The sequence below is a fragment of the Pteronotus mesoamericanus genome, unplaced genomic scaffold (genome assembly GCF_021234165.1).
Source record: "Pteronotus mesoamericanus isolate MK-2021 breed Mesoamerican mustached bat unplaced genomic scaffold, CSHL_Meso_final scaffold_167, whole genome shotgun sequence".
NCBI classification, from domain to species: Eukaryota; Metazoa; Chordata; class Mammalia; order Chiroptera; family Mormoopidae; genus Pteronotus; species Pteronotus mesoamericanus.
In genome coordinates, this window is record NW_026555308.1 from 10,354,413 (window position 1) to 10,931,128 (window position 576,716).

At 41.3% G+C, this 576,716-nt stretch overlaps 1 protein-coding gene across 3 annotated transcripts; it reads left to right on the top strand.

Moving 5' to 3' along the window:
• Positions 1–77,193: 77,193 nt before the first annotated feature.
• Positions 77,194–361,973, top strand: SHISA9 (shisa family member 9). Of its 3 annotated transcripts, XM_054589592.1 has the most exons (5): positions 77,194–77,771; positions 90,479–90,606; positions 336,030–336,185; positions 343,298–343,345; positions 358,117–361,973. In XM_054589592.1, the coding sequence occupies exons 1-5, from the start codon at positions 77,209–77,211 to the stop codon at positions 358,494–358,496; spliced, it is 1,275 nt and encodes a 424-aa protein (XP_054445567.1). In that variant the 5' UTR covers positions 77,194–77,208; the 3' UTR covers positions 358,497–361,973. The 3 variants fall into 3 exon arrangements, with proteins under 3 accessions (XP_054445567.1, XP_054445568.1, XP_054445569.1); XM_054589593.1 differs by lacking the exon at positions 343,298–343,345; XM_054589594.1 differs by lacking the exons at positions 336,030–336,185; positions 343,298–343,345 and having other exon boundaries at positions 77,209–77,771.
• The last annotated feature ends 214,743 nt before the right edge of the window (positions 361,974–576,716 follow it).

Genomic DNA, 576,716 nt, shown 5'->3' on the forward strand with positions numbered 1-576,716 from the left:
TCAGCAAAAACCATTGAACTGAAATACAAGCCAGTGTTTGTCAAACTTCTTAAAAATTCAGAGTCCAGGGTGGACTTACTGAAACTAAATCTTAAGAAGTGTCTGTTTTTAACTTCCCCAAAAGTTCTTAGGTTCTGCCAAGTTTGGGAAATTCTCTTCTAAACTAGCTGTCTACATCTGAAGTACTGTTTTGGTGACTAAAATGACCAGGAAGACTGTCCTTTAATTTTAGACAAGAGGTAGTAAATCATAGTGGTTAATGTAGGAGTTTGGAATTAGTCACTCCAGATGTGCCTCTGTGGTATGCAGATTGTTTTGAGTTAAAGGCAGCCAAGACCCTGTGGGCTCAAGAGAAATTTATGTCCCCTTCATCCCCCTTAAGTGTCTAGAAGAATTTGAATTAGGGGCCTTGTCCACAATAAAAGATTATTAAAAATAACCTTTTTATGTCCTATGGGTAGGGCAGGGCAAACTTCTAATTAATTACTGTACCTCTGCTCTCCTATTATCTTGCAATGACCTTCCTTCCCTCTGAAGCCCCGAAGTAATCCTTTGCTCAGATTATCCTATACCTTATTCTCCCTTGCTGTTTTAAAATCTCTCATGTATGAAGGGTTCCAATACATATGCATGCAATTAAAATTGGTCATTTTCTCTTGCTAATCTGTCTTATGTTTATTTGATTATTAAATCAGACAAAAGAAACATGAGGGTAGACAAATGTTTCCTCCTATGGATGAAAAAAAAAGGGGAGGTTCTATGGAAAGTAATCTCACACAGTGATCTGACCATGTATCCCTAAATAGGCAGGTCATGGTTGCAGTCATGCTCCAGACATACACATATATATTTATAATCAAGAACTGTCCATTGTTTCTGTGCATCTAGGTTAACACACTTAGGAAATAACCCCCCTCTTGAAAGCATATAATATTGCTAACTAGCCTGTAATACAATCTCCACCTTGCTTTCTCCCACATAATTTTCCTCATGTTCACTCCTTAATTTGAAATGTACTTGTGATCTTCCTCTCTGATATATGTCATCAGTTTAGCTCATATAAACTCATAAAAATAATCTAAGATTTATTTCTTATGTCTAAATTTCCCCAAATTAAGAATATTAAGTGCCTAGGAGTTTGGGCGTCAGACCACCTGTCACCACTTTCTGGTAGTATGATTTTAAAAATTACCTAGTTTCTAGGAGAATCAAGATGGTGGAGGAGTGAGTGGAAGTCACACTGACCTCCTCACAGGACCAATCTGGAATTACAATTAAATTGTGGAGAAATCACCTGGAACAAACAACTGAACAATACCGAGCGAGGAGCCATATAAGCTCGGGCAGACAGAAGAATCATTTTTAGCACAACCTAGCTGGTAAGGAGTGCAGTAGAGACTCAAGAAGGTGGGTGGGGCTCCCACAGGTGGCAGCACCAGAAGGATATTGAAAGGGCCAGTTGGATCCCAGAGATAAGTGGTGTCTAAACCGAAAGCAGGGATCTACAGCACCAGAGCCCAAAAATTACACAGAACACGGCCAGCTGTGAAAAGCAGCAGGCTTTCTCTCTGCCAGAGACAGGCAGCTGGAGACCCAAAGAGCCATTTAAAGGGCCAACACATAAATTTGTATTTGCAGTCACTTACCCTGGTCTCCAGCAAAGGCGGGGACAGAGTGGGCTAGAGACACCTGAGGAGAGACTCTGAAGGAGGCTTTGGGGAGAGAACTGAGAGAGTAGATGGCGGGATCCCGGTGCTGACTCATTCCCAAGATAGCAGCAGCCATCCGGCTCAGGCAGACCACTCCCCTGAGAATAAGCAGCGAGAGAGGATCCAATAACCCTTCCCCCCAGGAGGTACTCAGCCCTGGCCCAGTAGTGCTAAAGCCTGACTGCTGACTACAGAGTGCAGCCACAGATAGTAGATCCCTGGCTAAAGGGGGCACAGAGTGGTCTAGAGACACTTGAGGAGAAACTGGAGATGGAGGCTTTGGGGAGAAAACAGAGGAAGTAGCTGGTGAAATCCCAGTGACAACTCCTCCCCGATATGTCAGCAGCCATCTGGGCCAGGCAGACAACTCCCCTGAGCGGAAGCAGTGTAAGAGAATCCAATAACCTCACCCCCAGGAGAGACTCTGCCCCTCCTTGTGGTGTCTAAGGCAGCCTGCTGAGTGCAGAGTGGCTAGGTTAACAGCTTACAGAGACAGCCACAGACAGCAGATTCCTGGAAGTCTTGAACAGACTGCCTAAGGTCAGACAGGGTCAATACCTGACATCATAAGAGGCAGATCCAGAAAGAAAAAACTGTGGTCTCCTACCATAGAAGTTCACACCACAAAGTCAGGAAATCAAGACAGATCAATGTAAGAAGCAGAAGCAAAAAAGAAGAATCTCACAAATAATAGGAAGAAAAAGAAAACACCCCACAATCGAAGGGAACAGAGGAATCCCCAAAAAGAGAACTCAATGAAACAGAGGCAAGTAAACTATCAGATATTGAGTTCAAAACAACAGTTCTAAGGAAGCTCAATGAGCTCAGTGAGCTCAGAGAGAATTACAAAAAAACTACAGAGAAACTATGAGGGACTTACTGCAAACTGTATCAGCACGAAAAAGGACATAGAAACTATCAATAAGAGACAAGAGGAAATGAAGAATACAATTTCTGGATCGAAGAACACAATAGAAGGAATCAAAAGCAGGCTAAATGAAGCAGAGGAATGAATCAGCAAGCTGGAGGATAAGGTAGAAAAAAGGTCCCAGAAAGAGCAAGAAAATGAAAAAGGACTCAAAAAGAATGAAGAGGCATTGAGGGAAATTCAGGACAACTTGAAACCTAATAATTTCTGTATAATAGGGATACCAGAAGGAGAAGAGGAGCAAGGGATAGAGCACCTGTTTGAAAAAGTAACGATGGAGAGCTTCCCTAACTGGAAGAGAGAAAAAGTCACACAAGTCCAGGAAGCACAGAGGGTCCCATTCAAGAGGAACACAATGAGGCCCACTCCAAGACACATCATCATTAAAATGGCAAATATCAAAGACAGAGAATCCTAAAGAAAGCAAGGGAGAAAGAGGCAGTAACATATAAGGGAGCCCCGGTATGGCTAGCAGCTGACTTCTTAACAGAAACACTACAAGTCAGGAGGGAATGGTAAGAACCATTCCAAGTCATGAAAAGCAAAGGCCCGCAACCAAGACTGCTCTATCCAGCAAGGCTCTCAACTAAAATGAAAGGTGAAATAAGGAGTTTCCCAGACAAAAGAAGGCTAAAAGAATACATCTCTACCAAATCAGCATTGCAAGATAAGCTAAAGGAGATGAAGCAAAAGAGTCTATGACTACCCAGTTCCTTTCACAGTCACCAATACTTAATATTACCAATATTTTTAATACTTATTAATCTGATTGTGACAATGATGTGTTATTTTAATTGTTACTTTATTATTTGTTGAAACTAAACCTGTTTTTGTATATTTCTTGCCTATTTCTATTATTTTTTAAAAAGCTTTGAATGACTTTTTAGTATTCTTTATCCATTTTTTAATTATATGTTTGTAGGATTTTTTTCCCTAAAAAAACCCAATTAACCCTTTTTTAGATGTGTTGCAAATAATTTCCTATTCTATTACTTGTCCTTTAACTTTTTTATATGTATATTACTATATAGTCTTAAATGTTTAATATAGTCATATTGTCAATATTTTACTTTATAGCTTCTGGGTTTGAATATTTTACTTCAGGGTAAGAAAAATATTATTTTTAATTTTCTCCAAAAACTCCTTAGATTTTACATATTGATTTTTAACTCACCTGCATATTTTTTGTATAATGTGTGAAATAGGGCTCTATATTTATTTTATTTCAAGAAATAGTGGTCCATACACCTTATTTGTTGAATAAACCTTATTCTTCCCATTGATGTGAAATATCAATTTAATCACATATTACATTGTTAGATATATACATTTGTTTCTAGAATGCTCATTTTATTTCATTGATCTACTTGATTATTTCTCTGCTGGTGTCGTGTTGTTTTAATTGCTGAGACTTTATAATGGATTTAAATTTCTTAATATTTTATAATGGATTTTGACATTTAAAAAATAAACAAAATCAATCTTCATTTAAAAGGAAAGAAGGAACTCCTACCTTTTGCAACAGCATGGATGGAACTGGAGAATATTATGCTAGGTGAAATGAGGTAGTTGGTGAAAGACAAATACCATATGATCTCACCTATAAGTGGAATCTATTCAACAAAATAAACTAATGAACAAAATAAACCACAGGCACGGAAACATGGAGCAGTCTGAAGGTGACCAGAGTGGATGGGGAAGGAGGACAATGGTGGAAAGAAGAAGAAAGGACTAAACAAAAAACATGTATGAATGACCCATGGACATGGACAACAGAGTGGGAATTGACTGTGGGGAGGGGGTGTGATGGGTGGAGAAGGGCAAACGGGGAAAAGTTGAGGCAACTGTAATAGAATAAACATGATTTAAAAATAAAAAAAATTAAAAATAAAGAAAGTTAACTAGTTTCTAACGGAAATTATTTAGTTTCTAACTTCCCAGCATAGGGATGCTGGGAGGTTTAAATGACTTTGTGCATCAAAGTGCTTAAAACAATAGTTTCAATAGCAAATGGTAAGTAGTACTCAATGAATATTAGCCATTATTATTTTAATTATTATTAATCACTATATCCCTATTCCCTGGGTATGGTCTGGCCCAGTGGAGGGTTCTCAGGAAATGTTTAAGAAGGAAATGAATAAATGAGAATCAAAAGTCCAATAGGGGCCTCAAGGCCCTGCAAGATCCAGCCCACGCCTACCTCTTGAAACCAGAAAAGTCGGCATTCATGCTGCCTGTCACTAACAGAACCAATAAGTAGAGACAAGAATTGAATCTTTATGGATGCTTTATTTAGATGCCGGTCATCTGAGAAGACAGTGGGTTATGTACCCTAAAAACCATCTTCACATCTCATCTCAAGCAGACCTTTTTATAAGGAAAAGAAAAGTGTAGGTTCATGTGGCTGGGGAAAAAGGTTAATCAGATATGAGCTGCAGTCCAGTAGTGATTTTCCCAGTATTTCTTTACCTGCTGATCAATAATTCTCTATCTGCATCACAGACCTTCCCACCCTGGAACACAATGGCTCAGATACAATCTCCATTGCTTACAGACCTCCTGGGGCACAAAGGTTGAATTACTTGTTGGCCTCCTGGAATCATATAGGTCTTGTGTTCCAGTTTCTGGAATAACAGCTGTCCGTATGTATTAACCACTTGAGTCTATCAACTATAATCACAGCTAAACTCTGACTCTTTAATTCCCCTTTCACTCTCACACACTAACTTTGCAGCCACATGTTCTCTTTCAGTTCCCTAAACACACAAGTCTACTGGCCTCTTTGCATATATGGTTCCTCCTGCATAGACTGTATCTGCTCACTTGAACATCAGTGCTTCTGCTTACATCACAATTTCATGAAAAGGCTAACCCTACATACTTACATAGGCTTCTGATTTAAACTAAGTCTCCATCATTCTTTGCATAGTAGTCCACTCTTATCCCTCAGATCTCTGCACAGTTGAAATGATATGTGTGAATGAAAAAGAGGGTTATATGGCAGTAACCTGACAAGCTGATTTGATCCTAAATTCCTAACTGTACAGGTCATGGTAGGTAGCTATGCCCCAGGGATACACCTTCTTTAGTAAAAGGTTTTAAGCCAGCCCTGTCCATTGTTCTTGTGCATTTAGGTAAACACCTTTGAATACCAGACCTTTGAATACCAAAAGTTTTACCTGTCCAAGATGGTATTAACCCTCAAGAGAGCACATATTTTTTTTCTTCATTTTAAACAGGAATTTACCAAGGTATACTCTCTTTTTTTTAAGTATATTTTATTGATTATGTTATTACAGTTGTCACAATTTTTCCCCCTTCACCCCCCTCCACATAGTACCCACCTTTCCTCCAGCAGTCCCCCTTAGTTCATGTCCGTGGGTCATGCATGTAAGTTCTTTGTCTTCTCCCTTTCCTATACTGTTCTTAACATCCCCCTGTCTATTTTGTACCTATCCAATTATGCTTCTAAACCCCTATATATTTCCCCCTATTCCCCCTTTCTGCTCCCAGCTCATAACCCTCCAAATGATCTCCAGATCTATGATTCTGTTCCTGTTCTAGGTGTTTGTTTGGTTTCTTTTTATTTTTTTTTAATTCAGTTGTTGATAGTTGTGAGTTTGTTGTCATTTTAATGTTCAGAGTTTTGATCTTCTTTTTCATAAATAAGATCCTTTAACATTTCATATAATAAGGGTTTAGTGATGATGAACTCCTTTAACTTTACCTTGTTTGGGAAGCAATTCATCTGCTCTTCAATTCTGTATGATAGCTTTGCTGGATAGAGTAATCTTGGTTGTGGGTCCTTGCTTTTCATTCCTTTGAATACTTCTTGCCTGCAAAGTTGCTTTTGAGAAATCAGCTGATAGTCTTATGGGAGCTCCTTTGTAGGTAACTCTCTGCTTTTCTTTTACGGCATTTAAGATTCTCTCTTTCACTTTTGACATTTTAATTATAATGTGTCTTGGTGTGGTCCTCTTTGGGACCAACTTGTCTGCGACTTTCTCTGCTTCCTGGATCTGTCTATTCCCTTCACCAATTTAAGGACATTTTCTTTTATTATTTTTTCAAATAAGTTTTTCAATTTCTTGCTCTCCCTGTTCTTCTGGCACCTCTGATTCAGATGTTGGCCCTTTTGGAGATGTCTGAGAGTCTTCTTAAACCCTCTTATTTTTTGAATTCTTGTTTCTTCATTTTGTTCTGGTTAAATGTTTCCTTCTTCCTTATGTTCAAAATCTTTGATTTCAATTCCAGTTTCTTTTCCTTCACTGGTGGTTTCCTGTGGATTTTTCTTTATTGTGCTTAATGTAGCCTTAATTTCTTCCCTTATGTTTTTGCCATACTCAGTGATTTCTCTGAGCATCCTGATCACCACTGTTTTGAACGCTGCCTCTGATAGGTTGATTATCACCATTTCATTTAGTTCTTTTTCTGGGTTCTGTTCTGTTCCCTCATTTGGGCCATATTTCTTTGTCTCCTCAATTTGGCAGCCTGCCTGTGTCTACTAGACAGAGCCACATTGACTCCCTGTTTTAGGGCACCCATTAAGTTGCATGGGGTGGAGCCTTGGGTATTCACCAGGGCAGGCAGCCTGCCTCACTGCTTTGTGGCTCTGTGTGAGGGGAAGGGGTTGAAGAGAGGACAGACTCTGAAAGATGTTTGGAGTTAGACAGACACTGGAGACCAGCTAAGCCACCTACATGCATGATACTTTTGGGTGGGAAAAGAAGTTCCTGGTGCAAACTTGAACTGAACTGGCAGAGGGTGACAGGGGGATTTTTCTTGGGGTGTCTTAGAAGGAACCAGCTTTGAGGCAGAAACTTGCCATTATTTCCAAAGATCTTGGTGATAACAGTCAGCACTGTGAACAGATTTTTGTTCTTGTGTTATTTTTAGTTCTTGAACCTAGGTAGTAGTTGCAATGACAAATATTTAAGTAGTTTTCTTTGATGCATAATCTGACTTTTTCTTTCCCCTTACTTTTGTTACCCAGATATTTTAGGCAGAAACTTGCCATTAAATAAAAGATTCCTTTCTTTTCTACCAAATTCTGTCTTTGGAGATTTGTCTGGTAGGCAATGAACAGTAGGAAACCCCCATCCCCCCACTTCCACACATACACTGGTTCGTTCAGTAGCAAAACTACATGCTTGAGGACAGAATGCATAGACCCTGCAAAATGAGATCAGAATACCATTCTCCTGAGAAAAGGGGAATGGGTAATTTAAAAAAAAAAAAAGAGCCAACAGATAATTGACTACATTACCCTTACACAAGTGAGCATTTGAGAGGAGGGAAAGCATATTGACTAGTGATTATCATGTCCTCCTTACCCTGCCCCTTAAAAAGTGCCCTTTTTTTCTTTCATTCCACCCTTGTAATAGATGATCCAAATGTGTTGTTATTTAGAGACCCAGGTATATTATTAAGAGCATCCGTTGCTGTACGGGGCTGTATTTTAACCTCATTCCATGAAGCAAGCAGAACAATTTGTTGTAACACTCAAAGGCCCTAGGCAACTGAGCTTTTATATTCTCTCTACTTTTTATAGATCTTCTGTCTCCTCCTCACTGGCAGGTTGTGAGCTGTACCTTCTCAAAATTTCTGGCATCTGCCTCTAGTTAGCCTCACTCTCTACCTCCTTCCCTCATTTGTCATCTGCCCAGGTTCGTGAAACTAGGTGACAAATGTTTTTAGGATTATGAGCCAGGTTGGTTTATGGATTTGAGCAAATAGGTTTGACCTAAGAGCCTGAGGCCTCATTTAAGTCAATTGCCTGGGCTTTACTTTAATGGGTATAGTCCTTCCTGGTTAGATTGTGTGGCAATTAATTTTATGTGTCAATTTGGTTGGCCTTTCGTGCTCAGATGTTTGGTCAAAAATTATTCTGGTTCTTTGAGGGCATTTTCTGGATGAGATTTACATTTAAGTCAGTGGACTGTCAGTAAAGCAGACTGCCCTCCATAATATGGTGAGCCTCATCCAATCAGTTTGAAGGTCTGGAGAGAACAAAAGAACGACCTCCCCTCCACAAGAGGGAATGCAGACAGCTGATAGCCCTTGGACTTGTAATGCGGCATTGGCTCTTCCTGGGTCTCAGCCTGCTGGCCCACCTTGCAGATTTGGACATGCCAGTTTTTCGTATGTCTATATTTTCTATTGTTTCTGTTCCTTTGGAGAACCGTGACTAATACAGACTATCAGGTCTTCTCTGGAAGTGCGAGAGTCTCAGAGTTAGTCTCATAATTCGAGCTGGTATTATCATTCTGCAGTGAAGGATGGTATTCTGACAGAGCACACTTGAGATATGTGGGAATGTGAAAGCACAATGTAATTACTGAGCAATGTGGACACCAGATGCCACTCACCTTTCCCCTGCCCTGGCCTGAATGTCTTCAGGTGGAACTTAGGAATGATGGACTAGGGTCTGGGATAAGGCTAGGGAAAAGAGAATTCCACAAAGATGTCAGTTTTATTCATCTGCTCATTTTTTAAAAAGCAGAAATAAATGGATTTGACCAGATCAAAGTGTCATGTGTACTTAAGACCCCAAAAATGAGTTTTTAAGAAAAATTCCTGATTTTATGATATGGTCACAAGTTTGATATTAACAAGACTTTCCCATTTTTCCTCCTTGTTAAGATGCTAGAGAATTTCTGAAATATCCCAGGTATACCTATGTTCTTCAGCATGAAAGTTAAATCATCTCCTTGAGACCCTTTAGACATCACTGCATATCTCTTAGGTGAATTGTATATCTTACAAGTTTTGTTTTCATTATTAAAACATAACTATTATATATATACATATAATCACATATAATTATTCTTTATGAATTTCTGCCAAGGCATTTCATGCATATTCTCTCTTTTTTTCCCCCGAAATGAAATGAACTTTCACCTCATTTTAAAAATGAGATCATAGAGCCTCAAGGAAGCTCAGTAACTTGGCTGGAGTCATCCCACCATTTACCAACAGTTGCAAAGCCAAGATTTCTCTTTCCACCAGCCTCCACCTGCCTCTCACAGTCAATTTCCATGACCATTGGATACTCTTTAGATCTATACCAATGCTCCTTATTGCCCAACATTTGGCTTTAAGGGTGTCTTAAGCCTTAGCTTTGAAAATTTGTGCCATAGGTCATAATTATTGAGGCTAGGCTGGTCAGTCTAATGACCTGAACTTAAACTCGCTTATTCTACTGTACATACTATATCTGTGCACTTAGGCAAGTCACTTAACCTCTCTGAGCTTTGTTTTCATCACCCATAAAGTGGGGGGATAACAATTACCTACAGATTTTTACCTACAAACTTGTCAGCAAGATTCACAATCATGAAATATTTAACGTGTGCAACTTAACACATAATAATTGCTCGATAAATTGCTTGTTATTATTGTAGTTGTTGTAATTTAAGATAAGCCACTGAAGACCTCCTAGTATGGCAGTGCACTTGACCTTCTTGTGCACTGAGGCAATCCTCCTCACATTCAGAACCTGGAATGGAAAGTCTGAATTTAAAAACTGCATGTTCCCGATGAAATCTCACGCTGGCATAAGCCCTTTCACTTACCCTGTTTCTTCAGATCGAGCTGACTAACACAGTAGCCACTTGCCATGTGTGGCTCCTTAAATTTGCCAAAATTAAATAAAATCAAAATGACAATTTCTTAGTCACACTAGGTGTATTTCAAGTGCTCAGTAGCCACATGTGAATAGGGTGACCAGAGTTAGGTTGAAAAAAATACAGGGCAGTTAAATTTGTATTTCAGATAAAGCATGTCCTAGCATACTTCTATGAAAAAATCGTTTGTTGTTTATCTGAAATTCAAATGTAACTGGGCATCCATATTTTTGTCAGGCCAGAGGCTACCATATTGGACAGCACAGATGTGGAACAGCCCCATCATTGTAGAAGTGTCTAAGTGGATAGCACTGCTTTAGAAGTGCAATTAGGAACTTGCAACTAAGGAACCCTGCCTGTTTCTTCTGTTCTTACACCCAATGGCACATGATTGGCATGTGGACCAGGAACAACCAAAAGGATCCCTAACTGAAGTTCTCAGCCTTTGAAGCAGATTGTACTAATTATTTCAATTCTTTTTCATCCAGAAATTTGAATTTAATTTCCTCGCTTGGACTTCTGTTCATCTGTTTATTTTCTTTTGTAATTCCTCTACATTGCCTAACACTCCCCGTAAATAACCTTCTGGTATGACTGTAGGGGCTCACTCTAACTTTCTTATCTTCATTTTCTTCATTTGAAAAGTAGACTCAGCCTCCTGAAGCATTTAAATATTTCACAGTTACTTAGTTTGTGTTGTGAAACATCATTTTTTCCCATTCTCAACAAGAATAATAGTTCTTCTTAAAGCTCCAATCATCTCAACCCAATTGTATATTTAGTGTACAATTTAAGCTCCTTGCAGAGATATAAGCTCCTCAAGAGACAGACAGGCAGAGAGATAAATACCTGTATGTATATCACCATTGAAATATACCAAGCGTCCAGAATAGTATGTGCTACATAGGAAGCCCTCAATCAACACATGTTGAATCAAACTGAATTTGCTTCTCAATTAAACTTGCTAGTGCAGGGAGTCTTGAGAGCAGATTTCAAATTTTGTCGTTTCTGCGTATGCTCCAGTATTGGATCAGCTTGCAATGAATGATGAAGAAAAACACAAAACTTTGCATACTTCAATGCCTGCCTCTTACATTGTGCTTCTCTTTAATTTGTCATGTGTCCATGTAAAGTAACTGCAGTTGATTCCTGGCCCTTTCCGGATGACATTTCGGCCATTGGAGGCCCAGGACCAAAGTGAAAGCCATTGGCTTCATTGGCAAACACTACAGGCACACTCAGCCCTGCCTCTGCTTTTATTTTATTTTTTCCACCTTTGTCACATGGAGACTGTTTGGTTGAAAGCAAACCTGTTTGTTAACATCGTAACAATGTTTTGTTTCCCAGGAGAAGGAATGACTGGGCACACTTCTGAATCTGACAAGTCTTACTGGTTTTTATCTTCCCAAAGCACTAGCTCATTTTTTTTTATTGTGCTAATGTTCTGGAAAAATAAGGGCTGCATCCAAAGACACTCCAATATATGAGTCTGGATTTTATGTCTTGGGACTCTGACCACATTATTCTCAATAAGTTTTTCCCAACCCCAGCTGTGGGTTAAATCAATCACCAGCAGAGCTTTTCAAGCATATCCATTCCCAGACTTCACTCTGGAGTTTCTGATTGGATATGTCTTGAGTGAGACCTCAGCTTCTGTCTTAAAAATGTTCCATGTGATTCTGATATGCAGCTGGGATGGAAAATGGCTTGTCTAGACTCTAAGATGCGGCCAACTACCTGAATTGGGTGAACAGCAAGTGAACATTACAGCCCTTTGCAGCAGGAACATTTACCGAGCCACTGGGCACTGGGATTTGTGCTTTTTTAATATGAGGTCGCATTTAAGTTTTACCACAATCTTAAAAGTTTGTACACTGGATTGAATGGTGACCCCTCAAAATTCATGTCTACTGGGACTTGTGAATGTGAATTTATTTTGGAAATAGGGTCTTTGCAGATGTGATCAAGTTAACATGAGGTCGTGTTGGATCCAGCCACTGGTGTCCTCATAAGAAGAGAGGAGTACGTATAGAGACACAGAGAAGAAGGCTATGTGACAACAGATGTAGACTGGAGGAATACACCTACAAGCCAAGGAACGCCAAGGATTGCCAGAGACCACCAAGAGGTTAGGGAAACAACGAGGCAGGATTCTTCCCTAGAGCCTTTGGAGAAAGTCTGGTCCTGCTGAAACCTTAATTTTGGCCTTTTTGCTTCTAGAGCTGAGAGAGGGTCTATTTCTTTTGTTTTAAGCCACCCAGTTTATGCTGATTTGTTATGGCAGCCCTAGGAAATGAATACAGATTTGTATTATTGCCATCTGAGATATGAGAAAACTGAGGCAGTATGAAAGGTAAAAATAAGTTAGACATAGCCCCCACCACCAGAAATTACACTGGGCTATAGGGAAGCATCATGTGCGGATGGAGGACTTGGCTCTGGAGGAGACAGCCCTGGGTAACATCTCAACTTCATCACTTACTGCCCATATGACCTCAGGCAAGTCCCCAAGTCTCTTTGAGACATAGTGTTCTTATCTTCAAAACAGACTACTCCATAGAGGTTTGGAGAGAGGTAACTGAGAAATTGTAGGAAAAGCACCTTGGCTTGCCTGTGGTTAACTCTCAAAAATGGTACCTATTATGATTGTCATTACTGTTGGTATTAATAATAGATAAATCTGGCTAGAATGGTTTCAAGAGGAGAAGGAATCAGAATTTACTTTCAATTTTGTGTGAAAGCTTACCCCTCAGCGTGGCCCAATTGTCTTTGGTCAACAGTCAACTAAAGGTAAGGAAGGGGGTTTGAGCTCCCCCTAGAGGTGAGCGTGGGTAACAAACTACGTGAGCCAACAAAGGGAGGGGAAGAAAAGTATCTGTGGGTGGAACAGGAAATAAGACTGGTTAGGTGGCGCCAAGCAGAGAAATTGATTTAAGATAGAGACCATCATTACGTTTGGAAGGAATTGGACAGGAAATGAGCAACTAAACCTGAACTGGCTAAGTGTAAGTTTCTGGCAGTCAGAATGGAAAAGAACAAATGCTGGACGGAGGGGCTATGAAAGCACCAGTTTGTGACCTGGTGACAAAATGAATACAGGGACTCTAACACAGGAACCAAAAGTTTGGGCTTCGAGTCTGAGAAAACAGAAGAAAAAGTGAGTCCGTTCTCAGAAACGGGTTATCTGAAAGGGAGAGTCAGTTTGAGAAAGAAAAAAAAATATATAATGAGTTAGTTTTGAACAAATATAATACGGGGAAACTTGGAGCGAGGGAACCTGGATTCTGGTTATGACTAAGCCAAATGGTAACAGTGAATCAATCATATATCCGGTCTGGGCCCTAGTCACTTGTGTTTTAAAAGCGAGGGCATTGTGTTAAACCAAAGTAGGCAAACTGGTGGCCTATGTGATTTGTTTATTCTACACAGGGTTTTACATTTTAATTAGCTACCAATGTTTCAAAATTGGGAGATTTTACACAAAGCCCAGATTTTTGCCTCTTGCAGTTGGCTGAAACTGAGTGTCCTCTGCCCTCATATACTGGACAGACAAATGGTCCCCAGTTTTCCCACAGCCTCTACCCTGACCCGTGGTCTTCCTGATGCTGAGGCCAAATATCAGCTGTTGTCGTTTGTCATCTGTACCTCGCCTGCTTCACATTTAAGTTACCTTCCTAGTCTCCTTTAAGCAATTGAGTTTGAGACCTCTAGGTTAGAGACTCTCTAAATTCCCTTTTAACACATTAAATATATATTTTACCTTTATATTCAGTTGGGAATACAAGTCCATGATAAGTCAGAGTTAAGGGTACAAATTTAGGGATCACATGAGTAAAACTGTAAGCTAAACCTTTGAGAAACACCATCGGTGTTATAAGTGTAGAAACAGAAAAGCAGAGAACCAAGGGTTGAGGATACTCACCCATAGTCAAGGTTATGGACAGGAGGAGGATGAAAGGCAATAAAGTGGAGTTTTATAAAGCGGAGGCAGAAAAGTGGAGTTTAGAACAGAGATAGTGCAGGGTAATGAAGTCAAAAGAAGTTTCTAGAAGGCATGGGTGTCAAAGAGATTTCAAGGAATCTCGGAACAATGCAGTAACTATAGTGATGGCTAACAGATTGTGCTCATTTTATCCTCACATATATCAACCCAAGAAGATGGGTACTATAACCTTTTCCATTCCACAGATGAGGGAACAGAGGATCTGACGGTTTAAATAAGTTGCTCAAAGTCATATAGAATAAAGTGTTTCCCATCAGTCTCATAGAAATCTAGCACTAGGAGAACATTTCATTTTCAAGCCAGAGGTCCTCAAGGACAGAGCATAAACCATGAAAGGTTGAGGGTGAAAGAAAGCAAGGAAGTAATTGGTGCATGTTGTGTATGAGAGATGACTGAACTGAAAGGAACAGCTGATGGAAGCTTTTTCAAGTCACCATTCATCATACATTTGGCTTTCAGACTGAACTCTGGGTAATTTTGGAGGAGTCCAGCTTTTTCTCCCCTTTTTCATTAACAGGTATGATCCCATCTCGGAAGATCTTTGTGTCATTTTAGTGTTCATGTGATTTGTTTTGTGCCACTGGTTCTTCTCTTCTTTCTAATATCATTGTGTCAATGAGGGTGCAATCAAGAAACAGTGCTCTCCAAGTGTCTACAACAGAGGGAATTTAATGCAGGGGATTCTTTGCACAGGGGAGGAAAAAGCTGAAAAGACAAACAAGACCCAGTGAAGTAATCAGAGATTAGCAACGGCAGGAAACCACTCCCACCCCTTGGTCGGGGACAGAGGGAGGAGGAGGTGTTACCAGGCAAGCATCACCTGGTACAAGTGGGTCCCAGGGAGGGCCAGTCTAATGAAGGCTGGCGCTGTGAAGGAGACACACTCCCTGCTAGAGACATTGCTCAAGGCAGAGAGGATGGAGGAGAACGACCTCCCAAGGGTACCAGCATTGGTTGAACTTAGCCAGCTGATATGGGAACCTAGGATCCCAGTCCACAGGAACCAGGACCCTGGGATACAGAGCGGATCAGGAGAGGGGTTACTCAGAGCTATGATGTCAGAGGCATATTTTCAATAGACTCCATTTTAAATAACCTTATCAGTTTCTTGGGGAAATTCAGGATAATTCCAAGCCATGCATCACCAAGAATAGGCTTGATATGTCTACTGAGGCTATGTATTGAGAAAGTCATGTCTGGACAAAGACAAAGTAAAAAATGAAGAATTGAATTATTGATACTCATAATAATATTAACAGTTACCACTTATTGGGGGTGGCCATATGCTCCATGGGTACACACATTATCGTCATTGATTATGCACATGTTTTAGAGTAGGAAACAGACTCACAGTGGAACTTAACAATGTCACCCAGAGGAAGCAATGTGTAGTTCTGCATCTCTGACTAGAGGCTTTGTGACACTATACTAATGTTTCTCAAACTTCAGTTATGTGGAAACAGTCTTCACAATTTTTGTCATATTTGCATCCTTTCTGGACTCCTTACTCATTTAATGTATTTTTAAAAAGCAAGTCACTTTTAAAAATTTTTCCCTCACTTTTTGTCCCTTTTTCAAAATTAAATTTATTGGGGTGACATTGGTTAATAACGTTATATAGGTTTCAAGTGTAGATTTTTATAATATATGATCTGTATATTGCGTTGTGTGCCCACCACCCAAAGTCAATCTAAAATTTAAAAGAAACTTTATAAGCACCACTGAAAATGGAAAACTCACATCAACTCATAAGAGAAGGTAACTGTAAAACAAATACAGGGAAAGCATATTTAGAATCCAGGTAGATATGCTGATTGCTAAAAGCTCTGAACCTGAGGGCTGCTGTTGGGTAAAGAAGGAAGATTAGCAAGTGTTAGAAAGGTACCAAAGGCAGACTAGCACCAACCCAGACTTTTCCCTGGATCTCATCAGTGTGATTGAAAGGGAACAGAGTTGAGAAAAACATTCTATGTAATTTGATGTAATTTGATGTTGGAGTAGGTATCGCCTACAATGATGTACCTGTGGTACATTGAATAATAGTCCTCCAAAAATGTCCATGTTCGAATCCCAGATCTGATGACTGTGTTATCTCACACAGTGAAAGAGACTTGGAAGATGTGAACAAATTAAGGATCTTAAAATGGGGAAATTATCTTAGATGATCTTGGCGGGCCCAGTGGAATCACAGGGGTGCTTGTAAGATGTAAATGGAGAAAGGAAAGGTGATGTGACCCCTGGGAGCAGAGGGGCGATGTGACAACAGAAGCAGAGGCCAGAGATCCAGAGAGAGCATAGAAGATGCCATGAGGCTGGCTTTGAAGAGAGGGAAAAGAGACATGAAGCCAGGATAAAGTGACTTCTAGAAGTTATAAAAAGCAAGAAAACAGAGTCTCTCCGAGAGCTTCCAGAAGGAACACAGCTCTGCTGACACCTTCATTTTAGCCTGGGGAATGTTTTTCAGATTTCTAACCTCCAGAACTATAATAAATTTGTACTGTCATAAGCCATTAAGTTTGTGGTTATTTGTTGTAACAGCAATAAGAAACTAAGCCAATACTTCATTTCAGGGAAGTGTTACTGTACTGAAATGCCTCAGAATGAGAAGAAGTCATGGAGGGACTTCTTTTAGGCTGGAAGTCCCTACCTGACCCTCTTAATTCCTTCCCATTAATATGATGAGTGGACAACAAAATTGTCTAAAGCTTATGGTGTTTTATAAAAGGCCTTGGATGGGAAGGACCATATATCAAACTTGCTACAAGTCAGTCACCCAGGCTGTATTCTTAAGTGATGCTGGCCCCTGTGCCCAACACTGTGCTGAGACAACCTATAGTCCGGCTGTGAAGACTCTAGCAGCAAGTACAAAAGAGCCGCAAGCACAGTACAACAGCATGGCAAGTAGCTCTGCACTTCTTGATGCAGACTAAGTATAAGAGGAATTCAAAAGAAGAGAACAAAGAGATTTGTTTTCTTGTTCTGTCCCTTCATGCTTTATTAGAGGGAACCACAGACTGTAAACAATATTTCCTGGATAGTTCACATCCATGTCCGAAAGTCCATGAGACTAGAGCCAGCTTAAGAATTTTAGAGACCTAAGACCTGAAATCATAGTGCCTCCTTCTTTATAATTTAAAATAACACCAAAGATAAAGATGAAGAAGCCCAAGAAAATTCTAATTTTTTTCATCATTGGCACTTAAATGCTTATATTTTTGAAATATCATCTATCAGATTGTTTCCATTTTTTTTCTCCTTTTATGACCCTTATTTACTGGCCTTCTATTCATGTTTTGTTGGCCACCTGGGTATTCCACTATTATAAGAAATATAAATTGTATCCTGTGTGAAATCTAAGGAACTTTAATTTTTCAAAAAAGTCCAATTACCTAAATAAATTATGGTCTTTATAAAATGTGAGAGTAGTTAAGAGAAAATGATGTTTTACTTTTTTGTAATTCCATTCTTCCCATACATTACCACAGTAAACAGTTTAGCATATATCTACATGTATATATGTCCCGACTTTTAAATGTCCACAGGAACGTGTGTGTGTAAAATTCCACTTGGGTTCTGAGGTTGTGACAAATTCTGTTCTTCTCAGTAAAAGTACATGAAATTTCTGTCTTCATAGATCACAAATAGTCAAATACAGTAATACCTCAGTACTTGTCAGCGTCAGAGCTTGTCAAACCTGATACTCATTGCATTTTGGTGAGAAAAAATGTTTCAGTGCTCGGAGCTTGCTTGTCATTCATCGCACTTGCTAGAACATGCATGAGTTACGATGCCATCTGGAAAAAGAAAATGCTTCATCAATAGTCGCTTGCTCACCTCTGGTTGGAACAAATTAACGTGGTACCACTGTAGTGGCAACTTCATGTGGTCATGTGGTTCAACCTACATTTATAAGAAATAATGCAATGAATAGCTTAAACCTGTTGATGTACTTTTCAGATAATTTCTTCAGGATAAGTTCCTAGAAATGGGGTCATTAGGCTGAAGAGTATACACAAGCATATGCTGATGATGTTTTTCAGAGTGCCCCCTATTCCCACCAACAGTGTATGAGACTTCCCAATGCCCCCCACATTTGCCAGGAAAACTGCTAAGCCATGAGTAGACGAGTTCACTCTTACTGAGTACATCTACACTCCTCTTTCAGACATATTTTTCTGCGGCACTTTTGTATTCAGTTGCCTCCCTTTGGAGTCTTCTTTTCTCTGGCTTAAAGATGCACAACTGTCTCCCCCAACCCTAATTGCACAGGAATCAGAAGGCAGAAACCTGAACTGGGCTTTCTCTCATGTTAGCTGTGACAACTCCCTGAAATGTGATTTCTAAAAAATACTGGTTTATATATTTAAATCTCCTGTATATTGCATTAATTAACTTCTGAGATAGGTGTGCCTTGTGAATACATAATGTTATTAATAAAATAAAAGTAAGCATACAAGGTGCTGGCTACAATAGTAAGAATTTAGCTTACTGAATTCTTGCAGCCACCCTAAGAGGAAGGCTCTGGAATCCCTATTAAACAGATGTGGAACTTGCGCTCAGAGAGGTTTAGGTGCTTGCCCAAGGTGGCATGGCCCCTGTATTACGTATCTATTGCTGCTTAAAAAATTGTCCCATACTTAGCAGCCTAAAACCGCAATTATTCAGTAGTTTACAGTTTCTGTGGGTCAGTGATTCTGGCAGAGCTTAGTTAGGGCCCCTGCTCATGGGCTCTCACAGGATGAAGGTGTCAGCCAGGGCTGGGGTCACATCTGAAGACTTGACTGGGGAAAATTTGGCTTCCAGACTCACTCACCTGGTCGACCTTCGGCAGGACTTGGTTCCTCGAGGGTTGTTTCTCTGAGGGCCTCAATTCCCAGTTAGCTGTTGGCTGAAGGCTGCCCTCCTTTCCTTGGCACATGCCCTTTCCAACATGGAAGCTCATCCATCATGCCAGTAGGGGAGAGAATCTCCTAGCAAGATAGAACTCACCCGTCGCATACTCTCGTCACAGAATTGGCATCCCATCACTTTTGCCAGACTCTGTTGGTTGGAAGCAGGTCACTAATCCAGCCCATACTCAAAGTGAGAGGGTTACATAAGGGCGCAAATACCATGAGATGAGAATCCCTGAAGGACATTACACGCTCCGACTGCTACTGCAATCAAACAGCTGCACTAAGATTCGAATCAGTCCTGTCAGACTCTGAAGCTCCCCACCGTTAAACAGTATGTTCTACGGTCTTCCCAGACAAATGAACCTGATTATTTCTTAGAAGGATTAATCTGGCTTTCCTAAAATGGATTCTAGTATTTTCTTAAATGTATTATCTTTTTAAATTTAATCTCTCAAATGGGAAGCTGAAAGATCCATGAAGGGTGGGTGAGTTAACTAGTTCCATGGATTTTATTTAGGGGTAACTTTAAAAAGTAAGAATAATGACCGTAAGATGTCCAGTGCTAAGTCCTGATCTTATACTTAAGCTTTCCCATGTAACTTTTAGGACATGAGAGCGATTTACATAAAGATAAATACCGATTGGGCAGATGAGTGGATTCAAAGCAGTAATAAAGCAAAACTTCCCTGGGAGAAAGAATTTATATTATTCATCCAATTCTTTTACCCTTCTCATTTGGTGTTGAATCTGTAACTAAATTCAGAATTGTAATAACTAGCTTTAATAAACATCTTCAGACTTAGCCATACATCTGTGTGTAATTTGGTTTGGGGGAAAACAGAAGAACAGTTCATGGAGGCATCTTTGTGGGCAGAGAAATATCTTTACTTATTGAAATATTCCTAGCAACAGAAGTTGTTTTCATTTCGCCTCCAAATCTTCAAAGAAGAAACAGGCAAAATGATAAGATATTTAGAAAATTGTAGCTGTATTTTAGTTTTTTTAGAGTACAAGTGTGTTGTAGGACTATCTCATTGCACTTTCCCACATAAAGTCAAATTTTTTAAAATTTTAATGATGAACATGGGCTAATGTGGATTTTTTGCAAAAGCTAACTTATAGAACAGCAGGTAAATGCTATCATATTAGACTGTTCCAAGATTGCTTTGGCATTTTAATTGCATATCCCTTGTATGATGATTTTCCCTAGGCTGTTTTTATATTATTCTACTCTGTGTGCATTCAGAACCCAGCCAGTTCAATTCCTTCTGAGAAGTGACAACAATAATAACACTTATTGATAAATCTTATCTATCACGTAGAGTGTTTCTAACTATGCTCCACATTTTCCATTCATTATTTCATTCTCTCTTCATAATTCTAAAATGTAGTCACTTATCCCAATTTTACACATAGAGAAAATGAAGCATGACACTCAGAGAAGTTAAGCAATATTCTCACAGCCACACAGCTAGTTATTGGTGGAGCAGGATTTGAGACAATGCTCTTTAGAAAATGCTATACTGCCACCCCAGTGTCTGGACATATGCAATGAATGAACAAATGAATGACAAATGAGCTCAATTATAGCAGGTATTACCCCTAACTGTATGAGCAAAGCATATTTTGCAATTCTTCCACCTCCCTTGGCAACAAGTGTGACATAATAAAACCTCAGGCTTAAGGTGAAGAGCATATACTATGAAGTTAAGCAGAGCTTCATTCCAATTCAGGCTTGCATATTTTTGGCTATGTGACCTTGGCCAAGATACCTAATCTTGAAAAACCTCCGTTTGCTCCTATGGAAACCAGGAATAATAAGCTCATTCACTTATTACAGTTGATTTTGGATTTTATGAGGGTATGCAAGTCAAGTGCTTAGCACAATGCCTGATATTATAGATAAACGTTTATTCATTGGTAGTTAACATTGGTATCGCATGGAGTTACAGAGAGCTGGTTTGAGTCCCGGTTCTGTCACTTATTAACTCTGTGACTTAGAAGGAAGATTCTCACCTCTGTAAAATGGGCATCACAATATCTCATTGTTGCAAGGGATTTTTTTAGAGGTTGTACAGCAGTGGTTCTCAAATGTCACCAAGCAGATATTTGGTAATGTCTGGAGATATTCTGGTGGCCATGACTAAGGGACAATGCTACTGGCATCTAGCAGGTAGAGGCCAGAGATGCTACTAAGCAATTTACAATGCATAAGACAGTCCTCACAACAGAGAATTTTGTGGCCTTAAATGTTAACAGCTTTAAGGTTGATAATCCCTATTGTATGGGCACTTCACAAAAGACCTAGTGCCCAATAAACGCTAGCTATTATTGCTTCTTGTCTCTTTGGGTTTCCATCTCAATCAGTGTGTTATTTCTAAGAGCCTTTTCAGCTTTAAAATCCTCTGATTAAGCATAATGTGAAACTTAGCTAGGACTACACATAGGAGAAAGTAAGATATGAACACTGTTTCTGAGTGTTCTTATCAAGACCAGTTGAAAACAATAACCTATTCTGGTAAAATGGAAAATTCATTTCTTTTTGTTATTTGAAGTTCTGTAGAAATCTTTAAATTCACAATTGAAAGTAGGCCTTATAAAAGCTAGTTTTCCCCCTATTTTATATTAAAAGAACATCTCTAAAGATGAGCTACTTGTGCAATCATCTCCTTCCTATTTCCAGGGATTTTTATAAAATGCAAGGTTTTCTGAGAAAGGAAATGTCCATTTATTATTGACCTTCTTGTTCTGAAAAGTTATGACTATGGGCATATTTGTCCACGTATGCTTTAAGAGTTAAAATAATTTCTGGTCAAGATGGCAGTGCAGATAAATACAGTACACAAATCCTTCCACAACCACATCAAAATTACAACTAAACTACAGACCAACCATCATTCAAAACCACATGAAATCTAGATGCACAGAGGTCCTATAACTAAGGATATAAAGAATAAGCCACATTAGGACTGGTAAAAGGGGTGGAGATGTGGAACGAACTGGTCCCACACCCATGTGTGGTGGATAAAAATTGGGAGGGCCCTGGCTGGTGTGGCTCAGTGGATTGAGTGCTAGCCTGTGAACCAAAAGGTCACCGGTTCGATTCCCAGTCAGGGCACATGCCTGCATTGTGGACCAGGTCCCCAGTTGGGGGTGTGTGAGAGGCAACTGATCGATATGAGATGTGTGATCTCTTGCATATTGATGTTTCTCTCCCTCTCTTTCTTCCTCCCTTCCCCTCTCTCTAAAAATAAATTAAAAAAATATTTTTAAAATGTTTTATGAAAAAAACTGGGAGGGTGTCTTGGCTGTGAAGGCCCCCCCTGAAGAGTGAGGGGTCCCAGCCCCACACTAGGCTCCCCAGCCCAGAATTCCAGTGCCAGGAACAGAAGGGTCTATAACTTCTGGCTTTAAAAACCACTAGGGACTGTGGCTGAGTGAGATGAAGGGTTTTTGGGGTACCAGGCAGTTTCTCTTAGAGGGGCCATGCACAGACTTACTTGGACTCACTCCCTCTGGGCTCAAGTGCTGGTGCAGCAGCTCAAAAGAACCAGGAACATATGAAGAGGAACTGAAGTGTGTGTCACCAGGGTGAAGGCAGGAGGAGCAGCTTTCTGCCAGACAGAAATGTTGGCAGAGGCCATTGTTCTTATTCTGAGTCTTTTCCCCACAGGGCTGGTAGGCAGGCACCATGTCTGAGTCTCCATCAACCTGGCTAACTCTGTTTACCCTGCCCTGATGATTCTCTGAGACCCTATGCAATCCAACTTTTAGGCTCACCAAAGCCGCCTCCAGTGGCTTTCTGTATGAACAGCCTGTCTTGGCTCATGTTTCAGACTTTCCTAAAATCTCTCAAACAAGCAGGATCTGGTCTTGGCATGCCCAGGACCCCTTGCTAAGTGGCTCCAGAGTTGGCACTAATGGAAACTGGCCTTGGTTCACAGCTTGACCTCTCCTGGGCACCTCCAAGACCAGCACAAGTAGCAGTCTTCAGCAGATTGCTTTGTAGCTCATGCCAGGTGTCCCCAGGCAGAGCTGACCTTGGCCTGCACCTCCTGGGAGGGTAGTATACCCAGTGGACAGTTTCATGCTACACCAAAGAACCACCCAACCACTTTCATAAGCAACACATTCAAGGGGCAAACTCAGCAGGCACCAGAGCCCTGCTGAAATAAGTCCTGCTCTGTGGGGTGGGCCCCTGCACAGCTGATCCTTCATGGTGGTTGAAGCAAGTCTGTGCAGCTGAATGGCCTGAAGGTAAGTCCCTCCCACTGACATGCCAACAGCAATCCTCTACTACAACAGAAAGGTGTACACAGCCCACATGTCGAGCACACCTGGAGCGCCCAGCTTGTGTTATCAGGGAGACTGTGCTATTTGACCTACAGAATACCTACTATATAAAGATACTCTTCCAAGAATGGGAGGCATAGCAGCTAAATGTAATACACAGTGACATAGAAACAAACACAGTGAGGCCACCAAAATGAAGAGACAAACAAATAGGTCCCAAATGAAAGAACAAAGAAAAGAACAAAACTCCAAAAAGAACAAGCCAAAATGGAGGCAAACAATCTACTAGATACAGTTTAAAACACTGGTTTTAAGGATGCTCAATGAACTTAGAGGAAGAGTAGAAGAACTTAGTGAGAACTCCAACAAAGAGAAAGGAGACATAAAATGGACATAGAAAACATAAAAACATCGGAAACAAAAACTACATTAACTGAAATGAAGAATACATTACAGTAAACCAGTAGTAGAGTAGGTGAAGCAAAGGATCAAATCAGAGATTTGAAAGATAAGGAAGCAGAAAACACCCAATCAGAACAGCAAAAAATAAAAATAAATAAATAAAAATGAGGAGATGAAGATGGTATAAGGAGCCTCTGAGATAACTTCAAGTGTACCAACATTCACATCATGGGGGTGCCAGAAGGAAAAGAGGCAGAACAAGGAATTGAAAACCTATATGAAAGAGTAATGATGGAAAACTTTCCTAACCTGGTGATGGAAATAGACATACAAGTCCAGGAAGAGCACAGAGTACCAACAAGATGAACTCAAAGAGACCCACACCAAGCCACATCATGATTAAAATGTCAAAGATTAAAGACAAAGAGAGAATCTTAAAAACAACAAAAGAAAAGCAATTAGTCACCTATGAGCGAACCCCCATAAGATTGTCAGCTGATTTGTCAACAGATACTGCAGACCAGAAGGGACTGGCAAGAAATGTTCAAAGTGATAAAAAGCAAGGACTTACAATCAGGATTACTCTACACAGCAAAGGTACTCTACACAGCAAAGGTAGAATCAAAGGACAGATAAAGAGTTTCCCAGACAAGAAAAAGCTGAAGGAATCTATCACCACTGAACCAGTATTACATAAAATGTTAAAGGACCTTGTTGAAGAAGAAGAGGAAGGAGGAAGAAGAGGAGAAGGAAGAGGAGGAGAAGGAGAAGGAGGAGGAGGAGAAGGAGAAGAAGGAGGAGAAGAAGAAGAAGAGGAAGAAGGAAGAGGAGGAGGAGGAGGAGGAGGAGGAGGCAGGGGAGAGAAGAAATCAAAAGTATGAATAATAAATGGCAGTAAATACATATCTATCAACAATTAAATCTAAAAAACAAAATAAATGAGCAAGTGGGACCTGCAGAAACAGATTCATAGATACAGAATGGGGTTGGGGATTGGTGAAAAAGATGAAGAGATTAAGAAGTACAAATTGGTAGTTACAAAATAGTTATGGGTATGTAAAGTACATCATAGGGAATATAGTGAATAATATTCTAATAAGTATGTAGAGTGTCACATGGGTACTAGACTTACTGGGATGGTCACTTAGTAAGTTATATAGTATCTAATTACTGGGTTGTACTCCTAAAACTAACATAAAATTTTATGCCAACTGTAATTGAAAAATAAAAAATTATAAAAATAAAAGTTAAAATGGACATATCAGGTTATCTTTCCCTGGAGATCAGTCTTTTAAAGTGTGTGTGCATATACATATATATGTGCAACACTTAATCATTGTGGAAAACTTGCAGAGTCTAAAAAATATTAGGAGAAGGAGAAGAAGAGAACAGGTAAAATCTCATCACCTTCATCACCCAAATACACCCAAGTAATATATCCACATAAATATACCTAAGTAATATATCCAAGTAAAATAATATTAATATTTTGACAACCTCATCACCCAAATATACCCAAATAAAGTAATATTAATATTTTGGCATATACCTCCCTAATGTTCTTTCTTTAAGCATTTCTTTAGACAATTGAAATGATACTATATAAAGAAGTTTTATCTTATGTTTCCCATTTAACATCATAGCATAAAAACTTCTCCATGTTATAAAAATACTTCCTAAACATTTCTAGGGCTGCAGAACACTTCATTAGATTAAAATATACTTTTAAAATTTATACTAACCTCTAAAAATATTTCATTACATAATAAATTAGTTGCAAAATATAAAAAAATACATAAGTATACAAAATAAAAATTAAAAACTAACTTCTTATGCCTCCTCAAAGTTTTTTCCAGTTGTAACTATTTTTAATAATTCTACATGTACTTTCCAATGTGATTTTGTGGTAGTCAATAGTGTTGTTTGCCAAATATTTCTAGTCCTCCATCTTCCAGTCACATAATATGATTGCAGTGATGGCAAAGTTAATTAATTTATTTTTTTGGTTAGACCATATGACTAATTCTGGCCAAAGAGTTGTGAGAATTTAATTGCTGCTGTAAGACCCTTCAGGGCTTTTATTTCTTTTTCCATGACAACTGGCAATGCTCCAGACTGGAACTTGCTTCATCAGCCAAGTTTCAGAGAGAAGGTGACACAGAGCCAAGTTCCCAGACGACTCATGATGGACAAGTAGAGTGAGTGAGAAATAAAAGATTGTTTTATTTAGGGGCTGTCTATATTAGCAGTATAACCTGTCCTATCCTTACTAATAGAGTAGTGTGTGTGTGTGTGTGTGTGTGTGTGTGTGTATAAATTCATACATATAACACATATGCAGGCACACATAATGTAAACATAAACCAACTCTAGCATCTACATTCTTCCATAACTTTTTTTTGGCTAAGAAATATAATTATTACTCAAAAGTTGTTTATTGAGCATCTACTACATCTTGGTACTCTTCTAGATGTTGACACAGTATCAAGAAATATTTCAATAAAACAAAAAAATTATCTTCAACGGAATTTATTTACATGACTTTTTTTCATGTTTGTACATGCATGTTTACTTATTGTTCTACAGTTGTCTATTATGTGGGTGTATCATAATCTATTTAACCATACTTCTATTTATGTATATTTAGGCTATTCCTCATTTGTCTCTTCTTGAAAAACAAGGCTGTCATAAATATCAACACAGACATATTTGGAACCCTGTGTAGCACACATGCATTTGTGGATACATCCTCATTTACGTAAACATTCTTCTGTAATTGGGCACACGAACCATTTCTAATTTTTTCTATTATCCATGCACTGGTTTATAATTAACATCTATTTGTTTGAACTTTTTGGGGTAGTTGGGGATTATTTCTTTATAACAATGACTCCAAAATATTACTACTGGGTCAAAGGGTTCAGGCATTTTTAAGGCTGTTGGCATGTATGACTCTTGTTTATAGATTTTCTACTCCAGTGGGGATTGTCCTGGCATCTCTGGTTGCTTTACACACAGGGAGGAAGGGAATCTGAATTGCTTGCCATCAGCTAGTCTTCCTTAAGGCCATCCGAGGAACCAAGAAAAATCCCACCATGCATTAAAAAGCTCAGTTAATATTGATAGACTAATGTTTTGTTAGCTGTTAGCATTTTGCTTTATTTTCTTCAGTTTTGTTTTCTAGACATTGATGTATTTTTTTGCTTTTAAAAGAAACAATGGTCACTTTACATATGTGACTTCACTCGAATTGGCCGTCAGTCCAGGAGGGCATACCTACGGGGCTTCTCTGGTGAGTCCGCTCTCTTATCCCCAAGAAAATCGTTCATAACTCTTCCCTCTTCTTCCCCCTACCACCTTCCCCCTGCCTCCTTCCAGTGGAAAATGTAGAGACAGACTGTGATACCCACAAAAGAGGCCTCTTATCTTGTGTGTTGCATCTCATTCCCTCTTAACTGCTTGGTAATTAGAAGTTCTCCCTCTTGCTACCATCCAGCATGCAATGGTGGATAGATTTTTATTTAACCGAAGTTTAACTACTCAAGTGCCTGGTATTTCTCCCTGGAATGGAAATAAACAAAGAAGCAAAGGGGAACATCTTGTCAGATTTCCTAAACAAATCAGGACCCCTCTGATGTGATGTGAGTACAGCTGCCTTATCTTGAGGGGTTTACCTGTGGGACAGACCAGCTGTTGCCCGCATTTCAGAATACCCCACACAAGCTGTGAATTTTTAATTTCTCATGGTTACTCTATTTCCAGACCCAGAGTTGTTGGTATGACATTTGGGAACCCTAGCTTGCATGCAATCAGCAAAGCAGATTAACTGAAAAACTGAAATGCTATTGTCTCACTTTTTATATAGTGGTGTTATAGTCTTTCTCAGTTAAACAAATAAATGCAGAACTCCAAGTTAGGTTGATGTGCAGGGAGATTATCTCTTGTTTGGGATGTTTATTCATTTGTTCTACAAATATTTATTGCATGTCTACAATGCGCCAGGTACTGCTTAAGGGGCTTGGAATATATACATGAATAGAGCAAACATACATGTCCTCATAGAGCTACATTCTGGCAGGGGAATTCAGACAATTCATATAATAGCTGATACAGTGTGAAAAGGGGTGATAGTTAAGCTATGGAAAAAAGACAAAGTAGAACAGGGCAAGGGGGGGCCAAGCACTCAAGGGCAGAAAAGAAAGCAGTTTGCATAATTAAATAGGGCGGTCAGAGTAACCCTCATTGAAAAGATAAAATTTCAGCAAAAATCCAAAGGATATGAGGGAGTCAGCCAGGTAGATACCTGGAGGAAAAGTGTCACAGTAGAGAGAAGACCTAGCAGGGGTGTCTAACCTGCTGCCACAGGCCACATGTGGCCCAGGATGGCTATGAATGAGGCCCAACACAAAATCATAAATTTACTTAAAACCTTTTTTATTTTGCGCGTCGGTTTTTGTTAGTGTTTGCATATTTAATGTGCGGCCCAAGATGACTTTTTTTCTTCCAGCGAGGCCCAGAGACGCAAAAGACTGGATACTCCTGAGTCCTACAGCAAAGGCTTCAAGGGGGTAGAGAAGGTGCCTGGAACAGCAGGGAGCAGCAAGGACACGAGCGATTCAGAGCAGGTGAACAAAGGGAGAGCAGTAGGAGAAGCAGTCAGAGAGGGGACGGGGACACATCACGTACCTTTCATGTCATGGTAAGAATTTTGGCTTTACTTGGAGTGAAATGGGGAGCCACTGTGAAATTTTAAGCAAAGATGTGACATGTTGCAACTAAACATTTTTAAGGGATTGCTTGGTTTGCTGTGTTAAAAATTGACTAGAGGGGAGGAGAGAAGCTGGGAGTCCTCTTAAGAGGCTACTGCAGTAATCCAGTTGAGTTGATAACATCTTGAAACAGGATGTGAAAGGAGATAGAAGTGGTTGGACTCTGAATGTATTCTGAGAACAGAGTCAGTATGATTTCTGAGAGCTTGGATGCCAAGAATACTTCTAATATTTTATTCTGAGCTACTGGAAAGATGGAGTTGTTAGGACATGACTTGGGGACAATGGTGGGAGAAGCAGCTTTCTGAGGGACGATCAGGATTCAGTTTGGGCCATGTTGAGTTTGAGATGCCTACTAGACATCCAAGTAGAAGTGTTAATAGAGCCCTCTAAGGGGAGGGTAATCGGATAGATGAATACAGAGTGCAGGAGATGTCTGCGTTTGATATCTACAAAGTGCTCAACTTTTTTATTCTTTTTTCTTGTGAGTCAAAATTTTTTGGTTTTTTGTTTGCTTGTTTTGGTTTATAAGTACTTTCATGTATCCATCATCAACAATAATTGATATTCTGAATGCTGAACATAAGACTGATAATGATTCTCAAACACCTTTGATTTATCCATGAAATGATATAATCACGTTAAGAGGGCCTTGTTTTTCACTTCATATTTGACAGTTGATGATCCCTTCATGGCATCTATAGTGGCACCAAGAGAATTTAATTCTTCAATTCCTCTCCAATTCTGTCATACAGAGGAGAGAAGGTGGCATGAGTAAAACAGTTTTAGAGCCAAAAAGATCTGAGTTAGCTCCTTCATGCTGGAATTTTTCTGCTGTGAGGGGTAATTAAATTTTTCTGAATTCCCAAATCTTCACTCTAAAATGCGAGTAATTGCTTTGTTGGAGGGATATCAGGGAAAATGCTATGGGTAGTCTTTATAATGATTGTTTTGTAATTTGCACCTTGCACATTAGATGGGGGCTCAGTAAATCTTTTTATTCCCTCTATTTTCCTTCGGCCAGCCATTCACAGAATGTCTGGAACATAGTAGGTGTTCAATGAGTGCTTACTGATTTCATCACTCCGACTACCCTCCCCTCAGAAGACTCTCATTTCGCTCCTCAGTCTTTGCTATATATTTGATAGTTTCCATAGTGCGGTCACTACATGGCATGACGTGATATGTTTCTCTGTTTACTGTCTGCCTCCCTCATGAATTGTAAGCTCCAAGAAGACAAGAACTCACATTTGTTCAATCTCTATACCTCTAGTGCCTAGGACTATGTCTGGTACATTGCAGGAGCTCAATAAATATTTACGGAATAAATTAGGAAATACATGAAGGCTATAAGCAAAAAAACCCAACTCTATTATTTTATATATAAAGTGAAACTTCAAAGATCCCTTTGAAAAATCTGCTGCCTGAGCACAGCTCAGAGGAGGGAGGAGGCAACAAAAACTAAGCATTGACTTTCCCTACAAATCCTCTCTGTGTGTTTTTCCATTGCTTTGAATTGTTTATTAATATGTAACATTTCCCTATTTAGATGGTTCCACTGGGAATTCCACGCCATCACCGCCCCCCCCTCCGCCCCTTCCTAAAGTAGATGAAAAAAAGTCAGCTTTCAAGATTTTATACTTGGATTTCAAAAACTAAATTACTTTACTACTTCTGGTGAGACTGCCATTGCTTATTCCTGTCTGTGTGCTCCAGGCACTGAGAGGCAGCTAACATCAGCCTGTAGGAAGGTCCAAACGATTTGCAGCTGGCTGGAGCCAGGCAAGAAGGGCGTGGGTGGCAAAAATTCTCAAAATCCAGAGCAGCCCAAGGTTGACTGTATGTTGGGATCCAGGATTTCCAGGTTCATTCCATAGATCATAGGTTCTCTCCTGTCTGTAGAGAGAGAACTCATCTTAATTCTAACTGGATGTAGCAAGGACTTGAAAAACTACTCTTCTAAGCATTGGAATAAGATAAAATCACTGAGGATCCTATGTTCAGGTTTTCATTGAAGTGAAAGACAGATGGTGTGGGTGGGGCAGGGGGTGGGGGGCGGGGAGTCATCATATAAACAAGGTAGGTTCCTATTGCCTATAATATTAGGTGCCGAAATGTGCCTGGAAATGGTTATTTTGTGCTTCTTCGAAGCCCAGATGTGAGGCCTTGAACTAATCTTCTGACGGCTACAAGGCTGTAGAGTGAAGAGAAAGCATTGTTCCCTTGCCAGGAAACACAGAAACTTTTGGAGTTTCCTTTCTAATTGTAACCAAGATTTAACCCTACAGACGCGCATCCTGTCACAGGAAAAAAAAAAAAATCAGCTTATTTTAAATGAATTAAATAGTGTAAAACATTCATTCAACTCTGGCACTCTGGCAGCATTTCTGGACCTATTTTTGTAAATAGCCAAACACAGTCTCTCTCTATCCACAAAACATGATTTTTCCCCCAAAAGCAGTAGGACCTTGGCCAGGTGTCTCAGTTGGTTGGAGTGTCGTCCCATGAACCAAAAGATTACGGGTTTGATTTCCAAACAGGGTGCATATGGGAGGTAACACAAATATTTTTCTCTCACATTCATGTTTCTCCACTCCCCCCCACCCCGCCCCTTCCTTTCTTTCTGAATTCAATAAACATATCCTCTGGTGAAGATATAAAAAAAAAAAAAAAAGCCGTAGGCCTCCAAGGAGAAGTCAGTCTAACCTTACTACAGAGGTTGCCAGTCCTCTGTCCTAATGCAAACCTGGCTTCCCTGTACTTCAGTGCCTTGCCCGCTCATAGGTTGTAGTGTCTGGATACAGGAGACAGAAGAAGTAGGATCCACCCTAACCCTAACTGCATAGTTCTTAACTTTTCTTACAGTAGAACATACAGTTACTGACTCCATTACTATCCCTGAGAGATGGATTAGTAATGAAGTCAACTAATTCTTTAGTTTTATTTTATTTTTACAGAAAAATATTATTGAAGGTTTTTAAAGTGAGAAATCATGGTCATCACATAATCATAATCATTCGGAGTATAGTTCCCCAGGTTGAGCTTCTGCTAGATGTTCATAGTTGGTGAAACAGGTGTTCAGGTTCTGGAAAAATCTCAATGCAGCCCACTCTCCTCTGTCCTGGATTTCCAGACCCCCTCTTAGGTCTGCACAGGACTCCTGCCCCAGAAACTAGAAGCCCAGGGTCTTTGCTGCTATTTGTTCTCACCCAGGGTGGACGATCTAAGGCTAAGTTAGGGGACTGTGGTGCAGTCAGAATTTGGGGCACTACTCACCTCTCTGCTTGCTGCTGCTGCACCTGGCCACCCTCCCTTGACTTCAGCCCACCATTGCCCACACTTGCCAAGAAATGTTTAACTCATTATTTCAGTTTCTGTGTCTCATTGTTAGAGTAATTCAAAGAATATATTATGGTGCTTTCAGATAAATGGTTTAAACACTAAGTGAGTCAGAAAAATCAATTTGTAAAACCTCAGTGGGCCTGAATGATCTCGGGACCATGACTGAACTTCTCTGCTGGATGGCTTCTCTCTGTGGGGAGCCCCAAGCCTCCCAAGGGTCAGACCCATAATTGTTGAGAGGAAAATAAAATTGTTGCTGACATATCAGCAAACAAGAGGGAAAGGAAGAAAAGAAGGAAGTAAGGAAAGAGGGGAGAGAGAGGAAGGAAGGAAGGAAGGGAAGGAGGGAGGGAGGGAGAGAGAAAAAGAGAGAAAGAGAGAGAGAGAAAGAAAGAAAGAAAGAAAGAATGAAAGAAAGAAAGAAAGAAAGAAAGAAAGAAAGAAAGAAAGAAAGAAAGAAAGAAAGAAAGAAAGAAAGAAAGAAAGAAAAGAAAGAAAGAGACAGACCTGACGTTTTTAGGACTAAGGTTTTACAAATTAATTGATTTTTCTGACTCACTTAGTGTTTAAACCATTTATCTGAAAGCACCATAATATATTCTTTGAATTACTCTAACAATGAGACACAGAAACTGAAATAATGAGTTAAACATTTAGTTGAGCCATCTCTATTAACCCCTTGCATGTATTGCCTCTCTGCTATGTCAGCTTCAATGCACATTTGGTTCTTCCAGGTACCAATTTGATGAGTCTTTCCTGCAGACCTGTCCTTTGGTGACATTACCTACTTTCAGATCAGGAGCCTTTGTCAGAGGCCTGCCAGATCTTCCCAATAAAGCTGCTGCCTTGTTCCAGCCCTGGTGTGCCACCCACCCCTGCAGTAGCAATATTTAATAACACAGAGAATACAAAGCTTGGCTGGATGAGTCACTGTTGTGAGTGACCAGCCAAACTGAAATCTCCTTTTTAACAAAAAAGGCCTTGAAATGCAAGGATAAAACACACTCCTTTAATTTCCAGTTTTAATGAGCATGCTATGCATTTCCAGGGCCAATGCCTGCATTCTTTTTCTTCTTATTGGATTTCATAGAACACCTTTGAATCTGAGTTAGATTCAAAGTTTTTTCTTACCCCAGTGTTCTGCAAACTGGAAGCATTTGCATACCATCTTCTCTCACTTTCTTTGCCCTGTCTTTATACCATCTGTAGTATTATTTTCTTCCTACTTTTCTTTACTGTAACTCACATTTGTTACTTAAATATTTATGTTTAAAAGAAAAACATTATCTTGTTCCTCATGATCCTGGTAACCAGTATATCCTGCCACAAATGGACATGTAAAATCAGAGGGGAAAACCTAATCTTATCAATGCTTATTCGGTCATTTCTGCTCTTTGCTGAGAACTCTGAGCTGGTATTTTTGATGTCTCTGATAAAGAGGGAGAGTGGAAAATGTTAGGTGTTGCAGAAATATTGACTACAGATGAAGATGTTCTCCTTGAAGACAAGAAGTGAATTGAAAAGGAGTACAGAAGAGGAAGCTCCTTCCTGGAGGGAAAATCTAATAGGATGCATTCATTAGACTTTGAAACCCTCAAGGGTAGTGTGTAGTATTGTAAGAAGCAAGTAGTGTTGTGGCTAGGAGTTTAGGCTCAGGGTCCCATCAGAAGTGAGTGGATCTTCAATTCATTCTATATTGGGCAAAAGTCTTAAACTCTCAGAACCTACATTTCTTTGTTTGAAAAATGAGGATAATAAGAGTATGATACTTGTATCATAGACCTTGCAAGGGGATTGTATGAAATAATCCAGGCAAAGCACTAAGCATACTGCATGGTACTTAAGTGCTCCATAATTATTAGTCTCATCTTCTTTATCAACTTTTTATCATCATCATCATCAAAGTAGGTTGAATTGTACCCCCTAAAATGATAAGTTCAAGTCCTAACTCCTGATACCTATGTATGTGACCTTAATTGGAAATGAGGTCTTTGCAGATGTAATTGAGTTAAGATGAGATCATCCAGGATTGAGGTAGGCCCTAATCCATTGATTTGTGTCTTTAGAAGAGGGAAATTTTGAGACAGAGACTCAGAGGAGACACACAGGGAAGAAGGGTATCTGAAGATGGAGTTCTGCTGTTATAAGCCAAGGATTGTCAGCAACTACTAAAAGTTGGAAGAGGCAAGGAAGAGTTCTTCTTTAGAGCCTTCAGAGAGAGAATATGGCCCTGAAAATATCTTGATTTTAGACTTCTAGCTTCCAGAACTGTGAGAGAATACACTTCTCTTGTTTTAAGCCACCCAGTTGGTGGTAATTTGTCATCAGAAACCTAGGAAACTCATACAGAATTTGGTACTGGGAAGTGGAATAATGCTATGACAATGTTGAAGTAGCTTTGAAATTGGGAAATGGGTAGAGGCTGGAAGAAATTTGAGGTACTTGATAAAAAGGCCTAGATTGTCTTGAAGAGACTCTTAGCAATAGTACGGACACTAAAAGAGATACTGGTGGGGGCTCAGAAACAAGTGAAGAGAATGGTAATGAAAGTTTCTATTGTCTTAGAGAATGTGTATAGTGTCATGAAGAGCATGTTAGTAGAAATATAAAGGTTAAAGGTGCTTCTGGTGAGGCCTCAGAAGGACATGAGGAAACCAAGAAGATTGATGGACACTGGTGGAAAATGATTGTTATAAAGAGGCAGAAATCTTGTCTAAATTGGGTTCTAATGTTGGGTGGAAAGTAGAACTTATAAATGATGAACTTGGAATTTAGCTAAAAAAATTTCCAAACAATGTGTTGTGGCCTGGTTTTTCCTTGCTGTTTATAGAAAAATGCAAGGCGAAAGAGATACGTTGAGCAAAAGGGAACCAGAATGTGACAATGTAGCAAATTCTCAGCCAATCTATAAAGCAAAAGATGCTAAAATATGCTCTTGAGAGAATGTCGAGTGTGGCTGGACAATCATTTGCTATAGGGATTGGATGTATAACTAATGCATTCATTCAGTTTTCTCAGCAGAAGCTAGGAATACAGATGGGTTTACTCAGCTCCATAGAGAACCTTTTTGTCTACTGATGTGCATCCCATGAATCACAAAGGAGACAAACAAGGTTTTTGAGAATGTTGTATCAGTACAACATTGCCATCCTGGACTAAAAGGAACAGGGACACATTGAAAAGCTGTTTGACTTCCAAAATTCCATAGACATGACACAAGCTGATAGAAGTGTTCAGCTGCCAATATGTGGTATTCTAGAAGAAGGAGGAGGAGGAGGAGGAGGAGGAGGAGGGGGAGGGCGAGGGGGAGGAGAGGAAGAAGAAGAATTATTTCAAAAGCAGCCCTGAGGCTGCAGGGCCTGCCCCGGCCCCCAGAGAGCAGAATATTAAGCCACTGAGTAGTATTCTCTGGTCTTGAGACCTAATGGAGTTTTTCCCTGCTGGGTTTCAAACTTGCTGGGGACAAATGATCCTATTATTCCCTTTGTTCTTCCTATGGGAATATCTATTCCATGTCTGTCCCACCATTGTACATTAGATACAAGTAACTTATTTTCTAGGGTCACTGGTCCACATATGGAGAGGATTTTTGCCCCAGGGTGGATCATGCCCCAAATCTCACTTACACCTGATTTAAATGATAGTATTTGGGAGGTTTTGAGTTGATCATTGTATGAGATTTTTCACTTAGAATTGACGCTGGAACAGAGTGAATGTATTTTGCATACAGCAAGGATGTAAATTTTTAAGGAGCCGCACGATACACTGTAGTGGGTTGAATTGAATCACCACAAAAGACAGATTCAAGTCCTAACTTCCAGTACCTTTGAATGTGAACTCATTCAGGAATAGGGTCTTTCTAGATGTGATCAATTTTAAATTAGATCATACTTGATTAGGGTGGGCCCTAATCCCCTGACTGGTATCTTTATAAGAGAAAAAGGGAGATTTGGAAATACAGACACAGAGGAATAACACTGGAAAAAGGCCATGTAAAGACAGAGACAATGATTGGAATTATGTTGTCACAAGCTAAGGAACACCAAGAATTGCCAGTAATCACTAAGAAACTAAAGAGGCAAGGAAAGATTCTTCCCCAGAGCTGTCAGAGAAAGTGTGGCCTCTCTGACACCTTGATTTCAGGCTTCTAGCATCTCGCACTATGATACAATAAACTTCTGGGTGTTTTTTTGTTTGTTTGTTTTTGTTTTTTATCCTCACCCAAGGACATTTTTTCATTGCTATTTTTTTTTAAAGATTTTATTTGTTTATTTTGAGAGAGAGAGGGGAGGTAAGGGAGAGAAACATCAATGTGAGATACATCAATTGCTTGCCTCTCTCATGTGCTCCACTCAGGGACTGAACCTTCAACACAGGCATGTGCCCTGACTGGGAATCAAACCAGCAACTTATCACTTTGGGGAATAGCACCCAACAAACTGAGCCACATCGGTCAGAGCATCATTGTTGTTTTTTCAGAGAGAGAGGAAGGGAGAGAAAGAGAAAGAGAGAGAGATGTGAGAGAGAAACATCAATTGATTGCGTTCTTAATTTCCTGCCTGGGCGACATTTCCATCTATGGGATGGCACCCCAACCAGCTGAGCCACATTGGCCAACTCCCACCCCCCTAGTTTGCAGTAGTTTGTTATGGCAACTCCAGGAAACTAATGCAATTGTCATTATTATCTAATCACTATTTTACTCCCAGTATCTCAGTTTCTACTATGTCATCACTTAAAACTCTCCATGAAATTATATAGAAAGCCCATTTAACGTTCTTTGCCTTATGTTTTCAAACTTATTTGACCAGGAACTAGTATTTGCATGCAGCAAGAAGAATTAGCATTTGAGAGATACTAGCTTTATCTCATTTCAAATTAAGAACAAGTGAGAGTATTTAATTTGCTCTAATCCATAGAGTGAAATTAAGATCATATCTGAAATTATAACTTTTCCTCTCTTACTACTCCATCTTAATAACAAAAATAATCATCATTGAACCATGGAATTCTAATTGTCAGGACTTAAAAGCTCATCCAAATCCTTCTTGAGAAAACAGAAGCCCAAAGAGAAATGAGTTCTCAAAGTCACAAAGCAAGCTGCTGTGTTTTTCCTACAGGCACAAAATGTACACCCCAATTACCCAGCCATCAATGTAAAATAATAGATGCTGCTGCCCCTAGTGTCAGAACTCTGCAATACAAACCATCACAGCACAGATATTTTTAAATTTCCTTAACAACAACAATAAAAAAGATTCACAGGCCGCAAATCTTATCAGAAGTAAAGTTAATTATTAGATTTAAGTTCATGATTACTCTTTTTCTACGTATTGAAAATTAATCATTGATATAAAAATATTTCTCTTAGCTGATTTTTAATCTTTTTTTCTGTGTTAGTAAAATATTGCACACCTAGAGCTAATAATTTTCTGTTGGATTTTAATACATAGTAAAATATACTTAAATCAACTAAAAGTAATGTTTTCTCCAAATCAAATTACTGTAAAATCACTTTCAATACATGCATAGTCAAAAATATTTATATTTCCCCCTAAAAATGTAATGTGAAATGGGATATATATCTTACACAACCACACAGCTTATGTGCCAGCAAAAATGGTAGTAACAAAGAAAACTGTTTTTTAAAAATATGTCTCAATGGGGAATCTTTTGTTTTCTTTTAAGTCAACTTGTCCTTAACTTCTTAGTCAATGCATATATAAATTTTAACAAAAAAGTGATGGGCAAACAGGGTACTTAACAACCGCCACCCCCCCCCCCCCCGACTTAGAGGAGGAGTTAATCCAGATATGCACGCATGTGATTTACTTTTTTTTTTTAATGTGATCTACATTTTGAGTACTGTAGAAATAGAACAGTTCTGAGGAGTCGCTTTTCTGGAAAGATCAGAAAGTGCACATTGTCTTAGGTTCTTCAACTGCCAACAGGGTTAACCAAGAAAAATTGATCAAGTACTGGGCAGAGAACTTCAGAAATGAGCACTGCCCTGACTTGGCTCTTGTCGTGATCTCAGAAATGTAATAACGATGCTGCTGGGCCAGAAGGAAGAAAAGCACAAGTTCACGTAGATGCTGCCTTGTGTATCTTTCTCTGAGAAGAGGAAAGTTGAAGGAAACCAAAAATTTTATGCCGGACAATCATTTTAAATCCTAACAGTCAGTACATGTGAGAAAAACACCAATCCTGTTTTGTAAATGAGGAATCTAAAGCTCAAAGAGGCTTATTTGTCCTTGGTGTTATGTTGTCAACTAGCATTTATTGAGTATTCGCTATGTGCCAAGATCTGAAGAGTTTGTTTATACGTATTTTTTTAATCTTCAAAATTTGTGTGGCATTATCCATATTTCTCAAAGGAGGAAATTGAGACTAGAAAATGATGAAACTTTTATAGTATTATGGAACTGTAAACACTTAGATATGGTTTCCTGGAACCAACTGAGGAATAAGAGACAGGAGTCAGAAACATGGAAATCAAAACACCATGTGGAAAACCAGAGGCCAAATGGATGGATGGAGGTCTCCTCTCAGCATCTCATATGTCCAAGGTCACAACTCAGAAGCAGAGAGGGTAAGATCTGTGTGTCTCCAAAGCCCAGACTCCTACTTGACATACTGCCCTGTCCTTATTCTTTCTCTTTTTCAGAGAAATAATGAGATAACAAGGACATCCTACTAAAATAAACTTAATCCTTTCAAATCTGGGTTCACGACAGGAGATTTTTAACTACTGCCAAGAACTGGTTAACTAAGAGTTAATGAATACTTCAATTATTGTCACCATTATCCTTGGAAATGAAAAATCTATTGATAAGTTGTCCTTTGCTGGATTCAGCAAGTGACAGGAGCATGACTGTAACCAACTTAAACAAAAGAATACATTTACTAAAGGGACACTTGAGAGTCACACAAAAAAGGAAAAGGTTGAATCAAATGGGGAGAAAGCAGAGATGCTTCTGAGCCTCCATTTGAGGGTAACAAGAAGTAAGATCCGCCAGAAAGACTATCCTGGCTTCTCCAGTAGCAAGGTAGTGTACTAGCATCCTATTGCTGCTCTAACAAGTGCAACAAACTTAGTGGTTTAAAAACCACACAAATCTATTATGTTATAGTTCTGGAGATCAAAAGTCTGACATTGGTTTCTCTGGGTTGAAGTCAAAATGTTGACAGAGCTGTGTTCCTTTCTGGAGGCTCTGTGGGAGAATTCATTTATTTTATTTTTTTTTTGTATTTCCCAGTTTCTAGAGGACACCTGCTTTCCTTGGCTCATGGGCCCCTTTCTCCATCAAAGCCTGCAGTGCTGCATCTCTCCTTGAATGTTCTTCTGTTCCTCACATCTTCCTTTGACCCCCCCCCCTTTAGTCCCCTTTCCCATTCTTAAGCACTCTCATGATTACATTATCCCCCTTCCGCAAAATACATGATAATCTTTCCACTTCAAGGTTGGCTGATTAGCAATCTTAATTCCATCTGAAACCTTAATTCCCCCTTGCCACATACCATAATATAGTCATGGGTTCAGAGGATCGGGGGATGGACATCTTTGGAGGGTAATTCATATTCTGCCTAACATACGAGGGGATATACCTGGATTGCCAACCAGCAATTCTGAACACAATGAGTAAGGGTAAATTTCCAAAAGGAAATTGGAGTTTAGGGAAGGGATGAATCATTTACAAATGGCCCAAAGTGACCAAAGTCCTCAGATGATGAGATCAGTCATTTCAGAAGAAGGAAGGGCTGCTGAGTGGATGCCATCATAGCTATCTACTGCAGAGCAAAATCACAGTAAAATCTCTCTTTGATGATTTATGCTTTCTCAATGTCTCAAGATTAGTCTTATGACTACCACCATCTGGACATATACTAAAAGAAAATACAAGTCCAAGTGGATATGTGTTTGCTTGTAAAATACTCTGAAGTTAAAAAAAAAAGTCTGCTTAAGTTGTTCTCTTGTTGTTTATCCTTTTCTTATAAAAGTGTAATGTAAAATAATGTAAAAATGATTATGTGAGGGCACCAATGCATTGAAATTTTATTATGCTGTGTTTAAGAAAATAAGACATCTTAAGAATAATTGGTAATAGGACTTTTTTTTTTACTTAGAACCCAAACTTGGTGAATTTTTATGGCCAGTGAAAACCTTTGCTTAAATTCTGGGCTCCTGTGGCTTCCCCATCTCATTCCACTTCCGATAGGTAACTACAATTTAGTTTGATGTGTGTATTGTTGGCCTACTTCCTCCTGGGGAAGAATCTATAAACTTATTTTTTGTATAATGATTTTAATTCATTCCTTAAATCTCTGCTGCTAAGTAAAATGCCATGAAGTGGAAAAAATGTTTCCATTACTTTTTAATGGGAAAATTATGATGCACTCCATAGATCTTTTTTAAATGCATTTGTACGTAGAAACATACTAATAAAAATTTCACTTGATTTTTTTTCTTATGTCATAATGATCTTGAGAAAACATGGTAGGTCAGACCATACAGCACCAGCTTGTTCTTTGAAATAGATCACTGTAAGATCTTGTGACTATTTTGAGAGAAGCTATATATATCCATAGGTAAAATTCCAATATTTTAAAAGTTGGCAACTAGTTTAAAAATGTGAAGAATAGTGTGAAGGCTTAACTGAACATGACTGTAAGCTTGATTCATCCTGTAAATGGCTAGTCTGAGACCTCTGAATGGAGGTGCTCTTCAATGCAGCGCCCCCCTGCATGGTTTTGGTAGAATCTGCCAAGGTCTGGTAGTAAAGAGACAAAGGATGGCAGCGGAGTCAGACAGCTGAGGCTGAGATATTCTTGTTTGCCAGTATAAGAGAATCGTGCTTCTCAGCTCCCTTGAAGTTCAGCAAGGCTATATGGCTAGTTCTGGCCAATGGGTTTTGGGCAGAAGAAACATATGTCATTGCTGGGCTGCTGTGAAATCCTCTCACTCTGCTCTTCTCCTTGCAATCATGGTTGTACATCCTAAAAAGGAGCCTCCAGCATGCCAGGTCTTTGAGTGACTATTTTTGGAGGAGACTTTCTAATGACCCACATCAGATATTTGTGTGAGTCAGAAATAAACCTTGGTTGATTTATGATTCTGAGACTCTGTTGTTTTTAAAATAATTTTTAACTGCAGTATCACTTGGTTTATCCTGACTGATATGGGATATTGTTGTGTAACAAATTACCATAAACTTAGCAACTTAAAACAACCCCCTTTTGTTTGATCACTCTTCTGTAGGTCAAAAGTCTAGCATAGTAAGTCTGGATTCTCTGCTAAAGATGCCACCACACAACAGAAATCAAGGTGTTCACTGGGCTACATTCCAATTGGGAGGCTCTTCTAGGGAAAGTTCTGCTTCCAAGCTCCCTTGGGTCATTGGTAAAATTGATGTCCTTGTGGTTGTAGGACTGAGACTCCCATTGTCCTGCTAGTTGTTGGACCTGGATAATTCTGAGCTTCTCAAGGATGATCTCAGGTTCTTGTTACATGATTCCCTCCATCTCAGCAATCAAGCATCTTCCTCAAATCTAATTCCTCCCAGGCTTTGAGTTTCTATGACTTCCCTTTGTACAACCAGTCAGGGAAAACTTTCTGTTCTTTAAAGGCTTATGTCATTTGATCAGTCTCACCAGGATAAACTCCTTACCTTAAGGTGAACTGTGCCAGGTAACAATCTAATTATGGAAATAAAATCCACCATTTAGTCCTGGGGATTATGCAGGGCAGTTTATACTAGAGAGGCAGAAAATCTTGGAATCCATATTAATCTCACATGGAGAGAAAGTGAGACAGAGCAAGTGCTCATTATTTGTTAGCTTATTTTTGCTAGAATCTATACACTTGACTCTTGTTTACTGACTTTAGTTCATTCCTGAAAACTCTGCTGCTAAGTAAAAAGCCATTAAGTGGGGAAAAAAAATTCCCATTACTTTTTTAAATCTATTTTTATTGTTTTTTCCATTATCCATTATTTTTAATGGGAAAATTTTTATGATGCATTTCATCTCAATCCAAAATATCCTCACAATTTTCAAAAATAAAAAATATATAAATTGTACAATGAAAACATGTTTATATAACTAATTTAAAATGTAAAGTAAATAGTTTGTACATAAGATATAATGCAAAGATTTATTGCATTTGCTAAAGGAGGAAGGTAATACTTAAGTGTGGAGGAGGTGTGCAAGGTAATCATTCTTTGAACGGTGCATTTTTCTACATCATTTTCTCTGGTAATTTCTGAACCATTTGGGGGCTGGTGGGTTGGTTATCTTGCACTCAAGCTGCACACGCACACACAAATTACAGTAGAGCTGAGATAAACATCTTTATGACAAAATAAGCCTAAACATGATAGTGCTCATGGAAATAATACATACACAAAACGCACTGGAGTGCTATAGAAGATGCTGCCTCTTTATCACTTTCTCTTGGTGTATATAATGCAGAGGAAATTTAGGGGTTCATCCAAACATGGCTTGCCCTTCAAATTTTTTCCACTTGATATTTTGTGACTTAGGACTATTGTGTTGGGTAAATTGAGGAGTGTCTTTTCCTGAAGACATAATGTCAAACTAGCACTTCTTACAGTATATTTATTTAATGTACTTTTGGGCAAAAACATTGATATTAAAAAAATGGTTGTCTGAAGGGTAGCATAACTGTGCAAAAACCATTATGACAAAAATTTATCAAACAGCTATAATGTGATATAATGTTTAGATCTAGACCTAGGGTACATGGTGTATGGACTCTATAAAATACACAGGTCCATAGTTGATTTCTATTTGCTAGCTATTGTTGAAAGTCACTCTTCTTTTCCATAGTTACATTGGAAATGAAAAAAAGGTCAAGTATCATAAAGGAAAGAAAATGAGATTATATTAAGTCAAAATGACCCATTTGGAGGTTATCACTAATTAAGAATTGCTAGAAGAACCATGTTTAAGAAATGAGTGTAGAACTTAGATAGTTATTGGTTTTTATAAATTTTTAATGTAATTTTTAAAAAGGACACTTCTTTTTTTAATTATATTTTATTGATTATGCTATTACAGTTGTCCCATTTGTTTTCTCCCTTTTATTCCACCCTCCACTCCCCCACCCTTCAGCATTCCCCTTGGCCCATTATTTCATGTCCATGGGTCGTACATATAAGTTCTTTGGCCTCTCCATTTCCTATACTGTTCTTAACCTGCCCCTGTCTATTTTCTACCTACAATTTATGCCTTTCCCCTATCATCCCCCTCCCCCTCCCCTCTGTTTTACTGTTCATAGTTTTTTATTTTTTTCTTAGATAAGTCCCTTTAAGATTTCATATAATAGAGACTTGGTGATGATGAACTCCTTTAACTTGACCTTATCCGGGAAGCACTGTATCTGCCCTTCCCTTCTAAATGATAGCTTTGCTGGATAGAGTGACCTTGGATGTAGGTCCTTGTTTTTCATGACTTTGAATACTTCTTGCCAGTCCCTTCTTGCCTGCAAGGTTCCTTTTGAGAAATCAGCTGATAGTCTGATGGGAACCCCTTTGTAGGTAACTGTGTCCTTTTCTCTTTTTGCTTTTAAGATTCTCTCCTTATCTTTAATCCTGGGTAATGTAATTGGGATGTGCCTTGGTGTGTGCTTCCTTGGGTTCAACTTCTCTGGGACTCTCTGAGCTTCCTGGATCTTCTGGAAGTCTATTTCTTTGACCAGATTGGGGAAGTTCTCCTTCATTATTTTTTTCAAATATGTTTTCAATTTCTTGGTTTTCCTCTTCTCCTTCTGGCCTTCCTATGATTCAGATGTTGGATCATTTTAAGTTGTCCCAGATGTTCCTAAGCTTCTCCTCCTTTTCTGAATTCTTGTTTCTTCATTCTGTTCTGGTTGAATGTTCTTTCTGCTCCCAATTGTTGATTTGAGTCCCAGTTTCCTTCCCTTTACGGTTGGTTCCCTCTATATTTTTCTTTATTTCACTTTGCATAACCTTCACTTTTTCCTCCATCTTGCAGCCATACTCAACCAATTCAGTGAGCATCCAGATTACCAATGTTTTGAACTGTGCATCTGATAGGTTGGGTATCTGTTTGTTGCTTAATTCTATTTTTGGAGCTTTGATCTGCTCTTTCATTTGGGCCATATTTCTTTGTCTCAGTGGGCCTGTTACATTGGAAGAGGTGGAGCCTTAGGTATTCACCAGGTTGGGGCAACACAGGTCGCTGTGTTGTGACACTGTCTGTGGGGAAGTGGTCCAAGGGAATAAGGCCACTTGCTCAGCTCTGGACTGGCTTTCAGTCATTTCCCCTGTTACCCACAAGCAAATTCAGCCCTTCTGGTGCTGATTCCCGGGCGGGTGGGTTTGTGTACATTCTAGGACCCCGTGGGTCTCTCCAACGAACTCTCCTGTGAGGCTGAGAGTTTCTCCTGCCACCACAACACCCACAGGTTTTGACCTCCAAAGGTTTTGAGGCTTTCTTCTCACACTGGAACCCTAGATTGCGCAGTCTGTCTCATTCCCCAGCTGTTCCTCCGGTTTATCCACACGCAAATGTGGGACCATCCAGTCCTCCAGCCCCCACCTTGCCGCACATCCTCTCCACCCCGGCTGCCCATCTCCACCCCTCCTACTGGTCTGGATGAGTGTTTCTTTTTTAGCTCATTGGTTGTTGGACTTCCATACAGTTTGATTTCCTGGCAGTTCTAGTTATTTTTTTGTTTTAAAATTTGTTGTTGTCCTTTTGGTTGTGTGAGAGGGTAAAAATGTGTCTACCTACGCCTCCATCTTGGCTGAAAGTCCTACAAAGGACATTTCAAACCTAAATGTTGATTTAATATTCAGAGTGCTATTTCCTGTAACACATAACATGATAATGAAAATATAGTTTAAAAAATCAGCACAAAAGCAATAATAATGAAATTCTATAACTTCCTGAAAAACATTTTAGTACAAATTGTCCATTTATGATATAGTATTATATCTCTGTTTTCCAAATGCCATGTATGGTACTCTTTTTAGGGTTTTGAATGAGGTAGAAAAGCTGAAAGCCTTAGTTTTTCTCAAGTTAAACTTATGTTTAAAATTCCTGGGCATAAGTTTATCTTTACCTAAAATGAATGAGAGTATATTTTTAGTAAAGTTCCTTGATGGTTCAAAAGGAAAAAAAAAAGTTTTAAGTAAATACTATACAGAATATAATACATTTAAAACAGTATTTGTAAAAGATTTTAGTGTTTGTCTTCAATACATTTATAATCCAGAACTATTTACTTTGCTTCAATTTTGATATTTCATAATAGGCTTATTAAGAATTAGCCCACACACTGAACTTATGGCGAAGTAGATAGAGCACTTTCTCTTGACCTCTCTTTCCCACATTCCATTTTAGTTTATTGCTTTGAGCATGAATGGTACGGAAAATGAAGGGGAAGTCAATATTTGATTTAGTGAGCATTGAATCTCAATGTTTACCACAAACAGAGATCAACACCAATTGTTTCAGGAAGAATTCCATTATTCATTCTCTTTAAATAAGCTATATTTATGGGTGTTGCCTTATGTAGCCTGATTCTCCCCAGATTTTTTGAGGTGAAAATGTTATCAATCTTAGTTTAGGACTTCTTCCCCAAAAGTGATGATGAAGGCATTGTATTATAATAGTATAATAGGACTAAGTTATGCTACAATGAAACCTTAAAGATACTAACTTAAATAATAAAAATGTATTTTTTCACATATTTCTGTATGAAAAATACAGACAATGTATTTTTTTTTTCATATAACTGCAGTCTAGAGATGGGTAGTCTGGGGTTAATATGGAGCTTCATAGTTCTCAGGGGCTCATGCTCTTTCTGTATTCAACACATGACTCTTACTTCATTGTGTTATAAGGCTTCTGGTGTTCCAGCCAACAGGAAGAAGAATGTGAGGGAGAGCAGCTGAAAGCTACACAGCAGATATCTTTTAGGAAAGTTTCCTAAAAGCTTTTAAAGATTACTTCCTGGAAGTTAGCTATGTGACCATAGCCAAACACAGGTGTGGCTGAAATGTGTAACCTTTATTCTGGGTTGGGTATTTGCCTAGGCAGAAATTTGAGATTTTATTATCGTGACAAAAGGGAGAAAGAAGAAAGCATGATGTCCCAGACAAGAAACGGCTGAAGGCATTCATCACCACCAAACCAGTATTACAAGAAATGCTAGCGATATTTCTTTAAGGAGGAAAAAAGTAAAAAAAAAAAAAAGAGTAATAAAATGACAATAATTACATATATATCAATAATTACCTTATATGTAAATGGAATAAATGTTCCAATCAAAAGACATAGGGTGGCTGAATGGACAAGAAAACAAGACCTTACACGTGCTGTCTACAAGAGACTCACTTAAGATCCAAACACACAGTGACTGAAAGTAAAGGGATGGGAAAAAAATTTCATGAAAATGAAAATGAAAAAAAAAAACTGGGGTAGCAATATGTATACCAGACAAAAAAGACTTTAAAACAAATGTTATAACAAAAGACAAAGAAGGACCCAGAGGTTCTACTTCTGGGTATTTACCTGAAAAAACCCCAAACACTAAATTGAATATACATTTGCATCCATATATCCATTGTAGCATTATTTGCAATAGCCAAGATATGAAAGCAACTTAAATGACCATCAATAAATGAATAGGTAAAGAAGTGGTTCATATATACAATGGAAATATGACTCCACCATAAAAAAATGAAATCTAGGGGAAAGTGATGGTGGAAAAATGGAGACAAATGTATTTGAACAATAAAAAAAAGAAAAAAAAAGAAATCTTGCCATCTGCAACAACATGGAGAGATGTAGAGGGATTATGCTAAGTGAAGTAAGTCAGACAGAAAAAGACAAATACCATAATTTCTTTTATATGTGGAATCTAGAAATCAAAATAAATAAACAAAACAAAAACAAACACATAGATACTAAGAATGTTTTGATGGTTGCCAAATGGGAGGGGTGTTGGGGGGTAAATGAGAAAAGAGAAGAGATTAAGAATGAATTGGTAGTTACAAAATAGTCATGGAGAGGTAAAGAATAGTCTAGGGAATACAGGCAATACTATTGTAATAACTATGTATCATGTCAGATGGGTACTAGATTTATCAGTGTAATCACTGTAAATTATACAAATGTTTAATCAACATGTTGTACACTTGAAATAATATAATATTGTATACCACCTGTAATTGAAAAATAAGAAAATTATTTTAAAAAATAAATGAAATATTCTGATGCACATAAACAAACAAACAAAAAGAGCATTGTCTTTGAACTCAGGCACATACGGATTCAAATCGTGCACTTAACCTTGTGAAAGTTTCCTTGAAAAAGTGATACAAGTAAGCCTCCATTTTAAAACTTAAAAGAAGGATAATACCACCTAGCTATTATGGCTATTATTGCCTGCCCTTTTAACTTCCATGAAGTTTATCTATAAAGCAATAAATCTCTGACTCCTGATATGTGCACTTTATATTATAACTTCTAACACATTCAAACATCCTTGGAAACGACTCTTTTAAAAATTCATTCAAAGTCATATAAATTTCATTAAATTAGAATCCAATGTTTTACAGAGTGTTTGTATAGTAAATGTAGACTGAAAGAGTAAATATATTTTAAGAATACTCCCATGAACACTATTATAAAACTATATAATAAACATTGGTTGGATGAAAAATTAAACAAAAATAAATACTCAGATCTTTCCATTCTTTATTTCAACAAAAAATTTTGAGCAAGTGCAGACTCTGGATTAGCCCTTCCCTGAAACTACCCTTATTGTGAAGAGAACATTTTTAAAAATTTTTTTTTTATTAAAAAAGTTACTAGGGTTCTGCATGGAAACAGAACCAACAGGAGAAAGATATAGACATCTCTCTATGTATATATATGTAAATCTATATTTTGTCTATATCTCTATCCCTACCTATATCTACATCTAGAATGACAATTATTAAAAGGAATTGGCTCATGAGGTTACGGAGGCTGAGAAGTCCCGCGACCTGCCCTATAGTCTGAAGACTCGGGAAAGCCAGGGGTGTAGTTTGAAGCCTTGAGAACTGGCGAGTTGATGATGTAGATTCCAGTTAGGAATCCTAAGGGTAGGAGAGGATGGATGTCCCAGTTCGAACAGTCAGGCGAGGAGTAAACATACTCTTTCTTTGCCTTTTTGTTCTATTCGGGCTCTTAATGGATTGGATGCCGCCCACCCACATTGGGGGCGGGGACGGGGAGGGCGATCCACTTTACTCAATACAACAATTCAATTGCTAACCCCTGGAAATGCCTCACAGACACACCCAGAAATAACATTTAACCAGATATCGGGGCATCCCATGTCCCAGTCAAGTTGACACATTAAAAAAACAAAAACAAAAACAAAACACAGAGAATTTTAGAAAAAAAGATATGTAGAGGAAAAAATGAGACTAATGCCAAAGGAAAATTAATCATCACAAACCCTGGCTGGTGTGGCTTGGTTGGTTAGAGTATTGTTCCATACACAGAAAATGTGGTGTATTCAATTCTTGGTCCAGGCATGTGCCTGGATTGCAGGCTCAATCCTCAACTGGGGCCTGTATGGGAGGCAGCCAGCAGATGTTTCTCTCACACATTGATGTTTCTTTTCTCCCTCCACCCCCCTACCTTCCTCTAAAATCAATTTTAAAAATCCTCATCTGAAGATTAAAAAGTAACAAAAAATATTGGTTTTGACCCAGCCAGTGTGGCTCAGTTGGGTGAGTGTCATCCTGTAACCAAAAAGTCACAGGTTTTCAATTCCTGGTCAGGGGACGTACCCAGGTTGCAGTTTCTATCACTGGCCAGGGTGCATACAAGAAGGCAACCAATCGATGTTTCTCTCTCCCCTCCTTCCTCTCTAAAAAACAATAAAAAATGTCCTTGGGTAAGAATAAAAACAAACAAACAAAGGAAAATATTGGTTGCAAAAATTTTGAGTACAGAAAAGTTTAAAATAAAATATTAAAACTCATCATTGTCTTCATTTGTAGCCTCAGTCCTCCAAGATAATTAGTGTTATGATATAGAATTTTTTCCTTCCTGGTTTTTTGTATTTTTTTTTTTACTATACATATTCAAATATATAAATACAGAGATAATGCCAAACGTGTTATGCAATGTACTTTGTTTTTCCTTAACAACACATCTTGGACATCAGTTTATAAAGGCTGACCATATTCTTTTTAACTGCTGCACACTACTCCATGATATGGATATATCGTAAATTTTGTTAGTGCTCAAATGTGCATATTTAAGTTATGTCCAGTTTTTTTCTATGACAAACACTGGTGCCAGGAATATCCTTCCACAAATATTTTTTCTTACGTCTGTGGGGGAAAGTCCTAGAAATGAGATCATTTGGCTTAAGGGTATGCTCATTTGGAATTGAAACATAGAATGACAAAATGCCAGAAGGAGACATTTAGACCTCTTTTATTTGCCATTACTCAACTGGTCAATTTTCTCATATTTCCGAGGCCCACACCTTACACTCTCTCTCTCAGCAGCCCAGCAGGTTGTTTAACCCTTTAATGTAGGCAAAAGTAAAATAAGCCTATTTGATGTTTCCGTAAAGTATTGATAGTGTTTTTGAAAGCAGAGATAGTGCTTAAAGTAGACTGTTTTCCTTAGGTAAGGAATCAGCAAACCAGGACCTGTGAGCCAAACTCAGATACTTTCTCTCTTTGGATTGTCCATCAGCTAAGAACGATTTTTACATTCTTAAATGTTTGGGGGCAAAAAAACACAACTAATGTTTGTGGTACATCGAATTACATGAAATTCAAGTTTCAAGTGCAAGAGTAAAGTTTTATTGAACCACAGCCACACTCACTTATTTACATACTGTTTAAACTGCTTCCACAAAATGAGAATGGAGCTCAGCAGTTGCAACAGAAACTACATTTACCATTGGACTTTCCATTAAAAATATTTTCCAACCATCCCTTTAGATCTGCAGTGTTATTTTTCCTTTGGCACTAGTCTCATTTTTTTCCTCTCTATTTTTTTCTAAAATTCTCTGTGTGTTCTTTTTTTTCCCCCCCTCAACACTCTTCTAAAGATAATACTGCAAGTTAGCAAGGTCCATTTTAATAGTGAATTGCATTTTCCTACTTGCCAAGTGTCTGAAGGTAAAATATATTTTAAGAAAAATAAAGAATAATGATTTTGACTTGGTCTAAAATTAATTTTGGTTGCAATATTAACACAAAGCTAATGAAATTCAGAACAAAGGGTACTACAAAATGAATTATAACATGTAAATTTGAATCTTTCTAGTCTTACCTTTCCCTAGAAATACCAATTTAATTTTAAGGTAGAAACTAGTGGGACTGCCACCCCTTTATATATGGGGTCCATCAAAATAAAAAAAAATCATTAACCCTTTCTGAACCAGGATTAGACAGAGGCTGAACAGCTGCCAAAGTATCTTTGGAAAACTATTTCTCAGCTCAGAGATTCAGGGAAGGGCTTGGTCTTTTTAGATCAATTCCCTGGCTGGCTCCTGATTTAAGCTGAGAAGGTAACATTTAGCATCAAAGAAGATCTGAACAGGAATTCTGGTGGCCTCTTCCCAGGTGGGCTGTGGGGGCAGTGAGATGGGACCATGGCTAATGGGTGGCTAATGGGGCCCTGCCTTGGAAATGAGATGGCTCCCTGAGAGTTTGCCTCTTAAATCAATAGTTCAAAGTGTGTTCCCTGGGGCCAGTTCAGAGAACCTTCCTTTCCTCTGTGCTGCCGCCCTTGAGCTCAAGTATAAGCTAAGTAAAACCTGTCTAGAAATTAAAAAAAAAAAAAAGTGTTCCCAGACCAGAAGCACTGGCATCTCACCTTGGACTCATTACGAATTTGAGTTGTCAGGCCTCTACCCTAGACCTACTGAACCAGAAATCCCAGGGAGTGAAACTCAGGAATCTGTGTTTTAACAGCCTCCTAATGATAGGGATGCATGCTCTAGTTTCGGGGAACTCAGGAGACAGCATCTCCCCCAGGACTGCTAAGATTGAATTTTTCTGTGTGTTGGTTGGTTATTTCTACTAATGATGACTACTATTTATCTAGTGCTTACTGTCTGTCTCAGGTGCTCAATACATTAAAGTAATAATAGCTAACATTTATTGCATGGTTAATGTGTTCCAAACACTGTTCTAAGTGCTTTATTCTACCATCTCATTTAATTTTGGGAACAATCTAATGAGTTAGGTGCTGTCATTCCTGCCATACATAGATGAGAAAACTGAGGTATAGAGAAGTCCTGTCCTTGGTGGAAGGCCATAACGGTAGCAAAGAGAAGACCCAGGATGTGCACCAGGTGGTCAGGGTCCAGAACCCTCACTTGTAACTACTGTGCACAATCACTGGTATTCTGAGATGCATGAATTAATTTAGTACACCACTTAATTCCTCCCATGTTACTTTGAAAGTGAAATATATTAAACAAATTTTACAGCTGGAGAAGCAGAGTCTGTGAGAGGTCAATGAATTTTTCTCAAATCACAGCTCATAAAGGATCACCTGGATTTAGATCCTGGCCTGTGTTCTTTTGCGGTGGCTTCTTTGAGCTATTATGTCATGCTCCCTGTTCCTGCCTGTCGTAGTGCTGCCAGCCACTGACTCAGAGGCTCTGAACCTGCTTTGAGGCAGTTTGCCCCATTTTTTAAAAAGGTTTTATTTATTTGTTTTTAGAGAGGGGGGAAGGAAGAGAGAAAGAGAGGGAGAGAAACATCAGTATGTAGTTGCCTCTTGTGCGCCCCCCACCCCCCATTGGAGACCTGGCCTGAAACCCAGGTGCATGCCCTGACTGGGAATTGCAATCCTTTGGTTTGCAGGCCGGTGCGCAATCCACTTAGCCATGCCAGCCAGGGCACATTCTTTAGGAAATACAAGAAACTGGGCCTACCTTCACTCCCAAACTGAACACCACCTGAAAGAACATCTCCAGGAGCCTTCTTAAAGTTTGCTATCAAACGCAGAGAAATCAAGACCTGATTCAGATATGACTGATGTGAACAGAGTTTTCATTAGCAAATAAATTGGTTGGGGAGGCACATTGATTGGAATATGTGGCTGAATAGTCAGAAATATGCGCCTGGAGGAAATCAGCATTAGTGCATTAACACTAATTCAAAAACACAGACTATCTTTTCCAGGCTAAATGAGGCTCCAGATTCCATAATAGTGTGGTGGTAGAGAAAGTCTGTCTGCTTTTAAGGTAGAGCAATTTGGTCACTTCATGGTATCAAGGCTCAAATTTTTACCACCGTCATGGACTGGGGAGCATGATTCAGTCTTCAAAGTTCATGAGAGTCATCTTGGAGGCTGGTTACAATGACCAGCCTTTCTGATTCTATCTTGCCTAAACTCACTATGTTTTTATCACAGTGACCTTCTTTCGGATAAACTGGTGCAAACTCGGGCCCTTTGCCTGCTCTTCCCTTCACCCAGGATACTCTTTCCTCAGATCTTTGCTTCATCACAACATTCAGATGTTGCCCGAAGACTCTTACCCTCAGAGAGACTGTCCCTGATCACACTAATGCCACCATGACTGTAGGCCTCTGGCTGTTAAAGACTTGTGTACTTATCCTTCTATTTCAGTTACAAGAAAATAAAAGGAGGGAAGAAAGCTAGAGTAACAAAAACCTACCAGAGCTGGCCTGGACCAAGATTGGGCTGAATCTGACCTCCACGAGACCCTGAATGTTATTATACACTGATTAGAATACATTAGCATGCTAACGGACACACCCACACCCACTGGCTCCAGGACAGGCCTCACTCTGACCACATAAGGGAACAAAAGGGGTGGCGCCCCAATTCTGGGAAGAGACAGGCCCATTCCCTAGAGAGCTAAGGCACATGCCTTCCCCTCTTTATTCTGCCCTCATAGTAATTTCCCCCAGACTTCTCCAGAACAAGAAATTAATCAGTGAATCTGACTACCACTTCTCTATTCTCTAGCCATTTAATACAGCTTGCGCTGCTGAGTGCTCAGCTTTGATTTCTTTTCTTTTTCTTTTTTTTTTTTTTGGCTTGGGGACACCAAACAGAGAGAGGGCCCTTAGGAGAAGAGAGGGTCCTTCCTGGGGACTGGGGTCCCTAGAGTAGGTGCCTGGACAAGCTAAATTGATGACACTAATACTGCTCTTCCTCGTGGCCCACACCAGGCCAGTCATTAAGACATCATCCTATCTGAAATCATTTTTGCTCACTGGTTTACCTGTCTTCTGCCTACCCTCTTTGGAACCTCAGCAACCTGAGAGCAAGGTCTTGCTCACCATACTCACCACTGCATCCCCAGTGTCTGGTCCATAATAAGTGAACCATACCTATGGCTTTAAGCCTCCCTTGGGTGAAAAAATTCCATATTCCTCACATTTCCTTACCCCCTCCTGCTATAGCAGAATCGATCTGATACCTGATCCCATGTTTGTGGTTTTTACTAAGTGCCCAGCCCCATGTGAGCATTATTCACAGTGAACCCTTGAGTCTGCACAGTCCTGCTGTCCCATGGAGAAAGGAGGGTGACAAAAGCCAGAGTTTCCAGCTCAGAAGCTGCTTTGCTCCAGGCTTGCCTGGAACTGGCAATGGGAGCTCACCTTCCCAGCCCAGAGGCCTTTTGGTTCTGATAGTGATTATCTGAACGAGGCACTCTTAACTGCACAGTCTGACAATGGCTGCTCGGCGGGGGACCCATTAACACTGGCCTAAATGGGAGTCACCTGGAGGGAGTGAAGCCCCAGGGACTTTTCTGAAAGCTTTAGCAGAGCGTGTGGCCTCCTCCACCGCAGCGGCTTCCCCACGCAATTAAATGGGCAGCAGACAAGATTGCTCGCCAGTCTCCGGTCTCAGAGACTGCTGGTGACTGTCTGCCCTGCAGCCTGCAAATCAGCCACTGCCAGCAAGATTCCCTTCCACCCTCTCTCCATCTTTCCTTCTTCCCTTCCTCCTTCCCTGTCTTCCTTTCTTCCTCCTCTCCTCTCCTCTCCTCCCCTCCCCTCCTCTCCCCTTCTTCCTTCCCCTCCTCGTTCCTGTCTTCCTCCCTTCCCTCCCTCTCTTCCCTAAGAAAGTTATAAAAGATCTATGCATTCTCCAGCTCTCCACCTCTTAGCCCTGGCTATTGGTTCCACCCACTCCATTCCTTTCTCTTGTACCTCTCCCGCCTCTAAAACTGAACTACCTGACATGACCTACTTTCGCTTTACGAGTGATGGCCGTGGAGCTGTGGGCTAGATGAATAAGAGAAGTGGGCAGAGGCATCCAGCTGTTGAGAACTGCAGGGCCCCACAAGATATCTGGTGGGGCTGGTGAGCTGCTTACAGGTACAGATTAACAAAACCTCACACCCTAGGTGGCATTCATATACCTGGAGTTCTTGACCTGAGGCATGTTAGGGCAGCTCTCTCTGAAGCAATTGAATAGAAGCTGAAATGTCTATAGCCAGAGTGCTACGTTGGCCCAGCATTTACTGTCCCCACCACTGTGCTAAGTAATGTGATCCAACTGGGAATAATTGTGAGTGCTTTAAAAGGCAAGCACTTTGCACAGACCATCTCATCTGAATCCCCTCAGACCTCCTTGAGATGGAGGTGATTTGTGCCCATTTTCCAGAGGAGGAAACTCAGGTGCAGGGAGGTTAAGTTGTGCTGCTTCTCAAGTAACCACCACTCCATGAGATGCTAATTACAGTCTCCATTTTAGGCATGAAAACCCTGAGGCTCTGGGGTAAAGATCACACAGCCAGTAAGTGGGAAATGTAGCGCTCATCAGCAGTCTCTTGCATGCTCTGCTAGGTTGCAGTGCACAAAGAAACGGATACCATTTGCAAAATTTAAAAACTCAGTTGCTAGGAGAATCATTTGCTCATGCACTGAGTATTTCCTGTGCACCAGTTAGGCATCAGACCCAGCGGGGGTATGGTGGATTGCCAACAGGGCCACACACTGCTCCCTTCTCTTTAGCCTCACTCCTCCATTTGACTTTGTACCTCTCCCATCAGGAGGTGGAGCCTGCGGCCTCACCCCTTGGATCTGGACTATTTTTTAAAAATTGATTTTAGAGAAAGGAAGGGAGCGAGGAGAGAAAGAAAGAGAGATAAACATCGATTCATTGTTCTACTTATTTATGTATTCATTGATTGAGTCTTGTATGTGCCCTGACCAGAGACGGAACATGCAACCCTGCTGTATCAGGATGGCGCTCTAACTGACTGAACTACCCGGGCAGGCCCACTCCTGGCTTGGAACAATCAAATGTGGCGGAAGTGCCAGTCTAGATGTCAGGAGGTGTTGCAGCTTCTACTATCTCTTGGAACACCGTGAACTCCAGTAGAGCCAAGTGACCTTTTAAAACAAACCCTCCAGGTGATTGTGATGCACACTAACATTTAAAAACCACTACATTAAATACATAGTGTTACTGTAAGCCACTATGTTTTCAGTTGTTTGTTACCCAACAGACGTTAACTGATATAGGTATGTAAGATGAACTCACCAATACCTTTGAGATGCTTCAAGTTCATTAAGGGAGATAATATATTCTTAAACATAATGTATAAGGCCAGATATTAAAATTATAAACTGATATTAGATTGCATGACAGTAATGATAACTAATGTTTAAATAAGAGCTTACTATTTGCCTGGCTATGAAGTGCTTTGCATTCATTACTTTACTTAGTCCTCATGGGAAATTTTGGAGGTCAGTGTTATTTTTATGTCCATTTTATAGATGGCATAACTGAGGCCTAAAGAAGATAAGAGATTTGCCTGAAGTCACTTCACCGGACAGTGGCAGGACGAAGGTTCTGACCTGGGTCTCTGCCAGACTCTCCAGCTTACGCTGTGCTGTGTTGTGGGATCCAAACCCTAAGTGTGGTGCAGAAAGTGTACTGTGAGCATCCGGAGGGAGAGCCTCACAGTTCTACTTGGGAGTCAAGAGAGGATTTATGGCAGAGGGAGTCCTGGGTTAATTTAGAAGGCCAGGCAGGGTCAGGGCATGTGGTGATAGAAGAAAATGAGAATTTCAGATAGAGGGGAACAACTTGAGCAAAGGCGAGGGGAAAAAAAAGCAAACCTCAGGAAGAACGAGTTTCACTGACAGGAGACAGTGTTCCAGGGAAGAACTGCGGCAGAATTTTAAATTCAGAGCATTCCAAAGATTCAGCATTAATAATCTTCTTGCAACTGAGGTGTGGAAAGGTTATTTGAAATATTAAATTATTAAACCCAGCATTAACAGAATGTATTCGGCATTTTAGGAAGTTTTGTCTTTAAAGTGATTCAATTTAGTCCATTACTAGTGAATCACTGATGGCCTATATATTGATATAATACATAGTTTGAAGATGTTAGAATAGAAATAGCAGGGGAAATATTGTGTTGTTGTTTTGGTTTATTCTCTCACCTAAATTTCTTAAGTAGATTTTTTTATCCTTGAAACCCACTGAGAAATTGTGACCCTTCTGCTTTGGCTTTCTTTTCAGTATCTGTTAATAGTCAAAAGAGGGAATACTTAAGTGAGCATCTGAGAACGCTGAACGTGCCCAGCATTTCAATTCTGCCATGCTCCCCCAAGGTAGGATGCTGCCCCTGCTCCCAAGGAACCGAGCAATCTAATTGGACACTAAACTATCTGGCACAAATTCTAAGGTCCATTAACAATGAGAAAGAAAAAACTCAGTGCAGGCTGGAGGAACCGGGAAGACCTCCAGGGAGAAAGAAGTCAGTGCCAACGGGGAAGGAAAGCATTTGAGTTTCATACTGACATTCAGTATTGTTAGGGCCATCTTTAGTATCCATTAGGATATACTCTTATTCAATTTAGAAAAATAAGAAATTACCTTTTGCCTAAAAATTCTTGGTGCTTTTTCAATCTGAAATAGCAAGTGGATTAATTCTGCTTGAAGTGCTATCTTGAAAAGGATTGTGAATCTCTGCCCACCTCAGAGGAAATGAGTGCTGAAATCGATTAGTGATGCCTGCCACAGGTATGGAAGTAATGAGGGAGAACATCTACACGCATGACTTTTCTATTCCTCACATTTCCCTGCAAATTATAATAAAATTTCTGGTTTTTGTCTACCAAACTAGCTGAAATCATTAACCAGCTGGGCTTTATGCCTTGCTTTTGACTTTTAGGACACAGGCGCATTTTAAAAAAATTAACATATCAAATATTCTAAAAGAAAATCTTCCCACACATTTCTGTTCAGCTAGTTAAATTTTAAACTTATACCTGCACTTTACTTAGAGAATTGTATGTTGATTCTTTATATTCAGAAAGATGATGCCAAGGTACAGAAAAATCCTGAGTTATTAAGTATAAACTGTATACCTATATAAATACTAAGCTGTGGTCTGTTGAAAATATATGTCTTGGTTGGAAGTCTATTTGCATTAAGGTAGAAATACTCATTTGAGGATGTAGGTACTTTTCAGAGTGGTATTAGGTATTAGGTGATTCTATAGTGTTTGATTCTAATTAAATAGCAACTCTAGATTTTGGAGGATAAACATCAGGAAGAAGAAAGGGTCACATGGAGAAAATCTTTTCTTGATTAGACAACAATAGCAAGAGGAATGGAGGTAGAGGTTAGTAGGGGTTGCGTATTGCACAACTCTAGGGGGGGCCATTTGTAACAGTCATTTGCAACATGGTGAATGGGACCCCTAGAACTGTGATGAGCAGACTGTTCCAGTCTAAGCCAATTTCAAGTTCAAATGTGAATTTCAGTTCAGCTCAACAAATATTAATTTAACATTAATAACAAGTATATTAGCCAGGGTTCTCCAGAGAAACAGAACCAATTATATATGCTACATACATGATTTATATATTCATTAGATATGTGAGGTTTACAGATATATTCAACACATTATATATATGATATATACTTATATATATGAGGTCAGTTCAGAAAAAGCCCAGCCATCGTTAATATGAGAACAGTGTGTGTGACTTCGATGTAACCTGGCAGTCAAAGAGAGTGGACTAGAACACGCATGTATGAACAATGATGACTTCACTGTACTAGTCAGTGGGGGAGGTAGACGCCGTTGAGTGAGCACATGTACTGTGTGGTCATTGCATTCAAAGTGACTGAGCAAGTAGAGTAATGAATCTACATCAAGTTTTGCATTAAGTTTGAGTATTCCTCCACAGAAACTATTCGGATGGTTCAGAAGGCCGCAGCTATGGGCAACTGGTGATTGGCAGCTTTATCACAACAATGCACCAGATTATACTTCACTCTCATGCAGGGTTCTTTTGGTGAAACATCAAATCGCCCAGGTGATTCAGCCCACCTACAGCCCAGATTGGGCAACTGTGACTTCTGGCTTTTCCCAAAACTAAAATCACCTTGGAAAGGGACGCGATTTCAGATCATTGATGAGATTCAGGAAAATACGGTGGGACAGCTGATGGCGATTGGGAGAACTGTGTGAGGTCCCAAGGTGCCTACTTTGAAGGAGACTGAAGCATCTTTGTCCTATGCACAATGTTTCTTGTATCTTCTATCTTCAATAAATGTCTCTATTTTTCATGTGACATGTCTGGATACATTTTGGAGAGTCTCTCTCTCTCTCTCTCTCTCTCTCTCTCTCTCTCTCTCTGTCTATCTGCACTGAATTACTGACTCACTTGATTATGGAGGCTGAGAAGTCCCATGATCTTCTGTCTATAAGCTGGAGATCCTAGAAAGCCAATGATATAGTTCCTGTCCAACTCTGAAGGCCTGAGAACCAGGAGTACCTATGGTGTAAGTCCTGGACCAACGGCAGGAGAAGACTAGCTCAAGGAGTCAGGTGTGTGAGTGGGGGAGGGTGGGGGGAGGAGAGAGAGAGAGAGAGAGAGAGAGAGCAAAATTTCCCTTCCTCCAGCATTGTGTTCTGCTCAAGCCTTCAATGGATTAGATGAGGCCCACCCACATTGGAGAGAACAATCTGCTATATGCAGTCTACAGACTCAAATGCAAATCTCATCCAAAAACACCCTCACAGGCATACAAGGAATAGTGTTCAGCCAAATATCTGGGCATGCCATGATCCAGTCAACTTAATATGTAATATTAACTCTCATACTGAGTGTCTGCCATTGTGTTTAACACTGAAAATACAGAGATAAATAAGAAAGGGTCCCTGACTTCAGGGAGCTCTCAGCACAGTGGGGATGGGGACTGAGAATTATAATACAGCATAATGCATATTAGTATAGAGAGAAGTGCCTGGTGATATGGGAGTTCAAGCAAAGGGCACCCAGCCTGGCCAAGGTTTCCTAAAGAAGATGATGTTTAAGTTGAATCTTAAAAAATGGGTGAGAGTTTATACAGAAAGCAAGATTTGGGGAAGTTGTTCCAGGCAGTGAACAGCATGGCTGAAGGCATGGGGGTGTGAAAAATCATGGCGTATGGTGGGAACTAGAAGCCATTTGGTACTGCTAAAAATGGAAAGTGTAGGACTGCCTGTGGCTGGCAATCTGACTGGGGAGCGCATAAAGTGCAATCTGACTGACTCTGGTGCTATAGCAAGGATTTGGGACTTTATCCTGAGGTGACAGAGAGTCAATGCAGGGTTTCAAACATGGGTCAGATTTTTTTTTTTTTTTTTTTTTGGCTAAATCACTAGTGTGAGTAATGCCAAGGAAGTGCAATAATATGCATGAAACAGAAGGTCCCTTTCCTCCTTTATGTAAAGTGATAGGGAAGAATAAAAAAGTTAAAGAGAGCCCCTAGGGCTTTGATCTCAAATAGCACTGAATGCTAAAAGCCTGAAGCTACAACTGGAGGTTTAGGTGCATTTTGGAAGCTTTATGAGTCTAAGGAGACATTCAGAGTGTTACTTTTATTCAACATGAGACACAGATGCAGAATAAGATTCTGCAGAGGTTTTTGAATTAAAATTTTGTGAGGACACACCTTGGAGAAACATGTGCACACGAGCTCAACATTCATGGTCTAGAATATTCATAGGAGCATTGCTCAAGATAGCCCCAAAGTGGAAACGGTCTAAATGGGCCTCATCAGGAGACTGGATAAATACATTGTATATTCATGTAACATGTAGTATATTCATGGAATTCTATATAGCAGTGAAAATAAACATAGAACTATCTGCAACTAGGAAGATGAATCTAAACATAGTATTGATAAAAAAAATAAAAAGAAGCAAGACACAAAAAAATACATCCAGGATGAATCTATCTTTCAAAAAAAAAAAAAAACAAAAACAAAACACAACAAACAAACCCAAAATGAAACTGTGTTGTTGGAGGATGTATCCATAGGTTGTAAACCTACAAAGGAAGCCAGGAAAGACTTACCTCAAAATCTTCAGTGAACTGTTGGTTCATAAAGTGGTCCCTTACAAGGAGGACAAGGATAGACTGAAGAAAGAAACAGGCCACTCCAGGTACATGGCAGGTTTTAACAAGCAGGGGAACTTACATACAAGGTTCATCTTAGGCAGCTGAAAGGCGAGTAGATCTTTGCACCACTCACCAGAATCTTAAAAGTTTATAAAGAGTCCTTCATGGGATTCAGTCATATGTACCATTCAGATAGATGGTCTTAACAATGCCTTATTATCTCAAGGTTGTGTCCTTGAAATGGCTTGGACTATGGGAATGTTGGTGAACAGTACACTCCAAGGGCAGGGGAGAATAGCGAGGAGCTTCTAATTGCCTGGGTCCAGTTTGAGAGTCCGCCAGTGGTCCGGTCCTCTCACTGACCTCCTCCAACAGAATATCGGGCATTTATACTATGCAGAGACTCTAGACACCACCTGGAGGCAGCTCCATGAATTCAAAGGCTTGGTGCCTAAGAACTTCTCAAAGATTGGTCCTGTGAGTTCAAACTTCCAAGGTGATTACAGATTCAGAGCTATGAAAGGAAGACTCTTGGGAGATGGGACAAAATCACCCCCCTTGAGAACCACTTCTCTAGAACAGTTCTATTCAATAGAAATATGCTGCAAACCTCATATATAATTTTAAGTTTTCTCATCACTACACTGAAATTAATTCTAATAACATATTTTACTTAATCCAACAATATCCAATATATTCTCACTTCAATAAGTCATCAATATAAGAAGTTGATATACTTTATACTCTTTTTTTCAATGCTAAGCTTTGACATCTCATATTTTAGACTCCTAGCACAGTTCAATTTGGACCAGCCAGTTTTCAAGTTCTCAATAGCTCATGTGGCTCATGGCAGCATCACATTGGACGGCATGCTTCTAGAACATAAGCTCCATGCGGGTAGGAATTTTGGTCTGTTTTTACATTGCTGTATCTTCAGCACCTAATACTGTGCACAGCAGCACTTAGTAAACCCTTAACATATATTTTTAAATAAATGGTTAAATGAATATCCAAACCTATTTGTAAGAGAGAAGAAGGGCATTCTTTTTTTGACCAGTCCTACTGAGATGTAACTGACATGCAAAACTGTGTAAGTTTAAGGTGTACAGCATAATGAGTTAACATAGATATATTGTAAAATAATTAACACAGTATGTCTAGTTAAGATCCACCGAAGAAGAGTATTCTTATTTAGAGTGGGCACTTTAAAGGCAGGAAGGGTGAGCCAAAGCGAGTTGAATAATAATCCCATCTGGTGAGGGTTTAAATCTTGCACAAGATGAAATTCATGAAACCACCACTAAAGAGGCAGGTTTGCCGTTAGGTGGATGAAGTGTGTGGGTGGAGCTCACACACACACACACACACACACACACACACACACACACACACACAAGCACACACTGATTTCCTGCTGTTCCCTGCACTTCCCAATGAGATGCCAAGTTGCATCTTCAAGCATCCTCCCCTGCCACACCCCTTCTGGAAATGCGGTTTTGATATCCACATCATTGTTATCTTCCTTGCAACATGATTTTAATGGCTCAGATACTGTGTTAAGAACTAGATTTCCTCTAGCTCCCTGGTCTAAAAAAAAATATTGGCTTGGTTAGAGCTGCATTTGAGATTAAACTTTTTAAAGTGTCAAACGCCATGATCTCTTGTGTATGTGTAGGCAGTTGAGTGTGTTATTGAAATGAGATGGTGTTTTGCTCTTTACGTATGACATGCTGATGCAAGTAAAATGGCCACTAAAGTCACAGCCAGGACCTTCTCTTGGCAACTTTTTCTACATCTTCTTCCAGCACCCTGCTGTACTTTTCAAATTAAACTCCAAGTCCTTTTGGGTCTTGCCTCAATTTTTTCCCCTCCAGCAGTGGGAGCAGTACAATCCTAGGCAAGAGTCACACAAGATGACACTGGATTTATTTCATGGACTTATCTTCGTCCACCCTCCCCAGCACTGATGAACATGCACATACAGAGGGACTAGTATTTTTTTTTTTTAGTTCAATAAAAAGATTGTCCTCTGTTGAAAAATATCAAGGGAGAAACATAACTGTAATAACTGAAGTACAATACTTTTGCATTCAAGAAATCATCTATATTACAATTGGATTTCCCCTTTTCAACAAGACTGCCATCCGGCCCCTGCTCCTGTCAGCACATCTGCTTGGTAGATGTTACACTAACCTGCTACCTCCCTGGAGGATAAGCAGATGCATTTTCCTGAAGCTCTTTCTAATGCCAACTTTTTTGCTTTCTGTTAAGTGCTGACAGTCCAGGCTTGCGTTATCTGGCTAACAGGGTTTACAGAAGAGTCACCCCAGCTGAACCAGAGAGACCAGCGTTCCATCCTAGCCTCTTACATTTGCATCTCCCTAGGTAGGAGAGGCAAGATTTAAACTCTCCAGTGAGGGCAGATCCATGGTTTTGAGTCTTTCTGAGTCATTCTGAGGTAAATACATCCTGGGGTTTACCAAACCAAATGGGGGGGAGGTCGGTGGCATCTTTTGAAAGACTTTTTTAAGAACGCCAATTTCGGTTTTAGTGAACAGTCCTCTGGAAATTCTGGCTGCAGAATCTTTATTTTTTGGGGGGGCGCATTTACATGATTTAGGTGGAGTCCACATTGATATTGCTGCCACAAGGATGAACACATGACTCAGCCTCATCTGCCAGCACTATATCCTTCTGGCTACTGATTGGTAGAAGGATGGGCACATGACCCAAGCTAGAACAGTCAGCTATCTCTCAGAGACTTGCTGAAACCACCAGGAAAGAGATGCACTCCTATCTTTGAGATGGCTTGCATAGAGACAAGGTGAGAAGAGAGCTGTAGGTGGCAAACATTTTATCCCATGAGAAACCCACAGATAAAAGGACCAGGAGATGGAGGAAAGAAAGACTCCTTCAGGCAGCATTTGAATCTTCGGGATCTACCCAGGCCTAAACCAAAACTTGGACTTTTTAGTTTTGTGAACTGATAAATCTAGCCACTTCTTTTCTTGTTTGTTGGTTTCACTTGCATTTCTGTCATTTTCCAACAAAACCATACTGACTAACATACTCCTATTCTCAGGATCACTCTGATTCAGGAAACCACTGACTCAGAAATAGTGATTTCTAAACTTGAGAATGCATAATGCTTTACAAAAGGCTGATTTCCAGTCTTTCTTTCTCAGAGATTCTAATTCAGAAGGTGGAGCCCTGGAGTCTGTATTTGGTAAGCACCCCAGGTCTTTCTGATGCAGGATCACACTTTGGGAATCACCGAATTAGACTATCCTATGGGCCACAGTTTCAGAATGAAGGAAGGTAACTGGACATCTACCATGAGGCCAGCTCCCTCAGCTTGGTTCTGCGCTTACGCCATCGAATCACTAGAACAACCTAGTGAGCCTCCTCAAAGAGAGAAATAAGATCTGTCCTCTTAGATTTTCAAAATAGACTTTGGATTGAAGTAGAACAGCAACTCTACTCTTTTAACAAGAACAGAAAGGTGCAAGAAATAAAGGAATCTACAAATTTTTCATTGACTTTCCAGATGTTAATAATTCTAAGGATACATGAAACTAGGAGAAGTTAATTAACTTCTTAAATGAAACCTACTGGTCTCATACAAGTTGGCAAGAGAAGGTGATGCTTTGTCTAATAGACAGAGTCATTAGCAAGGTACGGAGCCTGAGTAGTAAATACTAGAAGTGAAACTATGAGAAACTGTCATTACATCAGCCATGATCTGAATCAACCTGTTTTGTGAAAACTTAAACTGGATTTCTCTACAACTGGTCTTGGGTCAGTGGTATTTGCACTTTTTGTTTCTGGTTTTGGGTTTAAACTTATAAATCTGAGACTGAGTTCTTTTGAAGAATACCATGAGATGAGAATTCATAGGCAGTTGATTTATGAAGCAAGTACTTGCAGGAGAAACCCACTTGGGAAGTACAAGAAGACAAGCATAAGTGTGATTTCAAGCAAAGCTCCACAGGGGATAACTCCAGCCTGATCCTGCATAGGACTCTGGAGTTTAAGGTGTACCTCAGAGTTTGTCCTGACCTGAGGCAAGAGAGCTGAAATTTATACTCTTCACCCAGAAGTCTTTGACTAAAGGCTCCTCAGAGGGAGATAACTTCAGAGCACATCTGGTTCAGGACATCCAAGCAAATTTGCTTCTATAGCCTGAGACATCTCTCTTCCACTAAACACTTACTTGAGCATGACAATGGAAGCAAAAGCACATTGAAACAAGCAAAAGACACAAGAGATTACCAAAGGAATCCAAGGGGACTTGGCTAGAGTCCCAGTAGTGCCTGGTCCTATAACACTGATTTTCTTGATGACTTGACAAATCTAGTAATATTCATTCATTTTATGAATTCACCAGTGGACCACTAGTGGATGACAGATGTTGGTTTTATAAAAAGGCCCTGATCTAATATCAGAATAAAAGATTAAGAAGTATGTTTCAGGTTACCATGTCTCAGACACGCCCCGCTCTTAATATTTTTTGTGCCCCAAAAGTGCATAAAAAGGCCTAGCTTTCGGTTTTTTTTCATTAACATTGTTTCATTGATTCAAGTGGGTAATCCTAGTTGAGAATGCACTTATGATCCATGAGAATAAAGCAAAGAAAATGGTGGATTTGTTAAAATTATAAAAGTGAGGTATACCATAAGAAATCAAATTAGAAGTGAAAAAATCAAATGGGAAAATCTCTTTCTTCAGTAGCACTGCCTAGAGGTAAGCACATTCTAATGGTTCATCCTCTTTATTTATTCTGGTTATTTAGTTAATCTGCTGATGGACATTTAGGTTGTTTCCAATTTTTCACTAATACAATGTTTCAACACACTTCTTTTTTGGTCTCCAGTCTTAAATATAATGATACCAGTATCTTGTGCACAAAGATAGACTCCTTGAAGGAGAATTGTTGATACCAAGACTCATGCATTAAACATTTTAAGAGATGGAGTCAAATGCTCACTCCCTATCCTACCCTGGAAATGGTCTAATGTATACTGTCACCAGCAGGGATTAAGAGCTAGTTTTTTCAGTTATTTTAATCTTAAATAAAAAAATTGTATATGTATATGGGCCCTGTGCATAAAACATAGCGCTCACCCACCAAAGCTCATTGTTGTCAGTATGACCTGTTTAAGTCCTTTTCCTCCCCGCCATTTTAAAGTGTGTCTTGCTTTGAGTACGTTTGCAGTGTTGTGCAACCATCACCGCTCTCCAGTTCCAGGACATCTTCATCACCTCAGAAAGACCATCATTCTCAACCACCTTTGTCTAGTACTGAGTGAACATCCACTGCTCATTGGATGCTTTGGGGAGGGAGGGACAACACATTTTGAGTCGAAAAGTGACCATCATGTGAGATTAGAGATCCAATAATCTTTTATACAGTTTCTAGGACTTCGAGTGTTCCTTTCGGCACTTGGAGACTTGCCCAAGGTATTACTGTTTTTAAAGAATCCCCATCGGCCTGAATAATTTAAAACACTGAGCTGGGGGCTTGGTAAAAGACAATGTGATTCGCTCTCACGGTGTCATAGACCTCTAGTCTAGTCTTCCACTTCATTTTATCACGTAGCCCATCATTCAGCCATACTAACTCTAGTAGTTCTCCCTTACCCATGAGGAATACTGTCCAAGGCCCCCCATGGATGCCTGAATCTGTGGAGAGCAGCAAACCCTATATATACTATGTTTTTCCCTATAATTTTAATTTATAAATTAGGCATGGTAAGAGATAACAACAACAATAACAAAATATAATTATAACAATATACTGTAATAAAAGTTACATGATTGTGGTCTCTCTGAAAATATCTTACTGCATTTTACTCACCCTTCTTGTGATGATGCGGGATGATACAATGCCTTATTAAGCTGAGAACTTTCACCTTTTCTCCTAAAGAGAGGACTTTACAGCTTCTCTTTGGAGCATCTGAATTGCCAGCATCACCACCCTTGCCTTTTTGGGCCATGATTAAGTAAAATAAGGGTGAGTTGAACCTAAACACTGAGAACCGAGGTTGCTACTACTTGACTAACAGGCAAGGGAGCGTCTGTAGTGTGGAGACATGATTCGCGTTCCCAGTGAGAGAGTGTGAAATTTCACCGTGCTGCACAGAACAGTGAGCAATTTACAATTTATGAATTGTTTATATCTGGAACCTTCCATTTACTATTGACTGCCGGTAACTAAAACCACAAAGAGAGAAACCACAGATAAGGGGGGAGTCTATTGTACCAGTTCTTTTAGCCTCTGTGCCTTTATTCAAAATCTAGAATACTCTTTCCCTGGGACATCCTACTCATTCTTCAAAGCCCGTCTTCAAGGTCACCTCCTCTATATAGTCTTCCCTGATATTGATTTCTTTCTCCCATTTATAACCCATAGTGCATTGTTTAAACCTCCTCTTTCAGAGGATCTATTAGAATGACTTAACTGTATGTCGTCTTCCCCACCTGAATGTGCTTCCTGATCGCGGGGAATTGGCCCTATTCATCTTTCAGCTGTCCCCACAGTTTCTAGCTCAATAAGTATTTTCTGAATTGAATTAAACCATAGGATGTGAATTTTGGTAGTATTTAATGGAAAGAAAATAATCTCAGGGAAAAAAATTGACGAGTATTTCTGGTGGAAAAATGTCTAGGACTCTTTCGGTTGAAAGAACCTCAATTCTGTTCAAATTAGCTTAGGTGTAAGGGGTTTTTTAAAGAGAGATAAAAATTGCATGAAATTTAAAGATAAACTAGAAATCTAGTTCTCTAAAATAAAAGGAGCTGGGAGGTGCCAGAGATCTGCAGCAGTAAGAATCTATGAGCCTTCCCTCTAGTGATTACTTTTTCTTTCAACTAGTATTTACTGAATACCCACTATGTGCCAGAATGGTGGCAGGCTCTGAGTATGCAGCAGAGAACATGACCGCTGCAATTCCTGCCTTCATGCCATTTTCAATATGGTTCCTAAGCATTAATGTAATAGGACCCTTGACCTTCATCCTCCCCCCATCTGTATTTCTTAGTTCAAGCTCTTGAACTAAGAACTTGGTTCAAGTTTAAGTTCTAATCACATTAGCTTTGGGGCAGTATTATAATTGGTTGGATCTTCCTGAGTCAAGCATCTGGGTCTATCTCTGGCCAGGCTATAGAGGATGAGAGAGCAGAGACTTTTCTTAAGAGGGTCAAGGGCTGATCAAGCACCCCCTAAATCATTCTTATTCTACATGATTTGCAAGTATATTATGTGTGATTCATTTTATATCATTCAAGGCATAAGATTTCAAAGATGACTTTAATAAAGAAAAAGCCATTTATTTTATGATGGTGTCATCATAAGCTGCTGTGGGAAGCCAGGACCATTCTTGTGTTAATTTGAAAGAAATTTCTGCCCAGGTAGTTAGCTGTCAGTGCATACTGCAGGTGAATTTTAGAGTTGGAAACTTAAAGAGCATCAGATTCCGCTGACCTATTTTCCAGATGAAAAAACTGAGGCCCAGAGAAGGGAAATGATTTGGTTAAGGTCAAAGATCTGCGCAGAGGACTTGAGAATGGAAGTCAGGGTGCTGCTGAGCTGTTTGATGCTTTCTTTTCTTTCTCCCTTTCATCTACCCCTATCCATTCCTTCTTCTCTTGTTCTTCCCTTTTAAATACACTTCAATCAATTACTTTTTTTTGAATAGTTAAGCATACAGATGGTTAAAAAAAACAGTACATAAATGTATGCAGGGAAAATTAATTCTCCCTCCCGGCTTAGGCCTGGTCCCCGGGAGCCATCACTGCTTCCAATATAACTTTCCAGAAATAATCTGTAAATTTTAATCATAAGTCTGTTTTTATTTCTGCATTGCATCTCTCCCTTTATATCTTGAAGGTTATTTGAGATGTATATACCTCTCTCACTCTCACCCTCTCTCTCTCTCTCTCTCTCTCTCTACTCACACACACACACACACACACACACACACACATACATACAGAATATATATTACATATAATTCATCCTGGGGATCTGCAAGGCAATAATACTTAAACTGAGTTCCAGATTTTTTAAACTGCTCATTCTTTTTAACTACCGTGTAGTTTTCTGATATGGAAATACAGCGATTTATTTAGGTGATATCTCACCGATAAAGAGATCTCTGAGTTCTGAGATCATCAGTCAGAGCCAGTGTCTCACTGATATAGGTTATTTTCAATCCTTTACTATTACGAACAATGCCATAAAGAACCCTCTTCTACACATGTCATTGTGTGTGTATGTGAGGACATTTCTTGCTCTCCCCTCCTCTCCCTCCTGCCCCTCCCCTCCCCCGCCCTTCCCTGCCTCTCCCTCCTGCCCTCCATCTGGCCAACTCATGGAATCAGAAAGGAGAGAAACAAAATGTGACATTTGATGATGATGTGATGGAGGCTGGAAGAGAGAAACTGGGGAAAGAATTATCTTGGTCAGCGTTAGAAAGGAATCAACTTGAGATAATTTAGGCAAAAATGGGAGGAAGTTAGGAGGACTTTATTGGAAAAATCAGGAGAATCACACTTGAACCCCCAACTCTCAGGAACCAGAAAGCCGTTGACAATGTAGTGAAGTCTCTTTTTTCTCTTGTTGCTGCTTCTCCCTGAAGACCCATTTTCTCTTCTGCTTCCCAGCACATTTTGTTCCTTCCTCTCTCTGCATGGGAGGCAGAGGGACATCTCTAACAGGAGTCTAATATGTAGGTTCTAAGCCCAGAACGAATGGCTTTTTCTGGGTTCCAGATGCAACATAAGGCCCAGATTAGCCAGCAACGTGATCCTGAACCCCAGGATATACTGAATGTATGAAGCTCCACCCCCAGCCCCGGTCCCCACAGGATGCTCTGTTTCTCCAACCATAACATCTGTTACATCTACTACAGTTGTCTGTTGAGGCCAGGACTGGGTTACACACGCACCAGTTCTCTTTTGTCCTCTGAGCACATAGTAAGATTACATTTCCCGTCCTCCTTTATGCTTAAGTTGGGACAATGTGATGAGTTCAGGTAATAGAACGCGGTGGGAAGGATGTATGCTACTTCCAGGCACGGCTGCAAATTGCCTCACTTGATTATTCCTGTTCTTTCCTCCATGTGGCTTGACACGGCCTTCACATGGTATTCACATGGAGACAACTAAATAATTTCCAGATGGCGGAGCTACGTGATAGGAGGAACTTAGATTATTAAGTCATGATTTATTGTGTTAAGCCAATGCAATTTTGGGGTTGTGTATTATGGCAGATGACCTATCCTGATTAGAACTGTGTTTTCTTGTTTCTTTGCTTTAGCAAACTGTAGGCTCTATCTCACTTCCTACTGGTATCCCCCGTCCCCAGCACAGTGCTTAGCACAAAGCGAACATTCATTAAAGGCTCTCTAAGTGAATGAAAGGCAATTGGATTTAGGGGTAGGAGCGGTTAGGTGAAACTAGGGGGAAATGTAATTGTCACTCTGAGAAATGGAGGTTGAGCTAAAGTAGTGATTATGGAGATGAAAAGAAAGGAAGGATTTGATATTTACTCAGGAGGAATAATTGACAGAAGTTGGGTGACTGATGGGTGACATCAGAGACCTTCCTGTTTACCAGCTTGGACACATGGTTGGATATTGGTGCACTGAACTTTCAGATATCCAAGGGTTGTTTTGAATATGTAGGTGAAAACCGTGACTGTTGCTTCTTTAGTTGGAATATAATTCACAGGAGCCAGTTTTTCTTTGAATATTGTTGACTGGGCAGTCTCAGTGATACGGAGATTTTCATTCTGCCACGGTTGGTAGTTATGGGATTTGGAGTGTGTTGTAGGTTGATGCAATGGTTTGAATGTATTTGCCCTCCCCAAAATTTACACGTTGAATTTCTAGAAGTGGGGGTGCTTGCAAGTTCAGTCATGAGGGTGAAGCCCTCATGAATGGGATTAATGTTCTTCCAAGAGACACCCCACGGGGATCCCTTGCCCCTCTCACCATGTGAGGGCTCCGTAAAAGGCACTGCCTATGAACCAGGAAGGGGGCTTTCACCAGAAGGTGACCGTGCTGGTGCCTTGATCCTAAGCTTACCAGCCACCCGATCTGTAAGAAATAAATTTCTGTCGTTTATAAACTCCTCAGTGTATGCTATTTTGTTACAGAAGCCCAAATGGACTAAGACAATTGATATAAAAAATAAATACAGTCATTCACACTTCCCTGCATGCGCACCCCTTCTCCATGAGACTTTGCAGGTCGTCCCATCAAGCGAAGATGTCTATTTCTCCATCCCTTGGATAGGGACTGACTTTATGGCTTGCTTTGTGCCCGTAAAATGTGGCGGGAGTGATGGTGCGCCTGTTGTGGCCCTGGATCTCCATAGGACTTGCATACTTTCTCTCAGTTTCTCCCTGCTCAGCCACCAGGTGAAACATCCTGGGCTAGACTGATGGCCTATGCAGAACTTCATGGAGTGGAGAGAAGCTGTCCCTGCTGAAGGCTGATCAGACCCACCAGCATCCTAGTGGCTTGGCAGTTAATAGCAAATGCATGAGTGAAACCATGCAAAATCAGAACCACCTAAGAGAGCCTGCCCTTCGGTGCCAACCTGCATAACTTTTCATCAAATAAACAGTTGTCGTTTTAAGCCACTAAGCTTTGGGATAAGTTGTTACATAGCAAAAACTGATATAACCTGTATTTATAGGCACTTGAGCAAAGAGACAGGAGTCTGGGGGTAAGCATCTGTGGGGGTTTAGGGTAGTCTTAGCTGGTTCCTGGGGATATGCTTGTTTATTTTAGGTGAAATAAATGTACCTGGAAAATGTATGACCCCGAAACTTCTTTTGGTTTTAGAGTTGGAGGAATTTAAGTTATTCAGATAGTTGCTTCAACCTACCACTTTACTCATGAAAAAAAGGTACTACGGTTTTTAATTAGTTGTCCCAGACTCTGGGATTTCATCTCTAGTAAAATAACCAAAAATTGGGGAGAATAGCTTTGCCAATTTTTTCCTTGTAAGAAATATTTTTAAAATAACATGCCCACAATAAATTTAAGACTAACATCTACTAACTCCAACATTACTTCAGAAAGTGAATTTTAATGCAAATAGAGTATATAACAATTGACAAAGGTGTTTATCTAACACCTATTTCATTAGCCTTACTTTTTCTCAGTTTTCTATTGGACCAGTCAAAACCTTGACACATTTGTATTGTTGTGTAGACTAGCATTTGAGAACTACTTTTAAAGAGAGTCTACCACAGTTCTTCCTTCTGTGTTTCTGAGAATGCTTACGTACATTTAACTTATGACTGCTCAGATGCCACCACCTCTGAGAAGCCCTCCTTTCCTGTTTGGCAGAGCTAAACATCTAAATTTCCATAGCTTCAACTCTGTTTCTGTATAGAGGAGCAGTTACATAATTGGTGGGGACCCTTACTTAAAAATAATTTACAATTTCAAGAAAAAAACATCAAAACATCAAATCAAGCGTAGGTCCCCTGTGAGTGTGGCCGCACAGATTATTTGCCCAGGAAGCCTTTCCTGCCTCTATATTCTGTCGCATCCTGGAGATTTCAAGGTTCTGGAGAACAAGGAGCTTACCGCAGTCGTCTATCACCCCAGCACTCAGTTCAGTGCCTGACCCCTTGTAGGCTCTCTACGACCCTTTATTAAGCACTGCCAAGGTTCCATTCAATGTGCTAAGCACTCTATACATGGTATGGAGTGCCTATAACCTTTCTGGGCGGAGGCACCATTCTTATCCCCATTTTACAGACGAGAAACCTGAGGCTTAGAGAAGTGAAGTGAATTGTTTGAGTCAGATGACAAAGAGCCAGTATTGAAACCTAGTCATGACTCTGGTTCTCAATTGATTATGCCCCCCATCCCCCCCACTGTAGGGACAATGGCAATGTCTGCTTGTTAACAGTTTTTGGTTGTCACAACTGGGAGGCGCTACTGGCATCTTAGTGGGTAGAGGTCAAGGAAGTTGCTAAACATCCTGCAGTGCACAAGAGGGCTCCCAGAACAAAGAATTATCCACTCCAAAATGTTATGAGTGCTGAAGCTCAGAACCCTTGTTCTGATACTAAAGCCCACACTTCCTAAATTTCAGTTTTCAGGACCAGACCCTTCATATTCCTTCACTTGTATTTCATAAACAAATACTATGATGTAGTTATTATTTTTTCAAATTGACTTTAAATTGATGAACTTAGAGGGATTAACTATACTTTAAGAACTCATGCCTGTGAAGCCATGTGTTGGACATTGTTATTTTTTTTGATACGGATTGAAATAAATATAAAACTATTAAAAGATATTTCTTGGGGTGCCACCAGAAATCATCACACGTTATCACCTCCATCTAGGGGATCTATACTTTAGACTCACTTCACTTCTTCCATAAGGCTTCCCTTATCTGTTCAGAGCAAGAGAATAAAATATATCAAATGACAGTGTTGCTTGAACTTGGCAAGGTGCTAGCTACATTTAGGCTTTTGTTAGAGGAAGTCATTGAGAAGACGTGATCAGAGGTTGCCCCCTGAGCTAGACCCAGACGATGGGAGGCTACTCAGCAGCCCCCATCCTTGAAATGTCCATTCTGCCCACTGTTCTTGTGCCCTCAAAGCTGTAGCCTTGAGAGAGTCGGTGTGGTTGAGACCAATCCGGATGGTACATGGGCAGGTGTGAAGATCTCATTTTATGGCACCCAAGACAAGCCTCATAGGTAAGTTCCCTTGCTTGTTAAACCTGCCACCTACCGTTCTTCTATCTCTCCTTATTGTCTGTGGTTGGGGCCAATTTCAGATTTTACCCAGGAAGCTTCTAAAGTTTTAAATCAACAGCTTCTGTTTCATTTTTTTTCTCCCCTCAGGGCTAACAGTGTCTTAGAAACCTCTCCGAAACCCTGAAAGCCACCTCATGAGGATGATTTTGAGGGTCACAGCACAAGTAATCTAATTTGTTGAGTTGCTTGTGGACATTGGTTGCCACTCCTGGCAAGCATTAGAACATATCCTTTGTCACATGGCTCTGTCCCCTAACTGCTGGGGAGTACAGTTGCATTCTCTTCGTAACAGGCACTGTAATCTGCCATAATTAAGGCTAGAGCAAATGAGGTTCTTCTTTGGATATTAAAAGTGCCCATGTTGTAAATAATAATGTCATCATCACTTTCTTAGAAAGCACGTTCATTAAGAGCTGCATGTTAATTTCATTTGCATGAATTCATTTGGGTAGTGGTGGGGGGTGGCATTTGATGATGATTTTTCATCTTCCATGAACTGGCCAGCTGTTTCTATAGTATTACTCCCCACTGATCCCTCTTCCTACTGCCAGGAGCCCTGAAAGATATTCCAGATGGGGGTATGTCTCCAATAATCACACATCTATTAAGAGACAGTGACTATTTGCTGACTGGAAATATCCAGAGAACATCAACGTTTTTCTTCTGAAGAGTAAAATGAACCAAGATGATTCCGCCCACCTCTAATTTTCAGATGTTTGGGAAACAGGCTCTGGCAATAGTCCAGAGGACAATGGCATTGACGATAGGCACGACCAGAGGGAATTTGATTTGGGCAAAGCTTAAGGAATAGGAGGCTTAAGGTTTGGAATCTGGCAAAGAGTGCAGGGTGGGTCTGGTCGGCTTCTCCCCAAAGCAGGATCCTGCACTCCCTTTGTCACAAACAGAGGGCAGTCTCTGTTAATTAAAGTGGGGAGCGGCAGCCTAAGCCAGTCTCCTCCGGGGACCCAGCTCACTCAGATGTTCAGGTGACAGGCAATATTTTACAGAGACTGGATTCCATTATAGTTTTTTTTTTTTTTAAATCAAATCTATAAATTCCTTAAAACCCCAACTCTTGAGGGAAGGTATCTGTGACCTATGCTTCTGCCAGGTTCTTGCCCTTCTCTGTCAGTCCTGATGCAGGTTGGGAAGCACCCAGGGCGGGGGCCCAGAAGACTGGAGACCAGAAGTCTGGAGGTCTGCATCCCGCCCTGGCTTTCCCATTTGCGGGCCTTGTGACCTTGGACAAAGCCCTTAACCTTTCCAAGCCTCAGCTTTCGGGCTTTAATAAGCCTGCGGGGGCAGCTTTTCCCAATTCTCATGTAGTATGTAGAAATATGCCAGCCCCTCTGCAGGTGTCATGCGGCAGAAACTCTCTCCTCCTTCCCTACCTTGTGTTCCTTTTTTTCTTGGTTTAAGACAAGGTCTTGTATTAAAAAAATCTTAGATAATTAAATCAGCCCATAGTTTTTTTTGTGAGTGCTTCCCTGTGTTCTAGATGCTGGGGGACTCTATGGGAGTTGGGGTCATTCTGTCAGCAAGTTACATTTCAATGTGGGGAGACAGAAAGAATAAAAGCATCATGTAATGTCAGGTGGATGGAGTCTGGAGGCCTATTTTTCAGTGGTTAGAACACAAGCCCACGAGCCCAATTTCTTGGGTCAAAAGCCAACTAACTGCACACTTTCTTGCTGAGCTGAGCAACTGGTTTAATTGCTTTGGGCCTCAGTCTCTCCTTCTGTTGTGTGGACCTGGTTATATTACCTAACGGATGGAGTTCAATGAGATCTGTCACTCAATGGTTCAGCAAATATTCACAGACTGTCTGTTAAGTGCTAGGTCCTGCTCTAAGCATCTGTGAGGAGCAAGCTTAGCGGGTATGTCACAAGCACTGAATAAATGTCAGCTATCATTAGCTCTCGCATAGCAGAGCTGTGTGTGTGTCGCGATTGGCGGTGGGTGTGGGTCCAAAGACATGTCACACTGTTTTATTTTAGGGACCTCATTATGATGAATCCCATGAAGTTAGACTCACAGTCTCACAGCTTGTCCAGGTGGGTTTGGGAGTCTTCCAGGACTGATAAATTCCTGGATATGCTCTGTCAATGTTGCCCTGGTGTGCTTTTGCTGGAACAGCGTCATTCTTTGCAAGTCTTTGGGAAGAAAGTAGGTGATATTTCTTCAAAGAGAAGGCAATATTAGATCTCATTTTGAAGAAAACTTGAGGTAGAGCCCCAATACATCCTCTTGCTTTTTCATTTAAGGGGACCCCAGTATGTCATTACACTGGTCCAGCTTTTTGGTTCCTTGAAAAATGCCCTGAGAGGAGCTTGACTGCCGGCAGCCAAATGGAAAGGAGAGTGGCGGATACATCTTACCACTGCAAACAGCCCAGCTGACTGCAAAGTGTATACTTAGTTAATGCAATTAAAAAACAAAAAGCAGGGGCGTGTGGAAATCTAAATTTGGTGTAGCAGCTTCGGCACAAATCCTGTTTCGGGGGCTACTGGAGTCAAATTCAAGCAGAGGAGAGGAAGAAGTGGGAGAAATGGGAGAGGGCTGAAGGATGACTGGAATCGGCTGAGTTGAGAGAGGGCGACGCAAGGCTGGAAGCCGAGGAAGCAAGGCCAGCTCCGCAGCCCCGGGTGAGGATGGCCGGGGGTGGGGTGATGTGGGGACTTGGAGGGAACACGGACCAGCAGGGAGTCTGGCGACCGATGCGCGGGCTCCAGGTCCGGGAGGGCGGCTGAGATCGAGCGCTCAGGCCTTGCACTGCACCAGATTTGGGCACGCAGAGGCGGCGCCGCGGTGTGCCCTCCAGTGGAGCGCAGGGAACGCTGCGAGGGTGAAGAGGGACATTAAAGTGGCAAGTCCGGGGCCTGAGAGAGTCCCAGGGAAAGACCATCCGAGACATACCTCGTCCTTTTCGGTTGCCTCTCCTTACCCCCTGCGCCTCTTGGACCTTAGTCCAGCCCAAGCCCCTCTCCGGGGATGCTGACCCTGGGCCCAGGGCTTCCCACCCCGTCTTCCCAGTTCAGCTTTGGTCTTCTCCTTGGCCCAAAGAGTTGAGCCATCCGGGTGGCGTGTTTGGCTGGAGCATGAAAGGCAAGCGGCCCTTTGCACCTGGGAGGGGCGATCCTCATCAGACTGAGCTGCAATTTGTGTTGGAGTGTAAGCCAACTAGTCTGTCCTTATCCCCTCCGAGTCACCCTTTCCCTGTGGGACAGAGTAAAGCCGCAGATCTTGAGCCCGCCCCCCTGAAAAAGCAGCGGGCGGAGCCGCCTCTGCTCCGGGAACAGGTCTGAGCCGCGCCTCCAGCCCAGAGAGGGCGCGGGAGGTCCCGCTGCCGTCCTCCACCTGCCGGGAAATCCGAGCTGTTCCTTCGGCGGCTGCAAAGCTCCCTCCTCCCGGCTCGCCAGCCTCGCTCTGTTCTGCACGCCCCCCAACTCGCTCCCGCCCGCCCGAGTCACCTCTCCCGCGCCCCCGCCCCTCTCGAGCTCGCGCCCGCCCCCCCAACCCAGCGCCTCCTCTGCCCGCCCTCCTCCCCCTCCCCCTTCTCTCTTGCCCTCCCTTCATTCCACAAGTGTCGCTCCGCTCTCTCCAGCGCACTTGGCAAGCTGAAGAGGTGAGAGAGATCCTGCGAGCGAGTGCGGGGCGGCGAGTCCGGAGCCGCCGGCCGAGGAGTGGCGCGGACAGACCGACTCTCCCTTCCTCTCCGGCCCCCGCCTCGCCTTGTAGCCAGCCGGACCTGCACCCTGCGCTTGCCCCCACTCATCCTCCCCCCGCCCAGCCCCGCGCGCTCCTCCCCGGCCAGCCCCTAGGCGCGCGGCGCGCTGGAGGCGAACGCGGGCTGAGCCGAGCGCCGTGGCCGCCGACCACCGAGCGCCCCGTGCCGCTCCCTGCATGTGCGGCCCGCGGCGGCTCGCAGCCCCCGGCAGCAGCCTCGGCAGCTTCGGCCGCGCTTCGAGAGGCGGCTGCAGAGGCTCCAGCAGCGGCCGAGCAGCCGAGCCCGGGCTGGGAGACACGATGCGCCGCGTTCTCCGGCTGCTGCTCGGCTGCTTTCTCACCGAGCTCTGCGCCCGCGTGTGCCGGGCGCAGGAGCGAGCGGGGCAAGAGCAGCTGGCGCAGCTGGGCGGCGTGGTGGTGCTGACTGGGGGCAACCGCTCTGGGGCAGCCTCCGGGGAGGTCGGCGAGGGCGCGGGGGTCTCGGACGCACCCCCGACCCGGGCGCCCACGCCGGACTTCTGCCGGGGCTACTTCGATGTCATGGGCCAGTGGGACCCGCCGTTCAACTGCAGCTCGGGCGACTTCATCTTCTGCTGCGGGACTTGTGGCTTCCGGTTCTGCTGCACGTTTAAGAAGCGGCGCCTGAACCAGAGCACCTGCACCAACTACGACACTCCACTCTGGCTGAACACCGGCAAGCCCCCCGCGCGCAAGGACGACCCGCTGCACGACCCCACCAAGGACAAGACCAACCTGATCGTTTACATCATCTGCGGGGTGGTGGCCGTCATGGTGCTTGTAGGCATCTTCACCAAGCTGGGACTGGAGAAAGCGCACCGGCCCCAAAGGGAACACATGTCCAGGTGGGCTGCCCCCCCCCCCCCCCCCAGGGTGCTGCTCTCTTCTTCCCTCTCCACCTTCCCCAGGCAATGGCTTCCCCCTCCCCCCGCCACTCCAGTCTCTCTGCTGGGGGATGTCATTGGGAAGCCAACTTAGGTTCAAAGAGGGGGCCCTGGCCTCTGCACAGGTGTGGATATGACTGTGTGTATGTGTGTGTGCGTGGAGGGTCTCTCCCTTCTCTTGCCCTCTTGCCGTTCCCCCTCCCCGCGCCGAAGATTGAAGGGGACTTGAGGCACGCAGCTGGGAGACCGTGGCCCCGAAGTCTTGGGTTTTAGGGAGGGGTCCACCCCTTGGATTCCAGATTGTAGTCTAGGCTAACTGGGGCCGGAGGACGGGCCAGAAAGGGAAGGGGGTGTGTGTGAGTCCGAGCGCGCGTGTGTGATGGATGGAGGGAGGGAAAGGAGTGTGTGCCGCCTGCAACTCGTACGGTTTGCGAAAAGGAGGCGAGGGAGGTGGAGAGCCAGGGGAGGGCGAGAACAAAAGCCTTGTTTGGAGCGGCCGCCTCGCCTTCCCTGAGCTGCCAGGTCCTTGGAATCAGGAACTCGGCTGCCTCAGTCCCCTTACCTTACGCACACCACCCCCCTCCACCCCGCCGCCGACTCCCTGGCTCCTTTCCTCGGTCACCATCTCTCTCTGCGCCCCTTGCCTGAGCTGGCAAGGACTTCAAAGGCCTGAGCCCCCTCCCCGCGCGCCACCAACCGCTCCCCCCACACCCTGATTCGCCAACTTTTCCTTTTGCCTCATTCATTATGCAAGTCCCAGCACGAGGAAGTGGCAGCAGATGGAAGAAGGCATTTGGGGATTAATGGAGCTATTTGCCTTTTGCTTTTTTTTCTTTAAGTGTCTAAATTGATTCGCACAACCCAGTAACTTTGGAGGCGAGGACGCAGCGGCGAGGACGCAGACCCCTACCCGGGAGAGGCCCGGGTTGGTGTGAGGTCCGGGCAGGTGGGGTTGAAGAACGACAGGCGACTTGCGGAACTGTTGGATGGCTGGGGCGCACGCTTTATCCTCTTTTTGAGTACCGGTAACGGAGTTGCCATGTGTTCCCCCTACACACAGGCGCGCGCGCCCGCGCGCGCGCGCACACACACACACACACACACACACACGCGTGCGCACACCCAACACCTCCGCTGGGGCCTGTGTATGTACACGTTCAGGAAGCCTGCCTAAAAAAATCTGAACAAAGAGCTCCAGCAAAAATAGGCGAAGGTACATCACCACCTCACTAGTAATTATTTTCTATTTATATGCAGTATCCGATGACTTCTTTTCGTCCAGAGGTGAGGGCTTTGGAGGGGGGAAGAGGTGAGGAAGTTCCCCCGGTTTGGGTCAGCAGGGAGGTGTGGATGATGGTGAAGTCTTGAGTTCCGAGGGCAGGATCTACTTAAAGAGTAAAGAGCTGGCCACGCCCACCTCCTGCAACGCACCCCTCCCTTCCCAGGGTGCCGGGTAACCAGCCCCACTGGGCAGGGCGGGTGGTTTCACTCCCCCGCAGTGCCCACCATCTCTATGGATTCCCGGGGTCCGTGTTAAGGTGAGGGTGAGATACGGAAGCAGGACTGCGGCAGCGCAGCCGCTGTCGCCTTGGTAGGGAGAGATTCACCCTGGGATAGGTAGGCTGCCTTGCAGATTGGGTTAATTCTTCCGCTGAAACCTTCACCTAGCACTTTCCTTGCAAACTAACGCTTAAAGGAACCCTCCTCAGCTTTGGGGTTTGGGGGAAAGAGGTTGGTGGGGAGGGAGCAGTGAGGAGGGAAGGTAGGAGAAGAACTAACCTTTGGGCACCTATGGGAGAAAGTGGTGGTTCAGGCCCTCTTCGATCTGGTTTTTCCTGTTGATAGAGCACTCCACTAGGTACCCTAGGGCCCAGCAGGGACTCAACTTCCTGGTCCTGCCTCCTTACAGCTGTTAGAGGAGGAAAAAAAAATCACTCCAGCTCAGCAGGTTGCTGCCACATTCTTCTGCTGGTAACAGGAAAGGTCTGCTGGGAGGTGGAATCTAGGGGTACCCAGTCCTCTGTGACAAGCTCAATACAGGATCTCCTTGAATATCTTTTGGGAATTCTAGAATGAAGTGCAGGTGCATACACCTGAAGAAAAAGAAAAGTTGATTTTTTTTTTTCCTGGCAGCTCTCTAAGTATGGTTTTCAACCCTGGCTGCTGTTTAGGATCACTGGGAATGCTGTTTAAAAAATAACAGCTCCCCATCCTGGACCTTACCCTAGACTAAATGAAAATCTTTAGGGGAAGGGCCTGGATGTCTGCACATTTGTAAAACTCTACAGGCTTTACAATATTCAGTCAATCACCACTAAGGAAAAGGAAGTAACATTTGCCCAGCACAGTTCTGGGTGTCAGGCACTACACTAGAGTGCGTGTGCGTGCGTGTGTGCATGTAAACATTTCTCACAACTACCCTATGAGACAGGTGCTATTTTAATTCCCACTTACAAGGTTGGGTGGCTTGCTCAAGGTCACACAGAAAATTGTGCAATATTGAGACCCTTGGTTTCCACTGTTCCTGGGACAAATGTTTTCGGAGGCAGTCAGCATCAGAGTTTGGGGGAGCTTCTTAAAATGCACATTCTTGAGTTCTACCCAGAGAGATTCTGAATCATGAGGTCTGGGGTGGACCACACAATCTGCATTTAACAGTCTCCCTGAATGGCTGCTAATAAGTGGTCCACACTTTGAGAAAGACTGTTCTTGGGTTTGGGAATATTTTGCAGTGCTGGGGGATGGATGAATCAATCCAAGGTGACTCTCATTTGCCTTCTGGTGCTTGTTTTCTGCACTTACGGAGTCTTGGTGTGTATTTCCGTGGTGTTGGGGCTGCCCCAAGTCCCCACCAAATGCACCGTGGGCCACATATGCAGGAAATCATTTTCAGTCCCAGGATAGCAATGGGCTCATGAGTCTAGAGGAGCTCAGGGATGCTGAGGTGTGGCCGACACTCTAAGTTTGGCATCAGAGAGGCTAGCTTGTGGCTTCCGGGTGAAATTAATGTGCTGGCCACAGCCTCTTAATTTATTTTGTCTTGGGCTATGAGGGTCTCTGAGATGGGGGGTTTGTTTTCATCTTATCTGAAAGTACCTGCCCTTCAAAGATGTAAAGCGCGTCATCACTGCTCCTGTGTCACAGACTGTTCCTGGTGACCAGTGTGTGTGTGTGTGTCCCCCGCCCCGTCCCCCAAAAGGCGTCTGTGATGTCAGTTTTTAGGCTCATAGGCCTGGGCATATTGCCTGCTCCCTTCTGGGCTGATTAGGACTGAAAGTAGGAAAAAGACAGTAATTTCAGAAGGGGAGGCCTTGTACTTGATGTAAGAACTGTACAGATGCTCATTCAGCAGCTGTAGCAGCAGTTACGTTCAGCCACTATGTATAGGGAAAAGTGACTGCAAATGGCCAGCTATGGTTATTCAACCACGCAGACATGTTTTGTTTGGTCTGCAAGGTATTTGTAAGAGTTATATAGTTTTATTTTAAGTGTTTAATTTTTTTCATTGTCAAACATTTTAAACATACAAAAACTTGAAAGAATAATCAAAATGAAGTGAATTCTTTAGGCCAGAGTTTCTTACTCTCGGCACAATTGCCTTTTGAGGCCTGATAGTTCTTTGTTGTGGGGCCTGTTCTGTGTGCTGCAGGACGTCCAGCAGTGTCCTTGGACTCTACTCACTAGGTGCCAGTGGCACCCACCGCACAACCCAGTCATGACAATAAAAATGTCCTCAGATGTAGCCAGATGTCGTCTAGGGGCAGAGTCATCCCCAGCTGAGAACTGCTAATTTAGATTGCAGTTATTAGTATTTTGTCATATTTGCTTTATTGCTCTCTCTCTCTCTTTCTGCGAATATTCCTTTCTTCCCTCTCTCCCAGCCCCCACCCTTTTTCTTTGTTTTATGGCTGAAGCATTTGAAAAGGAATTGCAGGCATGGCACTCTGTCCCTAAATACTTCAGCATGGATCTTCTAAGAACATTCTCCCACATAACACAATTCTGGTATCACATCCAAGAAAAACAACAAGAAATCCATAATATCATCAAATGTCCAATCATATTAAATATTTCCCATAGAAAATAATGTCTTTTAAAAGTTTGGTGTTTCAGCCCTGGCTGGTGTGGCAGAGTGGACTGAGCCTGCGAACCAAAGAGTCGCTGGTTCAATTCCAGTCAGGGCACATGCCTGGGTTGTGGGCCAGGTCCTCAGTTGGGGGCATACAAGAGGCAACCAATTCATGTTTCCTTCACACATTGATGTTTCTGTCCCTCCCTGCACCCTCCCTCCCCCTTTCTCTGAAAATAAACAAAAACCTCAAAAAAAAAGTTTGGTGTTTAAAACCAGGATCAGTCAAGGCTCATTGCATCTGGCTGTGAAATCTCTTTAGTCTCTATTATATGCGGTTTTAAAACCAACCTCAGAACCAATTGCCAATGTTTAAAACCTGGAAGATTTCACATAGAAATCCAGATTTCTGATTTCTCTTGAGAAGTTGGTAGGTCTGGCAACACTGGATGTGCATTTTCACATGGCAGTTATTGGTGGCTGCTGAGTGGTGGCAGCGCCAATTAGGAAGCTCTCAGAGTCACCTCAGTGGCCACCCGCCCAATTCACTTAGTGAAATGACCCGCAGCCCCTGGAGAGGCAGGCATGCTGGTCTTAACAGCATGGGCTCAAGTCAGATGGCCCAGATTCGATCCCAGCTCAGCCACTTACTAGCTGTGTGACCTTGGGAAAGCTACTTGACCTTTCTGAGTCTCAAGTTCTGGACTGTAAAATGAGATAATGATGATCCCTGTGTCATGGGTTTGTGTGAGGATTCATTGAGACCAAGCTTGGAAAGCTCGTAGCACAGGCCCTGTCGTAATGGTCGCTACTGAGTGAGTCTTCCCCTTTTATCATCATCCTTATTAGGAGTGGTTTTTTTTTTTTGTTTTTTTTTTACCTCTTGTCTGCTAACGGGGGTAATGTTGTAGTCTGGAACTCAGTTCCAGACTTTGCTCTGTTATATATATATAGCTGTGGGACATTGGCCAAGTCTCGTAACTTCTCCAGACTTGCATTTAATCATAGCAGGAGGGGGCAGGCTCAGAATAGGAGAGATCTACATGTGACTACAAAAATGCATTGCAGATTGTTGGCATAGGTAATGCTGAAGAACCCTTGCTATTTTGAAGAACCTGGCTTTGCTGTTTTGCCATAAGCTTGTATGTAAATTCTCATTTAATTTCATGTCCCTCCCTAGAGAGGTAGGCCCTATGACAGTCTGCCTTTGAAGAGGCACGGGTTGTCTTCCAAGAGGTTGGACAAGCCCCTGGTGAGTGGAGGGGCTGGACTGGACTTCAGACTCAAACAGTGCACAGGTCCTTGACCACTAGGCTGCACTTCCTTAGAGAATAAACATGTAGGACTCCAGGCTTCTCAGATCACAAAGAAGTGCTTAATGCCCTGCAAACGCCAACACGTGCATCTGAGTCAGTTCAGGGAGCCTCTGTAAGATCAAGACTAGCAATGTGTTCCATGTCTGCCCTTGGCAGGGCCAGACCTTTTGCAGGAGGCACTGATGAAAAATGACCTTGGGGGCAGGGACATGTATTTGAAGCTCTCTACACTTGAAGCCAGTAGGGAACACATGGCATTATTTTGCCCATTCAAACAGAATCAGAAATCCAGTGGCAAATTACATAGTACAGTGTCCTGTGTGTATTTCAAACATGCTTCGGAAGAGCTAGAGTCCCTTGCAAAGAAATGGCATCACGTGATAAATGTCCCTCCCTCGACTTTTCTGTCTTCTTCCGACATCCCTTCCGCTTTCCCTTCCTGCTTTTGTGGTTATCCTGTGGCTTCAACCAGCTCCCCAGGCTGGAGAAGGCCAGGCATGCATATACTACTGGCCATGGAAAAGTCTCCTAGTTATTTTTCCTTGCAGGATGTGGTTGCTTCTTTTTGGGTACCAAGTCTTTGCAGTTTAAAAAATTGTCTTCATTGGGGTACAGTTTACATAAGAAAATGCACACATTTTAAGTGTACAGTTTGATGAGTTTGACAAATGGCTACAGCATGTAACTACTACTCCAGAAAATTATCTTGTGCCCAAGGCTCTTGCATTCTTGAAAAATAAATGATACTTCCCGGGTAAAAGGAAATGCTCAGGAACTCTATTCACGTGTTTAAGATTCAAAACATAATTTTGACCCTGGACCCCCCTGGGCTCTGAAGCAAGAAGCTGGGACTCAGCTCTGTTCAGAAATGTTGGGGTCCTTTCTTTGCTCACTGAAATTGGAAAGAAAGGGATGTAGCCTTTCTTCTTTTGATCCTTAATTAGGCCAAGCTCATTGCTACCTTGGAGCTGATTGTGTTGGCTTGGCTCAAATTCTCATCTCTTAGACTTCACGAGGCTGGCCCCTCCTTATCCTTCAGGTCTCAGCTCAAATGTCACCTTTGAAAAGCTGTCCCTGACCACCTAGGCTTAGCCACTGCTGTCCCTCACCCCCTTCTGCCCATCACTCAGTGTTTTTTGCTGCATTTCACATTACTGTCTAAAATTAACTTATTAATTCACTGTTTTGCTAGTTTATTACCTGTCTTCCATCACCATCCACAGTAAGGAGTATGAGGACGATGACAGTCTTTTCCACTGTTCCATCCTGAGTGCCTAGAACGGTATCTGGCACATAGGGGTTCTGGCTTCTAACTTCCTGTTTACATGACCTAAGAAAGTATCTTCCAACTCACTTTTTCATTTGCTTATTTATATATTCAATAGGTATTTATTGAGTACCTATGGTATTCACAGCCCTGTGCTGAGGGCTGTCACGGAACAGTTAATAGTACAGACACAATCTCTGTCCCCACAGAGCTAACAGTCAAATGGTGGGGGAGATGGGTAGCAAAGAAATCTATAAATAAATTCATACTAAGTTGAACCTAATGAAATTGCCAATATTCAATCAGCTTTAACCTCAAAAATGTCAATATTTCAACTATTGCTCTGTAGTAGTTTCTTCCATATGGTACCTGCATTAGTCAGGGTTCTCCAGAGAAACAGGACTAACAGTAGATATATGTAAAGAGAGCTCTTCCAAAATCTGCAGAGTCAAAGCCCCAAACAGTGTGAGTCTGAAGTCCAGAAGGCTGCAATAGTCCCAGGAAGAGCCTGTGTCTCAATCCAAAGGTCATCAGGCAGGAACATTCTCTTTCACTGGGGAGAGTCAGCCTTTTGTCCTATTCATGCCTTCAACTGATTGGACAAGGCCCACTTTCACTATGGAGGGCAATCTACTTGCTTTAGCCTATCAATTTAAATCTTAATCTCATTTAAAGACATCCTCACAGACACATCCAGAACAATCTTTGAACACCCTGTATTCAAATATTTGGGCACCCTGTAGTCCAATCAAGTTGACACATAAAATTTACCATCACAGTATGTACTTTTAGGATCTTGCTAAACAGAGGGTTGCCTGTGGTCACCTGGGAGCTTGAGGAGAATCTCAGGTCCTGCCTCAGACTTTACTGAAACAGAATCTGCATTGCAACAAGATCTATAGGTAATACTAATGCACATTAAAGTTTGAGAAGCACCCAAACTATATGCCACAAATAAATGCCAAATGTTTGGTCCTTTGGCTTGCAGCACATGGTTGGTTCTTTCCATTGTCTCATTCATTAAACATTTTAATAGGGATGTAAAAAAAAAAATCCCTATTTGTAACATGTTTTTAGCATGCATTCCAATATATGCACACTTATTTTACTAGTAAGAATATATATGCATACCAGTGAACAATTGTTAGGTACATTATAAAGCATGTATAAGGACAGAAATTTAAAGCTGAGCTGAAGGTGAAATAAATACTTTCAAATTTGTCACTCATCATGATGACTTCATACAATCAGTAGCTACAATCTCAAAGCACGATATACTTCGAGAATGAAGTTTATCACTAACACATAAATACATATTTTGATTATGCCTCATGAGAGTTTTGATTGTTTCAGACTGACTTCATTTTGATCTGAATAGACCATCCCTATTTTAACTCTGTTGGAAGCTATTGAAAAGAGGGGGAGAGCCAACTCTTACTGTTTTCTTGGGTTTGCTTTATCAGTATTTTTTTCAGGTTCTGGTTTTGTTATGCGGGCTATTTTAAAGCCATATGTCTCCTTAGTGATGGTTAGCTTAGTTAAAACTAAATAAATTCATCTGTATTCAGTAGGTATTTATTGAGTACCTATGGTATTCACAGCCCTGTGCTGAGGGCTATCACGGAACAGTTAACAGTACAGACACAATCTCTGTCCCCACAGAGCTAACAGTCAGATGGTGGGGGAGATGGGTAGCAAACTTTCGGGGTGCCCCGAACTGCAGTATGGGCGTTCCAACTGAGGGCACCAGCATCAACACACATTAAATCGCTTCCTCATTTTTAATAATTGAAGACCACGTACAGAATTTATCATACGTCCTTTCCCTGTGCAAAATCATTTTCTGCAGTCCTTGGAGTGAGTGAACCACACCTGCAGCTTCCTTGTCCGGAATATGGAGGTCTCTAAGAATCCTTGTGTCTGCTGCATGCTCTGGAAGGGCTGTCCTTGGCTTTGGGGATGGATTTTCTTGAATTTCGGCCTCCAGGAGCAGCCCAGGGGATCTGCAGATGGCAGTGCTGACCAAGTTCATGGTACCTGTCTTGATTACTTACTTTGCTATCCTCTTGAAAGCCTGAGTGCTTTGGAATTTTGGAGAGACTCTTTAGAGAATCTGGTGAAAGCTATGACAGAAAAAGGCACACATAAAATTTCCATTCAATTTCAGAGGGGTTCAGAATTGCCCTGAAGCTCTTGATGAAGAACCTGTTTAGAAATGAAAAGGGCAAATTAGGTTTGGGAGGCATCTGCTCTTTGTTTCAAATGTTCCTACCCTGCAGCCCCTTTCAGTATTATATCCTGGTTATTGCACAGAGGTGAGAAGCCGCCTGAACTCTGATTTCAAAGAAACTCAGCTTTGCATCCCAGTCCTCTGATGATTGGCTGGGTTAACTTGGGCAGTTGTTCACTCTGTAAAATGGCTATAATAATCCTTACCTTGTAACACTCTCCTCGTTTGCCACCTTTCAGCTCTGTTGACCTTCTTGTTTGTTCCTCAGATATATGAACTCTTTCCTGCCTCAGGGCCTTTGTACTTGCTGCTTTCTCTGCCTGGAATGTTCTTTCCATCACCTTTTTGTGACCAACTCCTCCTCACCATTCAAGACTCAACTCAAACATCACCTCCTCAAAAAGCCTTTTCCTGATCATCCCATCGCTCTCTCTTTCTCTGTTTATTTGGAATTTTTTAAAAGTGCACAATTCAGTGGTGTTTAGTATATTCACAAAGCTGAGCCACCGTCACTACTACCTAATCCAGGACATTTTCATCACCCTAAAAAGAAACCTTTCACTTACTAGCAGTCACTGCCCAAGTCCTATAAAAATCCAACATGTTACCCTGGCCAGGTGGCTCAGTTGGTTGAAGCATTGTCCTGAACACCAAAAGGTCGCAGTCCCATTCCCGGTCCTAGGGCACATACCTAGGTTGTGCGTTCAGTCCCTGGTCGAGGCATGTACAGGAGGCGATTGATCTATCTTTTTCTCTCACATCAATGTTTCTCTCCCTCTTCCTTCTCCTCTCTCTAAAATTAATAAACATATCCATGGGTGAGGATTTTAAAAAAATCTGCCATCCTAACCATTTTAATTTGTACAATTCAGTGCCTTTTCATATGTCACCATCACAATTATCTCATTCCAGAACATTGTCATTATCCCAAAGAGAAACTCCACATACATTAAACTGTCACTCCCCAGCCCTCCTCCCCCAGCCCCTGGCAATTTACTAATCTACAGTCTGTCTCTAGGTTTGCCTATTCTGGACGTTTCATATAAATGAACTCATATAGTATGTGGCATTTTGTGTCTGGCTTCTCTCATTGACCATAATATTTCCAAGTTTCATTCATGTTGCAGATATCAGTACATTTCTTTTTATGGCTGAATAATATTTCACTCCATATAACCCATTTTGGTTATTCATTGATCAGCTGATTTGGGTTGTTTCTGCTTTTGTACTATTGTTAATAATGCTGCCATGCACCACTCTCTCTTGATCATGTTACACTTTTATTTACTTAATTTTTGCAGCCTTTGTCTATTTATTTAACACATGTATTTTTTATCCTCTCCCCTAGAAAATAAGCACCATGAAGGCAGTGATCTTGTCCATCTTGCCCATTGCTGTACCTTCAGGGCCTTGAATAGTGCATGGCACGTAGGAGGCAATAAATGTTTGTTGAGTGAATGAATGAATGAATGAATGGGAGCTATTGTTATTATCTTGTCTCCTAGCAGACTCAGTGTTTTTCTCTACTTCTTTTGGAACTCTTGCTGTGTTGACCTGTGTCTCCCTCATGTCTGACACTTTTCATCAGCTGTGGTTTTTGGCCTACTGTCTCATTGCCCCATGCGTGACCATTTCCCCAAGCCCAGGCCTCTCTACCCTAATCTAGTCTCAGACTTTACTGTGCAGGGCACTCCCATGGAGGGCTTGTGAAAACACAGATAACTGAGCTCAACCTCTGGAGTTTCTGAGTTAGTAGGTCTGGATGGCTCTGAAAATTTGCATTTTAAGAAGCTCTTGCTGTTGGTTGGCAGACCACTGTTTGAGAATCTCTACTAAGATGGGGTAAGTTCCAGCAGACAGGCTGGGCGCACTCTGTTCATAGGTGGTATGTGTGGGCTTCCCTGCAAACAGCTCATCTTCCTTCTCTGTCTCCCTTGGTTTGGACTCAGAGGGTTTTAGTTAGTTAAGAACATCTGGATAGATCATAAAACAAGGCAGAATCACTTGTGGGTATGCATTCTGGAGAAGCTCTCCGTAGTCCAAGAGGGCCATGTATCTGAATGTTTACTGCAGTGTTGTGTACAGAGGCAGGGGGCTGGGGGCCATCGAGGAGTCCATAATTAGGGAAATGGATAAGCAGGGCTGATATTCTGATGGATCTCAATGAAACAACGATGTTTAAAGCTGGCATCCATTCTGATTTGTTAGCTCCCCTGCCAGGCTAGTTGTTGGATATTGAGACTATTATTCCTACAGTCAATAAACTATGGTGGCTGCTTATGTTATAATGCTGCAAGTGCTTAAAAGACACACACATGTACAACTACAACTGTATATATCTTCTGAGGATATTCATATATCTAAATAAACAAATGATTGAGGATTGATGCAGAGAAAAGAGTGTGTTGGTGAGGTCCGACCTTAGGCGTGATATGTGTTTGACAGTTATCTGTGCTCCGTGTACATGCAAACACCAAGCTTCTTTCCCAAGCTTGCATGTAATTGTGAAGGTTAGTGTTGTAGGTTGAATCATGTCCCCCGAAAAAGACATCAAAGTCCTAACACCTCTCGTCCTCTGAATGTGACCAGATCCAGTTAGTCAGGATGAAGTCATACTGGAGTGGGGTGGGCCCCTGACCCAATGCAAGCAGTGTCCTTAAAAATGCCCTTTGGAGACAGAGGCACAGGGAGAATGCTCTGAAAGGATGAAGGCAGAGATTGGAGTGATGCAGCTTTAAGCCAGTGAATACTAAAGATTTCTAGCAAACCACCAGGAGCTAGGAAGAGGCAAGAAAACCTTTAGGTTTCAGGGGGAGCGTGGCCCTGCCAACATCTTGTTCTTATACTTCCAGCCTCCAGAACTGTGAGATAATACATTTCTGCTGTTTTAAGCCATTTACTTTGTGGTATTTTGTTACAGCAGCCCCAGGAAACTAATACAGTCACTTTAACACCCCCTCGACTTGTTTCCTTATTTATAAAATAATAGTGATAAGAATATTGACCCTTGGGTGAGTGTCAAGGAGATCACACATACATGGAAGGCACCTGAAACACTCCTGGCGCCCCAGGCTCTATGCTTTCCCTCCATCTCCAGCTGCTGATTAAGAAGGGCACTAGCACGGGGTGTGTAAGGATCACACCACATCCTCCATAGCTACAGGAAGACCCCCCCACTCAGTGTACAGAGCTGTGAATATGGACTCTTGTTGAAATCCCTGTGCTATGACTTACTGGCTGTGTGACCTTGAGCAGGTTAATTTACATCTCTGAGCCTTTGTTTACTTATCTACAAAGAAGGAGTAATAATCCTCATAAGGTGTTTATAGGCTGCTTAGTTGAATTAAGGCATGTAAAATGATTAGCATAGTGCCTGGCTTATGGTAAGTACTCGATAAATGTTATTTGTTACTAATAGTGGGCCATTGCTATACATGAAGTGTTGGTATCTAGTGTTAAATATAAGGGGGGACTAAATCTACGGGGTGCAGACACATTACGTATATTCATCATTTAGTCCTCTCAACAACTCTGTGAACTAGCTAATACTGCTATTACACATCTATCGTGGGAAGCATGTGAGCTGGTCTGCAAGAAGTCCTTATGTCACCTCAAACTGCACTGCTCTTATTGACTTACTTGTGTCTTCCCCTCAGCCCTAACTAGAATGGTAGCTCCATGCAGTCAAGGGGTCTTATCTTTTGCTCCCAAGCACAGTGCTCAGAGCACAGCAGATGCCAGTCATTGTGTCTTGAATGAACAGATTTAAATTCTTTTTTCTTCTAGGGCCCTTGCAGACGTCATGAGGCCGCAGGGCCACTGCAACACGGACCACATGGAGAGAGACCTCAACATTGTGGTTCACGTGCAGCATTATGAGAACATGGATACCAGAACCCCCATAAATAATCTTCGTAAGTAGAGCTGCGTGATCCATTTCCAGTCCCACGTGGGGACCAAGCCAGGGGTCACACTTCCAGATCTCCTGGTGTGTGTTGGGGCCCATTAAGAGCTTCTCTGTTGACTAGGTAGAAGTTTTATTTCATCTCTACTGGATGAAGCTGTGTTTGGCATCGTCGGAGGTCACTTGGTTTGTTTCTCTGTGAATGGGTGATATACTTGGTTGATTTCTCAGGGCTGGTTCTTCTGTTAACTAATAGACCACTTGGTTGGTTCATCTTGGCTGGGTAGTTGGTTAACCAATGGTCCATTTGCTTATTTGTCTGCTTCCAGAGGTAGATCAGTTGTGACTTTTAGGTTTTATACTGTTTTCAATGGACAGATACTAGTTCAAAAGAATTACATCTATTTTTAATAAAACTAGAGTTTCATAAAAATAATCCACAGCTGCTTTGTGTGTGTGAGTGCACGTGCGTGTCCTCCACACCTTTGTGTGTTAGGAGTTGTAGTTATGCTGTGTTGGGGTGTGTATGTGTGATTCAACAATAGCAAATTCCATTCTGTTGTTCTTTCAAGATTGAAAAAAAGCTGCCTTTGTTATGTGTTTCATTTTTTTAACTGACGGAACCTACTTGGGGATCTCAGTATACTTCCAAAGATTTTCTCTCCTTTCAAAGGTCTGTATATACAGCATACATTATAGATTTGATACACTGACTAATTGGAGTGGGGAAAAACAAGATTGTTTAATTTTTGACAATAGTGTACTACCATGGTTATTCCTAGCAATTATGTTTTCAAGTAACCCCCACATTAAAGTAATGGAGAGGGTTTGGTTTAAAATAACAAAAGCCAGACAATTTAAAGGAGGCATTAAGTTGTGGCTGGTGGTGCTTAAAAACAGAAAAAAGTTCTGGCATTGAACATTGTATAGTCTGGTTTGCCTTTGCTGAAGCTCCAGTAGGAGCTGCATTGATGTTTTATTTGTTGAATCGTAGTTTTGGACTGTTTGGTTACAAATTTTTATGCTTGATGGGTAGAGGAATATGTCTGTGGAATTTGACATAGGTGACAGGAATCCTCTGCTTCTGCATGGTGATAATTTTTCGTGGCCTTGGAAGTGTTACAGTCTGTTCACAAAGTCAATGTTTACATGATTTGAAAATGGTCACCAAATAGAATGTCTTAGGTTTCATTGTTTTAAATAATTCAACATTATGTATTTATGACCAGGTCATAAAATGGTATGAGAAAAGCCACATTTTAGAGCAATATACACCAGCAATTGGAAGTTTTATGACCACATCTCACAGCCGTAAAAGATACGTTATATTGCATCAACTCTGGCATGGCAATTACTGTGTCCAGCCCTGGCTTCGATGGAAATGAGAGCATTCTCTTTCAGATGGCACTGGGAAATGAAGACCTTTGTGTATGTGGATCCTAATCATCATAAGTGGGCAAATGAGATCGTGGAGTAGACAAAGCTGAAGTGGTGCTCAGTCCCTGGCTATAAAAGGTGACTGTTAATGAGTTTCTCACAGTATGTTTCAATCAAATGGAGTAACAAACTTATTAAAGTCGTCCAAGTTTCATCATTCCATTAGGTGAAGGGCAGGATACATGAATCAATCTTGCTTTTAATAAGGGACTTTAAAAAAAAATTGTAGTGAAAAGAATGATTGCTTAGAAATGGGAGTCCAGGCACTGAGTAATTCAGAAATCACCTGTGACAGACTAACTTGGTTTATTTATCATTCTTGCTTTCAGTTTGCATTTGTGTCTCAGTAATCAGTGATCTTTATACCAAGGAAAAAAATGTGCCTTGTAGTATTCTACACAGGGGAGAATTTCGGGTGTGATGACACAAACATTGCATTCTCACAAGATTTACCACAGATATTAATTTCACATAATCCTGTTAGGTTGATCCAATCCTTGTTTCCTAGAATTCCTGGGAATATTTGGAAAATAAGACACATATAGCTTTTTCACAGATTTGCATGAATAACTTTAATATATATATAACTAGTTCAGTAGTTGGTAGTAATGATAGATTTTCTTGCAATGACTTTATCTTTTTATTGATTTACAAGAGCCATTTATATATTATAGCTCTAGGGAAAAATTTCCATGTTTAGAAGAAGGAATGATTTTGGAGTGAATTAAGAGGATAGGACTAGGTGATTTATATTTATCAGCTATTAGGCGTTCAAGAAACCAACCAGTCACCAGAGCTCACTTTGACCAATTGAGAAAGCAGGGAAGGAGTGTATACTGACAACTGGAAAGTGCCAGAAATAGAATTTACTTCCTGAACAGAAAAGCCTTTTCTGAACATTATAGAAGCTACAAATATTTACTATTACAAAAAATGGAAAGAAAGACATATCTGCTTGTGATGTGCCAAGGAGGCGGCACATAAAGCTATTTTCAAGGTGTTCTTCACTTGCTATCCAAGTTACCAGATTTGACTGGGCACTCAATAGCCCCAACTTAAATATCATCTTCATTTCCATTCAGTGACCCACTCGACATTGCTTTGAGAGAATATGTAATTACCTCTATTTATTTCTCTCTCCTCATCTTCATACTAATGCTATATCACTTTCTGATCTTCCCCTTGTGCTTGGGTCAAATGCTAAGAGAATCCAAAGTCAGTGTAGAAGCGTGGCTATCTAGAACGGGGGAGTGGAGAAGGACTAGCGAGAAGTCTAATAGGGAGGAGAAGGCTTCAATTTGGGGACATCTTTGCCAACCTTTCTTTATAAATTTCGTATAGCTAATTCTTCCTGTGATAGAAAAAACTTGCCTCTTTATCTGAAGATGGATTTTTCTTCGGCTGATGCCGTTCACGTTCTTTCCAGGCATTCAGTGATATTGCCTAAAAATATTTAGCCTGATGATCAAAAGGGCTTCGACCTCTCTGATTAACAGGATGTATATTCAGATGAGATAGTGATTTTCTGCAAATGCTCCTTGGCTTCTGTATAATTACAGCTTGCGTCTGAAGGCACATTCTGTCCTCAAGTGCTGTGAATGTACTCTGTCGCCCCCACCCCAGCCTCCCTGCTTGCCAGTGATACCTCTCACCCCTTTTGGGAGTGCAGAGTAAATATAGGTTCCCTTCACCCTTTAGGACCGGAGATATGAGTGAGGGGCTATGGGTACAACTCAGATCAACATTTCTCAGCTCTTTTGTGTGAACAGCATACCTTTTAAAAAAAAAAAATAAAATTGGAATTTTGAAATAATTTTGTATTTACAGAAAAGATGCAAAGAGAGTACATAGAGTTCTGTATACTCCTCACCCACTCTCCCCTAATGTGAACATCTTATATTACTGCAGTGCATTTGTGAAAACTAAAAAAATCAACATTAGTACATTATTTTTAGCTATCCTGGAGATACTTGAATTTCACTAGTTTCTTCACTAATGTCTTTTTGCTGTTGCAGGATCTGATCCAGCATACTACATTATATTTAGTACTGCAAACGTGGTAGTAGAATTTTGGTTGTATCGTATTGTTTAATGATGTAGTAAGAACTAGAAACAATACTAAATAAGGCGTCAGTAATTACAAAGCTTTTATTGCCACGGTATAAAAGAAATGTCTTCCAGTGTCTATAAAAACATCCATATAAAGTTATTCACCTGGTCAGTGTTGAAATGGATCCAGTCGCTGTCCCGACTGTGCTTCCACATGTATACTCATGGGGCAGGTTCCATACGAACAGATGACCCCTCGCTGAGATAGGGTTGATGTTACACTGTTGATTTTACAGCATAATCTGAGCAAGTGAGATCTCACCCTACACTGAGGAGAAATGCTGACTTGATATTTTAGGACACAGAATCCATCAGAAAGACCAGGCTGCGATTTCAGCCTCATCCCACCCCCTACTCCCCTAAGGCCATTCCCAAATGACTTTACAAAGAGCCAGATGAAAAGCAGATCAGGTGAAGTCTGAAGATGTTATATAGCTCATATTTAGGGCCAGATGGGTTTCTATTTATTTGTCTGTGTTGCCAAGGCACTCAGATATCTTATACTTGACTTTTGGAGATACTTGTAGGGATATTTTAAGATATGTTTTTAAAATTGGGGGGGATTTCTTAACCAGGGAAGGCAAAAGGGAAAAAAATATAGATATAATAGTGTATAAGAGTAAAAATTGTGTAAGATAATATAATTTTTAAAAAAGATTTTGCTTATTTTTAGAGAGGGGAAGGAAGGGAGAAAGAAAGGGAGAGAAACATCAATGTGTGGTTGCCTCTTGTGCACCCCTAACTGGGACCTGGCCTGCAACCCAGGTATGTGCCCTGACTGGGAATCGAACTGCTAACTCTTAGGTTTGTAGACCGGCAGTCAATCCTCTGAGCCACACCGGCCAGGGCTAAGATAATATTAACAGTAACTTAGACAGCATTTTAAACCCTCAACACATTGAATCTTCAAAATCTTATTAGGTTAGTACTATTATTTTTACCATCATAAGGATGGGAAGCTGAGGTTCGGAGGGTTAGGTGGCTTGTCCAAAGTTCATATAGCTACTAAATGGTGGAGCTGGGTTTTAAGCCGAGAAGTTACGACCCGGAGGTCGGTATCTGTAACCACTGTACTACGTGACCTTTCCTTGTGGTACAGGTGTTTGCAGAATTGTAAAGACTTCCCCCAGGAGTTGAAGTTGTTAAAGGATATGTTAAGTGACCAGAAAGATCTATCAACACTCGAGGAAAGAGAGCTGTTTCCAAAATACACCCCAGTGTACTTACTGTCTTGTGACGAGTTCTCTCTTAGGAGAAATGATAACATTTAATGAGTCTTTGCTACTTACCAGGCATTATGTGTTAAAGCTTTGAATGTATTAGCTGATTTCATACTCAAAACAGCTCTCAGACGCCTGGCTCATTTCTACTGCAGGGCCTTTGCACGTGCTGTGCTTTCTGCGTGCAGCGTGGGGCTCCTAGGTCTCTCCCCTTCACAGCCTAACCCCACTGCCACCTCATTGGGCAGGACTTCCTTGTCTCCCTCTGGCTCCCGAGTTACCTGCTGTTCCCCATGTCCCATTGTTTTCTTCATAACTTTTATTCTCTCTAAACTTGTCATATCGTTATTTATGCCTCTTCCACTACAGTGTAAACTGTGTGATAGCACATGCTTTGTAATGTCCCAGCGGCACCCCCTACCACAGGAAATGGGCTGGCTCATGGCATAATTTTTGTCCAAGAAAAGAAAAATCCTGTGGAAGTGGTATTATTATTCCTGTTTTATGAAGGAGAAAACTGAAATTCATGGAAATTAAGGACTTCGTCTAACATGATGACTGAGGTGTACTTTGAAAGTCTCTAGGAAAATATAAAATTGTGGGGGATGGTAGATGAAACAAAATGAGGAAAATATTATTGCAGCTGGGTGGCCAAATAGAATTATTCTATTCAACATTTGTGTATTTTTGAAAATATTGACAATAAAATTAAAAATCAAAGACCTTGTCCATGACATCATAGTTAATTGAGGAGTCCGGATTCAAACCCTGGCCCGTCTCACTCCAGAGCCTGGATACACATGGCCTATCTTCTGGTGAATAGCCAGGCTTAGGAAGGGTGGGAACGATGACCACCTCAGGGATTTCAGTAGGTAGAGTAGGAAAAGAGAGCATCACTATCTTTCTGTCCTTAATTTACTTAATGGCTGTGTCCTTTAGTTCACACAATCCAGAGAGAGAAAACGTGACTGGCTTCTGGCTAGCTAACAGCCTGGCTTCCCCGTCTCAGCTGTCTGACCCTGGTCAGTCAGCTGGGTGGAGTGTGGTCATCTCAGGGCTACGGTGGGGAAGTTCTCCAAGAAGGTCTTGTTTGAGAAGTGGGGTGGGGACAGAGGTTGTCTTTGCTTTATAGACTCCTGTATCTCCAATGCCTAGACATTACAAAGTTCAATCGATGTTTACTGAATGAACAAATGCACTCATGCATGATGAATCTCTAGTCCAAGCTCCACAAAAAGCCTGGTGGAACTCCTTAGCAGAACCTTCGGGATTTTGAGTCTTGGGGGAACTTGGCTAATTCTAACGCATGTAAGGCTTTGACTCTCTTCTATGAGGCCTCAGCAACCAACACTCTTGTTTCTGAAACCAAAACATTTTTCAACAGCTGGGCAGGCTAACTGTTCCATTTGAGGATTTGTGACTGTAATGGTTTTGGCCCATGGGTCAGTAAATTATAAGGTAAATAAGAGTTAGTGGGTGGATCTGTACTAGATCAGCTAAATACATTTGTAGGTTCAGTGCAGTTACCTGAACTGACTTTGTGTGGTTTTAGATCAAGAGCTCTGGTTTTCTCTTGAAGCATTTTGTTTTAGGTTCGTCTGAAATGTGGACAATGCTCACTAAACACGTCTAATATGCCTTTGAGATAGTGCAACAAGGGAGTGGTGGATGTGGGCTTGGAATGTAGACATAATTGGACTGTGTATCTGCTCTATCACCTGTTAGCTGTACAATCATGGAAAAATTAATTTAATTATCTGAACCTTAGTTTCCCATTCTGTAAAAGAAGGAAACTATTATTTCCCTTACAACATTTTTGTGAGGACTGAATGAATGAACACATAGAAAGGCATGAGCATAATGCCTGGTAATATAAATGTTGGTGGTTACTATTATTATTTTTGAAATGAGTGAACATTACTTCTAAAGTGGTCTGTCCATCAGGGGACAATGACACGCCAGCATGAATTCACTGTGCAGTTGTCTTCACAGTGAAAATGTTTTCATTCTTTGTGCCAGCTGATAACACAATTTGTGTGTGTGGTGTGTGTATTTGTTACTACTAATGTTTTTGATGCAAATGAGATCTGAAGAAACTGTCAATTCCTTCCCAAGGAAATAGCTCTAATAGAGCAGCTGTCCCATTCTTAGCCATTTGTTCCTCTCATCTGTTTTTCTTTTATTCCCATTAAAAACCCACGAGCTTTTGTTCTGCTAGGAATATTGATTTTAATATTTTATTTACCCTGGCAGAACAGGCCAAAAGGAATCTGTATGGCTTCTGTGGCCTCCTACATGTCTTGTATTTCTAACCAGAAAATGAGTTGTGTGTGTGTGTGTATACACATGCAAGCAACAGAAATAGAGCCCTTAAAAGTTAAAAAAAAAATCACCACTTTCCATAAGTCATCTCCTGGGCTCTTTTCAAAAATTGTTACTAATGCTGGCCACATGGCATTGCCTAATTAGATTTGCATTGCCTTTCCAAAGTGCTTGCAACCAGCTGTAGGACTATTTGTAAAGAAAGCCTAAGTGCTCATCACAGTGTCTGGTTTACTTTAAAAGATGCCAAGTTCTGTTCCTTCCACACTAGGAAAAGCCTATCCTTGGATAGAGTTCCTTTGGGAGAGCATTTGTATTTATATATCAGGATTAAATGATGCAACATGCCTATGATGTGATTGGCACTTAGTGTGGATAAAAAGAGAGTAATACATAAAACAGTAACATTTTTTGCACATACCACATGCATGCATTTTACTTCTCAGAACTCCATGAAATAATTGAAATAGGTATTTCCACCCACATGTTATAGATGAGAAAACTCTGGCTCACAGAGTTTAAGTAACTTGCCCAAGGCTACATAGATGTTTGATAAAGAGTTCAGACTCTTTCGGGTTTTAAAACTTGTACTCTATTCATGACCTTTCTCATGCCTTTCCCAAGGGCCCACACTAGGTGATATACCAGATTATGTCTCTTCTTCTCCTTATTTATTGATTTCCACTAAGAATCACTGCATTAGATTACACTTATCTTTGGAAAGAGGCTGACTTAGATAAAGTCACCATTTCTGTCCTGGAGAACTTAGATCTTAGCTAATTATTTGCTTTCTCATCAATAATATTTCCATTTACTCAATCAACATTCAACTTATATCTATTAAAATCTTGCTCTGTGTCAGGAAAAGTGCAAGGAGTTGGAGGTACAAAGATTAATGAGACAAAATAGGAAATATCCTCTTGGAGATTATGATACTTTGGGGGATGGAAGAGTAAACAGGTGATTGCAGAACAGCAGGATAGGAGTAAATACAGGAGGCAAGAGGCTTCCTCAGAAACACCCAAGGCTGAAGGAGAGGGAAGAGAGATTATGATAGATTTCCCTTAGAAATTGATATTTTGTTCTGGGAGAAAAATACTCCCCAACAATTTTCAAGGATTTGAGTGAAAGAAAGCAGAAAATTTTTTATGTCCTGACTCTTCTCATCTTTGAAGGAGGGGAGAACAATCAATCATAGACTATAGATCTCTCTTGCAGATCTAATTAGTTTTACATAAGTTTTATAAAAGGAGAAGAGGCTTTTGTTTGGTTAAGATCACTCTCCTTTTTGTAGGAAAATAAAAACATTATGTCTGACCTGGGAAGATCAAAACTTCAGGGTCAGCTATCAGGGGCTGAATGCAGTTTCTTTTCAGAGAACTCTTATTTAGTTAGCTTGCTGCTCTTCAACATTAGCATCGACTTTTTTCCTTTTAAAAAATAACAGCCAATAATTAGGCAACATAGTGTAATACTGTAATACATATATTAAAATAATTTATAATAAGGTTTGAGGAAACTACCTAAAAAGTCCCAATACAATATTTAAGAATTCTCAATAAAGTTAATTACAAGTTGAAAAGGAAATCCCATTATGTTAGTCTGAGAATGCAGTTAATGAAACTAAGTGTAATCATAATCTGAATATTTCATTAAATGGAGACTTAAACTCATTAATTTAGGTATTATGTCTGGAGTCGTGTTTTCATGAAGGCTGACACGTTCAAAGAAGAGCCTGTATTTTATTTATTTAAACCCAGTCCCTTTTCCAGGGATTCCGACCGGCTCCTCAGAGACCTGTCCATGGTGCTGACGCACACCCTTAGAAGTACTTAGTTCAAACCAGTAAGAAAAGTTCATCCCCTCTGCCCATCCCACCCCCGTTTAAAGGGGGAAAAATTGGGACAACTGTAATAGAATAACAATAAAAAATGATAAAAAAATAAAAGTTTATCTCATAAAATTTTGGAGCTGGGAGGAACTTCAGGAATCATCCTGCCTTTGGTTTACCACCTTTTGGTTTCCAAGGTGATTAAAAATAAAAAATAATTGAAAAACTGGGGGACCAAACATAGTGTGCTAACTTAAAAGAAACGCAATTATGTAAAAACTAACTACTAAATGCTATCGATATCATTTCATAAATGATATGTACATTTTAACACCACTTATAAGATACAGTTCAATAAAATGAACTAGCTTCATGAAAAACTCATTCCACCATTTTTTTTAAGTTTATGTTTTTGCCTCCAATCAGTGGAAAATGAGAATGTGGATTTCAGTTTTGGTAATCGCTGACCATTTCTTAAATAGTTTGGTCATTGAATGAGTATTTATTGAGAAACTCCTACATGATAGGCACTGGGGGAGGTACTAGGGGTACAGAGATTAGCAATCTGTGTGTATATATGTATGTATATATTTGTATATGTGACTTCATAGAGATTGTAGTCAGTCCATTCTGTGCATTGTACAAATAATAAAACTGTGGTCCAGGAAAGTGTATGGTTTTCTTAAATTTACACAATCATGAAACTTGTCAGGTTAATATTATTTTAAAAATAGTATTGAATATTTAGGAGACAATTATTGATAACGAATGCCTTTTGTCTTGGCAGTTGTCTGAAATGGACTTAAGGCTATGAAAGAAGGGATAGGCTATCTTCATAGCTACTGGTGCAGCACTGCTTTAGTGGGATGCCTCACCAATTATCCAGGAGAAGCCCTTTGTAATATTCATATATTCTTGGCATTTTAACAAATTATTGAGTTTCCTAAAGCCCATGCATTGGAAATTGTGCAAGGGCAGAATGTGGTATTTCGTTTCTTTTACTGAGTAGTAACAAGGAATGGAGAAAGCACCTCATTCTTCAGAGGCATTATTTGAAAAATTTTAGTACATGTATTCAGAGTCAAAGAGGGTCATCAATCACACAATTCTTTGTTATCAAAAACATTGTGTAAGTATATTTAAAAAATTGTTTCTTGTGAATGTTTTTGTTCTGCCAATCAGCTTAGAGGTGGTTCAGATTCAGTTCAGATTCAGCTCAGATTCTGGTACTGCTTATTTAAAACATAAATTATTATTTTAATTACATGAATATTACATATTAATACACACATATAATTATAAAAACCACATATACAGATCCTGGTACTACTGCTTTAAAACATGCATTTATTATTATTTTAATTACATGAATATTATATCCACACACATAATTATAAAAATACTCACATAATATGGTACTGAAAATCTTGCTCCTGTCATTGATAATGACCTTTTTATAGATACAAATATGTCTTCCAGTCATATAAGTATTAATTCTATGTGAACTAGAATACTTCATTTATTTCAACATGAATTAGGCCTATAACTTTGGGCCTAGTTTGTTGAATTTTTGGAGAGAAAAATCACTTACTGCTAGGGTTGCTAGGAAGCAACCTGGAGCTGCCAGAAGCCATCTCACTACCAAGAAAAGAACCTGCCATGAAATAAAGACATTGCTGAGAAAGACAAAAGGGAGAGGAGGAGTGAGTTTAGTTTTGATGATATTGTTTGAGTTCCTGGACCCAATGATATCTGAAGCCATAGATTTTTCAGCAGCATATGAGAATGTATTTCTGGGGGATCCAAGATAGTGACAGAGTAGGTGGAAGCTACATTACCTCCTCCCAGGGCAACACTGTAATTAAAACTAAAATATATAGTGCAATCAACCTGAATGATCAACTGAAGACTGGTTGAATAGAAATCTTGTAACCAAGGATTTACAGAAGAAGTCACATCCAGACTGATAGGAAGGGCAGAGGTACGAAAAGGGCTGGCTTTGCTCCATGGGCACTGGCTGAGATTATTGAAGGATATCTCAGATGCAAAGGTTCTCACTGAAAAGAGTAGGGTCGACACCAAGCTGGGATTCCCAGACCAGAGCACCAGAGCTGGTAATAGGAGCCCATATAACATCTGGCTATGAAAATTGGCAGGGATTCTATCCACCAGGGAAAGACAGGAGTCTGCTAGAGACACAGACACCCTCTTAAATAGCCAGTGCACAAAAAATTTCATTTGCAACCACTCACCCTGGGCTCTGGCAGAGAGAGGGCATAGTGGACTAGATTTGCATGAGGAGAGACTGGGGTTTGTGGCGCTGGTAAGAAAGCTGAAGAGACAGCTGCCAGGATCCCTGTGCTAAGTCACTCTCCTGCACCAGAGACACCATCTTTCTTGGGTGGAGCACCCCCTTCTCTATAGCATCAGTTCAGGGGAATGCAATAGCTCCACCTTCTGGACTTCCTTGTGCCCTGATGAGGTGTCAAATGCTAGGGCTGAGGGTTGAGAGGTCTTGGCAGACTCAGGGGGTATCAGTGACTGAGCTGTGTGGCCTTGGGCCAGGGGCCATTCTTCCCACTTTCCTGCAAACCTGACTGGCACCTCCCTGCCATGAGATATTTGCTAGCTCCATTTTGTGGGCTCCTGGTGGCCACTTTTTCTATTCCTGGTGGCTTCATCCTGCTCATGTGTGGGCAGAACCTGGGACAAACTAAGTTGTGTGGCTGTGGGGCAGGGGCCACTTTCCTCACCTTGGGCACAGGAACCTTGGGCTTGTACACTTTCATCTATTACATGGAGATAATTTTAATAATACCCAACCTATGGGATTTGGGGAGAAATCTCCAGAAAAAGAGGTACATGAAGAGGAGGAAAGCAATCTATCAGATATAGAGTTAAAAAAATGGTTACAAGGATGCTCAAGAAACTTAACAAGAACTATGACAGCATGAAAAAAGACATAGAAATCATAAAAAAGAACCAGTCAGAAATGAAGAATACAATATCTGAAATGAAGAATATACTAGAAGGAATAAACAGTAGGTTGGATGAAGCAGAGGATCAGATCAGTGATTTGGAAGACAAGGTAGCAGAAAACACCTAATTAGAATGTCAAAAAGAAAAAAGAATAAAAAATATGAGGATAGTTTAAGGGACCTTTAGGACAACATGAAATGTAACAAAATCCACAGCATAGGTGTACCAGAAAGAGAAGAGAGAGAATAAGGGATCAAGAACCTATTTGAAGAAATAATGACTTAAAACTTTTCTAACCTGGTGAAGGAAAAAGATATACAAGTACAGGAAGCACAGAGAGTCCCAAATAAGATGAACCCAAAGAAGCCCACACCAAGATACATCATAATTAAAATTAGAATGGTTAAAGACAAGGAGAATCTTAAAAGCTGCAAAAGAGAGACAATTACCTACAACAGAGTTCTCATAAGACGGTCAGCTGATTTCTCAACAGATAGATTTCAGGACAGAAGGAACTTGCATGAAATATTCAAGGTGATGATAAGCAAGGACCTAAAACCAACAATACTTTACCCAGCAAGGCTATTATTTAAAATTGAAGGAGAAACAAAGAGCTTCCCAGACTAGAAAGGAATTGTTAGCACCAAAGCAGTATTACAAAATATGTTAAAGGGTCAAGAAGAAGAAGGGAGAGAAGGAGAAGGATAAAGAAGAAGGATAAAGATGAGGGAGGAAGGAGGAGGAGGAGGGGAGAAGGAGGAGGAAGAAGAGGAGGGGGAGAAGAAGGCCCAGAGGAACATAGTTAAAAGAATAACATAGGAATAAATAAGTACCTATCTTTAAATGTAAATGGCTTAAATGCCCCAATCAAAAGACATAGGATAGCTGAATGGATAAGAAAACAAGACTCATGCATATGTGATCTACAAGAGACCCACCACAGAATCAAAGATACACACAGACTAAAAGTAAAGGGATAGAAAAGATATTTCATGCAAATGGAAATGAAAAAAAGCTGAGTTAGCAATACTTGTATCTGACAAAATAGAATTTAAAACAAAGGCCATAGTAAGAGACAAATAAGGGCACTACATAATGATAAAGGGAACAATCCAACAACAGGATATAAATCTTGTAAACACTTATGCACCTAACATAGGAGCACCTAAATATATGAAGCAAATCTTGATGAACCTAAAGGGGGAGATCGACAGAAATGCAGTTAAAGTCAAGGATTTTAACACCCCATTTACATCAGTGGATAGATCTCCCAGACAGAAAATCAACAAGAAAAGAGCAGCCTGAAATGATGCACTTGAACAGATTAATTTAATTGATATATTCAGGGTATTTCACACCAAAGCAGTAGAATATATATTGTTTTCAAATGAACATGGAACATTTTCTAGGATAGACCACATGTTAGGCCACAGAACAAGTCTCAGTAAATATAAGGAGATTGAAATCATATCAAGCATCTTCTCTGATTATAATGGTATAAAACTAGAAATCAATCACAAGAAAAAAAACCCTGAACAACACACAAAGACATGGTGACTAAATAACACATTACTAAAAAATGAATGGGTTAACAAAGAGATAAAAAAAGAAATCAAAAGATACCTTGAAACAAATGAAAATGAGAACACAACAACCCAAACTTTATGGGACACAACTCCAGGAGAGTAATTCATGGCACTACAGGCTTACCTCATGAAACAAGAAAAATCTCCAATAAACCATCTAACTTTACACTTAAAGGAACTAGAAAAAGAAAAACAAACTGCCCAAAGTAAGTAGAAGAAAGGAAATAATATCAGAGTAGAAATAAGCAAAATAGAGTCTAATAAAAATAAAAAAGCGGCCCTGTCCATGTAGCTCAGTTGGTTAGAGTGTTATATTGATATGCCAAGGTTGTGGGTTTGATTCTGTCAGGGCCCATACAAGTATCAACCAATGAATGTATAAACAAGTGGAACAACAGATTGATGTTTCTCTCTCAAATCAATAAAAGTAAAATATAAAAAAGACCAATGAAATCAAGAACTGTTTTTTAAAAAAAAATATTTATTTTCTTAGAGAAGGGGAAGGGAGGGAGAAAGAGAGGGAGAGAAAACATCAGTGTGTGGTTGCCTTTCATGTGTCCCCAACTAGGGACCTGGCCCACAACCCAGGCATGTGCCCTGAATGGGAATCGAACCAGCAACCGTTTGGTTTGTAGGCTGGTGCTCAGTCCACTGAGCCACACCAGCCTGGGCAAGAACTGTTTTTTGAAAAGATAAGCAAGATCGACAATCCCTTAACCAGACTTATCAAGAATAAAAGAGAGAAGACCCAAACAAATAAAATCAAAGTGAAAGAGAAGTAACAACTGATACCAAGGAAATACAAAGGATTGTAAGAAAATATTACAAACAACTATATGCCAACAAATCAGATAATCTGGAGGAAATGGATAAATTTTTAGAAACATACAGTCCTCCCAAACTGAATCAGGAAGAATCAGAGAATCCAGACAGATAGGTTACAAGTAGTGAAACTGAAGCAATAAAAACAAACAAACAAACAAAAAAAACCCCCCACAAAAACTCCAAAAGAACAAAAGTCCTGGAGGGGTGGCTTGACAGGTGAATTTCACCAAATATTCAAAGAAGAACTAACACCTATCTTTCTAAAACTATTCAAAAAGATTCAAGAAGGGGGAAGACTCTCAAACTCATTTTATGAAGCCAGCATTATTCTAATTCCAAAATGAGATAAAGACACTGCGAAGAGAGGAAATTATAGGCCAATATCCCTGATGAACATAAATACTAAAATCCTCAACAAAATATTAGCAAACCAGGTACAGAAATACATTAAAAAGATCATGCACCATGTTCAAGTGGGATTATTCTGGGGACGCAAGGTTGGTACAATATTTTCAAATAAAAAATGTGATATGCCACATAAATGAAATGAAGGATGAAAGCCACATGATCATATTAGTGGATTCAGAAAAACATTTGATAAAATTCAGTACCCACTTAACGATAAAAATTTTCAGTCCTGGCTGGCTGGTGTGGCTCAGTGGATTAAGTGCTGGCCTGTGAACCAAAGGGTCACCAGTTTGATTCCCAGTTAGGGCACATGCCTGGATTGCTGGCTGGGTCCCCAGGAGGGGGTTCTCTAGAGGCAACCACACATTGATGTTTCTCTCCCTCTCTTTCTCCTTCCCTTCCCCCTCTAAAAATAAATAAATAAAATCAAATAATTACTATTAAAATTTTTCTTCATCAAAGTGGTAGTACAGGGAATGTACCTCAATGTGGTAAAGACCATATATGACACAGCCACAGCCAACATCATACTCAGTGTGTGAAAACTAAAAGCATTTCCCTTCAGAACAAGACAAGGATATCTACTTTAACCACTGTTATTTAACATACTAGAAGTTCCGGAAGTTCTAGCCACAGCAATCAGACAAGAAGAAAAATAAAAAGCATCCAAATTGGACAGGAAGAAGTAAAATTGTCATTATTTGCAGATGACATGATACTGTATACCCTAAAGATTTGACTAAAAAACTACTAGAACTGATAAATGAGTTTAGTAAAGTAGCAGGATACAAAATAAATATCCAGAAATCAGTTGCATTTTTAGACACCAATAATGAATTATACGAAAGGAAAACTAAGAAAGCAATTCCATTTACAATTGCATCAAAAAATACCTAGGACATAAATTTAACAAAGGATGTACAAAACCTATACTTGTAAAATTATAAAACACTGAAGAAAGAAATTGAAGAAGATACAAATAAATAGAAGCATATACTGCATTCACAGATAGGAAGAATTAACATAATTATAAGGTCCATTCTACCCACAGAACTCTACAGATTCAACGCAATTCCTATCAAGATGCCAATGGTATATTTCACAGAAATAGAAAAAATATTCCAAAAATTTATATGGAACCACAAAAGAACCCAAATAGCCACAGCAATCTTGAGAAAGAAACAAAGTTGGAGGAATTATACTACCTGATATCAAACTACACTACATGGCCATAGTAACTAAAACAGCATGGTACTGTCATAAAAACAGGCATGTAGTTCATTGAAACAGAATGGAGAGCCCAGAAATAAACACACACTCTTATGGTCAATTTATATTTGACAAAGAACATACAATGGGGTGAAGATAGTCTTTTCAGTAAATGGTGTTGGGAAATTGGACAGATATGTGGGAAAAAAGTGGAACTAGACTACCTTCTTGTACCATACACAAGAAGAAACTCAACATGAATGAATGACTTAAATGTTAGACTTGAAACAGTAAGAATCCTAGAAGAAAACATAGGCAGTAAAATCTCAGACTTTTTTAGCAGTATTTTTTCAGCTATATTGCCTCAAACAAAGAAAACAAAAGAAGAAATAAACATATGGGAATACATCAGAATAAAAAGTTTTTGCACAGCAAAGGAAACTATAACAAAATGAAAAGACAACCCACTGAGTGGGAGAGCATATTTGGCAATGATACACCTGATAAGGCATTAACATCCAAAGTTTATTGAAAAGAACTTGTAAAATTCAACACCAAAACACCAAACAATCCAGTTAAAAAATGGGTAAAGGACCTGAATAGACACTTCTCTAAAGAGGACATATACATGGCCAATAGACATGAAAAGTTGCTCAATATCACTAATCACCAGAGAAATGCAAATTAAAACCACAATGAGATATCACCTCACATCTGTCAGAATGGCTGTTATCAATAAATCAACAAACAAGTGTTGGTGAGGCTGTGGGGAAAAGGGAACCCTCGTGCACTGTTGGTGGGGATGCAGATTGATGCAGCCTCTGTGGAAATCAGTATGGAGTTACTTGAAAAAATTAAAAATGGAACTGCCTTATGACCCAGCGATTCCATTTCTGGCAATACATCCAAAGAAACCTGAGACATTAATTTAAAAGAACATATGCACTCCTATGTTCATTGCACGTCTATTTACAAAAACCAAGATTTGGAAGCAGCCCAAATGTCCATTAGAAGATGCATGGATAAAAAAGCTGTGGTACATTTATCCAATGGAATACTACTTGGCCTTAAAAAAGCAATAATCTTACCTTTTGCAAAGGCATGGATGGACCTGGAGAGTATTGTGCTAAGTGAAATAAGCTAGTCAGAGAAAATCAAATACCATGTGATTTCACTTATATTTGGAATCTAATGAGTAAAATAAACTAACAAACAATGTATAAGCAGATTCATAGATACAGAGAATAAACTGACAGCTGTCTGAGGGAAAGTGGGTTGGAGGGCTGGATTAAAAAGGAAAGGGATTAAGAAAAAAACAAAACTCATAGACATAGACAACTGCATGGTGAATATCAGATGTAAATGGAGTTGGGAGGAGGTAAAAGAGGGTAAAGGAAGGGTCAGTGACTTGGTTGGTGAACACAGAGTACAATATACAAATGATGGATTATAGAATTGTACACCTGAAGCCTGTTTATTGTGCTTTTATTAACCAATCTTATTCCAATAAATTAAATAAAAATTTTTAAAAAAGAGAATGCATTTCTTTTGAACTTAATCAGTTTGAGTTAGGGTTCTGTCATTTGCAATGGAAACAGTGGTGATTTCTGTAAGCAAAAGCTGCCATTATAAATTACCTACAGTTTTCAAAGTGTGTATCTTGCCCTGGCTGGGTTACTCGGTTGGATCATCGTTTTGTACACCCAAATGCTGTGGGTTTGATCCATTGTTGCGGCGCATGTGGGAGATAACCGATTGATGTTTCTCTCATGTCGATCTTTCTCTCTCATTCTCTCTCTTCCTCTCTCTCTAAAATCAGTAAAAACATATCCTCAGGTGAGGATCTAAAAAAAAGCATGTATCTCATCTAAATCTTACAAAAATAACCTGGGATTGTATACTTTTAGCAAGGAATACCCAAATTCACCCATGAATGTGTTGACTCAGTTGTTATTTTATCCTTTTAGACTCTCAGCTCTTTGAGGTCTGGAATTATGCCATCATCTGTGTTATCTAGATTCTCCGCAGTTAGACCTGAGCTCACATCAGGCAATTAGTCAATGTTTGGTAAGTAAACTAATGAAGCTCTGCCATTTAACTGGTTGTGATTGGTCTAAGCTAACATAGCCAGGTAGGTGGCAGAACCAGGCCTAGAACCCCAATCTCTACACTCCAGGTGTAGTGCTCTTGCTTCCCCACCTTACATTTGGTCATTGGACAATGTGGGGTGCAGTGACATTTGGGTCTTTACCTCAACTTCATTACATCACTCTTTACATCACTTCATTATATTACTTGTTTAAAGCTATTCAGTTGAGCTTTTCATTGCTCATTTCTATTGCAATAATAAAAAAAAACTCACATGTTTACAAGGTCCTCCATCACCTGCCTGAGCTCTCATGCTTCTACTCTTTATCTCACTCCCTTGAAGAGTGAGTTTTCTCTCACTCAAGTTTTCTTTTGTCTTATTTGAACATGCCAGCATGTCTTCCACCGCAGGAGCTTGAGTTCTGCTATCGCTCTGCCTGAAATACTCTCCCCTGGGATCTTTTCAGAGCATGCTCCTGTCCATCATTTAGGTCTTGGCTTACGTCTTTGGGAAAGACTTCCCTATAATAAGGAGCCACCACCATCCCTCTCTATTAGGTTACATTTTATTTTCAGCATAGCTCTTATCAGTACCTAAAATCATCTTATTTGTTTCTGTTATATGTTCCCCAACAGAATGTGAGTTTCACAAGACCAGGGGCCTAGTGTCTGTCTTGTTCTCTGCCTATGGCCAGTGTCTGGCACTTAGTAGGTGCTCTGTAACAATTTGTTGAATGGATGTTATTAAAATACAATAATGGGCACATTTTTCTCAAGTAAGTACTTGTATTACTTTTCCTTTGTGAATTCATTGGGATTTTATTTCTTGTGTACTATGTCTTCAGTGTTGTTATCAGACTTTAGCAAATGTTGAATTAGCTGTCAACAGAAGTTGCATACATTTAGAAGATCATGAGTACATATTTTGCACTACCTGAAAATTATGAAATAGCACACAAAGGCAATGTTTTGAAAATCAAGTCCACCGATTTAATCACAGTTGATTTTTTTCAATAGCATTTCCTCCCATTTCATTTCTTTCACCCTCTCTGTGTCATAGATTGCCTTATAATGTCCCTATCCATGCTGACTCTCAATTTCATTAGCATGAAGGCAAAAATAAGGAGGGAATTGGGTGTGTTTAATATTTATGAAATGACTGTTGTGTTGATATGGATAATAAAAACTCAACTCTGTTAATGCAAAATAACCTTAATAATCCCCTGCTAAGGATCACAATATTGATTTTAATGTATTGCCAAGCAGACTATTAAATCTCCAACAGCTATGTTTTATATTTAATTATTATATTTAAAAGGAAATCTTAAAACCCAGAGGGAGGAAGTGGTGGGTACAAAGAAAAAAAAAATACAGCAGATACGCAGATCCATTTTGTATCCCATAATTGGGCAGTCATCCAACGGCAAGCTGTAAGCCTTTGCTTCTCTGGTTAAGATCAAGAATTTACCTACCCTTTGCCTCTGGATCCCAAAATACCCCACGTATGCCAAGGGATCTTATAATCGTTACCCTGGGGCAAAATCAGGTCAAGTTAAGAAAAGCACTTAAGAACAAAAGATGTAGTCTCTGGATTTTCAGTCACAAATGCTCTGAGCGTCCCCTGCCTCCAGGATACTTTTTAGGAAAAGCACGAGAGGAAACGGGATATATAATGCTGTGGATAGAGGGGATGGAGGGAGGAAGTCGTTCTTGGTTACCTTTTCCTGTTTGTCAGTTTTTGTGTCCCATTGTAGTTGCTTCAGCAAGGTTTCTGTTCCCGCCAGCCCATTATAACAAGCAATCGCTGCATGTGAAACATGCTGTGAGGCTTACTCGGGGTAAAGTAATACCACCAATAGTTAGCGTTTATTGGGTACCTGCTGTGTGCCAGGTGTTTCAAATGTATTTTCTCATTTAATTCTCTTTACAACCTAGCAAAGTAAGTAGGAGTACCTATATTTGACGTAGTAAACAGGCTTAGGATGTTCACCTGGTACTTGGATTCAGGTACCACATGCATGGCTTTAACTCTAAAGTCTGGGTTTTCTCCTGCCACCCAGAGTAGGTACACAGGGTTCATCTGAGCTGCTGTCACTGACAGATGGTAGTGGCTGCCTGAAGGAGAGTGTTGGAGTGGATTTTGAGGCCATATTTAAACACTGAGTGGACATGAGTGTTGAGATTGATTAGTCATGTCTGTTGTGAGAGCTGGACAGTTAGGAGAGTAATGTTTGTGTACCATATACTTACACCCCTGTTTTTTTCAAGTTCATTCAGCTTTATTAATAAAAATAATATTAAGTTCAAACATAGCTTAAACAAAGCATGACAAACCCACTGTATGACTATTTGTCAAAATACACATGACAAACATTCAATAAGTGTTCCTGTCTTTGATATAATGATCTGACAGCTGTGTTTTTTTTCAGAACAGAGGCTAATTATTTAGTAAATATGGAAATACAGTAATTTTTTTAAATCAGCAATGTTATCTATACTTTTTCAGGTATATCTCTGAAGATGTTTTTATTTCAACCACATCTACTAAGAGTTATACACATATGATAAAAGCCATTCAAAGAACTTATGATTTTGTAAATGAGGGAAGATAAATATAATATAAAATAAGGAAATATAAATCAAATTGATGGATTGGGAAGGCCCCTAGTGCAGAGTGCCTAACATATGGTATTTGGATGTATAGTAGGTGATTAGCATATCTTTGTTTAATGACTGAATTAATACATGGATGGATAGTTTGAGGCATGTGATAACTTTTGTTCTCTTAGGTTCTCTAAGCTATTTACATGTACGAAGTCAGACTACCATCAGAACTGCATTCCTTTGTTTCCTATTAAAATGTCTACCAAGAACTGTATGTAAATAGTATATGAGGGGGGACCCGAAAATATCCCTGGACTTATCTTTTAAAGGGAAGGCCCCTTATAGTATGTAGGCTTCGCCCACTAGGTGAGTGTCCTAGGAAACCATCTGTATCAGTGTACTAGCTGGCATTGTTGTGAGAGGCTGCCTTCGGCTTTAGTGAATTATTTTTTAAGACACTTTCAATGTCGTTGCCCATTTCTCGACGGGTGATTTATGAGTGCATTTGCTCATACTGCACTGAGTGTTGAGCAGTTTGTAACCAAACAAGGCATGACTCCCATGCCCCACCCTCTCTGTTTATCCGATCTTGCCCCAGGAGTCTTGTTTTTGTTTCCCCAAGTGAAAAAAGTCTTCAAAGGAAAACATTTTGCTGATGTGGAAGAGGCAAAACAAAAAATGGCAAAACTATTAAAAGGCATCAGAATTGATGAGTTCAAAAACTGTTTAGAGCAGTAGGAAAAAATATCTCGATAAGTGTATTGCATCAAATGGAGAGTACTTTGAAGGTGGCTGAAGTTTACACATGTAAGAATAAATACACACTTTTTTATAAATAAATTCCATGTTTTTGGCCCCCCCTTGTATCCTTGATTTAAAAAAAAAATCATTGTCAATATAACAAAGGGTAACATGAAGAATGCATTTGTATTCTGTAAATCTGCTGGTGAAAATGGGGTATATTATGTTGTTCAATATCCTTTATGTAAAGAATGACTCTGTATTACATATACATTCAATGGATCTTTTTCTTGCATTATCTAGTCAAGCACTGTGCTAATGGGGCAAAAAACATGCCAGATCTCTGACCTCAAGAGTTTACATTTGAGTGAGGGGAGATTGTTCACATATCCAATAAAAAAAAAAATCTAAGAGTTATTAGTTCTGGTAAGTATGGGAAGAAACAAAGTGGTCCTCATTGTTAGTGAGTTTGCCTTATACCTGTTCCAAAGTTATCAGCCAAGTTGATGGGATAAAGAATAATGAAGCTGACATTACTGAGGAAATAACTAAGGTAAGAGCCGAGGAGGAAGGAGAAGGAGCTATTCAAATCAAGGGTGGGGGAAACTGGCATTCTAGGCAGAAACATAACAGAATGTACAAAGGCACTGAGGTAGGAAAACGCTTCATTATGCTTGCAGAAATAAAGGAAGCCCAGTGGGACTAGAATCTGGTGAGGGAGATGCAGAGGTTATAGAAATAAATGTGGGAAATGCTATTGAGAAATGAGAGCAAAGTGATATATTCATTAAAGATGATACCCATTATTTATGAGCATCTACTATGTACTAGACACTATGTTAGGTGCTTTGCATCTGTTATATTGTGTCTCAATGATTGATCTGCCCCTCTGATAGTGCTTCCCAGTCGGTGTCCCACTGCACACTAGTCCTTTGAGATGTTCTGCAAAATTAGAGTTTCTTGGCCAAAAGTATTTGGGAATAGCTCCATTGGGAAATCACCTCTTGGAGATTTTCAATACATATATATGAGCACATTAAAGACAGGGAAAAAAATGCAATAAAGCCATTGACAATTGTGTTCATTTCAATGTTTTTCAAACTGATATACTACCTATTAAATATTTTTTTTGTGCAACAATTATTGATATATAGAGGTAATTATATTCTGGAGAGCTGGCTTTGAAGAATGCTCCTGGATTAGTGTTGACCTGGCTCTACTTAATCATCTTCTTTGGTGGTAAACACATTACGACCCAGGAGATCCATCTGCTTTCAGGTGGTCACCATGGATAGGGAGTTCACCTCATGCCTGTTCCGAAGTTGCCAGCCAAGCCCCTCAGCAGGGCTAATGAAGTGAAGACCAAAGCTATCAATACTCTTCTTTCCTCCCTTCTGTGCATTTTAATTTCTGTCGTCCTTCAACGCTCAGTGTAAGTAGTCCACACCAAGGTGTTTTGGCTACAAGCAATGGAAATCAGTGTTGTGAGACTTAAGCAAAAAGGGAATTCTTTTGAAGACTATGGGCTGGTTCACAGAACTGGAGGAGTATCTCTAGAACAAAGCTCGGGGTGGTAGGAACCAGGGCAGCTCTAACCAGGGCTGGTGGCATGAGCTAATAGTGGTCTTATAAAAACTCCCCTGCTGATAAGTGACTTCTCTCTTTGCACCCACTGCACTAAGTTTAAGGGGCTATGAGAGAGTCTGATGGGTTCACACTCAGTCACAAATGACCCTTGGCTGGGGAGAGCAGGCACTTTGATTGACAGTCTCGCCAAGATTGTATAGAGCGAGTAAAAGGAAAGTCTCTAAAAGGAGATAGAGATACTGATTACAAGAAGTAGGGAATGGATGCTGAGCATTCAAAAAGAGAAACAACTCACTCGACTCCACTCCAAGAAGACAAATGATCCAATCAAAAAAAGGGCAAAGGACCTGGACAGACGCTTTTCCAAGGAGGAGATACAGAGGGCTCAGAGCCATTTGAAAGGATGCTCAGCATCACTAGCCGTCAGAGAAATGCAGATCAAAACCACCATGAGGTACCACCTCACACCGGTCAGAATGGCCATCATAAACAGATCCACAAACAACAGGTGCTGGCGAGGCTGTGGAGAAAAGGGAACCCTAGTACACTGTTGGTGGGAATGCAGACTGGTGCAGCCACTGTGGAAAGCAGTGTGGAATTTCCTGAAAAAGCTGAAAATGGAACTGCCTTTTGATCCAGTGATTCCCCTGCTGGGACTATACCCTAAGAACACCAAAACGCCAATACAAAAGAACCTATGCACCTCAATGTTCATAGCAGCACAATTTACAAATAGCCAAGTGTTGGAAGCAACCTAAATGCCCACCAGTAGATGATTGGATCAAAAAATTATGGTACATATACACAATGGAATACTACGCAGCAGAAAGAAAAAAAGAACTACGAAATTTTGCGACAGCATGGATGGAACTGGAGAGCATTATGCTAAGTGAAATAAGCCAGGGGGCAAAAGACAAATACCATATGATCTCACCCACAAGTGGAACCTAACCAACAATACAAAGATGCAAGGAAAATAAGACCAGCAACACTGAAAGGAAAAGAAATCAACAGAGACAAGAGGGAAGGAGGGAGGGGGGGGCGGAGAAAAGGAAGGGAAGGGGAAAGTCAAGGAAAATATAGCAAGGTCTCATGGACAAAACCAAAGGGGAAGAGCTGAGGGAGGGAAGGAGGGAGGGGGCAAGGGAAAGTGGTGGGGGGTAGGCAGAGATAAATGTATTTGAAAAAATAAAATAAAATTTAAAAAAATCAACTAAAAAAAAAAAAAGAGAAACAACTAAATCTCAAAAGGTCTGGACAGATCTTGTCTGCTACCCAGTCTCTCTTCTGGGTGCTCTGCTATTTGTCAAAGTCCCTTCCAGACCTGTCAGTTCTACCTGGATGCTGCTTGGCCATCTTCCCTGCATGGTTTTCCTGCTCTGTGGCATAGCTCTTGCTGTGCTCTTTAACTGTGGGGGTGTGCTGGCCTTGTGTCTCTAATTAGGCCTAATAATGCAAGCTATAGAATGTTACCAGCAAAAATAAGTGATTATGGGGAGATCACTCATGGGGGAGGGAAATCAAGGAATTAGAAGGGAGGTATGAGACGTGTGCTGCATTGAGGGGCGGGCGATGTGGTTGATGAGGAAGGAGATGTGAGTGGAAACAGAAGCATGTGCAGAGCGCGTTGGCAGAAAGCCGCTAAAGCAGGTGGAAAGGAACTAGCCTTGCTGGGGCTGAGGGGCTGCCACGGGGAGTGAGGAGTGATGAAGCTGCCTGGCAAATGGAAGGCCTCAGAATCCAGGTTAAGGAATTTAGAACCAAGCCTCTCTGAGTCCTGGAGTAGATGTGCTTCCTTCCATCATTTCTCTGACTCAGGTGTCTTTGTTGGGATTTTGGGATGTTGGGCCAGAAGAGCCTTTAAGACAATTTGGGGAAGCTCTCAGCAATCTCAAAACACAGCTGTCGCCACCTTACCCACGAAGTCCTTGTTCCAGCCCTTCACCAAAGCATTTTGAGGGTTGCTAGGAAACCAGAGATGCTTGAGCTGTTGGGATCTGATTATAATAATCCTCTAAGTTCCCTTGGTTGGAGGAGGAAGCCAGGTCAGTCCCATGCCACAATTTCTCACTTTACTAGGGAGTCCAGTGAGGCACATGCCTTTGGAATATGTGAATGCAGTGCTCACGTCCGGGATGGGGAGGAACAAGTGGTTTGGGGGGCGGGGGCGGAGAGAGAACATAACATAAATAATGTAAGTATTTCTGTTCACCATTCCACACAATAAGCATGTGTGAAATGAGATGGGAGATGTGACTCTGCTTTTGCTTCAGACAGACTCACTTCCCGTGAGCTTCTCTTGACTGTGATTCTAGCATTTACACATACGCATTTTTTGTATAACTTGGCCCCTAAATTCAAGCCAGTTATTGACACTTCATTCTGTGTTCAGCCAGAGAAACCATGGGTAATGTTGGCTGAACATGATTTTAGCCTCTCTCTCTGACCTCAGATCCCTGCACAGGACAGATTTTGCAGGACTAGACAGGACATGCGAAACCCCTACTTGGTGCCTATGAATCATGCCATGTAACTTTCTGTTTGCTGACTTGCCCACCCCTTGGCACCGTGTGGACTGGCTGGAGGGCAGCAGGGATGATTTATTTGTTCCTTACCCCCATGGTGTCTCCTTTGAAATCACAATTGTAATCTGGAGCAGAAAATACCCAGGTACCCTCATACAATTAGGGGGTCTACTCACATATCACAGCCCCGCCCTGTGTTGTGTAAGCCCACCATTGCCCTAGCATTGCATGTTTGTTTTAACTTTTTCTTATTTTGAGATGGTTTGTTGAGCTGGGGACTTCCAAGAAGGAGAGCTTATTCAAACCTCTGGGCAGTGTCTTTTCCCATTACATATAGAATATCTTAAAAAAAAAAAGTATTTACCTATTTGGCCAGGCCAATATGTATGCACTAGAAAAAAACCCAAGGGATACAAAGGGTTTAAAGTAAACATTAGGTGTCCCTTATTCTCTCAGATGCAACCCCTGTAAAAAGTTTACTTTCTGTTTTCCAAGGGATAGTCTATATGTTTATTTACACTTACAAACATTTTTGTACCTTGCTTATTTAACTTAATAGTAGATGTATTAGTCTGCTTGGGCTGCCATAACAAAATTCCACCAACTGGGTGGCTTTTACAACATAAACTGATTTTTTTTCACAATTGTGGAGTCTGGGGAGTCCAAGGTCAAGGTGCCATCTAATTTGGTTCTCAGTGAGAGCTGACGTCCTGGCTTGCAGACAGCTACCTTTTCATTGTGTCCTCACGTGGCAGAGAGAGCAAGCTCTGAGAGCTCTTCCTCTTCTTAAAAGGTCACCTGTGTTCATTGCAGCATTATTTGCAATGGAATGGAAATGACCTAAGAGTCCACTGATGGATAATTGGATAAAGAAGATGTGGCACATATAGACAATGGAATACTGCTCCTACATAAAAATGATAAAACCTTACCATTTGCTATAATGTGGATGGACCTTGAGAGCATTATGATAAGTGAACTAAGGCCGAAAAGACAAAAACTGTATGATTTCACTTATATGTGAAATATACACAAAAGTAACAAACTAGCAAAACAAATAAAAACAAACACGTAGATACAGACAACAGAATAGTGGTTACCAGAGGGGAAAACATATGGTAATGGAAGGGAGCTAGATTTTTGGGTAGTGAGCATGTAATAGAGTACACAAATGTTGAATTATAACCTTGTATACCTGAAAATTATATAATGTTATTAACCAATGTTACTACAATAAATGTAATAAAAAGACACCAGCCCTATCGATTAGGACCCCACCCTAATGACCTCATTTAACTTTTCTCACCTCTTCACAAGTCCTGTCTCCAAATATAGTCACCTTGGATTTAGGTCTTTAACATGTGAATTTGGGGGAGGGGCACAGAAATTCAATCCATAACAATGGATATTGGAGATTGTTCCCTATTGGTATATTTAGACATAGGGTTATCTTTTGCTTCTCCTGGAAGGGAGCCTGTGGTTGACTAAGAGCTATCGTTTACTGAGCATCTACCACAGCTCTCATTGACTAGTCATGTCGACACCATTGGAAACTGAGGCTCACGGGGGTTGTCACTTCTCCAAGTGGATCTTTTGGGTTTTGACTCATTTCGTCAACTTTTCTCCACCTTCCTCTTCCTTCTCTGCCTCTTCCTGCCCTTATTGTGATATTGAGTGAAATACACAGAAATGATATTTACGATAAGGCTCCTAGCATAGAGCAGGTTCTCTGCTTGTTGATGTAAGTTCCCATTGCTGAGCTTCATTCTCTTAGGGAGGAGATGCTGAGAAATCAAGTCTGGGCTTGGGACTGGGATAGTTACCCATTCAACAGCCTCACTTTCCTCCTAGGTAATTCAGTTGTAGATGGTCCTTGGGCCATATTTTGAGACATACTGCCTTTAGGGTCTTAATTATACAGCCAATGAATTTTTAATCTGGTGTAGATGGTAGGAACTCAATTAAATCTTATATTTTCCAAGACACCGTATTTTAATAGTGTGATTCACATGTGGCTCTGATGGGAAGAAAGGCTTTTCTCTGCTCACTTGTGATTCCATGTTGCCCACCATCCAGAATCTGAGGCAGAGGCAAGAGCATGAGCAAGAACATGAACCCATTAGACATGGGTTCAGATTTATGGGTTCTGCCTCTTACAGATAGTGTGAATTTGGACAAAGTACATAATCTCTTTCTCTTCCCTTAGGAAATGGTGGTGTTACTATCCAGTTTGTTGGATCATTGTGAAGAGGAAATGAAGTAATGCGTGTAAAACCCTTGGCAGAATTCCTAGGGTAATGAAAACAAACAAACAAACAAACAAACCAAATAATCAAACCTTGTCTTCCGTAGTGTCACAGTTGTAATACTCTGCTACAAACTTGCATTTGTTCATGGTGCTGGAGTGAGATGCATGGTTGGAATGTGCCTCATCAAAGCATCACCACTTCAAGACAAGTTTGGGGGCACAGTGGCATTTTTTTGCTTTGTAAGGACAGGGAGTCTGGAACAATCTCTTACTTGGGCTGGAGCCATTTGAGATTCTCAGTGCCATGACAGCCTGATGGTACCGTGAGATCTCACAGCTTGAATTAATCATGGAGACAGGAGGTGAAGAAGAGGGAGGCTCTTGAGGCCGCTCCCGGCTCTGCAGGTACCTCCGTGCAATTCTTCTCAGGGCTGAAGGGCTGGAGTTTCTAGTTATCTTGTACTTCTGTCCTTTGTAGGAATCATCAGAAGTTGGTACAAATGAGCTTATTTCTGAGAAGGTAAAGGAAGAAATGGGCTGAAAATGAGTAGTGACTGAAGTGTTTTGGAACTAGTTCTAGGAAAGTTCACATGGATACTCAGAACACATGGTCTCTCTCCCCATCTGTGGAATCAAGTTGACCAACTATGTACCAGAGATCTGCAGCATCCACAACAGAATCTGTAAATATCAGCATAATAAACCCCATTATTGCCTTTGCTGATGGTTGTCAGTCAATGAGGACATAATCCTCCATATCTCAGTATTTCCTTCTACAAAGCCTCCTGTGTTCTGTGAAGCCTGTCCTAGGAAAAAGCGTTGCTTCTCCTAAGAATCTTCCGTGTTCTCATTGCACACATGATGAGAACAATGTAACAGACCAACTTTCCCTTTGCTGTTTAGTCTACCCAGAATCACATTTTCAGTTTCAAAACTGCATTGACCCTTATCTCGTGCTCCTTGGTTTCCATTTTGCTTTCATCTTGGCATATGCCATGCACTAAGTCTGGACCTTTTACATTCAAGTGACAGAAACCTAATACAAACAAAAAGAGGAATTTAGTGAGCCATATCAGTGGCCTTGAGGCACAGCTAGGTCTCAATAAATGTTCTCGGGGCTCTGACTGTCTCCCCATCTCTAGATTTTGTGTGTCTTTCTTGGCTGTTGGCTTAATTTTCAGATGGGCTCTTTGCATGGGATGGCAACATGGCTACTGACAGCCCTAACTCAGCATTTTCCTTAGTCGTCCAGACTCCAGAGAAGTAAAGAGCCAGTAGCTCCCTGCAATTTTGGCAAAAACTTTGGAGAGGTCTGTGACTGGCCTATGATAGGTCACATGCCCACCCCTGGACCAATCACTTTGACTAGGGGATGTGATGCTCTGATTGTTCAGTCTAGGCTCCTGTGTCCACTATTGGATGTGGGTGGAGTCAACTCCAAATCTCACAAACTGAACAGAATCACTTTGGAAAAGGGTGTGTGTGCACGGCAGATTTGAGGGACAGTTCTTCAGAGAAGAAATTTCAAACAACCACAACAAAACACCCTACACACCTCTTATTCTAATTTACATTGTCTCTGTTTTTGATGTATGATTGTTTATTTATATTTTACTTCACTGCTTCAAACCCTTTGTGAAATGAAGCAGAATAAATAAATGATGATATGTGTAAACTGACTGAATAGACAAATCAGTGAATCCCTCCTTATAAGAGGAGAGTGGGGTTGATTCACAATGACAGCAAACTCTGGAATAAGCTGGAGGTGGAAAACTTGTCTCGGATATCACACAGTGTATGGCCAAGATCTCCATTCTGTTATGGGCATGCCTCTTAAAAAAATGACCTTGCCTCCATTTGTAGATGTTGATGAGGGGCTCATATAATGTAAATGTCATTTTACAGGTTGATAACAAAAGCTAATAGGAAGGCACTAGCTCAGGGTTCACATATTGAAATTATTGGTTCGTTTGTTTTTTGTTATTCTGCGTGCTCTTCCCTTTATTGCAGGGTTTCTCAAACTTGACAGTTTTGACATCTTGGGCCAGATAATTCTTTGCCATGGGTGCCTGCCCTGTGCATTGTAGGATGGTTAGCAGAATCCCTGGCCTCTATCCACACATGCCAGTAGCATACACCTTCCTCCCCCAGTTTTGACAACTCAGAATGTCTCCAGAGATTGCCAGATGTCCCCTGGGCAGTTATGGGGGAAGGAGGACAAAAGTATTCTGCCAGAAAACCACTATTCCATTAGAATATGGCTTCTGAGACAATAAGGATCTCATATGACTTCCTCCTTATTTGATCCTTTTATGTAGCACATTGTCTGGAACTTCATAGATGCTCATTAAATCTTTGTTGACTAAATGTACTGGCCCACTTTGAACTTATTTTTAGATGCTCTGGACCTCTAAGCAGCCACTTTTCTTGTTTAGACAACTCAAAGAAATAATTTATATAAAGTCTTACCTTCTTTCGGGTACACAATAAGCACTCAATAAATGTTAGCTCCTGACATTACTGTTCTTATGATTATTTTCTTCCTGGACTAGAGCTAAGATTAAAACCATGTAGTTATTTTTTTTTTTTTACCAAGAATCATTGCTTTGTCTTGAACTTCAGGAAGGAACTGAACTGAAATGTCTGGAGAATGGGAGAGTAACAACTGGCACATAGGTTTGTTGGAAGGACTTCTGGAGCTAGTTCTCTGTGAGATACGAGGCCATGGACTTTCCTTAGAGCCAGAGATCTCGAGCTAAAAAGTAGCCATGGAACTAAATGTTTTCTCACCTCCATTACCAGTATGGGTGTTTGGAAATGTCAGTGTGCCTGGCAGGCTGTGTTGGTTGGATTCTCCCAGAAGCAGACCCTGAGATGAGGATTTCAGGGCAAGTAATGTATTTGGGAGATGATCCTAGAAAACACTGTTAGGTGAGTGTAACAGAGATGGGGAAGCGAAGGAGGCTTTCTTATCCGGCCACTTAACACTGGGGTAACTGGAGCTCAGTCCTGTTGGGGACTTGAGGAGAGAGTATAGAGTCATTGCAACCAAGAGACAAGGGAGCTGGGGAATCGAGCCACCAAACCCTCCTTCAGGATGGGTTGAGGGCCGCTTCCAGAGGCATTAATGATCTGGCACTTTCGGTTTGCCATATGTGAGAATCAAATGTGTGTTCTAGCCAGAACAAAGGTTATCAGACAGAGAGTTGCAGGTGTTTGGAGCTGGCAGCGCTGAGTGTAGAGGTGAGAACTGAAGGGATGCTGGTAGGGCACTGACAGTATCTGCTACGGGACATTTGGTAGACAGACACCGGTGGGGCGAAGTATCCTACAGCACACAAGGCACAGCCTCATAGGGAAGGATTACCCTGTTCTCAGTGCCAACAGAAACCTCTTTGGGAGACATGCTAAATGAGATATGGCTATTTCCTTTCTCCTTAGGATTCTTGGAAGAGAGAACCCTTTTTGTTTGTTTTATTGTTATTTATAAAACCAATAATAGTTTTTTTTCTAGTTATAAATGTCATCGATGCTCCTTGCAGAAAATGTGAAAAGTACCAGAAAAAAAATTCCTGAAAAAACACATAGTTTGGTGCATTTCCTTTTTGTTTTGTGCATAGGCAGTAAAAGTGGTGGTTAGAAAAACAAGGTTGAAAGTCAGATAGTCCTGGGTTCGAAGCAAACTCCACCACTTAGTAGCTGTGTGGCCTTGAACAAGTTAGTTAAACTCTCTGAGCCTAAGTTTTCCCAACTGAATATGGGAATAATAAGGTATTATAGGGTTGTTTTCAGAATTAAATGAAATAATGTATGTAGGGCACTGGACTTAAAATAAGCACTCATCAAATATGGCTTATATAAATCCATCTCCTTTTAAAAATAAGAATATTAATAGACTGTTATTAGCACACAGCCATGTTCATTTTTCATGCCACTGTCTATGGCAATATGTGCTTCATGGCAGAACTGGGTGGTGTGAGACCATATGGCTTTCAAAGCCTAAAATATTTACTATTCCCAGCAACTAGTCTGGGGGATCCGAGGAGAGAAAGGAATTCAGACTTATCTGGGGTGGTGGAAAGGCGAGGTTTGGGTTAGTGGTTAGGAATCAGGAAGGCCTTCAAAGACTGTAAGATTCAAGTGGGTGCTGGGGAAGGACATACACCCAGAAAAAGGTGGAAGTCTGTACCAACTGAGCACAAGATGGTGCAGAAGCTTCTCTCCAAGGGCCACGTGGATATCTGGGACAGTAGCTTGTTTAAGTGAAAAAATCCACTTAAGGCTCATTTCCAGGGAAGAATTCCATTTAGAAACTCTTAATCAGAAAAGTGCATGGTCTGGGGTGTGCTAAATGCAAATGCATTCAAACATAATTATTTGGAGCAGCTATAAACAAGTCTGGTCACTTAAGATAAAGATGTAAAACATATACTTGCCTTCATAGGAACAGCAAAAAGGGCAGAGGGTATCTCAGTCCTTGATATTGGTGGATGCTGAGCAGGGATTCATTCAGCACTGGCAGACATCATGTGCTAGCTATCAGGGACATTGGGACAGCAGCTCACGAAACCCACAGACTATTTTTGTCAAAGGAGAATTCAGTTTTAAATATTCGATGCCTTTAGGATAACTCATCTATCACTGGGCCAATTTAAGTCTCATTAATCATACAAAGGAGAAGGGGAAAGATCTCCCTGCCCTGTGAAGCTATTAGTGTACAGCTGTGAAATGGAGGCCTGGTTCCCCTGAGAAATGGAACTCTATTGGCATAATTATGCGGAAGTGGGTGTGAGAGTAACCCCCCTGAGTGGGAACTCTTCCTTGACTCAAAATTGCCAATTGTGGGTTCTGCTACAGAGCTTGGGGCAACCTGAATTGAAAGGGTTTGGAAGATTATGATAGGATCTGCAAGTTATACTTTAGGAAGCGTGGAGTAGGATAAAGACCATGGCTTTTGGATCCAGCTAGTCCCCATTTATGGATCTACCATCTACTGAAAACCTAAAATGTGCCAGGCAATGTACTAAGCACTTTTAACATAAACTCTTGTTTAATTCTCACAATGACTTTTAAGATATATGTCATTGTCCCCCTTTTACAGATGTGAAAACTGAGGTGTAGAGGCATTAACTCATTTGCCCAGAGTCATAGAACTTGAGAGCGGTGGAGCTGGGATTTGAATCCTGGTCTATTCTCAAAGAAACGAAGCTCTTTAACTCTTATGCTTATACTGCACTCAAGGCAAGCCAAATCTTTTCAGAAAAGGAGCCCTTATTCACCTTGGAAAAACTGGAAAATACAGAATAACAGGAAGTGGAAGAAAAATAGATCTCTCATAAAAAGAGAGCAGCCTTGGAGAGAGCGAAGATGGTGGCAGAGTAGGTGGAAGCTACACTCACCTCCTCCCAGGACCAAAATGGAATTACAACTAAATTATAGAACAATCACCCTGAATAACCAACTGAAGGTGAGGTGAATACAAATCTTATAAACAAAGATTTATGGAAGAAGTCACATTGAGACTGGTAGGAAGGGCGGAGACATGAAAGGGGCTGGCCCTTTTCCCACGGGTGGCAGCTGAAGTTCTGGAGGGATATCTTAACTGTGGGTTCCCCCTGAGGAGTGTCGGGTCTCAACCTCAAGCCAGGCTCTTCAGCCCAGAGCACCAGAGCTGTGAAAAGCACTGGGGTTTCTGGTGCCAGAGACACGGCACCTTCTTAAAGGGCCAACATACAAAATCTCATTTGCAGCCACTTACCCTGGGCTCCAGTGGAACGATGGCAGAATGGACTACAGTCATAAGGAGAGTCTGGAGTTTGTGGCTCTGGGGAGAGAGCTGAAGGAATAGTCGCCAGGATCCCTGTGCTGAGTCACTCTCCCATACTGCAGGCATCATCTTTCTTAGGTGGAGAGCTCCTCTCCATATGGTATCAGTCTGGGGAAAAGTAATAACACCACCCTCGGGACTCTCTGTTGCCCCACCCTGTGGAGCTTGCACCCTGCTGTGGAGTCAGCTGCCTGGGCTAAAATTGTAGAAGCCTGGGCAGACTGAGGAAGTGCCAGTGACTGAATTGTGCGGCTTAAGGGCAAGGACAATTCCCCCCACTTTCCTGTGAACTTGACTGGTGACTGACTCTCCCTCATTTGAGATCCACTAGAACCACTCTCCAGGCTTCCGGCAGATCCATTCTCTGGGATCAGGGAGCCCCACCCACCCACTCCTAGTGGCTCCTCCCTGCTGAGGTTCAGGCAAAATCCATGACACACTGGTCACATGGCTCTGCACAGTGGCCACACCCCTCACATTCCCCCAAGCCTGACCAGTAGCTCTTCCTCACAGGAGATCCACTAGCCCCATCCTTCTGACTCCTGGTGGGCCACCCTGCTGAGCTCCATTTCCTCCCAGCAGAATCTAGGACAGATTCAGTTGTGTGGCTTTAGCACAGGGACAATTTTCCTGTTTCATACCCAACCGGAGAAGAGCCCTCCTTTCACTCAGTAAAATCTTGGTCTGATAAACTTTGTTGGTTTCACTCTGAGACCCCACCCAATTACAAAGGTGTGCAAGCACCCAGTGGGTAGTAGCTACACTTGACATACCCTGGAACATTGCTAAGTGGTCTCGGACCCAGCCCTGGCACTGAGTTTAAACCTAATCCCTCTGGTGAATACCACTCACCCCTACCTGGTAACGCACTGAGAACCTACCTCATGCAACTCAAGTACTACCAGAGGCTTCTTCAGTGACTAAACCTAACAGGCAGCTGGCACATGAAGTCAGGAAATAGGTGAATGTCAGGGTGCTTTGGAATTTTGCTGAACTGCCCTGGGACCCAGTGCTGATAAAAGCCATCCCTGGTGAGCAGCTTGGTCCTGTACATTGAGAACCCTAAAGATTTCACCAAAGAACTACTGGAACTAATAAATGAATTTAGTAAAGTAGCAGGATACAAATGAATATCCAGAAATCAGTTGCATTTTTATACACCAATAAAGAATTATAGGAAAAGGGAAACTAAAAACAATTCCATTTATAATTGCTTTAAAGAAAAATAAAATACCTAGGAATAAATTTAACCAAGGATATAAAAGACCTGTACTCATAAAATTATAAGACACTAAGAAAGAAATTGAGGAAGATACAAATAAGTAGAAGCATATATTGTGTTCATGGATAGGAAGTGTTAACATCATTAAAATGTCCACATGACCGAAAGTAATCTATAGATTCAACACAACTCCTATCAAGATACCAATGGTGTATTACACAGAAATTGAACAAATATTCCAAAAATTTATATGGAACCACAAGAGACCCTGAATAACCACAGCAATCTTGAGAAAGAAGAACAAAGTTGGAGGAGTCATGCTACCTGATATCTAACTATACGACAAGGCAATAGTAATTAAAACAGCATGGTGCTGGTATAAAAACAGACATAAAGATCAATGGAACAGAATACAGAGCCCAGAAATAAACCAACATCTTTATGGTCATTTAATATTTGACAAAGGAAGCAAAAACATAAAATGGGGTAAAAATAGCCTATTCAATAAGTGGTGTTGGAAAAATTAAATACATGCAAAAAGAAAAATGGAAGTAGACCACCCTTTTACACCATACATAGGAGGAAACTAAAAATGGATTAAAGACTTAAATATTAGAGTCAAAACCAAAAAAATCTTAGAAGGAAATATAAGCAGTTGAATCTCGGACATTTCTCATAGCAATACTTTTTTTGATATATTGCCTTGGGCAAGGGAAATGAGAAGAAAAACAAATGGGACTACCTCAAACTAAGAAGTTTTTGCACAGCAAAAAAACCCATCAACAAAATGAAAAGACAACCCACTGAATGGAAGAACATATATGCCAATGATACATCTGATAGGTTAATATCCAAAATTTAAGGAGAACTTATAAAATGCAATACCAAAAAAAAAGAAATACCCAATCCAATCAAAAAGTGGGCAGAGTCTGAATAGACACTTCTTCAAAGAGGACATACAAATGGCCAATAGACATACAAAAGGACGCTCAGCATCACAAGTCATCAGAGAAATACAAACTAAAACCATAATGAGATATCACCTCACATCTGTCGGAATGGCTGTCATCAATAAATCAACAAACAACAAGTGTTGGCGAGGATGTGGAGAAAAAGGAATCCTTGTACGCTGTTGGTGGGAATGCAGATTGGTGCAGCCACTGTGGAAAGCAGTATGGTCTTACCTAAAAAAATTAAAAATGAAAGTGCCTTATGACCCAGCAATTCCACTTCTGGGAATATATCTGAAGAAATTTGAAATACTAATTTGAAAGAATATATGCACCCCTATGTTCATTGCAGCATTATTTATAATAGCCAAGATTTGGAAGCTGCCCAAGCATGCATCACTAGATGAGTGGCTAAAAAAGCTGTTGTACAGCCCTGGCCGGGTAGCTCAGTTGATTAGAGTGTTGTTCAGATACACCAAAGTTGTGGATTTGATCCCTGGTCAGTGCATATACAAAAATCAATGAATGAATGCATAAATAAGTGGAACAACAAATCAGTTTCTCTCTCTTTCTCAAATTAATTGAAACATTTTTTTTTTAAAAGCTGTGGTATATTTACACAATGGAATGCTACTCGGCCATAAAAGAGGAAATCTTACCTTTTTTGACGGCATGGATGGACCTGGAGAACATTAGACTAAGGGAAATGAGCCAGTGAGAGAAAGACAAGTACCATATGATTTCACTCATATGTAGAATCTAATGAACAATATAAACTAACAAGTAAAATAGAAACAGACTCATAGACAGACAACTGACAGTTGTCAGAGGGGAGGGGGGTTGTTGGAATGGGTGGAAAAAGTGAAGGGAGTAAACAACCCCCCCACCAAACCCCTCATAGACATAGACAACAGTGTGGTGATTACCAGAGGGAAAGGGGGTGGTCTGTGGAGGTAGAAGAGGATATGGGGGGATAAATAGTGATGGAAGGAGACTTGATTTAAGGTGGTGAACACAGAACACAATGTAGTAATGATATGTTATCGAATTGTACACCTGAAACCTATATAATTTTATTAAGCAATGTTACCCCAATAAATTCAATAAAAAAGTAAAAAAAAGTAAAAAAATAATAAACAACCATTAATTCTAATTGCCCAAAGTTATTGATAACTTAGTATATTTTCTTTCAGGCTTTTCGAAAACCTTTATATTTTAAAAACACTTATATATAGAGTGCATTTTTGTTTTTTTCCAAATCGACATGATACCATGTTTTAATGTTATCATATACCTTTGTATAATTTGTAAGTATAATTTTCAATAACTTCATAGTATGTTATGGCTAGACATACTCACCTATCTTAGCTTCCTTATCTTTAAAATGTGGCTCATATTTTCCACATTAGTGCTTTGTCATGAGGTGAGATAACAGTTATTAATTGTTTGAAGTGATAGGTCAATATTCGTCCTCTCCTCTCCCTGCATTAGGACAAGTTCCCTAGAAGCAGAGCCTGAGGTGGGGATTCTTACGCAGTCATTTATTGTGGGAGCTCTCTTTGGGGAGCTCTGGAATGGTGTCAGGAATGAGCAGGAGAGCAAGTGAGGCAAGAATGTGGTGTGCACGGGAGCCCAGCTATCGCCTGACCCCTTGGGGGTCTCAGAGCATAGATTGCGCCCCAGAGCTGGTCTTACCGTGGGGCAGTGGGGTTGACCTTTCATACTCCATGTTAGCAGTCTCCCTTGGCTGTGGTGTTGTGCAGCGAAAACTGACTCTTCCTTCTACGTGTTTCTCCTTTACTCTCACACAACTGCCACACTCATACTCTGACACCGGATGCGTGGACTTATTTTCCCGTATCATGCAATTCTGTGTGATTCTAGCTGGTTGTCCTACAACTCAGTTCAATTCTGACACTACCCAGAGTTCGCCCAGACCCCGCAGGTTAGGGAGCACCACTTCAGGTGCCAGTTGCAAGCCCCAGGTTGTTTCCTGCACTTCTGATCAACTGGCTATAAATCAGGGTTCCCTGTACTTGGGTTTGATAACTTTCTAGAGTGGCTTACAGAACTCAGGGAAATATTTACTTATGTTTAACATTTTACTATTAAAGATTGTGATAAAAGATACAGGTCAACATTCAGATGGAACAGGTACATACGTATATGGCCTGGGCCACAGAGCTTCCCTGCCCTCTCTGGGGGCACCGCTCTTCCAGCACCCCCATGTGTTCAGCAACCTGGAAGCTCTCTGAACCTCGTACCTTTGGGATTTTTATGGCAGCTTCATCACATAGGCATGACCTATCATTAACTCAAATTGTAGTCCCTTTCCCCTTTCTGGTGGATAGGGGATGGACGTTGTAAGTTTCTAATAATGGCTTGGTGTTTCTGGTGACCAGCCTCCATCCAGGAGCCCCCCAAACATCACTTCATTAGCACAAAAGACACTCCTATCATCCAGGAAATTCTAAGGGATTTAGGAGCTCTGTGTCGGGAACTGGGGTCAAAGATCAAATATTAGAATAAATGAAGCACCTAGTGCTTTTATCACTTAGGATATTACAAGGGTCTTAAGAGGTTTGTGCCTGATATTGGAGGCAGAAACCAATGAATATATTTTATATTATTTCATAGACATAAATGATTTCATGCCTCTAGGCAAGGTACCTCCTATTCACCCAAAGGAGACTTTCTAGAGCAGCACTTTATAGTATGGTAGCCTGTAGCCACATGTGGCTAGTACACACTTGAAATGTGGCTAGTCTTTATTGTCTGTGGAAGTGTTGTAAGTTTAAAATACACAACAGATTTTGAAGACTTAGAATGAGAAATAGATATCTACATTATTGGTAATTTTAAAAAATTACTATATATTGAAAGGATAATATTTTGAATATACTAGGTTAAAGCAAATATTATTAAAATTGATTTTACTTGTTTCTTTTCATTTTTTAAAGTGTGGCTGCTAGAAAATTTGAAATTGCAAATGTGGCTTGCATTTGTGATTCTCATTATATTTCTGTTGGACAACATTGTTCTCGTGCAGGGGTTGGCAAACTTCTGTAAAAGGTCACAGAGTAAGTATTTTGGACTTTGTAGGCCATATGGTCTTTGTTGCAACTACTCAACTTGGCAGTTATAGAGAGAAGCAGCCATAGACAAAACATAAATGATAAATGAGTATGACTGTGTTCCAATAAAAATAAAACTTTGCTGATAAAAACAGGCGGTGGGCTGTACTCGGTCCAGGCACTGTAGTGTGCTGACCCCTGCGCTAGAAAAAAATATCAGGTGTGAACTGTTAGCATCCAGTGCTCACACCAGCTGGAGGCGGTGATGGAGGTGGAGGGGTGTATACTAGTCTGGTAACGGTGATTCGGGCGAGACACCAATAGTTGTGTCCTGGTTAGGAGAGAATTCTTTTTCCAAATGATTCTCCTCTGCCTTTGCTCCTGAGCTTTAGATATTTTGTCTCTAAAAGAGGAAGTTTCAGGGGAAACTTGACTTCAGGGAACTTAGACTGTGAAACTCTCTGGCGACAGAGGCTAAAGATGGAGGAATATGCAGAAAGAAAGAAAACAAGGGCAGACATTGATTTACTTCTCAGAATTGGGAAAGAGGAACATACGCATGTCCATATGGCACTTGAAGATTCTATGATATTCTGAAGGTCTGTGCAACTGGTCTACCCTGGAAGGTAGCGGCAGTGTCTATCATCCTGGGGGTTTAAGTGTATTTTTTAGAGGACAGATCCTCTCCCCCATCCCCAGCTTTTGCCATTGCAAACATAAACTTAGAGTTTTTCAGTTTTGAGAGCAATTAACATCGAATGCCTTAGGGCAGGAAATAATTAACAGAAAATTCTGGGGAACCAGCAGCTCTGCAACTCATGCTTCTCCAAGGTAGAATTGCTCAATTAAAAAGATTTTTTGGCCTCCGGAGAATTTTCTGTGACCTGTTTAGACTGGACTTGAATGTGTCCACTGGCTCCGTGCATTTCCTCTGACAGCTTCATGGCCCTGCCCTTCTTTGTAAATGCTGAGAATCTCCCAGAGGACCTGCAGGTGGTTTGCAATAGATTCTTATAATTCTTCCCCCCACTGCCATTTATATGTTAGGATGGCCTCCTCACCTTCAGTCTCCTCCTATCAGAATCCTGTTCCTTCAAGGCAAAGTTGACATCTTCCTTCCTCTCCTTTTCTTCCTTTCACAAATGTTTATTGAAAACTTACTGTGTGCCAAGCCTGTTTTAGACATTGTGTAGAAAGTCAGGCTTAGTATGCTAATGATGATAATAATAATAATAAATATGTAAATTAATAAGTAAATGACACAACTTAAGGAACTGATCAGGGCTGTGGAACAAAGAAGAGCAAAGGAATATGTGTGGGGTGTCTCAGATAGGGTGGACAGGGGAGGTCTTTTTGAGGTGGCACTTAAAAGGAGGAGGCCTAAAAAAGAGAATGAAAACGGTCAATGCTTATTTAGTTCCTACTCTGTGCTAGACACTGTTCGGAGTCCTTCACGGACATTGACTGATTAATTTCATGACAATGCAATGAGGTAGAATCATGAGTCAAACCACTTGGTATATGAAACCCTGAGACATAAAAAGATGAAGTCATTGGCCCACAGATGCCAAATTCATCAGCTGTGGGATGGGGTTTGAGCCCAGGTCCCAGGCTCTGAGTTCTCTCAACCATCAGGAGGCATTAGGACATTGATTTAATGAATATTTGATTCATTTATTTGTTCTAATGTCTCACTCACAGAGGACCAATTGTGGGCTTAAGTTGATGACCTGAATAACATCTCCTCCTCTCTTACTGCCTGAGGGTAGAGAAAGCCTTGGGACTCAGGCTTGCTGAGAAGTGTTATAAAACTGATGAGAACAGCATCTTACCTCAGCTTGGGATAGTGGAGGAGTGATCTTGGAAGACCATTCAGAAGAAGTGATAAAATGAATCAAGACTTGAAGAATGGCTTTCTAGAAAGATAGTGTTGGACCAGAAATGTAGAAGGTGAGAAAAGAGGATTCAAAAAGGGCATATTTGGTAGAGGAGACAGCATGTGCATAAGTGGAGTCATGGCATGTTCAGGAAATAGAAGTACTTTAAGGCGGCAGAGGGTGCGTATGGGGTAATAACAGCTCATGAGACAGGAAATGTGGGAAAAGTTGGATTTTCTCTTGAGAGCCATGGGGAGCCATTGAATGAATCTAAGTAAGGGGTGACGTGGTTGGATTTGTGTTGTTGGATCACATGGGCAGGGGTGTGTGTGTGCATCTTGGTTTGATGAAAACCAATTTCCCCCTTAATTCTTGACACCTTCTCATCAACACAGTAGAAATGACTTTTTCCTTAACTCTTACATGTTTTAATATATAATAATAGTGGCTAATTCTTATTGGACACATACTAGGGGCAGAGTAGATTCTATGTTGAGTATGTCATTTTTTATTTTATATAATTCTAAAACCACTCCGTGAAATAGATATCACTATCATTTTTACTTTGCAGATGAAGAAACTGAAGGTTACAGAGGTTAAATGGCCTCTCTGGAACTACAGAGCCATTAATTGGTGAGGCAGCAATTACAGCCCAGGTATAATAATTACAGAGGCCACAGCAGAATGCATTGTGCTCTTGTCACCCATTTTGTCATATGCACAGTGTCTTATGTCCACACCTAGAGGGCAGGGAGTGCATAAATGCATTTACTGAGCATTGACGATGCACTCTATGTGTGGTAGACAGCTTCATACATATTATTTGTGTGTTTTCACAATAGTCTGGTGCTGTGTATCTCTTCTTAGCAGGTGAAAATGGAAGCCAGGAAGCATGGGTCACCCAGTGTTTCCAGTGGTTTCTCCCTGAGGGCTTTGTAAGCTGCATTCTCAAGTCTTCTGCGTCTTTAACTGCCTCTACTTCCTGTGGGATTGCCAACACTCTCCCTGACGAGGACTGTATGCAATGGCATACAGGTCTTTTCCCTTCTCTTTGGTTCATTCCGTGGTCATGCCTTCCTGGTTTCCAGGGGACCTGTTCCATAAGCAGCCTTCGCTCCTGGCTGGTGCTCATGAAACTCTGAGGATAACCATCCCATCCAGGCTTTGGGCTGGTGGTTGCCTCCCAGCATCTGTTCCCACTGGTGTGTTGGGGAAAGGAGGAAGGATTGCATTGCAAGAGACTAATGCAGGTCCCAAAGACCCTGAATTCATATTTCTCATGATGGCATGACTTATTTATTATAGACAAAAATGTGTATTTGTATATTTCTTTTTATTCCCAAAGTAATGTAGATTTATCATTAAATATTTAAAATAGTTAGATAAGCAAAAATAAGGAATCAAAAGTGATCTTTAACTTTATCACCTAGACATAAACTCTACCAACACTTTGGAATGTATTCATCGAATCCGTTTTCTTTTCTCTCTTGCTCTCGATTCTTCCTTTTTAATTACACAATAAAATCATACTGTAAATGTAATTTTGTGATCAGTCATTTTTCTTTCACAACCAAGCAGAGGCACCTTGACAGTCTTCTCCAGTGATGGTTTTCAAACTTGTGTTTTGAAGCTCCTGAACCCTTTCTGCAAGCAGTTATTGGAAAGGAAATTTATAAGACTGATGGTCTTAGTGTGCTGGGGCTGCTATAATAAAAACCATAGGCTGGATGGTTTAGACAATAGACATTTATTTGTGACAGTTCTGGAGCCTAGGAAGTCCAAGGTCAAGGTGCCAACCAAATTGTTTCCTGGGAAGAGCCACTTCCTGGTTTGCAGATGACCACCATCTTGCTGTGTCAGAGAGAGAGAGAGGGAGGGGAGAGAGAGAGAGAGAGAGAGAGAGAGAGATTCTGAGAGTGAGCTCTCTGGTGTCTCTTCATCTTCTTCTCCTCCTCCTCCTTCTTTTTCTCCCTTCTTCCTTTTCTTCTCTTCCTCTTTTGCCTCTCCTCCTTCTTTTCTTTCTACTCTTTCTTTTCCTGACACTAATCCCATCATGAGACCTCACTCACAGGACCTCATCTAAACCATATCACCTTCCAAAGGCTCCGCCTCTTAATACCATCACATTGGAGGTTAGGGCTTCAACATACGAATTTTGGCGGAGTGGGGCAACATGTAAATATCCAGTCCAAAACACAGATAAAAGCAGAGGTTTTTTGATCAAAGTAGAAGTCGAGAGGCTGAAATTCTGCCTTGCTGCTTTGTTCTCTTGCCCAAATTGACTCCTGAATTACCTCTGTGGGTCTTCTAGGTTTCCAAGGAGCATTGTTTGCAAAAAATATTCCTCACCTGCTATTATTTAAAATGGTTGTATTGTATTTCATTGTATGATTGTATCCAGTTCCCTATCATCAGACATCTAGCTGTGTTGCTTTCCATTTTTCATCATTATGAACAAAATTATAATGAAGATCTTTGTACTTCCAAGCTTGTGCACACCCATGATTATTTCCCTCAGATAAAGTCTTAGAAGTAAAGATGCCTTTTGATATGTGGCTTGTGGAAATTTCCCTTTGAAGCACAAATCTTTGTTTGGCAGAGCAGGAGTGAGGGCCTTGGTTCAGAGTATGTATGTCCTGGACACACTATATCTTCATAATAAACGGCTGGTATTGGTCTGCTGAGTCATGCTGTGTTGTCACGACAGCAACAGACTTTCCCCTGGGTCTGGGCTGGCAAGATCGATGCAGATGATGTGATCTTCAATTTACAATAGACTTACAATTTTCAAAGCTCTTTTCATCTGTCATGCCACAGTCACTCCATGAGATAAATGGGGGAAGAGGTAAATATATGTTTAAAAAATTGAAAGCTTACCAAGGTTCAAAGAGGTTAAGTTAGTTTCCTAAGGTTATGCTTTCAGTAAATGGTGACACTCTGTATTAGTCAGCTATTACTGCAGTAATGCTGCATAAGAAATACCCCCCCCCCCAAAAAAAACCACCTCAATACCTTATATCTATAGTTTTCTTTCTTTCTCTCACAATAGTTGGGTTTGAGTGTTGGCCGTGGTTTGGTTGATCTTAGCTAGGCTGGTGTAGCTGGTCATAGGGGGCAAATAGGATAATGAAAACAGAACCTGTCATAGAGGAAGCCTTGGGCAAGACTTTAAAGGCCATAGTGAAGGGTTTGAATCTTGTATTTATCGGAACTGGAAGATACTGAAGGATTTTGAGTAGGAGAGTGATGTGATTTTATTTATGTTTTAAAGGATTATTTGGACTTATTCAATGTTAGGTTTTTCAGTGCTTCGTTCATAATAGATGCTTCATAAATATTTTATTGGATTATTAATGAACCTGTTTCCTAGAAAAAGCAATGCAGTGCAAAACCTGAGAAATTGAGTATAGTTCCATTCTGCGCGATGTGCTGGTTTGTTGGTTGGCTTCTCTGGACAAGATTCATGTGTTAGCTTGTTTATTCATATACTCTTTCATTTCACTAATCCAGAAAACATTCAGTAGGTGCTTCCTAGGGGGTGTCCACAGCAGCAGAGGAAAGACTGTGACTTTGCCAGCTCTCTAGAGACCTCAGATAAAATCCTGGCCTCATTTCCTTGGCTGTCCTTCTTTTCTTCTGGGAAGGAAAAACTCCAAGCAGCTGGGGAATAAAAGGAGCTCACTCTTCAGAGACAGGGTCCTCTTTATTGCAGTCAAATAAGCAGGACAGCAGGAGACAACCATTGTTAGGGCTGGAACACCCTTTATTCATCATCTCGTCCAGCTCTGTTGTAGGGAGGAGGAAACCGAGGTCCTGCTGGGGGGTGACTTAACTGCCTAAGACAACCCGGCAGATCAGCACACGGCCAGATGACCTCAGAAGCCCTGGGGTTCAGGTACCATGCTGCCCCCGCCGCTCACCTTTAACCCAACAATTTACTCCCTAAATTCAAGTTTGTGAAAGGATATAATGGTGCTCATTTTGAACTGAAATGCTTTTTTGATTAGAAACCAACCCATAAGGACAGTTTACATGTAAAATGAAATGTGAATGTGCAAAGGTCTTCTTCAGGAATAGGCATTATGGTTTCTAATTACACAGTATTTGGTTCTACATATTTATGGAACCTTTGAAGAAACTGTTTATAAATAGGTCAAAACATGCTTCGCAGTCCTTAGGTGTTTATTTGCCCTGCGTGCTCATTTGGCATTTGGCCCTGATCTTATATAGCCTTGAATTCTAGTTAAAATTTCTTTCAGAAATGAATCATCTCCAGCTAGACTGCAAGCAGGACTTTTTTTTCCTTTCTGTTTACTATTCCCTTAATCTCTATCACAGTGTCTAGCATTGTGCCAGGGACAGGGAGTTTGCTTAATAATAAGTTCATTTCATTCCCCTTCTCTTCCTTTCCCTACCCTCCCTTTTTCTTCAACCCCCTTCCTCCCTTTCTCCCTCCCTTCTTGCCTCTTCCCTCTCTTTTCTCCCTGCTGCTCCTACCCCCCGTCTCCTTCGTCATCACCCTTTCTCACTACTGTCCTCCTTTCCTTCCACAGACATTTCTAGAGCAAAACAGTGCCAAACACTTTATAGGCCTTGGGAATTCAGTGAAGAGTAAGGCGAAAAAGTTTCTTGCTCTCACGGAGCTCCAAGTTTGGTTGTGGACACCCAAACACGAGACAGCTAGAAGTGCAATGACTTGTCAAATTAAATTTGTAACACATGGAGTAAAGAATGGACCGCAGGAGAGCGTGAAACTGGGGCATTTGGTCAGGGGTCAGGGACCGTTTTCCCCAGGAATCGCTGCTGGGGCTGAGACCTGGAGGATGAGGAGGAGTGTCCAGCCAAGGGAGGGGAGAGTGTGGAACAGTAATCCAGGCAGAGAGGACTGCATGGTTCTGAGAAAACCTTGAGGTGGGGAGTGGCCTGGGTCCTGGGAGAAATAAACAGGAGACCTGCAGGGCCGGAGCAGAGAGAGTGGAGGGGGCACGGAGAGGTGAGCCCGCAGATCACACAAGGCCTCGGCGGCCTTAGGGGAGGTTTTGGCATTTTTCTTGAGAGCAGTGGAAATTTGTGAAAAGGGTTTAGGCGAGAGACAAACATAGTCAGAATTTCATTTCTGGAAGGTCACTCTAGGCCAGAAGTGTAGGCGGCTCCACTGGTAGGGAGTAGGTTAAATAAACCAAGATGCAATGCTGTGTCAGAATGAGGGGGATAAGCCAGTTCAAATGTACATCTATTGCATAAAGAAACACTGGAAGGATACAGAAAAAAGCACTACGAATGGCTGTTTGTTGTGTGTGTGTGTTGGGGGGGGCAGACGGATGGGGATAGAGTGGGGGCAGCAGACTTCTCCATGTGTGCTGTTGGATATTGTTTTGACTTTTGAGCCATGTGAGTGGCTTCTTATTCAAATTTGAATAAAAAAGAGATGAGCTACGCTCTGAGAGCAATTGTTGTTAGTTGGGAGGCGGGGCACAAGGAATGGGTTGAGGGCTATTGGTTATTGATTGGAAACGCTTATTTCACTTTCTCAGTGCAGGTGCTTCTTTGTCTGATATCGTTGTTTCAATCATTTATTGAACAAACAACCCCTTGCTCTCATACTTCCGGCTCTATCACGCCTCTTATTAAGAGTACTTTTTCAACATTTTACTTCTAGTAACTGTTGAAGAGTTGCCCCAAGTATAGGGTAAATTTGTCTAACTTTTAGTAAGCACGTGTAGTATGTCAGACACAGAGTGCTTTACCTGTAATGTCACATTTAATTCTCACAACAACCTCTCCCCATCATTTTGTGGACAAGAAGACTGAGGCATAGAAAGGGGAGGTGAATTGTTCAAGGGCAGCTTGGGGAGGACAATCAGGTCATTTATGAATATGGTGGCTATTGGGAGAGGCCGACTATGTGCTGGGCACTGGGTCAGGTGCTAGGAATATGCTGGTGAATAAAAAGCAGTTTTGCTCTCATAGAGTGTAAAAGGCACGGACAGAACTTCCACACATAACCGTTACACAGTGTGACAGCGGCTGTAAGCCAGAGGCATGCAAGACCCAAGGGAAGTACAAAGGAATGAGGAGAGGGAATCAGGGAAGGCTTCCCAGGAGAGGAGGAGATGGTTTAGCAGGGTGCTGTGACGTGTATAGGAGTTTGACAAGCAGATGGAGAGTGGAGAACATTTTAAAGGGGGGCGGGCATTCCTGACAGAGGGAATGGTGTGTGCAAAGTCACAGAGTCAGGAATTGGTGGATCGTGATGGCAGAAATGTAAGTGCTCTGGGACTGACATGGGAGAGGAGCTAGAGAGGTGGGTGGGGCCATATCAAGCAGGGCCTTGAGTGCTGTGCTTGAGCTTCACGTCAGTGTCTTCCAGCCAACCTGTTTCTAATGTGCACCTTTCCCTGCTATCAGTATGTCCTGTTGACTATATAATTTGTCTGTACTCTGCTCCCAAGATTCATTACCTACTTAGCTGAGCAGTTGCTCAGTGTCAGCCTCTGAGTTAGGGGGTTCAATGGTAAAAATGACAAGGTGGTGCCTTGGGTGAGTCTGGCATAGAAACGGACAATTTCCGTTTGGTAAGTGGCATGACCCCAGGGAAGCATCATATAGTTAGAGAAAGGAGCTGGGCTGTATGGAGGAGGTGACCCTTGAGCTACGTTTTGGTGGATGAAGAGGAATTGGTTGGGAGGAAGAGCTGGCGTGGCCTCAAAGTAGAGGGGACAGAAGGGACAAAGGTCCAGAAGCATGATGCAATAACGTGTGTATGTGGGGCCAACCGAAGAGATCATGGAGGCCCCAGGAACTAAGCCCTGAAGGGCAAATAGGGAATTTTCCAGGTGAAGAGGGAAGGAGGATAAAGGAAGAAGGGAAGAATGGTAACATCATCCTATTCCAAAATGCCAGTAAAACCAGGGCACGTTCTCCTGCCAAGAGCAACCTGTAAATCAGCCCCAGGAGCAAGGGAGCCCCTTATTCTGGAGCTTTCCCTTGGGGAACAGTGAGTTCCTCACAACAGGTCAGGTTTTGGCTGAGCCCTGCACATTGGGAGGTTGTGAAGTGTGGTCACCCGTACCTGCTGCAGAGCTGGCCTTTCCCTGCTGGGGAGTTTCATCTGGCAGTAGGGCTGACACTGAAAACCAAGGAGCCAGCACCTCAGGCCTGGTAAGAATAATTAAAATGGTATCAGTGGTCCCTGTGGTGACGGCGACATCAGGCTCTCAGCACGCGGCCTCTGGCCGTGACTGGACTTGCCTTCCGTGACTGGACTTGCCTTCTGGGGACTGACGCATAGCCCATCTTGCGCATTCCAGCCAGGCTCTCCCCAGCCAACCAGCCACCCTACGCTGGTGCTCTGCTGTCCTCATTTCATACACATGCAACTGAGGCTCAGAGAGACCCCAGGACCTGCCCACAGACAGTGGGAGCCAGTGTCAGGATGCAACCCCAGGTCTTTGGGTCACTGTCAGTTCTGGGTTTCCCGACCTTCCTCACCATCACTTCTCAGGCCCCAGCTGTGAGGAGGATGCTTACCGTGTTCACCCTGTTATGGTCTGAAGGTTTGTGTCCCCCCTCAAATCCAGCCTGTCCCCTAATGTGATGGTATTAGGAGGTAAGATCTTTGGGAGGTGATTAGGGTTAGATGAGGTCATGAGGGTGGGGGCCACCTGGTAAATAATACCTTATCCAAAGAGGGGGAGACATCAGAACTCTCTCTCTGCCTTGTGAAGACAGAGCAAGAAGGTAGCAGTCTGCAAGCTAGGAAGCTCTCACTGAGAATTCAATCAGCCAGTGCCTTGATCTTGGACTTCCAGCCTCCAAAACCGTGAGAAATACATGACTGTTGTTTAAGCCCGGTATTTCGTTATAGCAGCCTGAGCCGACTAGGACAACTTTCATCTCTCCCCCTTTCTTAAAGCATCCCAGTTTCCATTTGGAGAACTATGTTCCTCTCACCAGCTGGATTTTGTTGGAACTGACCAAGGGGGGATCATGTGACCACACTGGGCCAATCAGAATTCTCCCAGGGCCTGGCTTCTGCAGGAGACTCTTAGGGTCCAGCATATTCCACCTACAGGGGTGCTTAGGGAGACAAAAAGGGAGCAAGGGTCCTGTCATCTGATCCCAATCTGACTTCCAAGTCATGTGCCCAGCCTTCCTGTCAGCTCTGTAAGTTGCCTGGTCCATCCAGCCACGTCCCTTTCTGCTTGGTTTCTCCACAGTTGTTTCTGTTGATTGTACCCAGAGGTCCCCAAGGACAGTGGTAGCCTGGGTCTGGGGACTTCAGTGCCATTTGTTTTTTTGTTTTCTTTTGTGTTTAAAACAGCTTTATGGATATATAATTTACCATAAAATTCACCCTTTTAAAATGTACAATTCGCTGGCTTTAGTAAATCCTCAGAGATGTGCATCCATCTCTACTATTATGTGTTAGAACATTTGTATCACTCCCCGAAAACCCCTCCCCATTAGCAGATATTCCTCTTTTCTTCCTCCCCTCGGCCCTGGAAATTACTAATCTCTTTCTATGTCTCTGGGTTTTCGAATTATAGATACTTTATATAAATGAAATCACACAATATGTGGCCTTTGGGCCTGGCTTTTTAAACTTACAGGGTTTTCAAGGCTTATCCATGTTGTAGTAGGTATCAGTGCTTCATTGCTTTTTTCCCCTTTTACTGTGGTTAAAAAAACCCCAGAACATGTGCTCTACCCTCTTAAATTATTAGGTTTACAGTACCTTACTATTAATGTAATGGTACAGCAGATCTCTAGAACTTACCATTAACTATTATGATTAACTATTGGCATTATGTTACAGTGAATTTGTAGGACTTTTCCATCTTACATAACCGAAACTTTATACACATTAAATGCCATTTTTTAATGGTCAGCTAAAAGTGTGTCATGAGAGCGTATGTGCATGTTATGAGCAAGAGAGGTGGGAAAGGAGAAGAAGGTGCAGTATGTCTTTGCAAGGCACAGCACTGGGGATAGAAGGAGGCATGAATAAGGCAACAGTTGGGGCCCAGCCCCGCTGCGCGAGCTGGCGCCAGGTGTCAAAGGTGCAGGCAACAAGGCAACATGGCCTCGGCCTTCAGAGTCTCACAGTGTAGGAGGAGAGATGTGACAGGGGCATAGATAACCACAATACCAGGGTGAACGTAAAAGAGCATGAGGGAGACAAGTTGGTGGTGGGGGGGATTCAGAGGAGAGAGAGATTGTTCAGAGTGTGGGATAATTAATAATCATAATGTAACAATAACAAGAATAGTGATAATAGGTAGCATCTATTGAACCTTTGTTATGTGCCAGGTGCCTTACTTAATGTTTTATATGTTTATGTCATTTAATCTTCAAAATAACCCTAAAAGGTAGCTACTGTCACGTCTCCCATTTTCCAGGTGGGGAGACCCGAGGTGCAAAAAGGTTATGTAACTGGCGTAAGGTTACAGAGCTAGGAAATTGTCGGGATGGCATTTAAACCCTCCCATTCCTGGCTCCACAGCCCATGGTTTCGCAAGGTGTCACAGGGGTGGAGACTTTTGAGTCAGTTGTGAAAGGTAGGCTGAGAAAACTTAGCCCAGAGTCAGATAATATTCACCTCAGGCAGGAGGCATTCAAACGAGCTTATTTACATGTTCTGGATGTTGTAATGGAGAGAAAATCATTCATGTAATCTCTTCCCTCTAGTCCTCACCAGGGGGCTTCTGGAGACTTTCAAGTCAGAGCCTCATAATTAACTAAATGAAAAGTTCCTTGCAAAGAATCTTCAAAGGACTGCTGCCTGCAGACTCATAGCACTGACAAATCACGGTTTTCTTTAGAACAAACTGTTGCTGAAGTTGGACCAGGCCTCAGGTCTGCACCAGGTATATTAAGAATTAGTATATTTCCAGACCTGGCCTGAGACTCTGGGTTTGAAAAGAACTTGGAGCCACCATACAGACAGACCTGATTTTGAAGGAAACAGGAATATGTCCACTGTCCTCAGGCCCAAGACTGTGGCGCACAGCACGCACTCAGTAAATATGTATTGCCCAACCAAACACAGAAGGTTCAAAATAAGTTCCATGAAACATGATAGGAATAACATGAGTTAAAGGGGTGATGGTATATCAGTCAAGACTTTGGGGTTTTCTGCAACAGAAATTTAAACCGGCTTAAATGGTAGAGAGGATGTATTGGCTCTGTAATGAAAATGTCCAGAGGTCTGCTGGCCTTCAGGAAAGGTTTGCTCCAGAGATGTCAGTGTAACCAACCTATGGCTTTTTTGGTGGAAGCTCAGCTCCTGTGGAATTTGAGAAAGGATGGCTGTATACTAAAGACTTGTTTGAAGTCTGATGTTGTGGCATAGTCAAGGACAATGCACGGTGAGGCAAAAATGGGTTTACTGTTGTTCATATGGAAAATAATACAATAATTAATACATAATAATGCAAGAATAAACTCTGTGTTTTGCATATTCACAACTGTACACCTCCTTTTGCCCCACTCTGTATTTTAAACACAATCTGGTCTGAGATAGAAAGAATTCACTAGACTGTCAAGTTTTTGTGAAGTATAGAGAAGCTGATCAATAGAATTCAAGAACATGACAGAGAATGAAGGGAATTCCTGGTTGTGCTAACCTCAGAAAAATTGTTTAAAGGTCCCTGAGCCTTATTTTCCTGCCATAAACATCAATAGTAATTTCTTCCCTGTTTACTTCTTGAGGTTGTCAAAAGGCTCAGTTGAGAAAATATATTTGTTAGAATTCTATACAAATGAGAGACTATAATTAGTTATTCTGGGAATTAACTGATTATTGATAATGGCAACTTATTTTAGCAGGTGCATAGGCTGATTCATTCTTTTATTAATTGATTCATTTTTTATATATAGTCTTCAAGAAAGGTTTGATCCAGCTATGTCACCAAGTTATTGTTTTTGTCTTGAGAGCTCAGCTCCTGGAATTTTTGTTTTTAAGAATTAATGCATTTTATTTACTTATTTTTAAAGATTTTATTAAACTATTTTTACTTTTTATTATTTTTAATTATATTTTATTGATTATGCTATTACAGTTGTCCCAATTTTTCCCTCTCTGCCCCTCTTCATCCAGCACCTCCACTCTCTCAGGCAATCCCCACACCATTGTTCATGTCCATGGGTCATGTGTAGTTTTTTTGGCTACTCCATTTCCTATACTATACTTTACATCTCCATGGCATTTCTGTAACTACTTATTTGTACTTCTTAATCCCCTCACCTCTTCCCCCATTTCCCCACACACCGCTCCCATCTGGCAACCAAAACACTCTCTGTATCCATGATTCTGCCTCTGTTCTTCTTGTTTGCTTAATTTGTTTTTTAGATTCAATTGTTGATAGATATGTATTTATTGCCATTTTGTTATTCATAGGTTTGATCTTGTTATTTTTCTTATGTCCCTTTAACATGTCATAAAATAATGGTTTGGAGATGATGAACTTCTTTAGTTTTTTCTTGTCTGGGAAGCTCTTTATCTGCCCTTCCATTCTAGATGATATCTTTGCTGGGTAGAGCAATCTGAGCTGTAGGTCCCTGCTTTTCATGACTTTGACTATTTACTGACAATCCCTTCTGGCCTGTAAAGCTTCTTTTGAGAAATCAGCTGGCAGTCTTATGGGAACTCCCCTGTAGGTAACTAACTTCTTTTCTCTTGCTGCTTTTAAGATTCTCTCTTTATCTTTAACCTTTGGCATTTTAATTGTGATTTGTCTTGACATGGACCTCTTTGCATCCATCTGGTTTGGGACTCTCTGTGCTTCCTGGACTTGCATGTCTATTCCTTTCACCAAATTAGGGAAGTTTTCTTTCATTATTTTTTTCAAATAGATTTCTAGTTTCTTGCTCTTTCTCTTCTCCTTCTGGTACTCTTAAGATGCTAATGTTGGAATGCTTGAAGTTGACCCAGAGGCTTCTTACACTATCCTCATTTTTTTGGATTCCCTTTTCTTCTTGTTGTTCTGATTGGTTGGTTTTTGCTTCCTTATGCTCCATATCATTGATTTGATTCTTGGCTTCATCCATTCTACTGGTATTTCCTTGTAAATTGTTCTGTATTTCAATTAGTGTATCCTTTGTTTTTGATTGGATCTTTTTTTTGCAGCTGAGGTCCTCACTAAGTTCCTTGAGCATCCTTATAACCAGTGTTTTGAATTCTGCATCTGACATAAGTGCTTATCTCCATTTTGTTTAGTTCTTTTTTGGAAATTTTGATCTGTTCTTTCATTTGGGCCATGTTTCTTTGTCTGTCCATCTTGGCAGCCTCCTTGTGTTTGTTTCTATGTATTAAGTAGAGCTCCTATGATTCCTTGTCTTGGTAGTGTGGCCTAATATAGTAGGTGTCTTATAGGTCCACTGACACATCTTCCCCTATCACCCAAGCTATGTCCTCAAGGTTTGCCTTTCATGTGGGCCGCATACACCCTCCTCTTGTAACTGAGCCTTGGTTGCTGTTGGCATATCAATGGAAGGGATTAACCCAGGCCAGTTAGCTTTAAGGACTGGCTGTGACTACTGACCACCACCCCTGCCATCTGTGGAGGATCAACTCTGTGGAGGCAGCAGGGTGGTGCTCCAGTGTAGTCTGTAGCTGTCCACTGGGTGCGCAGGCTCTGGGGTTTCCCAGGTAGTGCAGGCCTAAGTCAGCCCCCACTTGTGTTTTGCTCAGGGCCACTCTACCTGAGCTATCAAGCAACCTGAGATGGCTGCTACTTGTGTTGGGTTTGGAGATTCCAAGGTGAAGCCAAACTGTGAATCTAGGCTGGATGCTGCTAGTGCTGGGCATGGGGCCACTTAACAAGAGGCATGGGGACTGGGGGCTCACTGAGGCTTGCTGTTGCTTGTTTGAGAAGATTTAGGCAATTGTGAAGTGTGAGCCAAGACCAGCCATTCATATGGAAAGGTGGCACGGGTGGGCCCATAAATTGAGTGGGACGGAGTCTCTGGGGATCTGCATGGTAGGGCAAACAGTGTTAGCCAGGTTGATGGAGTCTCAGATATGGCACCAGCCTGCAGGCTCTGTGGCTCTGTGGGGTGGAGGGGAGGGTTCAGAAAAGAGACAATGGCCTCTGCCCACCTTTCTGTCTGGAAGAATGCTGTTCCCCAGCTCTCGCCTGATGCCAGACACTTCAGTACCTCCCTGTATACCACTGGTGACTTTCAAGCTGCTACGCCAATGCTGGAGCCCAAAGGGAGTAGTCTGAGTAAGTCCATATGTGGATTCTTTAAGAGGAACTGCTTGTGACTCCAAAAGTTTCTTCCACTGACTCCATCCCTACTGGTGTTTGCAGCCAGGTGGTATAGGGACTTACCTTCCTGGCACTGAAACCCTGGGCTGGGGGCTCTTATGTGGGGCTGGGACTCCTTGCTCCTGAGACATCCCTCCTGAATTTTTATCCACCATGTGTGGATGTGGGACCAGCCTATTCTGTGTCTCTGCCCCATCTTCCAGTCTGGATGGATGTGGTTTCTTTAATTTCGTAGTTGTCAGACTTCCATTCAACTCTATTTTTGATGGTTCTGAGAGATGGTTGTTCTAAATTTTCATTGTTATTTTGATGTGGTTGTGTGAGGAGAAGGGCTGAGGAGAACTCAGCAAATGTTTCCTAGAGGGAAGAACAGCCCCTACTTGGGCACCACTGATTAAAATGGAATACTCAAGTATCCTCTGAAGAACAGTTTACTCTCCTGCCTCTGTGATTTTGCTCACCTCAGGAGATTCCACTTCCCTACGTCCACAATGTCCAAATCCCACCATTGACCTTTAGGCCAAACTCCAATACCAACTCCTTCCTGTATCCTCCCTGTTGAAAGAACTCCAATCTCAAATTTTTAAAGCACTTTATCTCTACCTCTTGTATGATAACAGTGAGTGCCAACTGTGTGCCAGGCTTTAAAAGCTCATAATTCCACAAGGAGGGCATCACTATTTCCATTTACACATTAGGAAATTAGGGCTTGGAGAAGCTGTGTAATTTCTCAAGGGCCATATAGCTGGTAAGTGACAGAACCAGGACCTATGTGTGCACATCAGTTTCTATGTTTCTTCCTCCACTCCACAAAGTCTGTAAAAATCCCTTTTTCCTTTGCACTGGAGTGATCTGTATGTATAACTTAGTTCCTTTGAAGACTAGGAAGCACCTGTCTCATTCATTTCTAGCACAATGTGTGGCACATAGTAAATACTAAAAAGTATTGATTGAGTGAATAAATGAAAAGAAGTCTCAGAGGAGGTTGCCAGGGGGGAAAGTCTCAGATCTATCCAGGATGGCTAACTATTCATCTTTCTGAAGGAAAGCTGCTGTCTGGCTTATCTCTTGAATTCTTGCCTGATTCTAGTCATTCAGCAGAAGTTTCCTCAGTGTATCCTGAGTACCAGGACTTGTGATTATCTCTTGGGGTCCAGAAGTGAGTAAGACATCATCTTGTTGGTATATCTATTTTGGAGACCAATTTGGAAACTTCTAGGATGCTGAAGATGCTTACAGCCTCTCTCCTAGGTGTAGATCCTAAATAAACTCTTGTTCCTGGACACAGAGAGGCATGCAAAGAATAATTATTGCAGTGTTTTTAGTCATTGTGAAAAAAATGAAAACTACCTATTTGAGTAGTTCCCAAACTTGTCTGCATGTTAGCATCATCTGGATATCTTTCAAAAATTCCAGAGTTCCACCCAAATCCCATATTAAGAAAATCACGTCTCTGGGATGGGACATAACCCTACTATGTTTTGAAGCTCTCAGGTATTTCCAATGTACAGACAAGTTTCGGAGCCTCTGATCTCAATTTCTGTTAACAGGCAAATGAATAAATAAATCATGGTATACTTACATAATGGATTACCTTGCTGTAATCGAATGAATGACACCAAAAAACACCTACAAGAATATTTACAGCAGCACTATTCATAATAGCCCCAGACTGAAAACCCAAACATCCATCAACAGTAGAATGGATAAATAAATCATGATGTGATCATAAAATGAATATCATACATCAGTGAGAATGAAGAAACTACAATTATGCATGTGAGTCTAACAGACTGTTGAGGTAAGAAGCCAGACCTACGGGTGTATAGATGGATTCCGTGTATGTCATATTCTAAAATAGTGGTCAGCGAACTTTTCTGTAAAGGCACAGGCAGTAAATATTTTAAGCTTATGGGGGAAGCAAGCTCTGCCATTGCAGTGCAGAAACAGCCATGTGTAGTATTTGTAGAGCGTGACTGTTTTAATAAAACTTTATTTATAAAAAACAGGTAGAGGGCTGGATTTGGCCAACCATTCATCGTTTGTCATAGTTTGCCGATTCCTATTCTAAAGCAAGCAACATTAATCTGTGGTGAAACTATTATGGGACTTGTTATCCTAGTTGGAGAGTAGTGAAAGTAAGGAAAGGCAGCTAGCTAGTAGGATTCAGGAAATGACTTTTTCCTTTTATTTGGCTGCTGTGCACTTATGATGTGTACCCTTTTCTGTATGACATTATTCTTTAATGTTAAGTTTGCATTAGAAGCAGCAAATAAACAAAAGAAAAATGCTATGCATTAAATCATAATATTCAAAAAAGTGAAATTTGGAAGATATATACCAAATGTAAAATATAGGCAAAATGATAGAATAAACTGTTTAGGGACCATGCACTAGATTAAGATTAAGAAGACGTTCAGGGGGATGATGACCACTAAATTCAGGATGGCAGACACCTTAGGGTGGGAGGAGTTGGCGTCCAGGGAAATGGGATGGGGAGAGGCCCAAAGGGGGCTTGGTGTGCAGTTTTAATTTCTTATGTGTTGACCTGAGTGGTGAATAAATGGCTTTATCATGTTATTATTTCCTTTTATGTGTTTAAATATTCAAAACTAACAGTGAAAAGAATAGCAAATAATATCCCTGTTTCCCAGGAGCATGTGTTTTCCTTAAATTAAAAAAGTTTTAATTACTGTTGACATACAATATTATATTAGTACAGCATAGTTATGAGACATTTATCTAAGTTACAAAGTGTTTTAAAGTGGAATGTGAGCCCAGGAGGCCAGTGGTTTTTATCTGTTTAACTCATTTATTTACCTCCAGTGCCTACAACAAGGCCTGGTACGCAGTAAACACTCCCAGAACATCCATTGAATGAATGAGTGACTCAGACACTCATCACATGAGACAGGGATTGATTGAAGGATACAGTTTGGGAGTATCATGGGAATTTGGAGAGAAGAGGAACCAGAGAGCCTCTGGCCCCACTTGGGAACTGGGAGTAAGACGGATGCTGCCAGGGGCTCCCCTTCTGTCCATCCTTCAAAGGCACCGATTTTCCATCCTAAATGACAAGGCCAAATCCTTGGAGCAAGTATTTAAAAGATGACACCTGCTGACCTTGTTCCCCCTCCAAATCCTGAGTTTGTGCAGGAAAGGTTATGCAGACTCCTTAGCTTGCCTGCCTTGCAGGCTGTCTAGTCAGTCCCTGAAGCCTTTGTCAGGAGCTGGGAAACTCAGACGACCCCTGATTGTTGGTGGGAAGGAGGTGACTGGGAGAGGCGGGGGCTGTGCCCACCCTGCTGGAGGGGTGGGCAGAAGCCCGCTTGTCTCTTGGCTGGCTGCCTGGTCTTGAACGGGTAAAAGGTCTTTCCATGAAGCATGAGTCAGCCTCTGAAGCCTGGGGGTGGGGGGGTTGTGAGGGAACTGTGGCCTAATTTGGTGCCTAATTGTGGAGACAAGCATTCTCCCTGTGCTCTGGGCATGCTGTCATTAAAAAAATTCATGAATCTCCTTACTCACCTTGTGCTGTTGTGCGGCTCACGTCTCTTTAGGTTGAGTACTAAGAGCCATGCGCTGTACCGGATCATTTCTGCGATCGCCATTATTACTGATACCATCACTGTTGTTCTTGGGGTGGATCTGTGAGGCAATTAATCAAAGCAGCCTAAGTAAAGAAAATCCTATAAAAATGGAGAAACCCAGTATTTGGCAGACATTCCTAGCTCCTTTTCAGCTTAGTGTTCAGCTTAATTTTAGTGGTACCCACTGAGTTATTCAGATTAGCTTTCTCTTTAGAGGATTGCCTCATGGATTCTGGCCTGTTTTGCATTATATTTGTCTACTGATTCCACAAAAATTTCTCAAGTCTTTACTCTATGCTATGGCATTTTTAGGTTATTCAATGTGAGAATTATTTGGAACTAAGAACTACCTATATCCCTATCGACATTGACACCTATTTTATCTGTATTTATATGTATCTCTTTTGTTATGTAAACTTTGGGGGTTGCTACAGAGTTAGCTGAGATCCAGACTCTACATTTTTAACCTTTGTGTATAATACTCTAATCCATCCAACAAATATTTTCTGAGCACCTGTTGTGCCCAAACGCTATTTAGTGCTGTAAACACAAAATTGTATAAGACACGGGCTCTGCTCTTGCGGAGTTTTTGGTTAAGTGTGGGCTGTTGTTGGGGGATGGGTGGGTGGGGAGACAGATGAACCAAGAAATGAATTGTCAGATACTGTGGGCACGGCTATTACACTCACATACACAAAGTGTTGTGGGGAGATCAGAAATTAGAGCTATTAGCTCTGTTAAAATAGTTGGGGTTTATGGAAGCTGAGTGTTTAAGGATTATTAGAAATGTTTAGGTAATGATGGCCAGGAAAGGGCACTGAGGTAGTGGTGACTGAGGGGCAAAGTCATGGCCTTATGAAAAGGCCTTGCTTAGTCGGGGGGTGGTAAGTTTAAGATGGGAGTTTTTGGGTAAGGGGCCTGGAAGGATATAGATGATGATCCAGATATTTGACAAGACTCTTGGTCACCCTTGAAGAACTTGAAGTCAAACTAACTGGCTTGCCTTATAAAGAAGGATAATAGCTTAATTTACTCGAGCATCATTTTGGGCAGGGGACATTAAACTAATAGAAATTTCTAGTTAAACTTTAATTCATCAGAAAGTCTGATGACCCAGAGCATCCTGATTAATCCAAGTTTTACTGTGATGCTCAATTAATTCCACTCGGCAATATGTGTGAACCAGTTGTCTTCCCTACTGATTGCTCTAGGGAAAGACTCATTAATGTTCGGAGAGTGTGGCTCTTCAGATTTCTTTGTCCTTTTGTGGCCGTTACCATGTATGCATCACCTCTTAGCCTGGAAGGTTTAAGATTCAGCAGCTTATTCCACTATCATCTCAACTGGCTCACAGAGATTTGGAAAGATGCTTAATTCCCCCAAAATTCAATTATCTTCTGTGTTTGGACCAAACCTATTTTCCTCATTCTCAGCATATCTCTGAATCATCCCAGGTGTACTAGACCGTGGCTATGGCTTTCTACTGTAAAGTGGCTTTACACTTTCCAGGGGTTGAGTATCAAGTAGTTTTCAGGGAGGTGAGCATTACAGTGGGAGATAGTAAAACCTTGTGGCTGAGAGTCAGGTGACCCTGCTTCAAGGCCTCGCTTTGCCTAGAATGTCACCCTAGGCAGAGGAAATAAAATTTTGTGGTGGAAAGGGGTTCATACATCAAGACCTCAGAGGAGAATGGCTGATGGTAAGCAAACCAGTGAAGGCTTTTAGAAAGAGGTGCTACCTACAATGACCCCAAAGAATATCTAGGTTTGCATAGTTTCTCAGGGGGAGCTTGAGTGACATGGGAAAAGAGGGAGAAGTGTGAACAGGGAGCATGTTGGACATTTTTCTGGGATCAGAGCTTGGTAGGCGGATTGTGTGTTAGTCACAATAGCCTGGGCTGCGCCTCAGTACCAAGCAACCCCCAAATCTCAGTGGCTTAAAACAAAAAGGTTTATTGCTCATGCTACAAGTCTATTACGTGTAGATTCTGCTTCAAGTTGTACCCTCTCAGGAACCCAGCTTATCTGGGCCTCTATTATCTAGAATGTTGTCAGTCCTCAAGGCAGGGGGAAGAGAATTTGGCAAGTCATGCAGTGACCCTTAAAGGCTTCCATTTGCATGACATTGGCAAAAGCTAGTCCATGGCTGTGCCTTACTTCAGGAAGGTTGTACAGCCTGGTCCTGCCTGGAAGGAGGAACATGGGAAATAGGGTACAGAAGGAGGAACTGCAAACAGAGTTCTAACATTGGTTTAGAATCCTTTGGTTTTATATTCTTACATGGTAAGGAGATGTTGAAGATTTTTGTGCCAGGTGACTGATGATAAATATAATTATAGCTATAAATCATTGTGCACTTATTGCATAGGAGGCACTGGCTATATGTTTTACATGCATTAGAAATTGAGTCTTCACAACCTACCCTGTATGGTAGATTTTTATCATGCCCATTGAATGTATGAAGAAACTGAGGTCCCAAAAGTTTAATATAAATTTGCCCGAGGCCACATGTTTAGTAAGTTTTAGATTCATGACTCGAATCTAGGTTTCTCTGGCATCATAGTTCAGGCTCTATCTTTTCAGTTGAAAGCGGGGTGGTATCCTTATAGGAATATGGCAGTTCCTGTCATAGGCGTGTGTGGGGGGATGATGTTCCCACTGGACTGTAAGCTCCCTGGAGGTAGGAGGTTTCCTTTCTCATTGACCACTGTGTCCCAAATGCGTGAATAGTTTATAGTAGATTCCCAACAAATGTCTTATGAATGCATGAGAAGCGGATAATCATGTGAATGATCCTATACTAGGCACTGGGCATGGAAATGAAAGAAATGGCCCTCCTCAGGGAGCTCATGATAGAAGAAAGCATATGGTGCAGAACACAGTCCAGGTGGGGGAATCAGATAGAGCATCTTGAGAACTCACACCTGAGCAAATTTGTGAAGATGGAGAGGGAGTCATTCATCTTAAGTGAATAAAGGTGGAGGAAGCTTGCAGCGGGCTAGGTGGTCAAGAGAGAGAGTGAGGGAGGGAGGAGAGAAAGAGAGTGCTTGGAAATGGGCAGATGACACAGTGATAAGATGCTGTTCTCCAGAAAATAAAATGCAAGCCTGAATTTGGCCTTCATCTAGATCATAACTTTATTAACCAAAATGGCATCAACTTGCTATAGGATAATCAGACTGCTCACTGTTTATTCTGGAAGAAACAAGCCTGACTTCTGTTCCCCCTTGGGGAAAAAATTTTCATCAGTGCAACCCTGTGTCATCAAATTATGATTGCTGGTTTGTCTAGAGAAGGAAGAGAACGTTGTAACTCAAGGAGTCAGTTTTGATTATAAGTGACGTGCGAGTATTATTTGAAGTACTCAGAATTTAATTATGCTCCATGTAAATGGTAAATAATTTGAAATGTTAGGCAATGAGTATATTTCCAAACCTCAGACCAAATGCCAGTGAGGCAAATTGCCACCTCCATGAAACTTCCATAAAGAACAATTAAAGACAACAGTATTTATTTCCAGAATAATCTGTTTAATATCTAATGTGATTGACATTATAAACAGCCTCAAAGGGGAGCAGATACCTTGAGTAGAGGCTGGGGGGTGGCTTGATATCATTGCAGAACATTTGTTTCTATGTTTTAGGAGGTGAGGCATTTTCTGCTAGATTCATTTTCTTCCCATTCCAATTTGACAGAACCTGTATGTGAACCTCCTGCTTTAAAAAAAAGAAAGAACCCTGGCCCCTGTGGCTCAATTGGTTGGGCATCATCCCACAAACCAGAAAGTCACATTTCTGGTTGTCACGTAACCAGGTTCCTGGTTAGGTCCCTGGTAAGGGTGGGTAGGAAAGGCAATGAATCCATGTTTCTCTCCTTCTCTTTCTCCCTCCTGTTCCTTCTCTCTTTAAAAAAACAAAACAAAACAAAACAAAACAAAACAATAAGCATGTCCTCTGGTGAGGCTAAGAAAAGATGGGTTGATGGGTGGCTGGAGAGAGAGAGAAAAGAAGAGATGTGTGTGAAAGACAATATACCCAAGTATTAATTGTAAAATCTAGGTGTGAACATATAGGTATTCACCATGCAGTTCTTTGAGATTTTCTGTATACTGTAAAGTTTCTGTAATAAAATATTGGGAGGATAAAATACTGTCTTTGAATTATGGGATCATTCGTGATGCGTTTTGGGATCCCAGAACCTGGTTGCCAACCATGATTCCTCTCCCCTCTCAATCTCCGTATCTAATAAACCACTGTACTCTGTGGATTCTACATTGCATTAAATCTTAAGATACTATCCTCTCCTCACCTGTTCCCATTACTTCTGCCTCTATTAAGTCTTGTCTGGGTTATACAACCACATCCTCTTTGCTGGTCTTTATCTGATCTCTCTCTCTGATCCTTTACACTGCCATCAGAGTAATCCTTCATTAAGCACCTGTTAAGTATCTGCTATAACCAATACACTGTGCCAGGTGATTGGACAGCAGGTGCACAAACCTGGACTGATCATAATCTTTGGTTTATAACACATGCTCATTGTTCCATGTAGGATTTGCTTTTGTTTAGTTAATTATGTTTAATAGCATAGTTAATAATTTTTAATAATATGATGAGCACCTCTGAACTCATGTCCCAAACAAAAGCTAGAATACTGACAATGATGTGCATCTAATCACAGGGTTCTATATTAGCTTTCCTTACCCCTCTACCCATTCTTGCTCCAAGTCAACCCCCATTCTCTGTCCTGGCTCATTCGTTTCCTTTCCTTCTTTTGATATATTTATTACTTCAATTTATATTTCTAAATGTTTATATTTTTAAATTATGATTGCTTTTAATTTTGTAAATGTGTATTATGCTATAGATAACCTTTTGCAACTTCCTTCTTCCCCACTAAGATTTATCCATAACGTTGCTTGTTGTTACAGTTTGTTTTGACTGCTGTTCATCCATTTTAATTTATTTTAGTGTGTCTCACATTTTTATCTTTATTTCTTTACTCTCTTTTTAAAAAATGGATATCTCTATCTCCCTTCTAATAAGATAAAGCTTAACATGTTTTTCCATTTCTTTGTCTCTTTTCGTTCCCTACTACAATCACATTATCTGGATTAGTGCTTTTCAAACTTTGAAGTGCATTGAAATCACCTAGGGATCTTGTTAAAATTCATAGTCTGTTTCTCTAGGTTGTGGGTGGGGCCTCAGCTCCTCAGATGAGGCTGATGCTGCTGGTTTCAGGGACCACACTTTGAGTAGGACCACAGAGAATTAATTCTGTGATTTTATGGATATAATTTCTCATTTCACTTGGTCTATTCTTTAAAGACATCATCAAACTTTAACAAGGTATTTGATCACTACATCTCCCTGTCTGGTACCATCTCCTGTGTGTCTTGCATTTTATTTAGGTAATTCATTCAACATTGTTTTCCGTGTGGGGCATTGTGTGGCAAATCATTGATATATTTTATGCCTGAAAATATTTTTTATCATATCTTCATATTTGAATGACAACTTCATTGGATATAACATATTAAGTTCTATTTTTTCATTTAATTTATTGAAAAATTTAAGAAATAAATTTTAAAAAGAAAATATTACTTTGTGCCTTCTTGCATCCAATATTGCTGATGAAAAAATTCTGATGTATATTTGATCCTTTCTTTTTAAAAATGTGATCCTCTCTTTTTTCTTAGATGCTTTTAGAATTTCTTCTTTGTTTTTGGTAATTCTTAAACTTTTACTATAATGTACCTAGATGTGTTTTTTTCTTGTTTTTCCTCTCTTGAACTTTTTAGATCCCTTTTTAAAAAAAACCTCTGAAAAAATTGTGTCCAGAATTTCTTCAAATACTTACTCATCTCTATTTTTATTTCTCTTTTTTTGGAATCTTATTTTTATGTCAGTAATTTCTTCTATCCTCCATAACACTTAGCTTTAAAAGATTTATTTTTGTCTCTTCTTTTTCCTTTTAGAAGATTTTCTCAATCTTCTCTTCCAGTTGACTAATATATTCTTCAGTATCCATTTATCCATTCTGCATCTATTTATCTATCCATTGTGTTCTTTATTTCAGCCATTACAGTTTTCATGTTTGATATTTCAGCTTGGTTCTTTTAAATATTTTCTTGTTTTTGTTGCATGTTGTTAATGTCTTCTCCTATCTCCTTAATATGTTTAATAAAAGGCTAATTTTTAAATTTTAAGTCCATCTGTTCTAATATTTTGCTTCTGTTGGAATCTGAACCCAGTGTGTTTTGTTTTTTTTTGAAATGGTTGTGCTCCTCAAATGTCTTGTTATTTTGGGGTTGTGAGCTCAGTAACCCTAGTATTGGACTACTCTGTTGGGCAATGTGAGTGGGCAAAAGCTAGGGCCCGAGGTCAGCTCCAGTGAGCTCAGAGGGTAGGGGGTGGATGAGCTTTAGGATGGAGCACTCCAGATGCCAGCCGCCCACTGCGAATCACTGCTTACCACTCAAAACAGCTTTTCAGAAATCACTTTTTGCCCCAAAGGGAAGCAAGGTTAGGAGGAGACACTTTGCAGTTACCAAGAAGTGGTCCTCACCTCTGTCTGAGGAAGCAACTTCCCTGAGGTCAGTGCGTCCCCATTTGCATCCCTCAGCACCTCACAAGCACACAGCCTTGTTTTTATGCTGACAGCCTCTGGACCAATATGAGTTGAGCTGTGGGGGCAGGTGCTGTTTGCCCCAGGACAATGAGAGGGGAGCACCATGGCCAAACTCCTACCCCGACCTTCCAGTGTGCCCTTCCACATCCTTGCGGGGCAGCTTCAGCCTCAGATCCCAGCCATTCCTGCCCACCCCAGGCCAAAGCAACCCCCCGCCACTCCTCCTGGGTCCTCCGCTTTTCTTTTAGGTTCTTCCAGGGTGGATCATGATGGAAAGATCCAGCAGTTGAGCTAGCTCAGAATATTGGTCAGAAATGGAACTGGCAATTTTGATTTTCAGTCTGTTGTGTCTTCTTTATGGGATTGGTTGTGCCGGCCCCCAACTGATATGTGTAAATTCTAATGCTCAGCACCTCACAATGTGACTGTCTTTGTAAGTCACGTTGTGAGGTGTGGGTCTTTAAAGAGCTAATTGTATTAAAATGAGGTCATATGGGTGGGCTCTAACCCAGTCTGACTGGTGTCTTAGTAAGAAGAGGAGATTAGGACATAACCCTATAGAGGGAAAGCCATGTGAGCACACAGGGAGAAGGTGGCCCCTGGCAAGCCAAGGACACAGGCCTCAGAAGAAAACAACTCTGCTGATATCTTGATCTTGGACTTCTGTGCTCCATAATTGTGAGAAAATAAATGCCTGTTGTTTAAGCCACCCAGTCTGTGGTACATTGTTAGGCAGCCCTAGTGAACTAATACCTTGTTTCTCTGGGGGAACTCTGTGTAGACCAGTAGGCTCCTTCACACCTCTCAAAACTTCCCATCTCCTTCGGAACTACATGGATGCTTGCTGAGTGAGTGCTATGTTCCAGGCACCGTGCCAACAGCTTTGCACATCTCTACTCACTTACTGGTAATCCTCATACCACTCCTACGAGGTATGTTATTACCCCATTTTATGAAAGGGAAAACTGAGGTACAGAGAAGTCAGAGGACTTCCTAAGAGTTAGTGTGAGTTGGAGCCAGCATCAAGTCTGCCTCTGGAGCCCACAGCTGAAGCGCAGGATTCTGCTGTCCAGTGTGGCAGCTGCTAGCCACATTTAGCCATTTCAATTTAAATTAATGAAAATTAAATAGAATTAAAAATTCAGTTCCTCAGTCATACCAGCCATAAGTTCTCCATTGCACTAGATTATATTGCCTCTCGAGAAAGTGATTACATTATTTTCTTAGCACAGAAGGTCACTCATGGACTGACCCTTGTCCGCCTTTTTAACCTCATTTGCTGGCAGTCTTTCACAATCTCTGCTTGTCCATTGCATCCAATTCCCAAAAGCTCCCCAGTAAGGCATGCTTTTGAGGTGTGCATTGTTCTCTTGTACAGTGGGTGATGCCTACTTATCCATTCAGAATGGGTTCATGCACTCCAATCCTCAGGACCTCCTCCCTGATTTGCTGGGCCAGAAAGGTACCTTTCCTCTGCAAAATGGCGAAACTCTTTTTTTCTTTCACCCACAGCACTTATTCCACTGGATGGCAAGGGTTTACTTATATGTCTATTTCAGACATTGTGAGCCTCCTAAGTCAGGTGTGATGGTTTCTTTCTCTGGGAAGCTGTAATACCTGGTTAAGTACTGGGAGGAATGAAATGTTCACTCAAGAAGCGTTGCATGAATAAATGGGGTGTTATGGTACCTACCATTTTTCCTACTCACACACCCACTTCACTGACAAGTGACCACCCCATGCTCTAGCTGCCCAGATTTTATAAGGTGATATTTTGCCTGTTCAAACATTACATTTGAAAGGATGAGAAGCCAATTGGACTTTTTACTTTGAGACTGAAAGACGCAGTCACTCTCATTGGATGGTAATAGGTACCATTGAATGTAATTATTGATATGGGTAGGTTCAAGGCTTCCATCCTGGTATTTTCTTCCAGGTGCCATTTAGACCCAGATTTGAGATGATCTTTTGCTCTTCTGCAAGCTCGATGAGACAGGCAGAGCCAGCCTGCAGGAAGATGCATTCAGAATATAGTAGGCCCGGGGAGAGAGAGGCTGAGACAGAGCTCATGAGGCTTGTGGTAGAGGACAGATGTTTGGAGGACAGGGTGTGAATTCTAATTCTGTCATTTTCAAGCTGTGAAACCTTGAGAAATTTCCTTAATCTCTTGGAGTTTTGGTTTACCTGACTGAAAAATGGGGACATTTGTACCCCAGAGACTTTCTGTGGGGATTAACTGTGAGATAATGCAGGTAAAGTCATTCAGCAGAGTGTCTGACACATAGTAGGACCTCAGTAAATATTTAAAAAAATGTATGTTGTCAGGAAAGAGTGGTTTCGGTTTTTAACTTTCCAATTATTTACCCTTTTGAGTTATGTTTTTGGCCCCTGCTTCTTTCAATTAAAGTCCCCTTTAGCTCAACCTAGTTTGAGTGGGTTTCTCTTTCTTATGACCAAATGGTACCTGATTAAGATGACTGTCTGTTGGCTCCTGGCATCGACTCCTCTTCATGACTCCTGTATTGGCGTCCATTCCACTTGGCTTATTTAAATACTGGTAAGTAACATTGATTTTGAAGCTCAAAGAACATCCTGAACTCTCCATATGGGACATGGCATTCATGTAATCCCGGCTTTTGCAGCTGGGGACCCCTGACCTTCCTACCAGTTTATTCTTGTCACTCCATTGCCAATACACAGATTCCCATCTCTTTAAACTTCCTCAATATCAGAGCCTCAAGCATCAAGGAAATGAGCAGAGGTACTGAGCGGCAGAAAGAAATGAAAGGCACATTCAGTATCTGCCATGGTAAAAATTGAAGCCCTGTAATGAATTCAATCATCTTTCTTGTAGGAGGATTTCATTTGAAATCTCAGCGACCTTTTATTTTGCCCCAAAATATGAGCTCAATGTGCTGAAGTTCTGTGAACAGTCAAATTCTCTCTTATTTACTGATATATGTATGAATAAAGCTGAAGATCAAGGGACAAGTTACTCGATTATGTCCCCTCTTGATAAAAGGGGGAATGGGGTACTTTCTTTAGATTGGAGCTGTGATCAGGTAATCAGATTTTGAAATGGTTTTCGAGATGATCTTTAGAATATCAAGAAAGGAGATGTTCCCTCCCCCAACCTCCCTTCAGGTAGCAGGGAAATTGGTTCTTGGGGTTTGAAGGTCTGGGTTCTGGAAAGTGTTACTGGGCTTGGATAAGAATGATGGATTCTGTGTGTTTTCTAGATTGTCTTTGGCTCCTTGGGCTTGCTTCTGTAGGCTCTGCATCTCAAGGTCTGCTCCTTGGAACCTCTTTGAAGGACCGTCTCGAGCTACTAAATTCACTCTACCTGGCCATCTACATGCCCTGAGTGCCTGAGTGGTGCATGCATGTAGGAGCCCATTTCTTTTGCCTCAAGTTGTAACCAGCCCTGAAGCCTGATGTATAATCCAGAGCTTCATACACGATCAGGCTGAGACTGGCACTTTCCCTAAAACCACCCCTTGCTCTGAGCATTTCCCTTCCCTGTCCTGCTGTCTGCACTCCCTTACCAGTTTCTTCTGCGGGCACTTCCTTTGTAATGTCTTGCACGTGACCTGAATGGCACATACATCCTCATCACAGGGTCTATTTCTGAGTCATGTTTGCATCGAAAGGAAGTGGTGTTGAATGGGGATGGGAGTTGGAAAGAGCATAAGCTCTGGAGTCTGGCAGACTTGAGATTTATTGGAATTTCTCTGTTACCAGTTATGTGTTGTGAAGTTTTTTTCCAAGCTTCTTAAGCTCCATGAGCCTCAGTCTGCTCATCTGTAAAATGGAAAGAACATGGTCCCCATGAGAAGTTGTTGTGAGTTCAGGCATGTCACATGTATTGGTCCCTAGTCCATTGTGAGTCATCTATAAATTTTAGCTCTTATTTACTATTTGGGATTGAAGAGGGTGAGACTGGAGGCAAGGAGTTCATCCAGAAATGAATTTCTTAATAAGAGAATGTTGATCACCTGGACAGGTACCCCATGCCACTGTATGCACTATACCCATCGGTTGTACATATTTCTTCCCCAAATGAGGATTTGGGCTCACGTTCAGCTGGTGTTGAGGACAGTGCCAGTACTTCACTAAATCTTTCTTAAAATTTTATTTATTTATTTATTTATTTATTTATTTATTTATTTATTTATACATACTAATTTTAATGGGCTGCAATCTTTGACTTTCCTGTGCCTTTGCTTTCAACAGGCAGTACTCATGGCTCTAGTTCAGAGGACTTCCCAGGCTGCTACTGGGGGCTTCATTGTTTTGCCTTGTATTCTGTGTTTAGAACAGCCCTTAACTTATGACTTCCGGGTCCATGAAAGCTCCACTCTCTTGCTTGAGATCGGGCCAACAGTGGGGCCGAGATTTATAAGGGCCAGACTTCCCTGTGGGATTAGGTTGAAGTTGCCATCTGTGGGTCTTTGATTAAAGTCCTCATCCTAGCTGATCATCTTTCTGTTCTTTGTTCTGATTCAGTTGCTTCTTTACTGTTTTGTTTGTTTGTTTGTTTGTTTTTGTTTTTCCCCCCTAGGAATGGTTTCTTAATAAATCACGCACATACAATTCCTCACCGCACTCTGTTTCTAGAGAACCCAGTGCAAGACAGCAGGGGTGCACCAGGGTGACCATGCTGGATGGTAAACCACGGGCACACTCCCATGCCAGCCGAGGAATCGTCTGTGCTGTGGTGTCCCCAGTGCCTGCCTGCCTGCCTCCTGGTTCTTCTCTTGGATTCCCTAACCTTCCCAAGACTTTGTAACTAAAAGGATATCAGCAGGGGACTTCCAGAACCTTCTCCAAAGTTACAATGTCCATTCTGATTGGTCAGTACATGCACTGTTAGGGTTAAATATTTTGTCTGTCAAGTAGGCACACAATGGGGTTACTGAGAAGTGTGTGTGTGTACCAGGAATTGAGAAAAGCAGGCAGGCTGGCCCAAATTTATCATTTTTGTGGTGACGTTTCTCCCAGACATCACAATGCCTCCCTTGTTCAGTGAAAACCTCAAGCACTTTGGTCTGCCCAAATGTCCAGGCTGATGCCAGGGAGGAGGAAGAATTGGCTTCTGTGGGAAATCAGCACAAGACCATGAGTCCATTCAGCTGGAGGATCGCCCAGGGTGATCCAAGGCGGCTTCTGGATGAGCAGGTGTCCAGGCAGAATAGTCACAGGGAAGACACCTGTTACCTGTCGGCTCTGTCACGTGAGGCTCGGAGAGAGTGTGTTCAGTGTCCAGCTCTCATCCTCAGCGTTTATCCTCAGACAGTCCTGTCCTGACCACAGTGATTCCCTCATCACCCTTTCCTGCCCCTGCTAAAGGGCTACCTCCCCCCTACCCTGCTTCTCCCCTCCCCTCCCCACACCTCCCTCCTTCCCTCTCCCCCTTCCTTTCTTTCTTCCTCCCTTCCTTCCTCCCCTCCTTCCTTTTTTTTTTTTGTTTTTGGTGGAGAGATGGGGAAAGTGGGGTATTGTTTTTGGAAGTGATTTAGGGTTTCCTTTCTATTTAGAAAGTGGACACATTACTCTTTACAGCCACAAGTTATTTTGTGGTTTTGGGGGAAGTGGTAAAAAAACAATGGAAGTGTTCATCTTGATTCCTCTAGATGTGGTGGTTATGCTGAGGGGGGACTGTAGATCTGGTGAGCTCCTGAGCTCCGAGGTCTGCCCATACTGGATATTGGAGGGGGCAGCTGAATCCTTCTGGGAGCATCTCTCCCATCTGCAGGTCAGAGAATCAGACTTTCTTTCCAGGATCCATACACCTCATCACCCAGATTTTGATCGTGGTAATAGCTAACATTTTTTTAAACATAAACTGTTGTTCCAGGCATGGTTCTAAGGGTTCCCCCTTATTTTGTCCTGCCAACAACCCTGTGAGGGAGAAGCACTACTATTACTATCCCCATTTTACAGATGAAAATACTGAGGATTAGAGAGGTGAAATGATCTGTCCAGGTTCCCGTGGCTTGCCAGATCTGGAGTTAAAACCGGGTAGTGTGGTTTTAGTGCCTGAGTAGTAACCGTGACCTGATACTGCTTCCTCATCTCACTGGATGGTATCACACTTAAATGAAATGTACCTGTGTCTTCCATATCTGTCTTCTCCACTGGATTCTGAGCAACTGGAGGCCAAAGGACTGTTTCTTGGCCGTTTCAGTATCCTTAGTACCTACCCAGGGCCTGGCACAGGTAAATCAGTGCTGAAGGGAGGAGAGAATTATGGTCAGAAGCATTGCGACAGGCCCTGCAGCACCTGAGAATTCTTCACGGGGCCGAAGACTTGTCTTTCATCCTTTGTGCACCTGTTCACAGTTCGGCCCCATATTCAAAGTTTCAAAAGGACTGATTCCCCTTTGAGGAAGGTTCTAGTTCTATGTTTGGAGTAACTTTTTACAAAAGCAATTAGAGCTGCCATTTTGTCTAGTACTTGCTAGATGCTACCTGGCACCATGATAAATAGTTGACACAGCATAGGTGCTGGCATGCTTCTCTCGTAGATGCAGAAATGAAGACTTTGACCCATGAAATAAGTAACTGGCCCAGAGTTTCAATAGCGTGTGTACGGGGACCCAGGATTTACCTCGAGGTGGTTGGTCCTCAGTTTTTCTATTCTTATGCAACAAGCAATACTACTTGTCTAAAGAAATCAATCCACAGAGACCCAAAAAGAAGGGAACTGGCAGAACAAAGCAGCAAAGCCTTGAAGCTAGGTCTCTAGATTTTTTCAGTATATCACAATGACAGTACTCACAGTTCTCTTAGATTCTACTCCAATGATCTGGGACTCCTGACTCTTCAGGCTCCCGTTCAAATGGACCACAACACAAACAGTAACATTTCTAGATCCAGCTCCCAATGGCTCTTTAGAAGGGCCTTCACTGGCAGTTTAAACTATTGGGTATTTAAACTCTTTATGGCTGTTGACACATCAGTACTCTTGACTTGAAGCTCTCTCACCATCCTGTCCAATTCAAATAATGTTTTCCCACAAGTCGTCCTCTTCTGCCAGATGAATTTTTTCCCCCGTCTTCATTTTGTCACTAAAAATTCTTCACAATGCCAGATCCCCAAACATCAGCGATCACTCCTTCTGAGGTAGTGTCTCTCTCCAGAGAAATTAGACAAGCTCCTTCTGGCTTGGTGTTGTGTATTTGTTTTCTTTCTAAGAAAAAAATTTTAATTAAGAAGGTAGTACCTGTTAATGGAAACTAACCTTGAACTGAATACTTACAACTTATACTTAGCACCTTGCTAAGCACTTTACATGCATTATTTTATTGACTTTTGGCCACTCTTTTCAATAAGCACACAGTTATTCTCAGTTTGTAGATAAAGAGTAAAGTTAAGAGTTAGTAAGTCTGAGCTATAAAGTAGCAGTGCTGGGATTTTTAAAGCCAGGATTTTCAGACTAGAAATCCATTCTCTGAGCCTATAGAACTAAGGGGTGTTTTGAAAAAGGAATCAAAAACTGCTTTTTATTCTGCTACCTAAAGATAATCACAGTGGACACTTATTTCTAGCCAGTCTGTTTTTTGAAGAATATGTGACTAAATAATTTTGTTCTTTGCTTTTTTCCACTTACCATTTTATAATGATTAGGTTTCCATTTCATTAAATATCCATTAAAAGCAACATTTAAAATGAATACATATATTCTGTTATAGGAACAGACCATATATAATTTTTTTATGAAAATAAATTTTATTGTAAAATTTTATTATACTTGGACATTTAGGTGGTTTTAAAGTTTTTATTTTTAAATCAGTTCTCAATGGGGATTTTGCAATGTCTTTGCAATGCTGAGGGAACATTTGACAATGTCTGAGATAGTTTTGATTGTCATTACTGGGCGGGAGAGTGTGCTCTTGGCCTCTTGTGGGTAGAGTGTGGAGATTCTGCTAAACATCCTACAATGCACAAGACAGCCCCTACAGCAGAGAATTAATTGTTTGACCCGAAATGTCAATAGTGCAATGGTTGAGAAATCTAGATCTTAGATACACCATCATAATGGGCATCCTTGTCCATTAAACCAAACACATTTGATAGACAGAACTATGGTTTTCTTTATTTTTTTATTGTATTTTTCCATTACCATTTATTCCCCTTATACCCCATCCCGCCGCAATTGCCACACTGTTGTCCATGTCCATGAATCCTTTTTCCTTTTGTTTGATCCTCCATCCCCTAACCCCGCCCCTCATAGCTGTCAACCTGCTCTCCATCTATCAGTCTCTATTTTGCTTGTTAGTTCAGTTTGTTCATTAGGTTCCACATATAAGTGAAATCATATGGTATTTGTCTTTCTCTGACTGGGTTATTTCACTTAGCATAATGTTCTCCAGGTCCATCCATGCTGTCACAAAGGGTAAGATTTTCTTCTTTTTTTTTAATGACAGAGATATATTTCATTGTGTAAATGCCCCATAGTTGTTTTATCCACTCATCTACAGATGGACACTTGGGCTGCTTCCATATCTTGGCAACTGTAAACATTTCGATGAACATAGGGGTGTTCTTTCGAGTTAGTGTTTAGGGTTTCTTCTGATATATTCCCAGGAGTGGGATTGCTGGGTCAAAAGGAGGTTCTATTTTTAATTTTTTGAAGTAACTCCACACTGCTTTCCACAGTGTCTGCAACAGTCTGCATTCCCACCAACACAACAAGAGGGTCCTCTTTCTCCACAACCTCACCAGCATTTTTTGTTGATTTACTGATGATAGTCATTCTGACTGGTATGAAGTGATATCTCATTGTGGTTTTAATTTGCATTTCTCTGATGATTAGTGACGTTGAACATCTTTTCATAAGTCTATTGGCCATCTGTATAGCCAACTTTGGAGAAGAGTCTGTTTAGGTCCTTTGCCTGTTTTTTAATGGGATTATTTGTTTTTTTGGTGTTAAGTTTTATTAATTTTGGACATACACCTCTTAACAGATGTATCAGTGAACATCTGTTCTCCCATTCCGTCGGTTGTCTTTTTATTTTGTTGATGGTTTTATTATAGTTGATTCCTGGAAGGGGAATTGCTGAGTCAAAGATTATAACCTCTTTGAAGGATGTGGAAACACAATATCAAATTGCTTTCCAGAAATGTAGAAATATGATTCTTCTAACACCAAAACCTATTTTCACTCCACTCTGCCCAAGCATGGAAAATTATTATGCTATAACCCTTTATTAGTTGAAACCAAAAGAAGGTGCTCTCTTGTTGTTTTTAATTTTCATTTTCTTTAACTATTGAAGAGTGAGTACCTTTTCATATGCTTATTAGTTGTTTGTATTTCTTCTGTGAATTATCAGTTCGTTTCCTTAGCCCATTTTTCTACTGAAGTTTTAGGCATTTTTAATTGATTGGTGGGAAAGTTTTCCTTTTCAAACCATCTTTGTGGATTTCAAAGGCAACGCAGAACATATATTTTTGACTCATTACATATAACTTATGAAATCTTGTTTGGTAGGAACTGTCTAGTAAGATGATTGTGGTTTCTTGGGAGGCTTTTCTCTGTCAGATATAGAGAAGTCATTGAAAGTTGATAATATTCTTTGAAGATAAAAACGTTTTCACCTGGGTGTAAATGAATATCCTTTTTAACTGAAGAGGAGATGAAAGTGCCTGAAGTTTGGAGTGTGAATTGAAAGTAGAGAACCGGAAAGTTCAAGAATGTTCTCAAGTTGACTGACAGAGCCCTGGTCTCTGGCTGGGAAAAAGTAGTTGTTGTAAATGCTGAATAATTCCTTAGTTAACATCACTTTGCTCATTGCTTTAGCAGAGTGGGTTGGAAGAGAGAAAGATAAGTTGTGTCAACCTTCTCTTTGGAGGAATTCACAACAGTCCAATTTTGAGAGTTACAAGGGGTCTTATGTATTATCCAAGGCCTTGTGTCCAAAAGCACACCCATTACATCACTGAGATTATAGTAGTAGTCCTTGACATTATAGGTGAACAATAATGGACCCATTTCCTTTTAATATTAATGCATTTATTTTAATGTACATTAGGAAAAAATTGCCTATTATCTTATCAATCCAAGGATATTATTGATTAGGTTGGAAGTAAAGTAGATATTAAGGAAAAAAAAGTGCTCTAGAACAGTGTGTTAGTGCTTGGAGGAGTATCTGGGATATTGTAAGTGCTCAAGAAATATTTATTGAATAAATGGGTATAAATAAAAATATTCAGTAAATAACATTATGGATGGTATGATTTCACAGTAAAAATGGTCAAAATGGTAAAAGAGTGAAAAGTTTGAGAAATAGTGCTCCTAACACCCTTCACATTAGACAAGAAAACAGTCTCACAGAGGGGAAAAAATTGCCCAAGTTCACATGGTCAGATACAAAATCTGGTCTAGATCCCAGATTTTCTGTCTCAAAGACCAGTGTTCTTGTAGCTATAATAAAAGGTTGTTTCCAGTAATTTCACCAAGGAATTTCTTCTTCACTACTGTCATGGGTGTATCTACAGGCGTCACTCTGTTGTTTTTGTTTTGGAAAATACAAGTGGTGTCTTGCATTTTGCAAAGGGCATGCCTTTCAGGGACAATAGCCAACATTTTCGAAGTCCTCGCCATGTACTAGGCAATAATTGAGCACTTCCCGTGCTTTATCTCATGGCCTTCTCCCTACAGCACTATGAGGCAGATGTTAGCATTATCATCTCATTCCGCAACTGGGAAGACTGAGGCACAGAAACATTACATCATACTTGTAGTGCAACATTTTCTGTACCATCTATTTGGCCCCTAGGCGGGCACTGCTGTGGCATAATCCTCATTTCCATCTTGGATTCTTAAGGACTTAGTTAAATTCCTGAAAGAGACTACATGTTTCGTGGTGCGGGTTGGGCGGAAGGGAGAATGGAACAGTTTCAGTCCCCTCCACTGAACCCTCCACTGTGCCTACCTTCAGATTTTGTGTGTGTGTGTGTGTATGTGTAAAAGGAAGGAGCTGACTTTCTCCTTGTCTTTGAGGAAGGGTTATGTTGCAAACAACAGGGTGTGCTGAGAAATTACCTGTGGGTTTCCTCTTGAGAAAGGGGAACATATAGCACAATAGTTAATTGTGTGGACTCTTGAAATAGACACAAGTGATGTGTATCTGGGCTCTGATTTTTCCTAGTGATGTGACTTTAGGCATGTTACCATTCTGAGCTTCAGTTTCCTCGGATTAATATCCCTGGGTCAGGCATGAAGATGGTATCAAATGACATAGAAAGCACTTTGGTGCTCAGTAAAAGACAATTTGGTATTTCTTCAACAACTAGTTATCAAGCATCTGCCACGTGTGCTGTGCCCAATGCTGGTGACTTGGTCATGGGCAAAAGAGATACAGCCCCTGCCCACATGGGCTTTACCTTCTAGTAGAGAGGCAGATATCAAGCTGATAATTGCCCACTTATAATTTCAATCTTAATAAACATAGGTTATTTAAGAAGTTAGTATGAGAAGTCCATTTAGACTAGGCAATCCCTTGTCATCCTGAGCAAAGGTGTTTTAGCTTAGATCTGGAACTTGAATAAGGGGAAGTCTATGTGCAAGGAGAATGGGGAGAAGGCAAGGAGAATGGGGAGGAGGCAAGGAGAATGGAGAGGAGGCAAGGAGAATGGGGAGGATTTTGAGTGGAGGGAATGTCCCAGTCATCTGGAATGATTGGGAGATAGAAAAGGCAGTGGTGAGTTAGCAGGACCTGAAGGAAGGCCAAGGAGGCTGCAGCATGAATGAGGGCCAGAGGGTGGAGGAAATGAAGCTTGATGCCCTATGGGGGTTCATGTACCCCAGGCAAAATATCCCTGGGCTACAGAAGTAGTCAGGGGATGGCTTTTGTAGGACCTTAGAGACTGGGTAGGAATTTTGATTTTTCCTGAGTGCAATGGGAAGCCAGTGGAGAGTTCAGAATGAGCTGTTGAACACAGTTGACAGATCACATTGGCTCCTATTTGAAGAACAGACCGTAGCAGTCACAGGAAGCAGGGAGAGACTAGTTGGAAAGTGAGAGATGATGGTGACTTGGACCAGGTGAGATAATGGTGATGTAGAGAAGTGAATGTACATGGGGTCTCTTTTGGAGGTCATGGAAGACTGTATCATCGGTCAGCAAACATACACTTTCCCTTCTGCCATTGGAAGAATGTACTTCCAAACTCCACTGTTGTTGGCCTTGGTTATATGACATACTTTGGTGACAGAGTAGAATCAGAGAAGAGGCTTTAAGAGGACTCAATGTGTCTTTGAGCCTCTTGTGTCCCTGCCATTTACCATGAGAATGGCAAGCCTCAGATTGGTGGTAGTAGAGGTGGCCCATCATCCTGGTTTGGAATGATGAGATATGTACCATAGACCTGAACCTGACCTGCATCTTGAGAATAAGGCCCACAGAATCAGGCAGAGCTCTAGTTGACCCATGTGGTCTTCAATCCACTAAGATTTTGGAGATGTTTGTTACTGCAGGAAAAACTGACTCTTACAATGACAAGTAGAACTGGTGTGATCAATGGATCGTGGCCAGAGATATGATACCATGGGTGAAGGAACTAGAGGTGTCAATTATGATACTGACATTTCTGGCATAGGCAGCTGGTTGGATGGAGATGCCATTTAGTAAGATTAAGAAGATTAAGATTTCAGTTTTGTTCTTGTTAATTCAAGATACCTGTGAGGAGCCCCAGTAGAGATATCAAGTCTTGGGCTCACAAGAGAGTTCTGGGATAAAAATATGCTTTTTCTTTTTTACCAGCAAGTAAACAATATTCAAAGCCACAGGAGAGAATAGGATCATTTGGCCAGAGTTTCTTGGACTTTGGTGTGTGTCCGAATCTTTTGAGGCTGCTTGCCCAGAAAGCAGGTGCCCTGGCAACACCCATGGAGATTCTGACTAAGGCATTGGGCAGAACCCAGGGGTTTGCATTATTAGGTGATTCTATGGTAGGGGGTCTGTGGACCACATTTGGGAATCATTGGCTTGAGGAGGGCTGTCTCAAATCCAAATGAGAGTGCATTTTGAACGTCCATTTAGCATTCGGCCCAATAAAAATGATGTGCTTTGTTTCTGAATCTTGCCGGCTCTTTACTTTTTCTTCACTTGGCTTCCACCTTGACACCATTAGAGTTCCTAAGCCTCAGGGGATTTCTCAAAGTAATCATATGGAAGAAGGGCTTGAAGAGAAATAAGATGTTTGCATTCATTTCTGTTTATTTATAAAGTAGAGTCTGCCTTAAGATGATCTAATAAGATTTTAACTAAGCAGTTTTGTATTGTTTATTCATTTAAATGGTGTCTAGGCTGAGCTGCTAGAGGTTGGGATCTGCATGCAATAGTCTTAGCATTTCCGCCTTCATGACAGTCACTCAGGAATGTCACTGGCTGAGAGGTGGACAGGCATGTAGGAAGCAGTACCCATGGCTTTCACTGTGCTTCTTGAGTTGTGGCTTGTGTCCATTTCCCTGGTAATGCCAATTGCGTAATTCCTTAGAAATTGTGGGAAGGTGTAAGCGAAATCTCCTGACTCTGGAAGGCAGACAGCTCAAATTCCTGGATGTTCCCAGGACACAACGGGGTGATATACACATGCCTCTTTGCATCTGTTGCCCAGAACTCAGATGCTTTTTGATTAAAGTCTTGAACCAAAAATTACAAATTGGTGACATAGAAGGGTGGATTTATCTTGCAGATATGTTTAATTTGGGCTACACAATATTTTAAAAATTAATTTAATTCCCAGCATATGGGAGGCTGGATATAAAATCCAGATTTTTGGCTCCCTTGAAAAAATTCAGATCTGGCAGTGCCAAACCCATTTTCCCACATAGCAACAATCAGTTGGAGGTGAGTAGCAGCTGCCTCCTCTTTTAACAGGGCTGTGTTCACCAGTTTGCCATAAGTCCCACCACACCCTCCTGAGCTAAGAGCTACTTACTGTTTGTCACCTTTTCCAGGCCTACTTAACTTGCTTGTGTTACCAGCATGGTCCTGAGAGCCACTGTGTTGCACACCTCGAAGGGTGACATTTATATCATAGTCTGGAATTGCGCAGTCCTCAATGGTGAGACTGAACTCAGCAGTCATGCTGGCTCCCTTGGATCAGGGGTTTATAACAGTGATCTGTGAGCCTAAGTGTCTATGGATATGTTTCAGGGACCTTGTACGGTAGAAGGGGAAGCCCTGAGGGTTAGGCCTTTGGGGGATCTTCAGTTGCTTATTTTCACTTCAAACAGAAAAGCTTCCCTTTGGTCTATTATTTTGGAATGATGAATAATATTTTTATTTTGGAAAAAAAAAGATTTGTGGCTCAGAAAATTTGAAAAAGATGACTGCCAAAATTAGGTTTATATAAAGCACCCAGTGCTGAGTGCTCTGGAGATAAAGCCATTCAGCATGTGTGCAGTTGGCTTCTGTAGTCCCCAACTGCCAAATCCTTAGCCTACAATTTGTTTTAATCAGTATAATTTACATACAGTGAGCTGCACATAGCTTAAGTGAACAATTCAATGAGTTTTGACAGATGCAGATACCCGTGTAACCAACTTTCCTATCAAGATGAAGAACCTTTCCATCACTCCGCAAATTCCCTTATGCTGCTTCTTAGTCAGCCCACCCAGCCCTAGAGCAAACCACTGTCCTGATTTCTTCCACCATAGAGTAGTTTCTCATGCTCCGGAACATACATACATGGAATGGAATAAATATGTAGTCCTTTGTGTTTGCCTCTGCCCCTTCTCCTCTGGCTGACCAATGCCAAGGGCTCATTGACCAAGAGCCGGGAAGACTTTCTGCCGCTCCCCGGGCTTCCTCCCCTCTCCAGAGAGTCCTTGGGTGGGTGCATTTACCTAGGCCTTTGGTTCTGAATCTTGATTTCACAAAGAATCTCTTCTAGAGCATTTAAAATTACAATGCCCCAAATTAAACTATGGTAGGGAAAAAAAAAACAACCCTAACAGTAGTTGATTCTGGGGAGTGGAGGGGTGGGCTGACTGAGAAGTGGTCTGCAGGAACTTTCCAGAGTGATGATAATGTTCTATATCTTGATGGATGTTGGAATAACATGGGTATCTGCAATGTTAAGCTCATGAAATGATATACTTCAGATTTCTGTGTTACATTCTAAATAAATTTTAGCTCAAAAGAAAAAAGAACATAAATAGATATTGAACTTTAGTTAATGATATGACATGGATGCTGAAGTATTTAAGGGAAAATATGCTGATATCTGTAATTTACTTTGACATGCCTAAACAATTAGTGTGGCTTGATGGATGAATAAAGGGATGGATGAATGGATAACTACGCAATAAAGCAAGAACAGTGATATGTTAAATGCAGAAGTTAGGCTATGGGTATGAGTGTTCACTGTAAAAATATTTCCACTATTATGTATGCTTGAAATTTTTCATAATAAAAATGTTTGGACAAGTGCCAATGCCCAAGACCTACTCCTAGATAAATGGATTTAATTGGGCTGAGATGGGGTCTGGCTGTCAGTGCTTTATAAAGCTCCCTGTGATGGAAAAACCAGTGACATGACTTAGAGTAATAGCATTTGTGCTATGTAAAGTGCCTGCCAACCATATGCTAGGACCTTGACATACAAGATCTCATTTAACCCTTACAACAGCTCTGGGTGATCAGAGAGCTGTCACCTGTTCATTGTCACATAGCTTGGAAACACCATGCTCCATGTCCCTAAATTGTGACCTTTTGTTAGTCCCCTTAACATGTTCTAGGCATGAAAATAACCCTGCAGAATTTCACTGCTTCTCCCTACAACCATCCTAGGAGTTCATAATGATTATCCTAATTGTGCAAAAGCAGAGGCTTAAAGTGATTAAATCACTTATTCATTCTGTTGATAAAAATCTATACATCAGGCATGGTGTTAGGAACTGGCAATGACCTGGGAGACCCTCAGTTGGTTTCTGTCTTCATAGAACTGATGCTCTTCATAGAACTGATACGTAGGAAGGTAGGCTAAAAAAAAAAAAGCATTCTCAATTAAGTACCTCATAACAGTAGGGATATACTAGTATGCTACAAACATTGAATTAGAGGATGCTATGAATACATCTAAGAGGAACACTAGATTGAGCTTTGGGGATGAGGAGACCATCAAAGAAAGATTCCTTAAGAAAATAACATTTAGTTAAAATCTAACAGACTAGTTGGTATTGGCAAGGGGATGCCATTCCAGTTGGAGGGAACAGCATATGCAAGAACTTTCAAGTGGGAAAGATTTCTGGAGGAAGATGGCCAGTGTGGTTGAAGCCAAGAGAGGTGGGAGAGGCATGGTGTAAGATTAGTAGTAGGTAGCCAGATCATGCAGCATCTTAAACACCATGGGAGTAACTTGCAACTTCAGCCCTAAGTCACTACAGAACAGTAGAAGGGTTTCACACATGGGAAGAACATGACCCATTTTTGCTCCATGTTATGTAACTTACAAAATGGCCAAATCCAGATTTAGACTTGAATCTCTCTGTCCTCAAAGCCTTTGTTCTACTCCCTAAGCTTAATGGGATTCTAAACTCTTCAAATGCTGTTATTTCCAAGAGTTAGTTGCTTTGGCCATGTATAAAAACCCAACCTGCTTGAAAGGCAAGAAAAACTCCATTATAAGGCAGAGGGCATAAAAGCAACTTGAAAACATCACTAACAACACCAACAAATAAAAATCAGAAGTTACAACATTCATAATGTTCTGTGTGGCAGGACAAATGAATGGATGTTGGGCGAGCCATGTGCTGGCCATGCGTTCTTTATGACTCTATTACAGAGGTGTCCTTGGGGAACATGGTGTTGGACCCAGCAGGAAATAAAGTAGGGAGGTCAGGGTGTAGGTGTTTCATGTTTTCTGCTTTATAATGTTCAGAAGGTATCTGAGAAGAAGACTCTGGGTCTCTTTCTAAAGCCCGCATCAAAGGGGCTATAGGGAAAAGGCCCAACTTTTGACATAACTGGAAGGGTCCCTAGTGACCAACTTATCCATTTTAAAGAGACCCAGAGGAGGGATGTCATGGGTTCAAGGCTTAGCAGGGGGCCCATGGCAATTCAGGATCCAGAAGCTAGGTTGCCTGATGGCCAAGTCAGTGTGTTCCATATCTCCAAGTTCAGGCCAAGTTCAGGATCAATGGTGAGGCCAGAGGGCTGGGCTGGACCAGTTCATGCTTTTTTTTTGCGGGGGGGTGGGTGGTGCTAAGGTAAAGATTTTGATCTTATTCTAAGAGCCCTGGAAAGCCATTGGAAGGCTTTATGCAGGGGGAATGACTTGACCATATCTACATTTTACAAGGATATCTCTAGACATTTGGTCTAGAGTGGATTGGCACAGTCATCCAGGTAGGAAGTGATAGTGACTGAGCTAGGGCAGGATGGAAGAGATGTTGAAATGGGATAGTTTCAACGTGGTAGAGAGTGGTATTGAAGATACCTCCTGGATTTTTGGGTTGGGTCATTGAAATGAACGGAGTTGCCACTCTTAAGGTGAAAGTGACTGGTTTGTGGAGTTGGTTGGGGGAAGGCCTGTCCTCTTTGAGGGACTGTTAAGTTTGGGATGCTTGAGAGATGTCCAAACAGAGATGTCAAGTTAGCTGTTGGATAGATGAGACTGGAGTTCAAAAGAAAGATCAGTGTTAGAGATTTACATACATTTGAGAGGTTTAGAAGGTTACAACACAGATGAGATAAGCTGCAGGGGGAATGTAGAAGGAGAGGTGGCTGGGGGTGTGGGTGAAGGACAGCCAACATTTATGAAGTACCTACTTTGTGCTAGGTCATTTTGCACTATGCAAGCACCAGATGCATAGATGCCAATTTTGCCAATAAGAAAAATGAAGAAGGTAGGTCATTTGCCCAAAGGCACAGGCATTGGCCCAACTGACCCCATGGCTGGCAAGTGGCAGAGGGGAGGAGCTGTCACTAGAAGAAGGAGAAGGACAAAGAGCAGGTTGTTCAGGGCAAACAGATACTTTGCTCCTTGGGCACCGGCATCCCAGGGACTACTGCCTGTTTTGGAAAGCATTGCCACCACATGTCGGTTCTTGGGTGACCTCGGCTTGCGAGCAGGGGAAGGTCTGAAGCAGTGGGAGGCTCTTATTTCAGAGACTTGAGCCCAGAATGTTGGAGTCCTTTTAGATTGCAAAGTCACCCACAAAGGCATATGTCTTCCTGAAGCTCAGGCTACAGATGGGCAGTGAAGCCACACACACGCACACGCTCTGAGAGACTGATTTCAGACAAGCTTTTATTAGCTAGCATATCATCTGTGCAAAGAAGAGACTCACATTTGAGCATTTGCATCATTTGAAGGAAAGAAAATAAGCCTGCCAGACTGTTTCCTTCCTCCCCCCACCCGCCAAGGGAGGGGCCAGAGTGACCTCAGCAACCTGGGTGGGTATGTTTTGCTCAGAGCACCTGCCTCTTGGCTGTTCTCTACACCTGGAAGGGGAGAGGTCAGGCCACAAGCCATCAACAGTGAGAGAGACTCTGGGGGGAGGAGAAGGGTCCTACTCCTTCCCCTCCCCCCACTAACTATCAACATAGCAGTCAGCCCGTGACGCTCGGTCAATATTTATCGAGCACTTCCTCCGTCTCTCCAACTTCTGTCTGAGGGCAAAGAGGATGCCAGTGAAGCATGACTCAGAGCTTGGTCCTCAAGGACGTTGCAAGTCACTTGGAGATGTATTCATTGATTCATTCAGACATTTTTACATGTCTTGTTCATAATTGCATTTATTGCCAGTACCTTGTATGATGCCTGGCTCACAATAGGTGCTTAGTAAATATTTGTTGGATGTGTAGCGAGGCAAGAAATAAGAAGATGAACAGGATTAGATTCTGTGATGGAAGGACTGGGAACCTGTGCTTTTGGGGGACATAGACACCCTTGGTCAAGTGCACTCTCCCTCCGGCCTACTCAGCTACACCTCATGCTTGATTCCATTGGCCGTCCTCTGATCTTCGAAATGCACCCCTCCCTTGGTTCTCATGTTCTGCTTTCTTTTCTGCTTCTCCTCACCTCTCAGACCATCCGTCTCAGGATACACTTTTCCTGCTTGTCCCTAACGGTAGGTGTCTATCGGTCTCTTTTTGTCACCCTGGAAGCCTTCTGCACCCCTGCTCCCTCAGGGCCATTTCCATGCTGAGGAATCCCCCAAATCACTCGCTCATTAACCCACAGATATTAATGGGGTATTATTCATGTGTCAGTCTATTCTGCATGCTGGAGATAATACAATAAACAACATAGACCGAGTCCTTGCCTTCAACTCCAAACTCTCTCTCATGAACTCTATACTCATGTAGCCAAATATGTGCTTGATAGGCCATTAGATATCCAAGAGGAAATTCATCATTTTCCTCAGAGGCCAGTCTGTCCTTCTGTTTTATGGGTCTCAGCAGATGGCTCTTACCACCAGCTAGTTTCCCAAATCGGGGAATGGGGACTCACCCTAGACTCTGCCTTCTTCCTACACCCAATAGGCCCCAGTCCTGTAGTTCCTAGATCCTGCACATTTCACTTCTCAGCCTCCTCTTCTCTGCTGTCCCAGCACAGTGCTCTTTATCTCTTGCTTGCGTGTATTGCCACAGGCACCACGTTGGTCTCTGAGCCTTTGTTCTGGCCTCTTCCAACTTATCTCCCCACTGCAACCAGAGGGACCCAGGGTCCCCATAACATCACATTTCTCCATTGCTCAAAAACGTACGGGCCTTCCATGGCTGTAGGGTGAGAGCTCAAGCGTTTTTGTCTTCTTTTCTTTTCCTTTCTGAGGAAAGGAGAACAAAGTACCTTATTAGCAAAAGTTCAAGTAAAGGAAGCTTCCCATGTGATGCATTCTGATGGTAAGACGCTAGACAGAAGCCTACTGTCGCAGTAGCAAAGTCCACACAAGAACCCAAGCTTTTAAACATGGCCCCCTATACACTTTCCAGCCTCAGTGCTCACATGGCCCATGCAGATCTGCTTCCAGTTCCTTGTGCACCAGCCTGCAACCCATTGCCCATGTTTAGCTTTCTTCTCTGTAGGTTTTTCTGCCCTCCCCTCCCACAGAAACTGGTGTCTCCATCCCTCAAACCCCTCTTGAGCCCTGTGTTTTCTCTGCTCCTGCAATTCTTATTGCAGATGCTTGCTGACATGTCTTTTTAAATTCCACAATGGAAGGACCAGTGTCTTAGTATTCCCTGTGCCTGGCACTTGGAGGCGACCATAGCAGACACTCTGGGTACCCTACCCTTGGTCCTTTGCTTTCCCTTTCCCACACAAGCTGCAGTCTTCCTACTTGCAAGGACCTGTGACTTTCCTCCTGCCGGCTTTCTCTGGCCAAAGGAGTATGCCTGGGATATGAATGGGGCAGGGTGGAGGTGCCAGGGACTTAATGCTGTAGGGAGCATTGGTGAATAAATAATACTTAAGTTGTATGTTAAATATGGGTAGGCATTGCAGGATTCATAGCCCAGCTTCCTTACTCCTTGGCTGAAACACTCAGACCTTTTTTTACCCTTTCCTGGAGATCCCCATTGTGAATGTGTCCCAGTTATGTCAGTGGTGACCTACTCATTAACACACCCTTTCCCCATATCACATCCCTGGTCCTCTACAGGGAATTCCTGGAATCATCTCCCAAATAAACTATTGCACCCAAATCTTCTGCAGGACCCCAGCTAAGATAGTGCCTTAAGAATTGTTTGCTGACTGACTAAACAATTGTATCACAATGACTGTAAGATATCAATAAAACAGTAGGTGAGTAATGCAAGACAGCTTATAACCAACAATCAGTAGTTCAGACAAAGCCTTTGCAAATCAGAAAATGTGCCCAGTGCAGATGGGAAGGCTTTACACTACCACTTAATGGGCATTTACTGTGTCCCAGGCTCGGTTCCAAGGGTGTGTCTTTTTCTCATTTAAATGTCTCAGCAACTCATGGCAGGTGCTATTTATAATCCTGCTTCACAAATGAATTAAACTGGGGCACAGAAAGGTTAAGCCCAAGACTTCCCAGCTGCAGGTGGAGGAGCTGGGAGTTGTAGACTCCAGGCAGCCTGGTTTCCAGCTGGGTTCTGGACCCCTGGGCCTTGTTGAGGGGGTGAGATTTGATCTCGGTCTTGAATGTCTAGAAGAGATTGAGATGGACATTGTAGGAGGAAAGTCAGCAGGAGCAAAGGCAAGGAGATGAGAATGCATGGGCCTTGATCGGTTCATATCCCTTGTCAGGGGCAGAGGAGGAGTGAGTCTTTATTTGAAGAAAAGTCCATGCTGCAAAGATCTCTTTTCCTCCTCCATTGTCCCTATCCCCCAGGTTGTTCTCCAGAGGATGTGGGGAAGGCTGAAGGGCTGGGGCTGGAATCAGAAGGCTCTGAGGAACCCAGGTGCAATGCAGCAGCAGATTCTCCTCTGTAGCTTTACTTGCTGGTACCCAGAGTTTGCAAGAGTCTCAAACACACACTGGAACCTAGGGTCAAAATCATAGGATGTGGATCCTCAGATCCAAGACTGAAAGCTCAGATGCCTGCAAGGGCCACACAGCCAAGGCGTACAGTGGGACACCTGGATGTAGGATGGTAAATGGAAGGCCCTGGGTCTTGACTAGAAGAGGCAGGCAGCACCCAGCTCCACGCCATCATTGCCTGGTGGGAGTGAAGGCTCAGCGTGGCTGTTTTTTCTCTTCCATGATAGAGGAGAGGCCAGAAACCCAATTTTTAAAAGGTGTGAAACATCTCAAGTTTCAAATATGGGCAATAAATTAATATTTAAGGAACATTTTGCAGGTGACATTGAGGAGGACAAACAAAACGTGCTAACGGGTCACATTTGGCTCACAAGCCCCAATGTTAAGATCCTGTATGGCAGACAATAGAACATTGTATTGGGATGACAGAATCCTGGACTCACAGAATCTTAGCTTCAGAATCATTGGTGTTATAAATTCTTAGAAATATCTCTTAGGCTACTCAGCACATGGGATCATTAGAATGAGAGAGAACTTTAGCTGAGATCTCAGTTATGTAGAATCATATAATCAGAAAATCATTATTGGTTTTTTTTCTTTTTTAGTCTGAATCTTTACTTGTTAACCTCTAAAATCTCAGAATCAAGCATTATTGGAATCAGACACCTTCTACATCAAGAATCTGGTCTTTGAGAAATGCTGGTTGAATAAATGTAATTGCTGAGTCTGCGCTTGAATGCATTCCCCCTTCCCAAGATATTCTTGTTCATTTCTTCCAAAAATATTTTTATTGAGCACCTAATATGGGCATCAGTAAAACAGGAAAAGCAAGGTGCCTGCCATAGTGCAAGTTATATTCTTGTGAGGTGGGCAGGCAGTAAACACAAGATTGGTTTAGTTGGTGATCATTTCTAAGAAGAAATAATACAATAATATTACAGAAAGTACCATGGTGGGCTGAAAAGATGGGGCACCTTAGATAGGTGTTCAGGGTGGCCTTCACTGTGGAGGTGACCTTTGGGAGGAGACCTAAATGATGAAGAAGACTCACCCATGGGGATATCTGGGAAAAGAGAGTTCCAGGGAGAGTGAAGAGCAAGTGCAAAGGCCCTGAGGTAGGGAAAAGCTTGTGTGATTAAGGTGTAGGCAGAATACTGGTATGGCCACAACTCAGTGAGTGGGAGGAACAATGGGAGCTGAGACCACTGAAGTGAAATTTACTCATTTCAAATAAATAGTGAGAAACTTCCAGCACACCTGTGTTTAACCTGCTGCCCCCTTCCTCCCGCCCCCCACACACATCTTATGTAAGTGCTTGCTAAGTGTCTTTTGGATGCAGAAACCAGGTCACAGAGAAGGAGGTGGGGGTTAGCACTGCACTTGTCCTCAACATCATGCAAGAGTCTACTGTTATATCTCCTCAGTGCTTTTGCAGGCGTCCTCTTCTATACTTAAACCACTTGTCTATCACGGCTGCCTTGTGACATCCCTTTTTCCCCGGTACTGCAGTGCTGGGGTCCTGTGTCTCTATCAGGGTGTGTGAAAGCTGTCACAGCCTCTGCGCTGCTATCTCCATGGTACCCAGGCAGGGGGACAATCTAATTAGGCTATTTTCAGCATCCCAGAGGGAGGGGGAGTGGAGGGAAAGAGGGAGAAGGAGAAGGGGACCTGCCTTTCCAGCTGCCTATCTCTCTCTCTCCCTCTCTGAAGTTATTATTGATTAAGCAGTCAGGGGCCAAGGAGGCAGGACCTTTCCACGCTCGGTGCTGGGATCAGAGGAGGCTTTCTGGCAAAGCAGTGGGCCACGCCAGGGACCCTGGAGCTGGCAGGTTTCCAGGCGCCTGTTGCTAATGAGCTCTGAAGCCTACAGCTTTGACCAGAAACACGTCCCCTGCAGGCTGTTTGTCCTCTACTGGGACTGGCTGCCACCAGCTTCCTCTGGACTGATGGGCCCAGAGACCAGGATGCTGGCAGCTCTTTGTTTCTTAGCCTGAGGCTTGTGTTGGACTTCAAGTCTTTTGCCTGTGATATTCAGAGCCTTGGAAGAAAGCTGGCTTCCATTTTCCTGGAGCACAAGGGGCCAGTGGCTCCTAGAAGTGACTCACGGGCTGTGGAGTCAAAGGAAACCCACTCAGCTCTAAGTTCTAAATGGCCAGGGATCACATCCAGCTTGCTCACCCCTGACCCGGCATCTGGCACTTATTAGGTGCTAAACATTTACTCACCAAATACTCTGCTATGAGCCTGTGAGAACACAGGCTCTAAAGGACTTCCTTCTTTAAGGCACCACCTTTCACCTCTTCCCAGTTGCTCCTGCTTTGCTGAGACTCTGCCCAAGTCTGCTGACTTTAGATGCTAATGTGGTCAAATCAGGTTGGAAAATAGCTGATACCTCTGAAGTCCTCACTATAGGTAGGAACTGTGCTAGGTGAACCATGTGCATCATCTCATTTAACCCTCATAACAACTTAGTGAACCAGGTATTTTTTTTTTATCCCTGTTTCACAGATGATGAAACTGAGGCACAGAGTGGTTAAAGGAGCATGTCCAAGATGACATAGCTGGTGTCAGGTTTGGGACTAAAACCCAGGTTTGCCTGACCTCAGAACCAGCCTCCCAAGGTAATAAATTTAAATGGGATTTCTGGCTTCAAAATTCAAGAGTCTTTAATAGGCTATCAGGCATTGTGAGTCACAAAGAAGGGCCATTTCCTAATATCGTTCGACCCTTGCATTTTATTTTCTGGGCACACTTGTTAACATCTTCTGACAGCAGTTAGGGAACGGCTGTTCGGAGGTAATTAAACAGAGCAAGTGATAATGTCCTTAATTAATCCAATTCACGCTCTTTCATTTGTGCTTATTTCCTTATATTGGCAATATCTCCAACAGGAGGCCTCTAAGAGTCAAATCCCTGGTTATTCCTCTTGACTCCAGAAAAAGCATCAACACCAACAGGGGCATTTTCAAAGAGAGTCTGATTCTGGGTTACTGCTTTGCACCGATGTGACATGGGATGCTGTCTGACACAGCAGAGGCTTGGCATGAATTTTGAACCAAGGCTGTGGCGTGCACACAAACACATGCACACACAGACACACACACACACTTACTCACTCTGATGAATCAGACCTTACCGTGGGACTTTGCCCTTTTGTTTAAAATAGTGTGGAGTCACAGGACTTGGAAGTCATCCCTCTGATATTTTTCCTTTCACCCATGACTTACTTTCTTGGTGTGTGAAAATGCCTCGAAGGTGGAGGCCTCAGCTGTCTGCCTGGTCCTCCTCTCCTTCAGGGTCTAGCCGCGGTTGGACACAGAAGTGCTCAGCAGATGACTGGTTGGTGGATCTTCAGCATTTATCAGCCATCGTCCTCCTCCTCACGGCTACTGTTTATTGATTGTCTTCCATGTGTAAGACATAGGGTTTCATGCTGTGAGTCAGCACACATGGGCCAAATGCATCTGGCTGCCTGTTTTGTAAATAAAGTGTTATCGAAACACAGTCATGCTCATTCCTGCACGTATTGTCTGTGGCTGCTTTAGTGCTGCAGCGGTACAGTTGAGTAGTTGGGATGGAGACTGTATGACTCTGAAAAAGCCTAACATATTCCCTATCTGGCCCTTTACAGAAAAAGTTTGCTGGCCCCTGCTTTATACACCTACACAAAGTCTTGCTTGTGGCAACCTTGAAAGGCAGTGTGCCCATTTCACAGGTGAGAAGATTGAAGTTCAAGGACATCAAAGAGTTTGCCCAACTGATAAGTGGACATCCAGGGTTTGGACTCAGGTCTGCATCTCTAGAGCTAACTCTATGCTTCCTACTTTTTAATTCCACAGAAAATTGAGAACAGACTGAATTTTTTTTCACCTTACTTCTCAACCATGTCTTTGGAGTAGTATTTGGCGTTGATTCCATTGGGGGCTGGTAGGGCACTGCTAGCCTAAAATTGCCTGAGAAGGCAGGCAGGATGCCTGGGTAGTTTGTAGCTGGAGGGGACTGTTAATCTCCACATGGATACACAGATTCTCTCCTGGAGATCAAAGGTGTCTGGAGCAGCTGATTCATCAGCACCTTTGAAGTCTGCTGCCAATTTGACAAAGACAAATTAATTTCTTTATCTTCTCAGTGCTAGTGGTTTCAATACATACTCCCAGTTCTTTCAGCTGGAAAGTCTTCCCTGTCTTTCCTTACACCGCAGATCCCTAGAGCTGTCTAAATCTTTGGTGATTTATCTATGCAGGGGAGGTAGGGTGGGTAATGAGGCTCATGTATCCATGTGGTGGTCGTGTCAAAGCTGGGGGCGAGGGCAGCGAATATTCTTGTCTCTGGAAAGGAGGCTCAGTTGAGCTAAGCCTCACAGTTGCTGTGGTGCTTTTACTATTTCCATTTATGTTAGGCACATCCTGCAAGACTAGTAACTAAAACCAAGCTTTACCCATTTCACTTGATTGATTGATTGGCCCTATAACTATCTTTGTATTGAAAGTATTGCATAAGCATGACATTAGGTTGTAAAAATTTGGGCTTTTTGGAAAGTTATGCAGTGATATGAAATCAAGATTATCTTGGAAAACTAGGGGCATGTCTTTTTAGGTACTTCTGAGGCAATTTCAAGGTATTTCTCAGGGACTTTTAGAAATACAGTCCCCAAGAAAGGCTATTTTGACTTAGTGAGCATTCAATTGGTAACAGGAATTTCAAAGTACATGTTGGAGCGAAGAGCAGGAAACTGAGTGTGTATGTGTTGTGGGTCCCTGACCAATGGGGATTTTGCTCTTCTGAAACAATGGGATCTTGCATTCTGTGAAAGACACTTTTTATATGTTATCTCATTGAAGCTACATATGAAAACAGCTTTCCATGTCAGAATAATTCCCCCCTTTTGTAAGAAAGGGAACTGAAATTCAACAATTGTTGAGCAATTTGTTGAGTCTGCTGACTAAACTGAGAGTCCCATTTAGGTCTGTCTTATTAGAAGTCCTAATCTTTGAAAAGAATGGCATTATTATCACCACCACCAACAATAATAATAGTGGACTATATAGACTGCCAACTACATGCCAGACACTGTAGTAAGCACTGTCTGTGAATTATCTAATTTAATCCCCACAATAACTTTACGGGGTAGGTTATGTATTATCCCAATTTACAGATAAGAGAAACTGGGGTTCACGGCAGTTAGGCAACTGGCTCAAGGCACCCCGCCTTGTAAATACCAGAGCTAGGGCTTGAATGTATCCTTCTGTGATACCAGTGGTGCAAGGACATGAACTCTGCTGATTTCTGTCCCACTCAAATCATGCATTCAACCCAGAATGTCTTTGCCTTAGGGGCCATCTCATCCAATTCCCTCATCCAACAAAGGATCAAATGGGACTTACAGAAGCCCATTCATACCACTACTTTCCTCCCAAAGGAGAGATTTTTCTCTATTTCAAGGAGGAAACCCTAAAGAAGCCCTTTTTTTCTCATAGTAGCCCAGACTCTTCACTGTTCTGCAAGTTGTCCCCCACTGAGGGGCTAGCTCAGAGCTCCAACCCTTGGGTGGAGGGAGGCAGCCTCAGCTGGACCCCTGCCCAGCCAGCCTTTGCTCTTCACTCTTTAGGTCTGTCTGGGAAAGAGTCACCATCAGCAGACCTCCGTTGTTGGGAGTATTGAACTACTGCTGGCCTGGCTTCCCCTTATCACTGATGCCCTGCACCCAAAGCACTGGCCCCAACTCTAGTAAGAGAGATCTGGTCTCTGATCTAGTAAGAGAGAATTTAGTCTCATGCCAGTTCGTCCCACTTCCTGAGGGAGCCACCGGCAATGGTCAGTTCAAACTGGGTTCTCAGCATTTTCTCTTTCCTTCTGAGTCTTTTCTCCCAGCCTCAGTCTGTCTACCTAACCTCCTAGCATTTGGCCGGCACCCAAATCCTCCTTTTTTATGAGTTATCCTTTACAAACTATGCCTTTGAGCCAGGTTGGGGGAGAATCCATGGGGCTTACCCATGAAGATGAAGGCAGTTAGCAGGGTAGCAGAGAGAAGACTTCCAGGCAGAATGTATGGAGATGTTCCAATGTTCTCTCTGCCTCTGTCATTGTCATGTGCAGCCAAGGAGAGGCACTGTGGCTGGTAATATTTCCAAACTTTAAATCTCCTTAAAATCCTTTATTAGGCCCCAGTTACCTATCAGCTTTGCTTATACTATTTTAATGTGTATAAATATCACCTGATGCGTTTGTGAAAATGCAGATCCTTAGGCCCCCTCTCATTTGATGGGGGTTAATCTGTATTTGCAAGAGCCTCTGGGAGATTCCAGTGCAGATGGTCCAGGACAAAACCCTTGGAAAGCTTTGGCCCATAGGACAGAATCTAAACTCCTTAGTAGGTGTCTTAGTCAGCTTGGGCTGCCATGACAAGATCCTGCAGACTGGGTGGCTTAAACAACAGAAATTTATTTTCTCAAAGTTCTGGAGGTTCGAAGTCCAAGATCAAGGTTACAGCTGATTCATTTTCTGGTGAGGGCTCCCCTGGCTTGCAGGTGGTACCGTCTCACTATGTCCTCACGTGGCCTTCCCTTATAATATATACAATCTCCGCTGTGTCTTCTTACAAGGACAGCAATCCTGTTGGATCAGGGTCCCAACTTTACGACCTGATTTAACCTTAATCACTTTGTTTAGAGGCTTCATCTCCAAACATAGCCACACCGGAGGGTTAAGGCTTCAAAATATGAGGGTTTTTTTTCATGTGTGTGTGTGTGTTTGGGAGAGGGCGCAGACATTCAATCCATAACAGTATGGCACTCATAACTCTTTAGGACCTGATCCCTACATGTCCACTGTATCTCTACCATCCCATCTTCTTTGCATAGTATGGTCTAAATGTATCAAACTGTACTGGATTCTGATATTTTGGAGGGGTCGGTTCTCAGACCTTTGCACTTATAATTGTCAGGCATTCAGTGTGCATTTGATACCCTATCACTCACCTCTTTTTGAAGGAATTATACACAAGGACAAAAAAATTGGTTTTTATTTTTAGCTGCAAACTCCTAATATCTTCCCAGTGCTGGCTGTATCTGGTGACTGGTGCGGGGCAAGGAGGTCAGGCCCAGAAACCTCAAATAGCATTTCTTACACCTGGCTCTCTTGAATCTAGAAGGACTTGGTGTGTCAATCATATGCTGCACTTCTTCATTCAACCTCATGGACAAAGATGATGGCGTGGTTCTACCCTCCCCATGACAAGGCTCATGTGTGCTAAACTCTCCTCTAGGGCGGTGGCTCTCAACCAGGGATGATTTTTTTCTTCTCCTCCTCCCCTCTGTGCATCTGACAATATCTACAGAATTCCACCTTTGGTAAAGGGCAGTGCTCTTTTGGCATCTAGTAAGTTAAGGCCAGGGATACAGGTCAATATCCTACAATAAACAAGACACCCCCCGCCCCGCCCCACTCATACACATGTCACAAAGAATTATCCAGTCTAAGGAGGAGTGCTGAGGTTGAGAAATTCTGTAGAGGGTGTGTTTGCAAAACAGTCTTCCATGTATGAGGACATGAAGTGAAGGAAGGAGGGGGAGATTGACTTCCAGTCTTTAAGGCTCAGTTATCATGCACACTGGGAAAGTGTTGATCAGGTAATATAACTAATTTCCAACATTCAGCTGAGCAACTTCTCTTCCTGTAGGAGATGAGAAGACTGGGAGCTGAGATGAGGAAGAGGCTGGAGGCTTGGGCAACTAATCATTTTTTTCCCCTCTGTGGGCTGAGGTGGATATGTGCAGAGAGAAGTCGTATTGGGGTCTTGTGGCCGCCATGACAAATTATCGCACATTGCATGGCTTTAAAACAACAAGAACTTATTTTTATTATAGTTTTGTTGGTCAGAAATCTGAAATCAGGATGCTGGTGGGAACACACTCTTTCTGAAGTCATAGGAAAGGATACTTTCTGCCACTCCTGGCTTCTGGTGGTTCCAGGCATTCCTTGGCTTGCGGCTACCAGGCGTTCCTTGGCTTGCGGCTACATCACTCTAACCTCTCTCTCCCTTTGTCTTCACATGGCCTTCTTTCCTCTATGTCTGAAGGTTTCAAATCTTCCTCTTCCTCTCTCTTATAAGGACACCTGTCACCAACTTTTGGACCCACCTGGATAATCAAGGATGATGTCATCTTGAAATCTTAACTTGACTACATCTACAAAGATCCTCTTTCTAAATAAGGTCACATTTATAGGTTTTGGAGATTAGGACTTTGGTCAATCTTTTGGGGAGATGCTATCCAACCTACAGAAAGGTATAAAACATGAAGATGGGGCAGGATACGAGCACATCATGGAATATGAGTTACCACCTAATATTCAGAGAAGAAGAAAGAAGGAAGAGTAATAGGTCATCGACTATGTGCCAGATACTGGGCTAAAGCTCTCCATTTCCCATATCCATTAATCCCAACCCTTGGAGGACTGGTTATCTTCATTTTGAAGATGGAAATGGAAGCTCAGAGAAAGTAAACAGGTAGCCCAAGGACATACAGAAACTGAATTCCAGTCTGCTCATTCCAGAGCCTGTGTTCTTTCTAGGACAAAGGAAGAATTTGTATGGCCTCTCACTAGCAGCTTCCGGGAGAGGCCAAGTCCAGAAGAACATCTCTTTTGCTGTAAAGAAGCTGTCATTGCTCATTTTGAGCCTTCACCAGCCTGGCGTTCACCTGGCTGCCTTTGGCAGCCAGAACCCAGGTGCTGAACAGCCCAGCTGGCCTGAGCTTCCTGTTGGGGTGTACAGAGGAAGATTTTGGCTGATTCAGAGTCAACACCCTTTTTGGAACCCTTGCCCACTTGGCACTGCAGAGGAGCTAGTCCCACAGATAAATATTAAAGGGTTGGATTCCCTGCTCCTACCAGTGCTGGGATTGGAGCAAGCCAGGCAGGATTTCCTATGAAAGACAATGCAGTGTGATAGAAAGAGAAGGCTGGAATGAGACAGACATGGGTTCAAATATCATCTTTGGTACTTAAAGGCTGTGTGACCAACAGGAGTTATTTTAGTGCTCTGAGCCTCAGTTTCCTCAACTCTAAACTTGGGAATGATAATACCTATCTTCACAGGGCATGCACATAAAGCATCGTGAGTAATGCCTGCTACTGCATAGCAGACCCTGGAAGTTTCTGGGTTGGCTGAATCTGTAGGTTCCTGAGATGCTTCTCTATACTTGGTTAGCATCACTCTGTAGGGAGAGGTCTCTCTGGAGCTGGCATCTCACTGCCAGGGACCTTTGGTCAAATGCTAATGTGGTGAGCATCATTGCTAATGAAAGGAGGCAGACCCTGGGGAAGGGATGTCTGGATGGTAAACTGTGGGAGCCTGTGTGACTTGACCTGGAAAGGCTTTTATTGAATACTGACTACAAGCCAGGCCCTGTGCTGGTGCTTGATTACCTCATTTATGCTCATAGTCACTTAGGGACTGATATCAATATCTTAAGAGGATCCTGTTTTTTAAAGATTTTTTCCTATTTATTTTTAGAGAGAAGGGAAGGAAGGGATAAAGAGAAGGAGAGAAACATCAATCTGTTGCCTCTCATATGGGCCTGGACTTGGTACCAAACCCACAACCCAGGCATGTACCCTGCCCGGGAAGCAAACAGATGACATTTTGCTTTGTGGGGCGATGCCCAACCAACTGAGCCACTTGGTCGGGGCTTAAGGGAATTCTTTCAAACTCAGAACAACATCATCTCCTCTTGGAATTTTCTCTGAACCTCTAAGCATATATGATGTCCTTTAAATTTCTAGAATATCTCATACTTTGTTTATCATGATACTTATAACATTGCAGTAATTGTCTATGTATAATAGAACAGTGGAAAGTTTAAAGGCAAGGACTAATTGTTCTTTTTTTCCCCTAAATTTTCTTAGACAAATGGTTTTCAAAATTTGGTCCCAAGACCAGCAGCAGAACCACCTGGAAACTTCTTAGAAATGTGAATTCTCAGGACATACCCCAGACCTACTGAATCTGGATGTGGGGCTGCAAATCTGTTTTTAATAAGGCCTCCTTGTGATTTTGATGCACTCAAGCTGGAAGACCACTGATCCTCAAACTCTGGAGCACCAGGAGAGCTTTAAACAATAGTGATGTCTTGGTGGTCTCATTTGCAAAGATTCTGACTTATTGTTTAGAGGTGTGACTTGAGTATTGGGGTTCTTTAAAGTCTCTGGAGGATTCTAATGTTCATCCAGGGGTGAGAACCACCAATGTGGATCCTTGCTCATAATAGGCACCCACCATGCACTTACTGACTAGTAGGACGCGGTTCAGTGCCCACCTGGGAGCCAGGCAGACTGGGATGACACCCTGACCTTCTTTCTAACTGTGGGCCAGTATTTTTTTTTCCTATTAAAAATAAATGTGGTAAGGATACTTAACATAAGATCTACCCTCTTATCAAATTTTTACAATTTTTATATAGTATTATTAACTATCAACACTATGTTTTATAGCAGATCTCTAGAACATATTCATTTTACATGATTGAAACTTTTTACTCTTTGAACGGCAACTCCCCATTCTCCCCACCCCAGCCCCTGACAACCATCATTCTACTTTCTGCCCTCTGAGTTTGACTACTTTAGATGCCTCTCATATAAGTGGGGTCAGGCAGTGCTTGTCCTTTTGTGACTAACGTTTGGCTTGGCGTAATGTCCTCCAGGTTAATCCATGCTGTTGCATACAGCAGGATTTCCTTCCTTTTTAAGGCTAAATAGGATTCCATTGCATGCATTTACCCTATTTTCTTTACCCATTCGTCTGTGTGTGGGCACTTAGGCTGTTACCGTATTGTGGCTATTGTAAATAATGCAGTAGTGGACATGGAGGACAAACACCTCCTTGAAATCCCGATTTCAATTATTTTGGGTATAATATCTGGAAGTGGGGTTATTGGATCATATAATTCTATTTTTTTCTACTATGACTCTGTAATAGCAGAGCAAGATTTTATTGTATCAGCATAAATCAATAATTTAATCAATATCCTGTGTTTTGATAATTAGCTACTAAAAATTTTTCCTACTATATGTATCTTTTTTTAATTGTTCCAATACATTTGTCTCCATTTACCCGCCACCACTCTCCCCTGCAGCCCCCCAATTCTTCCCCACCTTGGCTTCGTCCATGTGTCCTTCACACTTGTTCCTCGATCTGACCCTTCCCCTTCCCCTCCCTGCTACCCGCCTCCCTCCCTCACTCTCGTCCCTGTCGGTTTCTTCTTTCTTTCAGTGTTGCTGGTCATATTTTCCTTGTCTGCATGCTTTGCTGATTAGGTTCCACTTATAGGTGAGATCATATGGTATTTGTCTTTCACCCCCTGGCTTATTTCACTTAGCATAATGCTCTCCAGTATTTTTAACATTTTAATATCTCTGCGTTTTCCCTAGTGACTATGCTGTTTTACATGAACTGTCAGTTCTTAACTTCCTTAAGCCTTAATTTCTCTATCTGTAAATATGAGTAATAATGAGAATTTTCTCACAGAATTACTTATATAAATTACCTATATAATACATATAAAACACTTAGTACAATGGACAACTTCCAGTTATCTATGATAATTAGTATTAACTCCATTTTATAGGAGAAGACTATGAAGCTCAGAGACTTTGGCCAGGGAAAGAGAGAATCAGCTCCCCTCTAGGCTCAGAGTCAAATTTTACATTTTAGGGTTGAAGGTCATTGGCTTTGCCTTCAGGGTACCATAACTATCTGGGGTTTTGTGGTCAGGAAGAGACCTAAAGACACTCCCACTTCCCCCTTCCCCCTTCAAGTCTTTGGGGCTATAGCTTATGTATTAAACAGAAAAACATTTAGACATTCCCAAGGTTTCTGTCCTCATTATTGAGTTGTCTTATTGGTTGTCAAGAGTTGGGTGAAGAATTCCCAGCTGCCTTTGGGAACTGGCCAACACTTATGGATATTACTACCCAAAAGATGGACTCCTTCAATATTTTTTCACTTATAAGTAGCAGAAAAACCCATGTCAAACTTGTTTAAACAGTTGATGGTATGTTTTGGGTCACGTAACAAAAATTCCAGGAATCCAGCTAGATAAAAGTGCTTATAAGAGGTTGTTAAAACTCCGCTTTTTTTTTTCTTATAAAGTGAAACAAAATTCAACATGCACTCAGCATGCAACATAGAAATTTCAGTCCTGTGTATTTACCCAAGATAATGAAAATTAAAATTACATCCACACAAAGAAATCTACACTAATATCCATAGAAGCTTTATTCATAATAGCCCCAAACTGGAAACAACCCAAATGTTCCTCAACAGGAGAATGAATAAATAAACTGTGTTGCATCCATACAATGGAAACATTCTCATCAATTAAAAAAAAAGAAAAGAATATTGATACATGCAAAAACATGGCTGAATCTCAAAATCATTAGTTGAGTGAAAGAAACCAGACACATATTGTGTTATTTTATTATATGAGATTCTAAAGAGGTAAAACTATAATAGAAAGTAGACCGGTGGTTGCCTGGGATTGGAATGGAATAATTAACTGCAAATAAATGTGAAAGACTTCTCTAAGGTGATGAATATGTTCTCCGTTGATTGTCATTGTGGTTACTTGACTGTACATATGTGTCAAAATTTATCAAACTGTACACGTAACAGGGTTGCATTTTATTTCAGGTAAATTATACATCAAGAAAGTTTATTTTTAAAAATCTGCCTTTATCTCTAGGCTCTACTTGCCTCTATGTGGCTTTATTCTCAGGCAGCTTTCGCCCAGGTTGTGGCAAAGACAGCCCTGGGCAGTTTATGGCCCTCTGTTCAGGAACCCCAAAGGACAGGGAGCTTCCTCTTATATGTAATTATGGCATGGTTTGTCATTAGAATAGCTGTGGTCATGTGACCTTCCTTAAACCAATCATTGTCTGGGGATGGTAGTGGAATTTTCTGATTGGTCAGACCTGGTCATGTGCTAGAGCCGGGAGGTGGAATCAGCCCTCCAAATTACAGAGTGTGGGTGGAGTCCCCCCACTCCACATCATCTGTGCCCCGCCCCCGCCCCCCACCCCCCGCACCACATGACCCGCTTCTCCTCCCCTCCACCAAACAAAAGTAGCGGTGCTATTACTAGAGGATGAAGGAATGGATGTAAATACAATAGAGGTCTTCTCCATCTTCTCCATAGGCCTTCCCTGTGTATAACATTTTTGGCTGGGTACCCATTTCTCTTATAGACCTCTTACCCTCCAAAATTAGATCCACTTCTGCCTCATCACTTTTGTGATATCTGCCAGCACAAGTAGTAGAAAGACAAAGGCACTGGAACCAGAAGCATGTGAGTTCAAATACTAGGTCTGCTTCTTCCTAGCTCCTTGACCCTAGGTGATATATGTAAGCTCTCTAAGAATCAAGATGAGTTTCCTCATCTATGAAATGAGGATAATTGTAAGACCTACTCCATGATGCTGCTGTGAGTGTCAACTGAGATAATTGCTATCAAGTGTTTATGTAATGCCTGGTACACAGAATGCATTTAATCAATATCATCTATTATTACTTTTGTACTACTTTAGATTTCCTTTAAGAACTGAGTAGTTACCTATGACCAGGTGTAACAGACACATTGGTGCCCTGCCACATGCTCTCAGTACTTTTATTCCCATGTACACTGATGGCATCCAACTACCAGAACCTTCCATTCATTCTGTCTGAGGGCTTTCCCTGGCACACTCACCTGCATATAAGGGGCAGGGCTAGAAGTTCTGAGAGGTGAGTTCCCTGGGAATAGCCATCAGCCAGTGGTGGATATCTAGCTTTATAACCTCTTGGGTGACGCAACTCTGGGGCACATACCGCAGCCTCTCCCAGGGTTATCTCTGCCCCATCCTCATCTCCAGATTGAGCCTCAGTGGCTCCCTGCCATAACATGCCCTTTAACACTGGATTGGCTTACACCCCTCTCCTGTCTCACTTCCCTGTTCCGTCCTACCTACCACATAAATTGTTTGCACCCAAACCTTATTTTAGAGCTTGCTTCTGAGGGAACCCGACCTCAAACCCAGACCCCATAAGCGAGTTGAAACATCATGTTTTTCTGCTCTTGGCTGGAATCACTACATTGTGTAGTGTCATGGTGTAGGGTAGTTATCTCCTTCAGGCCAGAGGCATTGACTGGCAGCTCTTTAAGTCTTTGATGAATAAAATATGGTAGAAAAGAATTAATTATTTCTAAATAAATGCAGTTTGCTGGGTAGGCAAACTCTGTAAAAACACATTATAAGAGAGGAATGCATTGGGGGAAATGAATCCCCGAAGACACATTCATGGCAAAATGGAGAGAGTCAATGACAGGGGAGTTCTCAGTAAATATTGGCTGAGGGATTGATTAGCCTGGCTCCTATCCTGGCTATTACTCACTGTCAGAATAATGGGCTGTGGGTTTATGTGCAGCCAAGTGTCTTTGCAGAAATGCAGGGCTTGGAAGCTGAGCACACACCTCCTGGCCATTCTTGTAGCTCATTGTGCTAATGGATAGGGGCTAGTTTGAGTAAACAATGGCTAAACCAGATCCCACTGGACATATCATGGTTACAATGGATCTTACTTTAGGCATATTGGAAATGACTTTACTAGAGATCCACAGTCTCAGATTTTAATCCCTCTCTTGTCATTGCCTCCTTGTATGGCCTTGGTGAGTCCCCAACTCTGTCTGGCCCTTAATTTCCTTTTTGTGAGGTGGTGTATGTTGGATGAAAAGCCCCAGTCATTTATGCTTTGTTAGCCATATGAGCGCTATTTCTTTGTCAATGGTGTGCTTGGCCATTGCAACTTCTCCATGATGTGCAAATGGACACAGCTCCATTTTACAAATGGAATAACTGAGGTAGAGTGAGTAATATGGGATCACTACTTACTGTGCCAAATTTTAAAATACAGAATGTAATTTCTGAGACTTGAAAGAACAGTGAAGGGTAAGGCAACTTATGCGTGTACAAAGGAAATACTGGTGTTCAGGCAGAGTATGCCAGTATGGGAAGCTTTTGAGCACTAGAGTCTGATAGACATGGGTTCAAATCTTAGCTTGGCTACTTACTGGCTCTCTGAACCTCATTACTTTACTTTTAAGATAGGAAAAGTAATATTCATATCACAAGGTTAAGGTTAGGCTTACATGTGATAGTACTGCTATAACACTTTCCCCCAAAACATCTACCAGGTACTTAAAGTATGAGCCATACCCACCCACATCTGGTATTAAAACTTTCCATCTGATTTCAGATATATCAGTTCCAGTACTTCACAGCTCTTAAGCTTCAGTCCTTTCAATACCCAGCTCGCCAACTTCAGATCTTTTCTGAGGTTTTATTTCGTATTTATTGTAGTATTTATGTGTTTTAAAACCACTTAATACATGTAAAACTGTGCTATCTTTCTAATTAGGTTTCTGTTTTTTTAATGTGTCACTGATGAAGTTTTTGAGTGTTGTACCTCAACTTCATTTTCCCATTAGCTTTATAGCTTTTCTTTCACAGGATTGCATGGTGCAGTGGATTTTAGGAACACTTGCATTGTATTATAGCATAGCTGACTGTATAACGAAGTAAGGTGCCTAGCATAGTGCGTAGTACACAGTAAATATTCAAGTGCCCTACACCCTTCACTTTTTATCCTCATATGATAACAAGTAGAAAGACCTGAATTGTGACTCTTGATTGTTATTAGGTATAAAAGAGGGATTTATTAGAATTCTGTAGGGATCTCTCATGGATAGGAGTATAACTTGACTTCAAGAAGTCATAGTTATGGTCTTTAGTTGTAAGAAACAGAAAACCCAGCTCACACTTGTTAAGATGAAAAAAAAGTTTTTTGGTTTGTAACTAAAAGTTCCTCGAAGACTTGCTTCCATCACAGCCAGATCAAGGAACTAAAGCCATGCTACATCACTGGGACATGTTTCCATCTCTCTGCCCTGCCTTCTGCTGTGTTTGCTCTATATTTAGGAAGACGTTCTCTTTGTGGTGGCAGTAGGGTGGCCAGCAATTCCTGGCTCCTGTCCATACAGCTTCAAGTCTGGTGAAAAAGAGAGAGGGCTTCTTTCTTCTAATCTCATCTGCCTGAATCCTGAGATTTGCTGGCCCCAGTTGGGTCATATTCCTATTCCTAACATTGTAATTGTGGCTGGAGGAATGCCTGTCCTCATTTGACTAGGCTTGGGTGCCACACCCTCCCCTAGACCCGGGGGGTGGTCAGTTCTTATGCAAATGGATAGGACTTAGAGTGGGAAGAGGGATGGTTTTCCAAAGGAAATTCAAAGTATTAGTACCTGAATAAGGAAGAATGAATATTGGACAGACAGAAACAACAAAATTCCACTATAAAAAGTGACCCAAACCAGGAATATGGAAGCCATTTAGATTTATTTTTACTATTTAATGCCTCATTGTTTTCTTTTTCTGAAACCATTATTTCTCTGCTTTCCTGATCCACATGATCTTCATAATGGGCAGAATCTGCCAACCCCGCTCTCCCCAAACAGCCAGCCACCAGAGGAGACTGAATATCCCAATTCAAAATTCTAAAAGAAGGATTCTGACCCAGCTTGGATCAGGGGCCCACTTACATTCACATGACCTGAGTCAGACATGGAGGTGTTGCTGTTTTGTTGTAGAAATAGACTCCTGGAAGCCTGCTGTTATGCCTATAGATGGGGAGACCAACAGGGATGGTCATTGTGTGTTGGGCAGACTACCTAGTAGGTGTCCATAACAAGGCAGGCCTTCTCAACTTGTTCCAGTCTACCTCCACTGCTTTCAGGATTCAAGTCCAAGAAGGCTTAGTCCGTGGTTAATTAAGTGAAGGAGGCTTATGAAGATACCTCTGTCTGAGGCCAGAGTCTTCATCTTCCCCAAGCAGAGAAGTAGTCTGTTTAACTCCTTGGAGACCATTTAGAAGGATAGAGGGGAACATAGAGGAGTGGAGTTGGTGGTGGGTAGAGGCAGTGAGCACCATCAGCATCTTTTACAAATGACCCAGCTTCTCAGCTTCTGCTTCACCTCCTGGCCCTGCTAGACTTGCTAATGAACAGTGATGCTGACTCACTTCTTACAGAAGTCAGGTCACTGGGATGTTCTTTTTTCTGGAATGAGGGAAATTGGATCATAGATATGCAACCTCAGTCCAGAATTTGTGAGATATGAGAGGAGGAAGTAATTTAAGTTTATCTTTTTGGTCCATTTGGAGATTGTTTTGTGAGGCAGATTGTCATGATAGACCCAATTCTTCAGTCTTCCCTGTATGCACACTTTTTTCCATGTGACTTTGCAGTTTCTGTTTCCAAAGATGTGGAGATATTTTCTCACCTCTTCAATTTGGTCTGGCCTGTGATTTTCTACAACCAATTGAAGATGGTAGAAATGGCTCTGTGCCAGTTCTGAGCTTATAGCTGAAGAGCCCTTTTATATTTCTCCTTACTCTCTTACACTTCCACCATTGCCCAGAGAACATGTTCATACTAGTTTGCTGGAGGATGAGAGATGTGAAACTGAGCTGGGATACCCAATAGCCCCATATGAGGTTATTGTAGGTTAGTCAACAGTCAGCCAGTCTGAGATGTGTGAATAAGCTGAGCTGAGACTGGAAGATCTACTCAGATGATCCAAGCCTAAGTCGCTAATCAGAGACATGGAAGCAAAATAAATGCTTACTAGAAAATACAGTGTTTTTGGTGAGAGGGAGAGGTGTTTAAAGCAGCATTGTTGTGGCAACATATAACTGGTATGTCTGGGATAGAACTAATAGTTCCATATATTGAGTAACTACTGTGTGACAGACACCTTATGCACCCTGGCTTCAGCATTCCCAACACATTTAGGTTGATTGCATTTTGTAGATAACTGAGATGAGAATTGCAGAGGCTATGTGACTTTAATAGGGCAAACCAGCTAGAAATGGGTTAATTTGAGGTAGCAATACAGACACTTATCTCTATACCAATCTGCCTACCGCTCTGTGGTTTGTTCACACTCAGAAAACCCCATGTTGTCCATAGCTGTTAGTCCTCAGATTTCAATAATCCAGAGTAAAGGGTGGACACGCTCATGGATTATGCTATCCTGAGGTTGATTTTATCTTACTGTAACTCTCAGTTTTAATAATTTCTACTCTGAGGACCTTGAATTTGTTGATAGCATTGCAAGTCACAATTAAAAAGGTAAATATTTAAACAGACAGTTCTCCAAAGACGACATACGAATGGCTGATAAGCACATGAAAAGATATGCTCGGCATCATTAGTTATCAGGGAAATGCAAATTAAAATCATATTACCCATTAGACATTTAATGACACATCACCCATTAGAATGGCTCAGTTAAAAAGAGTGACAATTTCAAGTGATGCCAAATGTGGGCCACCTAGGATTCTCATACATTTCAGCTATTAATAGTACATCAGAAAGAGTTTGGCAGTTTCTTTTATGAAGTTAAATCTACATTTACCATATGACTCATGATACAGGTAAACATGCCCATGCACAGACTTGTACACTAATGTTTGTAGCAGCTTTATTCATAATAGTTTTAAACTGGAAACATCCTAAAATCAATTTTAGGTGAATGGATAAACCACTTGTAATATGTCAGTTATACTAAGAATGAGTAAATGACTGATATATGAATTAATATGTGTGAATTCTAGAAAATTACAGTGAGAGGAATGAGGTAGATATAAATGAGTACTTACTATGTAATTGCATTTATATGAAGGTATGAACTGACAAATGGAATCTATAGTGACTGAAGGCAAATAAGAGTTTTTATGTGGCAGAGGGTGGGGCATTTATAAAGATGGAACACAAGAGGACTTTTGAAGGTGTTGGAAATGTTCTATATTTGAATGGTGGTGCTGGTTGTTAAACTGGTATATAAATTTGTCAAAAGCCATCAAAATATACAATTAAAATAGGTGCATTTAAGTATATAAATTATACCCAGTAAAGTTGATTTCCAAAGAAACTTAAAATTATGTCTTCTGAAAGTCATATGCGTAGCAATTCCTGGGAGAGGGTAGATGGTGTGGCCTAATCCATTCCTTGAAATTAGGAGAGAAAAAGCTCCCCGCTGCCGAAGAGAATTCAGAACCAAGGACAGCACCTCAGCATTCAATGATACAATGTGGGAGAAGCAGTTAGCCCAGAACCTGGCAACAGAGTAAGCATTCGCTACAAGGCAGTTCAAAATCCCTTTAATGAATGCCTACTATGTGCCAAGTATCATGTAAGGCCCTATTTATATGCATTATTTCATTTTATTCTCACCAGCCACTATTATTATCCTCATTTTGCAGTTGAGAAATCAAGCATTTCCTCAGTGCCATTTTATAAGGAAAAGGAAAAAAAATCAGGAAACAATGAAGCGTGCGTGCACACACACAGTTTAAACTTTAAAACGTTGGTCCTGGGTCCTGAAAGGGGGAAGGGGATTCTTCCAGGGCGTCTGAAGGCAGAGTAGTCATCAGGCAAGCAGATGTATGTGCCAGTGTGTGGAGGAGCTACAGGTACACTTCCCCAAGCCTCTGGTGGATCATTTTTTACATACAAAATTACTTGTCAGGCAGACTTTTTCTCCCATAGTTCTCATAGGGTAGAAACAAGAGTGTTACATAATGCTCATCAGCAGTGTTGGTTTTGCAGAACATCTGACCAAGATTGGGGGGGGGGGGTGGGCAGCAGCAAGAGAGAATGAAAGTTATAGCTAAAAGAGCCTCGAAGGCTGAGGTTCAGTGCAGGAGGCTGGGTAAGAAAATAGGGCAGAGATGAACTCTTCTTAGAGGAGACTGGGCAAAGGTCCAAGTCGGGAGTTCAAACTCTGGGGTCCTTACCTGCCTGCACCTCTTCCCGTACACATTGTCATCCCCAGGGTCCCAGCCCCCATCTCTTGCCTAAACTCCAGCAGTAGTCTCCTAACTGGTCTTCCTCCTTTCAGCCTTTCCCTGTGTTGACCCTAGAGCTTTGTAGATCTATCTATCTATCTATCTATCTATCTATCTATCTATCTATCTATCTATCTATCTATCTATCTCTATATCTATATCTGATTCTTGCACTATTTCCTATCAAATGTTTTAAATAATCCCCCAAGTTGAACTTGCTTCAAGTGTCAATAAAAATCTTGGCTTTGCTGCATTACTTGTCTCTTCCCTTGCTTCTGTGTACTCCCACTGAGCTATTTGCAGGGCCCTGAATACACCGTGCTGTGCTGAATTCTGCCTAGGTGGTTCCTTCTACCTAAATGCCCTTTCCTGCCTTAACTATCTCTCTAACTTCCAAATAGCCTCAAATCAAGAACTCAGGTGTCAACTTCTCTCAGAGTCTTCCTCCGCTTTCTTCTGCCACTACACTTCCAGCTGGATTAGAGATCCTTTCTCTGGGCTCCTATAGTATCATTATTCCAACCCCCTATTAACATTTTCACAAGGGAATATGCTGGTCTGTTCCATCATTCCGTAGTTTACCTTCTTTTCTCCCTTCTCTCCCTTTCCTCCATTTCCTTTAGAGCATCTAGGATGATTATTCTGAGACCCACAAGGTCCCATACAGTCTAGCCCCTGCCCCCTCTTGAGCCTCATCTTATCCTAGGCCCCCTACTCCTGATCATTCTGTTTCAACAACCCCGGCTTTTTTTTTTCAGGTCTTCCAATGTGTGCCATGCTCCTTCCTGCCTCGGGGCCTTTGTATGTGCTGTTCCTAGTGACGGGAATGCTTTCATCCTTCCCCTCAGTTGCCCATCTCATGGTTAATTCCCAGACATCCTCTGGAGTGCAGCTCAATCATTTTCCCTGTGACAGCTTCTCTGAGATTTACTGTCACCTTGCATGTTTCTTTAAATACATGTACTAACAGTTGAAATTATGTATTTTCTGATGTGATCAGTTGTTAGTTCTCTCCCCTAACAGACTATAAACAACATGGATGCAGAGACTGCATGTCATGTCTGTTTCACTCACCACTGAATTATTAGTGTCTGGCACATTGTAGAGTCTCATTAAATATCTGTCAAATGACTGAACGGCTCTCTCTACCTCATTCCCTTATTAATACCAGAAAATTCATAATATTAACTGTAATGTCACCTGTTTCGGTTAGCAAATGATTTTGAGATGCAATGTCTTATATGATTCTACTTGAACTTTTTAAGAGGGAAATTAGCCCATTTTTCTGATGAGGAATTTAAAGTTCAGAGAGGCTAAGTGACTTACACAAGGCTGTACAGTTTTTCAAGAACTTCTGCCTTTAGCTCTCTGCTCGCTCCCACCCCCAGCTTCATTGTTTGGAGAAAGACATGCTTTGACGATGTGTCAATGCCATGGGTTTGTTTATTTTCATAATTCATAGAGCAGATTGTGAGACTAGGGAAGGTGGCATATTCAGAGCCCAGAGAAAGCTACAGTATAATTCAGGCCCTTATTACATTACCCTTCAGAAGATGAATTGGAGCTGCCAAGCATTTGCCTAAATCAATAAGCAGCATGGCATTAACTAGTGTGAGGTTCATTTTTCCTCCCCAAATGAGGAGCAGTTGGTGTACAGGGAATGCACAAACCCCACACACCTGTTCCTCGGCAATGACCGCAATAACAAAAGCTCCATAGAAAGAAGGCAGAATTGAGAGAACGTGGGGGCTCTGGAGCCATGCAGACCTGGCTTTGGATCCTGGCTCTGACACTTTCCAGCTCTGCAACCTAGACCTCAGTTTTCTTACCTGAAAACTGGGGATGATAAAGCCACTTCTCATTATTTCCACTGGTTGTTGGCCAGCTTGATTTCTTTCACTCCTGAGTCCTGTCATCTCCATCTATGTAATGTGTCCTGAATCTTTCTGCTTCTTGGCATCGTTTAGGTCCAAGCCACCATCATCTCTCTTGGTGGATTGCCATAGCCTCCTACCATGTCTATGTAATTCTTGCTCCCTTTACAGTTTATTCCCTGCATAGCAGCCAGGATGGTCCTTTAAAACAAATTAGATCTTCTTCAAATCATCCACCTGCCAACTCCTCACTGTTCATCACAAGGTGGTCTTGATCTGGTTTTTGTCTTCCTTTCTTGTTCATGTACCTCTTACTCTGTCTTTATTACTCAGTTCCAATCACACTGGCCTCCTTTTTATTCCTAAAAACACATGACACTTGTGCCCACCCCGGGCCTTTGTACTTCTTGTCACCACTACCTGATGTGCTTGCTACTCTCTGTAGTGTTTGCATGACCATCTTCTTGTCATTCAGATTTTCAGCTCAAATGACTCCTCTACAAATGGTCTCTTTTTCTAAAAAAGCTTTCTGCCCTTTCAGCCTATTTCTTTTGCATCTCCCCGTTTAAATTTTTTATAGCATTGATCACATTCCAAATGATCTCATTCATTTGCATGTTTTCATGTTTATGCCCCGACTCCCTCATTAGAATATAAACTTCAAGAGAGAAAGATCTGGCCTATTTTTTCCCTGCTCTACCATCAGTGCCTTATGCAGTATCTGATGCATAAAACATCCCAACAGAATTTTTGAATTAAAAATATTAAAAAGTCACTCAGTGAAAAAAGCTTCTTTCTTCCTATCATGCTAAAGTCTGAGGACCATTAAAAGTAGATTTGGGGGGATAGGTGAATAATAAACATCTGATTTTAAGAGTCATAAGCAAACATTACTTGTCTTAAGATGCCATATTGAGCTTTGCAAGCCCCTTTTCTAGAGGCAGCTTGACTTTTCTTGGCACTTGGAGTGAGGAACAAGTATGAGATCCTCCACCTCACCCCAGTGACCCCTGACCTGGAAATGTGCACCTCTGCTTCAGAGCTGAGTAACAGGTGCCCTGTAGAAGATACAAAGCCAGCCATCCAGCCATCCATCCATCCATCCATCCATCCATCCATCCATCCATCTCTCTATTCAGTAAGCACTGTGTTGTTGCGGTCAGGCTCTGTGTGAGCACTGGACAAAGTACCCAGGATGCAGCACAAATCATTTCCTCCTAATAGCATACAGCCAGGTGAGCTGTCCTGGTGATGGCGCTTTATCAGAGCAGCATAGCTGTCCACAGGATCAGTGTTTGTGCCCCAAAGGAGTTCTCTTTCATTATCATCTCCACTCTGCCCAAATGAAACATGCTTATTCGGACAACCTGATGTCCAGTTTGCCTTTCCCTGATCTCCCTCTGTGCTTTGGGCTCTAGTTCTCATTATGGTTGACCCAGAGTTAGAACTCCTGTCTTTGGCTCTACTTTGGGCTTGGCCAAATCAGGCTTTGCAACCTACCTGTTTCCTCCCACATGTCCAATGCCAGGCCCTATTTTCTCTTTGACTGTTCTGTTCCCTGTTAGAGCCAGGTAGCACCAGATATGACTTCTGTAGTACACACTCCACCCTCACCAGCCATCCTGAGGTCTGGACTTGCAAACAAGGAGCTGTATGCAACTCTACTCTGATTTTGTGCTTTGGAATCCTCATGAAGATCTTGGCTATTATAAATAATGCTGCTATGAACATAGGGGTACATATATTCTTTCTGATTGGTATTTTGGGATTCTTAGGATACATTCCCAGAAGTGGAATTGCTGGGTTATCCCAATTATCCATCAGTAGATGAGTGGATACAAAAAAATGTGGTACATTTACACAATGGAATACTACTTGGCTGGAAAAAAGAAGAAACTCTTACACTTTGCGACAGCATGGACGGACCTCGAGAGTATTATGCTAAGTGAAATAAGCTAGTCAGAGAAAGACAAATACCGTATAAACTCACCTATACACAAAATCTAATGAACAAAATAAACTGATAAAAAATAGGACCAGAGGCATGGATACATGGAACAGACTGAAAGACCTCAGAAGGGCGGGGAACACTGCAAGAGATTAGCCAAAGAATATATATGCATGTATGCATATATGCATAGCCCATGGACACAGACATCACTGTGGTGAAAGGGGGGGCGCGGTAGAGGCAAGGCCTGGGTAGAGGGAGCAAAAGAGGGGAAAATGGTGGTTATTTCTAGTAGTGTCAACAATAAAAAAAAAGATCCTGACAAAGAGTTTGTTTTCATGTAGGGTTCTGAGGCTCTTATTAAGTTTCAAAACCACTGATCAGATCAAATAAATGCACAAGCCAGCACAATGTCAAAGCAATGCCTAGGCTAGCAGTTCTCAAAGAGCACTCGAAGCTTGTTGAGGAAGCTTGATAAAAATACCAGTTCCTGGGCTTTGCCTCCATGGATTCCAATTCAGTATGTGTTTGATGGGACTCAAGAATCTGCAATTTTAACAAATTCCACTGGAATTCTTATATAGGTCCAGGCATTAGTATCAAGAATGTTTAACAGAGGTTATGACAATACACACCATCCAATCATCAAAGTCTTGAAGCATCTTCTCTCCCCCTTGCCAAGTACCTGGCTTGATTTCTGCATTATGAGGAGTTCTAGGGGACCTGGAATTACTGGCTAATCAGGTGGATATTTAGGGTTATCAGGGCAGCAGCTATTACCAACAAATGTGGAAGCATTTCTGTATTTTCATAACGAGTGTTCCTGCCAAGCTCTTCCGTGATCTACCATGAATGGGTAGAAGGTCTGCAGAACACAGTTTGAACACAGGCCATAAGGAAAACCAGGAATCTTGGACCAGTTCCCACCTCCAGCTCACCATGTAACTGTGTGGTCATGTTGACTAGCATCTGGAAGGGGCTTCTTACCTGCTAGTTGGCAAAGTTTTAATAATATCATGCTATGATTGCTTTCTGCTCATTGAAAGCATTTGTTACTTTGGCGACTGGCCTGTAGAATTAATAAAGTGGCATATTTACTTTGAATGTATTTAATGGAAATACAACAGCAATTTATAGGACAAAATATAGCAGAGCCAAGCTCCCCAAACATCAACACTTGTTGGAAGCATCTGACCAGACTCTTAATGAATGCCTCAATTGTTTTCATGAAAGTATTCCCAAGTCAAGGTCATTTGGCTTCCACTGAGGTGGAGGTCCAGTTTTGTTGATAAAGGGGATCTCAAGAATGTCCCTCTTTTCACAGCTCTCTGGTCCTGTACTGTCTAGAGCACTTACGGGCATAAATGGAGTTTTATGTTTCAGAAAAAAATGACTGCCATTTAAAAAAAAAAATTATTGTTGCTGAGTTACAGTTGTCCCACCTCTTTCCTCGTTTGTCGCTCCCACCCCAACCCCCCACTCCCACAGTCAAGCCCCCACATTGTCTGTGTCCATCAGTGCTCTATTGATGTTCCTTTGCTTTCCCCTTCTCCTTCTTTCCCTCGTTATCCGCCCCCCCATCCCTGTCACTGTCCTTTGTTCTTTATTTCCAAGTCTCTGGTTCTGTTTTGCTCATTTGTTTGTTTTGTTGATTAGGTTCCACTTATAGGTGAGATCATATGGTATTTGTCTTTCACCTCCTGGCTTATTTCACGTAGCATAATGCTCTTCATTTCCATCCATGCTGTCTCAAAGGATGGCAGCATTATTTACAATAGCTAAGAACTGGAGACAGTCTAAGTGCCCATCAGTAAATGAGTGGACCAAAAAAACTGTGGTACATTTACACAATGGAATACTATGCAACAGAAAGAAAGAAGGAAACCCTACCCTTCATGACTGCCTTTTCCAGTGCAGATGCCCTTCTCCTTACTCTGTAGTTATATCATCTTGTTCTATTTTCTTTACAGCTCTTATCACAATCTAAGATGATCTGATTTTCTTACTTCTTTAAGATATGTCTCTTCCCACTAACATTGCATAAGATACAGGATCACTAGATCATTAATGCTTATAAGCATCTAGGCCACATGGTTGATGATCAAAGAATATTTGTGGAATGAACTAATTTAAGGCATATATTGGTTAATGTCATGCTAGCTTCCAGAACAGATGCACCCCAGAATCTTAGGGGTTTAATAAAAACAGAAATTTATTTTGTATTCACAAAAATTCTGATTATGTGTTCCTGGAGAACAAAGGGCGGGGGTGGAGGGCTGAGGTAGGGATGGGATGCTCTGCTCTGTGCAGTCACTCGAGGACTCAGCATGATGGAGGAAGTTCCAGCTTCATCATGTGCCTTTCAAGGTTGGCGTGGGTATCAATATCTAGCCAGCAGGGGGTGGGGAGTGACGTAAGCAGAGGACTGAGGGTCCCATGAGAGGCTTTAACAGGCCTGACTTGGAAGTGGGTACATCAGTTTTGTCCATATTCTGCTACAGGCCAGAACTTAGTCGCATGGTCACATCTAACTGCAAGGGAGTCTGGAAATGTTAGCTAGCTGTGCATGCAAGAGGGAAGAGAAATGGGCTTGCTAAACAGCTCCCTATTATGGGGGCTTTTGTGGCTGATTTCTAACTCCTGAAGTGGACTTTTAAGATGCTTCTGTTTCTTTGTGCACCCAAAGTTGACATCTCTTCCTGTGGCATAAAGTCCAAACTCCTTAGCCTTCTATAGGCTGAACTCACTGCCCCAACAGCCTCCTCCAACACCGCATACCTCTTTGAACCCATGCTCTATAGTCTAGAGCCTTGCACTTACACCTCAAGACTTTTGCTCTTTTCTCTGCCAAGAATAGCTAAAGCTTGTTGAAATTTTGCTTACTGCTCTTTCAAGGCACAGCCTTCAGTTCCTCTCGTCCAGGGAGCCCTCTTGGCATTCCTCCCAGCAGACCCAATCTCTGTCCCTCTGGCTCTAGCAGCACATGGCTTGCTTCCCTGTTTCACTTCACTGAGCCTCTCCTATCCTTTCTTGTTTATCCAGCTTGTCTCCTCTGAGACTGTAAAACGTTTTGTATCATGCTTCAGAACTTAGCCTGGCCAAAGAAATGTGTGTTTATGGTCCTGGAATGAAAGGAGAGGGCCCTGTTTAGAGTCTGCTGGGAAACTGACTGATGGGATTGCGCAAACTCTACCTGTGATCTACCTTACCAGGTGGACTCTGAAAATCCTCTTGAGGGGAAGGGTCGCAGAGGAAGTCTAATTTAGTTCCCCAGTGTTTTACAGCCATCTGTCAAATCCGTGTGGCACTTATGGGTACCTGTGTGTCAGGAGGAACTTGGATTCAGAAAGATAGGGGTTTGAATCCCAGCTCTGCTGTTTACAGGCTGTCTGACCTCAGGCAAGTCGCTGACCCTCTCTGAACCTTGGTTTTCTCATGCATAAAATGATTGCTTTAACAAAACAAATGTTTGCTGAGTACCTACTAAGTGCCAGCTGTATGGGAGTGAATGAAATGGCCTTAGGGACTAGCGACCCCAGCCAATGACTTTAACAATTAGGCCTGTGGTTTCAATGCAGAGAGAGGACTTCAAGGGAAGGTGTCCCCCAGGAAGCTGTGGCGCAGAGACTGGAGGGTCGGTATAAACGCCAGAGGGAGGAGTTACAGGAGGATTCCAGGCAGAGGCAACAGTCTGTGTGAAGGCCAGAGATGGACGGGGACCTGGTTAGGGAGTTGGAGATATCAAAGGAACTGCTCTGAGGTCTCAGCAATTGGTGCGCTGATACCCTGGTGGCTCCCAGGATGATGCTAGGGTGGCAGACGAGTGGTCACTTAAAATCTTTTCTTTAATAGTATTCTCTTTACTTTTAGCATGTTAAAATTTTTCCATCATAAAATGTCAATAAAAATTATTATTGATGTGGATGCTCATCGTCTCTTATTGCAAAGCCATGTGAATATTGCATGGGGCAGTTAAGCACATAGACTTTGGACTCCTGATGGCTGTTTGAATCCCTGCTCTGTGGTTCCTGGCCCTGTGACCTTGTGACCGGTTCTTGTGCCTCAGTTTCCTGATCGGTATTATAGTACTTACTACCTTATAGGGTTATTAGAGAAATTTGAGATGTTTGTTATTGTTCATGGGAGTAATTTAAAGTTTTAAAATGCATTTAAGTCAAAATTGTGAGTCAATATAAAAATAAGTTTTGAGTACTTCCTAGGTATTGTTCTATGTATTTTACACATCTCTCTGCATACTTACCATGACATTGGTGTTACTGACCCCTTTTACAGGTGAGACAGATAAGTAGTTTGCTATGGGTCATGCAGTTCATCGCAGAACAAGGATTTCAATGCTGGATTCTGCCTCCAGTTCCTGCACCGCTCACCGTTACACCACACTGTCTTGGATTAAATAATACAGACGGTCCATGGACACAATGTGTGTAATGAATGGTTGTTCACTCACATATTCTCTCGGGGGCTATTTATTAAGCATCTACTGTGTGCCTGGCTCCATTGCAAATGCTGGGGTTACAATGGTGAACTGTTAAGTCTCCAGCAGAGCTTCAGTCTACAGGAGATAAATCGGTAAACAAAGACGTAAACCAGATAATTTCAGACCCAGATAAGTCCTGTGAAGCAAATGAAGGCTGATAATGGAACAGAGAGTGACTGGAGAGCTTTTGTGTGGCTGCCTCTGTGGGAGAGGCCGCATGGTGCCTGGGAAGCAAGGTTTTTGTTCTGTCTCCCCGCTACAGCTTGTCCCTCCTGATAAGCCAGGCCACGCCGCTGTTATGAATTCAGTCCAGATTTCAAGATGGTCAGGCCTATTAAGTTAGACCTTTCAACGAGTGTGCAGAGCACAAATTTATTATAAGTCAATGTTTGTTTAAATTCGTAACTCTCACAGTGGAATTGAGGAGGCAGCCTCCAAATAATCATCAAAGCCCATTCATTTTCTCCAAGTGCAATAGCATATTAATCAGACATCGCCAAGAAGCTGTGGTTCAGAGGTGATGCTGATCTAAGACATATCTTTTCCACCCCTTGCCCCTTTTCTAGGAGAATCAAGTTTTCCTCTGTGGCTGTGTATTGTATACAGTCTTGTGTCAAAGATAAATGTAGAATCACAGTGTATTTGAGCCAAATGGGAGCTTATTGATGGAGACGGTATCTTCTGAACCTAAATTCAGGCCCTATCTGGGCTGACAATGGATTTTTGAGCTCCCTGTAAGAGTGAGAGGCATTCTGGATATGGAATCCAGACTCCCAGTGAGCAGAGCTTCTAGGTGGTTTCGGGGCTGTGCTACAGAGAGGGTTGGTTTCCTGGGCCAGCCCCGGGGGAAAAAGAAAAAACACAACCACCCAAAAAAAAAAAAAAAACCCCCCCCCCCCCCCCCCCCCCCCCCCCCCCCCCCTGTTAAACTCCTTACTCTAGCCTACAATACCCTGTATGATCTGGCCCTGGTCTGTTTTGACTTCTCACTTCTCTTCTCGCTCATACTTTCTATGGCAGCCATCAGGAACTTACTTTAAGTTCCTTAGACATTTCAGACTCTCTTACACCTTTGGTAGTATTATTTCTCCCGTCAAAAACACACTGTCCCTACTTCACCTTGCTAATTTCCACTTGTCCTTCCTGCCTCAGTTGCAACATCATTTCTTCTAGGATGTCTCCCTGGACCCTTTGGGTTAGACTAGCTTCACCCACTCTGTCTTCTCATTATATCATGTACTCTCCTCACATATTCCTCTGCCAGTACCGGACACAGAAAAGAAGCCAGACACACACACACAGTATTAATTTTGAAGATGCTGGCTAGTGTGCTGTTCACTCTCTAGTGGGTCTGATTTGGTATTTTCTGGAAAAATAAACTGAGGAAGGCTACAAGTATATCCCATGAGGATCTCCCCAACTTCCAGCTCTTTATCCTTGCCCTTGATTTACTGTCTGTGGGGTAGTGTTTTGAGACTTACTCTGGCAGTTTTCTCATAAAGCCTTCTCTGCCCCGTCTGCCCACCATGGGAAGAAGGAAGTCAGCTGGCTGCCTGCCACCGGCCGGAACGCTGCCTCTCTCTCCATCAGTCAGACCATCCGTCTGTGGTGCCTCATCCGTTGTGCGGAAAATCAGCAAAATTTCATGGAGTCTTTGGGAACAAGTACAGCCACTCCTGCTTTGGCTTCCAATGCTGGGATATATCTAGCTCCAGACTGTGGTGGATTTTCCATTTTTATTTTAAATAATCTTTCTTAGGCAACAGAGGGAAGTTTGTGGTCTGTCTGCTTACCCAGCATGTAGGAATTAGCTTTATGATAGTAGCTTTCTGGAGGGTGCCTGGATGTTTACTGCATAATAGTTCTTCCCTTCAGAAAAAGAATAAATACAGAATATCCCCAATAGGGCCATCTGAGAAAGGTGACAAGAAATAAACATATATTAAGTACCTCCTGAGTGCCAGAATCTGTGCTAGATTATTAACATTCTTATTTCACTTGAGGCTCACATGATCCTATGGGCTTAATACAACTAATAATATTCAATAATAAAATCACTAAAGCATACTAAGCATTTGCCATGTCCCAGACCTTATGTTGGGTGCTTAAAATGCATCATCTCATTGGATCATTACCACCTCCCTCTAAAGTGGAAGTTATTAATGTTCCGTTATGGAGAGGGACATGTAAATGTAGAGACACTAGGAAACATGAACAGTTTTACACCGTCTATACGTGGGATTCAAACTCTGTCTAGCACACTCCAAGGCTCATGTTATTTTCAACATCCAGCACTCCTGCTTAGTGATTAGCTGAGCTTATCACCCAACATTCTGAGGCTTCCTGAAGAATATCATCCCAGGAGACAGCCCTGCACGCCAGGAATTTCTTGAGATGGATTCAGAAGCCTCAGCTTTAAGGTAGCGTGTCTACAACATGTATGGTTTTTTTCTTATTTGTTTTCCCCATACAAACTCTGTTGTGTTGATAAATGGCCTATCTCAAAATAGAGTATAATGGTGAAGTAACACGTGATTTCTTTGATTTTGCATAACTCAAAATCAGATGGGATTATCAGAGCTTCTGATCAGCATGATAAGGAGGGCAAGCATTTATGTCACCCAAGGCCCATTCAGGCGTCTCTTGAGCGTGCAATTCCTAATAAGCTTTTTGAGCCATTGAAAATAGCTTATGGACTTACAGCATTTTGAAATAGTACATTATGAAATGGTACAATAGGAGTTTAGAAAGGAAGCTGTTTTAAGACAAGCTTTGGATTTTAAGAGAATGTCATAGTGGTTGAAGATGATGAGATATAATTGATCAAATAGGTGTGAGTTTAACTGAGGAGACCATGCAAACATGAGGAGTTAGTTATTCAATCAAATACATACACTTATTCATTTAATAGTTCATTATTCCTATTATTTATTGACTGATTCTGTCATTTAACTCTTTAACCCGCTAGGCATTCAGCAAATGTTTCTGGTCCAGTGTGAGAGGTCCTGGGTTCTCTTTGCTGGAGAAATATTCCAAGGTGTATGAGAAGGAGGATGGGGCCCAGAGACTGAAAACAGAGGCAGACAACTCCAGAATCCAACAAAGAGTTTATTAAGGGAACTCATGGACTGAAGCTGAGTCTTGAGCAGTGGCAAGATAGTGGATTTCCGCACCCAGAAGGGGATGGGGTTCGATATATACAACCTGCAGGAACACAGGTGGCTTGTTGAGTGGTATATTCCAAAGCAGTAAACAACTTAATGGACCTACTTACCTATGTAAAAAAATTCTTTCAGGTGATATGGGCCTGTCTCTCCTTGGTGAACTGGTGGTCACTGAAAGCAACTTGCTTCTTAAGGTGGCATTTGTCCCATCAAGTACTAGAAATTGTTTCACCTAACAAACCTTAGAAGGAGTCTACTTTTCATTCCAGGCTCAGGAGACACTAGCCAGGAATTACTGGCAAATCCAAAGCCTTGAGCAGCCATTCAAATTTTTGGTTAGGAGTTTGTGTGTGTGTGTTGGGTTTGTAGGATTTCGCTTGGTATTTTGCCAGGCAGGTTTCTAAGAATTACGGAAGTGTTTGTGGCTTAGGAAAAGAAAACAACATTGATGAATGGTCCCGACTGCTCAGGGTTAGAAGTTAGAAGTTAGCATACCTGGGCCATGGCATGGCCCTGCTCCTTAACAACTGTGCCATTTCTGGTGAGTTGAGAAATGTCTTTAAGTCTCGCTGTCCCCATCTGTAAAATAGGTAGGTTGACCACATGTGCCCAGACCTGTTTTGGCATCTGGTCAGCCTTCCATAGGTAACCACTTCCTTTGTTCCTCTTCCCCCAGGTGTGAAATGAAGATTCACTGATAAATGACCCAGTTTGGTATGCTCTTTACACATTGGGGAGGAAAATGTGTTCTCTTTGTTGTTTTCCCCACTTGATTGCTGGCGGTGGTGAGGGAGCAGGAGACCACGGGACTGGCTACAGGCGTGGTAACTAAAACAAGAACAGCTCTTGACAGCATTAATTTCTTCTGTGTCCATAGCTTAAATCTTCCCTGTCAAGAGGGGAAAATTAGACAAAGGAAAAATTCTGAAAGGATAACAAGTCTTCTTTTCTTCCTCCTGCCTTTCCTCCTGGGACTGGTACAGTCAAAACGTCCTGGCTCAACTCTTCTACCCCCAGCTCAGCTTCTCCTGCCAGCTGATTACCACCCTGGGCAATGTTCGTTTTGGAGGGAGGATAACATGGGGTCAGATTGTCCCTCTCTGTGGCTTGGTACAGCACTTGGAATCCCACTCTTGATATTTCTCCTTTATATTTGTTTTATCATTTGTTCCTACACATATTTTATGCACCTTCTGTAATAAAGAAACAACTAGGAATTTATTCTGAAGAAATCTCCTGGGAGGTGTCAAACTAAATGCCTCAAAAGGGGATATTACTTAAATAAAATATGTCACCATACCCTGATTTAGAATAACTACTGACATGGAAAGATATCTATGAAGTATTGTTAAGTTTTTTAAAAACACAGTTACAAAATTGTAAGAATAATATGATCCTACCTGTGATATGGAGAGAGATATGGATAGATATGTAGATACATTGATGTATAACAAAATGTTAAAGTTAATCTCTGGATTAGGATATTATGGGTACATTTTATTTTTTTTCCTTTTAAACTTGTCCATACTTTTTAATTTTCTATAGTCAACATCTTTTGCATTTGCAATGAAAAATATATAAATATTATCATAGAACCTAAATGGGAAAACTAGAGCATAGAGACATTATCTGTCTTTCTTTAGTGTCTTAACAAACCAGTAATAGATTAGGGTTCAGTCTTTCTGCTTCCATGTGACATCCTGTCTCCTAAAGATCCATCAAGAGAAGAATGCACCAGAAAAACTTCCAAATATTTTGCCATGTCTTTCCCATAAATAAACCTCTAAGTGTAGAAGCAGTGATAACTTAGTGTGCTCTGGAGTTCTGTTTTCCCACTCCTTAACGGCGTGACTTTGGGTCTCGATTTTATCTGAAAAATGGAGTTAATAGTAATTCCTACTGCAAGGGGTATTTGGGAGGATTCCTTGAGATGATGCTTCTCAACAGTGCTTAACACGCTCCAGTTTGGGGTTTAGAAAATACTACTCTCTATGCCGTTAGCTCTTACTACCCACCTTATCTACCTGCCTTCTTTTTTCTCTTACTCTTCCTCCTCCTTTGCCTCCCCCTTCTCCTCCTCCTCCTGCATTTAGTGGCATGAGCAGTGACTGAGCTGGAGCAACATGCTTTAAACAAACAAGGGAGCAAATAAAGGTAAATGTTGGAAGCTCACCCCTATTTCCAGAGGGGGGACTACTCTGAATTAGAGCCCAATTTACCCTCAGTCACACCCCATCCAGTTTTTGTGTCATTAAAACATTTTTAGACTTTTAATACTTCTCATTGCAAACCTTAAATCCTTGAGGAAGGACCAAATAAATCTAGCTTACCCACTGATGCTAGAAATCCCTAGTCATTAAAAACTAATAATGAACCAAGAAAAGAAAAGAAGAAACAAGCAATATTGTATAAAACTCCAAATTGGAACCCAGTCTCAAGGGCTTTATGCTTCCATTAGTGATTTAGAGATTTTTACCTTTTCTTTATAAATATACTTCTGGGCTGTGGAAATAAAATAGTTTCTCTGTAATAACTCTTGGTCAACATGTCACCCAAACTGTGCGGCTCCAAAGATGATTAAAGATTGTGTGTGCGGGAATGAAGAGATAAGGCCAAGGAGCCCTTTTGTCAAACTTTATCTTCTGAGAGCTCTACAGTCATTATTAGGGGATATTCTTCCCTTATCCCACCCTGGCTGATGAGTACTGTCTCACCCACACCTCTTAAATACTCAAGGCTGCCAACTGCACTGAAATAATCGAGCCTTGAATCCAATCTATGGCAAAAAAATGCAACTTACTGACACACATGGGGTAAAAACCCTAATCAGATGACCTCACCAAACCAAAAAATCCGTATGGCACCAAGCTTCTGGAGAGTCATTTCTGTTTGCTTGGATTAAGTTAAATTTCTTTAATCATATGCTGCTCTTTTCCAGTGGCATCCAAACCTCAAAAACACAAATGGAAAAACAGATTTGTTTTTTTAAAATGCTACCTGAGCCCGGCTGTGCACTACACACGTATTCGGTCCTTCCAGTCCCGCTCAGTGTGGGCCTGGTGAATCTCATTCATGGCTGGGGAAACTGAGACTCAGAGAATTTGAGTTACTCAAGCTGATACAGCTCGGAGAAACCAAGAAATCCTTGAAGAGCCCTTTCCCTCTCTACCCCCACATGCAGTCCTCTGTCAGGTACTGCCAGCTCATCTCCGTGATATAGTTTATACGTGATTGCTTCCTTTCATGTCTGCTGCTTCCACCTGGTCCGGTCACCTGTCACCTGAGCTATGGCCAGTGCCTCTGATAGCAGTGATACCATTCTGGCCCCTTACATGCAATCATTCTCCATGTGTTCCTTTTTAATAGGTAAGGTGGATTATATCATTCCATTAGGACGCCCATCCAGAGGTTCTCCATTCACCTGGATTAAACTCTGAATTCCTCCCCATCACCTCTCTCTCTACTTAACCTTGGCTGATTCCTTCCCTCCTCAGTATGCTCAGCCCCCTCATATTTCTTCACAGACCTTAAACCCACCAAGCTCCTTCCTCCCTCAGTCACTTTCCATTTGTACTTTCTCTTCTTTCTTTCTGGAACACTCTGTCTCCAAATGTTGGACACGGCTTCACTGTCCAAGTCTCAGGATACATGTCCCTGACCAACAGGTCTTCCATGACTGTCCCAGCTGGATAAGTCTCACCTCTTCACCTTTAGTCATTTTCTTTCACATAACCTCCTTTATCTTCTTTACAGCTCATATCAATCCCTGAAATTATTAATATTTTGTTTACTTATAGGTTTAGTTTTATGTCATTCCTATTAGAATATAACTAATTCCTGAGGACAGAAATCAGAGTTGCATGTTTCTCTCCTAGAGAACCATGCCTGGCACTTAGTCTGAATTTAACAGTTATGTGATGACTGAATAAATGATTCCATTCTTGAGTTTAGAAAACATGGCCATTTTAGGTGTCATCAGCTCTTTTTTTTAAATGCACTTTTTATTTCAGAACAGTCTTAGATTTACAGAATTATTGTGAAGGTAGTACAAAGAGTTCTCATGTACCTTGCACTCAGTTTCACCAACCTATTATCAACATCTTACATTAGTATGGTACATTTGTCACAACTAGTGAATCAGGTTAATACATTATTATTAACTAAAGGCTTCACTTTATTCAGATTTTCTCACTTTTTTTCCCTGCAATATCCTTGTTCTGTTCTAGGATTCCATTCAGGCCACCACAGTACATTTAGTTGTTATGTCAACCTAGACTACTTTCGGTTGTGACAGCTTCTCAGACCTTCCTTGCTTTATGATCTTGAAAGTTCTGGGGAGGACTGGTCAGGTATTCTACAGAATTTCCCTCAGTTGAGATTTGTCTGATGTTCTTTTCCTCATGATTAGACTGGGGTTATAAATTTTTGGTAGAAAGTGCACAGAAGTGAAATGCCATTCTCATAACATCTTATCAAGGGTACATGCTATCAGTATGACTTAACGCTGTTATTGACCTTGATCTCCTGGCTGAGGGAGCATTTGTCAGGCTTCCCCCCTTTCCATACTGTGCTTCTGGAAGAAAGTCACTATGCACAGCCCACGTTTAAGGATGAGGAGTTATGATCTCCCTGTTGAGAGCAAAGTATCTACATAACTTACTTGAAATTCTTTTGCACGGGAGATTTGTCTATTTTCTCCCATTTATTTATTCCTTCAATGATTTATTTATGTTAGTGTGGACTCACAGCTATTCATTTTATACACTGAGCTATAACACAATATTACTTTACTTTTTCTTTTGTCAAATTGTTCCAGCTTTGGCCACTGGGCATTCTTTGGCTGACTCTTCTGTCCCATTGACGTACCCCTACCAATATGGGGTTGCATTTTGAGTACTTACTTCCTTTTTAGCCCTGCAGCATCATCTGATGTCTGCCCTCGTCCTCAAACCAGCCATTTCTCCAAGGAGACCTGGTTCCTTTTATTGGAGAATGGCATTAAAAACCAAGATCAGAGTGCTAGCTCCTAGGATTTTGAAATATTGCCTTGTACCTTACTATAGAATAAATGCTTAATGCAGCTTAGTTATAGCAGATTTTTTAAAATTAAATTTATTGGAGTGACATTGGCTTCTCTAACACATCCCCCGTATATTGTATTGTGTGTTCACCACCCCAGGTCAAGTCTCCTTTTTCATCACCATTTATCCCCCTTTACCCTGTCCTACCTACCCCCACCCCCATTTCCCTCTGGTAATTACCATACAGTTGTGTCTACAAGATTTTTTCTTTTTTGCCTAATCCCTTCATCTTTTTAACCCAGTCCCCCAATGCCTCCCCACCCCCTAGAGCTGTCAGCCTGTTCTCTGTATCTATGAGTCTGCTTCTATTTTGTTAGTTCAGTCTGTTCGTTATATTTTGCATGTAAGTGAAATCATATGGTATTTGTCTTTCCCTGACTGGCTTATTTCACTTAGCATCATACTTACCAGCTCTTAAATTCTTTATTTGCGCCTGATTTTATTTAAGTTTACTGGGGTTTAGGAGTATGAGCAAGCTTGCTGTTAAACAAGGTGCCTCCATGCTCAGTAATCTTTGTCATTCCAAAATTTGCTCAGGACCCTGCTCTGTGAGAATTTCCCTGGATGTTTTGGAATGGAGGATGGGGTGAGCTACCTGCTGGCTTGCCTAGGACTAGGGGGTCTCCTGGGATGTGGGACTTTCCATGTTAAAATTGGGATTGTCCCAGGCAAACCTGCAAGGTTGGTCACCTCAGTGAGGGGACCAGCTAACCTGACAATCCAACCTTTAACCATTGCTTTGTCTTTCTTCCTTACTTTGACTGCTAATCAAGAGTAGTAGAAAATACTCTGGGTTCAAGCTTTTGGTTTAAACACTGGCCTCAGGCAAAACATTTAAGTATCCTCAGTTTTGCCGTCTGTAAAAATGGGGGTAATAATGATCTGTACCTTCCAGAGTGGGTATAAGGACAAAATAAGAGGTATGTTTGCAGAGCCTACTGCCAGCTCAGTGCCGGGTGCACTGTTGGGCCTCAGTGACTGGCAAGCCCTTTCAATCCTTTCGCCTTTTTGTGTAACACTGAACTTAGTCCTAAGCAGCAAATAGTAACTGTTCTATTTTAAACCCCCCGATATTTCTGGGAACCAAGGAGCCTTGTAAGTCATTTGACCACACATGCAGTCATAGAAGTTCTTATTGGCGAATCAAGGAGAACGCCTTTAACTTTCCATCATAACCTCCTTTTAGAAATAGCTGACAAATTGGACTTATTTTCGGGTAACAGTTGCATTTTGTTAAGAAGGTTTGTGAAACTCTTTTGGAGATAGTTGATAAAAAGGCACAGAACGAATTTGGCTGATGGGGGAGTGTTTCGATTTGCCTCAAGGCAAATGCTTAGATATGGGAGAAAGCTTTAGTACAGGCCGCCTCAGTCTCACCTCTGAGAGCATCTCCAAGCATCTCCTTGACCTGTTTCCCTCCCTCTCTGCCTCACAGCCAGGCCAGCCTCCTTTCAGTGCTTGGAAGTTCCCAGGCTTTCTCCTGTCACAAGGCCTTTGCACATGCTGCTGCTTCACTATTCTTTCTAGTCTAACCCAAGTTAGCTTTTACTTGTCCTTCAAATTTCCACTCAAAAAGCTCTTCCTTAGGGAAACTTTCCCTGATGTCTCCAAATCAGATCCCTTTATTCTATACTCTCAGTGTCTCAATGATCACAGATGCAAGTGTACATTTACAAAGATGCTCTTGGGCTTATGATGGGGTTACATCCCAATAAACCCATCAGAAATTGAAAATATCGTAAGTCAAAAATGCACTTAATACACTTCACCTACCAAACAGCATAGCTTAGCCTAGCCTACCTTAAACACTTACGTGCCCAATGCTATAGTTGGGCACTTCTCTTGAGTTTTATCTCAGAAATAATCACCTTTCTCTTCTCACCAGAAGCAGAAGACAGAGATGGGTATTTTGTAGACACGACTAGATGCAAAAACACAAAGCACAATATCCAAAAAATACCAGCAACATACTACACCGGAGAGTATTGGCTGTTGACCCTTGAGAGCCCGTGACCGTCTGAGAGCTCTGGCTCGCTGCTGCTGTCCAGCATCACAGGCGAGTGTTGTACAGCACATTGCTGGTTGGGAAAAGAGAAACATTAGGAATTTAAAGTATGGATTCTGCCGAATGTGTACGGCTTTCACACCATCATAAAGTCAAAATATTGTAAGTTGAAGACCATCTTTATTTATCATTGTTAAATTAATAGTCCTCCCCCACCCCCCACAATTTGGCCATCATCATCATCATTATCATCAGCATAGCTCACAGTTTTAGAGTCCCTTCACTGTCCCAGGCACTGTTTAAGACACTGCATTCATGTTAGTTTATATAATCCACACAACAACCTCATGAGGTAGGCACTATGTTTATGCCCATTGAATAGGTGAGGAAACTGAACCCCGTAGAAGGTTTGTGATTTCCTCCAATGATGCTTGAAATAAATAGAACTGAGATTCTAACTCAGGCATCTTTGTTTAGGAATCTGTGCTGGTAACCACTGTGCTGTCCTGTTTCCTTTGAGCTCAGTGGGAGGAGGGCCCATGTTGATGTTTGCAGTGCCTGCTGTCCGTCTAGTTTTAGCATGGCATCTAACACATAGTAAGCTCCACTTACTTTTGAGGGATGAATGTCTCTCTCTCTCTCCCCCTCTCTCTCTCTCTCTCTCTCTCTCACTTTTGTGCCTGGGGCTCCTGTTTTTGCTGACAATCACAGGAAGCTCTCTGGACTCCCAGTTTCATGAGAACTATAATGTGACTTTGTTGAACCCATTGAAAAATGAGTCAGCATCCCATTCTGATTCACAAAAGTTGAGTACAATCTAAATTCACGTCCATGCCCACCCACCCTGCTTCCTTTACAGCACCCTGAAGGCTGTGTGGCACCCAGAGAAACACTGAAATATACTCTTAGGCAACAGAGAAGTCACCAGAGGGTACAACAGAGTTAATGTTCTGTTATTCATTATTCAACTAAGATATTTTAGAAAAACCTTTTACGGGGCTCAGCTGAGAGCGGCTAAAAAACTACCAACTGTCCTTAGTAACAGACAATGAGAGCCTTTGCTAAGTGGAGGCCACGGGAGTTGCAAACTCTTGCTGAGGCCATAACACATGGTTTTCCTGATGCTTGGGACACAATGTGCTTACTGGGTGACAGATCTGTCTCCTCCAGTAGACCGTGAGCTCAAGGAGGACAAGGACTTGGCATGTCCTCCCCAGGGCACAGGCCAGGGCCTCGCATGTAGCAGGCAATCAGGAAATATGGGCAGACTGGATGTGTGAGATAGAGGGGTCATACGTTTACATGGGATGAGCCCTGAATTCCTTACACCAGGGCAGTAGGGGAGCAGGAAGAGCATCACTCAGCACTACATGACAGGTAGTATGCTGGGGGATGCGTGCTCTGATGCAAGGGGTGATGGCGGGAGACAGAGAGAAGTGGAGGCACACCAGGCTTTGTCTACAGAAGGGTCCGGTCACTTCATAGGATGTGAATGCAAGGAAACAAAAGCCCACTTCCTAAATCCACGTCTCCTGGCCCACAGGGTCAGTGTTGGTCCATCTATGCTGACATCACCTTGACGTCAAGGTCAAATATGTAGACACCATTGGGTATGGGGAGGGACTCATATTCAATGGATACAGAGAAGATTAGATCAAAGTCAGTTATGGGGTGGCAAAATTTAATGGGTAACAAAATAATACGGCTCTGGAATCAGATTGCCTGCGTTGAATTCCAGGGTCTGCTCTTTAATGAGCTCTGTGGTCTTAGCCATTACCTTACCTCTCTGTGCCTGTTTCCTCCGTTATAAAGTGCACCTTCTGCCTCATGGTGTCATGATTGAGGGTTAGATGAACCTATATACACAGAGTGATCAGAAGACTACCAAGCACAGCTGTGAGTGCTATATAGGTATTAGCTTATTAGGGTGGGAAAGGGGTACTTGAGTTATTGCAACAAAGGCTTCTTTTTTTTTTTTTTTTTTGTGGCTGGTTAACCCCCCAGTATTATCAGGAAGAAGTGAGAGAAAGTAGACACAGAGAGGTTTGAGGAGATAGAGAGTCTGGCAGGTTGGTAAGTTAGGTTGCAGACAGGCTCTGTAGTACATTAGCTACGAGACTAGAAAAAGGGAGTATGAATTTTGGGGGGTGGGACGTGAAGAAAACAAGTTTCAAAAGGATACTACAAACCTGAAGTCCAAGGGGTTGGCCATAGTGGTATGGCCCTGCCAGCAGGGGGTGCTACTAAATATGAGTAAGTGATACCCTTCCTGGGGCTGAGGGCTTGCACTCAGCCGAGGCACCCAGTGTGCAGAGCAGAGGAATACCCATGAACCTGAGTGGCCTTGCCTTCCACGAGGCAGCCTGCATGGAACAGAGCTCTCAGTCATGGAAGGCGACACCCCAGTCCTTCAGAGGGTCTGGCAAGCTTAGAAGGTAATGTGTTTCAAACCAGGAGTCACTGATTCCCTGAATCCTGATTGCTTGGAAGGACTTGTTAAAAATGCAGATTCCTGGGCCTCACCACAGACCTGAGAATCAGATTTTGGGGATCAAGGGCCTAAGAGTCTGCATTTCAAATACACTCGCAAGGGGATTTGATACAGTGCACATTTTGAGAACTGCTAATCTCAACCAAAAAAGATTTTTCTAAAATACCTTAGTTGAGTAATGAATAACAGAACATTAACTCTGTTGTACCCCTTGGTGACTTCTCTGTTGCCTAAGAGTGTATTTCAGTGTTTCTCTGGGTGCCACACAGCCTTCAGGGTGCTGTAAAGGAAGCAGGGTGGGTGGGCATGGAGGTGAATTTAGAATTTTGGAGTATGTTGAGGAGCTGCATCATGAGAGGTCTTGTCATTGCTCATTGAACAGTGATTCTTAATCGAGTGCACTTCAGAATTGCCTGGGGACCTGTTTCCACATATAATATGCAGGTCTCACTCCCTTGAGATTCTGACTCAGTAGGGCTGGGGATGAGGCAGGGCCCAGGCATACAAATTTTGGGGGATAAAAATGCTTTGTCAATGATTGGGCGAATACCAAATTGATTAACTTATTGTCTGGTGTTAATAATACCTAAAGTTTTCTTAAAATGCAGGTTCTCAGGCCTGGCCCTAAAGTTACTGAATTTGACTCAACAGGAAGGGGTGATTCCTAACATCCATGAATTCCAGGACATAAGGTACTGCCCTGGACCTGTTCCTCGGGGACAAACTGTGGGCACAGCTGGTGGAATTTATTTTGACAAATACCTGTTATTTTCAGTAGTTGAGGTTCCTTCCTTTATTTATTCTCACAACTGTCATAATAGGTGTTCATATCACTCCCATTTTACAGATGAGCAAAGTGAGGCCTAGGGTGGATAGCCATGATGCTGGGATGAACATGCTGGAGCCACAAAGATCCTCCCTCTGAGACCAATATAGTTGCAGATATAAGCTTATGGGGATGGGTCATTGAAAGCTTTTGCACATGTTCAGCTGCCATTCACCATGCTGGCTTTATGACATTGGCCTGCCTTTGGCTATTGTGTGTGTGGGTGTGTGTGTGTGTGTATGATGTCTCCTGCTGGTAGGGATCCAGGTTGGGACCACTATAAACCAGCACCATTACCAACTAACCAAGTAGCTCACCATAGGACAAGATGTAATCCTGGGCCAAAGCGTGTGATGGGTGTGTGTTTGGGGATGGATTTAAAGGGAGAGTGTTTCTGCCCTGACTGGTATGGCTCAGTTAGTTGGTTGGAGTGTCATCCTGTAAACTGAAGGGTTACGGGTTCGATTCCTGGTCAGGGCACATGGCTAGGTTGCAGGTTTGGTCCCTGGCCAGGGTGCATACAGGAAGCAACTGATCGATGTTTCTCTCATACATCAATGTTTCTCTCTCTCTCCCCTTCTCTAAACTCAATAAGTGTGTCCTTGGGTGAGGATAGGATAGAAAATAAAAGGGAGGGTGTTTCCATGTATATTATTTGGATTAATCAAGAAAACATTCTTATGAGGTCATGTGATAGGCTGAATGGTATCCCCCCACAAATTCGCATGTTGTAGTCCTGACCCACAGCACCTCTGAATGTGACCTTTTCTGGAGACAGGGTCTTTACGGAACCAATCAAGTTAAAGTGAGGTTATTAGGGTGGGTCCTAATCCAATATGTTTGGTGTCCTTATAAAAAGGGAAATTTGGACACAGAGGTATACATAGAGAGAGGACGTGAAGAGACACAGGGACAAGACAGCCACCTATAAGACACAAAGTTCCCTCACAGCCTTTGAAAGGGCCTTACCCTGTGGTCACCTTAACTTCGGATTTCCAGCCTTCGGGATGGTGAGAGAATCAAGTTCTATTGTTTAAGTCACCCAGTTTGTGGTACTTTCTTACTATAGCCCTAGCAAACTAATACAGGAAGTAATTACTATTTTTATCCCCATTTTACTGGTGAGGTGACAGGATTCAGAAAGGCCATAAGCGTGGTCCAGGGTCACACGACAATGAAGTCCATGAGTCCACTGAACCCTGAATGGGCATGGCTCCAAAGTCCAAGTGTCGTTCACTTGTGCCTGACTGTGCCACATTAGAGTAATGGCCATTACTGCTGTGAAAACTACTGAGCTTTCTCTCTCCTCCTTCCTGTGACGGGGCTGCTCGTGAGAATGATAATGATATTGACCAGACTATCACATTTGCCTCTGGAAGGCTCAGACTGAATTTGAAATCCCCCGCTCTGTGCCTTGCTAATGGAGGACATGAGGCAGGTTGTCTTAACCTCTCTCTTGGGCTCAGTTTCCTTCTCTGACAAGTGGGGGAATGGAACTGATCAGAAAGCGTGATGGTCAAGACTGGAAGCAACAATGCTAGAAACAGTCTAGCACCGCACCGGGCATAGCAGGCCTCTGGTGGGTGGGAGCTGTGGCCGTGATTACCTGGGATTGGATGGTGGCCCATTCAAATCACGGTGCTTGTTAAGGGGTCTGGGGGCCTTTGGTTCCATGTTCCTAACTCCACCAGAACCAAAAGAACTGCCATGCCAGAAAAGCAGGGCTTGCTTATCACCCTGCCACTTGGAGGCTAGTTCCCGTTAAACATAGTAAACAGCAGAGATGTTTTTTCAGGCCCTCCACATGGGCCCTGATGTGGTTACAACAAGACCTACTAGAATAGGCTTCCGAAGCCTTTGCATATGCTCTATGCTGCAGCCAGAGATATAAATATGCCTCACACACAGCATTAAAAGAATCGTTCTGCAGCCTACACAGATGTCAAAATAATAACAGGATGATGTTAGGCAAGGAAACATTTTTGATGACTATTCCCCCCCATCTAGAATTATATAATACTTTTTTTGGTTGTTATTGTTGTTCAGGGAAGTAATCCAAAGGATGGTGAGTTTGAAGGCCTAAGAGTTTGATATCGGCAAAGCCTTTGAACTTGAAATGTTTATGCAATGTCTGGGTTAAAGGGAATGTGAGTATGAGGTTACTTGGGAGGATGCATTGGGGACAGGGAAGATGCTGCTGAGCTGGAGGTGCTCAATGATTACATTGACTCAGCACATTTATTGAGTACCTACTATGTGTTGGGTGCTATGCTAGGTGCTGGGATGAAAACGGGAATAGATGGGGACAACAACCCATGGAGGAGAGGTTGCCCCAAACCAAGTAACTGGCAGCATGATGAAACCCCTGCAAGTTGTGATTCCTGCTGTAAAAGAAACAAACAAGAAGCAGAGAGAGTGAGAGAAAGGGGACACGAGGTGATGGGAAGGCTTCTCTGAGGAGGAAGCATACAAGTCTAAGACTCAAAGGGCAGAACAGCCTAAGGCATTGAATAGTGAGGGAAGGAAAAACTTTGAAGCAGAAAGAAGGACCTGTGGAAGGTCCTTCAGGTTGGAAAGAGGTCAGTGTCCCTGAGGAACAGAGAGAAGGAAAATAGGGCTGGACTTGAGTGAGGGAGGGAGCAAGGGATGGCAGGGAAGTGCCCAGGTAAGTGATTATTTTTATTATCGGATTATTTTTATTATCCCAAGTATGTTACAGCTAGGGTCGCCAAATAAAATAGAGGACACCCAGATAAATTTGAATCACAGATAAACAACAGGTAACTCTTTAGTATAAGTATGTCCCAAATGCTGCACGAGATTTATACTACAAAGTATCCATTGTTTATCTGAAATTGAAATTTAACTGGGTGTCCTGTATTTTTATTCACCAAGTCTGGCAACCGTAGCTGGTGTTATCAAAAGCTCTGTGCAGACCAGGAAGACAGCGAGGTGTTCAGATAAATCTTACTGGCAAAGATGATGGTTTGACATATAGCAATAGACTAGCAAATCTTACAGAGAGAACAGAATTCAAGTCTAAGGTGACGTCCAGGGAACAACCACATGAAACTAACTCTGGTCACATGAAAAGGACACATTTGTTTAGCTACTTGATATAAAAATGATAACTTCAGGCATCCATCCAGGTGGCCTTTTATCTATGTTTCTAGCTCTCAGGTGATATTTCCCTTCTTTTTAAACACTTTTAATGTTCTTTGCTTAATTTAACAATTCTGTTGCCATGGAAGGGTTAGAAAGCCTGCCACGTTTTCCACACTTCAACTCTTCTGTAGAGATGAGTAGGGAAAGGACAAGAAAAGTTTTCGAACCGAGGTATAAGTCCTTCACATTTCCCAAGAAACATGGAAGCCGTGACTGTTGTCTGAAGCTTAGTCTCTGCTTGTCAGGATGACTTCGCAGGTCGCTCATCACTCTGAACTAGACCTTGACAATGCACTGACTTCCACAGCTCAATCTGCAAGTCTTGTTCTGTGTACTTGTGCTACATGAACTATCTTTTGTGCCAGGGCCTGTTGATAATTCATTCTAAGTATCCTGGCCCAGTGAGAAAGTGTGAGCTTGTGAAAGCTCAGGGTTCAAATCCCAGTCCTGCAATTTGCTATCAAACGGGCCTTCTCTGATCTCTACTCAAAGCAGTTCCCTTAGTCCCTCTCCATCCCTCACTGAGGGAGACACAGGAGGGCTGCTCACAGTACTCCCTTTCTCCATCTCCCAGGGACAAGCCAGGATCCCTCTCCTGCGCCCACTTTGAAGTTAGGAGTGGCCATGTGACTTGCTTTGGCCAATGAAATGTGAGTGGAATGTGTCATGTCTTAGTGGTAGCTGTAAGAGCCAGGGTGTGGTTTTCTGTGTCGTCTTCCTCTTGCCATGGAGATCACACAGAGGTGGAACATGCACTGAGATGAGGCCTGCATCAGCCTGGGTACGTGAGTGAGTTCAGTGAACATATCCCCCTGCCTGTGTGCAATTGACACGTAGCGAGAGTGAGAGATGGATCAGCCGCTGTGACCTCTAGATTGTTTTTTACTGCAGCATGACCTACTGGATCCTGACTGATACAAAATCACCTTTTAATTTTTTCTCTTTTGTTTCTAGAGCTTATTGTCATCATCGGGCTTATTCATGTTTTGTATGCTTACTTATTTCATGTCTCATAAATTATATGAGAACCATTGTTCGTGTTTAGTGGAGTAACTCCAGTATCTTAAAGAGTGCCTAGTCCCTAGTGGGTGCTTAATTAATATATGTGCTGAATGAATTGATTAATAACTTGGTTAACATGGGCAGGTCACTTCACTTCTATGAGCCTTCACATTCCTCATCTGTAAAATGGGAATACTAACCATACCTACCTCATAAGGTTGTTTTGAGAATTAAAGAGTAATGAACACAAAGCACCTGCACTATGCCTGGCATGTAGTAAGTGTGCAATGCATATGCGCTGTGGTTTTTGTAACAATCGTTGATCCAGTAAACCAAAAACGGTGTTTCTGTTGTCGGTTGCCATTGGCAGATATATTTTATATTGTTCCCCAGACTTACTGAAGTCCCTTGGCAAATAGGTGGCATTGTTACATTGGAATTAGGGTCCTCACTCATGGAGACTCTGGAAGGCTTGTTTTAAGTGTTTGTTTTTAGTTCACAGGCTGAACATGGAATTTGGGGCAGTATCTCCTTCACGTTGGGCTGGAGCACCATCCAGACCCCTAGAGCTTTAAGAGCTTTGGGTCTTGGGATAGATGTCCAAATAGGAAGCAATAGCTAGTGCCTGTAAGGTCTCCAGGGACACAGGTAGGGCACTGCATGGAGATTTAAACTTTCCAAGTGGAAAACACTCAGAAGAGACAGACGAGGTGCTCATACTTACTTTCCTTCTCAGTGCTGGGTGTGGAATCCAGTCCTTACAGATTCTTGTTGGCCAGGAGATCCAGGAGCCAAGTAACAGCCAGATGGGCAGGGCTTGCGGATATGCCAAAGGGCCGGGCTCTGGAGGTGGGTAAAAACTCCAGTTCAAATTGGGACTCCGTAACTTTGCAACTGAGTGACTTTGGGCAAATGGCTTCTCCTTTCTGTTCCTTGGTTTCCTCATCTGCCATCATGGGGAGAATCAGATGAGATTCTGTATCTCTCCAGCTGGACTTACCTCCTTCAATCTGTTCTCTTGGCCGAAGCCAATGTCTTATAAGAGGCAAATCTGATCTTATGATTCCCCTGCTACAGACAGACTCTTCCGTGGCTTGGCATTGTCCTCAGGGTAGAGTCTAAACTCTGCATTCCAGCTTAGACCCTGCCTTTACTGGCTTTCGCCCACATTTTGCAATTGCATCTGCCCCTGCTTCTCCTGCCACAGCCTAACTCCAACCAGGCTCTGTGATAAGCCTTCACACCGTTTCTTACCCGGCTTGGCATACCCCGTGTTCCCACTCTCCATCCCAGCATCCGTCCTCCCACTAATTCTGTTCAACCATCAGGTCTTGCTTTAGATGTCATGTCTTCAAACTCCCAGACACCAGCACTAACTAACTATGCACAGTCCCTGACACATAGTGAGTTCCAGGTAGCTGGTATGGGGCTGTTATTCCAGGAGGGCTAAATGGCTGAGTGGTTCAGCACATAGGCTCTAAGATCAGGCACTCTGGGCTTGAATAATGGGTCCATGACTGAGAGGCGGCAGGCCTCAGGCCACATGCTTCACCATCCCATGACTCAGTTTCCCCATCCAGAGAATGGGTCAACAGCAGCCATTGTGCAGATGAAATAAGACAGTGCATGTAAATAGTGCCTGGTGCGTAGGAGATGCACTATAGTTGTTATTTTCACCACTTTCCGGTTGTTTTGTGGATTTGGAAATAAGAGGGTGTGTAAACACACACAGGGACACCCATACGCTCATTCTCACTCTCCTCGTAATTAAGGGACATTGAGGGTAGTGCCCTCAAAGTGCCATACCTTTACAACAGTTAGGCTAGTTTGGGAGTAGCCTGACTTTTAGATGAAGAACAGACTGGCTGTCCTCCCCTGCTCTCCTTCTACGCCATCCTAGCCCTCCATAAATAAATTGATTTTGAAGTATGGCTTTGACAGATTTCTTAAATGCTGACAAGTACCACTGCTGGGTCTCGAGGAAGCCCAGCTCTCCCTGTGACTTGGAAAGGGAAAGGGATTCTAGGGTTGCGTGTGTATTTTTGTTATGTGCGTATACACGTGCATCTCTGTGTGTGTGGTATATGTGTGCACGTGCATGTGTGTATGTGTATATATGTGTGAATGTGTGTATGCACATGTGTGCATGTGTGTGGGTGTGTGTGCGAAAACAGCAAAAGAAGAGATTTCCTTTTATCTCTCCTTCCATTCTTCTTTGTTTCTTCCCACTGTGTCCCCGCCTGTGTCATTTCATCTCTGCCACTGTCCCTTTCCTCTGTCTCCCTGTCTCTGACCCTTACTCTGCAGGTCAGCCACTCTCTGGGCCTTTCTCTGTGTCTTCCCCTTGGTGCCCAGCTCTCCCAACACCCAGTCTCTCTGTTGGCACTGGAGTACTGGTTACCTAGGAAACTACTGCAGGGTGATCACATGTGATTGGCCAGGCTGGGACCTGACTCTGGGTTGGCAGGCAGATTTTTGGGGTGATTCTTGTCCTCAATCCCCTTTAGGGGGGGGGCATTCTCTGGAAAAGAAAGGAACCTGAGTGTGCCAGTGAGCAGAGCTCCTTAGCTGGGGAAGGAGCTCCTGTCCTAAGGAGGACTCAGAATTGTAGAATGAGGCTATGCTAACAAATTTCACAAAAGGCATGCATGCTGAAGGCTAGGGAAGAGGGGAACTATGATGGTGATGATAATGATAATGATAACAATAGTAACAACAGATAATACCTACTTATCTTGATTTGCTAAGCTCTTTGTGTATGTTAGCTCATCAGCAAACCTCTGCAGGAGGTGATCGTTTCCCATTTTACAGATTAGGAGAGAGAGGCTGACAGAGAAAGAACTTGGCTAAGGCTACACAGCTGGTAATGCAGACCTGGGATTTGAACCCAAGTGGGTCTTGTATTTCAGAAATCTGCATGGTCATATGTCCCGAGGACTCCAGAGCAGGGACGGAAGATGTGGGGCCAGCGCTCATAGGAGGCAGGGGGATGGATGAGATGGCTTCTCAAGGTCCCTCCTGCCTACTCCTCACCCCCATCCTTTGATCTGGTTCTGCTCTCTCCTGACTAAATTGCCTAATGCCTCACACCTGCTTCCTCATCTGTGCAGAAAGACAAGGGATTCTGGAAGTGGATGCTGGTGATGGCTGCACTCGGAATGTTCTTAATGTGACAGAAGTGTGCACTTAAAAATGGTTAAATGGTACAATTTATATTATGCCCATTGAAAAAGAAAGAATGGCAAGGGTCCTATGTATGTTCAGTTGGGTCTTGTGAACCTGTGCTTCTGGCCTGGTGCTTTTCCCATAGAAGGGAGAAGAATCAGCTAGCAGGGTACTTTTGAGCACCGTCTCTCTGCTCTTTAGGCACTTAAATGTGGCTTATTTCATGAATCCTCCCAGTATCGTATGAGGCAGTTTTTCTTATTATCTCCATTTTATAGATGAAGTACTAGCAACTCCACCAAGTTGAGGAATCGCTGGAGTTGACACAGGTAGCTAGGGATGTAGCCCCGGTTGGAGCCCAGGCCTACCTACCACCAGAACGCCTTCTGAATTGCACAAGGCCTCCCCAGTGCTTCGCCACTGTGCGTGGGGGTGCCAACAAGAGCCTGCTTCTCTGTAGGCCCTGGAGATGAGACGATTCTTGTCCCTCGTTCCAGCTCAGCTCCTTCTGAAGGCTTGAGTGCCCATAAGTCTCCCAGCTGGCAGTTGAATGGCCCCGGCCATCTCCCTGGTGTCTTTAAAGTGTCAATGCTGGTTCAGGGATGTTGCAAAGCAGGGACTAGAAGTGAACCCAGGACCCAGTTCAGGTAAGCCAGTCAGATGAAAACTAGTGAAGCATGTCCTCATCACTTCTGAGGACATGGTTTGGCGATAGCTTGGTGGGAGGGGAGGAATTCAGGGCTCTGTGAGTCAGGGAGAGGAGGTAATGGGGTAGGACATACTGCCTTCCAGTCATCATATGGCAAAATGAGAGCCAGTATTGTCTTTGCTGCCGTGTGCTCATCATACATCAGCATCTGGGACACTTCTCAGCACTGCTGGCTTGCTGAGATTTTTAGCTGCAGCAATAGCTATGTAGCCGATGGAAAACAGGGCTCTCCCATAGAGTCACAAGAAAAACTGTGGGGTTCCATGCCTTGTAGGATGAGGTATAGTGGTAAGATTTACTGAGGTAAAAACAGAGGATTCTCTCCAGATGCCCAGTGTCTAACGACCAGGCGGCTTAGCTCTGCCCTACTGTGGAAGAAGTGCTGCCTTATCTTCATCAAGCCCAGAATGGCCAGGGTCCAGAGGTGTTGTGCCATTACCGGGCATTGGCAGGGCATCCAAAGCTGGCATAGTTCAGTTGAGTCCATGCCAAAGCTTAGTCCATCTGAGTCTCTGTTCCCAGCTGCACTCCACCCCACACTGTGCTGCCGCACCCGGGCCGTGCTTGGAGCTGTGCTTGGAGTCTTGTGGCTGCCAGGGCCACAGAGAAGAGAGAGAGAGAGAGAGAGAGAGAGAAGGAACATGAGCGTCCCCTCTTGAATGAAGGAAGAGCTGAAATGGGTGCTACCCAGATGAGCCTCTGTTAAGCTTTGATTATATTACCTGGGCTTGGGAAAGGGTAAGCTTTCTTTCAAACTAACCAATCTCTTTCCTGGATCCTCACAAGATTGTGTTGGGTCCTCTTGTTATCCAATCCGTGTCTTAGATCTTCCAGGGTATCTTGTCCTCATCCAATCCAATTCTTTTCCCAGACTAAACACCTCCTCTTTATGGTCCTCACCTTGGCTCCCACTGCTGTGCTTCCAGTAGAGGAAATTCCCCTTTATTATTTATTCCTCCCCCACCATAGTGTGGGGAAGTGGATTGCTTGTGCCCTGGGGAGATTGGAAAGCTGGTTCTTCCCCCTTACTTGAGGAGATGGAGGAATGTTAATCTCTTTGGTGGGATTTGGCTGTCCCCTGGGATGTCTGAAGCTGTAACTTACAGACTTGAACCTAATTAAGTGTACCTTCCAGACTCAATCAGGCCCAGTCAGTTTAGCGCCCTTCTCTTTCGTTAACCCCTAGCTGCCTCTGCTAACAGCTACCTTTACATATATGGTCTATCCAACGCCCTCAAAAACTAGGACTAGGCCTGTCAAGATTCTTATTCCCATTTTATAGAGGAGGAAACTAAGGGTCAGAGAGAGAAAATGGTTTATCCAAACTCACATAGCTGGCGAGATGCAAAGCCAGGTCTGGCTAAGCTCAACACCTACTTTTTGTACAGTAGGCCTTATTGCTCCCTGAAGATTGAGGTTACTAGGGAATCATAGCAAGGACTTATTAGGTGTGCAAAGATGAAAGACAGGGGCAAAAATTCTGCCATCTTTCATGGTTCTGTTCAATGTAAGCGCCTGACACTCGTTAAATCAGAAAATCAAATCAGTCGGATGTGAAGTGTTCGCCAAAGACAGGTTTTCAAAGTGTGGCCGCTGGATCGGAAGCATCAGCATCACTTGGAAACTTGTTAGAAATGTAAATTCTGGGGTTGGGGCCCAGTAATCTGTATTGACTGGTGGCCCTTCAGAAGGTATGTCCATGCGGAACCGGTGAATGTGATCTTATTTTGAAAAAAGGCATTTGCAGATGTAATTAAGGCAAAGTTTGTGAGAGGAGATTATCCTGAATTATAATGAGCTCCAAATCCAGTGACACGTGTTATATGAGGGGAAAAGAGGAAAAAACAGAGAAGAAAGTCATACGAAGGCAGGCTTAGATTGGAGAGGTAAACCAAGGAACATCAGGGATTGCTGGCTATCAAGGAGGTTGGAGGGAAGCGTGGGATGGATTCTCCCAGAGAGCCTGCAGGAGGACCTGCACCTGCAGACACCTTGATTTCAGACTTCTGGCCTGCAGCACTATGAGAAACTAAGTTCCTGTTTTAAACCTCCCAGAGTGCGGTCACCTGCTATCATGACCTGTTAGCCATGGGAGACTTAATACAAAGGCCTCCAAGTGATTCCGATGCGCACTGGATTTGAGAACCCTTACCTCAGAACAGTGCCTCTCCACATGTGCAAATACATAAGCCTCATCCCTTGCCCCCTGAGTCCAGATCAGCCCAACGATGCATATTGTTTACCAAGCTGCTGTGATGATTTTTATGCACACTAAAATTTGAGAGCATTTAGCTTTGAGGAGTGTTATGTTGTGAATAAATACCTTTTGTCTTTCCTTCCCTGCCAGGCCATGCCAAGCCAAATGAGAGCCATCCTTCCATAGCCAGCTTGCTACCATGGCTACATTGTTCTTTTTATTGTTATCATCCTCACTTTTGTTTTTGTTGTGAGTTTTCTCTGCTTCTCTAGGCTTGGCAGGTGAAGAAAGTGAATCAGGTTTATGGAAAAGAGCCATGCACCCATTTAGAACCCTACATCTGTCCAGTACCGTAGTGAACTCTGGCGCTGCACAAAGTTTCAGGGTCTGGAGGAGAGGATAGCAAAGCTGTCAGGCAGGAGGATCCACTGTCTGATCCACATCTTGGGGCAGGACCACCGAGGAAGCAGAGCAGGGTTGTGGAGATTTCCTAATCTTGTGCTTGGATGGCATCATGAAGTCAACATGACACGTAATTACACACTGGAAAAGTTTCTGTTATACTCTGTGTTCTAATCTCCAGCACTGGAGGTTGGCCCCTCCAGAGACAGAGGGTCTGCATGGCAAGGCATTCTCTCCTGGCACTCTAGGTCCTGAAACCAAAGGATCCTGAGCACATCTTCATGGCTCGAACCTATGGAAAGGTCTTTTGAATCTATGGTGCTCAGTTGTCCACAAGAGACAGGAAGATAGGGAAACCCGCTGGGCTGGGCTGGGAGAAGAATCAGCTAAGGCTGTGGGCTCCCCAGGGATCCTTTTGGTTCTGAAAACAGCCTTGAAGTTCCTGGAGATGCTGAGCAGGAACAGCCATTTTAGTTGATAATACCTATTGATAGCTTTGATTGTGTCCTCTATGCAAGGTGTATATTATCTTGGTTAACCCTCATAAAAGCTCCACACTGAAGGTATCGATTCCTATTCTATAGAAGATGAAATAAGGCCCAAGGAAAATGTAGCCTGCCAAAGGTCACACAGCTGGTAGGGCAGAGCCAGGATTTGTTTAACTCAGCATTCCTCAGTACTATTGATATTTTTGGCCAGATTATTCTGTGTTGTGAGGGCTGTCCTATGTGTTGTAGGATGGTAGCAACAACTCTGGCCTCTACCCATTAAATTTCAGTAGCACTCCATCCTTCCTCCCCCAAGTCGTGACAACCCAGAATGTCTCCAGATACTGCCAACACCCCCCTGGGAGCAAGATCACCTCTCCCACCCCTGCATTTGAGAACTACTGGTCTGACTTCGGATCTTGTGTCCTTTCTAAGCGGCTACCGGGGTCTCGGCAAACATTGTAAATCTGAGCACCTCTGTTTCAGGCACCAGAATATAAAGTTATGTATGATACACCTTATTAATCTCATTGTCTTCTAATTAAACCTTCTTCCTGACGCGCACGCACACACACACACCCTGTAACATTGATGGGGTGTGTAAAACAACATTGACGTTTGCTGACTTGTTTTAAGGTCAAAGAGCTTGTAAGTAACTAAATCAAGGTTAAAGCCCAGTTCTGCAGACTTTCATCCAATTCTTTTCTCATTTATTAATTCCTTCCCACCTACATCCCCGAAGCTCCAAGACTTGTCTTTTGCTTCTGTAGAAGGCTGAATGGGCTTTTTGAGGATTCATTATGTGACATTAGCAATAGCATCTTGGACTAATTGGTTTCCTTCCTTTCCCTCCATTCTTGTCCAAAAATTTTCTTGATTGTCATTTCCACAGATGAATGGATGTCTCTAGTGCATTTGACACTGTATCCCGAATCCTGTCATGGTGCTTGGCACATAGTAGGCCCTCAGTAAATATTTGTTGAATTAATGAGTAAGTCACTTTTAGGGCCATTTCCACAAATTAAATCACAAGAACATTCACTAGCTCTTAGTGTCAGTGACAGTTGTTCTTAGCTATATAATTTCTTGTTTTGATTACTAATAAGGACACACAACAAATTATAATACAATCATAGGAAATGTGGCAAAAACAAGTAAAAAGGAACCAAGGAGGATGAACAGAAGCATAAGCAACAGAAATCCTAGGGGACCTGCTTTATTGAATAAAACTGCAGTGGTTGTAATGCACACATAAAACGTTGGAACAAAAACGGGAGCTTGTTTGATTCTCTTCAGTAATAATAATCATAAGAAAGAAAAATAGCCTATATATATGGATCATTATGGAGCATTCACTGTCAGGCACTGTTCTAAGTGGGTAGTAGATTATATAGCAACTCATTTAATCCTGCAACAACTTGGTGACGGGCATTCTAAAGGATGGGAAACTTAGTACTAGACACTGGAGGTGGGGGGGTGGATGTTCAAACTCTCAAAAATATGTTTGAAGTTAATTAGGAGGGTGAAGGGGTAGAGTATGTCTAGTTTTCTCTAGAGGAGGCATAACAGAGTGGTTAAGAGCTGGGACTCCACAGTAGCCGGATAGCCTGAGGTTTGTTTGATTGTTATTTTTAAATTTATTTTTTAATTTTTCAAGTACAGTTTACCTTCAGTATTCTTTTGTATGAGTTCCAGGTGTGCGGCACAGTGATTAGACGTGACAGTGCTCCCCCTGATATTTGCAGCGCTCACCCGGCACCACGCATAGTTGTGACAATATTACTGACTGTGTTCCCTGGGCTCTACGTTATATCCCATGACTATTCTGTAACTGCCAGTTCGTATTTCTTAATCCCTTCACCACTTTCGCCCAGCCTCCCAAACCTGCTCCTCCCTGGCGACCATCAGTTCGGTCTCTGTGTCTCTGACTCTGTTTCAATTTTGTTTGTTTGTGTATTTTGTTCTTTAGATTCCACACATAAGTGAAATTATATAGTATTTGTCTTTCTCTGTCTGACTTATTTCAGTTAGCATAATACCCTTTAGGTCTATCTTTTGCAAATAGTAACACTTCATTCTTTTTTTCTGGCAGAGGAGTAGTATGTTGTATAAATGAACCACAGCTTTTTATCCACTGGTCTATTGATGGGCACTTGGGTTACTTCCATATCTTGGCTATTGTCAATAATGCTGTAATGGAGACAGGGTGTACGTATATTCTTTCAAATTAGTGTTTTGTGTTTCTTTAGATAACTATTGAGAAGCAGAATCACTGGGTCATAAGGCAGTTCCATTTTTAAATTTTTGAGGTAACTTCATACTGTTTTCCACAATGGCTGCACCAGTCTGCATTCCCACCAATAGTGCAAAAGAGTTTCTCTTTCTCCACATCCTCATTGGTACTTGTTGTTTTTTTATTTATTGTTGATAACCATTCTGACAGGCATAAGGTGATATCTCATTCTGGTTGTAATTTGCATTTCTCTGATGATTAATGACGTTGAACATCTTTTCCTATGTCTTTTGGCCATCTGGAGGCCTCTCTGGGGCAGCAGACAGCCTGAGTTTGAATCCAGCTGAATGAAATGACTGTGCAAGTTACTTAAATCTCTCTGAGCCTCAGCTTCCTCTATTGTAAAGTGGGGATAATTAAACCTACCTCAGATGATGGTGGTGAGGGTTCAGTGTGACATAGAACCTCTGTGAGATGCCCAGCATAGCTCCTGGCACATAGAAGACACTTAATAAATGCCACGCTATTGAGAATACAGGGTTGAGGCTACAGGGTCTGGATTTCAGCTGTGCACCTTTCAAGCTTCACATACTTGGAATTACTTCTCACTAAGCTTCCATATTTTCATCTGGAAACCATGGTTGAAGATAGATCCTACCTTGTGGAGTCTTGTGAGAAAGAACTCAGGTAATGCAGATAAAGTACTGAGCATGGTGTTTCACTTTGCCTTTCCATGGTAATAGCTCCATCCTCAGTCACTTCTTTGTGGGTTACCAGTGGCTCCATGCTTTTTTCTTTTGGTTGAAAAAAAGAGCTGGAGCAGCTGCAGGCTTTTCATCTTCAGCCCATGCTATTCAAAGAAAAGGGAATACTGTATTTCTTCAGGTACCCCCTACTCAAGTCCTGGGATTCACTCTTTCTCATTGGCCGGAATTGGGTCACATGTTCACCTCTGACCCGAGCACTGGTTGGGGGATGCTATTAAGGTCAATGGTTAGAGCAGAGGGAAAGACCAGACCTGCCTAAATGACGTGGCTGAGATTGGAGTGGAGGTAAATTGCCCAAATGAGGAGGAGGGTATGATTGAAAGGAGAAGGAAGGATGAAAAATGAGGGGGCAATAAAAAATATTCTCTGCAATAGTAGTTTGTGCATATGTGGGTAGAAAGACAAGAGGCTGAAGTCTGTTTCCTAAAAGGCATGCCTTAAATAAAATGGGAATAAGAAAAAGATGGGAAGTTCGTTATGTTTAGAGGTAAGGTGCACACTGCTATTATTATTAACATTCAAGAATGATGCACTAAAGTAACATATAGAAAAAGGTGGGTCATTAAAAATGACAACATGAAACCCATTCTTCTATTAAGTGATTTGCACTGTGCAATTAGGAAATTACACTTGATTGTTTGCAAAAGTGATTTACCAAGAGGAGGACTCTTGTGCCTATCACACCACCTCATAAACAATTAATTTCTTCTGAAAAATCCATTTTCTCCTGACAGTGCTCACTCCATTTATGGCATCTGCTTTCCCCTTGATTTGCCTGAGTACTTATGAGACTTTAGATCAGCACTACAAAAGTAAGTTCAGATTACTCTGGTTCCTAGGCAAAAATTCCATTGTCCTTCCATTATTTGGTTTATACATGAAGAACCTTTGCCATTTTGCCATCAATTTCCAGGCCCAAACTCTTATATCCTGCTAGTGCAAGTGTGAAATGGTAATTTTTAATATAAGATTAAGGTTTTAAAAATCCACAAAACACCTTTTTGGAGTGTAAACAACTGCATCTTAGTGTTCACTGATGCAAGCAGCGGAAACCAGCCTCGGCTAGAGTAGAATGAGAACATACAGAATGGATAAGAGAAGGCAAGGTTAGGGAGCCAGGACCCAGGGAATCAGGCATGTAGGAAGCAGGACAATTGGACAGTCTTGTCTAGGCATCACCACTTGATCTGCTTCAACCTTACCCCAGCCTTGTTTTACTCTATTTGAGGGTTGAGGTCCCAGAAAGAGTCTCGCTGGTTTAGCTTGGCTCTTGTGTCTGCCCCTTGGCTGAATAGAAGAAATAGAAGAAAGTGACACATGATAATTTACGGTTTCATCAAGAGCTCAGCCTCCTATGGAAAGGAAGTTTCCTAAAAGAAGAGCAGAAATGGTGGGGGCATGCAAATACCCAGAGTAGATACACGTCATTTAAAATTTTTTGTACAGAGGATGTATTATAGAATTGGACATATGAAACCTATATATCTTTATTAACCAATGTAACCCCAATAAATTCAATAAAAAATGTTTTTTAAAGATTTCTTTTTGCAATGCACACAAAAAGAAAACATAAATCACCAAGGCTTAAACAATTTATGCCACTTATTGACGAAAGCCAGGAAAGTCAAGAAATGATGCGCAGTTCAGGTGGGGGATCGTCTGGAGGCTTAAAGTTCTGATTCTCTCTCAGTTTGCCTTTTCACAGTAATAGCTCCATTCCCATTTGCATGAGTGGGACCTCATTTTCTTTAATGGTCACTTACCAGAATTCCAGTCACTGCTTCTCAGTGATTAATTAATGTCCAATTTATCCAAATTCTGACTATCACTGGCCATGTGAAATAGACATGCTGTGGGAGAAGGGATTCACTGGATTTTGTAGGGTGAGGATGTTTGAGACCGTTCCTGGTCTTTATTTAATTGAGGGAGTTTTTGCTGCACCCAAGAATGGAGAGAGAATGTGATCCCCAGAGGTGGAGCCTCTTAGTGATCTGGGCTTGGAAATCATTGTATATGGGGAGGGAGTGCCTCATCTAAATTTAGATCCAAAGCTGTGGGAAGGGATCATTTAGCACAGGAAGGAGAGAGAGGAAAGACAACTTTACAGCACTTCTATCATGAATATAACAGGGTCAGATGAGGCTGACAAGCCAGTTCTCATGGCCACTGTGAACAGGCTGAGGAAAGCTGGACTGAAATTGCAATATGAATTATTTAGGTAGAACAGGAGGAAGGACTTTCTGGCTGCAAAGAAAGTTAGACCTTGTAGCAGGCCTTCGAGGTATCATTTTGATCCAAGGTGTCCAGGTAGTGCCGGTGTCATCCCTCAGCCCCCAATTCCTATATGTATGATGCATATAACAGGTAATCACAGCATTTCTTCTGGGCAGGATGGGATTTCAGAGTATTTCTTAATCTGGTATTCAAGGTGCCTCCACTGATCAACTAGATTTTATTAGCAAAGGCATGGAGATGACACCATTTACTGCCTGTCATCTAGATTCAGAATTGCGATTATCAATAAAAAAACATGGATTGTACTAAATATCTTTTTAATATTTTGCCATTTTGAGGAGTTACCAACAACTCATTGTTAATTGCCAAGGACAACAACAGCAGAGAACCCCAAGGTGGAGAAAAAAGGACCGGATATCTTGTAGGAGTGATTTCTTTGCAGCAGGGATAAGGTATTAACCCAGAAGTGTTTAACTCCCTTGAGAACACAGAGTAGATACATGTCATTTCAGATTTTTTGCATTGTACACAAAAAGAAACCACAAATCACGCTGGCTTAAACAACTTATGCCACTTATTGACTAAAGCAATAATTTAGGTGGGGCTTTTTCTGGAAGATTAAAGATCTAATTTCATCTCACTTTGCCTTTCACAATAATAGCTCCATCCTCAGGCACCTCTTTGTGGGTTATCTGCAGCAGCTGCAGACTTTTCGTCTTCAGCCCACACGATTCAAAGAAAAGAGGCTCTCTCTTCAGGTACCCCTACTCGAGTCCTGGGATTTGCTCTTTTTCTTTGGCTGGAACTAGGTCACAGGGTGCTCGTCTCTGAGCCAATCGCTGGTTGGGGGATGCTCTTAAGGCCAGTCCTTAGGGCAGAGGGAAAGATCAGACCCGCCCACATGATGTAGCTGAATTGGAGTGGAGGTAAATTTCCCAAATGAGAAGGAGGGGTCTGACTGAAAGGAGAAGGAAGGATGGATAACGAGGAGGGAATAAAAAATATTGTCTGCAATGGTAGTTTGTACATGCGTGGGTGGATAGACAAGGGGCTGAAGTCTGTTTCCTGACAGCCATTCCTAAAATAAAATGGGAATAAGGAAAAGATGGAAAGTTCATCATATCCAGAGGTTATCAAGGTGCAGGTTTTAGGAAAAATCCTTCACTTCCAAGAGGAGTTCATCACCTCTTTCACCATTTCTGGGTGTGGAAATTGGTTTGGGCCAACTTTTCCACTGGATTATTTCACCAGCTTTGTGTGGAGTTTCACCTCCTTAAAAACCCTGCTCTGTGTGTGTGTGTGTGTGTGTGTGTTTTCCCGGCTCAGAACTGATGGGCCAGGAGAGCCTGAGCTTTCTCAGTGCTGAAGGATTCCGGGGCAGGCAGCCAACAGTGGGCCACTTGTCGGCTGGTGAAGCAGTAACCTGAGAAGTAGACACTATTTCTCCATCTCTGGCTTTTCTTGCTTCCAGAATAGCTACTCCATGGGGCTGGTGACAAAACAGGATGGAGATATGCCAAGACTCAGGCTTGGACCAGTTGCTCACTCTCTCTTGGTCTCATGCCTCATCTATGCAATGGTCATATGAGTGGGTTGTTGTGAAGACTGCTGTGGGCATTACATACAATGTTGTATGCAAAACAACAGTGTCTTTGTGTCTTAGACTGAGTTCCCTAGAAGCAGAGTCTGAGGTGGGGATTTTTGTGCAAGTGATTTCAAGCAGTGCTTTCTGGAGAAGGATATGCACAAGAAGGGTGCAGTGGGAAGAGCTCAGCAAGGATATGGTTGTCTCAGCTGGTCTTCAGTCTGATGCCATGGGGATCAACTGAATCACATAGCTGATTCCACTTTTGAGGCAGGGGTCTGGCCTCCTGTGCTCCTACATTGTTGAATCACTGACTGTAGGCTGTTCCAGGGGGCTAGGTGGTATGAGGTCTGTCCAGAAGGCATCCAGCCATATAATATGAAGATTGGGACATTTATTTCAATGTCTCACAGACATTGAAGACACAAGATACAAAAAACATTGTGCATAGGACAATGACACCTCAGCGCCTTTCAAAGTAGGCACCTTGGGATCTCACACAATTCTCCCAATCTCCATGAGTTGCCTCATCATATTTTCCTGAATCTCATTCATGGCCTGAAATCTCTTCCCTTTCCAAGGTGATTTTAGTTTTTGGAAGAGCCAGAAGTCAAAGGACAACAAATCTGGGCTGTAGGGGGGCTGAGTCATCTGGGTGATTTGATATTTCACCAAAAACTCTGCATGAGATGTGATGCATGAGCAGGCACGTTGTTGTGATGAAGCTGCCAGTTACCAGTTACCCTTAGCTGCAGCCTTCTGAATCATCCAAATAGTTTCCGTGGAGGAATGTTCAAACTTAACACAAATTTAGTGCAGATTCATTGCTCTGCTCATTCAGTCATTTTGAATTTGACGGCCACACAGTACACATGCTGACTCAATGGTGTCTACCAATCCCCTGACTAGTACAGTGAGGTCGTCATTGTTTGCATATGCGCATTCTAGTCCATTCTCCTTGGCTGCCAGGTTACATCGATATTGCACAAACGGTTCTTGTTATATTGACAACAGCCTTTTCTGGGCAGACCTCATATAATCTTGCAGATGAGGCAGCTCCATTCAGCTGGAGCCAATTTTGCATAGAGAAGGGTGCGTGTGAGTCATTAGCAGCCATCATTCACAGCAGCTGGGGCGTGGGGCCTCCCTCCCAGTAAAAGGTGACCTGGGCAGGGTGCTGATGGCAGCAACCACACCATGCTGGATACAATATTGTGGCAAAGGTGGGGGGCTAGGGCTTGCGGATAACTTTAATTTATAGATACGGGCACTGAAGTGGAGAGATCAGGTGACTTACTCAAGCCCACACTGCCAGTAGGCATTAGAGGAGGAACAGAGACGGAAAGTCCTTGCCTCCTGCAATGAGGTTATTCCTGCCATCAGTTTTCTCTAAAAGGCCAAACAGTTTCTTATAGGTTATCTGGACCAGTCCCTTTGTTTTGAAAGGGAAACCGAGGTCAGAAAAGACCAAGTGACCCAAATTCATATAGAGAGTAGGGCAGACCCAAGACCCAAGACTGCACTAACACATCTGTCTTCAAATGAACAAGTCTCATTCTGCTGCTTCTTTTGGAAAACAGGCAACTCAGGAAGCTGCCGCTGCTTTGTGGAAATATGTTCCCATGAACTCAATGACTCCCTGCTGCTTAGAAACAAATTTTGATTGTGTGGCAAATAAGCCTCCCTGACAATGGTGTTCTTGCTTCCAAAGAGGCTTGTGAGAAAATGCAGGGAGCTCAGGTGCACGTTAATATGGGTGACAGAGAGGGCTGGCACCAGGACACTCACACTTTCTTGACAAATATTTATTGCGCTGGACAGTGAGAGGTGCTGCAGGGCCCGATGCAGATGGGTTCTTCCTATTGGAACTTACATTTCAGTGGGAAAGACAAAAATTAAAATGCAGTTTATACAATTAAAATGACAATTGCAGTAAGTGCTATGAAGGTGTTCAGGGTACTGTGTGAACATATAACCACATGATCTGACCTAGTTTGGGACTGGAAAGCCTTTCTCTGTGCGAGTGATGTTTAAATTGAGATCTAAGGAATGAAGAGAAATGAACTAGGAATGAGGATTGAGGATGGGATGAAAGAACATTCCAGACAGAGGGAACAGCTGCATGAGACCTGCTTGTTTGAGAAAGGCCAGGGTGTCTGGGGAGATGAGTAAGAACTGGTTTGCTGAGAGATGAGGATAGAGATTTGGCTCCTTAGTCAAAGGGAAGACATTAAATGAAGGTAGGCAGGAGTGTGTGTGTGTGTGTGTGTGTGTGTGTATTAGGGTAATAGGATAAGATTTGTGTTTTATCATTCTGGTAGTTATTATATAGGAGGAATATACTTAGCAATATGGCAGACTCAACTGGAAAAGTCCTCTGCATTTTTTAAAACATATAGAATTATTGGAGATATTTTTAATATATAGTATATGTAATATAAATAAATTAACATATTATTAAGTTATTATTAATATATAGTTGCAACTGACACTCCTACATAAAGCTAGAACCCTACCTCCCTTATTAAAGGGCTAGAAGAACTCTGTTCACATGTCCAAGCAAGGTTGTTGCTGCCCAGTGTTCAAGGTTGAAAAGAGAAGACCTCCAGTGAGAAAGTGAAAGGCCAAATCTGTGTCATGTGTGGGTGTACCCACCTGGGGTAGAAATTCTAATGTGAGGAATTAAGATGTAAATTAACCTGGGGCCCAAGGAATACCTGGATGGCAAGACCCCTTTCTGGGTAACTTCTACATCCCGTGGCTCACAAGACTTAGAAGAATAAAGAACCTCTGCTGAAGGTGAGCTCATAATTTAAAAAAATTAAAGACCACATGATTAGTCATTTCACATTAAGTTAGCAGGCATAAGAAGCAGAAGAAGCACAGTAAGAACTTGAAGCAATAGAACCATTTGGAAGAGACTATAAAATAGGTTTGTTTAAAATGATCAAAGAGATAAAAAGAATGAAGGACAATAATGAAAGCACAGGATATATTAAAAGAGCAGAATATTTTTAAAAAGCCGCCTAAAATTTATAGGAATCAAGAATATTGTCACTGAAGTGAAATAACTTGATATTAGAGTTAAACAGGAGATTAGAATAGCTTCAAAGCAAGGTGATGAATTCAAAGACAAATTAGAGGAAATTATCCAGAGTGCGGAAAATTGGGAGTTGATGCTGGGCTGAAAGAAGTCAAGAGTCATTTCAGAGTTAGGTAAGAGATGGTTGTGCTGTCCTGGGCAAAAGTGTTGCCAGTGAAGACAGAAAACAGGGAAAGGAGTAGCATGAAATGAAGGATACTTTGTACTTCAGGATTGAAAAAGAGAAAAAGAATATCTACCTCAAGAGATAAGTGTGCTTGTCCTCTGAGGGGAAAACAAAGACCCATGGGTGGAAGCTGGAGAGAAGCTGCTTTTCACACATCCTAAGGAAGGTTTTGCTTTTCTAAGAACCAGGCTTGGAGAGAATGTGAATTATTATGAGTTCTAGAGATGGGAATATGAACCTAGCTCTTTTTGACACCAAAGGCCATTTGTGGAAGTACAGAGCTGGGAATCAAAGGGATGCAGTTTTTGAGTTTTCCCTGGGGACAGCATCATGGGGCTGGTTAATAACAGCGGAGTTAGAGCGGGTGGGGGACTGGGGCGGCCAGCTCAGTGGGCTGGATCCCTCTTTTTCTGGGTCTTGGACTGAACTTGAGTTCAACCTCAGGTGACAAGATGACATAGACAGGAGGAACTTCTGTTGTAGAGCCTGCCTCTCCCGGTAAGGAAGGGATTCAGAAACACCCAACCCCACCACTAGCTGTGTGCTCTTCATCTGGTTGCTTTCTGCCTCAGGGCCTCTGTTTGTTCATCTGTAAAGTGGGGGTGCTAATTAGACTCATCTTGCAGGGATTTAGACCAGGTTAACCAAGTAATGCATACAATGCAGGCTGGGAGGAAAATTTATAATAAATGTTAGCAGAACTTGGTTACTCATGACTATTTCTGGATACAGTTTGTAACTTGGAATGGAAAGGGTCCACATATGAGGTGATCTGGGAGCATTAGCTGTCATGCTTTCTAGGTAAGGATGCAAAAGAGTGATTTAACTGTTAAAATTCAAGGTATGACTTGTGCATGTGGGAGATGAGGGGAGCGGGCGCGTTATAAATCAGAGAAAGCTTGGCCTCTGGGTAAATCCATTTTCCCTTTGGGTATCTATTGCTTCAGTTCCGCCCTTGATTCCCATCCCCTCCCCCGCCCCCCCGCAGGTGCTAAGGTGTGGTTTGAGAATTTCCTTGGGAGTTGGGTATTTTTCTGCCTTTCCCTCCTGCAGCCTTTCTATGCCTTTGTATCTCCACTGTGACAGGCCTCTCCGTATACACAGCATGGTCCTGTGGGGGATATATATAGTGTGAGGGCAAACCAGTTCAGATGAAATTTTCACTGACTCGGATATTTCTTCCTCTAGCAGAAGAGGGAGGCACCAAGGATTTAAAGAAGCGTGGCTTGCCCTCCTCCTTCTGTCTTCCTCCTCCCTCAGACTTGTCCCTTCCCTCTGCCCAGCTCCAGGCCACACCCATTAAAGGCGTGCCCATTCATAAGGCTCTCATAACAAGGAGGCTGCCCGGGTCCCGTATCTTGGTACTTTTCCATTCTCCCTTTGTCCTTTGCCAAGGTGTCAGCAGGAGGGATTCTGAGGAAAAAAAGACTGTCGTTGTCTCAAGAAAGGAGAAAAGGTAAAATGTAACAGAATCCCTAAAGTACTCCTCTGATTTGGGACGAAGGTAAGAAGATGTTTCCCCCTCACCCCCTTTGGAACTGCACGAAACAGTTGAAAAAAAACATGTAACCGAACTTCCCATCCTTGGAAGATGACTTTAAAATAGGCCATTACACAAAAGTAAGCTAAGAGCCAATTTAGTGCTAAATATACCCATTCTTATAAAATCTGCTATTTTTGAGTTAAATGTTGCGGAAATTACCGAATTTGCATTTAATTATTTTAATAGATCTTGTTTACAGATGACTAGGCAAAAATGAAAAAAAAAAATCCCCCAAACTAATTCACTTTGACTGCTCAGGTTGTAACTGTGTCTAAAATAAGAAAACATACTCAGACTATTTTCTCAAAGTCAGAGAGAAAGCCAACTTTAATTCCATTTTGTCTCGGTGTCAACACCACACATGCTGTTTCCCCTATTAAATGAGATTTGTACTTTTGAAACCGGGGATGAATTACATTTACCCTAGTGAAGGATTTTTCTGGACTTGTCTTCTAATTGGCTTGGAGACTTTGCTTTGGGGAGTAACAAGAAGTAATATTTTGTATAATCAATAATACCATTGTCTTTGTGGTCAACAGCATGACTAGGGTTGAATCTCAGTTTTGCTCCATAATAGCTGTGTGTCCTTGGCTAAGTCACTTAACCTCTCTGAGTCCTGGTTTCTTCTTTTAAAATAGATATTATTTTAGCTGTATAAGAGTTCCAGAAAAATTAACAATAACTTATATGTAAAGCAGCTGTTAGTGTGCCTGGCACATAATAAGTGCTCAGTAAATACACATTCCTTCCTTATCCTCCTTTCCTTCTCTCTTTAGATGTGATCAGTTTTTTTCCCTCCTTGATAGAGCAAACTTGCTAGGTTCAATGGTTTGTAAAATACTTCCTGGGCCCCAGGGATAACTGTGAGAGGGAAAGGCAGAATTTTCTGAGCAATCGTTGTTTGTGGCTATACTTGCAGGCACCGTGTATTTGGAACATGTGTCTCAGGAGACTGGCAGGCATCTACTTGAAATGTTTTCCATTCCTATTTCTACTTTGGAGATCATCTAACCTATTAGCCCACAATTTGTCTTTGTGCTTTCAAAATAAACTAAGGATACTGGGAAGTGGTCGGCTTTGCCGTTTCACTTCTGCATTGGTTGATCCCCTACATTCTGCAGAGGTTACGTGTCTTAATTAGATGGGGGAATGGGACAATGGGTGAAAGAGGCGAGTTATAGTTTCTCAGATATGAGGATGGCTACCTCATTGGGCTGGGGAAGGAACCACAAAGGAAAGTGATGGAGGAGCCAGCATCCTCCTTAGGACTGTTCTAGCTTGTCTGGACTTCTGGCACAATATTTTCCATGCATCAAGGAAAAGGACTGTGGTCCAGACAGTCCCTATTTTACAGAGCCCTATCCTTGGGGTTACAAATATGATAGAGTATAACATTCATTTAACAAACAACTAGACCATTTTCCCCATAAAAACAGGAGTAGTGATGGTCTTTTCTGACAACAGTATCCCCAGCATTCAACATACTATTTGGCCCCTAGTAAATACTCAATAAATAGTGAGTGGTTTTATATTGCTAGACAATAAACTCTAGCACAATGGTTCTTAAACTTGAGCAGACATCAGAATTATGTGGAAGGCTTGTGAAAACAAACGCTGAGCCATACGGCTGGAGTTTCTGATTCATCAGGTCTGAGGTAGGAGCCTGAGAATTTACATCCCTAACAAGTTTCCAGGTGACATTGATGCCACTGGCCCAGAGACCACATTTTGAGAACCACTGCTCAAGTGGTCAAGGGTGAAAGCTTTAGAGTCAGGAACACTTGGATTTGAATCCCTACTTCACTAGGTATTAGCTGGGTAACTTTGAGCAAGTCATTTTACTTCTCTGAGCCTGTTACCGTGTCTATAAAGTGGAAAAAAAATAGCACATGGGTCTTAGGGGGGTTGAGGGGATTAAGTGAGAGACTGCACTTAAAATTAGTGTAAGCCCAGTTCAGACAATCAATCAATGGAAACCAGTTGGATTATATACTGAGCTCCTGCTACATGCAAGAGCCTGAGCTTTGCAGTGGTGAATGCAGAGAAAAACAAGATATGGTCCCTGCCTTCAAGAAGCTTATAGATGACTGAGGGAAGCAAATGGTTAAACCTAGAATTATCTACCACAGCTGCATGTGACAGATAGAGGCTTCTGGGGGAGCACAGAGAAAGGTACCCAGCCCAGTTGGGACTGGGGGTTCAGAGCAGGATCCCTGGACAAGGCTGATGCCCAGGCTGAATCATAGAAAAGGCAGAGAATGTGGGGAAGGTTGCTCCAGGCAGAGAAAATGTTTGGGTCCAGTTGCGATCACCCATTTGGTGTCTTTGTATTAAATGGATACCCAAAGGCCTTTCATGATGCTTGAGATTCCTTGGGGTGAAGGCAAGTTTTTTCTTGGAAGTTTGATTTACTGAACCCTTATCAGGTATAGACACCCCTTCACTTGCTCAGTTTCGCCCTTTTGGCCTTCTGACATTCCTTGCAAACCCCAAGTTTGTTCTCACCCCAGGCTTTTGCACATTCTGTTTCTTCTACCTAGAATTCTCTTCCACCAGATCTTCTCATGGATGATTTTCTCCCTGCATGTCACTGGCACAGAGAGGCCATTCTTGACAGCTGTTTGAGAGTAACCCCTCTATCTCTTCACTATATTTTTACCCTGCTTTATTTTTCTCCAAGGCACATACCGCTCCCTGAAATTTTATATATGTTTGCTCATTTATATTCTCTCTCCCTCACTAGAAGGTTAGCTCCATAAAGGCAGGGGCTGTGTCTGCCTTGTACCCTAAGTGCTTAATGCTAAGCACTGGAGAAGTGTGTGTTGAATGAATGTATGAATAATTAAAACAATGGATGAGTGAGTGAATCCCTGTAGAGAACCCTACAGTGGTCCTTAGGGACTGTCTGTTTCTGCTCTTTTATGTTACATTGGGAGAAACAGAGACCCAGGAAGTGGAAGAGAGTTGTCCAACACCACACAGTGAGTTGGTGTTAGATATGGCCTTGAACCTAGGACCCTTGAGTCCTAGAACAGTACTCTTACCTCTTCTAGCCCAGACAGCAAACAGGTACTTTACAGGATGGTGGAAAGTCTTATATTGTGGTGGCATTGTCTGGTTATACAGTCTTCAGGAGCTTTGACTTTGCTCGGAGTGTCCTTCCTATACAGAGTGCAGCTTCCTAATACTCGGTGAGATGGGGTGAGAAGGAGTGTTGAAGTGTGTGCAGAAGAATATCATGGTAGACAACATCCGACCTGCCCCTGGCCAATGGTGAGAACCTTGTGATTCTCAGTCAGAGCAAAGAAGCTGGTAGTGATGGTAATACATATTATTTCTAGGCCCAGTGCTAGTATACAGTTCTAATGGTAACCGCAGTCAGCATTAACTGCTCGTTATGTGTGAATCACTCTGATTAGTGCTTTACATAGAGAATCTTCTCAACAACCTGTGGATTAAGTACTGTTGTTCGTATCCCATTGCACGGAAGAAAATGAGGCCTAGAGAATGGAGGTCCCCTGTCCAAGGTTTTAAACAAGAGTTGGTTAACTCCAGAGCATGTGTTCTTTTTATAAAAAGATTTTCTTTCTTTATTTTTTTAAGGAGAGGGAAAAGGAGGGAGAAGGAGAGAAACATCAATCGGTTGCCTCTTGCACACACCTCAACGGGGCACCCGCCCACAACCCAAGCATGTGCCCTGATCGGGAATCAAACCCGTGACCTTTCGCTTTGTGGGACGATGCTCAACCAACTGAGCCACATTGGTCAGGGCTGGAGCATGTGCTCTTAATGTTGATGCTGAAGAGGCATTTAACCTGGGCTCAGATCCTGACTGTGACACAGGAGCTGTGTGATCTTGGGCAAGTGACAACCTTTCTGAACCTGGGTTTCCCCATCTGTAGAAATGGAGTAAAAATACACTTCCTGTTCAGATTGTCACAGGGTTTAGACGTGATGTATATAAAGTGCTGAATGAGTCTCTGGTGCATAATTGGCACCATCACTGCCAGCTCTTAAATTAATGACAGTTACTCTTTACCTTAACTAATTCAGGATTAGCTGTTCTGTCTTGCCATGCACCTGTTATGGTCTCAGCAAGCCAGGGGGTTGCTGTTTCCCTTTCACTTGCTGACCCTGTGCTGTTAGCGTTCTGAATTTTGGAATCCTGTTCTCTGCAACTGAGAAGGAACTTTTCTCTTTGTGGAGGAAAGGGGCCACTTTCAGGCTATAGAGAGAAAGGAAGGTGGCTCAGAGGAAGTGACATCTTGAATTACACAAGAGCCTTGAGCAGCTTCTGGAGGATGCACAGGGCAAAATGTCCAGATTGTCTTTAAGGGCCCACAGAAAGTTCTGTGCCTGTGGCCGTTGCTGCTTGGGGAATCAAACTGAGCACTCAGTCGGCTGGAATTGCAAGGAGGCTGGATGGTCCTGGAGTCAGAGAGAAGCCTGGCTCAGCTCCTCCCAGGCTCTGTGATATTGGACAGCTCCCTTTGCTTCTTTGAGCCTTGGTTTCTTCATCTGCAAAATGGGACTGTGGAGAAGAGTAGATGAAGAAATGAGCAGTTAGTGAAAAGAAACTGTCATATATATGAAAGGGACTGATGTGGAAGTTGCTGCATTTATTTAACAAATATTCATTGAGTACATACTTAAGTGTCTACAGGCACAGTTTTAGACTCAGGGTTAGCAAATCGGGGCCCACAGGTCAACTCCAGCTGCTGCCTATTTCTGTAAGTAAAGCATGGCCGGACACATCCACATCTGTTTATTTACATATCATCTGCAGCTGTTTTGGTGCTACAAAGGCAGTGTTTAGTTGTGCCAGAGACGATAGGGCCCACAGAGTCTGATCTAGGTAATTACACACATACATTTCTTCCTTAATATAAAGGGATATTCTAGAAGAAGAGAGACAGGTAATAAACTGAATGCATAACCAACCTTTTAAATATGTTAGAGGTGGCAAGAACAATGGAGAAAAATAAAAATGGATGGGTGACGGGGCCTGCGGGGGAGGGGAGAGAGCTATGATGTCGAGTCGGCTGGCTCGAGCCAGCTTCCCTGAGAAGGTGGCACTTTAGTCTTGACTTGAAGGAGGTTAAGGGATGAACAGCGAGGTGTCTGGGGGAAGAGTGCTCCAGGTTGGGAGAATGACAAGTGCAAAGGCCCTGAGGCAGGACTGTGCATGGTGCATCCTAAAAACAGTGAGGGGTCGGATGTGGCTGGAGCAGAATGATTAGGGGGAGAGGAGTGGGGAGGAGCAGAAGGCTGAGAATACTCAACTTGGAAGGGGGCTGTTGTCTCAAACTCTGTGGGATCTTCTGAGGACTCTGCTTTTTCCCCTGAGTGAGCTGGGAGCGCTGGGTGGTGTTGAGCCAAGAAGTGACATGATCAGACTTAAACTTTGCAAGGCCCACTCTGGCTGCCATATTAGAGCTGGGGCAAAATCCAGGAGATTGGAGAGCCTGGGGTCCCCATGGGGACCTCTCAGCCTTTCATCGCTGAACATTTTCTTGGACACCTGAAGATTCTGGACTCAGCTTCAAGAATCTGGACACTTGACAGGGTCAGGCCTGGTGTGGTTCAACAGGAAGCAGGAACAGATAGCCTTTTAAGGGATGGCTGTTGTTAAGCTCCAGGTGGTGTCCCTTTGTGGGAATGTGAGTTCAGTGTCCCCAGCGCTGACTCCTTAAGAGAACTCAGAAATGCAGATTTTGATATCAAATCTTTCCGCTCTTAATATTCGCTAGTAAATCAATTTGACTTGTTAAACACCATGCACAACAAAACATTTCTGCTGTACCTTTCCAGCACAAAAACAAAAGCTAAATACTTCCGTTTTACTGAGTCTCCATGAAGATTCACGAGGATTTGGGCATAGACCTGGTTTCCTGCCACCCCCACCCACAAGGGGACCACTTGGGACCTGTCATTAGTAAGTCATTGCTTCTAATAATGTGCCCAAACCAGAACACAGATAGGACTGTGTGGACTGGCATGCCATGTGAGTTGGTGTGACACGAGGCACCAGGACTAGGGTCTGAAGGTCCCCTTTATGGCTTCTGCTTCCTTGAGGGTGTAACTTGCACAGCAGTGATGGATGCCAGCCCGGCTCATCCATCCTCCAGGCGTGGCCCTGTGCTCAGGACTGCCCAGGGGCCCAAGGGGGTGCAACCTTGTTTTACCCTCCCAAAGTTCCCGCCTGAAGAGAAAGGAGAGCCCAGTTTTCCTTAAAAATAGGGTAATACTGGCTAATGCCAGGTTGCAAACTGGAGCCCTCAGGCAGAGCTGGCCAACAATCATGTTCTGTTTGGTCTGTACAGCTATATATAAATAAATAAATATCATAGAACATTACATATAATATATACATTATATTATATATAATATATACATTATATAATGTATTTATAAATATATTATATATAAACATATAATTTGTAAACTAGTTGCTGGCTTTTGAAAATCAAAAGATTTTACAGTAAATTCCCAATTTGGACTTCTCTCAGAACATCAGGAGAACCTGGCTGCATCGGGCCTAAATTCCTGTGTGGACCATCTAGCGATGCTGAGAACGGCTGCCTCCTTCAGGTGGCATATGTTCTCCCTGCTCACCCCTGGTTTGGATCCACTTTACTCTCTTAAGTTCCCTGCCTGCCTTTTTTCTCCCACAGGCTTTTGAGTTTGAATCTCTTAAAGCTGGGACTACAGATCTGAGTAAGATTCACTCGGGGCCTGCGTCCTACCTGCAAGAACTTCCAGGCTTGTCCCCAGGACTTGGAACCTGTCCTGTGCTGTCCATGCCCATTTTGATCCCCAAACTCCTAGCCCAGGGCTCCAGGCTCAACTTTTAGGGCAGAGAACCCCGTAGAAGGAATTGCAGGCAGGCGAAGGGGCTGTTATTTTGGCAGAATTCTCACCAGCCTTGTGTGTCCCAAAGTAGACTTCCTTTACCTCTGCCAGGTCCCCCTGTCATCACAGGGCGCTCCAGGGGCGTCACTTCTCTGAGAGTGACCATGAGAGCCATTCCAGCCCCTCTGAAATACTGAGGGGCAAGAGAGAGCACAGATTTTCCCTCCATCCCATCTGATGCCTCAGTGTAGCTCTTGGGCAACTTGATTACATGGCAAAGTGGGGTTGCAGCTGGGCCTTGGGAAACATTTCATCCATAATATTGTAATTGATTTTCCTCCTTTTATCCTCCCTAATGACCCCCCTGCCCCTTTCCCTTTTTCTCTGCTTCTCTGATGCTTCACTGATTCCCCTTGACATTCTGGGAGAATTCACTCCCCATGACTTGTTTTGGCCCTGCTAATCCCCATTCAATATGTGGCATTCAGGACAGTTGCTGTCCAGGGAAAAATAATTATTATTCTCCCTGGGCCGAAAGTCATCTTAATTTAAAGGGATAAAATACGAAGTCAACTTCCAGACATTTCATTCTTAAAGGAGACAGGTCATGGGTTGGCAAAGGAAGGTAACCATTCCTGATAGTCTATTCATATAGCAGTACCCTTTTAACCTTTTCTTATTTCTACTTTTATTGAGGGCCTGCAACATGCAAATCTCTTTGACTACATTATCTCTAGGGACAGTGAGGCAAAGAGCTTGCATGGCTTATCCAAGGTCACATAACACGTCAGTGGCTGAGCTTGGATGGGAATTCAGGTGTGTGAGACTCCAAAGCCCACACTATACACTGAGGAAGAGGCCCCCCGGGACCTCCATTCCCCTGCCTTTTGTCCTTGTCCTTCCCTTGGGTCAGGCTGAAAGCCCCCTTTGCAAAGCTCTTCTCCTGGTAGGAGGTTGATGATTTATCTTTCTCCTTCAAACCTGATTTGTAGAGTTTAGGTTATTCATAGGGGGACGTGATAATGTTCTTGGGATGAATTATTGCACATTCAAGGTCACAGAGTGTTCTTAATGTATCATGAGCAGGTGAGCGGGAGAAGCAAGAGCTGATGGGAAGGAAGCCACGGCCACACCTACAGAGCGAGAAGAGTTCCAGGTGAGAGTCAGGTCTGCTCTTGAACGTCGTAACCCAGCCTTCCCAGCCTTGTCAGCCTGTGGGGAAGATGGAGACACAGGAGCAGGGATTGTCCTCATTCCAGCTCTTATCATCATCACCCACACAGGGCTTATACCCGTGTGACATTTCCTTCTGTTATGTCTGAGAATTCCCGTGGCACGTTCGTTGTGTCTTTGCTTTGGTCCAGCTGCCTTCATTTCACAGTTTCCACCATGTTTGTTATACTTCAGCGTCTTTGTTAATGTTTGCAGCTTGAGAAGCTCTGGAAGGTGCTTCCTGGTATTAGTGCCATGTATCACCGAACCACGGGCTCTGTCTCACCATGTTCACAGAAGTGTCAACTCCAAAGTTTCCAGAGTAGTGAGAAGTCGTTTCTTTCCAACTCTGGGATAGACTCTATTCTCCAAGCTCCAGAGCCATCCCGATTGCCCTGACTGGTGTGGCTCAGTTGGTTGGGTATCATCCCACCAAATGAAAGGTCACTGATTCGATTCCTGGTCAGGGCACATGTCTAGGCTGTGGGCTCTGTGCCCGATCAGGGCACGTATGGGAGGCAGCCGATCAATGTTTCTCTTCCAATGGATGTTTCTCTCCCTTTATTACTCCCTCCCTTCCCCTGCCCCTCTCTTTCAAAACGAAAAAGAAAAAGCCATTCTGATTGGGCTTTGCACTGAAGTGTTTCATGAAAACAGAGTCTTCAGTTCTCTGTTTATCCCCTCGCTAGATTGCTCCGGGGGCCCCGCACCTGCTTCTTGCTCCATCCCCACCTCTCTCTTCTAGGATGTCAAAGCTGCTTCCTTTCTTCTTTTCATCCCCAACCAATGTCATCAGAGAACGGACTCATGTAAAGCGTTATCCCAGGGGAGCAGCTCACTAGTTCTCTATTCTCTTAGGCATGGCCAAACTTCACTTTGGCTTCAAGGTAAGATATGTTAATATTTAATAGAATACGTTTGGATGAGAGTATAAAATAGCTCAGCAGCTTTGGAAAAATGGCCTGGCAGTTTCTTAAAAAGTTAAATATAAACTTACTATATGACTTAGCGATTTCAGTCCTAGGATTCTACCCAAGAGAAATGAAAACATATGTTCGCACAAAGACATAGTTATGAATATTTATACAAGCATTATTTATAATAGCGCCAAAGTAGAAACAACCCCACTATCTACCAATCAGTGACTGTATATACAAATGTGGTATATCCATATAGGGGAATACAATTCAGCAACAAAAAGGAATAAAATGCTGGTAAGTGCTACAGCTACATTTAGCTGTAGCTACATTATGCTAAATGAAAGAATCCAGATCTGGGCTACATTTTGTGTGATTTTATTATGACATGCTCAGAAAAGGCAATTTTATAGTGACAGAAAGTAGATTTGTGGTTGAGGCTGGAGGTGGGAGCAAAGATTAACAGCATATAGGTATAAGGAAACTTTTTGGGGTGCTGGAAATGTCTAAAATCAGGACAGTAATGATTGAAATTCTATATATTTATGTAAAAATCACAGATTTGTATATTTATAATAGGTGAATTTTATGGTATGTAAGTTATGTCTCAATAACACTAATTAAAAAAACATATGAGCTCTGATTCAGACAGACCTTAATTTGAGTTCCCACTCCATTGGTACTAGCTATACCATTGTGGATTACTTAACTTAATTGAGCCTCAGTTTCCTTATCCTTAAAATGGGCATAAACACTACTTCATTAGGTTTTTGTAAGGATAAAAATTGGTTTGAGAGTGAGAAGTGCTCAGCATCCACAAATATAACAACAGTAAAATTAAAACATAAAAATAAACTTTCCTATATTATTCACTTAACTACAGCTATTTTTTGTTGTTGTTATCTTTCCTTGATGCTAAGATGTTTTTTATATTATTAATGCTAACCAGAAAATAAAAGGACATTTTAAAATAAGAGGCAAACAATTGTTTATTTGACATCCAAAAGAATAGCTATTTGGGAATCATTAATTCAGGCAGAAGCCCAAATGGTGTTCCAGTGAGGCGGCGAAGACAATGGATGCTTGTGAGAAAGGGAAGGGGAGCCATCACATCAGGAGAATGAAGGCATTTCTACTGGTGTAGGTAACAGGGATGTTAATTCTAAATAATGTTGTTAATTTTCAGTTCGGTAGCCATCAGTCCAGTAGTTGTAGTATCTGCTTTCTTGTTATCTTTGCAAACAGTTCTTTTGGCTCAGTGCAAAGGTTACGTTGCCTTATTTTAACATTCCAAGTTTTGAGGCATAAAACATGCAAAGCAATTCCTTTGGCTTGGCAGCTCTGGCTTCATTTTAAAATGGTTCTGTGTCTATTATGTTTAGGTTAACATTTTTGAAATGGACCTTAACAGTGTACAGCGGAGTAATTGAGTTTCTTTTTCTTGGAAAGTGTTTCGGAATGCACAGTGCATCTGTGAATGGAAGGTATCTCAGGCTGGGGGAAATGGAGCATTATCGTTATTGCCTGTTGCACTCAGTACCAAGCGGGTCTTCTCTGAACCGCATGTCAGGCCGCCAGCCTCCTTCCTCCTTGCTTACCACAACAGGTCTTTCAGTCTCCCTGGGCTCCCGCTTCCTATTTTTGCAAAGGATCTTGTAGGGATGCTTAGGAGGAGGATGGGCAGGGTGTCCCCATGGGGCTTCCCGCTGCCTCCCAATTAGGCTAGTTGTGGGGAGACGCTGGAGGAGGGAGGTCTGGGCTCGTGCCAGCAGGATGGCTGCAAGTCTGGGGAGAGAGAAAATAGAGCACAGAAAGGGAGCTGAACTTTCTCAGCAGCCAGTTTCATTTTGGGCACGGCAATGGCTTGTGCTGTCAGGAGGAATCAAGCTCATCTGCTGAGCAGAGCTGCCAGGGGCTGGGATGCTCCATCCTTACAGGTTCCCTGGCTCCCCTGGGCCTATTGAAAACTTGGCACTGCCTGGTTGAGGATGCAGAGCTTCAAGGTGGGGGAAAGTTGAACTGAAGCTGGAGCGCCATCTCAGATGATACAGTGGCTTTCGAAGTCTTCATCAGTTGTCTTCCTGGATGCGCTTCACTCTTGCCTCTCACCTGTTTGACTCCCCGTGTGCCCTGATCTCCCTGTTTCCATAAGTACTCTTCTCTTTCTGCCTCATTGCCTTTGTCCCAGCAGCCCTACCCTCCTTCTTTTTTGCTGGAAATCAACCCTGAGAGAGATCAAACAGCTTGTTCAAGGTCATAAGGGCTAGTAAATGGCAGAGATGGAATTCGAACCCAGATTTCTATGACTCAAGAGCCCAAGATCTTGTCTACTAAGCCTTATTATCTCCCCAGTTTTGATGTGACTTATAGCACATGTTATTACATTATGTCATAATTGTATGCTGGCGCACCTGCTTCCCCTGTGCACAGATTGAATATTTTTCATTTCTGTATTTTCTGGGCCCAACAGAAACCCTGACATACAGGAGCAAGGTTGGGGTGTATGTAAGTCCCTGAGTCAGAACCTGCTTTCATCACTTTTTACTGTTAGGGCTTTGGCGACTCATTTTAGGTTTCTGAGCTTCAGTTTCCCCGCTAGGGGATAACAACAGTATTTACCCAGGGGTTTGTGAAGGTGTTTGGTATGATGATGCATGTATCGTGTTGCAAGTTACTTAGGTGTGGCAGGTAGGTTTTTTCAGGGGTCCCAGTCTGTTCATTTTCGATCCAGGTCAGGTGAGGTAAATCTCCAGTTCCAGGAGTAATGGTATGACCCTGGTTGGCCTGGCCATAGTGCTGAATTACTCTGGCCATAGGCGTTGGTGCAAAGGCGGACATGTGACTTAGATGGGCCAACCCATACCTTCTCTGGGACTTTGGCTAGAAATATCAGGAAGAGGCAGATTCGTCCTTTGGAGATGTTGGATGGTAAGAGCCTTACAAACAGCAAGATACTGTTGCCATCACTTTCCTGTAAGTAAATAAGAAAGCACTTTCCTAATAATAAACTGAGAATGAAGACGACTCAGAGGAAACAGAACCAAGAGAAAGAGAGTGAAAGAGGGAGTTTTCATAATATTGTTAGAGTTTCTAGATCCCAGTCACACCTGGAATTTTCCAGCTACATAAACCCATATATTCTCTCTCTCTCTCTTCCTTCCCCTTCCTTTCTCTCTCTCGTTAGCTAGCTTAGGTGGGTTTTTGTCACTTTTAAGTGAAATTTCTGTTTCACATAGTAGGCATTTAAAAATGGTCAGGCTTGTTTTCATTTAAATGTTTTGTGTGTGAGGAAATGAATGAACTAATTTATGCTTGTAACATCATCAGAGTTGAATTTTAAAATTTAGTGAAGATCAAATAATCATATAGACAGGCAAGGTGAAGACAAATAAAAGGTCCAGAACTCACAGGGTTAAAGGTTCACCCATAGAAAATAGAGTATTATGGTTGAGCATGTATTTTCTTTTAGAGAGCCACCGTGGCGTTGGGGACTAATGGTGGCAGGTGAGGCTGATCAGGTGGGTTGGGGCCAGATCACCAGGAACCTTAAATTCCATGATATTCAATTGGAGGATAAATAGTAGATGGTAAAATAAAAGGCCAGTAGATCATTTGGGAGACCGAATGGAAATGAGTGAGAACAGTGGCAATGGGTTTGAGGCACATAGATAGTCCTTAATTTTAAATCAGCATAAGTCAGGCTAGGGAGGGGAGATGATTAGGGGTCTAGTCTTGTATAGCATAAACCTTGCACAAGGTAAGTCCTATAAATGTAAGTTTGATTTATTTTTTAAAGGAACCGAGCTCATCAGCTACAGTTCTACAGTATCCAAAGTATCATTCACTTTCCCAATTCATTCATCAGATATTAATAAAGCACTTACCACAGGCCAAGCACTGCACTAGGCACTTGGGATACAGCTGGTAAAAAAGAGAGAGTTTCAAACATTTTAGAATGCACTTTAATGTAATGTAATATTAGGTGGTAATCAGAGCTAAGAAGAAATGTGGGTGGGAGGACAGAGGCGGGGGGAAGACAGTGCTATTCAAGGAGGGTGGGGAAGGAAAGCTGATAGAGAGTCTACCTTAAATTCAAGACACATGGGAGGATGTCATTATTACACTTCCGGGGGAAAAAAAATCAACATAGGAATCAGAAAGCAGGCTGGAATGGAGTGAGATTGCTTTTGCCATTAAGGAAATCTTGAATCCGAGCCAACCTTTTCTTTTCTTTTTTTTTTTAAGCAAGTCATATCCAAACTTTGAATTTTTTTTTTTCCCCCACGATTCACAAGGACTCACATCACAACTGATTATAACGCAAGCAAATAGCAAGAGCCTGAGGTGGAGAACAGCTTCTCCAGGTAGAGTCCACTTTTCACCATTTCCCCTCTAACCTCCCAGGTGCTCTGAGCAGCGTCGTGAGAAAGGGGGGAGATGAGACTGTTGTCACCGGGCCTGTGACAGGTACGCCAGGGGACAGGCTGACCGTCGTGACCTTGCTCCAGAGTCATTTGACATTTACCAGCTTTTCAGGATGCTGCAAATCAAGTCATTATCCTTTTTATTTTTTCTTTCTGAGTTATCAAGTATTGTGGCCGTCAGACACATATCCATTTCCAGCCTTGGGGGGTAACTCGACACTGGCCTCTCTCCCAGCCAAGCCTCTCCATGCGCCCAGGGATGGGGCCTTGGATGGTGGGGACCTCGCGAGTGGTCTGACACTCATATCATTCAGTCATTTTAAAAAATCGGAATGTTTGAAGGCTTTAAAAAACCCTCAACTTTATGGAGGTATAATTTACGTTCACTCATTTTAAATGAATAATTCAGAGATATTCAGTAAATTTAGTGAGTTGTACAACTATCACCATTACCCAGTTGCAGAATGTGTTCATCAACCCAGGAAAATCTTTGTTATTGTTCTCATTTCTAACCCAAGACAATCAGTAATCTATTTTCCCTTTTTATAAATTTGCTTGATCTGGCTATTTAATATCAATGGAATCATACAATGTGCGGCCTTGTGTGGCTGGCTTCTTTCACTTAGCCTATTATTTTTGAGGTTCATCTGAGCTGTAGTGGGCAGCAAGACTTCATTTCTTTTTATTGATGGATAGCATTTCATTGTATGGAGACCACTTCAGTTATCCATTAGTGGACATTTGGGCTTTTTTTTTTTTTGGTGAGGGAGAAAGATTATAAATAATGCTGTTATGAATATTCTCATGTATTTGTGTGGATGTAAGTTTTCATGTGTCTTGGGTGGAAATGGGGGAGGGGAACTGTTGGGTCATAGAGTAAGGTTATATTTACATTTTCAAGAAACAAATGGCTTGGTTTCTAAGCCATGCTAAAATGTCGTCCCAGCCACAGTAAAAGGGTGTCCAGGTGTCCTTTGTGACCCTGGGTTCTCTCAACATGTGACTGCCACTGAACTTGCAATGGCATTTTCAGGACCTCCCATGCCCCTCCCCCACATTTGCTCGCGGTTTCGTGCCCGCGGTTTCGTGCCCGGCCCCCCCCCCCCCCCCCCCCGCCCCGGACTCCAGCGGCCCCCGCAAGCATCCCCTTGCTGCCCCAGCAAACCCAGAGGAAGAGGGAACGCAGAGATGGCTCTGGCTGTCTAAACTCGGCTATTTCTCTGGATCAGATTGGTGCAGCCCTGTAAAACCAGCTGCAATGTTTCCCTGCTGAAAAGGCCCTTTCATGGCAAGAGACAAAAAAGAAAAGATGAGTATTATGCTAGAAAGGTGAATGTCAGTAGCTGGTATGAAAAGCGTACAATGTTTGCTCCTTGATGCTCTGGGAGGAATCAGTTATGTTAGAGAAGCAGTCTTTTGCAGCCTTAGCTACTGCTTGGATCTATTTTAACATCCAAAAGCACAGATGGGGGACCCGAACCTCCAGCAAGAATCTAAGGTTGCTGGAGACGGTGTTCTGATGGTATGGCAGGTCAATGAGGCCTGACAGCCGGCCAAGGAGCTGCAATGAAGACAGAGTGCTAATGAGACTAAAGGCGATTTAAAAAATATTCAAACTTGGGTTCCCAAGATTTAACTGTAGCTCAGACTGTAAGCTCAGGGGAACAAGAGAGGCACCTCCCTTGCTTGTTAGGAAGGCGATGTCAGGCGTCAGACTGCCAGAGTTCAAATTCTAGTTGTAGAAGATCATTGGATAATTTCACTTTTCTGTGCCTTGGTTTTCTCATCTGCAAAATGGGACTGAACGTAATACCTCCCTGTTTTAAGAGTTAATTGACATAATCTATGTAAAACAGTTAGCACAGTGGTAGATTTATAGTAAGATCATAGTAAACATTTACTGTCATTACTGCTGCTTTTAAACTTAGGTTTTATTACTAAGGTAATTTTCTCTTTTGAGCCTCTATTTTACCAGGTGGGTGAAATTGAATCTTGGTCTATTCTAAGTAGTCTCAGGTCATTCAGTATTACCTTTCCCCAAAGACTTTGATTCTGTAAATAGCTTGTATCTTACGCAGGTTGGGAGAGTAGGATTATCACTGGCTGGTCTTCGGTTATCATCTGTCCGGGCTGATATCCTCAGAGGGCCACTTAATCATGCACTGCAGATTTAGGGACTGAAGCTCAGAGAGGTTAGGGAACTTGCCCGAAGACACACAGCTAAGAAATGGACCCAACGTTCAAAACCATGCCTGTCTGACTTCAGGGCCTTTGCTCTTTACCACTCGTCTGGTAAAAATGACTGCAAAGAAAGACCTCTCCGTCTTAAGCCCAGGTAGTCACACCATTGAAAAACAAAGCAGCAAAAGGTTTTTTGAGGAGTGGACTGACTATATGATCGCCCATGATTGGGCAGTGAAAGGCCTGAGGACTCCCTTGTATCAACTGCCAAATAAGACATTTTGCTAAGTTTGGAAAACAATCTGGGGTTTTGGTTAACAAGATATATTCAATGCATATTTGCGAAATTGAAGGAATGAGGGAGAGGAACAGGAAAAAAAGTGATATAAAGAGAAGGCGGCAAAATAAAAAGATAGGAACATGAGAGGGGAAGAAGAAAGGAGAGAGGGAGGGAGAAAGGGGAGGAGGAGAGAAGGTTTTAGTTTTCATTCATGAGGCACACTTTTGATATATATTAAATTGGTGGGACTTCAAAAGAGGTGTTCTAGGGCTACACCCTACACCTACTGAGTTGGAATTCCTAGGGGTCAGTGGTGGGCAAATAAAAACAGGGGATTCTAAATTGTACATTTCATTGAGAACTGTAAATGTGTAGGTTTTCTCTTTGGTTGGTTGTTGTCAAGTGTTGAATAAATTTAATATGAATTGAGGCTTAGCAAATAATGTGTTCAGGGACTGTGTCTGGGCAGTTGTGGTTCTTTTACTTGGACGTTTCCCAGTGATTTCCATGTTGGGAGAAGGTTCTTAGTGATGATCTTCAGAGGCCATTAAATGGCGCCTCTGGGTCACATCTCCCTCTTACCTTTGTCAGCGTCAAGGAATGTGTGCAATGGACATTTTCTCTTTAACCCTGTGCTACTTGGCACGAGGGTCTTTTTTTGCTATTATAGTGTATAAACTCCTTGATGGTAGAACAACAAATTTGATTACACTTTCCTGATTTTCAGGTCTAAATTGATCTAAACCAAAAATATTTTCACTAGTTGTAGAGATGATGGCTCTGGTGGTTCCCAAGGGGCCAATAATACATACAGCAGCTACTGTATGTTTGGGTCAGGGGGCACTTACATTTGGGGTTAGGATAGGGTTAGGGATAGGTAGATGGTTTGCCTAGGCAGTACTCATCCTGACCAAGCCTGAATTTTGCCTGATCCAAATTCCCCATCACCCAGAGTAGAGGATGGTTTTCCTGCTTGGTACTGCATCTCTCAATTAATTGGCTGCCTTTGTCAGGACTTGTAGGTGTCACCCATTGGACAGGAATAGACATTGAAGCCCTGGGAAAATTGTCTTGCCCGAGAGACTCATTACTGCATCCAGTACAAAGGAATTTGGGCAGGGAGGTCAGAGTTAATGTTTTTAATATTCAGTTGCTGCAGGGACCCAGCCAAGGAATTGAGGCTGTCCTGAAAATTACTGGCTCATTTGTTTGCATTCTCTGGCTGTGTTTTTTTGGAAGGCATGGTGGAGGGAAGGCTGAACACAACAGAAATTGGAAAGAGGCCCAGGTCAGCATCGTAGGAGGAAAAAATTTTGTGGCCATAGTCAAGAAGTCGTTTAATCTGATTCCAAGTCAGTCCTAAACTACCTAGCTTGGTTGCTTGCTTGCTTGCTTGCTTGCTTGCTTCCTTTATCCCTGCCTCCCTACCTCCTTTCCTTCTTCCTTCCCTTCCTTCCTTTCTTCTTCAAACACTTACTGAGGACCTGCTGTAAGCCTGGAATTTTGCCTGGAAGAGTTGGGGAGGTTACCTGCATTGGTTAAAATATTCCTAGAAATAAATGACTGTTGTCCCCAGAGCATAGAGGCTTAATTAGCAAAATCAGAATATGGAAGTCTCCCCCACTCCCAATTGTCTTCTTAAATTATAATTTTTATTTTGAGGAAATTAAAAGTGATACAGAAAAGTACAAAGAATTAGGTAATAATTGTCAAGCTTTTCACCACCCAGAATCAACAGTTGTTAACTTTGGGTCATATTTTTTCAGCCATATTTCTGAAGTCAGAACCAATGTACAATGATGTTGAAATGGCCCCTTTTCTGGTGCCATCTACATCCCATCGTCTCCCAACCAGGCAGTTAGTCATGAATTTTGTGTTTCTTCTTATACCTAATCCTAATACCTTTTAACTGTAAATGTTTAAAAATTATTCATTGTTAATTTTGGTAAAATTTATGTGACAAAATTTACCGTTTTATCATTTTTACGTGCACAGTTCTGTGGCAGTGACTATACTTACATTGTTGGGCAACCATCACCACCATTTATTTTCAGAACTCTTTTTTAACTTGCAAAATGGGAACTCTGTCCCCATTAAATACTAACTCTGCCTTTCCTTTCCCCTGTTGCCCTTACAGCCACTATTGCACTTTCTAGCTCTGTGAATTCTAGCTCTGTGAAGTACCTCATGTAAGTCGAATCGTCTGGTATTTGTCTTTTTTGTGACAGACTTATTTCACTTAGCATAACATCCTCAAGGTTCATCCATGTAGCATGGGTCAGAATTTTCTTCCTTTTTAAGGCAGAATAATATTTCATTGTATGGATAAACTGCAGTTTGTTTATCCATTCATCCATCCATCCATGAACACTTGGGCTCCTCCTACCTTTTGGCTATTGTACATAACATGCCTATGGACCTCGGTGTGCAGTACCTGTTTGAGTCTTTGCATTAATTTTTGGAGGCACATACCCAGAGGTGGAACTGCTGGATCATATGGTAATTCTATGTTGAATTTTTCGAGGAACTACCTTACTGTTTTTCAAAGAGCCTGCACCTTTTTACATTCTCATCAATCGTGCACAAGGTTTCTTATTTTTCCACATCCTCACCAACACTTAATTTTTGTTTTTTTTCCTTCCTTTCTTGTTTTGATAGTATTCGTATCAGTGGGTACAGTATCTTGTTGTGGCTTTGATTTGAATTTCCCTGATGATTAGTGATTTTGAGCATCTTTCCATGTACTTATTGGCCATTTGTAGATCTTCCTTGGAGAAATGTGTATTTGTATCCAAGTCCTTTGCCTGTTTTTGAATTTGGTTTTTCATTTTTTTGTTGTTCTCTTTTAGGAGTTTTTTTTATACATCCTGGTAATTAACCTCTTATCAAATATATGATTTGAAAATATTTTTCTCTTATTCCTTGGGTTGCCTTTTACTTTGTTGAAGTGTCCTTTAATATACAAAAGTTTTTGATTTATTCATAGTCCAATTTATCTATTTTCTTTTGTTGGTCTGTGTTTTTGGTGTCATGTCGAAGAAATCTTTGACAAATCCATTGTCAAGAAGCTTTTCTCCTAAGCTGTTTTCTAAGAGTTTTATCACCTTAGCTCTTATGTATATGTCCTGTTTTTACTTTTATATATAGATGTAGAGTTCAATAAACAATAAGTAGTATTTTAACATGTTTTAATTTATTTGCATTGTATCATAGTTTACACGTTATTTCCCCCCTGCAGTCAGCATTATGCTCTGGGGCTTTAATATGTTGCTGTTTACCTAGGTGTTACATCTAGTCCCATCCATCCACCCATCCATCCATCCATCCATCCATTATCTAGCCACCTAGCTGGTCCTCTGTCTATTTATCTTATCTTCCTTTTCCTCCTCTGCTGTCCCAATCATCATCACCATGACCATAATCATCATTAATGTATCTTCCTACTTATTTATTATATTTTTCTGGCTGGCGGGCTATCTATTTTACACATGTCCTATTTTAATCACTCACTTATTCACTCATTTTTCTTGCCTTGTTCATGTAGCAGGGTAACACTCAAAATATTTAACAACCCATATGCCCCAGATACCAAATAATGAAAACTTGTAATAGCCAAATCAGCCTAAATTTGGCCCTGAATAGCTGATAAATATATCAGCCTGGTTCACGCTAGCTTACCAACAGCCCTGCCTGTAGGCACTTGCATTTGAATCTTACACTAACAATTTTTTCTAATGCTGACATTTTTATGAACAAAATCCTCTAACTTTCTTCTTCAAGAACACCCTCTTTCTTTTCAAAATACAGACATTCCTCCCTAATCTCTGCTTGTAGAAATCTAAGCAGTCTTTTAGGCCAAGTTCTAATACCACTTCCTACATGAGTAACCCTAGGATCTCCAAAACAAATTTTTATTTTTATTCTTCATCCTGTTTTATTATTGGAGTTATATCTCTAGTATTGTCCAGGGTTGAGTGTTCCAGGGACTGTGACTTTTGTGAACCTGGGACTGTACCTGAGTTACTCATCCATCTGACCTTATTTTGTATTCGCTTCTCCCATAATCATGTACCCCAGGTAGTCCCTGGGGAACTCCACAAACCCTTGTCAGGTTGGCAATGAATTAATGGTAGAATCTACTTGGCTTTAAGTATAAAGGAGTATGTGCGGGGGATAACATATAAATGTCAAGTTCTCTAGTTCTCATTCATTGGAACTTTCCAACGTAGCCCTAGCTATAATGGTCCTTGGCTCTAACAAAGCTTGTCAGAGCACCGTGTCTTGTGGTGTGGCAGAATGACATTGCTGAAGGTCTCAGGAAGGAGCTGAAATTTCAGGTGGGAAAAGTGCTCTGAGAGGTGGAGCAGAGACGTTGTTTGAAAGCCAGGAGGTGTGGAGCAGTGAGCAGAGCACTGGCTCTGGAGCTAGATACTAACCTCTCTGGACCTGTGCTTAGGAAAGAATCTTAGAAATTTTGCATTTTGAACCTAGTCATTCCTGGCACATGGTAAGCACTCGGTAAAGATTTGCTGAACATGTGAATGGAGCCAGAAAGCCCTGTGTTCCAATCCTGGCTCTGATCCTTTCAGCCACCTGCCAGATTTTGGACACATTTCTTATCTGAAATGAATCTCAGTTTCTGCATCTGAAAAATGGTGATAATAATTCTTCAGTGTTGTTGAACACTGAATAAGTCTACTTTTCAGTGTTGTTGGACAAAGGAGATTTCATGGATCGATAGTGCCTAACACAAGCACTCTCACATAATGTACTTGTAATGAATACATTGCACTTAGCGTAGGTTAGGGTTCTTGTGTATATTACGGACAAACACCTAGGAGACACATGTATATATATTTGTCCCAATGCTATTTTAGTTGTGTGATACTGGGAAGGTTTTTGTTTTTGTTTTTCTTTATTTATTTTTAAACAGCCTCAGGTTCTGCATCTAAAAAGTGAGTAGGCATTAAAACAACAGACTTCTTTTGATACCTACTCTGAGATGGTATACTGGGCTGAATGGTGGCGCACAAGAAGATATAACCAAATCCTATTTCCCGGAACCTGTGAATGTGACCTTATTTGGAAGAAAAGGGTTTTGCAGATGTAATAAAATTAAAGTTCTTGAGATAAAGGGATCATTCCAGAGCATCTGCATGAGCCCCAAATCCAGTGGCAAGTGTCCTTGTAAAGGACATACAGAGGAGGCAATGTGAACATGGATGTCAAGACCTGGAGCCACAGAAGCTGGAAGAGGTAGGAATAATATTGCCTTAGAGCCTTTGAAGGGAGAGTGGCGTCTTGATTTCAGACTTCTGGTCTTCAGCACTGTGAGGAAATATATTTCCATTGTTTTAAGCCACCAAGTCTTTGGTGATTTGTTACAGCAGCAATAGGAAACTAATACAGACAGTATCTGTGCTAAGTTTTTTGCACATTGCAGGTGCTTACTGAAATGCCCTTAAGAAGCTCACAGTCTGAGACTGGGAGGTGACACATAAACCAACAATTACACAAAGAGCAGGTGAAGTTGTGACCGAGGGAAGCATAGGAAGAGCAGGTAACTCAGCAGGAAGGGAGGTGCGTAGGTGTTACCAGGAATATTTCCTGGAGCTTATCTGAGCTGTGCCCCAGAGATCAAGGAGGAATTATTTGAACAAGGAAATTGGGAGAGCATTTCATTAGAGAGAGCTGCACACAGAAGCATGAGACAGCAAGAGCAGGCAATTATTCTTGTCTTCCTTACTCTTGGGAAGGTCACATAACCATCTAGAGTGATGCTTCTCAAACATTAAGGTGATAGGGCTCACCTAGGGGATCTTATTAAAATGCAGATTCTGATTCACTGGGTCTGGGGTGAGTCCAGAGATTCTGCATTTTTTTTACAAGCTCTTAAAAGAAGCTGATGCTGCTGGTCTGTGGACCACACTTTGAGGAGCAAGGCCTGAGTGTTCTGAACTTTACAGCACATTCCTGCATTCCTTTCTACATTTGAGCTTCCCCTTGGGATAGCCAGGGCCTACATTTGCAGCTGTGAAACCAGAGGCTTGAAGAGGGGAGGTGCCATGGCCAAGGTCACACAGCCTCAGATGGTGTATCCTTGATTTTAGATCTCCGGTGTTCTGACTTTGGAAGCAGGTGCTCTTTTAAATAACTCATCATGCACTTTATTATGACATGCAAACAAGGACTCAATCTTGATTTCTTTGGACCCAGTCTGAGAGTCTTTTTCTGTAAATAGATTGTTTTATCCTATTTCCACTTATTGATGTCACATGCATGTTTATTATTAATTATCTTTATTTTTTGGTGATGTTCTTGTGCTTTGCACATTCTCGCAATTTCCTTTCCCTCTTGTATGTTTTGCTGTAAAATGGTGCTACTCAGCATAAGCTGCACACTGGAATCAGGTAGTGCAGAGTTTTAACGAATTCTGACGTTTAGCTCCCACCTGAGGTTAGGATTTATTTGCTCAAGCATCAGGATTTTGAAAATCTTCCTCAGGTATTCTAATGAGCAACCAAGGCTGTAAATCACTGATCTAGATTTTTTTTCTTTTTAGCCTCCATTTTCTTCCTCCTTTCTTGTTATTATTAGGATTTCTATAGTCATTTTTTAAAGTTCTTTTGCTGGTCACATTTATGTTTTTAACTAGTACATTCAATTCTTTTTATTCACTTCTTAGTAATAAAACTGCAGTGAAATCTTTTAATTCTTTGTTATGAAACAATTGTTTTACAATGTGGATATTCACTCACACATCCATATCTCCATTGTCCCTCCTACTCCAGTGAGTCTCGCTTTGAATTTATTTATTTTTCAATTCAAGTTGACAGTCGGTATTATTTTCTATTAGTTTCAGGTGGATAGCCTAGTGGTTAGACATTTATGTAACTTATGAATTGTTCCACCCCCAAGTCTAGTACCCACGTGGCACCATACATGGTTATTACAGCATTACTGACTAGACTCCCCACGCTGTACTTCACACGCCTGTGACTGTTCCGTAACTGCCAATTTGTACTTAATCCCTTCCCTTTCTCATCCAGTGTCCTACCCCCTTGCCCATCTGGCAACCGTCAGTTTGTTTTCTGTATCTCTGAGTTTGTTTCTGTTTTTGTTTGTTTATTTTGTTTTTTTAGATTCCACATATAAGTGAAATTGTATGGCATTTGTCTTTCTGTCTGACTGACTTTACTTAGCATAATACCCTCTACATCCATCCATGTTGTCGCAAATGGTAAGATTTCATTCTTTTTTTATGGCTGAGTAATATTTTGTCATTTTCAATTTAATTAGTAAGCTCTGGCACATACATGTGTGTGTGTGTGTGTGTGTGTGTGTGTGTGTGTGTGTGTGTGTCCAAGACCTGTAGGCTTCTTTCACTTTTTTTGGTGGTGTTTATTTTGTGTTATTTGACTTTTCCTTTAATACTGTAAGATTTATATTGTTTTCCCCAAGATTGTTCAGCTTTAATTTTATATTTCAGTGGTTTCCTTTGTTAAAGCACTTTGAATAAGCCGAAAGTGCTCGAGGGATGGAAACAATTATTATTACATTTATTATAATAATAATACCATGCACCAGGTCATGTTAGCATCATTATCTTTAAATCATGACATTTTACTAATTGGGGCCAGTTACTGATCGGGTGCCAGGCATTTAAGTGCCTTGAATCAGTTAGGTTTTTTGTTTTACATCTGTGTTTATAACAGATTGGTTTTCTTGCATGGTCTTTGTTCAGTAAGAGAGATTGGATTAGGATTCATTTTTTAGGATCTTTGTCCAATCTTGGTACCAAAGTATACCGGTGTCATAAAGTGAGAAGCGTACCTGACCATCCTTTTCCATGTTCTAGAACAGTCTGACTGAAATGAGAATTGCCTGTTTTCTTCTGAAGGCTTGCTAGAATTTGGGCACAAAACAATCTTGGGATAGTGCCTGTATATGAGTGTATTTTTTTACTTTGACTTTTTATTTTGAAATTTTGACAAATTTTCAACTTAACAGAAAAATTGGAAGAGAAGTACAATAGAAACTACTTCAATTTTTAAATGGCTTTTGGTCTGCTGTGGTTTTCTATTTTTCCTTGGGCCAGTTGGGTAATGTAAAGTTTTCTTGAAAAATATTATCATTTCATCTAGAGTTCTAATTTGTGGCAAAACTTTTAAATAATATCTCTTACCATTTTTCTAATCTCAGTTGTGTCTGTAGTTATAACATCTATTATTTCTCTCATTATTTTAATTTACAATATCTCACCCAACCCTCATAGTGACTTTATGAAGCAAGTATCACATACTATTATCATTTTACATAGAAGGACATGGAGATTGAGAGAACATTGGTGACTTACTCAGGGCCATACAGCTAGTGAATGATGGTGCCAGGGCTCTAGATCATTATTTTCTGAACGTAGAATCCAGCCTCCATCAGCTGTACCTTCCTAGCCTGCTTGTTTGTGGCCCATACTTTAGGAAGCAAGGCCTGAGTTTTTCTGAACTTTTCAGCACTTTCTCGCATTCCTTCCCACATTGGAGCCTCCCTGGAGATAGCCAGGTCCTCCATTTGCAGCTGTGAAACCAGAAGCTTGCAGAGGCAAGGTGCCTTGCCCAAGGTCACAGCCTTAAATGGTACCTTTAATTTAAAAACCCAAGTTTTCTGACTTTGAATACAGATGCTCTTTTTAATAATTCATCATGCAAGTTCATTGCAACATACAAATAAGGGCTAGATTTTAATTTTTTGACCTGGTCTGGTAGTCTTTTTCTTTTAATAGATTTTTTATACCCTATTTACACTTAACTGATGTAGCATGCATGTTTGTTATTAATAATTACATTATATAATGATCAAATAATAGTTATTAACTAATGAATATTAATTATTACTCTCAATAATTATATTAATAATCATTAAGCCGCCAGTTTCCATGGCCTCCCACAAGACTTGGGCAGCAATATCTATAATTGCTGTTTCCTTCAGGGAAAGAGACCTCTGGGGTTTGGGGCTGAACTGGGCTATACCCAAAGCAGGTTTTCCCTCTGATCAGAGCCTCAGAGGAGTGTAAGTCTTAGTGTAAGTCTTAGGCTTGGCCCAGGGCAAACATGCCGTTACTGAGTTTTTGGCCAACTATTTAGAACAGATTAAGTACTGAATATTAAAAGGGGGCTAATGTTTTGTTGTTGTTCAGGATTACATGAGATTTGAGCCACCATGAACATCTACCTACAGCAGCAGCAATAAAATAAGAGGTGCATGTTTGGAAGAAGGATGGTGGATGACCTCAGGAAAAGGGGAATGGACTCCAGGGAGGATACGTACATGACAAGAGCCATAAAAGGATGAAGACAGTGCGATCTTAGCGGTCAGGTGGGAGTGGGATGGCTACAGCCAACGCGGCCTTAAAAATGACATGATTATAGTTGTCCACAAGAGGGGGCAGGTATGTCTGCAGGGAGCAGCACTGAGGATGAAGTAAAGGAGGGAAGGGTGCATATATGCAATTATTTATAGGTATGTATATACATATATATATATGGCATGTCTCTATTTCAGATTTGGTCAAGCTAGTTTGAGTGCAGAGTTATAATTATGCTGTGAAAGCTGATAAATTTCATTCTACAGCGTTGGAGCCTTTGGCATATCAGCAAGGACCTGTACCCGGGGATTCATCAACAGGGGATTACATGGCAAACATCTGTTCCTCCCCATGACTCCGGATGAAGCTGGTGGCCCTGGCGCTCCACCAGGCTGCATGGAGGCCCCAGGGGCTCCCCGTGGTTGTTTGTAGGGAGGAGAACACTGGGGACTGGGGAAACATATTTTTACACATAAATATTTATGTCAGACTAGCTCTGCTAAGAAGGTGGTGAAACAAGGCGTGAAAACAATGAGACAGAACAGCCTTTTTGCAAATACTTATGAGAGATGAAAAGGCTGAAAGAGAGAAACAGCCCTAGAAGGTTGGCAAAGAAGGGAAGAGAAACATCAAGGCTGCCCTGAGCTATGGGAAGGTTGCCTTCTTGAAGAGAGAAGGACTGGAGGGCAATGATAATCAAATACTAAGGCTTTTAGGGAGGGAACAATTGGCATTTTTTTGTGTGTTTTTAATCCCTATATATGACAGTCACTTTGCTAAGCACATGTAGTTCTTTGAAATAAGCATTAATAACCCATTTTACAGATAGGAAAACTAAGAGTCAAAGCGATTAGGGGACTTCTTTCAGTTTACTGAGCTAGTAAGGAAGAGGCCTGGGATTCCATTCACATCAAACTGTTGCTCTCCTCCCTAGTGATCTCTCTGCCACTGGACCACAGGTGCCGGACCCCGTGCAGGCCTGGGCAGCGGTGTGATGGGCAAAGAGAACAGGTGTCAGCATTCTGTGTATTCCCTGTGATAACCATTATTACTTTTTTAACCAAAATATAAACATTAAAGACAGTAATGCAAAAACCATACTTATATTTAAAGTGCTTTTTCTGGCATAGACAATGTTTTCAAGTGTCTACACCAAATGGTGTTGGTGTTACTGTTATGGCGGAGGGCGGGGAGGAGAATGCTCAACTTTAATGTTCCATTTTGTCCATTTCTATTAGAATTTTTACAATGAATATTGTGACTTTTGTAATAGATCACTTAATGAAACACAGATACGCACATGCATGACAGGCATATCCTTCTCTCTCACCCTCAGTTTTCTTTGCAGTAAAGTGGTGATAATAAAAGTCCTATTTCCTGGGATTCTTTGAGGACTGATAGTCCACATAAAATATCTCCATGCCCAACACATTGGAAGCTGTCAATCCATGTCAGATGTCAATATCGGGGTTTTTTCCAGCTCATTGAAGAAGTCAACGGAGTGGTGGTTGGCGATATAATACATGCCCTGCCCACAGAAGGAGCTCAATGCTTTTGTTGTTGTTGGAAAAGAAGAAAAAAGAAATATGCGGGTTTGGAGAGAAGGAAGTGCAACCTCTGTGTGTGCAGTGCAGCTGGAGGCGCTGTCGGAATGTTGTGCAGCCAGAGGTCCTCTTCTGCTGTCGCCTTAGGGCATGGGCATTTCTTGCCAAGCCACCAGCATTTGTTTCTGTCTCTGGCAAGTGGTTATCGTCAGGTTGACTTGAGAATCCTTTTCTCTTTAGTTGCTGGAGGGAATGGAATGGAAAATTCTCTGTGACATAGGAAACCAGCCAAGGTGTGGTGGTAGAGAAGGAGGGAGATGCCCCCAAGATGTTGGGGCATTTTCTCAAGAAGAAATTGGAAAAGAAATATGTCACCTGGGTTTGTAGGTTTGCTGTATACTGCCATTCAGCACCAGTTTTCTATAAGGAGCAAATTGATAAGTATAATGACTGGTGGTTGGGGGGAAAAGGGAGAAGCATCGTGACATCAGTGGACTGTCCATTGTCCAGGAATTGTGTTTGGTGCCCTGTGTATGTTTTCTCATTTAATTTTTGAGCAAAGCTGCAGGGATGATAGCATCATGCGTGTTTTATAGATGAAGAAGCCAACCTGCTTAAGTTCACGTAACTCAAATGTGATAGACCTAGGGGCTGAGAACTAGAATATCTGTCTGGATCCAAATCTTTTGAAAAGTGTGCAGGGGATGGAAAAATAAAAAAGACTTGGTAGTAAATGCATACACCAGAATAGAGTCAGATTGGTTTTCTGCTTTTTTGGGAAATGGGGCAGGAAAGAAGAGATCTTTTTAATTCAAAAAGGATAAATATGATAAGTTCACTCATTTACTTGAGAGCTGTGATTGGCTTGGACCTTGGATAGTGAGTAGATAAATCTTGAATGCCTAATCTGTCGATAGTGGCTGCTCAGTGGGAAATTGATAATGATGCCTGTTATGGATATAGGATGGGGGATCAGTAGCCCACTTGCTATTTCTTTGATACCTATTCATGAAGCAGAGAAGTGGCTATTCTGAGTAACACAGAGAGACATACCTTGTTGACCACACATGAGGGCGGTGGATTATTCCCTTTTAAGAACAAAGCAATGAGGTGGATGGTGAGTTCAGCTGACAGATAACGAAAACCTAGTGAGTATGGGCAAAGGTCTTTTTTTGTGTTATAACAAGAGGTGGTGAACTTCTCGCTCTCCCACTGAATCCAAGGGAAACAGCCCAGTCTGGGAAAATGAGAGACTTTAGGAAAAATCCAGGAGCACAAGCCCTTCTAATGGTAGAGTAGTTATTAATGATGGGACTTCGGAACTGGGAAGATCACATTTCAAATGCTGGGCTTCATCACTCATGAGCTGTATGACTTTGGGTGTTTACCTCTGTATTCTTATCCACAGAATTTGAATACTGTTTGTGACTGTGGGTGCTATTCTGAGGATGAAACAAAATAACATTATTAAAGTGCTTTGCATATAGCAGGTACTCAATGTATAATTGCTTCCTTCTTCACCCACTCCATCATGCCCTGCAGTTGTGAATGCTCTCCTGAGTGAGGAAAGTCCTCGCTGGGGGGCACCAAAGCCTGACCCAGACTTGGTCCAGCCCTTGGTATACAGGTGTCTCTAATATCCCTTCCCATGACCTAACTTCAGGACCCACTTGGCTTTCCCAATTACTATTAATGGACACTGTGTTCCTAATTCCCCTCTCACTGTGCAATCAATTTACCTCTTAATGTCTAGCAAAGGCAGTAAGCAGAAAGATTGACAACCTTGTTTACACTGTTAAAAGGTTCCGCTGTGTTGAAAGTTGTCTAAATGGGGGGTGGGGTGCATAACGAACAATCACCAGATTGGAGTTTTCTCAAGCTGAGAAGAAAGAAAGGCTTTGGAGAAGGTTGCCACATGACCAAAATTATTAGCCAGGGTGAGGAGGAGGAGATAGCATCAGTTCCCCAGACCCAAGAGAGACTGGAGTTGCTAGAGCCTGACACATTTGGAGCCTGTCACTATTGGCAATTTACCTGATAACTCTCCAGGAAATTTACCTGATAACTCTCCAGGAATGCTGGGATAAGAGGGACAGGCACACCTTGGGCTCTCTCGGCTGCAGGCAGGTTCATAAAACTGTGAACCTATTGTCTTCTATCACAATCGGAACCAACTTGGCATGTGAATTCAGCACTGGTTTCCTGAGAGTGGCTTCCCTGATGGGATGGGGTAGCCTGAGTAGAAGGATTGTGTCTCAAATTCTGCCTTTCTGTATTAGCAGCTTTGGGTGGGTGACTTCACTTCTTTGAGTCTGTCTCCACTTCTTTCCTGAAAGGCAGAGATGATGATATACCTGTCTCACAGAACCCTTATGATGAATTGTAGTCATGATATTTAGAAATCATAGGCATCATTTACCAAGTTCTTACTTCAGGATGGAGGAAACACTTGTGCTAGTTTTCGTTTTGATCAACAGTCCTGCAATGTAGGTATTATTATCTGCACTATAAAAATGTGGCATTGAACCTCACAGAGTTGAGGTTTCTCATCCAAGACCTCACAATTAGGAACCCAAATTTGTTTGACTCCAAATAGGATACTTAATCCCTTCTATGCAAGTCTATCTTAACATGAGTTGCTTGCTGATTGCAAAACCACCCAGTCTGATGCAAGATCATAATAGTTGCTCAAGAAATATTTATGGGTTTTTTTCATTAATCTGTTCTCATGGACACTGAGCATTGATTAGCTCTGAGGTTAATGTTAGACATCTGCTGATTGATACCTGATATTTTCTCACTATTGACCATTACCTGGGACAGAGATCAGTCAGGGAAACAGCAGACCATCTTTTTCTCTCTCTCTCTTAACAATGACTATGGCTACTTGAGCAATAGCCAACCCTACTTGAAAATGACAGGATGTGAGAAAGTGTCCAGTTCCATGACATTCTTGGCGGTGGCAAGCCCTGACGCATTGTATGGCACAAGTGGATAAGTCAGTGATCTACAGAGACCGACAAAGCCTTGGCAGCCCCATGTGCATGGATGGTGACATCTTGAGTTTGGACAGCAATTTCAGCAGTGACATAGAGGCTGCTTTGAAGGGAAAGCCTTTCCTGGGCTCTCCTCTGTGCCCAAAAGCCCCTCCAAGCCCTTCATCATAATGCTCACCGCTGCTGCTGTTGTCTGTTTTGATTTTTACCTACTTGCCCGCCCCCACCGAGTGTGAGTTCCCTCAAGACGGAGACAATGTGTAATTGATATGCCTGTTTACAATGTGTTACATAAAGCCAGGCAAAGAGTGGGCAGTAAATTAATACAGAGAGAGTGAGCATACAGGAGAGACCGGGGAAGGGGAGTGTTGGAGGGGAGAGATTGAGACCGAGGGAGGGAAAGAGAGAGAAACAAGAAAAGGAGGGGAGAAAACAAAGGAAGGATAGAGAATAAAGGAAGAAAGTTATATAGAAAAAAGAAGGAAGGAATGGAGGAAGAGGGAAGAGAAAGGAGGGAGAGAGGGGAATGAAGATCCAAGTCTATAGGGCAACTTTTACAGGGTTTCTTGGCCTTTTCTTAAGCTATGAAGGTTTAAGCTATAAACGTGACCTATTTCTCAGGACATGGGGTTGCAGGGTGAGCTTAGGAATTTCGTTCCAGAAGACCCAACTTTCTCTAAGGCAAGGATCACAGCCACCAAAACATGGGAGATTGAAACAGAGATGAGGCACTTGGGAGCAGAAGTGTCCTGAGAAGTTCAGACAGGAGGGAAGGGATCATCCTGGGAGAGCCCAATTCTCCTGATGACCTGTCGGCCTTTCCTTTTCTAAGTACTGCTGTTGTTAAAATCTTTTAATAGACACTTTTCTCTGGCTTACTAGGCCCATGTCTGACAACGGGCACTTTCTTGGGATGTACCCAGACTGTGCTATTTAGAATTCTGCATCATTAAGGTAATTAGGTGCCCAGACGGAGTTTCAAAACTATTAAGGGTTTGGTGCACCCTGGCTGGCCCTAGTGGCAGTTATTTGGGGACACAGCCTGTCTTTGCTGCTAGTTTCTGGAGCTCAGAACCTTGGCTGGGATGAAATGGCTCTCCTGAGTAAAGAATAGGAAGGGAAGGAGAGGGAGGTGGCATCTTATTAAAGCTTCTAAGTGCCAGGTGCTCTGCAAGGAATCTTACCTGAATGTCTTATGGGTTTCATACACCTAATAACCTGATCAGGTATATGTAGTTGCTCTCATTTCACAGATGAAGACACAGGAGAGTGGAGGGGGAAGGCCTGTGCCTGGGGTCAGGCCTCTAGGAAGCTGCTGGCCAGGTGTCCCTGAGCACTTTCCTTCAGCTTCCTCAGCCTGTATTTGCTAATGTGTAAAATGAAGATAATAATAATATCTACCATGCAGGGTTGATAAGAGAATTAAGTAAGATGGGACATAGGTAACACTCTAATCACAGTTCTTGCCAGCTCCAAAGAACTTATTATGAGTGAACATTCTTATTCAATCCCAGGTTATCTGCATGCAAAGCCTGAGCTCGGGCTATGACTCTGAGCCCCACTGTGCCCCACTGGGAAATGGATGTGGGTCCCACGTGGACATGGGGTCTGAAAGTCCCATATTCTGTCTAGGACATGAGCACCTTTGGTCCCCATTATGCTGGAAGAATTCAGCCATGCTGGGTCCGTAGCCATGTCTGCACCATGATGCTATAAGAACTCAGTGTGGCCATACTTGTATGTGTGCTCTGTGTCTGTCCTGTGTGCGTGCAAACCCACCTCTGAGGTAATGATAAATATTAATCTCTGCATAGAACTTTGCTGTTTACAGAAGAGCAGCTTGTATGTATGCTTTTATATCCTCTTACAATGAGTCTAGGATATCAATTGCTATTTATCTTGTCCTCAACTTGCTAATATTTTTGTCTACAAACGTTTATGGAGTATTTATGTCAGACTGTTCTAGAGAGAGGAGTAAATAAGAACAAGTCCTTGTCTTCATGAAGCTTCCATCTGGTGGCAGCAAACATATAGGAGGAAATAAGGTATTTTATGTATTAAGTAGGGCTCTAAAGAATAACAAGAACCTCCAATTCTCTGCATTAATGTAATTGGTGTTTATGTCTTGTTCACTTCACAGCAAGCTCTGCTCCATGCAGTTATTCAGGGACCTGGGATCCTTCTGTCTTCTGGCCCCCCATTCTCTTAGGGCCTTGAAGTCCTGCACGGGATCCTCTGCATTAGACAAGCAGACTGGGAGAAAGTGAAAGACTGGGAAATATATGGGAGGCTTTTTCTAGGATAGGCTTTGAGGGGCAACCTAACATTTACCTAGGTTCCTTTGGCTAGAACTATTGTATGGCTATACCTAGGTACAAGGCAGCTGGTAAATATGGTGTGCCAGGTTTCCCAGGACAAAGAACCAGTTTAGTAAATATGCATATACCCTCTCCTACAGTGTACGTGTGTGCTCTATGGTATATTTGCAGTTGCATGGGTTTCTTGGGAGAGGCTGCTGTCTGTAGGAGGAGGCACCCTTGGTGTATGTGTCTGTTTTCATAGTTCCATAGGAGAAATTTTGCCTCTAGGCTTGTCTTTTTCACATACTCCTCTCCCTCCCTTGGCCATCTTTTACCCCCTGGCCTATCCAGTGCCCTGCTTGTCTGCCTTCTTTTTTTCTCCCTTCCCTGAGTTAATGTCTTCCCCTCTTGTGAATCCTCCCCACCACCCCTCAAAGCCATCTCCAAACTGGGAACACAGGTAATCTTTTGTACCTTTGAAAAATTCTCAGCCATAAGTAGCAGTCGTAGTAATGCTACCACTTCATTTGAACAGCCTTCACAGTTTTCAAAGGATTTTCATGTGCTGAAATTTCTTGCTCATGGTCTGTCTTTTCCACAAAACCTTAAGTGCCAAGATAGCAGGGACCATGCATGGCTGGCTGAGCACAGCTGGCAATCTCACGATTGCCGTAGCTCCAGGTACACGGGCTGGGGGCATCCGTATGACATCCTCACTGAACAAATGAAAGATGTTGAGTGGATTTCATTTAATACTCCCAGAAACTTTAGGAATTATGTATAATTATCCCCATTATGCATTATTCCTCCTTCCAGGTTTAATAATGTTATCCTCAATTAAGAAAACTCAAGACTCAAGGAATTTAACAACTACTCCCAAATCACAACAGTAATAACTGGTTAGACCTGGATTCAAATTCAGGTGTGCTTGATTCTAGGTCTCATTTTGTTTTTGTTTGTTTGTTTTTTTGACTCTGTCCTATTACATCCTCATTTAAAATTATTACTGCAATGCATGTTTCTTAGTACTTTTTCAAAGTACTTTCACATATGTCATTTCCTTAGAGCATCATGATATTTCAGTGCAGTATGCAGCACAGGTATGAGTTTTATTTTCCTACTTCGCAGATTTGAAAACAATATCTATAGAAAGATACCTCTATACTAAGGCTCAACCAACCTTTTCTATGAAGGGCTTGATATTAAGTGTTTTAGGCTTTGTGGATCACCTAATTTCCATTGCATCTACTCCGCTCTGCTATGGGAGCACAAAAGCAGCTGTAGACAGTATGTAATAGTTGGGTGTGGCCATGTCCCAGTAAAACTTTATTGACAAAAATAAGTGACAGCCATATTTGTCCTATAAAGTATAGTTTGTCAACTCCTGCTTTATACAACCACCAGAAGAGCTAAAGTGGAAAATACCAGAAAAGAAAGGACAGGCTTCAGAGCTCAAGTGACTTGCCCAGAGTTCCCAACATTCATGTATTTGTGGCAGAAGTGTATCCCAAATCTGGCTTCTTTCTTCCTGAAGTAATGTTCTTTCCACTACACCGACCTCCCTCATTGACCACTAGTGTAGAAATAGAAACCAGTCTTGAACTCATGGATCTGCTATTTGCTTCCCTCAACTGCAAACATCAGTCACTGTTCCATCTTCAGTCCTGGTACCTCCCTTCCACCCACAGAAGTGCAAACCCTGCTTTGTTGCATTTGAAACTCAGGCATGAGCACAGGATGCTGTGTCTCTTTCCTAAGGAAATGAATCTAGAAGCAGAACAGGAACCTCCCCGATTTTCAATACACCAAAGTGGTTAAGAATGCAGTTGTGAAGCCAAACCGTTGATGTGGGAATAGCAGCTCTGACACTCACTACCTGGGTGATCTTGGGTGCCTTAGTTTCCTCATTAGTAAAATAGGGATAGTAATCATCTGCTTCAAAAGGCTGTTGGACGAGGATTGACACAGTTAAAGTATAAAGCACTTTAGAGTGTCTGCAACCAAATAGGTGTATATTGCCATTGCTACTGTTCACATTCTCATTCTCATTATTTTTCCTAACATGGAATTTGTGACTTCTTATATTTAACACTCTAACCTCCAATGCCCCTATTGCAGAGCTTCTTACGCTTACCCACAATTGACATTGTGGGTTGGATAAGTCTTTGTTGTGGCAGCTGTCATATGCATTTTATGATATTTAGTAGCATCTCTGGCCTCTACCCTCCAGATTTAGTAGCATCCTCCTCCTCCCGTTGTGGTGATTAAAAATATGTCCACACATTGCCAGATGTTTCCTGGGTGATGAGAGCAAATGCTTCCTGAAGTTGAACACTGCTGCTCTAATGTCACTGCCTCTTCCTCATGGCTGTTTGGCAAGTTCTGACATATATATATATATATATATATATATATATATATATATATATATATATATATATATATATATTTATATATGTATGTATGTATGTGTGTGTATGTATATTATTGACTATGTTATTACAGTTGTCCCATTTTTTTCTCCCCTTTATTCCCCTCTACCCTGCACCTCCCTCCCACCAACATTCTCCCCTGCCTTAGTTCATGTCCATGGGTTGTACATATAAGTCCCTTGGCATCTCCATTTCCTATACTATTCTTAACCTCCCCCTGTCTATTTTGTACCTACTATTTATGTTTCTTATTCCCTGCACCTTTTCCCCCATTTTCCCCCCTCCCGCTCCCCACTGATAACCCTCTATGTGATCTCCACTTCTGTGGTTCTGTTCCTGTTCTAGTTGTTTGCTTTGGGTATTTTTTTTTTTTTTAGGTTCAGTTGTTGATAGTTGTGAGTTTGTTGTCATTTTATTGTTCATAGTTTTTGATCTTCTTTTTCTTAGATAAGTCCCTTTAGCATTTCATATAATAAGGGCTTGGTGATGGAGAACTCCTTTAACTTGACCTTATCCAGGAAGCACTTTATCTGCCCTTCCATTCTAAATGATAGCTTTTCTGGATAGAGTAATCTTGGATGCACACCCTTGCCTTTCATGGATTTGAATACTTCTTTCCAAACTCTTCCTGCCTGGAAGGTTTCTTTTGAGAAATCAACTGATAGTCTTATGGGAACTCCTTTGTAGGTAACTGTCTCCTTTTCTCTTGCTGCTTTTAAGATTTCCTCCTTATCTTTAATCTTGAGTAATGTAATTATGATGTGCCTTGGTGTGTGCTTCCTTGGATCCAACTTCTTGAGGACTCTCTGGGCTTCCTGGATCTCCTAGAACTCTATTTCCTTGGCCAGATTGGGGAAGTTCCCCTCCATTATTTTTTCAAATAAGTTTTCAATTTCTTGCTCTTCCTCTTCTCCTTCTGGCACCCCTATGATTTGGGTGTTGGAACGTCTAAAGTTGTCCCAGAGGTTCCTAAGCTTCTCCTCATGTTTTCGAATTCTTGTTTCTTCATTCTGTTCTGGTTGAATGTTTCTCTCTTCCTTCTGCTCCAAATTGTTGATTTAGTCCTGTTTCCTTCCCTTCACTGTTGGTTCCCTGTATATTTTTCTTTTATTTCAGTTTGCATAGCCTTCACTTTTTCCTCCATTTTACGATCATGCTCAACCATTTCTGTGAGCATCCTGATTTTAGTGTTTTGAATGGGGCCTCTGATAGGTTGGTTATCTTTTCATCACTTAGTTCTGTTTTTGGAGCTTTGATCTGTTCTTTCATTTGGGCTTATTTCTTTGTCTCAGTGCATGTGTTACATTAGAAGGGGTGGAGCCTTAGGTGTTCACCAGAGCGGGGCAACCCAGGTCACTCAGTTGTGATGCTTTATGTGGGGGAGGGGCCCGAGAGGGAATAATGCCACTTGCTTGGCTCTCGGTGGTTTTCAGTCACTTTCCTTGCTACTCAAAAGCAAATTGGGCTTTTCTAGTGCAGATTCCTGGGTAGGTGGGTTTATGTACATTCTAGGACCCTGTGGGTCTCTCCAATGAACTCTCCTGTGAGGCTGGGAGTTTCTCCCACTGACTCATCACCCATAGGTTTTTACAGCCAGAGGTTTTGAAGCTTTCCTTTCCAAAATTGGAACCCTGGATTGCCTAGTCTGTCTCGCTTTTCAGCTGTTCCTCCCAGTTTATCTGCATGCAAATGTGGGACTGCCCAGTCAGCCAGCTGCTGCCTTGCCAGCCCAGTCCTCCAGCGACTACCTTACCATGTGTCCTCTCTGCCCAGGCTGCCTGTCTCTGCTCCTCCTACCAGTCTGAATGAATGTTTCTTCTTTACCTCTTGGTTGTCTGACTTCTATTCAGTTCGATTTTCTGGCAGTTCTGGTTATTTTCTGTTTTTAAATGTAGTATTGTCCTTCTTTTGGTTGTGTGAAGCGGCAAAGTGTATCTACCTATGCCTCCATCTTGGCCAGAAATTCCAAAGTCATTCTTTACTCACTCAACAAACTAAGGGCTACTTTAATAGCACAGGGAACAATGAGAAATAAGGTAACATCTCTACAATCCAGAAACTTATAATCTAGCCAAAAAGACAGAAAAATTGACAAAGAGATGAGTGGTCCTAGATAGAGACTATAAAGCTAAGTAGGATCTTAGACAAGTCCTTTATTTTTCTGGATCTTTGTTTCACCAAACATAAGTGAATTCTGCAATGATGTGAAAGTGTGCAAATGTTGAAATTCCCATACTCTATTGTGATAAAATGTCCATAAAATTATCACCTGAGGCCCCCAAACAGAATTTAATCATAAAAGTGTTAGTGATTTTTATTTCTGCTTTTATGAAGGAGTAATAGTTTGGTGAGCAGTGGGCTGTGGAAATGGGTCATTGCCTAATAGTGTCTGTATAACTTCAGGTGCCAGATTTTTTCCTGAGTCCTGCTTGCATCTCTGTAGCTCTGGTCCCTGGCATAGGCAGGGGCAACAAGAGCATGTAATTCTTTGTCCCACACTTAATGTGGCTGGGTGATTCCAGGATGCTCGGATTGTAAAATGGATGGTTTTCATTCTTTCCAGAACGCTAGGTCCGTCAAGCTGGGTTGGTTGGTTTCTCCCTAATTTTGCCCGTGTTACCCAAGGTAGGCAACATATCAAACTAGCTGATAGGCTTGCTTTAATTGAAAGTCATGGAAATAATTTGCTTGTTCTCTGTCAACTGCTGCATCTTCATGATCCTCATGATCATTGATTCTATCAACTAGTTCATTCATTTATTTAGCAACCACTCAGTGTCGTATCAAGAGGGTAGGAGATGGAAAGGATCCACCTTGGCCAGGAAGATTATTTTATCACTGACATTATTTAGAATTGCTAGGGCATGGTGAGAATACAAAGCAGACCAAGTTTTAGTTGGTTTCCATTATAAATTTTCATAGTTACTGTATCCCCTCTATCCCTGAAATAGGAACATATCCCTCCATGTACCCTGACATAAGATACCACTGCTACCACCCAGGGTGTGTTCACTATGTATAAGAAACTTTATTAGAATCTGAGCACACATGAATTGCTACAAGATAGCACAGTGGTTAAGAAGTAGATAGTAGAACCAGATGGCCTGGTTTTGTCGTTGCTAAGTACCAACTAAGTCACTTAACCTCTCTGGGCCTCTGTTTTCCTATTTGTAAACTGGGAAACAATAGTAATACCTACCTTAATTTAATTTAAGTTAAATTAAATTAGTAATCTATATCAATCACTTAGTGCAATGTCTGGCACATAGTATATGTTAACTGTGATTTATTCCAGCAAGTATTTATTGTCCACTTGCTGAGTGCCTGACAACATGCTAGGCACTGGACAGAGATTAACAAAATAGGTTCTACCCAGGCCAATGGGAAAGATTGGTGAGGTTGTTTCTGCCTAGGGAGAAAGGTTAAAGGAAAACTGCATAGAGTAGAGAACATTTGAGCTAAATCTCAGAGGAAGAGAATCAGATTTTCAAGAGCAGAAATGGGTTTGATGTGGTTGAAACAAAGCAAGGAGGTGAGGCATGGTGAGAGAGACTAGAGAGATGGGCAGAGGCTGGATTACATGAAACCATGCTGAGGACCTTGGCTTTATGTCTTATAGGTGATGAGGGTGTTTCAGTCAGACTAGGCTAAGTGGCTTAAAATAACACAGGTCTCTACCTCACTCATATGTGTTCATCATGTAGAGGCTACAGCTTTTGCCCCATATGCCTTTACTTAGGGACCCATTCTGAGGAAGCAGCCCCTGTATGAGACATCCTGGACGTTTAGCAAAGGGAAAAAAGAAAGAATATGACCCACATGCAGTGGATCTGAAAGCTTCTACTCAGGAATGGTACATATCGCTTTCACTCATATCTCATTGGCCAATGTAAGTCACATGACTGAGCCTGCTGTCAGTGGGTCAGGAAATAATTATTCTATAAGGAAGAACAGCAAATATTTTGAACAACAATAAAATCTACCACAGCACACTCTGATCAGGTCTGGATTGTGAGGAGCAAATGTACTAACAAATATGAAAATGTTATAAATTGTGGAGCCCCATTCAAATATCCATAGTTACCATTAGTTTTGGTAAATAGAGATGCACCCCATGGGACTTTCCTTCAAAGAAGAGCTTGCTGTCCAGCTACAAGTAGTGTGGTCAGTAGGTAGCCTATAGCTATCAGTCCTTTCAGGTCTGTCTCAGGGGTAGAGAGGTACATCATGACTTTCTTCCCAGTGATTGAATGAGGCAAATATATAAAGGTTGGACCATTTTGGCCAATGGGGGACAACCCTGATGGATAATATTTGTTCCAGAAATCCTTGCTGGGGTGTCCTAGGCTTTTCTAGCATGATTGCAATTCATCTTCTCCCTCTGCACAGTCTTGTTTACTCCCATTCATAGATGGTGATCCCCAATAACCATTTTGCACCTTAAATGCCATCTCAGCATCTGCTTCTGGAGAACCCAACCTGTGATATTGTTATAATGATAATAATGATAATGTAATTATTATTATAATACAGAATAATATCAACATCAAGATTAATGTATTTATTTTACTATACTCCCCATTAAGGGCCAACAAAGAGAAATACTCATAAACAAGGTTGCTGAATTAGTACTTCAAACAACAGTTTATTCAAGTTTTATCTGACCCACCACTTTCATCCTTAAGGATTTTGTACTCCCAGGATAAATACTTCAGGGTCACTATCAGGTCCTTTTGGGATCAACCAGAAGCTGAAATTTGAGACCCACACTATCTGAAACTCAGAGATTCTGGGCCAATAAGAGCCCTTTAAGAGAGCCCACTGGCTCTTATAACTGCTAAAGCTCTCTAGGAAAAACCACCCTGGAGCCCTTGCTAGCCTGTGGTCTTGTTTTTCATCAATAGCCTATCTGTGATGCCTCTGCTTATTAGAGTGTTCTGTAAAAGGACCCATATTTCAAGCCAGAGAGACCTGGGCTTGAATTCAAGCTCTCGACCAGCTGTTTGACAGCAGGCAAGTCACTTAATGGCTCTAAAACTCCTCTATAGAATATGGATGACATTTACCCCATATGGTTACCATACAGTAAGGAATAGATGAACTCTTCTGCATGTAAAGTTCTTAGGAATGTACGCGGCACCTAGTAGGGGCTTATTTAATGTGCATTTCCTCTCCTTGGATGAAATATGCAAATGTCACTTTATGTCTTTTTTTCTTTAATCCTCAACTGGGGGTATGCTTTATTGATTTTAGAGAGAGGAGGGAGGGAGGGAGAGAAGAGGGAGGAAGGGGGGAAGAGAAAGAGAGAAATGTTGATGTGAGAGAGAAAGAACATATAGATTGGTTGCCTCCCATGTGTGCTTTGACTGGGGATTGAACCTGAAACCTAGGTATGTGCCCTGTGGTTGCAGTGATCAAAACCATAACATTTTGGTGTACAGGACAGCACTCCAACCAACTGAGCCACCTAGCCAGGGTGCAACCATTACTTTCTGAATAGGTAGTTTGGTCACTTGACCTGATGACCCTGGAAAAATGATTCTTCTTATTGAGAAATTCATACCGCGAAGAAAAATGATAATGGCCCTTTTTCTCCTGTGCCTGGGAAAACATTTATCTTTGACTAATGTTCTCAGTTGGTCAGGGATGGTTTGAGATGGTTTCTATTATAGGATCTGGGCTATGCAGGAAAGGGAACAAGGATAGATTGCTGATGTTTGTCTCAGGAACATGAGGAAGTGGCGGCACACATGCCATACACTTACCATCTTTATGGCATTTCAACAAGATGGATCCTTCTTTTCCCCAGTAGGAGTTTTCAGGCCTGTGTCAGCTCATGGGAAATTACATCCAGTTTTGCCTTGTCAATAATACCGACCATCTGTGTCTGGCCAAGTTAAAAAAAATATGAGTTGGAGCTGAAGTAAGAGGCAGACAGTGGAGTCTCTGATAGATGCTGTTGTATGAGGTTCTTAACATGGCTGTGTTACCTCTTTCTTAGGACTCAGTTCAAATAGATCCCCAACCGTGCCACTTCTTAAGGATTAGCATGAATAAGAGTCACCTGGGGAATTTGGTAAAAAGCAGATTTCTGGGCCCCACGCCCAGAGATTCTGATTCAGTTGGTCTCGAGTGAAACCTGAGAATTTGCATTTATGCACACTCAGTGATGCTGCTCACAGACCCTGTGTTGAGTGGCTCTGTTTTTGGACCTTGCTTCCACGTATTCTCTGTGAGCCAGCAACACCAGCATCATCGGGGGGCCTGTTGGACAAGCGGACTCTGAACCCCAGCCCCGGACCCCTCATTCAGAATCTGCACTTAACAAGATCCCCAGGGAATTCATATGACATTCAAGCTTGAGAACCACTGGACTAGAATCTCTCCTTTGCTGGGACAGGTGCTAGCACATATTATGATCAGAATGATCTATCGTTTAGATTTTGAGCTTTTGAAAGCAGGAGCCACATTTTCATCGCCGTGTATCCATCTCGTAAGACAGTACCTGGAACGCACAAGGCCCTCAAAAAATGCGTGTTGAATGAACAGCTATTGCAGCCCCCAGGCCTTAAACTCTATTGACCACCCCCACCCAAGTCTTATTCAAGTTTTCTTTTGTACAGTCTTTGAAGAGAAACTTTTCTCATTGCTTTAGGATTATGGATGCCTCACAAGGAGAATATTTGAGCCATTTAGGATGGTGAGGGATTTCCAGGCACAACAGCTCTTATTTACATGCAAACAGTTGCTGCCCTAATTATGAATCATTTCCCCCTATTCATGTGAGCATGTCATGAGGATTCTCTATTTGGCAACATCTTTTTGCAGGATTCATGGCTCATGAGATGGCCAGAGTGTCTGATCTCCTATTTGTAGTTTTTACTTTCTACAATGCCACCTTTGCTTTTCACTTCATTATGCACCGTGGGCTTGGTGCCTTTGTAAGGGCACCCTATTGCACTGTGGGATGGAGGGGAGGAAGATGCCAGTAATGGAACCTCTGTCCTTAAGCATGGTGTACTGTGATGGTAATGAGAGGACTAAGGTTGTCATCATGACGGTGCCATCTCCTTTCTTTGTGACCTCGGAAATATTACCTTTTTCTTAACTCTTCGTTTTCTTATGATGGATTTGGGTTTTATTAGTAGGATTTCTGACTTTCTTTGTTCCTCTTCCTTAACCTTTCTCCCTTCACCTTCCTTCCTCCCTCTCTCTCTCCCTCCCTCCCTCCCTCTCTTCCTTTCTTCCTTCTTCCCCCTTCCTTCCTAGTTTCCTCTCTTTCTTTCTCCTCCTCCTTCCTTTTTTGTTCTTTCTCCCCTCCATCTCTTTCTCTCTCCTCTCTTTTCCTTCTCATCCCTTTTTCTTCCTCCTTCTCCCCTCCCCTCTTCCTCTCTCCCTCTTTTTTAATCCTCACCCAAGGATATGTTTATTGATTTGAGAGAGAGATCTATCCATTGCCTCCCAGCCTTCCATATGCTCCCTGACCAGGTATTAGACCCACAACCTAGGTATGTGCCCTGACCACGAATCGAACCGGTGACCTTTTGGTGTATGAGACAATGCTCCAACCAACTGAGCCACCTGGTCAGGGCTTTCTTCTGCCTTTTTTAAATTACTTTTTTTCCTTCCCCCATCTCTTCCTTTTATTCCCCAGCATTCCTCTCTTTTTTATTTCCTTTTTTCCTCCTTCCCTCCACCCCTTCCTTTTTTTTTCAGCAGACCATTTCTTCAAGAATTAACTGTGGGGCGCCAACACATAAGCCATTTACAAATGGAGCTCCCCTGCTGAAGTGCCCATGATGTGGTCTGTAGAATCAGCCTTCTCCATGTTCCTGTCTTTGAAACAACTCCACAGAATCCCATTTTTCTGTGAAATGCAGTTTGTAACCACTGGGTTGGATGATCTCTGATGGGTATTTTGTTTCCAAAAGATACATGTGGGTTAAGACACGTCAGATAAGAATCTCTTACTTGGCATCCCACAGCAAGGCGACTGTAAAGCCGTCACCCTGGAACCTCAGAAGGAGCAGCCCTTGCTTATCAGAGTCACATACACTGTTCCTGACGCAGATGAGGTGTCCGGCCATCTCCATCCCCATGCCTTTTTCATGGTCCTCCTCACCTCTCACCTGACTTCCTGGCTTGGCTGTAGCTCTCTACTTTGGCTCTTGATCAAGCCTTCTTCTTTTATAAGTATATAGATAGCGGTCCCTTCATGCATCCATTCACTAAATCCACTCTCAACAAAGATTTATTACGATGAGTTCCATAGGCCAGGCACTCTACTGGTCACTGGGACACAGTAGTACATCAAACACTATGCTGTCCTCAGTGATTTTGCAATCAGGCTAAACATGTAAGCACATCAATACCAAACAATGTGACAAGTCCAATGACAGAAACCTACATATGGCTGTTAAGGGAGATCATCAATTCTATAGGGAGGCTTGGTGGGGATTAGAGGTTTCCCAAGAAAGATGAATTTTAGCTAGGTTTTGAAGGAAACATCCAAAAATTAGACTAGGGAGGAGGTAAGGCATTTGAAGCTATAGGGCTAGACGTATAAAGACTCAGATGTGTAAAACCACAGAGCATTCTGGGACAACTATTGGCATTTAGAATTATCTAGAAATACTCCTTTTTAAAGGAGGATGGTTTAAGTGGTAGATGATGAAATTAGACAAGGCCAGATTATGAAGGTCCTATTATATTATGCTAAGAAGTTTTATGTTGTAGATGGTTGGGCAACAATGAAACCCTTTTGCAAATCTCTTTTCCCTTAAAAGTAATGGTGGAAAATTTAGAAGACAAATAAAAATTAAAGAAGTAGGAAAAAATCCTCCACCTTACCTGTGTACAGTCACCCTCCAACAATTATCATTCTTGGTTAGTTCCTTCCAGTGCTTTTTTATGCAGTTCTTACGTAGTGGTGATAATATCAATGGATAGTTTTAAATAAGAGGGTCATATTCAGACTTGCCTATTAAGCAGTCACGTTATGGGCTGAATGACTGTGTGAACCCTATCCAAATCTCAATGAACTATAAATGACTTAATAGTCCTTTGTTTTTATATGTTTTATTTTAGGATAATTTAGAATTACAGAAAATTTGCAAACTAGTCCAGAGAGCTTCTGTGTACCCCTCACCCTAGTTTCCCAATTAATAGTCTTTTAATTAATTGAGGCTTATTGCCATTACTTGTTAACCAAATAAGAAAATAGGCAAGTCATGGGCTTTGTCTAAAAACATAATGGCTGGTTGTTGCTTCACTGTGCCTCCCATATTCCTTACAGCTATAATGCTGGACACTGAGAGCTCACATTGATAATCCTGAAGGGACACATCAGTGGATCTCTTACTGAAGCAGGAAATTAACTCAGATGGTAGAGAAATTCTGCACCACACAAGCTGAAATAAACAGCTTTCAATTCTACCTGAAATAAAGTCACAGTATCTCCATGCTAGGAACATCTCTGAGGCTCATGAATTCATAGTCAATTGGGTTCAAACTCACAGCTCTGATGCATTTGACTAGGTTTTTCTTGTCTGGGTGTGGACTGGGTGAAGTAGGAGCCCAGAAATTATTATACTGTACTAGAAACAGTGTGTCTAGAATGATCATGCTGAAGGGTGTAGCCACACTACTGACTAAGTCTTCTCCAACTTCAAATCATTTAACAGCACACATGTTCCTTTCTGTACCTATGCAATACAAGTTCCCCAGACTATACTGCCTGAGCCAAGCTGTTTAATTCTTTGCAGCTTCTGAGTTTCTCAGGCTCCATTTGGCTTTCACACTCTGGCTAAATGCAGGTAATCAGAAGCTAATTTATTGGACACCTCTGTGGCCAGCTGCAATGGGAGACTTACAGATAGGAACCAGTGGTCACAATACACAAACTCCAAGTTTTGATATTAGAGTTGTACATAATTATCTTTATCCCCCTCATGACATCTGCATTACCAGATAGTCCTTTTGGTTGTTTATATTCTGACTCAAAAATCTCTGCCTCTTATTTGCCTTGAGTCTATTATTTTATTATCCTCTTATTATTTTACCAAAAGGGAGATATTTCTATGGTGATGCGAAGACTTTACCACTTTGAACCAAATTCAAGCACATTAGCCCCTGTTAGGAATCTTTTTAGTGGGGACATGATTTAGGATGCTATGGAGTTTGTAACGGGCTAGCTATAAGGCCCTTTCTAATTCTCCTTTTTATATGCTTTATATATGTTTATATTCAAGTTAGTGGGGATGAATTTAGCATGTAGGGATGGGCAAAGGTCCCCAGTAGATAATACCTTTACTCTAATTAGTTTGCTCACTTAATATATTAGTGTAAGTTTTCAGCCTAACACCACAGTGTACCAAGGATGCGTATTCCCATGCCTGTCCTTCTGGGGGTCAGAGCCTCCTGGCAAAGACTGACAGGGAAGGGAGCAAACTGTTGCAGCAGCGGCGATAAGGATTTCACGTGAGGCAAAGGGAAGGCCAGTGGACAGCTGCACTCTTCTCAGTGGGAAGCCACACAGTGGTCTGGTCACCATGCTTCAGCTGTGCCACCCAGCCTTATTGGCCGTCTCTCTTGGAATGATCTGGCTCTGGTGACTGACCCCCATTAGACTGATATATAAACCATCATGAAAATGTATCTATTGCCACTGAAGTAAAGAGTCAGCAGCCATCAAGAAGACAATGTTGAGGTAGATAAGTGAGATTTTCCTCATGGGCCAAACCACACAGGAAGCCAAATTGCAATCAAAGAATTCCTGAGCCATTACTACTAGGGATGGCAGAGCCTACTTGTTTTGACTTATAACATCTCTTCCAAAATCCACATTCAATGAGTTTTGCACATCTATACACATTATACATGTCTCTTCCTAAATCCAGTATTCAGGTTGGTTGCCTGCCATAGACCATGATGGAAATATCTACACCATGACAATTGGCAGAGGTTACAAACTACAGCTTTTTTTATCACCCGGAAATCAGGTTGTTACACATTTACCAGTGTACCACTTGTCCTACTACATTTGCTATAATGTGTATTCGAGTTGATAAGATAGTCTTTACGTGTCCTGGGCAGCCCCGGGAGTGCATGTCCAATGTCTTCTTTCCTTTTTGTCCTTGTTGTGTGAGTGGTTGGGCAAGAACTCATCTGATGGATGAATCGCCTGTTAAATCCTCGCCTGGGAGATATTTTTTCTTTTCAGATCTTTGAAGTTCATATCACTTATATCTAATTTGCTGTCCAGCTTGTGTTCTGTGGGTAACATAGTTTCTAGATTCCAGATTCTTCAGAGCCACTTGGCTGCTACTGGGGAAGGAGAGGTGGGGTAAAAGGAAAACAACAGTGAGGAGGGGCTGTTTGCACATTTAGTGACTGTTACCATCTACCGTTCAATGTCTCTCCTAAAACAGTAGAAATAAATTTAATGGAAATTTAAATTTTATGCCAAAACTGGCTGTCTGTTGATCTCAGGCCTTGGTTTGGACAAATGGAAGGCAACAGAAGCCACCACTAAGTGGATTTTGCTCTTCTTAATGAGGGCGATAGTGCCAAAAAATTAAGTTTCTTTCATTAATGAAAATGAGGCTCCTTCATCATTTTGCACATTATACAAAGAAAGAAGGGGAAAAAATAAGTCAATAGAAAAGGGAAGGAGCCTAGACAAAGTAAACAATTATTTTTGATTTATTGATTCCTGCATGAAGATAGAACTTTTGACAGAACAAACAGCATCTTTCTTAATTAGTGTCATGATTTTTCAGCAGTTATTGACAAGGCAGTTTCTTCAGCCCTATCGTTTCCTTAATGCTAGCCTCTTCTCCTGTACTCCTCACCATCTCATTTGGGGTCTCCGTCAGAGGGAGGAGAGGGAAAGAAGATGCTCTGCTGCTCCCCAGGGAAGCACAGGGTGCTTGGGTTGCAGCATAGAACAGTGTTAGGAGCACTCTGGACTCAAATTCCAATTGTGTCACTTAGCGGTTCTATGGCCTTGGGCAAGTTTTTAACCTCATTGGGTCTTCAACTACCTAGCTTGCTCACCTATAAAATGGAATAAGCAGACATGCCTAATGATTTTGTTGAGAGAATTAGAGATGTGGTTTGAATGAAATTTCACAGTTCATGTGGAAGGTGGCAGTTGTTAATAATAGTAATGATTGGACAGATTAATTTCTGAAACCTGCTACAGGTGCAGTATTTATTATCCTAACAAATATTGAGAACCTTCTGTGTGCCCGAAACCATTCTAGACACAGAAGTTGTATCAGTGAACAAAACTGACCCCCCAAAATCCCTCACTTCTTGGAGCTTACATCCTAGTACATCACTGAAAATTCACAGTGAAAATTATTTGAGTTGAGAAGTTGCTGGATACCTGAGCTCATGGACAAGCTTCTCAATTGAAGCCTCATTCCTGCATTTAGAAAATGAAAGGGACATGATCTAAGCTCATTTGGAGGAAGTTGGGGGGTGCTACTTCTTAAAGCCAACATTTATTAAGCCCTTACAATGAGGTGACATCTCATTAACCTTTTGAGGCAGATTTTCCGCACAAAACAGTTGAGAAAAAGAGAATTTAGGAAACTTGCTTCAGGGCACACATCTTAATGTTGGCAGAGCCAGGTTTCAGAACCGGCTGTACCAAATCCTGAGATGATGCCCTGAGACACCAGCTTGATGGATGGGATCTTGACTTCAAATTCTCCTCACTCCACATTCAGGCACAGGTCCTGGGAGTAGGTTTCTGCAGAAAAGACTGATTTCAGTTCATTTTAACATATAAACTTTATAAGGGCAGGGAACATGTCTTTTTGGCTGGTGACTGCATTCTAGAAGCTAGATGAGTTCTTGAAACTGATTAATTTCCCAAAAATAGTCTGAACAAGTGAGTGACGCAATCAATGAATGGGATGTATTCTTTCTGGTCTTTGTTGGTCTTTCTGCAGAAGGGAAGACAGACAAGTTATACTTATTCAGGACAAAGGATAACGACATGTTTCTTTGCTGAGATGACATTGCCTTTTATGAACAGTCAGTATATTGGTGAACTCTGAAGGTAATGATGGCATAGAAAAATGGCAGCAAATGAGAAACTAGTGAGGTAAGGTCATGGAGGGTCTTGGATGGCATGCTAAAGTGATTGGACCCAATCCAAGGACTGTAGGGAGCCAGTGAAAAATTGGTAAGTGCTAAAATTCATTCCTGGAGTGGTTAAGCATTAAGACACAATTCTTGAACCCAGAAGAGGAAAGATTTGCCCAAGGCCAGACCACAGAATAGTAACGGAGCAGAAACTAGAAACCCTGAAGCCAGAGAATTTTCTTCTAAACCACACTGTGTTTTCTTAATTCTTATGGGAAATTGTGAAGTGAGCTTTAACTCTAGGCTATTTCTGCTCAAGACAGGTTTTTATTTTTGTTTTTGATCATCTCCATCAGCAGGGAAAACACTGCCTATATCTCCATCAGCAGGGAAAACAGAGCAGAGTTTGAGAGTCGCACCCGTGTACCAGCAAAGGCTAATTGCTCCAGGACTCTGTGCCTGGGCAGAGGGGCGGTCAGGAGCAGGAACCCCAGGGGCAAAGGGGAGCTGTGGGTCAGCTTTCTGGAGAAAATTGTTAAATTTGCCTCTGGAAATATGTTGGAGGAAAATCTAGGATGTTTTAAACATTGGGGAAGGGTTCTTAGGACTTTGTGATGATCTTTCCTGGTATCATTAGTCATGGTGTGTGCATACACACACACTCACAAAGACACACAGACAAACCCAAACCCTTTCTAAGACACACCTAAATGCTCACCTCATACTTCTGGCCCTACCCACACATGCACACTCTCGACATTTATTTCCTATGCATCCTCATACAATCTGTATATACACAAGCACACAGTACCCACACTCAGTGACCAACATCCCCCATGCACTCACAGAAGCAAGAGAAGATGCAATGCCTCAAGTTCCTGCACTCTCACACACACCTGCAAACACTCTAGCGATTGAACATGCCATGCGCAGTTTCTGCAACACACCATGCAACTCATGCTCTCAGCCTCAGAAATGTGCCACACACCTGTTTTAAAGCCTTCCCACCCACAAAATGCACACATTTCATGCTCATCTACCCACCCAAGTCACACCAACACTCATTCTTTTATACCTCCCCACAGCAAACTGCAGCCCACTTTCCATATTTATATCTATATCCATACCTTTATCTACATATATATATATATATATATCCACACACACAGTCCACATACATACGTACACACAGTCTCATCACAGATGTATGTGAAAACACAAACATGCCACAATAAACCCAGACATATATACCACATTTCCTAGGGATCATAATTCAATGGTGAAAAATTGCCTGGGGCCATACACAATCCTCATCTAGGATCACTAATAAAAATATTATTTAAAGCTTAAAATTTTTATAAGGAAATAAAATTCTAGTTGCCTATTTTTAGCTCCCCTGAGGTTAAATAGGCCTTATTCCATGCTCAAGCAGCTTCTAGGATTATGTAACTCCAACAGCTCTGACTCCTGATGTCAGTGCCTGCTTTACCCTTGGTGACAGGGGAGTAAGGCCCTTTTATCCAACACCAGCATCAACAGGTGTTCTAGGCAAAGGGATATTTAGTGCTCTGGTTAAGGGATGGAGTATTTGGAAAGGTTTGGTGCGCTTCCTTGATCATACCTAGCAAGCCTTGCTCAGTGACTGAGGCCCAGACCCATCCCATATACCCTTTTCTTCCCAAGCTCTCTTGGTGTGAGACAAATGCCTGGGGAAAAGAGTGGGAACTCTAGTTGACCAGGCTCAGCTTCTGAGCCTGGGTGTTGAAGGGCAGCTGGAAAGAAAGATGAGGGGGCCCATGTGGAGAGACTATAGTTAATGCCTTGCTCATATGAAGAGGGATTCCAGAATCCACCTACTGGCAGAGATGGAGTGGCCACTGGAGCACCAGGTGGGTTAGTGTAGCATAATGGTTAAGCACACAGCGCATGGAGCCAGGTTACCTTGGGTCAAATTCTAGCTCCCTTATCTCTTAGCTCCTTGACTCCGGGCAAGTTATTTCACTTCTCTGAGCCTCACTTTTCCCAACTCTAAAATGGAGATTGTTGTGATATTCAAAAAAGATAATCATGAAAAAAAGCTGATATAGTACACAACACCTAGGAAAAAATAGTTATCATCATCTTCATTTCTTAAGAAACCAAGCCTATTTCGTGGGGATGTGTGTGTCAATCCTGGCCTGGACTGAATTTTCAGGAATCCCTGCTCTTTTATTTTTTCTTTAAAGGCAACACTTTACTCTTCACCCATATTGACCTTTTGGTAGTTCCCTAAATATACTACATTTTCTCACAGCTCTGTTTCTCTTATGCTGTCTCATTGCCATATGCTGCCATCCTCTCCCTTGTTGGCTTGGCAAACTTGTACTCACCCTTCAAGAGTGGGCTCAAATGTCACTTCTCTTGTTTGGCCTTCCCAGATACCCACGGCAGACTTAGGTTTCTTCTGATCTCTCAGTGCACATTATGCCCCACATCCTTACCCTTGTGACATATTTGGTCCTCTTTGGCAGCATCAAGGGACAGGGAGAGTGTCTAAGAAGGAGGGCTCATCACAGTTTTCCAGATAATGAGATCAGTCTACTTCAAGCCTTACTACTGAATGTGTGTTCTGTGGAGTCATCCTCATCACTGAGGAGCTTCTTAGAGATGCAGAATTTCAAGCCTACCCTAGACCTACTGAATCAGAGCATAAATTTTAATAATAAGGTAATTTACTGTATAATAAAGTTTGAAAAGCATGTCTAGGACTTCCTTCATGCAGTGAAGCTGACAAGCAGAACAGGTAAAGTCATGTGCATCCATGAACACTTGGCTTATTTAGTCTTATTTCAACCATGACCATGGAAGAAACTCCAGGTAGATATCATATATATGCGAGATGCAATCAAGAATATAACACTGGTCTCTCCCTTTTACTGAATCCCCAAATATTTCTCTGTATTATCATCATCACCCTCATCTTTTTTAGTTTTTATATTTTGAATGTATTGGGGTGTACAATTCTGTAATATATCATCTGTATATTGTATTGTGTGTTTGCCATCCAAAGTCAAGTCTCCTTCTATCACCTCTCCCAAACTCTATCCCAATATTTCCAAGGTAAAACCAGCAGTCTATGGTTTACCTTCCCCCTAATTATTATTTACGTTGCTTGCTAAGAATTTCATTTTTATATTATTATTAATGTGAGGAGGAAGCTCCGCAAATGGGATAACCAAGAATGTTACCCACTTTCCTTGAGTTTCAATATACTATATCTTTTCTCCATTTAACTGAGCAACAGAATTCAGCTTCCTGTTATGGTCACAAGAATATAAAGACTCTGTAGCTGTATCCTCTTTATATATCTTATCCACCAAGACATATTCGCTCAAATCTTCTCAACTATTATCTGTCCCTTCTGTTGTTTTATAAAGAACATTCTCAAATTTATATGGCTGCATAATTAAACCATTCCAAACTCTTGAACTAAATATGTTTCTATGCTTATTAATTAGCCAATGCACATCTCTCACTCAGAAAATAATAGATTTCCCTGCTGATCATTCTGTACATCATTGCATGCCTCCTTTATAGCCTTTACCTCTAGACTCTAATCTCCATGAGAACATGACCATGGAATAGTGGGCACCTAGTAAGTATGCTCAGGAGATTTTTCTCAGATGAATGACCCTTGAACCCAGGGAGCCTAGCTTCATCTCCACATGCCCAAGGTTCCTGGCACAAATAGATGTTATAGTCTATTTTGAATGAATGAATGAAAGGACAGAAACAGCAATCAGTTCTACAGCCTTTGCCTATAGGGATCAGTATGGCTCTCTAGATGAAATTATGTGAGAAAAAGATTAGGGAAGAAAACAAACAGAAGCCTTATTTCATATGTATTATTATACTGCTTTTTCATTCAGTGTAAATAAACAAAAGGGGCTAGTTCCAACAATGGAACTGTGAAAATACTCAGATATGCATATAACAAGTCTACCACTCCCTAGAATTAAACTAATCTGGCCAAGCTATTTATTTCAGACTGTCTTCCTTTCCTTCAAAATAAGTATGGTGTCCTTCATATGAGTCAGGAGAGGCTGTCTGTGTGTCTGCTTTATCCTTAGGCTGTGTGAGTTTCTCTACTTATCCCCCTATGTCTGTCTGTGAGTCTGAATCTCCCAGGACTTGTGGGTTACCAGCAACAGAAACCGATTATAGATGACTTAAACAAATAAATGATCTATTAAGGAAGAAATGTGAAAACTTACAGAATGTAACTTACAGAATCAGAGCAAATGTTAGAGAACCTTACTTAGGAAAGAAAGAGACCAGGGAAATTTCAGAGAACTGGAAGTAATTTCAGTTCTTTTCAGGGCACTCTGTCATTGAGATGAACTTCAGCCATTTCCATTATTGGATCACTCAAACCAAGATTGAACTTCCAGTATCTGATTAGCTGACCTTGGGTCCCAAGTTCAGTCCCTGGACAGGCAGGGACAGAACACCAGTTTGAAGATTTGATCAAGACTGCATCAGAAGTAGAATAGATAGCATTGGAGGCAGAAGAATGATCCCCCCAAATGTCCATATTCTAATTCCAGAAACTGAGGATGTGCTATGGAATATGGCACGGGGGCATTAAGGCTACAGATGGAATTAAGGTTGCTGATCAGTTGACTTTAAGATTAGGAGACTATCACAAGTTATCAAATAGGCTGATATAATCACAGGGGTTCTTTACACATGGACAAGGTAGGTAGACAAGTGTCAGAGTGGTGTGTGATGATAAAAACTCAACCAACCAGTGCTGACTTTGAGCTAAAGAATGAGGGAAGTCTCTAGAGACAGAAAAACATGTAATAAAATATTTTCCCCCTATATCCTCCATAAAGGACTGCAACTCTGCTGACACTCCTTAACTTTAGCCCCATGAAACCCATTTTGGACTCTGATCTCAAAATAATGTATTTGTGTTGTTTGAAGCCGCCAAGTCTGTGGTAGTTTTTCACAGCAACATAGGAAATGAATATGGATATCAATCAGAGAAAACAACACATGTCAAAAACAGGGTCAGCCTCTAAATGTCTCTTTCTATGTTGGCCTTTAATGTGGTGGCTGCAGTCCACTGATGGATGGAGAACCAGAGTTTTGTTTCAAGATCTAGTTTTGTTTCAAAAGGAGGTGCTTAAAGAATGTTGGCCTCATAAATTGATACACAACAGAACCTTCTTTCTCTTGGTTCTCCCCATTGTGGTGTTCAGGGGATTATAGAGGGATTCTGTGCCCACTTCCCTAGGACCTTGTGGTGGAACTCCATTGTGTGACTTCCCACAAAGGGAGGGGAGAGAGTCCTCAGGCCCTACTTCCCACAAGGTGTTTAGATAAGGCAAAAACATGCCCCAGAGTATAAATTCCACCCATTACAAGCTCCAACAAGCAGAGAGATGTGGCCCTCTGGAGGGCCAAACCTGATGTTCCAGGATGTTTGCCAGTCTTCTCTGGAGCTTGAGAAAATATTGTACTTTATGATCATTCATTTTGATTACCCTTCTGCTCCAGGGCGTATGATCCTTTTTTTCTGCAAGGTTTGGGAACAAAACATCTCTGGGCATTGGTCTATGCCCATCAGAAATCAGTGTTGTGATATAATTACATTTGTGAAACAGATGGATCATCAACGAACACGTGGCTAAAGCTCCTGTTGCAAATAGAGGCAACAGATCCGAGGGCTGGGATGGGGGTGGGGGTTTGAAAGCTTCTCTCTGTTCCCAGATAAAAGCCAATTAATTGACTGGTGTCTATGATGTTTTTGTATGGAGGCTGGCAGGGAGATAAATGCAGGGGCTTGGGGAAGGGAATTCATATTTATTAAACACCTACTGTGTGCTGGGGGTATTCCATACCTATCTCATTGAACATTTACAATGAAGCTAAAGAATAGGCTCTAATTATCCTTATTTTGCAAGTGAGGAAACTGAGGCTCAAGGCAGGTTAGTTAGGAGCCTATATGTAGACACCCAACTGATATGGTAGGCATTAGTGTTGCCCATCAAATATTTCCAGTTCTTCTCCCATGCGTGTGAGAATTTCTCTGGTCTTTGTCTTCGCCAAAGTGTGATTTCTCTTCTCTGACCTTCAAACGTGACTAGAAGCGTGCAACTTGTTAGGACAGTGAAATGTGAGCAGACCTGAAGTGGATCTCTCCTGGGTGGAAGACGTAAGAGCTTGCCATGTGCCCTTTCTTCCCACCACAGTGACGGCAGTGTTCCAGATGGAGGCTGCTCTGTGAGCAGGGTCTTGGCAGTGAGGATGCTATGGAACAGAGCCCCAGCCAAGGTATGAGAGACGTGACTCATAAATGAGAAATAAAACTTTGTTTTAAGCCACTGAGATTTTTGAGGCAGTGTGGTACCCAGCGCTTCCTAATACATCTGCTAAAGCAAAGATCTGGAATTTGAACACTTTTTAGTGTGGCTTTCACTCATCACAGTTTCTTATTCATGATCTGTGCAGAGAGTTAGATCTTTAGGTTGTTTGCCCATAATTCTTGATTCAGCTGGGTCTGTGAAGGAAGACAGGGTTACGTAGTTCTCATGTTGCTTTTTAAAAGGTGTTTCTGTCTCTCCAGGAAGAGTGCAAAGATGGGGACTTTTCCCTCTCTCCATGCCTCTTGTGGCTGACAGGCTGTTCACATTGTAGATGCTGATGAAAGATTTCTGGCAGGAGTTATCAAAACATATTGAAATGGTTAAGAAGACAATGAAACGATGAAATGGGGTTGAATGGAACGGAATGGAATTAACTGGGACACAGTGGCTTGAAGTGGAAGAGCTTGAGTTGCAACGGAATGAGATGAAATGGAAGTGGATTAGGACAGAATGGATTGAACTGGAATGGAATGGAATGAATGAGTTGGAATTTGAAGGTCGGGGGGAGAAGGCTGAGAATAGAATAACTTGGAGTGGAATGTGTGGAATGATGTGGAGTAAAATATTCAGGTAGGATAGAATAGAATGAATTGGATACGACAGAATTATTTACTGCAGTAAAGGAATAGATTGGGTTGGAAAGAGTTCTTTTTGCCTAGTCTCCTATTCCTAACCCCTGCCGCAGCGGGTGAGTAGTCAGTATACTGTTGAGAAGACACCATTGTTTAAAAAAAGTCCCATCTGAGGGAAATAATTTTTCTTTTGAGGGAAATAAGTTCTGTGTCTTCATGAGATCCATCCAGTTGTTTCAGGGATGGCCTCTGGCCTTGAAGAGTAGGGACATGCACATGCATGTGGTGGGATGGAGGGTGTTCGCAGTTGGGGTACCCAGACCACAACCTTTGAAACAACGAGCAGTTACTGGGCATGGCAGAAATATCACTGGATCGGGGGCATTTGGCCATTTCCACTTGGGAGATGTGCATCCTACTACCCCATCAGCTTCTCTGCCTCTTCCCCACGTCTCTCCCTCTGTCCCTGTTCTGTGATCCCTCTATAGTAATGGAGCCTTTCTCAGTTTTTTCCTTTCCCCTCCCAGAATGAGGGAATGTGCTTAGAAACAGTTGCCGAGGGAGCAATCTTGTTTTTGAAAAAGAAACTATAAAAAAGGTGTTTGTGGGGATGCCAAAGTGGAGTGAGCCTTATTTAAGTAAGTGGGGTGGTGGGAATCTGTTTATACAGCAAGAAAAGGCAGGCTGGGTGTCTGCTATTTCTTAAGTGGATGGCATTTTGAAAGGCTTTTATGATCTATCCTTAATTCACTGTTACTCCTTCCAGCCCCAGAAAGTGAGCCTTCCTGGCATTATTCATGTCATTTGGGTTAAGCAGCAGAAAATTGACAGCTAGTCTGAGCCTGTGCTTACCTAACAGCAATCTGTGTCTGCGCAGCATAGACAGTGCTGTGCACATGTACATAACCGGGTGCACCCGTAACCACAGTGAGGATTAAATGCAGTGATATTTGTAGCAAGTTCGGGACAGAGCTTGGCATATAGTAAGCTCAAATTAGTGTTAGCCCATTATTAGCTATGTGCACATGTGCATATGCACCTGGTCCTGCAAATGTTCACTGATAGGTCCAATATAAAATTACATTCTTGTGCACAAAAGTTGAGCACACCTGTGGGATTCTGTTTCTACACAGACCCGTATGCACATCCTAATGATGTGTATATACAACCAGATGTGCTCTTATTCATGTACATGACTCCACACTGCACCATCAAAATGTGAATGCACAAAAGAAAGAGCTGAACATTTATGGACTTTTTTTTTTAACAACAGATTTGCTGAAATGATTTGCAAGTTTCCTTTGGAAACATGGCTGAAGGCTTTTCAAGAATACATAGAAGATCCCCATTTAGAACCTTATTTCTATATTCTAATCTTTCTTGGTTCCAAATGGCTCTTTCCTCTCCATCTACTTACTACCATCTGAATTCTGATCGTGTGTGTTCATTTGTTCATCCAGCCATTCATTCATTCATTCTGCTAATGTGCTTTCTATACCTATTGTAGGCAAAACATGGTGCTCTGTGTTGAGCTAAAAAAGATATGTGTCTTCCTTCTTAGAACTCTTTATCTATCTTGGCATCAAGTAAATTGTTTGCTAATATGTGTGAAGCAATTTAGAGTCACAAAGCTCTAATTGATATATTGTCATACTTGGTTAGCACAGCACTGAAGATTTTTGATTTTGGAACTAGTATACCTGGATTCAGATATTAGCTGTACCAGTTACTTGTTATAGCTGGACAGTTTCACCTTTCTGTGCCCTACTTTCTTATTGTAAAACAGAGATCACAAAAATACTCCTTTCATAAAGTGTTGGTGAGGATTAAAAGAATTCATATACAAAAACTCCTTAAAACAGTGTGTGGCACATACGGTGTGCTCTAGGTTGTTGCTAAAACTGCTGTTGACCATTCTCTCAGCAAACCTGTACAGTTGGTGGTATTACCCTCATTTTGCACATATGAAAACAGGGCTAGAGCAGCTCAGTGTTACCCCTGGATGCCTGTCATTGCCTCTCAGCTGTCCTCCCTGCCTGCTCTCAGGAGGGAAACCATCCCCCACCCCCCAACCCCCAGTCATTCACTCTTTTCCAGTTTCCCAGGAACTGGTGGTGAACACAAATCTGAACCTTGCTCTGAGAAGAGAGCATCAGAAGTAGCTGCATAAGGTCCTGTGAACACCCACCTCCCTGTCTGTCTGGTCTCAGCACTCTCCTGCTTCTATTCATCTCCAGGGTCTCATTCCCTCTAACATGAGCTCCTCAGTTTGAAACAAGATTTTTATGTTGAGAAGTGCTGGTGGAGAGTGGTGGGATATGGAGTAAATTATGGTACATTAGAAAGAACTAGGGGCTTGGAGCCCAAACCTGGGTCCCAGGCACTTCCAGGCTAGGTGGTTACCTGTCCTCTCTGTACCTCATCTGTAAAAAGGGATCAGAGTTTTTTCCAGCGTTCTCCCTCATGGCAGTGTAGAAACAGTGGAGAGAGCATGGGTTTTGCCTTCAGACTGACCAGCATTCTCTCCCAGCTCTGCCTTCCCCTTATTTGGGACTTGCTTGTCCTGTCCAAGGCTGAACCTGCCCGAGTTCTTAGTTACAAGTAAAAGGTCCCAACTCTGAATGATTCTAGCAGAAAGTCAATTTATTGAAAAGATATTAGGGAGCTCATAGAGTTTTCAGGGTGTCTGGAAAACCAGCTTGGAAAACAAGCAGAGACAAAGAGAGACACAGTAACCAGAATCACCATCAAAACCATGATATGGAAGCCATTCGGTAAGGACTCTGTTAATGCTGCCATGGAACACTGGATATTGCCACGGCATTTCTTCTCCTAAAATGGCTTCTTCACTGTCCTTGTTTCTTTTACTATCAGCCTCCAATTCCAAGTTTATGCCTGACACATCTGATTGGTCAAGCCCAGGTCACATACTCTTGCCTAAGCAGCAAGGGAGGCTGGGAAAACAAGATCTGATCTTTTCAACTTATGGGACTAGACCTCATCTCTCTCCAAGGCTCATAAGATGTGGAGCTTCCCAGACATAGGAAGAGATGCAGAAGACAGTTGAAAATAACTACAAAACAAGTATAACTAAACTAACATTACCAACCACAACATTGACTCCTCCTCTGTAAAACTGGGAAGACCCATCTCTAAGAATTATTGTGACAGGTACATGAGTTAACCTTCACGAAGTGCTTAGGTAAAGTACATAGCACCATTATGTGCACTCAGCAAATGCTTATTTCCTGACCTGGTTTCTTTGACGCTACTTCTGGACCTCAGTCCCAGAAGGCTGCCTTTTCTAGCTGTGTTAAGTGGTAGAAGCTGCTTCAGTCTATGATGCCAATTTGTTGCCAGACCCCCAGCAGCTCCTGGATATTCCTGATAATGACTGCGCTTGAGACATGAGGGAAGAGAGCCTAGTGCTGTCCAGTTCTGAGAGACACTCGGGATTGGCAATGGTCTTGTTCCCCTGCCTAGAACAAGTGAACTTTCATTTAAGAGATTGACAGAAATGGATATGAGTGGCTCTTGGTTCATTAATCAGAGCATTCGTTGAGCATTTTCTTCTCTCTTGATAGCCATTTTTTACATGCCTATGGCACCAACACCTTTCTTGTATTAGATACTTGGAAGTGACTTCTCTTGGAGAACATAAACTCATGGAGATGGTCCAAATCATGTCTCATTCTCCAAGGCCTAGATTCAAGTCCATCTCCTGGGTGAAGCTCTCTATGACCATTCAGTCTTCAGAAATTTCTCCCTTCTATGATTGCTCCAGTAGCTAACATTGCTTACCCCTTTTCCTCAATCTTGTTCTTCCTTTCACACATACTTATTGAGGACCTACTATGTGACAGGCACTATAAATAAAGTGAATAATAAGAAAAAACAGGCAATCTGCTCTCAGAGAATGTTCATTTTAGTAGGAGAGAGAGAAAATAAACAAGTGAAGATATAAAATAAGGTCATATTGTGGCAGGTGTTAGGAAGACTCTGAAACAGTGACATCAGGGAAGGTTGGGAAGCTTTGTGTGGATGTCAGCAAGGTCCCTTCTAAGTAAGACTGAGCCATGTGAAGACCCTGGGGAGATGTTCCAGCTAGAGGGAACCACAGTGCAGAGGACCTGAAGTAGGTGTGAACAGTGTGTTCCGGGTATAGCAAGGGAGCTGGCATGACTAGAGAATAGCAAGGTAATTAAACATTTAAAACAAATTAAACAAGTTATTTAGATAACTTTAATAAACAAGTTATTTAGATGATAATTTTAATAACAAGTTTAGATAATGACTTGTTATCTTTGCTTTTATAATTGGGTTTTCTGCAATTAAACCTATCTTCTATCTTTGAGTTTCTGCCTGTTGTTGTGACTAGAGGTACTTACGTTGGCACTAGTTGATTGACATTAGTCCCTCCCCCAGTTGTATATTATGTTGCTTAAGTGGCCTTGGTCCCTTTAAATCATTATGTTCTACAACATAATGAAGTCAAAAGCAGAAGATCTTGCATAAGGTCCTATATGGCTGAAGTAGGGTGCCACTAATGAAAGTTGGGTCATGTTTTGCCAGTACAGTCAAACTAGGAGGCCCAAACCCAAGCATCAAATATGAGAATCAGTCTGATGGAGAAAATTCTAGTATGTGCTCTTTGGGGAAAGTTTTTGCATGTCCTTTGTCTCAGCTTAAAGATACTGCCCTCTGAAGCTAACAGTTAACAACCTTTCTTGTCACATATGTACACAGACGCATCAGAATACTTCTGCTAGAAACATTCCAACAGGAGGGAGACGATGCTCTCTCCCTGAACCGCCTAATTTCGCTGCCTCTGGCTGAGAAAGGGTTAGGTGATAAGTCAGCGTTCTCCTTTTCAGACTGGATAGCTTCAAGGAAACAAGTAGATTCTCAGCCTTGGGGTAGATATTGGTGTTGAAACAAGCCTGGTTTCTTTCCCTAGTTTTATTTCCCATGACAAGAGAAGTTGAAAGGTTGGCATTTGAACCAAAGCTTTACAATACAAATAATTTGCTGAAAAAGGTAAACCCTGGTTATAGGCAAAGACATAGATATTTCAAAGGAGCCATATGAATTCTCAGAGTTTTCTCCCCTGGCTGGCACTAGGATTTTAAGCAGAAAGAATTACAGGCTGTGGGGAGCTCCAGGCTGACTGGGGCTGTTCTGAGATCTGTGGAGAAGGAGACTCTCCCAGGTTGGAGGCCAGGGGAGGAGGGGCCGCTGCTACATTGATGTGTCATGCTTTGCAACATCACTGAAGATATTTTCCCCAGCCTCCCAGGCCTTTATGTCATCAGACTTAGCTGCCAGTGTAGAAAGTTCCACATGAGACCTGGACCCTAATAACCTCTTAGCATTCTTTTTAAAGAACTTCTCTTAATCTATCCTGTAACATTTTTTTCTGACCAGCTTCTGAACCAGTTCATCAACCTTTGTATTTTGGTCTTTCCATCTCAACTTCAGGTGTCACCATACAACTGATATGCCATGTCCCCATGAACTCAAAAACGTTTTTTCTGTCCCAGCCTTCTTGAGTGTCCCACATTGGTCAAGACCCATGGCCAGAACCCAGGCAGTACTGCACCGATCGATCTTCCTTGTCTCCGCATTCTATGTCTTTCATCCCCTGGCTCTTCCAGCCTCTTTTATAGGTAGTGGATCCTTTGGGCACCACCACATGGAAGATAAAGTTATAGGTGGGCTGGGGGTGGAGAGTTTGAACTCTGTCCTATAGGAAAAATGCATTTCTGGTTCCTTTTTCCTATCAATGCTAGAAATGGGGAGTTTCTAAAAATTTGGTTTCTTGGAGACTTTCTACTAAGGAAGGGGAAAATGTGATGGCAGAGGTGAACCTCAGATATGGGTGTCAAGAGAAGATGAATTAGCTCATGTGGCCCCAATATACTCATGTAGGTAACAGTGTTTGGTAAAAATAGCCAGAGGAGGGTGGGTGTTTAGAAGGGAGTGGAGGAGATTTTTCTTGGGGACAGAGAGTATGCATATATATCTGTCTTGGGTTCTTTAGGGACCCAGCTGGTATAGAAGGAATGAGCATAAGTATATGAGCATTGAATGATGTAATTATTTTTGGAAAACGGGGAAGGAAGGTATGTGGATATGGGAGTCAATAAGATACAAATTAAACAAGATTTTCAGGTGATTCTAAAAAGCTGTCAAGGAAAAACAGAGGTAAGGATTTTTTTTCACACCTTTCATTAACATCAAGCACTATGCTGGGTGTAGAGCACATCTTTAATACATGAAACTGATTGCTAGAATGATAAACCAAAATCCCTTAAAACAAATTCAAGGCTTGTCCAAATCCTTTTCTGTGAGAGGATCGAGGTGTAGCAAATGGACTTGGAAATAAGTAGGCCTCTATACTGGGCCTTGATGGCGTGTTATACATAGGATTTTGTTGTAATGCTACTTGACATAGTAGGTGGCTGTTATCATGTAGTTATATGATCACTGTCATAAGAGAAAATGGGAAAGAATCTCAGCAAAGATGTCAGAACACTTGAAAAAGATATCAATTGCAAGTGCTCTGGAAAAGAACACAAATGAAGTTAGTCATTTACATGAAAAAAATCCTTATACAAGAAGAAGTGGTTTTGAACTCCTCCCGTTTTATCACCTTGGAGTAGTTTTTATATCTGTCAAAAGGCGGTTCTTCTCAATCCTAATTCTTAAGGTGAATGTGTTATTATAATGTTTATGTTTGTCAGGAAGAAGAGAGAAGTGAGGAGAGAGCGAGAATAAGAAATTCTAAGTCAGCCATATCCTGTTCTTTTTCTTAAAGACCATGTTGTTAAAGAACATGAACAGAACATAAGTGACTGTGAGCAAGTCTCTTAACTTACCTGAGTCTCAGTGTCCTTGTCTGCAATGGGAGGTGATAATGTTAAACTTCTAGGGTCACAGTAAGGATGACATTAGAAAATGTGTTTGGAAACACCTCTCTAGAACAGGTCCTAGGGAGAGGTGTAAGATGAGTGTCCAGTAAGTCCCAAATGTCATTTAAGGGAGAAGAGGCATGATCTTCATTGGACTTCGGGAAAACTCTTTAACATCTCTAAACCAACTTTAGTCAGCTTTTCAAAGTTGCTCTGGCTATCACAGGTCTTTTAAATTTCCACATGAATTTTATTTATTTATTTATTTATTTATTTATTTATTTATTTATTTATTTCAAATATATTTGTCTGTCCCCCTATGAATTTTAGAATCAGCTTGTCATTTCTACAAAAAAAAATCTGCTTGGATTTTGATTTGGCTTGCACTGAGCCCATATATGGAGGAGAATTGACATCTTAACAACAGAGATGTTCTGAACCATGAACAGAGTGTATCATTCCATTTGTTTAGGTCTTATGTTTTTCTCAGTAAGGTTGGCTTTGCACTTTTCAGTGTACAGGACTTGCATATCTTTTGTCAGATTTATCTCTAAGTATTTAATATTTTGTAGCTATTGCAAATGGCATTGTTTTTACTTTTCAATTCTAACAGTCTGTTCCTATTCTATCAAAATACATTTGAGTTTTGAATACTGATCTTGTATTCTGCAACCTTGTATAGCTGCAATAGGGTTTTTTTGTGTATCCTGAAGAACTTTCTACATAGTTGATTGTCTTACCTGCAAATGAAGATAATTTTAATACTTTTTAAACATGGATTCCTTTTCTTTTCCTGCTTTATTGTGCTTACTAGAACCACCAGTAAAATGTAGAATAGAAATGGTGAAAGTAGATATATTCTTGCCTTGTTCCTGGCTTTAGGCAGGCAGTACCGGGTATCTTAGCATAGAGTCTGATATATATCTGTACATTTTTACATAGATGCCCATTATCAGTTTAAAGAATGTGTCTCTATTCCTAGTTTGCTGGAAGATGTTAAATTTTATTAAATGATTTCTCCATGATCATTAGACTTCTTTTTTTTTAGACTGTTACTATTATGTATTACATGGATTCATTTTAAAATGGTAAACTAACTTTAGACTTATGGGATCATTACCACTCAGCTGTAATGTATTATTTTTCACATATTATTGAGAGAGATTAAGTGACTTTCTCTGAATCACCCAGAAAGTAATAGAACCAGGAGCAGAATTCAGGCAGTCAGACTACACAGCCTGGAGTCCTTCCCTCTGCAACGCACTGCCTCTCTAGTGTGTCACCTCAGCGTAGTATGTGTGTCCCTAGCTGCACATTAGAAGACTTTAGGGAGCACAGAATACATTTATTATAATTTCAATTAAAATCCTCTAGGAAAAAATATAACTAGGATATCAAATCTTCAATTCTATTGGTGTTCCTGCTTAGAATTAAGTAAAGGCAGTGATATTAGGCCTGAGTTTAAGAAGAGTTATTTTTATAAACAGTACTTACATACTTACTTAATTAATAGGTTGTGGGCAAATTTGACCAAAACCATGAAAGTGTCATAAACTTAGTAAAATTTCTACTTCAGCCTGTATCCCATTGGATGGATGGGGAGACTGAGGTTGAAGTGGGTGTGGACTCCTCCTTCCGTGAATGGAGAAGGCATTTTCAGTGTCTTTCCTCTGTGTCTTCAGGAGGTTTACAGGGCCACACACCATCTTTTCCCACAAACAGACAGGAGAGTGGACTCGCTATCACATGCTGATCGGTGAGTGAAGTTCTTTCTACTGTGAATTCATTAAGATTAATTTACTAAGGCAGTTGGTGGATTTATTGAGCACTTAAAAATGTTAATGGACAGAGTGTCCAATAAATCATGTCAACAGATCTTTATAAAAACAGTGGGGAGCTTTTCAACTGGGCCCAAGAAGCAGCCTTGGCTCCACAAGGTGGACTCAGTATAGCCTTTAAAGAGAATGGCAGGTATTGTCAGCCACTCAGCCCAGAGCCTGAGATTCTCCAGCCACCGGCTTCTCAATGGGAAGTCATTCTCATAATAATAGCTATCATTTGTTAATGCCCAAGGTTTGCAGGAGATTGTGCTCCAGAATACCTATACGCTCTCCTTGGTCCTGAAAACGTCCATTTTATTTTCTCCCATTTAATAGATGTGATAATCCTGAGAAGTGAAGGGACTTGCCCAAGACTGTGGCAAGTCCCCCTCTCAGCTGCAACTATGTCAAACTATTTACAGTTCTTTCATGCTTCCAGGCTTTTGCTCACATTGTTCCTTTTGTGTGGAGCATGCTCTCACTCCTTCTTTATACAATACTGGCCAACCTGTCCTTCACATCAGCCCTCTTCCCTTGTCAGCCACCTGGTCATGGCACTCCCATGTCAACCAGTCTTGGCATATCCCCTTTCCTTTAAAATTAAGAGTACATTCCTTAACATGGATGACAAGGCAATATCGGAGAGGCCTTTCCCAGCCACTTCTTCTAATAAAAGCTCTCTTCCTTCTCCCTCCATACTCTACCTCTTTTCCTGCTTTATTTTCTCTGTAGCCTCGGCATTACCTGACGTTATATATTTATATATTGTGTTGCCATTCTCTCCCCACTGGACGGTCACCCCCATGAAGGCAGGTATTTTTGTCTCTTTGGCCTCCTGCTATGTCCCTGGGACTCCCCCAAATGATGCAGAGGAACTGTCCAAAATGAGGGCAAAGGAAAGGTCACTGGATATCATGAGTGAGAAGCCACTGGTGACCTTCATGAGGTGATTCTGAGCAAGGAAGCCAGACCACGAGGGAGAAAGCAGGTCTTAGAGGAGGCAGTGGATAGAATAGTCTATCAAAATGCTTTTTTTCCATTGGATAATATTTTTGCATTCTCATTTTACTGTACTTCTTAGCAGCATTTGACAGTAACCCACTCCCTGCATTTCTGGCCCCTTCTCTGTCTCATTTCCTAGATTTTCTATGCTGTTCTATTTGCTTTGAGCATATGTTCTCACCCTTCCCATGGCTGATGGCTTCTTAGTCAGGTCAGCTCACATTTCTGTGTAACAGCCTCATTTTCTAGTTTCTGTATGTGACTGTGTGACATCTTGAGGCGTTGCTAGACCCTGGTGGGACTGGCCATCCCAGGGTAAGCCAGTTCTTGGAGACGGCAAAGAACTTTCCTCAAGCTTACTTTTCACATACAAACCAATGAATCCAGAGCCCATACCCCAACTCCAGACCACTCACTATTCTTCTACCTTAATCACTCAAGTCTAGGTACTAGGTAGCTAGGAAAAGCTTCTATGCCACAGAGCCCAGCAAAATTATTCAAAGTTACCTAATCCTGCCTACACTACCTCTCCCATTTCTTCCTGCAGAAACCACAGTAAAGCTTCTTGCATGTTTCCTTCTTGCTTCTCCCTCTGTCTCTGGCTGTGCCTGGTGCTTCCCTATGTGGCTCCCCACACACCAGCCCTTCCCACAACAGGCAGGAGAGGCCTTTCCCAGCTACTTCTTCCAATAAAAGCTCTCTCCCTTCTCCTGGGATCTGTGAGTATAACAAGTTCAATGGTAATTGTTTCCTGATCTCCTGATCTATTGCCCTTGCCATACCTGAAAAAATAATAAAACCAACATTTAAAAATGATGCCATTTCCCTGGAGAACCTTTCCCTGGTTACCTTTAATACTCAATCTAGGTTTTCTTCATGGGAAGTATCATAGGTTGTAATTATTTAATTTGTGTCTTCATTTGTCCACTTACCTCTCTACTTCTACCAGACTCTTTGTATTAGAGAACCAGAACAAATAAGAGATATATCTATATCCACATAGATGTCAACATCTGCATCAATATCTATACCTATCTCTGTCTATATCTGGTAGAAGTTCCAGTTTAAAAGCCAGCAGTCTGGAGGCCCAAGAAGAGCTGATTTTTCAGTGTGAGTCCAAAAGTAGGAAAATACCAGTGTCCCAGCTCAAGTAGTCAGGTAGGCAAAGTTCCCGATTACCCACCCTTTTGTCCTTCAGTTGATTGAGTGAGGCCCACCTAATTGGGGAGGGTGATCTGGTTTACTCAGTCTGTGGGTTCAAATGTTAATCTCATCTAAAAACACCTTCACAGACACACCAGGAATAATATTTGGCCAAGTATTTGGGCATCTAGTGTCCCAGTCAAGTAGACACATAAAATTAAGCATCACAGAGTTCAAGGACCATGTTGACCTTGATTGCCATTGTATCTCCAGTGCTTTCCACACAAGAGATGCTTAATAATGTCTGTTGATTGAATGCAGAATAGAGACATAAGACTGTTCTTTGAGAGGATGGTCTAGTTAGGTGAGGCTAGGCTATGCATCAGAGAGAAATAAATATGGAAACTCAGTAGCTGAATACAACAAACCTCTATTTCTTATTTACACAAACTCTGCTGCATATTGGACAGCCCACCTCTATTTGTAGCAATCCATCCAAGCATAGGGCCTCCAAATGGCCAGAGCACTGGCCTGGAAGTGGCTTGAGTCACTTCTGGCCACACTGCATTGGCCAACATTCGATCACATGTTTCCAGTCTACCAGCAAAGGAGCCTGGAGATGTGGCCTTCCTCTGTGCCCAGGTGTGGTGAAATGCAAAGCATATCCCATGCAAAAGGGCCTTTAAAGAAGCCGTGAACTGCTGCTGCCCTCCAGAAAGCTGGCCAGGAAGCAGTGAGAGCTTAGGAGTATCTAGAGATCTTGGATTTGCTCTAAATCTCATCTGCACCTAGTGTCTCATTTTTCCATCATCCCCTGAGAGACTAGGAGCCCAGGATATAATGTTAAAAGGGCGTGATTCACATCCACTCCTGCTATTGACCAGCTATGTGGCTTTGAGCAAGTCACTTCACCTGTCAGGTTCTTTATCATAAGAGTGACATTTATATTTGCCTCATAGAGTTGATGTGAGAATTGGAGATTATTCATGCATTCTGCCTAACATGAACACTTTGCTCAATGAGTGATTGTCATCATTATAGTTGTTTTTATCTTCTTGATAATGATAGTGAAATATACTGAGACATGGCCCCTGCCTAGCAAAGAGGAAGCATCTTGCAGCTTTTGGATTTCCAACTCCGTGCATATGGTGACTCCATGAGAGAACTCACACCTCACAGAAGAGAAATACACTGCCCTGGTTTTGGCCATTTTTTCTGTCTCATATTGCCACATGATCTTTACCCCTTCCAACTCTAGTTGGAAGGTCAACTGCAGTACAGCCCTTTTCCAGGGTAATCAGTTTTTAATGTAGATGCAATTAGTGAATAAGCAGTTGATTCATTCATTATGAAAATACCAAGAACAACACCATTTGTGGTGGTAGAAGCTCTGGGAAGACAAATATGCTCTCTTTTCATATTATCAGTTAGGTCAGAGTGCTGGCAAAGTTAACATATTTTACCATAATGTTGAGCCCTTTTAACACCGAAAGGCCATTATGTTAGAAAAAATTTCCCCCCTCTGGGGTATTAATTAGAGAGATAGAGCTTTAAAAATATCATAATCCCATTAAGTTTCTCTCTTATAGTTATTTTCATAAGGAACCCTTAATGTGAAATGTGGATGGAAAAACGCAAGGATTTATGAAGAACAACAAGCAGCTGATCTATCATTTTTAAGGGAGAGACAAAAACAAAACATTTTGTCAGATTCCTGGCGTTGGATTTCTAAAACAATTACGAGCAGCCTGGGCCAGAAGTCAGAGAATAATGCAGTCTTTGTAGTACATTCTCCAGCTCCCTCCAAAACTAATGATGACTGATGACCATTCTGGGTGGAAACGGATGCTCTGTGTCTCAACCCTCCATCGCTCTCTTTTTTGGGGGCTTTCCCGGATACTGCTGTCTCTGGCTGGCATCACAATTTAGTTCTGAATTTTCACACAGGTACTTAAAGATATAGACATTTAAAATGTTTGATAATTCGTTCATGCATTTATCCCCATGGTAAATATCTTCTGTGTGCCGTATGCTGTGCAAGGTGCAGGGGATACAGTTGTGAATGGAGTAGTCCCTGAAGTTAGATGTGCCCAAGTATAGTGGAGGGGCTCTCCATTAATCAGTAAGTCACAGAGACTGGTATGACATTGCAAGTGGGATAGATGTAATGGACGAGGGAGGTCTGAGGTGCTGAGGCAATTGATGGTGTCAGGGAGGGTCAGGTCAGGCTCTCCTTACAGCTGGCGTGAAGGAAGGGAGGGGGTTAACTAGGGAGGGCTGAGTGGATGCAGGGAGTGTTTCAGGCAAAGGAAACAGTATTTGCAAAGGTCCCGCCCTAGAGGAGAAAGAACAAAGGACACCTGGGAAACTGAAAGGAGGCCAGGGGCCTGGAAGTGTGAGTGAGGGGGAAGTGGTGTGAGGCTGGAGAGGAGGGCAGAGGCTGTGCAGGCTGGTTAAGGATTGTCATCTAATCCTAAGAGAATGGAAAACAACTGGAGCATTTTAGGAGGCGACACAGTCATTTTACAAATATGTGTACGCACAGACATAAATACATATGACAGAGATGCAACATTAACTATGTGATGTTGAATGAATTGCTTTCTCCATATAATCCTGTATTAAATGATATTTATAACAGGACTTACCTTTTCTCTAAATTTAGCTATTATATGAAATAATCCAAGTTCAAATGCTACTCTTAGTGTTGGTAGGCTGCATGTATGTACGAAAATGTTCTCTCTCCCTCCTTTCCTTCCTCCTTTCTTTCTTCCCTCCCCCCTGGCCCTCTGTCTCTCTTTCTTTCTTTCCCTCCCTTTCTCCCTCCCTTACTCCCTCCCACCTTCTCTCATTTCTTCTGCCTTTATCAAGCTAATATTCCCAGTGAGAAAAAACCTAGCTAACCAAAGAATATATTTTGCTGCTTTTAACTCTTAGGACTCAAGGCTATCGTAAAACAGAAGGAAATAAAATGATGGACTCTGCTTTTGCTTGTTGCTGTTATTAAATCCATTGATTTTCAAATTGATTGGTCAGTGAGTATGACTTGGTTCTGCAGAGATGGCCAGGGGATTGGACAGCTCCTTAGTTATGACACCTGTGCATCTTTATGGCACCAAGTGCTTAAACAGTCCTTAGGTTAACAAACAAACAGCATTAGGACTATAAGGCTGCACAGAAACCAGGTAACTCTGATCATTCTTCCTCAGGGTAATTTGAGTCCAGTCATTAGTCATGGCATCAAGTCAACATGCAGGACTTTTTTAAAGATGCACAATCTTCTTGATTATGGTGTGGACTGTTCTTCCTTCCTGTAGCACCACCCATGGCCCCTAGTTCTCTTTTGGTGAAATATAATGAAAACACCAGTTCACCATCAACAGCAATCGTTCAGCCTTCCAGCGACTGTTTTGCCTGTCTGGTTAAGCTCACAGAGAAGTGTTTAAAAAACCAATCATATGACTTAATCACAGTTCACTTACCCTGATGATTTTTTTTTTTTTTTTTTTTTTTTTTGGTAAATAATCTTGATGTAAATTCCTAGTGGGCTATGAGAGAAGAAGCGGGATTTTAATGAACTGGTGATGAAGTGGAAATATTTTGAAATATCAAATAATGTATTTTGCTTGTCACCTAATTACTTATCTTCCGCTTAAGAGCACATTTCATAATATCTTACTTCCTGATCTGTTCATCTGGCAATAAAAATCCCTCCTTGTGATTACCATGTGCTCCCAAGTAAAGACCAATGCACTAGGAACTCAACATATAATGATGCTTTAATGACCTGATAATGTCTCTTTTATAGAAAGGGTTTTCTTATTTCACTGAAAATTTATTTTGTTCTTCAAGTGGATATTGTTTAAAAGGGAAATGTTATCAATCTAAAGAGATGAACACACACACACCCCAATCCAGAAACAAAGGGTTGTTAAATTCTGATCAGCTAGCGCCACCATTTTCTGTTCCTCTTGCTTTAACAATGCAACATAAACACACAGAAATGTGGAATGCATGCCAGAGGAAAAACAGTCTCATGTCCTTTGACAAATTGTTTTGAAAACCATACTATGGGAATGGGATGTGGCATGTATGTGTATACACATACGCACATACACCCCACACGCATTCTTCATAAGTATAGATTCAGTTTATTGTGTGTTTACCATGTTAGAGGCCCCGTGCTGCATAATACAGTTCATAGAACAAGAGGACACTGTTTCTGTCCTCATAGACCTCACAGTCTAGATTAGCAGTTATCCACTGGGGCATTTTTGCTCTCCTGGCTCTCACTGTCACCCCAGGGACATGTGGCAATGTCTGGAGAGATCTTTGGTTGCCACAACTTTTTTTGTGGGGGGGTTGCTACTGGCATCTACTAGATAGAGACCAGGGATGCTACTAGACATTCCACAATACACAAGGCAGCCCCTACTACAAAGAATGATCCAGCTCAAGGTGCCAATTGGGCCAAAATTAAGAAACTGTGGTCTGGTGGAAAAGTAAACAAAAACCCAGCAGTTGCAGTAGAGTCTGCTAAGTAAATTTTAGGCCAGAGGAGTCCCAAAAGCTGCCAGGGCAAAGGGAGCAGAGCGCCTAACCCAGCTTCCTGGAGGAGGTGATGGCCATATCGAGTCTTGAAGAGTGAGAAGATAGCAACTAGAAAAAGAAATGGGGAAAAAGATATTCTGGGAACATCACCCTGCCTGCAGAGTCAGAGTTGTGGCAGAGCCCACAGGCTGGCTCCCGGTGTGACCTTAAAACATGTGATACCGCCTCGCTCGGTCTCACTTCCCCAGCTCTTTCCTCCACCATAAAATGAGAAATTGGACTAGATGATTTCCGAAGTCCATTCTAACTTCATGTTTATTTTCTATGTCTCTAGTATGCTTCCATTTATAAAATACAGTGTTCCATTTTTGCTTGTTTTTGGGTTTTTTTTTCCCCATTGTGGGGCCTTCTTGTAAGACAACTTCCAGCCTCCTGTTTGTTTACCCAATAACAAATGACTTTCCCCCCCTGGGCTCAGCCTCATGCTGGGTTCTGAGAACACAGACATTTCTCCTCCTCCTGCCACTGAAAGTCTGGACCTACAATATGCTCAGAGAAGCTTCCCCTTGTCATTGTAATGGTCCTGAGCGTCTTCTGTGGGTGGAAGAGCCATGAGGGAGCCTTTCCTCTTTGCTGCGTGGTGGTCCTAGCAGAGATGAAACATGAAAACAGAGCCGGGGATGGATAGGGATTGTGAATTTTAAGGAACGCTGGTGAGAAAGGATGAATAAATAGGATTTGATCTGTCATTAGGGCTTGGGGTGAGGTGGTAGAGTCCAGGAGAAGATTTTGACTTGGACAGTGGGTGAGCGGTATATCCTTCTCTCAGAATAGGGGAGGCACAGCAGGAAGAAACTGGTTTTATAGGAAGATGGTATTCTAGGTTTTTCCTTCCTGGTAATGGAGCCAAGGGAGACTGTGGAAGCAAGAGAGATCCGAAGGGGCCAAGCAGATTCCCTTACTGTATCTAGGAGGCAACTCTGAGATAGGGAAAGGACGAAGGGAAAATTTTTCCTCATGTGGGGAAAAAGCTACATTATGTTCTAATCCTCACTTATTTCCTGACCACTTATAATAGACCAAGACCAGGACATGAGAAATCTGTGGCTGGGTCCCAGTCCTCAGCATGGGGCATCAAAAAGGACTTGAATTTGGAATGAAATAATCCGAGCTTGAGTCCCAGATCTGTCTGTGGAGTATTTTCTCTGAGGGCTTCACCTCCTTCTTTTAAAAGGGAGAGGGGGATGACTCTTCCTATGCCCCAGAGATGCTGTAAGGAATAAATGAGAGGATGGATGAGAACAGTTCTCTGGAGGCTGGAAAGTTCTGGGATTTGGATAAGACACGCTCAGTGGCAGAGATCTGAGGTGGACATATACTCAGGCAGAAGATCAGGGTTATAGGGGACCCATAAGAGATGCAGGGCCAGTTAAAAAATCATTCTCCAGACAGTCTTCAATGCACTTGGGTTCAGTTCGGGTGTTTCTCGGCAAGGGCACTGTCAGCATGTTGGGTGTGATGAATCCCCATGCGAGATCTCACACATTTCGCAACCCTGATTCACAATGTCCGTAGCCTCTCCTTTATTATTTTTTGCAATTAAAAAAATGGCCTCTCCCACATGTCCACATGCTTCCAAGGGTGGGTGGGGGTGAGAGTCACTCTGATTAGAATGTCACATAAGAAAACCAAGCAAGAGAGAGCAACTAATTGGAGCTAAAGCCATATGGCAAAATTGGAATTCGAATCAGGTTCAATCTCATTCTCTCTGAAATGTAAATATATATGTAAACTATGGAAATTATGTAAAAATATAAAATATACTTTAATATGTAAATAACATAAATATACAAATGTATTTACTTGTAAATATATATTTTATATATTATATAATATAAATCATATTATGTAAACAAAGATTAAGCTAAGGTATAAATATAAATATACACATATTTTATGTGTGTACACATACATAAATAGATGCATATATACAAACATTTACACATAGGTATATATATTAATATTAATAATTTAGCTTAATCTCTGCTTTCGGTTCTTACTCTTCCTAATGTTAAACACTTAGGTCAGTCAATTAAGATTTCCTTACTCATTTTAGTTTACTTTCTCCCTTGTCCACAAGATTGCATCTAAATTCAGAGGGGCTTACGCAGTGTCCAGGCATATTTGGGGTACCGGTCTGGCCTTTAGTCATCAGTGTCTAGAGTGGCTTTTACTGATGGATATGTCTTCTGGTCTGGTGCTTGGGTGACACGAGGCATACAGCCCTGCTTCTGAAAAGATGCCCATTCTCTTTTTCAGTCCCTGGGTCCAGGCCATGCCTGCTGCTGGGCCTCTTTGTCCTTACCCCAGGGTCTGTCTAAGTCCCAGAGTCTCCTTTCAGAGACCAGATCTTAACCACTACCTCTCTTGGGTCTTATGGTCTAGACCAGCCAGGGCCAGGTGCTACTGGAAGGCCTGGCCCGAGTCGGCCAGACAGACCCCAGAACATGGACTCACAATGGATGTTCTGAATTCAGCCCAAGACTTGGCCCCCTCCCACTTATGTAACTCGTGGTGCCAGTTACATCTGTGAGCTGGCTTTTGACTCACCAGTATTTTTTTTTCACAAGTAAAATATAATTGCAGGCTTATTGTTATATTATTACCTCAGATGGAGAAGTGGGTGGTAGGGTGGGCCGAAACTCAAGACAGATAACGGCCTTATAGGGCTGCAGCTCTCAAATCTCCCACATCTCTTCTTCTTCCTGATTTTAATCTCCTGTTGAGACAATAGCTAAGCCATGATGTTGACTTGGTGTTATTCACCCGTGTGGTTTCTCCAAGGCTGGGGAGGATGTAGAACTCTAATAATAGGCTGTTTGCCTGGCTTTGATCTTTGAGGACCCAGGGATAGGGAGCCTTCTCACTTGCTGACTGGGGAAAGCCTGATTCTCTTTGAATTTTCGCTTCCCTGCTAAGCCCACCAGCTGGGAATATTTCTTAACCAGGGCCATGCTCTCAGATGTGCTTTGGGGTGGGAGTTGTGGAGATGAACATTTCATTTCCACCATGGGTAACATACAGAGCCCCGTCTCAGAAAATACACACCGACAGCTCCCTCAGTTGCTCTCTGATCTAACTTTTCCCTCTCCTATAGCCCAGAATTCCTTTCATCTTCTAGACCAGAAACAAAAAACTAACTCAGCAAATGCTCATCTATCCATATCAATGCTGTGTTTAGAAAATCAAAACTCTGGAATTGGACTATTTTCTTGTCTGTTTCAGTTATGCAAACTCTCCATGAGACTCTGGCTGCCCTACGGGCATCTGCCCAATGAGGAAGCATCACTACATAAAAAGATGCATGGGGGTAGGGCAGCCAGCTCTTCATAACATCCACCAACACGTGAATTAGGCACAACTAGTTCCCAATACTTTTTCTTTAAAAAAAAAATGTAATTCTTAAAATATATATCCATTCATGTGATTTTCCTTTTTGGATATCCATCTTGCCCACTAAATTATGAGCTCCCACAGGCAGGAGCTTGGGCCATGTTTTCAGTGATACATTCCCAGTGCCCGTGATGATGCCTTGCACACAGAGACACTCCAAAAATACCTACTGAATGAATGAATGAACAAATGAATGAACAATCAGGTCTATTCTAAGGTTCTATAGAGAGAAAGAGGTGCTTAGACTTGAAGAACAATATGAATATAGAGAAGAAAACCTCACGCCTTACAAGTTGCTTCCTCCAATCACTCTCCAGGCTCCTGACAACAGATGGGGCTGGTGCCACCCACAGCTGACAGATGAGCCTCATTTACAGCCCTCAGCATTTAACCACTTGGCTATTTGGCAGAGTCATTTAGCTCTGATGCGCTGGAGGAGCCCTCCTGTCCCCAGCAACATAGACAACTTCCCACCCCCATGCCCATGTCTGCGCCAAAGACCTGGGACCATGGAATCGAGGAGCTAGTCTCCAGCCATGGTTTCATGAGGGAGGAAGCCTTAGAAAGAAGCCATGTTTGAACTCAGCAATGTTGTCCAGAGAGCAGAAGAAAAGGAGGTGGTCTTCAGAAAACAAACAAACAAACATTAGCTAGCTTGATCTAATTCCAGGTTCAGTTCCTCAGAGGCCAGCTGGTTATCTATGTTGCCCTATTCAGTAACAATATCAGTAATTCTAAAAGGGCTTGATATTAAATATAAGGTGGCCTGAAAATCGACAAACTTTATTCCTATCTCATTTGTTGACATTTAAGGTTTTGAGTGGCCAGTTATTTCCATGACAGTAACAGTTTCCTAATATGTAGTGAGTGTTGAATATGTGCTAGGCATAAACAACTTCACACGCTTTATTTTATCATCACAATATCATTATAGGAGAAGTACTATGATAATCACTATTTTATAGCTGAGGAAACAGAGAATCAGAGACATTAAGAAATTCACACCAATCATAATGGCCATCATCAACAAATCAACAAACAACAAGTGCTGGTAAAGATGTGCCAAAAGGGAACCCTAGTGCACTCTTGGTGGGAATGCAGACACGTGTGGCCACTGTGGAAAATAGTATGGAATTTCCTCAAAAAACTAAAAATGGAACTGCCTTTTGACCCAGCGATTCCACTGCTGGGATTATACCCTAGTAATCCTGAAACACCAATTCAAAAGAACCTATGCACCTTTATATTCATAGCAGCATTATTTACAATAACCAAATGTTGGAAACAGCCTAAGTGCCTAACAGTAAATGAGTGGATCAAAACACTGTAGTACATTTACATAATGGAATACTATGCAGCAGAAAGAAAGAAGGAACTCGTACCTTTCATGCCAGCATGGATAGAACTGGAGACTATTATGCTAAGTGAAACAAGCCAGTTGATGAAAGACAAATATCATACAATCTCACCTATAAGAGGAATTTAATGAATAAAAACAAACTAAAGAGCACAATAGAACCAGAGGTATGGAAACATGGAACAGACTGACAGCAACAAGAAGGGAGGGGATAATGGTTGAAAGAAGGGGAAGGTACTAGTCAAAGAACATGTATGAATAGCCCACAAATGTGGACAACAGTGTGGGGACTGACTGTGGGAGCTGGAGGTGGACTGGGCAGAGGAGGGCAAAGGGAGAAAATTTGGGACAACTGTAAAGTAACAACAATAAAATATATTTTTTTTAAAGAAATTTACTCAATGTCATATAGCTACTAAAAGGCAGAGCCAGAATTCACGCCCAAGCAAACCCACATTTCTCCTCCTTTTTTTCTCCAGTAATTGTTAAATAAGCATGCCTCCTGGCCTCAGCTCAGTGATGGGAAGGAGGATGGGGTTGAGGAAGGTGAAAGCTCTCTCCTTTCTCCGAATGAATAATTTTGAGGTTCAACAATTCATGGCCCAAGTGGAAAATTAAAGAATGAAACAAGGTCATTGGATGAAAATGGAGTCCCTCTTACTGTAAAGAGGGCTACTCATAGCCCAGACTTCCTTCTGCTACCTCTTCCTGACAGAAGAGTGTGGGTATTAAAATATAGTGTTGGGAACAGGATGGAATGGGTAGGACAATACTTGAAATATTTGTTTAGATTTCTTTCTTTGGGTTGATGTTGGCCCAGAGCACTGATGGCTTTATTATGTGAGGTAGTTACTGGACAGTTAGGAAGCTTTCCTAAGAGTTTGTGAGGCAAATGTCCTCTGGCTAACATAGTTTGTTAACTTAGATCGCCCAAGAAACTTTGACCTACAGCTACAAAGGGCCATTAGGTCTAGACATTTACAGTGTTCCTGAAGTGTTTGTTGAGTGAATGTAGACTCTTTTTTAATACTTTTACACTTTTAGCTCTTGGCTCCCACAAAGAAGTATAAGCTATATTCAGGGTGTTTCCTTCCTTTCTAACTTTTAAGATAAATTTACTACTCACAGCTCTGTTAAAAGATATTTGTCAAGCTGAACTCTGCGTGACTCCATCCTTGTCCCAGGTCACAGAAGTTTGAAGAAGTAGAGGGTTTGGGGAAAGGAAAGATGGTTTGGGATCTATTTACCTAGAGCTACTTCTACTGCCATGCAAAACTAATAACATGGAAATACCCTCACCTCTTCCTGTTTCCCTGATCCACCACCTCTGGTATGTTTGAATCCAGCTTCTGCAGCTCTCCTCTCTGGTTCAGATTACATTTTGAATCTAATCCCATTTTTTACCTCATATTTCACAGATTCCTTACAGTTTCTGGTCTGCCTCTGGTCATTGTTTCTAAGCAGGGTGATATCTTCACATATTTTTAAAACTTTTAAATATTTACTTTAAAGTCACATTCAGTAAAATTCATTCTTCTTGGTGAACAGTTCTGTGAGTTTGGGCAAATGCATGGAGTCATGTAACTACCACCACAGTCAAGACATGTAGTGGTTTCAACCCCCCAGCTCTTTCCCAAATTTTCTACAAAAGCTGCTCCTTTGCAATTAACCCCCCTCATCCAAACCCATAACAAGCACACATCTGTTTTCTGACTTTATAGTTTTGCTTTTTCCAGAATGTCACATAAATGGAATCATATAGTATCTGGCATTTTGCATCTGCCTTCTTTCACTTAGCATAATGAGTATATTAATAGTCCATTCCGTTTCGTTTCTGAGTTGTATTTCATTGTACGGATGTCCCACAGGTTGTTTTTATCAGTTCTGCAACTGAAGGACATTTAGTTTGCTCTCCATTTTTGGTTATTATAAATAAATCAACTTTAGGTATCACACAGATTTATGTGTATTAATTTTCATTTCTCTTGGTTAAATACCTAGGAGTGGGATTGTTGGATCCTATTGTAAGTATGCATTTAACTTTTTAAGAAACTGCTAAGCTAGTTTTCCAAAAAGAATATGCTATTTGCATACCAGCCAGCAGTGTATGAGAATTTTAGTTGCTCTGCATCTCATGAAGACTTAATATTGTCATAGTTTTTATTTTGTTTTTTTGTTATTCTAGTAGGTATGTAATGATATTTCATTGTGATTTCAATTTGCATTTTAATAATATTTTGATGACCGTTTTTAGAACTTTAGTATAGGAGGGATTACTCTAAGGTATGCCCTGTTATGAAACAGAGGCTGCCTCTGATCTTTGTGCATATTTTAATATCACATGTGTTAGAGAGAAGTTGTCTGCTTGTCTGCAACCGTCATTGGACTGTGAGCTTCTCAAAGATAAGGGTAGGTTTTCATTTCTCTTTCCCTGGTCTCCAGAAAGATGCCTGGCCTAGGACTGGCACATGTTGATTATTTTGTAAGTGGGCTATTCAATGAATAAATTTGCTGAATCTGTAATGGTTTGGTTGTTTGTATTGGGCTTGAATATTTTTAAAAAATGGTAAAGTTATGGGAAAAAAGGACTTAACATTATAGACACTTATCAAGTGCTCAGGTCAGTGTTTTCAGGATGTATCCTGTTTTGTCCTATCCTGTGCTAAATTCTGGCACAGATAATCAGATATTATGGAGAAATAACCACTGGCTGTGGACTTGGTCTCTGCTGCTTGTGATCTTAAGTAGTTCAAAGCCTCCCTTTGTCTCAGTTTTCTCATCTTCAAACTGAGCACAATAACGCCTAATTTATGGAATGGGGTTTGGTGTAATGAAGGGCATGTGGGTAAAGCACTTGACATGTGTGGGTTTTTTTTCAAATTGTGGTAAAGAATACATAACATAAAATTATCATCTAAATGTACAGTTCAGTAAAATTAGGTATTTTCACATTGTTATGCAACCAATTTCCAGAACTTTTTTGTCTTGCAAAACTGAAACTTTCTGCCCATTGAACACTAACTGCCTCTTCTTTCTACTCCTAGCCCCTGGCAACTATCATTCTATTTTCTTTTTCTATGAATTTGAGTGCTCTATGTACCTCGTATAAATAGAATCATACAATATGAGAGTTTTTGTAACTGTCTTATTTCACTTAGCGTAATGTCCTCAAGGTTCATGTTGTAGCATGTGTCAGAATTTCCTTCATTTTTCCAGCTGAATAACATTCCGTTGTATGAAAATACCACAGTTTATTTATGCATTCATCCAGCAACTTGGGTTGCTTCTACATCTTAGACATACATGGCTCTTCAAATGTCTCTTTGAAATCTTGTTTTTAATTCTTTTGTTCGCGTGTGTATTGCATACAATGATACTTAGTTTCCTGTTTTCCTATTATATATGCAATGAAATGGAGGTGCCAGAGGTCTGTTAATTTGCCTTAAAACATCACCGCTGATATGTTTTTGGAGTAGGATTTGAACGCAAATCTTCTCACTCTAAATGACCTATTCTATCTCAATAACCACACTTTGCTCCCAGCCAGTTCTTAAGAAAAGGGATTGGCATCTTAAGTGACAAAGGAAGCTATTTGCGGAACTTTAGAAGCTCTGGAAAAGGGGAAGAGAGATAGTAGTGTCCATTGCTGTGAATCTCATAACCATTCACTTATACACTTTCTGACAGGCCTTTAAAAATGGAATTTCAGCCCTGGCTGGTGTGGCTCAGTGGATTGAGTGCTGGCCTGTGAACCAAAGTGCTGGAGATTCGATTCCCAGTCAGGGCACATGCCTGGGTTGTGGGCCAGGTCCCCAGTACGGGACACACGGGAGACAACCGCACATTGATGTTTCTCTCCCTCTCTTGCTCCCTCTCTTCCCCTCTCTCTAAAAATAAGTAACTAAAATCTTTTCAAAAATGGAATTTCAAAGCTAGGTGGGGGAGATTTGCAGCCCAGTCAAGTGGGTGCTTTAGTCAACAAAATGTAGGGGTGTTGGGGAAATCAAAGAGGAGCATTCCTCCACACATTGACTGTGTGAAGCTTCAACCAAAGCATGAGCTAAAGGCCTCATTGTGTACACTGAAAAATTCTTCAGACAACCCCTGATGCGGGACTGTCTGTAAGGTCCTTCAACTCCTGTTTAGAATCATCTTTCCTAGAGACTTGGTGTAGTGCATATTTTATCTTCCATCCATGAGACACATGTACTGAGTTCTCACTGGAATGATACACAGCTGAGCAGTGTAGCATCCTAGTATTAGGAGGAGCACAGTTTTCTCATTTGTTAGATTGCTTTGCTTTTTGTTGTTATTATTTGCTGTTCCAGTCATCAAATGGTCCATAAACATTGCACATACTTTTGAAAGAGAAAAAATTCGATTTCAGAGTAACTAAAATGGCTGTTTGTAAGCCAGTACATTCAATGCATTTTTTTCTATGTGACTGCCTATCACATAGTAGGTGCCTGAAAAAAAGTTCTTTTTTTTCTTATCTGTCCTGTATTAGAATTCAGTTTCAGACAAGGAGTTAGGCAAGGCCCTGGAATGGAGGGATGGACAAGATAAACAAATTCCAACTTGAGAGGTGTGGGAAAGCAGACATTTAAAATAAACAGAAGTATTCCTATGGATGAAGTAGGGAAGTAAAGGAGTGTTACAGGTTGAACTGTGTCCCCCTCAAATTGATACATTGAAGTCCTAGCCCCCAGTCCCTCAGAATGTGACCTTATTTGGGAACAGGTAGTTGCAGATGGATGAGCACAGTAGTCCCCCTTTATCTGTGTGTTTGCTTTCCGCAGTGTGTTACTCGCGGCCAACTGCGGTCTGAAAATGATAAAAGGAAAATTCCAGAAATAAAGAGTTCATAAGTTTTAAATTGTGGCTGTTCTGTGTAGCGCGATGAAATCTCACACTGTCTCACCCCTGACGTGAATCTTGTCTCCATGCTGCCTACGCTGCTCCCTAATGTTTAGTCACTGAAAAGCCATCTTGGTTATCAAATCTGTCACAGTAGCTCAGTGCGTGTGTTCAAGCCATCCTTATTTTACTTAACACCAGCCTCAAAATGTAAGAGTAGTGATGTTGGCAATTTGGATACGCCGAAGAGAAGCCAGAAAGTGCTTCCTTTCAGTGAAAAGGTGAGTGCAATACAATAATATCCTTTGAGAAAGAAACAGAGACCACATTCACACAACTTTTATTACAGTATATTGTTATAATTGTTTGCTTTTGTTATTAGTTATTGTTGTTAATCTCTTTCTGTGCCTAATTTATGAATTAAACCTTATTATAGGTATGCATGTATAGAAAAAACATAGCATATATCGTGTTCGGTATTATCTGCAGTTTCAGGCATCCACTACGTGTTTGGAATGTATCCCCACTGATAAGAAGGAAATACCATAATTAGTTAATATGAGGTCATACTGGGGTAGGTTTGGCTCCTATTCCAATATGACTGGTATCCTTACTAAAAAGGGAAATTTGGACACCTACTTGCACACAGAAAGAACACAATGTGAAGATAAAGGCAGAAATTGGGGTGATGCATCTCCAAGCCAAGGAATAGCAAAGATGGCCAGCAAACCTCCAGAAGTTAGGCAAGAGGCATGGAACACATTCTCCCTCATTATTCTCATAGGGAGCCAGCTCTGCCAACACTTTGGTCTTGGTCTTCCAGCCTCTAGAACTGTGAGAAAATAAATTTCTGTTGCTAAAGCCCCCTAGTCTGTGCTATTTTGTGGCAGCCCTGGCAAAATAATACAGAGGACTACAGGAGTGTTTAGGGTAGGATGGGGACAGGAGGTCCCTCGGAGCCCATGATGTTACGCTGGTGCTGGAGATATGATTCAGAGTTAGCTTAGGAAAGATGTAGGAAAAAAGGAGGACACTTGCAGAGGAAAATAGTATTTTTCACAGCTAATTATTACTTTATAATTTATTTTTAACAATCTTAGGCATCTTGTTTTAATCTCCTAACACATTAGGACTTGAAGCAATGAAGTCCAAGCGTACTGGCTTTTGCTCACCATGCAGCTGATAAAACAGACTAACCATGATGGAAGAGAAAAGAAAACTCTTAAATAAATGGAATTAGAAGAAAGAAGACACAAGGAAGAGAAGAAACGAGACAACCACACCACTCTTGGGCTATTGAGTGAAGGCGCAACCACCACTGTTACATGATCTGATGATATTGGCTTCCTAGGAAATGGCTGCTGTGAGCAGAAAAGAACCTTTTGTGTTTATAATGGTGAGGCCTGAGCCATCAGTGGTGAGTTTAGCCACCTGGGACATGTCCTGCTTCAGAACTGAAACCACTAAATTGTAGTTTCTTGAGCATACATGCGATGCTACTCTAAGTTAAAATGGTCCTCCTCTTCTTGTTACTGCCTTGGATAGTCTTTTTTTCAAAATGTGAGTAAGAAGATCTAAAACTGGGTTCAGTACCCTCTCCCTTGTGCTTTCACAGAACTTTGTGTTTAGTTGTATCATAGCACTAACCAAGCTGATTTTAACACCCTCTGTGTCACCTGCCTTATTTTTGGTCTGCCTCCTCCCCTAGACTATCATCTCCTTGGAGCACAACTTGAGACTTGAAATGTATCTTCATCCCCCAGAGCTGGCATAAAAACTGACCAAAAGTGAACATTAAATAAGTATTTGTTTAACAACCCCCATTTTAAAATAGTCCCATCTTAAATCGTAAAAATAAAAAAAAAAAATTTTTTTTTGCATGCTTAGAGGTATAAACCCTTGGGTAATACAAATGTTTCATTTGTCAAAGCTTTTACTATAATATATGTACATTTTTTTCTCCATTGCAAGTCCCTGCTGGTTCCTCTGCTGCCAAGATTCAATAGGATGGATTTAATTCTTTTTCTACAATAACCTTCTCTGGTGAGAGCCCAGCCTGTTATGTTCTCCTTTGACAAATTCAGGATAATTCTGAGATAGATTTGACTTTTTTTTTTTTTTTTGCTTGCTTGTAGCCAGAGAAAAATCCACATGGTGTTTCAAGCTATAATTTTCAGGTTTTCTCTTAAAAAAACATGATGGGCATAAAGGGTTGGACTGGACAGAAAGGAAAACAGAGCTAAAAACCAGAGCTCTGTTATGGTTTCTGAAGATCTATTCTCTTACCAGTGCAGTTGGTCCTGAAAGAACATCTCCTGCCTATTCTCTCTCATTTGTCCAGTTCTGAGACAACTGAATAATCTAGAATATGTCCACAAACTCTTAAGTCCAGAGGGGGCCTTCTGGAAACTTAATGCCCTCTTTCTCTTATGGACACCCCATCATGTTGTCTTGGTTTTCTGGACAGGAATATACACAATGTCCTGGGCCATCTTGCAGGACTTGAAATTAAGGAAGTTCTCAAAAAAAATGTATTTATGTCAAGGAGACATAAGAGCCAACTGAAAGAGTTTACAATTGCCAACCTTGAAACAATTTGAGCTATGAAACAATAGTTAGTATTGAATCATAACCCAAAGTATAAAATATATTATTCATGTGTCCATAGTAATATAAATAAATGATTGAAGAAATAATTAAATGAGGATGAAGAGACAAATCTCCCATGAAGAAGAATTCCAAATAATTTATGTAGCTATTCTATACATAAAGAGGTGGAGCATGACTCCCCACTTCTTAAGTGTGGGTTGTATATAGTTACTTTTTTCCAAGGACTATGGTAGGGAGAAGAGGTGAAAATACAGTAACTTTAGTGGAGAGACTTGATAAACACTACCTCAGCCAGGTGATTCAGGTTAACTTCAATAGCGATGTCATCATAGTACATATCCTTGACATGATATGACAAGAATGTCACTTTCTCTTTATGGTTTTCCTCCCTCAAACCCATAATCCAAGCTTAGTCATGAGAAAAGCATAAGACAAATTTCAGTTGAGGGCTGTTCCACAAAATACCTGGCCAGTGCAGCTCAAAACCTTTAAAGTCATCAAAAAATAAGGACAGTCAGAGGAACTCACAGCCCAGGGGAACCTAAGGAAATGACAACTAAATTTAATGTGGTACCAGGATAAGATTCTGGAACAGAAGAAGGACAGTAGGTAAAAACTAAGGAAACCTGAATGAACTGGGGCTTCAGTGATCAATATTTGTTCATTAATTATACCAAATTATTATACCAGTAGAAGATGTTAATGCAGTAACAGAGGACTTTGGGGCATGTGGGAGCTCTCTGTGCTATCTTTGCTGTATTTTTGCAAATCTAAAACTGTTCTACAATAAGAAGCTTATTTAAAAAATAAGGTATTGTTCAGCGATGGTCAGGGGCTGGAGTCTGTTGCTGCGTCTGCCGCCACCCGTGAGTGGGGAGCAGCCGCAGCCAGGAGGTGGGACAGAGCCGCGACCCTAATGGAGGAGGCACATGTGAGTTGCCTAGAGTCCCCTGTGCCTGAACACCTACAGCTCTGGGTAGCTCTTCAGGTGGGCTGAGCTGCTGTCACCCCTTTACACTGTGCCCCCAGGTTCAGACAGCCGGGCTGGGGTCTCCCCAGGCACTGGACTGGCTCCCCTCAGGCCAAGCCCTCTGAGCTGAGCTGGGCTGGGCTCTGGGTCTTTCTTAATCTTGGGCTTCTGTGAAACTCAGGATAGAGGCCAGAGGACAGGGAGCAGCCCTGACCTGTCATTTTCTTGGTGCCCAAGCTGTGTTCAGGTCACAGCAACTGGGAATACCCCTTCTGGTGCCACCTCTCCAGCTGGAGAGGGACTAGCACGTTCCCAGCGTCTTGTTCTCCTTCGACTCAAGAACAAATTTCTTTTCCCTCTCCGTTGGAAATCCTGTTGCAGAAGTTCAAAACACCCATCTATGTGTCCTTCCCCAGCTCCTGGAGCACCTTAGAAGTATTATCTACCTATCAGGGCTGACAATTGCTCATTCTTGGCTTGACTTTTATCCCCTTTGGTAGACAAAGTTGTCCCCTTAACATCCTCTTATGGAGACACTTCATGCCCAGAACCTCATTCATTTGGATCACCAGCTCCCTGGCTGTATCTATGTGACCTCCCCTACTCATCCGAGTTCCAGTTTCCTCTGGGCTCCAATCTGCAGCTCCCAGCAGATCTGAAAAGAGGGTTTTCGCATCAGGAAACGAGCAGATCAGATACAGTTAAAACCCAAAGTATAAAGAAAGAAGATAGTTTAGACTCTCAGGTATCCAAGCTAAGAAAGAAACTGCAGTTGATCAGTGCTCTCACAAACAAACCTGAGAACAACAGCTTCCTGAGAACACCCATGAAGAGCAAGTACAGAAGAGTTTCACATGAAAGCCATCAGCATTGCCAACATTTCCTCACTCTCTTGAAAACTACATTGAGAAAGCTGCCCAGCTAAGACCTGTCTCTCTACTAGCAATTTCTACCATCCAAGATCTTCAGGATTCATTCCGTAAGACTGACCAGAACATGGATGGGAAGCTGACCTACCAGGAAATTTGGAACTCCTTAGGTTCTGAGAGGCCAGTCCCAGAGAGTTTGAGAGAGTTTGATGCTGATAGAGATGGATGATATTCATTCCTGGGACTAAGAGTAGCTTTTGGTGTCTAGCCTCACTGGGCATATTTAGACACAAATATATACCCCAGGCTACCTAATAATCACTCACCTAACAAAACAATCCTTCTCTTTACTGTCCTCCAGTCCTCCAGACTACTGGAGCAGACACATTGCCACCTTTTAATTTGTTTGAAAAAGCTATAATATTTTTATAAAAGGATAAGTTTACTTATGATATTCAGACATCTATGATTTCCTGAAACCAGTAAGATCTTAATTTTTAAATTGCCAGAATAAAAGGCAAGCCCTTTTTCTTTCTCTTTCCTTTTTCTGAGGGAAGGAGACCTTATCTTTTGGAACTGGAAAATGTCTGTAGGGAGAATAAGCCATCTTTTGTAGTTCACATAAATTTGCTTAAATTAGCTGTACTTTATACAGACTCCAAAAATGTCTTTCTTTTAAAAGATACACTTTTTCTGTTTGTAAATATTTAGAATGAGAGAAAGAATTCTGCATATTTTATGGGAAGTAAGAGGAATGGTTTGTAACAGGACGTGAACAAAAGACTTGTTACTAAAAATCGCTAATCTGGTCTGGTAGTGGCTGAAACTAGGTCCATGTCTCTCCTTTAGGCATCTCCCTTAGGTGCTGCCCTCAGGTTTGATCTGGTGGCTGGAGAAATATATTTAGGAAGTGGACCCTATGCGGACAGTGTAGCTTCCAGGCTCAGGAAAGCAAGACCTGGCTCTTTGTTTCTGTCCCCTTAGCTAATCTCAACCTGTGAACCAAAGAAGTCTTGTTGGGGATTCTTCTCATTTTCAATCCTATTTCAGGGTTTATAAGCATAAAAAATTATCCAGTGGGGAGCTATATTTTCCCCCCTGAGTGAGCTAGGTTATCTCCTCCTGCCCCGAACACACGCTCAAGTCTATCTTAAACCTGTACCTGATTCCACCTCTGACACTATCTCCGTTCTGAATGCCAAGGCTGATGTCCCTTGGCCACTGTCTCAGCCTGGCTGCCCAGGAACTTTAGAAGAGAGCTATGCCTCTAATTCTGACCCAGGAAACTCCTTGAGGTTTTACCCTGGCAGTTAACCAAGAACCTAACATATTCCTCTGGGGGCTAAGGCCAAAAAGGTTGTGAACATACTAGGTTTCTTTATAATTATCAGGTCAGAAGAAGCTAGAAGCTTTATGTCCAGAGCATACCAAACTATAGCAGACAGGTTTTGCAAAACTTAGCTGTGCTGTAGGCCACATCAGGGAGAAACTAGAGAAGATACGCTGGTACCAACTTATTTGGGGAACTCACTTCGATTTTAACATTGTCCAAGTTGCCTCGCTAGCCATGGATGCAGCCGGACACCGTTGACTATTTAAGGGCTGTTTGTTTGTTTTTTTCTCATTATATGATATCCAGCTTGGTGTTGGCTAACCTAGATTTTTTCCCCAGAAATATTAACAGTTAAAGCAAGATGAAGTATTTTCCCATAAATGTGTCTGCTTACCTCATTACGGCTTATGCCTCTCTTTAAAATTTTTCTCTTTGCCTATCTGAGCTATTTCACTTTTTTGGAAAGGTTAACATATGGTATAAAATTAGCCTGGCACTTTAGGTAACTTGAAAATTATTCTTCTGGCTGCCTTCCATGCCCCCCCCCCCACTTCTAATATATATACACTGACTGATTTTTTAACAACCAAATAACATTCTAGCAATAAATTGAACTATACTGCTCTATTTGTATATACTATAGCATAAATAGTATGTCTATACCTGGAAGGTATTTTTTTCTGTGAACTGATTTATATGCAATATACTTTAGGGTAATGTAGCTTGTCCTTTTCAGTTTCGAATTCTTATTCATAGGCAGAAGCTTTGAGGACACCTTAACTCTTTGTTTGCATGTACTTTTCCTTTGCATCAGACAGCTGTTCATGGAGGAATCTCTTTTGTTTTTTAGTTTATCATCTGTTCTCACCTTAAGCTTGTCTGGCTGTCATCGTCCCTGAACCAGACATAAGTACCATCCTCTCCCCCTACCAAATTTGGCATAGGTGTTCCTGCTACACTCTCAGATTGTGAATACCCTTGTCACACTGCCTGGGGAAGTGCCTTATCTCTCTGGCAGAACTAGGGCATCTTGAATTCCTTTGTTCTAAGTTGAGCAGATTCATTGGCTTAAGAAGAGCTTTAGCAGCCTATTATTCATTGTTAATTTGAGGTTTTTATTTGTAAATTGTCCTGACTTCTCCAACCTGTGACTTGTGTACAGCTGTAATTAAGCCTCACCTGCTATATCTCAGCTCTTAGAGGGAGCAGAGTAGTAGTGTGAGTTTGGTTTTGGTTTCAAATACTTTGACTCTCTCACTCTAGCATCTCCCGAAGTTACTGCTGCTTTCCTAAGTTACCCAAAGCACTGTTTCTTGGTCCTTTTTTTCTATTGTCTTGTACTGTCTGGTATGTTTACTTACAGGGCCTCCCTATACATCAGAGAGGCAAAAAGGTTTTGTAGGAAGAACCAAAAGAGAGAACCCAGTTTAGGGATGACCATAGGGTTGTCTCAAGGGCAGAGAGGGACCTGGGATTCGGAATGGGTCTGAAACAGCAAAGCTGAGGAGTGGGCACTCTTCACCTGCTGGCTCCTTTTCCTCCCATGGCATCACCTCACTCTACATTGCTGGACAGAACACTCACCACCCCTGCTGGTCCTGGGAGTCACAGTTGAAGATTTTGACTGCGTTGGGCTCATGTGCAGAATGCCCTGCTGTGGAGCTGTTTTTAGTGACAGTTTTTGTTGCTGCACATCTCATTGACTTGCTTACCAACATCAGGTAAAGGCGATCCTTTCTTTCATATCCAAACCAGAGTACATTTGGGTATTCCTGAGACTTTATAGAGCATGTATTGTTATACGAATCTAACCTACGCTGTCATTTTCTCCCATTAAGAAATGTCAATCTACTTTGCTTTAATGGCGTTATTTTGGTCATGTATAAAGTTTTGGTTCTGTTTGGGGAGTGAGTTTAAGGTTCATGACTTGGTTTGAACTTTGCTTATTTCTTGTTGTTACCAAATACTGGGCCTGTTGGGGGTGGTGCCAGATGCTATTACCGAAACAAGGCCCCCCCTCCACCGGGGTCCCTCCGTTGTAGGTCCTTTGCCTGCTGCCCTTGAAATTATGGCTCTCAATGGCAGAGTTTGGTGAAAAGGAAAGGAACTATTTATTCAAAAGTTATACAGGTTTGATGAATGGCTAAATGTCGCCCTTAAATCTCAAAATCCCTTTAAAACACTCACCAACGCACAGTCCTGCTTTCTCCCCCTTTGCCCAGTCAGGCCAGTCAGGGGTACCGTCCTTCAGAAGAAAAAAAGAACAGAAGTCCGGGGCTCGGCTGGGCAGGCCTCTCCCGGTTCTCAGCACCACCCGCTGTGTCACCGCGATCTCCAGTTCTTAATCCAAAACCATGTGGTACCTTCTCATGGTCCACCAGCAAGAGTCTTTTTCTCCCCTTTTCTTACTGCGTGGTCTTCCCATTGTTCCCCAGAGTCTGTGTCCCTTTGTCTCTCCCGCAAGCCAAGCCCTTTGTCCCCTCTCCCAGTTGCATTCCATGTTAAAAGTTTTACCGACCTTGCTGTTTAGCCTTGTTGAGATGCAAAATAATCGTCTTTGCATAGGAGATCTGAAGCCATCCTGTTATTGACATGCAAAATGACTCTCAATGACCCTGCTCCACTTCAGGTAAGAAGCTGGCCTGTTACTGATGCACAAAGTAACTCTCAGTGGCCCCGCTCCAGGTCTCCCATCCCCCGTGGTGGCCTGTCTTGGAGGAGAGAATATCTCATATTTTTCTTGGACACCCCAAGTTCTGGACCCCATTACAAATACCCTTTGGGGGGCCCTGACTCTACCCCATTACATTATCAATAATACAACCATTTTAATTTATCTAGATAAAACATACCCTTTTTCAGAAAAAAATATTGTTCCAATAGCACTGTCTCATACGATTGACAGGAGGAGATAGTACATAAGTTCTTTTTTAAAATTGTTTATTTTTAAATTAAAAAATTAATTGTAATTGACATACAATATTATATTAGTTTCAGGTGTCCAATACAGTGATGAGATATTTATATAACTTATGAAGTGATTACCCCAATAAATCTAGTACTCACTTGACACCATACATAGTTATTACAATATTATTGACTATATTCCGTATGCTGTACTTTACAACCCCATGACTGTTTTTATATCTTAATCCCCTCCCCACTTTCACCCATTCCCTCCCCCCCCCCCCCCCCGCCCCCACCAAATCTGGCAACTGTCAAGCAGTATGGACATTCCCCAAAAAATTAAAAATAAAACTACTATAAAACACAGCAATTTCACTTCTGGGTATTTATCCAAAGAAAGGCAAAACACTAATCTGAGAAGACACATGCACCTCTCTGTTCATTGCAGCATTATTCACAATAGCCAAGATATGGAAGCAGTTCAAGTGCCCATCAATAGACAGTGGATAAAGAAGATACAGTGTCAATATATATATATGTTAACCCCGAGGGGAAAAAAAGACATCTACTAAGATGGGCTCCTCATGGCTAACTGGGCTCAGATATTTTAAAAACAGAATCTTGCAGCCATTTCTGCACAGAGGCCTCTCATGCAAGCTGCACTACACAGAGAAGCCACACTGAACTACCCACCTGAATGCTGAACTGCCTGTCTGCACTGTGCCTCCCATTTGCACCAGCCCTTATAAAGGAGTTCCTGGAATCCTATTTCAACCAATAGGGCTAAGGCTTTCCCCATCCATTCAGAGCTGTGCAGCTCTGACCAATTAGAGTGGCTCTATTTGACCAATGAATAGAGTGCTTTTAGGGCCAATCAAACTGTGAGGATTTGGAGTCCTCATTTGCATGAGGATGGACCAATCAGGGACCAGGGGTGGGGACTTCTGTCCATATTAGCAGCTTTCCTTTAGCTTTGGGAGCACACTTTCTCTTTTTACCGAAGACTGCCACCCTGGCTGAGCTGAAGAAACACTGACGGTGTTTTACCAGAGCAAAGCAGAGCAGACCAGTGCAGCACAAAGCAGACCAACATGAAGAACAGAATTTTCTAAAAGGAGAGGAGTCTGGCCCCAGGGCCACCCTCATGACCATGCTGTATCACAATTGAGCTGTTTGGCCCTGAATAAAGTTTTCTTCTTTACAGCACCACAAATTGGGGATTCATATCAGTGTTGAATTGGTACCAATGGCCGTCAGTTGACATATGCAATGGAGTATTACTCAGCAAAAAAAAAAAAAAAAAAGAAGAAGTGAAATCTTACTCATTTACAACAACATGGATGGACCTGGAGGGCATCATGCTAAGTGAAATAAGCCATATAGAGAAACACAAATACCATGTGATTTCACTTATATGTGGAATCTGAAAAAACAAATGAACAAACAAAACAGAAACTTATAGATATGAAGTTCTTTATCAAGTGACTGACACATAATAAATGCTCCAAAAAACAATAGTATTTCACTATCTCTTTCCTTTGCTATTCTTCTTGTGGTCTATCTGGAAAGACTTACTAGTGTTGCCTCTCTTCCAAGATGAGCCAAATTGATCTAGTTTCTTAGAGCTATTTGTCTCTTCTGCAGTGCGAGCGCTAAAGCATCATCCCAGTGTTTGTAATTGAGCATTTTTACCTTAACTGATCCTATCCAACTTACATTCATTGTATTCCTCTGTTTGGTGACTAAGATATATCACACCAAAATGACACTTACACAGTGGTTATCTTGGTGTAAGTCTGCCAGATGCTTCCATTAGAGTAATTGAATCTTTCTTGGGGGAAAAAAAGATCATTAAATACATGAGGCCTCTCTTTTCTCTTAGGAAGCAGAGCACAGGAATGCCATCAACTTTCTGTTTGTTGACCGAGGGTCTTGATGGAATGCAACATCACAGAACATCAACTTCTTCTTAATTATTTTTAAGCTTCAGATTGAACTGCAAAATTATAATGGGATAGGGAAAGTGTTCATGTGGCATAGGGTAGGAAATACCTTTCTATAGAGATGAGGTGAGCTTAAGGTGTGTCTAGAAGAGAAATGATACTGCTGAGAACAAAAGATTGTTGGGTCCTGCTGGATTCATTGATGGTCATGACTGTGCCAAAGAATATCTGTATTCAAACATTATCTATCTATCTATCTATCTATCTATCTATCCATCTATCCATCTATCTATCTATCTATCTATCTTAATTTGCAAAGGCAGGATTTTCAGATTATAACCCTGATCTTACTCACTTTCGACTCACCCTATTGTTGTATGTTATTGGATGCTAGCCTGGGCTTATGTTCCATCTACACTTTGGTTTCCCCTCCTTAGCTGGATGTATTTGTGGAAAACTCACAAACTGAATGGAGAGGTCTGGCCCATCTTCCTGTTCAGTAAAATGAAAATAACATTTAAAAACCCAGTCACAAATGTCTGTTTAATAATTCTTGATTGCTGCTCTGAGACTAGTTTCAATATTTCTGAATATTCAATGCCTGGAAGCTAGTGCAAAATGACTATCTAAAACTGCCAGAAATTTGCTTCCTGTGGTTCTGAACGTGAAAGCAGGAACATTGGGGCAGCCTCGTCTCTTCCTTTGTGAAGGATCCCTTTGGCGAGCCATCCCTGTCATGCCCACTTACATTGAATAACTACTCGCTGCCCTTGAGGTAGCTCAGGACTTGGGAGAATCATCCAAAAGCAAATACTTTATAATGGAATATTAAACATTCTGTTTAATTATATAGAAGTCTGTCCCACGTGGTGAGGAACATCTCTACAGAGTTTTTTTTTTCTTTAATGAAACGTTTAGCATTTCCCCTGACCAGCCTGGAAATAGTATTTAAGCCTAGTGGGTGGGGTCTGGGATCAAGGAAGCAAAGAGATGGGAGAAAGGGCTCTCACTGGCTGATAGGCTGAGACTATGTTACTGGACAAGCTAGTGTTTGGGATCTATTCCCAGAAAAAAAAGGGGTGACCTACCATTAAGACATCAGTTAATTAGCTTATGAATATCCTTAAGCATTCTTTAGGCACTACTAAAACATTTTGCTGTTTGAAGTATATATTGAAGCTCTGTAGAAAATCCAGAGGATTGTGTGAGAAAATTCCACCTGACAAAATCCTCTGGCCTTGCCTTATAGCCCTATGGGTGGCCTCCATTCTGATCAGTTCCAGGTAACAATCACACTAGTCAGAAGCCTACCTTGCAAGTGACAGTAATCCCAAAGCATGCTAGCTTATTTAAAAAGGGGCTTCCCTGTCTGCTATGCTTCTCTTGCATTGCCCTTATTTCTTCACAATGAAAAAAAGTTTTGTCTATGTGGTAGATTCACTCACTTGACTTCATAGCCTCCTAGCTCCTGGACACCAAAAGTTCCAAATAGAAAAATTCAGAGAAGAACTCTGATTGGCCCAGCCTAGATCACACATTCACTTCTGGCCTAATTACTGTGAGAAGAAGGAGGTGCTGTGATTGGTCTGATTTGGGTCACATGCTCACTCCTGTGGCCAAAAGGGTGAGATACCGGCCTGATTTCCAACTGCCAGCTCTCTTTGCCCACAGACATGGCAAGTTGCAAGTGCTAAGGAGCGATTGTCTCCCAGCCCTCAATCAATGACTAATAGGAATTAGAGTATATATACTAAGGTGCTCCCTTGCCCTGGGATGACAGAATTCTGAGACATGCATTCCACACCAACATACGAGAATTCCAGAGTGGAATTAAATTCCAGTTCACCACAGTTGCTTCATGGTTGGCATTGCACTCACTGTCTGCTGCTTCCTCTTCCTTGTTTCACTCCCCCTACCCCTTTACCAGTATTTCCTGAGATCCCCTTTCATTTATGCTTGCTTGAACTTGAGTCCTTGTCTCAGTGACTTCTTTTGGGGAAACCCAAACTAAGGCAGTTGCCATGATTGGCAGCTTGTCTCATGACTCAAATGGGGATGAAACAGTGTGCCAAAGGAAGTGGTGGTTCTGAACACACAAGAAGAGTAGCTGTCCACTAGAAAAATATCATGAGAAAAAGCACATAACAGCAAACAATGAGGACTTACAGTATGCCACTTCCAAAAGGACCAACATTTTGGCACAAAGCATGTCTGGCCTGATGTACCCAAGGGAAGCATACAGACTTCCCAGCAGGTCGCTCTGGAGAGGAAAATGTCCGTAGATCTTGGGGTTCTAGGTACAGTTAAAGCTGTACCTTCTGCAAGACATTTTCCATTATTACTTCACTAATATCCAGGCTCCGCTGTCGCAGCTGAGTCTTAGCCAAAAAACTATTGTGGCAGAAGGCTATGTCTGCCTTCTCTGATGCTGGCCAGAGGCTGGGTACTTGGCTTATGTTTGGCGACATTTCCATTAGACAGTTGGGCTGTGTGACGGCCCATGCCTGTGCAGTGATAAAAATACTCTCTTTATCTCTGTGTCTCAGCTGTGAAATACCTGCCTCTTTTCATTTAGTTTATTGGTTTCTAAAGCCGAGCTATTCCACGCATGTCATGGGTTCAATTGTCCAAAAGCAGTGCTTAAGAGAGAAGTTCTGGACATGAGACTTGAGGGAGTGCCCTTCACGTAACACACACACATACACACCTCTAAGGTTGTGGGGAAAACGAAACGTTAAAGATAAAGGAGCCACACAGAAGGATCTCAGTCTCAGATAAAGTCTAGGTTGAGGCTGTCAAACTACAGTCATTGGACCAAATCCAGCCACCACCTATGTTTCTAAATAAAGTTTTATTGGCATACAGCCACACCCATCATTTATATAATGTTTATTCTGCTTTCTTACTACAAGGGCAGAGGTGAGTAGTTACAACAGCGACTGTTGTAACTGGACGGCAAAGCCTACACTAATTACAGTCTGGCCCTTTCAGAAAAAGACGCCAACCCCTGCTCTAAACTTGTCCCAATCCTGGGGAGCTCTGTGGTATCCATTGCTCCATAATTCATCCCCAACTTGAGGCAAAGGGCTGGTCTTCTTACTTAGTGTCAGCTGGACATTGGTTGCTGACCACCCAGGTGGTGAGGGTGAGGTGCATTAAGCACACTAAGCCTTGGGTGGTGGCTCTCGTCAGCCTAGAGAGTGATTCTCTGCATACTAGGAGCAGCTATGAGCTAATCCCAGCAGCTGGGAAATGGGTACCTGTGCTAGGCATCTCTCAAGGCAACTCCAGCATGTAGTGCCAAGTTTATTGAAATTTGTATATGTGCTCCATTAAGTTGGAGAGAACCCACATTTCCTGCCTGAAATGGAGCCATGATTTTGCCACCTAGACCCCTGTCTCCCATTTCGCTCTTGCATCCATCCTATTGCTTTCAGGATGAAAATGGAAACCCTTAACAGGGTGTCCCAGGGCCTGCCAGCCCTCCTGCCCCAGCTTGTCCCACCTCCCTCACACTCTGCACTCCAGCCATGCCTGGCTAAAGGCCAGGCAGTGTGTTCTCAGTCTCCGGGAATGCAGTCTTTTCTCTGTCTCCTCATAGCTCTTCTCCTCGCTGCTTCCTCTGTCTGCAATAGCCTCCCCAGTACTTTCTACCTTCCACCACACCTAACTGACATCTACATCTCCAGGTCTCAGCTCAAAGAACACTTGCTCAGAGAAACCTTCTTGAAACTCTCTCCCCATGAATCTCTGCCAAAAGTAACCAGTATTCAGTTTCTGTGTCTTGACATATGTTTTCTGTCTTTGCAAACTGTAGCACACAAAAGTATGCATAGATTTTCTTTTCTTTAACAAAAATGCTCTACTATTTTCTTTGCTTTGACATTTTCTTTTTTCCTCTTAACCATATAAAACCATAGGAAACTATACAGTTTGACATGGATAGAGTTAATGGACTTTTTACTCATTTTTTCTAATGAATGAATGGTATTCTGTCATATGTATGTATATGTTATATACACAATATGGGTGTACAATAATTTATTTAAGAATTTTGTCAGCATGGATTGTGTTCTAGTTCATAAATTAGGTGGTAGGTTAATAACTTACATATATGTGTATGTATATTTGGCATATATCAATTATTACATGTTAAAAATGAAACAGTGAATGAGAATAAGAGAATGAATATGCTCAAAAGTAGGAAAAGAAATGAGTGTTAAAATTTTATAAAAAGAATACCCATGTTGATAGGAGTTCATATTGTTTCTGTCTGTGTGTGTTTTCACTTTAGAAACAACAGCACACAGAACATCTCTGAACAAATAGCCTTATATTATGATGCTTGTATTTCTGAAGGCTCAGTCTCTAGAATGGTATTATTTGGTCAATATATACATGCACTTTAAGTTTCAACATCCACTCCTAGATTCCCTTCTGCAATTACAGCAAGTCACACATCCACCATCAGTTTATGAGGTTGCCCAATAATCTTTGCCAGTGTTGGTGTCTTTCAATCTTTTTAGTTTTTGCCATTCTCTTGGCAAAGGAATAGCTTCTTGTTGTTGTCCTGACTTGTGTCTCCTTGGCTATTACTGAAGTTGCTTATCTTTTTATTCATATATTGTTTTGATAACAGAAACAGTCCCTACAATGATTCTACCTTGTGTTCATTTAAGGCGGAGGTGGAGACTTTCTGGGCATATTCTTTGCCTTTACCCATCTGTCCCCACCTGCCCTCCAGCGAAGATTGTGTTCAGCTGTTCCTGAGGCATCCATGCATCCTCTGCTGTTCCTTCTCCCTTGTCCCCAAACAGTTGGGAGTTTTGGTCTCAACAACTACGGGGATGTGATGAGGGTGGGCAGAAGGATCTGCACTGCCTGTGACCACTCCCTCTGTCTCTTCATTTCCAGACCCTACCCAGATGAACAACGCAGTGCCCACCTCCCCTTTGCTGCAGCAGATGGGCCATCCACATTCGTACCCAAGCCTGGGCCAGATCTCCAACCCCTATGAACAGCAGCCCCCTGGCAAAGAGCTCAACAAGTACGCCTCCTTGAAGGCCGTCGGTAAGTGCCACTTTGTTACTCCTCTCCCTCCTCTACTTTTCTGTTCCTCCCAGATCTCTCTCTCCACCTTTTTTCTTCTCCCTTTTCTATTTTTCTAATCTCTCTCTTCCTTCATCTGTCTCTCAAAATCTTCCTCTTCATTTCTCTTCTTTTCTGTACCTTTTTCTCTTTATCTGTCTATCTGTCACTCTGCCTATCTATATATTTTGGGTATCTCTACTTGGGATCCAGTTTACTAAGGGCCAGGTCAAGACCTACCTTGCTGTGTCGGGCGGGATGGGGAAAGCAAGGGGACGTGCTGGGGCTATTTCCCGAGGAGGAGGATCTGTATGCTCATTTGGTGCCGCTGCCACTGCAGCCCCTTCATCATCCGCCATCTGCCCTGGTGAACCCTCAGGGGATCTAGACATAGAATCCAGGACACTGAGCCTCTGAATGCCTTGCCCTTTAGTGGGTAGCAATTACTATCCGCACAGTCATCCTATCTCTGAGAAGTGGATAAGCATAACACTCCTGTCCCAGGAAGCTTCTGCTCTTCAGGATGTAAATATTTACTGAGTCAAGCAGCCTAGAGCTAGTACTAACGGAGATCTTATCCAGCGTAAGACCTTCCATGGGGCCTTTTATACACTGTCTCATTCTCACAGTGATCCAAAGAGGAAAGCACAATTATTGTCCCAATGTTCAGATTAGGAAACTAAGACATTAACTTGCCCCAAGTCAAGCAGCCTGTGGGAGGCAAAGCTGAGACTTAACCCTGTGTTTTTATTGCTCTGGAGCCTATGCTTTTGCCACTACCCTCCCACAACCCTGGTCCTCCTCCAGTCCATTCCCCCCCGTCGTACATGAGGGAGTATGTCAGTGACCCAGGGCCTGCAAGAATGTACTCATAGCAGAGTTTTTTTTTAAAAAAAAATTTATTTATTTGTTTTTAGAGAGAGGAGAATGGAGAGAGAGAAACGTCAGTGTGATTGCCTTTCGCATGCCCCCTACTAGGGACCTGGCCCTCAACCCAGGCATGTGCCCTGACTGGGAATCAAACCAGCGACCCTTTGGTTCGCAGGCTGGCACTTGATACACTGAGCCACACCAGCCAGGGCTCATCACGGAGTTCTACTGGATGAAAGCGACAGCCACAGCTAAGTCAGGCTTTGGGCAAACACAAGACCCACAGACCACATGCTTTCTTTTAGTGACAGCTTCTCATCCTCTTTTCTTCTCCCACTCCCAAGCCCCTCATTAGAGATGCAGCGGAAGACACTAGCTGAGTGATTCCAGCATGAAATATCCTGACTTTATTACATACTTGTACCAGAAACCACAGCACAGATAGTCACGTGTCTATGATGCTTGTGGTTGCCATGGTCTACAAACATTAGACTCACAAAACAACCATATTGGTGCCCAGCAGAGAGCCTGGCACATACTAGGAGCTTAGTAAGTGTTCGAACCAGAACTCTGTCTTTAGGAATTTATGTTCCCGGATCTCCTAGGACTTCCAGATGGAACCACTCAAAGAGGGGTTGAGCCAAATTTATAATACCAAGGATGCAGGTTGTGCAGCTGACACAGGCTTTCCTAAATCTGAAGTTTCATAAGACCTTACACACCAATCCCCTATATTTCATGTTGAATTTCTACACCCAACTCAACCCTCATCTACACTCTATGACCGCAGATTCCTCTATTCCTTATGTGGGTTTTCATAGCATATGCATCTTAAACATGTTCAAATAGACTTGTATTACTAGGAAGGGATGAGGGCTGTTGCTTAGGAGAGAGAGTCAGGGCATCTGTGCTGATGTAACTGCGGGAGCCTCATGCACTATTTGGTGGCCTGTCTCCCTTTCTGAGCTGTGCATTTAGGTAATAAATAGTGTCTGGCCTTATATTTGATTCTTCTTTTGGCACTAAAAACAATCAGTCCAGATGTCTTTTTCTTTTTGAACTGGTCACATTACCTTGAAAAACTCATTTGTTCAACTTAGGCCCAGTGTCTCATCCCCGCTCAAAACCCAGTCAGTATCTCTTGGGGAAAATAATGGATGGATATTAGCACAGGGCTCTTTGATTTCAGACTTCAGGATTTATGCAGAGCCCCTGTGCAGAGCAAATGTCTGCACGGCATTCGGAATTAAATTTGCAATATGAAAATTTATTTGACACTCTTTGAGTAACCCTTTCTTCCACAAAGGAAGAACTCCTGAAATGTATGTTGAATGAATGAATGAACTTGTCTTTGACAAGAATCAAAGAATAGCTTAGTAGGGAGGAAGCAGCACCTCTATATCTTCTAAAAACTGTAAAGGATCTCACTTGGGGAACAGTCCCCAATCCTGGATATGGTTGATGGTGGCCTCATCTTCTCCACTCTCGTTTTCTAACTATTGTGGGAGTTCACAGTCCTTATCTGAGACACAGTTAGTCTTGTGAATCTCTAGTGAGTAGAGAGGTCCCATGAAGAGCTGACTGAGGGACTGCCCGACTCGGTGGGTTACCCAGGAGTCCAGTGTCTGCCTGCACAAATGACATGCAAATCCCATAATGAACATTCTTTCAAAGGTTCTTTATTAAGTCACAATGTCACCGTGGTGTGAATGATGAAATGTATTCCATTAATGAAATCATTACTACCCGGGAAAGAAGTTGTTTAAAAAATGGTTTACTGTTAAAAGCTCAACAACCTCTGATAACCAGATTCATTTTATACACATTTCAATTTATTAAATAAGAGGAAGCTGAGGCTTGGACAGCTTTTAGAGTTAACTACCAAGTTTCAAAATACCTTGAAAAATAAATTTCTCTTGGTGGCTTTAATATCCAGAACCTCAGATGGGTTTGGGGTTGTCACTGAAACTCTCTGACCCAAGTTTCTTAATTTGAAAACTGAGGAAGCTGAATTATGTGGTCTCCAAACTCCCTCCATTGTAATTTTAAAATTAGAAAATTAAGTAATTCAACTTGTTCTACTTATTAGAATACCTGTGGGCCTTTAAATTGTCCCACTCATTCACTTCCAACTCTGGGGAGAGGAGGGTTGTAACTGGTGGTTGTTCCTTTTATTTAATTTTAATCTTTTGTTTGCTTTTTGAAATCACGTTCATTTACCTTCAACGAGAGCTATTTTCTCTCTACAATTCATAAATTTGGGCATGTAACATCTGCTTATATATAGCATGTGACTGCAGAATTATTTCTGTTTCCAAGGGCTTCACTGCCCAGTTATCAGTAAAAGATCACCAAGCACTAGGGAAATATCAGAGGCTAAACCTCATCAGACGCTGTACAATCAGACTCTGTACAAGAATGAGTGATAGGATTGACTTCTCATTTGTTCAGTTCATTCATTCATTCAATCAATCATTCATTTATTCAATCCTTGAACATTTAATATGGTGTCCCTTTATTACAGATCTCACTGAGGCGTGAACCAAGTCTTCCCCATTCATCAGTGTATCTCTAGCATCTAGTACTATGTGGGAAACTTGATAAGTGATCCCAATACATATTTGTAAAACCAGTGAATAATACCATGTGATAGGCATCACATCAAATCAGGTGCATGAGGCGACTAACTACATGGCAGAATGTCACATAGCCTCTGAGTCTGGTCAGGACTGAATTTAAAATCTAATTTAGGTATTTTCAAGTAATTGAAAAAACTACTTAACCTCCTCAAGTCTCAGTTTTCCCATCTGTAAGCTGGAGACAATAAAAGTACACAGCTGATGGTTTGTTGGAAAGATTTAATGATATAGTGCACAGAAAGTGTTTGATCTGGTCTGCAGTCAATTCTAAGTAAATTCTGCCACCTTGTTAAGTCTCTAAACCAGAGTTGTTTGTTGCTTATATTTTTCCTTGAATCTCCAAAATAAAGTGGTACCTTGATTAACATACAATTGCCCAGATTGCACTTTGAAGGAAATAGTTAGAGCCATATCTTTCACTCCAGTTGGAAGGGAAAGACATGCATGAAAGCAAACTCACTTTGGGATTTTCATAAAGTAAACAAGCAAGCAAGCCAACAGCACGGCCTTTTGGAGGACCAGCAAAGAGGCAGCCCAAAGCTCTTTGTTCTCCCCATCTATCTCCTGGACAACAAGGACCCATGCCCAGATGAATAGCTACAGTCTATCAAAGATTCTCTTTCACTCAGTTAAACCTCTTTACTAAGTCAGAAGTGTGGTTCAAACGTTTTGGAAACATTTCCCCCAAGACTGAAGTTGAGAAGTGTTTCTTGTGGGAGACTGAGTCAAAACATCACCTAAAATTTTAGTTGAGCGCACGATTTCTCTAACCTGAACCACCCATGTGAGGGGTGGTTACAATGTGAAGACCCACTTTATGGTTCCTCGTAGGTCAGTGTTTACAAGACAGAGCTGTTTGTCAAAATATCCCTAAGTGTCACCTCATAGTTCAGAGAGGGGAGAATCCTGCCTCCAGAACTGGAGAAAGACCAGCGTTTTATCTTTTAAATTCCTAAAGGGCTTTGCAAGCAGAAAATTGCCCCCAGAATGGCATTTATCTCCCATTGGCCCCAAGTCTAGTTTTCCCTCTAGGTGTCTGAGGGTTTAAGTTCCTGCCTGCCAAAGATTCCTGAGGATGGGCTGTTGAGATGCTTGGGTGCAACTTTAGTTACCTGCTAAGAGAGACAGGATGTGTCAGCATGATTGATAAATGCTGTGGGACCTTTGTTTTTAATTCAAAATTGTAATAAGAAAATATTTTCTTTTTTACTATTTGACAGATGATAGACTATTTTTTTGGAACCATTTTACATTTTCCAACAGCACTTTTTAAAACTATAGCAACAGTGCACTAAGACATGTGGGAATTGCTCCTTCACTCTCGCTGCTGGTGTGAAAACCCCAAATGATGCATAAAGACCTCAACCATGAATTGACCTCTGCTTGTTATTTTTTATTTTAAGGTATGGCGGAAAGGGAGCTAGTATCACTGAACTCCCAAAGAGCACACACCTCGGGGTTAGTCCCAGCGTTTTGCAGATGGGGAAAGTGAGACTCCGTACAGTTAAGTAATTTTCCCAGAGTTAGACTTTTAGTGGATGGCAGAGACAAGAGTCATGTTCAGGATTGCCTGATTCAGAATTCTATGTTCTTTCTACGAAATGATGCTGTCTTCCAGAGAGCAATTTCTGGCATCGAAGGGACATAACAAAAGAAAACAAAAAAAGATGGAAGAGGCCCATTTTCCCCTTTTTGTAAAGGAGGACTTAGTAAGGTATTCACTGTTTTTCATTGTTTGATGGCAAAAATTTTCCCATGATGCTGTGTATAATTGAGATATAACATATTTAAAGTGTACTCTAGTTGCAGGGTAATTTACACATAGTGAAAGTACACAGATCATAATTTTACAATAGTGTGATTACTGAAATATACATACACTAGGGTAACTGACATCCCAGTAAAGGTAAGAGATATTTTCATCTCTCAGAAAGTTCCCTCATGTCCCCTTCTTCTCAATGCCTTAGGCCCATCCCTTTTTTAATAAGAATTTAATTTGTCACCTCCAAAATACTTATCTAATGTCCACTAGTGCTGCCAAGTGCACAGTAAAACCTTAACTATGTTTTGATAGCTTATGTGCCATCTGATTAAGAGCCCTTATTAGCAATGGATTTATGAAATAAAACTTGTCATTGCCTTGCTGGAGCTAAGCCCTGGCTTAGGTAATGGGGACAGTGGTGACTACCGCGTGGCTCCTGCCTTCAAGGCAAAGTGATGGATTTGACTTGGGGGTGAGGTGGCTTCTTTGAGGTCAGTGACTCAGTGATGGCCAGTCTTGTGTCCACCCGCACAGAAGATCTGGGACCACATAACTATTTCCAGATGTCAATGACGCCAGCTCAGAGAAAGAAGAAACATGAAGTCATATCAGGCGGGTCCCACTTAATTTTAACTTTGTCACCCTTCCTGTCCCTCCAATTTCCCCTCTGTTATGAGTGATGAGGGTATAGAGTTCATGTCCATAGGGGGAATGTGGCAGTTTGAGTGTCCTTTGGCACGGCTGAGAGGCCAACCGGAAATGTTTAAATGGGGCCAGATTTGTGCGCTGTAATCATTCAGATCACAGACTGTTCCCTGCGTCTACTCTCAGCTGGCAGCCTGATCTATCTCTGGAAACTATGCATAAATGTTGAGAACTTGGTCTTTCCAGGTAGATTCCTAAGACAGAAAAGGGAGCTGGTGGCATCCACTGATTGGTCAGACCTGCAGCCAATGAGCAGAAGCTGCTGCAAAGACAAGTGTGCAGGTTTGCCCCGCTTTGAGTAAGACCCAATCTTACAGAGAAAGCCTACCAAGGACAAACACAGGGTGGGTAGCCATAGCCATCTTTTACTTTATGAAAATGGTCCCCATGGGGTTCTGCTAATAGTGTGAGAGTCCCCCAGCATGCATTCAGAACCTCTGAAATGGAATTCAATTTGGAGAAACTGATTTTATAACCAAAATTACAGGTCTTATAGGATTCTCAGATGACCAGCTTAGCTTTTAGGGGAATTTGTGTACCTTAGGAAAAGTGACACCTTGGAGAAACTTGAATGCATTCATTCATTCAACAATATTTTTCAAGCATAGCTGCCATCCAGCATTTAAAGTTGCAGTCAGCAGAGTCTGTCGCTACCTTGAACTTGACACTAATAATGCACCTCCCCACCTTTTCAGACGGGAGATTATGGTAAAATGGGATCAAAATTTATTTCTTTTTGACAAAGTGTTGTCATTAACCAAAGTCACCTCATGTAACTCAGATTTTCGTCTCTTTCCTAGACAGTTGAGATTTAGAGCTAGTCGCTGCCTAAGAATTCTCTCTCTTTCTTTACATTACTGAAAACATCTAGGCCCTTTGCAGGGGCTTCTTTGGATCCTCTGCAGGCCTTGTCTTGAAACTGCGTCAAGGCCTTGCAGAAAGAGGTGCTTACACAATCTGATTTGCACATTTGGTTTTTCGCCCTGTTCCCTGTGTCCCCCTGAGGCCCGCCCCCCTTGGAGGCTCCAGCTGGGACCTCCAGCAGCACCTGGGTGTGAGGGCACAGCAAAGCTGGGAAGCAAGAAACAGATCAGCATCTCTCAATTGTTATTTTTTAGGAAGTTCTGATGGTGACTGGGCAGTGGCGACACTTAAGTCACCAAAAGGTACCGTATGGCTTTTTCTAGCTCTTTTGTACAGGTGTTGTCAGATTTGACATTAATCAGTGAAGACACAGAGAGTCCTGGTATCTGTCTATGACCCAGTACACATGTGTGTCCATGTTGGATGGACCTGCAAGTCCGTCTGAGTTCCAGTGTATAGGTGTTGTGTGTGTGTTTGTGTGTACGTGCATGTGTGTGTGTTGGAGGGGGGGAGCCTAGTGTGCTTGGGGCCCATGGTTGAAGGATTACTGCTTTGTACTTCCCAATATATACTGCCTGAAGGAAAACGTTACTCCCAGAAATCATCCCAGGTAAGACCTCCAGGAAATGTTGCCGTTTCTCAGAAAGATACACGGGGAAAATGGCAAAACACAAGGTAAATTAATGCAGGGAAAAAACACAGCATCTGAGGGAGAGATAAACAGAGAGACAAACATTCCTTGGGTCTTGGGAATGATGGAGTTTTTAGGGAACAGAATACTATTTTCATCTTTCCTGAGGTAGCATCACAAGTTAAGGAGCTGGTTGACTGGAGTCTGTCAATTAGCTGGGTGAGCAAGAGGTAGCTATATCTCGTTACCTCCCTATTATGCGCAAGAGTGCTATGTTATCATTTAATTCTCTGATGACCCAGTGTAGGTGTTGCATCCCCCTTCCGAGATGAGAACATGGGTATCTGAGGGAGGATGCCTCGCTTGCCTAAAGTCACAGGGCTGCTAAGTGGTAGAGCTGTAGTTTGAATCTGCGTCTGTCTGTCTGGCTGTAATGCCGAAGTTATTTCCCACTGGGGTGTGATAGGAGCAGCTATTTTCAGAACAGACCTGAGACTTGTCTCTTCTTTTTTCAGTCCTGGTGCTTTGTTGCATTGGTGGTGGGGAGGCTGCAGTAGCCCCAAGGAGGTGGAGGTGGAACTCTTTCGTGGCCTTGAGCAGGGGGAAATTAGCAGACATTGCAGGGCTCTAGGCAGGAGACTGGCGTGACCAATTTGGCATTCTCAAAAGATAGCTCTGGTTTCCAAGTGGAGACTCGCTTAGGAGAGAGGGGACGGGCACTGGTGACACCCGCCAGGAGGCCCTTGCAGTCATCCAGGTGGGCGGTGAGCTGAGCCTGGGTGGGTAGAAGAAGGAGGGAAGAAAACAGAGTGGAGGGGTAATTGAGAAGCTGTGGAATACGGTGAATGAGTGCATGTGCGTGGGGAGGAGGGAGCGGTGTGCCCACCGGTGGCTCACTCCTCCGAGCCATTTGAGCGTACCTCACGGACCCTACAGGGTTGTTAAAACCCGGATTCCTGGGACCTACCAGAGATGCTGATTTACTGGGCCTTGGGCAGTGTCCCCGTTGGGTTGAGTTGCTAAGATAGTCTGAAGAGATACTGATGTTGCATGTCTGGGGACTGCACTTTGGAAATCACTGCAGTAGAGAGATTTTGTTAGAAAATGAAACCCTTTGATTAGGTCTCCAGGTATCTTTTGCGGGCTGAGGGCCCTGAAGAAGGGAGCCACTTTGACCTGGGTCCCAGAGGCTCAGAAACAGCCTGCGCTCTGGGAGGTGAGAAAGGAGGCGAGGGGGCTGCACTGTATTCCTGTCTTAGGGGACAGAGCTTTAGACCCAGGTGTCTAGTGAGAATCCCTTGCCTGTTCAGTTGTTGCCTTGAGAGAGGCAGATTTTTGGGTCTTGCATTAGATAATAACTGTCCACATGTCAATGTCCATTTTTAGAAATGCAAACAATTTGGAACATGACAGACCTACTAATTTGAGGCATAAACTCTTTTTTCCTCCCCTGTGAAAAACAAAGCCATTATGATTCCCGTGACAGCATTTGGAGGCAGTCAGCATCCTTGTCCTTATATCAGCCTGTTGTTGTCCGATGCGTTTAGAAAATGGTTCAAGCCAGGTCAAAAGCAAGGGCTTGGAAGCTGTTTTTCTACCCAAACTGGGCTAATTTCACCTGTCCTGCTAAATGCGCCTTTATTTATCCTGTCTGCTAGGAGAGAGAAGGGACCCGGAAAGGCCCAGGCCACGTTCCTGGGGGGTCATGATCTCCCTCGAACCTGTAGACCCCAAGTCCTGAGTCTCCATGCGGCATGATAACAAGGTTGGGGAGTTTGTATGGCTCCTGCCTCCCGTACCCCGCCACCTTCTTCAATGAGAGACGTAAGCAGGGTGTGATGGGCTTAGCCTCAGACACACCTGGGTTTCAGTCGTGGCCCCATCGTTTGGTATTCTTGTTACCCTCAGCAAGTCACTCAGCCAATCTGGGCCTCTATTTGTTTTTGTTTTTGTTTCTGTTTTTGTTTCTGTTTTTTTGATCTATAAAATGAAGACAATATCATGTTAAGAATGAGATGAGACATCATGTATCACACATGTCATGGTGCCTGGCATATGGGAAGTGTATATGCATGAAGGTCATTTCTGATATTATTGCTACTATTATCAGGAGAGCTAATGAAAGGCTCTGAGAAATCTTGTGGTAACAAAAACTCAAACTCTGCATAAACCATCATTTTCCAAACACCTTGGACGTCTGATCTCTTCTTTTCAGGAAAACCAGGTAGTATCTTTACATCCAGTGGCAGGAATGTTCCTAGGAGCCCACTTTGGAAACTGGGAATGAGAGGATAAATAGGCCCAGGGGTGAGTGTCACCCGGGGAGGCGGGGTAAGGAAGGGGTAGTTGTGAAGAAGAATTGACAAGGTCCCTGAAGGTACAAGTTTTCTGCTTTGACTCACATGGACTGTAAGTCACTTTGGAGGAAATTCTATCAGCCAGGACAGGAATTGGCAAATAAATCATACCGTTTGCACTATTCTGCAATCACTCCTGAAGGTTTACCACACAGGTCGCCCCCTAGTGGCCACTGCTGTTGATCTACTTAGGCCCAGCCCTTGGGATTCCTGGCATATTTGTTTAAAGCCCAGGACAGAAGACACCGCCACCTCAAGCCCAGTGGACTCTCTTAATCAGTATGAAGGAGCGCCTTTTTAAAGCTGTTTATTTTTCAACATGAATCTTTGAACGTGACCTGTCCCTTTGTCTAGTGCTGCTGCATTGCAACACTGAACTTAGAAGAAACTGCCAGCACAGTACTGTGATTTAATCACTCTGGCTCTGATTAGAATCAGGCTGTATGCAAGCCACTCACATGCTCAGAACACCCATTTCTACCATTTGCAAAGCAGAAGCAATGATAATATCCATTCTGCATCGAGTTTGGGGGAGTAATTTTATGAGACAATGAAAGCATTACACTTCAATGAAGACAATAAAGAAAATACGCTTCACTCAGCTTTTCTGCTTTTCCAGATGAAGGAGCTGAGTTCCCCTGAGATAAATGATGTTGCTCAAAGTCACACGGGAAAATTACATCACACCCAGGACCAGGACTCAGACTTCAAAGAATGGCTTAAAGACTCCACCCAAAATTACTGGAAATGCTTGTTAGAAGTGTAAATCTTAGGCCCACACCCAGTCTTAAGGAACTGGGATTATTGGATGAGGGATCTCCACATTTTTTTCATTCATTTTTAAAAATGTACGTTCTGAATAATTTTATGTGCACTAAAGTTTGAACCTTCCCTTTTCTAAGACCCAATCCTAGATGCAAACATAATTTGCCATTGAACACCAATTTCTACATGCCTGTATTCCTCCAAATGTGATTTTTTTGCTGTTTGCTGAAATAAAACTGTTTTCTTAGTTGGGGTTTGAGCTGGGGCTACAGCCGGAAGATAAGGCGTTGGATGTAGACAGTCTTGGATTAGCTATCTTGCTCTCCTACCTCTTAGTTGTGACAGAGTAATTCGACAGCCAAATCACTTCATATCTCGGGCCTCAGTTCTCATCGGTCACATGGAAAAATGATACTGCCTTGCCACCTATCTTAATTGGGTTTAAATGAGATAGTGTTGGTAATATGGCAAAAACGGTGTCTAGTACATAGTAGGCACTCAATAAATCTTAGTTATTCCTTTTCTCTAAGAAAAATGATGTAGTTTAGTGATTATTGTTTATCCAAAAGATGCTACAGAAGGTACAAGTCAAAGAAAATGTGTAAATTGGGTTATAGTTCTGTTGGAGTGCAGACCTCTTGGGGAAGAACTTATCTAAAAGCAGCCTTAAAACACTATTTCATGAAATTCAGGCTTTTGAAATTTTCTGATTTGGGTTATTGGTTTGCTGGTGAGCAGTAGGGTACAGAGCAGGTGGAGGATAAGGAGGTGATTTTTTAAAAATAAAAATCAAATCCCACCAGCTCCTGAGTTCAGCCTCTTTTGAAAACCACACAGCAAGCACTGAAATTTTGATGAACTTCCTTGGGAACCTATATGGCATGAAGTGAGTCAGTGGAGGAGATTCTTTGCTTTGCAGAAAATTCCATTGTGGCAAGATTCTGGCAAGCATTTGAGTAATTTGGAAGTACATCTCTCTGAACCTAACCCAACTAGATCTCATTCACTTCAGACTTCACCAGCACCTTGCATGGTGCCCACAGCACATTGTAGAAACTCATAAAGTAAATTTAATAGAGTAAATTAGTAAGTGAAGTTGGGCATTCTGTTGTCTTTTCTGAAGAGCCACTGGGATACAGTAGAAAAATCAACCAGATAGAGAAGTCAGGAGAACTGCATTCTAGACCCAATGCTGCTTCTACCCAATTGGGTGCCCTTAAACCACAGCTTCAGTTGCCTTTCCTATAAAATGGAAGATTTGGGTCACTGATCTCAGTGACTCTCTCTTTCTTTGTAAGTAAAAATCCCAGGCTTTGCTCTGATTGGCTTGCCTTGTCACGTGCCCACCGTTGAACAAAACATGGTGGTAAGGGCAATGATAGGGTTTTTTTGTAGTCACTGTGGAAGAGCTAGGAAGTAGGGGAGTAGAGGGGATTTTTATCCAGACCACATGGACCAGGAATAGTGGTGAGGTAGATCCCTACTTGAAAACTGGGGGCTCTTCCTGGAAATAGGATGAGTGAATGATTGGTATTCATATCAGTTATCTCTTGCCACAATAGTGCTGTGTAACAAACAACCTCAAGCCTCATGGCTTAAAAATGATTTAATTCAGCATTTATTGAGATCAGGCATCTTTGTGCCTGTGATTTATGCAGATGTGGAGGTTCTTCTAGCCTCATCTGAGTTCGCCCATGTGTCTGGGAGTTGGTTGGATATCGGCTGATCTAGACTGGTTTTAGCTGGAATGACCAACGTGACTTGACTGTACTCCAGGTGTCTTTTCTCTTCGGATAGGGTAGCCTAGACATGTTCTCATGATGTGGAAGAGAACAACCCCAAAACAGCAAGCACTTCTTCAAACATCTTTAGGTTACCTCTGCTTACATGCATTAGTCACATGGATGAATTCAGAATCCAGTTGTGGGGAAACAAGATCCTTCTTTTGGGGGTGAGTTTCAAAGTCACCTAAAAAGAGTGTGGATACAGGGAAGGGTGAAGAGTTGAGGTCGTTCATGCATTAATCTAACATAGGGTCCCAAATCTTAAAATTGGAAGATGGTCCTTTGTTACAGCAAACTAGCGGTAGGTACATAGGATTTAAGATAGTTAAACTTTTTTGCTTCATTTAAAAACTACTAGTTGGATAACATTTTACCAGCTGGGAAAGTGTTCAGAAGACAAACCACACAGTGAGTTTCTGAAAGGAAATATCTCTATCTATGGAACAGCAATGCAGGATGCATACAAAGGCAGTGGATGAGTGCACGGCTTCCATCTGACCCCTTCATACAGAGGGCTCTGTGGTCAGCCATGGCTAGAGCATGAGATCATCCACCTTCGTTCAACAGCCTCTCAGAAAGTGGTGACTGCATAGCAGGACTGCCTAAGGGGAGAGACAAAGGGCTTGAGGATTCAGAGGGCTGTCAGCAGCAAGACATTGACAGAGGGCTCCCTGCGGCCACAACAGAAGGGCTCATGGTACAGCCTGGACAGTTTCGGTACAAAGCTCCAGCCAGGCACTGTTTCAAAATCCTCTCCAGCAAAGACAGCAATACCTCATGTTGGGAAACCTCAGGGTTAAGACGAAAAAGGGCCAGGCTTCTGGACTCTCCCTATCAGTTTTCTCTCGTAGAGAGACATGGCTTCAGGAAAGGTATGGGGCCCTGTGGGAAGAGCCCAGAGCCCTGGGCTTCATTAGGATCTGGTTCAAGTGTGATTTTTTTTCCTACTCATGTCTCTTCAACAAGGCCCAAGACCAAGTGAAATGGGGCTAATTTCCCACTAAGATGAACCTTCTTGTCTCCTCCCCAGCCGCCTTTTGCCTGGGAAGCTAGGCTTTCTTCCTGCCTTTCTTGTTTCTGCCTGCTGAGACAGCCTCAGGAAACTGCACAGCTTTAGAGAATATACTTCAAAAGAAGAGAGAAATACCTGGATATTTTTTAACAACATGAACTCTTCCACTTTCCATTTTTTAATTCAGCTTGTGAAGGATAAAAAAAAATCAGACCCAGAAAATATTCCTATTTAAGTAAAAAGTAAATACTGCCCTACTGTACCAAAAGGCCCCACAAATACAGTGGCTTAAAAGAAAGAAGTCTATTTTTCTTTTGTGGTATAGCCTCAAGGGTCTAGACTGGTGGGGAAACTCTGCTCCAGGTCATGACTCAGGGACCCAGGTTCCTTCAACATTGTTGCTCTACCTCCTTCTACCATATTATCCTTTTCTGCATTGTTAGAGTTGATTATTGGTATAACCTGTGAAAAGGGGGAAGAGAGAACATCCAAAGCAACCAGTTGAAGTGAAAATTGGATGCATCATTTTCACTACCATTTATTGGTGACAGGTTAGCCCCCTGACCAAATTTATCTTCCTAGAAAACTGGGGAGATTTCTTTTGCAGCTGAGTGGCCACACACCCAAGAAAACAGGAAGTTCATATGTATTATGTTTATATATATCATGTATGAATGATAGGAGATGTATGCTATTGTTTTGGTTGAACCAATTTCCCATAATAAATCTCCTACCTTGTATATAAGTAAAATATAAAGACATATATATCCCCTATGGATATTCATATATATGAGTAATAGGATCCATATATAAAAGGAGATTTATTAAGAAGAATTGGTTCATGTGGTTATGGAGGTGGAGAAAGTCCCATGATCCATTGTCTGGAAATTAGAAACCCAGGATAACTAGTGGTATAATTCTAGTCTGAGTCTGAAGGTCTGAGAACCAGGGGAACCCATTCTAAAGGGCAGGACAAAACCAATGTCCCAGCTCAAACAGGCAGGCAGGAAAGAAATGCATCCTTCTTCCTCTGCTTTTTGTTCTACTCAGTCCCTCAAAAGGTTAGCCGATGCCCACCTACATTGGGGAGGGCAATCTAATGAGTTCACCAATTCAAATGCTAATCTCACCCAGAAATACCTTCACAGGCACACTGAGAAATAATGTTTAATCTGGACAACTCATGGACTGGTTGAGTTGACACATAAAATTAGATAGCACAGACTAGATGATCAGAAGATGAAGCATCCTGCCCACTTGTAATATTTTAGAGAATGTGATTAGAATTGAAATATATCCAATGCTTTCCTTCCTTCACCAAATGCATATTATTGTACCCCTACTCTGTGCCAAGTACTGGATTTGGTGTTGGGGATGCAATAGTGAGCAGAGCAGATATTATCTCTTACCTGATTGGAGTTTTTATTCTAGTCAAGGAAGACAGATGATACACAAGTAACTAAGAAAGATAATTTCATATTATGATACAGGTTAAGAACATATTAAAATAGAGAGAGGTGATAAGAGCAACTGGGGATGTGGGGCTCTGTTTTGATTGGGTCATCAGGAAGTATTTTCTGATGAGGACCTTTGATCAGAGAACCAAATGACAAGATGGACCCAGATATGCAAACAAAAAGAAGAGCATTTGGCAGAGAGAACAGCAGGGGACAGAGTCCAATGGCAATAAGATGAAAAGCATGGTGCGTTCAGGAGCAGACGGGAATCCTGTACGAACTGTGTTGAATAGTGTCCCCTCCAATATGTGTCTTTGTGGAACCTCAGAATATGACCAGACTTAGAAGTGCAGCCTTTGCAGATGTAGTCAGGTTAAAATCAGATCATACTGGATTAATGTGGGTCCTAATCAAATGTCCTGTATCCTTATTAGAAAAGGGAGATTTGGACACAGGGACACATACACAGAGGATGGCCATGTGAAGTCAGAGACAGACTGATGTAGCTACAAGGCGCAGAATGCTAAAGATGGCTGCATCCACCCGAAGCTGGAAGAAACAAGGAAAACCCTTGCATAGAGCCTGGAGGGAGGGGCTTGGCCCAGCTGACACCTTGACTTCAGACTTCTGGCCTCAAGAACTGTGAAAGAATAAATTTATATATTTTTTAAGCCACCTTATTTGTGGTAATTTGTTATGCTAGCCCTATGAAACTAATCCACTTTGTGATGGGTTCATATTAAGTGTGGAAGAGTTGAAAGTGGACAAATAGCTGAGGCCGGGTCATGTAGGCTTTAGGGGCCATTGCAAATAACTTGGGTTTTATTGGTAGGTGTGACGGGAAGATTAATTACTTAATTTCCACATGTTCTTGGACCAAAGACAGGGACAAATGAGGAATGGCGAAAGCTTTGGTTTGCTTACCATGTAAAATCCATCACCTGAGTGAGACCCAAGAATATCGCCATGTGAGAAGGAACTGTAGGAACCCCTCCTTAAGATATCTTTGGCCCAAGGAAAGAATGTAGGTGGGAGGCCACCTGCCGAGACCCTCAGATGTGCACCTTGTTTTGATAAGTGGTTATTACTTTGACTCTTTCCATTTCCACAGAAGCAAGGCCCCATCCCACCTCACACCTGTACAAGTGTCTGCTGCTAATTAAGAGAGAGACAGATGGAGGAAGGTACAGTTTAATTTTATACCCTCAGTTCCTTCAAGGCAATTAGGCTTATTGGAAGGAAAGCGCCTTTTTCATTCTTTCTTCCTCTTTTTAAATGAAGAAAAATCAAACCGGAGAGAACCAGTGTTGTTGAAAGCCTCACACATCTGTTTCCTGGTTGGCTTGTCAGCCATCTGCCCATGAGGTACCAGGGCTGATTAGGTTAATGCATTTATTAATGGGGCTTACAAGGCTGTTCAATGAATCTGTTATTTTTTTCACAAGTTCTTTTAATATACTAAGACAGGGACCACACTGCACAGAGCCGAGAGTGTCCATGTCAGCGTTTCTTTCCCCTCCCTGGGAGCCAAAGCAGAGGTGACCAGAAGCACTGGAGAGAGGATTCCAGGAAAATTGCATTTCCTAGTTATGGGAACAGTTCATCCACCACCAACCACAGTATTGCTGAAATACTTTTGAAAATAACTCTTTGAAGGACAGTTCTTTTGCCCCAAGCAAGATATCTGTGCCTGTTCTTCATTTCTCTAAAACATTTCCGAGTCCAGTGGAGGGAGAACGGTCAGACAAACAAACAGATGTGAATGATATCATCTTGCCTACAGGACATTAGATGGTCTGATGACCCTTGTTCTGTTTACTCTACCACACAGATATCTTTTCAGTTTCTTGAAGACACTATGTTCCTTCCCACCTGAGGGCTTTTGAAAATGCTGTTCTGTATCAGTTATCTACTTCTGCATTACCAACTACCCAAAGCTTAGTCGTTTAACACAGCCACCAGTTATTGAGCTTCTGATTCTGGGTCAGCTGGGGAGGTCTTCTGGTTTGGGTGGGATTGGTTGGTCTTGGCCAGGCTTACTCAGGATCTGGAGTCAGCTGGCAGGTCAGCTGATAGCTGTATGGTCTCAGATGACCTTGCTCAGTATCTGGCAATGAGCAGGCTATTGGTTGTGGTGAACATGGGCAACCAGCACACGGGTGTCTCATCCTGCAGGAGGCTAACCTGGGCCTCCTTCTTCATGTGGAGGCAGGATTCCAAGAGCTCCAAAGCAGAAGCCATAGAACTCCTAGAAGGCCAGATTCAGGGCATGCATGGCATCAAAACCAGTTACAAGGCCAGGCCAGGTTCAAAGGGTAGAGAAGTAGACTCTACCTCTTTATTGAAGAAACTGCAAAATTGTATGGCCACTTTTGCTGTATACCATGTTCCTTCACCTGCAATGCCACCTCTGTGACTCTTTACCTCCAGATTGTAGCTACAGAGCACGTTTTCATCCCCGATCAGCTCTTCATCCCAGACAGATCAATGCCCCTTCTTATGCCATTTCATAGAGCAAAGTAAGTCCTCAACGCATATGGTGGGAGGAAGAAAGCAAAGAGGGAAGGAAGAAATGAGAGAAGGATGGTTGGTTTGGATGTGTGCCTTTGTGTTGAGCAGGTAGCCTGGTACAGAGTGAGTGCTCAATGAATGTCTGTTGGACTTAACCCAGTTCTTTCAGAGGCCAGGAAGCAAAATATATGTACTGAATAGTGATAGATTTCGTAGTTGTGCCATGTAGCTTATATATCTCATAGAATTCATTCCTCCCAATAAACTGGAGAGTAGTTTATATTATTCTTATTTTACCTAAGAAAATAGAGTTTTAATAAGTTAAGTGGCATTCCTGAGGTCTCATAAATTCAAATGTGTCTCATTGCAGAGCCCACAGACTTTCCTGACCACTCCACTCTTGTACCATGTACTAAACACTTTCTGTGCTCAGGGAGTACCCGATGCCAGGTTCACCAAGAGACCAGTTCAGGGTAGGGTGTGGAGAAGGATGTAGATTTTCCATGTGGAACTCCATGATTCCTCTTAATGGGGGCTTCTTCCCATAGAGGCAAGAACAGAATGCCTCTCAGACTATTTTTCTTTGGAGCTTTTTGAGAAGACATTACCTATCTCAGCTGTTAGGACATCTACTTCATAATCAATTCTCTCAGCTTGTCATAAACAAGAACCCTTGAAGGTATCCCTTGCTCTGGGCAGACCGTTGCCTGCTCCATTAGACTAGTCCATTGCCTGGAAAGAGAAACACCAAATGAATGACTCTGGATCATGCCTGGGGACATGATGATAGTGAGTGAGACTTTTAGTCAGAGACCACTAGGAGGAAAGGGGGAAAGGAGTATCCACTCCAACTATTGCCCCAATATTCTCTATTCCGTTACAGAATTTTGCTTGTATATTCCTTTACTGAATGTTTATTTATTGAGTCTCTGATATCTGCCAGGAATGGGTCTGGACATTGCTTAAGCAACGATGAGCAAAAATCAGGCCTGGCCTTGCCCTCTTGGAACTCTAGTGGGAGAGATAAACAGTAATTAATGAACTGTATAAAGAAGGTCAAACAGCAGGCATGATATGTGCCATGGACAAGAGCCTAAGTGTAGTGGGATCTGACCTTGACAGACTTCTTAGAATGGAGGGGTATCTGACATGAGAGGCAGGTGGGAATATCAGGAGTGAGACAGGAGCTCATTGCCTTTTAGTGCTTTACAAAAATCTATGTGCCAGCCCTGTGCTAGATGCCCAGGCTCAGCCTGTGGTTCTCAATCCTGCCTGCACGTTAGGATCACCCGAGGGTGGAGCTTTAAAAAAATCTGTGTCTGAGCCAGACCCTCAGAGATTCTGATTAAATTGCAGAAGATGCCCAGGAATCTGAAATCTTTAAAAATACCCCAAGTGACTCCCATGTACTGCCACAGTTGAGAGTCACTGAGTTGTACAGATGGAAAGGTAGGGTCCCTTGAAGCACTCATGGTCCTGTGGGAGGACATAGATATGAAAATGGAAAATTATAAAACAGCATGGTCAGTACCATGATAGAGAGAGCTGGGTACCTGCTGGAGCCTGAGAGAACCAGGAGGCAACACCTTAGCTAAGTCGTGAAAGATGAATAACAGGGAGTCTTACATAATGAAAGGACAGGACAGCTCAGCTCCAACATCTGGTTCTCGTACCAACTCAGAGACCTCACTGCACTCATAAGACCAGATATTCTTCACAGCATTGACCATATTTATACATCTATGTAATTTGTGTGACTATTTGGTCACTACCTGTTCCTCCCTAGTAGAATATCTGCACCATGACAGCAGAGACAAAGTCTGTTCTGATTCTGCCTTATATTTCTAGTGTCTAGCTCTGCCCCATGCCTACTTGATGAATGACCCAATAACTGAACAAATAACACAAAGAGGTTTTGGTAGATGAGTGACATGATCACATTTTAGAAATATGCCTTTGTAGCATGGAGAATGGATGGGGGGAAGTGAAACTCAAGGCAGGGGTTGAAGCGCTATTCAGAGTCGGGGTGGGGGAATGGAATAGGTTAGGGAAGTATTTGATAGGCAAGGCCTGAAGGACTTGGCGCTTTAGCAGCTTGGGGAGAAGAGGAGGATGAAGTCAGCAGCTGTTCCCATGCTTGTGCCTGGAGTTGCTAGAGAGTTGGTGTTCCCGTGCCAGAGGGAAGGACAAGCCTGAAGAGTAGATCTGAGTGGTGTTGATGGGTTCAGGCTTGGCCTCCTGGAGTATAACTGGATACATGAACTTTGAAGTTCAAGGGGAATATCAAAGCATCTTATAGAAACTTCATGGCACTGGAAACCTAGAACTTCCTCTGGAAGGCAGAAAGATGGAGACCCAAGCTCACTCACGCCAGTTTCAGCAATGCATGGTATTTCAAGAATGTGTGCTCTTAGTATCTCCATTAGCAGACTCACAGGTTCCTTTTGGCTTTGACATTCTGTATCTTCAGACGGCTCTAGAATTTATAAAGAGGACTTCCCCTTGAAAGGTTGTATCTGTCATGACTATTCACATTAATAGGAATGGAAAACCAAGTTAAATGTATTAAGCCTGGAAAGTTAGCATGTAGCTGCCTGGGGTCTTGTGCTGAGAAGGAGCCCGAGTGGAGGTCACACTTGCCAGGAGAGATCCCTGTGATGAATGAGTGATGTCTGCTGTGGACACAGAGAGGTGGAGTATATTCTTGCCCACTCAGTTCTGGAACCAAAGCTTTCCCTCCATGGCCTTTCAAAAGTAATCAAATAATGCCTGTTGGACTTAGGTCAACCCTGGCTCAGCCACTAGCAGTTGCTAACCTTCATTAAATCATTTCACGGGCTTGAGTTTGACAGCTCTGTAATCTATCAAGCAGGGGTTAAAATCACGGTTGTTGAAAGGATCAAATGAGAAAAGATACATGGAACTGTCATGGTCTCTATGAATTTACATAAATTCACATGTGCAGTAAAATGGGATGTTATAAGTGTGGATCAAAGAGCAGCAAATATTTCTGGTCTCCCCAGAGATATGAATTCAAAGATGTATTGATAAGAAATTAATGTAAGAAGTATAGAGGATCTTATATGGAAATAATTGTAAGACAAAAAAAAATAAGAAGAGGTCTCATAAATTTCTCAAATAAATAAGGAAAGAAGATAGGAGAGAGGGAGGGGAGGAAGGAAGGAAAGAAGGAAGGAAGGAAAAAAGAGAAAGAGAAAGAAACAAGGAAGGAAGAAAAAGGGAAGAAATCGGTGCTGGAGAGTGTGGTGAAATGGAGTGGAAATTGGTATAACTCTTTTGTAGCACAGTTGGCAGTATATATCAAGGGCCTTAATAATATTCACACCCTTTAAGAGTAATCTCACTCCAGGTAATTCATTTCAGGGCTGGATAGTAAATATCTCAGCCTTGTGGGCCAGGCAGCCCCTGTCACATGGACTCAAATCAACCACTGCAAAGCAAAAGCAGCCACAGGCAACAGGAAAATGAGTAAGTATGGCTGTGTTCCAGTAAAACTTTATTTTTAAAAATAGGCAGTGGCTGGATTTGGTCTATGGGCTATAGTCTGCCATCCTCTGATGTAGATTAAGAAAATATTTTTAATGTTATTCTAAGTTCAAAATTCTAAGTACAAAGAGAGTTTAGTCTAGAAGATTCTCCTCTCAGCTTTATGTGTATTAGCAAAATATCGGCAAAACTTGAATGTTCATCAATAGGGCGATTGATTAATTGTAATAGTCCCAGTTAATATAATATCCTGTAGGCATTAAAATCTGTCTATTAATAATTTATAACAATGGGAGGAATGCTTGATAGAATATTACATGAGAATCAGCTGTTTATAATGATAATTATGGTAATAGTGGCAGCTCATATCTAAGCCCTTTACACACATCATGTCCTTTAACTCTCCAAACAGCTCTATGAAATGTACATTTTATTGTGAATACTTGCCTTATACAGAAGCCGACAATAGTTAAAGTTATTTAGCCAGAGTTACACTGCTAGTAGTTGACAGAGCTGGGGTTTGAACACAGGTCTGCTTAACTGGAAAAGCAAACAAACACACTGATAAAAATCCCCAATTCGTTCTATTTACTACAAAGGCCAGGAGAAAAACACACTCAAGTGTTGATATTGGCTCTCTTGAGTGGTGGAGAAAGATATTTCTCCACACACTTAGTATTTTCTCTGACAAGAATATGTCATTTTAATAACGAAGAAACAACTCTTGTATTTGATAAGAAAGCCAAGGATGGCAGAACGTTAGGGGTGACTGACTGGTGGGAGAAGTGTTTATTTGAGGGGGTCTAGAGATGCTTTTGGGGCTGCCCTGACCCTCTCAGTCCTGCTTTCGTTTGTCAGAAGGACATGCCCCCGTCCTTCCTTCTGTCTGTTCCAGGTGGCGTTTCTAGTGTGTGTCTCGTTTGGACTGTTGGCCACTTGGATGCGGTTTTCCGGTTGATTTGCCAGTCCCTAATTGTCTCTCTCTCTCTTCCCCCCCCACCCTCTCTACTCTCTCCTCTGCTTCTCCATCCACCTGTCCCACTACCCAGCGGACAAGGTAAATGACGACTTCTACTCCAAGCGCCGGCACCTGGCCGAGCTGGCCGCCAAGGGGAACCTACCTCTGCACCCTGTAAGAGTGGAGGATGAGCCGCGGGCCTTCAGCCCCGAGCACGGCCCCGCCAAGCAGAACGGACAAAAGTCTCGCACCAACAAGACGCCCCCACATCCCCTGGCCTACAATTCCACCACCAACTTCAAGAGCTGGGATCCCAACGAGCAGTCTCTCCGGCGGCAGGCTTATGGCAACAAGGGCAAGCTTGGCACGGCTGAGTCAGGCTCCAGCGACCCCTTGGGAACTCGCCCCCAGCACTACCCACCCCCACAGCCATATTTCATCACCAACAGCAAAACAGAAGTGACTGTGTGAGCTTTCGCTACAGGGTGCATCCTGGAGAGCACACTCAACTGAGAGGCAAAAAAACAGTCCGGCCCACACCCTCCCTGGCCTCCCCCGACACAGCCACCCGCACACTCACTCTCCACACCAACCGACCAGCAACCTGCTGGTGACAATGGAATTACGTTTTTCCTAGGTCATGCCTAACACGTGTTGGCGGGCTGCTGAGCAGGAATGAAGCATGGACATCCAGCAATACAGCAAGGGGAAACTGAAGCACCGTCTTTTGACTTCAGGCCCAAGGTTGCCGACTCACATGCCCAAACTGTGGGGCTAATTTTCCTCTTCCTCTTAACTTGAAACTAAAATCCATGATGAAACATAACAGTAGCACAATGTAGAGAAATCGTCCATTTGAGCACATATACCATTTGCCAGGATCTGTCTGTTTCTGGGTGAATGAGCCAGGGTGCAAGGCGGGTAGGAAATGAGGGTGGACACTCGAGATGAGAGTTCTTGAAAAGAGGAGTCATTTGGGAGGAACCTGTGCACATTATAAGCATTTTCTAATCCCAAGAAGTGGCGATGTGGGCACAAAATTTTGACGAGCGTGAGACAGTAACTGGACCCTAACCATTTATAGTCCTTTTCATATCATTCATGTTGGAAGCAAAAAACAACACCTACTCAGACTTGCAAAACGTAAATGACCCTGAACCCACCAACAGTGATGGGAAAGAAGGAAGATTTTAGGACTCCCATTAAGACCATGACCATGGCTATGGGAGGGATGGGCTCTTATGGCAGGCAGAGGGTCCAGAGAGTACTAAATACATTTTTTTAGAGAAAAAAAGAAAAATGAAGTATAAACCTACTACAAAACAGACAAGAACAACAAATTCGTTTTTTGTTCCAAATCTTCAAGACTTAGGAAATCAACAATGGCATCAAGAACAATTAAAAGAAAAATCACAGCTGAAAAGTTGACAAGAGGCGAGAAGGGGACACAGAGCGTCCGATTGCTGGCACGTCCCCCTTGCCTCTGAGACAAGACACAGACACTAACCAGTCCTCCACTGTCAATCTCCGACTCCCTTCCCTTCAGCCCGTTGCCGCCGCCGCTGCCGAATTTCAACTGCTTTGGACTGAAAATGTCATAAGCGTGGGTGGTGCCTTCAATGTGTTACTGTTTAATGACAGTCTTATTTCCCAAGTGCAACCTGTGTTCTTTTAGCCTCCCTCCCTCCTGTTTTTCTGCAGTGGTAGATGTTTTCATCTTCCCTTTATTGGTGAGCCCACCCCATCATACCCTCTGAGGGGGCTGCTGCAGTGTCAGGGGTACCTAAACACCAAGATCTCCCTACCTCCCACACTGTCCATGAGTTCTACCATTTACAGCTTCCCAAACCTATTAAACATTTCTGCATCCCCTAATTCCCAGGGACCCTCCAAACCACCATTCCAGATACTCAAGTGCACTCATCTCCCATCCAGAATTCCCTGAGGTTGTATTCAGGTTGGTTCTCATGGCCAGTAGACCTTGGGTGTCCCAACAAAGGCAATTTTCATGCTAGTTCTTTTTGTTTTGTGAAAGTCCAAAGAGAGCCGTTGAGAGAGAAGAGGTCTGCATTTAAGGTGCGAAATTTTCAACTAGTCCCTAAAGTTCTTAGCTAGTTGACAGGGACCTTCAAGAGACCTCTAGCTGTTCCGATGTCAGAGGCTGCCCATGGTCCCCAAAAGACTCCGAGCATATGCTGGGATGCTGGACTCCAAGTTGTGTCTCACCCAGCTCTCCCTCTGACATTGCAGAATCAGGGAAACCCGGTGGGCCTTCTCCTGTTCGCTCCCAGCTGATCTGGAGACCTTGACAATGCTTTTGTCTCTCTGGGCTTTAGTCTTCTACCTGAAACATGGAAAGTGGAGGCTTGATCAAGCTTTTTAAGCTTTTTGAAATAACAAAACTTCAGCCCATTTTTAAAAATGAAATTGTGCACAGAAACTACTACATAAGAACTTCTTTCATAACAATGTTCTGTGCTGGATGAAATGGGTGGGAGATTTAGTGCCCACTTTCTCAGCCTCTTTGCAGGGACCCCAATGCTCCCCAGAGTGGACTAAACACCACTGGGCTTAGTTTCCTTGACTTAGTTATCTGTGTACCTACCACACACTTGGGCATCTCTGTATCACTGGCACAGTATTTGTACCTAACTCGATTCATTTTTAATACATTTGACTTTTAAAAGAAAAACTTCCTGCCATCATCACAAATAGAAAACCAGTATCAGTCACCCTAAATAGTAAGTATAAAAATAAGTACAAAGGCAACAAAGCAATTGTCAAGTTCTAGCTAGATGCGATTGCCTGTGGAAGGGTCTGAACATAGAGCCTGGTGTGTTTTCTCTCTCTCTTCCAGTCTCTCCCTCCCCCCTTCTCTCCCTCTCTACTCCCCATCTCCACTCCTCTCTCCTCACTCTCTTTATTAAAACAAGATTAACAGATACTAAAGAGCTGTTAAAGATATACCAGCATCTAATGAAGATTTTCTCCTTGAAGTAACCAGATGGACTGACAAAAATGCAAAGGGAATCATTTCGTATGTGACTCAGTGTTAATTAGTGCTATGTCCATGTACTACTTAAAACTGTTTTGCGTACGCTAGTGGTACACAGCCCATGCTTCAGGAAACACTGGGCTGGCTTATCTGGGAGGTCCCCTCCAGCTCAAACATTCTGTGGTTCTTGGCTCCCTCTTAGCTCACCTTTGCTCCTTGCTCTCAACTCACTTCATCTCACTGTTATCCCAACCCTGATTAAGGACCTTTCTTGGTCTCTAAATCTACAGGATTTTATTTATTCTCCATGTTCATTCTCCTCTGAGTCAACATCATGCAGTGACTTCTGTCAGTTGGAGGGCCTGCAGCAACAGTGTGGGCAGCAAAGCTGTGGCATGGGAAGAAGGACGTAGCAGCGATGACAGCCCCCGAAGAACAGCGCTTCTCAGTCTCGTGACCTTCCCATTGGCTTTGAGAACAAACTGAGGGGGGGAGTGTGGCCAGGGAAGTGTATCCTTTGGCCTCCTCTGGGGCGGGAAGACAGACCTCATGATGCTGCAAGAGTGTAACGAGGGATGACCTAGGGAACTGTGACCACCGTGGATCAGCAAGGACCCAACAGTTAGAGGAGGGAGACATAGAAGAGAAAGCAGAGTAAAGCAGAGAGACTGTCCCTTCCGCATCCCATGCCCTGGCACTAGCTTCTACTTGCCTTTACCTGTCCCGACTTCCAACACCATGGGACCAGAGTCTGACTCCCCTTGGCCCCGCCCCCCCCCCCAGAGTGTCTCAGCCTCCATCTGCCTTGGGCTCTGCCTGGCCTCCCCATCTAACTCCCCCCAGGTTTTTGTGCAAATGGAGCATATTTTATGTGCGAATATTTTAGTAACCGTATGTTCTGCAAGTAAACCTGTGTTAATACTCGTCAACAACTGCAGAGTTTATGATACCAATAACACTTCCTACAACGAAGAAAAAAACATTTGTTTGTTTTCTAAGAATGTTTATTTGTAAACATATGTATTCACTATATTAATATGAATTTCTTACCTGGCAATAAAACTGATTATATGTGATGCTGTTGGGGTTGCCGTGGATCTTTTTAGGGTTCTATATTCTAACCTGAGTTTTCATCAGGGGATGCCAATATTAGCATGGAGAGCTACATTTTTAATTCTTAAAGTGTATGAGAGATCTTTATAGGTAAAGGAACATTTTAGTTAATAGCAACTTATACAAATTTTCCAGGAGACTTTTCTATTGGAAGTCTTTCTGATGACTCTGTGTCATGTCTATTAGTTCACTCCCTGCCTTTAAAAAGAGTCCCATGGCTAGGTATCCATTTCATAATTAAGTTTATTCTTAGAAAATCTGGCTAAGATTTGCACTTCAGTTTTTAACCAGTGACCAGGGTTGTAAAACACATGAATACTGAAAAAATGGGAGATTGGATTCTTTGCCTACTTATTAAATTTTATTTCTTGCTTGGCTTCTGTAAGCAAGGCAGATAGAAATCTGCCTTAGTATGGTTCTCTTGAAAGGGGCCCTGAGACACAGATTTGACTGCAAGTAGTTTATTTGAGAAGTGAAGGGAATGCTGGTAGGGGGTGGGGAGGTGAGACAAAGAAAAGAAAGCAGTCAATGATGGATACATTATCATAGCAGCTGCTGCTGTGAGTGCTGGAGTTCAGTGCTGCAAGGGGAGCTGCAAAAGGGTGTGGAATTATCACACCCTCAGAATTATTGCACCCAAGTGGGGACAGAAATGGGGTGCCTACACCAACTCCCATCAGCTATCGCTCGAGTATTGCTTTCAGGGGAATGTTAATATTCAAACCATCCCAGGCTGTCATGTGCAAAGGTAGAAGTATTTTTATGGCATCGGAGAAAGCCCCAGGCACAGAGATGCACCTGCTGGTTAGTGGAAGTCAGCCATTGTGCACTGAAGTCCTGAAGACCCAAGGGAGAGAGGCACAAGTTCACAGCGGCTGCTCCAAGCCAGAGGTCCGAGGTCTCCTAGGAAAGAAGCTTCCACTCACCAGATACTTAGAGAAGTTAAGCAAAGGGGATAGTGGACCACAATCTGCAGTCAGAGTGGGGGTTCTTTCACTGGGATTTGGAGACCCTTCATTGGCCAGATGGTCACTTGGTGTCCCCCAGAGGAGAACCCATGGGCTCACTCCCTCTCTCTCTCACTCTCTCTCCCTCTCTCTCTCCAACTCTGGTTATTGAAGAAGTCTGGACAGCACACAGTGCTCCTCCAGTACTTGGGAACTGTCCAGGGGTAGAGTCACTGATCAGCACACATCACAACCCCAGGGACACAATAGAAGACAGGAAATTTGTCTTGGGGATTGAGGTGGGGTTTAAACACTAAAAATCCACTAATGAAGCCACTGTTTGGTTACAACTCACACAACAATCACATAAGGTATATTTGTAGAGCTTCCACTGTGTGCCAAATGCTGTGGAAGACTGCATGCATTGTCACATTTGACCCTCACAAATGTGTAAGGTAGGCATTATTAGCTTTGGAGGTGGGAAATCTATCTAAAACTTGATACTAAATACTGCCTGAAGTGATTTAATGAGTAAGTGGTGGAACTGGGGTTTGAACTCTGGAGCTCATATTAACTACTATGCTAGTAGTTCTCACTTGGATTAACATGTGGATCAGCGGGGAAACTTGATAAAAATGCTGATGATTTTCAAGCTTATTCCATAGAGATTCAGGTGGGGTAGGTCTGAATGGGAGCCCAGGATTCAATGTTTGTAACATATATCCCATCATCACCGAGCAGTGGCTCCTGGACCCGCCACCTGAGAGGCGTCACACGATGCCACATTCCCTGATCTTCCAACATCTATGGGCTTTCCCAGGGGCCCTGAGATCCAGAAAGAAATGGGATGGAGGTGTGTGCTTTCAGAGAGAGGGCCTTTCACTCTGGTTTCATGTCCAATATTGTAGGATCCTGTTCTATAATGGGCAGGCGATGACTCTAGAAGAACTGGTTGCTGGTATTGAGTCCAACACTAATGTGCTATGTGCCCTGGGACCTGAAACAAGCCCTCTTTGAGGCTATTTCTTCATCCCAAGAAGAAGGAGTCTGGGACAGCTAATCTTCAATCCTACTCTCTTGCTTGATTGAGTGTTCCTTCTCATCGTCAGCTTGGCATTTGGATCATCAACAGATCAAGTCCCTTATCACTTCCATAGTTTTGCTCCTGGATGACCAGGATTTTGCTGGCTGTAATAATCATCATTATTGTAAAGGCTTCTGTGCACTGAGCACTTGCAAGGCACCTAGCTTTGTGCTCAGGGCTTTGCATGGCTCTAACAGCTATGCTCTTTAAAAAAAAAAAAAAAAATTTATTGTCCAGATACATTTGTCCCCATTCTCCCACCACTTTCCCCTGCCCCACCCACCACCACCTCAATCCTTCCCCACTTTGGCTTTGTCCATGGGTCCTCTATTCATGTCCCTTGATTTGGCCCTTCTCCTTCTTTTCCTTGTTACCCCTCTCCCTCCTTCCCTCTTATTACTGAGGGTTTGTTTTTCCTTTCAGTGTTGCCGGTTATATTTTTCTTGTTGTTTGTTTTGTTGATTAGGTTCCACTTACAGGCAAGATCATATGGTACTTGTCTTTCACCCCCTGGCTTATTTCACTTAGCATAATGCTCTCCAGTTCTATCCATGCTGTCGCAAAAGGTAGTAGCTCTTTCTTTCAGCTGCATAGTGTTCCATTGTGCAAATGTACCATAGTTTTTTGATCCACTCATTTACTGATGGGCACTTAGGTTGCTTCTAGCACTTGGCTATTGTAAATTGTGCTGCTATGAACATTGGGGTGCGTAGGTTCTTTTGAATTGATGTTTTGGAATTCTTAGTGTATAATCCAGCTATTCTCTTAACTTCTTTATACCATGAACCCCTTTGACAGTCTGGTGAAGTCTGTGGATCCTCTTTCAGAATGATAATTTTAAATGCATAAGATATATAGGATTACAAAATAAACATCATAGTATCTTGAAATACAGTGATGAAAATATTTTAAAAATCCACATTTGTGATACAGTGTGGGTTATTTTTAAACTAATGCATCAAATAACAAAATCTAATAACAGGTTTCAATGTGGTGATGAACATCAACAGTTCTGTGAGCTATTTCCTAAAAGTGCCATTTAATGTGATAATATCTGTGATTCTATTGGTGACATAGTCCCAGGCCAGCGCTAATATCATGATGGTGTGTTGCATACATTTATAATTGAGAGACATACTGAATTTCAGTTAGAGGCTAGGGAAAATAAGGATTTTTTTTTTTTTATCATGCAAGTTCTCAAACTCACTGAGTTTTATCCAGAGGTCCTCCCTAGGGTCAGTGAGTCTTGGTAAGCACCCACGGGCAAGTAGGACTTACAGTTCCTTACCTATTCTCTTCATGGTTCTACTTTCTCATCTCTAAAATAGGGATAATAATAGTATTGCTATCCTTGGCTGTTGTGAGAGATAAAATAATAGATTAAAAGACAGTAATTAACACCTAGTAAACACTTCAGAGTTACCTTTTGTTATAATTATTTCAGTCAATCCATATGATAACTGTATGAAGTAGCATTTTTATTAGCCCCCACTCCCAGAAGAAGAAACTGAGGTTCAGAGAGACTAAACTTGCACGAAGTAACACAGGAAGCCGGTGAGTGACAGAGCTGATTGAAACACAGATCTTTCTGATACTACCTCAGGGTCTTGCCCACATAGCATGTTGTATAATTATTTTTCAGCAATTATATTAAATGTCCTCACAACTCTCTGGGATGAGGCCAGGCAGACACTGGGATAGATCGTGGTGATAACCCCAGTTCTCTACCCCTTCCCAAGGAGAAAGGCAGACGCCAGAGGTTTGGGAAGCTCTTGCCAGACTTGTCTGGGGATGATTTATTTAAAGGCATGTTGGGAACAGTTAATAATAATGTCCTTCTATTCAAAACAAACTTTTCCCAGCTCAGTGCTTAGAAGATCCCAATTAAGAACTCAGTGTCCAGAAATTTTCAGATTCTGTTTTTTCAATCCCTTTACAAATATAGTCATTCCCTAAACCTGAAGTAAGTCTTGCTCATAAATTCAGTCTTAGCCTTGAAAGATAATAGTCTTCACAATGATAATAATAGCATCAACTCCTTTTGTTACCAATTATTGAATTTTTATTATGTGCCAGGCATGGGGTAGGCACTGTACATATATCGCCTCATTTTCTTCTCTCAACGGTGCTCTGAGGAAAAGGTATTATTCCCGTTTTCTAGATGGGGAAAACTGAGGCTCAGAGAGATAAAATGACTCATCCAAGAGCATACATCTAGTGAGTGGCAGGATTGGAATTCAAACCCAGATTTGTATGATTCCAAAGCTAATCCCATCACAACAATTCGTTTCATTAGTTCATGATCCATTCCTATACTCGCTCCCTTTGGGGTAGAAACTCTAGTGTATACTAAAATTGTTCCAAGGAGATGGAGTTAAATCCAAGGGAGAGTGTACTCCTCTGGATCAGATGGTATCAAGAGTCAGTATCCACTCCTACTAGTTGCCACTGACCTGGAGGCATCAACCCAGCCTGCTGCTGCCTCAGTTGATGTTTCTGTACTTCAAGTCTGTTTTCCAACACAACAGAGGACCCTCAGAATGTTTTAGTGTTTCTATACAGACAGAAAGCAGGACCAGAAGTGGCCTCTGGGGCAAGCAGACAGGCGACTAGAAATTGTAATTGTGTGCCTTAATTCTCAATGACTGTGGGAGAGTCCCTTCCCCTCCACAGGAGGCAGTGTAATCTTTTGGGTAAGAGTAGGACTTCTGGAGTCAGGGGATTCATGTCTGAATTCAAGTGGCCATAATCATAGCACCTGTCAGAGGGCTGTTTTGAGAATGATATAAAGCAATCTACATAAAGCTCCAAAAATAGCTCCCAGACAATATTATTTTCAAGATTTTAAAAACTCATTTGGAAATCATCGTATACCCAGGCTCTTGCAGAAGGAAATAGAAGAAAATACCAAGTTTCCCCGCATTGAGTAAGATGTATCTGAACTTGGTATGGTGCCATTTCTTCCAATGCCTTGGCTGTTGGTGATGTTACAAGTATGTTAAAGATCTGATTTCATTGCAAAATCTTTTGGATACAGTCTCAATTAATTTTAAAAATGGGAAAGAAAATAAATTCTTGCTCAAGAGTGTGGTTTTCTTGATGGAAGGAATTTTTCAGATCTAGAGGTCTATAGGGGATAAACTCCTAATTAATGAAATCCATGGTAATAAAATAGGTTGTAAACTCCTGGTTTCAGATGGTTTATTAGCTCTCTGTTGCTGCTTACCTACATAATTACTCTAAAACTTTGCAGTTGCACACAACACGTATTTATTATCAGGGTCTGGAATCTGCACATGTCTTAACTGGGTCCTATGTTTTAAGGGTCTCTCAGGAACCTGCAATCCAGGTGTCAGCCAGGGTTGCAGTCTCATCTGAAGCCTCAGGGTGGGGTGGGGGGAAGATCTGCTTGCAAGCTCACTCACGTAGCTGTTGGCAGGATTCACTTCCTAAAGGATTGTTAGACAGAGGGTCTTGATTCCTACCTGGCTGTTGGCCAGAAGCCATCCTCAGTTTCCTGCCACATGGACCTCTCCAATACAGCATCCTTCTTCATTTAGGACAGCAAGAGAGTGTCTGGTAGCACTCTCTTCTCATCTAATGACAAAAGTGACAATCTCCCAACATTACCATATTCTCTTGGCTAGACACAAGTTGCTCAAGAGGAAAGGATTACTTATGGCTGTGAAGACCAGAAGATGGGGATCATTTGGGGTCCTGTTGGGGACTATCTGCTGCAGTTGATGTCACAGGCTCCTCCAGTACAAAAGTCTGAGCTGTTATGTCTTTTGTGAATAGTGAGTATCTGGGCACAATTATGACACTGCTATCACTTTCAAAGAGATAACTAACTTATCTGGGATTATATCTTAGGCCCACCACTTTTGATACCTCAGTTTCTCCATCTTCAACAATAGAGATAATTTAAATATAGCACCAACTCCTCAGTTTTATTGTGTGAGCCATTTCTATGGAATGTGTGATCAGTGCAAATATTATCCAACAAAGACGTGATGTAGAATTGTGGCTGCCCAAATCAGAACTTTGCTTTGTTTCCCAGCGCTTTCTTCTTGCATCTGGAGGTTGGATGGGAGTCATGTCCTGGGTTTTGCACTGTATGAGTGGAAATTATGTAGGCCACTTTCAGACCTGGTCTATGAAAACCCCCATCATAATCCTCCCAACCATCTCCCCAACCAGCTGGATTGACACCCACGCCCAGTACAGCCTTGGGAACCACACATTGAAGAGGGCAGAACCTTGGCTAGCCCAAGCCTTTGAGTGATTTTGTGGAACAATGACTTTTCTTGCCACCAGTCCCACTACTAATCGAACTTTATGTGAGTGAGAAATAATCTTCAGTTGTATTAATCTCTGAGATTTTAGGGTTTATCTGTTAGAGTAGCGAATTCCTTAACAAATAGAACAGATTTGGAATGGTGTCTGGCACATAAAAAAACAATAAATGTCATGTCATCTGTTACCATCGTCATCATCTTTTTAAAAGATTTTTATTTATTTATTTTTAGAGAGAGGAAGGAAGGGAAAAAGAGAGGGAGAGAAACATTGATATGTGAGAGAAACATTGATTGGCTGCCCCTCACACACCACAAACCGGGGGCCTGGCCCGCATCCCAGGCATGTACCCTCACCGGGAATCGAACTGAGGTCCTTTTGCTTTGTGGGATGACACCCAATCCAACAAGCCACACCAGTCAGGGCTTAGTATCATCATCTTAATTGAACTTCTACACTTTTCTGTGCCAAAAAAAAAAAAAAAAAAAAAAAAAATCCATACCTGATCTTTAACCCTCCCATCAACTCTGAAAGGATTAGTATCCCCATTTAATAGTTAAGAAAACTGAGAAGTCAAACAGCTCACTTAAGGTCACAGAGCAAGTGCTGCAGTGGGAATCTACACCTGGCTTCTGGTTCCACCATTTTCAGCATCCCACTTAGCCATCTCAAAGTTTCTGGTACAATCTAGATCGAGTTTTGGAGGTAAAACCTCTGTAGGAGAAGAATGTCTACATTGTTGGCATCTCACTTATTTTCTTGTCAGATTCCAAATCCCAACTTGTGCTGCATTGTACAGTTCAAAGAAAGCATTTCACATCAAGAAATGTCATGGTTGCTAGAAATAATTTTGTCACATCCTCTTAAATTTTTCCTTTTTGCAAGTTCTGACGTTTCAGTTAGATTCAAATCTTACAATGCCTCATTTTAAAACACTATAAAAGGGCACCTCGTTTTTTAAAAATCTCAACATCTAAATAGAACACTTCACTGTCTTCATCTTAAAAGGTATAAAATGGGAAGATTCTAAAGAATCAATTCATAGTACACAGTTGCCTTATTGCAGTTGCCTTATTTTTGGTAATTGGAAGCTATTTTTTAAAATCCTCACCCCAGGATATGTTCACTGATTTGAGAGAGAAAGAGGAAGGGTGGGGAGAGACAAAGAGAGAGAGAGAGAAAGAGAAACGTTGACTCATCGATGTAAAAGATGAGTAACATTAATAAGTTACCTCCCACATGCACCAAGACAGGGGATTGAACCCACAACCTAGTTGTGTGCCCAGCCTTGGAAGCTATTTTTGATGCTTTAATTCTGTTTTTGGGTTTTGCTGTCCACTTACCAAAAGCAAATAAGCTGAATGTACAGGAATTCTACAAGTTGTTGCCGAGTGAGTCCCCATATTCAGATTAATAAAAATTAACACCATATAGGTCGTAAGCTTTAAAAACTTTTGTTCTGGGTCTCATTATTTGCCATGGAAATCTGCCTCATGGACATTCAATACTTTCTCAAATTGAGTCAACAATTTTGAAGAAAACTTAGAGACATTTCTGAGCGCTTAGTTTTTCTCAAAACACCTCATTTAGTTACTTGCTCAACAAATAGAGAGCACCTATTTTGTGCCAGGCAGTGTACTGGGCCTTGAGGACACAAGGATTCCTCCCTTTCCCACCAAAAATCAAAGAAAAGCAGAATATGGACAAATGGATAAGCCTGTACCACAAAGAGAGACATCATAGGTAGAGGAAAGCCTTGATGTAAGATAGCCTAGGATTCAAATCCCTCCTCTAGCACTTCTAGCTATGTGGCCTCGGAGATATTTTTTCAGAGCCTAGGTTTTCTCATGTCTAGAATGGACACAATCAAACCTACCTTGCAGTGTTGCTTGAGCATTTAAGATAAGGTATGTAAGACATTTACTCATGGTGAATATTTAATAATTTAGAGTTTTAATATGAAGCATTTGCTTATCATTGATTTGTACTATTAAAATCAGGCTAATGGGTTATCTTGGTTTTTGTCTCTGTTTATGCTGTGATCCTAGAAGGATTTATGTCAGGGATGGAAACGATACCAGGAGTAATTGATAAGAAAATGGTGGGAGTTAGGCAGAAGGGGAAGAAGCCAGACAAGTGTGCAATTTCAGGCAGCGTCCCACAGAAGGTAGCCTTGTGTGTACTGGACCTTAGAATCTGCACCTGTCCCAAGCAAATAAGTGGGCCTTTTATTCTTACACAACCCCCCAATCATTAGCCAAAGAGATGGGAGCCCCCAATACTCTGGCTCCCTGCATGTGGGGGGAAACATGTCAATAGTCTTAGGGAAGACCTGCAAAAAGTGTCTCAGGTGCTGGTGGTTAGAGTCATAGGCACACAGGATCTGGAAAAGGGTCATAAAAATAGGAAAAGGATATGAGGGCCTCTGGGTGCCAGTCATGCCAATTATATCTTCTTTTTCTGACTTCGGGGGGACATTAGCCCTGGCTCAACCAGCCCAATAAGTAAGATGAGTTTTTCTCGGTTCATAAGCAAGATAAGTTTGGAGAACTTACCTATCCAGATATGGCTAATGGGAGGCATGGGCGCATAGTTTTGGGGTCAATCTGGTTTAAGACAAAATCTCAGCCCTCCCTTCATATAGCCAGTGTCACTCTGAGTGACTGATTCAGCCCCTCTGACTTAATTTTCTTTTATAAAATAGGAATAACGATATACTTCTTTCATAGGCTTGCTCTACAAAGATGTCTTTCTATTCACTGATTTATTTGAAAAATATACGCTGAGCAGCTGCTCTGTGTCAGGCTCAGGGCTTAGCACTGGTGCACTGAAATGAATCAGACACCAGTCCTGCCTTCCAAGATGTTGGCATCTTGTAGAGGAGGAAGACGTATAAATTACAGACTGTGTGTCCTTCCCTTACATTCTCTCTTTCTCTGTCTCCCTTTCTAGCTATGTCTTGTTTTTGACACTGGTAGTTTTTCCTCTCCTTCCTTCTGCCCCACTTCCTTCTTCACTTGCTCTCTACATTTCTGTCTTACATCCTTCTACCCTCACCACAGTCCTCGTTTTCATATCAACTGGAAGACATCCAACCTTCTGCCCTATCCATTTCCTGCTTCTGCTGCTGTTTTCCAAGGGCCCTTTGGAAGGCTGCAGAGTCTGTGAAGTTCTGGGGAATTCAGTGCAGCCCAGACCCTCGAGTGTGACAGAAGGTGACTTGGAGACAACAGAAAGTCATCCATCCTGTCAGTGAGAGCTTAGGGACCAGGGTAGATTAGGATAGGGTGGGGTGTGGGGAGCATAAGAGCAGCAAGCAGTCCTGAGTCCTGAGGATGGACAGATAGAATACATGGCCAATTGCCTTGGGACAGTGGTGGGTCAGGGGAGGATCTGGACAACAGAGCTGATCTCCTTCTATTTTGCAGCTGTGTGGATGATCAAGTGCACGGGGATATGAGTCAGGAGATTTCTAGTTTCAATTCTAGTACTGGAACTAGCAGTATGATCTGGGACTTTCCTTGTCCCAGTGATATAGTGGCTGTGATCTCTTTGGATTGCTCCTCTGAGCCAGTAGCTCTGCCTTCAAATCTTTCTGATTCCTGCCCCATGGTGTGCCAGTTTTTGAATGGTACCCACTAGGTACCTCCTATCAACTCTTTTTCTTTCCAGAATTCTAGGGAATGTTCACTTTGGGTTTGAGAACGATCTAAACCCAGGGCCCTGGAAGCAGGCTTGGTTGGCTGGAACCCAGTTGCCATCTTATTGTGAGGTCAAGGGCAGCTGCTGGAGCTGAAGAGGGGAACTCTGGTGACTCATATAAAACAGTACTCAAAATAGAATATCATGCAATGTCTCTGGAGGACCCTGAAATCAACATTTTGAGAACCATACCAGGGAGCAGGTGGACTACTGAGAATTACTTCTGGACACCTGTGCTTGGCTTTGCCCCAATATGCTGACTTACTTGTGGAAGGTCTCTGAGCATCTTTTCTTGTCTGCACAGTAGAGCTCTTCACCCCTGCCCTGTCTTCCTGCAAGATTTCTGTCAGGAAAAGATGAAATGGCAGATGGGAAAACTCTAAGAGATTGCACAGGATCAAAGATGATGGCCTTTGTGTGTGGAATTGTACCACCTCAAGCACCCCATCTCTATTCTCAGAAACAGAGAGACCTCAGACAGAATATTTTAGAGCTTTTCATCCCATCTTCTATGCCACATACCTCTTGAGCCCCACTCCCTTTCCTCTTGATCAATTGTTTTTTCTTTGGCCATGGCTGTGACAACCAGCTGAGCATACAGTACCTGGTCCAGGTGTGCGGTAGAGCTCTAACTTTCTACTTCAATGCTTTCCTGCCTGCTTCCATCATGAAGGATAATGTCAGGAACCTGCTCAGCCATTCTAAGCATGTACAATGCTGGAAGGGTGAAGGGGTCAACATGACATGGGCCAAACCTTGACCACTGAGGGATGGGGACTGGTGGTGCCTTCTCCCTACTTCCACCGGCTGACAGAGAGAGCTGAGTGCATTCTAACAGCTCCTCATAGGTTGAAATGGGCTGGAATCCACTTACCAACAGTGGCTATCAGGCTCACAAAGGCCCCTGGGCTTGACTTTTCCTCTTTCCCCATGCTACACTTCCAAGCCCCTCCGCCTTTTTCTTGGAATCTCTTCCCAAAATAACTCTTAAAGCTTCCACTTTGTACCTGTGTCACATGGAAAACCTCATATAAAGTGGCTCTCTAGAATGATTCTGCCAATTACAACCTTAATCCTGAACATTTTACCCAAACCCACCTGCGCACACCGTGCTCAATCCTATAATGAGTGCACTGAGTTGTTTTGAAGGTCCATCAGTTCTTGAGCTGGAAGGGATAGACATGCACTTGAGCACTAATTATCCCTGGACAAGAGTATTATGAAACTCCCCCATTAGGTGAAAAGGTGAGTACAGAAGAGATGTTTTATCTCATTTCTCTCAACACTCACTAAGATTAGAAAGACAAAAATGAGATGCCATTGAAAGTTACTTTTCTTCATTTTTTTAAATAATCCTCCCACTTCCTGTTTTCTCTTGGGAGATTGAAAAGTGTCTTCTCACACATTTCTCATTATCAGAAGTTAATGAGAATTCTAATTAGGGATACTGCACACTTTGATGGTATTTTATAAAAATGTAGCTCTGGCTTCTTGTTTGTCAGGCTGCCAGTCTTTGTATCCTTGCCAAAGATGCCCTCTCTAATAATAATACTAATAGCTATCATTTATTGAAAGTCTACTATTTGCCAGGCAATTTGCATGCATTGGCACTTGTCTTTGCAAAAGTCATATGAGGTAGGAACTATTAACCCTAATTTTGCGTGCGGAAAGTGAAGCTCAGCCTGGTGAAGTGACTGGTCTGAAGTTACACAGCTAGGAATTGGCAGACCTGGGTTTTAAACTAAAGTTTATTCTCTAGTCAAGAACTTTTCATGTCCACCTTGAGCAGAGGATCTTGGGGAGAGAGAAGACAAGACAACAGGATAACTTGTCACACCTTCTGGGCAAATGATCAATTCCAACCAGAGTATGTGCTATGAGTTATGGCATCTCCAGCATCAGTTTCTTGCTCTCTCTGGGAACAGTGCTATAGGGTAGGGAATCCCAGGAGACTCTGAGACACCCAATTAGAAGGGCAGTAATATCAGACCCAGGAATAGATTGATTGCTTATTCATTATTCTTGTTATGTCTGAATTCTTCCATCCATCCTACAGAAGACTGTCAGCAATTACCACCATGTTCTTTCCAGAAAGGGGCCTCTTGGCCTGGAAAATCATCTCTCCCTGTATTAAAACGAGTCTTGGGGCAAATCTTTCTGATGTGACATCAAACTTCTGCTGTCTCTGGGGCTCCCTAGTGAATCCTCAGTGAATACCTTGGGGGAAAAATGAGAGAACTGGACCAGTGGCAAAGGAAGAAAGAGTCGATTCTGGCTTTGTTAAGTGCCAGTTGTCTTGTTGAGCAGGTGTGCCCAGAGGCAATGGAGGATCAGTTGTGAGCTGGATCATCTGCACGGGAGGGAGCTGGGTCTGTTCACCACTCCTCTTGGCAGGAACCTCTTTCATTTTGATTTTTCTCTTCTCTCTGTGTCACCTTTCTCTCTCTTTTACTCATTCTCCCAAGCACCCACACACTTGTGTACCTGACCTGACTTTACCAGGTCAAGAGCATCATTGATGCTATCTACAGCTCCTCACCCTGCACTGCCTTCTCACACTTCCTCCTCCCTTCTTCTATTCTCTCTCTCTCTCTCTTTCTCTCTCTCTCTCTCTTTCTCATTCTCCTTCTGTTTGGATCTTTTTTCTTCCTTTTTATTTCAGGCACTTGCCAACCTCTAAAGCCTACCTCCCCTCCCCCAAACACATTCTCTCTTTCTGACTCTCCTCTCTTGATCTCCATCTGTGGGACTCTATGTCTCTTCTCTGACTTTCTGTTTCACTCTTTCTCATAAGCATCAAAAAGATTAATTCAATTTTGAGGTCAGCCTACACTAAAGCATCACCAACATCTTCCATTTCTACATGTGTTGTCCCAAACAAGTACCACCTGTGTTCAGAAGACAGAAGTTAAACCCAGATATGGCTCACCCCAGAGTCTGTGCTGAAGCTGCCTCAATTTCCCTCTTCCACACCCAATCTATTTCCATTTGCTGCCAAGTTCGTACTCTAAATATTTCTCACACGTGATATCCACTTTCCCATTTACCCATTCAACATATCTTAATTACCTGCTATTTGTCAGTATCTATACTAGTAGGTTTTGGACAAGTGACAGAAAAGACAGAATAAAACATGATTCCAGTCCACTGGGAAAAGAGATGACCACTCTGTGTATGTAAGTTTTATCCATTTCATGCCTGGGTTAGTATAACAAATTTTATCAACCCCCTCTCCATACTGCAGCTGGATTACCTAAAGCTTTGGTTAATCCTTTTAATATGATTCCTCCCCTGTAGACTAAAAAGGTGTTATATAACACTCTCCATAACCTGTCTGCAGCATCTCCAGGTTCATCTTTAGCCAGTCTCTATCATTCATTTTCTAAAAAAAATTAGGGTGTTGGAAGTTTCCCCATAAAGCACCAGATGTTTCCTGCCATAAGGCCTGGTCCTTTTCTCTGCCCAGAACGACCTTCCTTCTACATCTGGTCAACCATACTCCTTCTTTGAGACTTAAATCAGCATCCTCCCAATTCTCTCAGCCTGGATTAGCTGCTCCTTTCATGGCCTGTAAATATCCATGATTAAAATTATGACATATTGTTTTATAATACTCTGCTTCAGAATCTTTTTTTCCTACTAGTCTGGGAGCTCCTAAAGATTAATTTGTTTCTGAATTGCCATTGCCTAGAATAGGGTGTAAAGTAAGACAAGTGATAAATATTGAATGAATAAGTGAATGAATGCATAAATGAAAGAATGCTATTTTGACTACAACTTGTTTCTTTTCTGAGCATTTATAGTCCAGGGCTTACTGAGCACAGGGCACAATTTGTGGTTGGAAAGATGTAGAGACCTTTCTTCGGTGTGGGTGGGGGCACTGAAGATTCCTTTGAGTGTCTGATGTGACCATTTCACCAGAAAAATACACAAATGCAATGTTTCATATAGTCATGGGGCATTCATGAATTTCCAATGCCCATGTATGTTTACCTCTGGTTCCCTTGAATCCAGTATTAAGAACTTCATCTCTAGAAATAAATCAAGGATACAAGGATCTTCCAGAGAATCTCCATCCATTTAGGAAGTTTTACAGAAGCAGAGATACCATTAGAACTCTCTGCCTTCTCTCTCCGTTTTCCCTATGACATCGCGTTTCCTCTTGGCTGAAGATTTTGTCCATCACTATGGAAACCTTCCCTGGACAATGTTTTTCCCTTTGTTGCTACTGACATGAAAAGCTTTGTTATAACCTTGGAAAGTGACTTGGTTGATTCTTTGAGGTGCTGTGTAGGGCAATTGAATGTAATTAAGCTGGTCTGAGTTGTATCTGGCTTAGTGCTTATTAATTACATGGCAAGTTACTTAACCTCTGGGATTCTCTTTCCTCTTCACTAATATTGAGCTAATAATAGCAAACCCATAAGGTGTTACATAAATAACATTCAAGAGTGTTGACAAGAACAATATCTGGTATATGGTACATGCTCAACAATCACACCATCATCATTGTTGTCATTGTCATCATCATCATCGTCATCATCATCATCACCTCTAGGATTCAGGTCTCTTGATCTCACTATGTAATGCCTTTTCAATATCATCTTATTTGGATTACTCCTTTTCATAAACAGAAAGGATGCTGGCAGATATAATTTCCTCCAGATATCATTTTAAATTTAATTTACCAATTTAAATATTGTGGTTCTAAAGAACAAAGGTGGTAATTTTGCAGATGTTACCACCTCTTTATGAGTGTCCACCTGGGATCAAACACTTATGTAAAAGCCCTTACCTTGACTTTTAGAGTTGGAATGCTCTCCCTTCCCTTAATGTTGGAGACTCCCTTTGGTACTGCTTTAAAAAAGATGAACCCTAAAATCTGCCCATAATGTGCTTTTTGGAGGAACACCCAGTTTATACACTTAATTTTATTGGTGACTAACACCTGCATTTGCCATTTTCTTTGCAAAGAACTCTGAGATGTTGAAAGCAGCGCTCTGCAAATAAAAACATTGCAACCAGACTTCTCAGCATGCCCTATGTGGATGAATAGTTTGCAAATGGAAAGTATTATGTAGTTTCTTGATTCCAAGTGGCTGGAATTTTACTAGAAAATCATGGTGGCCCTGAGGCCATGTAATTTACTGTTCTTGACGCTGTTCCACTGTTTGATTTCCCAAACTTGGTGCCCCTCCCCTACAACCCTATTTGGAGCAGTTAAACTTTAATTACACAGAATGGCTAGAGTAAGGAAGAATCTTAATAAATAATATTTCTAGTTCATTATGGAATCATCCCAGTAGGAAAAAAAAATCACTGGGCAGAGCTACAAGTATTGTCAGTGCCTTTGGTAAAGTCACTTAACTTTCCAGGGTCTTTATTACTGCTTTCAAGGTTACTTTGAGGATTAGAAATAAATTTGAAAAGCATATAGGACATTATATGTAGTCAGAAAGAGTTGGTTCTCTTCCTTTCTATTTTTCATTCATTCATTCATTTAACAATGTATTGAATAGTTAGTGGGTGCCAAGCGCATTCTTAGGAACTGGGGATATAATGTCAAACAAACCTTTATTGCCCATGTCCTTGAGGCAATACAGTTAAAATGAAACATTATAAGGCAGGGAAATTTAGGGTGTTCTGGGAGTTCATAGAAGAGGAATCTTACCCAGCCTGGGTTCATTTATAGATTATAAATGGGGTATACATGATGAGGAGGAGGATGATGATGATAGAGTATACATGATGATGATGATAAAGATGACAATGACGACGACAACGATAATGAAGACAATAGTGCTCACATTGTGGGCTAAGCACTGATATTTACCTGACCTAGGCCACACAGCTGATCAGTTTTGGAGCCCAATACAAACTGAGGCTCTTTCTAACTCCAGAGTCCAAGACTCTCTCCAGCTCTCTCCGAGCTCAGGGAGCTTAAGGATTTACTCTGAAGTGGACACAAAATGAAATTTGGGGCATGTAAATCCTTGCACTGTGATGACATCCATTATACCCTTTCTTATAGTTCAAACCCACTGTTTTCAATATTTTATAACTTCATATAAGAAGAAGCTAATGGGTCACCTTTCAACCAAACATCATGTGCTGAGCCCATGTAATCATGAACACTTTCTGTGACCTGGAGTGGAAATGGGCTTGTGACCACATCTCTCATGAGCCATAGAGAACTTTGACAAAGAATATTGTGAGATGGGAGTTAGTGAGATTCGAACTCATCTGTGGCCAACTCTTTACCAATCAGATATGAACATCCTCAGGAATCAAAACATCTCTTGCTTTACCTCTGTTCTGTTGCTGAGAATGATAGTAGATGGGAGTTTGCTGGTAGGTGCAGCGCACAGTCTGTCATTGTGCAACTTTAATATCTAATACATGATATCAGCTTCAAAAGTAGCAGATAGAGCCCTGGCTGGTGTGGCTTAGTGGAGTGAGCACTGGCCTGCAAACCAGAGGGTCGCTGGTTCGATTCCCAGTCAGGGCACATGCCTCAGTTGCAGGCCAGGTCCCCAATAGGAGGCACATGAGAGGCAACCACATATTGATGTTTCTCTCCCTCTCTTTCTCCCTCCCTTCCCCTCTGTCTAAAAATAAATAAATAAATAAAATCTTTTTAAAAAAAGTGGCAGATAGGTAACACAGACATTAATTAAATCAGCCAGCCCAGGTGGGCTCCCCCTACTAAGACTCAGAACATAGAGATAAGAGCCAGAAGTTCCCTTTGAGGTTCAGACAAAGAGAAAACCAACATCCCCACCACCCTCGAATGCCCTCACACAATCTAGCAAAACAACCAACTGTCAATCGTCCAATGAGGAAAATTTGTCCTGATATGCTTGGTGCCTGAAGAGAATGGGTTAATACCAGCTATAAATTGATGTTAGGTAGCTTGATCACTTACACAGGTGATCACAGCCAGATGGATTGGTTTTCATACAATAAACTTAAAAGTCCAAATCCCTGATCCTGGAATCTATAGCTGTCTGGTGAATTTCAGCCTCATTTCTCAACCCCTTTCTTTCCCAAACCCATTAGGCCCTCTTAGCATTCACTGCAGTCTGTCTGTCTGTCTGTAAGGACTTAGCAGATTGTATCATACTATTGACCTGCTGTCTTGCCCATCTGCCTGGAAGATCCTTAAAGGTAGGAATTCTATCTTATTTATCTTTTTAACTGCCCATAGTAGGACCAATAAAGTTTCCTTATTCTGGTTCAGGTAGTAGGTTCTCAAAGCTTGATTTATGTTGAATGAAGGAAGTAAGAAAAGAAGAGATTACAAACATTCCGCCCATGTAATGGGCCGCCCCAGCATGAAGCACGGTGGTTGGGGTGTACTACATTAGTTATGATTGCCCAACTCAGAGATATAAAGCCAATCCTTCCTCACTCAGCTGTAAGTTACAGAAGCGTAACTTCTGTAGCTTGACGTTCTCTCTCTACTCAGTACCTTCCAAATCACTCTCCCTACGTACACCCATGCTTTACACCTCCCACCCCCTGCCCCAGGCGCAGCCATGGGGATCTCTTCTTTTGTCCTCGTCTCAATCTAAGTACCAAAAAGCCTCTATTTACTTGCCTTAAATTGCCTTCAACATGACTAAACTTTCCTTGGATTCAGTATTTTCTCATACCTTAAAATTCCAGGGCCTTCATTCTATTCTCTTCATCTCAATTCAACTGAACTACCCTTTCTCATGAATATATCTGCCTTAGCTATTTCCTCTAATGAGGGAAGTTGTTATAAACTAAGGTAAGGGCCTGAAACTTGGTAAGTCTATGGTCATGCAGTCTATGGATAATGTTCAGGGACCCATAATTCCTCAGAAACTGAGTATAAAATCTTGCCTGAGACTGTACCAGTATCTGTTTCTGGGTTTTGATAATGTACTGCACTTATGAGAGATACTACCACTGGGGGAAGCTCAGAGAAGGGTGCTTGGGACTTGTTTATACTGTTTCAAAAACTTCTGATGAGTCTATAAATGCATCAAAACACAAAGTCTCAAAATCTTGGTAAGCAGTAAAATGGAAAACAAAAATCTTGTGCATGTGCCTGTTTACTTTTCAAGGAGAAGCTTCATATCTTTCTTCCATTCATGAAAGTGGAATTTGATCCACAATATTTTATAAACACTAATGTAACTACTTACACAATTCTAAGCCTTGGTGTCTTTGTCCCCCACCATTGTACATCCATCTTCCCTGTGGGTCATCATTTGCCATCACCTCTGTTTACATCCACACTAAGTAAGGGAGTGGGGAAGGTAGGGGTTGTTTTCAATATTGAGAATGTAGAAAAACAGCGGCAGAGTTCCTCCTGGTTTTCTGACCTCAGGTCAATGAGTCATCTATACACTAGCAATGAAAGAGATAGATTTGGGTATTTGTGTTTTTTAATCAGTATTCAACATGGGCAAGCACCCTCATTAATAACTGTAAGGAAACATTCAGTGAAAAACTTGCAGACTGGGATGTGATAACAAGGTGCCAGTAATCTGAGCTGTCTAAAGAGACCCACATCCTCCCTCACAGAACATGGCTACATACCTAGGGCTGCTCTCACTCGGCCTGTTGCGGATCTTCGTGGCCCAGGAGACGTGTTTCTCCATGGTCTCTCCTGGACTTCATGCTTCCACCATAGCTTGGTGGGCTGATCTAGATGTCTGCTTGTTGTATGGAAATTTGAGGAGGAGGATCCAAAACACAAACTGTGGATTAAAATACTAATTCTTTCGTTGGTTCCTTGGTATTCACCTTGCCTGTCTGGCACATTTCATCACGGCTGGTTCTGTATAGCCTACCCTGCATTAGCCCAAGAGACTGCTGCTTTATAACTTTTTGCAGTATTGTTTTGGCTGGATTTGTATTATACATATTTTTAAAAATCCACACTAAAGAAACAAAATTAAATGCAGTAAAATCTTTTGTATTGCAAAGATTAATCCCATGCTGGTATTTTTCTTATACTTTACTATGCTAAACAGAATGTGACTCTTGTTTCTAGCGTTCAGTTGCATTTCAGAAGATCTTTCTTCAAAAACTTTAATTTTGAGTTGATAGAAAGCCCTGGTTTATAAATAATAATAAAAGTTGAGTGTGACAAGCACTTTTGGTACTGGCCTTTCCAGGCTTTGAGTTCCAGAAGCTCTGGATAACTCGTAAACAAGCCATGGAGTTCAATGTCAGAGCCACCCAGAGTGCCCAGGTTTCCTCTTCCAACTAGAAATATAACAGCCCATGGCTCCCACTCCATGAAAGAGCCAACACGGCAACTGTTAGATTCATACATTGGCTGAACCTCGACACAGAAGAACTGAGTTTGAGTTCTGGTTGCACCAGGTATCAGCTATGGGACTCTGGATAAGCCATGTAATCTTTCCAGGCCTCAGTTTCCAGTCTGCCAACTGAGAAGGGAAACATTACCCTCATGATAGAGCATGAGAATTGCGTAAAACAGGCATGTGAAAGCACTTTGAAAACTCCAAAGTAAGACACAGATCTGAGAGACTATCATCATCAAGCAGAAAGACGGGAAAAGAAATGACCTGGATATTGGGCCAAACCTGGGCTATGCACTGGCAATGTCACCCAAATTAAAAACACTGACTGCCACAATCACAGACCCAAAGCAGAGGCAAGATACAATATATCTCCATCACAGAGGTTTTATTGTGTTCTCAAATGGAGGAGAGTAGACACGTTGACTTCTGAGACCCAAAGGAATTCTATCCTGTCCTATCCTATCCTATCTTATCCTATCCATTCCTTTGACAAATAAATACTCATCAAGCATATACAGAACATCAGGCCACGTGATATATGCTGAGCATATGGAAACCAATAAGACACCGTTCCTTCTCTCCAGAGTAGAGAGTTTACTATGGGAGACAGAAATTAGTCCTTTCTAGGGACAGAAGCAAAAGATAATCAAAGAAAAGCAAGCAGTTTTAGGGGATTTTGTTTTTAAAAGAATAATTGCCAACATCCAGAGAGTTTTGGCCATCCACTCACATTGCAAGCTGTCTGTTAGACTCTACTTCATCTCTACCTGCAGGCTTGGGCTGGTGAGAATTTTTGGCTTTAAGATATGGGATCAGGAAATAAAGATTCACTTCTGCTCACTAGACACCAGATAAGAAAGTAGGTTCATTTTATTTTTTTGCATTGTCATGTTCAGTGGATGCTTTTTAAGATACATTATTTTTATATGGAAGCAATTGCATACAGAGTTAGAAATATCAATCAGCTTTCAAAGGAAAAGGAGAGGTCCTCTTCCCTGACATTTCTTCATCTTCCTTCTTGGATACCTTTCCAAAGGCAAGGATTTTTAATGGCTGGCTCTTTCTTCCAGAAAGTTAGCTCTATATTACTTAATGTGCATATACTGCTATTTCTCGATTAACTTCCCTCAGACATTACTGATTGATTTTCTTGTTTGGGAAGATAAGGATTTTGTTCTCATCCAGCGGTGAGGTCTTGCCCCAGCCTTGGACTAAAGTGAGGGATCTGTGATTCTCAGAGTCTGCAATGCTTCTCTGGAATCCCATATGTGCTCTTTCCACCTTGAGGCTTTTCCAGGCTTCAGGGAGGTTGCTTTGATGGGGGCAACGCTGGCGAGTTCAAACACACAAGCAGCCTTCCCATAGGCACTGGAGCTGCTGCTTCCCAGTTGGAATTTCTCAGGAGGCTCAAGCCTCCTGGAATGTAGGCCTGAATTGGAAATGCAAAAGAAAAAAACCTTACAAGATCACAAACTACTTGGCTGGAAGTCCAAGGATAGCCCAGGGGACCCTTCTGGAGGAGGAACTGAGTAGGTGGTAGAGGTAGTGGAACAGGCCCTTGCACAGTTCAGAGGAGAGAACGAAAAACAGTCACTCTCAGGAATGAGGCCTTAATATATGATAACAAGCCGTGGGGAATCTGAAGGATTACTCAGTACCCACTGCTGGGACGAATGTTAGTTAATGATTCGGAAAGAACTCAGGTTGCTCTTACATCAGACTTAACACTGAAAAAAGCAAAACAATAAACCTTTCAGATAGAGTTAAAAGGGTTAGAATTTTTAACAAAAATATGTACCAGAAAAAATAAAATAAAATTGAACATTTATTGAGTTGCTGAAACAGAAAGGACAATGAGTAGATACAATTTAAAAAATTAAGTTTGTGCAACATTTTTTAAGGCAATTTGGCAATGTGTTATCAAGATACTCAAAAATATCCATGCTTCTTAACAATTCTACCTGCAACGTGGCAATCCCAAAAGTAGCCAAAGCTTTTGTATTAGAAAACTTCATTGCAGTGCTATTTACAATGGTGAAAAGATTTACAATCTAAATGTATAACAAGATGGGGAATACCTGGGTAAATAAGGGCATCCTTTTGTTAGATTATCCCAAACCTTTAGTAGTGAGTCAGACCAGCTTGGGTCTGTTCCTTGCTTATCTCTGCATTCCTGGGAGTGTGGCTCACATTTCTGCTCACTGCTTCCTTATCTGTAAAATTGAACTAATGGGCTCCTGCAGGGTGGATGTGAGAATCTGGCTCCATATTTGGTACGGTGACTGGGGGTGATTTTTTGTTTCTCAGTCTTTTCCTAATTTAACACCTGGCACTGTTCTTCCTGTAACTCAGGATTCCTGTGGTCAAAGGATTTCACCATGAGAGTATTAGCAGGGACAAAAAAAGGACTAAAAAATTTGGGGGGCAGGGTAGATAAGCTGGATGCAACTGCTACATAAATGCTTGGGGAAGGCTTCGAGGATCTCACATGCAACTCCTGTTCCTCTCCTGAAACCCTTAATTCCAAATGGATTGAGTAAATGCTTCTGTGTAAGACACTAAAGGTAGGGTATGTAAGGTCTGGGGAGATGTCTGAGATGCCAAGATGTGTTACTGAACAAAAGGACCCGTGGTGGGGGATGCCCAGATGCTATTACTGAAACAACACCCTCTTTCCCCGGGACCCCTCGGTTGTGAGTCCTTTGCCCTCTGCCCTTAGAATTATGGCTCTGAATGGCAGAGTTTGGTGAAAAGGAAAAGGAACTATTTATTCAAAAGTTATACAGGTTTGATTAATGGCTAAATGTCACCCTCAAACCTCAAAATCCCTTCAAAACAACCACCAGCACACACACTGCCCTGCCTTCGCCCCTTTGCCCAGTTAGGCCAGTCAGGCCTGTCAGGGGTACCGTCCTTCAGAAGGAAAAGAACAGAAGTCCGGGGCTCGGCTGGGCAGGCCTCTCGTGGGTCTCAGCACCATCCACTGAGTCACCGCGATCTCCAGCTCTTAATCCATAACCATGTGGCACCTTCTCATGGCCCACAAGCAAGAGTCCTTTCTCCCCTCTTTCTTCCTGTGTGGTGTTCACACTGTTCCCCAGAGTCTGTGTCCCCTTGTCTCTCCTGCGGGCCCCTGTCTCTCCTCTTTCTCAGTTACATTCTGTATTGTCTTTTAAACCTTCCTGATTAGCTTTGGTGATATGCAAAATAATCCTCTTTGCAAATGAGGGATGAAGCTATCCTGTTATTGACATGCAAACTGACTTCTCAATGGCCCTGCTCAAGGCTCCCATCCCCCACCCCGGCCCGCCCTGGGGTGGGGAGAATATATTTTTCTTGGACACCCCAATCTCTGGACCCCATTACAAAATACCCTTTGGGGGCGGGGGCCCTGGCTGTGCCCCATTACAAATGAACAACCATTCTTTATGTTGAATGAAAACTTTTCCCATTGAAATACTCATGCTTTGCAAGATACTTAGCAGCATGTAATGTTCTCGATGCAGAGAAAGTGAAGGAACCCCTCTCTGTAGTGTTCATGATTCTGCTTTTGTTACCGGACAGGCACTGACCAGGAGCAGGTCTGCCTCAGGCCAGCCTGTAGTGGGTGGGTTCTTGACTTCATAAAGGAAAGATTTTACAACACGAGTCCAGGTGATTTTGAGAATACCTTTATTAAGGCTGGGACAGCAGAACAAAGGAAGGACTTAGGGTAGAAGAAGTAACAAGAGAGAACCCAGGGGCGGGGGGTGCTTTGGGTCACCTGGAAGCAGAGAAAGTTGCCCTGGAGACAGGATCAGGGGCATGGGTGTGCTCTAGGGTGAGCCTTGCTGCGTGTTTGTCCTGAGGGCTTTTTCTCTTCTGTCTGCAGGTGAGAATCTTAGGGGAGGGTTTTAGCAGAATATTTATTACTTTTCTAGTTGCATTTTTAATATGCTGATGCATCAAAATGAGCACATATGGGGTTTGGGGATATTCTTTGGTCTGTTATACTGTTTTACTCTTATCTTGGGTTCATCCAGGTTTTAATAGATTTTTTGTTATCTGTTTCTCTGACTTCATTTGTCCTTGGCACAAATAACCTTAGTTGAGTCTTTGTTCTTTATTTCCCAGGCCAGGGAGATTTAAGCTATGTATTCTCTGGTTAGGGAGGAGAATTACAAGCCATTCACTATCAAGTGTCCTTGGTTAGGGGAGATAAGTTCTTGCGATTCACCAGCTGACTGCAAGTTGCTCAAACTGTTTGGCCTTGTTTGATTTTCATGTCTCAGTTTCCCCATTCCACTTACCCAGGAATTTTCCTAGCTTTTCACTATCCTCCCTCACTTTCATTCTCAGTGCCAGCATGGTTTCCCATTTCCTGTGGTGGGCACAATTCCTGGTGATATTTCATTCCTAATGAGCTCAAGTGTCTTCATATTAATCCTGGATCCTTTAATATTTTAAAAAGAATCAACATGCAGTCATAATAAACAGCTATTCTTGGAGGAACCACAATCACCAGCTTTATGACATATTCAGCATGTATTCACTGAATACCTATTATGTGCCAGAAACCACAAAACTGGTCCAAATTTGCCTTGTTCTCTTTTTAAAGAGGTACTGAGTTGTCTTTCAGAGATAGCAGAATAAGGCCACAGATCATGCAAACAGTCCAGTGTGCACCCTAGAGAAAGAATTCATCCTAGAGTAGCTTTTCAATGTCACCCAGTCCAAACCCAGGGCAAACTACATAATAAATCCCCCTGAATTTAAACAGACAATGCCTGAAAACCTGTGATTCCCCAGCACCTGCGCACAAGGCTGTCAATATGCTGAAATAATGCAACTCTATAGAATATGCATAACTTTCCCCACTTCTTCCTTTAAATGTAACCTAAAAAACCTCACCTGGGGTGACAGATTTGAGCCTTGTCCCCTATCTACTCACCAATGAATAAAAGCTTTTTTCCCCCCTCAAAAGCCAACACCATAATATTGGCTTCCATGCATGTCGGACAGCAGTAACATGCCCCCTGGACACATAATACCTGTTATACCTATATACTTACTACCAGTTAGAGGTGTAGCTATTATGCGGCTATACTGGACAGGTGTAGAAGCTAAAACAAGATCTCAATCCTCAACAAGCACCCATCAAGTGGTGGAAATATCCAGGGCAAGAAAGAACTATAACTCGGAGTTGGAAGAGTTCGACAATTGTACTGCAAGTGCCATGGTAGTGGAGGAAAGGGAAGAGAGTCTGGTCAGGAAGAGGAATCAAGGAAGGCTTTCAGGAGGTGGTGAATTTGAGTTGATCCTTGAGAGAGGAATAGACTTCTGGATGTTTGAAAGCTGGGCTATGTAGGGGTGTTGCAGCACACTTCCTGTCAGCTAGGCTGTATAAACATGGCTTTGAAAGCAGAGATTAAATCCCAGATCAAATACCAGCGAGCTCTGTATATGAAAAATCTACTTAACCTCTCTATGCCTTACTTTCCTCATATGTAAAATGGGCAATGCAATATTTAGTCTATGAGGCATATGCACAAATGAATCTTTCTCCATGTATGCAGGAATGCTGAGACTCCCAGTGATCATAAATAGGATGCAGTTCTCCCAAGATGAACATTTTTAAGTTCCCTCTGCTCCCTGCCTACCTGTTCCTGGTTGCCCTCTAAACGGTGAGCCTCTGTTGACTGATTCCCTGTATTATCTTGGAAACATCACTTCCCTTCTCTGCACCTCCCTTTTCTCATTTATAAAATGAGGGAGGTTGGCAAAATGGCCTCTTTCATCTACAGTATAATGTTTTGTGAGTACTCTAGGCAGAGGAAAAGTATATGCAAAGGCTCCAGGGGTGATATACTCAAGGCAAATAGATAAAAAGAAAGAATAAAGAGGGAATGGCTGAAATGAATCTGTAGAGGTAGGTGGGAATCTGTTACTCAGAGAGGTGATGTAACTTGCCCAAGGCCATATGGCTTGCAAATATAGGATCTGCAACTGGATCCCAGGTCCAGGTAACCAAAATCTATGCCCCTTGTAATCACCATAGACCTGATAAGACTGGACATCTAGAAAGCTATGCTTCCCCAATAGCAAGGCTGACATTTGCCAAAAGTCAGCTGTGGTTAAATGCGAGGTCCTTGGAATGGGACCCTGCGAGGCTGACCCAGTTATCATCACCCTCCTAGCCAATGATGATTTAAAACCAGCCACACTGGGAGAAAGTGTTTGCTGGGCTCTGATAAGGGCTTAAATGGAACAATGCCCCACCTTGCTCCTCAGATTCCAACAGAATCCAACTGTTCATTTGATGAAAAATGCCCTTTATCTTTATTTTACATTTCCCCTGATGGTGAGTTCTGCAGGCGGCAGCCTGGCTGCAACATAGAGTAGGGCGTTATAACATTGGGCTGGTGTGATTCTACAGACCCAACTTAAGGTCTGTAGTGAGGACACTATGGAAATTTTCTAGGCACCTCCACCAAATTTTTAGAAGGAGACCTTTTTTGTATAAGGTAAAGCAGACTTAGAAACAGAATGTACCTTACTAATGACTATCTTTTAAGATAGTGAAGTAGGAAAGGAGAAAATGTGGGAGATTGAACAGCTTTGCAAGAACATATTTACAATTAAATTACATTTTAAAGGGAATGTGGAAATCCTTGCTCTGCAAGAAGCAAAGTGGAGAGAAATCAGCAAATTGTAGTAGGAAGTTAGAAAGTGACACAGATTTTAGAATCAAGAATATTTGAGTTGAAAGGTGGATCCGCATCAGTTGTATGACCTTGGTCAACTAACCTAACTGGGAATCAATGTCTAAAAATAAGGGTAACAATATACCTATACAATGGGGTGATTATGCAGGTTGTGACCCAGCAGTCACTGAATGTATTTTTTCTCTGCCCTAGTAATCAAGAAATATGTATAATAAATAGGAAAAAAGGAGGAGCAGAACATCTTGGAGTCATAAAAGTAGGCTCTAATTAGAAGTATACTAGTTGGCACCTTGAAATCACTTGTAGTTTTCCTTGGAGAGGAAATCACTTTTGAGTCATTAAAAGTAACATCCCTTGGAGAGGGGAGTAGGGTCTGCGGCCACAGTTAAGATGTAAACCAAGTGGTTCCATTCTCTTGGAAAGGAGAAGTATATAAGGCTTATGGTTTCTAAGTATTAAAGAGAAAAAGGAAACTGACCATGACTTCAGACCCTGACACAGAAGATGGATGGAGCTTTGGGGTTGTGTGAGTAGCAGGTGTATGTTCCAAGCCTGAAACTCAAATGAAATGCTGTAATATCGAGATCACATTAACCAAGGGCATCCTTGGTTAAGCTTAATTCAGAAGAAATGAGATTTTAGAACACACACAATAGGAATCCAAGGCCTGTAGCATCAAGGTAAACAGAAGACAACGATTATCTGTTAGACTCTATAGTACAGTGATTCTTAGCCTGTAGAATCACTTGGAAAGCTCTGAAAATTAACATGGGACACGAGCTCTATCCAAGACCCATAAATCAAAATCGTCATGTGTAGCCAGGCTTGGGAACCACAGGTATACGACATCTATCCAGAAAAAAATCCAACCATTGTTACTATAACAAGAATAGTTTGTGTGACATCATGGAACCTGGCAGCCAAGGAGCATGGACTGGAATGCGCATGTGTGAATAACAACAACTTCACTGTACTAGTCAGTGGGGGTGACAGACACCATTGAGAGGGCATGTGTGGCCGTCACATTCAAAATAACTGAGTGAGTAGAGCAACGAATCTTCATCAAATTTTGTATTAAGCTGGAACGTTCCTCTGTGGAAACTATTCAGATGATTCAGAAGGCTGCAGGTATGGACAACTGCTGATTGGCAGCTTCATCACAACAATATGCTGGCTCATGCATCATGTGTCATGCAGAGTTTTTTGAAAAAAACATCAAATCACCCAGGGGTACTTAGCCCTGTTGCAGCCCAGATTTGCCACCCTGCGACTTACGGCTTTTCCCAAAACTAAAATCACCTTGGAAAGGGAAGAGATTTCAGACTACTGATGATATTTGGGAAAATAACACAGGACAGCTGATGGCGATTAGAACTGTGTGAGGTCCCAAGATGCCTTCTTTGAAGGGGACTGAGGTGTCATTGTCCTTTGTACAATGTTTCTTGTATCTTTTATCTTCTTTAATAAATGTCTCTATTTTTCATAATATGTGGCTGAATACTTTATGGACAGACCTCACAGACCAATTTTAAAAAGCACTCAGGCTGTTTTAAGTTTGGGTCTATTATAAATAATACTGCTATAAACCTCCATGTGCAAGTCTGTGTGTACATTGGTAAATGAATTGAAAAATGTGGTTGACCACCAATGGGATACTTTTTAAAAATAAAAAGGAATGAACTGTGGATATATACTACATCATGGATGACCCTCAAATATATCATATGAAATGAAAAAGAAAAACAGACACAGAGATCACAGGTTGCATAATTCTATTGATATGAAATGCCCAGAAAAGGTAAAAAAGAAAGTAGATAAGTGGTTGCCTGGAGCTGGGTTGGGAATAATATCTGCAAATGGGCCTCTGATGACATGTGTGTATGTATGTGTGAAAATAGTCTCAAACTGCTTCATGATGGTGGTTGCACCATTAGGTAAAGTTACTAAAAATCATTGAAGTATAAAATTGAAATGGATGAATTTCATAATATATAAACTATACCTCAATAAAATTGTTTATAAAAGCCATCCAGTGAGGCAGCAAGAAGCAATGGTGGTAGCGGACTATTTTAAAGCCTTAGATTTTCCTCTTGAGTGAAGCAGTTGGACAACTACCCCACTCCCCTGACCCTCCACCACATGGAGGCTGCATAAATCCCTAGTCCTTTCTGGTGTGTGTGAAGTTGAGAAGACCCATGTCAAGGTATCAGGGTTTTTGCCAATCTAGTAGGTGAGAACTCTAAGATTCCTTGGAAAAATAAAAACATCACCATATTTGCACACTATGTTTACAGAGCAGCTGATACTAGTTAAGTGAGGATTAAGTGAAATGATATATGCATATTTAGGTAGGGAACCTCGGCAGGTGAAAGATGGACAATGAATATGAGTCACCGTCCCCTCTGCCTCAAGAAAAGCCTGTTGTCTTCCTGTCTTATGATCTACTCCCATCCCATTGTTTACCACCAGAGCTGTATGTATATCTCATGGTATTGCCATTTTCTCCACAACTCTCAGAATCACCCATGTCCTCTGTCAGTACTAAAGACTTTCCTGATTGGCTCACTGGTATTGTCTTTCCCTCTCTCTTGCTCTATTTTTATTTGAGATTTTAAACTCTCGGGAGTACTGAAGCTATTGCTTTCTCTTCTACTTTCTGAACTGGGAAAGACGTGGAATCACAGGAGTGGTGGTGACTTGGCTAAGCCATCAGTTGATTAACATCCGAATCGGTCATTTTTCCAGCATCACACTGACTCAGCCCATCATCAGCTGGGAGCAGCCTGCAGAAGTATTATTAAGAGCCCAATTGCTGACTATGAGCCTTCTCATGCCAGTGAAATCCAAGAGACTTCAGCCAAGTCGTGAGACCTCTCAGGGATGTGGCCTAATGGAGGTATTTTGAAATCTCAGGTGTGCGTTTGAGCAACTGTGTGACTGTGGGCATGTTGCTTAATCCTTTCAACTTTTCCTTCATCTGTTAAATGGGAATGTCTATTGCATAAGGCAGTTATAAAATTCAATGAGATTATTTATACAAAGAGGCCACAGGTCCAGGCCCAGAATAGAGGCTCAGTGAATTCTTAAATCTCCCTAAACTACAGAAAATTAAGAAACCTCTGGATTGTCATGAATTGTTTAAATCTGTGGCTATCCACGCTCTGAGAAGAGAGAACACTTGCAAATCAAGCAGCCCCGGGGTCATCAATCAGAGCATTGGCTTTGAGAGGGATAGAACTGAAAAATGCCAATGTTGAAAGTGACTCGGCTCTTCCAACCAGGTTGTTTTCAGGAATGAATTACCTGCTATGTGACCTCGAGAAAATCCCTTTAGTCTCTTGAAAAGATATATTAATTTTCTCATCTAGGCAAAAGTAGCATATTTGGCTAGACAGATATCTGTAACACATGCCATTAGGTTGCTTACTTCTCATCTGAAGCCTCATAAAATAAAAACATAAGACTGTGTTTGTGCCCATCACCTGTGGAATCATCCCAGGGTTGTGGGGATACCTGATGGAAGGGGAAGATGGGTGGTCATCATTTTGAACTGCCACTTTTATTCATTGATGTTTTTAATTTAGTATCCTAGTTCTCAACCTCAACCTTGTGAATTCATTTTGACCCTCTGGATAAATTTCCAGTTGTTATACACAACAAGGTTGTTCTTCTTTAATGTCAGCTTTTATGGTTTGATTAACTTACATATATGCTTAAGAAATATACTTTATGCTAATAATATTCCTTTGGGGAAAAAAAACATTCTTTCTCTTGGCAATCACTTAAAATGCCTTGAAGAGGTTACCCACTCCCATGGTTTTGAATGTAAGGGCTTGAAAATGGTTTTATTTTAAATTTTAATTAATTATTCCAGCCTCTAGCAGCTGTGCAGTGAAGTGGTTGTTAAATCCCAATGGTAGAGATAATGTGGGCAGACAGAAGGGAGCCAAATTATTGTTGGCTGACCCTGAAAGAAGGAGGGAGGAGAAAGCTCCCGCTTATGTCAAGTGGCCTGAATTCCATGACATGCCAACTCTGTGTGGAATCAGAATGCTTGAAAAATCATTTATGTTGCCTTGAAGCTGGAAAAGCCATTTAGCCATAAGAGCCATCCCTTTGGAGGAAACCCAACAGAATCAAACAGGTTGCAAGGAGAGCTTGCTAATTCCCCTCCCGAGAAAGACATCAGCCAACACTGAAAATTCAGTCACTTGTTCTCTGGTCGTGCAGAAATTCCAAAGGTCGTCTGGAAGTCTGGCCCAGGTGCTGGTTGTTTGGTCCACTTAGAATTGGGACAATGGGTACTTTGATGTAGCATGAATATCTGTTACTCAATGTGAAGTGTGAATTCCTCAAATATGATGGCAATGCATGCAGTCAAACATCCTCTGACTCAGAAGGCATGGATTTGAGTTCAGCTCTATTCTCTACCGGCGGTGTGAGCTTGGTCAATAAAGAAGAAAATAATCCTTACCTCACAGGGTTGCTGAGAGCATCAAGGGTGGTAATGATTCTAAAACCTTAATGTTGTGACTGGCTAGGTGCTCAACACACATTCTTTTCTGGTATTTTCTATGCATATTTTTACATAATTGATTTGGCACTGTCAGTGCTTAGGACATTTGCTCTATTATTCTCTCAAATGACAAGTGATTTTAGTTCTGATTTTTTTACATAAACTTTTCCCCTTTCTCTTCAAGATTTTAGCACTTTATATTTAATTTGTGAGATCATATGCATAGTCATATATATGAATTTGATTTAGCAATACTTTAAGAATATTTGCACCTACATTCAGGAGTAATTTTGGTCTGTAATTTTATTCATTTTTGGAACGTCTTTGTTCAACTTAAGTATCAGTACTGCACTTACCGCACAAAACATGTTAGAAGGTGCTTCCCCCTTCTCTGTCTGTTAAGAGCTTGTTTACATTTGGTGTGACTTCTTCCTTGAATGTTTAATGAATTTCACCAATTAAATCACTCTGACTTCAAATTTTCTTTGCAGGAAAGGTTTTGATAAATTCAATTTCTTTAATAATATCCCTTATTATCCGTCTAATGCCTCTAGGATCCATGGAGATAAAAACCTCTTTCATTCATGATTTTGTTAATTTGCAATCTTTCCCATTTTTATTGATCCATCTAGATAGAGCTTTATCAATTTTGTTGATATTTTTAAGCAAGTAACTTTGGGCTTTTTTTTTATCCATTTCATTGACCTGTGGTCTTTTTTATCTCCTTCCCTGTTACTTACTTTGCTCTTCTACTTTCTTAGGAGACACTATTAAGTCATCAGTTTCATACCTTTCCTGCTGAATTCTCATCTCTTTTCTTTTAGAGACTTGATGTATATTAGGTCATTTGATATTATCTCACAGGACCATGGGACCCTATTAATTTTTCTTTAATCTGTTTTCTCTTTGTTTTTTATATCAGATAAATTCCAATTATAAGTCTTAAAATTGACTGACTTTTTCCTTTGTTTATGTTTTTAATTTCTAGCCTTTTCATTTGGTTCTTTCTTGTAGTTTCCATTAAGACTATATTTCACTCATTGAGACCATATTTTTCTTTAAATCTTTCCTTTAATGATTTATATTATTTATAACAGCTGCTTCGAAATCTTTGTCTGCTTAGTCCCACATTTGGACCACCTTGGGACTAGTTTAAGACAACTTTATTTTTCTTGTCTATGAGTCACCTTTTCCCTTTTCTTTGTATAACTAGTGTTTTAATTGAATACTGGTTATGGTACATAATATATTATGGAGACTTTGGATTCAGTTTTTCTGAAGAATGTTGATTCTTGTTTCAGGAGGCAGTTCAACTACTGGCTGACCACCATGCACTTGTGGAATTTCTTTTTTTAATTTTGCTAGTGCAAATCTATGAAAAATGTTTATTAAACCCTTCTAACTTAGCTGACTTCAAACTCTATAAATCTGTCTTCCCTTAAAATTTTACTGGGCTTGTTTTTAGACTTTGTTAAGGCAAGTCAAGGTAGGTCTCACTCTAGGGTGTCTTTATTCTAACCTGCGGGCATGCTTGCACCTCCGCTGGATTTCAGGTGTGCTAAGACAATGTAAACAAGATCCCTCCACTCCAGGACCAGGACACCAGCCTGCCTTGGTATGCTGCCTCCAGGTCTCTTGACCTCTAGTGTCTAATTTCATTTTTAGCTCATAGCAGCTTCTGTCTGGTAAACCTTAGGAGGTTACTTTGAGAGTGGACAGCCTAGCTCTCATCTGTAAAGTTGCAAAGGACCACATGCACAGACTTCTGGGATCTCCTCTTTATAAAAAGTCTATCTCCTTGATGCCATCATTAAACATTACATCAGTAATGCATTATTTCATTCATTAAACAGATTCCAAGTTGTTTCCTTTCACATATCACAAACCCTGACCTATGCCTCCTCAGCTTAGCAGAACTGTTGTTCTCAGATGCTAGTTTTCTGCCTCACACTGGGGAAATTTTCCTCAGGCAGAGAGTTGTGTGGTCACTGGACTCACCTAGGAGTGTCCCTTCTTTCAGGTATTATAGTTTTGTGTTGACTGTTTCACATTACCTAAAAATCTGTCGACTTACATATTTTGCCTAGTTTTGTAATTGTTTATATTAGGAGACACACCCAGGACCAGTTATTCTATTATAGTCAGAAGAGAAAAGTTGAGCCTCATAAGTTGTTTTAATATTTATAATTCAGATAGTTTTTTCAGGATATATTTAGATGTGATGTTTCTCTCCCTTATCACTGCATTTAAGACAGTGCCTGACACTCAGGTAGTTAATAAAATTTGTTGAATAGATGATATATCCTGGCTGGTTACCTGGTCAGCCCTTTCTTCAGGTCAGGAAACATTTTTCTTTTTTATTTACTTGATAATTCCCCCTCTTTCACTTTTTCTGGAACATTAACTAAATGGATGTTTGTTGACCTTCTGGATATATCTTAACACCCCCCTCATGTTTAGCCTTTTTTCATCAGTTCTGAGAAAAGCGCCTGGTTTAATATCCCAGGCCAGATTTTACTCTTCATTGGTGTTCACTTTTCTATGCAGACCATCTATCTTACTAAGTTTTAGTTTGTAAGTAATGGTTTTAAAATTTTGTTTTTGAGAGTTCTGGTTGTTTCTTTTCCTTTGCAGCCTGTTCTTTCTTATTGATGTAATAACTCGGTAAGTTTCCTTCAGTTTATTGTGTTAACTGTTCCCTCACACATTAATTTGCTGTTTATTGTATTTTGAAGTTCTCTTTCACACTGTTAGACTCCTTTAGATGTGTAGTATTTATTGGTTGCTGTTTATGGTGATTGGTGAAATTTCAATTGAGTGATGTGGGCAGCTGGGGTGTAATTATTTAGTCTCAGTGAAATTTCATGTTCTCCTGGCAATGAATGCAGATTTAGATCACAAGGGCCTTAATGCTGGTGTTTTTATAAAAGAAGGGAGTGGAGAAAGGGATGGAAGACTGAAGTGGGCTCTTCCTTGAGGTGCAGAAGTGGGGGATTTTTCATTTTGAATGTGTGATCCCCTGTCTTTTCTGGAAGCTAAGGTTGTCTGAGGCACAGCCGCACTCCGCAGGCTGCGGGTCTCACTCTGGGAGCGTTTCTCAGAATTTCTGGGTAAAAGATCTATACCCAAAACATTATCCTAGGGACAAATGTCAATCAAGCCACTCTGATATTCAGTGTCCAGTGTAATTGCTCTACCTTTTAATCCCTCACCTTGCTGACCACCTGTAACCAGTTGTTTTTCATCCCTCCTGCTTCCAATGCCAGCTCTTCCCAGCTGCTTTTCTCTCCCATTGGCGTGTGCTGGTGGTGCTCTTCCCATCTTTCCAGCTCTGCTATGGGTCTTTAAAATATATGTACACTTTATTTTCTGTTGTTTTAGTCATGCCCATTAAACCAGAAAGCTCCACTTATCATTTTGTATCCTATTTACCTGTGCCCAAGCATTTTCCTTGTCACTAAATTTATTCACAATCATGTAAAACCAAAGTTAATCGGCCAGACAGACCAGGAAAACACATATGTGAGCCACTTGTCTGGGTGAAATATAACAGCCAGTGTTTGTTTCACAGTGATTAAATAACAATTAAATCAATATTAGGGAAAAGAGTAACAAGAGGGAACATGTAATTTGCAAAGTCCATCAGAGAACTTTAATCTGTGTTTATTTATCACTAGGGGACAATTGTTGATAAAAAGAGATTTTCATTCTAAGTACCTCCCAACAGCAGACATTGACGGATGGAATACATTTTCAAGAAGAAGATAATGGAATAAGCAGAGAGGACAAATGAACTTCTGACCTTGTAATATATAAAACCATAAAAATAGTTATTAAAGACCTTACAAACATACTCTCCTTAAAAAGGTGATGTTGTGGGTGTTGTTTTTTTTTGTTTTAGTAAGAGCTGAACTGAGTAAATTATGGTCACTGTGCAAGTGGAATGTAGGTATAAGTTGGTATATTTTTTTCACTCATTACTTTATCGATTCACTCAATAAACAAATCAATTAAGTATTCACAATAGACACGGAACATTACGCTTACACTTAAGGAACTCATGATCTAATAGAAAAGGCACCAGTAAGCCCATCATTTACAATACTACAAAGGGGTCCTACAAAAAGATTAATAACATGGTCTATGAGATCCTGTAAGAACCTAAGTAAATTTGGGGGGAAGAGGCTTCTCAAAGGAAGACCAGCTAAGCTGAACCCAGAAGGATTGGTAGGAGTTAATCAGGCAAAGAGCAATCAAAAGGATTTTTTGAATAGAGAGAATAGATGTTCACACATTCAGAGGCACCGTTGAGAACACCGTGGTCCAAAAGAACTGTAAGTAGATCCACATGGCTGAAGTAAAGACTGTGAGAGGGCAAAGAGCAAGAAATAAGGCTGAAAAGGTTCAGTAGGAGTCAGAACATGCAGGATCTTTGATGCGCGCTGAGTTTTGTGCAGAAGAGCGTCACCAGTTTGAATGCAGAGTGTAAAATAGATTACAGAGATCAGAACCGGAGTCAGGAAGACCACTTAGGGAAGTGTTGCAGAAATCCAGCTGAGGAACAGTGGTCACTTTTGCTAAGGTGGTGTCAGCAAAAGTGAAGATAAATGAGGGAGTTCTGGAACTACATGTTAATTATAATAAATAGAATCTGGTGAATGTTTGCACCTGTGGGGGAGGGGAAGGAAGCCTCGGTGTTGACACCCTTTCTCCAAACGAGTGCGCATCTGTTTACAGAGATGAAGACTGTGGATGGGGACGAAGGTGGAGGAGGAGCCTTGAGAGAAGATAATGTGTTCATTGAGGAGGAGATAATGTGTTCATTGAGAGAAGATAATGTGTTCACTGAGAGAAGATAATGTGTTCATTTGCGGACCTCTGAGTGTAAAACACAAGTGGAACTATACAGTAGGTAGCAAACTATGTTCATAGAAATCTCAGCTCCTGTGGGATTTCTGAGCTGAATATTAAATCTGGGTGGCCTAAGTGATAATGATAATTGAAAACATGGGACTAGGTAAAAATCAACCAAGAAAAAAGCATAAAAGGATAAAATATCAGAGAGAGAAGAGGATAACTAAACCAGGCTGCTGTATTAGTCAGCTCAGGCTGTCATAAAAAAATACCACAGACTGAGTGGCCCAAATGACAGAAATGTATTTTTCTCACAGTTCTGTAGGGGCTGAAAGTCCAAGATCAGGGTGCCAGGACATGTGAGTTCTGATGAGAGTCCTCCTCCTGCTTCCTGGCTTGCAGACACCACATTCCTGCTGCTGAGACCTAATGTGGAATAGAGGTGGGTGAAGTGAGGGGATAGGAGAGAGGGGAAAGAAAGAGGGGGGACTGGTTTGTTGTTTTATTGTTTCTGTCAGCATTGCGTTTCCAAATGAAACTCCAAGTTCCAAACCCCCAAATCTTTTCCTTTGAGCACTCTGAGCTATTCAACTTTCTTTGCAGACACACCATCCAAAAAATTTCCTCTTTTGTCTAAATTAGTTACAGTTGTGTTTGAGCTTCTATGATTTTTGAAGAATCCTAACTAATACTGAGATTGCTGGTGTGAGGATGAAAGCAAGAATACTGTGATTTGAAGAATTAATAGATTGAGAGAAAGTGGTGAAAAATGTTGTTGTTTTGTAAGAGAGATTCACTGATTCCTTCAACAAACATTTTCTGTTCTGTGCACTGGAGAGTCAGCATTGAATATAGGGATAGGGTACATATATAGCTGAGTGTGAATAAATCTCTTTGATAAAAAATTCTGTTGAAAATCAGAATTTAGAATCTATTTATGGTGTGACCTAATCTTTACTTGTATAGCCTTACATATATAGCAATAATATTAAATTTGTACTTAACACTGCACAGGTAAACATTTTATTTATGGAAGATAGGCAAGATATAGGAAGGCAGTTCGAACTTCTCTCTTAAGTACAACATCAGTTTGGGGAATAAAGATATAAATAGAAGCACACTTTCCTCAACTGAGTCTTCTCCTTGTTGCTCTTCCCCATGGTCAGCATTCACTTACGCTTTAAGCCAAGATGAGCACTCAAGGAATGAAATGGCACACCTTTTTTAGGACCTATGAGGATGGAGGTTGATAAAGAAATAGACCTCCTGCATCAGGGTCGGGGTATCTTATGTTGCTGTCAATTAATTAGTGATGAGTTTATTGTGTTGCCTGTTGCCCAGGATGATTAATCTGAGTCTGTATCCAACTAAACCATTACAGAAAGTTCACAGCAAGATAAGCTGTGAGTGACAATGATGCCCTTTAGAAGAAAGGGAGCTGACAGAATGAAATGCAACCCCCTGCCACCCCCTCTCTGGCTTCCAGCCTGTCATGGTAAAATCCCCAAGCTCCTGCTGTGACTAAAAGCTGAGAAGACATGCTTTAGAGTCACATGATGAGGGACTATCAGAATTTAAAGGGCCTCGGGGATTCACTTCTCCAACCTGCTCATCCCATAGATGATGGGGTTGAGGTCCAGGGAAGTCAAATCATTTTACTTGCTTATAGATACCCAGCAAGTTGTTGACTGAGCCGGGCTATAGCTCTGCCTCTGTTTCTCAGTGTTGTCCCTTTCCTGCTGCACCACAGAATTCTGCTCTCACAACAGCTGTCCTATCCTGCAGAGGAGGGTTGCAGGGTTGAGCACCCACTTAAAGAACAGGAGATTAGAGGCCTGCAGATTTGGGTTCTCTCTCATCCAGCCCCTGACATTGGTTTACTCTGTGAACTGAATCTTCCTTGGAAAGAGAGGCTGGCTGTTGACAAGGTGCCTTGATTGTTTCCCATGTGGCTTTTCATTCTTCATTAGGCTAGATCTAATTCCTCACGTGATAGTGTCAGAGAAGCATCCCGAGAAGGTGAAGGTAGACACTGAGAGACCTCTTGAAACCTGGACTCCAACACTTGTACAATATCGCTTCCACCACTTTCCATTGGTCAAAGAAAGTTACTAGACCAACCCAGACTCGAGGCATGAGGAAAAAGACTCCAACTCTTGATGGGGGGAGTGGCAAAGTTACCAAGAGTCACATGGGATATAACGTATTTTTTTTAGTAAACTTGGCAAATTGCATCTTTCATCTCTATACTCTGGAAACTTTTAAGTCCCTAGAAAATACCAAAATAACCCCACTGATGCCATTACCCAAATGCACTTTATATACTTTCTCTAGACCATATTACTTATGAATCACTCTCAATTATTTCGTTTTGGTGGTGGTGTAAGGGGGTGGTGCCATGAAAATATAGAAGCATGTGTATGTAGATCATGTGACTGCATATATGCATGCATGTCACTTTATGTTCAAGTGTATGTTTTAATTTAATGTTTGACTTAGTTTTTAGAAAAGATGTCATATGACACAAAGGAATATATAATATACAAATAGAAATGAATGTAAGGTAATTAAAAAACAGAAGAGAAGAGCAATCAAATGGATAGCATTATGCATAGCATTATGTCCTTAACTGCTTGTGACAGACAAACTATAAACCTGACTCTGAGCTTCCTAGGAGACATCAGGAAGAGCATAACACATGGCTACTGCAGAGAGAGGTGGAGAAAGCAGTGATTTTTTTATCTCTTGGTCATAGAACCTCCTGTCAAGATTGAATTCCCTCCTTTGGGTTTCATGACCTACTCACATAAAACTTCCCTCTTTTTGTAGCTTGAATGGGGTTCTCTAAGACAATTTTTATTTTTGTTTTTCAAATGTGATCTTAAGGAAAAAGTGAGACCAACTATGGAGTCATCATGGCCTCTGTGTTCTTATCACGGGCTGAACTAGGTAGAAAGCCAAAGGTGGACTTGACTCCCAAGAGCCTGTAGGGTGAGACTGACGACATCAATTACAAATCAAAATATGTGTGTGTTTGTCCTGACTGCTGTTTTTATGCCAGGTTACTCCTATCCCACTCTTTTTCATATCAAACAGTTGCTGCAAAAGAAGAGTTGTATATTCCTGTCCAACATACATCAACAAAGGCTTGGGTTTCCCTTCTTTGTTCCTACCTTGGTACCTCACCCCCTGGAAGTGTGTTTACATTTCCCTGATCTTTTTATTTAGACTCTGTTACCTAATTCTGTGCTCATACCAAATGGTAGGTTGTCTGAGTTATTTTTTATCTTTTGAATTCTATCTCAAATATCCAGTTTGCACTGATCTATCTCTTTCTAGTAGCTTCCATCATATAGATAAGTCCAAGTCCCAGAAATCCATTCCTCATCCTAGAATTGATCATCTGACCCCTATCAGATAGCACCAGTCACTCAGATGAGGGGAAGTTATACAGAAAGAAATCTTAACTTCAAGCCAAGACACAAGCAGGGAGGAGGTGAAGGACTCTGAAGCTGTCTTGTATTCCATGCCCCAAGGGGCTGTCTGGAAAGTAACCTCTGCCAAAGCACTTACAAAAAATTTTGTCAAAGAGCAAAAGTTCTAGGACATCCAGTTGAATGAGAACTCTCTCCTCCCTGCTCCTAGCAGTTACCTCTTAGAAATAAAGAAAATATACTGGCTAGCTTGAGCAGAAAAGCCAGTATTGATCTCTATTCTCCAGAGAAGGGATGCCGCTGCTCATCAAACAAGGATTTTTTTTTTTTTAAAGAACAAGACAAAGCCAAGAATACCCTGGTTTTTTCTCCCTCCAAATGGCTGTTTATCTTGCTGAGTCTTGGCTACTTATTAACTGGAAATATCAAGAAGTTGAACAGATTTCCAATAACCTCCGTTCATTCTGCAGATTAAAATGAATATCCAGTGGTGGAAGACAAATTCAGAACAAGTTATTGCCACAATTGTTTTAAAATAATTGTTTATCTGATCACCACACACCACACACACACACACACACACACAGAGACACACTTCCCTAGAACAAATGAGAGGACTGTTTTGAACTCTCTGTACCTTATTTTATATGGCTAATCAACCACTAATTCTTGTTTATTCTACCACCTGCAAACCTCTTACATAATGCAGTAGCAGAATCCTGCAGTGATTAAGAGCCTAGACTCATGATCTAGATTTCCTGGGTTTGAGTCTACCATTTTCAGGCTGGATCATTTTGGCCTCAACATCATCATATGTAAAGTGGAAGAGGAAATAGTACCTAATTTATAAGATTGTTGATTAAATATATATAATGCTTTAGAATAATAGCAGATAGATAGCAAGCACCTGATTAGGGTATTATTGACATTATTTTTATTATTGAATATGGTTACTTATTTCCTTTCTTACTCATAATTATAGCCTTTGTTCAAGTCAACACTCTCTTCAAGCTGGACATCTCTGATAGTGTCTCAACTCTTCTTCCTGACTACAGGGTTCAGGAAGTCCCTCAGTTCATTCTTACATTATATAGCCAGAATATACCATTAAGACAAACAAATAATAAAACTTGACAATATTGTGTATATGTATGAGAATGTGGGGATGACAGGAACCAGAGAAGGCAAGCTATGGAAGTGGAGAAAATTCATGCTGGGCTTTGGGTTGTATCCTGCTGTATCCTGGAGTTTTGTCTAAGGCGGTGTGAAGGGTTTGGACTAAGCTGACAGCTGGCTAACTGACACTACAGCACCTGAATGTTGGACTCTTCGTGTGAGTTAGCAAGCAGCTTGGTCCTCAGAGAGTCTCTGGCCTTACCAAACACAGACGGCATTATTATCGTAGTTTGGAAAAATCTGTAATATCCTGTTTGGTTACTAAGTGATGCTGAGGGGTTCCATTGGACAGTTTATCAGCTAGGGTTTGTTGCATGACAATCCACTCCAAAACCAGGAGGCTTATGCAACAACCATTTATTATCTCTCCTATGAGTGTAGGTTCACTGTGGATTGGCTGATCTAGGTTGGTTTCAGCAAATCTCTGCTGGGTTACTAACCCTTCTGCAGGTCAGCCGGATCCCTGCGCAATGTTGGATTTGGATAGGTCACTTAACTAGGGAAGCCCTGCATCATGTATTCACTTCTCTCCTTTTTGGGACCAGTATTTGCCTGAGCTTTTCCTCCTAAAGAGTAAGGGTGAAATGAGAAAGGGAACATGCGAAGCTTAGGCTCAGAACCAGGTCACATGGCCAAAGTAGGACCAGGAAATAGTGTTCCATTTTTACACTCATAGACTTTCTGGCGTCAGGAAATTTGCGGCAGTGGGATCTCCAGGCTTTTGCCCAGGGCAATATGAGAGTTGTAAAACCCTCATGGGTTTACAAAGGTCCCACATTGGTGAATACTGTATCTCCATTTGGGGCCAGGGGTCTTTTAATACAATGAGTGAACTGAGTGGAGTAGGAAGCATGATGAAATGGAGAGGCTGTGCCCTATCTTGAGCAAAGGAGATGACTGTTGGGAATGTTGGCCCAGCGTTAATGGCAACACAGTGTAGTGACTGTTCTAACACTTCCATGTAGTAGGCACTGTTCTAAAAGCACTGTTTACATTAGTCCATTTAATCCTTACAACAAGGATTTGTGGCAGGTACATTATTGTTATTTACATTTCGCAGATGAGAAATTGGGGCACAGAGAGGTTTGGTGACTTGCCCCAATCACAGAGCTGGGATTCTAAACCAGGAAATCTTGACTCCAGAGTTCATGTTCGTAAACATCACACTCTACAACCAAATCATTTTATTTTGGAAAAAAAGAGTCAGAAATGCGGACTTTCACATGGCATCATTCAAGTTTTACATGTAGATAAATCATTTAAATAAATAAAAATCATTGTGCAGGCCAATGAAAATACATTGATGAGCTGAACTTGACTGCGAACCTCTGGCTTCAGACTATTACCCAGCCCACAGAGTTGGACTGATTAGAATTTTATCAGCCTGGATTCAGGGTAGTTCCCCATCACACCAGGCCTCCTACCCTTCTGGAAAACTACTGAACTCAATAAAAGCTTGGAAAATCAATCTTCAAGATCCCAGTAGTGTCTTCACAAAACTCTGGCCGATTCTCCTACACTGGCATTGGCCCAGGGTATCAGATAGACACTGGCTGATTCTCCTACCTTGACATTGGCAAGTCCTTTAAAGGGCATTGGAAATTAGAACTGGAGCCCAAGGCAGAAACTGGCCTTGCTCTGCATAGCAGGCTTGGGGCCAGCAGTGAGCCTTTTGACCTTGGGTGGTTTGCCTTCCTGCAGGGGCTTGGGCAAGTGAGAGAGGTCTCTGGGCCAAGGAGGTGTGCTTTAACATGGTTGTCAAAGATTGGTGGTAGAGCAGAGGTGGTCAGAGGAGGGAAAACACCTAGAAAGGCAAGAGGATGTGAAAATCAGTGACAAAAGATTTATCACGCTATGCACAGATAGAGGAACAATGCCTGTGGTGTGCCAAAGAGAGTTTGAAAATGCAGGAGGGAGAGTGTGCTTCCTCTTTCCATAGAATACTGAAGACTGCGTCTCCCTGGCTGAGCTGAAACACCGAAAATGCCCCGCCAGAGCCGAGTGGAGCTGAGTGGAGTGGGGTACAGGAGCGGAGCAGAGGAGAGTAGTCCAGCTGGAGAGGGTCCCGGCCGTGGGGACACCTCACAGCCTGCTGTTTTCACAGCCTCCTGGATCACTGAATAAAGTTTCCTTCACTGTACCCCAAATTGGAGGTTCCTTTGGGCATTGAATTGGCACCAATGGCATCAGTGGACAATATCTAACTCCTTTTAGACTTTCCTGACCTCATGCTAATTTAGATTCCTTACGAAGTGCTTATATACGCAATCCTTACTGTAATATTTAATATTTTGTTTCTTCCACTGGTTTAAAAGCTTTATATTCAATACACAATAAAAAATGCAGAAGAAGGAACATTGATTCAGAGAGGTCTTCCTTCTCCTTTCTCTATAGCTTTTCTTGAAGTTCCTCCAAATCACAAGGCAAGTCCTGGTGGGATAAGCCTGCCTCCCCGCAAGCCTGCATCAGATTCTGTGTGTCTGTTAGTTAAAAAAGAGGCAGGATTCCCCTACCTTCCTTGCAAATCTGAAAAGTGTCCCTTATTTCCCCAGTTCATCCATAGGTCTCACCTGTTACTTCCATGCTGCAAAATTCAGCTCACTTTTGCTTCCAGTAGTGGTAATAGCCAAATCTCTTATTTTGTTTAAGGCAGCATTTTCCACAATTATCAACCCTACCTCTTCCCTTATCAGTTTGAAATAAAAGAATTAATGTTTTTTGTTTGTTTTGGTTTTTTTTTTTTTGCCCTGCAAAATTCCCTACCCTCCATTTTTTTGGAGCACATGCTCAGATTTCTGGTGATGAAAAAATAAGTGGTTATATCCTCAAGTTATATATATATATATTTTTAGCAATTTATATAACAAATACTGGCAATATTTTACCCATTAGTTTTATCTAGAGGATTGTTGTTTGCTATGCCTGCTTTTTTTAAAAGAGCACACAGGAAAAGAAAGGAAGAAAGAGAAGGGAGGAAGGAAGGAAGGAAGGAAGGAAGGAAGGAAGGAAGGAAGGAAGGAAGGAAGGAAGGAAGGAAGGAAGGAAAGAAGGAAAGAAGGAAGGAAGGGAAGGAGGGAGGGAGGGATGGAGGGAGGGAGGGACGGAGGGAGGGAGGAAGGAAGGAAGGACCCTGCCCCGCTGTGTCCAGGAATGCTAGAATGTGGTTGATAACATCCTACTGGAGGGACTATTATTTTGTGAGGGAGACTGACAAATGCATTCATGGCAATGAGGCACATGATTGGACTTGTAAAAAAAAAAAAATCCTCATGTAGATTACAATATTATTTCCTTAATATAAATGTCATGCATATTTGTTGTCAACACGTCTTAGGAAACACAAAGGAAGGAGAATAATCACCCCTATTTCTTTCCATCTGTGATAAACTTAACAGTTTGAAATATAGTCTCCCGTGCACCCACCAGAATTACACTCTAAGTAAATATTAATATTCAGATCCATTTTGCACTCTAATGGCATTCCCAGAGTAGTAAAGATTTGAAATGCCTGCATGAGTTTTTTTTAACACATTGATGTTTAATAACATTTGAATCCATGCAAATAAAATGTTATCTTATGGTTGGATATTTAGGTGATTTTGTACTTTTTACTCCTATAAATGCTACCTGCATGAATGTTCTTTCTCATCTTTTTTTTTTTTTTTTTGCATTTCATATCATTACCTTAGGCCAGAGATTTTCTTTTTCTTTTAAAGATTTTATTTGTTTTTAGAGAGAGGGGAAGGGAGATAGAAAGATAGGAAAATATCAGTGCGTGGTCGCCTCTTGTGCGCCCCCTACTGGGGGCCTGGCCTGCAACCCAGGCATGTGACCTGACTGGGAATCAAATGGCGACCCTTTGATTCGCAGGCTGGCACTCAATCCAGTGAGCTGCACCAGCCAGGGCTAAGCTATCAATTTTCAAAACACAAACTACTAAAATTCTGTGGCACACCAGAAAATATATTTTTGGCCGAACGGAAAAAAACAAACAAACAAAAAAATAGCCCCAGCCAGGTGGCTCAATTGATTGGTGTGTCATCCCATGTGCCAAAAGGCTGCAGGTTTGATGCTGGGTCAAAGAATACGCCTAGGTTCCAGGTTCAATATCCAGTTGAAGTGCATATAGGAGGCAACCAATTGATGTTACTCTCTCACATAGATGTTTCCCTCTCTCCCCCCAACCCCCCAAAAAATCAATAAACATATCCTCAGGTAAGGATTTTTTAAAAATAGGTATAATTTTCATTCATTTACACTAGATGGCTACTGTTGTGTTGGCTGTTGTCATTTTTTAAAATTTGACAATCTAAGGGAAAGGAGGTCAGTGTCTCTGCCTAAATAGTCAGGTGTTGCATGTTTTAAAAATTCTTGCAGCACACTGGTTAAAAATCTCTGCCTTAGGCTAGTTCTGTGAGTCAAATTGGGAGTCAAAGGGAGTGGATATTTTTAAGGCTCTTGATAATTTTATAGAAAATTGATACAAATTAACACTCTGGGGTCATCTGAGACCTGGTCTGTGGTAGCCTGTTCTGGGGGCTTCCCTTTGTCCTCGGGAAAATTTTTAAAAAGCAGATGAGGGAATGAAGGGTGCCCAGGTGGAGCTGCAATATGAAATAGGGGTCAGGGAGGGGTCTGTACAGTGACTGCTGTGGACTGAATGTTTGTGTCCTCCTCAAATTCATGTGTTGAAACTCTGCCCCGAGTTGTGAGGGTGTTAGAAGGGAGGGCCTTTGAGAGGTAATTAGGATTAGTTAAAGTCATGAGCTCTCCTGAGTGGAATTATGACCCTTATAAGGATCACAAGAAAGCTTGCTTTCTCTCCCAGTTCTCTAGCATGTGAGGATACAGCAAGAAACCAGCAGCCTGCAGCCCGGAAGTGGGCTCGCCCCAGAACCTGACCCTGCTGGCACCCAGATCTCAGACTTCCAGCCTCCAGAACTGCGAAAAATACATTTCTGTTGTTTCTAAGTGGCCTGGCCTATGGTATTGTTACAGCAGCCGGAAGGGACTAAGGCAGTGCCAGGCACCTGAAAGGGGTGAGAAGGAGCCACATATAGCTCTCCTGTGTCTAAGGGAAGGGACTGCCCACAAAGTTTTAGCAGATACAAAGTCCCCTGGGTAGGAAAACTGTTGACTTAGCAAAGAATAGTAAGAAGGGTGGTCTGACTGTTAGCTTCAAGCTTCTTGACAGAGCAAAAAGGGGAGCTTGACCTCAGGTGCCCCCTCCTCCACCGACACAGCTCGTGGTGCTTTCTGAAACACTCACCTTCAAAGCACCTACTAAGATGCAGGGAAATAGGACCCGGTGATCCAAACCACAGACACCTGCTGCTCAGCTGAAAAAAACAAAAACAAAAACGAGATCTTTATTCAAATACAAATATGCTCCCTTCCTCATAGAAACTCTCCACAGGCTTCCTTCCAGGCCATGAACCTGTCCTTCAGGTGCCTCAGAAGTTCAGAGACGATATGGACATCGGTTGGACCCCACTAAACTGGAAGGAACTTGGGATGAAGCTCCTACTAGAAAAAGTCCATCAGAAAATTCTACTGTTCTACTGACATTATTAAATTTACTGATTATCGACATATGCATATTATCAAAAATGAAAATAGTAACACAAATACTAAGAGATTATCCCCCAGGCACTGTGTTTAAAGCTTTATGTGGATAATCTCATTTTAATCATGAAAACAACCTTAAGAAGTCAGTAATATTATTATTCTCATTTTATGGAGGAGGAGGAAATTGGGGATTAGAGTGGTTAGATAACTTTTCAAGTATCACAGAGCTGGTGAGTGGTGGAGCTGGGATTTGAACCCGTTTCTCTCTGATGAACTCTGCCGTCCAGTTTGCCTGACAGAGGGAGCTCTGTCAGAGCCATACTTTATCCGGTGAAATGCTGATATGCGGCCCTTTGAAAGTGTTTATTCAGTTATGCAGGCCCTGGGGAAGGAGGGCAGGGAACTCTGCTCTAACACATTCCGGCCTCCATGCTGAGATCTGGCCTAATTATGGTTTTCAGAGCAGAAAGGGCTTAGTTTGTCAGAAGGGCAAGTGTAGCTCCATCTCGGACCTCCGGTCACAAATATAGTGGGAAGGTCCCTGTGTGGGTGCCAGGGGGCCTGTCCCCAGATCCACTTGGCTGAAATGGGCAGTCTCCTTGGCTCCCCTTGAAGCTGCAAGATCGAGGCACACAGTGCCCTGGAGAGCACTCACAGAAGGACGGTCTGCATGGCAGCCCTTGACTTCTTGCTCATCCTGTAAAGTCAGGCTGAGCCATCTTTTTCCCCTATTGAAACCACACCCTCCAACAGATAAGCACTCACTCCTTTATCACACCAAATATTGTTTTCTAGCTAAAAATGTAAAAATTTATCTGTCAAACTCCTCGTACTTACCTTGTACTAGCGGCTACTGCTCTACACAACTGACCATTTAGATTTTTAGATTGAAATACCATTCACTCTTCACCACCCTGTGAAGTGGATAGACTTATCTCCCTTTGCCAGATGACCCGAAAAGGCACAGAGACATTATGAAATTTGCTCAAGGTCACACAGCTGGTAGGGGAAAGAGCTCAGATTGGAATGCAGATTGGTTGGCTCTAGAATCCATGCCCTTAACTGTTCCATAGACCTGGAGATAAACAGACTCATGTTCAAATCCTGCCTATGTAACCTCCCCACTAATTGCTCATGGGCATATCCTTTAATTCCTCTGTGCCTCGGTTTCCCCATCTGTGAATGGCAGGTGCTCGTTCTCTCTACTCTGTAGGATTATTGGAAAGATTCAATAAGAGAATGCACATGAAGCTCCAGGTAGGAATGTGGTTTCCTATGTGTTCTTCCATCTCGATGCCTCTATTTCAAAGTGGCCCAGCTGTTTCCCTCCCCCAGAACATGAAACTTCACCTTGCTCCACAGAAAAGAAAGAATTCAAAGTTATGGAGGGAGGGGGAACAGAGCCCAAAAGTAGCAGGCTGTTGCGCACCTTTCCCTTTGATAATCCTGCATTTCAAGATATGCTGACTTCTTAGATCCAATCCACCCCCCAATTTTTTTTCTGAGTGGGATCTTATGATGTAACAAGCTGCAAAGCAAAGGCAGCTCCCCTGGAACAGGAACCTGTTTTTGGAGCTTCCCTGCAAATGTAACCGCGTTCTTCCATCTCCCTGAAACTAGCTTAACCAGGTGGGCTTTCAGGAGAAAAACCCAAAGAGAGATGCACCTTCCTGCATTTCCCAGGCCTCTCTGTCCTCTGGTCTGTGCCTTTGACAAAATGCAGAGTCAGATTACTCCGGGTCTCATTTATTCATTGGGAATCGAAGCCCCTTTAGGACAGAATCAGGTGATTGTTGAGGAGCTGAGCTGCACTGAAAGAATTTAATTTAAAGAATGAGTCAATTCAATTGAATCCTGAAAATCAGTCTGATGTTCCCCTGGGGAAGTCTATTTGGAATCAATAAATGAGCCTGTGTCATGGCTTCTGTTTCTACTCTCCCCTCTGGCCACCCGCCAGGGGTAAATCGTTTGAAGGGACCAGGTTTCATTTAGGAGAAATGCGGGTCCTGCCAAATGCACAAAATGGGGCACTGCTCAGCCCTGTGATCTCTCAGCTCCATCTCCCCTTCTCTGTCTGTCCCCCATGCTGTCCCCTACTCCCTAGTAACCGCCCCCCCCATGTCTGTGTGTCCCCTGGGTCAGTTTTCTTTCTTTGTATTCACTCTGTGGTTTTTCCTATCTTTCCTTTGCTTCTTCCTTTTCTCTCTTTCTCTCTCTCCTTCCTCCCCTCCCCCCCCTTCCCTCTCCCCCTCCCTCCTCTTCCCTCTCCCCCTCCCTCCCTCCCTCCCTCCCTCCTTCCCTCCTTCCCTCCCTCCCTCCCTCCCTCCCTCCCTCCCTCCCTCCCTCCCTTCCTTCCTTCCTTCCTTCCTTCCTTCCTTCCTTCCTTCCTTCCTTCCTTCCTTCCTTCCTTCTCTGACTGTCCTTTCTTGCCTTCAAAAATGCTATTGACATGGCCAAATTCAGAATCAGAGAGCTGAATGGTGGTTGCCAGAGGTGGGGGGGAAGGGAAAGGGGACAATGTTGGTCAGAAGTTACAAAGTTCCAGTCATGCAGAGTGACCAAGTTACAGAGACCTAATGTGCCGCGCACGGTGAATGGAGTTGAGGAGGCACAGCCCAGCAGGAGCACAGATTTTGAAATATGGCCAGGACTTGGGCTCAAGTCCCAATCCTCCCAAACTTATTCTCATTGAACCTCACTGTTCTCACTGAAAATGAAGATAATCTTTTCTATTTCACAGAGTTCATTGTGAAGGCTAAAAAGATACTTTGTGGACCATGCCTGATGCGAGGTGGGAATTCAGCTGATGGTGGCGATTTTGCTCTTGCAGAGGGATTGAAGGGCCTGGAGTGGGAAGTACACACTCATGGTCAAGGACCCTGAGCAGCCCTGGAAGGTTTTAGAGAGACAGGTCACATGATCTAGGGGGCTGGTCATTTCCTTTTGCTTCATGCAGCAGGTCCTAGATTTTGTTAACTTGGTTCAGCTGAGTTATGATTATTAATGGAGAAACACGAGAGCCAGAAATCTACCTGAGTAATCTCTCATTTCTGCCCCCTGGAACTGAGGTGTGGGAGCAGAAAATAAACCTGCTTTTTTAGAAAGTAGAAAAGCCCATTGCTTGTGTACATGTGTAAATCAGCTGGACAGAGCCCCAAAGCCTGTCCTGAAAGAAGCAGTTTTTACTAAAACCAAGCGCAGCAGGGATCAGCTGCTCTAACTCTGAAAGGTAAATAATGATACCGGCAGCCAGACACCTTAGCAGGGGTGAAAGGAGCCCCTCTGGCCTGTGATCTTTCCAAGAGACCCCTCACTCCAACCAGACTAGCCCGCCTGCCTCTGTCCATGTTACCCTGGCATCTAAACTCTGCCTGCTCTGCTGTATACCCCAGGAACGACTTGGTCCCCTTTAAGAAGGCTTTCCTCCTCCAGGAAGCCTTCCCTCATGGGGCTATGACCCAGTGAAAACGGCAACGACTTTTCTGTCTGAAAGTCCTGATTACTCCAACTTAAAGAGTTTTAAAGCATTCATGTTATTTTTTTCCACCTGTAAAAAGAGAATATGAAGCAGTCCCTCAGAAGTTAAACAAAGAAATACCATATGACCATACTATACCCCAAAGACCTGAAAACAGGCATTCAAATTCCTGTACACATGTTCGTAGCAATATTATTCACAATATCCAAAAGGTGGAAACAGTCCAAATAGCCATTGAAGAATGAATGGATAAACAAATTGTGGTATATTCATGCAACACAATATTATTCAGCCATAAAAAGAAATGTAGTAGGAGTACATGCTATGGTGTGGATGAACCTCAAACACATTGCATGAAAACAGTAAGCGAAAGAAGCCAGACACACAAAAAATCTTCTATTGTATGATTTCATTAATATGAAATATCCAGGGTAGGTAGATCCATAGAGACAAGCCATAGATTGGTGGTTGCCGTGGGTTGGATGGGGTGGGTTGGGGTGGGGTGGGGAGCAGTCCACACGGCAGCAAGGACCTGTGGGCTGCTATCAGCCACACAAGTGACTCTGGATGTGGATTATTCCCCAGTCGATCCTTCCGATAGACTGAAGCCTCAGAGGGACCCTGAGCCAAACAACCCAACTAAATCACACTAGATTTCTGATCCTCCAAAACTGTGACATAATAACTGTGTGTTGTTTTAAGCCGTTAAGTTTTATAATATTTTGTTACACAGCAATATGTCATCAGTGCAGTAATATTTTCAAAGCACTACCTTTACTACAGACAAGAGAGATTCAGAGGAACGAGATACCGTCTCAACCACCAGGAGCTCATGGGTTAGGAGGATAAAAAGATATTTCAAAATGGAAAGCTGAACGTATGTCCAAGGCACAGAGCTGGTAGAGGGGATCCAGCATTAATGAAGAGTTCCAGGGCTTTGACATATGAGTAGGAGTCCACTAAGAAGATGCTGTAAAAATTACGGTTTTGGAAGAAATGAATAAGCTAAAGTTAGGTAAAAGATGGGAAGCAAGACCATTTAGGATACAAGAAATGGAATTGTCATACTTGGGTAACGAATCTGTAGAAAGTGAGAAGTAGAGACAGGGAGGAGTCTAATTTTGGGGGGTGACCTGTTTTTTTGTTTGTTTGATTGAATGATTGAACAAATGGGTGACTGTGCCATAAACTAAATTACAGATCAGAGGAGGAGGATTGAAAAAGCAGCGAGCCTTTGGAACTGGTCCCAGATATGTTCCATACTGATGTGCTTTAGCTTTCTTTGGCTACTATTATATATCACAAGCACACAGACTTAGTCACCTATCGCTGTGCAACAAATTACCCCGAAACTTAGTGATTTAAAACAGCAAGCGCATTACGTTCCAGAAGGTCAGAGTTCTGAGAGTGGCTTAGCTGCTCAGGTTTTCTCGCAAAACGGCTATCATGGTGTGGGCCCTGTTTGTAATCATCTGAAGGCTTGAATGGGGCTGGAGGAGCCAGTGCCAGATGGCACATCCATGTGGCGGTGGGTTGGCAGCCTCGATTCCTCTGCATGTGAGCTCCTCCATAGGGTTGCTCCACATGGTAGCTAACTTCTTCCAGAACGAAGCAATCCAAGAGTAAGAGAATGATCAGGAAGCAAGAGCGTTTTTTATAACCTAGTCTCCAAAGTCAAATACTTTCACTGCTGCTTTTTCTAATCATTAGAAGAAAGGAACACGAAAGAGTTGGTAGACATGTCTTAAATTAATGCACACATATACATATATATGTATGTCTATATGCCAGTGCCTAGTAGGTAGGTACTCATAGCAGATACTCAATAAATATTTTTGAATGAAATAATTGCATTGCATGAGGAAGTTTTATTCTATTTCATTTAACATATTACAAACATGGTTCCATGGTATTAAGAAATAAATATCTTATAGTCAGGCTGGCTTTGGCTTGGATTCTAGCTCTACCTCTGCAAACTTGAACAAGTCATTTAACAACTCTGAAGCTCAGTTTTATTGTCTGTAAATAAAAAAGTGGGAATAACCTATATACCAGACTTGTTATAAGGATTAAATAATCTCATGTGTGCACGGGACTTAATTCATTGCTTGGCAAGTAGTAATTATTTTTTTAAATGGCGTTTATGGTAAATATCATGCATTCCTGAATGGAGTGCTTTTCATGTGCTCTCTCCATATCTTCTGCTGCTCATGGATGAGGCTTTAAGGATGCAGACATCGAGGGATGAGATAACACAGGGACCCGACAGTACAGACAGTGATGTGCCTTCTGTTCCAGTAAAAGCACAGGAGAGCTGCCTGATGTGTACTTGCTGTTTAGGAGTCTAAAAATGTTGGAGCCTAATGACAGCCATTATACTGTCTGTAGATGTGATTAATGGTTGTCAATTCCAAGCATTAACACTTATTCCCATAGATACCTGATTACAATGACTAATTAGACAAAAGTTCTTCCCAAAGCCTATTTGAATTATAGCTCTAATATAATAAACCCCTAAATCTTTATTCAATTTGTACATGATCTTTTTTTCTGCTTTTTCCCTTTACAAGAATCGATAAGTTGTTTAGACACCTTTAGTAGAGAGGAAATGAACAGAAAGCAGGTTTTGCCACTTCGTGAAAGTGACGGTTAAATGTTTTACCTTTAAAAAAGATCATCTCTTCCATCTGCCCAATGGGTTGGGATTTTCAGAAAAATTTAGACAGACTTATTTCCATGACTAGGTGAGGATGATTAATGGTATTTCCAGCAATTAAAGTCAAATTTCACTGTACACAGAATTAGCTTGCTTTCATGAACCTAACTGTTTATTATGGGTGTCATATACCACTGGCCAGGGGCAATTTGTTTTCTGTTCTTGCGTTGTTCCTCATCTAATGCTTGTTTCTTCTTGACATTCAAAGTGAATCTGGGATGCTAATATATTCTCAAAAAAGAATTATTTTGTGGTACCACATGAATAATAGGATAGTGAAGGAAGGGAATAGAATGTTTGGGAACGTCCTAACCCACAGAGGAGCATATTGTATGAACTGTTCTATTCATCAAAGTAGTCTTTGTTCTGGGCCCAGCTTCTTGCAGGAGAATCTTGTTCTGCTGCTTGTAAGTGTGGCTGTGAAGGAAAGCACCATATACATTCAGATGTCATTGACTTTTAAGGTGGAGAGGCAGGACAGGGGACTGCCACCCATTGTAATGACCTCTGCTCCTTATCCATCCCCTGTAGGCGTAGAGTCCACAGACTATGTTATTCAACATAGACGATTTAGGCTAGAAAAATTGGTAGAGACAATATCGGCCACATACTGTCTTCCTAAGCATAGTCTCAGGTATACCTCTTGAATCAAAGATATCCTGAATATCCCAAAGATAGCAACTCTTTTACATTCCTTCCTGCCAACCTTGTTCCAGTCCCAGCACAACTAGCATAAACGCGCTCTGGGAGACAAGGTGTGTGGTTAAAAGGTGCAAAAAACCCTACATAAAAGTGGGGATAGAGTGGTAAATTTTTGATATCCACTTATTTAAAATACATTAAATGAAGAGGTACTATTTGCCAGGTCCTGTTCTAGGTGCTGAAACCTTTGTGCTTGGAAAGCCAAGATCCCAAAGGGGTCATGACCATACTCCTGGGAACTCAAGGCCTACTCTCAAAAAACACAGGTTTACAGCTTGTGCATGTGTGAGCTGGGGGGCTAAGTGCAGACTGGCTGGAAGAAATAGAGGATCCCTGGCCACACAGCTGCATTGAGAGCCTTCAGGAGAGACTGGAGACAGAGGCGTTGGGGAAAGAATGGGAGGAGGAACTGGGGAGCCCCAACTCCCTCCCCATTCCATAGTCTCCATTTTGGGCAGGCAGGGCGCGCCCCCAAAGAGGCAGAAGCAGGGCGCACATGAACCAGACTGCCCGCGATTGGAACGCCATCCGCACAAATAGTGAATCCTTGGCCAAAGGGGTCACAGAACTGCACAGAGACCCCTGAGGAAAGACTGGAGACAGAGGTGTTGGGGAAAGAACAGGAAGAGGAACCGGGGAGTCCCAACTCCTTCTCCTTTCCGTAGTCTCCATTGTGTGGGGAGAGGCCACACCCCCAAAGAACCAAAAGCTGAAAAGCACACAATAGACAGCCCAAAACCACCCAGTGCAGGCGCGCACCCTTGCGCCGAGTGGCCGGCGAGGGTTGGCGAGCGTGTGTGTGGACCTGCGGGAGCTGGCAAGGGCTTGTGCGGGCTGGCGAGGCCTCCCACAGGTTGGCACCAATGGGGCCTGCGAGGGAGTGCGCAGATCTGCAAGGGCAGGTGTAAATCGACCCGCCCGGACCAGCGAGTGCAGAGCGGTCCACAGAAGTAGTGGATCCGGGGCCGAGAGGGTCACAGAGCTGCCCAGAGTCCCTGGAGGAGAGACTGGAGACAGGATTAACCAGAGAGTCCTGGAGCTGACTTCCTCCCATTTCCGTAGTCTCTATTTGGCGAGGGCAGGCAACGCATCCAAAGAGCCAAAAGCAGGGAAAACACACAATAGAAGATGCTAAACTGACCAGTGCCGGGATGCCGACGGGCCTGGGGGGCCAGACGAGTATGCCAGGTCACAAATAAGCCCCCTGGGCTGGGGCAAGCACATGTGAGCCCAGGCAGGTCAGGGATCCTGCCGGGCCAGGGAGCGCACTCAAGGAGCCGGCATGAGAGTGCAGAGCGATCCACAGAAATCGTCAATCCCTGGCCGAAGGGGTCACAGAGCTGCCCAAAGCAGAAGTCAGACACAGACAGTAGACTCCTGGAAGGCTCAAACAAATGACCCAAGGTCATATAGGGTCAGCAACTGACATCATCAGAGGCAGGCCGAGAAAGAAAAATAAAGGAAAATAAATAAATAAATAAGTAAAAAAGACCTGCCTACTACCATAGAAGTTTAATCCACACAGTCAGGAAATCTAGATGGCCCAATTGAAGCAGAAGCAAAAATAAATAAATAAATAAGTAAATAAATAAACAAACTACTAAACAGATTCTCACAAAAATGGGAAGAAAAAGAAGTTTCCCCCAAATGAGTGGAAAAGGGGACTCCCCACAGAGAGAGCTAAATGAAATAGAGGCAAAGGAACTATCAGATATTGAATTCAAAACAATGGTTCAAAGGAAGCTCAATGAGCTCAGCCAGCTCAAAGATAACTATGAGAAACTGCAGAGAAACTATCAAGAGCTTACAACAAACTATATCAACATGGAAAAGGACATAGACACTATCAAGAAGACACAAGAGGATATGAAGAATTCCATTTCTGAATTGAAGAACACAGTAGAAGGAATCCAAAACAGGCTGGATGAAGCCGAGGATTGAATCAGTGAGATGGAGGATAAGGTAGAAAAAAGCTCCCAGAAAGAACAAGAAATGGAAAAAAGACTCAAAAAGAATGAAGAGGCATTTAGGGAAATGCAGGACAACCTGAAACAAAATAAGATCCGTATAATAGGGATACTAGAAGGAGAAGAAGAGGAGCAAGGGATAGAGAACCTCCTCGAAAAAGTAATGATGGAAAATTTCCCTAATTTGAGGAGAGAAAGGCTCTCATGGATCCAGGAGGCACAGAGGACCCCACTCAAGAGGGACTCAAGGAGGTCCACTCCAAGACACATCATCATTAAAATGGCAACTATCAACACAAAGAGAATCCTCAAGGCAGCAAGGGAGAAGGAGAAAGTTACATACAAGGGGGCCCCCGATACGGCTAGGAGCTGACTTCTCAACAGAAACACTACAAGTCAGAAGGGAATGGCAACAAATATTCCAAGTCATGAAAAGCAAGGGCCTACAACCAAGGCTGCTCTACCCAGCAAGGCTCTCAATTAAAATAGAAGGGGAAATAAGGAGTTTCCCAGACAAAAGAAGGCTAAAAGAATACATCTCTACCAAACCAGCACTCCAAGATATGCTAAAAGGACTGATTTAAGAAGATGAAGGAAAAGAGTGAGAAAGAGAAAAACACAGGTACAAAGAGAAAAAATGAATAAGTTTCTGTAAGTAATAACTCTCAATGTAAATGGACTAAATGCCCCAATCAAGAGACACAGGGTAGCTGAATGGATAAGAAAACATGACCCACACATATGCTGCCTACAAGAGACCCACCTCAGAGCAAAAGACCTACACAGATTGAAAGTAAAAAGATGGAAAAAAATATCCCAAGCAAATGGGCAAGAGAAAAAGGCCGGGGTTGCCATACTTGTATCAGACAAAGTAGATTTCAAAACAAAGGCCATAGAAAGAGACCCAGAGGGGCACTTTATAATACATAAAGGAAGACTCTATCAAGAAGACATAAACATTGTAAACTTCTATGCTCTCAATATAGGAGCCCCCAAGTATATAAAGAAATTGTTGGACGACTTCAAAAAAGATTTAGACAGCAACACACTGATAGTAGGGGATTTCAACACCCCACTGTCAAAAATGGACAGATCTTTCAAACAAAACATTAATAAGGATATTGTGGAGCTGAATGACACACTGAATCAAATAGACTTAACTCACATATATAAAACCTTACATCCCAAAGAAGAAAAATACACATTCTTTTCAAATGCTCATGGCAGTTTTTCAAAGATAGACCACATGACAGGACACAAAGCAAGCCTCAGCAAATTCAGGAAAATTGAAATAATACCAACTTTTTCTCGGACCACAAGGGCTTGAAACTGGAAATCAACCTCAAAGAGAAACTTCAAAAACTTGGAAACTCATGGAGACTGAACAGTACACTATTAAACAATGAAGGGTCAATAATGAGATAAGAGAATAAATCAAAAAATTTGTGGAAACAAATGAAAATGAACACACAACAGTCCAAAATCTATGGGACACAGCAAAGGCGGTCCTGAGAGGGAAGTTCATAGCAATACAGGCTTACCTAAAAAAGATAGAAACATTTCAAATAAAAGACCTAACACTACAACTTCAAGAACTGGAGAAACAACAACAAATAAATCCCAGAGCAAGTGGAAGGAAGGAAATAGTCAAGATTAAAGCAGAACTGAATGACATAGAGATGAAAAGAACAATTCAAAGGATCAACCAATCCAGAAGCTGGTTCTTTGAAAAGATAAATAAAACTAACAAGCCTTTAAGCAGACTCATTAAGAAAAAAAGGGAGAGGACCCAAATTAATAATATCAGAAATGAAAGAGGAGAAATAACAGCTGATACCACAGAAATACAAAGGATTGTCAGAAACTACTATGAACAATTATATGCCAAGAAATTTGAAAACCTTGATGAAATGGACAAATTTCTAGAAAAGTATAATCTTCCAACACTGAAGGAGGAAGAAACAGAAAGCTTGAACAGACCTATAACAGCTGGGGAAATTGAAGCAGTAATCAAGAAACTCCCGGCACAAAAAGGCCCAGGGCTGGACGGTTTCACAGGAGAATTTTACAAACCATTTAAGGAAGAGCTAACCCCTGTCCTTCTCAGGCTATTCCAAAAAATCCAAGAGGAGGGAAGACTCCCAGACTCTTTTTAGGAGGCCAGCACCACCCTAATCCCAAAACCAGATAAAGACCCTACAAAGAAAGAAAACTACAGGCCAATTTCACTGATGAACATAGATGCTAAAATCCTCAACAAAATATTGGCAAACTGCATCCAGCAATACATTAAAAACATTATCTACCATGATCAAATGGGATTCATCCCAGGGATGCAGGGATGGTTCAATATACACAAGTCAATAAACGTAATACATCACATAAATAAAAAAAAAAAAGACAAAAACCACATGATCATCTTGATAGATGCAGAAAAAGCATTCGATAAGGTACAGCACCCATTTATGATCAAAACACTCAGCAAAATGGGAATAAATGGGGCATTCCTCAACGTAATAAAGGCCATATATGAAAAACCTACAGCCAATATCATACTCAACGGGCAAAAGCTGCAAGCTTTCCCACTAAGATCGGGAACATGACAAGGATGTCCGCTCTCACCACTTCTTTTCAACATCGTATTGGAAGTCCTAGCCACAGCGGTCAGACAAGAAAAAGAAATAAAAGGCATCCAAATAGGAAAGGAGGAAGTAAAGCTATCATTGTTTGCAGATGACATGATAGTGTACATAGAAAACCCTGTAGACTCTACCAAAAAACTCCTCAATCTAATAAGTGAATTTGGCAAAACAGCAGGATACAGATTCAATATTCAGAAATCAAATGCATTTTTGTACACCAGCAATGAAATAGAAGAAGAAGAAATTCAGAAAAAAAATACCATTCGATATAGCAAGAAGAAAAATAAAGTACCTAGGAATAAATTTAACCAAAGAGGTAAAACATTTATATGCAGAAAACTATACAACATTGAAGAAAGAAATTAAGGAAGACACAAATAAATGGAAGCATATACCGTGCTCATGGATTGGAAGAATTAATATCATCAAAATGTCCATACTACCCAAAGCAATTTATAGATTCAATGCAATCCCTATTAAGATACCAATGACATATTTCATGGATATAGAACAGACATTTCAAAAATTTATATGGAACCATAAATGACCCCGAATAGCCACAGCAATTTTGAGAAAGAAAAATAAAGTAGGAGGGATCACAATACTGGACATCAAACCCTACTACAAAGCTACTATACTCAAAACAATCTGGTACTGGCACAAGAACAGACCCATAGACCAGTGGAACAGAATAGAAGGCCCAGAAATAAGCCCAGGTCTATATGGGCATCTACTATTTGACAAAGGGGGCAGAAGCATAAAATGGAGCAATAATAGCCTCTTCAACAAATGGTTTTGGGAGAGTTGGACGGCTACATGCAAAAAATTGAAATTGGATCATCAGCTGACACCATACACAAAAATAAACTCAAGATGGATAAAAGACTTAAGTATAAGTCGCAACACCATAAAAGTCCTAGAGGAGAATATTGGCAGGAAACTCTCAGATATCCCAAGCAGCAATTTTTTCACTGATATGTCCCCTAGAGTAAGGGACATAAAGGAAAGAGTAAACAAGTGGGACCTCATCAAAATAAGAAGCTTCTGCACGGCTAAAGAAAACATCAGCAAAATGAAAAGGGAGCCAACCGTATGGGAAAATATATTCGCTAATGATACATCAGATAGAGGTCTGATCTCCAAGATATATAAAGAACTCACTTGACTCCACTCCAAGAAGACAAATGATCCAATCAAAACATGGGCAAAGGACCTGGGCAGACGCTTTTCCAAGGAGGAGATACAGAGGGCCCAGAGACATTTGAAAGGATGCTCAGCATCACTAGCCATCAGAGAAATGTAGATCAAAACCACCATGAGGTACCACCTCACACCGGTCAGAATGGCCATCATAAACAGATCCACAAACAACAGGTGCTGGAGAGGCTGTGGAGAAAAGGGAACCCTAGTACACTGTTGGTGGGAATGCAGACTGGTGCAGCCACTGTGGAAAGCAGTGTGGAATTTCCTCAAAAAGCTGAAAATGGAACTGCCTTTTCATCCAGTGATTCCCCTGCTGGGACTATACCCTAAGAATCCCAAAATGCCAATTCAAAAGGACCTATGCACCCCAATGTTCATAGCAGTACAATTTACAATAGCCAAGTGTTGGAAGCAACCTAAATGCCCATCAGTAGATGATTGGATCAAAAAACTATGGTACATTTACACAATGGAATACTATGCAGCAGAAAGAAAAAAAGAACTACTAAACTTCGTGACAGCATGGATGGAACTGGAGAGCATTATGCTAAGCGAAATAAGCCAGGGGGCGAAAGACAAGTACCATATGATCTCCACTTAGGATCCTATAAGTGGAACCTAACCAACAATACAAAGATGCAAGGAAAATAAGACCAGCAACACTGAAAGGAAAAGAAACCAACAGAGACAAGAGGGAAGAAGGGAGGGGGGGCGGAGGAAAAGGAAGGGAAGGGGAAAGGCAAGGAACATATAGCAAGGACTCATGGACAAAGCCAAAAGGGAAGAGTTGAGGGAGGGAGGGGGCTAGGGAAAGTGGTGGGGGGTAGGCAGAGACAAATGTATTTGAAAAAATAAATTAATTAATTAAAAAAAAGCAATTTGCTAAATGATGTTTCATTAAAAAAAACAAAAACACAAGTTTTATATTTTAAATATCAAATAGAAATAAACAGTTTTCAAAGCATTTCCATTCAACCAATGCTTTGATAGTTGTAACTAAGTTCTAGAACTGAAGTCAGACTTACAAAAAAAAAAAAACGATTTTTCTACTATGAAATATTTAGGATATAAAATGTATATAAAGAAAAATTTAGCAAACATTCAGGTATTTATCATATCGTTCAAGAAATCAAATGCCATAAATTCCATTGAAGTTCTTTGTGTGTCCCTCCTCTGTCTCATCCTGCCCTCTCAGCCCACAGAAATGCTATCTTGATTTTATGTTAGCATTCCCAGAGGCATGTTTGTTGAGTAGAAGTATTCTAACTCCATAAGGTGGGGATGAAAGAAAAACCATTTTGTGGAATTGTCTGCCCATTTAAATCAGAGCACCTTGAAGAATTCTAGCAAGAAATGAGAGATGGATTTGAACGTTTGATCTAAATTCGCCACTGCATTATAATTAATGCCATTGATTTTACACTTCAACACTCACATTTTCCTCTGAAGTGTTATCTTCCGTGCATGCTTTGGTTGTAAATGGAAGGAGCCTATGTGGAGTACAAGGCTGAGAATACAGGAAGGGACTGACTCAGGGTCTGGGAGATTCTTCCTCCCTCATCTCAGCTTCTTTCTGTGTGCTGCTTGATCTTTGCTGTTCTGCATGCAGACTTTCTCCAAAACAAAGGTATTCCTAAGGCCATTGGATTTAGCAAAATCTTATATATTCATATATATTATGTGTTATCTATTATATATAGTATTTTATGTATTATGTGTATGTACTCTATATGTATATGCGTGACAGTTAAATGAGAAATTCAGATAAAAATTGAAGAATTTCTTAATGTATACTTAGTGAGTATATGTACAAATATTGCAAATATTTGTTAAAAATTCTTAATTGTTTATCAGAAATTTAAATTTCAGTGGGAATCCTGTATTTTATCTGGCAATCTTAAATGGGTTCTACAAATACACATTTGAAGTCCAGCCCCATGAAGGGATTGGCTTTCCCTTCCTGGGAGGTTCCTGGGAGGGAAAAGACTATGATTGGTCCAGCTTAGGTCAGGTGCCTTGGTAGGCACCTCTGGGATGAGTCCTGTTGATAAAGCAGTGTTACCAGAAGGTGGCCTCACTGAATGGGGACAGTAAATGGGGAAGGGGACTGTGAGCTAGGAGCACACAAAATGTCCACTTCAGAAAATCTGTACTTGCTTCACTTTTCAGTGAGTGAAGATTGCTGTCTTTGGTCCCTTCTCCTCTCATCTCTTACGAGGCAGTATAACAGGGCAGTTAGAAGCACAGGCTCTGAAGTCCGACTGCCAGGCATGACTCCTCCCTCTATTTGTAACCAAAGTTATGATCATGTGTAAACTGTATGAATCAGATCCTTCATCTATAAAAATGAGATTATGATCATAACAGTTACTACTTCATAGATTGCTATGCCAACTAAATGAGTTAATATATGTAGAGCCCTTTCTCTACATATATTTCAAACCCTGCTCGAAATGTAGAAATAATATACAATTGTTATTTTTCATTAAGGGTGTCCAGGAAGAAGGTAAAGGAACTACCTAACTCCCTCAATTTCTGAAACCTTCAGCTTTATTCTTCAAGATCTAGCTCAGAAGTCTACTGATATTTCTCTAAAGGGCCAGACTGTAAAAATTGCAGGCTTCATCGGTCATACGGTTTTTGTTACAATGACTCAACTGAGCTGCTGTAGCAGCCATTGACACTTTATAAACAAATGGGCATGGCTGTGTTCCAATAAAACTTTATTTACAAAAACAAGCTGTGGGCTGGATTTGGCGGGTGGACCATAGTTTGCTCAACCCTGCTGTAGCCCTTCCAGTGTCACAACCACCCACTTTGTTTTTTTCAAATGAACTAATATAAATTGTTTCTTCTATCCCCGCTCTCAACCTTGGATTTCACAGACATTCAATGGTGAACATTTCAAACACTTCCTGGCAATCTGTTTTGCAATATGTCAGAAGCCTTAAAACTATTCAGACCAGCCGTATTTCTTCTATTAACTTTGACAAATATTAAGAATCCACAATATATAGGGCAACGTACTGTTCATTATTGGGTATCTCTTCTAAAGAAATCATCAGAGAAGCAGATGCAGACATAAAAAATCAAATATTTTCATTAATGTTTATAATAGCAAATAATATAAAATACCCTTTAAATCCAACCTAAATATTTATAATGATTAGGAAAATTGTGATGCAACTTTAATACTATAAGAATCTGTTAATGACTATTATGTAGTCATTAGAGGATTCCCTTTCTTCACAATAATGAAAATGTTGGTTACTAGTTTTCGAGTTCCAGAGTCAACCTATAGAGAAATCATTATGGATTCAGGAGATATTATAAACATTAGGAAAACTGACAAATTAAAAGTAAAACTACCTTTAACTGAAGTTGAAAAGTGTCAGGGGAGACAATAAGATCCTAATGTTACAAAATGTTGAGTGAAAAACCAAAGTAACTTATAGAAACAGAAAGTGAAGTTTAGATATATTATGTATAAGTATAATGGTAACCAAAAAAGAAAAATTTTTTTAAAGTAATGGCATAACTATTTGGAGGAGGGAGAGGACAGGATATGTCTGTAGGTGGTGGGGAAAACAAACTCAATTCTCATCCATCATAGCAGAAAATCAACAGGTAATTTCTTAAGTGGAGACATCTAGAAGTCACATAACATTTAGCCATATGGAGTATCAGTTAGAAAAACTTTACATGTAAATGGTTAAAGTGGTTCCCAAGGGGATCTCAATAGCTGTGTGTGGAAGGGCAGGTAGGAAAAATGGAGGGGACTGCTGCATTTCATTAACTAAAAAAAACATTTATGAAGATACTGTAATAACAGAGCAAGTATTTATAAGTGGGAAGGCTGGTAACAAGTTGTATACACAGTGCATTCACAAGTATATAAAAACTAAAACAAAACAAAACAAAAAGCTACGCCTAGGGAGAAGACTAAAAGGAAACATGCCAAATTATCTACAGTTTTCTGGGTAATGGGAAACAGGATCAGGTTATTTTTGTTACAACTTTCTTCATTTCTGTATTGTCCCAATTTTCTGTAGCAAACATGCACAGCTTTTATAATGTTCAAACAAACTACATATTAAAGGACTTAAATGGAAGCTCTTTGGTGCATTTTGCTATCCTCTATTTGTGTTGATGTGGCTTGCAAAAAAGGACCTTTTGGCTGGAAGTCAGGAGCCACGGGGATTTTTCTCTGGCTCTGCTAATGAGCTGCACCCCTTGGGTGGGTCTCCAAGTTTCCTTTCTACTGTGAAGAGAAGGCTGAAACTAAGTGATCACCAAACTCTCTTCTTGCATCTTAGGATCAATTCAAAGGCATTTCACTATGTTCTGGAAACAACTTATTCTTTGCTCATCATATTCCATCTTCATGGTACCCTAGCCTTTCTTGGTTCCCTTGAAATGATCTATGCTCCCTTGTCAGATAGAACCTGTTGTTGGAGCCATGGGTTTAATGAAGAGAGAATGGTCTTGGAATCAGGGAGCCCCATCTACTCAAGAGTTCTGTGCTCTGGGCCAAGTCACCTCCAGCACAGCACCTGCAACAGGGCCTGGCACATAGTAATTTGTGAAGAAAAAAACTTTCTGAGCCTAACTCCTTGCCTCTAAAAGGGGGGTAATAATAATTCCTATTTAATAATTTCTGTTTCTTAGGGTCATTGTGAGGATGAGAAGGATTGCTTGTTCAGGGATATAGCACAGTGTGTAACACATGGTAAGTACTTGATTAACGAGGCTGCCACACAGTAGCCAGCCTTTATGATTGTGTTTATAAGCCCAGAACTGAGCTATATGCTTCTCATCCATTATCCCATTTCATCTTACCACACTCTTGCCATCGGGAAGGCATTCTTGTCAAGTTTGAGAGGCAACACAGAGCTGTAGTTAAGAGTATGGACTCTGGAGACAGCTGCTACTATCTAGCTGTGTAATTGGGCAAGTTATGTAACCTCTTAAAGCATCCTTTCCTCATCTGTAAAATGGGGATGCAAATAAGACACCCAGCTCCTAGATGGTTGTGAGGATTAAATAAGTTATTTTACACTAACTGCATGGAGTCATGCCTGGTAGGTCATATTGGTAGCTTTTCTTATTCTCATTTTACACATGAGGTCACTGAGACTAAAAGCAGTGGAATAGCTTTCCTATGGTTGAAGGTCACATAGTTAAGAGTGAAGACATGAACTCAGACAGCTGTAGTCTAGCACTTGCTTTCTTAATCGTCATGCTATATTTTTCCTCTCCCTGGTCCACTATTTCACATGAATGAATATTGATAAAAATGCCCACTTATGATTGTCTCTGTGGGTCAGAGTAAATAAAATCTGATAAAAAGCACTGTGATCTGAACAATTACAATGATAACAATGCCAGAAAGTTGCAGATGCCCAATTTTGTGGCCAAGCTGAAGATGAATGATGGCATTTGGAAGGGGTTATCACTGGTCAAATGGGCCTTGGCAAGAAGCAATCACTATTCACTGTTGAGTCCCTGGTTGCCACCCATAGTCTGGGTGGCTTGTCGGTGGGCCCAGAAGCAGAGGTGGAGGGGTCAGTGGTCTCATTTCACAAATTGTGGAAAAAGAAGAAACATGATTGCAAAAGTTCTCTGAAGTCACAGAGAACCTGTCCAGGGTGATTTATTGCAATGTGAGTTTCATCATTTCTTCCTGTCTAGGGGATTGTGTTTGTAGGTTTGTGTTGATTTGTCTCTGCAAGAAGGAAGGTGGGAGTGTGACCTCGCCTTGATCTTTAATGGGTTCAAGTATACAATACACCTTCAGGCTTAAATTCATGAGGAATCTTCTTTGAGCCCACAGTTACTGCATGCTTTTATGTGCTAGGGACTGGTGATATAAATAAGGACAAAAAGTCTTAATATCTTAAGCCCTTACAACAGTCCAGACATACTGTATCACCGAATCAATAACTTACACTTTTATTTTATGCACCACTAACACAGAAAAGCACTCAATTCAATAATCTGTGATATACCATCAATTGTAAGCCATATTCCAATTTTCAGAGATGATAAAATGTGGGAAATATGTACCACAGAAGTGATGGAATACACTGTTAAATCTTCTGTCCTTTCATCAACTCCAGAAAGCAGATATTAATAAACACCCCGGTCAAGAAGAAGAAACTGGTTCAGAGACATTAAATAATTTGTTCAAAGTCATACAGCTAGTAAGAGAGAGCCAAGATTTAATCTAGACAGCTTGATGCCGCCTGTGGACTTCTGGGGACCTATAAGTCATCTGTTCTCCTGGTACTTAAGGCAGAAGGCCTGCCAGTTCCCTTCCCTACGCCTTCCATTCCTCAGCTGAGGCCTGTCTTTACACCTTCTAGCCTCTCCTGCTCCGCAGACTCACTCCCTGGCTGCTTGCAGAGGGCAGCAGGGCCCAGCAGTTCCATAATCCCCACCCTGGGTCTTTCCTGTGCCAGAGCTCTCTGCTTGCAAATATCAGAAACTAACAATGACCAACATAACCAGAGGGGGGAGTTTGTTGGTGAGAAAAGAGGCAGCTTGCAGAATGATCAGGAAAGTGGACCCATGACAACACCAGGAGTTTATTTTTTTATTTTAAAATATTTTACTTATTTATTTTTAGAGAGAGGGGAAGGGAGGAAGACAAAGAAGGGGAGAGACATCGATGTGTAAGAGAACTGTTAGTGGGTTGCCTCTTGCACGTGCCCAGATGAGGGATGAGCCCTGCAACCCAGGCACGTGTCCTGACTGAGAATTGAACCGGTGACCTTTCACTTTGTGGGACGATGCCTTACCAACTGAGCCACAGCAGTCAGGGCACCAGGAGTCTGGATGCCGGGGAGTGCTGAAATATCTTGAAATAGCTTGAAGGGATTTGTTTCAACCATTTGTTTAATTTTTCTAAATTTGTGTCACAGAGTCAACATTCAAAGACAGAGGCTCCAACTGGCCTGGTGTGCATTACATCGGGAGATGCTCATTCGGGGCCCCCAATACCACACACAGCAAGATTTCCCCAAAAGGAAGTTCTGATGAAGAGTGCAGGCTCTGGGGTCCAACTGCCTCCTCTCCCAATCTGGCTCTGCCCACTAGCTGGGTGACCTAGCACAAGTTACTTCACCCCTCTGTACTTCTGTTCCTTTGTCTGTAAAATGCCCATCACAACAGCCTTACCTCACAGGATTGTTGGGGGATGTGTGAGATAGCATACCCTGCGCATACTAAGTGCCGAATAAACAGTAGCTGCTGCTCCTCCCCTCTCAAGGCAAACATTGAAGGCTATGGCTGTTTGTGGCAGAATCTTCTGGATACCTACACATACTTCTGGATACGTCCAGAGGTACCTGGAGTCCCTAAAATTGGAAATGCCTCAAGTTTGATTTTTTTGGAACTCCTACTTGGAAAGAAAAATTCCAGGTGATCAAATTTTCTGTTTGAAACACCTAGAATCTGACATTGGTATATAAATGAATAATTTCTAAAGCCATCTCACACATGCCTTACTCTATTTGATACATTACTTATGTACCCTGTTCCCAGCGCTGTGCTTACATCTATCATTTATATGCAAGGAGAAAAGAACTATCTCATTCCTGAGTTCCTGACTTATTAAGTCAAGGATTTCCAACCTCTGTGCCATTGATATTTTGTCAGTTCTGTGGTGGGGGCTGTCCTCTGCATTGAAAGATGTTTAACAGCATTCTGGACCGCCACTCCTAGATGCCAGTAGTAAATACTCCTCTCCCTTCAGGCATTTCCAGATGTCCCCTTGGGGAGCAATATTGCTCCTGGGTGAGAACCACTATTCTATACAAATACAAGATGAGGCAAAAGGTTTACCATTTTTCATGTAAAAATAATACAATAATAAATCAATAATAATACAAGAATAAACTCTGTATTGCATATTCATAACTGTAAACCTACCTCTGCCATACCCTGTACATAAATTCCATGAGAACCTGCCTGTGTCTGTCCAGTTCGTCCCCGAATTCCCAAGGCCTAGAAGAGTATCTGGCACACAGGAGGTACTTAATTTTGTGAAATAATCAAATAAACACAGATCATGGCCATCTTCTGTTAGAAATAAAACAAATGAGAAAAAAAATCCAGCATCTCCTATCATTTTTTACATCAAGTCCAAATTCCTTAGCTGACATCCAAAGCCACACAAGAGATGGGTCCCATTTACATTCTCAGAATGTGCTCCCATGAGAAGTTGGGAAGTCCCCACGGACCCATTTCACCATATTTATTCTTGCAAAACAAACTCAACCGTTTAGTGAGAAAACTCTCCAGCCAGCTGCATTTCTGTCACCCTAAGAGACCTGTTGGGAGGACTCTCAAACAAATATTTTAGTTGTCAAAGTGACACTAAGAAGCAAACCCTCCATGAATAAGTGATGATAGTGCTTTACTGCACAAGAATAAAGCTGACTCTCCTCCTTGCCTGACACAGATTTGAAATGGTACCGCTGAGGCTGCGGTTATAAAGAGCCTGACTTCAAGTGAGCCTCTCTGCCATGTTTCTTCCTCCCTGACTTCCAGGGTGGGGATGAGCGTGTGCGTGCGTGCGTGTGTGTGTGTGTGTGTGTGTACTGGGGAAAGGCTGGCTCTCCAGTCAGAGATCTGCGATCTAACCCTGCATAGCCATCCAGTAGGTGCTGCCCTGAGTTTATAGCAGGAGACCTGGGCTCTCAGCAGTGGTCTCAGCAGTGGCTGCTTCTGGGACCTTCCAGGTCCCACAGACGGCTTCCTGAGCCTGCACTGCCTGCATGGCAGAGATGTGTACAGAAGTGATTAAAAACAAAACAAAACAAAACGGGGCAAGAAACAGAATACAGGTGGCTTTTCTAGTTTTTCAGGAGGGATGGTTCTCATTTAAACTTTAGTTTTTCATTTGTTTTGATATTTGACTTTGAAATAAGGCCAGGAAATAGGAAAATCTGTGATTGTGATTGCTTCTTACCCTGAGTGAAATATTAAAATGAAATTGTTCGTTAGAATGGAGGCAAACAGTAAGGGGCTGTGAGGTCAAGCGACCAGATTTCAATTCGGGCTCCTCTCTTTGTAGCTGGGTGACCTCAGGCCAGGTATCCCCCTTTCTGAGTCTCGGTTTCCTTCTCTGTAATAATGGCACCCAACCCTTTAGGTTACTGGGGGAGCTTAAAATAGATAATTCATGACAAGTTCAGCACACAGAAAGGGAAACTTCATCTTTGTCATTGTGGTTGTTTTGTAGTCATTGATGCACACAGAGCCCCTGGGGAGATAGTGAGGTCACCTCTGGAGAAGGCCTTGTTCTGAAGACCAAGCTGCACCCTTGGAACAGATACAGAAATGTCTAAACTGACGTCGACAACTTCTTAGCCTTGATTTATGGATGGGAGGCTGACCAGCCAGGTGGGGCAGGGATAGGGGTACTATTTAGCCAAGGCACTGAAAGATTCCTGTTACAGCTGGACTAACTGTTAGCTCATTCTCTGGCCACCCCTCTCTGGGCCTCAGTTTCACCACTTGGACAATGAGGAGGGTAGAATTTGAAGGTCTCTAAACTATCTTCATTCTCTGATACCCTCGCCTGACTGTGTTCAATGAAATTCTGCTATAATGGAAATGTTCTATATCTGTGCTGCTTGAGATGGCAACCATTTTCCAGATGGTGATAATGAGTACTTGAAGTATGGCTCACAGCCAGAAACTGAATTTTTAACCGTATTTAATTTTAATACATTTAAATGCAAGTGTATTATGAATAGCCCATGGGGCTAGTGGCTACCATGCTGGATAGCTCCAGGACTCTGAGAATCCACAATGAGGATTCTAATTGGAACTACAATCCCCAGGCATGACCAACTCCGTTAATCTGGAGGTGGTGTTGGGAGGGCATGGTTAGCAGCAGTTGTAACACCAGCAGATTCTAATACCTGTGAGGTCAAGGATCATGTCCCTCTCATTAGGGCTTTCTCTCTAGAGCCTTACACAGTGTGTGGCTCATAGCTAGTGATCAATAATATTTCACTCAGTAAATGAATAAATAAATGATCTCTTCCTGGGATTCTCTTTTTTCTTTTCCTAATATAGGCTTGAAATTCCCCTAAGAGCAAATAATTCTGGCAGCTTTTGCACTGTAGTGCCCACAATTCATCTGTTAAAATGCAGCTACCCTGGGGAAGGTATTGCAATAAAGCCATTATTAGCATCCTGCCTACATTAATCCATCACATTAGTGGAGAACTGAAAGGAGTAGTACAAAGGAGAAGGACATTTTGATAGTAGAAGGGAAGTCTATGATTAAAGGGGAAGTCTTAAATTATAGAAGTCTATAATTTAAGGAGCCTATGTATTGTATAATGTCTATGTTTCCTTGTATATTCAGATGCGTCTGTCTGAGAGCCTCTGGTTGTGTTTGTGTATAGATATGAGCAATTTATAGATGAGATTTATGAATTGCTAGAAAGTTAGGCTTCATATGACAAAAATAACAATAATTATTATTATTATAGCCACAATAGTAATTATCTCCACCAATTAGTAGTCAATGTGACTTTGAGCAAGTAATTAACCTTTTGGAACTTTGTAACAGTAAAATGGGGATTATAAAAATGATATCATATGGGTATTTAATAATTAAATGAAATATTTTTTAAAAGTACCTAATATAACACCTGAAAGATAATAGGTACTCAACAAATGTTTGCTAAGTCACATAATAGAATTTTGATTATATATTGTATATGTCTACATATTGTATAGGTCTTAGCGATTATATTAAGTGCATTACAAATATTTCCTTCTTTAATTCTCATAAACATGTTGCCAGCTGAGTAGTATATTATCCTCATTTTATTGATGGTAATGGCCTCAAAGAAGCTGAGTGTCTTAACTCAGTTCAATCAATTAGAACAGCAAATTAGCCAGTGTTGAAGAATACTACTAACGGTCATACAGTGGTCTACTATGAAAAGATAATTGGAAATGAGCCCAGACTGAACTTCATATCTGAAGCCTTCCCCCAATGTCTGTAGATGGGTACGTGGGGAACAGTCTGTTACCTTTTTGCATACAAAACCGAGACTGTACGATTTATGAAGTTTAGCAGAGGTGCCAAGGATGGCCTACTTTGAATGTCAAAGGCTGAAATAAAGTAGCTCAGGTCAGAGAATAAGTAAACAATGATAGCTTCCCCTCCAGATGAGTTTCTCTTTACCCATTTCCTCATTGCCATCTCATCCTAGGGATGTGCAGAGTTGCAAATCTCCTCTGAATCAAATCTGGCCTGAAAAGTTGTTCATGCCCATGTCATGAGCAATACCACATGGTCCATAAAATTTAAGAAGTTGCCAGTCAGTTTGTGTCTTGGTTCATGTTGTCCTAGGAGGTGGGCCACAACTGTCAGAGATAGGTGTACTGGGAGGCATTCCCTAGTGGAAGAAGTGTATGGGGGAGGTGTTCCCTGGTAGGAGAGGTGTGTGGCAGAGGTGTTCTCTTGTAGATGAGGCATCTGAGAATCCCAGGATTTTTCTACTGTGTTTGCTTAAAAGTGTGCATTCTGGAATCAAATTGGTTAGGGTTAAATTCTAACTCTGTGACCTTTGTAACATCTTTTAACTTTTTGTCTGTTTTCTCCTTTCTAAATGGGAATAATAATAATGCCAATATTAATGTAACAATTAAAGGAGATAACCATGGGAAACATTTAGGGCAGTGCCTCATACAAAATAAGTGTTCGATAAATGCTTGCTATCACTGTCATTCCAATTGTACCAAACACCCCTTTGGAAATGAAATGTGATTAGTCTCATGGCCAGGAGTCAAGCTAACTATATTCTATCACAAAGTCTGCACCCAGGGGTAGGCCACACATACACCTTGTCTTCCATGTCCCTTGGGAGGCAGAATCCCCAGTCATTTAGTGACAGACACCAAGTTTAGCAGTTGGCTCTGAATTGGAATCAACACTCTTTGGTCTATGAAACTTTGACCTCTTAACATTTTTCTTGCTTCTCTGAGCCAGGTTGGCTATCTCTGGGATTGTCTGCAGCTCAAGAGTTGGTGAAGAACCACCTGTAGGACTCCAGCCCAGTTTCCAGCCACCTTCTGACCATCAGCCTCAAAGAAAAAATACGAATGAGTACAAGCTCTTAACTAGATGGATTGGGATCAAAGCCCGACTCTGCCAATCACTAGCCATGTGACATCATTTCACCTCTATGAATTGCAGGGTTTCTGTTTTTTTGTTTGTTCTTGTTTTTATCTTTAAAGAAGAATAATATTTACCCATCTATTAGGGTTACATAATTAGCTGTGATTCTTTGGTCAGAAGCAACATAATTTGGTTCTGAATTGCTTAAGTAAAAGAGAATCAATTTAAAAAATGTGGAATAGCTTCCAGAATAGAAGGAACAGGACAGTACAAAGTGTCTGGGCATTTCCAAAAAGACTTGATAGTTATATTAGTCAGGGCTCTCCTGAGAAATAGAACCAATAGCATCTGTCTGTCTATCTGTCTATCTACCTACCTACCTACTTACCTATCTATGATTTATTATAAGAAATTGACTTACACAATTATGGAGGCTGAGAAGTCCCACAATCTGCCATCAGCAAGCTAGAGACCAGGAAAGCTTTGTGGTATAGTCTGAGTCCATTGTTTTGAGAACAAAGAGGGCTGATGGAGTAAGTTCCAGTCTAATGTCTGAACTTGAAAACAGCCAGGCAAAGAGAGTAAATTCTCCTCTTTTTCTCTGAAGACCTTCAATAGATTCTCTGAAGACCTTCAATAGATTGAAACCTCCCCATGTTGGGGAAGGTCATCTGCTGGATGCAGTCTACCCATTCAAATGTGGATCTTATCTAGAAACACCCTCACAAATATACCCAAACTAATGTTCAACCAAATATTTGGACATCCAGTGGTGCAATCAAATTGACACATAAAATTAACCATCACAGTGGTCTCACCCAGGTGCCAGCAGTGGGTGAAACAAACCTTGGTGGTTCCCATGGACTTTGCCTCACTTCACTTGAGTCAGCATCCCAGGGAAGAATCTCGTTGGCTGATATTAGAACACATGCCTGTCCCTACTATATTGGGGTAGTGAGGAAAATGATCTGGCAGTAATATCCAGCACATAAGACGTAATTCATTTATGAGTAGCTATTGTTATTATTTTCATCTCTCTCTTCTCTGTGCCTTAAAATCAGTAACTCAGTGAATCATCTCAGAATGTCTTTGCAACATGGTTATCCTGAAAACAACCTCTTCAACACCCACCAGCCAAATTTGCTTCTTTCCAGCAACAATATACACAATTTAGGTGTTAAACAGTGTGATAACAGATATTCATTTCTTGCCATAATGCTTACCAATTGTTAGAAGCCCTGCCTCCAGGAAACACCAGGCATTATCACTCTGTGAAAGTAATACTCCAGGTTACTCTTCCCAGTACACCAAGCCAACATCCTACCAGCCCTTCTCCCTGCCCACCCCGCTGGAGGTGAAGCTAGGTCCTAACCAGGGACAAAGGGAGTCTGGGAGTAGGGCCTGATAGGCTTGGGGCCTGAGCCTGTAGCTCTTCGTTAGTGGAAAGGTCAGTGAGCTCATAAAAAAGCACTGGATCTTCTCTTTTTTGGGGCCTCAACATTGCATTTTGACTCTTGTCACATATAACAATCTCTCCTCATACTCATAACAACATGTTCATATATTAGATTTGAACAAATAACTGAAAAGTTTTCACTTTTGAAAGTTACACCAGGGGGAGAGAAACTGCTTCTTCCGTATTCCTAAAAGAACTCCTGTCCTCTTCCCCTTTCTCTCAATTTGAAACTGTGCCTGGAGCAGGTGCCCCATGCCAACATCCCCTTTAGCCCTTGCACACTTCTACAGAATCTTAGGCGGGTCTGAATAGCTTTGAAAGAGAACAAAGAGATCAACTTCTAAACACCAGCTTTCTAGAAAGAGGCTTTTCTTCCCTTGACAATACCAGTGAGATTAGAAGTACCCCCTACCCATGAGGGTATCTGAAATTACCCACATTGGCAACTTCCTTTTCTCAATGGCAGCCTACAGTACTGAGCCCGTGATGGAATGACATGAGTTAAAATCCATATGGTAAACTGTATTGTGGCCCTAATTCTTCACTCTTCCCTCTATCTGTGTCTTTTGTCTCATGACTTTTATTTTCTTCTACTAAAGGCATGAAAAATAATGTCCTACTCCTTCAATTCAGGTTCAGCCTCATGACTTTCTTTAGCCAGTAAAAATGGGACAGAAGTGACATTGTGCCCCTTCTGAGACTGCGCCTTCTGAGGCCTCGTGGGCTTCCCTTTGTTTTCGTGTGTCTGTGCCATGCCAGGAGAAGACCTTGCCCAGGAGAGTCCCTGGGATGAATGACACATGGAGGACAGCAAAGCAGAGCCACCCCAGCCAACCCACAAAACTTGAAGCTAAGTAAATGTTGAATGTTGCTGAATAACTGTTGAGATACTGGGGATGTTTGTTACACAGAACAATTGAAATTTTATATTGGGTTTATACATGCTGTTCTGCCACTTTATCCTTGTGTGGCCTTGGTCATGTCCGCTTCCTCAACTTTTGCATCAGAAGACTGAACTAGAAAATTCTTAAGGGTTTTTTTAGCTCTGAAATTATTCAATATCTTCCCAGACCCCCAATGATCCCATCAGTGAATCATCCCCCAAGTGTCTTTGGGTGGAACATTTATGACATTGTATTACATGATTTACTGAATTGTCTGTGTCTCCCATTCATTGTGAGATCTCTGTAGCACATATTTCCACCTCAGTGCTGGGACATAGTAAGTTTTGTGTGTGTGTGTGGTCCTTTTTTTTTAATTGTTCAAATACATTTGTCTCCATTTTCCTGCCACCACCTTCCCCTGCCCCCCACTCCCTCAATCTTTCCCCACATTGGCTTTGTCCAAGTGTCCTTCATACATGTTCCTTGACTTGACCCTTCCCCTTTCTTTCCCTGCCATCCCTTCTCTCCTTCCCTCTTGTTTCTGTTGGTTTCTTTTTTCTTTCAATGTTGCTGGTCATATTTTCCTTGCTTGCTTGCTTTGTTGATTAGGTTCCCCTTATAGGTGAGATCATATGGTATTTGTCTTTCGCCCCCTGGCTTATTTCACTTAGCATAATGCTCTCCAGTTCCATCCATGCTGCTGTGAAGGGTAGTTCAGTTGACTGTTGTAGGAATGACTGAATGTCTGAGCGACAATCCAGAGGCACATTCAGATAGGCAGCAAGTTCAATTACCTTCCTTCCTAAGAGGCAATCAAGTGTTTTCAGACTCACTGGCTACATGCATGCTATCCTTTATGCAATTTTTTATGTAAGTAATTTATAATATACTTATTAAATGCATACAATGTATCAACCAACCTTTAAATTTTTATTTATCTACTTGTATATCTAGCTATCTGATTAACCAACTATCAAAAAGTAATCCATACAAACGATAAAGAAAATAAGTACTGTAGAGGGTATCTAATCAAAATTGTCTCTCTTGCTCTTTAATCCACCAGGCCATATCTCTGTCATAGTTTCTCAGGTATTATAATGATTGTAAAGATATTTTATGACCACACAAGCAAATATGCACCTATGATTTCCATTTGTACTCTCTTATTTTGTGAATGGGGAATATTTTCACATTATTTTGTATTTTACGCTTGTCATTTAAATTTCCGTAAATATATTATTATATTTGGTAGACAGATCTCTATCTTGATATTTTAAGAGCTACACAGTATCCCATTTTAGGGATACATCATAATTTAAGCATTTCCTACTGTGGGTATCTAGGTTATTTCAGACTCTGGGCCAAAATCCTTTGAGAATCTTGGCCTCATCTGGGACTAGCAGGATTACACACTTAGAAGCTAACAGGGAGTGACATTCAAACCATTTTGTATTTACCAGGTGTCCAGGTGTGGTAAGGTGACAGCTCCCTGACAACAAGTCTTAAAAAAGCAGTCTCTGAATCTAGCATCCAGCACATCACAAAAATCATAAGTCACCTAAATAAGATAACTAGTAGCGCTCCTGAAGTACCACAGACACTAATCACTCATAAGGAGTAATTAGTTATAAAGGGGCGGAACCAATTAGAGCTACTGAATAGGGAGCTGGATGAAAGGCTGGGACTTGATAGAAGACTGGGAAATATCAAGGGTGCTGGAACCATCAAGTACCCCACAACTAGAGAGAAGGAGGCAATGCGGAGGGGGAGGGGATAGTGATGCTAAGCATTTGGTCTCTGGGCAGGAGGGGGAATCCCAGGGAGTCAGTTTGAGGGTTCCTGAGTTAACAGGAAAGGGAAAGGTTAATGGCTGCAAATAGAATTGCAAACATCTGTGAAAAAAATGGGAAACTTCTTTTTAATATGATTTTTTTTCCAAAATGTTTTAACTTCTCAAAGAGAAAAACTATTTTCCCAAAACTCTTCTCCTTCTTTATATTCTCACATCTTTAAGTACACTAAACATGATAATTTTATGAGAAAACCACATTATACATAATGCATTATGAAGTGATTTAAGTTCCATGAAGAGTGTTCAAGTTCTTTCCTAAAAAAGAAGAATGCATGTATTTCAGTTTTCCCACATTGCTTCTTTATCTGCTCTCCTCCATTACAGTAAATTGTTTTCCTATTGATGCCAACATTTCAGGAAATATTATAATCTTACCTCAAACTTCTTTTCCAGGATGACCTCTTCTTTTCTCCTGACAAGTCCTAGACTCCGCTATTTCTCCAGCTCCACTATTTGCCACAGTGTGATTTCCAATGAGTCACTTAATTTCTCTAATCCTTGGCTTCCTATCTGGAAAATGGAAATAATAATATTATTTACATTGTGACAACAACATGACAATCTGGAAAGGAGGAAGCTGGTTCAGGTAACATGGGAAATGTTATCACCCTGATGGAATCATTGATCAGCCTCAAGGTCATCTCTAAATGTACATTTGACAGAGATGCATATAGATTACCAACACCCCCTCCCAACATCCAGGAGGGATAGGGGTTTTCAAGTCTGCCTATTTTGGTGTTATGTATACTTTATGGCATTTTGGGTGAATGGAACTTCTGGACATTATCTTCCCACAACCTCAGACTTTCTGGAGCCAAGAGCCAAGTCATGAATTTGGAGGGACAAGTAGCCTAACTTTGAGAGACAATAACCCAGGTTTCCATTCAACCACTAAAAGGTTTAGGAGAGAAGAATGAGGAAAATCAGAAAGGGTACCCCCAAACAGCTACAAATAGAAGGAAAATCACTGTGCAACTAGCTAGTGCATAAACTAGCTTGCCTTCAAGTAACCTTCCAGTCCTCAGCAGTAAAAAGACGTGAGGGTCCGGGAGTTTTGCCATGCCCCAGCTTGCTGACATAATTTCTGTTACATGCTTCCTTGTTGAAATTTCTACAACCTTGTGACAAAGAAAAACAAGGCCTTCTCTGAGAAAAGCCTTTCTTGCCTAGCTCCAAACTGTCTCTGCTCTAACTACAATCACAAAAATTAAAAAGATCAACATTAGCATCATGTTTTCCTGTTTTCATACTTAGTCCATTTAAGTTTCCCAGCCATGTTCACATTCCCAGTTTTCAGATGAGGAAACTGAGTTTTAGTGATCTTTGGACTTTGCAAATATTAAAAGAGACAACAGGCCCCAATGGAGCTACTTGTGCTACACCTAATGACAGAAAATTGAGAATTAAGATTTAACCTAGTAGCAGTTTCTGCTTCCCCGGAATAAAACCTTCAGCACAGAATTGCCTGGTCAGCACTAGAGAGATAATCCACCCAACAGGCCCCTTTCATTCCCCTTAAGAGGGAGATCTTGCCCAAAACAATGCATTCTTTGGTAATAATTTCCCATATTCAGTCCCTTTGCCAACTTTAAAAAATGTTTTCTTTCTTATACTTTGGTGGAACTCCTTTCTATTTCTAAATGGGATGCTGCATAATTTGTGAATCCTTGAATAAAGACAGTTTGATTTTACACGTACTCAGTTGAATTTCTGTTATTTAACAAGGCCAAGTTTCAAAGTTTAATGTCTATGTTTAACATCAAGAATAGAAATCCAATCCCTTTTCTCCACTCATTGGGGATAGACAATTGTTTCTAGTGAACAAGCTCTGTGTTTCTACCACCCACCCCTAAGAGGGGGAATCTGCCTCTTGGTGGCCATTAGGACAACTGTCTGCAGTCCACGCCAGTGTTCATCACCAGATAGTCCTCATGGACACCTACAACTGGTGGTGGGAAGAAGCAGCTCACTGCTCCTGAATTGGAATTCTAGTCCTGCTGGCTGAGGTATCTTCCCTGCCCTTGGCTTCAATTTTATCCTCTTTAAAATGAAGACAATAGGAGTACCTACCTCCTGGATTTGTTGTGAAGAACAAATGAACTGACATAAATATTTATTTGCTCATGAAAACAGAGTAACAATTGTGAAGTGATTATCAGGGAGCCAGGAACATAGTAAGTACTCAGCAAGTTTTACGTGCTCACCTCTTCTAAAGCAGGATATTCTGCTTCTGTTTTATGTGCTAGGGACCTAAGTATTCTAAGGCTATATGAATCCCACCTTCAGTTCTGGTAACATTTTTTTTAAAGATTATATTTATTTACTTAGAGAGAGAGAGGAAGGGAGGTAGAGGGGGAAAGAGAGAAACATTGATGCAAGAGGGAAACATTGATCCGTTGCCTCTCCTAGGCACCCTGACTTGGGGCCCGACCTGCAACCCAGGCATGTGCCCTGACCGGGAATAGAACTGGCGACTTTTCACTTTGCAGAACAATGCTCAGCCAACTGAACCACACAGGTCAAGGCTGATTTTGGTAACTTTTCTTGCTTCCTTACTTTTGTCTTTTGATTCTTTCCATGTGCAAAGCGAATTCCTGAATTCTGATTCCCATACAGAGCATCCAGAAATTAAGGATCGAATTGTGTCTCGCCAAAAAATACACATTGAAGTACTAACTTCCAAGTACCTCAGAATGTAACATTATCTGGAGACAGGGTCATTGCAAAAGTAATCAAGTTAAGATGAGGTCATTAAGGCTGTCCCTAATTTGATATGACTTATGACTGGTTTCCTTATAAAAAGGGGAAAGTTGGACACAGAAACAGATGTGCACAGAGAGAAAGTGATGTGAAGACAGAGAAGGAAAAGATGACCATGTGACTAGAGTGATGCACCTCTAAGTAAAGGAAGGCCTGAGGCTTCCTGAAGCTGCAAGAGAGGCTGGGACAGTTCTTTCCCTGTGTTTTCAGAGGTAGCATGTTCCTGCTGACAACTTGAATTTTTACGTCTGGCTTCCCGAGCTGTGAGATGATAAATTCCTGATGTTTTGTATGGCAACCCTGGGAAATGAATACAGCAAACAAATACAGGAAACAAATTGGGCTCATCTAGGGCATTCTGGCTTGGGAGTAAGGCCCAATTCACACTTCTTTCATGGCTTCTGTTCTATGACCCAGCCTAGCCCTCTGAGCCCAAATCTTCTAAATTTAATCTCCTGCAGAAAACCAAGCACGCATGCACACACCGCCGCCCCGCTCCAAGTCTCCATCTCAAATGCCAAATAAACAGAAAATAAGAAAAGGGCATACTTAGATCAGAAGGGCTGACCTGTAGATACTATCTTCCCAGGCCCTCGCTCAGAAACAACATGATACTTTGGAGAGAACTCAAATTTTAGATAGAGGCAGCATCCAGGGTAAAATCCAATTCTGCTACTCAACTGCAGTGTAATTGTGGACAAGTTCCTCACTTGTGAGATGAAAATACTAATGGTGATACTTCATCAGGTTGTTAAGAAGTTGAATGAGAAGCCATTAACATTGTATTTATCATAGTGCTACCTAGGACAGTAGTGGGTATCCTCTTAACAATAATTATTAATAATGCAGTAGCTCTTGTGTTCTAAAGAATAAAACAGTCACATATTTTCCTATGGGGTTTTCTTCCTCATTGCATGGTTCTTTTAAAACATTTGTAAAAGATGGAGAGGGTATAATTGTCTAATTTCCTCAACCATCCAAGAAGGAGGGTTCAGTGGGCTGCTTTCCTTATGCAGTAATGAGTGAATCACACGACATGCATTTTTTGCATAGGAAGATGGAGCTTCTAAAGAATCAGGAAGAAAAGCATTTGAGTAGTTTGTCAAGTGCCAGAGGAGGCTTATGCATTTAGTGTTCCCTTTTGATCTCTCTTGCACCTTGACCAACAACATGATGTGGCAATGATTATAGGAGCAAATCTCTGTAATAATCATAAAGATGGAATATAGATCATCACTCTCCACTTTGTGTCCAGGCAGACATTACTAATCAATCAAGGAATTCCTTCCCACTGAATCAATTCCTGGGCTTATATGTAGAATTTTAAGAACTTAGCCACAATTACACTATCACAGTCAGACTTTAGTTTGAAAGTTACTTGCTATCTCTAGCTCAGGAAAAGAAAGAACACCTTAACTGATTTAAGTCCCTTTGGCAGGAAAGATGAGGGCATATCACCCAACCATGAAATCTGTGGGGATGAAGAACAAGGCTTTGGGTGTGAAAAGCTAGTTGAGGTCAGAAATGGGGGAATGTGTAAATGGATAATGATAGTTAAATAAGATATCCTGGAGGAAGAAAGAACTCACAGCAAAGACTCCAGGACAAAGAAGAACGCTGCATGGCCTGGGCGGTCCATGATGGATAGCACAGAGGTGAGCCTACAAGAAAATTCAGGCTACCATGTAAATACTTAATGAGTAAGTACTAGATACCTGGGATTCTCCTGGGAACTATCATGGGCATTTTCTCATTCAGTCCTCATAATAACTCTGTAAGGGAAGAAGTCTGTCATCTGAAGATACTAAGATTCAGAAAAACTAAATAACTTTCCTAAGACACAGATGTGTGCTATCTGTGTTTTGAGTCTTTTCCTTTTTCTTTTATATCGCAGCTAAGGTTCATACTTTTAGATCTTGAAGGCTTCCCAGACTACTAATAAAATGCAAAATAATAACAATAACAATAAGAATAATAAAGATATCATGAAATTTTCACTTGATATTGAGGATCTTCAAGGTAGGGTGTAACAGATACCCAAACTGGACAAAGACCAGAAAAGGAAGCAGAAGATGCCAAAGACAACTCTTGAAACGAGGGGCTGAAGCTGTTTATAGCAACTCTGTCTGTGCCAAGGTCAGAGTCAGCCCAGAATAACAACCTGGTGGTGCCCCGTCCCTGGGAGGTGCACTCCTCGGTGAGTGACAGACAAGGCAGCACAATCACATGTGTGCTTCCTGATGTCAGATTGCTCGGATCCAAACCCCAGCTCTGCCTCTTCCCAGCTATGTCACCTTTTGACTGTATTACCTTGAGTGAGGTATGAAGTGGCCACATGGAACCCAAGGGACAGAAAAGGGAAGAGTTCCCTGGGGAGAAATGGCATGTCATGCACAGCCATTCAGGGGAAGCCCTTGGGTCCTTATGAGGCAGAGGAAGAGGGAAGGTGTGAGCAAGTGTCCTTATTGTGGCTTCTTTAGAAGGGAAGGGAGACACAGATTAAGCAGGTTTAGGATTGGCTAATTTAAGGATTAGCCCTCAGATATGGGTGCAGTCCCAGGTTACCTGGCCCCTCAGCAACCAGGGTAATATATCAGCCTGGAGGTATTTGGGATGTGGACTTAATTGTCTGCTCAAGAAAGAGAATTAATTAGCTTTGAGTCAGGGTCTCAAAACGGGGTCAAGACAGCATTTAAAAAGCTATAGTGGATTAGCCTTAAACAAATGATAAAATCTCTTGACCCCTGTTTTCTTATCTGCAAAATGGGGATAACAGTGTATACCCCATAGGATTGTGTGAAGATTAAATATGAATATAAACATAAAGCACCTAGCTGGTGCCAGGAAGAGCTCAACAAAAGTATTTATTTTAACAAAGGAGGCAATTAAGAAAGTAATTAGGAAAGTCCTAAAAAGAACTGAGCTTTTTACAACCACGAGTTTGCCTTGGCCAACAGCCTCCTCTAGCTAAATTGGCTTCACACTCAGTGCCAACTCAGCTAGTCTGCTTTCCATGGGGGGCACTTCTGATTGGATATGGGGTCTGTAGCTCATCAGTTGGCTGGCCAATGACCTATAAAGTCACCTGACACAAAGGCCACTTAAGTTGATGGCGATTAGCATTGGCTTCCTTTGGGGTATGGCCCATAAAAAAAATGAAGAGGACCAGTTATGTGAGAGGGAGAGGGTAATGGAGTTGAGAGAAGAGAGATACAGATCCATCACTAGGGAGAAATCTTGTAGACTAGGAGAGAGATGGATGGCATAGGTTTTCTTCTAGAACTACCATGAAAGCTTTTCTGCTTCCACTCCTAGGGTAATCATTTAATTTTTCATATTTTTCCTCAGAATATGCAAAATTGGATGTCACTCCCACATAAAACCAAAGAGAAGTCATGTGAATGTCACTTCATCCCCATCTTTTATTTGCTTTGGACCAACTGCACAGCCTCTCTGAGCCCCAGTCTCCTCATCTGTCAAACTGCAAGGCTTAGACTTTTCACAAGATTCTGGTGCTCCTCTGATGCTGGCCAAGGCCACTAAAGATTGAGTTTTTGGAATCAAGCAAGGACCACGAAGCGGAGGAGTCTTATTTCCTTGAACTGTGGGCAGGACTATCTTGGTGCTTGGGCCTTGTACACGCTGATGTCTAGAGAAGAAATAGAGATGTATTACCAACCCAAGAAAAGGAGATAAATATAGCCCTGGTTGGATTAATATCACCAGGATTACTCACATCTCCTTCAAAGTGAAGCAAAGATCATGTGCCACCTGACAACCATCCATCTGTCCTGAGAAGAGTTGCCATATGGATGGTCCTCACTACTAATTATAGTTCAAAACTGAAGGGAGGGGTTCCAGTATGGAGACTTGTCAAATCAGAAGTCCCTTGGTTCCCCTTCTTGAAGAGTTCAGTAGAAAGGTTGTGAACTTACTTTGCTCACAGTTGCTCAGGTGCATTCAGGCATGCCAGCCAACCTTTCCAGAATCAACTTTCTCCACTTGAGAGGTAGAAGAATAATACTCTTCTTTCTGAGTGTTAAAAAGGGTTAACAACATTGGCCTCTATATCAAGTAAAGGATCAATCAAGACCCTCAATCATGGAGGAATCCAAGGAAACAATCAATAGTTTAAGAAATTTGCATTTGGTGGTTCTTATTATGAACTCGAGTCCTTGTTAGGTGTACCAGAGTTTATACAAAAGATGCAAAGATTTTTTTTTTTTTGCTAACCCAAGGAAAAAAGCACCCAGTGAATCATTCTGATCCCAGAAAGGAAGCTCCCTTGTTGAAAGCACATGGCAACCTAGGGATTGCTTTTTTAAAATAGTTGGAAACCACTTTCTCCCTATCCCAAGAGGATGAACAACTTGAGAGATAAAAATGCATTTCCTACATACGTGCTGTTGGACAATCAACCAAGAGCTGTCAATTAAGCTTTGGACCAAATTTTGAATGAGGGATTTAGTTTTGGGTGAAGGGGGAGATAGAATATTCAGTTTGTGGATGATTACATGCTTTCATTCTGTCTGCATTGCTTTGTCCACCCCTGACCCTGGTTCTCCAAGAATCACTAGCTCTCCCACCCACCACATCATCAAAGTAGGACTACTTTCCCCAGGTGGCTCACATTTCCATGCTCTCAGAAGCCAGGTAAAGCAATACATATAACTAAAGTAGAACAGGTGTAAGAAAAATCTCAGGGCTCTCTTAGTGTTCATTAATTTGATCTTTTCTTAAAATTGTGAATCACCTCAGAAGAAGAAAATCCTTGGAATTTCTCCTTATGGCAGCATGAGGGATCTCATTGGGTTGCAAATAAGAGTCCCACTCACAACAGACTAAACAGAACACAGGAATTCAATGAAAGGCTGATGGTGAGGGGCTTTCATGGAATCCGAAGAAACAATTAAAAATACAATAAAAAAAGGAAAGTAGGCATTAAGAATAATGGGGGTGGGGACAAGGACAACTCTCCCATCTCGGCAGCTATGGTATGTGGACTTTCACCTTGTAGGTGTCTACCCAGCCCTGGTACTTATTCATTCACTCAGCAAGTATTTATTGAGCATCTATTATGGGCCAGGAACTGTGCCAGGTCCTGGGGATACAAAAGTGAGCAAAAGTAAAAATGATTTCACCCCAGTGGAGCCTAGAGACTGTTGGGAGATACGGCCATCAATCAAACAATTATACATAATGATGTATAATGGCTTGTGTTAGGACAGAAAGGCACAGCATGCAATAAAAACCCACAGTGGACAAATTGGACCCCATCAGGGATGTGAGGGAAAGTTTGCTGGAGAAAGTAACCATGGAAATGATACTAGAAAGATGAGGAGGAGGGTAGGGGCTCTGGTGTTCCAGGCAGAAGGAACAGCATGTGCAAAGGCCCTATAGCAAGAGGGTACATGGTGAGCTCAAGGGTCAATGAAGGCTGATATAGCTGCAGCACTAAAAAAGGTGAGATGGAGTGCAATGAGATCCTGCAAGTCCATGATATCTAAGGTCAGACTAACTGAGTCCTTATTCCAAGAGCAACAAGGAAGCACAAATGTGTCTGAAGCAGGAGCCAACTCTGGTCCAATCGTATAACAGGAAGTGGGGTCACATGTCAGGAACCCAGCTGCTGAGGGTCCACCCAAGGGACGTTTTCAGAAGAAAATAAAATAAACTGGACAGATCCGCAAAAAAACTTTACATCAATTCTCATGGTGCCATCACTTTCCATGACATGAAAACCCAAAGACTACCACTGTCCACTAAATACTTCCAACACCCTTCGGAAAAGGCAGGATGTGGGGAATGAAAAGGGCAAGGGATTTCAGGAAAGACACTTGGCCAAACCATTCATGTTTCTGGGCAGATGGCTTCTGCTGTGCTTCCTCCTCTGTAAAATGAGAGGTCACCACCACAGCCACTGGATCCTAGGCTGGCCCCTGACAAACACATTTAAACCCAAGGGGTAGAAATCATCTCCATTTTATAAAAGTAAAAATGAAGGTAGAGCATGTTTTAAACCAGGAATAACTTCAATGTCTATATACTCTTCGTCGTTTCTTCTCCAAATGTCATAATCTTCTACATCAAATAAGTAATTAACAGAAATAATAGGAATGCTCAATTAATGAGCTAAAACATATAGCACACTATGTGCCAGGTACTATTCTAGTCACTTTCCATATATTTATTCATTTAACTCTCCTAACAACCTATAAGATAAAGTAGTATTATCAGCAACACTTTACATATGGGTAACAGACACACTGAGAAATTAAGTAATTTGACCATGTCACGTAAGTAGCAGACCCATAACTCTCCAGTAAGTTGGCCTCGAAGTCCAGGCAGTTAAATATTATAAATATTGTCTCTATTTTATTAAATAAGAAACTGAGGCTCAGAAAGATGAGTTCCTTATTCAAGATAACAGATTATAAATGGAGGAATCAGGATTCAAAACCAGGCCTTTTTGACCCCAAAGCCCTATTGATACAAGGACAAGAAAAAAATGTCCCATCATCCTCTCTCCACCAGGTTCCATTTCAGCCCCTCTTGAATGAACTTTGGGACCCTTGTGAAAAAATCAATATGTTAAAATTACCCATTAGCCCTTAAGTCATGCCAGCTCCCCACTCTGTGATACCCATACACAAGTTGTGTCCCCATTTTCAATAAAGGTTACAATGTGGAATTGATCTCCAGTATTTTCTGCATTAGTTATCATCTCTGGCATGGAAATGAGTTATTTAGGTTGTTAGTAGCTAACAGTCCCCATAACTTGCAAGAGGAGGTTCAGCAGGGTGACAGGTGACACTGTTTTGCTCTCTGCTGTACTGTATTTCTCTCCCTCTCTAGTTGCATGTCCTCCCTGCAGTTCCATGTACCAAGGAGCCATGAATTATACATGTACTATCTAAAGTATAATGAAAGTTCTCCCACCTATTAAATTGCCAGGTTCCCAAATCTAACATAAATTTAATCCAAACATACTTAGGAAAATACTGTGCCATTTGCTTTTCTACAATAGTGCCTTTTTGCTTTATTGTATCATGTATTCAAAGTGCCAGGAGCTTCTGCATACTAGATGTTCTCCTGGGGATTACAAACCAGTCAAATGAGCCTGTAACATGGTTCAGAGATGTTAGAAACCCAGAAAACGCTGGCTTAATCATTCCACCCCACCACACAGGAGGAAGCCTGTCCACTGCCCTGGAATGACTAGTGGTAAAAGATGGGACCTGCAATCGAGAAGCTAAGCTTCCAAACAAAAAATCCCATGGCAGGAAAAGCTGGGGCCACTTCCCATAACTTTCACTGGCTTACTATTGTCTATGGGTGAAGAAACAAAATTTTTTAAATCCTTTCTCCTAACTTTTATTTTCAACTGCATTACATTTTTAAAAAAATTTCTTTCTTTGTTTTTTTAAATTTTGACAAACATTTGTCTTCATTTACCTGCCACCACTTTCCCCTGCCCCACCCACCCCCACCTTTCCCCCTCAATCCTTCCCCACTTTGGCTTCATCCATGTGTCCCTCACACCTGGTCCTTGATCTGACCCTTCCCCTTCCCCTCTCCCTCCCCTCTACCCACCTCCCTCCTCGCCTCCCTCCAGTCTCCATCAGTTTCTTCTTTCTTTCCATGTTTCTGGTCATATTTTCCTTGCTTGCTTGTGTTGTTGATTAGGTTCCACTTATATGTGAGATCATACCATATTTGTCTTTCACCCCCTGGTTTATTTCACTTAGCATAATGTTCTCCAGTTCCATCCATGCTGTCACAAAGGGTAGTAGCTCTTTCTTTCTTTCAGCTGCATAGTATTCCATTGTGCAAATGTACCATAGGTTTTTCATCCACTCATTTAGATGGGCACTTAGGTTGCTTCCAGCACTTGGCTATTGTAAATTGTGCTGCTATGAACATTGGGGTGCATAGGTTCTTTTGAATTGATGTTTTGGGATTCTTAGGGTATAGGCCTAGCATTGGAATGGCTGGGTCAAAAGGCAGTTCCATTTTTAGATTTTTGGGGAAATTCCAAACTGTTTTCCACAATGGCTGTACGAGTCTGCATTCCCACCAATAGTGTACTAGGGTTTCCTTTTCTTCACAACCTTGTCAGCACCCATTGTTTGTTGATTTAATTATTATGGCCATTCTGACTAGTGTGAAGTAGTATCTCATTGTGATTTTAATTTGCATTTCTTTGATGGCTAGTGATGCTGAGCATCCTTTCCTATGTCTCTGGGCCCTGTGTATGTCCTCCTTGGAGAAGTGTCTGTTCAGGTCCTTTGCCCATTTTTTAATTGGATTGTTTGTCTTCCTAGAGTGGCGTTGTGTGAGTTCTTTATATATTTTAGAGATAAAACCCTTGTCGGAGGTATCTATGGCAAATATATTTTCCCATATGATTGGTTCCTTTTACATTTTGCTGACATTTTCCTTGGCCATGCAGAAGCTTCTTATTTTGATGAAGTCCTATTTGTTTATTTTTTCCTTTATGTCCCTTACTCTAGGGGACATATTGGTGAAAATATTGCTGTGTGGGATATCTGAGAGTTTACTGCCTATGTTCTCCTCTAGGACTTTTATGGTGTCGTGACTTATATTTAAGTCTTTTATACATCTTGAGTTTATTTTTGTGTATGGTGTAAGTTGGTGGTCGAATTTCAATTTTTTGCATGTAGCTGTCCAGCTCTCCCAATACCATTTGTTGAAGAGGCTATTTTTACTCCATTTTATGCTTCTGCCTCCTTTGTCGATTATTAGTTGACCATAGAGACATGGGTTTATTTCTGGGCTCTCTATTCTGTTCCATTGATCTATGTGTCCGTTCTTATGCCAGTACCAGACTGTCTTGATTACAGTGGCCTTGTAATATAGTTTGATGTGAGGTATTGTGATCCCTCCTACTTTGTTCTTCTTTCTCAAAATTGCTGCAACTATTTGGGGTCATTTATGGATCCATATAAATTTTTTAAATGTTTGTTCTATGTCTGTGAAATATGCCGTTGGTATTTTAATAGGGATTGTGTTGAATCCATAAATTGCTTTGGGTAGTATGGACATTTTGATGATGTTAAGTCTTCCAATCCATGAACACAGTGTATGTTTCCATTTATTTGTGTCTTCCTTAATTTATTTCTTCAGTATTGTGTAGTTTTCTGAGTACAGGTCTTTTGTCTCCTTGGTTAACTTTATTCCTAGGTACTTAATTTTTCTTGTTGCTATAGAAAATGGGATGTTTTTCCTGATTTCTGATTCTGATATTTCATTTTTGGTATACAAGAAAGCCTTTGATTTCTGAATACTGACTTGGTATCCTGCTGTTTTTGCCAAATTCATTTATTAGTTCGAGTAGTTTCTTTGGAGGAGTTTATGGGGTTTTTCATGTACACTATCATGTCATCTGCAAACAATGATAGTTTTTCTTCCTCCTTTCCAATTTGGATGCCCTTTATTTCTTTTTCTTGTCTGATCGCTGAGGCTAGGGCTTCCAATACTATGTTGAATAGAGGTGGTGAAAGTGGACATCCTTGTCTTGTTCCTGATTTAAGTAGGATAGATTTTAATTTTTGCCCATTGAGTATGAGGTTGGCTGTAAGTTTTTCATATATGGCCTTTATTATGTTGAGGTATGCCCCCTTTGTTCCTACTTTGCTGAGTGTTTTTATCATAAATGGGTCCTGTACCTTATCAAATGCTTTTTCCACATCTGTTGATATTATCATGTGGTTTTTATCTTTCCTCTTGTTTATATGATGTATTAAGTTTATTGATTTGCAAATATTGAACTATAGTTCCATCCTTGGGATGAATCCCACTTGATCATGGTGGATGATCTTTTTAATGTATTGCTGATGTGGTTTGCCAATATTTTGTTGAGGATTTTAGCATCTATATTCATCAGCAATATTGGCCTGTAGTTTTCTTTCTTTCTTGTGTCTTTATCTGGTTTTGGGATGAGGATGATACTGGCCTCATGAAAAGAGTTTGGGAGACATCTCTTCTTGAGTTTTTTGGCATATTCTGAGAAGGACAGGGGTTAGCTATTCCTTAAAGGTTTTGTAAAATTCTCCTGGAAACTGTCTGGTCCAGGGCTTTTTTGTGCCAGCAGTTTTTTGATTACTGCTTCAATTTCACCAGCTGTTATCGGTCTGTTCAGGCTTTCTGCTTCTTCTTCATTCAGTGCTGGAAGGTTATATTTTTCCAGAAATTTGTCAATTTCATTGAGGTTTTCAAATTTCTTTTCATGTAATTGTTCATAGTAATTTCTTACAATCCTTTGTATTTCTGTGGTATCAGTTGTTATTTCTCCTCTTTCATTACTGATATATATTTGGGTCCTCTCCCTTTTTGTCTTGATGAGTCTGCTTAAAGGCTTGTCAATTTTGTTTATCTTTTCAAAGAACCAATTTCTGGATTGGTTGATCCTTTGAATTGTTCTTTTAGTCTTTATGGCATTCAATTCTGCTCTGATCTTGATTATTTCCTTGCTTCTGCTCGCTCTGGGCTTTGTTTGTTGTTGTTTCTCCAGTTCTTGAAGCTGGAGGGTTAGGTTGTTTATTTGAAATGTTTCTGTCTTTTTAAGGTAGGCCTGTATTGCTATGAACTTCCCTCTCAGGACTGCCTTCGCTGTGTTCCATAGGTTTTGGACTGTTGTGTATTCATTTTCATTTGTTTCCAGAAACTTTTTGATTTCTTCTTTGATCTCATATTGACCCATTCATTGTTTAATAGTGTACTATTCAGTCTCCATGAGTTTGAATGTTTTTGAGTTTTTTCCTTGAGGTTGGGTTCTAGCTTCAAGCCCTTGTGGTCTCAGGAAATGCTTGTTATAATTTCAACTTTCTTGAATTTGTTGAGGCTTGTTTTGTGTCCTATCATGTGGTCTGTCTTTGAAAAATTTCCGTGTGCATTTGAAAAAAAAAAAGTGTATTTTGCTTCTTTGGGATGAAAAGTTCTATAAATGTCAGTTAAGTCCATTTGATCTAATGTGTCATTCAGTTTCACAATATCCTTGTTGATGTTTTATTTGGAAGATCTATCCCTGATTGACAGTAGGGTGTTAAAATCTCCTACTATCAGTGTGTTACTGTCTATATCTTTCTTGAAGTCCTACAGGATTTTCCTTATATATTGGGGTGCTTCTATGTTGGGTGCATATAGGTTTACAATGTTTACATCTTTTTGATGGAATCTTCCTTTGAATATTATGAAGTGTCCTTCTGGGTCTCTTTTTATGGCCTTTGTTTTGAAATCTATTTTGTCTGATATAAGTATTGCTACCCCGCTTTTTTTTTCTTGTCCATTTGTTTGGAATATTTTTTTCCATCTGTTTACTTTCAGTATGTGTAGGTCCTTTGTTCTGAGGTGGGTGTCTTGTAGGCAGCATATGTGTGGGTCATGTTTTCTTATCCATTCAGCTATCCTATCTTTTGATTGGGGCATTTAATCCATTTACATTTAAAGTTATTATTGATAGGCACTTATTCTTTTTTTCCCTTTGTACCTGTGATCCTGTTTCTCACTTTTTCTTCATCTTCTTAAAGCAGTCCTTTTAGCATATCCTGTAGTGCTGGTTTGTTGGCGGTGTATTCTTTTAGCCTTCTTTGGTCTGGGAAACTCCTTACTTTGCCTTCCATTTTGATCGAGAGCCTTCCTGAGTATGGGGCTCCCTTGTATTTTACTCCCTGTTTCTCCTTTGCTGCCTTTAGGATTTTGTCTTAGTCTTTGTTATTTGCCATTTTAATTATGATGTGTCTTGGAGTGGGCCTCATTGGGTTCCTCTCGATAGGGATCCTCTGTGCTTCCTGGACTTGCGTGACTTTTTCTCTCTTCCAATTAGGGAAGTTTTCCATCATGACTTTTTCAAACAGGTTCTCTATCCCTTTCTCATCCACTTCTCCTTCTGGTATCCCTATTATACGGATATTATTACGTTTCACGTTGTCCTGCATTTCCCTCAATATCTCTTCTTTTTTTCTTTTTCTTTTTTTTAGTCTTTTTTAATTTTCTTGCTCTTTCTGGGAGCTTTTTTCTACCTTGTCCTCCAGCTCACTGACTCAATCCTCTGCTTCATCAAGCCTACTTTTGATTCCTTCTACTGTGTTCTTCAATTCAGAAATTATATTCTTCATTTCCTCTTGCCTCTTATTGATAGTTTCTATGTGTTTTTTCATGTTGATATAGTTTGCAATAAGTTCTTATTGGTTCCCTGTAGTTTTTGGTAAGTCACTTTGAGCTCACTGAGCTCACTGAGCTTCCTTACAACCGTTGTTTTGAACTCAATTTCTGATAGTTTACTTGCCTCTATTTCATTTAGTTCTCTTTGTGGGAATTCCTTCTTTCCCTTCATTTGGAGATTGTTTCTTTTTCTTCCCATTATTTGTGAAACTCTTCTTCTTTGTTTCTTTTTCTTAAATTAATCTGTCCTAACTTTTTGACTTTGTGTTGTGAACTTCTCTAGTATGAGACCACTTTTTTTTCCCTTTCTTTCTGGATCAGCCTCTGATGATGTCAGCTGTTGACCCCATCTGACCTTAGGCAGTTTTTAAGAGGCTTCCAGGAATCTACTGTCTCTGTGTGTCTCCTCCAGTTGTTAATCTAGTCACTCTGCCCCCAGCAGTCACGGCAGGGCAGAGTCCCTCCTGTGGGCGGGGCCATTGTATCCTTTCATGCTGCTGCCACTCAGGGGAGTAGTCTGCCTGAGCAAGATGGCTGTTGCTGCATGGGGGAGGAGTCAGCACAGGGGTCCCCCTGGCTACTCCCTCAGTTCTCTCCCCAACACCTCCATTACCAGACTTTCAGCAATGTCTCTAGACCACTCTATGTCCCCTTTAGCCAGGGATCTACTATCTGACTGCCGCTCTGTACTCAACATACAGGCCTGTGCAACACCAGGCCGGGGCCAAGCCTACTCGGAGCATGGCTATTGTGTCCCTCCATGCTGCTGCCACTCAGAGGAGTGGTCTGCCTGAACAAGATGGCAGCTGTAGAATGGGGCGTGAGTCAGCAACCAGATCCCACCATCCTCTTTCTCAGTTCTTTTCCCCAAGCCTCCTTCTCCAGTCTCTCCTCAGGCGACTCTAGCCCACTCTTCCCCTGCCTCCACCAGAGCCCAGGGAAAGTGACTGTCACTACAAATTTTTGCATTGGCCCTTTAAACAGCTCTTTGTGTCTCCAGCTGCTTGTCTCTGGCAGAGAGCACACTTCCACTTTTCACAGCCGGCCATTTTCTGCATGCTTTTTGGGCTCCGGTTCTGCAGGCTAGAGATCCCCGCTTATCGTTTAGACCCTGCTCTTCTCAGGGGGATCCAACTGGCCGTTTCAATATCCTTCTGGTGCTGCCATCCGTGGGCACCCAGTCCACCTTCTTGAGCCTGTACCACAGTCCTTACCAGTTAGGTTGTTCTGAAGTCAATTCCTCTGTCTGTCCGAGGTTTTAAGGCTCCTCTCTCACTATTGTTCAGTTGTTTTCCAGGTGATTTCTCCACAATTTAGTTGTAATTCCAGGTTGGTCCTGGGAGGAGGGCAGTGTGACTTCCACTCACTCCTCTGCCATCTTGAAGTCTACAGAAAGAAATTTTGGGGGAAAGTATCCTAGGTTCTTTATAATCCAGCTTCTTTCAGTCTGTGCAAATTGGTCTGGCTCCAACACACTCTCTTTTCCAGCCATTTCAAAGTACAGGTCTGTGGCATATTCATTGAACAATCCTGTTATCAACTGTGAATGACCCTGAGGTCTTTGTATTGATTAAGATTTTTTTTTTTAGTTGCAAGTAAATGAACCATAACTCAAACTGACTTGAGCAAGAGGAAGAAATTGTTAAGCTATGTGGTTGGGAAGTTCAGAGATATCAGAAAGAAGCTTCAGGTGTGGCTGGATCCAGGGGTTCAAATGACATTACCAGGACTCAGCTTCAACCATCTCTCAGGTCTATGTTCCTCTGTGTTGTCATTTTAGATAAGTTATTTTCCTTAGTTGACAAGAAGTCCCCCTAGGAGTGTTTGCCTCATATTCTATCATTTTAACCAATACAGAAAAAAGTCATGTCTATTTTTTTAAAAAAAAGTAGAAAATCTTCAAATATTTCCTAAAAGATTGAGTCAAGAAAAAATCAGAATATTTCACACGAATAACCTAATTGAGAGTATTTCTAGAAAAGGCAGGTGATCTGGCAACATGGGGCCTTCATTGGTAAATGGTAACCATAGACTTGCTCCTTGCAGGTGCTCTCTTGAAACAGGGGATATACTCTCCAGTTTATGACCATCCCTCCCCCACCCTATTATCTCCTGAACTCGAGTCAGACATCAGTTGTCATCTCTCACCATGCTTTCCTCGTTTTTGTTTTAGAAAAAAAAAAGTATTTCTTTGTATTCACAACACAGGATATACAACACAGGCAATGACAGTGACCACAGCTCTGAAAAAACATAAAAGGTGGTTGTAGTCTTTACCTGCTGTTTATTTATACTCTGTCTCAGCACATGTCCAGCCAGGCCAGGGAGCACCACTACAGTTATTTCTAGTGCTGGTGCGGTCTTATCTTCAGTCCTTATAACACCTTTCCTAACTTTTATATTCATTTCTCCATTTTCATTCTTTCCTCCCTGTAGGGTACATGGAGGTGGTCTGGCTCCCTCACCTAGATGCGTGGGTAACCAGAGGGAGCAACTCCTCACAACCTTGGAGGAGTCTGATAAAGCAATGTTCCCACAGGCTTTTGCCTGGGTCTCATGGCCTTGAGCCCCCAGTGCAATAAACTGCCCTGTAGCCTCTAGTAGGATCATATGCGCAGCTCATGGTAGTTACTTCAACTTCTGGCCTGATTGCCCTGCTTTATTTGGGGCTAGTATAAAAGGAATAGGAGCTTTGGATGGGGTGGGGAGTCGGGGCACCAACTTGGATACAGGCTGTGGCCTATGTGACTCCCTCCACATGGGCTCGTGGCCTGTGTGCAGCACAGACACAGGCTTTGTGGCCTGTGTGATTTCCCTCGACCGGGCTTGTGCCTGTGTGACTCTCCAAATAAAGGCATGTCAAGCATCCCCAAGGCTCCATGCATCTTCTTCCATCTACCTGAGCCTCCAGCGGACCTGTCCAGCCTAGAGAGGCTGCAACACACTCCCACAGACCTTATTGGAGTTCTTTAGTAACCTAGTCAAATACACAATTCTCCTTTCAGAAGATCAAACATTGAAAGCAACATCTAAGTACAGCATAGGGAATATAGTCAATACTATTTTAATAACTATGTATGGTGTCAGATGAGTACTAGACTTAGTGGGAGGATAACTTCCAAAGTTATATAAATGTCTAATAACTATGTTGTACACCTGAAAACATATAATGTTGAATGTCAACTATAACTGAAAAATTAAAAAATTATTTTTTAAAAAATATGAAAGCTACAAACTAAGAATCCTATCTGTATACCAAGAGAAACCTTGGTTTATCACAAACACTTTAAAGTCTCTCCAGCTCTGCATGTCTCCTTTAGACTTACTGTTCTTATCCTTAGTCCTTTTTATTGGTGATTAGACCAAATGAACATTCACTACATTGTCTATTCCAGGACTTAGAAGTGGGACATCAGTCGCAGCTGGTGTGGCTCAGTTTGAGCTCTGGCCTGCAAACCAAAGGATCGCTTGTTTGATTTCTAGTCAGGGCATGTGCCTGGGTTGCAGGCCAGGTCCCCAGTGGGGGGTACAGCATGAGAGGCAACCACACATTGATGTTTCTCTCCCTCTCTTTCTCCCTCCTTCCCCTTTCTTTAAAAATAAATAAAATAAAATCTTAAAAAACAATAAAGAAGTAGGGCATTGCTTTGCTTCATTGCTTTCTCTGACCATCACCCAAACCCACTGAGTTCATTCACTGTCACACCTGCTAAATATCTCCCCAATCCCCTGCTTCCTACCTGTACCTAGCCAAGGTTATGATCTTTCTCCAGGATGGTTCAAATTCTTTTCCAGTCATCTCCCTGCTTCCAAGCTTGCCCCTTCCATACTGCTCATCTTTCCAAAGACAAATACAACCATGTTTATAATTTTACATCCTCTGTACCTCAGCTACCACCTCAGGTCACACTTATAACTTCTCATCCCTGAACACTGCTCCATCTACAAACATCACAAATGTCAGCTTCTTACTTTGTGGCTGAAAACTCCTACTCTTTCAGCTCAAAAGCAACTAACTCTGATACAAGAATTCTTCAACTTCACTATGACTCAAAGCCATAGACCTCACCACTTTCTTCACACACATTAGCCCATCTTCTTTTTACTCCCATTCTTATTCTGATTTCATGGCTCTTTGCTGACAATTACCTGCCTCCAAATGCAAATTTACTCCATATCCTTAATTTCTTTTCTTTTTCCACCATATTTGCCTAGCAAAACCCAACTGTACATGCAATAAGCCATCTGCCTTTTCTGAGGAGCTAAAAAACATTAGACAGAAAATAAAAACAGGATACTGGTTTTACATTTTATGATGTTTTTCTACTGAATTTGCTTTTTTGCTCTCCAAGATCCAATCTAAACTTGTAAGGTTGTTGTGAAGATTGAGAGTTAATTTCAATATATGCAAAATGATTAAAATATTACCTGTTACATGGGAAGCACTCAATGAATGTTGGGTATTGTTGTTGTTAATGTTATTATTGCTGTCATTATTGTTATTATTGCCATTAATCCCCCTCCTCTCACATAATGACTGACTTCATGCTTAAATGAGAAACTGGAGAACTTCATAGGAGAACTCCCTAATCTCACTATCACCAAATCTCCTCACCTCCAAATAGCTCTACTGATCTCATTGTTCTCTTCCCAAAGTCAATCCCTGAACAATTGATCTGAATCTTAAATGACTTTGTTTTCTTAACACTTTTACATTTTCCAAGTTTCCTTTTTCTTTCTTGTACCATAAAAGAAAGTGCTTATCATCATCTTAACTAAAGTGTAACTGTATTTTGCCAATATAATGTACTCCTGTGTATAATGCATATGCATGTTTTGGGCCCAAATTTTCAGGAAAAAAATCTTTTGTTTTAATTCTTAATTCAATGTTTTGTGTATTTATGTTAAGAAACAAAACTGATTATCATATTCCAGGGTATTATTTTGCATATGGGTATTGTTATTGCTTTCTAGAGTTACATATACATAAGCATAAATAAAATAATTAAGATTTATATAGATATGGAATTAGTACTACCTGTGTATAATACAGATCCTTATTTTCCCTCAAAACTTTGGGCAAAAACTGTGCATTATACACAGCAAAATATGGTAAGTCACCAGCTCCTACACCATATTTTGGACAATCAGGCCAAGAATTTAAAGCATGCTCCACAAAATGGTGTTTGGCAGAGAAAGTCTTGACAGAAAGGTAACATCAATTGTTGAAAAAAGAAAAATCCTATAAAGTACTAGTTTATTCACAAATTTGTACCCTGAAAACTAGTTCCTTCAGAATTGCAATACATTACCACAGCGCAGTTTAGCTGTGGTGCTTACATGTCTCCAAGTTTAAGAACTACCCAGACAGAAAGGCCAACTGAACTAATTATAAAGGCATTATGATATTTAATTAGATCAATAGGAGAAGAGCATCAATACCCATCTTGGGAAGCTTTTGCTGTATTGGCTGGGCTCTCCATGGATTCTCACCATCAATACTAATCCGTAAGAAAGTGTTCAGAAAAGCACAGTAAATTAACCATGAGCGAAAGGATAATTTGGATGAAATTAATCATTGCTGTCATAGTACCAAAGCAAAAATAAGCTTGTAAAATGAGTCTAGGGCATTGAAGACCATGCCCTTCTCTGCCACAGCTGTAGGATCACTCACAGCCATGGCTTTCAAAACATTACTGTTGGCAGAGACAAATGACAATTCTGTTACCCGTATGTACTTTTCCATTCATGGGAAAACCCTGGAATTATTACACTTTAATGATACCATCTAAGACATTCACTCAGTGTGAATTACAGAGCAGTCACTGCATTTATGGATGGATAACAAAGGAGGGAAGTGATGGAATTGGAGACCTAGCCAATAGGTCTGTATTTAGTCACTGTTTAGATGTTGGTTTTATAATAATTCGTCTGCTAAGGATTTATATATGTGAATATAGAAAAAATAAATATATACATATACATGTATATATATAGAAAAATAGAGAATGTACTATGTACTAGCTAGACCTGGTTTAAAATCCTGCAAATTTGTCTTTCCCATTATTCTTTCATCATTTGTTTTCCTTTTTCCTTTTTCATACCCTTTCTTCCTTCCGAGGACTCTGGATTTGTTGCAAATTTCAATAGTATTTTCTAAAGATCAGATCCATCTGCCTCCAAACAGGGCAATATAGTAATGATGTTAACAATAATGATAGTAGTAGAAATGACCATAACTGTGACACTGATAACACAATGGCAAATAACTGTGTTGAGTTCTTACCATCTGCCAGGCATTATGCTAAGCACCTATAGTACAGATCCTATTACAGTTATTTTTTTTTTTTTTGATGCAGAAACTGAAGACATAGAAAGGTGAACTTATGTGCCCCAAATTACACAATCAATAAATGACAGAGCCTGAGTTCCAGCCCATGAAACCTGACCCCAATCCCTGTGCTCTTGGTCATTACACCCCCATCCCTGTGCTCTTGAGTAAGGACCTCAAAGGAGATATCTTACTGCCTTGGCTCCTCTGAACAGAAAAGTGCTAAGGCATTCTGTCCATCCTACAGATAGGGAAAACAGGGTCCCAAAAGGGTTGCAACACCCTGATGTATATAGAATATACAAAGAAGTGGAGGGTGGCTAGCTTAATTTCATAGCTCCTGAGTGACTCTCTGCTGTGGTTCATCCTTGAGTGGATCACACAGCTTATTGCCTATGTAGACTTAAAGCCACAGTGAATGAGGTGACAGCTTAGACTAGGTAGCGGTGATACCATCAGATCTTCATGTAATGAAGGCCCCTACAGTGTTTTAAAGCACATGATGGTCAAGCTCTCAGGCATGATACAACAGGAGAGTGAAGACCAACCCCTAAACTGATAAATGCACATGTATGTCCACTGAGCTGACCATGGAACCCATGTAGCCTCAGGGTTTTGTCCTCTGAGAGCCATCTTCGGAGCTTCAGGTCTGTGCCTCTGCATCCTAAAAGCAGAGATGCATTTGCAGAAGTGAGTTCTTCCCAGCTGTGCCTTTGGGCTCCAGAGGCACAAGTCACTCCAAGACTCACCTAAGCTATCATGTTGACTTTTGCAGGGGAGGGAGGGAGGGAGCAGGAGAGAGAGATCGAATGAGGGAAAAGGCAAATCCCCGAGTGTCTGGTTTTAAGATGTTGTTCTTTATTACATAGAATCTCTCTTTATTCTCTAAAAGAGGTTTTGGTGAAGTCAGAGTGAGGAAGACAATCTTACACAGAACAAGCTGTTCCAGGGAGCATAATATCCACAGTATCTTCCACCAACAGTACTTTATGGACCTATAAAGGTTTGTAGGTGTCCCCAATCGTCATAATAACTAGCATTTAATGGGCCCTGATGTACAGGCACTCTGCTAAATTCTCTAGAGGAGTAAATTTTTATACAAATTATCCCACTCAATTTTTATAACAGCCCCACTATATTGATGGGGTATTTGAGAATCAGAGATTAAGTAACTTTTTCAAGGTCATACATCAAAAAGAGGCAGAGCCAGGACTCAAACCCAGGTCTATGTACATTACTCCAAAACACAGTCTCTGGGCCACCTATCCACACTGCCTGCCCCTAGTCACTTATTTTTCTTCGTCCCAAAGGAGACTGCTCAGAAGGTAGACAAAACAGAACTTCTAGTGAGACAATGCTAAAGCTACCAGGAAAGCAAGTGGTAGCTACTTCATTATAAACACACTTTTTGTATTTCCTGCTCTTCAGGAGCTTGTAGATATGTGGGTGGCAAGGAAGAGAAAGAAGACAGAAAACAAGTACAACACAGCATGATGAGCAGGAGTAGGAAAGAAACACCACTGCTGTGCAAAGGAACTTGAAAGTGCAAAGGAAGGAGGCCAGGAGAGTTTTAAATTCAGCTCCAGGTCCTACCTGCTCACCTGCCCTTGCCCTCCTCTCTCCAGGCTGTGATGGGTCTGGGGAGAAGTTGACATTTACCAAAGTTACTGTATATTCCCCGAAGTTCATAGTCACCAGAGAAAACTGTGTCTCCCTGTCTCTCACTTGGAAAAATGGAATAATTATGATTCATCCTTTGATCTGTCTTTATATCTGCAAAACATAAATAGTGTCAGCTGATGAATCCTGATTGCTCTGATACTTCAGGTATATATTTTTGAATAACATAAGACTTGGTTACAAACACTGGTAAATAATTTATTCTAGTCTGAAATACAAGCCTCAGGCAAGAAAAATCAGATCAAACATGGGAACTGCAGTACCAGAGCAAACACTACTATCTTGTGAAGTTTTCCTAAATTCACTGGTGGGAGAAGGGAGGGTGGGGAGATAACATGTGATGAATTAGCCGCAGTTTTTCTAGCTACTGCCTAAATATAACGGTTTTACTGATATTAATGGAGGCTGGAGAGATAAATATCAATCATGAGCCTGGAGAGGGGAAGTGATGGCTGAAGGAGATTTTCTCCAGATTCGAACACCAAAACATTCCCCCGCAAAACCCACAGCCTTACACAAACGGAGTAGCAGTGACCATTTCTCATGTGTCCTTTAAAAAGCATTCTAAGCCACAGGGTGCAGAAACATAGTCTGATTTATTTAATTTCATCTACCTGGGGCAGAAATCAAAATGAATGAATGGGGAGTTTATTATGATAAAGGAGTTTGTTCAATGCATTAGTTGTAACATTACATGAAAAAGGCAGAATTTGAAATGCAGCTGCAGTACAATCACAAGTAAGTTCAAGTCAACAGCAAAATGTCTGCAGTGAGAAAAGACTGAAAATAAATGTGTTAGCATGTTGTGATCAGTGGTTGCTGTTGGGTGATAGAAGGTTAGTTACATGCAGCACTCCTTGTTACTATAAATCGGGGATCGTGGTAGGAATATAGAGGCCACTGTATTGTCTTGAGATGCCCTTTCAGGCGGGTCGGACAGGAATGGTGTGCCTCTGTAATGGGCATGGCCAACCTTGAAGAGGGAGAATCTTCCACCTGCCAGAAAATCTTTGGTAGATGGGAAGGATATCAGTTGGCTCTTACTACTCTCCACTCAATTGGTAATGGCCCTCTGGGACACAGAAATGAGAAGGATCCTGAAATCAGTAGAACAAAAGGCCTGTTTGATTAGTGTAGCTACTTGGGGGCAGGAGAGAAAGTGGCAGCAGGAGATGCCATATTTGCCGTTTTGGCTTGAAGTCAGTCACCTAAATTCAAGTCATGGCTTTAAGCATGAGGTTTTTGAACCTTAAAAAGTGACCCTAATTTTCTTGGATTTGTTACCAACATGTGGGAATTATATGAAATAATTTATAAGGATGTAGGTGGCATAAATAAATGCTTAATAAATTTCTCTATGTCCTCTTTTCCCCTTTCCTTTCCTTTTCATCCTGCAGGACACAAAGATCATAAGAGAACTATTCTATTTTCAGAACTCTCACAAATCCAGCACAATTCTAAGTGCTTCAGCCAGCCAGTGGAAGGCCCCCGGCTAGAGAAGATTGGAACCCTCTCCCTCACCTGCCTGGTCTATATCAGACAGTGGAGGGCTATGAATTAACAGGATCTGTAACACTTGTCTTCTTTGCTGTTTTCTGCAAATCCCCATGAAGATGAACATGGTTTGATTGACAGGCCTAGAAGACAAAGTGTTTTACAACCAAATAGTATTAGAAAGACCTGTCAGAAAGAGGAAAACAGAAAAATACCTCAATTCACTGGGCACAATGCTGAGCTAAGAAGATTACAGGTAGAATTTTTGGAATTCTTCCTCCAAGGCTTGAAGCCTAGAATCTTAATAGCTATGTGTTCCTGGAGGACTTGCTTAATTGGGCTGAGAAATACAATATCCATCCATTCCACTTCAACTGGAGAATAGTATCCAGTTCAGATTCTCTATGGCTCTTATTTTCCTCTCTTGATTGTTTGAGTCCAGTCTCTCAAGAAATGGGTATTTTTAGGTCCTGGTCTGAAGAACAATAATTCAGCAAAATTCCAATAATAGTAATGGGGAAGACTGACCCATTGTCATTTTCATTTTAATAGAATTCTTTGCTGAAGACGGGCAGTATGATGGGTGGTAAAGAGTGTAAGTTTTGGATTCCATCTGATATGGATTTAAACTCCAATTTACCAACTTACTTTCACCTTCTGAGCCTTGGGTCTTCATATATTAAATGGCACTGAAGGCACTTAGACATTTCTGGATTTTTGTAAGATCTGACATTCATCACTCACAGTGTCACTTTCTGTTGGCCTGCCTCTGCAGTGAGCGGTCCCTGTCATCCCACTTCAAGTCCCCACTGTGTCTATCCACTTTTCTGTCTTAGGGTTTTTTTCAAAGTAGTGGCAGCTCGCTCAGGCCACATATAAGCACAGCCTAGAGCACAGGGGAGTTAATGCCAACATGGCAACCCTCAGTCAATGGAAGAAGGGAGTCAGGGGGTAAATGCCAGGACCTCCAGCCAGTGGCTGCTCTCTCTCTATAGTAGTAATCAGTTCAGTGATGCCTCCTTTATCAGATTTCTTTCCTTTCTCACCTCACTTGCCCTAGTCCTTCATTCCTATTTTCAGACATAACCTTTCAAAAAAATACATGCACATAAGTCCTTATCCCAGATTCTGTCTTGGGAAGATTCAAATGATAAGAGCCCAGCTATGTTAAATATTCTTTTTTCTAAAACTCACTCTACCTCCTTAATTTCCCACACTTATGGATGACTTAGTTTATCACTTAAAGACTGAGAAAATTTGCTGTCTTCTATATCTCTCTGCCCATCTTTTCTTCCCCCTTCATTCTTAAGGAAATAGGAATACTCTCTAGAGCTAACACTTACTACATTGTCATGAAAAAGTCTGGTTTTCAACCAAAGTCATTCTTTTTTCATTAATGGTATCAATATTTCCTCTGCTTAACCGAGAAACCTGGGGGTCATTCTCTAATCAATCACTAAATCTAATATGCCTCTCCAATTTTGTTCATCTCTCTAAACTAACAATGACTAAACTTTGATAAGTATTTGCTATATGACTACGCATCTTCTGAGCTTTACAGGCTTTACCTCTTTACATCCCTGTAGGAAGGGTACTATTTTCCCCCCCATTTTGAGATGGCAAAATGAAGACAGGCAGTCAAGGAACTTGCCCAAGGTTGTTTGAGTGTGGAAGTAGCTGGATCTGTTGATCCATTTCCTAATTGCAGAGCTCATGTTCTTAACCGCTCTGCGTGTCCACCTGTCCATCTCCCAGGGCATCATACCCCGACCTGTTCCTTCCCACTCCATCATCTCCACTCTCTCCCTCTTACAGGGCTTCTCACCCATGCTGATGTCTCCTGTTTTATACAGTAGTCTCACACAAATGATTAATAGAATGAATGAGCCTTTATTTAACTTTATTTAACTGGTTATCCTTCTCATATGTATTGTTTGCATTAACACTTAATTGTTGACTATTTGTCATTGCCAAATAGTGGTAAAGAATTTGGGGCTTTGGAGTCAGAAAAGCCTAAGGTCAAGCACCATTGCCATCACTTAATAATTCTGTGACCTTGACTCATTGAACATGTTCCAGCTTCAGTTTCCTCGTATGTAAAATATCAATTAAAAATAGCTCTTCCCCATAGGTTTGTTAAGAGAAGCAAATGAGATCATTTATATACACAAGTCACTCTTCAGTTTTTCTGCCACATAATAGATGGTCATTAGTCTGTAGTACTAGCAGTAGCAATGGCAATAGTAATAGTAGCAGTATGATATTATTAGTAGTAGTAATACTAATAGCAGTAATAATAAATAATGGTAGAACTATCACTAGTACTAAATCCATATGTCAAGAGGGTCCCCAACTACATTCAGTCTGCAAAAGATGGACAGAAGCCCCGGTTCCATGGCCAGGGAAAGGTCAAAGCCTTCCTCAAGATATCCATTAATTTTGAGGTCATCTGGTCTCCTCCCCTCTACTCTTGCCACTTATTGTCTATGCTCCACACAGCAGTCAGAAAAGGCCTTTGAAAACTCAGATCAGATCCTGTCACTTCTCAGCCCCAAACCCTTCATTGGCTCCCTGTCCCACATCTCACTCCACTCAGGGTAGATCCAGATTCCTTGCATTCAACGTCCCCCATGATCTGTCCCCTGGTGTCTGGCTGACTCTCTCTCTTTCCACTCTTCCTTGTGCTCATACTGTTCTAGATATGCTGGCATCCTTGCTGTTCTCAATCAGGTCATGCATTCTCCATCTCTGGGCTTTTTCTCTTGTCCCCGGTGCCTGGCAGTCTCTTACCCCAGGTAGCCCACCACTCACCTCTCAGTTTATTCAGGTCTCTATTTCTGCATCTTTTCTTCAAAGAGGCTTTCCTGGACCACCATGTACCATCATCTTGCCCTACTATATTTTATTTATTAACAGTCAGCATGCCAATTACATTAAATATCCATAGCACATAAACCCCATGGGATCAGGGACTTTTCCATTTTTTCACTACAGTACCCCCAGGTCTAGAAGATTGTCCAGTACTTAGTTACACTCAGTGAGTACTTCTTGACTGAGCAGTGTCCTAATTCAAATAAATTGCTTAATCTCACAGATCATCCTGTTCCATGAATCCTGGCTCCAGTCCTCATCATACTGACCCAGGCACTCGGCCTCTTCCTTTATTTCCCAAGAAAACACTAACAAAAGCACTCAGAAGGCGTTTGTGAGTTGATGTACCAGGACAGGCATAGGAAAGGTCCCAATCAAAGTAATAAAAAAAAAATCAGCTGTCACTGAAATACAGTTTATTCTCTTTCTCAGTCCCTTTTACTCTTGACTTTCCCTACTCCAGTTCTCTTTCTTCTATATCCCTTCTCTCTCCAGCCCAGGAATAAAGTCACCTTCCTTTCATCCTCCCACATAGAACCACATAGCCTTCTCTTTCGTTGCCTTATGTTTTTTTCCCAAAGTCCAGGCACTCCAAGCCTTTCTTCAAGCCCCAAGTGGCTTCTCAAGGGGTTTCTCTCAACAAAAACACCCGCACATATAAAAGGAATTTTGATGCCAACTAATACTATAACTAAGGTTTCCACATCTGCTGCACTTGTGTTAGCATAAGATTGTTATCCCTTTGGGAAGAAGAGCTACGGTGTATTGAACTCAGAAAACCTTTAAAAAGTACTCAGTTATGTGACTGTCTCTCTGTGGGACCTGAGTACACAAAGGTGAAATGATGTAGATTTAACCCTCCACAGGGCCACAGTCTAAGAGGAGAATCAGGCACAGAAAACAACTGTTTTCATGCTAGGTAATCAGCTCAACATTGAAATATGCATAAGGTCCAGCAAAATACAGAGGCACTATCACAATTTAGAGTTGCTCATTTTATGGCTCTCTTACTAGACTGTAATTTCCTGGGGAGAAAGCTTTTTCTGAAGAAGGACTAAGGAATATGGCATTTGATTTGAGCTTTGAAAGATGAAACAGAGAAGTAAGGAAGAGTATTCTGAACAGATGAGAAACCATGTGCAAAGGCATGAGGGTGCAGAACCTTTGAATTGGGGGACTATAGGTAGTTTGGTAGGGCTAGGACAGAAAGCCGGGCTGGGGGACCATGAAGGTTAGGACTCCACAGGCAAGCAGAACCCAGCCTTTACTGCACCTTCTGTGCTGAATCTAGCACAGAGCTGGCTTCATAATTAGCATGCATTGCATTGGTGGTCTTAAACTTCTGCTTGCATGGTTCCATAGCTGCATGAGAGGCATGTGCATGCTCAAGTCTCAGAATGCTCTGATGCAGGACTTCTGGGGCAGAAGCACTCCAAGGGCAGCCCACAGACTAACAAAATTAGCATTCCTGGGAACTTGTTAGAAATGCCCATCCTCAGGCCCTCCCAGACCTCCTGGATCAGAAACTCAGGGGGTAGAACGCAGTGATCAGTATTTTCACAAACATTCCATGTGATTTCTGATGTTTGCTCAAATACTGGTACCCCTGTTCTAGGGTGTGGGGCTAATATTCTATACTAAAAGAAAAACCCATGTTTTTGGTGGTCTGCCCAGTTTGAGAACCTCCACTCTAGACATGTCTCTTGTCTTTATTGCCATTGGCTTAGCACCACAGTGAAAAGTATGGTCTGCCTTTTAGAACTAGCTTGGGCTTCCTCCAAAGCACCTGCATCCACTAGGTTCTTAAGGAAAATATGAAGTAGACCAGCATCTGGGAAGGGAGGAGACACTAGTCCCTGATGTTCACATGGAGGGAAAAGCAATTTTCTCTTTGCCGAAGACATGGAATCACACAAAGACAAGAGCTGTCCTGAGAAAATAAAGAGAAGCAAATTTAGAACAAGCAACAAGCAATGTTTCTCCGTTCAGCATTCATTCAACTTGCAGAATTTGGGTGGTTTATGTATTTCAGTGAATATGCAAGATGATTCTTTTCACCCAAATATAATTAACACCATTCATTATTTTTATTCAATAGACAATATACCATATAGACAATATTAAACAGACAATATGAAATTGTAATGAACACCAGGGAATATTTTTATTAAATACATAACTTAATGATAAAAGACTTGAGAGATTATTTCGTATTTCATTTATTCTTTGATCAACCTCTGAAAGAGGCTTGATTCCCAATATCTAAAGAATTGTGCTCTCTGGAGGGGTTTGTTCCCTAAAAATTAATCCCTTTTAGGTTGATGCAAGTGACAATGAGAGCAAAAACATCTGTATCTGGTTGACTTCTTTGGCTTGAGCATCAGGGGTTCAGTCTGTAGGTGGGTAGTAGGAATGAGGAAGTGAACAACTAGGGGTAAGGAACAGTGAGGGGGCAGAAGTGGATGGTAACATACAAGGAGCTTAGGACATCATAACTGTGTTCCAAAAAGGATGATGACGGTGATAGCGATGATAATGTCAGGAATGAGTCCCAAATTTGTATCTGTTTGTTGGACCTCATGAACAACCTATGTGCTTAAACCTCTGGAAAAAGCAAGGACAGCAGTGGAATGACTCCATAGCTCAAAAAATTTTCACCAAAGAAAGCTTTATCTCATAAAAAAATAAAAGCTACCCTGAAATCTTCTACTTTGCCTTGAATTGACATGTAGAGAGCCCCTAACTTTGTGCTATCATATGGTATGATGGTAATCTTATCTCACAGTGGGTCCAGCAAATGGATCATTTAAGGGCCATGTGAAAATGTGTTTACAAAAATACCATCAGTTATTCACCTGCTGGAAAAAATACCCAGTATCTTGCTTAAGTGTCTCATATCATTTGAAAAGATCTTGCAGATCACTCACTGGGCAGGGCTTTAATGTTACAGTGAGTCTTTGGCCCACCCACTTCCATGCAGTATCTGCTATAGACAGAGACATTATGCACAAACAGAGGACACCCCTATCTAAGGAGAGCAGAAGTGTGATTTTATACATGGTAGAAATATTTAGGTAAATACATTTCAAACTTTATTGCACATACAAATTACCTGAGGAACTTGTTAAAATACAGATCCTGATCCTGTAGTTCTGGGGGTGCTTAGATTCTGACTTATAATCTGCTTCCAGGTGATGACGATATTAGCAGTCCCTAAAAAAATAATATAAAAATAAATAATTATATACATTACTGTTATTACTTTGAAAATTGGCATTTATTTGAAATTATATACTATGTGGTATTATGCATTTCTTATTACAAAATACTATTTAAAGAAATCAATAGGACTATTTAACTGTCAAATAGCTGAGACTGATAGTAGTACTAATTAAACAAATAATATTAAAATATAACAATATTTTAATAAACTTTCTTCCTATTCTCTTATGAAGCAGTTACTTTTACTCTTTTTAAACATTTTTAGACATTTAAATATTGTGGGCTATATTAAAGACACATAAGTGTAAGATGTTCTAAAAGGGGACCATAAATATACTAGAGCCATTAACTATATTTAATAACAAATAACAATGACAAATTCCTGTCCCATAATATGGTAGAATAATTTGACTCTTTCTCTTTCCATTTCCAATAATACTTCTCTGAATTGCCTGCATCCTTTAGGACATTTCCCTTTTCTTTTATGCAGTGATAACACTAAATATATTCAAACATAAATTTCACTTTGGCTTGCACTCTGCTCTTATTACACTGATTTTGGTGTAATTCCAATGTGATGACATAGCAAAGATCTACGTTGTAAAAATTTCAGTTAATAGTTATAAACAATTCCGGTCCACTCTAAAAGATCTCAAAAACCTCAAAAACAAACTGTCACTAGTACAACAAGGAGGTACAATCAACAAAATTTAAACTTGAAGAATTGAACTGTCTACTAGGATGAACATATAAATAAATGTCCAGCCACAACCACTCAGAGATCCTACTCTTGGCAGCTACCATGTGCTGAGTGCTTATTGAATGCTAGGCACCGTGCAGAGTTTACTCTGTGGAACCCAGTCATGCTGAGGTCTGAATTCAGGCAAACTGGATACATAAAACAGCGGAAGGGAAGATGCCACTCATGGGTACCATTTATTAAGCTCTTACAGGACAGGCTGCGGGGTAGCTCAAAACATGGCCTCTCCATGACCTCAGAGAATAGGTGGCTGCCTGGCCAGCAGAGATAAGGAGTGAGGAAGAGTCTGTACCTGGAGTCCCAGCCTTCTCAAGGTCCCTGTGTTTATCACAACCCTGTAGCATTTTCATACACTACTGCGGCTCTCTCCCTGCTGCCACTGCTCCCTCCCTAACCCAGGAAGGAGCACCAAGCCTGGAGACAGGGCACAGTCTTTTTTGCATCAATGTGTCATCGTCGGTGAGTAATAAATGGTATGTCCACAGCATGTCCACATCTGCTGGTCCTCCAGGTGTTTTTTCTGGAATATCATGAACATAAGTGCAGCATAGCTCCCCTGTTTGGAGCTTCTGCATTACACAGGCACTTTAAAGACATCCCCCCATTTAATCTTCACAGAGATAAGAGGAAAAGAATACCATTTTCTCCCAATTTTTCAGAACAAGAAGCCAAGATGAGGAGAACTTAAGCCATTTGCTCAAATTTGCATCAAGTGGGAAACAGAGTTTGAACCCGGAGTCTGTTGACTCACTATCCAGCTTCTATCAAATTTTGCATCACTTGGAATGAAATCATGACTCCCAATCTTAACACAAGATGAACAGCTAGCAGAATGGGCCAAGAAAATGAAGCTCTCCCCCCAAATAGGCAGGCATATACACAGACATAGACACCTGACTGAGTTGGTCTTGGTCTTATTCCCTAAAATTTGAACCAAGAACATGAACCTGCTAATGAGCCCTTGTTTATCCCTGGGTGTCCCACAGTCTCTCAGGTCATTAGGTATCAATTACAATCCAAATCTGTATTGTCAATGGCTGCAATCATCTGTAATTTTGAAAAACCTTCTCCAAAAAACCCACAGACTGTCAATTCCCTCCTGTGCTTCAAATGATTAATTAACCAAGTCAATCAGCAAGTCCTTAAAACTGAGCTGAGATCCCCTGCAAAGGCATTTCTAATCAGCCATCTATGAGCAGTGCACATAATATGTGGAATTAGGGGGGTGATTTTGCAACCACTTCTCCAGCCTTTGGGGAGCAAGAGGTGGCTTCTGACGCAGTGAAATAGGAGAGGGTGAATTCTGAGAAATTTTGGTAGCATAGGTAGGGTCTTACATGTAACTATTAGCCAAGGAGTTGCAACAGCTAATGTTGCACTCTATCAGGATCACCATGATATACAAAAACACAACAAATGGAGGAAATGTGACTTACAGGTATTGGGAGAAAAATCAATGGGAATTGGACCAGACTGGATTATACAGTTTTTACAGCTTGATGGGAGGGGCAGTGTAGATGAAGAGAAAAGAATGTGTGTAATATGGTGTAAGCTTGTAACATTGAGGGAAAATTTTTCAAAGACACTTGAAGCTGGTGGGAAAGCAATAGGTTATATAGATCAGAGGATTCTCTCTAGTTAGAGATTTCTCTCTAATATTGGAAAAACATTAGGTTAACTTATAAGTATATAAAGTGCTTTTGGTTGAAACAGTGAGAAGATATTAGAACTTAATAATGTTTACTTTTACTTGAAATTAAGCCAAAAGAATATCGAACACATGATTGAAAATGGAATAAGTGCACAGTGTATATATAAATATGCAATAATTTGGGTGTATAATCAAACATTTTTTTTTTCTGCTAGTGAGGAGACTCTCTAGCAAGTAAGATCATTTATATGTAAATATGTGTGTTTGGAAATATTCTAAATGTTATGTGGGTAAAAATAAAGTTTACTAGAACAGATAAAGGATTAGGTATTTATAATAGAATATTAGCTGTTAAAACCAATAAACTGAATTTAGATAAATCTCAAACAAAATGCTGAATGAAAAAACACACTGCAGCACAATGTGTTGAGTATGATTCTATTTGTGTATAGTTTTAAAAACAAAAAAATAAAAACATACAAAACAATACCTATGTTGTATATTAACATTTGCATATATAAGAAGGCTGTAACATCAAGAATACAAGGAGTGCTCACTAATTTCAGCATATGGTAACACCTGTGAGAAAATGAAGGTCACAACATTAGAGAAGACCACAGCAGAAAGTCTGGACAAAGCTCTGGCATTTGTTTGCTCTAGGAGATGGGAGTGGCTGCTTGCTAGTTTATTAAATGAGTCTATACTTTTTTGCATGTTCAAAGTATTTCATAGTAATCAAAGAAATGAAGTGTACAAAATTACTGGGTTGAGGAGAATGTATCCGGGGCAGTGACATCTGTAAGTCATGATTTGGGGAGGCTACAGAGACTTTACTTTCTTGTGACCCAAGGGTGAGATGAGCTGAAACAGACGCTCAGCCGAAGGAGGCAGAGGTTACAGCCGAGACCAAACTGTGCTGGCGCCACTCTGGGTGGATCCTGTGCGGGGGCCCTCTCTTCATGCTAATTGAATCATAAGCAGAGCCATGTACCAATGAAAATTAGTGATCTGGAGCAATGTGACATGTGATCCTGTGAGTCCTATCTTGGAGGATTTGGGGTGAATGTGAAAGGAATACGGAGAAGGACAATAACTGAGCTCATGGGGGTCAGCTGGGCCAGCTAGGCCAGTTGGTGCTCAGCCACAGCAACATCGAGACAACTAAAGTATGTCTGACCCCTTGCCAGACCAACTGGGTCAGCATCTCTGGAAGTGGAAACCTGGCAGGAGCATTTAAAGTTGCCTTGCTGATTCCAACGTAAGGCCGGAGGCTTCATGACCATGGTTGTCAGCTTTTACTCTTGCACTAGCCGTAACCAAGGTAACTTGTATTTGCAAATACAAATCATCTTGCCTGCCCTGCAGGTGGCCTTTTCTGCTCTGGACACAGACCTCAGAGAAAACGGGGAGTTGAGTCAATGACCCTCAGGGCAATTTCTGAGACCATTTGGTATGGTGGCCCCATTTTTAAATGAGGAAATGAAATGCAAAATGCCTTTATCCAAAGACACACAATTAACTAGTAGTAGATCCAGGATTCAAATAATGATTTTCTAACACCGTCTTGAAAATAAAAAAAAAAAAAAAGGAAGTTCTATTAATAAGGGTTTATTTTCCTGAAGCAATATTGTTGACCTGAACTGGCTTGAGAAAGTGTGGCTGAGTGGACCTTCTTTCAAGTACAAAATAATTTATAATTATCCCAATTGTATGGAAAGGAGAGTTTTTCACTTATGTGAGGGTTCATAAAAACATCTTGTTCAGTTAACTATTTTAAATGTTCCCACTATAATCTTGTTTTTAACATAAATTTATTTTCTTTTTCAGGGAGTGTTTACTTAGTAATGAAAAGCTCTAATCTACCCTCTGAAGACTCATGCATTAACATTATTGGAGACCAAATTAACAAGGTACTGAAGGGCTCTTTACTCTGAGGGAAAGGCTTGGAATAGAATGAGCTCAATAATAAAAATTCTGAAAAGTAATAGCAAACACTTATTAGCACTTGCTGGGCAAGCACTTTTCTCAGTGATAGGGTTGCCAGATTTAGCAAATAAAAATATAGGATACCCAGTTAAAATTGGATTTTAGATCAACCACAAATAATATTTTAGCAGAAGTAAGTTCTTATTTTTTCCTTATTGATTCTGTCAACTCAGCTAAGTGAATTAACTCCACTTAATGTTTACAACCCTATGAGGTAACTTCTATTATAATTCCCATGATATGGATGAGAATATGGAGACAGAGTGTTAGGTAACTTGCCCAAAGTGACAAAGCTAGTATATGGCAGAGTTGAGACTTGAACCCAGAAAGCCTGGCTCCAGGGCAGATTAATTTAATCACAATGAGATATCACCTCCCTTAAGAAATAAGGTAAAAGTTGTTCAACAACTATTTGGTCAGCAAACATTTATACTGTGTCTACTATGGTTAAGCCCTATGTTGCGTGAAGGGAACTAAAACCTGAGAGATACAGATCTGGGAGTCTTTTTCCTCTTTGGGTTGCTGCTTCTGTGTTCAGTGAAAGAATGAAGCCAGATTGGTTCTCAGCTTGGTTGGTCAGCTGGGGAAGTGGCTAAAACCCAGATTCTGAGATGGTGGGTTTAGGGGTGGAGTCTTGGAGTCCAGAATTTTTAAGCAAGTTCTTCATTTGAAGATGATGAATCTAAAGTTTGAGACTGTTCAAAGGAGATAATTCCTACTCTTCATGATTCTCAACCCTAGTTGCACATTAGAATCACCTGGGGAGGTCATGATTCACTGGATGTAGCGTGGAACCATCAGGGTGATTTCATCATGGGAGCCGTGGTTGAGAGCCAGTGCTATAGTCCTCCCAGCTCTAATCTGCTGTGATGGCAAATGAATACCCGTGGTTGAAACACCTCTGCAAAGTGAGGTTAGAGATAAAAGGGAGTAAGATCAGTGATATACCTTCATGATAAAAGACATGCTCCTCACTGGACATCTGTATATTCATTTTTGCATCAGTCCATTTTATATATATACTGAGAACCTACTAAGAGCTTGGTGGGGCAACATGCAGGATCAAAGATATATAAACGCCTGACTGTGGTTTAATATATCACTGCTGCTGCAAAGTTTGTCCTTAGGGAGCAGATCTGTATTAGAGGGCTAACATATTCCTACCTTCCCTTTGTGGACTCCTGGAATTTTGCATCCCTTAGTCAGCTTTTGAAAGTCTCCAGGTTGGAAGGACACTCTAAGCTAGAGATGGCTGATGGAAACCTCAGAGTTCATTTTTGTTAATTTTTTTTTTGCTTTATTTGTTTATTTCTAATATTTATTTTCATTAAAATATTTTTTAGAAATCTCAGAGTTCTCTATACCCAATGTCTTTCATTCATTTAATAAATATCTGATGAATGCTGGGCAAAGAAGGGTGATCAAGTCAGACAAGAATCTCATCCCCATGGTGCTTATGCTCACTTTATCTTAGATTAGGTTGGATGAGAGCTTCCTTCTAGTAAATATGGTGCAGGCATAGAATCTTAAGCCTAACTGCAGCCCATTCTAAGGCAAAAGGGGCTGTGGCATGTTCAAGCATAACTCCCACTCTGACACCCGGGTACAAGAAGCACCGTCTCAGTGTTAGGAATGAGGGTCACACAGCTGAGATTTGGGAAAATTGAAACTTCACACTGTGGTCTACTGAAGCAGGCTCTGGCCAGTCATTGACCTTGGTCCTTAGCATTCATGAAACAACACCTAAGATGATTAAGTTTGTCTGACTCCAGAATTTGGTGTCTGGCTACTATCCTGTAATACCCCATCCAGAGATTCATGGTTAAGGATACTATTTTTGCAATCAGACCTTAGTTAACATCTGACTTTGTGATGGTTATGTGGTCTTGGGAATATTGCCATAGATTTCTTAACCTCAGTTTCTATTTCTATAAGACAAGGAATACTGCCACATTTCCAAATTTAAGACACACATTTTTTTTCACATTTTAAAAACATTTCTCAAGTTGGAACATGACATCCAATTGATTTAAACATTTAAAATGTTAATTTTCTCCTCCTTAGTTTCTAAGCTGATAGAGTATCTTAAAACTTCCAGCATTTTAGAAGAGAGAAAATGAAGCAGAATACATACCTATTAAGATAACTGCTTAGTCTTCAGATTTTCATTGGGTTTAACTCTTGGTTGGTTATGGGGAATATTCATTCATTCACTCATTCATTCATTCTTTGATTCATCAAATACGTAGCACATGCTGCTACATTGTATTGTAGTAGGCAGAAGGATATAATGATAAACAAGAAAAATTGGATTATTCCCTTTGTAGTTTAATGAGAGAGACATCTTTAAAAATGATTATACAAATAAAATTTTTGACTCAAGTTTAACATCCATCAGAAGGACATCAGTGGGAATGGAACTGTAGAAACTTCTGAAAATATGTTCTTCCGTATAAACAACACTAGAAAAAATTGTCAAAACCAACTTTTCCAGAACTCTGGAAATTAACCAAAGGTTTGCAACAATCTAAAGAGCACTTATTTAAGAAAAACGGCTTGATATTGTTGAGAACAGAGAGCTTTGTGGCATTTTAACTTGCTCCATTCAACCCTCCTTCTTTAGCCCCAGGATAGTCTTGAAAACCAATAGCTTGCAACCATAGTGAAAAGCAGCAGATTAGCAACCATTGGAAGGGAAAGAACAAGACTAGAGATCTCCAGAAGAACCATTCTCAGCTAATTGTCATTATTGACCTATCTGACAGTCCCTGGGAACACCCATTAACAAAGCTTGAATTTACTTGACCTGACTCAGAGCCTTCTCTGTGTGAACAACATTTTCCCTGAAGTAATTTCTCAAAAACAATCAGTGACAATTGTTAAACATAACAGCTGCCTTGAGGTAGCAATATACATTTGAGCAAACAAAAAGCTGACCCAAAAATTTAAAAGAATTGGTGAAATGGTGAAAAATGAGATGTTCATTGAGGGTTTTGAAAATGTCACATATTCCTGAGAATCTAGAATGTTATACACATGCATAAAATTACATGCCCAGAGCTTTGCACATGCTTGGGAAAGAATTGATAAGACCCTTATATCTCACTTCTGACTGATTTTGAGTCTTTACACAAGTAGGAGCTGAAGGCTAAGGAACAGCTGTAAATTGCAAGAGACCCCGGGCAAATGATGGGTGACTTACTGGTTCCAAGAATTTAAGAAAATCTCTGTTCAATCATTAGCTGACCACTCAGCAAAGCAAGGAGAAACTTCTACACATAACAAGAAATGCAACTTTTAAATAATTGGTAAAGAAAGTCACCAAATAAATAGTGGCAGCAGCAACATCAACAAACAACAACAAACTGGTGGGTGTGGAACAATCAGAAAGGTCTCAGGTCGATAACTTAGCCATTAATGTGGAAAAACACTAGAAAAAAGAAGTGCTAACCAAACCCAAAGCAAATGGAAGGAAGTAAATAATAGAATTCAGAGAAGAAATTAATGAAATAGATAAAAGAAAAACAATAAAGAATACCAATAAAACCAACCTTTGGTTCTTTGAAAATAAACAAAATTGACAGACTGACCATGAAAAGAGAGAGTCTCAAATTAGTAAAATCAGGAACGAAAGGGGATCATTCTATAAATCTCACAGGAACAAACAAAAAACTGTAATAATACTATGAATAAGTATATGTCAACAGATTATAAAATTTAGATAAAATTGGCAAGTTTCTATAAAGACACATTACCAACACTGTCTCAAGGAGATCTGAATATCAAGTTAAGCGAGAACTTTACACAAAACAAATACCAGACCCAGGTGTCTTCACTGGCAAATTCTACCAAATGTTTAAAGAAGATACAACAACAATTTTCACAAAAGTCTTCTTTCAAAAACAGGAGGAGAGGATATACTTCCAACTCATTCTGTTAGGCTTACATTATCTAGTTTTGATACCAAAACTAGGCAAAGCTATCACAAGAAAACTACAAGCCAATATTCCTTGTAAATATAGTCACAAAAACTTCAACAAAATAACATACCCAGCAAAATACAAAAAGGATTACACACCATGACCAAGTGGGATTTATTCCAGGAATATAAGGTTGGTTGAATATATGAAAATCAATGCACATGATATGTCACATTAATAGAATTAAGGACAAAAAAAAATCACATGATAATTTTCACAGAAATAAAAAAAGAAGCGTTTGGGAAAATTCAACATTGTTTCCCAATAAAAATACTCAATAAACTAGGACTAGAAACTCTTTCAACCCACTTGATAAAGAGTATCTACAAAAAAAAATACACAGCTAATAACATGCTTAATGGTAAAGGACTTTTCTATTAAGATCAGGAACAAGGCAAGGACATCCACTTTTGCCACTTTTATTCAACATTGTAGTAGAGTTTCCTGTCGTGGAAATTAGGGGGGGAAAGTCATCCAGTTCAGAAAGAAGTAAAACTGGCATCCTGGCATCTATTTGCAGATGACATAATCTTTTATATAGAAAATCCAGAGTTGGGGGCGGGGGGACCTGCTTAGGCTAATAATTTATTTCAGTAAAACAACAGAATACAGCATCAATATACAAAAATCGGTTGTATTTCTATAAATTAGCAATGAACACTCTAAAAAGGAAATTAAGAAAACAATTGCATTAGCAATAGCATCAAAATAATAAAAAATACTGAGGAAATTTAGAGGAAAAAGTGTAACAGCTGTGCACTGAAAACTACAAAACATCATTGCAAGCTACTAAAGAAGACCTAAATGCATAGAAAGATAGCCTGTATTCATGAATCCAAGGGCTTTGGGTTAGGATGGCAATACTCCCCAAATTGACCTACAGACTTGTCACGATGTCTATTAATATTCTTCTTCCATTTTTGCAACATTTGACAAGCTGATCCAAAAACTCACATGGAAGTACAAGGGAATCCCAAACAGCCAAACCAATATTGAAAAAGAACAAAGCTGAAGGAGTCATACTGCAGCCAAATTTCAAAAGTTACTGCAGCCAAAACAAGTAACCAGGTTAACAGAAGTCTCTCTGCGGCATTGTTGCTAGTGTTGCAGGGGAAAAAGAGGAGATGGAATACCAAACAGTCACTATTCAAACTTCTGCACACAATTGCCGCACGTCACTGTGGTTCACATTTCATTTGCCAAAACAAGTCAGATGCTATTGATGGGCAAAAATGTGTAACCCTCTCTTAGGTTGGGGGAGTGAATATAGAATATGGAATACAGAGTCCTTTTTCTTTTTTGCTCAATCCCTCCTCCCTGCCCCTGCCCCATCCCCCACAAGCTGTCAGCCTGGTCTCTACTTATGAGTCTGGCTCTTTTGTTTGTTAATTCAGTTTCTTCATTAAAGTCTACATATGAGTGAAATTATATGGTATTTGTCTTTTTCTGACTGGCTTATCAAAAGACAATGAAAAATATAAATAAATTAAAAAATAGGATATAGACTATATCCTGGGATAGAATCCTGGCGTAATAATTTGGGGTCTATTCAACTAAAGGTATTTATATTGGGACAAGCCTCTTTGCCCTCTCCTCCCTCCAAGTTCATGGAGCATTATAAGGAAGAACAAATGTGGTGTTTAAAATATAAATGAATTACTGATATTTGGCAACAGAATGCAAATGAACTGATGAGTGACCCGCACCAGGGCAGCCCATGCCCTTGAGCACATGTCTGGTTGCTCTCAGTACTCAGCTTGCCCCGTGCAAGAGCCAGCCCATAACTTTCTGTCCCTGGGCAGCCTAAGCAACAGCACCTGTACACTGCCCCTAGGCTTCTAGTGTCGTCCATTCTGGAAGAAGAGCTTTTCATTCCCTGACTATTCCAGGTGCAATTAGCTCTTGGGGACTGTCATGTCATCCTGTTCTTCACCGCTGGTGTACATGGTGTCCTCTCCGGGTGGGGAGATGCTGTCCTCTCCTCTGCCTCCTGAGAGGATGCAGGCAGGAATTACAGCTTTCTTCTGATTTATCATTATTTACCTTTTGGGTACCTGCCTTCCTGATATAAAGACCTCAGCATTCACAGAATAAATGAATATTCTCTCAGCTCCACTCCTAGAAACAGAAATGTATTTTTAAATTAACCCAAGACAAATTAAGCTGTTTATTCACAGCCACAGTCCAGCTTTTGATTTTCTGCAATGCTCACCTCTCTTGGGCTGTCTAGGAAAATCACTGCTGGTCACAGAGATAGGGACCCATCAGGGCGTAGGTGGGCTGACTTGGGATTTCTCACCAGGCTCTGATACGTGCTCTTCTGAGGAGCATGCAGTCTTGAGTGTGTTGATACCATCTTCGCACCTTCTGAGGGCTCTGCCAGAGAATCAGTCAGGCTCCCGGAGCGGGGAGAGAGGTGTTAAAATAAAGCCTCCTTCTGACAGGGCGCAACTCCTGTTCTTGTAGCAATAGAGGACCATTTCCAGGAACTTCAGATAATGTAATTATGTGCAAGATGTTCGACCATATTCATGACTAAAGAAATGCTATTTAAAATAGCTATGAGATTCAATTATTTATCAAGTTGACAAAAATTAAAATGTTTGATAAAACTCAGTCTGAGCGGGAGTGTGAGGAAATGGGTCCTCTCATTAGCTGACATGGGAGTGCAAACTAGGGCGGCTTCTTGTAAGAGCAACTGGGAAATACCTGTCAAAGCAAAAAGTGTTTTCCTTTTGGCTCAGAGATCGACTCTGGATGAATATATTTTACAGATACATTAATCTCTGCACAAAGATATTGTCTAGTCCAGCTTTCCCTTTGCTCCATTGTAACTGCCCTATACAGCAAATAACCTAAATGTTTATCAATAGCAGACTAATTAAATGAATTAAGGCAGATCCATATAATAGAATACCAGGAAGCTGTTTAAAGCATTGAAAAGTATCACTATAAGCTGATACAAAAAGATGTCCAACAAGTATTGCTAAGTGTTAAAAGCAAGTTAGAAAATGATTCTTTTACAGGTAGCTTTCTCAACTTCAGCACTATTGACATTTTGGGCCAAGCAATTCTAAGTGGTGGGGACTGTCCTGTGCATTATAGGACATTTAGCAGCATCCATGATCTCTACCCACTATATGCCAGCAGCAACCCCCACCTCTCTCAAGTTGTGGCAATAAAAAATGTCTCCCGACATTGCCATATGTCACCTGAGGGGGGAGGCAAGGTACAGAAACCTCCCTGGCTGAGAACTACTGCTCATAGATGCATGACACCCATGAGCTGTGGCTATCCGTGGGCACAGACCACCTCTGAAATAACTGTGTGAATCATTGGCAGTCGCTGCTGCGGTAGGGTGGGACTGGGATCCTGGATGAGAGACAGACCCAGGCTTCATTATAAATACTTCTGCATTGTTTGACTGTTACCATGTGTGCTATTTTAAAATCAGATTGAAAGTAACCTACACGATGATGTCTCCATGGCTTTTGAGGGTGGAGATAGAAGGAGAATTTTATAAAGTGCCGCTTTGACCAAAGACTCATCACCTGCTTCCACCTGGGGCTTGGAAAGTGCACAGGGTGAAGAGTTATGGGACAGAGGTAAGACTGGCTGCAGCTGTGAATCACAAAGTACAGATTTTGGGGGATATAAATAGATCCCCTGTAGCTACTATTGAAGGAGTTTGGGAACCTAATTTGCTGGAAAGATCATGAATGGGCCTTGGGAGCTAGAGGGTTTAGATTTTAATCCAAGATTTGCCTCTTAAAAGTATGTGATGTCTTCCAGGTTACTTCTCTGAGCCTCAGTTTCTTCATTTGCAAAATGAGCATAAAATTATTAAATTCACATGAAGTTTGTGAGCATTACATAACACACGCACACAAACACTCATACACACAATTTCTACATGAAATGTTTGGTGACTTCCAGTTAAGAATATCTTTTCTGAGTGGTGTTACAAGGGAACTCAACCATGATGATTTCTTTGGAATCAAACATACCTAATCAAAATCTCAACTCTGTAATATGGTTGCTGTGTGACCTATGGAAAATTAATTAATTTCTTTTTATTTATTTATCTATTTTTTATTTTTAAATGGATAAATCATGTTTATTCTATTATACTTGTCTCAATTTTTACCCCTCTGAGCCTCAGTTTTCTAAATTTTTTCTGTATGAAAACCAGCATGGAAATTTGAGACACCTGACATGTGGTCCCCCCACCCCCGACCCTAAAAAGCCTGCAGCGTTGAGATAGATGATGTCTCAGGTCTTCTATTACTTAGGGACAAAACCCAAAATGGTTTAGGTCAAGAGAGCGGTTTAGTGCCCCACATGCAGGAACAGGTTAGGGATTATTCTGATATGGCTACTTCAGCATGGCTGGTTTCAGACACTCAAATGTTGTCACAAGAGCTCAATCTCTTCCCGTCTCCCTGTTCCATTTTGTTCTGCATCAGTTTTCTTCTCAGGCAGGCTCTTTGCATAGGGGAGCAGAATGTGTACACTGAGTGCCACTACTAAATAGTCCCCGCAAAGTTTCTCTGAAACAATCACAGTGTCTAGGAAGATGAGTAGCTTTACTTGGTCAGCCTTTGCTCACATACCCATCCCTGAGAGTAGAGTGGGGTCAACTCTCCTACCACATGAAGAAGTTGCAAGATGGGTCAGTTATCCATGACATTTGTCATAACAGATAATGTTCTTATAGATTTCATTTCTTTTCCTAACTTTCTCTTCTCCCAGACTCTGAGTAGCACAAGGACTTGGACACTGTAAACCCAGTGTCTAGTACAAAGCCTGAAACATATGCGAGATCAATTACTGTTCCTACAATGCAATGAATTACAGGAGCCATGTGCATTCTAATGATCTAGTCTGGGGTCTGTCCCAAAGTTCAAAAACATTTGCAGAGGAATCGATAGTTCCTTTGAGGTGGGAAATCATATCTGACTCACTGTTTGTATTCTCAGCAAAGTACACATTAAGTGACCAATTAATACTTGTTAAATAAGCAATTGGCTGAGAGAATGAGCTGTAAGTTCCATCACAGTGGGGATCCCATCTCCCCCATCTCTTAATTCCTAGTGGCAGGTCAAGTGAGCCCTACCTTCTAGGGTCCTAGGGACTTCCAGCCACTCCCTAGCTCCCTCCAGGGGGACAGATCTCCTCACCTACGACCCCGAAGATATTCAGAGGATGGGGCCATGGGAAGAAGGTAGTGGGTTTTAAAATGAAGATGAGCACAATGAGACAAATGATGAGTTCATTCCAAGTTCATGTCTATCTTATTTTGGAAGGAAGTGGGAAAGGAGAACAAAGTTTTCATGAATAATGCTGCTTATTAAAATGCCTGCTCTCTCTGATGGTGATTAAGATGGATGCAGCATCACACTGGCTTGCGGGGAGTGGGAGTACAGCTGACAATTTTCCCATCAGAGTTTATCACAAAGAAGGAGCAACTCCTGGGTCCCCTCCTTTCTCTCCTCCTGCTCCAGCCTGCCTTTCTTGCAGAGCTTCTCGCTGCTTCGAGGCACTGGGGGAGGAATTCATCAGGGACTGAGAAATGGCAAATGACATTAGCTTCCAACTATGTTAAAGGATGTGAAGGCAGAAGGCAGGGTGCCTTATTGCCCTCTCCATTTTCTCAGCCCCTGAGCCTGCAATAGCGCCTGGGTCCTGGTAAATATGTAATACTTTGAACTGTCCTGTCATGGTTGGTGTTCCACATCCATTTTCTTTTCTTCTGTTATCAATGCCTTCCTATTCTTTCTGAGAACCATTCCATTACCTCATTTAGGGATTAAAGGAGCTCATTCTCAAAATACTCCTTGGCTTAATTAGTATTATAGCTAATATTATATTATAACTCATGAAACACCATGAAACAGGATACCAAAAATAAAGGAACTATCAGGGTGTATGAAAGAACACGTTCAAAATAAAATATCATAACTTATCTTTTAAAAGAACTTAATAAGCATGAGAGATGGAAGATAAAATTAAGGACATCTCAGAGGAAATAAGACCAAAAGACAGAAACACCCACAGTCTCTCTCTTTCCTTCTCTCTCTCTCTCTCTCTCTCTCTCACACACACACACACATACACACACACACTTAATTTGAGTGTCAATCCAAGAGGTCCAGTATTTCACTTTTAGAAAGAATTCTCAAAAAATAGAACAGGGATTATGGAGAGTAAGTTATCAAAGAAAAAAATATGAAAAATTGTCCCAGCTTTGAAAAACACTCTTCCCAGCCCAATGCCCAGAAAAAAAGGGAAAAAAATGCCAACTAAGACATACCATAAGTGAGTTTTCTTCAGCAGAAAACAGCAGAAAGAAATAGCCCTTTGAATTCAGGCAAGCCTGGATTCAAATTCCGATTCCACCACTCAGTAGTCCTAGAGAAGTAACCTTTTTGTAACCTTAGCCTCCTCTTCATGAAGTGGGATATAATAATATACTTAAATTGTCCTGAGAATTTAACAAGTTAATATGTGCCAGTCTGTTAGAATAGTGCCTACCATGTAGTAAATGCTAGATATTGTTTTTATTATACATGTATCCTCAGAAGACATGTAGCATAATTTTCTTCAACATTGATTGTTGTTCAATTTATATACATGGAATCATGCTCTCTGCATCAGTCTTTTATTTGCCTTTTTCTTCCTGCCACAATGTCTCAGATTCCTTTCCATGTCACTAAATATCAAACTATCTTATTCTTTGTGATTGTTGCATAGTATTCCATGGTTGGATACGTTTAAATTTATCATTTCCCAATTGATGGAGATTGGGGTTGTTTCTAATTTTTTACTGTTTAAGTTCATGTGAGTGTGCCTCTGAACTATATATAAGAAATGGAATACTTGGTTCACTGAATTTGTCTTTGAAATTTTCACATAATGTGTTTAGGTTCAATGCTGTCTTTATAAATTTCAAGACCCCCTCAGTAATGGTTTGAAGTCCTTCTTGCCACTTTAAAAAATTACTTGATTGAGATATCACTTACATATTATAAAATTCATCTTTTTCTGTCAATTTACACAGAGTTGCAAGCAGCACCATGATTCACTTTCTGTGGATTGAATTGTGTCCCCCAAAGAAGATATGTTGAAGGCCCTAACTCTAGTACCTCAGAATGAGATCTTATTTAGAAATAAGGTTGTTGTAGACATAAGTAGTTAAGTTTAAGATAAGATCATAATGGAATATAGTGGGCCCTAATCCAATATGAATGATGTCTTCCTAAGAAGGAAATTTGAGCACAGGGAGAGAGTGCCATGTGACAACAGTTATGCTGTCACAAGCCAAGGAATGCCTGGGGCCACCAGAAGCTGGGAGAGACGAGGAAGGACCACCCATAGAAGGCTTCTGAGGGAGCACAGATCTGCTAGCACCTTGATTTTGGACTTCTGGTTTCCAGAACCATGAGAGAATGAATTGCTATTGTTTATTCTGTTTTTTAAATCCTTACCCAAGGATGTTTTTTAAAAAATAATTGATCTTAGAGGGAGAAGTGGGGGGGAGCAGAGATAAAGAGAAGTGGAGAGAGAGAGAGAGAGAGAGAGAGAGACCAATGTGAGAGAGAAACATCAATCAGTTACCTCCCATAAATGCCCCCTCTGGGGGTCAAGCCCACAACCTAGGTATGTGCCCTGACCAGAGAGCAAACCTGCAACATTTTGGTGTACGGGATGATGCCCATCAACTGAGCCATCTGGCTAGGGCTATTGTTTTTGTTGTTTTAAGCCATTCAATTTGTGTGGCTTTGCTACAGTAACCTTAGGAAATTAATACTTCTGGAACATTTGCATCACCTCAAAAAGATGCCTTATGCCTATTGAGGACCGATATTTTGCTCTCTGACCCCAGGAAAGCCCTATGTCCTATGCTGGAGCATAGGGGGAGACCCAAATCTTTCAGCTGATGTCTGAATTGGTAATCATCCTTGCTGACCCATTTTTACTCATGAAAATTTTCCAATAAGCAACTCTCAGATGGTCAATTTTGGCATATAACTCTATTTCACCCTCTTCTCTGCCCGTGGTCTCAATAGTTCTCAGCCAATGAGTCAAAGCCAATTTTAAAAACCTGGTGGAAATCTCCCTCAAGAAAGAAGTACACATATATCCACACTCAAAATTGGGCAATTTTAGAGTCCCTGGAGCCAAGCTGTGAACTCCAGTTCAAGAATCTTTGATCTATGTAAACTGGTACACTCACTATGAAGAACAGTATGGTGGCTCCTCAAAAAATTAAGAATAGAGTTACCATATGACCCAGCAGTCCCTCTTTTGGGTATCTACCCCCAAAACTTAAAAACGTTTGCCACCAAGTTATATCCATCCCTATGTTCATTGTAGCACTATTCACAGTGGCCAAGATATGGAAACAACCTGAGTGTCCTTTGATAGATGATTAGATAAAGAAGATGTGGTACATATATACTATGGAATACAACAGAGCTGTAAGATAAGATGAAATACTGCCATTTTCAACAGCGTGGATGGACCTTGAGAATATCATGCTAAGTGAAATAAGTCAGACAGAAAAAGCTAAGACCCATATGATTTAACTCATATTTGGGACATAAAACAAATCCACAGACATAGACAACACCAGGTGGTTATCAGAGGGAAAGGGGGTGGGAGGATAATAAAGGGTAAAGGAGCCAAATATATGGTGACAAAAGATGACTTGACTTTGGGTGGTGGGCTCGCAATGCCATATGCAGATCATGTATCATGGAAATGTACACTTGAAATCTATATGATTCTATTAACCAATGTCATCCCAATAAATTTAATTTAAAAATAATTCTTGATCTTTCTACTTGTCTACTGTCTAATTAAGTACCTGTGGTGACGGGGAGGGTAATACTGTATGTGACAGCCCATTCTACCCTAGGGAGCTCTACATGCTGCAAAGCAATTCCTGCTAGTTGAAATCTGGGTTCTGGTGGCTTTTGTTCAGCGGTTCTGGGACAGTCTGTGAATCACACCATGGAACAGGAGAGTAAGGAGTGTTCAACCCCAGGAATCAAATAGGAACTTGTAGAAACTTGTATGAGAATAACTGACAGTCCTCTAGCAAACTTTCAGAATGGGGAGGCAGTGGGAAAGCCCAGAATTTGGAAACTCATGTATTTGAAACTTCTGGCTTATCATGTGCTAACTTTCTGGTCTTTTGAATATTGGTAGTCGGTCTAAGCCTAAGTCTCCTATGTCTATGAAATAGAAAAACATGGCACATAGTAGGTGTTCCATCATGAATGAATTTAGATTGAAAAGAAAACCTCATATGAACAAAGATAGGACCTAATGCCAGAAGAAATGAAAAAGAAGAGGAGGAATGGAAATTTCTATGTCAAATAGCATCCTTACAAAAAAAATTATTGACTTGAATAATATATTTAAAATATTTTAATAAACTTTACTTTTTAGAACAGTTTTAGGTTCACAGAAAAATTTAAAGAATGTCATTTTGTTGGAATCATACAGTCTGTAACCTTTTCAGATCAGCTTCTTTCACTTAGTCATATGCATGTAAGGTTCCTCATGTCTTTCCATGACTTGACAGATCATTTCTTTATAATGATGAATAGTATTCCATGTTCCAGATGTACCACAGTTTATTTATCTATCCACCCACTAAAGGACATAGACCTTTCATTGAATTAAATTGGTCTCCATCTTACAGCCAAGTGTAACTACAGCACAAAATGAGCTGATGGCAGCATTCCAAAACCGCCTGGGAGTGAAGTAGGTCCTTCCAATGATCCAGGGTCCCACTGATGTACCACAAAAGCCAGGTCTTAGGTCTTTAACATCATAACACCCAACGTACTAAGACATTAAAGAAACAAAACCAATTTGCTAGGGATGCTGGTATTGGCCTGAAAATCTCAATGCAATATCTCCACTGACTATAATTGCTGATGAGTTCCATTTGCCCCCAGTGGGCTGACTCCCTTCCCTAGGATGAGTACTTTTGGAAGATCAAATCTGAGAAATGCAACTCTATTAGGCTTCCTTATGCCCACCTACTTCTAAGGACAATAGTGGTTTAAGCATTTGATTTAATTGGGATGGCAAGTGCAAATGATAAGACTTGAAAAAAATATATCAGAATGCTTTGCCTTGCTTTGTTGAAGGCTGAATTAAACAAACTTAAATATTATTTTTTAGTTTTTATTTGTTTTTTTCCTGGACTGAGTCTAGAACGAAAGGGGATTATTTTTCTCTGTCTTCTCAGAAGATTCCAGGTAAACTAGTAGCAAACATGCATTTTTCCAAAGCCAGTGAACCATGACATCAGAATATTCTCCAAACCATACCTGAACTAAGGCTACAATTTCATACAGTTGGAGTCTTGTCTAAATTAGGCCCCCCAGACATGGAATTTTTCTACCCAGTTCAGAAAGGCAACATGAAGTATGTTTCCTAGGTCTCTCTCTCTCTCCGCCCCCCCCCCTCCCCCCCTTCTCTCTTTCTCTCTGCTCTGTCATCGTGGCAGTGGTGGTGGTTTCTATGGCTCCATTTTGTACCTGCTTTTCTGAATCTTGGTGGCTGGCTCTCTACATCCCTCTGTGTGTCTTTTATCTGCTTTTTTCTTTCTTTCTCTCTACCCTTCTCTGTCTGTGATCTTTCTCCCTGTCTTACTGTCTCCTCCTGAAATCTTGCAATATGAATCCACGTTTATGAGCCCAGATTCTGGAGCAGACAGCCTGGGCTTGAGATCACCTCCTGTCTCTGTGTGTCAGTCTCCTTACCTGTCAAATGTGCTTAGAAGGGTGCCTGGCATATCATAGGCTTGTTAGAGGCATTCATTATTATTATTTCCCACATGTGTGTAGTCAGCTTCCAGGCAGTTTCTGGGAGCAGCGAACAGAGTGACACAGCAGATTGGAGAAAGAAGACTTTGAGAGGGAAAGACTTCGTGGGCTGAGGGAAACCAGTCCAAAGACCCAGTTTAGTTCTCTTGGCTGTATGGTTTCTCCTCACATCTTTTTCAAGAAACAATATAAAATATCTCAGAAGACAACATGAGATAGAACACAACAGAGAAGGAGAAAGTGGTTGAGAATAAAAGAGAGGATAGAGTCAGTGAGAGAGACAGTAAATGGAAGAGAAGGAAAGAGAGGGAGAGAGATTGCTTGAGATTCACTAAAGACATATTCCAGTGTTTTCTGCTGAATAGGGTAAGATCAACCTGCATTTCTTGGAAAAAAGAAAAAAAAGATGATGTGGCTCCATTGTTGCTCCTTCTAAGTATTAAATGCAATCCTTTTACCTGTTCAATTCTGTCTTAGTACAATTCATTGTGTTTCCACAGGCCTCAGTTTCCAGCTGAGGTGCTGCCTTTGTAAGCAAAAGTAAAACTCCATACGGCAAATATTTGGCTCCTTAGCAACTGAAAGAAGTTATGCTAAAGAAAAGCAAATAGAGCACATGGTGTTACAGAGTTAAAGCAGAGATATTGAAACATTTAATTTGAAAGCAACAAACAAAACAACCCCCACCAAATCCATGCCATGCCATCTGCAATCAATATGCATCATTTTAGTTACCCAGATGGCTGTGCTCTGGGAGAGTTCCAAGCCAGTGGTTCTCAAGCTTAGCTGCACAGGTAATCACCTGAATGCTTTAAAAAGAAGAATATCAGTGCGCGGGTCATATCCCAGACTGATTAAATGGAGGGACCTGGGCATCAGTACTTTGAAAGCTTTCTGGATGACTCTAGCATGTAGCCAAGGGTGATAACTTCTGACCTTCCAAAACTAAGTGAGCTGAGTCACAATGTTTTTGAGCAGTATAACCTGACCACAGGTAAGATAGCTCAAGAAATGACTGCATCTGTTGGGTAATTAAGGTAACAGCTCAGGGACAGCCAGAGGATGATTTAAAGTCCATCTGTTTTGGATAAGTGATACAGTTTAATTGAATAATATTCTTCAAGAGCAACTACCTCATCCTCTGACATTTGGTTTGCCCCAAGTGTTTGATGGTCCTGATTTGCTGGTGTCTGTTGAAGGCCATCTGCTGCCTGTGCTTGTGGGGAGAGGAGCAGTGTGCTACCAGGTGAGGTGTGTACAGGACAGCTTTCCTACCTGCTGGTCTCCTAGTGGAGAAAGGGTCTATGTTAGCGCATGACCTTGCACCGATGGCTCAAGCACCCATGATACACTTGTGGGTTGAGTTGTGCCCCTCTCAAATTCGTATGCTGGAGTCCTTACCCCCAGTGATTTAGAATGTGAACTTAGTTGGAAATAAAGTCATTGCAATAATTAGTTAAGATGAGGTCATTTTGGAATAGGATGGGCCCCTAATTCAGTATAACTGATGTCCTATAAAAAGACATTTGGACACACAGATTTGCACACAGAGAGAACAATATGCAAAGCTGAAGGCTAAGATCAGGATGATGAATCTCCAAGCCAAGGAGCACCAGAGACTGCCAGCAAACCGCCAGAAGCTAGAGGAGAAGCGTGGAACAGATTCTTCCCTGACAGCCCTCCGAAGGAACCTACCCTGCTGACACCATGATTTCTGACTTCGGGCCTCCAGAACTGGGAGACAATAAATTCTGTTAAGTCACCCAGTATGTGGGCTACAGCAGCCCCAGCGCGATACCATAGCCCAGCCTGGGAGAACAACCTGCCCAGACTGGACCAAGTGGAGGATTTTGGGGCTGGGAGAGGATGGCTCTGAACCAATTAGCTGCCCTGGTTCCAAACCAATCACGATAGTGCTCACCATATTCATGTCAGAAGGACTGAAATGCTCCAAGAGGGGTCTGCTTCTTGGACATGCGACACAGGACACCACGCTCAGAAGACATCTCTGCTTGTCTCTGGTGTCACCATCTTGAAATTCTTAGGAATTTTTGAACAAGAGCCTAACATTTTCATTTCACATTGGTCCCTGAAAATTGTGTAGGCAGCCCTGCCTCCAAACCTCCCACCAATTTTCCCTCCTTCAGCCAAATCTCATCTGCCTCCTCATAATAATTTCTCAGATTATGGTTCACTGATGTCACTTCCTTTTAGCTTCCCAGTGATGTTATGGACTCCTTTGAACAACATTGTTTGCATCATTTGTAGAGGTTTGGGGTGGGGGTTGGGGGCGGTGGTTAGAAGAAGGGCATCATGCTGGCCATCCAAATCCACCATTCCAATTCAAATAGGATGCTCCTGTTTATTAAGCTATCAGTCCTATTAGGGACAATGGCTAAAGGAAGGAGCAGCAGTGTATAAAAGACTAATTCACTCTCTGGGGACAGGCAGTCCAGCTTCAGGGCTCAGGTGCCCAAGTGTGGCCAAGAAGCATGGAGGGTGCATTGCGCCCCTGGGGACTCTGGAGGGTGGCTGTCTGTGTCTAATTCCTATTCGCTTAATGTTTTGCTATCTGATCATTTTATTCACAGCTCTGCTTGAAAACCTGGCATGGGTTTCTGTTGTCCTTAGAATGCTGTGACAAGTTGCACTACTGTTCCCATTACCCTCCTCCCTCTCTGAATTAGAAATTGTACATCCATACCCTTTGCCATGGGCCTCTGCAGTGCATCCCATTTTGGAAAAAGTGACCTTCCCTGGCCCATTGATGTCAGGTAAGCCAGGTGACTTTCTTGGCTAATGGAACTGTCAAAGTGCCAGTTCCCAGCTGAGGCGTTAAGAAACATTATGTGTTTCCTCTCATCTTCTTGCCTATCTGCCATCTGCAGTGAGAAAAACACACTGGTCCAAAGAGAATGAGACAGGTGGAAATGACCCAATGCCCAGCCTACATTCCAACCTAACTGATCCCAACCAAGCCCAGAAACGTCACAGTCTCTCTAGAGACCTAGAAACAAAACTTAAATGCTTGTTTTCAAAGCGCAGTGAGTTTGGGAGGTCTTTGTTATGCAGAATTACTGCAGCAAAAGCTGACTGATACAAAATGATGTAATTTATTTAACTGGGCTGACACGGCCTTTCCTGGTTTGGCTGCTCCTCATTTATTCAGTTCATCTCCCTTGACCCCCATCCCCTTCTCTTGCCATTACTTGCTCAGTTCTTTTATTCTTCAAATGTGCCATGTTCTTGAGAGCTTATCTGGAGGTTCTAGCAGGGGAGTGCAGTTACTCATATACCCCTGACCAAAGACCAGTCCTCCTCTCTAGAGAGGAAGGTTGTTCTCTTTGACTGAGTGCCCAGCTTTGGGAGGGACACATATGGATTGGTCAGTGAGGGAGAAAGGTCAGGTCAGCCAAATCAACCCCAGTGATCCATGGGTTGACAGGTGTCATAGCCAGATTGCCCTCACATCCCAAATGTGCCATGCTCTTGCTTGGCTTTGAGCCAACAACACATTCTCTACCTTCATCCCCTGCCTGCCACTACATTTGCACCTGGCTACCTTCTTCTCATTCTTTAGCTCTCTATCTAAATGTCACTTGTTCTAGTAAATCTTCCTTAAGTCTCACTAGGAAATGCTAATGTCCCCTTACGTGCTCCTATTGCACCATGTTCTTCCACTATCAGAGCATTTGTCACGGTATAATGTCATTACTAGTATGGTAGGAAAATATATTGAGATGTTTATTAGTATTTCATTTTCACTGCTGTGGAAGGGCCAGAACAAATGATAAATAACAACCACTAGTAACCCTTTGCTTTCTATAGTCACTCCCTGCTCCTTTCTCTTCCCTCTGCCAATCCCCAAAATCTATAGGGCCCTTTGTTTCCATGTTAGTATAAAACAAAATCAGAATCTGGTGTGTTTTTTCTGCCCCTCGTGAAAATCCAAAGCCATTTTGGTGCCATCCAGGAGGGGAATGGTGAGAAAAGAAGTGGTTTTGGGATCCAGCTGTGCGAGAAAGAATGAGGATGGACAGAGGTCCCGTGAATGGGGACCTGTGCTCAGCACAAGGCCTTGGAAGCCTGCTGTACCTCAGAGGGCTCCCAGTCGGCAGGAATGCCTGTTTCTTAGGTGTCAAGGAAACAAGAGCAGGAACGATGAAGTCTCACATAACAGGGCATTCAACGGAAACCAGGTGAGACCAAAGGAAGAATGAAGGGAAATGTGTATTCATTTTTCTTTCTTTTTTTTTTTTTGAGCTCCATGTCAACCGCGGGGAAGCCATTCAATTCCTGGACTCAGAGTGAGTCTGATTTCTGCATTTTATAAAAGCAAGATCCCTTGTCTGTGTGGAACTCAACATTGTTATATCCACATCATCCTCTTGTAGTGTGTCCGTGGTGATTTAGAACCCCTCTGCATCCCCATTCAGTGGGCACGGAACATTGGCTTCTGTTCTAGTCTTTCTAGTCTTGGATGAATTAGTCAATAGCAATGGGATTTGTTTGCAAACCAATCTCTGACTATGGTCTGGTTCTTAACAGACTTGCTCTCTTAATCAAAAGGGGTCAGGCATGGGCCTGAAGCATTTATTGGGTGGTTTGATGTAGGCCAGGTGAGAGAGGCAGTGGGTTTGTCCTAATAATTATCAAGAGCTGCATTCATTTTCTATTGCTGCATAGCAAATTACCATTAATTGAGTATCTTAAAATGACACAAACGTATTATCTCGCATTTTCCAGGGGTCCAGACAAGGCATTATCAAGCTCTCTGGTCAGGTTGCCAGGGCTGAAATCAAGGTCTTTGCAAAGCTCCACATTAAGGGTGTGAACCTTAATAATAATGCCTGAAACTGAATTATGAACCAACCAGATATTATTGGGACTGAGAATGGAATTTTACTTTTTTTAGTTTTTTTTATTGAGTTTATTGTGATGACATTCATAAATAAAATCATTCATCAATAAAATTTATTCATCAATGAAATTATATAGGTTCTGAGTGTACAATTCTATAATGCATCATCTGTATATTGTATTGTGTGCTCACCATCCAAAGTCAAATCTCTTTCTGTCACCATTTATTCCCCCTTTACCCTTTACCATCTTTTATCTGCCCCTACCCCCTTTCCCATTGGTAACCATCACACTGTTTTCTGTGTCTATGAGGGGTGTTTTTGTTTTTGTTTTGCTTAATCAATTACATTCACATTTTCCACCCTGCCTCCCAAACACCTCTCCTCTCTGACAGCTGTCTGTCTGTTTTCTGTACCTAGGAATCCAACATGTGTTTTTTAATCAATCCCTCCCATTTTCTTTTCTTTTTTTCCATTCCCTATGGCACTATTAAAGTTCAAGACCACTTCATCTTCATCCTGGCAATGGAGTTTTACTTTATTTTTTTACAGGAAGTAAAATATTTGCTATTTCTTGCACCCTCACATTCGGTTTTAAATTCACAACCAGTACACTCGAATCCTCTGTCCCTCTCGGTAGACCATATGTTCTTAGAAGCTGGGATGTTCCTCTCTTGCTTATTTTTAACAGCCTAACAATCTTCAGAGCCTAACCCAGTGCCTGGAACATACAGAGAGGGAATCAACAAATGAATTATTGCCTGTTAGGTGCTCAATAAATTATTATCGAACTAAACTGAACCAATTCTCATAAACACCATATGATCTACATGGGGTGTCTATCACTATGACTCTTTTATAGAGGGAGAAACCAGGTGTGGGAAGTTTAGGTAACATGTTCAGAGTCACATAAGTAGGAGCAGCAGAACTAGAACTTTTTCATACTAGTCAGAACAAAAAATTATTCCTTTTTATTGGAATATGGCCCTGAAATGTAACACTATGACACATCCTAAATCTCATGACTCATGCTTTACATTTTCTATAACTAAGAGTGGGGGAAGTATAATGAACGAGAAACCTTCATAAAACGGGATATGTTAGGGCCCCAGATGATGAAATCTTGTAGAATCTCAAACTCTGCAGTTTCCATATTTTCTAAATGATGACTACCCTCTTATTAGGAATACAAATTAAATCAGTCCCAAGGGCCCACAGCATAACCTGGTTTTCCTCAGACAGACTTAACTACTCCTTTAGGTTTTCTGTTCCCTAAATAAGATGATTGTTCAGTGAGCAGAAATCTCAGGAGTGGGTTATACTTCATATAAATCACATAACTGCTCCATTAATTCTTGCCTCAGGGCCTTTGCACATGATGTGTTGTTTGCCTGGAATGTTTTTCTAGATTCCCATGATTCCATTTTTATCATTCTTCAGTTCTTGCTTAAATATCTGTCCTCAAAGGGGTCTTCTCTGATACCCTGTCTGACGGCATAGCTCCCGTTAATCCCTATCATTCCATACTGTATACACACTTTTTTATAAGTTTTAATTATACTTTAATTTATTTGTTTGTTCATACCCCCACTAGATTACATGCTTCATAAGGGTAACTACCAAAATGATTTATTTACCAGTGTCAGCTCTAACGCCGTGCCTAAAAAATAATAGACACTAATTTGTTAAATGAACAAATGAATGAATGGAATTCATTGGGCCATTGGGCAAGCATCAATTGATCACCAATTATGTGCACCAGATGCTAGGAACACAAAGCTATACAAGACCTGGGTCCTTCTTTTTAAATGCTCACAGTCCAGTGCAGAAACATGCACAGGTATTCCCTACATGGCTCAGGCTTCACCTGACTTAATGATGAATGGAGCCAAATTAACACAAACACCTAAATTGAAATGGCTCTTTGATCCCACCAAAAAACTACATGACACTACCCTCCCCCAAGATTTCCCTCAGCTATCTCCTGTAAGTCTTCAAGGATGCTTTACATGCGCTCCAAGGATAGTCCACTCATGTTGTTGTCCCCAGACTCCTCGATACTTTGCCACATTACTCCCGGGACTGCTGCTTCCGGTTCCTTCTATGGGTGTGTGGCTTTCTGGCCCTATTTTGGAGCTCCCCACTTCACTGCTGCACAAAAGACCAGCGGAGTGTGGTCTTCCAGCACAGAAAGGAGGCGGGCACATTGGAATCCACTGGGAATCTGGTTTAAACTCAGGTTCTGACTCAGTGTGTCTGGGGTGGGGCCTGTGATTCTGCATTTCTACTAAGCCTCCAGGTGATGGTGACTCTGCTAGTCAAAGTAGCTAGTCACTACCTTGAGTAGTGACACTGGAGAGGGTATATGTCGTGGGCACAGGAAATGCTCAATCCATTTTAGCTGTTACAATTTTCATACGTGTAAGGCTCCTGGCATAGGGACTGTGATATTGCCAATGCTTTGAAGTGTGGCGGACACTGTCAGTAACCTGCCCACCTGTGTCACAACTCACCTCTACATGCTGCACACTGCCAGCTGTGAATCCCTGCTCCTTTTTCAGCCACGGGAGCAAGATTGGCCCTCCTGTGAGGCAGGCCGGAGATGCGGGATAGTGAATGCTCCGTAGAACAAACATAAACCAGTGATAAACAGGAAACTGGGAAATCAGCATTCCATCACCTTTGCCCCCTGGTGGAATCACTCTGCCACAGGAAAGTTCCCAGAGTTCCCCAGAGTAAAAAAGGACCACTCGCCCACATTAGTGACTTGCTTGATGACACTCCATTAGTTGGCTTTCTTCTCTTTCCCGTCTCACTTCCCTTCGTCCCCAACCTGTTGCCAGCAACTACCTCCCAAGTAAACTCCTTTTACTCAAATCCTTGCCTCTGGGCTGGCTTCTGGAGGAATCCAAATTGAGACTAAAGATTCATTGTCTTTGGGGTTCTTAAATACAAAATGGAGACTGGACTTGAAAATTTCCTGAGCAGACAAAACTATGTAACCACATAAGCAAAACTAAATCTAGCTTATTTCATGAACATAAGTGAAATTTAACTTAGGTTATTTCTCATTAATGCCTCTGATAATTGTAAAAGAAACTTTATTCATCTTCCTAGGAATAATATAAGATAATCACTTTTTTGTCTATTAATTTTTTTATTGAACTGTATTTGACATTGTGAAGGTTACAACATGTTGATTTGATATGTTTATATATTGCAATATCATTGCATTGTAGCAATAGCCAACACCTCTTTCATGTTATATAATTATCATCTCTTTTTTGTGGTGGGAATAATTAAGTTCTAGTCTCTTAGCAAGTTTAAACTCTATTTTACAATATTGTTGTCTATAATCACTATGCTGTGCATTAGATCCCCAGGACTTATTTATTTACTAGTTGCAAGTTTGTCCTCTTATACAACATCTCTTCTATGGTGAGGGACTAAGATAATCACTTTTACCCAATCCCTTGCCTTCTGGATACCTCAACCCTCCCCTACCCCTGCCCCGCTGCCACCCCAGTGCAATAAATAATCATTGTAAAGGTTAAACCACTTCCTCATTTTCACTTTATAAGCCATCTTATCATGTTGCATCCCTGGGCTTCCTATTAGTTTTAAATTTTAAAGCTCCCAGAACTGTTTTTATATGCACAATAAACTCTTACTAAATGCTGCTTATTGATTTGTTTTTTCTTTTTCTTGGATTTTTGACAAGGCCAAATCATCATAGTATAAAATCACACCTTTTTTCAGAAAGATCAAGTGTGATCATGAAGGCCACATCCAGACACCACTCACCGAGTCTACGGCGGGGGCGGGGGCTGGGGGCTTCAGCCACAGCTCTCCTTGCCTTCCAAATTCCTTCATCTCAAATACAGGAGACAGTAGCTGCCAGGATCCCCACAATTCTGTCTCAATCAGATGACAAATGAAAAATTCATTCTAATAATTCTCACTCCATTTCTAGGTGCATTAGTTTGCCTGTTTCCATTTCATGCAAATTACCAATTGTCAGGTCCCACTGACCCCCAATGAGCCAAGTGTTGAAGGATGCACCTGGGAGGTACTGGGGTGTCAGCTGTAAAAAGAAGGGAGGAAGTCACTCTCTTATTAACATTTACTTCCTTCCACCCATGGAAGAAAAAAAGTGTTGTGTTTGAGAGCCAAATGGACAGTGTGCAGGTAAACCATACAAATTTTACCAACCTTTATTGGCAGGTAAGCTGGTGATTCTCCAAGTCAAGTATGTAACCAAGTCATTTAGAGAGTGTGCTATAAAGTGCATTATTTCCAGCCCAGACAGGGAAAGTTGGACCACTTTTAGGAAACATTGCTATGTAAGGTCTGTCCAGAAAGTATCCAGCCACATACTATGAAAAACAGATATTTGTTGAAGAAGATAGAAGATACAAGAAACATTGTACAAAGGACAATGACACTTCAGGCCCCTTCAGAGTAGGGAGCTTAGGACCTGAGACAGTTCTCTCAATCACTATCAGCTGCTCTGTCATATTTTCCTGAACCTCATCAGTGGTCTGAAATCTCTTCCCTTTCCAAAGCAATTTTAGTTTTGGGAAAAGTCAGAAGTCACAGGGCGCCGAATCTGGGCTGTATGGGGGCTGAATCACCTGGGTGATTCGATGTTTTGCCAAAAAACTCTGCACCGGATATGACACATGAGTGGGTCTGTTGTCTCAATGAAGCTGCCAATCACCAGTTGTCCATAGCTGTGGCCTCCTGAATCATCCGAATAGTTTCTGTGGAGGAATGTTCATGCTTAACGTAGAATTTGAGGCCAATTAGTTGCTCTACTGGCTCAGTCATTTGGAAAGCAATGGCCGCAGAGTACACACACTCACTCAGGGGCATCTACTGCCCCCACTGACTAGTACAGTGAAGTTGTCATTGTTCACACATGTGCATTCCAGTCCATTCTTGTCGGCTGTCAGGTTACATCGATGTCATGCAAACCATTCTCATTGTATTAATGAAGGTTAAACTTTTTCCTGATAGACCTCTTAAGCTGCCAGAGTAATGAGCCTCCCACTGAATCTACTAAAAATTGGAGAGAATTTATTGAGTGCCTGTGCCAGCTACTCTTCTGAGATTTTTACATATATTAACTTCTTTATAATTTTATGAGCTAGATACAATTATCAGCTTCATTTTACAGATGAGGAAACTAAGGCACAGATTGGTTAAGAAACTTCCCCAAGGTCACACAGCTATACACAAAGTAACGAGGATTCAAACTGCCAATCTGGCTCAAAAGTATACCATTCCCACCACACTGGAGCTGAAAGACTGAGCAGACCCCACACATGTTACCTCCATTCCCTGTAAAGACTCTATTAGGGACTGAATGTTTGTATCCTAACCTACCCCCAAATTCATATGTTGAACCCCTACTCCCCAACATGACTATTTGGAGATAGGGCCTATGAGGAGGTGATGAAGGTTAAACGACCTCATAAGGGTTGGGTCTTAAACCCAGAGGGTTGGCACCCTTATAAGAAGAGGAAGAGACATCAGAAATATCAATCTCAACCACATGAGGATACAGCAAGAAAGAGGCCAACTCCAAACCAGGAAGAGCTCTTATCAGAAACTGAATTGGCCAGCACCTTGATCCAGAACTGTGAGAAAATAAATTTCTGGTATTTAAGCCCCCCAGTCTGAGGATTTTGTTATATCATTTCCAGCAGACTTAATGCAGACTCTGATCCGTAATGCTCCACGTGGTTTTCTTGATTCCCTCTATGAATATTGATTCTATGTCCACTCCCTCCTACGCCTACTTTGTGACCAGAAATAAATTAAAATAAATTTACACCACTTTTCAGGACCTAATCTTTAAAAATAATGTTTTTCTTTCTGATTACAATCATTACTTGAGTTCAGCATAGGCATGTGATAGGTCTTTGTGCAATGAATGAATAGATGATTGAATGAGTGAGTGACTCCACAGGACCAGAAATGAGAATCTATCCCCTGCAAAATGCACCATTAGTAACAATCATGCTAATCTCATGTGGAATATTATCCTTGATCACTATTGGGTTGGCACTTTCCAAACACTGTGTTGGAAGTGGAGACAGTAATTAAAAATCAGCATTTAATCACAGTATTAGATGGTGCAGCTAAGAGTCATCATAACTCCTTCTACCAGGAAAAAAAGCATGTTATTAACATTAAATCATCTTCTGAGTATGTTATATAGGAACTAAGGACAGAATGATGCCTTCCAAGTTCAGTCTAAAGTGATGCTCTTGAAAAGATGAATTGAGAAATAAGAAATTCAATTTTGTAGATGAGCATTTAGGTACCAACTGGCTGGACATTCTTGGGCACTTTACCTCTATGGGCCTCAGTTTCCTCTTCTGTAAAGGAAGGGGTATAAAGCTGGTGGTTCCTCTGACTTTTCTTTGACCTCATCAAGCCAGAGCTAGATACCCCTTCTCTGAAAACGCAAGGTTTTCAAGAGCAAATAATTCAACAGAGAAGCACATCTTGTAAATGATAGATTTAAGGTTCAAACCAGCCTTTCCTCTCAACCCATGCACTTTCCACTATTATTTTATTTATGTCATTCCCTTACCATCTGAAATTTCCTTCTTCACTTAACAATAGCTGTAAATGTATCTTGGGTACCTCTAATGGTCTCTATTGAAATTTGCTCTCCAGACCCAGAGCACTCTTTTCCTCTCCGATTCTGTAAGACTCTCTGGCCAGTATTCTGCTGCCCTTACTTCTTTCTCAGCACTTAACCACACACTCCAAAGTTCTACAACATCCTAGAATATACCAGGGACATGGCCTTGTGTGTTGGAAAGGCTATATGACTTAGTGAAAAGCATCAGTTGGGTTTCATAATCAAACACATATGGGTTTTCTAATTTCATCACTTTCTAGGTGTGTGACTTTGCACACATCATTTTTATGTCACTAAGTCTTAATTTATTTTTATACAAAAAGGAGACAATGGTGTTGTGGATACTGTTGGTTGCCTAAACAATAGTGATTTCATCTTCGCTGTCAGTAGAATTCTGTCTTTGTTTGGGTATTTGGAGTCAGGTGTCTTGTCTGGGGGATAAATTTTAATCTCTAGGTCATAAAAATGGTCATAATTCTATTACTATTTTTCAATGATTGCTCTAGTTTAGACCATATGACCATTTTTGGACTACGGGATATAAAGGAAAATCTGCTGGAGAATATTGGGGATAGATTTTCCTCCCTAACAACAAGAGAGAGGCTTGAGAAGAGAGCTAGCTCATCTTCTTTTCTTCATAATTTTAGGCATTATTGTATGATTTTGAGATGGTTGGCACTACAGCAGCCATCTTGCAATCATGAGGGAAAGCCAAGAAAATAACATAAAAGCCATACACATCCCTGACAGTGTTTACATGCTGAGTCTCCTGAAGCCATTTATCTTTAAATGTTTATTATATGAGAAATAAAAATCTCTATTAAGTCATTTTTACACTGTTTTGGGATCCCAGTGTTACACTAGGTTGTATACCCTCTTTAAGTAAAAGAGTACTTAGTACAAAAATTAGGTAAGAAAATGAATATTTATTAAGAATTAAAAAGGAAGTCAGAGTAGATTCTAAATTTTAAAAGTTGATAGATGCCCAAACATCAAAAAAAGTTTTAAAATAATAGTTTTTATTAATAACCAACTAATAAATCTTGATAATATTTTTATCCTTATATGTTCAAGATGTATATGAAAATAATTTTATTTAAAATTTTCTAAGAGAGGAGATAAATCTGACTTTTTCTAGCATGGTTGATAAAAATAATATTATTATTGACGGTTTAGAAAATTTCCTTTTAGCTTCACAACTCATTAGTATTAGTAATGTCACGTAAATATTTAGGATTGTTATCAAATTTGGAAAAGGTTCTAATGAGTTTGTTTTATATATGAGTTACAAGCTTAGAAGAATTTCCAACAGACTAGCTTTTGGCTCCATACAATTCAAACCTAATTTCTCCTCTGTTACCAACATTTCTTCTATTCCCATTGCAATATGATCCCTGGCCCTGCTGTTTTCTACCAAGATACGAGGTCATTCTGCACAGTGGTAGCAGGAGTATTCCTGGAAGCCACCCCTACCCTGAGTAGCTTGGAGTAACTCAGCTACACATAGAAATGACTGAAAACCACATAAGCATATCCCATCAAAACCCTTCCTAATGTATTACTGTAGCTGACTCCCAAATTCCAAATCCCCAAAGGCTCTCAGCCTCTCTAACACCAACCAACATGAGGAGATGTGTATCAGTGGAGAACTTCCAGTAGAAGGAGTTAGCAGACTCATACCATTGCACTTTAACATGTTTTACTTTTCCAAATTTTCAAAAAATATGTCATCATGTCCACACATTGCTAGGGCCTTAGAAAAGGTCCACGCAAGTGAGGGGGTCCTAAAACTTCAGCTTTGTTTACTTCACATTAAATGCCTCCTCCTCTGATCAGAGGCATGTTGTGAGAATGTGAACCCATAATATAAAGTGCTGAGCATAATGTTGGGCATACAATGAACTTGGAAATGTGGTAGCCACTATTATATTTTTAGTAGTATTAGTGATATTTAAGATGGCCCTCCACAGTAGTTTTTTGTTGTTCCTCTTGAACATGTTTTTATTGTTGTCATCAAAGGACTGAAACAAGCATTTGGCCCACACTTTTCTCCCTCTGGGTGGACACATTTTAAAGTTGGTTTTCCAATATGAAATTTGTTTATGATAGAGCTTTAGTTTTCACTGAGTAAAGGTGCCTGAAAAGAGTGACTGTCTGTATAATTACAGTGACAAGGATATCAAAGTGACATATCTCCAATCAATAGTTAAAGTATTTTTAAAATGACGTCTTTGCCCTAAAATCAGCATGCTATATTTAGTCACCATCACCAAGAGACATCTGACCAATGAGGCAATAGCACTTTTCATAAGTGATATGCCATCTATTTATTTCAGCAGCTAAACACCTTCTGGCACAATAAGCAGCCACCTTTGGAAACAAAGATAGAATTTTGGGTGCCTTAACAGATAGGAATTGTCTAAAATTACAGACGGTGCTAATTAACTGGAACACAGAATTAGACCCTACAGTTCAGAAAATATGCACAAAAAATAGTGTTTATTAGAAACTTTAGTAATGAGGAGCTAAGATTGATGTTTCAAGGATAGAAAATTGATGATAAGAATTATGTACTGTTAAATCTCATAAACAAAGCTTGTCAGGTTCTCCTAAATTAGATCATTTGTTTTCTCAACAAGCTGGTGTTTAAATTCCCTTTTCACTGATACAAAATTATGAATAAACCTAGTGAAAATAATTGTACCTGTGGGAAGGAGACTGAAGTTGACCATAACTTCATTTATGTTTGACTATTTTTTTCTGTCAAGTACACCTTAATTCAAAGAAACCTATGATCATTAGTATTCTTGAATTAAAACCTAAATGAGTTGCTTACAGTGATAAAAAATACTGAGAGGCGGGTGGACTTAGGTGGTACATGTGTTAGTCTTCTTCTAGGAGAGAACCAGGTGAAAAGATGGTTTTGTAGGAAGGGCAAAGTTTCAAAGTCTGGAAACTGGTACTTTTATCTCAGATTCATCGCTAATTCACTGGATGATTTTAGTCAAGTTACCTAACTAATCTGGCTAATAAGGACAATAATAATTTCTTCTCCTAAATTCAGGCATAATTTTAGAACACTTTAAAAGGTAGAAGGCACTACATAAAAGGGAAAGTGGGAATGCCTGTAGAGCATGGTCATTTGGAGCCTAGATCATATGTTTATCAGCCCAAGACTCTGTTAGAAGCTCAGCTACTAACCAGGTGGTAATCAAGGGCAGAGAAGTTAACTGCTCTTCTCCAGAAACAGTTGTAGCAATGGTCAAATGAAATAATGTGTGTAATTAGTTAGTTCACCAGTGTGTATTAGCAGCCCAGAACAATAATGACTTAAACAGAAAGAAGATGATACCCATGACACATAGTCCAGGCTCATATGGTCTCTGTGCTCCACAAGGTCATCCAAGGATTCAGGATCCTCCTTCCTCGTTGCTCTTCCATCCCCAGGCTGTTATTATTTGCACCAACAAAGATGGCTTGACAGCACATTTGTATTTCAAGCAGAAAGACAAATGAAGGCGAAGTAATGGGAATTAAGACATACCCCCTTTCTTTAAGGATACAGCCCATGAGTTGCACATGACACTGCTACTCATATTTCATTGTCTGAAACAGAAATGTGACTTTGTACATCTTTAAGAGACACTGGATCATGTAGACTTTATTCTGGGAGGCTACAAGCCCACCTAAAATGCAGGAGGGTTCCTTGCCAGGAAGAAGAAAAAAAACTCACATGGGAAGATACTGAGCTGTCTCTGTCACAGTATCCAAACTTCTTAGCACATATGAGTGGCTAGTACTACAGCTGGTATAGATAATAGTATTATCTATTATCATTTAGGGTCATCAAGTGTGAAAAAACATTTGAGATGAAGATCTTAATTAATCATCTATGATTAAGTCTGGTCTGGTACACAATGTTCTTTATCTTTCTGAGTAGTTTCACCCTTAGCACACACAAGGCTGCTTCTCTGCTGTAAGTGCAGAAAGGGGCAATGTTCTAAGAGATCTACCAATGGACTACTTTAAATAATTTTCTGGGTTATCATTTATAAAGCCCTTCATCCTCTAGTCAATTAGAAGTGATATCAATTCTGAGAAACCTTATTGGACTGTCTTCCCAGCTGAAATATTTGACACCTGCTATCTACCCATATCTATCGTATATCTATCTTTTTATTTATCTACCTTATTATCATCTATTTATCTATGTCTATCTACTCTTTTACAAAGGCCATATTTGACTTTTATCATTATGAGATTTAAAACAATGTTATTACAAGACACTCACTGTTGAAAAGTTCTGAAATGCTTAAAGATGGGTCATAGTTGTTTTAGGCTTTTAATATAGGATCTGTCAGAGGAAGCCTTACCTTTGGGCTGTGATAGCTAAGGGGAAGATGCTAGTCTGAGGTGACAAACTTGCCCAAGTTTCCTGGGATGTTCCAGGTTCCAGCATTAAAAGTCCCATGTCCCAGGATTCCCCTCAGTCCGGGGGGCATTGAGATGGTAGTGGGCTTCATAGAGTCCTTTGGGTAGGAGACTGGGTAGAAGCTTCAGGAGAACCACTGGATATACCTCAAGTGTCAGAGATAGAAGTGGACTTAAAATATAGGTGAAACTTTCAATTAGTGGTTAAAGTTGTTATATATAAAGGAAATAGATTTACCCATGGTTATGCTATTCCTTCAGTGTAGCATAGCAATTTGAAAAGGGCTTGAAGGATGCCATTCTCCAAGCATACCTTCACCATGGGTTTGTCCTGGCATGGCCTTCTCTTCTGCCTAATAAAAAATCCCATTCACTAGCTCTGTTGATGTGTTAGAAGAGGAATACTCAGTTAGTGGAGGGGACTTACCAGTAAGACTCAAAGGCACCTTTCCTCTTGTTTTTTTTCTTTCTTCTCTTTTTTATCCTTATATTAATTGGAGCTCTGTTAGTTACAGATGAAAGAAACCTAACTCAAACTGGTTTCAACAGTATGGTGTTTACTAGAGGGAAGAGGGGGTGAGTAGGTAATAAAGGGTAAAGGGGGCCAAATATATGGTGATGGAAGATTATTTGACTTTGGGTGGTGGGTACACAATGCAATATACAGATCATGTATCATAGAAATGTACACTTAAAACCTATATAATCTCATTGACCAATGTCACCCCAATAAATTTAATTTAAAAATAAAATAAAATAAATTTTAAAAAACTACTTTCAGCAGGAAAAAGAAAATGATATGTTGGCTCATGTAACTAGTTGAATAACTATGTAGACTTCAGGCACAGCTAGTTACATGAGCTCAAATCACAGCATTGGTAATCTGTTTCCATCTCTACTTCTATCTGAATAAAGTTTGGTTTACTGCCAAATTCTTCCTCTCATGGTGACAAATTGCTGCTGGCAGACCCAAACCCTCTCCTTTGAAACCAGTGAGAAGAGAGTTTCTCTTTTCAATAATTCTAACAATATTCCCAGAACTGAGTTATACTGGTTGGACCTGGTTATACCTGCCCATGTTTATGGTCAGAAGGTAGAACATACTGATGATCATCCTGACTTCTATGTTCATCCCTGGAGGAGGAGACTGTGAGATTAGCCCCACATACAATTCATGGGCTGGGTGGGAGTAGATAGGACTGGTTTTCCAGTTGAAGATATAGATGCTAAAGACAGAATAAAGGAATATGGATGATCAGTAAACAAAAACAATAGATGACATAATATCTAAATTCTTTCCTTTCTCTTTTCTTTCCTCTCTCTTCTCTCCCCTTCTCTCTTTCTTTCTCTGTATCTCTCTGCATCTCTTTCACTTTGTCTCTATCTTTCTATGTATTTTTATTAGTATTATAGTTATTATGCAAGATGCAAAGATGAATCTCTTGTGGTCCCTGACTTTAGGCACTTTTCAGATTTAAAAATAAGAGGGACAGTAGGATAACAAACTCAAATATGTCACATGCTTGGGAATTGTATTTATACACACATATGTAAATGACGAAAGAAAGAAAGATCATATAAGAGAAATATGCAAAATTACTCTAGGCACACAGAAAAAGGAAGGATTAATTTCATCTGGATCAAGTAAAAGCTAAAGGAAATTTTCTCAATGGAGACATTTATTCTGACTCTGAAGAACGAGGAACAGGTTGTAACATTTTGCAGCAGAAGGTGACCCCATGAAGTCATAATGAGGGTCTTTAACTGTCAGTTGCATGCCGACCTCCAAATTTCCTTAAGAAATTTGAAGAGAACTCCATGATCAAAAATTAGAAAATTTGGACAAACATAGCTTATCACTTAGTTTAACCTTGTAGAAGTCACTTATTTTCTCTTATCATCAGCTTTTTATCATTTGTAAAACAAGCAGATGGAACTATTTCTGAGGCTCCTTATAGACTTAAAAACGAGGAATTTTTGTCTTGAAAATATTGAAGACTCTTGGCTTATAGAGTGAATGGAAGAGGCTTTACTGCTGAGAGTGTAGTTATATGTGTGTTGTTGTTTTGAGGAGACTGTGAGTATATGTGGGGGCGGGGGGGATTGGTTTACCAGATGTCTGAATCAGCTAGTTTATACTCGGAGTGTTTTTTAGTATATACTTAGTGAGATATTAAGGAGAAGAGGCAACAAGACTTCTCTGAGCTGAACCTGGGTTATTTTATCATATTGTTTGAAGTCACCTTGGAATTGTAGCAATTTTGGAAATTGATGGCAATTGAAGAGACAATAGGGGATTTCTGTGACCAGATTAATCTGTTTTCTCCGATTCTCTTCATTTAAGAATCATCTTTGGAGTAAATGGAGAGGCAAGATAGTGGAAGAGTGAATGGAAATCACACTGACTTCTTCCCAGGACTAATCTGGAATTACAATTAAATTGTGGAGAAATCACCTGAAATAAACAACTGAACAATAGTGTAAGAGGAGGCTTATAACCTCAGACAGACCAAAGAATCAGCTTTAGCACAACCTGACTGGTAAGGAGTGTGAAAGAGACTCAAGAAGGTGGCCTGGGAGCTCATGTGTGGCAGTGCCAGAGGGATATTGAAATGGCCGGTTGGATCCCCCTGTGAAGAGCAGGGTCAAAACCATAAGCAGAGATCTCCAGCCTACAGCACCAGAGCCCAAAAAGTACACAGAAAACAGCCAGTTGTGAAAAGTGCGGGGGAGGGGGTTTGCTCTCTGCCAGAGATGGGCAGCTGGAGATACAAAGAGCTGTTTGAAGGGCCAACGCATACATTTTTATTTGCAGCCACTTACACTGGGCTCCAGCAAAGGCAGGGGCAGAGTGGGCTAGAGACACTTGAGGAGAGACTGGAGATGGAGGCTTTGGGAAGAGAACTGAGAGAGTAGCCAGTGGGATCCCAGTGCTGACTCATCTCCCATACAGCATCAGCCATCTTGCTCAGGCAGACCACTCCCCTGAGCGGCAACACCATGAGAGGACACAATAGCCCTGCCCCAAAGAGGGACTCTGCCCTGACCTGTGGTGCTTAAGCCTGACTGCTGAGTGCAGAGCAACTAGATTAACAATTGAAGTTGACAGCCACAGAGAGTAGATTCTTGGAAGTCTCAAATAGACTGTCTAAGTTCAGATGGGGTCAACGTCTGACATCATCACAGGCAGATCCAGAAAGAAAAAACAGCAGTAAATAAGAGCGGCTACTGAGATGAAATCCACTGTGGTTTTCGCTATGATTTGTGATATTTTCTTTACTACATACCTTTTTAACGTTCATTTCGGGTCCATCAAGTTTGTGCATATTAAGTCATTAGATTTTATACTAATAGTTTACTTCTCTCCTTTTTTATAATAGGCAATCTCTTTACAGCCTTATTAATACTAATTCATTTGCTGTTGATACTGGGATTGCAGGGGTGAGTTATTTTTGCAGATGTTGGTTTGTTTCCTGGGCTTTTTGATTTTCTTCTGGAGCACATGCACAAAAACACACAAGACGTGGTGGGCAGAATGACTATCAGTCAACCAGTTGGAGGATAGAATCCAAAAAAGACTGACCAAACAATGGTCAAAACCCAATTACTTCTAGAGAGACAACATAAACAGCATAAAAGGTATCCAAAGAGTAGCAAGGCAGGAGATCAAGGAGAATGTACCACTGATTCTCACAGGGCTCCTACCATAGAAGTTCACACCATGAAGTCAGGAAATCAAGACAGATCAACTTAAGAAGCAGAAGCAAAAAAAGAAGAGTCTCACAAATAATGGGAAGAAAAAGAAACACCTGTAATCAAAGAGAAAGGAGGAATCCCCACAAAGAGAACTCAATGAAATAGAGGCAAGTAAACTATCAGATATTGAGTTCAAAACAATGGTTCTAAGGAAGCTCAGTGAGCTCCAAGAGCTCAAAGAGAATTACCAAAAACTACAGGGAAACTATGAGGAACTTATTGCAAACTATATCAGCATGAAAAAACACATAGAAACTATCAATGAGAGGCAAGTGGAAATGAAGAATACAATTTTTGAATTGAAGAACGCAGTAGAAGGAATCCAAAGCAGGCTCGATGAAGCAGAGGATCGAATCAGTGAGCTAGAGGAGAAGGTAGAAAAAAGCTCCAAGAGAAAGCAAGAAAATGAAAAAAGAATGAAAAAAAAAATGAAGAGGCATTAAAGAAAATGCAGGACAACCTGAAACATAATAACATCCATATAATAGGGATACGAGAAGGAGAAGAAAAGGAGCGAGGGATACAGAACCTGATTGAAAAATTAATAATTGAAAACTTCCCTAATTAGAGGAGAGAAAAGGTAAACACAAGTCCAGAAAGCACAGAGGGTCCCATTCAAGGGAAACCCAATGAGGCCCACTCCAAGACACACCAGAATAAAAATGGCAAACATCAAAAACAAAGAGATAATCCTAAAGGCAGCAAGGGAAACTACAGGCAGTAACATACAAGGGAGCCCCAATATAGCTGGCAGGCGACTTCTCAAAAGAAACACTACAAGCCAGAAGGGAATGACAAGAAATATTCCAAGTCATGGAAAGCAAAGGCCTGCAACCAAGACAGCTCTACCCAGCAAGGCACTCAATTAAAATGGAAGGCAAAATAAGGAGTTTCCCAGATGAAAGAAGGCTAAAAGAATACACCTCCATCAAACCAGCACTGAAATATATGCTAAAGGGACTGATTTAAGATGATGAAGAAAAGGAGGGAGAAAGAGAGGAACACAGGTACAGAGGGAAAAAATTAAAAAGTACCTATCAACAATAACTATAAATGTAAATGGATTAAATGCCCAAATCAAAAAACATAGAGTGGCTGAATGTATAAGAAAGCATGACCTGCACATATGCTGCCTACAAAAACCCACCTCAAGACAAAGGACCTAAACAGACTGAAAGTAAAGGGATGGAAAAAAAATATTCCAAGCAAATGGACAGGAAAATAAAGCCAGGGTAGCAATACTTATATCAGACAAAATAAATTTCAACCAAAGGCCATAAAAAAAGACCCAGAAGATCATAATACGCAAAGGAAGAATTCATCAAGAAGACATAAACATTGTAAACCTATATGCACCCAACAGAGGAGAACCCAAATATATAAAGAAAACTTTGGAGGATTTCAAGAAAGATGTAAACAGCAACACACTGATAGTAGGGGATTTTAACACCCCACTGTCAACAATGATAAATCTTCCAAACAGAAAACCAACAAGGATATTGTGGAATTGAGCAATGCATTAGATCAAATGGACTTAACTGACATATTTAGAACCTTTCATGCCAAAGAAGAAAAATACACATTCTTTTCAAATGCACATAGAACATTTTCAAAGATAGACCACATGATGGGACACAAAACAAACCTCAACAAATTCAGGAAAGTTGAAATCATAGCAACCTTTTTTTGGACCACATTGGCTTGAAACTAGAATCCAACCTCAAGGAAAAACTTAAAAACATTCAAACTCATGGAGACTTAATAGCATGCTATTAAACAATGAATGGGTCAATAATGAGATCAAAGAAGAAATAAAAAAGTTTCTGGAAACAAATGAAAATGAACACACCATAGTCCAAAACCTATGAGACACAGCAAAGGCAGTCCTGTGAGGAAAGTACATAGCAATACAGGTCTACCTCTAAAAGATAGAATCATTTCAAATAAACTACCTAACCCTCCATTTCAAGAACTGGAGAAACAACAAAAACAAAGCCCAGAGTGAGTAGAAGGAAGGAAATAATCAAGATCAGAGCTGAATTGAATGACATAAAAACTAAAAGAACAATTCAAAGGATCAACAAATCGAGGAGCTGGTTCTTTGAAAAAACTAACAAAATCAACAAACCTTTAAGCAGACTCATCAAGAAAAAAAAGGGAGAAGACTGAGATAAATAATATTAGAAGTGAAAGAAGAGAAATTAAAGCTGATACCACAGAAATACAAAGGATCGTAAGAAATTAGTATGAACAATTATATGCCAAGAACTCTGAAAACCTTGAAGAAATGGACAAATTTCTAGAGAAATATAACCTCCCAACACTGAATGAAGAAGAAGCAGATCTATCTATCTAAACAGATCTATCACAGCTGGTGAAATTGAAGCAGTAATCAAAAAACTGCTGGCACACAAAAGCCCTGGCTGAACCGGATGGTTTCACAGGAGAACTTTACAAAACATTTAAAGAAGAGCTAAGCCCTGTCCTTCTGAGACTATTCCAGAAAATCCAAGAAGAGGGAAGATTCTCTTTTTATGAGGCCAGCATCATCTTAATCCCTAAACCAGATAAAGACACAAGAAAGAAAGAAAACTACAGGCCAACATCACTGATGAACGTAGATGCTAAAATCCTCAATAAAATATTGGCAAACCGCATCCAGCAATACATTAAAAAGATCATCCACCACGATCAAGTGGGATTCATCCCAGAGATGCAAGGATGGTTCAGTATTCACAAATCTATAAATGTAATACATCACATAGATAAGAGGAAAGACAAAAACCACATGATCATATTGATAGATGTGGAAAAAGCATTTGATAAGGTCTAGCATCCATTTTTATAAAAACACTCAGCAAAATGGGAATAAAGGGGGCATACATCAACATAATAAAGTCTATATATGAAAAACCTATGGCAACATCACACTCAAGAAGCATAAACTAAAAGCTTTCCCACTAAGATTGGGTACAAAACAAGTTTGTCCACTTTCACCACTTCTATTCAACATAGTATTGGAAGTCCTAGCCTCAGCGATTAGACAAAAAGAAAAGAAAAGAAAAGAAATAAAAGGCATCCAAATTGGAAAGGAGGAAGTAAAATTGTCATTGTGTGCAGATGACATGATAGTGTACATAGAAAACCCCATAGACTCTACCAAAAAACTACTCGACCTAAAAAGTGAATTTGGCAAAAACAGTGGGATACAAAGTCAATATTCAGTACACAAACAAAGAAATATCAGAACCAGAAATCAGGAAAAAAATCCATTTGCTATAGCAACAAGAAAAATAAAGTACCTAGGTATAAACATAACCAAGGAGATAAAAGACCTGTATGCAGAAAACTATACAACACTGAAGAAAGAAATTAAGGAAGACACAAACAAATGGAAACATACACTGTGTTCATGGACTGGAAGAATTAACATCATCAAAATGTCCATACTACCCAAAGCAATTTATAGATTCAATGCAATCCTTGTTAAAATACCAATGGCGTATTTCACAAAGAATAAACAGTTTTAAAAAAATGTATATGGAGCCATAACAACCCCCAATAGCTGCAGCAACTTTGAGAAAGAAGAGCAAAGTAGGAGGGATCATAATACCTGACATCAAACTATATTACAAGGCCACTATAATCAAAACAGTCTAGTACTGGCATAAGAACAGACACATAGATCAATGGAACAGAATAGAGAGCCCAGAAATAAACCCATGTCTCTATGGTCAATCAATATTCGACAAAGGGAGCAGAAGCATAAAATGGAGTAAAAATAGTCTCTTCAAAAAAAGGTGTTGGGAGATCTGTACAGCTAGATGCAAAAAAAATGAGATTCAACCACCAACTTACACCATACATGAAAATAAACTCGAGATGGATAAAAGACTTAAATATAAGTCATGACACCATAGAAGTCCTAGAGGAGAACCTATGCAGGAAACTCTCAGATATCCCGGGCAGCAATATTTTCACTAATATATCCCCATGAGGAAGGAATATAAAGGAAAGAATAAACAAATGAGACTTCATCAAAATAAGAAGTTTCTGCATAGTTAAAGAAAACTTCTGCAAAATGAAAAGGGAACCAACTATATGAGAAAAATATATTTGCCAATGATACCTCAGACAAGGGTTTGATCTCCAAAATATACAAAGAACTCACACAACGCCACTCCAGGAAGACAAACAATCCAATTAAAAAATGGGCAAAGGACCTGAATGGACACTTCTCCAAGGAGGACATACACAGGGCCCAGAGACATATGAAAGGATGCTCATCATCACTAGGAATCAGAGAAATGCAAATTAAAACCACAATGAGATACCACTTTACACCAGTCAGAATGGCCATCACAGACAAATCAACAAACAAGTGCTGGTGAGGTTGTGGAGAAAAGGGAACCCTAGTGCACTGTTGGTGGGAGTGCAGACTGGTGCAGCCACTGTGGAAAACAGTTTGGAATTTCCTCAAAAAGCTAAAAATGGAACTGCCTTTTGACCCAGCGATTCCACTGCTGGGATTATACTCTAGTAATTTCAAAACGCCAATTCAAAAGAACCTATGCACCCCAATGTTCATAGCAGCACAATTTACAATAGCCAAGTGCTGGAAGTAACCTAAGTGCCCATCAATAAATGAGTGGATCAAAAACTATGGTGCATTTACACAATGGAATACTATGCAGCAGAAAGAAAGAAATAGCTATTACCCTTCGCAAGAGCATAGATGGAACTGGAGAGTGTTATGCTAAGCGAAATAAGCCAGGGGGTGAAAGACAAATACCATAATATCTCACCTATAAGTGGAACCTAATCAACAAAACAAACAAGCAACAAAAATATAACCAGCAACGTTGAAAGAAAAAAACAAATCAACAGTAACAAGAGGGGAGGGGGGAGGGCAGTAATAGGGAAAAGAAGGAGAAGGGCCAAATCAAGGAACATGTATAAAGGACCCATGGACAAAGCCAAAGTGGGGAAGGATGGAGGGTGGGAGGTGGAGTTGGGTGGGGCAAGGGAAAGTATGGCAGGAAAACGGAGGTAAATGTATTTAAACAATAAAAAGAAAAAAAAATCATTTTTGTATCAGTATCTTGCTGTGTGTAATGAGCACCCACGGTTCTGGCCCAAACTTTCAGGAAAAAAAAAATCTATCATTTTAATTTTTTAATTCAGTTTTTATTCATTTATATTTATATGCTTGTTTTTTATATGATAAAGGAATTTTAGCATTTATTTTTGAACATATGGTAAAAGAAATTTTATGTAACAAATACTTACAAAACATAAGAACAGATACAAGGTATTTCAGGCACTACCAATGTATAATGCACATCCTTATTTTTCCCTCAATAATTTGGGCAAAAAGTGCACATCGTACATGGAAAAATGTGGTAAGTCTTTTTTGTGGCCTTTTCCCCATGAGTTTAATTTTGCTTTCTTTATGGCTAAACTATCACACTTGGCCAACAAATGAGATAGACTTAGGTGTCCTAAAATATGTGTACAGTTAAATTATCACCAGCTTCTGTTTTACTTCTTAATTTAGTACATAGGAGAAAAATAAACCCTATACCACCTCTCTGTGTTGTAATCTTGTATTCAAAGGTCCTGTTGGAAGAGCAGCATGACCCATTAATCCCTGATTTTCCAACCACAGAAATGACTACCTCAATCTAATGACTACAATTTGTTATTGGTTTACAGCCCCAGAAGATAAGTAAGTTCTAGTTTATAGGGAGAAAATGGACTTGAAAACAGGACAAAGTAGAAGTTCACAAAGGCCCACACAGTACTTCTTGAAACAAGGACTTTGGATTCCTTGGGGACATCAGTGGCCTCATTTTAAATGCCAGGAAATAGTCTCAGAGAAGTAAAAGGAAGTAGATATATAAATGAGAGTTAGGGGCTCAAATAAGATTTTTTCTTTTTGCTGTAGTGGTCTTCTTATTGTTCTTTGCCAGACTGATTTTCAAAAGCAAAGCTAACACATCTATCAAAATGGCTAAAATGGAAAGAAGACAGAAAATACCAGTGGCAGGCATGAGAGACAACTGTAGCTCTCATACCCAACTGGTGGGAGTACAGAGTGGCACAATGGCTTTGAAAATTTGTTTGGCATTGTCTACTGAAACCACACATACACAGCCTCTGTGAACCACCCATTCCCTTGCCAACAGTCACATGCTCAAAAATCTTCAAGAATGTTTGTAGCGTTATTCATAACATCCCTGAACTGGAAGCGACCCAAATTCCCACTGCCAGGAGAACAGATAAATACACAGGGTATATTCACATGGTGGGATATTGTATAATGGGATATAGACGCAACAACATGGATGAACCACACAAATATAATATTGGGCAAAATAAACCAAACACAAAAGAAAACATACGGGAAGATTATACAAAATTCAAAAATAAACGAAACTATATCTACAGTGTTAGGAATTAGAATACCCGCTCTGCTTGGGAGGAATGACCGGAAGGGGATAAGGGGGATGCTTCTTGGGGCCTGGTGATATTTTGCTTCTTGATCTGCAGCTGATTCCATGACTACGATCAATTTGCCAAAATTAATGAGCTGTACTCTTGTACATGTGTGTGCTTTTGTGCATATATTATACATGAATAAAATCTCAAAAAAGAAAAAAAAAGGCACATTAACTCCAAGTTAAGAAACAAGCTAGACAAAGGTTATCAGCAGTAGTTATAAATGATAATAGTAGCCGGCACTCTATCATAGGCTTACCTAGAGTCCTGCATTTTTATGCATTAGTTTATTGAATTCTTTCAACATCACAATTATTACCCAGTTATTAGAAGGTAAAACAAGACTTGAAAGTGTAATTAACTTATCACAGACCATGCAGCAGATAAGCAATAGAACAGATATTCAAACCAAAGTGGCCTGCCTCCAGTGTCCACTTCTTAGCCATCTTGTTGGTATCACCTCTCACACACTGGAAGGACCTGGGACACCCAAGAACACTTTGATTCACAAGTTTATTCCTGTGAAAACCACTCAGAAGCTAAAAAATTGGGGGAAATGCCCTTAAGTTACCTCTGGAAGAAAAGAAAATGTTTGAATGTGGAATGGCTGTTTATCAAAAATTTAGGCCAGCCACAGAAAAAAATCACAAAAGGTATAACTTTTTTCTTGCCAAAGTTTCCTTGTAAATAGATCACTGTTTATATCACTCTGTGGCAACTAGAAATGACATGGATAGATGCAGTCATTTTCAGGAAGTTAGAGGATTGTTAACATCAGCACAGGATTCGTGACGATGTGTTGAAGGATGGTTGGCACCGAAAGGAGAGAATGATGTGTATTTCATGTTTTATGATATGTTTTGTCATTTGTGGGGAATTCAGAGGTGGAAGCACTTATAAAGTGAAAATGGAAGCCAACTTTTTCTTCTTGTCACTTGTGTTACTTGGGATGTTTTAAGTTGAAAAAAAAAAATCAGAGACTAACCATCCACTAAAGGAGAAGGAATTATTCCTAAGAACTAAATTGGAACCAGAATGTAGTCAGAAACAGCAGGGAGCTGGGTGATCAGCTACTTGCTCAACTTACTCACTTTTTCTTTTGTTAGTTATTGGATTTCTGTCATAATGTCTTCGTTGCTTTCTTCAAGTCTTCACTGTTAGTTTTTTTGGGGTTTTTTTGACCTACTAACTCACTGGGTCCCTCATTTCTAAACCAGAAGCAGCTTGACTAAATGGCATAATCATGGGCACTGTACACATTGGTCAGACCTAACCATTGCAGACTATCTCAGGTGCATGTGCATGAGTGGTGGAAAGATGTGTGGTCACCCTTGCTCAAGGAACAGCCCATTGCAGCTTCTATGAGTGGAGAAAATGAGGCTCTCCATTCTCTTGGAGGGCTGATTACTCTATTAACATGGTCATTACGACTTATCTACCAAACTTTGGAGTCAAACAGAGTGTTCTTAAATATTGATGTGGTGAAGCTGAAAGAACCCTGAAGGATAGCTGACATTTCCATGTTCTCCAGTATCTGGGGTAATGTGAATGGCTGCAGATGGCTGAAATGGGTCAGCTGAAATTGTGTATCTGGGATCTTTATTCTTAACCACTGGCATCAGGTGAAACTGGAATGTCCAAGATAACTATTTCATTGACATGCCTGGTCTCTGGGCTAAGATGACATTTGGGATTGACTGCACACTGCGCTGCTTTCTCCTCATATAATTAGCTTGGGCTTCCTTACAACATGGCAGTCTTTGGATACTCAACCTAGTACTGCGATAGCTGACTTTCATCAGATTAAAAGTTCAAAGAGACCAAGGTGCAAGTTTCAAGGCCTCTTAGAGCCTAGTTTTGGAAGTCATGCATCCCTTCTTATACATCCATTAGTTATGCAGGGCCAGCCCAGATTCACTGTGGAAATGAGACAACTTAAGAGCATGGATACCAGAAAGTAAGGTTCTTTGGGGATAGGGCATTTTTGGAGACTCATTATCACAGAGGAAATAAAATATATAACAAGGGGACTGTTTGGATCCCATAACCAGACCCAGAGACTCCTACCTGCAGGAGTTCTGGTGATGTCGGACCTGGCACATGTGCTCTATGGTCCAGAAGGCAAAGAAGCACATGTGTGGGGTGATTCTATTCATCTTCTGCATGACTTCACAGCCACACCATGTGGCTCTAGCATTATAAGACCTATAAGTCACAATCTAACCTTGGGGACGCAGGAGACAGTATGCTTGCCATGGTCACACTGAGACAACTTCAGCCAGCCCAACAGGCAGAATAAAGAGCAAAGGGCAGAGCAGGAGAGGAAGAATATATTGCATACAACACAGTGAATGAGTTAACAGCCTGGGTAATAAGTGCAAATTAGACAATTCTTGGGAGAGTCCCAGACATAAACTAGGGACATTTTATAGGGATCTGGAGAGTCTTCATAAGCAATTGAAGCAAAACCAGTGAAATGCGGATATTCAATCTTACATAAGCCCATTTGTACAAACTGGGTTGTGAAGATGCAAATTACATTGGATAACATTTTTAGTTCAAGCTTTGTACTTAATAACCTTACCCTCAGGGGGTTAGCATTTAATTGGGAAAATAAAATTAATATATATTAAGTAATGGCATAAGACAGCATAAGAGCTGTCACCAGGGAGACCCAAATAAATGGCTCACGCATTAAGTTTTATAGGAATACCTCAGAGAAAGAAGACAATCTAAGAGTTGGAATGAACAGCAGGGCCTCCTAGAAGAGGGAAATTTGATCCATGCTTTGAAAGTGTGTAAAACTTAATTAGGCAGAGAAGAAACAGAGAATGCAATCACTCTCAAAACAAGAAATGGCTTTGAATGAATTTTGGCCCCATATACAATTATTTCCTCCTAAACATTTTTAATTTTTTTCTTTTTTAATTGTATTTTTCCATTACCATTTAACCCCCTTATATTCCTTCCCCCTTGCAATCACCGCACTGTTGTCCATGTCCATGAGTCCTTTTTTCCTTTTTGCTAGATTCTTCCACTCCCTAACCCACCCCCACCCAATAGCTACCCAGCCAGGGCTAAAGGAGGTATTTTGAAGTGGTTATTTATGTATATCTCTTTCTGGACTTGAAAGGAAAGAATCCAAGCCAGGGGTTGGCCAGTTAGTAAATATTTTTTACTTTGTGGGCCTTTATTGTAATTACTTCACTCTAGTGTCATAGCACAAAGTTAGCAATAGATGATCCATAAAAAAGTGGACATGACCATATTCCAATAAAACCAGCTCCAATAAAACTAAGTGGCAGGTCAGATTTGGTCCATGAGCCAGAACTTGCTAACTCTGATTCTAGACATTCCATTTCATCCTGTGAATGTTTACTGAAGTCTACACTAAGCTTACCATTGTAGATAAGAATGTGATACAAGAGTTGTTTACTCTGTGATATTTACTCTAGGTCCATGATATGCTTAGCACAAGTGGGATATAAAGCTGAACAGGTAGTTGTGACCACCACCCTTACCCCCTGCCCACTGCAGAGCTTCCAGCCTGAGAGGAAAGCCTGGAGTTGGGAAGGGAAGATGTAAAAGGATCTATCCTGATTTTAGGAGATGGAGGAGCCAGATATGACTTCTCTGAGGAAGTGACATTTAACCTGGGACTGGAAGAATGTGGTCCTTAGCACATCTTAGATTGTCTGTGGAAGGAGAGATGTTAAGGAGGTAGAAGAGTTCCATGCAGAAGAAAGAGCTACTTCAAACCCACAGAGGGGAGAGAAAGTGTGTTTCATTAGAAAAACAAAAATTCAGTATGGCTGCAACAGAAAAAGGAAAGGGGAAAGGATGAAATCAGAGGACTCAAGAAATTGGAATTACCTAAGAAATACACAGTGGGGAAATGCCTCTGACCCCCGGAAATGCCTCTGACCCCAGGATATGCCCATTTCCTCTCCAGCGTTAGGCTGTTTATTCATCAGCCTTGTTTGGAAATAGCTGAGATTCTGCAGATGACAAACACTTTGAAACTCTCTCACCCGGACACTGATTCCACTCCTGGGAAGGTGGTGTTATGGCTATTCCAAGCCAATCAGCTAAAATTTCCTTCAGGGGAAAGTAATGATCCAACTTCTACTCTTTCCACACACCAGGCAATGAGTCCATTTTCACATCGTCTTCAACACTGATTAAACTGACACCAATTAATGCAGCCCTAGAGAGCACGTGGAAGTGAACCTTTTCTTTCAACAATATGTATTTGGTTGGAACTTCTTGTCCATTGTCCATGCCAGATAAGAGAGTGCACTGCCCCCAGATTTCCTAGAGGCAGTGCCATACCTTCTGTGTCATTTCCAGCAACAGACACTGTCTGTGTTCCATGTAATTCCAATATGCTGTACTTGGGCTCTAATAAACAGAAACATGAACTCCATCCAATGGAACACAGTAAACACTTCATAAATTTTAATTGATATTATTGCATTGCATGTAAAATGACTTAACATAATGCTTGACACACAGTGGGTATCAGTAAATGTCAGTTCTCCTCCCTTTCTTCCAGGCCATTCTACTACACAAGCCTTGCCTGAAATCTCATAAAACCTCTCATAAGCCACACTTTCCACTTCATCTGATGCCACGGGGGGATCTTCATAAACAAATCCCAGATTGGAGTGTAGTAGGCAGTTAAATAGCCAGGAGCAGAGCAGGAACGATGGACCAGATGCAGAGGGTCACCAGGGCAGATATGACATCTAAGCCTTAGCTGTGGTTCATCTCCAGACCCAGAGAAGCAACAAAACCAGGTGGAGTGACACCACAGCTGATAATGAGACCAGCTGCAATAACTAATGACCCCCTCACCCTAGCACTGACCACTCAATGGAGACCACAACCCTGAGGAGACACACCTAGAAAGCGGATGAATATTCTATTGAGATCCTCCCCTGAGACCTCCTGATAAAAGCCCTCAGGATGGAGGACCCAGCACAGCTCTCTATGGACCCCTCTCTCCCCTTCTCTCCCCTTCTCTCCCTTCCTCTCTCTCCCTCCCTCCCCCTTCCTCCCCTCCCCCTCCCTAAAGCACACCAGAACCTCTCATCCCTCTTTTGTCTCTCAAGGCAAGTCTCCTTTCTTTCTCTCTCGCTCTCCACCCCCGACTCTCCCTCTCTCTCCTGTAACTTGTTTCCTAAACCCATTACTTCAGTGGCTCACTTTTCCTACCTCTGTGACTTTCTAAATAAACTTTCTCTTATAATTTGAGTCTTGGCTCTGAATTTGTTCTTAACCAGAATTCAAGGACTGAGATTGCTGAACTGAACCTGGTATCATTTTTTCCACCACTAACAGAAGTAAATCCTTTCCAGGCTCACTCAAAGAAATGTGTGATGGGCAGGATGCAAAGGAAAAGCTAAATACCTGGTGTCAGCATGGGGAATACCTATTTTGGGCTCTAAACTCTACCTGGGGCTTTTTACTCCTTATCTGCTTCCATAGAACTGAGTTTGCAAAGCCAACTCCAAGGTAGGGTTGCTGAGTTTCCCTTCCCTGTGCGGCCACAGGAAAAGGAACATTATAGGAGAGATCACTCTCAACGATCCAGATCCACCCAATAGTGAAATGTGGCTCTTGCTATTAGATGCAAATGTTCCCCTAGAATCAGCCCAGAGGTGCAGGGAAGCACCACAGATGGTGGGGGAGGGTGTGTATGTGTCTAACTTATGCCCCCAGGCTAAAGCACAAAGCAAGTGGCAGATATGTTCCTCTCCCTGCTACAAAAGAAATGTTGTGTCTTAATGCCACCAATATTCAAATAGACTGGAGAAATCTACATTTGAAACAGGTGATAGAAGATGGGTTACAGGTGAAATCTGAATTCTTACCCTGTCATTTCCATTATCTGATGAATGACCTTAGTGCTAGCATTTCACCAATTCTGTGTCTTTATATCCTCATCTGTCTAAAAAGGGCTCACTCTAGATGACAGTGAAGGCTCCTCTGGCTATAAAATCAAGCATTTCTGTGACAACTTTGGAGGAAAGAAGAAAAAGCATGGACTTGATGTTAGGGAATTAGGATTTCTGTCCCAGCTTTACCACAAATCAGTTGCATGGCCTTGGGTAAATAGTTTAGTCCCACTGGGACTCAGTTCCCTTAATAAAAAAACAGATGGGTTTGATCAGCTCCAAGTTTTACCAGTCAGTGACACAAGGGTTTCGTTCTGAGTGTCTTCTCTGACCAGCACCCATGAGCTCATGGGGTCAGATATCTAAGTGTTTGCCTTAGAAGAATGGAGGTTTTGATCTGCCAGGCAGTGCAGAAATGGCTGTTTGCTCCTTTTGCAGAAAGACCACGAACCCCTGGCTATCTGATACCTGCCTTGTTTACCTGGAAATCATTTTCTCTATTTTTGTCTTATTACAAAAGTGAGACATGCTCAAAGGAAGAGAAAAGCAAAAAGAAATAACTCTTGTAATCTACCCCATCCACCAAAGAGGCCCAGAGTTAAATTTTGTTTTATATCCCCTGGATCTGTTTTCAATATCCCAGTGAGAGTCATCATTTATCCAAATCATCTCTAAGTTCTTCAGTTTTCTGGGACCAGTCTTTCATTTAATACCTAAGTACAATAATTCATTTTTCTCGTGTTGGTGCTACATGACAAATCATTACAAATTTAAGGTAGATGATACAGTCCAGGCACTATATGGCTGAGTCTTCTCCTTAGGGTCTAAAATCAAGGTGGTGGTTCGGCACAGTCTATTCTGGAGTCTCTGGGAGTGAACCACTAACGACCAAGCTCATTCAGACTCTTGGTTCAATACAGTTGTTTGCAAATGTAGGACTGAGGTCTCTGTTTCCTTGTGGTCTTTAACTGAATAGCTGCTCTCTGCTCCAGGAGGTCACCTGCATTTCTCACCACGCGGCTGTCTTCCCATCGTCGCAGGAAGAACCTTGTCCCTTTTCAGGACTCTTCTGATTTGGTCAGGCCCGCCCAGATGATATTCTTTTTGGCTGATCAACTAATTAGTAATGAAATCAAGGGAGTTGTATTCAGTTCATTGATCTCATCACTCCCAAGAGGAAAGGACTATGTAAAACATGAATGGAGAGGGCAGGAATCCCCCGTTTTGTTTAGCTACAGGAAGTCCATTGGCATCTCCTGAATATTTCAGTAGAAAGTAATCTGTCACATTGCTCAGCACATAACTGGCACTCAATAAACGTGTTTAAGTGACTAAAAATTTCCCAGAATTTAGTTACCTTGATGTAGCCAGCATATTCTCATTTTTTTTACTCAGGTATTGCTCCCTCTTTGGTCACCTCTGGCCATATCATCATTGATTTTTACGTTTTTCTGCCTGTTGCTTCTGTATCAACCCCACAGACTTCAGCCCTCCAAGGCAGCAGTAGCAAAAGCCGGTGGGGGTAATTGCAAAACAGGAAATAATGAAATAATATGAAACTAGGTAACAGGCCTTACTGCTCCTTTAGTCCAAGTCATACTTGATCAGAAGAAGTCCCTTATTGGTAATCTCTTCTTTAGGCCAAGGCTGTGGTATAATAAGAAATATATTTGGTCTTTGTTCCAGCTCCTGGAACAGAGGGCAAAAACCACTGGAATTTCCTGAGTGGTAGGAATGTCTTATTATTCACTGGAACTTCTCGTAAACACAACTGAGTTTAAGCTCATGGGGTGAGTAGGGTGGGACCCTAGAGAACCTCAGGACTGAGCTGGTCATCAGAAGGACCAAGTGATTAGAGAGTTGGATGTTTCAATCACACCCACTGACCTCTGGGAAGGGGACTACAGATTAACCTCTTCATTCTTCCAGGGTGAAGGAAATTTTTTGTCTTAGATCAGCAGAGGAAGATAAATATTTTGTAACATCCATATAAACTCTTCTGGCAAAGAGAACCACTTATTTACATTAACATGAAAAATAATTTTAGCTTCCCATTGTCCTGATTTTCATTTTGGAGTAACATTATTTTGGACACACCAACATGAGAGTTGTTTATTTATTCATTCATTTCCTCCCCGAGAAGAATTCTTAAGCAACCCAAAGACCAAGAGGAAACTATGAAATTAGAGTTGTTGTGTGTAGCCTACAGATGTAGATGGAGTTCTTAGGCACTGTTCAAGGTCAAGTGACTTGTGTTTTCTTCACTACACCCACTCTGTAAGGGGACACTAATGGGCAGGAAGCAGACAACAGAGAGTTATCTTCCCTTTCCCTAGATGACATCAAAGAATCCTGTTTTCTTTCTTTTTTTCCTTCCTGTTATAATAGGAACTTCACAGTTCAATGGAGTCTGTAGAGTATTTGGCAGAAAATGTAGTATGAGCTGCAACTTGCTATAATAATAGCTATCATTTATTGGGAGCTTACACATGCCAGGCACTTTGCCAAGTGTTTTATATGTGTTATCTCATTTAATTCTCACAACAATCCTGTGAGAGAGGCCCTATTCCTTTTTCCATTTTATGCAAGGTAAACTGTAATGTCAAGAGGTTAATCAACACTCTTATGGTTGCAGAGTCAGATAGTGCTGGAGTAAAATTTTGAACACAGGTCTCTCTGATTCCAAAACTAGTTCCTCTAGCCATTACCTACAAGGAGCCTCTGCATCTATGTGGCTGTCCCTTTGTGATGCACTGGCTGTGTACTTCCCTCTGCCCCCAAAGTGATGGAAGGAAATGGCCACTCTCATAAAGGGCACCACAGAGAGGCTTGACATTCTCTTATGACCAAGGCCATTTAATAAAGTACTTCTATTGATGTTCTAGTAAATAAGTTCAAGACAGGCTAGAGGGCTTAATTTCAGACAGAACAATATTTTAGGAGGAAGCAAGTGCCACAGAGCTAATTTAATAAAGCTTCTTTACTTGTGGGATCTTACAGCCCACATCAAAATATAATACTGAAATCGAATGTCTAGTTGTACATAGATAACGTAGACTTGACATCATCTCTACTTCACTGTGTGGCTCATGAATGGTGTTAATGATTGAACACTTCCTGTCTGCCAAGTATCATCAAGCATTCTATTTATATTATCATATTTAATGTTCATAGTAACCTCCTGCCCCCATCAGGATGGTCTAGGCTATGCTGCAGTAACAGGCAGCTCCCAAATCTCATAGGCTTGCAAACAAAGGTTTATTTCTTGCTCATGCTACATGCCTATTATAGTCAGCTGAAGACTCTGTTACTCTGAGATAAGGTGGCAGGGCAGGAGCTGTCAGAACAGTCCCGGTTGGTATCGGGAACTTTATTGGCTAGTGTTATAGAGGGAAAAGAGAGCTCTGGAGCATCTCACTTCATAATTCAGTGTTCAAGCCTACAAATGTCATATGTCCTTTTCACATAAACTCATCAGCTAGAGCCACATGACAAAGGCAAAGACATTAAATATTTGCTGGGAGGCAAGTGTTATTATTATCCTAACTTTTACAAAAAAAGGAAAGAGAAGCTAAGGAACCTGTCATGATTATGCAGACCGATAAATAGCTGGGCCCAGATTTGACTTTCTGACTCACTCTTCACCCTCTCTGGTAGAGAGGGAAGTATAAACAGGTTCCTGTAATACAAAATGGATTAAGATATAATCACAGATTTAAGGAAAAAACAAAATTTGGAAGAATTGTAGGGAATGAATAATTCTAATGGGGAGATAGAAGAACTAAAAAACAAGAGACAGAGCCTTGTGAAGATGTGGCTTTATTTGAATCTTGAGAGATGGGAAGTTGCATTCCAGGTCCACAGTAGAGGGCAAGTAAATATACAGAGAAGAGAGAGCACAGAGTAAGTCAGGACCTGTAGCGCAGTGTAGCTAGAGTGGGAGGGGGACCTTGAGAGAAGATAAGTGGATATGCAGAAAAGATGGGGTAAAAAGCAGACTGGAGAGAGACTATAGGTTTTGATCTCCTAGTTGTAATGAGATGCAAACAAGATACTACTATACTAGAGCAACTCAAACTCACAACTAGATAAAGCATTGAAGTCACACTGAATACCGAGTCCAAAACCTCATCTTTACAGAAGTATAGCATTTCTGGAGTTCTTTAGAGTGCTTGATACATCACATTGTAACTATTTAATAAATATTTATTGGACATTGAATGAAGTCTAGGAGATGTGTATTTGAGGTTTAGAATCTGCCCTGAGGACAAAACAAAAAGAACTCTGGAAACTTAGAGATAAAGGCAATGCTAAAAGGAATTTTTTGTATTGAATTTGTCACTGAAGACACAGAACACCAACATGTTGGCAAACAGCCAAGACAATAAGAAAGACGAAATGCTAGCGCAAATTTTGTGGTCAAGGTTTAACTAGTTTTGCAGTGAATGGGGCTGCCATATGGGATTGTTTTTATTTGCTGTGAGTAATTTTCTATGGAAGAGCATCCTCTTAACCCAGCATAATGAAGCCAATTATTCGTGCTTAGAATCACCAGCAGGAGAGAGAGAGCAAGGGAGAGGGAGAGGGAGAGCAAGGGAAAGGGGGAGAGAGAGAGAGGGAGAGGGAGAAAGAGAGGGAGAGGGAGAAAGAGAGGGAGAGGGATGTAGTCAAATATTTTTATTACTAAGCTCCTCTCCTGGCTGGATTCCATGAGTGAGGACCTTCCTAGATGAAGCACCAGGGAGGTGACAAGGACTGAATTGTCAAGTACACTGACCAAGAGCTATCCACCAGGAACTGTTAGATCTATCTTTAGAACTCCGAATGCCCAGTAGCTCAGAATGTGACTATATTTGGAGATAAGAACTGTAAAGGAATAATTAAGGTTAAATGAAATCATTAGGGCCCCAATCCAATATGACTAGCATCCTTCTAAGAGGTGACAGACATGTATATTAACTTGATTGTGGTAGTCATTTCACAATGTACACATATATCAAAATGGCATGTTGTATGCCTTAAAAATATACAACTTTTATTTGTAAAGTATATCTCAATAAAGCTGTAAAAACATGTTTAAATGAAAAAAGAATGTGTTAGAGCCAGACAAGCATTGAAGAAAGATGATGGGAGAACACAAAGAGAAGACAGACATCTATGAGCCAGAGAGAGAGGTCTCAGAACAAATAACCCTGCAGACACTTTGATCTCAGACTTCTAGCATCTAGAACTCTGAGAAAATAAATTTCTGTTGTTTAAGCCAACAAGTTTGAGGTACTTTGTGATGGCTGCCCAAGAAGATTAATAAGGTCCTTTATAATCTAATGATGATTATTTAAGATATTGTGTCTGACCAGTGCAGGGACTAACACTTGGAGATGGGAAACAATGAGGTTTTCAAGGTGACTGGATTTTTATCCATCAAGGCACAAGTGTAGTGCTGCCTTTAGCAATCTGATGGTTTGCCAACTCCAGCAATCCTGAAGCTCAGAGGAAGAAATACTTATAAGTCTCTCCATTTTACCAAGTCCTGGGATCCTAAACATTACCATATTGTTTGCCTCTGATGCCCATTATTACCATTTGGGTTTTTAGATGTAAAGTTGCTCAATGAGGAAAAACTGTTTTATTTAACTGTCATTGAGAAGGAAAAAGAAGTTGAATGAAGAGAGAAAAGAGAGGAAAGAGATAATGGGAAAAGAACAAAAAGGGAAGAAGAAAAAGGGATGGCAAGTGATAGACGATTGAGCAAATGTAGACACTGGAAGGTTTCTCAGCCTCAGCACTACTGACATTTGAAGCTGGGTTATACTCTGTTCTCTAGGACTGTCCTGTGCACTGCAGGATGTTTAACAGAACCCAGGGCCTCACTCACTAGATGCCAGTAACACCTGCCCCCACAATCCCACATGTGACAATCAAAAATGTTTGCAGACACCACCAAATGTCCCCCTGGTAGACAAAAATCACCCAAAATCTATGGTATGATTTCTCATAAAATATATAAGAAGCCATTTTAGTTTTCTAAAACAAAGGGCAGAACGTGAAGAAACACATACAAACATAGGAAAACAGGGATGTAGGCATGGACCCTAGAGAGTCCCTGGGTTTCGGAGTCTTAAGTTGCAGGAATTGGGTAGGGGATTTTGAACCTAATGTGCTGTGTTTATCAGGCAGCAATATAACTGTGACTGATGCTGCACAATTTAGACAGTGGATTCATGTACTTGTAACAGTTACATCACATTTCTTCTAACAAACACATTGTTCTTTCTACTCAGAACATGGTCGGCCAAGCCAAGTACAATTATAGATGGGTGGTTCACTTCTTTTTCTTAATTGGTTCCAGTGCATCCTACTTCTCTGATACAATGATTTTCTCAGCTAAAGGGTGGCAAAGGGTATCTCCAATCTATGTCTGATCATCTTAGTTAAATCAGTGGGAATCCAGGAGGCAGTATTAATAATAACTGTTGAAAGCAACAGCTTTGGTGTGTTACTTTGGGTGTGTTGCTTTTCTGAGTCTCCATTTTCTCATTTGTAAAATGGGGTAAAAATAGTATCTCAAAGGATTTGTTGTGAGGTTGGAGATGATAAGTGAAAATTGCTTAGTACAGCCCCTGAGAAGGACTCAGTAAATATTTAATTTTATTTTTGCCAGCAAAGGGTGGTTAGAAAGATGAAGGGACTGGATATTAAATTGGATGAGGAGCTATTAAAAGACGTTTACTTTCATATGATACTTATGGGGGCCATAAGGGCTGTTTTCAAGTGTCTGCTGGGCCCATATGAAAAGAAGAATTTTTCCAAAACACAGAACTAAAGACAAGATAGGTGTTGTAGGAAGGCATATTTTAGACCAAGAAGTTTTTGAACAACTGTAACAACATATCTAACTACTCGAGAAGGAGAGATGCTCTCCTCACAAGGAATGGTTGTGCCGTGGCTGTGTGCAAAACCTCTTCAGCTGATTAAGCAAAAACTCCTACACATTCTTCAAGACCCACCTCAGATAGCCTTATCTAAGAAGCTTGTCCAGATCACATTTATGATCCAGCCTGAAACCAGCACCTTGAACTTAAGCCCCCTCTAAGACTTTATAACAGTTAGCTGTTTACCTGCCTCTTTCCACATCTACATGGTGAGGTCCTTTGGGACAAGATCCCAAAAGATCTTGTTGTTCACTTCTTTAGCCACAGTGCCCATCATAATACCTGGAACTGAGAAGATACTCAGAGGATATCAAATGGAAGAAATAATTGAAAGGCCAGAAGATTTCTGATTTAGGGAGGGGTTGAAGTTGATAACCTATAAATTTCCACCAACTCAAACGTGTGATGATGTCTTGGTTACATTTTCAAACATCTAACTTATTTTTACCAATGCCTTATCAGGCTCAATATCCAACAACAAAACAACAACTTGCAGCAAGTGAAGGGGGAAAAAATTTGGTTCACTGTCCTGTTGTTCTTTTGTTTTCTAACACAATGGTCCATTTTGCATGAGGCATGATTTTTGCTAATCTGCTAGTCAATTAGCTTAAGGAGCTGATTCCGAACTGACTCAGCTTCCTGCCTTCTAACAGAGAGTTAGCTCATGGTCAAAGATCTATTGGGTAATTAAGACTTGTAAGAAAATACACATTCAGTTTAAATAACGAAATAAAAACAACTTGTCTTTAGGTTGTAGCCATGCTTATAAAGCCTCATGTTATGAATTTCTACCCTATAGTCTCTATACAACCAATTGATAAAGATGGTCAGTTAGTCCTCATTCCTCATTCTATACTCCCAAGTTCAGAAATTATAGAATATCTATCTGTATTCTCTTTGAACCTCTTAACATAGATAACTGTTCCCCTGGACCAGAGGGCAGGTGACTATTTGCAAGGTTGCAGGTAAACAGAAGTTGCAAATCTGGAACAGAAGGAGAGAATTATGTTCTAGGAATGGCTTATGGTGAGCGGTTGAGTGAAAGAAAGGAATTTTGGAAGCTGATGAGCTGTAAAATGATTAAAATGGAGGGTGACATTCTAAACTGTTCAAAAATTTGCATTTTATGTGTCTACATGTCTCTAGGATCATGGAAAAACCATTTATCAAAAAAAATTGACAGAATTATAATTTAACAGAGTATATCTCTCAGCTTTTTATTTGTCTGTTTTGCTTTGTTTTTAGGAAAGGTATTTCACTGTAATTCAACAAACAAATACAGGGTGGGGAGAAATAGGTTCACAGTTGTTTGCATGGAAAATAATACAATAATTAATAAATAGTAGTATAAGAATAAACTCTTTGTTTCACATACTCACAGCTGTAAAGCTGCTTTTGCCCCACCCTGTATGGTGGATCTACTATATACAAAGCACAGATGAGGGAAGACAGATGCATATAACATGGTTTTTGTTTCAAGATGTTATTAATAAAGTGGTGGGAAAAGACAATTAAAATTGTGTTTATTATAAGGAAAATGATAGCTACCACTTATTAATTTCTACCTGTTCTTCTAGAAAAATCCGTGTAACAGGGGAGCAAGATCATGAAGGCTGGATGGAGGTAATATACCTCAATTCAAAACTCAGACCCACTACTTAACTCACTGTGTGACACTGAGAGTTCCTTAACCTCTCTGCATCTTAGTTTTTCATCTGAAATAACCAAAGTGCCTGCCTCATGAGATTATTGTGAGAATTAAATGAGTTAATATACTGAAGTACTTAGAAAAATTTAGTTAGTGCTATACGTGTTAGCTATAATTGCTATCTTCTTTAAGTATGTGAAACAAATTGCATCTATTATATCTCATGGCAGCCTGTTATTATCCCTATTTCACAGATGAAGAAACTGAGATCCACAGAGTTAATTCCTATATTGGAGGACACAAAGCAAGTAAGGGCTAAAGTTAGGATGCAAATCTCAGTCTGGCTCTAAAATTCATGTTATTGACACTGTAGTTCACTGCATCCAAGGTAACGATAGAACACAAAAGGAAATAAGTGAAAATGAAGGTATTAGGTAAAAACTTTGGGACTGCAGGAGGAACAAAATGGATAGATTTATGGAGGAGGTAGCATTTGAGCAGAGCTTGGAGGAAGAATTTGCCAACATGCTTTACCCATATATCCCCAGGAAACATAGCCTCTGTGTGCCTGATTTTTTTCAGCTTAGTGACATTTCTGTATTAGAAGCTATGCCTGATATGCAATAGGTACTCAATAATTCTCGTTGGAATGAGGAAAAGAAAGAAAGAAAGAAAGAAAGAAAGAAAGAAAGAAAGAAAGAAAGAAAGAAAGAAAGAAAGAAAGAAAGAAAGAAAGAAAGAAAGAAAGAAAGAAAGGAAGGAAGGAAGAAAGAAAGAAAGAATTAGTTAAAGGGGATTGGCTTTTCAGTGTTCTAGCTTAACTTTAGCTAAGTACCTCAGTTATATTCAACAATACTACTATCTAGTATACATATTACAAAGTAATTGGATTCTCCTTTATTTGGAAAGAGATTGGTACTTTTCAGAATATGCTGTGGACAGAGAAGGTCTTTAGGCTTAATTAATAATCCCTCCTTAAAGTGAAAAATACACTGATGCTGAAAATGTATTGTATGACAAGATTTCAGCCCAGTAGGTAATGTGTTCTTTTCTCAAACACAATTTCTTGATCCATTATGCTAATTAATGAAAACACCAGCTTTCAGGAATGTACCAAGGTTTTATTTGTGTTTTGTGTTTAGTAAAACATCAATTATTTTAACAATATGGATTGCCCAAGAGGATGGACACACCCATTCCTTGAATCATTTCTTTAGTAAATACAGCGAGATAAACAAGTACGCAGAACAGCAAAAGCTTCAAAGAAGTTCAAAAATAATTCTGCCCCCAAGGAATCTGAAATGTGGTTGAAAAGAGCAGACAGACATCCACAATGTCTAAATAATAAAACCTTAGGAAAATGACTGTATACTATATCACAAGAGAGGACAGAACCTTGCTTGATTAAGCCCATCTCAGGAGAAAATTGCATCTATTTTAATGGGATTTTTAAAAAATTTTATATTCATTGGAGTAGAACTAGGAAAATGTAGTTTTCAGTGAGCAGCTATACACACGACACAGACCCTTTGAAAAATTATTTCTGGTGGATTCAACCTTGGCTAAAATCTGAGGGGAAAAAAGTTCATCCCAGAGCTCCAATAGTTCAAGCAAACTGGTTTACTTTTCAACATTTCGATATTATCATTCCTCGTTAGGGCTGTGTGCATAAAGGAAACAATGAAATAAAGTGGGAGAGGTCTGACAATGTTCTGTCTCCTTTTTTTAAATTTTTGTATTATTATTCTGTCTTCTGATCTGAGCGCTGTTTATACCTATGTGTTCATTTTGTTCAAGTTCATTTAAGGTTTGTGCCCTGTCTCACATATATGTTATACTTCAATATAAATTTTATATTTAACAACACGGAAGGAAAAAACTTTAGAATTCTCTTCCATTTCCCATTCCTGCTGAAATTTTCACAGTTGTCATAAAACATAATGACCTTATGTTTCAGATAGACTTGATTTTTTTGTCTCATTCATTTGTGGAGTTAATTGCTCGGGGACATCCTGTCTAAACCCCCATATCTTTGCTTAAAGCCTTTTATGGCTGTGATAGAAACCCAGATTCTCTTTGGCCTGGAAAAATTAGCTATCTTTGGTTCTCAAATGAGATTTTTAAGATTTTGCTTAAGAAAAAAAAAATCATGGAAACGTCTGTTTGCCATGGTTACCATAAAGATAAAATGACCAAAAAAGAAATAAAAGGACATTAAAGGCTGTTACACCCTTGGGGAGAAGAGATTTCTGTGATAGTGATGATCACTAATTACTCAACATTTACTAATCTGGGTTTAGTTCTATTCACCTTTAACTGATTAACATACACCCAACAGCACAATGCGGTAGTTGCTGAAAATAATTTCATTATACAGATCATTTCACCCAAGGTTACACAGTGGAAAAGCTGCGATAAAAACCGCCCGGGTCCCAGGGTTCTACCCATATTGTCACAAATGGTAGGAGTTTCTTTTTTTTATTTTTTAAATGCAGACTGATTTTATTTATCTTTTTTATGTGTCAAAATTTTTTATAAAATATTTAAAAATTTAAATCCATATAAAACCTCAGCAATTAAAATAACATGACACCAGCACAGAAATAATCAAGTAGATCAATGAAATAACATGAGCATTCTAGAAACAAATGCATGTATCTGTCTAACAATGTAATATATAATTAAATTGACATTTCAAATCAATGGGGAAAATAAGGTTTATTCAACAAATAAGGTGCATAGACCACTATTCTTTGAAATTAAACAAATATAGAGCCCTATTTCACACATTATACAAGAAATATTCAGGTGAGTTAAAAATCAATATGTAAAATCTAAGGAGTTTTAAGAGAAAATACAAAGTAATATTTTTCTTACCCTGAAGTAAAGTATTCAAACCCAGAAGCTATAAAGTAAAATATTGACAATATGACTGTATTAAACATTTAAAACTATGCAGTAATATACATATAAAAAAGTTAAAGGACAAGTAATAGAATAGGACACTATTTGCAACACATCTAAAAAAGTGTTAATAGTTTGGTTTTTTTACGGAAAAAATTCTAATAACTACTTAAAAAGAAATTTAACAATAGTTTTATTTTTGTAAATAAAACATTAAACTGCAAAATAAGAAAGCATAGCTTATGCATCTGGTGGAAATATCATTGCAGGAGTGTAGCTGAAAATCAGGCATCTAATTATAGATATTTCTCAAGTATGAGAGTCTGCTACTACAATGGGGCAGGGGGAGATTAGTAATCATTTCATTATTACTATGAAAAGCTTTGGCAAACTGAAAAATGCATAACCTCTGGAGAAGGAGCAGAGGTAAGCAGTGAAAATTTATTAAAAGGTCAGGAAAAGAGGGCCCATGAGTAAAGGTTAAAAATAATTGGGATTAGTTATCCCAGAAAGGAAAAGACTACACAGCAACTTAATTACTATCTTCACCCCTTCGCAAAATGAGGTGCCCTCTATTGCTTTCATCTCTGCTAAGGAGAAAACGAGAAGAGCTGACCTTAAAAAGAAAGCAAGGGAAAAGGAGGCACAATTGTTGGGACATTTTCATTTGATAAAGTAAACACGGAAAAGTTTACCTGAAGTGACCCTAAAATTGTCTATACAGGAAAGCCTGTCCTTCAGGTGTGACATGCTGGAATGTGAGGAGGCTAAAGGGGGAGGACTTGGAACATCTTAATAAAAGAATGGCCAAAATCAAAAGCAAGAGACTGAACCAAATGGCTTTTGGTCACCCCTTGAGCTCTCAAATTCTTAGTTCCTTGAATGGGAGCCTGAGCCTCCACCTCCCCAGGCATCTCTATGCCTGTCATTGTGTTAAACCCAATTACAGGGGCCTTCTTGTAAAATGAGAATTTTCTTCTGCAGCACAGCCATGGAGGAAATAAAAGGTCAGCTCTCAAAAGCCCAGTTGGGAGCCAGCTCTGCTTCTTTTGACCTTCGAAACTTTCCATTAGAAGGGCAGTGATCTCAGCGATTTACTAGCATGGGCAGTTGTGACTATGATTAGATGAAATGCTATTAAAGGGCTGAGTTAATACATAGGTAGAATGGAGGAGGATGTGTGTTCTGCTAAGGTAATCATATTCTTACACATATTGGTAAGTATGTCTTCTTAATGGAGAGTGGGAGACCTGGTAAATAATCAGTCTTACTACTATCTCATCAAACACACCCACAGAGTCTATGAATTTGCAGAGGGATTCTTCATTGTGTGTGAGGGGAGGGGGTTCATTTTAGATACCTGGGGCTCCCTTTCCTCAGAGGGAAATATCTTCCCTTTATATCTCCTCTACTTCCCATTCCTAATCCACAACATTCTTATCTCTTTAATGCATTTGTTTTTCCCCACTACTGTCCCTCTCTTCCTCTATTTGGCTTTAGGGGAATGTTATCAGCTATTGAACTCCATCTATCAAGTTTCCTGTTGGATTGGAGATTAGGAAGAGTTTAAGCCCCTTCATTGGAGGAGGAGGGGAGAAAGGAGGTCTTTTCCATTGTCTGGCTTTAAAATGGAGCAAATACAAGACATCTATGTTTGAAGATGTAAGACTAATTCTTAGCATGTCTCCTAGTTATTCTGTTAACAGTCTCCCCTTTTTGCATTCAAATTTCCCTTCCAATTTTTCTTCCTTAGCCTCTAAAACATGCATATGTTTTGTTTAAAGAGGTATGGGTTTGTTCCTACTCCCGAGATGAATCTAACTCACAATGGCAATAATTAGATCAAGTGGTAAGGATTGGGAAGGAGAGGACAGAAACAGTAGATAGCAGAGAAGGAATAGATTTTATCTCACAGTGATCTAAGGAAAGAGAAAAGCAGTTGAATAAAATGATATGTGAGGTGCCCTTGGAACCCCATGCCTGTCCGTAAGAAAGGAGTAAGCTGAAGCATAAAAGAAAATGTAAGCAGAAATAAAGAATCTTGGTAAACTAGAAATGCTGAAGCCTTTTGGGGTCATAAGGACACAAAATGTGTTCCAGAGGTTCCTGGAATCACCAGATCACAACAATAAGGATCTGCGATGCCAGCTCAAGAGTGCCTGGTCTCAGGAGTGTTCTGGCTTGGAGCTACTATGTATGGGTCTGCGGCCACAAAATTTCAGTAGATAAGGGAAGTGCTGAAGAGGTACCCAGAGTTCATTCAAAACTTCCCCTTCTGAAAAACACAATTTGAATTCAGCAGCCCCGAGAGGCCAGGGAGGTAACACAAGTAAAGGAAGCTTCCTGGAGGTGGAGGGTGCCTACCTGTTGACAAGGGACAGCCGCCAGTTAGTGCCCGTGCAGAAGCACATGGCCAGATCTTCCAAGTTTCCAAGACAATACATCTAACTTTTACGTTAGATCTAGTTTTGTTGCTGATATTTGTTTGCTTGTTTGGCTTTAGTTTTGTTAACTAATTCAGAGAAAATTTAAAAAATTGAGAATGCTTTAAAACAATCTTGCACTCTAGATATGGTAGATGTTACCATTGGGTGAAGGGTACACGGGACTCTACTATTTTTACAACTTCCAGTGAATCTATAACTATTTCAAAATAAAAAGTTAAAAATGAAAGAAAGAAATGACTCTAAACAAAACACTGCAACTTAAATAAAACTAGGTTGGGCAGCTCAATTTATTCTACTCTCCTCCAGTTTTGAGATGTTGCTTTACTTTTCCAGAGTCATAACTCACCAAAAGGCAAGAGAGTACAATACTAACTGAGGTTGCCCGTGATGGGACTCTTCATTACACTTTTCTTTTGAGACAGCAGCCATTTATTCTGGCAAAGTTCACTGGAGGAAGGTAGTAACAATGTTACTGAAATTCTAACTATTCCAAATATACGAATTTCATCTAAGTTGAAGAGATATTATCAAGGTTCATGATTAAATGTTACTTTGGGACTAGTCACTAGAATTTTGGAGAAGTTCTAACTAACCTTCTTCAGAGGACATTTGCCAGAAAAGAGTGTTTGGGAGAGTGAATTTATTGAATTTATTGAAGGGTCAGTGAACTTGAGTTTGAATTCCATTTTGGTTCTTTACTGGCTGAAAGACCTTGAACGAAACTTGTTACATTTCATTCTGTTATCTGTAAAACAGGGATGATATAATTTCCACTTCCCAGGGCTGAAATGAGATCTCATGAACTAATTCATCATGAAAGCACTTGATAATCTTTAAAGCTGCAAACAAACATAAAATCGTGGTGGTTGTTTTTGTTGCTATATGGTGGGACATATCCTTATGATCACTTTTATGCCCTCGTAATCAATTCTCCATGCTCCCAAGCCCCTATATTTTTATTTAGTTCATTGGGGCTCACTGTTTTCAACAAGAAAATAAAACTTTTATCCATTGCCTTGTTCTGTGACTTATATGGCACACCTGGGGAAGCTTAGCATTAATAAAATGCCATGCATCATAAACCACCCACTAATGCCCCTTTATTATTCTTCTCAGGTTTCTCTTTACTCATTTTTCTCTCCCTTGACATTATTTTTGGTCACTTATGGAATAACCTGAACATCAATCTTGTTTAAGGGCAGTTTCTTTCTTGGACTTATAAGTCCAGTGACTTATCTCGGAAGTACTTCTTGGCCTGCCGAAGCAATAATTGTCTGCAACAGTTATCCCCTGGAATCTGTGTTTTATACATTCATCTTAGAAGATCACAACAATAGATAGAAGATCATCTCTCCCCTTTTATAAAGACCAATTTGGGTGTTTTTTTTTTCCATTTCTGTTGAATATAATAGAGAAAATGGAAATAAATCTTAATGGAAATATTTTCTTTACTTCTCTGTATGTTCTGGTTGCCCATGTTCCTGTATTCTGCAACTTTATCTCGTCATTGCCTCTCACTTTGCTCTAGCAAAATGCTTGTAGATAAATTCATAGAGAATTATTCCTTATTTCTACATTTTTACTGGAGCTCTCCCAACTTTCTTCATCTGGTTGACATTTGTGGATCCCTGAAGATTCAAGAGCAGCCATAGCTCCTCCAGGAAGCCTTCCAGAGAGCCCTGGAATTGGGCTCAGTCTCCTTCACACAGTTTTCTGCTACTCTTTTTCACCCTTTTCCATTTCAATTATTGCTGTTGTGTCTGTCTCCTCTATCACTAAATGAGTTCTTCAAGGAACTCAGACTCTTCTTGATTCATTTTCACATCTCCAGAACCCAGCCTAATCTTGGCACAAAGGAGGTTCTCAGGAGATGTTTGCTGAGAGAGAATTAAGTAGAAATGAATTGAGATTCTCAGCTTAGCGGCGATGAAGCCTGCATCCTTTTCTGTATTAGTGAAAGCTAATTCCTAAAACAGTGTCTGGAACATGGTAGTCAGTCAATAAATATTTGTAGAGTGAAAAAAGGAAGGGACAAATAAGTGAACATAAATTGGTTTACGTAATAGTGATGATGGAAAGGAAGTATTATTTTTAGGTCAAATAAAAATAATTTTATTCTACCTTTTTCCTGTGATTGAATCCTTTGGTCTTAATTTACAGTGCTATGGAATTATTCATGGACAATATAAAATAATGGTATAATAAACTCATAGGTTGTACTTGAGGCTAGACAACTTGGGCTCAAACACTGCCTCTACCACCTGCCATCTGTGTGACTTTGGGCAAGTTGCTGAACCTCTCTGGACCTCACCTTTAAAAAGGGGAATAGAATATTATCTGCTGGACCAGTAAGTATTCAGTGAGGGAAAAAGAAGGACTTGGAATAGTGCCTAGCATAGTGAATACTCATTGTAAGTATTATTGTTACTTCTATAAACTAGGAGGCTTGTTTATTGTAATATTTAATGTAATTAAAAACATCACTGAGCACTTACTCTGTGTCTGAGATGGAATTGAACCTTATGGAGACATATGTGGAGGAACAAGTTGGTCTCTACCCGCAAGTCATTCATAGTCTATAAAAAACAAAAATAGAATTTGGTGTTATGAGTTCAGCAAGGCAAATAAAACAAGGTCAGCGGAAGGGACAGGTGTTTGTTTTGAATTGGTGGAATGAGACAACTAAGATGACCCAGAGAGACAGATTCTGAGCTGGGGGGTAGTTAAAGGGTAAATAGGAATTAAATAAGAGAACACATACGTATGGCAGGACAATTTGTTGAGAGAGAGAGAGAGAGAGAGAGAGAGAGAGAGTAGGAAACAGAAAGGACAAATTCCATGTTTGTTTATTTTTGTTTGTTTTGTATTTTGTGTTCTCCCCCTACCCTCATCTGAAGAAGACAGCCAGGCTTTGGTGAACCTCCTGTCTTGAGTGTGTTCAGCCACCATACCCCTTTCAGAGTCTTAGTCTCCAAAATCCATTTAGAGAGTAAGTGAATTAGGGGAGAAGGATGTTTCCAAGTGCCTCTAATAAGAAGCTACAGGAGCCACAAGAGGGTCCCTAAGTCTAAAAGTGGTGGTTTGGTGTTACAAGTATATTGGTGACTTATACCCCACACATTCACTGTGCCCCAAGGAGTTGGCAAGACTTCAAGGAGGAATGAAAGAGATATGTAGGAAGGTTGGTCACTCGTTATCCAGTCTCTGGCCTCACAACATGGCTGCAAGGTAGGGCAGCTAACCCAGCAATGGGGTAAAGAACTTCCGGCAACCCAACCACAGATGTTGTACTATTGGTAGGTCTGGGCTACCTGGAGTTCCAGCACCTAGGCATCTGTAGAAATCAGAAACTTTTTTTTTTTTTTTTTGCTGGGTAAACATGCATTATAAACACAGAAGAAACACAAAGGAGCCAAGAATGTCAGCGTTCAGGAGACCTGGAGAACATAAACTGACCAGTAGCACACTGTTTATACACTAAAGGTTTTTTTTATGTATAGTAGTGAAAGTTAATCACAAAAATGTCATTAACTGCTATCGTGGCTAAACATTACAGTATCTAATAATGTATCCTGGGGGGTTGGGAAACAGACATATTTACAACAAAAATCATTTTATCGTAGGATGACCTTAGGAACACAGGTACAAAGTAATTGGGTGATAGTGAGCATCGTGTGATCCAAAGTCACTTAGAGAAGAACGAAGAGGGGGAAGCTGTGTTCAATAAGGACAGGTTGAGGGTTATCTAATTTCAGGCAAGGAAGCAGTACCTCCAACGCAATGGAGACTATCCATTCACATGAACCTCTTTATCCCAAACATGACCATCATTGGATTTATTCCTTTGGGCTTTTTAAAAGTCTGCAAGAAGTGAGTTTTCCTGCTCATGGTGGAGTATTTTTCTTGTAGTGGTTTTCCTGAAACCAAGTTTGGAAGAGTCCTACAGAGAGCAGGCACACATACCCTGGCCTTTCATTCTAGTGCAAAAGGCCAGATTTCCTGGGGATGGGAGGATAATTTTTAAATAGCAGAACAGGCCCTCAAAGGCCATTTTCAAGCCTGACCTAAATGTTAGGTTGGCCACAATCATTCTGCCTCTCAGCTGTGCTCTGCACTGTAACTATCAGATCTCATGCTGCTCCCGTTCTCACAAAGGCACCCTCTGAAGCTGCCCAAGTCACGGACAGGGTCTGTCAACTTCTTCCTCCTCCACGCCATGATGAAATGAGAGGTGAACAGAAGGTACTCTTCTGAAGGAGGTTATGTAATGGGAGGCCATCTGTGACCCTGCTCCAAGGCAACCCGCAAATGTCCCTTGTCTATCCTCCCTACTCATTGCCCATTGATGTCTCCAGATGTTGAACCAAAGTGATTTCTGAGGTCACCTATTCAGAATATCTCAACATGACAGAACATGAAAGGAAAAATGAAGTCTGTTCTTCAGAGAGGATACTAAACAAAGGATTTAATTGGAGAGCTTTTCTGAGATTTCCCAGGTCGTCTTTCAAGTTTCAAAAAAAAATGGTGCTCACTGTTGGTGAGTGTGAAGTACGTGGGGGAAGTTTGTGTACCCAGATAATAGGAATGTAAATCTATCTATTCTGGAAAGCTGTTTGGCAAGATGTATTAATGGTTTGAAAAATATACATTATTTCAATACAGTATTTCCACCCTCATTTTAATAAAAAGAGTATAAAATTCAGACAGAGCTTGATGAAAAATGGCATTCATTACTGTGAAACATTGGAAACAAATTAGAAAGCTAACATTTAGGGATTGGTAAGTACTTTTTGCTGATTCTTCAATGGAATATTTAAAGTCATGTAAAATGAAGTTTACAAAGAATTTGGAATTAATCTGGGAAAATACTTATGTCCTAATGATCACTTTAAAAATGAGAATGCAAAATTGACTATACAGTATGGCCTCACACTAAAATAAAAAATGTACACTAAAGAAAGCAAAGAATAGACCAAAATGTTCAAGGTGGTTACTTCCAGGATGAAGGATGATGGGTGATCTAACTAATTCTCGTCAATCTTTTGATCATTGTCTGAATTTTCTACAACAAGAATGTATTCTTTTTATACATTAAAGGAATATTACTTTGAAAGTCTAATCTTTGGTGATAAAAGTCAAAAGAATGATTTCCTGGGAGGAGGATGGATCTATTGATTGGAAAGGGCATGGGGGAATTTTCTGGAGTGATAGAGGCATTCTATATCTTGATCTGGGTGGTGATTACATGGGTGTGTGCAGAAGTACAAATTCACTGGGTTGTACCACTAATATGTGTGTACTCCATTGTCTATAAATTTCGCCTCAGTTTGAAAAGTACAGCATGCTGACCCTTTCAGCCCTCTAATTATGTAAAGCCCCTACTTATCTTTCTTTCATGGTATTTTCGGCCAACCTCTTATTTCCTCATGGCTCCCATCACTTCTGTTAAGTTGTTGTCACCCACGTGTCCTACCCCTACCTTGATGTTCTAGGCACTTTCTGGGAATAATCACATTGCCTCTTTCCTAAAAAGCTCTCCGAAGAGAGTTCTTACGTTCAGTTCATGTTCTGCTACTTACTTCCTGAGTGACCTCAGGTAAATAAGTTATCTTTTAGTTTTTTCATCTTCAGGGTTGAGGGCAGGGAGTTAATACTCCCTACCTCATAGGATTATATTTTGCAGATTAGAAATGACATATACCAAGTGCCTCTCACAGGGTCTGTGACATGGCAAGCATCTGATAAGTAGAGGTGAGTATTATTCTGAGCCAGCCTAGTCTTCCATCTCGCACTGATCCATGTTAACCGCACCTATTCTTCAAAACATGAATGGCCTCTAGAAGCCATTCATGACCACTCCAGTTTTCATGGGTCTCTTAACTTTTGTTGCCCAATTTAGCCCTTAACCACTCACTGCCATGTGTAGCTTTTCATGGCAAAGAGAAATAAGATGTATTGGTCACCTACTATATGCTAGACACATTTATGTACGTGGTTTACACTATCTGCAGTCATTTTGCAATAATCCTGCATGAATTGAGAATTTTTTTTATTAATTTGAGAGAGGGAGAGAGAGAGAAACATCAATTTGCTATTCCACTTATTTAAACATTCATTGGTTGATTCTGGTATATGCGCTGACTTAGGGATCGAACCTGCAAACTTGGCATATCAGGGTGATGCGATAACCAACTGAGCTATTCTGCCAGCATGGTGGGAATTATTATCCCCATTTTACAGATGAGGAAATTGAACCTCAGAGAGGTTATATAATTTGTTTTAGGTCACACAGCTGGATTTGGGCTCTGCCTGAGTCCAAAATCTGTGCTGTTTCCCCTTTGGTGTGTTCTATTGTCTGCCCTATTAGGTTGAACATTTCCTAAGAACCAGATATTAGCTGCAGCATAAAGCATATCAATCATTCATTCATTTATTAAACAAATGTCTATGGATCACTGTAATAGATGTTATCAGCATCCCCTCTATTTCCTTATAAATATGGTACACACAACCCAACTCTCAGTGCTCATATCCACATCTTTCCACTTGAAGATTTTCTGTCTCCCAGAGTCCACTCTGGCCATGGACATAATAGGCTGACAGTGCTGGGGACTTCCCAATCCTTGGAAACATCCCCCAGTGACCGGTGGGAGCTGGTGTGTAACTAACTACCCCACCTTGATCACTTTTCCGGTAGGGCAATTAGGAGTGTGTTCTACACTGGCTCCTAAGAGTTCCCTGGGAGGCTTACACTCCAGTTGTCTAATGGTAACTCACTTGATAACACATGTGTTATAGACTGAATGTTTGTGTCCTGCAAAATTTAAATGTTAAAACATAATATCCAGCCCCAGCATGTGTGGCTCAGTGGATTGAGTGCTGGCCTGTGAACCATAGGGTCACTGGTTTGATTCCCAGTCAGGGCACATGCTTGGGTTATGGGCCAGGTACCCAGTTGGGGGCATGCAAGAGGCAACCACAGATCGACGTTTGTCTTCTTCTCTTTCTCCCTCCCTTGCCCTCTCTCTAAAAATAAATAAATAAAATCTCTTTTAAAAAGAGGGGGGAAAACCATAATCTCCAGTGTGATAATGTTTGGGCGCTTTGGGGAATGATTAGGTCATGAGGGTGATTGGAGCTCTCATGACTGGGACTAGTGCCCTGATAAAAGATTGCAGAGAGCTCCCTTATCCTTCCATGATGAAAGAACTTAAGAAGTGGATCATCTATATCTGAAAGAAGGCTCTCACAAGGACCTGACCATACTGGGACCTGGACCTCAGACTTCCAGCCTCTAGAGCTGTAAGAAATAAATTTCTGTTGTTTATAAGCCACTCAGTCTATGGTAACTGGTATTCATAACCCTAACTATTGGCTGCCTTTCCTTCCTTGTCTCACTCACTCCCATCCCCTTACTGCATTTCTTTCACCTCCCAAATAAACCACCTGCTCTTGAATTCTCAGTATCTGCTTTGGGAGAAAACCAAGCAGAGATAAGCACACATCTCTATCAGACACCTGCCTCTATGCAGCTTGCACCCTAGTGGGGGAGATCAGCCATAAATAAGCAAACAGTAAATAAAAGATAATTATAGATTGTGAAAATTACTAGGCAAGAACCAAGATGGCATGATACAGAATAACTGGGTGGAGGAGCTATTTTAGACACAGTGGTCAGGCATGCTCTCTGGGGAAAGCGACCCTCACTGAGACCTGGGGAACAAGAAGGAGCCAGCCATATCAAGGGCAAGAGAGAGAGAATGCAGGAAGGAGGGACAGCAAGGCCAAAGGTCTCCAAGGTGGGAAAATGCATTGCATATTTGTGAACTCAAAGGACAGTGTGGCAGTAGCAGAGTGACTAAAGAATGTGGAGACACAGGCAGGTGACAAACAGGCTGGGCTGTGGGCACATTAGGAAATTTGGAATCACAGGAAGCCACTGATGTGCTTTAGGAGAGGTCTTTGCTCCTTACATGAATTCGAGCCATTCACAAAGTTACTTCCTCTGTTCTAGGTATCCAAATCTATTCACCTGGCCTCAGGGAGGAAGTGAGAGGGAGAAGGAGCATGGGGAGGCTGCTTCTGCAAAGAAGTATGTCAGGAGGAGCTGAAAGGACCCTTTGTTTCATTGGGCTAGTTTTCCTTTGATTCCCCAATACCTCTAATTCTGTGTGTCACCAGGAAATAGGTGTGCTGCAGCTTGGTGACAGCCTTCTCAAGTGTCTATGGCAACCTGCGGCTGGGGCCATTTCTCCTTTACCAAAAGAATGAGCTGACTTCCTGAAGATAAGTAAAGCCCTGTTGTTGCTCTCCATTGTTATAGAAGTAGTGTGCACAGGAGTAATAAAGACACGACTGAATGGTGCTAATGATGGTGCATGAAATAACATGAATTAAAGAAATCATTTCTCCCCAGTCTAATTACAGATTCTTCAGGATAAAAAGGCAAGAAAGAGCCTCAAACCAGGTTCTCGCTTCTTATTACTACCATTATTTCTGGTGTTCTTTTTGTGCATGTGGCCAGAGTCCGGATATGTTATTGTCTGGCAGCTATGAAAAGAGCTGGCTTCCAGGTTTGTGAATTAGAACCACTTAGCTGTGGTCCTGCAGGGAACAATCAAGCTAGATGATGTGGGTTGGGTGGAGGAAGGAGCATCATTTGACAACAAAAGTCTTCTGACTTACAGAAGTAGGGGACAGGAAGGCTCTTTCTTCTCACCATACCCCTTGGATAGGGTGAACTTTCCAAAGTAAGGCAGATCACATCATTCAACAGTATAAAAACCTTTGGTGGCTTTCAGTGGGCCATAAGATAAAACCTAAGCTCTTTAGCTCAGTCTCATCAATCTCAGTTTTTAGGATGCATCTTTGTTCTTACTCTGCTGAGCTTCTGCCAGTTCCTCCAAGGCACCAAGCCGTGCCAGGCCTCTGAGCCTTCTGTGAGCTGTGCTCTCCTCATGGTGGCCCCTCCTCTTAAAGAACACATGCTCATCATCTAAAGGTTGGCTCAAAAGTCTCTTGGCCTACCCAGGTAAGGCTGTTCTCACCTTTGCAACCTATGTTCCCCCAACCCCCATATTGCAGACTTTGGGACTGGTGTAGAATGATTGCACTAAGGGTCCCAAATAATGTCCTGCTTGTATCCACACCTTTTGCCTGTCATTCTGTAGAACCCTTGCTCAGATATGTGACTTGTTTTTGTAAGATAAATTATAGTAAGTGTCAGGCAATCTGAGGGTCAAAAGCATATGTGGCTTCTTGTTCTCTCATATAACTACATTTACTCTCGAATCTTGCCACCACCACAGGAACAAGTGTTGGCTAGCCTGTTGGAAGATGAGAGACACACAACAGACCAAGGCCAGCATAGAACAACCAGCCTCTAACCCACCCTCCAGCTGACTGAAGATGCATAAATGAGCCCACTCAAATTGGTAAAACTATCCAGACTGTCCATAGACTTGTAAAAAAAAAAGTGTTATTGTTTTAAGCCACTAAGTTTTTTTTGTTTATTTGTTTGTTTGTAATCCTCGCCTAATGATATGTTTATTGATTTTAGAGAGAGAGGAAGGGAAAGAAAGAGAAATATCGATCAGCTGCCTCTTGTGCATGCCCCAACCAGGGATCTAACCCACAGCCTAGGTATGTGCCCTGACTGGGAGTTGAAACTGCAACCTTTTGGTGTACGGGATGAAGCTCCAACCAACTGAGCAACCCAGCCAGGCCTAAGTCACAAAGTTTTAAAGTACTTTGTTTTATGCCAATTGCTACATGGCATAGAGGCTCACATAAGGGAAGGTTTATGTCTGCTTGGTCATTGTCCAACCAGCTGCATGAAAGACCATACTTCACTCTCATCAAGAGTAGAGATGTGAGAAAGAGAGGGGTCCACTGCCTTCACACATTAATTTTTTCCAATAGAGAAGGCTGGTCTGATTTATGATATAATCCCCTCACCTCATAAATTAAATAAAGAACTATTTCCCCTTCAGAGGGTACCAGTGAGAGGTAAGGAGATAGCTATTTGATCCTTTTAAAAGGACAGAATGTTCGTTTTCATGTTGTAGGGAGAGGGAAAGGGAATGGCTCCCCCTACAGGACATATTTGACCAACCATGAGCAGTTATGAAAGTTGAAGTCTCCAGAATCAATATACATCCCCTTTCCCTGAAAGTTTGTGTTAGTTTGCTTGCTTGCTTTTGGAAGTGAAGGAGAAACTGTCAACATAGGTTACTAAGGAAGGAATGGAGGGAAAAGATTCAGGCAGAAGGAAAAAGAACTAAGAGATACTGGCAGAGTATGAGAGGCATTTCAAGAAGGGATAATGCCTTCATGACATCCAGACTCACATTCTTGGGTCTTCTCTTTAAAGCATTAACTATCCTAATAGAAAATGTTTGATGATCGCTTGCTAGATGCCAGGTATTGTACAACTCATTTAATGCTCACAATAACTCTAGATGTGTGTTGTCATCCTCCTCTTGCTCACGAGAAGAAAAAAGTCAGAAAGTATGTTACCCAAAGTCACGCAAGTAGTAAGGGATGGAATTGGGATTCAAATTCCAGCAGACACTGCCTTGATGACAGGAGTCACAATGTGCTTTTGTAGCCCGTTATGTGGCATTAGACATGGGCTATGCATCAATAGGAATGAACAGAAAGAAGGGGAATTACCTCTTTTATTACCCCATCTTTGTCCTTCAAAATTGGAGCTGCTAGGCCCATGCCATTCTGTCCCTGATTGCTATATACTTGTACTTCTAATTATGTAACTTTCTTCATTACTAAGGCAGCATTGGAGTTTTGTTTATTTTTCACCTTTAGTAGGACACTCCACTCCACAGGTTAAATCCTACCTGTGTTCTTGGCTTACCTTCTTACTGTTGTTACAGAAACATAACCAGGTACCTTTTGTTTGTTTGTTTTGCTTTGTCTTACTGCCTGAGCCATGTTCTAACTCTACTATTTTAGTCGATTCAATTTCTACACCAGAATGTTGCCAAATATATATCACCACATCATCATACCTCTATAAGCCATTTATCCAAATTTATTTTATATTCATGATTTAGTACATCTCCCTTTTCCAAAATAAAAGATTCCCCTTTTATTCAATATTTTGCATCATCCCCTGCCCCAACCTTTGTTTGAATTTGTTGTGTCCCTCTGCATTGCTCCCAAGTCATTCTCTGCCCATGATATACCCTTTCCTGATCAAGATGTACCTATAATTTTCTCTACAGAAAACCAAGTCCCCAGTTCCCAATTAAAATGATTTCCAGAGCAGCTTCATGTTTTGTATTCATCAGGAATTTATGTGAAAATCGATAAAGTGGAGTCAAAAGAAGTGACACAAATTTGAACACAGTGGATGACAGAAGTGAGTAAAAGTGCTCATTGCCATTGTCAATAACCTGTGTTTAGGAAGCATTTGCCTGACCCTAGCTCAATCATCATATGCATGTGGAAATTTACAACTATGTTCCTTCAACCTTTTGCAAAATGCCTTCATGGGTTAAAGCTAAGTGCCCAATTCTTTATTAACTTGGTGTAGACTGTTTGCAGTTAAAGGTGGCAGGTTCGCATCTACAATTTCCCCCCAGCTTTTAGGCAGAACTAAATGGACAAATCAACTACACTACCAGCAGCCTCCTGTTCCCCAGATACAATACATGATTCTCCTGCTGGAAAAAAAATGAGCAGGAGTTGAGAAGGGGCTAGACATGCTGTTGGTGGCTGTGAGTTTCTCTCTGACTTAGGTGGAGAAACCAAAGCCCTACATGCAAGGGAACATTCAGAGATCCTTCCTGTGACATGGAGTTGGAACAAAATTCATTTAATGGATAAATGAGTGTCTACTGTGTGCCAGGCAAAGCTAGGATTATAGTGGCGAGGAAGACAGACAAGCATTCTCCCTTAATTCTACTGGTAGAGACAAGTACTAAAATTAATTCATTCATTCATAACAAGATCATTTCAGACGTAGTAAGTGCTAGGGAAAAGAAATAAAATAGGATAAAGATCTGGCTGGTGACTCCTCTTTGCCTATTTCTTATGGATTTGAATGACTTGTCCCATGTCCTGGTCACATAATTGGACTTTCTCATTCTCACCTTTCTGGAACAAGAAGTGGGAGTGCTGTTTTCCCTTAGACTGTGCACTTGAACTTTACTATTTCCCTTCCAAGTGCTATTTTCTCAGCTGGCTGGATCACTTTCCAACCTCCACCTGCTCCATGTCACCCATTATTGCTCACATCTGAGTCAGCTCGAGAATCATGTCTTTTTTCACCACGATTTCCCTTGCAATGTCTAACACAGCATTTTGCACAGAGAAATGAATAAATAAATGATTCATTGGGGCAATTCTGGGACACGAGTATCTGTCCGTTAAGGTCCCTATGCAGTAAAAAATTAACCCTACCTAAAGAGAAGGATAGCCTTTGGCTCTGGTGCCTGGATGTAATCCCTAGACCCTTGAAGGATCATGCTTTATAGCAGTGTCTTTGTTTATATGGGGTTCTGGCCACCAGAGAGTCTAAATATGTGATTTGTAGTGAAGATTTCGGGCCATTGAGTATCAGTTCCACCTATGAAGGAAGTGAAGACTAATAGTGAATCCATATTATTAACTAACTCCAGAAGAGCTGGCACATGAGCATTATGTAATCAAGCCTCATAAAAACCTGTAGAAGCTCAAGTGAGCTTCCCTGGTTGACAATACTATGTGCCTTGGTCACGCATCCTTCCTGGGAAAGTCATGATATCCTTTACTCCATGCAGAGAGGACAACTGAAGCTCCACTTTTGAAACCTTTCCTGGACTCTGCCCTTACCCTTCTTCCCTTGACTGACTTTAATCTGTATCTTTTCCCTGTAATAAGCGGTAACCATGAGTATAACAGCTGTCAGTGAGTTCCATGAATCCTTCTAGCCAATTATCAAAACTAAGGGTGTTTTGGGGGGACCCTTTGAACTTGAAATTGGTGTCCAAAATGAGGGCATCCTATGGGGACTTTGCTTCTCTAACTATATAGTTGCCTAACCCTTATAGCCACATGTCTGCCCCGTGTCACCCCATAAAAAGAAAAATTCTGCACATACTTGCAGCTCACAGCCTAAGTTCTGCCTGCCTCCTTTGGCTGCTTCTTTCTACATATAGCAGTTATGCAGGACCTTTTGCCCTTCCAGCCTCTGTTTGTTCTCCTTTGTCCTTTCTTTCCTTTTTTTTTTTTGGACTTTGAACATTTTACCGTTTATACTATTAATTTCTCTTAAACTGAGGGTTTTTTTTTTTGTATTGGGCACTGAGCAGTCTCTCTCTCTCTCTCTCTCTCTCTCACACACACACACACACACACACACACACAACAGTCTCCAGAACTTCTTATTGCCACCCTTTATATTTAAGACAGCCCCCAAATATGAACTGGAAGGCCAGGCAATTTACCTGAACAACAAGAAGAAAATGAAATCAAGTAATGATTCCATATGAGAAATATAAAACATGACCAGGACCTCTCTAGGCCAAGTCCTTAGGGACAATTCGTCATTTCCTTCCTTCCTTCCTTCCTTCCTTCCTTCCTTCCTTCCTTCCTTCCTTCCTTCCCTCCTTCCTTCCTTCCCTCCTTCCTTCCCTCCTTCCTTCCTTCCCTCCTTCCTTCCTTCCCTCCTTCCTTCCTTCCTTCCTTCCTTTCTTCCTTCCTTCCATTTACTTCATTCTTGTCAAGGATAATGTCTGACATCTCATTAGAAGCTCAACAAATACTTTCAGTATTTGTTCAATCAATGGATGAACTAACTTACCGGGCACTTATCACATTGTATACACTATTCTAGGCACTGGAGATACAGTGGTGGTTAATAAAGATATGTTCCAGCTTTAATGTTGAACCAGGAAGTCTCTAAAGGAAATATAGGGAGTAATAAGAATAACCTCTTGGAGACATTTAGTCTGTTATAGCTCACCCTCTTCTTCTAACAACTGTGACTATTTGGGGGTCATGGGATATCATAAAAGCTATAAACATTCTTTGACTAGAAGGATATTAGGTATTCTTAGCATGTGCTCATGCCTTATGAGTCAAGCACGGTTGTAGTCTAGGCATGCCTCAGGGAGAAAGAATTTCATAAACACTTTATAAAGCAAACCTCTACAATCCCTCCCTAAATTTCACCTCCTTCCCTTGTGTCACCACACATATGACAAGAGGAGTAGAATACAAAAGAAACATTATGAGTAACAAGATAAATTAGTGTATTAACCTTCACCTTTTACCTGGAGATGTTTTAGGGTATTGATTTTTTTATTCTTTTTTTCAGGGTGTCTTATTGTCTTTGTTTTTCCAAATAAGCCATAACCAGATTATTTGGTGCCCCAGGCCATACATCAAAATCTGAACTCACCGGAGTTTACATATCACATAGGGAAAGTTTATATTTCAAAGGAGAAGGAAAGGTGCGTTGTTTTTTTTTTTACCTTTTCTAGCCAGGCGTTTGCTAACATTAGGTTGCATTTGACTACATATATCATGCCTGGAGACATTAATGGAGGTGTTCTAACACAACTAACTTAGAAGTAAAGGGACCGTGAAAGGCATTAGAAGCTATTCTGCCTTAAAATAATGGATATTGAGAAGTAACATGTTTGCAGGAATCCTTAAATGTCCTTAGATCAGCATCAAGCTTCCTATGGTTATTTATATTGACCCCTAAACATGTACTTTTGCACATTCAGCAGGCAGTAATTGAGTGCCTACTGCATACTCAGCAACACTGGTTTCATGGGATACACCAGAGGAGAGATATAGACTCTGCCTTCTTGCAGATGTAGTCTATTGGTACATAAGCAGAACACACATAAAAAGAAACCTCGAAAGGAGTCAGCTCCGTGAGTGCCTGGAGGACAGGAATGGCGTCATTAGTGTCACAATGATAATAACACTTAACAGTAGTAAAAGTACATTTATAGTGTGAATTTGCAAAACACAGAGTTTATTCCTGTATTATTATTTATTAATCATGGTATTATTTATTTTGCTATTAACCTGCTTTTGTCCACCCCTGTATGAAGGTTTAGCTTTCATTGATTATTTACTGTATGCTATAAAGTTGATGCTCACTGGTCAGATCTTCACAACAAACACCTGAGTTCTATCGAATCAGTCCCATTTTATGTATGAGAAAGCTCAAGCTTGGAAGTTACGTGCGTTGCCCTGTGTCACTCAGTTGGTAAACCCCAGGATCAGAGCTGGCATTCCAGAACGTCTACTTTCTGCAAAGCCCGTGTGTTTTTGGTAGTTAGTATTTTGTGGACAAGCATGGTGTTTCTCACATGGTTTAAGTTCCAACAGACTCATTGGACACAGAAAAGAATGTGGCAGAGCTTATCAAGGAGGTGTCTTAGAACAAGGGAAGCTCATGAGAACCAATGATTCTAACACTAACGAGGCCTGAGGTAAGTAAGGTCAAGGTCCATAAACCCACCATAATGGGTCTTAAAACTGTCTTCTTATGTTTGATATGATCTTTTCTAGGTTGACTGCATTTATAATGGCAGTCTTGTTCCAGGGATGTTTTAAGTAATCTATTGCTGCATGACAAATGACCCCACAAGTTAGTGCTTTAAAACCACAATATATTATGCTTACCATTTCTATGAGTCGGAAATTCAGGAGTGGCTTAGCTCGGGGTCCCTGATGAGGGCGTAATCAAGATGTTGGCTGGGGCTGCAAGCATCTGAAGGTGTGGCTGGCACTCGAAGACCTACTTCTAAGAAGGCCTACGCACCTGTTGCTGTTGTTGGCTGGAGCCCACAATTACTCCCCATATGGGTCCCTCCACAGGCTGCTTGAGTGTCCTTACAACATGGCAGCTGGCCCCCTCCAGAGTGGGTGATCCAAAAAGGAGCAAGAGGTGGGGTGCAGTAATGTCTTTTATGGTCTAGCCTCGGAAGTCACACACCACAAGTTCTGCTGCATGTTATTTATTAGAAGCAACTCCCTAATTTTGGTCTGCATTCAAGGGGTAGGAATTTAGTGCCTACATTTTGAAGGGAGCTGTGTCAAAGAATTTGTGCACAGAGGTTTGAACTACACCAAGAGATAAGAAGAGGCCACAGAAATGTGGAAGGCCAAGTGCCAGACTCAATTCAGGGAATTTTTTACCTTTGATCTGAATCTGTAAGAAACGAAGATAATTAAGACATTTGTTTAACCCTATTAAGCTTGGAGAAGGTAGGAAAAGTTATTTCAGACAGAAGAAATAGCATGCGTAGAGGTAAAAAAGTTTGAAGAACTGAAAATTACTTGATATAATGGGGAACTGGAGGAAATACAGGCAAGAGATGAGGTTGGAGGGGTAGGTAAGGTCAACATTTCAGAGGATATCATGTTACGTTAAGAAGCTTGGTTTAACCCTATGGGACCCTCTAATCAGGATGACAACACAATCAAAACTGCAGTGTGGAAAGTTCACCATGGCTTTTGTGTAACAGATACGCAAACTGGGAAGAATGAGCATGAGGTTGGGTGTCTAGTTAAAAAGCTCTTGCAGCAGTTCTAGGAAGTTGAAGATAGAAATGAACGCTGTTGGCATGGGGAGGGAGAGGACCGGCTGAGCAGGAGAAGGGCCGCAGAGGGAGAGCCAACCGTACTCGAGACAGACTGCTTAATAGCTGCGGAACGGGGAGAAGAATTTAGGAAGATTCCTGGGCCCGTTCTGGCTGGAGGGCTTAACCTACTCTCTGAAGAACTGCCCTTGAGCTCCATTACCCTCTCCAGTTGCAGAAATGAGGGGATTTAATGTCAGCTATGTTGAGAGTGACGATCAGTTCTTCGCTTGGTGCTTTGAGTAGCCAAGGTCAAAAGTAGGAAGAACACCTTTTACACATTGTGTATATGTGTAGGGCAGGGGGCTCACTTTCCTAAAAGAATGAGCTTCCTTAGCAGATTCTGCATTTAACCAATGACTGCCTGAAACATCCTCATGGTTCTGGCTGGGAAAGGACTGTTAGCTGCTGGGAAAATATTGAGCAACTAGTCAGTTGGCAAAGAATTAATTCTGATGTCACATCCTGCCCTTTAGGCCACAAGTCTAAAAAATTGCTAAGTGGCAGAGACTTCTGAATCCTTGCCTTTGGGTCCCTGGAATCACAGAAGCTTGTTAATATTGACTTTCACCTAATTACCTCAGTATTTAGTTGGCAGGGTTGTTCTTTTTTTATTTTTATTTTCCTAGTTACCTATATCCTAAGGGAATGCTAATTAATAGAGAAGTCCAGGCTTCCCCAATTCAAAGTACATATTTTTTTTCTCCTCACCCCACTACATGTGTGTTGTGAGAATTACACAGCATATTCATCACTCAAATCTTATGTGCCTTTGTTACCTTGTCTGTAAAATGGGCACAATTCTATTAACTCTATTATTTCTTTTGTAGAGTAATTGTGAGGAATAGGGGAAGCTTTTAACTCAGAGTACTGCCTAGCACTTGGTGAGAGTTTAATAATTGGCAGCTATATTATTATCTATGGTTATTTTACCCCATTTGCAGGAAGATGTTAGTAAAGCCCTCCCTCCTCGCCGCCACCCCCCTCCCCAGCCTATTACAGGAATCCAAAGTTCCAGAATTGCACTAGGTGGATTCCATCCTGCTGCATCGGTCTGTCTCACCATGACTTTCTCATGGACGGCTGCCAAGCTTAGTCCAAGATTGGTCCAAAATTCCCAAGTTTGCAACCCCAGTGCAGGCTGTATTTTCCCCACTTTAGTTTTTCTTTCTCAGCCTAAGTGTTCCGATGCTTTAGCCAGAAGGCTCAGGTTTATAACTGAAGTCTGAACCAGACTTCCTTGTCTTAAGCTGAAGATTCCTTGTTGGGACATCATTTGTATTTTGGTTTGGCTCAAGCTCATTTCCCAAACTGCGGATCCATTTTCCCTGAGCATAGCAGCTGGGAATTTTTCACAGTAAATAATGATGATGATGTTGATGATAGTAATAATGATAAAGTAATGGTGGCTGAAATTGAGTGCTCATTATGTACTAAGCACTCTGCTAAGGGATTTTTATGCGTAATATCCTTTGGTCTCATAAAATTCCTGAAGTAGGTTCTACTCCTTTCTCCATTTTCAGCTGAGAAAAATAATGTTCTGAGAAGTTCATTAAGTCCTATATCTAGATAAAGACTTTCATAAACCCTCAAACAGGTGGATAATGTCTTTCTAATGTTGATATTTATGGATCCAGGGCAATCAAAGATCTTGTTGTAAAGAATAATGGAGGCCCCATTCTAAAATGTAACCTTTTGTCACAGAGAATTTTACTACTAGTCATTAACTTTGTAGCAGGGTTTCTATGCCTCAGCATTATTAACATGTGGGGACAGATAAGATGCTGGGCTTGTCTGATTTCACTCCTTTCATTCCCACAAGGTATCTTGGGTTGTTAGCCATGTTTCTTCTTTCTTATCTATTCATCTAACATGAGGTTCATCTATTTACATTAGAAGAATTCCTCAACTGAAAAATGAAAACAATTCAGGAAGGAAGACTTGCAACACCAATTGCACCTGTGCATGCTTCTGAAATTAATGTGCTAATACACATGACTCTTTTTGAGATTGTTTTATCTCTCTTCAAAAGAACTGAGAGATTCAATGGCAACATATTACAACAGAACCTATCTCAGCCCCCAACCAGAGAGAGTTTTATTCTCCCTGTTCCTCTTTGAGATTTTAAATCAACGTGCTTTTATTCCCCTTCCAATCTAATATTGGAACCTATCAATCTACAGCAAGATCTCACTTTTAAATGATATTCTTGTATTTCAAGGGACTTTCTAAAGGGGAAAATAAAAGGTCCACTCTAGAGAAAACTTACAGCTGGGAAGCAAATATATTTATCTCCAATGATTCAACAAATACTTACTAAGTCATGGGCCTGAATTCTTAGTGACTAGAGAGGGAGATGAGGTTTAGAAGGAGGACAATTGCTCAGAGTCACGCGTCTAAGCTTGTGTGACGTCTGTGCACTTGCTTCCTTGTCATAGCTGTTAGGTACTTTCCATTCCTTTGAGATGAGGCACAGACTCTGGTTGGAATAAGAGTTCCTGTCCTATGCTCTTCGGAGATGAAGCACCCTAGAGAACAAAAATTTTTCAGCTCTTGCCACTGTCTGGTGTAAATCTCTCAGGATTCTCCTGTTTCCCTTGGAAGAGAGTGACTCCACCAGATCATGCGTACAAGCCCCTACATAGTCAAAACCTTGGTGATCTGTTTGGTTCATTCTCTCAATGGACTTCCCTGTAGCCATACACACCCTCTGTCCATTCCTCATACTGTTTATAGTACCTACTCTCACAGGTCCGTGCATGTGTACATTTCCCACATACAGTCATCCTAGCCCACCCTACCAGCCCCTTTTCACCCACCTAACCCTCCCACATTTGTTAGCTCTTACTTTAAATGCCCCCAAGGAACCCACCCCCAACCACTGACTTCTGACATTTGCTAAGACATAGATTCCCAAACTATTTATTCATCACACTGATCACATTTGTGAGAGTTTCCCCCATTTCTCTGTAAACTTCATGAAAATTGGAACTGAGCTAGTCATTCTGTTCACTGCCATAAAAGAATCATGTGTCAAGAACGAATCAACATGGCCTTCCGGCTCTGGGGTGGAGGAGCAAAAGCAGGCGCTTTCATTATAAAAAGCAATGGGACTGGAGGGAGTTCCTCTTTCCACCCTCCTTTATGATGGGCCTCTCAACAGGCTTGTTTAATCCCACTGGGCTCCTTTAAGCCCCTGGATTTTGAGGCTGGCGTCAAATAAAGCAGGTCTCTAACACTCTCACCTTATTCATAAGCTTAGTATCGAAACCTATCTCCTTAGACCCTCCTCATACTCCAGACCCGCTTCTGACCTCTGAGATTCTCCTTCTCTGATTTCATGTCTTCCATAAGTAAACCTACCTCCAGATAGTTTTGCCCTTCTCCATCCCCAAACCATGGTTGGAGCTCCATACTTCTAAGCTGAAAATGTGCCTTGACCAATCGCCCAGACCATGTTCTGATCCCCCTAAATGCAGCTCTGTGGATACTCCAGCCTAATTCATAGCTTCTTAGTCAGTCAAGTCCTTCGCTACCTCAGCCCCCAGAGCTTTGCACATGCTTTTTCCACCGCCTGGGTGCTCCCCTTCCTACTCTGTTCACTTGGTTAACTCAGACTCATACTTAAGACACCAACTCAAATAAAAACCCTTCCCTGACTCTCAAGACCAGATCAGGCTCCCCTGTTACATATTCTGTTAACATCATAAACACGGTATTTATAAAAAACACTTGGAGCAGTTTATAAGGTTGTATTTGTGAGATTATTCTCATTAATGTCTACCTATTCTAGACTTTAAACCCAAAAAGGCAGGAATCAGGGCTATTTTATTGTTTTTGTTCCTTATAATAACCTCCATGTCTGGCACAGAGTATGTGCTTAAAATATTGGTTGAATGCATAAAGGAAGAAATTCTTTAAACTGAATACAACCAACTTGAGCCTCTGGCCCCTTTCCTACTCTAAGAAAATAGATTGAAGAACATGGAGAGTCTCTTGTATAACATTCCCTAGATGTCCCCTACAGTACGAACAGTGAGAGCTGAACAAGCTATTCATTTGCTCTGCCCCTCAGTCCCTACCTTTCCAAAATAATTACTAGAACAACTTCCTCAAAGTGCACATACATTCATTCAGTCAGTAAAGAGCATTTTTTTCAAGCAAGGTCCTAGGACCAACTGTATGGGAACCACCTGATCCACTAATTGATTCAGACCCTTAGCTGCTGTATAAAGATTATAGACCTAAAATCTCTTTATGTGAAACTCAGCAATTTGCACTTTAATAAATATTATTGGTGATTCTTATGCACCTTTGAGTTGAGAACCAGTGGGTGTAGTGTATTGTGATGATTAAACAAGATGCTCTATGTAAAGCAGTTTGGGAGCTGCTTTATAGCAAAAAGAATATGCATGTGGCACATGGTCAGTGCCACATGCCAGTCCACCTTTCCAGCTACTTAACCATCCATCTACCTAACTGTCTATCTTCCTTCATCTTTTCCACTATAGTACTTTCATTTCTCCCACTAATTCTATCCTATTCTTCTCTTCTATTTGCTTTTCCCATCTTATCCTTAATATCGTACTCTACCCCAGATTAACAGGAGGTCCATTGCTGCACCAAGTGATGAGAGAACGCTAGGAACGGGGAAGACAAAGACCTGGTTTTTAGGAAGCTCCTAGCAAAGACAGACGACCTTGAATTCTACAACTGTGTAAAGATATGTGGGCACATCTGGCCCATGGGCCTTGACCTATGCAAACTGCCTCTCCTCTTCCCTTTTATCTCAGGAAGCCTAGTTCCATGCTCACCCAAATGACTCTAGCTCAGGTTCTCAAATTTTCTCCAGCCCATGTTTCTTTGTCACTTGGAGATAGGCACAGTCACTCATTCACTGTGTCCCACCTGTGCATCCAGAACTTCCTCTTCAGGGTAATCAGAAGATAAGATTAATTATGCTAATCAGCCTCTGCAGGCTGACACAATTAAACAGAGCACGAGATAGCTCCAGAAATCTGTATAGGAGTTGCCTACCTGCTGGGTTTAATTTTGCCATCCAGCACAGTAATTAGAGGGGCGATGGGGGTGGCACAGCAAGAGGAATTTGCTCTTTTCAACTAAGAAGCACATTGTTCCATTTAAAAAAAAATATTTTATTTTATTTATTTTTAGAGAGGGCAAGGGAGGGAGAAAGAGAGCGAGAGAAACATCAATGTGTGGTTGCCTCTTGAGTGCCCCGCACTGAGGACCTGGCCTGCAACCCAGGCATGTGCCCTGACTGGGAATTGAACCAGCGACCCTTTGCTTTGCAGTCTGGTGCTCAGTCCACTGAGCCACACCAGCCAGGGTGATTGTTCCATTTCCTATGGAAGTTGCAGGAAGTTTTCCCTGGCCTATCTATCCACTAATTTTCCCTCTTTAGACCTGCTACTGGGCACCTTCTAGGGGCTAAGTATCAGCAATGTGGCCAATTTTTTTTCTTGATGGTGGTACAAAATGAGGTACTCATATTTTGATACATTTTAAAATTGTTTTCTTTCTTCTGTGTACTCTTAAACACCTTTAAAATTTTAAATATTTGTCTTATTCAAAAATAGGAGAAGTTGTGAAAACATGTGTTTCAGGGAGTGATAATTCTGCAAGTTCCCTTGGGATAAAAGTTTACAATTCAAGTTTGGGAAGCTTGAATTTCTTTATTCCCCTCTTTATGAATCATGATAAACATTAGCATATTAAAACTCTTAAACTCCTGTAACAAAGAAAATGTGTTTAACTGCAGTTAATGCAATATTTTCCAAATTTATTTTACCATATATTTTAGTGTTTTTTTCCTCCTAAAAGATGATGCTAAGATAAGAACTTGAGTATAGTTATTTTATTGAGAGAAGATTTCAGAAATGGAAGTGAGGGGATGGGAAAAGCAAGGCAAGATAGGGAAGAAATGACCATATTGCTGTTATAAACAAATGGGGTTTAGTTTTGCTGAAAACCACCTAAACATTCATGTAAGATGCATCACAGGATTGTCCTGCTGAAAGATAGAAAAGCTTAGGCATCCACTGACTCACGTCACTTATTGTCTGGGAGTTGCTCTAAAGAACATTGACCTATGTGTACTACTGAATTCATCAGTTAATAAGCCTTCCACACTTTTGGAAAAGCAGACTGGAGACACTCAATATGGGATACTGGCAATAAGACATGGAGCTGTCTACCACAGCAATGCCGAGATCACAAGGGTTAAAGGGATATGGCATGGTGATCACAAGCACCTCCTATTTATATAATTTTTAAAAAATTAGAATTCTAAAGAGGACAATGGTGGAAAGAAGCAGAAAGGACTAGACAAAGAACATGTATGAATGACCCATGGACATGGACAACAGAGTGAGAACTGACTGTGGGAGTTGGGGGGGGGGGATGGGTAGAGGAGGGCAAAGGGGAAAAAATTGAGACAACTGTAATAGAATAAACATGATTTAAAAATAAAAAAGAAAAAATTATAATTCTAAGTTATTGACATTTAAAATACCTATATTATATGTATATAGTTTATGAAACACTGCTGTTTGAAATTATTAGTGCTCATCTATATTTAGTTCTTCCTCTCCTGCACCATAAAAGACAACATTTACAGCCCCCTACAGTGACTAATACTGTTCAGTATATTAAGAGTAAAGTTGCATATGTCACTTTCAAGCAGAGGCAGTGAGAGTCTCTCTCCAATTCTCCATCTTTCTCTTTCTTTGTAGTAGCAACTTTGAATGTACCTACTGAGATGGCCATGAGAAGAAAGCAGACAGGATCACTGAGTGTCCCTGGAAGGGAATACCCTGAGTTTATTGACCTGCAATGGATTTGGGGTGAACAATAAATCAACTTTTATGTATCATTCTTTTGGCAGTTAAGACTTTGTGTTTATCACAGCAAAGCCGAGCCTGCTCTCAACAACAAAACAGCCTTAGAGAAGTAAAGGTCATTGTAATTTCTAGGATATCCCTTAAACAGGATATCTGATATGGGTCAGCTGGTTTTATAACAGAAAAAAAGAAGAGGATAAAAAAAGACTAAACTGTTGTCTGTGTTTTGTAGTGTAACTAACAGAGAAACATAAAGACAAGTGAAGAAAGGATCAAGCAAGTGGTGTAGGCACTACAAGTCCTATTTCTGTAAATGAGATGATCGAAAGAGAGGTGTTCAATCTGGTGGGAGGAGATATAGATCAAGCTCTTCCTGAAAAGTAAAAGGGGTCTTAGAATCGTGCTTCAATACCCTGCTATTGACTCTCTAAATGGGCTTATTGATCTATAAAACATATACTTGTTGGCCTATAGAGATGAATGATTGAGGAAATATCTTCTATACTTAATCTGATTTGCTTTCAGTATATTTTCCTATGAAAACTAGCTCTGAAATTTGGCACTGTAAACCCTGCTCAAAAAGTTTTCTGCTAACCCTTTGGGGAATCTAATAACACATATATTTGACTATTTGAACTCATCTCACAGCTCATTAACGCTGTTAATATTTTAAAATTTTCATACTTTACTTAATTTTGGATAGTTTCTATTGATATGTTTTCAAGTCCACTAATCATTTCTTCTGCTATATGTAATCGCCTGTTAATCCCATCTAGTGTTTTTAAAATCTCGTACATTGTAGTTTTCATGCAAGAGTATTGGGACTTTCTGGTGAAGGTGGAGGCTTAAGTAAAAATGGCTCATCCCCTTGCACAATCACATCAGAAATACAACTATAGAACAACCATCACTCAGAACCATCAGAAATTGAGTTGAATCAAAGTCCAACAACTATGGAATTAAAGAAACCAGATCCACCCAGACTGGTAGAAGAAGCAGAGAAGTGGAACAAGCTGGCCCCACACCCATGTGTGGTGGATAAAAATTCAAGAGGGATATCAGGAGGGCGATGAGACCTGGCCCCACACCAGGCCCCCCAGCCCATTGTTCCAATGCGAGGAAGATAAGTCCCCATAGCTTCTGGCTACAAAACCCAACAGGGACTGAGTCAGTGGAAGAAATTTCTGGATTCCCAGACAGTTCCTCTTAAAAAACACACACATGGACTGATTCAGACCTATTCCCTCTGAGCTGCAGGACCAGGGTAGCAGCTTGAAAGGCATCAGTGACGTATGGGAAGGAACTGAAGTATCAGGCATCAGGGCACTAGCTGGGGGACAGCTTTTTCCAAGACAGAAAGGCAGGCAGAGGCCATTGTTCATTTTCTGAACCATCCCCCCGATAGAGCCACAAGGCCCAGAGGTGGATGTCATGTCTCAGACTCCATCAACCAGGCTCCAGCAGTTTGTCCCTACCCTAGGGATTCCCTGAGGCTCTGCCCCACCCAACTTACAGGCACACCCAAGTAGTTAACAGTGGCTTTTCCATATAAATGGCTTGCCTTGGCTCATGTTTCATACCTTCCTAAGTCCTCTCCAACAACCAACAGCTGGCCTCAGTGAGCCCCCAGCCCCTGGACACCTTGCTAAGTGGCCCCAGGCCAGGAACTAGCAACAGCCAGCCTGCATTCACAACTTGGCTTCACCTGGGGACCTCCAAGCCCAACACAAGTAGCAGCCATCTGCAGATTGTTTTGTAGCTAATGCTGGGTGGCCCCAGGAGATCACAGGTAGGGGCTGATCTTGGCATGCATGGCCTGGGAAACTCCAGAGCCTGAAAACCCAGTGGACAGCTACAGACAACATTGGAGCATTACCACGCTGCCCCAGTACAGCTGATCCTCAATAGAGGGTGGAAATTTGTGGTAAGCGGTCACAGCCAGTCCTGGCAGCTGACTGGCCTGGGTAAATCCCTCCAATTGACTTGCCATCAACAATCAAGGCTCCGCTATAAGAGAAGGGTCTACTCAGCCCACATGGAGGGCACACCTCTAGTACCCATCTTGGGTGATAAGACAGGCTGTGCCATTGAACTCTACAGGACACCTAGTACATTAAGCCATGCTACCATAACAGAGTCATAATCTATTAGCTCTACCTAATACATAGAAACAAACATAGGGAGGCTGCCAAAGTGAGGAGACAAAGAAACATGGCCCAAATGAAAGAACAGATCAAAATACCAGAAAAAGAACTAAGCAAAAGGGAGACAAGCAATCTACCAAATGCAGAGTCCAATATACTGGTTATAAGGATGCTCAAGGAACTTAGTGAGGACCTCAATAGCATAAAAAAGATTCAGTCAAAAATGAAGGATTTACTAATTAAAATAAAGAACAATTTACAGGAAAACACCAGCAGAATGGATGAAGCCAAGAATTAAATCAATGATTTGGAACATAAAGAAACAAAGAACAACCAATCAAAACAACAAGAAGAAAAAAGAATCCAAAGAAACCAGGATAGTGTAAGGAGCCTCTGGGACAACTTCAAATGTTCCAACATTTGCATCATAGGGGTGCCAGAAGGAGAGGAAAAAGAGCAAGAAATTGGAAATCTATTTGAAAAAAATAATGAAAAAATCTTCCCTAATTTGGTGAAGGAAGTAGACATGCAAGTCCAGGAAGCACAGAGAGTCCCAAACAAGATGGATGCAAAGAGACCCACTCAGAGACACATCGTAGTTAAAATGCCAAAGGTTAAGGATAGAGAGAGAATCTTAAAAGTCGAAAGAGAAAAGCAGTTAGTTCCCTACAGGGGAGTTCCCATAAGACTGTCAGCCGAATTCTCAAAAGAAACTTTGCAGGCTAGAAGGGATTGTCAAGAAATATTCAAAGTCATGAAAAGCAGGGGCCTACAGCCAAGATTGCTCTACCTAGCAAAGCTATCATTTAGAATCAAAGGTAGATAAAGAGCCTCCCAGACCAAATAAAAAATAAAGTAGTTCATCATCTCCAAACCATTATTATATGAAATGTTAAAAGTACTTATTTAAGAAAAAGAAGATCAAAACTATGAATAATAAAATGTCAATAAGTGCATACCCATCAAAAACTGAATCTAAAAAACAAACTAAGCAAACAAGAAGAACAGAGATAGATTCGTGGATATGGAGATCATTTTGATGGTTGCCAGATGGGAGGGGGATGTGGGGGAATGGGAGAAGAGGTGAGGGGATTAAAAAGTACAAATAGGTAGTTAAAGAATAGCCACGGGGGTGTAAAGTACAGTAAAGGAAATGGAGTAGCCAGTGAACTTATATGCACAACCCATGGGCATGAACAAAGTTGTAAGGATTGCCTGAGGGAGTGGTAGGTACTGAGTGGAAGGGGAAAAGGGGGAAATATTGGAACAATTGTAATAGCATAATCAATAGAATGTAACTTTTAAAAATAATGTCAATGTGAGTCTTTATATGTCTTCCATGTATCTGCTTAAATTTTGAATATTTTGAGTATAGTTATAACTATTTTAATCTCCTTTTATGCTAACGGTAATATTTGTGTCCTTTCTGGGTCAACTCTGATTAATCAATTATTATCATTATCAGTCATATTACCCTGCCTATTAATTTTCAGTTGGGTGCCAAAAATTTTGAATTATGACTTGTTGGGTGTTGAATGTCTCTGTATTTCTATAAATATGTTTGAATTTTGTTACAGGACATAGTCCAATTCCTTGGGATAGTTTTCTTTTTTCAGATCTTGCTTTTAATACTTGTTAGGCAGAACAGAGCAATTCTCAGTCTTGGGCTAATTACTCCCCATTATGAGGCAAGAGCCTTCTGTGTACTCACCCTAATGTCACATAACTCAAAGGTTTTCTAATGTGGTGGGCAGGAACAAGCACTATGCCCAGCCCCACGTGATGAAGAAGAACTACTTTCTCTAATCCTTTGGGTGATTCCCTCACACCAGGTAGTTTCCTCCCATGCATGGGCTAATCAGTATTCAGCCAAATATTCAAGAGGTACCCTCTTTAGGTCTTGCTATGTGAACAAAAAATACCCCTTACCTGCTTAAATCACTGTTTTTCTTGGTTTCTGTGACTGTAGCTCAACCTAATCTTGCCTTATACCCCTCTGTTCCCTTCCTTCATAGGTAACAACTTTGGTCTGTACCATCATACAAACACAGAAAGCAGAAACAAGTCAATTCTGCTTGGAGGACCCCACATATCCAAGCTCCCTTTGAGACTGATAGAATTGATATGGAAATAGAAACTGAGAAGTGGGAACTTTTACTTAAAGCAAAGAAATAAATGATTAGAAAAACTACATTTATTGATGTTATTTATGTATCAGACACTGGGTTAAGTGCTTTACATAGATTCTCATTTCATCTTCAAAACTACTCTAAGATGTATTTTTATATTTATTTAAGATATATTGCTGGATTATTAGAACTGTTTTAGATACCGTGGACATTGCCATGACTTATACAAGAGACTTTCTATCTACGAAATTATATTCTGGCAAGAGAGACGGACAACATAGAATAAATAAATAAAATAAAGATACAAGGCTATGAGCAGATCTCTGAAGATCACTAAAGCATGTGATGAAGATACAAAATGTATTGCTTTAGATGAGGTTATTGTGGAAGGTGTCTCTAAAGTGAAATTTGAACAAGAGACAACCATGTGAAAATCAGGGCATTTCATTCAGAGGTTATAGCTAGGACAAAGGTTTTAGCTATGAGAAGAAGCATAGAGGGCTCAAAGAACAGGGGAAAAAAGCCAGCATGGCTAGAGAGTGAAGAGTAAGAGGAGATAAGGTGGAAGGTGTTGGTAGGATCACAGTCACGACAGCCATGAAGGACTTAGTAAATCAAGGTAAGGAATTTTTATTCCATTCCAGCTGCAATGGTAGGTCATAAGAGGACTTTAAGAAAGTTAGTGGTATGATTTGATTTATATTTTATAAAATCAATCTGGCTGCTCTTTAGTGAATAGATATAAGGAGCAAGAATGGAAGTACTAGCTTTGCAGCTGTCTAGAGGAAAAAACGACTCAGTATGGATATGATGATAGTAAAGATGGAGGGATGGAGATAAGTTAGAATATGTTTTGGAGCTGGAGATTTTTAGAGCTCACTCATGATTGGCTATGAGTTATGCGAGAGGAGAATCAAGAATTGCTCTTAGGAATTTGACTAAGGAATTATCACAAGAGAAAGAGTGAGAGAGAGAAAGGGAAAGAGAGAGAGAGAAAAAAGAGAGACTATATGAGAGAGATGTGCACCTTGCCAAAGGTCATAAAATTAATTTATGTATTTATTCATTTAACAAATATGTGTAAGATACAACTGAAATATGAATAGCCAAGCCAGTCATGGTCCCTCATAGAATTTACAGTTGTAGAGGAGAAAGAGTATATAAATAATCACACACATATATGCCCAGACACACAGAAAATATTTTACTTTCTTATTAAAGTGCTTGAAAGGATCTGAAATTCAAACTCAGTCTTTACAATGCAAAGCTCACACTATACCTCATCTTATGATTGATAGAACTTCCCTAGATTGATTGAATTTCCCTGGGTTTAAAAAGGAGTCAGGACTGTGCCAGCCCATGGCCATGGGCTGCATATGGCCCAGGATGGCTATGAATGTAGCCCAACAAAAAAATTATGAATTTACTTAAAACATTTTTTTTTTTGCTCATCAGTTTTCATTAGTGTTTGTGTATTTAATGTGGTCCAGGATAACTCTTCTTCCAGTGTGGCCCAGAGACACCAAAAGGTTGGGCACACCTGGCTATAGATCCTCCCTGTCACCCCACTTAGCCCACCTTGTTCTTTGCTTTTGTTCTTGTCTTCAGACACAAGTAACCCTGGATTTTTGTTTGTTGGTTTAATCTTTCTCTTCACATGCTTCACTGGCAATTATTGCAAGATTTACTGAATACCTACTATGTGTCAGACACTGGGCTGGTCACAAGAGAATCAAAAATGAGTAAGAAATCTTCCTGTCCTTGGAGCCCACAATCTAATGAGAAAAGGGAGTTAGAAATGATCATTTCAATCCCATATGATTAGAGCCATGATAGAGATAAGCGCAGGAAACCATTGAACCCCAGGGGAGGGTACCCCACCCAGTTTGGGGAAAAGTAATTAGAAAGGCCCTCTTAGAAAAAGTACTATAAGAGGAGAAGGATTTTGCTATACCAAAATCAGAGAAAAAAAAGAACTCTAAGGCACACAGAGCAGTCCAAGTGAGACCTCAGAGGTTTGAAATAGCACCCAAGGTGGGGGACTGTGATGTGTTCAAACCATAAAGTGAAAGAAGGGATGGAAGAAGAAAAAATATGAAATTCATTACAAAGCCTCTTTCCCATATTCCCCCTCCTCCCCCTCTTTCTCCCTTCCTCTTTTCCTTCTTCTAAGGAAAAAAAAAAAAGGAGGAGGAGGCGAAGGACTTCCCATTGCAAACTAGAATCTGCATTTTAAAAGAATAGACTTTGTTGGTTTTACCCTATCTTATTTTCTGGGGCCTTGCTATACTCTGATTATAGAACCTCTTGTGTTTGAGAAACTGCTCAGCATTTTATCTGAAATTCTTTGTGTTCCTCTCTATCAGGCCATTTATTTAACTAAAAGGGAACCTGTTAGGGGCAACATGTCAGGATCTTGACAGAATCTATTGTCTGTGTATATTTTATACACATAAAAGTGATCCTGAGTCACTTAGGGTCATCCCTTCTTCCTTGTATTTCTGTTTCAGGGGCCAAAGATCACCTCTCAATGCTGAGAGTATTGGGGTTTTTTCATGTAGTTAGAAAGTAATATTTAGAGAACTCCCTTGGAGGAACAAATATGTTTAATTCTCCTCCTGCATGCTCTCACTATTCTTTTAGCTCTTCAAGACACATATCAACACATGAGCACACATATGCAACATACATGAGCACATATGCATACATGCATGAACACAGACTCAGGCAAACATGCACATTTAAAAAATTTTTTTATTAAAAAAAAATGTACCTTTGCAGGAATCTCTGAGAACAGTGGCCCACTTCCGGGTTCTGGTCTACCAGAGGCTGAGCTATATCTTATAGGACATTTCTGTCTGCTCCTGATCCTACTTCAAGGAGGACATCCTACATTTATTTTATGTTCATTGTTGATTTTCATGCCTTTTATCCCACTTTTGGAGAAACTCCTCAGAGAATTTTAAAAATGCACCTCTCTTTTCATTCCACCAGGAACCCAAGATGACCTATAAGAATTCATAAAATTCAAGTGATCGAAAACCTTTGTAAAAGCCAGGGAACTAAATGGATAGGTAGACAGACAATAAGAAGCTTAGACAAAGAGAACAGATAATATGCAAATATACAGTCCATAAAATTATATGTGAGCATGAAACCTGGGTTTTTAATTTGCTTTTGATCTGTCTGAAGACTGAAGAAAAATCACTTAGACCTGAAAAAAGATACTTTCAAATCAATGCCGTCTTCACCCAAACAAAAGGTCACATTCTCGGAGGAGCCAGTGTTTCTCTCCTGCTTTGATCAAAAGGAGTCATCCTGCAGCTCTGGATTCTGGGCCAGACTTGGACTCCAGACTTTGCTCCCAGAAACCCTGGACCTCCTGTTGCATTTGATCCTATGTCTGTAAAAATAGGCATTAAACTAGATCATCCTTCAAAGGTCTGCTCCAGTTCTAATGATCTAGGATTTTATAAATAACTTGCTTATGATTTAGTGATTCTGCTAAACATAGTTCAAAAACCACCACCATTTCCTGAAAAACAACCTTCTAGATCCTCTCAATCTTCATTTCCCTGTGTACTTCTTAGTCCTCTTGTATTAGAAGCCCCTAAAGAAGGGTGGTGGGGGGAGGCTGTTAAAAGTGCAAACTCAATGGCTGGACTCGGATCTGATGACTTAGAAAGTCTGATGTGGTGCTTGGGCATAAGCATTTAACAAGCTGCTTAGGTGATACTGATGCACCATTGGGGCAGCTGATGTTTCCATAGGTAACACCCTGCATTCATTTCCTATTGTTGTGAGAAATTATCATAAAGTTAGTAGGTTAAAACAATACAAATTCAATATTTTATAGTTCTGGAGGCTTACAAGTCCTAAATTAGTTTGCGCTAAAATCAAGGTGTTGGCAGGGCCTCCTTCTGGAAGAATCCAGTTCTTTGCTTTTCCCTGCTTCTAGTAGCTGCTCCAATTCCTTGGCTCATGGCCCTGCATCACTCCTCCTGTTTCTTCTGCTGCTTCTCTTCCTCAGACTCAAAGTCTGACCCTCCTGTCTTCTTCTTTTAAAGCCCCTCATAATTCCATTGAGCCTACTCAAGTAATCCAGGATAATCTTCCCATCTCAAGATCCTTAACTGAATAACATCTGCAAAGTCCCCCTTTGGCCACAGGAAGTAACACAGTCATGGGATCTGGGTATTAGGATGTAGACAGCCTTGGGACCATTATTCACCAATCATGTGCTTCCTTGGTTTTGCTGGAGCTGTTATAAGGGTCTCAGAATTTCTTGCTGCAATTTTTCTATTGTAAAAACCAATAAACTGACTATAGGAGATGCCACTGAAACACTTGACAGTAATAACCTGTATGCCTCCAGGAAGTCGGCAACTGCCTGCATCATATGCCACTTTGAACCACACCCCATCCCCATTTCATGGATCCAGATATATTCTTAGAGGACAGAGTTGTGTCCTATTTCAAACAAGCCAGTTAAGGGGCCAGACAGACCTGAATTAGCATCTTGCCTCTGTCACTTACTAGTCACATTCTACTTCACCTTTCTACCCATCAGTTTTCTCATCGGCAAAATAGGTTTTCAACCTACTGTTTGGCAGTTAGCACAAGAGTCCTAGGCTCAGAGAGTCTGACCCCTGGACCTGTGCGTTGCATTGCATGTGTGTGACAGAGGAACAATATCAAGAAAGGAAACTTTCTTTCTTTTTCTATAACACACCTTCATTTTTGTTTTGAGCCTCAATTCCATCAATCAGAGAAAACTAAGTCTTAGACTGTTCAGGATTCTTCTCCTCTTCTTTCTCAAGGGTCTGTAGCTAAATTCTGGGGCTTCTAGAATGACATTGTACAGACGGAGAAAGTGTTTTATTCTTCTGTCATTGTCAGTCTATGCCAGTACTCCCAGAGAATTGTCTTACGCCTTCTGGTCAAAGCACTCTTAGGCTCCCTGAGCACGGGAAACATTTGACCACTCTCTCAGGGATTCGGGAACAGGGAGACACCCAGGGCCATTCTGTCCGCATCCACTATTCTCTGCACCTTGCCTATCACTCAGAATCTTAGAAATTTTAGTGCATCTATTTGTCCGCTTCCCTTTATCCTCTGAGGGAATTCTAGGGTCTTGTCATTTTTGAGCTGTGCTTTTTCTACTACGATATGCTGGGTATCTTCTGGAGAAAATCAAGTCAGACTCTCAGTCCAGTTGCTTTCTATTGTAGACAGGCAAAGATAAGAGGCTGAGAATGGGGCAAGGCAGCCATCACAGCGAGAGGTCTTGAGGCCACCATGATTCCTTTGCTAGAAAAGGAGCTACATGTGTGCCCATTCCTTGCACATTGCTCCTTGGCAGCAGAAACTCAGAGGCGGTGGAAGGGTTGTAGACAGTATAAAACACTTATGCTTAATTGCTGAGGGAGGATCAGAAATGACTCTTCGTTCAGCTTTGTCAAGCTAATTAGTTGGAAAAGAATGTGCTCAGCACATAAACAAGAGTCTTTTTTCTATAAGCAATTAGAAACAACCCTAATCTTATTCATTTAAACACACGCCCCATCACAAAGTTGGAAATACACCAAGGAGCTGGAAAGACACCAACGTTGGGGCTGGACTGCTTTGGCTAATCCACAAACCTTTGTATTTAAAGACTGATCTTTTTTTCCAAAAAGCTTCCCCTTTTTGCTAATCCTTGAGTGTTCACTTTCAAGGGTTTAGGAGTGACAGCATCAGACCACATGCCTCCACCACAACCACCTGTCCTTCTCCCATCTCATATCTCACACACTGTTTAAAAAAAAAATTCTTATTTTATTTAATTTTTATTTTTAATTGAATTCATTGGGGTGACTTTGGTTAATAAAATTATATAGACTTCAGGTGTACAATTCTATAATGCATCATCTGTATATTGCATTGTGTGTTCACCACCCCAAGTTAAGTCTCCTTCGAACACCATTTCTTGCCTCTATACCCCCCTCTTCCTTCCCCACCCCTATTTACCTCTGGTAATTACAATTCTATTGTCTGTATCTAGGAGTTGTTTTCTTTTCTTTCTTTTTCTTTTTTTTTTTTTTTTGCTTAATCCCTTCAGCTTTTTCACTGCACCCTGAAACTCCCCTCCCTTCTGACAGCTGTCAGTCCGTTCTCTATATCCATGAGTCTGTTTGTTACTTTATTTTGTTCATTAGATTCCACATATGAGTGAAATCATGTGGTATTTGTCTCTCCCTGACTGGCTTATTTCATTTAGCATTATGTTCTCCAGGTCTGTTCAGGCTGTCACAAGGGTAATATTTCCCTTTCTTACAGCCGCATAGTATTCCATTGCATAATTATACCACAGCTTTTTTATCCACTGACCTACCGATGGACACTTGGACTGCTTCCAAATCTTGGCTATCGTAAATAATTCTGCAATGAACATAGGGGTATTTATATTTTTTTAAATTAATATTTTGGGTTTCTTTGGATATCTTCCCAGAAGTGAAATCTCTGGGTCATAAGGCAGCTCCATTTTTAATTTTTTGAGGTGTCTCTATATTGCTTTCCACAGTGACTGCAACAATCTGCATTCTCACCAACAGTGCACAAGGGCTACCCTTTCTCTATATCCTTACCAACCTTTGTTTGCTGACTTGCTGATGGCAGCCATTCTGACAGGCTCACACATTGTTTTGTTATTGATGTCTATGTGCCACTGCCCTCTCTCTGCCAACCTGTAAACACTGAGACCAGGGGTGTGTCCACCACCATGGATTCAGTGCCCTGTGTCAAGCATGACTGAGTATCAGCATGAAAGGGTGCTGAGTAAATCACTGTTGAGTAAACTAATGAATGAATGAATGCCTTCCCCAAGAAGAAAGGTAGGAAGTGCCAGGGGTCATTGCTGGAGTGAAGAGGATCTGTAAATCTACAAGGCAAATAACACTGAAACTGACAACTAACTTCCTCAAATTTTCTATAAAATGGGACATTAAAATTGAAACAGAAAAGAATCATAAAAAGGTAGGTAGATCACTGATTCTGCACACTTTGCTGAAATCACTAGGACTACTATTAAACACATATCACATACTAAGCACAGTGATGAAACACTGTGCTCTATGTACATCCCTCCCTCTGCTACTTGAGCTGGATGTCTTTCATTGGCCTTTCCTGTTGCACCCAGTATCTCTCTCTGTCCTGCCCTGGGTGCTGGGATGTAACCTGTACAGGTTGCCTGGGGCCTCTTGCCCTTTAGCTTCTAGATGGAGTCAACCAACCAAAGGTACCAGAATAAGTCAGGGGGAAGGAGTAGAGTATGTTCAAGGTATTTAGTCCCCTGGCTTCCTCCCTGTCATGTCACCATGAAGGAGCTGGTTGCGTCATCCTGCTGAAGACCACAGTTCCCATCTTGCAGCCCTCTCCATATATTACTGCTTTTTCCAGGTGCCACCAACCACCTCTTCCTCTTGTCATCTCAGGCTTCAGAATGGTATCAGTTCCATTCTGTTACTGCCCCAGGGGCATTCACTATGCCTAGTGGGTTTCCTTAAACCACGGCCACACTTTCCTCATGGCAGTAGTCCCTTGGTGAAGGTTATAGTAGCTCTATTTTAAAGAGAGGATATTAGGTCTCAAAGAGATTAGGAGGTATGTCCAAGGTCGGCGTAAGTAGGAGCAGATCTTAAAACCTAGATCTAACTCCAGTGCCAATGCCTCCCCACCCATAGCTCCAAGGGAAGAGAGTGGCTGGTGCCTCAGGCTTGAGATGTAACTCACAGAAAAACTGACTAGAAGAATGTTTGGTGGTGGGAGCAAGAGCTGAATTCTCATTTTGGAACTCTGCTTCCACAGATGGGCACTTAAGAGTTTGGCTCCATGGGTTAGTGGTGGTTCATTGAGAGTTCAAGCTCCATCACAGACACGTGTGTGTGAATAAGTGACAGGGTCTTTGGTTCTTCTAAGTGCCTGATACAGGCATGCAGATGGGTAGGGGTGTGAACAAGAGGGTCTCAAGTGGACTACGCTCTTGGATATAACCTATAAATATGTATGTTGGGTCCCATGAATCATTTAGGGCTGGGTTGGTTCCCTTCTTTTTTTAAGGGATGGTTTGACTGACTCAGAGATGTTGGCAAGCTCCCTTGAGGCCAGAATAAAACCAAAGGCTTTGCAGAAATTGGAAGGAAACCAGATATTTGCTGCCTAACTTTATTCTGAGAACTTTTTCTAAGTTTAAAATGATACCAGGGAGGATAGAAAACTGATCAGAGATGAGCTTGATTTCAAAGTGATAAAGGTGTGAGAAATTGCACAGCTCTTAAGATATTTTTTTACCAGTTATTACAGTTGTGACTTTGAGCAAGTTACCTTACCTCTCTGAGACTCAGTTTCTACATCAGCAAAATGGGCGTAAGAGCTGAATGCAGTACCAGAACAAGACACAGATTACACATGTGCAACTGTGGAGCTTCCTCCTCCCTTTCATATTGTTCCAGTCTACAGCCAAACCTGAGGACTCATCACACTTACACCCAGGCCTCAGAGATTTGCAATTGTTGCCTCTTTGATTGTAGCGTAAGCTCCTGAATGGCAGGTGTATCAGTCAAGATATGCTGCAATAACGACATATAACTGCTTGTTCTTATGCAGCTTAGCCTCTTCACCTCCATGCAGAGCATCTGTCTAGACAGTCTTTGTCATTCCTCATCACTTCATCCAGAAGTTTATCTTAGAAGCTGCCATGTTTGAACAATGTTACCCCGCTCCTGAGCAGAGTTGATTCCAGATGGTCCATGGATGACATCCAATCCAGCCAGATTCCTTCCCTGAGAACTGGGGATACAGTCCCTGCCTTCAGGACTATCAAAATATAAAGCTTGAGCTATGTTGGTAAGAGTTGGAGAAAGCCAGGCTGAGGAGAGAGAAAGAAAATGGAATGGCCACTCAGATAGGAGGAATATTGAGAGAAGATACCATCTTGACAGTATTCAAGTCCCTGGTTCCAATTAGACCTGAGGCCCAATCAAACTGCTCTCTTGGTTTCCATGGGTCACCCTGGTATTCCACTTTCCAGAAACCCGTTGGATTTCCATCACTTGCAACCAAGAGTCCACATCAAGGTAACAGATTAATACATATCAAATTATTTTTTCTAAATTATTATTTTAAAATAATTTAAAATAATTATTATTTTAAAATAATAATTTAGACTTACTGCCAACTTATTTTTATACTACATCATTTCTTCTTTGAATATTTCTATGTATAAAATGAGAAGAATGACATTCCAGAACAATCTTTTGGTAGCAGGATGTGTGTAAATCTTTGACTCCAGTGCCAGATAGAGGAGACACTCAGTGAGGATTCACAGTAACTCTCTCCATACCCCCTTTTTCCTGAAGATGTTTGCCTCTTGGTTCTGTGCCAGGTGAACAGTTTTCTTATCTATCTTCCTGATCTTTTTTCTGAATGAATGGCTCCTACCTCCTTCACCATTGCTTAAATATGCATGTGGGCTGGGGTAGTTTATGTTGGGATAATGGAGATACCTTGCGAGTGTGGGATAGTTGGGATACTTGATAAGGAGGGAGAATAATCCCTTGTAAAGCAATATCTCAATAAGGTAAAGAGACCTTCTAACAAGGCTAATACTTGAACTTGGCTCACATTCAAAGTAACAAATCATAATATCCATTACCATTCTATCTGATGTTTCAGAAAATGATGAGCCACAAGGGAAGCTTGTTAACCAGTGAGCCTGACCCCAATAGCCATCCCTTCCCTTCCTCCCACCTAAACACCTAATGGTTTTATTACCATACCCTTATTTCCTCTGCATTAAATATATGTGACCTAAAGACATCAAACTTTCTCAAACTTTAGAAATTATTTCTAATCTTATGTCAAAGACTGTACAGTGTGTATTTGAGGACAATTTTAAAAAATCTAATTATAGCCTTGGCTGGTGTGGCTCAGTGGATTGAGCACTGGTCTGAGAACCAAAGGGTCGCTGGTTCAATTCCCAGTCAGAGCATATGCCTGGGTTGTAAGTCAGGTCCTTGGTGGGGGGCACTTGAGAGGTAACCACACATTGATGTTTCTCTCCCTCCAAATCTCCCTCCCTTCTCCTCTCTAAAAAAATAAAATAAAATCTTTTAAAAAATCTAATTATAGACTGTTATTGACCTACTGTCAGACCTCAGGTCTCTTAAGTTTTGTATAAATTCTTCATTTTTGTCTATTGTCTGGGAAGCTTTCATATTAAGACACATTTTTTTCTCATGTTCAATGACTGATTCTTTCTATAAATAATCCCTTACATATGATTAGAGTTTTATAGCTAACAAGGCATCTTCACCTCTAAAATGTTTGGGCAGCATGCATTCTCCCAGGTACATAAATAGTGGGCACTAAAAAATATTGGTAGAATTAATGAATGCCATTCAATAGCTACAGAAATACAAGGAGATAGAAAAGGCATTTTAACATAATCATTGTTTTTTTACAGATGAAAAGAAAAGAGGTTAAGAGAAGTTGGGTGGCTTCTCCAAGATCACACAAACAGTACAGTTTTTTATATTAAAAATAATATAATAATTAATAAATAACAATATAAGAATAAACTCTGTTTCATTTACTCACAATTGTAAACCTATTTTTGCCCAAACCTGTATATGTCTGACCTGGAAATCACACCTAGGTCTTTATTTATTCAATAAGCATTATTTAGTCACTTATCATTGACATTCTCTTGGCAATAGAATAATAAAGTCAAATAATATTCAGTGCACACCCTCAATGAGCTAATAGTCGATAAAAGGAATCCAGTAAAATAAAGCAATGATTATAACATAACACTATTTATCATTATTATATGCTTCAGATAAAGAAACTATACATGCTCTCATTTACCACCCCATGAATATTATGTTATATTATCTCTACTTAACAAGTGAGGAAACTGAGGCACAGAGGTAGAGCGGGGGTTAGAGCCAGTGCACAAAGTCATACATAAAATGTTAGGAAATTCAACCCAATCAAATAAAACGAACAATATGTAACCACTTTTAACATACAAAAGGGCAATTTCATATGGTTCAACTGAATAGAAAATAGAAATATGGTGGACACACAGGATGCTACATTAAAGAGGTCATATTGTGAGATTTTGGGCTTCGCTGAGTTTTCAAAAATGAAGAGGCAAAGAAAGTTTTGGGCAGGGTAATCTAAGCAGAAGCCACAGCAGGAGCAAAGTTACTGGGGCATGAAGTAGCGTAACAAAAGCATACTAACCAGGGCTTCGGATGTTTGTGAAGAATGTTAACAAATCAGGGTAGGAAGACATACAGAAGACAGAACCTGGAAGTCCTTGGGATAAACTGAGTCTGAATCTCTCATCTGGGAACTGCAGGACCTTCTGATCTCTTGCCCAATTTCTTCCTGGTGCAATGTAATGTGTTGATCTATTCAAGGTATTTGGGGCCTTCTCTGTGTTGTTTCCTTCTGCAGAGTGCCGGGCATGGCGCTTAGCACGTGGAAGGTGCTCAACAAATGTTTGTGGATCAGCCAAGGGACTGCCCAACACTACATTGTGGTGATGGCAATATCTGACTGTCAGAGAAGATAACATATCATTAACTGTTATTTCAGACAGGCAAGATATTCTCTGGTTTTCACTATCTAGAGGAGAGAAATGGTGTTTTTATTTTCTCCTCTAATTTTTAAGCCCCTTTCAAGTTTTATTAGTGAAAGGCATCCTAATCCGAAAAGCTATGTGCTAAAATATCTATATTTAAATTCAGGTTCAACTAATTTGTATTAAGCTCTTGTGTGCCAGATACTTTCACTTAAGTACATTGCAACTTTAACCCTGAAAAAATAGATTTTATTGCCTCCATTTTAAGATAAGGAAGCTAAGACAGGTACATTAACAGATTTGCTCATAAATGATAGAGCTGGGACTTGAACTTGTTTCCCTTTGTTCTTTGTCATGGCTCTTTCCTCTAAAAGATGTTACTGGGAATCTGTTGGTGATGATGGCAATGATAATGATGCTTGTCGTCATACAAGTAATAATTCCAGCAAACACTGACTGCCCTGCTATGTGCCGGTTACTGTCCTAAGCACATAAAAAGATAACTGCATTTTTTTTTTTAGAGATCCTTCTAAAACAAAGCTTTGTATTACCCCTAGTTTGAAGAAACTAAGGCTAATAAGGGTTAAGCAATGTGCTGGTATCAAAAAGCTTATTTGTGGCACGGTCGGGATCTTAAATCAGAGCACGTGGCCTCTGGAGTGGTGGCATCTGCCTGTCCTAGGTTGCAGCCCCCACTCTTGGCCCTACCCATCTCACTCCTCCTCCACCAAGAAGGAAGAAGAAAGAAAACTTCCCCTCACTCAGAGCAAGCTTCTCCGCATCCTGCGTCACCCGGGCAGCAAGCTCTGATCAATTTCCTCATCAGAAAGGGAAATGTCCAACAGAACTTCCACAGGAGCACTGTGCGGGCAAACAGCAGGACCAGTGTGCTTGGGCCCCTGTGTCCTCACTCAGATAGGGTGAATCACTCCTGGAACTGAAGCTGGGAGGAGGGCCAGGTTCCTAAATAGGGAAGGTTAATGATTCTCTTGGAGAGCCTCTGGGTCCCTTTGAAAATTAATCATTTTTTTTCCTTCAGAATCTGAGCTCATAAATGAACAGATTAGAAATCAAAAGGGCGAAATAGGAGAAATGAATGAGTCCCCGGCATGGGATTTTAGAGCATCAGAGCTTTCTGCGGGGCTGACATCATCGTGTCTCACCCCCGTTGCCCCTACGCTGCCACGTCTGGGCTGTGTGAAGGCTGTCGAATCCTCATAGAATGGAGACTCCAGACAGTTGGGGGTCGCTGCATAAATAGTGCCTAGCGTGGTACCTGACTCACAGTGGGCCCTTACTGATGATTGATTGATTGGTTGATTGATTGATTGATTGATTACAAAAAACATAAGCATATGATTTGGTTGGGGCAGAATGCCTTTGTTTTCAGTATTGGATAATTCAAAGCAGAAAGCTTTGACCTCTCTAGAGAGTGACATTTAAGCTAAGATTTGAATGACAAGAAGCATCAAGTTATATGACGAAGAAGAAAGAGAATCTGGGGCAAAAGAAATGAGGCATGGAGACGGGAAGGAGCATATATTTGCGAAACAGCCAGAGGCCTCTGTGGCTGGAGAGAAATGGAGAATGGGAAGAGCAAGAGGAGATGAGGCTGGGGAGACAGAAAGGGCCAGCTCTGGTAGTGAGGGCAAGGAGTGGAAATTTTCTCCTAAGTATTATGGGAAGCCATTGAAAGGTTCTAAGACAAAAAAAGAAGAAAAGAAAAAAAGATGTGTCATCACTCGGTGTCCCCAATGTTTGGCATATAAGGTGCTCAGAAACTGGATGAATGAGCTCAGAAAATGCACACCCAGTGCTTTTTTTTAAACAATGAAGTGTTTCAGAATTGACAGTCATCATCCTATGGAGGAAAATAAGATACTACCCTCAACCATATTCTCTTAGATGACAAAGCTTTTACAAACTTCTGGGTAATGAGGGTGAAAATCTAGAGGTACCTGACTTTTACCGCACTTCTTTTCTGTTAAAATAATTTCAATCCACACCAAGATGCATGGTTGCAATAGAACTGGCCAGTCTCCTAAAGAAATTTCCATGGAGACTTCACTCTTGGCCACCTGTGGCAGAATAGCAAGATCAGGAAGAGGAAAGGTTTTCCCTGAACGCTGATATCTGAGACATATCTGGCTCTGATATATAGGAGGTACATTCTGATGAGGTTATGACTTGTCGACTCCCATGCCACCAATACTGCCTTTTCTATTACATTCAAGTGAAGAATGTGATGGCAAGACATTATGATATGGTGGAGGGTGCAAAGAGGAAGAGTGAACATGGTTTCTTATTGCCACTGGGGATGCAAAATGTAAGAATTAAATTAGGAGGAGTTGTCCTGGCCAGTATGGCTCAGTTGATTGGAGCATCGCCCCGTAACTGAAGGGTCGTGGCTTGGATTCCCAATCAGGGCACATACTTAGGTTGTGGTTCTGATCCCCGGTCCAGGTTCAAGCACCAATTCATGTTTCTGTCTTACATGGATGTTTCTCTCCTTTCCACTCTGTCTGAAAGCATTGGGGGGAAAAAAGTGTCTTCATGTGAGAATAATAATAATAATAATTAAAAATATATGAAGAGGAGTTGAAGAGAGAGAAAGAGCAGTAAGAACAATGTATTCTGGGTGGTGTTTAATATGCTGCTTCTGACAAGGGAAGGACTACACACCCTATTAAATAATCCATAAATAAATTCCCACTGCAACGTCAGTGAAGCAGAGATTGCTCTTCTGCCCACACTCAGTAGATAAGCACCAAACCTCAGAAATTTGGTTGGCAGCAGCTTACATTCATCAGCCATCCAACAAAAGGCCTGAGGGAGGGAGGTCTGGCAGGACTCAGGTGGACAATTAGAGACATCGAAGAAAATCTATCCTATCAGCAAATACCAAGCCTATCTAAGCCTCTTTTTTATTTTTGAGAAGGAAGAAAAATAAAAAAACAATAAGCTGGGGTCTATGAAACAACTTCCTGTTATAAAAAAAACATGAAACACTGCACTCAAAATGCTTAGAAAGTGCACATATTTTTAAAAGATTTATTGAGAAAGGAAAGAAAACATTTTAAAAGCATCTGGTATACTCTTGATAAAATTCAAGGAAACATGAACTTAAAGGGGAATGGTTAAATAAATTAAGGTACGTCCATATGAAGAATATTATGCAGCTATTGAAAACCATGTTTTCAAAGACTAAAGAATGACATGGAGAAATGCTTAACACAGAATGTTCTATTTTAGAAGTGGGGCTTCAAAACAATAAATTCTAAAGAATTTCAATCTGTGCATGAATGCTCATGGCTGTTCTATTAAAGGCAGGAAAAAAACCTAAAAACAACTCAAATGTTCTTCCACGGGCAAATTGAAGTTACACAGACTCTGGTCTACCCATGCATTGATAGATGCAACATCCAGAATGAAATGAGACAATCCAGAAAGTTATATACTGCATGATTTTATTTATATAACATTCATGAAATGACTACAGGGATGGAAACAGATTAGTGATTGCCAATGTACACGGACGAAAGGATGTGAATACACAGGGGAGCTCCGGTGTCATAATGGAATAGCTTTGTATTTTGATTGTAATAATGGTTCCATGAATCTATACATGGGATAATATTGCATAAAACTATACACAGACATACGCGCACACATACAAATGCATGTAAAAAACGTCGTGAAAACTAAATAAAATCTGTGTGTGAAAACACTATTTTACCAATATCAATTCCCTGGTTTGGAGATTATGCTCATTTTCTGTGTGACGGCATCACTGGGGAAAGCGGAGTGAAGGACTCATGGGACTCTGTGTGCTGTTTTCGCAAATCACTGTAGTTCTATAGTTATTTCACAATTAAAGAAAAACTGTATAACAAAGAAATACACATTTTGACAAAAAGAAAACACTCCATTATATTAGCAGTGATTTTTTCTGGCTAATGAGAAAATGGTCATTTTTATATTCTTCTGTATTTCTTAAACTTTCTGTAGTAAGTCATATTTTGCTGTGTATAATGTGCACTTTTTCCTCACATTTTTGAGGGAAAAATAAGGATGTGCATTATACATGGGTAGAGTGATTACATACCACAGATATAATAATGGGTAGCATAATCCCATGTATATTGCACACAGAACATGGGTGTGCATTATACACAGCAAAATACATACACCTGAAACTAATATAATTAATATAATATTGTACAACTGTACTTAAATAAAATAAACAAAAATAAAGATTTTATATGCAACCAGGCAGAAAAACAGGCATACAACTTAAAAAATGGGTTACCTACATAGATTAAATCATCAAACTGATATCAAACTTTCCTTTAGTAACTTCAAGATTTGAGAAGGAAAGGTTAATATCCAATAATTCCCACTTTATAAGTGGAAGGAAGGAATGACAACATCATTCTAATAAGCAACAATAGGCATTTGATAAAGTCAACATTTGTTACATTAATAATAAAAGCTTAGTGCAACTAGAAGTAAAAGAAAATGCCTCAAAACAAGTTTTTAAAATTTCATGGTCAACATCATATAAGAAGATACTATATCGACAAGGAAGTCCACTGTTACTTATTAATGTGCTGCATATTTTAGTTTATCAAATAGGTCATGAGAAATAAAGAAGCAAGGAAATGTGTTACTAGTTCCATAAAATATGATTATTTACTTAGAAAAAAGTGAGCTGAAAAAATGTGGAAATAAGTAAGTTCTGAAAGTGATGAGCTGCAAAACTAATTTAAAAAA

Coding starts and splice junctions, on each gene's coding strand:
- SHISA9 (XM_054589592.1), top strand. CDS start 77,209: ATGCGCCGCGTTCTCCGGCTGCTGCTCGGCTGCTTTCTCACCGAGCTC. Junction 77,772..90,478: donor CAAAGGGAACACATGTCCAG/GTGGGCTGCCCC, acceptor TTTTTCTTCTAG/GGCCCTTGCAGACGTCATGA. Junction 90,607..336,029: donor AACCCCCATAAATAATCTTC/GTAAGTAGAGCT, acceptor CTTCATTTCCAG/ACCCTACCCAGATGAACAAC.